Raw genomic sequence first — 571,118 nt, 5'->3', positions numbered from 1 at the left:
TCAGAAGGTCGGCGGTTCAAATCCCCACGACGGGGTGAGCTCCCGTTGCTCTGTCCCAGCTGCTGCCAACCTAGCAGTTCAAAAGCACGTCAAGGGCAAGTAGATAAATAGGTACCGCTCTGGCGGGAAGGTAAACGGCGTTTCCGTGCACTGCTCTGGTTCGCCAGAAGTGGCTTAGTCATGCTGGCCACATGACCCGGAAGCTGTACTCCTCGGCTCCCTCAGACAGTAAAGTGAGATGAGCACCGTAACCCCAGAGTCGTCCACAACTGGACCTGACAGTCAGGGGTCCCTTTACCTTTACCTTTACCTTGCCTTCTGTTTTCCACAGTCACCAGCCAGGTACTTCTGGGAAGCCCATAGGAAACTGCAGTAGCCATTGGGTAGGTTTGGACCATCTTTGTATGGCACCCTAAGATCCTACAGGGTGAAGAGTGGTGTAGCAATATCAGAGATGATGGATGGATGCATGGTTGTTGTTGTTGTTGTTGTTGTTGTTGTTGTTGTTGTTAGAATTAGAATTTATATACCAGTCTATACCCGGGGGTCTCAGGGCAGTTCACAGAATAAAATCAAGATATAAAACCACAAAATACCTAATAAAAATAGCCTCCCCCCTCATTAAAAAACAACACATTTTAAGAAGGCATGGGATGTAAATAGGATCAGCCAAAGGACTGGTTAAAAAGGAATGTTTTTGCCTGGTGCCTAAAGGTGTATAATGAAGGCGCCAGGCAAACTTCCCTGCGGAGAGCATTCCACAGACGGGAAGGCCCATTCTCGTGTTGCGACCCTCTGAACCTCTTGAAGAAGGGGCACACGAGGAAGGACCTCAGAAGATAATCTCAGGATCTAGGTAGGTCCATACGGAAAGAGGCGGTCCTTGATAGACTTGCTCCCTGATTCACTGTTACTCTAGCATGTTACCCCAGTATGCAAGGTATGACGAATGAAGGAAGAAATCACCCTCTCTGTTCTGTGTGCCCATCACTGCTGCTCCCACTTTTACTGCTACTTGCCAGGGAAGAAGCAGTATGCTTTAGGGATGGGGGCTAGCAGGGATGCTGGTGACGACAGAAAGAAAATCCTGGTGATGTGAGGAGGGACATCAGGAATTCTTCTCTGGATCAGATTTTAAACTGAGCCCGATAAAAATTCAGTAACTTGCAATTCTTGTTTCTCTTTTGAGTTTTTATGAGCTCCTAAAGTTCTTCTCCACGTCTGAGCTTGGATATGGTTCTTGGCATCTCTACCCAGGTTCTATTTTAGGTATGGAGAGCAGGGTATTATCACAGTCATGCTGCCTGTAGTATAGACATCTTTACAGACCCTAAATATGAGCAAAACTCATTAGCAGAATTATCCCGAGTGTGTCTGCAATCGGGGAAGGCAGCTCCTGAGTTCAATTCCCTTGGCAACCCTTCTAAATCGCAAGGTTCTCTCCCCAATGCAACTGTAAATCCTGTTAATTCTTAACACCATCTTTGACAGACATTATCTGTAAAGAATTATATTGTCATAGTACCAGTGTCAGTATCAGTAGACAGCTTGAAGTTAACAGTGACTCAGAGGTGATCAGAAGCTATGCAAGGGCTTTTAAAAAATAGCTCTAATTCTTACAGAGTGCCTTCAAAGCGCTACATTGTTCACAGTAATTACAAGAGGATATCCGAATGTTTTTTCCTCCTTCGAGTCATAATTCTAAATGACTCTGTTACATGAGCTAACTGCCAAAAGATTGATTATTTTGTCATAGATGCAACCCCTTGTTCCAGTGGATATTTGCATGCTAAGCTTAGCTAAAGCATTAAATTAAGCAGGACAAAAACAGACTGTTAATTGCCTCACACAGAGTGCTGTATGTTTTTGCCCTTCATAGTCTTAAAGTTCACATTCCCATGAGCATGCAAATGGTGCTTTTGGAACAATAGTCTGGTCTGGAGAGATTTATAACAAGTCTCCTGTAATAAATATATGAAGCCACCCTTAAACATTTTCATGACAGGCTACTTGTAGTCAGTCCTCTCGCCTTTCTCCATCACAGCATGATACTGGTCATTAGTTCTTGCCCATTTGTATAATGCGATATTCCTGATAGGATATTCAAAGCAGATTTTGCAATGCTAGGTTCTGCTGGAGGGGGAATCAGTGGAAACTTTGTGGCATCTTTGTTAAAACAAAAAACACAAAAAACCCCTGCTTACTTATTTAGGCTGACATTCTATGCATACTGGAGGGGAAAACAGGAGTGAGTGGCACTGTGGTCTAAACCACTGAGACTCTTGGGCTTGCCTTATTTTGCTTATTTTAAAGTTTTGCTTTATTATCACATTTTTTATTGCATTAGAATGTTATAAGATGTACATTTTTTGTTTCTTCAGCTTGTAAACTGTCTTGAGTAAGATCGAAAGATGGTATACAAATTAAAAATGATGATGATGCCAATCAGAAGATCGGCGGTTCAAATCCACACGACGGGGTGAGCTCCCGTTGCTCTGTCCCAGCTCCTGCCAACCTAGCAGTTCGAAAGCACACCAGTGCAAGTAGATAAATAGCTATCGCTGCAGCGGGAAGGTAAATGGCATTTCCATGCACTCTGGTTTCCATCACGGTGTTCCATTGCGCCAGAAGCGGTTTCATCATACTGGCCACATTACCTGGAAAGCTGTCTGTGACAAACGCCAGCTCCCTCCGCCTTAAAGCAAGATGAGCACCACAACCCCATAGTCGCTTTTGACTGGACTTAACTGTCCAGGGGTCCTTTACCTTTTCTTTTTTTTTACCCATTGAAACAAATGGGACTCACTTCCAAGTAGGCATGCCTGAGATTGCAGTGTTGCATAAAGGTAAAGGTAAAGGTACCCCCGCCCGTACGGGCCAGTCTTGACAGACTCTAGGGTTGTGCGCTCATCTCACTCTAGAGGCCGGGAGCCGGCGCCGTCTGCAGACACTTCTGGGTCATGTGGCCAGTGTGACATCGCTACTCTGGCGAGCCTGCACCAGTGCAGCACATGGAACGCCGTTTACCTTCCCGCTATAAAGCGGTACCTATTTATCTACTTGCACTTTAAGGGTGCTTTCGAACTGCTAGGTGGGCAGGAGCTGGGACCGGACGACGGGAGCTCACCCCGCCGCGGGGATTTGAACCGCCGACCATATGATCGGCAAGTCCTAGGCACTGTGGTTTTACCCACAGCGCCACCCGCGTCCCGCAGTGTTGCATACATTTATGTTAAAATTTCTACCCCACTTTTTAAGTTAACAAATAGTCGTTTACATGATAGCAGAGGCATCTTTTACTTCCAAGGAACATGGGGACAGCCTCACAATACCCAGCAGAAAATGTAAGCATCAGTTACAAATAGGTGGGAAAAGATCACCTTGGGGTAAGTGCAGGTTGGATGAGAAGCACTTGTCCCAAAGGAATAAATTCCCATGGGTATTTTTCCTTAGCAAGGAGAGAGACTAATACATGATAAAAGTCTACACAGGATATATTAAACTGATAGGAATATTTTCTGAAATTGATGGTACAACTAAGCCACTGCTGTGCATTTTGTTTAGCTTACTGAGGAATGACACGTATCAAAAACTGCTTTGAAATTATATTTTCCTTAACTCTCATACGCATAGGCACACTGTTTGGGGAGAAGCACTCCAAGAGGATGATATTTCTGCCAATTGCTTCTAGAGTTATTTTTAAATCATCTTGTGTTTTTATATGTCATGAGTAAAAGACTCCACACACACACACACACACACACGAGAGAGAGCGAGAGAGAGAGAGAGAGAGAAGCTGAGGATTATGTGGACTTCAGAATTTTTTTATATTAAAAAAAAAAACATTTTCTGGTGCTTATACAATTTAATGAAATGTAAGGGGACGCGGGTGGCACTGTGGGTTAAACCACGGAGCCTAGGACTTGCCGATCAGAAGGTCGGCGGTTCGAATCAGCACAACAGGGTGAGCTCCCGTTGCTCGATCTCTGCTCCTGCCAACCTAGCAGTTCGAAAGCATGTCAAAGTGCAAGTAGATAAATATGCGCTGCTCTGGTTCTTCAGAAGCAGCTTAGTCATGCTGGCCACATGACCCGGAAGCTCCCTTGGCCAATAAAACGAGATGAGCGCCGCAACCCCAGAGTCGGTCACGCCTGGACCTAATGGTCAGGGGTCCCTTTACCTTTAAGCTGTCCATGTCTTTGCCTTTCAGTTTTGTGCGGCTTATTGGTGTGAAATTGAAAAGAAGGAACAGGAAACAGGAAACAGGAAACGTTGATTTAGCTATAGTACTTTGCTATAGTACTTTGCAGCCCAAAATACTTTGCAGGACCATATTGGAGAGATTTGAGAGGGGTTCATTATATGAGGATTCAATCCTAGTTGGATTCAATCCTAGGATTCAATCCTAGGAGATTTTGCAGTGGGGGGGGGAGCTAGGAGGGGAAAACCCATTGTGCTAGCACTAATCCTTGCATTAGCACAAGTATTTCATTGAATACCACCTTCCATCTTAACACTAAAAGTGCAATTATTATTATTATTATTATTATTATTATTATTATTATTATTATTTTTTCTTTCAACATACAGCAATATCATGCAGCTAAATAATGAAATATCCTATCCTAACCAAGAAGCTAATGTTTAGGTAAGAAGTTTTCTAATGTGAGGGTCGTCCTCTATTTCCATTTTCAGCCTTGTACATAATAAAGCTGTGCCATTCCATAACAAAAGATCCTTTCTGATTCAAGTCTATCAATTTTATTTTATTATTTAATTCTCCCACAAGTGCTATTTGCAATACTTTGTTGTATCAGATTGTCAGAGAAGCACCAAGCCCTTCCGGTCTCTCATTATTATGAGCCTGGCTGCTAGTAGAAGAGAACTTATTAAAGGCTATTAAAGATTTAAGCTGCAAGTTAATATTATCTCCCATGAAAAGATTGAGGAGAGCCAGCTCCCCTCCCATAGATACACTTTCCAGAGTGGTTTAATAGCCAATCCCAGAGTGGTTTAGCAGCCAAATTGTAGCTCTGTGAGAGGAATAGGGGCCGCCTAACTATCACAAACTACAGGTCCCAGAATTACTATTTTTGGGGAAAACCATGATTGTTTAAAATAGTCCTTTATACATATGGCGTAGGGGACTTGGGTGGCGCTGTGGTCTGAACCACTGAGCCTCTTGGGCTTGCTGATCGGAAGGTCAGTGGTTCGAATCCCTGCGATGGAGTGAGTTCTTGTTGCTCTGTCCCAGCTCCTGCCAACCTAGCAGTTCGAAAGCACGCCAGTGCAAGTAGATTAATAGCTACTGCTGCGGCAGGAAGGTAAACGGCATTTTCTTGCGCTCTGGTTTCCATCATGGTGCTCCATTGCTCCAAAAGCGGTTTAGTCATGCTGCCAAATGACCCAGAAAGCTGTCTGTGGACAAACACCGACTCCCTCGGCCTGAAATTGTGATGAGCATTGCAATCCCATAGTCGCCGTTGACTGGACTTAACCGTCCAGGGGTCCTTCATGGTGTGGCTGTGGTGAGATTTGGAAGCCACCATTCCTTAAGGCAGTACATTCTTACTGATCGAGAACCACAGGGCAGTCTCAACACTCTAATCAACAACAACAACAACAACAAATCCGTTTATTGTGAGGACCATGCCTGTACACAAACATCAACACAACAATAGTTAAAAATATTAAAATTCATTAAATGCTATGCCGACAGATGCCTTCATCCCACAAAATAGAAAGAGAGGGAAAACAAGCAACGAGTTAAACAGACGATGAAGGGGTCTTTACATTGTCATCCATAAATCTTTCCCTGGCTTTCATGGCCTTCATCACAAAAACCGCTACCACATGGGTGATATGTGGGTTTGCATCAACTAACAAGAATTTTACTCTATCTTCAGGATTGGTTATAGAGTTGGGTATAATTTGCAGCAATGCGTCTCTAAAGCCCGAGTAGATGGGGCAATAGAGGAGGTAATGTGTAAGATCCTCTTTAGTTTTCATAAGGCAAGGACATAAACGATGTTCTACTGGGGTTTTTGTGAATCTACCGGTCAGATATGCAGTTGGCAATGTTTGAAACCGTGCCATAGTGAAAGCTCTCCGAAGGGTGGGATCAGTGATCTCCACCAAGTAGTTGGCACAGATTTTGACTGCTTTTACTTGGGGAAGCCAGTAGGAAAACCCCGAGTTTTTTATCTTTGTGGAGTCCAAAAAGGCATCTTTTTCAAAGATCCATTCCCGAACTTTATCAGGGCTCCACTCTAATCATATTCAGGCACTCAGTGTCTTGGGTATTGCATGTATCAAGGACCTGTGGACCTAGTCACACCCCATTGATACCTTCACCCCGAGCCAATGTGTGAGCAAACCTAGCCTCAAGGGTGCTACTTTTATGCTATCTATATCTATATCTATATCTATATCTATAGCTATAGCTATAGCTGTATCTATGATTTCTTAGTTTACAAAAAATATGTACATTGTCCCTTTGTTCAAATTGTGTTTTCTACAGCTCAGTTTCATTTGTTGTGGGATATTAGTCTTACATACAGTGTTAGGTTAGGAAGAAAAGAGAGGGGAATGGTGAGTGGGGTTGGGTCGGGGGGCACTGCTTCTATTCCTCTACTTAGTGCATGCGTGGGGTTTTGTGTCAGTGTCACTTGTGTGGGTTCTCTTTACTATTCACATCTTGTATTTCTTTGGTGGTGAGAGAGGTTGGTGGTGGCCTAGGGTGTGGTTGGTTGTCTTAGGTTGGCTGTCGTGAGATTTGTTTTTATGTGTGAGTGGGGTGTATGTGTGTTTTTGGATCAGGTTAGCCAGATTGATTCGTACGTTGTTGGCGGATTCTTGTTGTCTTGTTGAGCTGTGTCTGTGATAAAGGGGAACCATACCAGGGCAAAGGCGCCTTCTTCTATTTGTCCCTGTGTCAGTTTAAATTTATTGGTTGATTTTTTGAATAAGGCTGTTTCCCATACTATTTAATACTATTGGTCCATGCTTACTCCTGACAGGTCTCTCCAGTTTCTGGCTGCTAAGAGTAAATGGTTTATGAGCTCTTTATGATATGAGTGGGCATTATTATCTTGCAAGTGTTGGTTTCTATTTCCCTCACTGAGCAGCAACTGCAGTCACAAGACATTGTTTTGCATTCCACAGTCAGAGTTACTGTTGGGTTCCCACGGGAATGGGAGACTGGATGTGACGTACACTGGTTTCCTGTTTTTCTGTGTTCTCTCGGTTTCTTTGTTAGAGAGACAGTCGCTTCTCTGCTCTTACAGAGGCAGGATGCATGTTTGTATGCTCTCAGCATAGCTTGTAAATAAAATTAGCATGTAGCACATTTACCTGCTTATCCTTCTGCTGTGTGGACTACTCTGCTTGGGCTCAAAATAAGACGAGCCTGTATCAGCTTCAGATGGGCCGAAGCTGGTCAAAATCTCACAGCAAGATGTTTAGTACGGCCAGTTCTGGGGTGACATCTAATACTTGCTTAGTTATTTTGTATATTTCTTGTATAATTGGTGTCCAGAAGAGTTGGATTTTGGGACATTCCCACCACATGTGGAGGTGCACCTTCTCTAGCATTTTGATGAGGTTCCAGGGTGTAGTAACGCTAGTTTATGAACTTAAGGCCAGCATAACAAATGCAGTTGTTGGCATCTGTCTGTCTCAAGAGACAATGGAGTATATCTCCAGGGGTTAAGTCAAACTGCTGGAGAATCACAGTGCTTGCTGTGGCTAGTACCAACAACTCATAACTGCTGCCTCCTGCATTGTTTTTCCTGCGTTAGCAGCACTGAAATTATTTCTCCAAGGTGCAAGCCTGGGCAGGAGGCCCTGAGCTGTCCAGACAACAAGCCCCACTGGTGTGGTTCAAAGGAAAGCAGAGCAATACATTTGGAACTAGCTTGGCTGCAGAATTTGCCAGGAGGAGGCATATAAGATGCCATCCAACTGTCTTAGGGACTCCACCAAGGATTTGTTTACTCCAGGCATAGACAAACTTCGGCTCTCCGGATGTTTGGGACTACAATTCCCATCATCCCTAGCTAACAGGACCAGTGGTCAGGGATGATGGGAATTGTAGTCCCAAACATCTGGAGGGCCAGAGTTTGCCTATGCCTGGTTTACTCCTTAGCCTTTTCTTCTCCTGAAGATGTAGAATCCTCTGAATATTGTCGACTACAACTCTCAACAACCCCACCTATCATAGTCAATAGTGATGGATGATAGGAGTTGTAGTTCAAAAAGATCGGGAAGGCGCTACATTGGTCACCCTTGATGTAGGGTTTCCAATATGAGGATGGGAGCCCTGATCAATCAAAAATCCCAGTGCCTATACAAAGAATCCACGTTAGATTAACAGCTGGGGACAGAACTAGTCTCACACATTGCTGCAAGCCCCTTTATGTGTTCAGTACCCTCAGGGATCAAACATTCAAACAGAGCTATTACATCAAAAAAACTGTTCATGCCATGAAATGTGATGTGATGTTATGAGTTTCAAGCCCCTACCCAGAGATCTCTTACAAGCTCTGACCTGCACCAGTAATTATAGCTGTCACGGTTTTTCTAGACAGCGACATGGAATCATAAATATAGGCCAGCTTCTCTTAGACTCTGGAAATTGCTTATTTGAAATTATTGAAAAAAGAAATGAAATGCCTTTTAGAAGAGAAATTATGCCATGCTAATTAAATAAACATTTCCAATTTTAACAAGAATCAGGTTGCAGCATTGATAACAGCTTTGGGCATAAAGTTTCTTGCGTTGATATGGCGTTACTATGGTGAAATAGAACACAGCCAATCAGGAGCCAGGAAAAGCACCTTCATTTCATTATTTCTTCCTGAAATGTGTATCTAGCTTTTGAGTTTTCAACACCCCTATAAGACCTCACCTCAAAGGTGCATTCGTGGCCTATCACTAAAACATAGTTTTATGTGTTTCATTTATTTTTATTCAGAATTACTCCACCTTTTCAGTTTTCTTTTTTAAAAGTTTTTATTTATACTTTTCAAGTTTATAGATTTCATTAGTTTTACAATCAACTTAACATTTCAAAGTTTGACTTCCTTCCCTCTCTTCCTGCGGTTCCTTAAATTTATTTTTTTTTAATATATTCTGCATATCCAAATTCATTTAATTTGCTCATTTAATTATCTACTTTAAATATATACTCTTATGAAATTGAAGGTTATTACAATAATCCTGCTAATGGTTTTATTTGTTTGCAATTTATCTGTATATATTCAATAAACCATTTCCATTCTTTTATATACAAAAGTTTGTCACCTTGAGCGCTTATTCTTCCGGTAAGTTTCGCCATTTCTGCATATTCCATAAGTTTTTGTATCCATTCTTCCTTTGCTGGGACTTCTGCTTCTTTCCACTTTTGGGCAAGTAACATTCTGGCTGCTGTAGTAACATACATAAATAAATGTCTATACAATTTAGGTAGTTCTGTGCCTATGATTCCCAAAAGGAAAGCTATCGGTCAGTTACTCCGCCTTTTCAAAACACAGCAACATCTCACTTTCTCATGGCCTAACAGGCACACTTAATAAAACCAAACAATCAAATATAGAAACCAATTAAGGGCTTTTTCCATAGTAGTTCTAGGTAGTCCACCATCTTCTGCACACCAAAGTATAGTACCATCCTTATATCACCCAGCCAAATCTCATTGGCTTTCCCATATTATGACACCATATTGTGTTCATGGCATTATCTCTGACAGGGAAAAACTAATCCTAGGTGACTTATCTAGGAAGGAGACAGCAGCAGCAGCAGTTGGGGTTAGGAATCGCACAGAAGCTGGGGGGGATGTGCTAAAGGATCAAGATACCCTTTTTTTTGCAATCTAAGTGTATTTTGAAATTATGCCCTACCAAAAGGGGTCATTTCTACTGCAAAATGAAAAGTGGCTATTATTCAGTACAGTCCTAATACTAATGTGCAGCCAGGAAACGAACCAAAGAGAAATACCGTATTTTTTGCTCTATAAGACTCATTTCCCTCCTAAAAAGTAAGGGGAAATGTGTGTGCGTCTTATGGAGCGAATGCAGGCTGCACAGCTATCCCAGAAGCCAGAACAGCAAGAGGGATTGCCGCTTTCACTGTGCAGCGATCCTTCTTGCTGTTCTGGCTTCTGAGATTCAGAATATTTTTTTCCCTGTTTTCCTCTTCCAAAAACTAGGTGCGTCTTGTGGTCTGGTGCGTCTTATAGAGCGAAAAATACGGTATATCTTATCTATCTCATCTGCATCCAACTTTCCCAAAGCAGGATCTTATTCATCCTGCAACTATCAGCAAGGCTTAGGCATACCTTCTAGATGTGTTACCTCATTGGGGAATGGTGAATTTCTGAGCTTTCAATTTCCAAAAAAATGAGGGATGCTAAAAAATTGGAAGATGAGTTGGGAATGCAAAATATATTTTGGCTCAATTAATATGATTTAGTTTTGCTTCGTAAGTAAAATGTGTGTAAAATTGCATAGGAATCATTAAAAATGATTGCCAAGTACTTGCAGTTACATTATGTATCATATATTAATATTATTTATTTTCATTTAGAAGTACCTGACATTTTCATAAGGTAAAACTGAAATTATTTGGTTTTCCGAAAGTTTATGTGCTTCTTCATCAAATGTAGACCTACCAAGCTAAATGTTGTCCAATCACAATAATAATAGCAGATTTGAATTCCTCACACCCAAAAACTTATATTTAAGACCACCCACTGAAGATATTAGCAAAAATTAAGTTTCAGCCTCTAAAATGACAATCCCTGTTGCTTCAGTCAAATCAATTGGACTGTTATAGGTTTATAAAAGCTCAAGAATAGGTTTGGTATCAACTATGGATTCTCCCACACAATTACAGGCTTTCAGTAGCTCTTTCTCTTTCCTATTTTTAAAAAACAAAGGGAGATAATTGTCTCGGTGTCATTTTTGTCTCCTCATTAAGCTAATATTCCCAGACATGAAGAACATGATGCCAGTTCTGAAAAGGATGCAACCTGTCATTTGCATTTGTCCCATATAATTTTTCATTCATAAATCTCAGAACATTATGAACAAGAGGAGTTGGGGTAGGGGGGAAATATAATTGCCTTCTTCACAGAGCTTTGGAGACAGCGACTTGCCGGAGGCTCTTCTCCCGGAAAGGACTCGCTGCATTGAATAGCAAATATTTTAATAATATGTGGAATTATTGGCATTGTTTAAGTTTAATATATGGAAGGGGGGAAACCCAGAGCTTTTATTACGAAGTGGAAGCAGCGCTTTCAACAATCAAAGGAGCCAACTCCTAGGGGATGAGGTGCCTTTGCCCCCCAATGAAATATTGAGGGAGTCACCCCCCCAAGTTGATGGGCATTGCCATTCAAATTGTGTGCAATGTGTGTGCTGGTCCCGAGGGTTAACCATGAGGTGAGGTCCGAGTCCAGTCCGAGGTCAAGGGTGCAGTAGGGAGACAGTCCATCAAAGCTGAAGCTGGGTCCAAGGCACGGAGTTGGGTGAGGTCAGGAGCTCCGGCAGGATAGCAGGACAGGGTTCAGGCAGGAAAAGGCTACCAACAACATTGCTCCCGCAACTTGGGACTGGGGCTGGCTGGCTTTTATCTGCCCCAAGGCATAGGGCGGCCCCAGTCCACAGGTGACTCGTCTCTCCTGGCCTGGAGGTGAGCACTCCTCCTGCAGGAACTTAGTTCCCTACGCCTCTCTGCCCTGAGCCTCTGCAGCTCAGGAGAGGCTGGAGGGTTACCGGACCCAGAGGCAACCTCACCTTCCTCTGACGGGGCTGAGAGTGGAGCACCTGCAGGCAATGGGTCTTCCACCCCCTCAGGAGCCAGAGCAGACTCAGCTGATGCCTGCACCTGAGGATCCAGCACAGGTGAGGACCCTTCAGGCTCAAGCCCCAGCCCCGGCTCAGCTGGTTCTGGAGGCAGGGACTCCTGTGCAGGCTGGGATTCCTCAGGTTCAGCCTCCGAGTCCGAATCCCAGGCCATCACGATGTGATTGATTATGCAGGGCAGAGTTTACCTGCCTCCTGCAATATTTTATTCAAGTTGGCACCTCTGTTGGCAACGGTGTCAAATTCCAAACCAAAGTCGTATGGATTCCACATTCTGCATACGGTGAGGTCTCTGTGCTCACAAAAGCGCCAAGCACATAAAATTGGTGCTCTGCAAATCTGCCAGTGCCACCGGAACATGTTCTCCCTCATCCCAAAGCAGCAGCATGGGATAGACATGATCCTGCACTAAATGAAGTCCTCCAGGTCTTGTTGGTTTGGCTTCAGTGAGAGACATTTCAACATGTGCCCGATCCCCTCATTCAAATCAATGAGAATTACAGGGATACTGGATTGTATTCTCAGGTTATGTCAGGGAGTTAGGTTTCCCTCTTCACAGTAATCGCCACTTCGCCACTTCACACCGTTGACATTTTTATGGTCTTTATTTACAAGTATTTGCAGAAGTCATCAATTAATTTCATTGTACCCAGGTTGTACATTGACAACAAATGTATCAGCTAATCACCATTAGTCTGACTTTGTTGAATCAGATACCAACAATGACCTCTTCCTCCATTTCCAGCATTTAACGTGCAGGAACTTTAAGATTCTCCTTTGGCCCTGTCTTTTGTCCTCCCATCTGGCGTGAGCTGCCATAAATCTACCTCGTCCTTCCGATTCAGAGCTTAGCCCTCGCAGTACATGTGAGGCTGCCTGCTCCCTTTCCACCTCTTTCTGATTCCCTGCATCTATGGGAGCTGATGTTTCCACACTGGGCTCTCCTACCCCCTCCTCTGCAGACACACATTCTTCTGCTTCCTCCATTCCTAACCGAACACTCTCTTCCATGTCAGGGGATTCTGAGCATACTGATTCTGCCCTGACAAGTTAAAGGTAAAGGGACCCCTGACCATTAGGAGGTACCAGTCGCAGACGACTCTGGGGTTGCAGCGCTCATCTCACTTTATTGGCTGAGGGAGCCAGCGTACAGCTTCCAGGTCATGTGGCCAGCATGACTAAGCCATTTCTGGTGAACCAGAGCAGCGCATGGAAACACTGTTTACCTTCCCGCTGGAGCGGTACCTATTTATCTACTTGCACTTTGACGTGCTTTCAAACTGCTAGGTTGGCAGGAGCAGGGACCGAGCAACGGGAGCTCACCCTGTCATGGGGATTCAAACCGCCGACCTTCTGATCAGCAAGCCCTAGGCTCTGTGGTTTAACCCACAGTGCCATTCCTAACCGAACACTCTCTTTCATGTCAGGGGATTCTGAGCATACTGATTCTGCCCTGGCAGATTATGTCTGAGCAGCTAGACTACCCACCAAGTCTAAGTACATTCCACCACCCATATATGTAGGGTTCTTCAGTAGAGTGATGAAAATCCCCCCCCCCCATGCCTACTTGGGACTTCAAAAACAAGAGAAAGAAGGTTCTTTTTATCATACGTGGTTAAAGGTTAAAACCTACTGGGAAATGATATATAATGAATTGAAAAAGAGGTTTAAAATAACATTTGTAAAGAAGCTTTCCTTTTGGGAATTATAGGGACAGAACTGTAGGCATCCTGAGGTTGAAAGGCCAGCTGGCTAGTCCCCAGCTGGATTTTCTCCTTCTCAGCCATGCCGCTGTGAAGATCCATCAACCTCTGGCTCTGACATAAATCAGTGACTCAAGCCTCCCAGACCTGAGCACACTATACGTAGCAGTGTAAACTGCACAACAGAAGAGGCTAAGGCTTGTGAATACATACTAAGAACTACGGATTTATTAAGCATAAATCAGGACAAAGAAACATGTCGTCTCTCCTTGCCATCTTCTTGGAGAGAGAGTCAAAACAAAAGCAATACAGCGGAAGTTCCAGCAAACTGTGCTGGAATGTAAACAGACATGTGACACATAACAATCCCATGTCTGCAGTTAAAGTTGGAATGGAAACTCCCAACAAGAACTAACCAAACTGTATAGAAATTTAATCATGTATGCGACTACACCAGCAAGAATGTTATTTGCCCAAAAAGTCTCAGACAAAGAAGAATGGATACAAAAACTTACGGAATATGCAGAAAAGGCAAAACTTACTGGAAAAATAAGAAATTGATAGACAAAGTTTTTATAAAAGAATGGAAATAGTTTATTGAATATTTACAAATAAACTGTAAACAGATAGGAACATTGGCAGGATTATTGTAATAACCTGCAGTTTTATAAGAGTATATATTTAAAGTAGATGAATAAATGAGTAAATTAAGTTAATTTGGAATATGCAGATTTTTTTTTAACAAAATAAGGAACAGCATGAAAGGGGGAGAGGAAGTCAAGTTTTGAAATGTTACAATGATTGTTAAATTATTGAAATGTATAAAACTGTAAATCATAAATATATTTAAAAAACAGATGGGATGTCAATAACACTATACAATTCATAATTCAGTACACTATAATAACACTATACAATTCATAATTCACTACACAATTCATATATTCATAAATATATTTAAAAAACAGATGGGATGTCAATAACACTATACAATTCAATATGTGGGGCTTGCGGGGCTGAAGCGAGCTTGGTGGGTCACAATTCTGACTCTATCAGTCCATCTCCCCCTGCCCAAAAATATGCTTAATCAGGATTTTAAATAGTAATGCTTTCTGTAAGAGCAGAGAACTGAAACTCAGATTGCCTGAGCTGGATAAAAATAAGAAAATAGAAAAAGTTTCATGGTTACTTGGTTTTCTTACCATTTTTGATCAAGACATTGTAATATGCTACATTTTCATTTGCATAACAGAAGGGGGGGCAAACACATACACATACACACACACACACACACTGAAAGATGATATAAACTTTGCACAGTTCTTGGAAGTCCTTTGGAAAATGAATTCCCAAGAACCTGAATTGCTATTTACATAATTCAATTGACCAGAACTATCTACCTGTCCGCTGTGCAGCAGTTCAGCTTGTCTGAACTCCAAATAGCTAAACCCAGGGAGAATACGCAATTATTTAGGTAAATAGTTACAACGTCAAATGGCAATATGTAAAAATCAAGATTATGCATTAATTGGAGAAGTGCAACAGGTAGGTAACTGTGCCATAAGCACTACGTAATTGTAAAATAATAGACGTTGCAATATTTGCTATGGAAGATGGATTGTATAAGAACTGTGTAGTATCCAACAAGGTTGTTCCCTTAGCACAAGGACTTCCATCTGTGCAATGGGACATGCTCTCCAACTCCTCTCCCCATGTCCCTGGAGAGTCAGAGAAAACCCCACAACAGATTTGAAGGGCACACAGGAAGTAGAAGCGCTACTGCACAGGCAGAAGTCCTTGCTCCAAGGGAACAGTTTGGTTGGATATAATCCATTGAGATTTCTTTTGAAATCAAGCTGCAAACATCCAAAAGACTTATGGATATAGAGGTATAAGACACCTTTATACAGTGGTGCCTCGCAAGACGAAAATAATCCATTCTGCGAGTCTCTTCGTCTAGCGGTTTTTTCGTCTTGCGAAGCAACCCTATTAGCGGATTAGCGCTATTAGCGGTTTAGCGGCTATTAAAGGCTTAGCGGCTTAGCGGCTAAAAGGCTATTAGCAGCTTAGCGGCTTAGAAAAAGGGGGGAGCGGAAAAAAATAGCAAGACTCGCAAGACGTTTTTGTCTTGCGAAGCAAGCCCATAGGGAAATTCATCTTGCGAAGCGCATCGAAAAACGGAAAACCCTTTCGTCTAGCGGGTTTTTCGTCTTGCGAGGCATTCGTCTTGCGGGGCACCACTGTATCACATAGGCTCAAACTGGAACATAATACCTGACATCACTCAGCTGCAACAAATGCTACCCTTCTAAATCTTCCATTGTTACAGCAATGTTTTGAAGCGCATCAAAGCAGCTGAAAGGATGGAAGCAAAAAAGCATTTTGCTTCAAGAATTTAGGTTGCACTCCTATGGCCCCTGGAAGGGTTCCTAAGATATATTAGATCTCTCTCTCCAACATCAGAGAGAGAGAGAGAGCTCTGGCATCAGATAGAGAGATCCAATGTTGAATTTCTCCTCTCAACCACCACAGAAAGCTCCAGCTTTCTGAAGTTGATAGGTTCAAAAGGTAGATGTGGCAGGGCACTTCAAAGAGGGGAGGGGAAGAAAACAGCTTGTATGGATCTTTGGATTCTTGGCTGCCCGACATGCTCCTAAACCAGGCAAAGATATAAACCAGCTGAGGGGCTGGTCAAAATCTCAACCTCTGATTTTTTTCTCGTTGTTCCCAATGGAAAGGAAGCTGTTTTGTAAAACTGATGGAGGAATGCAAAACTTCTTCCATGCCAGTGTGAGCCCAGTGTGATGGCTGAACCACTTTCAGCTTCCTACTGCCACTTTAGGACTGTAGTGATTAAGTGCATCAACTGCGACCCAGAACAAACATGTCCTCACCCGTCAATCACCTGGTGCCATTGTGACAGGTGAGCTGTTTTTGCTCAGGCGGACCGTCAGCTGATTGGTGGGGTGTGCAAAGCACCACCTACAGAGCTACTTGAGTCCACGCAATCGTATGATTGGTGGTGCCTACCAAACCCCTCTGATTCAGCTACATCAGGCTTCCTCAACCTTGGCCATCCAGATGTTTTGAGACTACAATTCCCATTAGCTATAATTTCTGGTGCAGGTCAGAGCTTGTAAGAGATCTCTGGGTAGGGGCTTGAAACTCATAACATCACATCACATTTCATGGCATGAACAGGTTATTTGATGTAATAGCTCCGTTTGAATGTTTGATCCCTGAGGGTACTGAACACATAAAGGGGCTTGTAGGAATGTGTGAGACTAGTTCTGTCCCCAGCTGTTAGTCTAAAGTGGATTGTTTGTATAGGCACTGGGATTTCTGATTGATCAGGGCTCCCATCCTCATATTGGAAACCCTACACCAAGAGTGACCAATGTAGTGCCTTCCCGATCTTTTTGAACTACAACTCCTTTCATCTATAACTATTGACTATGGTAGGTGGGATTGTTGGGAGTTGTAGTCGACAATATTCAGAGGGTTCTACATCTTCAGGAGAAGAAAAGGCTAAGGAGTAAACCAGGCATAGGCAAACTCTGGCCCTCCAGATGTTTGGGACTACAATTCCCATCATCCCTGAACACTGGTCCTGTTAGCTAGGGATCATGGGAGTTGTAGGCCAAAAACATCTGGAGGGCTGAGGTTGAGGAAGCCTGAGCTACATCTTTACCTGCCTATATGATGTCAGGACAAGTGGGCATGGCTTACAGGCTAAATGGGGAGGCCTGTTTAGGTTCCCAACCCCTGCTAAATTGATAGAAATATGGAGAGAGGGAGAGGGAGGAGAGAGAGATCTACACTGAGGTTTCTAGATTGTTTTTGAAACTCCAGCTCATGCGCAAACATTGAACTCTCTGTATGGAGCATGCTAGTTCAATGCTGCCCACCCTGGTTGGCAGCTGGTCTCCTGTGTTCTGTGGCAGAGGATATGCCCAGTCCTATCTGAAGATGATAGAATCTAGTAACTTCCACATACAAAGCAGATGCTGAACCACTCAGCCACAGCTTTCATGCAATAATTCATAGGCTGGTCTAGGTTGGGTTGCTGTGACTTTTTATTTTATTTTATTATACTTTTCAAGTTTATACATTTCACTAATTTTACAATCATTTTGACATTTCAGAACTTGACTTCCTTCCCCCCCTCTTTCTGCGGTTCCTTGAGTTTATTTTTAATATCTTCCGCATATCCAAATTGACTTAATTTGCTCAATTATTCCTCTACTTTAAATATATACTCTTATGAAACTGCAGGTCATTACAATAATCCTGCCAATGTTTTTATCTGTTTACAATTTATCTGTAAAAATCCGAGAAACCATTTCCATTACAGTATTTATTTATTTTTTAAAATGTTATCTCGATTTCTTATTCTTCCGGTAAGTTTCACCATATATGCATATTCCCTAAGTTTTTGTATCCATTCTTCCCTTGCTGGGACTTCTGCTTCTTTCCATTTTGTAACATTCTTGCTGCTGTAGTAGCATACATGAATAAGTTGTGATACAGTTTAGGTAGCTCTGTCCCTAAAATTCCCAAAAGAAAAGCTTCTGCGTTTGTTTGTTTTTGTTGTTGTTGTTGTTGTCTTTTTTACAAAGGGTGGCACTATGGTCTAAACCACTAAGCCTAGGGCTTGCCGATCAGAAGGTTGGTGGTTTAAATCCCTACGATGGAGTGAGCTCCTGTTGCTTGGTCCCTGCTCCTGCCAACCTAGCAGTTCGAAAGTGTGTCAAAGTGCAAGTAGATAAATAGGTACCGCTCCAGCAGGAAGGTAAACGGCGTTTCCGTGCACTGCTCTGGTTCACCAGAAGCAGCTTAGTCATACTGGCCACGTGACCCAGAAGCTGTCTGCGGACAAACGCCGGCTCCTTTGGCCTATAGAGCGAGATGAGCACTGCAACCCCAGAATCATCCATGACTGGACTTAACAGTCAGGGGTCCCTTTACCTATTTTAAACATCCTTTTCATTTCATTATATATCATTTCACTTTGACTTTTTAACCAGTGTAGAATAAGGTAGCAGTTCATTTAAATAATTGCTATTTATCTTTTTTTAAAGGACTGTGGGTTGCCTAGATAAAGGTGATTCTGTTGTATTCAAGCACATTTCCTCAGTTTGTGTGTGAGGGTATATCACACACTCCCTCATACAGAGACTCCTCTCCTTGAAAATGGCTTGGCATTTCCCATTACGCTGATGGGTTCTTACAGGCAGTATAAGTTTCCCATTACATTTCACGGCAACTCTGGACATGGAATTGCCTGATGGAGCCAGAATTGAGTACCTTGAATAAGAGGTGTTGGAAGAGTTGTGAAAATTGCCTTCAGACATATCGCTCTTTGAAGCCGAGTGCCAGCCGACGCAGTTGGTTAAAGCGGGGAAGTGGGGAGAAAGAGTGAAAAATGAGAAAAAAAATTAAAAAGTAAAAGTAAACCCCACATCTCACTCGGGTCACTATTACTACTGCACGGTGCCCTTTCTGCCACAGGAATGCAACAAGTTAAAGCTAGTTTTTATTTTAATGGGCAGTTAGGAATAAAAGAGAAAGGAGAGACGAGAGGTAGAGCAAACGCAGAATGTACTCCAGGCTGACACAAACAGGGTCCAAGAGAAATGAGAAATCATAAGTCAGAATGTCTCATTGATTTAGAGCAGCCCAGGAAGCATGAGCTAAATTCTAATTGTGACTGTCAGGAGGGGTTGTGATGCGGGTGGAGAGAGCAAAAGCTGAAGGAAAGCTGCTCTGGAAATAATGAAATTGTTTCGGGAAGATAGGGAAGCGCATTATTTTCTTGCTTCAGTAGAGCCGAAGTCTCATTTCCACCCAGTGCAATAATGTACGCACATTACCTGGTTATGTATGACAAGTCTTCAGGCAAACCTCAGCGTATGAACATCATGCAGCTCAGTCAGCGCTGGCTCAGACCCAAAAGCTGGATGAGATGTGTGTTTGACGGTATTATTTTGGGCTATTGCTTTCTTTCTCCCTGCTCCCCGTGTTTGGCAGAGCTGCTCTGTTGGTCTGGACTGTTTGTGAGCTTCCTGACTGCTCATGGCAGGAAGCCATCAGCAATGGAACATTGACAGGTAGCACAAAGAGGAGTTTGGTGCTGTGGGTGGTGGGGTAACATGGCAGCTAGGGAGAAGAGGAAGTGTTTATTCTTCTCCCAGGAAGGGCATGATTACACAAGAGAGCAAGGAAGTATAGGACACTGATCCAAGAGGCCTCAACTTTTATCTTATGGCTTATCTTATGTTCATCTTATGTTTCTCCTCAATAAACACCCTGATCTTTTGTGGCAATAACTGGCAATAACTGAGAGACACATGGAGAAAGCTTAGTGATGTTTTACTAGGTCTCAACAAACAGGAAAAGCCTGCCTCTCACCCAAAGGTCCCATCAGCCAGATGAACTTCTGCATCCAAAGCAAGGGAATGAACTGTAACACCCATCAGTTCCCATCCAGTTCTTCAAATTCAGTTTGTAATAGAATGAGTACTTACATGCCCCCAGCCAGGAAGGGATTCCCATCTGTATGGGGAACTGTGCACAGAACAAAGAAGGTGCATCTAAATGTGTGTCATGACACTCATCAGGCCCCAGAAAACTTGCTGACAGCATCTTTTTTTATATGTATGGGGATGTGTGTTCATTTTGAGAGCTGCAGATTAAGAGCTTGGTCAGGATGCCAGTGGAAACACATCAAAAGAATGTTATGGGCATGGGGCAGGTTAAACGTAAGTCCACCAAATTGGGAGTAATGACCCCAACTTTATTTTAGGACTAAACATTAACTCCAAACCGCTGCCAGAAGATGTAAAAGAGGCACAGGATTGGTGCAGAGATATTCCGCCTGCAGATTAACACAACACAAACAGAACAGTTGCCACGTGGAAGCGTTTCTCGCAGTCAAGCGCTATCTGAATCAATGAACAATAGAAACCATATTTATTCTGAATCAATGAACAATAGAAACCATATTTATTCTGTGCTTTAGCTTGCACAAGCATATCACATTTCTCAGTAGTCCCAGCAGTAACACAGCAAGGTAGGTCAGCAATATCTTCCATACATTGGTCCTTTGGCATTGCTGGAAGTACCATTTACAAGGCACTGTTAAAATGTCTTTTTAATTCTGGTGGCTGTGGGGTTTAGCTTATTGCTGTGAGGTAGCTGAGCATGGTGCATGTTTTTTTCTTTCTTTCCATTAATCATCTCTACAGCATCCTGCACCCTCTATGGCTCCCCATGCTTCCTGATCTGCCAAAACGTCAGTCAAAACATCATCATCGTCAGTATTACTGCTTTATATTTCATTTCCTGTGAGGCATCCCAAAGCGATCTACAATGTAATAAAAGCATCTATGTAAAACAGCTATACAGTTCAAACAAATGCAGAACATCTACATAAATATGTGTGTGTGGAATAATTTTAAATTTTAAATCATTTTAAATTATTCCAGCAAAATGTTTGGGCTGCTGCCTTTATCAGTTGCTCTGATAAAAATGATGCTGTTTCCATGGTGGCAGTTATAGAGCTTTGAGGAGGGGATGCTTTCATTCGCTGGAGCTAAGTGATGCTGGTACTATAGGTTGAGGCCATGACGTATTATTGTATCCGGTGGGTACAGCCAGATGTTTTCCCTTTTGCTCACATTGTTGGCATCTCTGTAGCAATTATTGGTAAGACTGGCAGGCTGTGGTTCTCAGGATTAAAGTGTCCAGCTGCACGTTGCTCCACTTTTTCTTTTGGTCAAAACTGCCTACAACATAGGCTGCTTGTAGTTTTCACCTACATGCTGAACATGACATCCCATAGTTGTTGTGGGTTTTTTTTGCATTTGGTGATATAAATTGTATTGCAGGAGCCACAGGTCATAGAATCATAGAATCATAGAATCATAGAGTTGGAAGAGACCACAAGGGCCATCGAGTCCAACCCCCTGCCAAGCAGGAAACACCATCAGAGCACTCCTGACATATGGTTGTCAAGCCTCTGCTTAAAGACCTCCAAAGTAGGAGACTCCACCACACTCCTTGGCAGCAAATTCCACTGTCGAATAGGTGTTCTATTCATCCTGGTGCTTAAACCATACATATCGTTTAAAACAATGTAACATACATAAAATTAATTAAGCCCATAACAGTTACCAATAGGATTAAAGTTCTTCATTTAGGAGGCTCCTTGAAAGAGGAACGTCCTTAGCAGGCATTGGAAATACAATTGAAAAACTGACTGTCTGATATGCAATGGGAGGGAATTTGAAAAAGTATGCACCATCACACTAAAGGCTCATTTCTGACATTGTGTGGATTGGACATCCTGATAGGCTAGTATCTGCAGTGATAGAGCACAGTTATTGGTTGGGTAAAGGTAAAGGAAAAGGACCCCTGGATGGTTAAGTCCAGTCAAAGGCAACTATGGGGTTGTGGCGCTCATCTTGCTTTCAGGCTGAGGAAGCTGACATTTGACCACAGACAGCTTTCCGGGTCATGTGGCCAGCATGACTAAACCACTTCTGGCGCAACGGAACACCATGACGGAAACCAGAGCGCACAGAAATGCTGTTTACCTTCCCGCCACAGTGGCACCTATTTATCTACTTGCACTGGTGTGCTTTCGAACGTCTAGGTTGGCAGGAGCTGGGTCAGAGCAACAGGAGCTCACCCCGTCGCAGGGATCTGAACCACTGACCTTCTAATCAGCAAGAACAAGAGGCTCAGTGGTTTAGACCACAGCACCACCCACGTTCACATTAGTTGGGTATGAAGTGGGTGAGATAATCTTTTAGGTAACTTTAACTGAAGTGTAGGAAGCCAAGGAGGCTGGCCACTGAGGGCCTGAGATTGGCAAGTTTACTGATTTTGTTTTAAATGAAAGTTTATTTACCTTCAATTTTACCTTCACAATGATTTACCTTCACAATGATTTTTTTTTAAAAAAGTAAGAACACTTTTAAAAAATAATGATCAACAGCTGTCAGACACATAGCAGGCCACCTCTCCATCTTTCAGTGCTTAACGGCAAAGCCCAGACAAGGACGTTGTTGAGTTTTCAGAAAGTGTAGGTGGCTGAGAAGACACCCCACCCCCGAGAGCTTATTTGTGAAAGGAAAGAAAAACCTTTCACAAATATCTTTCTCAGCCACCTCAAAAGCAAAATAAGTGCAAGAAAACTGTCACATCCCACCCATGAAATTTTCATTGAAATTTCTGCGCTCTGTTGATAATTTTAAAACTGAGTTTCTTTCTTCTCCCTCCCCCATCATGATATAAATTATTATTATTATTATTATTATTATTATTATTATTATTATTATTATTATTATTACCCCACCCATCTGGCTGGGTTTCCCCAGCCACTCTGGGTGGCTCCCAACAGAATATTAAAAATACAAGAAAACATCAAACATTAAAAACTTTCCTAAACTGGGTTGACTTCAAATGTCTTCTAAAAGTCAATTAGTTGTTTATTTTCTTGACATTTGATGGGTGGGCAATCCACAGGGTGGGTGCCACTACCAAGAAGGCCCTCTGCCTAGGAAATGATTAAAGGAATTTTGGGCACAGCAATAGGTCCTTAGGGACATGATACAGTAAACATGCTAAAGCTAAGCAACCCTGGGTCTAGATCTGCTCAGGATCTGGATGGATCACCTGGAAAACCTAGGTATGCTTTCATGGAAGGCAGTGGGGCTCTAGCTAACTAAGTTATACTTGGAGAAGAACCACTGAAATACAGAGGCCAAGGTTAGTCATATCTATAAATTTCAATGGGAAATATTCAGCCAAGATTTATTTAGAGTCGACTCCCTGAAATAGATAAACATGACTAAATTAGGTTCATTTATTTCAAAGGGACGCTGGTCTAAACCACAGACTCTAGGGCTTGCCAATCAGAAGGTCAGCGGTTCAAATCCCTGCGACAGGGTAAGCTCCCGTTGCTTGGTCCCTGCTCCTGCCAACCTAGCAGTTCGAAAGCACGTCAAAGTGCAAGTAGATATATAGGTACCACTCTGGCGGGAAGGTAAATGGTGTTTCCATGTGCTGCTCTGGTTCGCTAGAAGTGGCTTAGTCATGCTGGCCTCATGACCCAGAAGCTGTCTGCGGACAAACACCCACTCCCTCAGCCAGTAAAGCAACCCCAGAGTCATCCGCAACTATACTTAACAGTCAGGGGTCCCTTTCCCTTTTTAATTTCGAAGCGCCAGATTCAACTAGCCCGGTGCACTAGTGGAAGCCAGCGCAAGGATTCTGCTAGTGCAACAGGGCTTCCCACTCCTCCCTTCCCCCACCATCTCCACAAATCTGCTTGGGAGGGAGGGGAGAATCCCCAGGACAGTGTTCAGGGGGAAGAGAGGGAAGATTGTTCTATCTGGCAAGCAGGAATGTCTGCATTGATGGAACTATGTTACCAGCCCAACACTGGATTCCACCCAATGAGTCTGCTCTGCATAAAACCTCATTTATTACTGACCAACAGCTGTACTCTGTGTAGGGCTAGCACTGGCTACAGCCCATGGAATAGGAATATGTGTCTTGCCAATGAATGGCTGAAGCTAATTCACAGTGGACCACCTAAGGGATCCTTGATGAATCCATGGAAAAAAGACAAGAGTTCAACGTGGGACTTTCTGCTTCATCACTCAGTTTTTTAGCCACTGTATCACAACAGCTTTCACAGATAAGAAGAGTCTTAAGAACACTGCAGGGCAGTAATAAAAATACATTAATTATCCTATTGTCTTGAGCTAACATATTCCAAATTAGTTCAACAGTAATCAAGTACCTTGTCACTCTCTCTTTGACATTTAGGAGAAAATCAATGCTACATACCATTGATTTTTCCTTCTCTCTCTCTTCCTCTCCCTCTCCCTCTCTCACACACATTAATAGTCTCATTTTCTGTCACCGTTGCCCTCAACATGTTCAACAACGTGACAGAAATCAGACAAAGATATCCTCTCTGACCATAATTAAAGGTGACCACATGTTGCTTAAATAAGTGTTTAACGCCATATCCATTTATCAAAGACAATTTTCTCCGAATAATAAAGTGTGATGAACTACCTCAAGAAACGTTGAGCCATCTGGCTGCTTCCTTCATCATTAACATTCACCTTCAATCTATGCCTGTCTTGTTTTGTAACTACTTGAGTGACGGGAGAATTAGTTCATTCCCATGGCTTTCCCCCATAGACAGGATCTTTCCCCCCCATCATGTATTCATGCGCTTGGTTAACAGAAGGTGAGAGAGAGAGGGAGCGAGGGGAAAAAATAGAAGTCAAAACTAATTTGAGACACTTCAACTTAGCTACTCTTTGCAGATGCCATGGTGTTTGAACCATACATATTCATAGGAATAATAATACCACTCTCCCCCTCCCCAGCCCAGGGGGAATAAATACACACTCTAAAGGCTGCATATGAATCATAGTAACAGTTGTACAATTCACAGAATATTAGGGGGGAACTCCAGTCCCTTAACTTTGCTTGCAATAAATGGAGTAAATGCATTAAAACTCTTCATAAGGAGCCCTCCAGCACTGCATCTATTTCCAGCTACCTATTGTTGGGGAGCATTAACATTACTTTGCATCTAAATGCTAACTCAATAATGTAGAGTAGAAGAGAAAGAATTGTGGGTTTTTTTAAAGAGCAAAGCTGAAACAGATTTTTTCTTGATTAAAAAAAAATCACCTACTCGTGACTAGCAAATCAGCACCTGGTGAGATTGGACAGCTCTCTCGTGAGACGAAGGGATTGCTGTAGGGTCCATCAATCCAGATCCCCATAATCTTCAATCTACTCTTCCTGATACTGAGGAGAACAGTGCAGAAGGTGGCTTAAGAATCACAGGTTCTGGGGAAACCCAATGAATGCAGCATTTCGTATGGTTGAGGACTACCTTGTCTCTACTTACACTATTTAAAAAATAATAATAGATGAGATTTGATTCCACAATAAACATTTGAGTATGGGGTTTGCCTTCAAAACTGGGTTTGATTTCAGCTTCAATACTGAAACAAGAAAATCACAGCCCATAAAATATTTGTTGCTGCCATCTCCCACATCCTCATTTTAGAAAGTTTGCAGAGCATACATTACATCCAGATTATGGCTGTAACTCTGTTCCTATCAGAGAGATAAAGAAGAGACCAGCAGAACTCTGGATCTGGTAGTTATTTCAGGGCGGATTCTCTCTTCCCTACTGCTATAGGATTGTGCTATAGGATAGATATAAGTGGGGCTTGCAACAGAATGTTGCGGGGAGCTACACACACACACACACACACACACACACACACACACACACTGACCTGTGAATCGGTCCTATATTTCCATTAAATATTTCTGGAACCTGTAGCACTAGATGGGGCCATCACGAAAAGAAAACCATGTTCAAATACACGTGGAGAGCATGCAAATTTTGTAGTTCTTCCAGCTCTGTACAGTTTATCTTCACTTTAAAAAGAAAATGGAAAAAAGGCAACAGTTTTGGCAGCATTAGCTCAATCACCTAATACAATGCCCTGCTACCCTGCAGGTCTCATTAAAATGTACACATGCATACAACAGAGGGATTAATCTTTACTTAGCTTTACTCCAGTTAATTCACTGAGGCTCTGAAAGGAGCCCAGCTTTGCATAACTTCTCTTCTAGCGCATTTGAACTGTCATCTTTTCTCTTCGGCAATGAGGTGGCTAAAGAGCAACACATAATTAGTTGTAAGAGTTACAGTTCAGCTAATTCAATGACACTGCTGGTTGCAGCTTCTCCTTGAATGTGCACAGCATGTCGGGATCCACCATTTTTTATTAGGAAATGGAGGGTGAAATCTTTAAAAGCTGACATGCACTGTTGCAACCAGCAGAAAATTGATGTTTTGGTGGCCCTAATAAACAGCTGATCCTACAGTTAAAGAATTCTGGTGTGTCTTGTAATTAGAGCTGGGAAAGAAATTTGTTCACTTTTTAATGTAAATCTCGTTAATTTGCATTTTCTGGAACAATAAGTGTAAAAAGCAAACAAACACCCCTCTCTGAATTGAACAATACAGTTCCCTACAGAAATACAGTCCGCATCTATATTGGAATTGTTTTCAGGTGCTTTTAGATAATATTTTGATATTTCAGTTCTCTTATTGCTTGAGTGTTTGCTGCCCAAAAGTTATTTGGGAGGAAAGAGCATGATATAAATTTAAGAAGGAAGGAAGGAAGGAAGGAAGGAAGGAAGGAAGGAAGGAAGGAAGGAAGGAAGGAAGGAAGGAACTGCCAGAAGGCCCTCAGAGCTGGACCTCAGTGTCTGGGCTAAAGGATGAGGGTGGAGACACTCCTTCAGGTATACTGGGCCAAGGCCGTTTAGGGCTTTAAAGGTCAGCACCAACACTTTGAATTTTGTTTGGAAACGTACTGGGAGCCAATGTAGGTCTTTCAGGACTGGTGTTATATGGTCTTGGTGGCCACTTCCAGTCACCAATCTGGCTGCTGCATTCTGGATTAGTTGTAGTTTCTGGGTCACCTTCAAAGGTAGCCCCACATAGAGCACATTGCAGTATTCCAAGTGGGAGATAACCAGAGCATGCACAACTCTGGCAAGACAGTCTGCGGGCAGGTAGGGTCTCATATGTTCTTATTAATCTGCTTTTTCTCTTAGGGCCAGTATGTTAACCATAAATATACTATTTGCACATCTCAGAACTGGTTACTACGTACAACACACTTCCTGCAATTTTGTAATGAACAGGTTTGACATTTACAACATGTTTTATTAATCCTCTAACCGTAATCCTCCCCAGGATACAGCACTTATTCTTAGCCTTAGATATAGTCTGTCTGACTGATACACTCAGCATTGCTATGCATGTGCATGATGCCTTGCATAAATAAGTTTTCAGGAAAACTCAATACCCTTGATGCTGATATACTTGATCTTCAACAAATCCCTATAGGATGTACAGTCTATAGGAAGTATTTAAAAAAATAGTTGATTAAGGTCAGCGCCGGTAGATGTCAGCTTCATTGAACCATTTCATCCTTCCTGCAACAAACATGCAAAAATAACAAAACAATATTTTTAAAAAACAACAACAACCCGAAGGTATGCAGAACATTTTCCCCAAAGAAAACTAGAGATTTTGTGGCATCTTAATAACCATTTCAGAACTGAGCCTGTTCAGGCGTATAATCACGCAGCAGCATTATGTCAGGATGAAGAACATAAAGTAAATGTGGCATTTCCTATAAACATTATTTGGGGGGTATAGTTTTTTAATAAAAAAGGTTCTATTTTTTAATTGTATCATTTTATAATATATTTGCTTCCACTTAGCAGTAGTAAAAAAATTTAAAAATTGCTAATACTAGGGGGATGTGTTGGATTCACATGAATCCAGAGGCAAATTGGGATGTATACAAGTTGCATACATCTACACAGACCTCCTGAGAACCAGTATGGTGTAGTGGTTAAGAGCGGTAGTCTCGTAATTTGGTGAACCGGGTTCGCGTCTCCGCTCCTCCACATGCACTGCTGGGTGACCTTGGGCCAGTCACACTTCTTTGACATCTCTCAGCCTCACTCACCTCTCAGAGTGTTTGTTGTGGGGGAGGAAGGGAAAGGAGAATGTTAGCTGCTTTGAGATGCCTACTTCTTCTTCTGCTGCTGCTGCTGCTTCTTCTTCTTCTTCTTCTTCTTCTTCTTCTTCTTCTTCTTCTTCTTCTCCTTCTTCTTCTTCTTCTTCTTCTTCTTCTTCTTCTTCTTCTTCTTCTTCCATAGTGCTCCAGTGATGCAGTGGGAGCTGAAGACAGAGCAGCTTTGCAAATTCAACACATATCTTAACTTAAGGAAAATACCAGGACCAGGAAGGGGGAGTTTCTTCAGGACTGACATCTCACCTGTAAGCAGAGAGAATGGCAAAAGCCCTTCAATTCTTCCCATCCCGAATCAACTGTCTAACACAGAAGTCCCTGGACCTATATGTCTACACTTTGGTAGGTTTCTTACTTTGGGGAATGGTCCCCAGATCTACAAGTGTCACACCGATTGCTCACAAAACCCTTGGGAAAAGTAAGTCATTTCCAGCACCTTCAAACTGCAATGGCTACTATTGCAGCTAAATTCCTTAAATTTGGCAGGATTCATACCTTCAGAAGAAGCTATGTTGCCTGCAAATTTCATCCAATTCTGCCCCATGAATTTTGGAGGCTTCTAGCACAAATGCCCCTGGACATATTTGTATGTAATTAGAAATGCTTGAGCCATATTGGAGGGCTACTCTGCCCTATATGTCATCCATTTCTATCTATTTCACAATGCCAAATCAGAGTCCAAACTGAATATGTGGTCGATGCTCATCCACAGGTTTCTTTAGCACAAACTGACTTAGAAACCATGCAAACCCAACATTTAAAAAGTTGTTAGCAAAAATACACAGCAATTGAAACCAGTAGCCTAATATCCAAGTTCTTAAATTTTTTGAGATGTTTCAGTGATTTAAGATGTCACAAGATATGAATGCTGGTGCGCTACATTGATATAAAGCCCATAACTCCTATAACATTTCCTTGAAGCTGAATCCTATTCTCATGGAACTGCTGAATAAGATTATAGTCTGGCAGTTCCCCAAAAAAATTCACTTCAGCCATGCACTAGATGTTTTTAAGGAAACCATTCTCTTTCAGCCTGAGAACCACTACCATGCCCAGTCTGAAAATTTTGAGATAATATTACTAACCATTCTTTGTTGTTAAGGATTACTGAGATAATAAGTGGGAAGTGCTTCAGATTTCTGAAAACTGTTCTATAATATTATCTTAGATTTGAAATATGCCCATCATTCAAAGCGAACCATACATTTATGGGGCTGAAATCAGTCCAACAGTGTTGGAATTGTAAGGTCGGAAGAGTTTAGTTGTCTTTAAAAGGCGATAAGGTGGGAGATAAAATAACTGCGACTTTGCCAGGGCAAATGTAAGGCCATATTGGCTAATCCAGGTGGTAGGGTAAGGCAGATAAAATGGGCAAAAGAATTTGGTACAAGGCACAGTCATTGCATCTTCCTTACGCTTAAAGGTAAAGGTAAAGGGACCCCTGACCGTTAGGTCCAGTCGTGACCGACTCTGGGGTTGCGACGCTCATCTCGCTTTATTGGCCGAGGGAACCGGCGTACAGCTTCCAGGTCATGTGGCCAGCATGACTAAGCTGCTTCTGGCGAACCAGAGCAGCACACGGAAACACCGTTTACCTTCCTGCCAGAACGGTACCTATTTATCTACTTGCACTTTGACGTGCTTTCAAACTGCTAGGTTGGCAGGAGCAGGGACTGAGCAATGGGAGCTCACCTCGTCGCGGCGATTCGAACTGCCGACCTTCTGATCAGCAAGTCCTAGGCTCTGTGGTTTAACCCACAGTGCCACCCGTGTCCCTTAAGCTTAGAGGCATACATCTGACGCTTGCACAAATGCTCCACACACTTTTTTGTGACATGCAGTCCTTAACTGAAGCATACTTTCTATGCATGTTTTTTTAATATATATATTAGATTGTGGTTGCAATATATTTCATATTTGCAATGAAACGTGGCTTGTACTTGAATGAGACCCTAATCTCAATGAGGCCTGCTTAACAATACGGCAGTCAATGAAATGGTTCACAGGATTGAACCAACAGCTGATGCTGCAGAACAATCAGGACATAGCTCAGTGGTAGAGCACTGCATGCAAAAGGCCCAAGATTCAACCCCTGGTATCTCCAGATAGGACTGACAAGGGCGCCAGTCTGAAACCCTCAATAGCTTCAGTCAGTCAGTGTAGATAATGCTGCGTGAGATGGACCAAAGTTGGGTGGAACAAATGAATCCACTATGGACTCTCCCAGTGGCGTAGCGTGGGTTGTCAGCACCCGGGGCAAGTAATTTGCGCCCCCTAACCCATGGATTTGCGCCCCCTAACCCCCAGATGTTGCACCAGGTGCGCCCGGCCCCCCTGCACCCCCCACGCTACGCCACTGGACTCTCCATGCCCTTACCTCAGCAAAAAGACTGGTACTGATGAATTGGAAAAATAATAATGCCGCTCCCTTCTACAATTGGATTGAAGACTTACACAAACTCGCAACGTATGAACAACTTGCATATAAACGCAGACTTGCCATTGACAAATGCAATGATATTTGGAATCCATTCTTACAAATAGGCTAAGTTCTGGTGAAGTGCAATAAGAACCTTGTAAAATATATAGTTTTGGGTCCCCCCCCCTTTATTTTCCATTCTACGCAGTTTCTCTCTCTCTCTCTCTCTCTCTCTTTATTTATGTCTCACCATGTTTAGTGCACATATAATTATGTACTTTTTGAACTTTTATTAAAGATGCTTATTTTAAAAAATAAATGGGTCCACTGCAATGCAATTTAATGTGGAGAGTGGGTTATTTCCTTATCTGGTAATGTCACAAGTAGAAGAGTTTGGATTTGATATCCCGCTTTGTCACTGCCCTAAGGAGTCTCAAAGTGGCTAACAATCTCCTTTCCCTTCCTCCCCCACAACAAACACTCTGTGAAGTGAGTGGGGCTGAGAGACTTCAGAGAAGTGTGACTGGCCCAAGGTCACTCAGCAGCTGCATGTGGAGGAGCAGGGAAGCGAACCCGGTTCACCAGATTACGAGTCCACCGCTCTTAACCACTACACCACGCTGGCCACACAAGATGGCAGTAGAGGGTATGATGGTCCCTCCAACTCCATCCAACATGGTCAGAGATGATGGGAGATGATGAAAGGCCACAGGTTTCTCCATACATGCACTAGATTTTCCTGATTCAAACCCAAGAGCCAAGAAGCATAGGCTAGGTCGGGATAGCATGGGGATGAGGGACCAACTCCCTTCTCTTGCGGGGGCCCAATTAGTGCCATTGCCTTCCGTTAAGAGTTTGGGTGTAATCCTTGACGCCTCCCTTTCCATGGAGTCACAGCAACAGCCAAGGCGACATTTTTCCACCTTCACCGCATCAAGCAGTTGGTCCCTTACCTTTCCCGCCCCGACCTGGCCACAGTGATCCATGCGACAGTCATCTCCAGGCTTGACTACTGTAATTCGCTCTACGCGGGGCTGCCCTTGAAGCTGTCCCAGAAACTCCAGCGGGAGCATATTGACCCAGTGCTTTTCCAGCTGCACTGGCTCCCGGTGGAGTACAGGGTCAGATTTAAGGTGCTGGTTTTGACCTTTAACGCCCTTCATGGCCTAGGACCCTCGTACCTACGGGACCGCCTCACCTGGTATGCCCCACGGAGAGCCTCAAGGTCCATAAATAGCAACACCCTAGTGGTCCCAGGCCCTAAGGAAGTTAGATTGGCTTCAACCAGAGCCAGGGCCTTTTCAGCACTGGCTCCGGCCTGGTGGAACGCTCTGTCTCATGAGACCAGGGCCCTGCAGGATCTGATTTCTTTCCGCAGGGCCTGTAAGACAGAGTTGTTCCGCCTGGCCTTTGGATTGGAGCCAATTTGATTCCCTCCCCCCCCTTTTTTTTCTTTTTTCTTTTCCTTCTCCTGCAATGAGGCTTCATTTTAATATTTTAATGTTCCATTATTTTAATGTTGTATTTTATTTTTGTTTTTAAGTTGTAATCACTCATCTTGTTTTTATTATTGCTTGTAAGCCGCTCTGAGCCCGGCCTTGGCTGGGGAGGGCGGGGTATAAATAAAAAATTATTATTATTATTATTCACCCTTGATGGAAGAAGCATTTGGCATTTTTCAATAACACATTTTCTCTCTCATTTTTGTACTGTACCCTCATCATGGGGCCAGCACCAATCAATATCCAAATGCCTTCAAAGGAACGGGGGAGTTGCATTCATAATAGGTTTAGTGGCTTTAAAAACTCATTTCCTGGGTATATTACAATAGTTGTAACACTGTGGAATGAGAACTATTTTCCCCTTTGGGCCCCCCAAAAGAGAACATTATCTCATATACAAAGCAGAGCAAAGTCCACGGAGACTGTTTCACTGTTGCCGCTGGAAATATAAAGCAGTGGTTTTTAACAAGCAAAGTGATGTCTTCGATGATTTGCTCAAGTCGGGACTCAACACTGTAGATGGAGTCGGAAGGAAGGGATCTTACTTCTTAATGACCCTCTGGAGGCAATGATGGAAAACAGAAATAATTAAGCACTGGATTGTCCAGCTGTGGCTGCAGGCCTCTCCTGTAGCTGTTTTAAGCGAGCTTGCTAGGGCATCTTAGTGGCTTTATGGGGGTGGGTGGGGAAGTGAGAGTGGGAGGGATGGAGAAGGGTAGATAGAAGCCGGGGAAGCAGCAAAAGAAACAGCTAGACTAATGCACTGTAATCTAAAAGCTAACCATGTATGTTTAGGCTAATGGAATGAGCAACAGTGATCCAGAAAAAAAGAAAATTGAACCATTATGGAGAACATATTTGCAGCATTTGAAATTCAATTAACTGTTATGCCTCCCAAATGATTTTGAATTTCTTTTTCCTTTATATATTCTCATATATATATATATATATATATATATATATATATATATATATATGAGATTAACTTTTACATCTCTTTCTTATGTGTGTTGAAAGAAACCTTCTGGTAATCAAAACAATACGTTTTGGAACTAATTTCAAGTTACTGAAATCTCTTTGCAATTGCAGTGGCTAAATGTGGGAAGCAGGAGACAATCTAGTCAAAAATTAAATACATTTCATTCCCTTTGGTTTCAGTGGGAAAGCTAAGGGCTTGCTGAATTTTATCCCACTGGAAACTATGGGCCCAAAGGGTGTTTAAATTTGGCTGGATCATGTCTGGGATGTTTGGTTGCCTAGGCCCATTCTGATAGGCACGGTTCCAACAGATTGTAAGATCAAACCTTTGCCATCGCACACCACAAACAATACTCAGTGCTCATCAAGTCTGGTATAAACAGGTTAAAATATATCATATTAAAGGATCTTCAGAAACCAGATTAGTCAAAAGAGTATACTCTGGTCAAGTGACCTAACCAATGAGTAGGGGGGAAATTCTCCTTTCCCTGGGCATGTTTACAACCACATTCATCAGAGCTTTAGGTGTGTGAAACTGGCATGCACATCATGGCCTCTCTGGTTCGAATTCATCCTGGTGAGCATGCCAAGTCTAAAGGCCATCAACAAAAGCACCCCCCTGGCAAGGAAAAGCCAATGAGAGGTGACAAAGGGGTCCCCATAATCCAATAACCTCTCAGGTGTTTAATTAGAAGAAGAAGAAGAAGAGTTTGGATTTGATATCCCGCCTTTCACTCCCCTTCAGGAGTCTCAAAGCGGCTAACATTCTCCTTTCCCTTCCTCCCCCACAACAAACACTCTGTGAGGTGAGTGGGGCTGAGAGACTTCACAGAAGTGTGACTGGCCCAAGGTCACCCAGCAGCTGCATGTGGAGGAGCGGAGACACGAACCCGGTTTCCCAGATTACGTGACTACCGCTCTTAACCACTACACCACGCTGGCTCCAATTAATAGTTTATTAAATTATTTCATCTGCCAAATGCCCCTTGAACCAAAAATCAGCAATTCCCTCCATTTGCCCACACAATCTTGCTACAGTGTCACCTTGTCTTAAATCAAAATAACTGGAGCTACGGTCAGCATTTTAAATGACCAAACATACAAAACACTTGCAGAAACTGCCTTCTTGACCATTGGGCCCACTGTTGGTCTCATCCACTCAATCTGCCAGAACCTGTCATTGTAGGCAGGAGTAGTCCTTGCTGCTTGGATAGGTGCATTAATCTGACCTTTGGAACGTTTTGTAAGTAAAGCATTTTAAACTTACTATACTGCCATGGTCCGTTCAATGCTAAGAGGGGTAGAAAATGGGGAGTGCTGTATGCAACTAAACAGGATATGGAAAGGGTTTAAAATAGCATACATTCCCATACTGTACTGCCGCTTGAATTTTGTGAGTTTAAACTCAGCTACTGAGGAGAGTGAGTTTAGTTTTGTGGTTTTTTACCCCACATACGTGGGTTATAGGGGTTCATCTTTTTCCTCCCACATACTATCAAAGCCCATACGGCAGAGGGAGGGATGATGGGCATTGCAAAGAGAAGAGTGGAGTGTTTGTAGTTAGGATTTCCTTTCACCTCATCTCTCTCAGCCTTCAAGCAAATTCTATGCTATGTCATCTTGAAGTCAATGGCCCTTAATCTCTAACAAGAGGGAAGATTAAAGATGTTTGTCTTACAAATAGGTAAGGACTTGCAGAGGGACAAAAAGAACCATGGCTGGATCAATTCTTTCCAAATGCTGCCAAAAAGATTGGCACAGATATTGTTCCCTTCCATAGCATTAGTATTTAGAGTTAGATGAACCTGTCAGTTTTCATTTTTCTCAGTTTCTAATTTCTCCAGTTTTATATCTTCCGGTCTTAGGTCCTGCCACATTTCTACACCAGTTTACACCAGTGTGCTTCTGCTCGATGGCAAAATTCACACTGATCTTTAAAAGACTTCATCATGTGCAGCCAGTTGCATTTGTAAGCATCTCTCCATAAATAATCACTGGATTTAGGAATATGTTGCAATTTAGGAATATGTAAAAGATTCCTAATTAGTAGGATTCTGGGAAATAGTTAATACGTTTGCCCAATTATTCTAAATCAACAGATAACTGTTAATTAATTCATCTTTCCCATGTTCCTTGATGCAATGCAACACATTAGTAGCAATGCATTAAAATGAGCAAGACTCTTGGGAACCGGAGTCCAACAACATCAGTCCCAACCTGCATGGCCAACAGTCAGGTCTTATGGGAGTTGTAGTTCCGTAACATCTGGAAAGCCCACATATTTCAAATCTGAACTACATGGACACTTAGACTGATCCACAAGGGTGTTTATGATGTAAGATGTTTCTGATAAATATGCATGCTGCCAGAAATATGCATGACTTTTTTCAAATTAAAGAAAAGGAAGGAAGGAAGGAAGGAAGGAAAGTTCTGCATATTGCCATTCATTCAAGCAGAAGATCTGTTGTAAAGAGCTGGCATTCCAATTCCATATGAAACATGATCGAAATACAAGCCTAGTGCAGAGGGAAAAACAGAGCCAGCCATGTAAGTGAATTCTGGAAAAAAAAACTAATTCTGAATAAGATCACAACCTCAGAAATTAAATAATAGATGTAGTCTGCCTGCTGCACCATCCAATTTTAATTAGGTTCTTTGCAGCTGCATGTCTTTGATCTGAGCTAAATAAATCATGGCTGCATTTGGGTGGGGAGTTTCAAGATAGGTTACATGTCATGCTAAGCCCATATAGGAAAAACAGAGAATACGTTGGAGCCAACATTATTATAATCCTGCTGCAACCCAAAGTCCCAGGGCTACCTTACTATTCATATTTATCTCAGCCACACTCTTCAAAACACAAGCGCTACCAGTGTGTCTGCCAAGTCTCGCCCAGCAGTGGCTGTGATGTCATCATAAAATCCATACTGCCCCCATGCCCATGATGAAGGCGCCTGAGGCAACCTGATGGCTAACATGTTATATTTATCAAAATAACAAGTGGAAGATCTGTGAGCCAAATTAACTGAATTCAGAAAAGTACAGGCAGGTGAGGTTGTGTATAAATCTGCTAGAGGTGGATTCCTCCATTCCCCTGGGCGTGTTAATAGTCATGGTTTGTGACTCATCAGCCAAGGATTAGGAGCAAATTACTCAATCCTTGCTAAGTGAGTCTTGGGTCTGGTAACCTTTTTTTTAAAAAAATACTTTTTATTAATTTTCTTAATAGACAAACATACGCAGTAAAGTCACCCAAATAATAAAATGGCAGTGACAAACAAAAGAAGATAAATAAATAAAGAAGAAAACAAAAGGGAGGGGGAGGAATAAGAAAAAATATACCAAAAACATACATACAACCATAAATCCATAAATTCTTGCATACAGATTTATGTCACCTTATTTGTTAATCCTAACTCCTTTTCTTTTCAAATAGACTTCCATTTTCCTTTAAGCGTCTCTATTGTTTCTATTTGTTAAACTACTCCTTTTATCCTTTCTTTATTTCTACTATTTTTCACATAGTATACCAATAATGCATATTGTGGTTTGCAAAAATTAATCAAAGCAAATCCAAGTTTTTACTTGGGGGCACTGGTTTTTTGTGTGTTTTTTTTACCATCTCTATAGAGTCCCCATTCCTTTTGGAATTTTTGGTTAGGTTGTCTCCTAATTGCATCCGTCATTTTTGCCAACTCGAGATATTCAGATAGCTTATCTTGCCATTCCTTTTTTCTTGGTACTATTTTACTTTTCCAATTCCTAGCTATTAATATTCTAGCTTCCATTGTGGCGTATAATAATATTCTCTTTTTTTCTTTCGATATATCCAAGTCTAAAATACCCAACAAGAAAGCTTCTGGGGTTTTTAAATAAAGGTTTGCTTAAACCTTTTCTTCAATTCCTCATATATAATATCCCAAAAATTCTTACTTTTTTTGCAACCCCACCACATGTGAAACAGTGTCCCTTCTGCCTGTTTACACTTCCAGCAAGAGTTAGATCTCAATTTATACATTTTAGACAGTTTGCTGGGATTTATATACTACCTGTAGAAGATTTTTCTTTAGTGTATAACATGCCGTATATTTCCATGTTTTGTTCCATGCTGATAGTTGGATGCTTTTACCAAGATCTTTCGCCCACTTAATCATTACCTCTTTTACCTCCTCATCTTTCACCTCGCATTCTAAAAGGCGTCTATACATACTGGAAATTATTCTTTTCTTGTTTTGTATTAGATCTTTATCTATTTTTTAGTCTTCCACTGCAAAACCGTTTTTGTTGTCTATCCTAAATACCTCTACTAATTGATGATATTGTAGCCAGCCTGTCAGGTCTGGTAACTTAACATGCGCACCGAGGCCCCGCTGTTTGGCATTCACCAAAATGTGCATGCCAGGCCCAAAATGCACCCCTGAGTACTTGCCATGCCAAAAGCAATGGCAGGTGCCTAAAGGATCCTCTTGATTCGGTAATACCTCAGTATACTTAAAGCATATGTTCTTAACTTCCTCACCTGCCCACACTGAATGTTAAGTATAATGGTTTGATTGATACTGAATGAGAATGCCTAAATGTATAGTGGTGAAAAGGTTTAACATGGGGATTTTCCATGGGCCAAGGAGACCACTCTGAGCTCTTGCTGATTAACTAGCTGATTGTTGTTCCCTGGTAGCTAACATGTGAGTGCTGAACCTTAGATCATGTGATGAAGGTATTGGGTTGCAAATCTCCATTTTGAAGGGAGTTGCCTTTGTGTCCTTTGTCTCAAGGCTCTGTGAAATAAGGACATGTAAAAGACCCTCTCTGACTGAGAGAGAGAAAACAGCTCCAAGCTAAAAAGGGAAGACAACCTTCTGTTTCTAGGTCTGTTGGAATTATTTCATATTTTGTAAGATACCAAGTCTGTGCTAGACAACACAAGACGTATGGCTATTTTGGATGAATCATTTGATGTTTCTGTTCATTTCGAAGAGTTCTGCTAGTAAAATTTGAATAATATTTTGTATGGGTCTGGGCAATGCTTCAAATCCAAACGGAGTCAGTTTTCATGCATCCAGTCACTTCAAACTGTGCAATATTAATATCTGCAACACTAAATGTCAAACAAAAAACACCAACAACACAATTCCCAGACAGCCAATTAGAGTCTTCCCCAGCAGTGTAGAATAGGTGGGAAAGAGGGAACCTAAGGACCATTCAAAGAATCCACACCCAAAAAATTACCACTCAGCTCCTGTAATGGGCATCCAGAAAAGCCCACATTTGCGCACCCTTTCTTAAGGGAAGAAGGGTGCAACAGAAATGATGGTTATTGCAATGCTAAGCATACCTAATTCCCTCAACCATTCCTCATACAGCTTGATTTTCAGACTTTTTATCAATTTGGTCACCCTCTGACACGTTTCATCTTGTCAATATGCTTCTTAAACTGTGGGGCCCTGAACTGGACACAATACTCTAGGTGGGGGTCTAACCAAGGCAGAATAGAGCGATACTACGACGGAGTGAGCTCCCGTTGCTCGGTCCCTGTTCCTGCCAACCTAGCAGTTCGAAAGCATGTCAAAGTGCAAGTAGATAAATAGGTACCACTGTGGCGGGAAGGTAAACGTCGTTTCTGTGTGCTGCTCTGGTTCGCCAGAAGCGGCTTAGTCATGCTGGCCACATAACCCTAAAGCTGTACACCGGCTCCCTCAGCCAATAAAACGAGTCGGCCACGACTGGACTGGTCAGGTGTCCCTTTACCTTTACCTTTATTACTTCCCTTGATCTGAACAAGAATTGTACTGTCAAGAAACCTGAATTGACAGGATTTCAGCCTAGGCATAGTTGAACAAAAAGTAATAATATTTCTGATGTTGTAAATAACCCTGTGGTATGGATAATTTTAATTTCTCTTTTCAATCTGATGAGGTCCTCCTCAATTGGCGAGTTTGAGAGCTGCCAAAATGCTTCTTCCCAAGTCTAGCAAAAAGGGGAAGAAAATTGTATCCTGGTTTCTCACGTAGTGAAAAACTGAAGCCCACACACATAAACAGGAGGAGTTACAAGCTGACAGCTCTTTCCATTACTGAGGGAAGTCAATTTCTGAAGCCAGAAAAACTACATCAGTCCTTTATTTGCCACCTCTTCTTGTCCCACTGTGTTATAATTCTCCCTGAAAAGACTGAATTGCTGAGTCACACGCCACAAAAGTAGGACAAGGACGATGTCATGGATTAAATCTAACTAGAGGAAATCTTTGGAGCAGTTTAAAATAGAGACTTGAACATGAAAACATCAAGGAAGGAAGGAAGGAAGGAAGGAAGGAAGGAAGGAAGGAAGGAAGGAAACAGAAAACACACCCCAGGAATCACAACGGAAGAAAGAAAGAAAGAAAGAAAGAAAGAAAGAAAGAAAGAAAGAAAGAAAGAAAATAAAAAAGCATGCTTCGGTGAAATATACAAATCCTTTAGTGTATAATGGTTGAGAAGAAAAACAGTGTGGTGTAGTGGTTAGAATGTGGGTCTAGGATATTCTTAAATAAATTTTTCCAGCTTTCCACATCTGTTTGTAATTATTATTATTATTATTATTATTATTATTATTATTATTATTAAGTTTTCATGAGAGTTCATCGGTGAATTTTTCCTACTAGAGACATGCATACACATTTGTAAAGCAATTTCCCAGAATATATTGCATTTTTAAAAAATACTATTTTTCACTGACATATGCATTTTTGTGCACGCTTTACCCAAGCATATTGGGGGGGGGGGTTTTCACGAATTACTTGGCTGGAGAATCACATTACAACATTCAGAGAAGTATGAATTTTGCAGGGTGGTTTGTGTATTATTCTGGAAATTGTGAATTGGGTAGGTTAACCTTAAAACTTGAACCAAACCAAATTTCCCACCCCCATTCCTATTTGGAAGTCTCTGCACCTCAAAGATTAGTCAAAATTCACCGGCTACTTCCTGATTGTTGAAGTCTACCATTTATTTCCGGGTTGTCTATGAGGAAAACTGTATCGTTTGTAAATGGAAGGGAGTTTATAGCATTTTGTAGCTGCCTAATAACTTCAAAGAAGAAAAAGGTGTTTTCTGGAACATACAATCTGGGGCAATTTGACACAGCTCAGCAGAGTTCTGCTCAGCCATATGGGAAGTCCATAAGAACCACCCCAGTTTACAGCTGGAAATAAAGATGATTCATAAGCCTTTTGTGCTGCAGAAAGGTGAAGCATTCAGAGCAGACGAATCTTGTGTCGTTACCATAAAATATTTATAACTATGCCCACAATAACTTTAACAATTTATTGTTTCATCTTCTTTCAGAAAAGGCCTTGGCAAGGATGGGGAGGGGAGAAAACATTTCCCCTGGAGCCTAGAAATATGGTTTCTATAAATGGGGAGATTGAGTTTAAAAGTTTCCCCAACCTCTTGCAATTGCAGTAGGGTAAATTCATTTCCTAAAATTGCTGCTTTGCTAACTGCTCGTGACCAATGAATGAGGCATGCCTACATTAGATCAAGCACCCCGTGGGGCTGTGAGCACTGAATCTGACATTTGTGCTTTCCATAAGCACAAATTTTGGAAACTGTGGGGAGTTAGGTATCACAGTGAAGTGCTGGAGAGAATGCAAACAAGGAGGTGATTAGTCTGCTAACATTTCTAATGAGTTGCTCAATACACACTCAGGTCAATTTTACATTGTATAACCCTGGTGCTGAATGGGGTAAGTGTGCCCCTGAAGGACCAGGTGTGCAGCCTGGGAGTCTTTTTGGACTCACAGCTGTCCATGGAGGTGCAGGTCAATTCTGTGTCCAGGGCAGCTATCTACCAGCTCCATCTGGTACACAGGATGAGACCTTACCTGCCCATGGACTGTCTCACCAGAGTGGTGCATGCTCTAGTTATCTCCTGCTTGGACTACTGCAATGCGTTCTACATGGGGCTACCTTTGAAGCCGGCCTAGAAACTACAATTAATCCAGAATTCAACAGCTAGACTGGTGACTGGGAATGGCCACCACGACCATATAACACTGGTCCTGAAAGACCTACATTGGATCCCAATACGTTTCCGAACACAATTCAAAGTCATGCTACTGACCTTTAAAGCCCTAAATGGCCTTGATCCAGTATACCTGAAGGACCGTCTCCACCCCCATCATCCAGCCCAGACCCTGAGGTCCAGCTCCGAAGGCCTTCTGGCGGTTCCCTCACTGTGAGAAGCCAAGTTACAGGGAACCAGGCAGAGGGCCTTCTCGGTAGTGGAACACACTCCCACCAGATGTCGAGGAAATAAACAACTATCTGACTTTTAGAAGAAATCAGAAGGCAACCCTGTTTAGGGAAGTTTTTAATTTTTGATATTTTTTTGTGTTTTTAATATTCTGTTGGGAGCCGCCCAGAGAGGCTGGGGAGGCCCAGCCAGATGGGTGGGGTATAAGTAATAAGTTGTTGTTGTAGTAGTAGTTGTAGTTTTGCTGGCAACAGGTGTTGATTCACAGATCTCCTCCCCGTTCTATGACGATTCCCCATTTTTGCCATGCTTTTCTTAATCCCTGTCTAACCCCTTCCTGCAGTAAACTAGTGGCTCTTTCCCAAAATCACAACCTTCTGTAGGTGAATTGAACCCTAATCCTCTGACAGCCTGATGTTTATTTACCCATATGGCTAGTCACTCTCAGTTTAATGGGTTTTACTCTAAAGCAATGGTGAATAGGATTGCTATCTTAGCGCTCAGTTATGCCTGACCCCCATGGAGCGTAATGGCACTTGTTCTGATTCTAATTGAGATTCTCCTTGTCCTAATTTCAAAACAAACTTTGCTTTCTAGCATCAACAAGATGCTTTAAAATTTCACCCAGATACTCAGCTAACATCAAGGTGCTTTGATATTTTAAGAGGAAAGTTTATGCAAAGGGGGGGGGGATACCCAACTATTATTGATGTCTCAGATCCAAAGGCAGCATATGTAATGAATCAAAGAGAAAAGTGATTACATTGTATATGAATTGGTGCTTAAGGTTATCTCTTTTTGGGCTTTCAGAATGCTTATTTCTTTATGTCTCCAGTTAATACTACACTTCCAATTAACTTCCACTTTTGCAGCTCATAAAGCTCAAGATGAACTCATTCCAAAATACAATTTTAATCTGTTTAAGATGTTTCTAAAGGTACTGCACTCTATGTCATGGGACAAATTAGCAAAGCATGAGTGATCTTGGAACAAGGCAAGCTGCATCTATCTTTAAATTCTCTTTGATCTGATATCCTCATACAGAAAATGACAAACTGAAATAGCCACTGATTATTATTTTTCAGTCGCTTTCCCCAAAGGACATTTCCTTCCTATAGAAACTCTTCTCTGATAATATTTTGCAGATTATTTGGAGAAAATATTTGTGTCTCTGTTGCCAGTCATGATTGTGAGGTTACCGTGATTATTAAGAAATGTTAATGACAGCTAATGCTATTTTCTCTTTTGTCAAAGAAGGGAAAAGACTAGAAATGCTATTGCTTGTGGGGAAAGAAAGAGAATAAAAAAGCAGGTTTGTTTTGTTCCCTCCTCTCTTGTGAATATAGTTAATTTCTGAGATGCATGGAAGTAAATCCATCAACTTGACCAGGTGGCCCGGGAGAATGGTAAGGGGATATTGAGATTTTCACCTCTAGATTGCAGTTTCAAATGTGACTTTAGCCAGGAGTTACTGCAATCCATTCACAATTATATTCTTTTCAGCATTTGCAAAAGGAGTTGTATGCTTTTCAGAGTGATTTTGAGAAGCCTGAGGTAGAGCACCATTCTAACCCAGTGGGCTAGATCTTTAACTTCCCCCACCCCCTGGCCCAACTTTGACAGGTGAGTGGAGTGACCCACCAGTCTATCCTCTAATGTCACAATGGCAGTGTGCTGCAGAACCCAGCAGGATTGATCTACTATAATCTCTGTGGATCACCTGTATTATATATTCTATGGGAGTGACCTGAAGATTCTTGTCTTGTCTTCCATAAACACAGTTTGAACAGTGAATCCATAAGTGACTGTGGAGGCCAATTCTGGATCCACACATCCATCCACAGTGGGGACATAGGTTTCTGGTGGGAGTTGATCACAGTGAGGGTTTGCCAAGCATGCCTTCCTCTTAGAACGTTTCTCCTTTCGTTCTGAGTTTGAGCATCTTCGAAGTCCATGACACCTTTGGTAAAGGCTGTTCTCCTTTTAGAGCTCTCACAGGCCAGTGTTTCCCAGTTGTCAGTGTTTATACTACATGACTGACCGAACCCAAAGGGTGCTCATCAATGGTTCCTCTTCATCCTGGAGAAGAGTGACTAGTGGGGTGCCACAGGGTTCTGTCTTGGGCCCGGTCTTATTCAACATCTTTATCAACGACTTGGATGATGGACTCAAGGGCATCCTGATCAAATTTGCAGATGACACCAAACTGGGAGGGGTGGCTAACACCCCAGAGGACAGGATCACACTTCAAAACGACCTTGACAGATTAGAGAACTGGGCAAAAACAAACAAGATGAATTTTAACAGGGAGAAATGTAAAGTATTGCACTTGGGCAAAAAAAATGAGAGGCACAAATACAAGATGGGTGACACCATGTGAAAAGGATCTAGGAGTCTTGGTTGACCACAAACTTGACATGAGCCAACAGTGTGACGCGGCAGCTAAAAAAGCCAATGCAATTCTGGGCTGCATCAATAGGAGTATAGCATCTAGATCAAGGGAGGTAATAGTGCCACTGTATTCTGCTCTGGTCAGACCACACCTGGAGTACTGTGTCCAGTTCTGGGCACCACAATTCAAGAAGAACACTGACAAACTGGAACGTGTCCAGAGGAGGGCAACCAAAATGGTCAAAGGCCTGGAAACGATGCCTTATGAGGAACGGCTAAGGGAGCTGGGCATGTTTAGCCTGGAGAAGAGGAGGTTAAGGGGTGATATGATAGCCATGTTCAAATATATAAAAGGATGTCACATAGAGGAGGGAGAAAGGTTGTTTTCTGCTGCTCCAGAGAAGCGGACACGGAGCAATGGATCCAAACTACAAGAAAGAAGATTCCACCTAAACATTCGGAAGAACTTCCTGACAGTAAGAGCTGTTCGACAGTGGAATTTGCTGCCGAGGAGTGTGGTGGAGTCTCCTTATTTGGAGGTCTTTAAGCAGAGGCTTGACAACCATATGTCAGGAGTGCTCTGATGGTGTTTCTTGCTTGGCAGGGGGTTGGACACGATGGCCCTTGTGGTCTCTTCCAACTCTATGATTCTATGATTCTATGATTTTTAAAGATTTGCCTTGAGAGAGTCTTTAAACCTCTTTTGTTGACCACCAGCATTATGCTTTCCATTTTTAAGTTCAGAATAGAGTCGTTGCTTTGGAAGACGATAATCAGGCATCCACATAACATGACCAGTCCAACAAAGTTGATGTTGAAGAATCATCGTTTTGACACTGGCGATCTTTGCTTCTTCCAATACACTGGCATTATTTTGCCTGTCTTCTCAAGTGATGTGTGAAAATTTCCAGAGACGCCATTGATGGAATCTTTCGAGGAGCTGATGATGGCGTTTATAAGTGGTCCTTGTTTCCAAAGGGTCAGTGCTACCAACCAAAGACCTGGTTCCCACATCGTATGAAATAGACCTACTCGTAAGATAGTATCTGCAGGATGCCCTCTCCTTCAGAACACATTGATTGATTGGGTATATAAGGGCTGAGACGTATCTCCCATGATTCCTAAATGGAGATTATTTGTGTTGGAGTCCTACAACATTGAGAGAGCCACAGGTTTCCCCATCTCCGTGCTCCTCAAGCCACCATTGTGGCTCATGCTTTGCCATGCTTTGGTTCCCCCTTGGCAATCTTTCAGGCCATCATGGAGCTGTTTATCTTAGGAGATCTGGCAAAATCATTGCACAAGGTTGAATGGGTGCCCATATTGATTCATTTTTCAAATCATATGAGTTTTTTCCTACGGGCAAAATTCTATTTCAGCACTGAGAGCAAAGTTTTATCCAGGATTCTGCATGCTGCACTACCGACTCTCGTACAAAGATCTAGCCTTATTAATTCACAACTGACAGTCAAGCAAATGAGTATCTCCAGTCTTTTGACACCAAAAGAGCCAAGTTCCACATAGGCTGATCTAAGGAGAAGCTTAGTCATCTAGGCACTTCTTCAATTATTATTATAAGAACCCTTGGATCAGAGGAAACAGGGATCATGCCTCTGTAAAAATAAAATAAAAAAGCTTCTCAGTTTTCATCGCTTCCTTTCGGTTTGCCATCTTCTTCCTGCTCCCACGGAACAAAGAACTGTTTTTTGCTCGGTTTTCTTGTTGCACTCTGCAACATCTCTGATCTGCCTAATTAACAGTGTGGATGAAACTGCAGGGGCTAAAACAGCTTGACAGAAACTCAGGTATTGATTACACAGTCACCAGCATTTCCCTGCCTGTTACAATTACTCAGCATTTACATAGTCCCAAACGCTTCATTTGCGCTGTCATTCATTTGAGGTTCAGGTTCTGAAGACTAGGCATGTGCACACACACAAACAAATGTAGCACCCTAAGCAGCCTTTGGCTGAAATTCTCCTTGTAACCCACGAGACAGGATGGAGCAGTTGAATTATCTTTGCCATTCAAATAAGTGTTGCTGAAAGTAGGGTACTCTGAAATATGTATAATCACACCACTTGCTGCTTCTCTCATTGGATTGCAATCCCTGATTCCTGGCCACAGTGAGCAAGAAAACTGTTAGGATCATCCTTCTCGTGTGTAGGACCCTGGTAGAGACACATGCCCAACTGGCATGTTCTCTCCCTCCTGGTCAGTCGTTTGGGAGCTTCAAAAGCTTTCTCCAGCCCGAACATCACAGCGACTGATACCAAAAGGCATTAGCATGCTTTAGGATCCTGCAGAGTGTTAGCACTTCGCATAACAGATGCAGTAGCACAGCATTTTGGCTAAACTACATTTATTTATATATAATACACTCGGAGCATCTTGACTCAGTTCCTTCCTCTTTCTCATCAGACAGCAAAGAGAAAGAACAAAGGACAATAGTCCCACATCACGGAAACACAGTAATACCAAAACATCCTGTCTCCGTCACTTCCCACACTGTGGAATAAAAACATACACCGTCATGTGATAGAAAACAATCCCATGACTGCAAGCACGGGGCAAGAATCCTAACAAAAACTGAAGTTCACAGGATGCTGCTTGAACCTGAGTACAATGCACATGCAATGGGGACATTGCAAAGGATATGGTAGCTGGCATGGTGGGCATGTAGCCTCCCTAGCGCTCCCAGGCTCCACAGATTTCTCAGTGAGGCAGCAGTAAAATCCTGATTGGCACCAAGCAGATAGGAAAGCAGAGGTTTCTTTGTCCCTGATCAGTTGCCCAAGGCACATTCAATGGATGTGCAAACAGGGAGCACTTTGCAGCAGCAGGCTCCAACCAGGATCTACGAGAGTTCATAGCATCATAGAACTGTAGAGTTGGAAGGGGCAATGAGAGTCATTTTTTATTATTATTTGAGTTTATATACCGCCCTATACCCAGAGATCTCAGGGAAGTTTACAGAAAGAATCACAACATATAAGCAGAATACAAACAACAAAACCAATAACATACACACTCCTCCAGAAAAGAGCCACATTTTAAAAGGGTATAGGATGTCAATCAGATCAACCAAAGGCCTGGTTAAAAAGGAACGTTTTTGCCTGGTGCCTAAAGGTGTATAATGAAGGCACAATGCGAACTTCCCTGGGGAGAGAATTCCACAGACGGGGAGCCACAGCAGAGAAGGCCCGTTCTCATGTTCCTTCCCTCTGGACCTCTTGAGGAGGAGGGACACAAAGAAGGGCCTCAGAAGATGATCTCAGGGTCCAACCCCTTGCAACGCAGGAATATTTTGCCCAATGTGGGGCTTGAACCCACAACCCTGAGATTATTTCACATCTCCCAAAAAAAACACCACACAGCTATACATGCAGACACTCTCTTCAGGCATTCAGTCAACAAGTAAAGGTTGATGTGGAACTTGTCACCACTATCCCCAAGTGTGTTCACTAAATTCAATTTTAATGGCTGAGTGGGAGTTTATTATCAAGGTATGTTATTAGCAGTTCGAAAGCACCCCCGGGGGCAAGTAGATAAATAGGTACCGCTTACCAGCGGGAAGGTAAACGGCGTTCCGTGTGCGGCTCTGGCTCGCCAGAGCAGCGTTGTCACGCTGGCCACGTGACCCGGAAGTGTCTTCGGACAGCGCTGGCCCCCGGCCAATAGATGTGAGATGGGCGCACAAACCCCAGAGTCTGTCAAGACTGGCCCGTTCGGGCAGGGGTACCTTTACCTTTACCTATGTTATTTGCACCTATGGACTTCTGCAAAGGTCACATAGTCTTAATATGATTGTGAGAGTTAACTGGAGCACAGCAAGCCCTTATCTAGACGAAGGTGAGCATAGGATTGTACAAAATGCCCCCAGATTGTGGCAAGGTTAGGCAGGGATGGACATGTCAATCTGTTTTGCCAAATGAGTTCTCGTTCCTGTCACTGGGAAAAAGAATCACTGGTTTTCAGTTGGTAAGTGCACTTCACAATCCATTGCTCCCAGCAGTTCAGAACACTGATCTTGCCTCAGTTTCCTTATGTATAAAGTCTGTATATAATTTGCCTGTTAAGCCTTTGGCCAGTGCACCTCAGTTAACCATGTAATGCTGTTTTAAATAAATAAAGGCTGCCTTTGAAGGTGACCCAGAAACTACAACTAATCCAGAATGGGGCAGCTAGACTGGTGACTGGGAGCGGCCACCAAGACCATATAACACTGGTCTTGAAACACGTACACTGGTGCCCAATACGTTTCCGAACACAATTCAAAGTGTTGGTGCTGACCTTTAAAACCTAAACGGCCTCGGTCCAGTATACCTGAAGGAGCATCTCCACCTCCATCATTCAGCCCAGATGGGTGGGGTATAAATATATTATTATTATTATTATTATTATTATTATTATTATTATTATTATATGCCAAAATATGATGCAGTATATTTTGGATTTAATGTGCCGATTCTTCCTTCATAAAAGCAAGTGCTATCTCTTTTTCCTCCACCTATGACGCTGGAAACTTCACCTCCAACAACCCAAAGCAAGTCTTTGGGGGTTTGGATTGGGTGGTGGATGTTTTTAGTCAGTATGTGTGACCTTTATAAAATAATGCATTACTGAAGCACAACCTGTGCCAGATTGGGGCAAAGGAAGCATCGGATTAATGGAAGTAGAGAGAGCCTCATGGGGAAAGGACTCTCCAAGTTATGTTTGGTGTGGCGACATTTTTCATGCGCTGCTTCCTGAGATTCCAGTTTCTGCTAAACTGTTTGGAGTCTGTGCTGTGCTGAAACAGCTAGTGCTGCAGAAAAACTTCCCCCTGAAACTTTTCTTGCACATTCATGAGAACTAGCTTGGGCCAAAAAGAAAAAAATTGGCAAGAAACATAATCTTCAGTGGGCTTGTGAAATTCTTTGAATTTGGGGAGGCGGGAAAATAATGTTTTGCGGTTCTCAGCAGAAGCTTTCTTTCTTTCTTTCTTTCTTTCTTTCTTTCTTTCTTTCTTTCTTTCTTTCTTTCTTTCTTGTCTTTTTGTTGCTGCTGCCAGTTCAGGTCATGTTTTCATGCAAATCTACCTAAATCAACTTCTTATAACAATAAATTGGGGGAAAAAATTCCTTCTGTCATTTTGCACTTCCAATACATACTTGACTTAGTTCTATACGTTATTTGGGCACTATTACAGTTCTAGTTTTGCGGGTCTATTTTAGGTGTTCATCCTAAAGGTACTGGTTTGTGATAGGTACTTGTTGTATAACAATTGATGGTGAACACTTTTAGTGTGGGTGGCGCTGTGGGTTAAACCACAGAGCCTAGGGCTTGCTGATCAGGTCAGTGGTTTGAATCCCTGCGACGGGGTGAGCTCCTGTTTCTCGGTCCCTGCTCCTGCCAACCTAGCAGTTCAAAAGGATGTCAAAGTGCAAGTAGATAAATAGGTACCGCTCCAGCAGGAAGGTAAACGGCATTTCCATGTGCTGCTCTGGTTCTCCAGAAGCGGTTTAGTCATGCTGGCCACATGACCCGGAAGCTGTACGCTGGCTCCCTTGGCCACTAAAGTGAGATGAGCAGAGCGCCACAACCCCAGAGTCGGTCACAACTGGACCTAATGGTCAGGGGTCCCTTTACCTTTACCTATTGTTGCAATAGTCATGTTTACTCTGTATTGTATTTTTGTATTTTACTTATAAGTTATTTTGAGACTTCCTTCCATTTTTGCAAACCATTCATAGCTAGGCTTCACCACAATGTGATTTTTAAAGGACACTAACTCTGGGTCAGGAGATACTTCGTTTTAACTTTTGGCAAGGTGGGAGACAGACGTTGACCGGCTATGCTACTATTGTGCCACAAATGTTATGTTGGGAAAGAGTGTAAGCATATTTGCAATTCGCTTTCCATTTGAATGCAGTCTGGGGGAGGGGGGAGAGTTTCTACCAATACTTCATCCAGAATGGTTGCTTTAAAAAATATATACTGCTATATTTACTGACATTTCCAATCCAAGGAAGCTGGGTCCTCTTGTTTATTAGAGCTAGTATAATAAAAGTTTGCCACCTGGTTAATTGTAATAGTTTAGCTGGGAGCCTGGGGATAATGAATATTGGTGGCTGTGCTACCAATAAATTGAGCCTGTTTGGTGGTAAGGATTTTGCCCAAAATAAAATCTGGCCTTCATCATGGTCTGAAGGCACAGGAAACAGTGACTTTGCTTAAACCAGGGGTTGGCAAACTTTTCTGCCGGCGGGCTGGATCACCCATGTGTGGGAGTGTGCGGGAGCACGCACACCTATGCACATGTGCACACACCCTTCGCTCTTTCCCCTCTGGCTTTCAGAGCCATGGCAGGGGAGGAGGAAGTGGCATCTGCAGCTTCCTATTGGCTGCAGGAGCTTCCTGCAGCCAATAGGAAGCCATAGCTGTGTCCTGGAAGTCAATCACCGCGCCACGCCGGTTTAGCTCCATGCGGGGACTGACCAAGCGGGCCGCAAGGGCCGGGGGCCGATTTAATCACCCCCTCAGGCCGTATCCAGCCCATGGACCGTAGTTTGCCAACCCCCTGGCTTAAACCAAACAGGTCTTGGTCTGATCAGTGCCTGGATGCGAAACCACTTGGGAATCCCTGTGTGCATGGCTTTTAATTCCACTGTATTCAGCTACAAATAAAATAAACACATTAGCTCCTATAGACCTGCTGCAGCCACTCACCTTTCATCAAGCCCAGGCCATGGCTGTAAGAACAGCAGAAGTAGGTGGGAAGGGAGAAGAGGAGTTCGGGGATTTAAAAAATAATGATTTTATAAGTTGTGTGTTTTGTTTCCCAGTTTGATCATTGTACATGGGTTTGTGTGTATTGCGGTATTTTCTGCCTTGTGGCTTGCCATTATTTTTATCGATCATGGTTTAGTAATTTTTTATTGTTAAGAGTGAATTTCTACTTATTATTTGCTGATGTTTCGAGAGTTGATTTTATTGTGGACTCTTGTATTCTAATCAATTATGGAATATTACTTATATCAAATAAAGTCATTCCATTTTAAACTTACATTTTATTATGACCTTTTGTACTGGAGCGGATTATTATAAGGTGTGTGTCCTTTGCTGTATATTTTGTTGCTGTAAAACTGCCTTGTGTATAGCAATATAGAAAGTTGGTATATGAATTAAAAGTGAAATGAAATGAAATATTATTCTGGATTTGTCTTTCTGAAAGTGCAAGGTATGCTGGTGCGCCATGGATTTTCTTACATTTTAGATAACTGTGGTTCATACGCTGAAAGAATCCAAATGAGGGATACCACGGCAGTTTGGCAGGTTCTCTTTCTGGCACAAGTATTATAGTTCTGCTGGGGCAGACAATTATTGCAAACCTATCTTCTGTCTGTTTCTAGTTGTTGGGACTGCAGCCAAGAAACCATGACATGACTTCACGTTTTGGTCTTGTTGATAGTCACAGGTGAATCCCAGGCAGGATTCATTTTTTGGCCTAGCAAACACAGAAGCCGGCTCTCTGCCGTGTTGGAAAGGACAGAGAGCGGGGGATTTGTTTCATTAGCTCCTGTCCTCCACGTCTGCCCTTGCCTTCCAAAAGTTGCATTGGAAAACAAATGTTTGCTTCCTTCTGCAGTCGCCAGAGGTTTGAAAGAGTGAAATGTTCTCTGTAAGAGCTGAGATGGCAGTATAATTTCCCCTCAAAGTATCAAAAGAGAAGGTGTGCCATGAATAATCCATAGCCACCACAGACTCAACTCTTAATCAAAACAAATCCAAGTGTCTTACATAATTAAAGGTGGGTTCTTCCAGGGACTTAATGTACCGGCACGCAGGAGCACTCATCAAAATTCCCTGCATAGCAGCAAATTATCCAATTAAGAATCTGACAAAAGTAGAGATGGAAAGGAGATTATATATATATATATATATATATATATATATATATATGCGCGCCCCACTACAAAACTCACAAGATAATTCCATTGTCACATCAAGTGTCTGCCTCTTCTTTTTCTGCATGAATAATCAGTCCAAATTTGGTCCTCTCCCAAAGTTCTGGTATATGTTTGTATCAGAAAAGAAGGCACATGACGTACAAAAATGAAATAAACATTCCTATTTTCATCAGGACATCCCAAATACCCTCAGAACATACTTCTCACGAGCTAGGGTTGCCGTATTTCAAAAAGTGAAAATCCGGACAGATTTTTGCCAAAGCTGTTGAGCTTCTTTTAGTTTTCGCCAAAGTTGTTGAGCTTCTTTTTTAGCAAGATCAAAAAGAATTTAGACATTTTAAAACTAATTCTGACATTTACATGGATTCCTGCCCAGATGACGCTTGCGGGCACAGTAATCCAGGTATCTCCAGGAAATTTCGGATGCGTAGCAACCCTACACGAGCACTGTTGTCAACATGTTCTACAGGAGCTGCACTGCTGCCTCGCATACTTCCATTTGGTGGCAAGTTGGATCATCTTAAAGGATGGTCCTGGTTGTGGGCACCCACAACACAGTTCCTCCCCCCCCCCGGCATGGGGGGGGGAGTGATGCCCTTTACGCCAGGGTGGCACCACGATCACCCCAGGCCTCTTTTGGCCAACTGCAATTGCGTGGGGTGATCTTAGGGGGTATAAAAGTGGCAGTGCAACGTGTGCTGAGCACCTGCTTCGAACACCCACCCTCCCTTTGGTTTTAGGTGCGCTCTGGCCTTGCTTTGGACTTTGGTTGGTCGTCTGTCTTGGGCTGGGGGCTGAGTAGGAATTTTTCCAATTGGCACTGGCCACTTAGTTTTCGCCTACCTCTTAGCAATCATCACAACTTTGTAAGGTTTGGCGGTTAGGCATTGGCTTATTGATGTGGGGTGGGAGGTTGGCCATCGCCTGCCCCTCCATGTTCAAGGGTATTCTGTTAAAAGAATCCAGGGACTGGATCCTGTCTGACGTTCACTTGAGGGGCTAGGGCCATGCCACCCCTCTGGGAATACCAGGGAGAGCTTCAGGCGGGTTCCCCTGCTGTGGCTGCCTCATTGGAGGTTTACCCTTCCTGACTTCCTGCAAGGTGGGCAGGAGTCAGAGTTTATTGCCGGTGCCTAAGCCAATACGGGGACGCGGGTGGCGCTGTGGGTAAAACCTCAGAGCCTAGGACTTGCCGATCGCATGGTCGGCGGTTTGAATCCCCGCGGCGGGGTGCGCTCCTGTCGTTCGGTCCCAGCGCCTGCCAACCTAGCAGTTCGAAAGCACCCTCGGGCGCAAGTAGATAAATAGGGACCGCTTACCAGCGGGAAGGTAAACAGCGTTTCCGTGTGCCTCTCTGGTTCGCCAGATGCAGCTTGTCACGCTGGCCACGTGACCCGGAAGTGTCTGCGGACAGCGCTGGCTCCCGGCTTATAGAGTGAGATGAGCGCACAACCCTAGAGTCTGGCAAGACTGGCCCGTACGGGCAGGGGTACCTTTACCTTTACCTTTTTAAGTCAATACAGCTCACATTTACTGTAATCAATGAAGTTGTGGCCTAAATTTTTCCCATTAACCTTAAACCAAAATCTGTGTCTGTGTGAATTTATTTCTTCTGGGGGGCTGGCTTGGGGGCCTTGACACGCAACCACAGATATATCAGGACATCAGAAGGTGGGCAAGGGTGGGTGTGGCAGGGCCAGTGGCAAAAGTCGGCAGAACCGTGGATGTGACTCTTTCCCTTGGACCATGGGCTACATTCCAGCCACACAGAAGTCAGAGGATTCTACACACACACTCCAGCCAGCCAAACAAGTATTGTCATATTCAGGAACAAACTCTAGGCAAGCAAAGGAGCTTGAGGAGGTCTGGCCTGGGAAAAGGGGATATGAAATATAGAAAGACTACTGAATGGGTGGCATGTTCTAGGTGTAAACTGAAAAGTAATAGATTATATAAATACAGTGGTACCTGGGGTTAAGTACTTAATTCACTCCGGAGGTCCGTACTTAACCTGAAAGTGTTCTTAACCTGAAGCACCACTTTAACTAATGGGGCCTCCTGCTGCTGCTGCACCACCAGAGCACGATTTCTGTTCTCATCCTGAAGCAAAGTTCTTTTTTTTAAAAAAAGATATTTATTAAAAGTTTTTAAGATATAACAAGAAAAAAGAAAAATAAACATACAAAATAAAAAACAGTTAAAAACACACATTAATTTTCAATAACATAACTTCCATACACTTATTTCCTCGGGCCTCCTCATACCTCCCTTCTTTGTATTCCAATTCGATTTGTTAGTTCAGCAAATCCTTACCATTAAACTTTTACCCATTTGTAAAACCTCTTTTTTTTCATATCTCTTAAAGCATTACAGCTGGAAACCGCTTAGTTTCTATCCAACATCCTTCTAACATTCATTAATTTTACAATGTTTCTGTAAGTATTCTTTGAATTTCTTCCAGTCTTCTTTCACTGACTCTTCTCCCTGGTCTCGGATTCTGCCAGTCATTACTGCCAATTCCATGTAGTCGATCACCTTCATCTGCCACTCTTCCAGGGTGGGTAGATCTTGTGTCTTCCAACTGAAGCAAAGTTCTTAACCTGCAGCACTATTTCTGGGTTAGCGGATTCTGTAACCTGAAGCGTCTGTAACCTGAAGCGTATGTAACCCAAGGCACCACTGTAACAGAGAATATTCTTTATTTATATGCAGGACCATCTTAAGCATATCTGGCTCCGTGGTGCAAAGCTCCCTCCGCCCCTGCCCCTGCAGGGCTGGAGGCGGGCAGCGGCTGGAGGGCTGCTCCTCCAGCAGGGAAGAGGCGGAGGCTGGACATGGCGCCTCCCGGCTCAGCTGGACACTTTGTGCCACGGTGGCCACGGCAGACAGAGGCTCCAGGCGCAGCACTGCTTCAGCGCAGCATGGCAGAGGCGGGTGAGGGTGGCAAGCTGATGCTGAGAGGCGCTGTGTCCAGCCTCTGCCTCTTCCCTGGCACCCTCCAGAACTAGGCGCCCTGGCGCCCGCGCCACTAGCCTCTATGGGTAAGACGCCCCTGTTTATATGGTAAAGTAAGATCACATATGAGAATGTGAGCTAAATTGTCAATTTCATAGATGAGGAGAGCAGATGTGGTGAAGAAAGAATTATCGCCTAGATAGATAGATGATACAGTGGACGCTCGGCTTGCAAACGTGATCCGTGTGGGAAGCACGTTCGCAACCCGCAGCGCCGCATCTGCGAGTTGCGATTTGGTGCTTCTGCACATGCGCAAAGCACAATTTAGTGCTTCTGCGCATGCGCAAGCACCGCAACCCAGAAGTAACCCATTCCGGTACTTCCGGGTTCGGCGCAATGCGCAACCCGAAATCGTGATGCCCAAAGTGTCTATAACCCGAGGTATGACTGTAAATAGATGGATAGATGATAGATATAGAGATTTCAAAAACACTTCTCTTTGACATTCCATGAGTAATTTTGAATGCAATGCAATGCAATGCAATGCAATGCAATGCAATGCAATGCAATGCAATGCTAAATAAATAAATAAATAAATAAATAAGTGCGTGTGGATCTAGAAGGCACCAAGAGTGAAATGTATAACAATGCATATTCCTAATTTGAAAGAAAAACATTCCATAGCAAACATTGCAGTTATCAGGCAATAATGTTAAATGCTTCAGCCTGGCTGTGTCTACATAGATGTGTGAGTCATGGGGAATTGACTACAGGATTATAGTTTGCATGTGGTTAAGCAAACAAGAAAGAGAAATCTGAAAACAATGAGAATCAGAATGGAAATATTAAAATAAAATATGGTACAAACACTGAAGAAACATTATCCCTGGGAGCCTCAGCTTTGCCTCCACGAGTTAATAGTAATGCATTCAGAGGAGCAAGAACTCTCCCTGTTGCCAGGAGAAATATGATGACATTTAAAGCAAATGATGATTTTTAAATATTTTTTTATTCATGGAAGGCCATGTCACATGATCAAATAATACAGAAAAATGAAGGTTTGTGTTTTCCTCTTTTCAGTATTTACAGATAAGAAGCTGCAGCAGAAGCTTATAACTTGCTGGGCATACATAAATTGAAACCTGGGGGGGGGGGAGAAAAGGACAACATTTTTCGCCCCCCCCCCCTTGTAATCTTTTTATTTATTTTCATGTACGGGAGATACACTTTGAGAAGGCAGTTGTTACAGCAGGAAACAACAAATAACTTGTCCTGATAAAATTACAGACTTTTATCATGTCACGTGTTAAAACTTTCATTTGATTACTCTAAGAGATCACGCCACATTTTCCCGTGAGTGCTGGGTGGATTCCTGCCACAGTCTGAACAATTTATATATTCAATAAACATTCGCCATATGCCATAAAAGGAATATGGATTGTGCTTGCCCTTTGCCGCTCTCACCTGGCATGTTGGTTTCTCAGCCGATAATATTGGCTGTACTCTGTTATACCAAGAACCAGTCAGCCCAACACCAGTACAGTGGTACCTCGGGTTAAGTACTTAATTCGTTCCGGAGGTCCGTACTTAACCTGAAACTGTTCTTAACCTGAAGCACCACTTTATTTATTTTTTATAAATATTTTATTAAGTTTCCACAATAAAAGACAAAGAAAATACAAAATCACAAAAAATACAATACAAAAATACAAACATTAAACACATCAAAAGAAAAAGAAAAAAGAGATAACAAAAAACAAAAGTTCCCTCTTTCTTAATTTCTCATCTTCAATTAGCTTATTTTCCGGACTTCCTCACATCTCCCGTTCTTATATCCCTTTTTAAAAAAATTAATTCAGCAAATTCATAACGTATTAATTTATCTGTTGTTAATCCAATCTTACATTTTACTTTGTTGCTAGAGCCCCTGCAATTCATTTCAATGTCCTTAACATTCATAAATTTTACAATATTTCTGCAAATAAGTTTTAAATTTCTTCCAGTCTTCCTCCACCGTCTCCTCTCCCTGGTCTCGGATTCTGCCAGTCATTTCCGCCATCTCCATGTAGTCCATTAGTTGCATCTGCCAATCTTCCGAGGTGGGTAGATCTTGTGTTTTCCAATGCTTTGCGATGAGAATTCTTGCTGCTGCTGTAGCATACATAAAAAAAGTTCTATCCTTCTTTAACACCGATTGGTCCACTATGCCCAGGAGGAAGGCCTCTGGTTTCTTCGGGAAAGTATATTTAAATACCTTTTTCAGTTCATTATATATCATTTCCCAGAAGACCTTGATCCTTGGGCACGTCCACCAAAGGTGAAAGAATGTACCTTCAATCTCTTTACATTTCCAACATTTGTTATCGGGCAAATGATATATTTTTGCAAGCTTGACTGGGGTCATGTACCACCTATACATCATTTTCATAATATTCTCTCTTAAGGCATTACATGCCGTAAATTTAATCCCGGTGGTCCACAACTTCTCCCAGTCAGCAAACATAATGTTATGGCCTATGTCTTGTGCCCATTTTATCATTGCCGATTTTACTGTTTCTTCCTCAGTATTCCATTTCAACAGCAGATTGTACATTCTCGAAAGTACCTTTACATTGGGTTCTAACAGTTCTGTTTCCAACTTTGATTTTTCCACCTGGAAACCGACTTTTTTATCCAAGTTATACACTTCTCTTATTTGAAACTAATGTAGCCAGTCCCGCACCTTCTCCTTAAGCTTGTCATAACTCTGCAATTTCAGTTTGTCACCCTCCTGTTCTAGAATTTCCCAGTATTTTGGCCATTTGTCTTCCATGTTGAGTTTTTTCAAGGCTTTAGCCTCCATAGGTGATAGCCACCTTGGAGTTTTATTCTCCAAAAAGTCTTTATACCTTCCTGAAGCACCACTTTAGCTAATGGGGCCTCCTGCTGCCATCGCGCCACCGGAGCATGATTTCTGTTTTCATCCTGAAGCAAAGTTCTTAACCTGAAGCACTATTTCTGGGTTAGCTAGCGGAGTCTGTATCCTGAAGCGTATGTAACCTGAGGTACCATTGTACTTTGGCTTGGACCAACAGAGCTGCTGCCCTTCCATGTAGACAGTTCTGACCTAGGTGGAACAGCATATATGACAGTTCCCAGTGTCCCTGTGTCCTAGCCTATGCATGGGTGTGTCTTTGACACAGGGGTGGTCAGCCTCCTCTCCATGCAGTGCTTTCTAATGATCAGAACCAGCCCAGAATGTACTGGAGAGCTCTGGAAGGACAGTAACCAGCATAGGGACAGCTAGGAGTGGCCGCTGAGACCATATAAAGCTGGTCCTGAAAGACCTACATTGGCTCCCAGTACGTTTCTGAGCACAATTCAAAGTGTTGGTGTTGACCTTTAAAGCCCTAAACAGCCTCGGCCCAGTATACCTGAAGGAGCGTCTCCTCCCGCATCGTTCAGCCTGGACACTGAGGTCCAGTTCCAAGGGCCTTCTGGTGGTTCCCTCACAGTGAGAAGTGAAGTTACAAGGAACCAGGCTGAGGGTCTTCTCAGTAGTGGTGCCTTCCCTGTGGAATGCCCTCCCATCAGATGTCAAGGAAATAAACAATTATCTGACTTTTAGAAGAAATCTGAAGGCAGCCCTGTTTAGGGAAGTTTTTGACGTTTGATATTTTATTGCTTTTCTATTATAATTATTAATATTCTGTTGGGAGCCATCCAGAGAGGCTGGGGAAACCCAGCCAGACGGGCAGGGTATAAATAATTTATTATTATTATTATTATTATTATTATTATTATTATTATTATTATTATTGCATTTGTCTACCCTGAATAATTTTATAGGTAACCAAGGGATAGCTGGAGGTCCCTTTTATCTATTTTCTTTTTTCCAACTTCTTTTCCATTTGTAAGTTTATTATTATCATCTTTTCATTATTCTCTCTTACCCCAAAACAGTAAGAATTGCAAGCAGATGAAGGTGAAGAATAGGTTGAAGGACCCTGTGTGAGAGGCAGGGAAGGAGAGGCCTCACAGGGTAAGAGGCTTTGAGAAGAGAGGAACAATTTCAGCTGAGAGCTCTTTCTGTATGGAATAAAAGTTAAGATATGGCAGTGAGAGAGGACAACATAGTTCTCTTTCTCTCCTCTCCCCTTTTAGCTCCTTTTTTATTATTTCTTGTAGATCAGATTTGTTATGTACTGAAGTTCTCACCCTGGGCCAGCAGGGGGATACTGTAGATAGTTCAGGTCAACATATACAAATAAGGGATCGAAAGTGATTGGATAAGGGACGTTCAGTGATTGGATAGTTACAGAAAGTGGTTACAGTTACGTTGTACTGGAGCTCTATATAAGCAGGCTGGCTGAACCCTTCAGTTCAGTTCTGTTCTGGCCTCTGAATAAACAAGAGCTGTTTGAAGAATCGCTGTGCCGCCTGATATGTTCACCCACAACTTAACAAGATTGTTTTTCTTTCATTGTATCATGAAGATCACCATAAAACTTTATACCGAGAACCAGCCCTGACAATTAGGACGACCCAGTTGTAACTGAGTACAGACATCTCTATAATCCATCCATCGTGAAGAAGAGTGAACTTTTGCAAGTCAGGATGCACCAACAGAAATCCTAATACGAAACAATAATCAAGCGGGGGTTTGTTTTATTGCTGCAATCTGCATTCTCTCCTCACCCAGCTGTGTGTGTGTTTTTTAAGGGAAGCTTTTAGCTCTTTGCCAGCTTCATTAAATCTTCGAATGAGTTATCAGAAATGAAATGCTTAATGCATTCCATGAGATACGGCATAGTGCTACATGCATTGTGACCTTTTCAGCATTCTGAATTTGTGTTTTGATTAGCAGTGCACTCTTAGCAAAAGTCCTTCCTTGCCCTTTCAGCACCAGTTGCAACCAGTAAGGGGGGGGGGGAATGAAGTACCTATATATTCTGCAAGGAAGAAAACTTGCATTTATTAGGCTCGTTTCAATTAAATTTTATTAGAAGCCATCTTGTAAACACAGTACAGTGGTACCCCTGGTTAAGTACTTAATTCGTTCCGGAGGTTTGTTCTTAACCTGAAACTGTTCTTAACCTGAAGCACCACTTTAGCTAATGGGGCCTCCTGCTGCTGCCGCGCCACCAGAGTCCGATTTCTGTTCTCATCCTGAAGCAAAGTTCTTAACCTGAAGCACTATTTCTGGGTTAGCAGAGTGTGTAACCTGAAGCTTATGTAACCTGAAGCGTATGTAACCCGAGGTACCACTGTACTGCCCAGAAGTGAGCGGTAACAAGGGTAACAAGCATTGTGCATCTGGGCTACCAGCTACAACATTAAAAAGGTAAAGGTACCCCAGACCGTTAGGTCCAGTCACGGACGACTCTTGGGTTGCAGCGCTCATCTCGCTCTATAGGCCAACGGAGCCGGCGTTTGTCCGCAGACAGCTTCTGGGTCATGTGGCCAGAATGACTAAACCACTTCTGGCAAACCAGAGCAGTGCAAGGAAATGCCATTTACCTTCTCGCCGGAGCAGTACCTATTTATCTACTTGCACTTTGACATGCTTTCGAACTGCTAGGTGGGCAGGAGCAGGGACCGAACAATGGGAGCTCACCCCGTTGCAGGGATTCAAACTGCTGACCTTCTGATCGGCAAGTCCTAGGCTCTGTGGTTTAGACCACCGTGCCACCCGCGACCCGCTACAACATTACTGCCACTTATAAAGAGGGAGGGAATGAGGCAGTGGAGAGGTCACTGTTGGGGTAAAAAGGACGCAGGTGGCACTGTGGTCCAAAACTGAGCCTCTTGGGCTTGCCGATCAGAAGGTGAGTGGTTCGAATCCCTGCGACAGAGTGAGCTCCCGTTGCTCTGTACCAGCTCCTGCCAACCTAGCAGTTCGAAAGCACACCAGTGCAAGTAGATAAATAGGCACCACTATGGTGGGAAGGTAAACAGCATTTCCATGCTCTCTAGCTATTGTCACAGTGTCTCGTTGCGCCAGAAGCGGTTTAGTCATGCTGGCCATATGACTCGGAAAGCTTTCTGTGGACAAACGCCAGCTCCCTTGGCCAGAAAGAGATGAGCACCACAACCCCATAATTGCCTTTGACTGAACTTAACCATCCAGGGGTCCTTTACCTTTTTTTACTGTTGGGGGGAGATTAGTGGGAGCCCCAGATTGGTCCTACCAATGCACTCACATGATGCTGACCTCCCCCCGTACCCCTCCCCAACAGCCACTCCTAGTACTACGAGCTGAAGACCTTTTGCGATGGTAATAATTTTATTGCTTATTTAACAACATCCACCTACCTTTTAATTGTAAATAAAACTCCTACGCCATTTGCAAAGTGGTTAGCATATTGCCCTTATGCTTCCTCTTAGGGCTGAAGAGAAAATGGGGTTTTTCCCCAAGCCCAAGCAACTGTTACCCTAATCTGACCCTGAATACCTGTATAAGTTGATTCCCCTATGAAAATGACAACTGGGACTCAAAGCAAATTCTTTATTGGCCATTTCTAAAATGCCCTTTTAAATATGTGCCTGTTGTCATTATGTATTGCTCAGTACCAAGGTGGCTACAAGCTTCACTTTGAGAGGTGTAAGTACAGCATGTTTACTCAGTCCCGTTGCATTGAAACAATGGGCTTATTCACTGCAGCGCTGTGTACAAAGTATGCACAGCCGGACTGTTTAATCGGAAGTTCCTCTCTGTGTTCAGTGAGGCTTATGCTTAAATATGTGTGCATAGAATTGCATCTGCAGAGAATAAGCCAGATCAGCAGTGACTAGGCTTGCCTCCTTTCTGGCAAGGCTCTATAAATCTAACAGATGAACAGCAGGCAGGAATTCAACATATGGGACTTTATGAGATGCAGTAATTTTGGAAGCGGTTAAAAAAGAAGAAGAAACAAGAAGGGTAAAGTATTTGTTTTACATAAAGCATGTCCCAGGCTCAATTCTCAGCATGTTCAGATAGGGCTTGGAATGTTGTCTACCTTATACCCTCCAACATTTCTCTGATGGAAATAGGTAAAGGGCAAAGGGACCCCTGTCCGTTATGTCCAGTCACGGATGACTCTGGGGTTGCTGCGCTCATCTCACTTTACTGGTTTGAGGGAGTTGGTGTTTGTCCGCAGACAGATTCTGGGTCATGTGGCCAGCATGACTAAGCCGCTTCTGGCGAACCAGAGCAGCGCACGGAAACGGCGTTTACCTTCCCGCCGGAGTGGTACCTATTTATCTACTTGCACTTTGACATGCTTTCAAACTGCTAGGTTGGCAGGAGCAAGGACCGAGCAACGGGAGCTCAGCCCATCGCTGGGATTCGAACCTTCTGGTCGGCAAGCCCTAGCCTCTGTGGTTTAGACCACAGCGTCCTTCAATGAAAATAGGGATGTCCTATTTAATAATAATAATAATAATAATAATAATAATAATAATAATAATAATAATTTTACCTCACCCATCTGACTGTGTTGCCCCAGCTACTCTGGGCGGCTTTCAACATATATAAAAACACAATAAAACATTAAACATTTTTTTAAAAAACCTTCCCTATACAGGGCTGCCTTCAGACGTCTTCTAAAGGTTATATAGTTACTTATCTCCTTGGCTCGGGATGTCACATAACCAACAATTCTCTGATGAAAATTGGGACATCGTAAGGGAAAGCAGGACATTCCAGGATCAAACAAGAAACTGGAATGGCTTCTGTAAATTTGGGACTGTCGCTGGAAAAATAGGGACACTTGTAGGATCTGCTATCTGAAGCCCTGGATTGTCACTGCCAGGCAGTGTAGACGATAATGAGCTTGATGGACAAATGGATCTGACTTGTGGCAATGAGTTTCAAAGGTTAAGTATTACAATGCAATTTCCTTGCAGTGCCTTATTCCCCCATGTGTTCTGGCTTCTGCACATTCTTCCATCCTCGATTTCAGCAACGTCAACGGCACAGACTTCCACATGTGTAATTATATCGTGTGCGCAAACAACCCCAAAGTAGAGCGTCGACTTAAACACGGGGGTGTAAACAATCTTATATTAATACCAGGAGGAATCATAAGATTGTAATGAAACACTTTTCTCATCCAGCATAAGGCTTTATTATGAAGCTGCAATTTTTATTATTTAGTTTTATTGTTTTAAATTAAATAGAGCAAAGTGGTTATTCGATCTTGCTGATTTAATAGGTTAATAAAGTCTGCTGGCAAACATATTGTTGATACACAACAGAATGCAGTTCTGCCTCTTCGTGTTGAGTAAAGTATTAAAAAAAAGTTTCCTCCAGGGATGTTTTCTGCCTGTCCTTTTTCTCATGGTGGCAATGTTTACAGAAAAAAGGCTCTTTCTATTGTCGCCAAGGGATAAGCCCTGTCTCTATTCTTACTTTTGCTTCAACTTAGACTTTATCTGCGTATTATTCAATTACCTAATTTTGAAGTGTTGAGGCTCAGTGATTGAGTATCTGCTTTGCAAATTTAATCCCCAGAATCTCCCGGTAGGGCTGGGAGAGCTTCCTTATCTGAAAGCCTGCAGAGTTGATGCCAATCAGGGCTTATCCACACTTTCTGTTTTCCCCCTACTTTACCCTGGGGAAAACCACTCTTTAGTGCTCAGTCGGAGCAAACAGCAATTAGGTTATCTCCAGATTGACGTTTGTTCCGATTTAGCACTAAAGAGCAGGCTTTCCCTGGGAAAGAAGCAGGGCAAAGGGCAAAACAACTCAGATCCATGCCTAGCATGGGTCAAGCAGAAAACTGCTTGGACCTGTGCTTTCTAGGGGACAAGTGGAAGTGTGAATCAGCCCTCAGTGTAGGCAATACAGAGCTAAATGGAATAGGCCTGACTTGGTGTAATAGGCCTATCTTTCTATTGGGTTTTATAGAAGCAGTTTGATCTGCTTCTAAATTTAATTATGAAAACCAAGCAGAAAATTGCAGATATTGCTGAGCAAGAGGATTGTACGAAAACAGTTAGCTTAAAATAAATAAATCTGTTGTTATATATCGGCTTCTAGTTCCAGTGTCGAAAGCAAACAGCTTGCTGTTAGACCACTCGATCTATTCTCCCTTTCATTTCCGTGTAATAAACCAATATCTTACTACTTCCTGTTATGACAAGTTATTGGTCATAAGGGCTCATTTTTAATAGACAAAGCACCATGTAGGATCGGATCTGGGGCAGGTGCTACCAGAGTAGCAACAGGGCAAATCGGCCCTAATTTTGACCCTTAGAGGTCTTCCTCAGTGGCCAAGGAATTTGCAACAGACATTTTGTCACCAAACATTAGCCACATTGCTGATCCATATAGATGAGGTGAGCTGACCAATCACATCCATATGGTTACTGTGTAATTATATATATAATGTCGATTTCTATCTATCTATCATCTATAAATATAATATAAATTTTAGAGTATCCTCCATATGTCATATTTTTCTTAGATGTCAGCTATGTTGACATCCGCTTGATGCAGATAAGATCTGTACCATTGTTATTTTAGCAGATTTTTAGGTATATTTCTGGCTCTCACCCAGTTCTGCATCTTGTTCCACCTACTTCTCATTCTGCGTTCCATTTAAACTGGTCCTCTATCAACAGGCTCATCTCAGCTATCTGCCAATCTCCCATTCCCACCACCCTTCTGAGTAATACCCCTCCCCACCTTCTCACTATATAGAAGGATCTGGCAACTTCTGTTTCAGTGTATCTGAAGAAGTGTGCATGCACACGAAAGCTCATACCAAGAACTAACTTAGTTGGTCTTTAAGGTGCTACTGGAAGGAATTTTTTTATTTGGTCCTCTATCGTTACCTTAATCTTTTATGAATACCACCTTCCTATTTGGCAGGAGAAAGGGACGCGGAAGGGCACTCCAGAATACCAGATGAGCAGGGGGGATACCACTGACACGCTAGCTAATCAAAAAGGCAAGCTGGTCAAAGTCCTGCATCTGAAAACCATTTCCCACTCTGTCTAGTCTCGGCTCTTCCATTTACCTGTCGGCCCTTGATTAATGAGATGTGTACTGCAAAGTGGTGGTAAGATGCCAGCCCGTTAATAAGCGATTGTTTGTGAACTGCTGCCACATCATTGGATGAAATATGCCATGTAAACAACAGTGATTAACACAGGGGGAGGGGGAGTGAGCAAAGGCACCCTCCAAGAATACTGAGAGCTTCATGGATGCTCATGTAAGGATGGTGTACTGTACCTTGCCCACAAACAACACAAAGACAGTCCCTCCAAGTGTCCCTGTTTTCCAGGGACAGTCCTGAATTTACAGAAGCCATCCCAGTTTCTGATTTGCTCCCGGAATGTCCCACTTTTTCTTAGGATGTCCCTAACTTCATCAGAGAAATGTTGGAGAATACGGAGCTATGCAAACCTAGAGCCATCTGAAAGCAACCCTGTATAGGGAAGTTTTTAAACATTTTATTATGTTTATATATATATGTTGGAAGCTGCCCAGAGTGGTGGTTCTCTCCCTCCCTCCCTCCCTCCCTCCCTCTCTCACACATACCATATACAGTGGTACCACGGTTTAAGAACAGTCCTGTTTAAGGACGATTCAGTTTACGAACTCCGCAAAACCGAAAATAGTGTCCCAGTTTGAGATCTTTACCTTAGTCTAAGAACAGAATCCAAATGGTGGAAGGGCACCGGTGGCAGGAGGTCTCATTAGGGAAAGTGTGCCTCCGTTAAAGAGCGGTTTCGGTTTAATAACAGACTTCCGGAATGGATTATGTTTGTAAAACAAGGAACCACTTCTACTTCTAGAAGACATCTTAAGGCAGTTCCTGTTTAGGGAAGTTTTTAATGTTTGATGTTTTATCATGTTTTTAATATTCTGTTGGGAGCCTCCCAGAGTGGCTGGGGAAACCCATCCAGATGTGTGGGGTGTAAATAATATTAGATGATGATGGTGATGATGATGATGATGAGTTGGGTGTATTTGCCCCTTGGGATCCAAAGACTCTCCCAAGCCCCTTTCGGTTCTGTGAAAATCTGTGCTCCATCACCAGCATTAAAATGTTTGGAGACACAAGCTTTTCATATCTCTTTCTGAACATTGCATGTGGTGGGAAATCAAACCAAACTGTTTTGCAAAGAGATCACTAGCAGGATGATCTCAGCCTATAACCCAAAGAAGAATAGTCCTGACTCTTTCTGCTCCAAATGTCTAGCTCCAAATGTCCAGGGAACAAGCAGCATGTGGTCTGACAGCTCACACCAGACGTGTGGCACCGTTAGTGAAATTGCAGTTTAAGAACGGACCTCCGGAACAGATTAAGTTCGTAAACCAAGGTACCACTGCACAATATACAAAGAGTAGATATGTCAGTTAGCATAACTCCAGGGCTCATTATTTACAATGGTGAGATTGGATTACTAAAGCAGAGAGGAGGTCAGTTTTGCAGAAGTAATTTTATGCACGCACACAGGGAATTTTTGCTATCAGCAGCACTGGCTTTAGGTACAGGCCAATAAATCAAATGCATCAACTCAGGTATTCTGTCAAGCAATTAACTGAGGGCCCTTCACTTCTGAGCCCGTTGCTCTCCTAATTTTAAGGCTCTCTGGGTTCTGGGAGATGGTGGGTCCAGAGGCGAAGGGAGGCTCTCTGACACCCGGTGTGGGGTGTCGAGGGGCGGGGCAAACTGCCTGGCAGTGCATGCGCGGTGCTGCTACGCAGTGGCGTAGCGTGGGTTGTCAGCACCCGGGGCAAGGCAAGTAATTTGCACCCCCTAACCCATGGATTTGTGCCCCCTAACCCCCAGATGTTGCGCCCGGTGCGGCCGGCCCCCCCTGCACCCCCACGCTACGCCACTGCTGCTACGTATGGCGCCGATACCGACAGCACCACTCGAGTGCCATCCATGAGTGTAGCCCTTGGCCAATTGCCATTTTGTCACACACCCCCAGGGTGGTACCCAGGGCGAGCTGCCCCCTGCCCCCTTCCTACACCCCCTGGGTGGGTCTGGAATGCTTTCTAGTGATAATGTATTAGCCAGCTGCTCTGGCTCTGCCTCCCCCTCCTCTCTCATTATTTCCCAACTTTCTCCCTCATCTTCCTCTGAGCTGTGAACTCCCTCAAATCCCTGTTGTAGTTCTGAACTGTCTTCTTCTTCTTCTCTGGGAGGGTCAGCCTGGGAAGGTGGTCTCCACCATTCCTCCTCAGCCCAGTCCCTGACACGTCCCTATTTTCATCAGAGAAATGTTGGAGGATACCTAGCAATTTGATAGCACGAAATGCAAGTAGATAAATAAGTACCACTCCAGTGGGAAGGTAAACGGCGTTTCCATGTGCTGCTCTGGTTCACCAGAAGCGGCTTAGTCATGCTGGCCACATGACCCAGAAGCTGTATGCCGGCTCCCTTGGCCAATAAAGCGAGATGAGCACCGCAACCCCAGAGTTGTCCGCGACTGGACCTAATGGTCAGGGGTCCCTTTACCTTTACCTTGTATGGCATCCATTAGGTCAAAATAAGAATGATATCCAGAAAAGTCGCTAATAAGTAGTGGTGGCAATATAATGATATGGTTCAGTAGCTGGAGTATTGGTATATAACTTGTGTTGTGTTGATAGTCACGGTATCCTGAACTAGTCCATGCACACAAACTTAATCATTATCAATATGAGGTTATTTATCCAAAGGCTTCCTTCCAGTCTCTTTCCATCACTGTTAATTTACATTGTTATGTGTTTAATTCTCACATGTGCTCATTTCCTCCTGTGGGAAGCCTGCTTGTCATAAGGCTTATTATTGCACACATATCAGTTGGAGACAGGTTTCTGCTGTGAGCATCTGCCTTTATGTCAGATGAGTGGTAATAATGAATCTCTCTCCCTCCTACCCACCCCGACTCAGCCCCAGAAGGTGGGGGGAACGGTCTGAGCATTATCTTTCCTGGGTAGGTGACAGCAGAGGGAAATCTCCCTGCAAAACCAAAAGGCCTTCAGTTTAACTGCAGTACCTCAGGAAGATGAAAGTGAGAAGATCTGAGCTTATTAAGTACATGTCAATAAGGGAGGGATGCACCTGATGCAGCTGACAGAAAGGGGAAAAGATGGCTTTAATATTGCTCGCTTCCTGAAAACAATCCAGTTAGCCGGGGAACAGAAGTATCAGAGTGAACAATCACATTATTCACTGCACTGGATTCTCTTCGACTATCTTTTAATTTTACATCGCAAGGTAGTTATTGGCCCTCACCTGTTTCGCAGGGAATTTCAATGCAATAGCTTGCATGCTTTGTTCCAATCTAAGAATTAAGCAGTTTCAGCAAAAGCTGATGGATGGGAGCGGTTCAGTGAAAAATATGGTTGCATGGGCTCTAGCTAGTTATCTGAGCCAGCTAATTGAACACAGGACCACTGTCTGTGGGTGGCATCCAGAGCTCCCCACTTTCCATCTGCTGCTCTCCACACAACACAGCAAAATGTGGAGACTTCGGTGAAATGTCTGACACAGCACGCCAAGATCTGCAGTGAGAAAACAGAAGGAACAGAAATAGACCTGGTGGACACAGAGGACGCTTTCACATTAGGCATCAAATGTGGAATTGTCATGCTTTGCTCACTCACTTTATATCAGCACCAACACAACGCAGCCATTCAGTCATTTCCATCCTGTGTTTATTTGCTTTCCTCTGTCTTTTCTGAGACCAACAATTAGAGGATTGATTTAAGTGCTTTGGCCTTTTAATTTTTCGTAAGCCAACTATCAGAGGCTCTTTTGTAGTGAGTGACTAATAAGTCAACATCAAGTAAGTATGGGGATTAACAATAAAACAATTGGGGTCGCAAAATAGCACCCCCGGAGGGGTTATAGCAGGCTTCCTCAAACTCAGCCCTCCAGATGTTTTTGGCCTACAACTCCAATGATCCTTAGCTAGCAGGACCAGTGGTCAGGGATGATGGGAATTGTAGTCTCAAAACATCTGGAGGGCCGAGTTTGAGGAAGCCTGGGTTATAGTCACCATGCACTGAGCTTTGAATGGTACCAGCCACAGCAGCTGCATCATTCCTACTGGCATGGCAGAGGGAACATGGTAGGATGGACACACAGTCCATCAGGACTGCTGTTTTATTGTGGGTGTATGCAGCAACATGCCATTGATGCATCAAGAGTGGGTTTAGTCTTCAACTGGATGGTTCAAATGGATTTCATCATGGTATTTCAGATAAGCCACTTCCAGGGTCTCTTGAAGAGGAAGGGCCAAGGCTTCACAGACTCTCCAGGTGGGACTGGGAGTGCATTATTATTATTATTATTATTATTATTATTATTATTATTATTACTATTATTATTATTATTATTATTATTCCGCCCATCTGACTGGGTTGCCTCAACCACTTTGGGTGGGGCCCAGCAAATTAAAACACCGAACACAGTAAAGCATCAAACATAAAAAACATCCCAATCCAGGGCTGCCTTCAGATGTCTTCTAAAAGTTGCATAGTTCTTTATCTCCTTGATATATGACAGGAGGGCATTCCACGGGGGGGGGGGGGAACAACTATCAAGAAGTTCCTCTGCCTGGTTCCCTGTAACCTCACTTCTCTCAAGGAAGAAGCGCCAGAAGGCCCTCAGAGCTGAATTTCAGTGTCCGTGCTGAACGATGGTGGTGGAGACACTCCTTCAGATATACAGGACTGAGCCTGAAACCCCAGAGAGCTGTTGCTGTCCATGTGAGCAGTACTGAGACCAGTTGGTCTGGCTCGGTATAAGGCAGGTTCCTATGTTCCTGTGGGTGGGTGCATCAAAAGCTCTTCATGAGACTTTGAGATATCAGCTCCAAAAACATCGGGGAAAAACTTGGATCATGGCCACTGGTCCCATGACCTCCTGGCAAATAGAAGGGGAAGAATTGGAGGCAGTGAGAGATTTTACTTTCTTGGGCTCCATGATCACTGCAGATGGTGACAGCAGTCACGAAATTAAAAGACGCCTGCTTCTTGGGAGAAAAGCGATGACAAACCTAGACAGCATCTTAAAAAGCAGAGACATCACCTTGCCGACAAAGGTCCGTATAGTAAAAGCTATAGTTTTCCCAGTAGTGATGTATTGAAGTGAGAGCTGGAGCATAAAGAAGGCTGATCGCCGAAGAATTGATGCTTTTGGATTATGGTGCTGAAGGAGACTCTTGAGAGTCCCATGGACTGCAAGAAGATCAAACTTATCCATTCTGAAGGAAATCAGCCCTGAGTGCTGACTGAAAGGACAGATCCTGAAGCTGAGGCTCCAATAATTTGGCCACTTCATGAGAAGAGAAGACTCCCTGGAAAAGACCCTGATGTTGGGAAAGATGGAGGGCACAAGGAGAAGGGGACGACAGTGGACAAGATGGTTGGGCAGTGTTCTTGAAGCTACCAACACGAGTTTGACCAAACTGCAGGAGGCAGTGGAAGACAGGAATGCCTGGCGTGCTCTGGTACATGGGGTCACGAAGAGTCAGACACGACTAAACAACAAAATATGCTGTCAGCATGATGGCTTTGCCCACCCTATCTTTTTCATGCAGGTTTAAATACATCATCTGAAAATACCTTAAATATATTTAGAGGTTAATAAGGCGAGCTTCCTGTGATCTAGGCAGGTGTGTGCTAGGAAGTGCGCCAGATTTCACATTAACTACACACTGCATTTTAGCAGCAATGGTACATCCCTGGGAATTCCTTCTCAGCTTGGATTAACTCCCTTCATTTGCATTCTAGGAGTGACAGACATGTAGCTTGCCCCTCTATTTCATGCATAGCTTCTTTGTAGGCAGCCACACACATATTAATTCCTTCGCTCTGTGTTCCATTTCAATAGTTTTCTCATTCTCTTTTGACTCGGCATATCTCTATGGTGTTCCACCATATGTTTTGCAGAATGTCGTGCTTTTCTTATTTATTTAGGCTTCTTGGGTTTCAGCCATGGGCCACAGGAATCACCGGTATAATTACAGGGGGAAAGCCGCAATAATATGCAAACCCACTTAGAAGCAGAATATCCAGGCAAAGGAAAAATCCCACCCTACAGAAATGCAAAGGCTTCACCCTAATCACATATCCAACTTGTCATGAACTACATTTACAGCAACTGTTTTTCCTGGAATCTTCCAGTCTTCAAAGCAAAGGTTGGGCCATAGACCAGTGGCAAAGAGCATGCAGAGTAGAGGGAGAAGAGAGGAATGTAGGTATTGTGAATCTTTTCAAGCTTCTCTGACAGCAATTTTATTTTAATAATTTTATTAAAGATCTACCATATTTTTCACCCTATAGGACGCACCCGACCATAGGACGCACCTTGTTTTAGAGGGGGAGAACAAGAAAAAAAATTCTTCCCCTTTCTGCGCAGCGCCCCTTCAGCGAAGCGGCAGGAGAAACGGAGCCCCTTCCATTTCTCCTCCCACTTAGCTGAAGGGACGCTGCGACTTAGCTGAAGGGGCATCTACCCTGAAGGGGCACCTACGCCTTAGCTGAAGGAGCAGCTACCCAGCGAAAGCAACGCGAAGCCTCCCGCTGCACTCCGGAGGCTTCAGGCAGCTATTTGGAGAGTCAGAGGGGTTGGTGTGCACCAACCCCTCTCACTCCCCAAGCTTCAGTGAAGGGGAAAATGTGTGTCTTATAGAGCGAAAAATACGGTACTTGGGTTAGAAAAGTGTGTGCATTGTCTCTTTTTTCCAGGACATAGAATCAGTTCTACTGATCGGTTGCATTCAATGTGAGACATTAATGCAGTATAAGGTTGGGGTAAAGGTAAAAAGGGATGCAGGTAGCACTGTGGTCTAAACCACTTAGCCTCTTGGGCTTGCTGATCAGAAGGTCAGGGGTTCAAATCCCCATGACGGAGTGAGCTCCCGTTGCTCTGTCCCAGCTCCTGCCAACCTAGGAGTTCAAAAGCACGCCAGTGCAAGTAGATAAATAGGTACCGCTGTGGCGGGAAGGTAAACGGTGTTTCCGTGCACTCTGGTTTCCGTCACGGTGTTCTGTTGCAGCAGAAGCGTTTTAGTCATGCTGACCACATGACCTGGACTTAACCGGGGTCATTTACCTTTTATATATAAGGTTGGGGGAGAAGAGAAAGGGAGAGGGGGGATGGAGTGGTAAAGCTAACATTATTTTATTTCGTGTATGTGTGGGGGTTTTGTTTCAGCATTACTTGGGTAGGTTCTCTTTCTATTCACTTATTTATTTTCCTTGGCTCTGAGAGAGGCTGCCCCCACCAACCCATTTATTTCTACTAAAAAGCAGATTATTATTTTTTAAATACTTTAACTAAGCCAGTTAAAAATATGTTGCAGAAAGTATCACCATGTCCAGTTAAAATGATGAGGGAGCAGGTGATATGAAAGACTTCTGCATGAGACCCTGCCTGTCAGGGCTAGATGGAGAAATAATATGTTTTTTTAAATAATATTTTATTAATTTTCAAAAAATAACAAAAACAAAACAACAAAAAGACATATTCATAATCAAACATAGAAAAAGGGGAAAAAATGACTTCCCCCTTGTCCCTTCCCTGATTCCATTGTTTATCATCATACCGCATCTCCATTTTAAATTGAAAAATCATTGAAATTACTTATTGTCCATTCATAATATCATTACAAGTATTTCTAGAATCCTGCTAATGTATTAACCAGCGTACGTTGCTCCTGTATATATACAAGAAAATCCTTCCAATCTTCCTTAAATTCCTTAAATTAAATTCGTTGTCATCTCTAGATGGAGAAATAATCCAACATAGCATAAGGCAGATTCCAACATTTCTATATCCACCATTCAGGTGATTTATTTTTTTTAAAAAAATAACTATTTAGATATTTGTCACAATAGAGGGAGAAGCATTTTGCATATGTCTGAAAGAACCTATCCCTGTACAGACTGATATTATGCTAAAGTCACAGAGGTAAGCAAACAGAAACCCCACCTTTTATTGATATGAACAATGGTTGTACTTCTTTAATCAAAAACATAGGAGCTTGTTCTGCTCCTTCGGGACAGACCATAGCTTATGGACCTTCTTCACCACCATTTAAAAGGTACATTATATGATCACATGTCTGATTAGTCCTTTTTGAGGGGTGAGTGTTCCCCCCACCTTAAAAGACAATTGAGGCGCCACTACTCATATCTTTATACAATTGTCATGGGTTCCACACAATGGCTGCTGTGGTCAGCAAAATGAGGCGATGGTACTCCACACTGGTGAATACCATCGCAAAAGTGCACTGTGTCTAATGCTGCAAAAGGCAATTGCTGAAATATCAGCAGCGTGAGAGTTTCAAACCTGGATAAATCAGCTAAATAATGTTCCAGGCTATGATGAAATTTTATCATTGAATGGGAGGGTGCTGTTTTATGATTAGCCATTAAGGCTAAATCATTCTGAACAAAGATCTCTTTCAACCTGGTTTTAAATTCCAATTTAGCAACAGATATTCTCTAACCTCTTTAAAAAAAAAAATGTGGGAGAAACAGTATTATTATTCTTTTCGGTGGGATGGTTTTCTGTGACTAAGTGGGCTCTTTAGAGGGATTTGATTGTTGTTCTTGAAACTATATTCTTGAGAATCTATTTTATGCCTTGTGAGTAAAATATTTCTACTCTTCTAGGCTGGACCCCAGGGAGATATTTTGGCCAGCTGTGGCAAGATGCAGATCAGCACCACAGACAGCTCCCTTCCATGCTGAATGCTCAAAAGTTGAGTAGGAAGGGGCAGGGAGACATTTATATTTATGGTCCTGAACCCGCTACATAATTCATCTCTCATGTTTTCAGCTGAACATGTAAATCATCATCAAACCTTTATTGGCATCACTTACAAACATTCAGAATAAATGCGATCTCGTTGCCATTTCAACAGTACAGTCATTTGCCAAAGGGAAGAGGGGGTGAGCAACTCTGACCAACAGAGTACCTGAAATGTTGCTCCAGCAATGATTTGGAGCCAACTGGTGGTTTATATAGACCTGCCACGAAGCTCTGCCTCCACAGAGGAAATATGAGTGGGGAATTTAATGTCTGTATTATGTAGACTGAAAGACTCCCAATTGAGTGGGGTGGGGGAGATCCCTCATGGGCTCTGAGTGGTTCTGGGGTAAACTCTAGAGAGTCTGAGAAACAAAGGGTGGTATTCTATTCACTTGCCCTGTCAACAGAAGGATAAACACTTGTACCCCTTCTCCTTGTGTCATCCATGCTGTTGTTGTTATTGTTGTTGTTGTTTAGTCATTTAGTCATGTCTGATTCTTCGTGACCCCATGGACCAGAGCACGCCAGGCACTCCTGCCTTCCACTGCCTTGTCGTCGCTTTTCTCCCAAGAAGCAGGTGTCTTTTAATTTCGTGACTGCTGTCACCTGTTTCAGTGGTCATCCATGCCATCCTTAAATCTGCCCTGGAGGGTTATATGAACCCCTAGAACAGATATTGAGGGCATATGGGGTAGGTGAGGCAGGAAGTCCCTTAACCATTATCTCCATGCTATTATCCTAGTCCAAATCACCCCATAACATATCAAAGTTGCTGTTTGCTCCACTTGGTCAACCCCAAGGGTATAAAAACCTACAGAGTGATTTAAGATGGAGTTTAGCAACTAGGAGGACCCAGCAGTTTCAGCTGATTTTCAACACTTCTCTGCGGTCCAGATGATGGAGTCTAGGAGCCTCACTGCAAACTGTAGCATTAATCATTCTACCTCCTGAAAAGCAGCTGGTGGCCATTAGCCAAAACAAGGAAGAGCACAATTCAAATCCCAAGTTCCTAAACCAAAAGTAGAAGGTGCATTGTGGTAAACAGCAGCAAAGTGATGTTCTCAGGCCTTGTTACAACATTTGCAGATGTTTGCAGAAATCTAAAAACACTCCAGTACTCAGGCCACAATATAATTTGATTTAAGGGCTGTCCAAAGAGGAACACAAACATTTTTGATCCCAAGACTTTGCATAACTAACAAAAAGTTTACAACTCATCTTCAGAGTGTCAAGATATTTAATTGTTGGCTCAATACTGTCCATTTTGAGCCTCTTGGCTCTTGGCTTGGCTTGACGTCAACCCTGATCTAACCAGCTGGCCTTGTTATGACTTGCCCTCTTTGATTTTGGTGGCACTACAAGAAAAGGTTTGAGATTATGAGATGTTTAATGAAGGCCAATAAATTCAAAAAGAAGTTGTATAACTGCATGAGGCATCATAAAAAAGAAGGGTATTAATGCCGTTGGCTACACTCCCACCCCACTTGAGATATCTGATGCTTACGGCCACTGGGTGCAGTTCATGTGGAGAAAGCATCTTCCCTTTTCTCTTTTTAATTGGAATTTCAAAGACAATAATGTCTTGCAGAAAGGGAGAAGGCTATTCATTATGGAGCGTAGCAAAGCTCAGTGTATGAGAGAAATGGAAGAACCGAGAGTTTTGTTCAGTCCAAGTTTCTAAGGGAGTCAACCTAACTTGTGTTTAATACAGGGATCAGACTACAGTTAGGATGGTACACATCTCTGAATTTTTCAGTGCACTCTTATCTCAAAACAAGCAAACAAGTAAAAACATGTATTTTAGGGGAAATGCATGTAAAACTGTTTCACCCTCATCTACTCCAGTACTATCACTAGACGCCAGTTCAGAAGTTCAATGGTCTGACTTTCCATGTGTGGGCTTGTTTGTTTTTGGAGGAATTTCATGGAACCCCACTTTCCCCACTTGGTGGCCTCCAGACATACGTAGGTGCCATTTATGCAGGGCCACAGGGGCCTAGGCACCCACAAATTTTCAATGAGGAGGCTGGCTCCCCAGGTTATGCGGTTCCACATATACATTGTGGGACATGCACACCCCCACAACATGCATGAGTGATGTCAGCAAGCCCTGGGCACCGTCTGTTGTGGAGGCCTGTCTCCAGATATTTTAGACTACAATACACATAAGCCACAGCCAACACTGCCAATGCTCAGGGATGATGTGCTTGGCCAACATCTGGCAGCGCCGAATTGGAGAAGACTGCATTAGAGTCTAGGAGGGAAATGCCATTGGAATCTGCTGAACTTATGAACTGGAACTGCATCACTCTTTTTCCTGTCAAATATGAATTGTGAACCGAAAGCTCTTAACTAAGATCTCGCTCAAACTCAGTTAAATTTCTCTGTCTCCATTTCCCCTGTGCTCTTCCTCCTGATGCCCCTAATTAAGATAAATCTGTCAAAAAATCAGTTGCTGAGGGAAAGCCATGGCAAGTGTCGCTGGACCCTGTAATTTTTTTATGCACTACCACCAACTGTCACAAGTGATTTAGGACAAAGTGAAATCAATTATATGAATCTCAATGGAAAAAGTAAATGCTATGTGATGTCGACATCCCTCTGCATTTAGCAGTGAAGGGATGGTCAGAATGATGCTGTCACAAGGGGGGGGAGGTGCCATTGTGTTTCTGTTTTCAGTGTGGAAGAGTTTCATTGATGAGACCAAACCGATTATCCTGATGGGTTAAAACACAGGTGATGAATGACAAGATTACAGCACACATCAGACATTTGTGTGGAATGATACCGCCAACTGAAATATGGCAAAGACATCCACCCACACCCAGCCTTACCTGGTAGGTCCATCATTTTTGTCATTTCTCCTCCTTCCTACTCAAACTTGCCCCACCTTTCTGTCTGATGCCCCACCCCCTGGCAGCCCTGGATGGCTCTGGAGGATAATCTTCCATGCCAGTAGTGGGTGGGGCTGGAGTAAAAGGTGTGTGAGTGCCCTCTCTTTCATCTCTTTCTCTTTCTCCACATCCCTCACCCTCCTTGCCACCTGCATGACCCAAACGCTGCATGAAATCAGGCCATTTAAATCAAATTTCTGCCTGCCCCTGCCCTTTAGCTCATGAATGCTTTCAGGGCAGACTGCAGTTTAAATGGCACCCAGCTTGTGGGCCTACATAAGCTGTCTATTGGGGCTTTGTTGCCAATCCATCTTTCTGCAGCAGGAAGCACCAGTAGTCTTCTTGAGCCCCTGTCATCTCTACAGTGGTACCTCGGGTTACATACGCTTCAGGTTACAGACTCTGCTAACCCAGAAATATTTCCTCGGGTCCTCGGGTTAAGAACTTTGCTTCAGGATGGGAACAGAAATTGTGCTGCGGCAGCGCGGCAGCAGCAGGAGGCCCCATTAGCTAAAGTGGTACCTCAGGTTAAGAACAGTTTCAGGTTAAGTACGGACCTCCGGAATGAATTAAGAACTTAAGCTGAGGTACCACTGTACTTAACACACTGCAAACCTACAACAAAACATTAAACTTGAGAAATAAGGTAGGTGAAATGAGGTAAGTAAGCTGAAATTTTCCTAGATTGTCCAAATCCCAACATAGTGAAGCCGTGAGGATATCATTGGGTGAAAGCACCTTCCATCCCCTGGGATGCTTTTGCACACTCCTGGTGGCGCATCACAGCACACAGCACTCTCCCTGCATGTGAGGGTGAAGAGGAGAGCATCTCTGCACTTCCCTTTGTTCTCTCGTAAGTATCTCCCAACTGTGGCAGGAGCTAATCACCTCCCTTCTTTCCAAGCAGTAGACACGTTTTGCTGGAGTATTTCGCAGGAACACCGCCAGCTGTCAAGCAACTTCATTGGCCTATTAGTTTGCAGCCTGTGCCACTGCCTTGCAAGGAGTGCACAATTCACCCGGCAGAATCGATAATATTGACTGCTGACTTATGAGCCGCATCAACAATCAGTCCCAAGGAGTCCAGGTTCTCCTCAGCGCCAGCTCCAAGAACAGGCTTGTTAGGATTAGAGTAAATATTAGCAGCAGCAGTAGCAGCATTGGCACAGGACAGGGGAGGCATTGGATTAGCTGGGTTAGAATGAAAGTTAAAAAAAGAGAACAGGATAGAATAGAATTGTGCAGGGAAGAGAACTGCAGTGTAAAAACAACGTCGTCAAAGGGAAAAGGCAGCACCATTCAAGGGTTACTGACAGTAGTGTGTGGTCAGTGGACTATGGGGACTAGTCAGGGCACCAAGAGCTCATAATTTTGCCCTACCTGGAAACACGGTGCTTGCACCGCCAAACATTGTAGGGGGTGTTTTGCAGGTGTTTGGCGCCATTTCTTCGAGTGAATCAGACGACGTCAGATTTTTGGCGAAAACTGTGACCCTGTGGGTTAGGGTCACGGTTTTCGCCAAAATTCCGACGTCATCCGATGCAATCAAAAACAGTGCCAAACACCTGCAAATTGCCCCCTGAAGAGTTTGACGGTGCAAACGCTCCATTTTCAGATAGGCAAAAAATGAGCCCTCGACGCCCTGACCCACGGGTCACAGTTTTTGCCAAAAACCTGGCGTCATTACATTCACTCGAAAAGGGCACCAAATACCTGCAAAGCACCCTATGCAGTGTTGGGCGATGCAAACGCCGTGTTTCCATGTAATCCAAAAAATCAGCCCTCGAGGCCCTGACCACAGTTTTCGCCAAAATTCAGACGCCGTCCGATTCACTCAAAAAAGGCACCAAACCGTAGGACTCATTGGGGTGAGAGAGTCACGACTCAGAGTAGCCAACATCTCTCTTTGTGTGGAGACATGGATTCTTGTCTTGCAGCTAAATAACTGGATAAAAAGTACCATACAATAAGAACTGCTTGTTATTCTTGCCTTTGGGAAACTTCTACCTGGCTTAGAGAGGGAGGTGTGATGCTTCAATGGGTCCAAGAACCCTTCTTCCACCTTCCTATAGTGACAAGACTTCAGGAAACCTATTCCTCCCCTGGTTGCAGCAAGAACAGGGGAAACAAGGTAGAGTCCTCTTTAATGAGTTTTATTCAATCCTAACAGTGAGAGAGAGAAGAATGCAACAAGCCTTAACAATGGTGTTGCTCCACACTGGGCTCCTCCTCCCTCCTCCCTAGCAACAGCATCTTCCCTTACAGTGGCCACTCATAGTCAAATGTCTTGGAGTCCTTTGTTCCTCTACTCTTAACAAATGCCACGTTCTGGGAGAAGGGGAATCAGAAATACTCTCCAGTGACAATGTGTCATCTGGCTGCCCTGCCGCAGTCCCCTTCTTCTAACACTTCCCAACTTTTCTGTTCGTCTCTCTCTGAGCTGTGACTTTCCTCAAACCTCTCAAAGCCCTCCATTCCTCCTCCTTCATCTCGCCCTCTTGAGTCCGATCCCTGACACACAGCCTGCCCAGCTTTGGGAAGGAGGCAGGAGGGCTCCCACATCCTGTCATAATCCTGGTGCCTCCCTCCCAAAGCCTGGGATGCTTCTGCTCAGCTTAGGGAGAGAGGTGCGATGCTCATGCACATGATGTCAGGAAGTCACAACATCACACACACAACATCCCCTCCCCAGCCCTCAAAAGCTAAAGTCTCTGGCACTGCTTTCCTATTAAAAAAAATTCAGTGCAAGCCTCTGGTTGCTCAACTGCCATCTCTTAAAATGTTGCTTTAAAAAAAAGCATGTTCTCTTGCATGCCTCAGGGGCCACCCTAGGGTGTGAATACCAACCTTGTACATTTTACGTACTACAGTGGTACCTCGGGTTAAGAACTTAATTCCTTCTGGAGGTCCGTTCTTAACCTGAGGTACCACTTTAGCTAACAGGGCCTCCTGCTGCTGCACAATTTCTGTTCTCATCCTGAAGCAAAGTTCTTAACCTGAGGTACTATTTCTGGGTTAGCAGAGCCTGTAACCTGAAGCGTCTGTAACCTGAGGTACCACTGTATTGTGCGCAATCCAACCTCCAGGGACCAAGAGACTTTAGGAGGTCCAGTGCTCACTTAGGGTCCAGTTTCCTTGGAAAGAAGGCCCGTGGAGACTGTCACCTCTCGTATGGCTTTGTTTACAAATATATGCAACCTGAGCATATGATGGAGCATTAACACCCCACAGATCTTGCCTCCGCATTAGGTTCCAAGGGAGAACCCCAATACATAGCTTTGAGTCCGGTACTGAGCAAGCCAAACCTCTGTGTCTCCAGCTGCCAGCACCAGCCAAAACTCTCTCAAACATACACAGCCCTTGTTGGCCTATTGTTCTCCATCCTAGGATATTGTGGCATCTAGCCAGGTGAGATGGCCAAAATAAGGGTCTTAAATTCAGACGATGCAGAAGCCTTTGTTTAGTTATTTATTCTTTTTATATCCCACTTTTCTTTCAAGGACTTTAAGGTGATGTGTGTGGTTCTACATGCATGCACTGTGAGGTGTGGTGTTCAGCTGAAATTTCCTAAGCGTAAACCCACTGAAATTAATGCACCTAACTTTTGCCTGTGAGGTACATTAGATTTAAAGTGACCAGGTTGCACAAGGTACAGTTCATGTGCCCAAATGAGCAACAACTCTGACAATCTGCTTCCTTGTTCACCCACCCACCTCTCTCTCGACAGCCCAAACAGATGCATAACCAAGCCAACCCTTGATACTAGCCCTGAAAGCATTTTCTCTCAAAAGATGCATTTGTGAACAAGTTTTCTCTCAAATGACACATTATCTGAGCCAAGGACTGCATCTGAACATGCAGGAAATGCAAGAGACAGCGGATAACTAAAATCCCAATCCAAATATTCGTTTGGACAACGCAGAGTTGGGCCAGTTCAGTTGATACCAGAATGCACCAAAATCAAATTTAACTTTTACTTAAATGGCTTCCAACGTGGAAAGAACATTCCAGAGTGTGTCTTGCATTACCCAACATTGTAAGTGAACCTGAGAAAATGGAGCACGGGGGATTTTAAAATGCATGTACCTGATGCTACGCTTGAGCTGGAGTGCAGAAGAAAATGGGCATCCCTGGGTCACAAACTCAAGCTGAACCCTCTGCCTGATGAAGCATGAAGGTCTTCTCCCAAGAGCAAGCAAACTCCGCTCCCTTTTAAACACAAGCAAGCCAAAGAAGCAGGCAGCTTCATCTGAAGATTCAAAGGTGTCATCCCACTGGAACCCACTGGAGTGACATCAGTATGACTATGTCAGCCTTTGTTATTTCAGCAGTGACCACTTCAACAGAAGAACCAAGGGGATGGAGAACAGAAGAGCCATATCTTTGACAAGGGAGGAATGGCAGAACAAAAGCCAAGGAGGAAGTATCCCATCAGTGCCATCCAAGGCCTGAGCCAAAGAAGGAAAGATTAGACTGGGCTTCCTCAACCTCAGCCCTCCAGATGTTTTGAGACTACAGTTCCCATCATCCCTGATCACTGGTCCTGCTAGCTAGGGATCGTGGGAGTTGTAGGCCAAAAACATCTGGAGGGCATTAGGCAGTGCATGTGTGCCAAGCAGTTACTCCTTAAAGCCCATTTTCCTGGCGAATGAATACAGGTGGAGTATTGGGCACATACATTTTAAATTTTATTTAAAATTTGTATCACTCACTTATTCATCACAAATAGTGATCCCAGAGCAGGTGACATAAAAATTAGAATAATACTGTGTGTTCTAATGCCACGAGGTTCTAAAGATATTGAATCACTACACGAGGTGGCTGACCTGTGGCTGTATACAGTGGTACCTCAGGTTACATACATTTCAGGTTACATACGCTTCAGGTTACACACTCCACTAACCCATAAATAGTGCTTCAGGTTAAGAACTTTGCTTCAGGATAAGAACAGAAATTGGGCTCCCACGGCGCGGCGGCAGCAGGAGGCCCCATTAGCTAAAGTGGTGCTTCAGGTTAAGAACAGTTTCAGGTTAAGAACAGACCTCCGGAATGAATTAAGTACTTAACCCGAGGTACCACTGTACACACTAATATGTTTTAAACACATTTAAAGCACATTGAAACTCCCCTCACAAAGAATCATGGGAACTGTAGTTTGTTTGGAATTGTAACTTTGTAAGGGGTAAGCTACAGTTCCCATCATTATTTGGTAGTGGTACGGAATGTGCTTTAAATGTACAGTGTGTATGAAGCCATAGTCTCCCCAAATGTTGTGGGCACTTATTCTGAATGGTCATCAATGTTGGACCTGGAAGACCAAAGGTTTCCCATCCCTTAATTATAGCAGATGAAGGTGTTCACAAATGGTCTTGTTCAGATCCCTCTTTGAATTTTTTAATGACAAAAGTAGTGTGCCGTTTTCTAACATATAACCAACATAGTAAGCAGCTACTCTCCTGGGGCACTTGTGTGAAATAGGAACCAGCTTGGGGCAAGAAGACAGAGAGATTTTAGGAAATCTAGCTAGTTCCCCACCCCTGTTGAGTAGACCACCAACATACTGTATATGTGTGGCCAGGTGAGGAAGTCAGCACTTTTTAAGGACTAATCATTTTTGTGGACTTATTTGGAAAATCAGTTCAAACCCTTAATTTAGTGCTTCCTTTAAAAAATTTCATTAGGGTTGCTTGCAACATTTTAGGAACCACTTAGCAATATTATCTTCTTATTACCATTCAGGCTGGGTGTTTTTTGTTCTCTCCCTCCCCCTCCCCACTTGCTGTAATGGAACCATCAGCCACTTAAGAGAAGTCCTCTAGCTAGCACACACTGAAATTTCAACTCACTTTGCCATCTAGTCTGTTTTTTTCCAGATTTCCATTCATGTACCATCCATTAAAATAAAACATGCAATTTACCACGCCAACGATTACTGTAGACTTGATCCATTTTTCAAGAAGAATTCAAATAATGATCCAATTGATCATCATTAATTATTGTATTAGTAGTTCCAAGTACTGTTTGCTGGGTTCCATCAAATTATTGAATTCCCCTCATTGATAATTAATTGTCTTAGGAATGACACAATGATGCTTTAAATGATTCCTCTCTTGTACCAGCATAAAGGGAAGACACTTTTTTCTCACCAGTGAACAATAAGGAACCACTGTGGTGTGCTAATGTTTCATTAAATATAAAAAATAGGCTGCATCGGTGTTCATTATGAGTGTCAGAGCCCAGAAAATATCTGATTTGATGAACTAACATAAGAGCTGCATGTTTAAGCTGCTGCAGGTGTGGGAAGTCACATCAAGCAGCTTGCACCAATGTGACCATATCCAAATCTAAACTTGGGGTATGTGTTCTTTATGCCAGGGTCCCTTAGATGGATATCAAAGTCAGAAGTGAAGCATGTAAAAGGTATTGCCCTACTGATCAGACAGGCAAGGGCAGAAAGCCAGGCTCCTAGTATTTACACCAATCCGAAGAGGTTCACACTCCCAACCAATTAGAAGCTCTACAGGTATTGTTGAACTCTCATCAGCTGCAGACAGAGGGGACAATGGTCCTGGATGATGGAAATTGTACGCCAACAACATCTGGAAGGTCACAAGTTCCCCATGTCTGCACTAGCCAATGAACCTGCCTCCAAAACATATGTTCTACTGCTGAGAGCCTCTACTCCTATCAGAGAAGACCAAGTATCAAAGGAGTTATCAATTCCAATTTTCACTCATTTTAGTAGAGACTAGGGTACTAGCTAGCTAGCCCCATCTAGATCAAGGGTTGGGGAGGATGAGACTTGTAGTTGAGTAACATCTGGAGGTCACCCATCCCTGATCTAGATGAGATTCCATAAGCAGTTGTCATCTACCAAGCCTATTATTGTCCAAGAATTCCAGATACTGTAATGGAAAATGGTAGCTGCTGAAGTCACTATGAATGGTCACAATCCAATACAGAATTAAGTATGCTTAAACCCACCAGAATCAACAGAGTCCTGCAAGTTTCACACATCAAGGGGACTTGTTTTCAAGCAGCAGATACTGTATGAAGTACCAGGAGTGCCATCATGTACCAGAAAGCAGGAAACTAGGTTACAATAAATAGTATGACAACTGGGCAGCTGGCAGCTTGAGCAATTCAAAAGTTATGGGCTTAACAAAGTTTCCTCTGGTCTCACAGGTAACAAAACATACCTAGAGGCAAAGTTCCAGCAACAAGAAGTATGATTCAGCTACTGACTAGCTCAATAAGAGGAGCACATCTTTGACAGGAGACCAAGCAAGTATATAGAACAGACAATATTGTGCATTGTGTGCTCTCTGATCAAACTCAAAAGCTTCTGGCTACTAAATAAATAAGGAATCTGTGGAGCTGCCACTGTGGAGAAGACAGCCTTCGCGATGTTACTGCCATAGCTCTTGAGATGATTAGTCATCCATCTGCACTCTAGGTTTGACAAGGCCAATATGGTATTTTTCCCCTCCAAAGAAGGGGGGGGGGAGTCAGTAAACTCATAAAGGGCCTGAGTGTTGTCTGCTTTAAAACAAAAAAACTGCTAGCTACATTTACACCCGCAAAACCCTCAGCAAAGTTTTCTTGTCAGGGGTTGTGATGGAAAGCACCAGAACAGCCAATGAGCTTCAGGCAGTTTTTTTTTGGGGGGGGGGGCCTCCACCTCAGGCAAAAAAGTTGACAAATGTTAAGGGCAGGCTTGCTTTCACAATTTCAGAATACATGCTGTTTCTTAACAAATTTCCCATAAAAAACTATAGGGGTGGTTAAGTGAATCCTTTCCAACTGCCATAAATCTGTAAAGATTGCCCTTGTAGGAATATCTCTGTAGATAGTCTTCTGAAAGTTGGCAGTTTAAAATTTGTACGGTTCCTTTAAAAAATAAAATTAAAGGTGTCCAGAAGAAACCCCCGTAGAGTTATCTGCCTGTAATCCGGTGTGCTGTGTCCACCCAGAAGAGGCTACTGTGCCTGCAAATTTCATCCAATTCTGTTAAGTAAGGAGCTATGGCTGTTGTTGTTGTTTTTTCCTGTAATAATGAATTGGGGGAGAGGGGGCAGACAAAGCTTCATTTTTCCAAATCAGGATTTGGATCTAAACTGAATTAGATAGCCTACAGTGTGCTTGAGATTGAATTCATCCATTTTCCCCAACCCCAAATATACTTCTGAACTGAACGTTTTGGGCAGTCTGCACCCCTAATAAATGTACAATGAAAGAGTGGGAATCTGTACCATGAAAATATAAACAATAGCCTTCTTCTGGTATTCAGTTTCAATGCACAAATGGGCAAGTGAGAACATGTGAGGGAAGCATCGCTTCTTCATTAACACTGTGCATGCTAGGCACACTCTTTGACCAATGCATGATTGGTGTTACTCTAAAGTAGACAGACTGTATAGGGTTTCCAATAAAGGGAACAGGAACTCTGGTTGAACCTACTGTGGCACTCAGTAGTTGGGTGAGACTGCACACAATCACATCATTCATTATCATCTGCGCACAGCCCAAAATCCCAGCTGTATAAACAGACAAAGAAAAACCAGCCTATTACATTAGATCAGCCTTCACCAGTCTGGCAGACCCTCCAAGTGTCCCTGTTTTCCAGGGACAGTGCTGGACTTACAGAAGCTGTCCCGGTTTCTGATTTGATCCCAGAATGTTCCGCTTTTCCTTAGGATGTCCCTATTTTCATTGGAGAAATGTTGGAGGATATAGAATTATATGACCCCTAAAGAGATACGTAACTAGGCAACCTTTTTAGAAGACATCTGGAAGCAGCCCTGTATAGAGAAGTTTTACAATGTTTTATTATGTTTTTATAGATGTTGGAAGCTGCCCAGAGTGGCTGGGGCAACCTAGTCAGATGAGTGGGGTATAAATAATGATGATGCTTGACTAGGACATATCTATTTTCACGCGGGTGGCGCTGTGGTCTAAACCACAGAGCCTAGGCCTTGCTGATCAGAAGGTCGGCGGTTCGAATCCCCACGACGGGGTGAGCACCCATTGTTCAGTCCCTACTCCTGCCAATCTAGCAGTTCGAAAGCACATCAAAATGCAAGTACCGGTAGATAAATAGGTACTGCTCCCCTGGGAAGGTAAACGGTGTTTCCATGCACTGCTCTGGTTCACCAGAAGCAGCTTAGTCATGCTGGCCACATGACTCAGAAGCTGTCTGCGGACAAACACCGGCTTCCTCGGCCTATAGAGCGAAATGAGCGCCGCAACCCCAGAGTCGTCCGCGACTGGACCTAACAGTCAGGGGTACCTTTACTTTTTATTTTCATCAGAGAAATGTTGGAGGGTATGATGTGGTACCCTCCAAATGTTTTGGACTCCAACTTCCATGAGTCCCAGTGAGCACAGCTTCTCAACTTCTTCCTGTCTTGTGCCTAATATTAGGTGTAGGTGAAGGATTTCAGGGTGCCATTAAAAGACAGTATGCTGCCTATTCTTTCATTTATTTTTAGATTTTTATCACTTTGGTGGGGCACCATTTGGATGTTCTGCTCTGGGCAACAAATTGCTTTGGGGCATCATTGCTGCTATAAAAGACTTCCTTGTTACCGCCTGGGGTAATTCTCAGCATCTCAGTCCTGCAAAGTTTTGCTGACTCTCACCAGCTTCACAAGATTCCCAGCCAGGAAGCTCATATTAATAAACAACTCTGGCTTTGCAGGATTGTTAAGCACTAACTCAATGCCAAGGGGAGAGATCATCTGATCTGTTATCTATCTTATTTAACCACAGGTGTTGCCTTCATTATGTCACTGTTACCCCAAAAGATCTATAGTCTTCTGCCCTCTAAAACGCTTTGCCATCTGTGCGCCTCGTTGTGATGAGATATAAAGTGTTGTCAGGAAAGGCAGGCTTGTTCCAAGACCTCAGACTTTCTGTGGTTGATTATGTTGTAATTCCAGCAGAATGGGGAGGCAAGTCTCCTCCGCAGATCTCAAAAGGACAAATGTGACAGGACTAATAATACTAATTTAACAAGAGGAGTGAAAAGGAGACATGTACAAATATTATCCAGGATTCTCTCCTGCTCGTGTACAGCCATGTAGAGCTTTAAAAGTAGGCTTGAGTAGAGATCCTACAATCCTTATATAAACCTACCTGAGTTAGTCCCTTTTAACTCAGAGGAACTTACTTCTGAGTAGACATGTGTAGGATTGTGCTGTTACTTTGTACTTGTGCTCCTTAAAGTGTGGTTAATGTACTTACTAGCCCATCCTTTGTAATTAACAGTAACACCCTCTGCATCCTGCTTAGTAAACAGCAAAATTCTATCCAAACTTAATCTGAAGTTAGTATGCATAGGAAAGCAATCTAAATGAGATTTACTGCCAAATACGCTTATTAAAAGGGACGCGGGTGATGCTGTGGGTTAAACCACAGAGCCTGGGACTTGCCAATCAGAAGGTCGGCGGTTCGAATCCCCGTGATGGGGTGAGCTCCCGTTGCTCGGTCCCTGCTCCTGCCAACCTAGCAGTTTGAAAGCACATCAAAGTACAAGTAGATAAATACCACTCCAGCAGGAAGGTAAGCGGCGTTTCCGTGTGCTGCTCTGGTTCGCCAGAAGCAGCTTAGTCATGCTGGCCACATGACCTGGAAGCTGTACGCCGGCTCCCTCAGCCAATAAAGCGAGATGAGCGCCACAACCCCAGAGTCAGCCACGACTGGACCTAATGGTCAGGGGTCCCTTTACCTTTACCTTTACCTTTACCTTTACGCTTATTAAACCTCATAGGCCCCACCTCCTGGGGACCAAAGCACTGTGGGGGCCCTTTTTTTGAGGGTGCCTGCTCCTTCCCAATGTTCAGAGGGCACTCAATTCTCTCCCCTGCCTCCTTGTGACATCGCATGTGAGATGTCAGGATATTGCATTGGGCCCTCTATTATTATTATTATTATTATTATTATTATTATTATTATTATTATTATACTGCCCTTCATCAAGGTACCCCAGGGTGTTTCACAGAATAAAATACAAGATAAAACACAAGTAAATAATTAAACCAAAACAACAAAAGAGTAACCTCCCCCATCCCACAAGTACAAATAGTGGAAGTTGTTGCACAAGTAGAAGTTGTTGCGCTCACACAATGACTTTGTTGGATTCAAAGTTCTACCCCAAAGCAAATTTAATTCCCGTTCCGTTCACCTGGCCATTATGGGAACTGTTTTCTGGGGTGCTTCAGAGATTTCTGAACTAATTCAGTAGTCTTTTTACACCAAACTCGTTCATCCCAATCCCTGACCATGGCTAGATGAGAGTTTGAAATCAGGGTTAGAAACTGGCTTGCAAATCATAGTCCAGGCCCCATGTCATACTATGGGTAGTTCTGAAAGGGAAAGGAAGGGGGAAGTGGAAGCATTGTGCAAGTCTTAAGCATTCTTTTGTCTTCCTGACCCTGGTTTGGTGGAATGCTATGTCTGTAATGAGCCAAAGGAATCCTACAAGAGGAGTTGATGGCGACGTAGCCTAAATAATTAATAGTGACATCAGTGTTCAGAAATTTCAGGCACATACTTTCGAGAAGAGCTCACCGGACTTAGATGCAAATGACTATTTCAATTATTTCCATTTGCCGTCTTTTAAAAAACAAAGGGAATCAATACCAACATTTATTTGCAGCCGGCATCTTAAAAAAATTATCATAAATAATAGAAATAGTATAAAAAGTGCTTGAGCAGGTCAAAAGACTTTTTAAAATTATTATTAAGCTTCCTGGTAGGATATCAGGTGCCGGAATGTCATTAGTAATTCTGGGAGCTTCACATATTAACTGGAAAAGCTGAATTACGGTACTTTTCTTAGGGTTATTAATCTTTATCAAGTAGTAGATGTTCCCACAAGGTTGAGTAAAAGAGAGGATAGAATAATTAATTGGATTTTAGATAAAGTAGCCTGATAGCATTGCTAATAATGGGGATTATATTGAACTGGATCTGCGACTTTTTCCTACATAGCATGCAGGGAATGTGAAGAAAAGGAAGAATTCTCCAGCAATTAGAGAAAAACGTGGCCTTTCGATGTATTGGCAAACATCAACCACGGTCATTTGCAGCTGGATTCTTATACAGTGGTACCTCGGGATGCGAACGGGATCCATTCTGGAGCCCCGTTCGCATCCAGAAGCAAACGTAACTAGTGATGGCACATCTGCACATGCGCACGTCGCTTTCCGCCACTTCTGCGCATGCACGAGCGACAAAACCCGGAAGTAACGCACTCAGTTACTTCCAGGTTGCCGCAGAGCATAACCCGAATGCGTTCAACATGAAGCATATTCAACCCGAGGTATTACTGTACTCATACTGCACATTATTGTTTACATTTTTTGAAATATAAAAGGTCATATGGAATAGGATGCCTTTAGGGATCCTTGTTATCTTCTGGATTCTTGCAAATCTCAATCATTTACTTGAGCCATCAGTATGGATTGGTACATATTGGAAGGGCTGGTTCTTCTGGAAGGGGCAATTAGGGTGGAACTATACTCAATCTCAGTTTCCCCAATGGAGAAGTGAGATAAATCTTGGGGTTAAAGAGATCTCAGCTGTATTATTGATAACAAACAACTGCGTGGTAACTTAATTACTAGCTATGAGCATCTAACTCAAGCAGGAAGGTGGGAAAGCCTCGTGCCTACTCCCTACTTGGATGGCACTACCCAAGCTTTGGGCACTGGACAAAGGATTGGCAAATATTCACAGAGCACAGAGTTAAACTATGGGACTCGCTCGCCCAGGAAGCAGTGATGGCCACCAACTTGGATTGCTTTAAAAGAGGATTAGATAAAATCATGGAGGACAAGCCTACCTATGTCTACTAGACAAATCTCATGGCATGTGATAAATCTCCATTGCATTATCTATTGTACAAAGAACCTACTGTTTCCTCAATCAGAAACTGAGTTTTCAAGTTTTTGAGAAATAAAGGTACTTTCTTGAGATAATGGATAAGTAATAATGTGAAGACAGGGTCTAGGTGAACTGTTTGAAATAATGCTCTTTGGTGTATATTGTATAAAGGAAGAGGGATGATATCTTTATAATATAATACAGTGGTACCTCAGGTTAAGAACTTAATTCATTCTGGAGGTCTGTTCTTAACCTGAAACTGTTCTTAACCTGAAGCACCACTTTAGCTAATGGGGCTTACTGCTGCTGCTGCGCCGCCGCTGCACAATTTCTGTTCTCATCCTGAAGCAAAGTTCTTAACCCAAGGTAATATTTCTGGGCTAGCGGAGTATGTAACCTGAAGTGTATGTAACCTGAAGCATATTTAACCCGAGGCACCACTGTAGCTCCCTTTGTATGAAGAAAGCTCTAAGATATTATGATGGGTATTATAATTTCTTTAAAAAATAGAAAGAAAAAAATATATAATGCATTTTGCAGGATGCTCATTTAAGAAACACATACATGCCAATGCATATTTTCTTCCATTAGCTGATAGATATAGATAGATATAGATATAGTTATAGATATATAGATACACACACACTATAGGCATGCCAATATACTCAGACTTTAAAAAGAGAGATGCAGCTTGATCCTAAAGAGAAATATATTTGGGCTGTGCACATGTTCAGCCCAGTAAATGGAAAAAGAAATCAATTACCCAAAAGGTCCAAGGAAATAGCAACAGTGACAGGAATGATAAAAGTGCTTAGTCCTCAATTTATGAAAGCAATAGAATATGTGAATAGCCTGGACCTCATGATGCCATCAAATGGAGGGTCAGCGTCTCCAAGAGAGAGACATTTCCTATAGCACCTGCAGTAGCTTTGTCACAAATCTCCATGCCTAAAGGAAGAATCTGATTTAGCAGCAGAATTAGACAGCATCTGGGCAATTTGCAGAAGCTGTCCAACTATCCGGAGACGAGATGACAAGCTTTGGCTGTTTTACCAGTCGGCTCAGATGTTGTCCTTAAAGATTTCATGGCTAATGGAAAGTCTGAATCTGTAGGGGTTGCGTGTGTGTGTGTGTGTTCTTATTAAATTCCTGCTAACAGTGGGAGCAACTGGTATGAACACCCTTCCAGGAACTCATGGACTGACACAATGTAAACTGGGTACCTTGAAGGCAATCCCTTCCCCCTCTAAATGAAATATACAAGGATACGGGCTGGATAGCAAAGACAGAAGCATAGCCTGAGTACATTGATCCATCCAGCACACTGTTCTCTAGGGTTCTCTTAGGCTGGGTTCCCACCACCAGCTTCAGCCCTACCAGGAGATGCTGTGGGATTGAGCCTGGGACCTTCTGCATACTGCTGGCACTGGTCTGTCTCATGAGACAATGGAAGAGTGCACCTTTGGAGATGGAGTTCAACCGTTGGAGAGTTGCTGTGCCTGCTGCGGCTGTAGAGACTGATGCAGGAGACATGTTTTGTTGCAGCTGGGGCAGATGACGGTGTCTGGTCGTGCTGCTGCAGGTGCATCATGGTTGTTGATTGGGTTTTTTTCTGCACCCCTCCCGGTGGTCATTCCCATTCTAGTCACTGCTGTGGATACATGAACTGGCTGGTTGTCTTCAAGCACTGCGGCCGTCTGCAAGGGATTCCCACATGGCAGCATTGCTGTTGCCAACCTTCATCTCCCATATGGCCCTTACCAAGATGGGATGAATGATTATCCTTCTGGCAAAGGGTAAAGAAGAAGGAAAAGACTAAAAGGTATGTGAATATTGTTGGGAAACTGTGTACGTGCAGCTACTCACACAGAGTCAATTAAGGTTTGGCAGACAGCCAGAAGGCAATCTGAAGGAGTAAGTCTGCCTGGTGATAACAGAGACATGGAGACACCTCCCTGATTGGTCAAGCTCTCTCAAGGGAGTAATAATTAATGGCCTACTAACTGGAATGTGTTAGTTCAGAGTTCAGAGGTTCAGAGTTCTGTGTCAGAGAGAGCTAGCAAAAGATCTGTGTTCTGTTTCTGTAAATAGTCCACTGTATATAATAAACACCTAACTACATGTTCCTGGTTCCTGCTTCATCTATCCTGTCTGCAGCCAAGTTGCCAATTGCTTCCATGGATTCTGCGTTTACTCTGCAAGGTCTGGCTAAGGTCCTGCAACTAGTCAGAAAGTTGCGAAACACCAAATAGGTTTTACCAATAAATATGTCACACACAATCAATCAGTTTCCTTCGGTACCTCTACAGGTCAGTGTGTGAAATCTTCCCTGCTACAGTGGTACCTCGGGTTAAGAACTTAACTCATTCTGGAGGTCCATTTTTAACCTGAAACTGTTCTTAACCTGAAGCACCACTTTAGCTAATGGGACCCCCTGCTGCTGCTGCGCCGCCGCTGCACGATTTCTGTTCTCATCCTGAAGCAAAGTTCTTAACCTGAGGTACTATTTCTGGGTTGGTGGAGTCTTCTGTAACCTGAAGCGTATGTAACATGAAGCATCTGTAACCCAAGGTACCACTGTACTGCCACTACTTTATAATTCATTGTGTTCCTCATACTATAAGGCGGAGATGAGGAACCCATAACCCTCCAGGTGTTGTTGAACTCCCATCAGCCCAGCAACCATGGTCAGTGATGAGTGATGGTTGGAGTTGGAGTCTAATAACATCTGGGAGTCACAGGTCCCCAATCTCTGCTTTAATGCACCTTGTAACAGAGTGTGGTGCTGTTAGAAGACTTCCACCAACACTTCCACAAGAGTTCGTGGAGCAGCACTACCACATTTCCACCTTTCGATTTGGGAATTTAAAGCTCAGATTGTTTCCCTCCATGCAAAACCAGGGTGGAGAGAGGGGTGTGATCAGAAAACGAATGTGTTGGATGTTTCTCCCTGCCTTTGTACTGCATTTTTATCTTTATACTACTTCGTTGAGTTCTGCATAAGAACCACTTTTAGGGTAATTGAAACAGCAAGTCTGCCTCCTCTTGCCCTTTTTACTTTTTATTTTTTAACAAAGGTAGGAATTCAGAATCAGCTGTTTTAAAATTTATTAAAAAAAGAAGAAGCCGTAATCTATCTTGCAATGGCAGCAATTTTATTCCCATTTCATCTAATGGTTATGTTCGCATTTTAGTTATTAAAATTAATCTGCTTCAATTATATTAAAATCAGTAGAACTGTGCTCTGCCGTATTGATGGATAATAGCAATAAATGGTAAGAAGGATTTCAGAGAGCTGCACCCACTGGAAACGGCAACGGGACTGTGGAAACTGTGCAAACAGGAGAAACGCACATCTCACCCAGGGGAAAGCAGTTAGAAGATCATCCACTGGGTGTCAAATCCCACATTAACTGTAATTGCTTTGACACCCCAGAATGTGGACACCAGAAACAGACATTGTGATGCCTGAGGAGTGATTTTTTTTCTCTTGACCTGCAACCCAAGTGGCAGAACTAGCTGTTCTCCTTCATTAACCCCCTGTTCTAGCAGCGGGTTCAAGGATCAAAGGGCTTGGGGCACTTTCTCTAGGATGGAGGCCTCAAATGTCTGTGCCCTTTACGTAAGGGGGGGGGAGAGATCCCTAGGAGGTACAGCAACAAATGATAGCAAGCTTACAGGCATGCTTGCTTTCAGGATACAGTGGTACCTTGGTTTATGAACTTAATCCATTCCGGAAGTCCGTTCTTAAACCAAAGTCATTCTTAAACTGAGGCGAACTTTCCCCAATGAGGTCTCCCACCGCCGGTGCCCTTCCACCATTCGGCTTCCATTTGTAGACTGAGGTAAAGTTTGCTAACCAGAACACTACTTCCGGTTTTGCGGAGTTCATAAACCGAATAGTTCGTAAAACAAGGTTGCTCTTAAACAGAGGTACCACTGTATTCTGTTCCATTATGCCACCCCAGTGACCTGTCCCCTCAATAGTCAGTGAGCATCCCATGCCCACTAAACGGCCTCAGCCCAGTATACCTGAAGGAACATCTCCACCTCCATTGTTCAGCCAGGACCCTGAGGTCCAGCTCCGAGGGCCTTCTGGCGGTTCCCTCACTGCAAGATGTGAAGTTACAGGAACGAGGTGGAGGGCCTTCTCACAGTGGTGTCCTCCCTGTGGAATGCCCTCCTATCAGATTCAAAAAGATAAAGAACTACAAAACATTTAGAAGAAATCTTAAGGCAGCCCTGTTTAGGGAAGTTTTTAATGTTTGACTTTTTATGGTGTTTTTATATGTGCTGGAAGCAGGGAAGAAGGAGAAGGAGGAGGAGAAGAAGGAGGAGGAGGAGGAGGAGGAGGAGGAGGAGGAGAAGGAGGAGGAGGAAGAGGAGGAGGAGGAGGAGGAGTAGTTCAATCCTCACTGTGTTGTCTGGGGAAGAGGGGTTCCTGCCTCCCATAAAGTTTATTTTCCTGAATATTTCTTCTGTAAAATTATAGCCTCATATCCGATCTCAAACCTAGTTCTTTCCGATAATGCTCATTTCGCACACTGAGCTGACAATCAGCATGTGCCAAAAAATCAAATGAAAAAGGGAAGGAGATAGTGATATGCAGCGTAGCCCAGTGACAGCAGTCGACCAAAGTCCATTTTGCATCAACCAGATGCAGATGCCATCAAGCCTTATGTAAACACAGGTTTCTGGCACATTGTGTTGCAGCCTAGGTGACACAATTAATCTATTAACGCCTGATGCTGTTTGTTGCAAATTAGAGATTGGGAACCTGTAACCCTCCAGATCTTGTCGGACTCAAACTCCCACCTTCCCCATCCAGCATGGTCAATAGTCAGGGGTGATGCAGATTTCTGTCCATTAAGTTGCTGCTAACATGTAAATTGCCTTTCCTTGACACATAATGTGAAAGTTGATTAATGATGATGATGATATGTACCAGAACGAGCCAGGCCATTTTTATGTTTTTGTTCTTACAACCCTACCTGAAACATGTGGTGTAATAATAATGGATAGTGTGTTCTGTTCATGCACAAAGGTATTTTTAGCTATCAGTGCATAAATGTTGCCAATCTCTATCTGTTTATGATGCTGTAACTACCATAGTTTTCCCCATAGTTTTTGCCAATCACAAACAGCCCTTCACACAGCCACCAATCATCTGCCCTGTCGCCGCAGAAGATCTCCTGCTCACAGCTGCAACCAATTGCCCAATCCTCCTCTGTACTACCCATGTATAAGACGAGGGCAAATTTTAAAGCTAATTTTAAAAGAAAAAACCCTAGTCTTATACACTGAAAAATACGGTACTAGGAAAATGGACACGTCTTATTTTAAACTGAATCACTGAGATAGCAATTCTCCCAAAGGTATCCAGAGAGTCACAGCTAGGGCAGCCTTCATACCCAACCAACTCAGAACTGGTAAGCAGATCCCTTACTGGACCAGCAAAAGAGCCAGGCTGCTCTTTGTTTTTCTGTTTTTCTACATGGTAGGGTTGCAGTGAAGAGGGAGCATCTGTCTCCAGCCACTGCTTTTACTATCCAGGTCATGTATGGAATAAGCCATTTCACAAAGCAATAGTTGAAAAATGACTTAATTATCTTTAAACAGCCTTGATTGATCTTATTAAGAAAGATCTGGTTTTATTTTTGGCTAGACGCGAGGCCGAATTAGTGAGAGACCCTCGTGGCTAATGGCTATGTAATGCTTCAGCATTGCAATCAATTACATTCCACCTGGCATTTATCAAGAGTGACTGTTTGTCTTTGGGTTGCTTCAGATCCCTTTATCCTCCAATGGACCCCCCCTCTCTTTCCAGGTATTTTATAATTTGCACTTATTGAATTAACACAACCCCTTCAGGAGAGCTTAGAGGGAAATCGCTTAGCAAGCACCTGTATATCTGGGGTAGCTCCAGATCTCTTCCTCCAAAGCCCATCTGGCCGTCTTTTTACTTTAGTTTAGGGGGGGTTATACTATTAGAATAGATACAGGAAAGGACAAATGGAGGGCATGCATATCTACATGGCAAGAAAACCTGCTGTAAGAGCATTCCTGTGCAGTAGGAACAGCTGATAAGACAAGGACACAACTAGGGTCTGCAGTGAAACTAACACCCAGAAGAAATAATGATTCCACCCAAAGGAACATCTCCCCATTTATCTCCCCAACTATAGTTGAGACTTCAGTCCAAAAAAAGCTTGCCTATCTATAAATTAATCCCCATGATTTCAGTGGGATTTATTTCTCAACCTGTTTAGGCTCAAACTACAAAGCAAGGATGGGAAATCTGTGACTTTTCAGATTTTGCTGGACTTCAACTTCCATCCTTGACAACCACTGGCCAAGCTGACTGGGGCTGATGAGAGTTGGGAGTCGGCAGGTTCCCCATGGCTGATACAAGAAACCAACCAAATAAGGAAGGAGTTCAAAGCTGCCCAGTGTATGGAAAACGGGACATAAGGAATGTCTTGTTGGGTCAGCATTCGGTTTGCAGTAGCAGGAGGCCAGATACTTCAAGGAAACCCACAACACCAGGAGATGCTCTGAGAGTTTGGAGAGAATAATTACAAGTTGTGTTAGAAACATGCCTGACTACCTGATCGGCCAAACAAAAACAGACTGATCAGGGTCTTACAAGAATCAAAGATGCCATTCAGTGTTGGCTAAGCAAGCAGGCCCAAATGCAAGCCACCATTGGTGATTAAAGGGGAGTTGATAAAATGGCTGAGGAACAGTCAGAGATGAAGAGGACACTAGGATGTTTGTGACAATGAAAGAGACACTTCATAGGTTTATAACTGGAAGCCACTTAAGAAAGCAGCTTACCTCCCAAAAAAGTCACCCACCTATCAGCTTCTCCTAGATTGACCTATGAAATTCAGGCCGTGCTGTGCCCCATTCAGAGGTGTTAAGTACTTACATTAATTTAGGGTTGCCATATTTCTAGGAGTAAAATTCCAAACCCAAACAAAAGTTGTTGATCTTTTTTTGGAAATTGCCCCGCAAAAGGCACTTCCTAGTTCTGTTGGCAGAATCACAGACATTTTGCAGATTTTCCGAAATATCCCCCGGACGCTATTTCCACCGCTTAAATCCTGAACATGTCAGGGAAATTCTGGACATATAGCAACCATAATTAATTACTCTAGAATGAAACTTTTGATTTTTCAAGCAAGTGGACAGCAGATACATGGCGCAGAATGAAGTCATATATTAAGCAGAGCTCCTCTACAGATAGTTCTATCACGTCTGTTCATTGTATTTCATTCCATTTGCTGGCTTTAAATATGGTTTTATTATGATTGTGGCATTTTTTATTGTTGTTGTAGGCTACTCTGGGCTCCATTTTGGAGGGTGGGATCTACATCTATCCAATCAATCATTAAAATAATTTACCATTTTATTCATTCTGCCCATAGGTTTCTTACCTGTTACAGGGACCCACTAGACATGTATGGCAGCCCACAAGGGGTTCCATAAAGCTCCTGGTGGTTTTTTTCCTCATTCCCATCTGTAAAAACAAGAGCTTCTCAAAGATTTAGCTGTCTACAACATGTGACTGTTGGGCTGTATACACCAATAATATGCCATCTTTCCATGTAGATAGAGAGATACATTTACTTTCCCCTTATTTCTACCCTCGGTGTGCATTTTAGAGATGTTTAAGTTGTGACAAACCCTTTTTTTGCACCCAAATGTACAAAAGTAAGGGAGGTGCAAACAATCCCAATTTGCTGGCTAGTGTATATAAATAATACATATGTTGGTGAACATGTGTTCGGTATGCACATATGTGTGCATGGAATGAGTGCATGGACAGTGAGACCCAGTTCTGAGGGCCTTCTGGCAGTTCCCTCACTGTGAGAAGTGAAGCTATGGAGAACCAGGCAGAGGGTCTTCTCAGTAGTGGTGCCCACCCTGTGGAACGCCCTCCCAGCAGATGTCAAGGAGATGAGTAACTATATAACCTTTAGAAGACACCTGAAGCCAATCCGATATAGGGAGACTTTTTAATGTGTAATGTTTTATTATGTTTTCATATAGAAGTGGTACCTCAGGTTACAGGCGTTTCAGGTTACAGACGCTTCAGGTTACAGACACTTCAGGTTACAGACTCCGCTAACCTGGAAGTAGTACCTTGGGTTAAGAACTTTGCTTCAGGATGAGAACAGAAATCGTGCAGCGGCGGCGCAGCGGCAATGGGAGGCCCCATTAGCTAAAGTGGTACCTCAGGTTAAGAACAGTTTCAGGTTAAGAACAGACCTCCGGAACGAATTAAGTTCTTAACCCAAGGTACCACTGTATGTTGGAAGGTGCCCAGAGTGACTGGGGCAACCCAGTCAGATGGGCAGGATAAAAATAATAAAATTGTTGTTGTTGTTGCTTCACTCACACAACAAGGTCCCCCTCCTCCACCCTCTATAAACCTATAAACCAGTTTTAGGGGTTCCCCCAACCATTCATAGTGGATTTAGCAGCCCTGGGGGCAGAGGGGGGGAACTGCTGTTGAATGAACAGACCTAGTTCCACGCACACACAAAATCCCACCCTATATTTCCTGTAAATCGGTTTATGGATGCAATTTAAGGACATGCGTGAAAGTGTCCCTTAAATATTATTCATCTTTTGAATGCAGGCAGCAGTAGCAAATGATAGGCCGTGTATTAAATTTAGAGCAGAATCATTTTAGTTTACACACACATACACACGCAACCTGCAATAGGAGGCTTCTGACAGAACTCGCTTGAAAGAAAATACCACAGTGCAGTTATCTTTGAAAGCAATGCAATATTTTAAATCCAAGTGGCTCATAAATATGCAAGTTCTCTTAGCGAGAATCTCCAAGTACGTAAAGATGAAAAAAGATGTGCAGGAATGCAAGAGGCCTCTTTGAAATGATAGTTGTGAGCTATCTGATATGATAAATTATGCTAGCCCTTAAGTCTGCTGTTTCCTTCTATGTTGTCTTCTCGCCTCCCTCTTTCTTCTTCGTGACAGCTTTAGGAGAGTTCTATTTAGGGTTATGGGATTATATTATGAATGAACGCAGGCCTTTGCTACTATTGTCACTCATCCCTCTGAGGAGTTGTGGGCTTTTTCGGCAATGCGGAATGGTCAAAGGACAAAAGGGGTCAAAAAGACTTCCCCTGCAAGCAATGCTGTGTGCTGTGTTAAACTGCACATGAAATTTAATAGCTAATATCTTCCCAAATTCTCTTCTCACATTTCTTCCCCTCCCTTATTCCCTTTCGCCATCAGTCAAAAGCAGATTCCAACCCAGGTGGCTTGTTGATCACACTCTGTACAATACTATGTCCGTAAACAAGTGGTCTGCTAAGGCCGCTCCCCTTCCCAAGGGGGGCAGGGGTGTGTGGCAAAGCCGCCCGCGTCACTGGGAGTCCTGACCGCGTCATGCCCCCAAGCCAGCCAATCCGGTCGACCGTGAGCATGGCTTAACCTATTTAAACCACCATGCGGCCAGGGGGCATGGCCAATGTCACTGAGGGCATTAGCTGTGGGTTACAGGTTTGAGGGTGTTGGCGGCGAGCCATTTGGCTTGAGTGCTTGTTGTTGTTTAGTCATTTAGTCATCTCTGACTCTTCGTGGCCCCATGATGTGGACCAGAGCACACCATGCACTCCTGTCTTCCACTGCCCCCTGCAGTTTGGTAAAACTCATGCTGGTAGCTTCGAGAACACTGTCCAACCATCTCGTCCTCTGTTGTCCCCTTCTCCTTGTGCCTTCAGTCTTTCCCAACATCGCGGTCTTTTCCAGGGAGTCTTCTCATGAGGTGGCCAAAGTATTGGAGCCTCAGCTTCAGGATCTGTCCTTCCAGCGAGCACTTCGGGCTGATTTCAGTTAGGCATTGGTAAAATCTGGTTGATTGGAGGGGAGGTGTGGCCTTCACCTGCTTCTCCTCTTTAAGCGTATTCCATTAAAGGGACCCGGCGGTGATGATCCTGTCCGAAGCCTGGGTATGGACTAGGGCCATGCCACGACCCCACTGGGAACCCTGGGGGAGCTCGCAGTTGATGTACATCAACAGGGCTCCCCCTACTGGTGGTTGACCCTTATGAGACTATCTCCACGGCGGGCAGGAGTCAGATATAGTTGGTTCAGTTACAATGCCTACACCAATACCGCTCACATCTGTAACCAATAAAGTTGTGGACTGGATTTGTTAGTATACCAGTCCTCCATTGCTGGGTGTGTGATTGTTACATCACATGCTTGTGTTTATTTTCTAGGCTTGGGAAAGCCTGAGAACGGAAGTTAGCCTTATCTCTTCCGCTTTCTGTGTTTTTGTACTTTTTACTTTCGGTTCTCTCTCGGAGCGGAAGTGAGAGAACGCCACGATCATTTGTCCTGTAAATATTGCTGAATAAAAGCTTAGAATGAGCCCACAATTCTCCACATCGTTTCTGCTAAATCTCTGCTAAGTGAGTGTGCACATACGTATCTGCTGCGTGTCACTGGAGCATGCCGGGACTGGTGATTTATGGACTTCCCGGAGCTGTGCAACACCAGGAAGACTTCCAGAGAGGTTTGTCTCATCCCAGGGGCTGTGCCGGCCCCCCAGCGTATCCTGACATAATTATCCCATTCACCCAAAATATTGGTGTCTCTGTGTTTTATTATCCAAGAAATGATGGAGGGCTCAGGGCCTTGCCATGCAAAACCAAGCGCTGTGTAGGACATGTTTATTGTTATGGGTGGTATCCAACTAACACATTCCATGTCAGGGACTGGCTGGATGAGGAAGAGTGGTGGCAACCACCTACCCAAGAGCTTCACACCCAGGAAGGGCACAGAAGATGACAACTTAGATCCTGGATCCTGGTGGTGGGATCTAAGTGCAGTCTGCAGAAGGGATGATCTGGGAGGTGCCAGAAGCAGAGGCTGTTGAGCAATCAAGAAGGGACTGAAGGAGGAGGGCCTTCCAAGATGGGGTTAGAGGCTGAGAGGCACAGTATGAGTGCAGACTCAGATATTTAGAGGTTGGCTCTGCTACACAGCAGCAGGACAGTCCCAGTCCTGCTGGCTCGCCTTCCCCTTTGACAACCTGATTGAGGAGAGTCCCAGCACGTTGCTGAGCAATGGGCCAGACAGGCCCAGAGGAGCCCACCCCCTCTATGCAGCCTTCATCCGCTTGGGAGGGATCCAGAGTGAATGGTTAGAGGGGGAACGGTGGAGCCAGTGGTCAGTTTCAGCAACGTCTTAGCTGGATTAAGGTAACCAGAGGACTCTGTTGTGATGTTGTTTTCTGTTAATAAAGAGCTAGCTGCATTCTGTGCCTGCCATGTGTGTGCCTGCCCGGTGGGTGACCTGACCTGTTGACAGCTCCTTTACATTCTATCAGCACAAGGATTTACCGTATTTTTTGCTCTATAAGACTCACCTTTTCCCCTCCTAAAAAGTAAGGGGAAATGTGTGCGTGTCTTATGGAGCGAATGCAGGCTGTGCAGCTGTCCCAGAAGCCAGAACAGCAAGAGGGATCGCTGCTTTCACTGCGCAGCGATCCCTCTTGCTCTTCTGGCTTCTGAGATTCAGAATATTTTTTTTCTTGTTTTCCTCCTCCAAAAACTAGGTGCGTCTTGTGGTCTGGTGTGTCTTATAGAGCAAAAAATACGGTAAGTGTGTGCAATGGAGCTTTCCCCCTTCCCTGTGCACCCCCCCAAAAAAAACAACAACACACCCTCATAAAATCTGCTGCAGAGGGTCAGGAGAAAGCACAGATTTAGGGGGTGCAAAGGAGGAGAAAAAAGGGGGCAATTCTATTGTACAATCTTAAATCCTCGCAAGCTTCAGTCCTTGTGCTAATTGTCCCATGGGCTGAATCAACTGATGTGTTCCGTGCAAAAGAGTTGCTCAATGTGACTATGAATGCAACTCTATGTATCGTTTCATCATTGTTTTGTGTTTTGTGTTGTAAGATGCCTCAAGCTTCTCTGAAAATTAGGGTGTGTGTGTTTTAAGAAATAAATAAGCATAGTGTTTCATTCGTTCTGATTTCCGAGCAGCAGGAGAATCCGGGGATTCCAGGACTTGCCCAGAGTTTGGTTTCCTTCTAATGAAACTGTGGTGTCTCTGGGATATATGGTTTTATTAACACATACAGTATAAACAACCTGGGCACAGAATGGAAGGGCTCATATCATTACCATTCCAATAGATCTTGTTTCACCATTAGGTTTTGTTTGTTGGAGGCAGAGAACTCAAAGCCATCGTTTTTGATTCAGAGTACAGAGCAAGTTAGGCCTCTGTGTCTTCCAGCTTCCAACTGCAGCTCAGGCTCAAAACAGAAACTAGCTCTTCCTATTGTTCTCCTACCTGCAGATTGACATAGCCTCTAGCCAGGAAAGGGAGTGGGGAAGGCCTACCCCCCCCCCTGAAAGAGCATCACTAGTCAGTTGTCTCTATGGCAACACATCTGTTCTCCATCACCTTCTTCTGACATATAAATGAAGGGTGCATAACTAAAGAAACTGGTTTGACCAGTTCATGAGATACTGTCTACCACAGGCTACAATCTTGCAGATGTGAAATTACAGGCTTAGCTGGTACGAATGGGCATCATCCAAGCCAACCCCCTATCCTTTCACAAAATTATTGCTATTTATGTATAGCACAATTTGATCAAGCTGCTATAAAAAGGTAGAATGACAATAGTGTAATATAAAATCCTGCCTGGAAGCAGCTTACCCCCTAAGTTTCAACTGAAGAGGAGGCAACTGTAATGGGTTTGAGTTACTCGTGCGTAAACTGTCCCCGTTAGGGGCTTAATTGCCTTGGTTAAACCAGCCTTACTGCACAGCCCATCTCAGCGTGGCTGCCTCAGTCGCTAGCAGAATCTGTCTGTGGGCGTTTCTTAAACCTTTTCCAGCATAAAAGCTGCCTGACTCCCAGTCTCTGCCTCTCACTGCGCGGGAGTCTTCTGCGCAGGGAGGGCGTGGGTAGTGGAGGACCTGTGCTCTCCTCACTGATGTCCAGAGAAGAATCCCGGAGCTTTCCCTCTGCTTCCCCCATTTGCCCCCCCCTTGATCCCTGGTGTTACGCCGATTTCCTTCCTCCTCTACCAAGCTGCGTCTCCCCCTGGTGCTGGTTCATTCCCCTGCAGAATCGGGGAGCCTCTCCTTCGCCTCTCGCTCTGATGTCAGTTCCCTGACAGCAACCAACAGAAAATAGAAAAGGTGAGGCATTGTTAAAGGAAAAGAATATGCACATATGTGCCCAAATGCTTGATTTTAGTTCAGGGCAAAGACTCGGGACGTGACAATAAATGTATGTGTTGTGGGAACGTGTCCGAGGCATAAGTGCCAACAAGAGCGAAAGGATGGAGCCCATTAAAGGAACTGATGGCCTCCTGAATATGCATAGGCAGCCTCCATGAGCTGCCACCTTGTACGAGCAAGATATCAGCTCATGGGTTCAGCCTACACAATGGGACAAAAGTATGGCACCCATGCGCCAGAGCTGCCTGTGGTCCATTTTGTGTTTTGTCAAGTGCCCATAGCATCCATTTTGTGACTGGTGGCCATGACACTTCCTCAAAATTCTAAATGTGCCCCCTGGACCAAGGAACATGGGCAACCCCTGGCCTACAAGCATTCAGCAGGCTTCTTCTCTTCACACCTTCTCTCAACAAGTGGACAATATTGAGGCAGAGTTGGCAAGGGGTGTCTTAGCAAAGGGGAACTAGCACCTTTCCAAGGTAACGTTGCTCATAAGGAAAGGAAAATTCCTGAATAGGGCTAAAGATCACTCGCATTAATAACATGTTAATGATTAAACACCGCCAAATCTTTATTCTTTCTTTATTTTTGATGAGTTTGTTTCTTGAGATTTCCTTTGAGTCTCTCAGTCAGCCTTTCGGGCAATAGCGAAAAGAGCAGCCAGGGCAAAAGCGGAGGAGAAACGAGTAAACAAAATGAGCAATAATAACAATAATGTAACTTTCAAGGACAAAGGGCTACAAATATAGCTTTGTTCAGCCATTATCAACACCTCATGCACTATTATGCATGGGCAACATCTGTCATGCCTTTGGCTTGTTGTTTCATTTAATTTTTATGATAAAAATTACACTTGATGTCTAGTTTGAGCTGTCCTAGTAATTCAAGCTTTAAATGAAGTTTGCCGGAGGGTCTACCAAATAGCAGCTAATGACAGCTTAATTACAGCTGTAATTAGACATCCGTATTCCTATCACATACAGTGAAGCCCATCTAAAGATTCTCTGCTCAACTGGTGCAAGACACAGAAGTTCCAACAGAAATTCAGCCTTTGGGCTGTTCCCACTCTTCTCGAATGACATTCTGCAGGAATTGGACACAAACACTGAAGAATAAGGGTGGGGAACTTGTGGCCTTCCAGATGTTGTAAACTACAATTCCCATTGTCCCTGACAGCTGCACGTGTTGATTGTGGCTGATGGGAGCTGGAATCCAAGAACATCTAGAGCAGGGGTAGGCAACCTAAGGGCCGTGGACTGGATGCGGCCCAATCGCCTTCTCAGTCCAGCCCACGGACAGTCCGGGAATCAGAGTGTTTTTACATGAGTAGAATGTGTCCTTTTATTTAAAATGCATCTCTGGGTTGTTTGTGGGGCATAGGAATTGGTTCAGTTTTTTTCTTCAAAATATAGTCTGGCCCACCACATGGTCTGAGGGACGGTGGACTGGCCCACGGATGAAAAAGGTTGCTGACCCCTGATCTGGAGAGACAAATGGCTCCCACCTGTGACTTTGGTAGCCTAACTCACCACAGTGAAGGGAGGTCTCAAGGGTAGGGGGGACACATTGTCACACATCTTGCACTTGCTTAACGATCTTCCTTTAAAAAGTGCATGCTTCCACATCAATGAATGAATGAATGAATGATTTATTATGGTCACAGGCCTCCTGAAGTACAGCGATCTGCTTGGGAGGGACTTCAAGCCCATGGACAAAGAGGAGATATTTTTTTTAAAAAAACCTAGAACATTACATGTGTTCTAGGTTCTTCATAGAGTTCAACGTCACGTGCTATTACCAACCAGCTCCATATGCCACATCCATGTTTCTTGGAAAACTTGAAGCAGATGTGAGAGAACGGCTACCACTAGGCTGCCCATGCCCTCCTATTTGACAGTTCTCTATTTGACAAGCTGGCCAGTCCACGTTCAGTTCAAAGATGGTGATCCCAAAGAAGAAGAAGAAGAAGAAGAAGAAGAAGAAGAAGAAGAAGAAGAAGAAGAAGAGTAGTAGTAGTAGTAGTAGTAGTAGTAGTAGTAGTAGTTTGGATTTGATATCCCGCTTTATCACTACCCTAAGGAGTCTTCAAGCGACTAACAATCTCTTTTCCCTTCCTCTCCCACAACAAATACTCTGTGAGGTGAGACTGAGAGAATTCAGAGAAGTGTGACTAGCCCAAGGTCACCCAGCAGCTGCATGTGGAGAAGCAGGGAAGCAAACCCGGTCCACCAGATTATGAGTCCACCACTCTTAACCACTACACCACACTGGCTCCAAGAAGGGGACAAGCTTGAAGTTGCCATCAACACATAGTAGCGCCTGGACTGCAAGTGGAGAAGCCACACGGGCCCCCTCTTCCCCACTATGATGAGCTATATTGTACTTCTGTCGAAATTATAGGAATCATGTTGTCCTGTAGTAGGGTTAAAGCTTACTAGGGAATGATATACAATGAATGGGGAAAGATGTTTGAAATAATTTTTGTAAAAACAAACAAACCAAAAGCTTTCCTTTGGGAATTATAGGGACAGAACTACCCAAACTGTACAGAAATTTATTCATGTATGTGACTATAGCGGCAAGAATGTTACTTGCCCCAAAATGGAAAGAAGCAGAAGTCCCAACAAAAGAAGAATGGATAGGAAAAACTTAGGGGATATGCAGAAATGGCAAAACTTCTCGGAAAAATAAGAAATCAAGATGACAAACTTTTTATAAAAGAATGGAAATGGTTTATTGAATAAACAGATAAGAACATTGGCAGGACTATTGTAATAACTTGCAGCTTCATAAGAGTATATATCTAAAGTAGATGAATAAATGAACAAATTAAGTTAATTTGGATATGCAGAAAATATTAAAAATAAATTTAAGGAACCGCAGAAAGAGGGGGAAGGAAGTCAAGATTTGAAATGTTACAATGACTGTAAAATTATTGAAATGTATAAACCTGAAAATCATATATATGCATATTAGTATGTACGCACATTTTATGCAAATCTGTCTCTTTTCTCCCTCTTTGGGGGTGATGCCAATCAGAAGGTCGGTGGTTTGAATCCCTGCGATGGGGTGAGCTCCCATTGCTCGGTCACTGCTCCTGCCAAACCTAGCAGTTTGAAAGCATGTCAAAGTGCAAGTAGACAAATAGGTACTGCTCTGGCGGGAGGGTAGACAGAGTTCACGTGAGCTGCTCTGGTTTGCCAGAAGCGGCTTAGTCATGCTGGCCACATGACCCGGAAGCTGTACGCTGGCTCCCTTGGCCAATAAAGCGAGATGAGAGCAGCAACCCCAGAGTCATCCACGACTGGACCCTTTACCTTTACACAACCACATCTTTAAAATGTGTTATCCTGAGAGCTGTGGGTCCAGAAATAACCCCCTAGTTCTGAAGGAGCTCTCAGAAAGGAGAAGTTTTTGCTTTTAACAAGAATGGAAAGGAGACTTTCCTAACCATATATGGTTTCCTTACCTGTTTCTATGACAACTGATCCACCACAGAGCCAGGCTGCCTTTCAATGTGATTGACTGCAGTGTGGCAATTTTTAAACCTTGTGAAGTAGACAGAAGGACAGTTTGAAAGTGTGGGGTTTTTTTCATAATATTAAAAAAAAAATATGCACGGAATTTCTAGCATCCCCTTCTGTGAGCTACAAAGGAGCTACGGAAAATGAGAAGTTCCTTGCAGTAATAAATCTAAAACAGATGATGCTCAAAAGGGTGATCCAGCCCAGCATGCTATTTTAGAACAAGCTGAATGAGACAGAAAACTCCCTATGGTAACAGAAGATAACTGGTGGCAGCTCATAACATTGTTACCTATATAGTGCCATTGTCAGACGCCATAGCTGTTGACAAACGACTGAAAGTGACAGGCTCTTTATGAAAGCAAAGAGTAAATGGGGACAAGAGAAGGAGGAATGAGGGGAAAAATACTGTAAGTGATGCCTGCTTCAGAGCTGTTATAGCTTCTCATATCACAGTGCTGGTCAATGGGACTTTACTGATCGTTGTCATCACCAGCAGCAGCAATGTGACTAAAAGTGGGAATTGAAACAAAATACAGTACTACACAACTGCATGCTCCACTTTGGAACAGTCCGTTCTTCCAGGATAATCCATTCCAAGGTTTCCCAAACTTGGGTCACTGGTCCTGCTAGCTACGGAAGATGGGTGTTGTAGTTCAAAAACAGCTAAAGACGCAAGTTTGGGAACCACTGGTCTATTCCATTACCCCTCCCCAATTTGTCATTTCCCACTTTTCAACACTAAAAGCTAAAAAGCTAAAGGACCCCTGGACAGTTAAGTCCAGTCAAAGGCGACTACAGGGTGCGACGCTCATCTCTCATTCAGGCTGAGGGAGCCGGCGTTTGTCCGCAGACAGCTTTCCTGGTCATGTGGCCAGCATGACTAAACTGCTTCTGGCACAACAGGACACCGTGACGGAAACCAGAGCACACGGAAATGCCGTTTACCTTCTCGCTGCAGTGATACCTATTTATCTACTTGCACTGGCGTGCTTTTGAACTGCTAGGTTGGGAGGAGCTGGGACAGAGCAATGGGAGCTCACCCTGTCGCAGAGATTCAAACTGCTGACCTTTTGATCGGCAAGCCCAAGAGGCTCAGTGCTTTAGAGTACAGCACCACCCGCATCCCCATAAGTACAGTGGTGCCCCGCAAGACGAAATTAATTCGTTCCGCAATTTTTGCCGTCTAACGAATTTTTCTTCTTGCGAAGCACGGTTTAAACGGCTTAACAAAGTCGCAAGACGTTTTCGTCTTGCGAAGCAAGCGCATAGGGGAATTCGTCTTGCGAGGCAAATCGCGAATGAAAAAACCTTTCGTCTAGCGAGTTTTTTGTCTTGCGAGGCATTCGTCTTGCGGGGCACCACTGTAAAGCTTGCTGCATCCGGTCAGTGGTCCATCTAGTCCAACATCCCAGTCTCACAGTGACCAACCAGAATCCTGCAAGACCTGAGTGCAACAGCATTTCTCCTGAGTTACAAAACCCAGATTTCTGCGGCAGTAAAACTGGGTCCTTCCTTTTTGGAAGAACTATTTTCTCTAGATTTGTTGTTTAGTCATTTAGTCGTCTCCGACTCTTCATGACCCCATAGACTAGAGCATGCCAGGCACTCCTATCTTCCACTGCCTCCCGCACTCTGGTCAAACTCATGCTGGTAGCTTTGAGAACACTGTCCAACCATCTCATCCTCTGTCATCCCCTTCTCCTTCTCAGTCTTTACCAACCTCAGGGTCTTTTCCAGGGAGTCTTCTCTTCTCATGAGGTGGCCAAAGTATTGGCTTCAGGATCTGTCCTTCCAGTGAGCACTCAGGGCTGATTTCCTTCAGAATGGATAGGTTTGATCTTCTTGCAGTCCATGGGACTCTCAAGAGTCTCCTCTAGCACCATAATTCAAAAGCATCAATTCTTTGGCGATCAGCCTTCTTTATGGTCCAGCTCTTTATGGTCTATTCTCTAGATTAGGGATGGCCAACTAGATGAGAATGTGCTCCCTCTCTCTCTCTCTCTCTCTCTCTCTCTCACACACACACACACACACACAAATAAATTCATATTGCTTCTCTTGGTCCTGCCAAGCATGACTTCACATCATAAGAAGCAGAAGTTCCACACTTTCATGTTTCACCTCCCTTCTGGTTTTTGTATGCAGGATCCATGCTATAGTCAAAATTTAAGGTATACTGGTGGACAAACAAACAAAAAGATTCATTTTCAACTTTGTGGCAAATATATACATTTCTATACCCAAGATAACAGTGTTCCAAAGCCTCCTATGAAATATGCTACCAAGTGGATTCTTAGTAACTTTTCAGCTTTAAGTGAGAATATCATAAGACCTTGAGGCCAATAGACTTTCTCAAGGCAAATCTTTAAAAATGTAGTATAAACAATGACAACTAGGAAACACTGGTCTAGGAGTGGTCCAGTTGGAGGACAGCCTTTACCAAAGGTGCCATGGGCTTTGAAGATGCTCAAACTCAGGACAAAAGGGAGAAATGTGCTCAGAGGAAGGCACGCTTGGCAAACCCTCACCGTGATCAACTCCAACCAAAAAACCAATGTCCCCACTGTGGAAGGACGTGTGGATCCAGAATTGGCCTCCACAGTCACTTACAGACTCACTTTTAAAAACGTGTTTATGGAAGACAGTCTTACCCGGCTATGAGCCATCGCCAAAAAAGAAGGAAGACATATAAGTAAAATAAATATTTTTTAAAAAATATTACTACCCCCAAATGCCAGTTATTACTTTTCCCAGGAAAAGTGAATGAAGTGGCCTAAATTTATACTTCATGTGCATGTGTATGTTTCAATTTTGTTTTTAACCAGTTGTATTGTTTTTCTTTTTTATTGTATGTTATTAAAGTGTGTGTTCTTGCTTAAATAAATGCAAAGGTGTTTTGTTTTTTAAGGATTGTGTATGCAGTATTTGTGTGTGGTGCAATACCTGAGCCTATGTGCTGCAAAGCTGTGAGCTTTTTATTGCTAAGTGATGTAATAAGAGTTCATTATGGAACTGGTATCTCCTGGTCCCCAAGACCTTGCCTGGGGCTTGCAAAAAGTGGCCTTTATTCCCCTGCCTTAGAGTGTCCACTTTCTTTTCCTTTGAGTGGTCAGCTTTTAGAATTACTTCTCTTCGCTCCTGGCATGATTTTTGCATATTAATTTAATAGTGTCAAATGGGCAGACTGTCAGGCTATGGAAGATTAAATGAAATCCTTTTCAAAATGTTTTAGCAATACCTGACACTTCTAAAAATTTATATCAGGCCGTCCACATTCCCTCCCCCTCCCTCTGCCCCCACTTCAAATATTGATTTATTTAGTCAAGACTGGCTGTGACTTATTCCCACAGGTGTCCTTCAGTCATAAAACAGTCTAACACTTCATCCACGCCTAACACGACTGCTTCATAAAGTCTACCTTCCCAATTCGTTCTTGGAGCTCAGGTAGGCTTGCATGGGAAATGTCAGCCCTGATTCTTTATTTGTTTTGAAGAATGTTTTAATTAAACATTACAGTGCGGAAAATGTCAAAACTGCTTTTCAGAAAATCCCCAAAACCCATGTGTGATTAAACTGACACTTTTTTAAAAAAATAAAATTTTTATTGGTTTTACAATTTTTTATAGACAATACAAACAAATAAATAACACAAACAAACATGTATAATTTCATATCCTTTTTTTCATAAACCTCACTTCTCGGACTCCCCCAAACCTCCCCTTTCTGCATCCAAAGTTCCAAAATCATTTCAGCAAATCCTAAATTTAATCTTGTCAATTATATTCCTTCATTATTCTTTTCTTTAACTTAATCTTTTATCGCTGTAATCTCCTTATCATTCTAATGAACCTCAACATTTTAACATTCATCAATTTTATAATATTTCTTAAGATAGATTTTAAATTTCTTCCAATCTTCTTCCGCCGTCTCTTTCCCCTGATCACGGATTCTGCCAGTCATTTCAGCCAATGTCATATAGTCTATCACCTTCATCTGCCATTCTTCCAGTGTGGGTAGGTCTTGTGTCTTCCAATACTTTGCGATGAGTATTCTTGCTGCTGTTGTAGCATACATAAAGAATGTTCTATCTTTCTTTGACACCAATTGGCAGGCAATGCCCAAGAGAAAGGCCTCTGGTTTCTTAGGGAAGGTACATTTAAGTACCTTTTTCAATTCATTATATATCATTTCCCAGAAGGCCTTAATCTTCGGGCACGTCCACCAAAGATGATAAAAGGTACCTTCATAAACTGACACTTACTTGTTTGTTTGTTTGCTTGCTTGCTTGTTTGCTTGCTTGCTTGTCTGTTTCTTTAGGATGTGACTCATGGGAGTCAAGACAGGAAACAGGGTGCAGGAGACATGGGAAATTTGGCTACCTTGATTTTGCATTTCTGATGGAGGACCATCTCCCCTCTGCCACATAAAAGCCAAAGAGGGAACCAAGTGGCTTGGAGAATGAATCCACCAACCCAGGTTGTCCACTGGTTCCTCCTGGGCAGGAAGGCATATAAAAGGACTTCCTGTTCCATTTGCAACTCTATTGACTCCAGACCCCTTCATGGATCACTGCCTTTCCGTGGGGAAGCGGCTTGAATAACTCAGAGAAGCTATGAACTATGCCAAGCAGGGCACCCAAGACGGACAGGTCATAGTGGAGAGTTTTGACCAAACGTGATCCACCTGGAGTAGGAACCGGCAAGCCACTCCAGTATCCCTGCCAAGAAAACTCCATGGACAAAGACAACAGGCATATAAAAGTTATGACGCTGGAAGATGAACACCTCAGGTCGGAAGGCGTCCAACATGCTACTGAGTGGAGGACAAGTGCAAGTAGATTCAGAGCTGATGAAGCGGCTGGGCCAAAGCCGAAAGGTCACTCAGTTGAGAATATGCCTGGAAGCGAAAGGAAAGTCCAATGCTGTAAAGAAAAATATTGCATAGGAACCTGGAATGTAAGAACCATGAACCTGGGTAAGTTGGATGTGGTCAAAAATGAGATGGCAAGACGAGATGGTTGGATAGTGTTCTCGAAGCTACCAGCATGAGTTTGACCAAACTACATGAGGCAGTGGAAGACAGGCGTGCCTGGCGTGCTCTGGTCCATGGGGTCACGAAGAGTCGGACACGACTGAACGACTAAAAAACAACAACAAATTGACTCCAGATGGCTATTGGATTCTCCTGGACAGGAAACAAAGAAAAGGACTTCTTGTTCTAGTTCAAGGTTTTCCTGCATTCTGGCATGTTCCTGCATCATTCACTAGTCTTTGGTCCTGACATATTTGCCTCCTGGTTTAGCCTTCAGTCCTGACTGCTGCCTTGCTTTTGGGATGTCTTTGGTTGTGACTTGCCTTCTGGTCCTGACAACTGTTCCCCAGCTCCTGGCTCTTCCCAGAGTGCTGCCCACAGCCTGACATTCCCCGCCAAAGCCTTGCCATACCCATCTGATATAAACGGTGACTGTTATGGGATAAGACTTTACAATCAGCATAGAAAGTGATATCTCTTTGGTGAGTTTCCTACTCACCATTCAAGTAGTTCAGGACCATGCACTGTCTGAGTTGGAATCACTGCATCACAAGTTTCTCCTTCCCTGCCAATGACTTCCGTGGATGCAAATCACAGGTGGGTAAAGTCAGCACACTGCCAATTTCTACACAGTGCCTGTGAAACTGTTGGTGCGACACTATTGACAATTCGTAGTAATAGAGTCTGAAACAGGAAACGCAAGGGCCATCGCTCCATTAACACACCAAGCTGTTTGCTCTGGTTTTTCTCTTTAAAAGACTAGCTTGATATAAGCTTTATGCATGAAATGCCCCCCCCCATATCAAGCCCCAGATCATTTTTGTAGAAGGATTTCATTGACGACTTGCAAATTGCTAGACAATTTTAGATCATATTAAGTGTATTCCAAATGAGCCCATTCATGATTAATACTGTACCATGAATGCCAGAGGCATTAATAGTGATTAGCGGGAGATTGTTTTGCTATCATCTACATTTTGTTAACAGGCAAAAACAACTCATTTTAATAAAATCACGCATCGGTTTCAGACTCCGGCATCAGTCTATTAGTCAACACATCGTATTGCCATGTGATCAGAGCCCGTAAATAGCAGTGTGACACATTCATTCCAGCTAACAGGACTTAATTATATCACAGTCACACCATCAATTTTTTTTTAAAAAAAATGACAACTAGGAGCACTACGATAACCCTAAATTTAGTCTTAATTGGAATATTGGGTGATAAATGTGAAACTAACCAAGCATTATATTGTTTTGTTGATCCATATGCTCTTCTAAATTACAGTCCTAAAAATATAGGGCCTACTTAAGGTTTGAGGAGGCTCGTGGCATGATAGTTCAGCCCTTCTCCTTCTGCTGCTATTATTTCCTCCATGCATGTGGGGAGGAGAACAGGCTTAGCAGAGGAGGAAGAGAGAGCAGCAGAAGCAGTGGTGCTGCAATGCATGCCCAGAAGCTGTCATTAAAACTTATCATTCTTCCCTAAAGTGATATAGGACCTTGTGGGCAATGACGTTGGTAGCTGCCTGACGTTCTTCAGGGGAACGCCAGAAAATAGGACCCTGGCCAAGCAGCAGTGGTTCCTCATGCCTGAGGATGTGGCTTGCCTGTTCCAGGTCTGTAGAGCAATGTGCTGTCAACCTTGGCTCCCCAGATGTTGTTGGGCTGCAGTTGACATCCTGCCTGGCCTGCTTAGCCAATGGTCAAGGTGTTGTAGTCCAACATCTGGAGACCCAAAGTTGAAGAGCACTTCTCTAGAGTCAGTTCTGTTGAACGTAGAGTGACTTACCTGGCTAATGACTTGGATTGTTCCTATTTCAGATATTAATATTGCGCAGCTTGAGGCAGCTGGATGCATAAAAACCGGTTCCTTCTGGAATAAAACGTTGTCCAGACCCATAATCATGATTCAAAACTTTGCTTGCAGAACTTTCTTCAAAACAGAACAAAAACGATCAAAGAGACATCCAAATAATTCCATACAATATCTTGTGCCTGTCCAGCAGGGGCTGAACTTCTTGGAAATAACTTTAAACAGGATTGAAGTAAAAACTCTGTCTCTCCCCCCATTCCATTCTCCATTCCAGCCTGAAGCTGTGTTCTCCTAGAGAGCTTCATTATCACATCTTAGTTGTGAGGAAAGACACTTATGGTTCTTGCTTAGGCTTGTTCTCTTATTCTCCCACTAGGAGTAATCCAGAATACACAAACAGTTTGGGGGCTGCTTATATGAACTCTGTTTGAGAGGCTTTGTGCCTCCCCATCCAGCCTCCCCACCATCACTTTCTGCCTAATTTACAGACTTAACATGCCCCCATCCAAAAAACAACACATTCACAAGGAAAACTAGATGAGGGGAGGGCTCTAGCTTAGTTTCTTTCCTGACATGCTACCTCTCCATGTGCGTTCCTCCCACCCCACCCCAACCAAATTTGGAGACATTTAACCAGGTCATACACACAGACACCCATCTGCAGTGAAGTGGTACAGCTCAGGGAGAGGTTTAAAGTGGGATATCAAATCCAAACTTCTCCTCTTCTTCTTCTTCTTCTTTACCATTTCAGTGAGAATTAGTCCTAAGACTGGTAGGAGAGAGAATGAAATGGAGAGGGAGAAATCCTGAGGACCAAAGTGGTTACCATTCTGGCCTGATATCTCTGCTACCAGGGTCAGCAGCTATAGTTGTCAGACAGCCACTTTCAGAATGTATTCGGTCACATGTAAAAAAAATCCTCTTCCCCAAATGCCCAGAATTATTGCCGCCAATGCTATAACACCGGTCTTGAAAGACCTACACTGGCTCCCAGTACGTTTCTGAGCACAATTCAAAGTGTTGGTGCTGACCTTTAAAGCCCTAAACGGCCTCGGCCCAGTATACCTGAAGGAGCACCTCCACCCCCATCGTTCAGCCCAGACACTGAGGTCCAGCACCGAGGGCCTTCTAGCGGGTCCCTCACTGCAAGAAATGAGGTTACAGGGAACCAGACAGATTACTTTCTCAGTAGTGGCGCCCACCAGATGTCAAAGAGAAAAATAACTACCAAACTTTTAGAAGACATCTAAAGGCAGCCCTGTTTAGGGAAGCTTTTAATGTTTAATAGGTTGTTGTATTTTAGTGTTTTGTTGGAAGCCGCCCAGAGTGGCTGGGGGGACCCAGCCAGATGGGCGGGGTACAAATAATATATTATTATTATTATTATTATTATTATTATTATTATTATTATTACTCCTCTGCCCAACTCTTACCACCACCAAATGGGCAATTGGAGAGTGTAAAACGCTTCCCATAATAGGGTCAAATTTGGCCCTGGCCCATAGTAGATCCCGGCATCATCTTGACTCTCTTTCTGTCCACTATTTGGAGTTTAATAGCCATACCACTGCTTAAAAATCCTTGCAACAAAGAGAACATAAGCTTTACAGCTATCTGCTCAGCTGAAACACATGCATCACTCACAGGTGAAGGGAGATAAAAAGAAACATGGAAATGGCCGTCCTCTATCTTCAATGCAGTAATGCAATCTAATTAAATAAAAGAATAGCACCAAAAGGAAGAAATTTCTCAATGGACAATCGGCAGACAGATAGCTGGGGTCATTAACAAAGAAGCCATAGGTGGGGGCATCCACTTCCCTGTCTGCCCGGAATAAATGAATGACGTTGCTTCTAAGAAGAACATAGGGCTAGGGCTGCCAAGCCCACAGGGCTGATCGGAAGTTCTTTTATAACTAGGCAACATTTTGTTGGGCTGTATATGTGATAAAGGGGAGCCATACCGGGGTAAATGCATCTTCTTCTGTTTATCCCCGTGTCAGTTTCAGTTTATTGGTTAATTTTTCTAGCAGGGCTGTTTCCCATACTATTTGGTACCATTGGTCCATGTTTACTCCTGACAGGTCTCTCCAGTGTCTGGTTATGGTGTTTCTGGCTGCTGAAAGTAGGTGAGTTATGAGTGCTTTGTGGTGTAGATGGGCATTGTTGTCTTGGAAGATCACCACAGCCAATCACAAACAAACAATCACACCCTAGGCCAACCCCAACCTCTCTCACCACCAAAGAAACACAAATGAACAGCACAAGCAACATTGACACCAAACCCTACATACATTAAGCAAAATAGAAACATTGCCACCACCCATCTTCCCCCCTCCACCACCTCCCCCCCCCAATGTCTCAACAAATGAAGCTGATTTGTAAAAATTCTACACAGAAAAAATACAAGAGACATTACACATACTTCTGTAAAACAAGAAAATCTTTAATAAGAAGAAGAAGAACTAGGCAACATTTTAAATTGCCTTTGCATTTTTCTGACTTCTGTATGGAAAATCACATGAATCTGACCTTTGGAAAACGTTGTAAGTAAACCAATTTTATGACTTACCAAATGTGTTGTCTGTCTCTATGCTATGGAAGTGGGATAGCTTAGAAAGATCTTTTTTTTAAAAAAAAATTATTGGTTTTTCACAATTTATATAAACACAAACAATACACAATACAAACATACAAATACATAAACAAACATGTATAATTTCGAGTCCTTTTTTCTTAAACCTTACTTCGCTGACTTCCCCGTACCTCCCCTTTCTGCATCCCAATTCCCAAATTTATTTCAGCAAATCCTCCCCCTTAATTTTATCTAATTTTCCTTTGTTCTTTTCTTTTGCTTAATCTTCCACAGCTGTAATCCCCTTTTCTATAACTTCAACATTTTAGCACTCATTAATTTTGCAATATTTCTGTAAATAGTCTTTAAATTTCTTCCAATCTTCTTCCACCGACTCTTCTCCCTGGTCTCAGATTCTGCCAGTCATTTCAGCCAGTCCCATATAGTCTATCACCTTCATCTGCCATTCTTCCAGAGTGGGTAGATCTTGTGTCTTCCAATACTTTGCCATGAGCTTAGAAAGATCTTTTAAAGGCGGGCATTTTGGGGACTCACTGGAAGGATACGTTTTAAAGGTTTTACAGCCTTTAGCAAGCTCGGTCTCTGCATCCACCTGCCCCACACAGGATGGGCATAATAATAAAAAAAATCAGCCTCTCCTACAGGGTTGTGCAGGGATTTCCCCTGCTCCTAGAGGGGAGGGGGAGAACAGGCCACTGTTTGTTAGTTTTTAAGAAGCATGTGGGGAAAATGACTAGTTCAAACATGTCACATCAGATGCAGCATTTTATATTTATAAAAGGCCCAGTTCAAACAATATGTCAAAACATAAAAGAGAATAATTATAAGCTTCTGTATTAGTGGACTTTGACTCCAGACAGTCTGTTTATAATACGTAAAAAAAGAACAGGTCAGTGTTAGAGTCGCACTCAAAATATGGCTAATTTGTATCACATCAGAGGGGGAAACCCAAAATGAATATATTTTGGGAAAGAATCTATCAATCATTATATCTCATATTAAGTTATATATATTAAACCACCATTGCCCGCAACATTACTGAGTTATTTGAAAGACTCAATAGAGTAAGAACATTATAAGCAAACATGGAACCTATTGTGAGCTGGAAAATAAGCAATTGACACAAAATGGAGGGTCAGTCCATTGACAATGTGGCTTGTTAAACTCTGGAATACCATGAAAATGTCAAAGGTACCTATGGTATGATGAAAGGAAAGAAAGATTTTATAACAACCAGGGGTTATATTTATAAACTTTATGAGAAATCAATATGAGTTAGACATTAACTGCTCTAAGTCATTCAAACCAATTTAAAATAACATTCTTGAATGATTTTTTTATTATGGTTAATTGCTTGTATTTTATAATCTTATAGGGTGTTGTACTTTATTATACTGCCATTTTTTTCTGTAATCCTAACCCTACTTACCTGGGAGAATTCAACCTCTCCTTACTTCTGAGTAGACAATTAGGCTTGTTCTGCAAATGTACTTCCCATCAGATGTCCTCCCATCAGATGTCCAAGAAATAAACAACTACAGTGGTACTTCTGGTTACAAACACTTCGGGTTACAAACTCCACTAACCTGGAAGTAGTTGCTCCCGGTTGCGAACTTTGCCCCATTAGCGGAGGCCCCATTAGCTAAAGTGGTACCTCAGGTTAAGAACAGTTTCAGGTTAAGAACAGATCTCTGGAACAAATTAAGTTCGTAACCTGAGGTACCACTGTGTTTGACATTTTGAAGACATCTGAAGGCAGCCCTGTTTTGGGAAGTTTTTAATGACAGATGTTTTAATGTATTTTAAATATTTTGTTGGAAGCTACCCAGAGTGGCTGGGGAAAGCCAGCCAGATTGGTGGGTTAGAAATAATAAATTGTTGTTGTTGTTGTTGTTGTTGTTGTTGTTGTTGTTTTCAATATGTACTAATTAAGATTAATCTAAGGAACTATGAAGAAGGAATGGTAACTAATAGGCATGCCAAGTTTTTTGAACACCGAGTTGAATTGGTTATATAATTCATTCTCCTTTGATAAATACCGCATGGATTAACTGAATTATTGTTTCTCCTTGATTGCATATATAGATGAAATGTAAACACAACTACCTTTCTAAAAAGCAAAATATACTACTGCTTGTGCCATAGACTGTTGCTATTTTCAGGTGGGATTTTATCACATACTGGCAAATTCAGGTTGTGCAATTGCTATTGATGAGAAGGCCTTGTGCAAAAACCCACTTCTCCAAAGGACTGGACTTTTTTTAGGAAAATGCACCAGGAAGTGTGGTATAAATGTTGTTTCAATGAAACAACTAGGGTTGACATAGGTCTGGAATTTCCCAGACATGTCCAGGATTTAACTGACCATAATAGAGTCCAGGGGGAATTTCTGGGATTTATAGGTTGATGGCCTAAAAAGCTCAACAGCTTTGAGTTTCGTTTCCCCAAAAAGTTCAACAACCTTTATGTCCTGAATTTTACTTCTAGAAATATGGCAACCCTATCGACGTCATCTGACCTCTCCGCAGACAAATCAGAATGAAAGCTTATTGAATGGCCAGCATTGTTTAACCTCCCTGCAAATGGAACAGCTTGAATACACTCCAGAAAGAAGTCATCTGGAAGCAACGTAAGTCAATAACAAAACTACCACTGGTGTGAAATGATGACCCGTCTTTCTGGAGTGGTTTGGTTTCACCACAGACCATCCACACCTCTCTCAGAATTGTATGCAAGGTTTCCTTCCAGATCCTTCCATTCCACTGGGAGAAAGTTTGACAAAGAGCAAACACTAGAATTTGCACTGTCTTGCCTCACAAGTCTCTCCTAGGAAAATAGAATTTCCCTATACTATTTGAGGACTGGGGAAAATTGTGGAAAACAGATTTAAAATTCACAGATTGTTCCCTTCTGAAAGAAAATTATATGAAAATGATGTATAGATGGTATATAACACCAGTAAAGATAGCAAAAATGTATAAAACTGGCTCTAACATTTGTTGGAAATGTAAAGAAAAAGAAGGGACTTTTTATCATATAGTATGTGGTTGGAATGTAGAGAATTTTTTTAAAAAAAATGGGAAATGATATATAATGAATTGAAGAAAATGTTTAAAATTACATTTGCAAAAAAAAAACCCCAGAAGCATTTTTGTTAGGGATTGTAGGACAAGACCTGCCAAGGAAAATAAGGAACCTATTTATGTATGCTACAACAGCAGCAAGAGTCTTGATAGCACAAGGATGGAAGAATGAGGAAACCCCGACAAAAGAACAGTGGCAAGAGAAATTGATGAATTATGCAGAAATGGCTAAATTGACATAAAAATTGCAAGACAAGGACAACTGTGACTTCAAGGCGGAATGGGAACTTTTCACAAATGATTTAAAAATGCAACAAAATGAACTGGACTCCTTGGCACGTTTTGAATAAACATACAGAAATTTATTGTTGATAACATGATGGACAGATATGTAAGGATACATACAATTTTATAATATGCAGAGAAAATATGTGCAGCGAGATCAGGGAGAGGAGCTGAGGGAAGTCTTGGGGGGAAGGGAGGAATAAGGGGGGGAATTATGTTGGTGATTATATGGTTTGATAATTTGTTATGTGGAAATTGAGCAATTTTAAAAAAAAGGAAAGTAGAATTTCCCTATAAAATCATTCCGTTTTCCAGAGTCAACCAGTAAGGAATCCCATGGCACAATTACACTCTCAAATCCTTTCTAAGCAGCTAGGAGGGGGAATTGCATGAAGAACAGCTGGATTATAGAAAGTACTCACCTAAGCTTTTTGTGTGTGTTTTCCCTCACTCATCTTCATACCCAAGGTAACCTTCCTAAAATGTAAAACTATATCATGGGGCACAGGACTGAAACATATTTTGAATTTAGATTCAAAGTATGTCCCTCACACCTTGTAAGGCTTGCTTATTTAGGACTATAATTCTTAGCACTTTTGGTTTACCGGCAAAAAAGTTGATGGCGCAATCCATAGAGACCAATGTATTGGGACAGAGCCATAGAGCAGCCTTCCAGACAGCAGTGTATGGGTGGAGGAATTCGGTTTCGTTTGCCTTTCAAGAGGAAACTACCTGATTTGCATTCTCAAACCAGCCTGCAAACCGAAACACAGCTCTCCTTTGAAGTCTGCCCTTTTCCGAATTTTGTGATGCAGATCTCCAGCCAAACAAAGACATATATATCAGTGGGATGTGTAAATGAAAATGCACGTCTTAGTGGAAACAAGATACAAGAACACGTAGCGTTAGGGGAAATGGCTTTGCAAAAAAAAAAAAAAAGGTGAATATTAGCCTAAACTGAATACAAAAATCTGTTTATTCAGAGAAATTCACACTACAGTGCTGATGAATTTTCATGAGGATTTTTTTTTCTTAAGAGGGAAAAAAGAGAGAAAATTGCTGATAAAGTGTGGAAAACCTGAATTTAATATTAGGAAAATGAGGAACCAGAATTGAGAGATTCCTCCATCCCTAAGACCAGCATAGTTGCAGCTTGCTTGGATGTTGCGGCAATGGGGCAGGGGGGCAGGGGGGCAGCAAGACTGGGGCTGCGCACCCCAAACTCCATCCCAGCACTATCCAGCTAAACCACAGCAGGGCAAATTTTTCTAGGGTGGCTCTGCCTCACCATGCCATCACTATTGGGTTCAATCTTGCCACCAGCAATTTGTAAACAAAGCCTAAGAACTTAAATAGGATATGCATATAAATGCATGCATGGATGCAAGATCGCAGGTTTTAAAGCCTAGAAGTAATACAAGATCCTGTATTTGAATGCAGAAAGTCATTCTATGCAGGCATCTGCAGATAGAGCCAAGAACTATCTTCATCCAAATTCATGGAAAACAAGGTACTGTAGGGAGAAGGACCAGTGATCTGACTGGTTCCCAAGTTCCCATTTCCAAAAGCCTTTCAGGCTCCCCCCCCCCAAAAAAAAACCCCACCATGTTTCTTGAGGAACCTGGTTTCTCATTTTTCCATTTGCCGCATTTCCACATCATTCTGTGTTTATTTAAATTAAAAAGTAACAGTTTTAATGTGCATTTCTTCCAATAGGTACATCCCCATGCAGTCCCCCCCCCATATACACATTTATTGCAAGCAGTTCCCCGGAACAAAATGCATACTTATTTGAAATTTTCACTAATATATATCTTTTTATGGGACGCGGGTGGCGCTGTGGGTTAAACCACAGAGACTAGGACTTGCCGATCGGAAGGTTGGTGGTTCGAATCCCCACAATGGGGTGACCTCCCGTTGTTCGGTCCCTGCTCCTGCCAACCTAGCAGTTTGAAAGCACATCAAAGTGCAAGTAGATAAATAGGTACCACTCTGGCGGGAAGGTAAACGGTGTTTCCGTGCATTGCTCTGGTTCGCCAGAAGCGGCTTAGTCATGCTGGCCACATGACCCGGAAGCTGTACGCCGGCTCCCTCAGCCAATAAAGCGAGATGAGCGCCACAACCCCAGAGTCAGCCACCACTGGACCTAATGCTCAGGGGTCCCTTTACCTTTTTATACCTTTTTAGGGACACTTTTTCCTAATATACACATTTCCCCACACATTTTGTAGCCCTTTCTTTTGAGGTCTGCAATGCAGAATTTGGAGAACTGTGGATTTTGAAGGGCAGCAACATTTTGTTTCCAGAAGTGTGAATTAGGTAGGTTCACATCAAAATACAAAATGAATTTATCCCCCACCCCTAGTTCCTTCCTTGAATATTATCTGTTTGCTACTCACACTATAGCATTTGAAGGCCAGATAGACAGCCAAATTCCTTTACTTGCAAATGATTCAATTTCTTAGCATAGAAACTAGGCACATTGATTAATGTAACTATAACATTAATGTGACTTGGGTCATTAGAGCAAACAGATTATTTCAGAAATTGACTTCTGATGTTTGGGGAGGGGGATTTCAAAAACACTATTTAATAGAATGGCCACTAAAGAATGAACGACCACAGAAACTACAAGACAACCTCGTTCAATGGGAGCATAAACTTCAGCATCTATCTATATTCAGAAATGCCACCAGTAAATGGTTTCTAACAAATATTTACCCAACTTAACTTCCTTATATCTCATGCACCACCTAGTGGGGCTCTAAGGAGTTGCAACTGTATTAAGAAAACAGAAGTTATGTCATAGATTTGAATTCACATGTTGCATTCAGATGTCATATTCCCCATTGGTTTGGAGGTTCGGCGAATAAGAATTCAGTGGATCATAGCACTCGAGAAAACCAAGAACAAGCCATATGCTCAGTTTCACAGTTAGATGAGTTGGATGTCACAGCAAACTGTGGTTTGACAAACCAGGGAGTCTCCCATGAAGACAAGACCGCAAGGCAAGGAAAAGAGGAAAAGGTGGTGAGCAGACAGTATGCTGATTCCTGATCCCATAAACTATGATTTGGAGCTATAGGGTGAGTGGCAAACAGATAATATTAGAGAATTAGGGGTGTTGGTGAAATGGAGAGTTCGTAGTGTAGAACAACTCGTCTGACCCACAGCCACTGAACTAATTTGGGAATTGGAATGTGGTCCACACCTATGCCAAATTATATAAGGTGTTCCCACAGTTGCCTTTTAAGTTTTGTAATTACAGTGGTACCTCGGGTTAAGTACTTAGTTCATTCCAGAGGTCCGTTCTTAACCTGAAACTGTTCTTAACCTGAAGCACCACTTTAGCCAATGGGGTCTCCTGCTGCCGCCATGCCGCCGGAGCACGATTTCTCTTCTCATCCTGAAGCAAAATTCTTAACCTGAAGCACTATTTCTGGGTTAGCAGAATCTGTAACCTGAAGCGTATGTAACCCGAGGTACCACTGTATTACTCTTGCTTTATTTTGTTATTTTGTTCTTTCTTCAGCAATTTCTGTCAGCTTCGGGCTCCTGGAAACCACAGCTTTTGCCTACACAGGCTGAAATACAACAACAACAACAACAACAACAACAACAACAACAACAACAACAACAACAGCAACAGCAACAACAGCAACAACAGCAACAACAACAGCAACAACAGCAACAACAGCAACAGATCACAACATAAAAATACAATATAAAAACACAAAATACATAATAAAAAACAAGAACAAATGGGATTGGAAATCCCTCTGAGGCGTAATATATGATAATCACAGCAATGCCACTCCCCTATTGCTTCATGGTGCTAAACTGTTTAAATGAAATTAAAAGGCAGACCACCTTGTAAACTTGTTCTAAGGACCTTTATTTTTAAACAAAGGATTTCATGCTATCATTTGATTATTATTTTAGTATCTGTGAATGCTGTCCACAATCAGAATCTTTTCCCCAGAACATTTGTGCATATGCCTCAAAAGAACAGGAAAAGTCCGCCCTTTTTATCCTCTTCTAAGCACCAAGAGACTACAAACTATACTTAATGTGCATTAGGTTCAAGAAGACTGCCTGGCCCCTATCATAAGTTGGTGGTATCCAACTGGGGCAAGTTAGAGTGATGAATTTACAACTGTAAAGCTATAAATCTACTGCTGCATTAGGACATTTACGGTTAAAAATAAAGATGGCTCACTAGTCTGCTTTGTGATATGAGAGCGCTGGGATCCTTTACCTGCAATAATTAACCGCTCAGTATAAATCTTATTTCTTTGTCAGTTTGGTACATTTCTTTAGAAATCATTATCTCATAATGAAAGAGTTTCCAGTGTCAAAAAAAAAGCACATAAAATGTTAGTTGAAAAGTTAGGAGTACGTTCAGTATCCCTAAATGATGTTGGAATTAATGCTACTTTTTCTTTCAAAAATTATGGGAAGAAACAGCTATAAGCTACATTTTCACAGCCTCAGAATGAACATATAATGACATAGACAGCTCTCAAGGCTACGGCAGCCTGAGTTGCCACTATGGTCAACCACATTGTTGTTGTTGTTTAGTTGTTTAGCCGTGTCCGATTCTTCATGACCCCATGGACCGGAGCACGCCAGGCACTCCTGTCTTCCACTGCCTCCCGCAGTTTGGTCAAACTCATGCTGGTAGCTTCGAGAACACTGTCCAACCATCTCGTCCTCTGTCGTCCCCTTTTCCTTGTGCCCTCAATCTTTCCCAACATCAGGGTCATTTTCAGGGAGTCTTCTCTTCTCATGAGGTGGCCAAAGTATTAGAGACTCAGCTTCAGGATCTGTCCTTCCAGTGAGCATTCAGAGCTGATTTCCTTAAGAATGGATAGGCTTGATCTTCTTGCAGTCCATGGGACTCTCAAGAGTCTCCTCCAGCACCATAATTCAAAAGCATCAATTCTTTGGCGATCAGCCTTCTTTATGGTCCAGCTCTCACTTCCATACATCACTACTGAGAAAACCATAGCTTTAACTATACGGACCTTTGTCGGCAAGGTGATGTCTTTGCTTTTTAAGGTGCTGTCTAGGGTTGTCATTGCTTTTCTCCCAAGAAGCAGACGTCTTTTAATTTCGTGACTGCTGTCACCATCTGAAGTGATCATGGAGCCCAAGAAAGTAAAATCTCTCACTGCCTCCATTACTTCCCCTTCTATTTTCCAGGAGGTGATGGGACCAGTGGCCATGATCTTAGTTTTTTAGATGTTGAGCTTCAGACCATATTTTGTGCTCTCCTCTTTCATCCTCATTAAGAGGTTCTTTAATTCCTCCTTACTTTCTGCCATCAAGGTTGTGTCATCTGCATATCTGAGGCTATTGATATTTCTTCCGGCAATCTTAATTCCAGTTTGGGATTCATCCACTCCAGCCTTTCACATGATGAATTCTGCATATGTTAAATAAGCAGGGAGACAATAAACTGCCTTGTCGTACTCCTTTCCCAGTTTTGAACCAATCAGTTGTTCTAACTGTAGCTTCTTATCCCACATAGAGATTTCTCAGGAGACAAATGAGGTGATCAGGCACTCCCCTTTCTTTAAGAACTTGCCATAGTTTGCCGTGGTTGACACAGTCAAAGGCTTATGCTTAGTCAGTGAAGCAGAAGCAGATGTTTTTCTGGAACTCTCTAGATTTCTCTAGAGAGGGGAGGCTCTGCCAGATGGGTGGGGTATAAGTAATAAATTGTTGTTGTTATTATTATTATTATTATTATTATTGCTACTACTAGTAGTAGTACTACTACTACTGACCCAAACCCCTGCTTTCCTCTCCATTGCAACCCACCTTAGATTAGGCTGATAACATTAAAGAATTCCACTTTGTGTTGCTGAATTTAGTATGGTTCCGAAGAGTAATCTGTTTTTCCCCTCCAACCAACTGAAGCCCAGTTGAAATGGCAATGTAACTGTAAGAATAGAGTGATCTGTATAAAAATAATAGTCAATAAGGGGAGGGGGAAAAACAACTTGTGTAAGCTGCAGAAACTCAAATTGAAGTGCAGACCAGGGTACCCAGGTGAACTTTGTTGTCTCCTAAATCAAAAAACTGCCACCTACGAAACAGCTATTAGGCCACCTGAGATGTGTGGAATTGAAACCTTATCTGACACGAAGCAGGAGGGGGAAACCAACAGCACTGTTGGTGAGATGAAACTGCTGAAAAGACCTGGAGAAAAACAATTTCCAGGGAGCAGGTAATGTCCTAAGCATGATTAGAACCACGAGCCTGTAGGAAACACATGGGAAGTGAGCGTGACTTACAAATGTCTCGCAGCCCCTCCCACCCCCACACAAAGCTCTTGACTGGGATGTCAGGAGATAAACCATGCAGTCGCCCAGTTCTTAGTTTTATGAATCTTCAAGTCGTGGCATGTCACCCTACCATCCTCATGACCCCTAACAGTCATTGGGAAGTTGATTTGCACCAACTGTGTCATTTGCTAAAGGAAATTTAATTAACATTCTGTAATTTATATACGTTGCCAAAACGGTTTCTAAGCCATTTACAGGTATAAAGCCCATTTGAAAAATATGGCCATTCAGAAATACCCAAGAAAACGAATTCATCAAAACATAATTAAATAAGCACATTGATTGCTTTCATGCATTTAAATGAACACTGACTTTGACCCTCAACGTGGTAGCAAATGGAATTGTCCCATTAATGCAAAAAGTCCGACTGGAACAACAGAACATCCTCTCCTTCTCCTCCCCCCCCCCCAATATACTGGGGAGGTTTGGGGGGAAACCCAGAAGAGATTTGAGGGGCACATGGTGCAAGCAGAGAAAGAGGACGTTCTGATACACAAGCACTAGTGAGAAGACTTCATTGGATTCAACCCTTAGTCTTGTGAATACTAATGAATTAAAGGAATTAAGAAGAATCCATTAAATTTGCCCCTCCTTTCTGCAATATGGTTTTTGACATGATGAAACAGATCATTGCAATGAACTATGTAACACAGATGTGGGGAACTTTTGGCCCTCCAGTTGTTGCTGAACTACAACTCCCATCATCCCCAGCAATGCTTACCAGGGATGGTGGAAGCTGTACTTGAGCAACATCTGGAGGACAAAAGCCCCCCCACCCAAAAAATTGTAACATTTCACAGTAGCATAGGAAGGGAAGAGTGAGGGGACAGGGTTCACTGGGCATTGTGTGGGACCGCAGAGTGGCAGGGGGTTCTGTAGGGCAGCACAGGGACTGCTGGGCATTAGTGTGGTCTGCAGGGCAGCCTGTGGATTGCTTAGTGTCCTGGATGACTGCAGGGTGGCAGAGGAGCTGCAGGGTGGCACAGGGGTTGGTGGGTGGCGGAGCCACTGTCCATCCCTCTAAAAGCCAGCTAAGCAATTTTGGTGATGTTCCCCACAAGAAACATGGTGCATTGCTCCAGCAGCGGAGCAAACCGATCAGGTGCCTGGGGCGGCCCGCATCCTCTGTGCCCAGGGGTGGTGCCAGCCGCCCGTGGGGTAGGGCCAGCTGGGGCAGGACGCTCCATGGGGCCTCCGAGGAGTCTGCCTGCCTCCTTCCACTCAGCTGCCCTACAGCTGAGGGGGAGGCGGCGGGCGGACCGTTTGGGGCAGCATGGAGCCTGCGGGCAGCCAAGCTACCACGTCACTCCCAGGAGAGACACATGGCTCGGGCACGCTGCAGGCCCCACGGTGAGTACCGCCAGCCATTTTGTCACCCCCCCCAGTGGTGACACCCAGGGCGGACCTCCCCTCCGCCCCTGCATTGCTCACCAGTCCATGCCAGCCTGGAAGCCATCAGGCCCTGACCTATCCCAGTTAATATACCACTCATTCATGCTTTCCTGAAGCAGAGACAGCCTATTTTGATTTCTGCTCTACGCACACAGATTTCGGAATAAGCCCCAAAGCACTAGCACCTAATGGGATTAACTGCCGGATAAACACACACCCCTTCGCTAAACGTTGATAATTTCCTATGTACGTTTCCCTACAATTCTTATAATCGGGCAACAGCAGGCAACATGTCAGAAACAAGCATTTTGCTCATTGCTCAAAAGTCAGGCAGGCCTCTGGCAAAAAAAATATTCCCACTTCTGCTAGGTTTAAGTTGGGAGGAGGGGGGTGTTTCCTATGCAAATGGCAATTGCTCTAGTCTTTAAAGACCAATTGTTGACAAGCTTTAGGCAAGGAAGAAAGCCATTAATGCATTACTTTCCCTCTGAAGAACAATATATAGGTAATGGGCCATTGAGAGCATGAATAACACTGACATTGCCAGCAATACTGTATAATTTTAGCATTCTACCACCTTTTAAAATCAAGCTGATCAATGATCATTGCAGGCACCAAAGTGAAGAAGAATAGCTTACTAAAATCCTAAGGAAAAACGCAAGACCTCATTTTTGCGCTTCTCTGTACCTCCGCTGCGATGCTGTACATGTCACCAGAGTTATATATATTTTCCCTCCTCGCCTCCATTTTAATGTTCATTTTTGATTCCGCTCTGATGGTATCTGCTTCCTTGAAGCAATGATGAATGAGTTATGAACACTGTTTTAACGCCACTCTGCACATCACGGCCAAAGAGATGGAGGACATGCGCCGCGAGGAAAGAATTACCTGCCATAGAGAGGCAGTGTAAAGAGGCTCCTGACAAGTGAAATATTGCACATTTGGGATTGTGCCCAAATCAAAGGATCTGTGCATTATGTATGAATGGGGAGGGGGGAATACAAGGGGGAAAGGATAGTGCTCACATACTGTTTACAGAAAGCATGTAATATATTTTAATGTATAGAAAATGCCCTGAGGGAGAGCTGGAGGGAGTCAAAATTATGTAGTGGAAAGCAGATCTTGTCTTTCAAGCCTCAAGGGGAATCAACAGAAGACTGTAAGGCTGTATTACATCCAGGTTGCCAGTGGCCAAAAAGCTCATAGTCAGGTCAGCTCTCCTGAGACTGGAGCCAAGCCCAAGTTCATTTATTTTAGAAGCATTTTTAAAAATAAAAAGAAAGAAAGCTTCTGGGGGAAAAGGGGATGGCAGAATGTTCTCCAATATCTGCAACGGATGCCATTTTTCTCAGTGTCCTAAACCCCTGTACTACCTGGCGGCAAGTCAGTATGTCAAGTCCCCAGTCCAGGGTCAATGCACAAGTCCAAAGTGAAGCACAGTCCCGTTGAGATCCTGGAACATCTAAGCTGAGGTCCTTCAACATGGGCAGTTGAGCAGACCCAGCACCTCAGCTCTGCTGTCCTTTTATACTGTGCCTGTGGATTGCAGCATCTGGACTTGATGAGGCAGGTGACCCTCAACTGTTCCATTTCTACTCCAGCTGAGGAATCACATCTTCTCCTACAGCTAGCAAGCCCCAACTGGCTAGCTAGTGAGCTGGGCTGTAGCCCCTTGCCTGCATCAGCCTCCTGGAGCGACCCACACGCTGCTTCCTACATCTCATATTCCGCTGTGTTGGTGGAGACAGGGGCCCCTTTGGCTGTGGTGATGGGTCCTGTTGCTCTGGTTCCTGTGCGCTGACCCCCACCCTCTCGCCTCCTCCGTCACTCTGTGAGTACTTCCTAAACCAACCTCTCCTTCCCCATGCCCAGCTCACTCCAGTGTGTCCCAGTCCCAACCACACCCCTTGCCAGGATCCTCTTCCTCCCCCCCCCCCATTGTCCTGCCAGTTAATGACACACAGTTGACAATGTTGAAAATGACCCTCTGAAATTATCCTTTTATCAAATTATTGTGACATTATCACTCCTATCAAAGTTGGGGAGCTTGGAGATTTCCTGGTGGTTTTGTTTTGTTTTGTTTTGACCTTTTCTTTTCTTTTCTTTTCTTTTCGTTTCATTTCGTTTCGTATTAATATTTTTATTGAAAAGGTTTTAATTATAAAGAATTAAAGTGATGCAAAGAAAAAGAGAAAAAGAAAAGAAAAAGAAAAAGGCACAAAATGTGTAGAAAAGAGACAATATGTGAATATAAACAATATTGTATTACATTTTTTTCTGTATATTTTTTAGATTTCCTGATGTTGATGAAGTCAAGCTCTGATCAGCACAACTAGGAATCCCAATCAAATTGAACCCCTGTGCTATCAAGAGTTCGCACTTTCTGAATTTCCCTTACCAGCAGTAGTGCAGAACATGTGGTTGTTCTAGGAAGCAGAGGTTACATACGGAGTGGGACTAAAAGCATGATTTCACTCATATGTCAACACAGCATTGCCTAATACATAAATAGCTCACAAACTGTGAACTCCAAAGCCTGCTCAAACCTTCCCAAAGATCAGCACTTGGAGAATAAGTTCGCTACAGTGTTATACAGGTTAAAAAAATGAACAGTCAAATCCCAATGTTTCTCCCCACTTTGACAAAGAGGCTCAAATTTTAACTCAGGAGTAGAGATAAAAGAGATAACTTATTTCTATGTGAAAAGAACAATAATGAGCAATGCACCCCATTTGGTTTTAAGTTTTATAAAAGGAAACAAGTTAGCTGAGAGTCAGTCTCATTGAATTAAGTGGGAATTTCCTTCTGAGAAGGCATGGTTAGGATTGCCATACATCCGGAATGTCCCAGACATATGGGTCAACATTTTTTTCTGTCTGGGTTTTCACTGTTTGGAATATGGCAATCCTAGGTGAGGAGAACAATCTTAGTGCATTTAGGCTTCCTCTGGAAACAAACAACAGTGGTAGTGACAATTATTGGACAGTGGTAGTGGCAATTACTGGACAGTAAATATGTAAATAACTTTCACTGCAAAGCAATTTATGAATTCATTTCTGAGAGTTGTGTGCATTTTTAAAAGAAAACAAACTTTCATTGTAGAGAATTAAGGCAAAAAGTATTCATAGCAAGAGTCGGTGCTGCAACAGAGAATGAACAGATGGACAGAAGAAAAACCACTTGATCGTCAATTTTCAATGGATTCCTCCAGCAGCCCTAGTCAAATGTCTACATTCTTACCATAAGAAAAAAATACTTTGCATATGGATGGATGAATCAGACATTTCTCAATCCACTTCAGATTCACATGTGTTATTCGATCCTGTTTCTGCATGAATCTGTGTGCGGTTTTAATAAGTGTGACAATGTGGATTTAAATAGACATATTATCTCAATGTGCACATTTATAAATTTCTTTTATTCTAGAATGTGCATTTTTGCACATGTCGGTGTGGTTTTTGAGCCAAGAACTGTATCCCAAAATTCAGGGAAGTACAAAATGCAAAGGATAACTTTAATCCAATCCTTGTATTATTCCAAAGAGTGAGAATTAGGTTGGTTCGCTTAAAAATGCAGGCTGGACAAAATTCTCTTCCATCCCTAGTTTTGGAATGTTACTAAAATAAGTATCTTCACCCCAACTAGTTGATTGCACACAAAATCTGCAATACATAATTTGAAGCATAATAGCATGCAAATTTATTCAACAACATCCTGTTGTTAGAAGGGAAATACAGCCCCCTTCTTTAAAAGAAGATCTGTGTTAAGTATTCAGACCGTGTTCATTTAGCTCAGTAGTCAGGAATCTGTTTAGAACAAGCAAAAGGATTAAGTTTCTAATATTAGTTTTATGAGATTTTGTCCTATTAGTGCCTTCAAGGAATGAGAGGGCATTTACCACCTAATGAACTACAAATAAATTTGCTGAAAATAAGAAGTATGTTTAGACATGTTAAGTGATTTGCTATTATACAGCCTCTTGAAGTTAATTTTGCTTCCAGTGCAGTTTAAGTTAATGTCTCTTTATTAAATGTTAATCTGTTTCTCTGTCTTCCGAGAGGTAAAATTAAGGGAAGATTTTACTGGGACTTTGATGATTTGTGTGGTTTAAAATTAGCATTTAAAAAATAATAATTAAATCCTTGCATATATCCTGACCGCAAAGTAGGCAACTTTGAGCAACTTTGGGATTATGGTGCTTCCCAAAGTCTCATGGGCTGGCAATTGCCATCTCTTTCCTTCCCATGATCCCATTGGCAGGAAATATTTCCCTAATTATGTTTGGTTTTACAATAGCAAATAGTATTGCTGCAACATGATGCTATGTCATCAGATAGCGCTGACATCAAGCCTATCCAAAATAAGAGTAAAGCTCCCCCATCTTTGGGGTCCCATCCAACTCTACAGTTCTATTCTTCTATGATTCACTCTAGAAAAATTCACTACCACAATTTTAGGAAATGCTGTTTGCTGCCAGGATCTGGAAATAAATGGCAGTGGTAGCAAAAAAAGCTATCTATCTCTATATAATCTGGAGGGGCAGTTCTGAGAAACCTTTCACACCTTCCCTGATCTCCTTAGGACATTCACAGGGAAACCAAAATGCTTGTTTACAAAGCGATTGTACTACCAGCCTTACGGCATGCTTGCAAAACGTGGACCACTTATAAACGCCATCTCCAACTTCTCGAAAGATTCCCTCAACAGTGTCTCCGGAAAAAATTACACATCACTTGAGAAGACAGGTGAACTAATGCCAGTGTGCTGGAAGAAGCAAAGTTCACCAGTGTCGAAGCGATGATTCTTCAACATCAGCTTCATTGGACTGGCCATGTTGTGTGGATGCCTGATTATTGTCTTCCAAAGCAACAACTCAGTCCAAACTTAAAAATGGAAAGCATAATGCTGATGGTCAACAAAAAAGATTTAAATATTGTCTCAAGGCAAATCTTTTTTTAAAAAAAAAGTAGTATAAGCACCAAGAACTGGGAAACACTGGCCTGCGAGCACTCCAATTGGAGAACAGCTTTTACCAAAGATGTCATGGGCTTTGAAGACGCTCAAACTCAGGACGAAAGGGAGAATCATACTAAGAGGAAGGCATGCTTGGCAAACCCTCACCGTGATCAGCTCCCACCCAGAAACCTATGTCCCCACTGTGGAAGCATGTGTGGATCCAGAACCGCCCTCCACAATCACTTAAGGACTCACTGTTAAAACAGTGTTTATGGAAGCCAGTCTTACTCAGCTACAAGTGATTGCCAAAGAAGAAGAAGAAAAAAAGTGAATGGCCATTGAATTCTAGGACACACTTGCTTAAGTCAACATTGATGGCTTTTTATGGCTCTTCTCCTCCTAACTGCCCTTACCTTACTTGAGTTTTCGATACTGGTATGGTCCCCACCCCATCCAGCCCAACATGGTGCTACTTAAGAACATAAAAGGAGCTCTGATGGATCAGGCCAGTGGTCTATCTTGGCCAGCATCTTGATTTCACAGTGGCCCATCAGGTGCCTGTTTAATTCCATGTCAACTTGTTTAATTCCCTGTCTTATCATGAGAGACCTGCTCACTCCCTGATTCCAAATATATAAATATGAAAATGGGAGCGGGGAGCACTCACAGCATATTCCCAGTGGTACAAACACTGTACATCATCAGCCTGGACAAATAAGGCTAAACGCTATAAGATGAACATTGTCTTATGTTTGCCCTTTGCAATCTACCAGCAAATCCCCAAAGGTCAGTGCAGATGAACCGGGATTGCATAGACTTTTCTGCTGCAATCCTTGAGATCAAATAAGGCTTTATTTTTCAGGTGCAATGCACACGCTGTAATACATGGTCTCCCCTCTTTGCAGTGGGCACACATGGAAAACACAGTCGCTGGTTCCCATTATTTCTTCCCCAGGGCTTTTGCAATTATTACTGGAGTAACAAAATGCCTGTCTTTATGATGTGTGGAATATAACTGAGTAATAAGCAAGTGAATAAAGAAAAGTGAGCAAGTGAATAAAGAGGCATCTTAGTGACTCACTTTGCTGGCTTATTCAGTAGCTCATGGACTTGTTTATTTGCCTACTCATTCCGCTCACTTTACTTGCAACATGTATTCACTTTACTGCAGGGCTGGGGAACCAGCAGCCATCAACATGTTTATTGGACTGTGTGGCCAATTGTCAAGGATGATGGGAGGTGGAGTCCAACAATACATGAAGCATCACAAAGTCTCTGTTTCCAGTTCACTGCAGCCTCCAGCCATAATGTACTACACCAGCAATAGCCACAGTATATTGACAGTTAGTGGCAACCATTCACTGAAGTGGGAGGAAAATAAAGGCTGCCTTTTGAAATCCCATCCAGATGGGGGCCTCAACCTGCCTCCTTTTCCTGGTGTCTATGTTGAGGGTCAAACCTAGACAGCTTCTTAAAAAGCAGAGACATCACCTTGCCAACAAAGGCCTGTATACTTAAAGCTATGGTTTTCCCAGTAGTGATGTATGGAAGGGAGAGCTGGACCATAAAGAAGGCTGATCGCCGAAGAATTGACGCTTTTGAATTATGGTGCTGGAGGAGACTCTTGAGAGTCCCATGGACTGCAAGAAGGTCAAACCTATCCATTCTGAAGGAAATCAGCCCTGAGTGCTCACTGGAAGGACAGATCCTGAAGCAGAGACTCCAATACTTTGGCCACCTCATGAGAAGAGAAGACTCGCTGGTAAAGACCCTGATGTTGGGAAAGATTGAGGGCACAAGGAGAAGGGGACGACAGAGGACGTGATGGTTGGACAGTGTTCTCAAAGCTACTAACATGAGTTTGACCAAACTGTGGGAGGCAGTAGAAGGCAGGAGTGCCTGGCGTGCTCGGGTCCATGGGGTCACGAAGACTCAGACATGACTAAATAACAACAACAACAATGTTGTGGGTCAGGTTTTTGTCCTCAGCTGTTTCTCAGATTACAGCTTGTTTTCTTTGTCCCATAGAATTTAATGGAAGTTGAGACTGAGGTTGCTATCTGCATAGGCCAACTCCTTCATTGGCTTATACCCACCCTGGGTTCTGTTTTTTTTTTCTTGCTTTTTTTTTTTTTTTGACATTCCACTAATGTGTGATGGAATCCCATGAACTGGCTTGTTATAGAGAGAAATAATGATGGCTTCCACCGCTAAAGAATCCTTCCATCAATAAGAAAAGCACCAGTCAGAAGAGCAAGTTATATGTGCATCAACAAGACCTGCAATGGCGAAATGTGTAGTGGCAGAGCACGCAAGCTGAATAGCCAAGGTCAGCCTAACTGTTCCTGACAGTTGTGACTGATTAAATGCTTAACTCCCGTATTCTTTCTAATCTCATTCACAATGGATACGGAAAGGATGTCACAAGCCTGCCAACAATTAACTGGGGGGGGGGGGAGAGAGAGAGGTGTACCATCTCCAATTGTCTCTGGTGAAACAGGTTTCTAAAACCATCTCTAGCAGGCAAATTTGGTGAATTACCAGCATCCCAGCAGCTCACACAAATGGTATTGCTGACAGCAGCAAGAAAGTGCTGCTTCCCTCCTGGGGAGAGATGGAGTGCTTGGCAGCAAAAATATATGCCTTAAAAAATTCAAATGGGGTTACACAGGTACTAATGCAAAAAAGCAGTCCAATACATGTGAGGGGAAATATATTTTCCATGACTTAAAGTCTTACATATTTGTCAAGGTAGAAGTTGGCTTTGGAAAAAATATCCGGCATATTCTACATTGGTTCCTTTTGCTTATGTAGGTCCCCAAGGCGCACTTGGCTGGTGTGATTAATCAACAGCACAAGAAAGCTGTGGTCTTCAAGATGCTGTTGGTCTCCAATGCCCATCTTCTTTGGTCAGCAAGGTCAATGGTCCAGGGTGATAGCAACTGTTGTCCCAAAATATCCAATAACCACAGATTCCTCAGAACTCTGTTATATCCTGCTCCAAAACATTTTGGTGGAGACCAAAATTTGAATTTCAAATTCAGAAAGGATTCTGAAATCCAGCCCCGATAGACACACAGATGTCCCCTAATTTCCACAAGGACTCACATCATCTGCTCTAAGGATATAGGATATAGGTTAGGATACCCTTAGAATATCCCAGGCCATGTTATTCCATGTTTCATGTATTCCCAAAAATAGCTCTGAACCTACCAGAAAGACATGGGTGTTGATTCCACTCTGGCAATGCCATGCTTCCAGTCTGGATTCTAGTTGGGCAGAAGTCTCTGCTCCACTCCTAGGTTTCCCTGCTCAGTGCAATAGTTTGATCCATGGTATATGTGTGAAGGGAATGCAGTGTCATTCTGGGTCAAACAATACTGCTAAGAATTCATCTTGAAAAATGCAGCTGGTGACTCAGCAGAAGAAGGGCTCACACAGGGATTTAAGAATCACAGGCCGTGTGCAGAAATATGACCCACATCTCTTGATGTATGCATGCATGCCCCCAACCTATCAGGGTCAGTAATCACAGGGGGACAGTAACAGTGAACATTAAAAAAAAAAAGCTGTAGCAAAACCACACACTGTCAAAAATGAGGCTGACCCAGAAATCCTGTAAACCAGGATAGCTCTCTTTCTCCCACCCTACCTCATCACCGTCACCAATATGTAGATGATACCCAGCTCTGTTTCTCCATAGCAGCTGGTCCAGATGAAGCTGAGTTGATGTGCTTGAAGTAGTAATGGGTTGGATGCAGGTCAATAAACTGAAGCTGAATCCGAACAAGATGATGGCACTGTTGGTGGGCATTCTCATGTCCAGAAACTGGCTGGGCATCCTCTTTTCATGGAGTCATACTCCACCTGAAGGAATTCATAACCTGGGAATAATGTTGGATGACTGGAGGCCCACTACAGTCGCCAACTGCAATCATTGCTGGACCAGGACATCTTGACACAATAGTGCATGCTCTAGTATGCTTGTGTCTGGATTACTGTGATGTGCTTTACATTGTGCACCTTGAAGATGGTGCAGAAACTTTAGCTAGTGCAAAATGCTGCCATGGAGAAGGGTCCTGGTTTTGGATGTAGATTTTGTACTTTATGATGCAAGTCACCAGGGTTTCCCAAACTTGGGTCTCTAGCTGTTTTTGGACTGCAACTCCCATAATCCCTAGCTAGCAGGACCAGTGGTCAGGGATGATGATGATGATGATAATAATAATAATAATAATTTATTTATTTATACCCCGCCCATCTTGCTGAGTTTCCACTCTGGGCGGCTTCCAATCAAATGTTAAAAACCGTACAGCATTAAATATTAACAACTTCCCTGAACAGGGCTTCAGATGACTTTTAAAGATAGGATAGCTGCTTATTTCCTTCACATCTGAAGGGAGGGTGTTCCACAGGGTAGGCGCCACTACCGAGAAGGCCCTCTGTCTGGTTCCCTGTAACCTCACTTGTCGCAATGAGGGAACCGCCAGAAGGCCCTCAGCGCTGGATCTCAGTGTCCGGGCTGAACAATAGGGGTGGAGACGCTCCTTCGGGTATACAGGACCGAGGCCGTTTAGGGCTTTAAAGGTCAGCACCAACACTTTGAATTGTGCTCGGAAACTTACTGGGAGGCAATGCAGATCTCTCAGGACCAGTGTTATGTGGTCCCGGCAGCCAGTCCCAGTCACCAGTCTAGCTGCTGCATTCTGGATTAATTGCAGTGTCCGGGTCACCTTCAAAGGGATGGGAATTGCAGTCCAAAAACATCTGGAGACCCAAGTTTGGGAAAACCCTGATACGCTAGGCAACTGGCTCTACCCACTGGTGAACCTCAAGGTTCAAATAAAAGACAAAGAAAATCCTAGAAGCCTGGAGCCTGGCTGCACTATAACAGCTTGAACCACCTTGCTAGCCATATTACCGGCAAAGTACGTCAGACTGTGAAAGGTGCACGTTTGCCATTTATTACAGAAACCCGAGCGCCAGTTCGCAGGTCCGCTCTTCTTGACTTTTTAGTAACACAGAGCCATTACTGCCATTAGCATTATTAAATTAGGGCACCGGTTCCTGGCACAGTAAGATACTCCAATACAATACAGCAAAAACTGTGACTCAGTCCTGTTACATAAGCTGCATATAACTTGGCACCAGCTAAAAATATTGTGTGGCATTCAACACCACACTAGTCTCACTGTTCACCAGCACAAGCCCTTCTGCTTGCCCAATAGAACCATCTCTCCTCTCCTCTCCCTGAGAGCTATTCCGGGGGTTTTCTTGACACACACCCTGAGCCATTTGAGGGGTTCACAGGCATGCCGGGTGTAGGAGAGGAGAATATTCCCTGCCCCACTAATAGAAATCCTTGCACCAGCTCTCACTAGTGCAACTGTTTTGTTGACTCCAGCCCTTTGAGTACATCCACCCCGATTAATATACTGTTAGCAATTAATTTATTTATTTTTAAAAATCCCTGCAGATCACCCATTTTTCATAATAATTAAGGGATGCTTGCTTTAGACTGAGAAACAGGAGGTATGTTTTTCACCTCCTTACTATCTGACCCACTTCAGCTAATACCAAGCATGCTGCTAATTATTTTAAGGAAAAGAATGAAAAATAATCAGAGGAAAACTGCTGCAGGTGTCCATTATTATGCGCGGCACAGAGTAAATAAACTAATGGTGTGCCTTGTGTTATTAATATTACGGAGGTGCTGCTAACCCTGGTGTCCTGGCCAAGCTCCAGCTCGGGTAATTACATTTTGCAACTAGAATTCCCTGCGCATTTAGAGGCTGCACCTCTAGCTCCAGGAAACACGATACGGCAGGAGAATCACACTGCTCACCTGCAAAAGAACTGCTATGCCTTAACAGGCACAGTTGATTTCTGTGCAAGGCAGTGGTATATTTATGTATGTCTCTGTCAAATTAAGCTGGTGGGATATATAAAGAGATGTCTTATGCTGGGTGCAGGAACCTGCTTCTGTTGTTGGACTCTAACTCCCATCGTTGGTCATTGTTATAGAGAAGGAAAGAACATATAAGCTGAAGCGAATTAATTGATTAGTTCTACAGTGGTGCCTCGCAAGACAAAATTAATTCGTTCTGCAAGTTTTTTCTTCTTGCGAGTTTTTCGTCTTGCAAAGCACAGTTTCCCATAGGAATGCATTGAAAATCAATCAATGCGTTCCTATGGAGACCGTCCGGGGACAGAGGGGAAGCGCCGTGCACCTTCCCCTCTGTCCCCGGACCTGTTTTAAAGCAAGGGAAGGGGCAGCAGGGAGAATCGCTTCTCCCCGTTGCCACCCCTTGGTTCAAAAGGGGTCCGGGGAGAGAGGGGAAGGTGCGTGCGCCTTCCCCTCTGTCCCCGGAGATTGCGGGGCTGGCAACGGGGAGAAGCAATCTTCTCCCCACCGCCCCTTGCTTCAAAAGAGGTCCGGGGACAGTGGGGAAGATGCACTGCGCTTCCCCGCTATCCCTGGAGCTTGCGGGGCAAGCTTCGTTTTGCGAAGCAAGCCCATAGGGAAATGCGTCTTGCAAAGCGGCTAAGAAAATGAAAAACTCCTTCGTCTAGCGAGTTTTTCGTCTTCCGAGGCATTCGTCTTGCGTGGCACCACTGTATTCCCCCACCCTAGGCCTAGTTTACACTTTCAACAGAAAGGAGTGCTGAAGCTTCTTCTGAACTGTATCATCTCAGGCACAATTGGGTGGTATATATTGCTTTGTTTTGTTGTTTTGGTTTAATTATTTACTTTCATTTTATCTTGTATTTTATTCTACGAACTGCCCTGAGATCTTTTGATGAAGGGCAGTATAACAATAACAACAACAACAACAACCATAATAATAATTTTGAATACTTCAAATCAAAATAAAGAAAAATAGCATGCCATAGAAAAAGTGAGGCTGAACCCTTATCCCTGAGATGATAGATTTTTACATGCAGTGTTGATTTTCCCTTTGCAAGTGAGCACTGAAACATGACATTCCCTCCCTGCAGCTACTCTGTTTATATCCACTTTTATTCATGGTAGGGTACAAGACAGCATACATGAGGCTTCTATTCTAGTCGACTGCCCATCCATGCACTGACTGCACACAAACCTGCTTTAGGTTTTGCTGCACCACATGCCTTCAGACCGGACATGAGGAACCTGTAGCTCTCCAAGGGCTGCTGGACTCCAACATGGCCAATATTTAGGACACTTACCTGATCTCCTGGTAGGTCAGTCACTACTGCTTACTGGGCGGGAGAGAATGGAGGTGTGGGAAGAGAGAGCAGCATAGTGTGAATGCGCTACCAGGAATGAGTCTGCTGATGCGTTCGCACCATACTTACTTTGCCACTTCCAGTAAAAAGCAGTGGCTCCCCTGCTAGGAGTTCAGGTAAGTATCTCAATCTGCTTGCTACTAAATGATGGGAGTTGAAATCCAATGACATTATGAGGGCCACAGGTTCACCAATCCCTGTTTTAGATCATTTGGCTCCACTGAATATAAACGATAATGAGGGCTTTTTAATCAAAAAACCTGAATACCCAGATGCTTATGGATTCTGTAACTTTTTGCAACCGTAAGGATTATCAATGGCACCGGAGAAGGACAAGGAGGAGAGGATAACTTCTCATTTGTATATGTTATTGTAGATATGTCCAATCAAATTATTTTACTTTTAGCGACGGATCATTATCTGTTCTGGGCATTACAAGAAGCGTAAGGCACCAACTTCTACATCATTACCAGTACCGCCCTTTGGTGTTTTGTTCTTTTAAAAAAGCGGAGAAGGGAATTCTCAGAAGTTAAAAACATACTGCAAGAAGAGCTCATGCCTCAGTTCTTGCCATGGCAGATACAGAAGAAGTATCTCCCTTAACAACTTTGGTGCTTCTATTCACACACACACACACACAACTATTTATCACTTCCGCTTACCTGGAGCATAGTCCAAAAAGAGAGAGCACCATGGCAAAGACAATAATCCAGGAACAAAACACACAGAGAAAGCAAAGAAACACCAACAAGCTTTTCGGTGGCAGCCCATTTCAAACAGAGAAGGGTGCTATCTTGCAAATTAAAAGGAGCAGCAACAGCAAATCCAGAAATAATAATGACAGCCTTTGGTCCATACGTCATCATCTTTCTGTATATTCTGCTTTTGGTATCCGTCTAGACACAATTTGGTTTGTGGTTTTTTCAACTGCCCTTAGGGAAGGAGCAAGCTATGTTTCAGGAGCTGCTGGGGCTCAGTTTGGGAGTCAAGTTGGGTGGTGAACCATCCAAAAGTATCTGCCATTGTATCTGCATGGGCAGCTTAGTATCTCAAGTCCCGGCACTGACCCCACCTACTCAAGCTGGCTATTGGATCCTTCTAGACAGGAAGCACTAAAATCAGTTTCCTGTCCATGCTTTGCTTGAGCAGCAAAGCTTTCCTGAGCTCTACAGTTTTCATAATGCCTTTGGTTGTCCTTCAGTCCTGAAATATCTCATGCTTCTCCATCCAGCCTCAAGGTTTGTCCTTCAGTTTGAGCTACAGGCTCAGTCCATGGTTATCAGCTAACCACCACAGGCTGACCCTATAGGCTTGTTCACACATTACACTGAACCCAGGTATGAGCTGTCTCACTCTCCACATACGTACAAGTGTTTGTGTGAAAGAATGTACACTTGTTGAGCCATACGTCTCAACTGTCTGCACATACAGGTAACTGCACTCACAGATTGTTACATGTGAATAACTCGGTGTACAACTCAAGCGCTTATGGGCTTGAATAAAAAGTTTTTACACTTGTTGACTATACCATGTGAACAGCACATGGAAGCTGCAGGCAGCTGGTCATCCTGGCAGCACAAACAAAGCTTCATATTCTCATATATATGAGAGAATAAGACATTTGGCTCCCAGCACCTGAGATTCCCCATCTCTGTAGAGAAGAAGTGTGCAGGCTCTCATCATCAAGAACTGAGAATCAGTTCCTCTGTTTTTTTCCCATGTAATTGAAAAGCCATAGGCTGCTAACAATAACAGTTCCTGCATTTATCATGTCACTTCAAGTTGCCATAGACACCAGAGCTAAGGATAGTAAATACAATGTTCACATAACTCAGGGTCTTTGAGTCTTGTTCTTTACTGGTACTCTGCCCACAACAGTGTGGCTTCCACCATTTGACACACAAAAACGAAGGCAATGGCTTATGCTAAGTCAAGGCCTCAGATGAAAGTAGTCAGTAAGCAAAGTAAATTCATTGTTTCCATCACCTTCAGTAGTCTAGAAATGTTTTGAAATAGTGGGCTTTGCAATAAGCATTTCATTATTAACCAGAAAGTGTTGTTTTCAGTGGAGACTCCATCCTTCTGTATCCTGTATGCATCACATAAAATTTTAACCCCAAAGTTAGACATTTCCAGAACTTTAAACACTACTGCAAATTAGGAGGGACTGCAACCCAAATTGATGCTTTTGAATTATGGTGCTGGAGGAGACTCTTGAGAGTCCCATGGACTGCAAGAAGATCAAACCTATCCATTCTTAAGGAAATCAGCCCTGAGTGCTCACTGGAAGGACAGATCCTGAAGCTGAGGCTCCAATACTTTGGCCACCACATGAGAAGAGAAAACTCCCTGGAAAAGACCCTGATGCTGGGAAAGATGGAGGGCACAAGGAGAGGGGGACGACAGAGGACGAGATGGTTGGACACTGTTCTCGAAGCTACCAGCATGAGTTTGACCAAACTGCGGGAGGCAGTGGAAGACAGGAGTGCCTGGCGTGCTCTGGTCCATGGGGTCACGAAGAGTCGGACATGACTAAACGACTAAACAAGCAACCAAAATCAGGCAGCCCATACAGATTACATTTTTATCCCACCTTTCCTATGAGGAGCTCAAGATAGTGTTCCTTGTAAACCCCATGTTGACATGTCTTTTCATATCTTTTTAGCTTATCGCTAATTTTAATTATTTTCTCAGATTTTTAAACAGTTGCTTTTCATTCTTTCTTTTTGCTGATTATTTAACTGGTTTCTTCTTCTTTTTTGTAAACCACTTTGAGGTTTGGTGTTGTTGGTTTTTTTAACCACCAAGTGGTATGTATATTTTATGAAACAGATAGATAGATAGATAGATGATAGATAGATAGATGATAGATAGATAGATAGATAGATAGATAGATAGATAGATAGATGATAGATGATAGATAGATGATAGATAGATGATAGATAGATGATAGATAGATGATAGATAGAAGATAGACTGTTTTCAGTGATATCTATTTATTTTTAAATAGTTCTGTGCTGCCTTCCGGTGATACACTTACAAGGGGGCTTACATATTTGTTTTAAAAATCAAAAATGAACAACTAACAATAAAATGCTTTATAATGAAAAAGGAAACCTCAAAATTCATAACCACTGATCATCATATCAAATTGTTAATGCAAAAAAAGTCATTTCACAGAACCAGCAATTTATAGTGAACAGATGAAGAAAAAATGTATTCTTCCCAAAAGAGTGTTGCTATGAACAGGATTTAAAAAAAATATATATATCTTCTAACATAAAAGTGTTAATGTCTAAAGACACAATCATAGACGCATTTCCTAGAGAGCTGGTCCCATGGTCATCGTAACCATAATTAAATCAGTAGGACAATAACCAACTTAGAGAACAAAACAAGCTCTGCACCTTAAAAATTCCCATATAATTTGGCAGGATTAAGACTGCATTCTTACACACATCTTCACTACAATGCATGTCTCCCCCAAGTCCTACTACTGGCATGAGGAACTTGTCAACTTCTGTCAGTCCAAGCCAGCCTGGCCAGTAGTCAAGGATAATAGTCCAGTAATATCTGGAAAGCCTCAGGTTTTCTGTGTTCGGTGCAGTTTGCTCCTAGATATGTTTATACAGGAGTGCAGACTTAATCTATTTGAGACATTCCTTTCAACGACAGGAATTAGCCAGCTGGAAGAGTAAAGGTAAAGGTAAAGGTACCCCTGCCCGTACGGGCCAGTCTTGCCAGACTCTAGGGTTGTGCGCCCATCTCACATCTATTGGCCGGGGGCCAGCGCTGTCCGGAGACACTTCCGGGTCACGTGGCCAGCGTGACATCGCTGCTCTGGCGAGCCAGAGCCGCACACGGAAACGCCGTTTACCTTCCCGCTAGTAAGCGGTCCCTATTTATCTACTTGCACCCGGGGGTGCTTTCGAACTGCTAGGTTGGCTGGAAGAGTACGTGATCTCAATTGCAATAGCCAATGCCAACTTGGCTCCAGTTGTCTAAATCTCATTATCGGTTGCATGCTTTATAATATTTTCCACTGGAGAAAATAGCACTTCAATTTTGTAAACCTATTTCTGAAAAGTATAGGGAGGAACAGATGTATTGCATCTGTACTTAACAGTGTGCAATGCAGGCATGCCTTGTGGGAGAGTCTGCTCAAGGGCTGATAACGTTGGCTGCAATGAATCACTGTCCTTAGGATATGACTAAGTTGTTTTAAAAGAAGTCGGAGGTCAGACTATCACGCTGTTTCTCCAATAGAGATAGAAACCACATCTGATTCTGTCTTCTTCCCTTGTTCCCGGTGCAAGACTTGAACTCTGAAGAGTCTCCTCTTCTCTTTTGTTTCTCTACCGTATCTTATTTATAGGTCACCAGTGAATTAGCTTTTGTTCTCCATGTCTCCCCTATGCACCCCACAACTTTCTGGATAGAACTTGACACAATACCTTCAGGCTGGGGTCACATCAGGCATACAAGAACTACAGGACCCCATGATTTGCAAAAAATTGTGGGAGTCCTATTTCTCTAATAACCTTTTGCATACATCAGCCCTGGCCGTTGTCCATGCTTGCTGTACCCGATGGGAGTTGCAATTCAACAACATCTGGAGGATCAAAGTTTCCCCATGCTTGGTCTATGGTTTCAAAAGCTGGAGGGAGATTGAGAAGAAAGAGCAAGGTCACACTTTGTCCTGTTATTAATAAATAAGTTTCTGAGCACAATTCAAAGTGTTGGTGCTGACCTTTCAAGCCCTAAATGACCTCAGCCCTGTATACCTGAAGGAGTGTCTCCACCCCATCATCCAGCCTGGACACTGAGGTCCAGCGCCAAGGGCCTTCTGGCGGTTCCCTCACTGTGAGAAGTGAGGTTACAGGGAACCAGGCAGAGGGCCTTCTCGGTGGTGGTGCCTGCCCTGTGGAATGCCCTCCCAGCAGATGTCAAGGCAATAAGCAACTATTTTACTTTTAAAAGACAACTGAAGGCCACCCTGTTTAGGGAAGTTTTTAATGTTTGATGCTGTATTCTTTTTAATATTCAGTTGGAAGCCGCCCAGAGTGGCTGGGGAAACCCAGCCAGATGAGCGGGCTATAAATTATTATTATTATTATTATTATTAAGGTCATCCGTCAGGGTGATCAAGACCAATTCAGCCCCATGGCCAGGCCTGAATTCAGATTGGAATACATCTAGATTATTGTTAGCATTCACAAAGGTCTGCCGTTGTCTTGCCACACAACCCTTTCTGCCACCTTCCCTAAAAAGGGGCTATGTGCAACCGCTTGGTGGTTAGTCCAGACCAACATGTCCAATGCCAGCTTCTTTAAGAGTGGTTGTATCACCACCTCTTTCAAGGCAACAGGGACCACTTCTTCACACAATGAAGTGTTAACTATGCTTCAGACTCAATCAGCTAAAACTCCTCCGGAGTCTAATGGGGTTAGAAGCAATAACCAAAGCGAGTCAATAACCAAGCAGCCATAGAGTTGAACTCCTTGTGAGTAAACACCCATGCCTTCCATGCCAAACATCCACTGATGGGCAGATCTCCAGCCTGTCCCATAGCAGAGAACAGAATCAATCCTCTTGAACAGATCCACCCAAAGGAGAGAGCAGCAACTTGCCGTTCCATGCAGCCAGGAAGCAAACCGGGGAGGTTGTAGACTCTCCTTCCCTTGTGGTTTTTAAGCAGAGGTTGGGTGACCATCTATCATGGATGCCTTAGCTGAGATTCCTGCATTGCAGGGGGTTGGACTGAAGTGTTAGAATTCCTGATCCATGATTGCAGTCATGGGATTGTTGTCTTTCACATGACGGTGTATGTTTTGACTCCACAAAGTGGGAAGTGATGGAGACAGGATGTTTGTGTTACTGTGTTCCATGAAGTGGGACTATTGTCCTTTGTTCTTTTTCTCTTTGCTGTCTGATGCTAGAGAGAGAGGGAGCCATGTTGCAGTGCTCCGTGTGTGTTTATATGTAAATAAAGTAGATTAGCCAAAATGCTAAGTTGCTGAGGTCTGTTACATGCAAGTTACGCAAACTCTGCGGATCCCTAAGTGTGCCGGTGTCAGTTGGCATCGGTCGCTGTGATGTTCAGGCAGAAGAAAACTTATGAAGCTTACGAAGCTCCCGAACGATCAACCAGGAGGGAGGGAACATGCCAGTCAGGCATGTGTCTCTGCCAGGGTCCTACTCGAGTGTAAGCTGAACTCCTGACATAGAAGACCCTTGGGGTCTTTTCCAACTCTACAATTCTATGCTTCTATGAAGGGAAGGAGGCTCAGAACTGGGGCAGTCCTGCTGCTCTCTGACTAGCACAGATAGTTTCACATCCACTCCAAACATAGCTTAGTTTCTGGGCCTATTTTCCTCTGGGAAGGGGGAAAAATCACATTCAACTTTCCCTTTTACAGTGTACGTGCAGATAAGCCCTTTTTTTATATACTTGGGAAGCTTCAGAGAGTTTTAGCTTTCAGTTAAAGAAGCTCACTATGATAACATTTGAGAAGTCTTCTTGAACTAGAGCCTGGTAGATTACAGCCAGGGCCTGGAAGCATTAAATCAGAACATTGAGGGTGGGAGGGTGCTGTTAAGACACTTGAGCCATGACAATTGTAAGGTGGTAACTCCCTTCCCCCACCCAAGGGATTGAAGATATATGCATCAAACAGGAAAGCTTGTGGTTCTCATTCACGGTCCCCCCCCCCACTTAAAACAAAACAAAAAGCTCACCCCTGATCCTAGAGCCTCTGCTAAAACAGATACTTTGAAAGCGCTGTTTCCATCCCAACCATGTCCAATTAAAAGCTCTCAGGTAGTAGGATTTGGAAATACCTCTCTGGACAAGACCCAAGAGAACTCCTGCCAATCAAAAGCAGACAGTACCGGGTTGCATGGATCATTGGCCTGACTCAGGCAACCCCTTAAATCCCCAAGAAAGCTTTTGTGTAAACGAGGACATCAGACACACTGATTTCATTCCGGTGACAGCAACTTTGCTCTGGTTTTTATTTCATCTCCCATTCAAAGTTGACGGGTCTCAGATCATCCCTGGTGCAGCTGTGTATTATTTCTGCTGCTTGACGATGCTGCAGCAGATCTTGCCTCCTAATAAGATTGCCTTTTCAATAAAATATGAGCTAAAGGATTGGAGAGATGGGTCTATGCCTTATGCATGTTTCCTGAGGAGGATTCTGTGGAGCAGCAGTCTTTCCAACCTGCTAAACCAAACATGCAATTGGGAACCCACTTCCTTTTCTTTCTTATATTAATATTATTAATAATATTTTTATTATTTATACGCTGCCCTCCTGACTGGGTTGCCCCAACCACTCTGGGTGGTGTGATGGCCTGGGAATCCGATTCAGAGGATGAACCGGAGGAATCCCAGCCTGCACAGGAGTCCCTGCCTCCAGGGCCGGCTGAGCTGGGGCAGGGCCTTGATTCTGAGGCACCTATACCTGTGCCGGATCCTCAGCAGCAGGCACCAGGTGAATCCATTCTGGCTCCAGAGGTGGTTGAGGACTCAGTGCCTACAGGTGAGTCTCCCCCTGGGCCCAGTAACCCTTCAGCCTCTCCTGAACTGCAGAGGCTCAGGGCAGAGAGGCAAAGGGAACTGGTTTCTCCCAGGAGGAGTGCTCGCCTTAAGGCCAGGAGAGGCGGGTCTCCTGGGGACCAGGACCGCCCCTGGCCTCAGAGAAAATAAAGGCCAGTCAGCCCGGTCCCAGGTTGCGGGAGCAACGTCGTCGTTGAGTACCTGCTCCTACCCGGACCCAGACCTGACCTTCCAGTGTTCCTGTTCCCCGCCCGGCTTCCTGCTTCTGATCTTCCAGCGTTCCTGTTCCCGCCTGGCCTCCTGCTTTGGACCTCGCCTCGCTCCTTGTGAACTGTTTCCAGGCTTGTGACTCAGGACTGAACTTGGAATACGATAACAGTAACCTTCCTCCCGGGACCAGCACAGGTGGCTCCGAACAAAATATTAAAAACACAACAAAACATGAACCATTAAAGACTTCCCCGAACAGGGCTGCCTTCAGATGTCTTCTAAAAGTCAGATAGTTGTTTATTTGTTTGACATCTGATGGGAGGGCATTCTGCAGGGCAGGTGCCACTACCAAGAAGGCCCTCTGCCTGGTTCCCTGTAGCTTCCCTTCTTGCAGTGAGAGAAACACCAGAAAGTCCTCGGAGCTGGACCTCAATGTCTGAGCTGGACAATGAAGGTGGAGATGCTCCTTCAGATATACAGGACCAAGGCCATTTAGGGCTTTAAATGTCAGCACCAACACTTTGAATTGTGCTTGGAAATGTACTGGGAGCCAGTGCAGATCCTTTAGGCAGGGGCGGAGGAAGGAGGGTGCAGTGGGTGCGGGTCGCCCTGGGTGTCACCACTGAGGGGGGTGATAAAATGCCAGGCGGCACTCACTGCAGGGCCTGCAGTGCGCCCAAGCCACACTTCTCTTGTGGGAGTGACGCGGTGGCTTGGGCATGCGCAGGCTCTACGCTGCCCAAATGGTCCGCCTGCTGCCTCCCCTCCCCCCACCAGCTGTAGGGCGGCTGAGTGGGAGGAGGCAGGCAGACTCCAGAGGCATCATGGTGCGCAACACCCCTATGGGCAGCTTGCCCCACCCTCACCCCACCCCAATGGGCTGCTTGCTCTGCCCCTGGGCGCGCCGCCCCAGACGCCCGAACAGCGTCCTCTGCAGCTGCCTTTAGGACTGGTGTTATATGGTCCAGGTGGCCAAGTAATCCCCCCCCAAGTATGTTTGAATGCCAATAGTGCTGTTACTGTGACCCATGTGAGATCAAGCCATGACCCAGGAGGGGGTCTTGAGCCACCTATCAGTTGAAGACCAATGTAGATCACAGAGGTGGAAGAGAAGGGAGAAAGGAATTATGCTAACTACCCTCGACTCACCAGAGCTGCCGGCAGTGATCTGCATTTCTCTCCTCTTTCCAGGGGACATCATGCATCCCTTGCGCTGTATAAAGGGTTTGTTGCAGGGATGCAATCCTCTCCACAGCCTCACTGAATACAGTGGCATGTGCTTCCAAGTAAACTTGCAGAGAATTGCACTGTCAATCAGTTTAACTGGTAGATCCATCAACGGAAGCTAGTGATTTAAAGCAATGTCTAGAACGTGGCAGTCAATTGACCACATCGTCAAGGCGCCGCATTGTGTGTTGTGCCAGTGCACTAAGAAGTGACAAATGTTGTTGTTGTTTAGTCATTTAACCATGTCTGACTCTTCGTGACCCCATGGACCACAGAACGCCAGGCACTCCTGTCTTCCACTGCCTCCCGCAGTTTGGTGAAACTCATGCTGGTAGCTTCAAGAACACTATCCAGCCATCTTGTCCTCTGTCGTCCCCTTCTCCTTGTGCCCTCCATCTTTCCCAACATCAGGGTCTTTTCCAGGGAGTCTTCTCTTCTCATGAGGTGGCCAAAGTATTGGAGCCTCAGCTTCACGATCTGTCCTTCCAGTGAGCACTCAGGGCTGATTTCCTTCAGAATGGATAGGTTTGATCTTCTTGCAGTCCATGGGACTCTCAAGAGTCTCCTCCAGAACCATAATTCAAAAGCATCAGTTCTTCAGCGATCAGCCTTCTTTATGGACCCTTCATGGATCACTGCCTTGCCGTGGCAAAGGGGCTTGAAGAACTCAGAGAAGCTATGAACTATGCCGAGCAGGGCACCCAGGATGAACAGGTCATAGTGGAGAGTTTTGACCAAATGTGATCCACCTGGAGCAGAAACCGGCAAGCCACTCCAGTATCCCTGCCCAGAAAACTCCATGGACAAAGACAACAAGAAGTGACAAATACCCAAAAGCTTGAAGAAGACAGCTGCCAGTTTCATTGGAGGCATTCCTTTCTCAGATGTAGCCTTCAGATGACAATGAGCTTCTCTATCAGGTCTGCAGCGAACGTGCAGCACTTGATAGGTGGTCTGAATACATCTGACAACCCCTACTTTTGTTCATACATTGTAATTTTTTAAAAGTTTTTTACTTTACAGTGTTACAGTGGTATTAGTGTGGAAGAAGATGGGTGCAACAGTGTGTCAAAGTGGTTATACATCAGACTAGGACAGGCCTAATTTCAAACCACTGCTCAGTCATAAAACTCGCTGGGTGACCTTGGGCCACTCCCTTTGAGCCCACAGGGTTCTTGGGGGTGGGGGGAGTTGGAGTCAAACAATGTCTGGAAGTCCACAGGTTCCCCACCCCTGTTCTAACCACTGGATTGTACATTTCACATTGACCCCAGAAGCATTCCAACCCGCCGCCGAATCAATTTCTGAGCCTTCTTTCTCCTTCCCGCATACATTTTCTTTATATTATTAGTTTATCTTTTAGGCTCGACTGGCTATTCTCTTCATCATACTGTACTTTCCCTGCCAAGACTTCCTTTGGCTAGTGGAAGGAGATCTTGAAAGCAACGTTTAAAATTATGAGAATCATATTAAGGGTTTTGAAAGCCATTTGAAAGGATCGATAACATCAGCATGGAAGCAACAGGGGCATGGATAGCCTTCCCTCGGGTGATGAATTTGCCTCAAGGTTTGGCCTCCTATCTTCCCATTGATTTCTGCACCCTCCCCGTTTGCGAAGGCAGAAGGAAGGCAGAAGAAGCCCTGGGCATAGTGTTCCCCAAGACAGAGCACTTAGCTAATAAATTGGCAAAGAGGAACCCAGACCCTGTGTGAAGAATTTGCATGGCTCAAATTACTAATAGGATGCTAAAGTGAACAGAAAGAATGCTCTATCCAGAACTTGCTGATCTATCCAGCCTTGCGCTGCTGCTTATATCCAGTGTGCATAAAAAAAGGTAAAGGTAAAGGACCCCTGACAGTTAAGTCCAGTCGCAGATGACTCTGGGGTTGTGGCGCTCATCTCGCTTTACAGGCCGAGGGAGCCGACATTTGTCCACAGACAGTTTTTCCAGGTTTTTCCAGCATGACTAAGCCACTTCTGGCGCAATGGAACACTGAAACCAGAGCAGTGCATGGGAACGCCGTTTACCTTCCCTCCAGAGTGGTACCTATTTATCTACTTGCACTTTTAAAAAACTTGGGGGGGGCATGTTTTTGAACTGCTACGTTGGCAGGAGCTGGGACGAAGCAACGGGAGCTCATCCCATCACGGGGATTTGAACCGCCGACCTTCTGATCGGCAAGCCCAAGAGGCTCAGTGGTTTAGACCACAGCACCACCAGCGTCCCTTTTAGTGTGCATAGACACACCTTTAAGAGTGCATATCTATGCAGGGTGAGACCATTATACAGAGTGGTGGACTGGTTGTTGTTCCTGAAATGTACTCTCAACAGGGACAGCTAACTATCTATTAGCTGTTGTTCTTTCCGCATCAGAACTGAGTGCCTACTCTGAAAGTACATTGTGTTCCAAGGGCCTTGGTGACTCCACAGCATACAATGACTAAACAGAGTGAGAGAAGTAAACACTACACCCCCAGATAGAAAGCAGCTTCTATTAGAAGCCTAGAAGCAAAGAATCATATTGTCTATACTGCAGAAGCATCAACTGATGTCTGGGTCTATGGCCCACAGGCAGTGTCTAATGTAGGTAGGTCAAAGCAAAGTCAGATCAGACAAGAACAGGATCTCAGAGAACTTCAAGTGGGAGTACTGCTGGCTGAGGCATTCCCCTCCGAAGTCAACAACAGAGAGATATTGTATGTGCAGGAAGCTGGAGCCAATTGAAGCCTTAACGTCAGCCGACAAGTTATGGAGTGTGGGGTCCTTTGCCACACACTGCAAAATCCTCAGGTTGTGGGTCAGGACAGCTGCCTGGAGAGACAAATAAGGGGTTTCTGGTGCCACCATAAAAGTAAGTGTTGCTTATGGAGGAGATAAGAAGGGGTGTACAATAAGGACTTCTAATCGAATTCTCACACATGCACACACACTGCTATGGAGATACTATTTTTGTTGTTGTTCAAAACCTTTCATTTTAAAGAGAAGGCAATCACTTAGGCCATTCAGATTCAGTTTAGGTTGATGGAGAAGAACATTACCTAATACTAGGCACTATTACATTTCCTACTGCATCTATAGACTTCTAAAAGCAATGTATATCTTTCAATATAGCCATTTGCTCAGGGATCTATACTCTTAGCCACAGTTTAATCTCCAAGTTGTGCATTTATTTTTCCTGTATTGCTCTCATCGATCTTCCTACCAGCTGCAGCACACATTCACAGGCGAAGGCAAGATAAATGAAGGATCAGAGGAGTTCCTGGAAATATTGGAACATTGAAATTGTTCGGTTTTTTGTTTTGTTTTGTCTTCCATCTAAAATATGGCTGACGTCCATCCTGCTGCAAATATATATGTTAAAGAAATCAACAAGAAATATGGCAAATGTTTTGCACCCCTGTGGCCTTTGACTGTGGTCAAAGCAACAGCAAGACAGAGAAATCCTTTCTTCTCACTTTGCTCTAACTACAGAAATGAGGACTTTGATAGCAATTTCCTTTCTAAGATAATCAGCTCCAAAGCCTTGCTATATGCATTGCAGACCACTCTTCTGGCTGACGTCTGCTTTCCACAAAAAAGCAGCAACTGAACTTACCATTTTTCTATTTACAGAAAGGATGGTGAGAAGTTGTGAGAGTTCATGGCTCCCAATTCAGTGGCTACTGTGAATAGAAAGGTCACATTAGGACTTGGCCCCAGGATATCACCTGCAATTATTCTCCCTGGGCCCCATTGTAAGTAACCCATATCCACGGGATATGGTACCAGGTGCTGCAAAATCTCTCTGATTCACCCAGAATGCAAATGCCTTCAGACAGTCATGGCTTAGATATTTAAAACTTCCTTAAATGCAGTGTGGGAGTCACATGATGTGTGAATTGTGATGATTTCACAGCAGAGCAACAACTCTGATGCTTGATGACAATCGTTCTCTGAATCTTTCAGTCAGCTGTACAGTAGGGACAAGGAATTTGGCAGGCTGGGACATTTGTGAAGAGTACTGGATTTAAAGCCTGTCTTAACACTCAATCTGAATCCTGAAGTTCAAATCCAGTTTTTCTTTTGTACTCGCAATACAAAGCCAGGATCTGGAGAAAGGCATAGATTTTGGAGAACTCTGAAGTTTGGGCTCAGCCCAATTTCATTTCAGTTATTTCAAAGTATCAGGAGCTAGAGACCAGAGTGCAGTTGAAAAAGATGTGTTTGGTTGTGGGGGAATGAAGGAACCTAGTCCCTTAAGAGTAGAAGCAAGGAGAATTCACCAAGGAACAAGTGGAAAATGCTGTTAGAAGTGGAGTGCTAACAAGAAAACTGCAGAATAGCTTACTCTAAGAGGAGGAAAGCTGTCTTTTGGTAGATTGGGCAATGAGAGAGAGAAAGAGAGAGAATGCAGTTCCCATCATCCTATCGCATTTCCCCAACCAGCTGATGGGAGTTACAGTTCAGAATATCTGTTGGCAAAGTCTGCTCTGGCATGACCAAAGAATAGAATCCAGGGCAAGCTTCTGCAGATGGAGGCTATTTTGGTCTTCAACACCTTATTTGAAACAAAATAGACAGGCTGCAATTTAACACACAGTTGAGAAAGGATAAAACTAGCTTCTCTCGGTCCAGGTGCCATTTTAGCCCCCATTCTAACAATATCTTTGATAGAACAAGTCTTTATTGTCTCCTAAACAAATGAGCAGCAGTAATTAGTTCCTATACAGAAAACAATATATTCTTGCGGACACTATTGCAGAGGAAGTGAAACCTGTCTCCTTCCTTTTGATCTTGACAATGGCTGGCTTTGCTGCCCCCCACCCCCCGTCCAGGATTTGACATTGAGTTGGGAGGGTTTGTGTGTGCAAAAAGTGCACACAGACACTCACTCCCAATGGTCCTTGCAACTTTGCAGTGCTCAATCCTTGCATGCATTCTCATCATAATAATGACAAGCATTTTGCTGGCAAACTAGCAATGCGGAGTTTGGTCTGTTCTTTCAGGACCCTACGATGCAATATCAGGACTGGTGTTTCAAAGGATGTAGAGAACAGATAAGGGGGACCCCAAGGAACTCGCTGCTCCCCTTTTAGGCACCAACACATTTTTCATAAGGGCAAGCCATCACTGGTGGCTTCCAAGGGGGAAAGACCGTGTGTGCAGCAGAAACCGAAAGCCAAAAGGCAAAGTCAGAGAAAAGAATGATGGTGCTGAAACCACTGTGTTGAAAGCCATGCAGCTTGTGATGAATAGGCAGTGGGGTGTGGAATGGGGAAGCAGCCTAGGATCAGTAGGGCTAATGCTTCTGTACAGCAGGCATAAAGAAGAAAGGAGGGATGGAAAGTAGGAGAAAGTAAAGTAAACTAGGAGCCGTGCTGGTAAAGGCTGGTACACTTAATGAACTCTCTTCGTGATGGCTGCAAATACACTTCCAGCAGCTTGTCCCAATGACTAGTCAGAAAAATTATTGAAATGTATAAACCTGAAAATCATTTTTTAAAAAAATAATAATAATTAAGGCTGCATCGGTCTGCACAGTGTCACAGTCCGGGTTACAGGCAGTCCGAGTCCCAGCTTGGTATGTCAGGACCGGGGTAGTGGTCAGGGAGCAGGAATCAGCAGTCCAGGGGTCAGGAAGCCAGGAGTCCACAAATCAGGAAACCAGGAGTCAGGAAGCTGAAGCACAGCTAGGTGGGCAGTGTGTTGCTGTGGCAAACAGCCAGAGGGAAATGCTGGTCTTATATACTCCTCCCAGCCCTTGCCACCAGGTGCTACGAGTCTTCTGTCAAGCCACACCTGTGTGGCCGCGCCTTGCCCTTCCAGGCCAAACTCAGGAAGGCCCCAGTCCTGCAAGGCCCTACCAGTCACAGGGCCTGGATCCTGCACGCACTCCTGACACACAGCACCAAGAGCTGTGTGTGACGCTGCATGATGTGCACATGACGTCACATGTGTGCAATGCGTGCTGCCCCGCCCCCCAATCTTGGGGGGCAATGCAGCACCTGTGGGAGGGAATATACAGGCTCAAGGCTTGTTCTTAGCATTAATTTAATAGACTGAGAAACCAGGCCAAGGAATCCTTTGAATCTGAAAGGGATCCTGAACTTGCCCATGGAATAAGTGAAGGAAACAACTACCGGTTGAGAAGGTAGCAAAAGGAGAAGAGGCAGGAGAAGGCTTCGGGTAGAAATGGCTAAGAGCTGTTGGGAGAGTGCAGCTCTTTATGTGTTTGAAAATGCAAGGAAAGCATTGAATTTTCCCCTAGATCACCAAACTAAGAACACTCTATTCACACCTGTGCACTAGCCAACCTGACGCTGGCGTTTTGTTTTGTTTTGTTAGGGTTTATAAATCTATTGGAAGTTCTTCTTAGGAACAGCAAAGGTGTTTCAAATGTGATGGTGCTGGAATCCATCTACACAAAGCAGCAGGAGTGGCCTTGAGTCATGCTCAGCCTTGAAATACATAAGCAAGGTGGGAAACATCTTTTGTTGGAACTGATTATGAAACGCACAAGTGTTTGCTTACACCAGAGATGGAGGACCAAATGCTGTTAGATGCCAGTTGTCGTCACCCCAGTCAGCACGCCCAATGTTCAAGGATGATGGGGAGGTGTAGGCCTGTTCATGGCCATGGGGGCAGGGAGACAGCTACCTCCCCAGTCAAGTAAAAAAAATAAAAAATCAAGTAAATAAAAATACTTAATTAGAAGCAGAAATAATCTGCTTGTTTAGCCTGGAGAAGAGGAGGTTAAGGGGTGATATGATAGCCATGTTCAAATATATAAAAGGATGTCACATAGAGGAGGGAGAAAGGTTGTTTTCTGCTGCTCCAGAGAAGCGGACACGGAGCAATGGATCCAAACTACAAGAAAGAAGATTCCACCTAAACATTAGGAAGAACTTCCTGACAGTAAGAGCTGTTCGACAGTGGAATTTTCTGCCAAGGAGTGTGGTGGAGTCTCCTTATTTGGAGGTCTTTAAGCAGAGGCTTGACAACCATATGTCAGGAGTGCTCTGATGGTGTTTCCTGCTTGGCAGGGGGTTGGACTCGATGGCCCTTGTGGTCTCTTCCAACTCTATGATTCTATTCTGATTCTATGATAATCAGAATATTTGAAACTGAAATGCTCGACCACAACAAAAGCTCGGCTCTTCTGTTTTGCTCAGCTATGCACCGCTTGTATCATAGAGCGGTCATTCAGGACCTTGCAGAGAGTACATACCTGGCTCAAGTTGATGACAGGAGGGCGTCTCGATGGGCTATGCTTATTGAGTGTCGCAGAAAAACTGCGGGAGGGGGGGAGGAAATGGAGAAGGAAGTTTTGAAAAGGTTTCCAGCGAATCCAAGAAAACCTGTTTTAGTTTTTTAAAAAATAAGATGAAAGAAGGCGTGTTGTTTCTAATTTTCCAAAATATACTCATTAACCGTTGAAAGGTACTCCCCGATGTTAATTTTTTATTTGACTGCCTCGTTTTCAAATGACTGGAGATTTTTCTGAGCACTTTAGGTCAAAAGAGGCTAGGCAGAGCCAGACAGAGGATGGTGACAAGTGAGTGCCCTGCCCTCACCCCCAATATAAATCCTGGCTATGCCCATGGTCATGGCACTGAAAATGCATTGGCCGCCCCGTTATCAGGAGAGAGATGTCGGTGAGTACAACCCTCCTCGTTCTCCTCAATCTCTTGGTGGCTTTCGATACAGTTGACCACAGTATCCTTCAGAGGCACCTGTCAGGGACTGGGCAGAAGAGGAATGGTGGAGACCATCTCCCCAGCCTTACCCTTCCAGAGAAGAAGAGGACAGTTCAGAATTACAACAGGGGTTTGAGGGAAATCACAGCTCAGAAGCAGATGAGGGGGAAAGTTGGGAAACAGTGGGAGAGGAGGAGCAGGCAGAGCAGGAGCAGCTGGCTGACACGTTATCACTAGAAAGCATTCCAGACCCACCATCTCCCAGAACCCGGCGAGCCCTAAAAGTAGGAGACCAAAGAGCTTGGAGAAAGATGGTCTTAAGCAGCCACCGTATGGGTGATGCTGCTGTTGACGTATGAGGAAGTGGGAGAGAAGGGGGGTGGAGATTTACTCAGGATGCTATTATTCCAAGAGGTTGCATTCCCAAGCCTCTCTCTGTAAATATTGAATAGAAGCAGATGTGAAGGACTTTTCCTTGTCTTACCCATTCCTGGCAACCTGCCGGGGGTTGTTAGTTCCTCTGCCAGTTGACAGAATCAGAGGAAGGTAGGGGTTGGGGGGACTGTACTTTAGTGTTTCTGCTCCTACTTTCCAGAAAGTCATGGGGGACTAGTGTTCTGCACCACGGGAGTTGTCCTGTGGTATCCTACAGGACATTACCACCAAGGTTCAGGCCTGAAATGTGTTTTTAATATGCATAATATCAGTGCCTCTGAGCATGTGCAGAATGCCTTCACTTCATCCCTGAGCAACTACAGGCTGTGCCCAAACACTGAGAAGCAAGAAGGGAGGGATTCCAAGATGGTGTCAGCTAAATGGGTGAAATGGCGATTCCTATCATAAATTATACAGGCAAAAAAATATTAGAAGCCTTTTCAAGCTTATAGCCTGTGGCAGTACTATTGTAGCATCACTAAACCTTATTCTGGTACTCTGTACCTGGCTGTGCCCATTTACATTCAGCACCACATGCAGCGTATACAGATACCTTAAGGAAGCATGAAATATGTCCCTAGTAGAGGGTGTTCAGAGCAAGGTGAGGAAAATGTATATAGATAATGAGATGCCAGAATTAAAAGGAGGAAAAGAGAGCCACATTAGCAAGATCTCTGTAACTTGGAGCAATGAAACTAACCTTCTGTATGGCACTCAAGGGCTAATATCTGACCATTCTGAAGGAGGATGATATAAGCTTCTTTTTCATTCTGGGAATTTTTAAGAAATCCAAATGGTTCTTCCCTTTTTCAAATCAAGGAGCTGCCTTTAGGTGGGATTTAGCATTATGAAATTTCTTTCTCCGATAACAATGATGTTTGAATATTTAAATTAAAAGAGTGGGAACAGTGAAATGGTTCCTCCATCTCACCAGCATTCAGGATTCCACAAGTCTTCAGGAGAGGATGAACTTTCAAGGGAAAGTTTATGGCTTATATTTCTTTTCACGGCTCCCAACATTATCCAATGCCCACAAAAATCTGCCAAGTGTTGTTGCATAATAGATCTGTTCCTGTTGAAACTCCCAGCTGGAGAAATAATTAGGCACATTTTGCATTCATGTATTAAAACCTTGAAATAAGTAATTTACTTTGGGAATATGTAGTCTTGCTCCTAAAGACAGACAGAAAGCAAATTCCCTTGCCGTAGAGGAGCATACTGAAGTGTGTGTGTGTGTGTGTGTGTGTGTGTGTGTGTGCTTTTCCCTAATGCATACATTTTCAATGGCTAGGAAAGGTCTCAACTCTTCAGATTTTTATTACCTTTTTTTATTATTTCAATCTGTGAAATAACTGTAAGTAAAAAGACAGTGCTCTTCGCAAGGAGATTACCCAGAAACTAATAAGATAGAGAGGTGATGATGATGAACTATTCATGCCATTTCATGCCTAGGAGAAAAACAACACCCAGGCCTCTGGGTATCCAGGATTATAGATCTATCTCCATTTCTCAGGTGTCTATGGTGTCTCTCCTAATCGGTCTTGTGACACGCTGTGCATTTTCAACGATGCCTGCGTGACTCCATTACACCCTCCGAGAAGCATGTTCTGCTTGCAAAGCAGCGAGAGAGAAAATAAATGAGGCGGTGATGTCAAATTCTGGGCAGAATTAACCTTTTCCTGATTGGGTTCCATTTGCCCTAGCCTAAAGGGGTGAATTAGGGGTTGTTTCGCAGAGAGAAAAGGAGGCTTTTATCACTCATCTCGGGGTGAGGGTGCATGTGGCTGAGGATCTCTAAACACTGCTGCACAGATGCAAAGAAGCAAGGGTATGATGAAGGCCAAGAAAGGAGAGGCAAGCAGAAGGTGGACTTCTTCATCCTGCTGCACCCTCGCTTCAGCAGGCATGCTTCCAGCGAGGATTCCTGGACACTCCTTCGCAAAGAGAAAAGGTAGTATTGGGGATTAGGGACGTGGGTGGCGCTGTGGTCTAAACCATTGAGCCTCTTGGGCTTGCTGATCGGAAGGTCGGCGGTTCGAATCCCTACGACGGGGTGAGCTCCCGTTGCTCAGACCCAGCTCCTGCCAACCTAGCAGTTCGAAAGCACGTCAGCTGTTCTTGAGCTACAGTTCCCATCGTCTCTGACCACTGATCTTGCTAGCTAGGGATGATGGGAGTTGTAGTCCAAAAACATCCGGAAACCCAAGTTTGGGAAACACTGCACCAAAGGGAACTCCCTAGTACAGCCAATCCCTTTGGGGCTTGCTGTCAGAACCAATCGGCTTTAAACTTCTGATGGTTCCTTTGTAACTACATTTGTGCCTGTTCCACGTATGGTGTCAGGTGTTGCGCAAGTGGGTGTGGTTTGTGAGCAAAACCCTCGTTTATCAGATTGGGACCCTTGGCGGAGTCAAGCGTGGGCATCCTCAGAGGCAAAAGCAGGGAGAACAACTAACATGGACTTTACTTTTGCACATTAGGGTATTTCTTCACACTCACACATCCCTCTCTATTCCCCACCCAGGCAAGGAAGAAGCATCGTCAGAGTTCAAAGACACATCCTTGCAAGGCAAAACACACTCCTTTGGGTTCAGGTTTCTCCTGGACAAAGCAATCCTTGCTTGCACTGACAGCAGAAGGAAAGGGTAGAGAAACCACCACAACTGGGGCCTGCTGTTTTGTGTGTGTGTGTGTGTGTGTGTGTGTGTGTGTGAGAGAGAGAGAGAGAGAGAGAGAGAGAGAGAGAGAGAGAGAGAGAGATTGCATCCTTCCCCAGACCATAATAAGAGGGGATTAACTATGCCAGTCCCAGGGCTTGATTATTTCCTTAGACATGTCAGAGAAACAAAGGGGCTTAGGATGTGGGAGGGCTTGCACCCCATTTTCCCCACTTAAATTATTTCACTTCACTTTTAATTTGTACACCGCCTTTCTATATTACTATATGCCATTAACTTTACAACTTCAGGAAACAACAAAGATCACACACACACCTTATAACACACCTTATATTTATTTGATTTTACAAATTGATCCACACTAATAATATTATTACAAATATTAAAATTTGTGCAAGATTCTTCTGAATCTCAAGACTTCCCTCCTCACTTCCTTGGGTTCTTTAAATAACTTTTTAAACCGCATATTGTAAGTCCATCTAATTTTCCATCCTCCATTATATCCAAAGTCTCTGTATCATTGCAAGAGTTATTTAAAGCCTGCCAAAGAGCACACCTTGTAACAATCTGATCCAATATGTACAATGATAAAACATAACTTTGAAACAAACAGCTTATTTCAAGTAAAGTAACGCTCAATAATCCATTAGAATATAATGGTGTACCATGAAACTAAATATCAGCGAACAACAGTTAAGCAGAAATTCACAATTACAATAACTAATTATTGAATTATTAGCAATAAAAAAGCACGTCACAATGCATAAAATACCACAACACATACAAAGCCATGTAAAAGAGTCAGACTGGGAAACAAAGGCACACAACTTACTTTTTGAAGAAGTCCCAGAACATTGCTGGTGGAACACCTTTGCAGATATTTCCATGAATGGGTTGGAAGACTGGGAAAGTGTGCAACATAGATACAATTGCCAGCATACCTCCATCTTTGCTGGTAGAGCAGCACTTGGGAAACATCCTAAGGCTACTCCACTGTTTTACAGGTGAGGCTAGGATTGCTCCCTGAATCACTATTATATTATCTCAGACGGAAATGCAGTGGTCCAGCATCATTGGAGGGGGCGGGGTCACAGACCCATTACTATTTCTGCAGCAGGATCATTGTCTCCAGTGTCCTGCAGCCACCCAATCATCATGAAAGGGGAGGCCTTTTTTGCCATTGAGAAGTTTTTCAGCCTTTGTGCCTATTGGAGTCAATCAGAAGGAAAGGAGGTAAGCCAGCCGCTGAGGATTGACTCCTAGAGTCCCTCTGCAGAAGGCTCACAGGAAGAGCACCAAAGATGGGTTTTCTGTACGCTTTGGAGCTAAGCATTTTGGAACGCCGAAGATACATGCAGCTTTAGTTTCAAGAGAGTGGTGTGCACCTTCTGTTCTGAACCATCAAAGAAACTTCAAAGAAAACAGTACTTAAGTCACTGTGAAAGAACACAGTGGAGCACACCAAAGCATTCGCCCATGTAGATAGTAGATCTACCTGTAAGGCAACATATGGATCCCTAAGCATTATTAACATCACTGAATAATCTTAGAAGGTTATATAATCTCAGAAGGGTATGTGGTTGTGAGGGAGTGGGATGTGGATATCATGAATGGCCCCTGCACTTCTGAGTTTGCCGCTACACTCATCCCTGCCAATCAGGAGGTAAAGGTAAAGGGACCCCTGACCATAAGGTCCAATCGTGACCGACTCTGGGGTTGCGGCACTCATCTCGCTTTACTGGCCAAGGGAGCCAGCGTACAGCTTCCAGGTCATGTGGCCAGCATGACTAAGCCGCTTCTGGCGAACCAAAGCAGCACACGGAAATGCCGTTTACCTTCCCGCAGGAGTGGTACCTATTTATCTACTTGCACTTTGATGTGCTTTTGAACTGCTAGGTTGGCAGGAGCAGGGACCGAGCAATGGGAGCTCACCCTGTTGCGGGGGTTCGAACTGCCGACCTTCTGATTGGCAAGTCCTAGGCTCTGTGGCCCACAGCGCCATCCGTATCCCGCCAATCAGGAACTATGGGGTAAATTTCATTTGTAGGTTGATATGTTCTCTGTCTCCAGCACCTCCTACCTCTGTTGACAGTGAGGGCAATGGGAGGGCTTTGCTTGCCCTTGGCAACACAGACAAATCAGATTGGCTATGTGGAGCCGTGATGTCAGCCTTTTATCTCCCCCTACAGGAATATCATTGCTCCTTCTCACCACCTTGGGGTGGAATGACAAAAGAGGGTGCATAGAGGGGAAGCGTACAGAAAATTAACCCCTCCAATTTGGATCCCCTTCTAGTTATTTTTCCTGTAAATCATGAAATCATGAACTGTGCTTCCCAGATATATTATTTCTTTTTAGAAAAAAGAGAGAGAGAGAAGGCAAGAATATCCTTTTAACAGTGTGCATAAATCATAGTGTGTAAGAGTCCTTCTAAGTGAGCCAGTGCTTTAAAAACAATTTATCAGTGGAAATGTGCCTCTGGCTATCTCCTTTCATCAAACCTGAGGATAATCTATAAGGATAACTCATAGGATTTCATGGCAACTGCATCTGCCCAGCACTTCATGCAAAGAGTGAAGAATGAAGACAGGGCTGCTGAATGAGGAAGAAAAGATGAGGGCTCTGGAGCCTTAATGAAAGAAATGTGTTATCTTTAGGAATGTGTGTGTAGATCCCGTAAGAGCAACCCTTTTTTTGGATCTTCTTCTTCATCCTCTTCCTCATCGATGTTAGTTTCTGTTTCCTCACTGCGCAGCTGCTTGCAGTCACAGGACTCTGTTTACATTCCACAGATTACTGTTGGAGTCTCACAGGAAAGGGAAACGGGATGTGACGTTACTGGTTTCCTGTTTCCTTTGTTCTTTGTTTCCCATTGTTCAGAGAACAACTGCTCTCTGTTCTTTCCGCTTTTTGTTGCTATAGGTCACTTGAAATTGAATGCAATAACTAGTAGAATCCCAAAAGTTGGAGAGTGTGATAGAGGAGCTCAGCGGTTAGTAGACAGGGCAGGGGTGGGGAAGCTGTGTTCCTACAGATGTGGACTACATCCCCCATGATATTGACCAATGTTCAGAGATGATGGGAGTTGTAGTCCAGCAATATCTGGAAGGCTAAAAGTTCCCTACCTGCGCACTCCTTCTTGACTTGTGGAATGTCAGAGACATGGCCAGCAGAGAGGAATCTGCAGAGGGAGAGGGAGAGGGAGAGGCAGAGGAAGTGGTGGAGCTTCATGCGGGGGTGGGGCTGACACGCATCCAGGGGGCATGGCGCCCAGCGCGGGTGAGGGAGCAGCCGCAATGGCACCCTACCCCCGCACTCCTCTTCCTCCACCAGTGGGCAGAGGAAAATAGAAACTTGATTCTTTCACACAACAAAAGTGAGAGAAGCCCTTCACTCTGGAATGCTGCCTGTAAGTTTTCGCAGCAGCACAGAGATGAAGGAGCAGGATGCAGGTGGTAGGAGGGAGTTGGATTCAACTCTCGAGGAGGAGGAAGAACTGGCTTCACCTGAGTCTCCAAGGAGTAGAAGGCGGAGCAAGCGATTAGAACAAAGGAGGGGCATCAGGAAGCCGGGGCAGGCCTGGGGTATATCTAGCCTTGGGAATGGCAGGAAGCCAGTTGAGTCAACTGACTCTGATAGTGAGCAATGAGTTGTGGGAAGCTTGGATTGCTGGAAGCCTGTTGTTGCTAATAAACCTCAACTAGTTAAACTGGCAGCGTTTTGTGTCTTGTGTGTGAGAAGTGCTAAGCCTGACATGGAAACGCAGTGATGCAAAATAAGCAAATATATTCATATTTACATGATATGGCAACACATTGCGGGAACGGACTTTCCTGGATGTGAATTTGTTTCACCTTAGGTCAGAACGTTACCTTCTCTTTCTTAACACACACAAACACACAAATGTTTGTTCTTCAGGCCCTCTAGGCCATGAAGACCGGAGGGAGAATGCTGTATATTTATCATGCCCCCAAGCTTATTTTGTTGATCAAAGGACTCGCTTCCAAGAAGAAGGCACTGATAACAGATAATTATTGAGAGATTTACAAGCAGAGCAGCTTGCAGTATTTTATAAAATGAAGTTAGCATATAAATAGAAGCCATGCACACTGTCGGCTTACTGAGCACATTGGTACAGTATTAGTGCTGAGATGAAATGGCGACTCTTCTGGAAAAGGAGTGTCTGCCATTTCTGTGATTTTCTGCAGGGGATCAAGGGTTTTGCAACTGTGTTGCAAAATTCGAAGAAATGTGAATTTTGAAAGAGTGTTTCAGTTCTCATCTTGTTTTGGGAAGTGTGAATTGGGTAGTTTCATCTGTAAATGCAAACTGAATCCATTTTCTATGTGCTTTCCCCTGTAGTCCCCTTCCTTGCCATTTGATCGTACCTCACAAAACCAAGGAGGCAGCTGAACTTTGTGTGGTGGGAGAGGGCATTTTGAAGCAATTGTGCTAATAGTCTGGGTAGTTTCTCTCTTCCAAAGATCAACCGGGGCTATAATAGAACTGCCAGTAGGAAGATCCCCAAGAGTAATTTATTTCTTCAGGGGTGCTCACCTGTAACTGGTTTCCTACCCCTGTGGAAGGTATCAGATGTCAACAGCAGCCCAAACCTGAGCAGGTAATGATATGCCCAGGACATCACAGATCACCATCATTCTGAACAGAACACCAAATCAAGTATAAGCTCAGCTATATACCGGACAGATATATAATGTAAAACATTCTTGTGGTTGCCATAGGAGTTGAGTCCTTCCAACAAGGAGGCCTTAGCTTTGATATTAAAACTCCCCAATATTACATGTGGGCTTTTCAACAGCATCTCCAACACCCACTTCCATCTTCTGAAGAATGAAGGCCGTCAGGCAGCACCCTGTCTCAATAACTCAACAATATTGCAGGGACTCATTTCTGAAGAACTACTTGAAAGGGCTCTTGCTCAGTGAGCTGGAATATCTATGAATCGAAGCAATATCCTCTTGCCATCCACCAAGCTGATGCTGATGCTTGACCAGGAAACATGGTAAACAAATTTGAGAAAGGCTTATCCCTCTCTCTTCCAGGTCAACATCCTCATCCATGATTAAATCCGGGATGACACTGATTTTGCTATTCACTTGTCCTGACATTCAACTGGGCAAAGGCTCAGATGAGACAGCACAAAGATGTCTTCTCCTCACTTGGCCCACTCAACCTCCACCACCGTATCTCCCCCTGCCAGGGCTCTACCAATGGCTACCCAAATGTGTGCAAAACTCTGAACTTTTTCTGAACCAGAACAAAACCAGAACCATGCCTGTCAAACTGGAACAAAATTCCTTTTGTAATGGCTTCATGGTCACTGTAAGAGAGGCAACATTCACGAAGGAGTTAAAAGTTCTATCCAGAGCCATCCTTGGAAAATGCAGACAGTTGTGATCCATCACTTAGCTGTAGGTTTATGTGACATTTACAACAAACGTGTATATTTGGAGAAAGTTGACGGTGACATCTTTATGTTTCGGTTATCAAAGCTTCCATCTTACAAGCCCCTTTGGTCGCAAGCTCTGTTAACAATGTTCCAGGGTTACGGCCATTCGTACCTTCCACTTTCTAAGTGGTACAATGATGAGAGAAGAGTAAGGTTTTATGTTCCCTTCTAGGCATTTCAAAACTATACCCACTAAATGACGTATAGAAAAGATTTCAAAAAGTAATAATAGAGCCTTGCTTTCAGTCTGAGGGCTTTCTCCTTACTTTTCAAGTCACACTAACTCTCTCATTTTCTTTTTTTTTCAGCACAGGTGGTGGTTCGAACATAGCACATCTATGTTTCCGCAGGTGCTACTGACACTTTGATACATGGGGAAAATTTTAAATAGCAGCAATTTTCAGCAACAAAACAGCTCTTTGTACTTTCAGAACAGTTTGCAAACACCAAGGGACTTACCCTTGCATCCGTTTGAGAAATTTCTCCCATCTATTTTATTTCTTCACTTTAGTGAAAAAGAATGTAAGAAAAAAAGCACGAGACTTAACCTGTTTCCTCTGAAGAAGCAGTATGTCCACCAATCATCAAGAACAAGAAGGCCAGTTTTTGTTTTTATGTAATGAGTATAAAATAATGTTTTTGAATAATGAATGAAATAAGAAACAAATAGCATCACAAATGTCCTTGTTTATTTATTTATTTTCCGATGGCATTGGCCTATTCCAGTATTGAAGAAATGGTCAGTGCTGTTCAAAAAATTTCACAGTTGTGGTTTCCTTACCACTGACATTTGGAAGAGGTTAGTCTGTTTATTAATTCACTGTGCCTTACTCTTTGTGACCCAACTTGCTACTTCTTTTAAAACATTTAAGGATATATTGATAATGGGGCACGCCAATATTGCAATGAACTCAAAACTAAACATACAAAGTCTGCAAGTCTTATGCTATAGCTCTTACTGTAGACTTGTTTATTTAAATTCCTTGTGCACTGCCTTTCATTTCAGAGAAATACTGTGAGGTTTGCAGGACAATAAAAACACAACATACAACAAAACACAACAATAAAAACAGTAACAATCAGAAGGAAAACAACAGTTACAATTATAGTAGCCAAAGATGTCAGGGGAGAAGTATTAATACAAATACAAAAGACATGTGAATATGAAATACACTGGAAAACCATGGTAAATTTAGGAAGCTGTCCTGACTCCCATTCAGACCACAACAACTCAGGCTCTTAGTCATAAGTAAGGTAGATATATTTACTGACCTCTACTCTAGTAGAGGTACAGGCTTAGCAACAGGTGGAGTCACAGCAGCCTTTATACTCAGGGTAAGTGACAGGAAAGGTGAGGCTACTCAGGCTGGAAGCAAGTTCACGGAGTCGAAGATCAGGGCAAGGAATTCAGAACTACATGGAAGCAATGAAGACATCCCAATGGGTTAGCATGCCCACCCACCAATCCTGTTGTGGATTTTGCTACTCTGACAACATCAGGATTGGCAACTGGAGAAGTTTATTCTGAGTAGAAAAGATTAAATGCCCAGTGCATCACATGCAAGTTTTTTTTAATACACAATTTGTGTATGCAAGCAAACGTGAATATCCAGAAACTCAAAGAGTTCCATCCAGTGAACAATGGCAGGAATTGAAGTAAAATTGTTGACATTTAATGCATACGTCTGACATGAAAGGCTTATACCAGTGAATGCTGATATTTGTTGCTGTCAACTTTGACACTGGAATGTCCATATTTGTCAAATTCTAGGCATTTGCCATAAGATACACAAACCTTTTGCAAGTTTTCTACAGTCTGTAAATTGTTTGGTTGTTGTTGTTGCTGCTGCTGCTGCCATTGTGTTTATTTCTCACATCTATACACCATCTGTAGGGACCCAAATTTCCTGCTTACCAGGGTCAGAGGAGCACGGGTGGCACTGGAATACGAATGACGTGGCCACTCCTACTTGGGGATGCTGCAACACTACCCCAGTAAAAAACAGAGACGTCACATCCACACCAAACATTCATGCAGTTCATTAAGAGCGCTGAGATTTGTAAGCATACATGTTTCTCTCAAATAAATTTATTATAATTATCATTATTAGTACCCCTCCCATCTGGGTTTCCCCAGCATATATAAAAAACATAATAAAACATCAAACAATAAAAACTTCCCTAAACCGGGCTGCCTTCAGATGTCTTCTAAAAGTCAGATAGTGGTTTATTTCCTTGACATCTGGTGGGAGGGCGTTCCACAGGGTGGGCACCACTACCGAGAAGGCCCTCTGCCTGATTCCCTGTAACTTGGCTTCTCGCAGTGAGGGAACCGCCAGAAGGCCCTCGGTGCTGGACCTCAGTGTCCGGGCTGAACGATGGGGGGTGGAGACACTCCTTCAGGTATACTGGGCCAAGGCCATTTAGGGCTTTAAAGGTCAACGCCAACACTTTGAAGTGCACTCCAAAACGTGCTGGGAGCCAATGTAGGTCTTTCAAGATGTTATGTGGTCTCGGCGGCCACTCCCAGTCACCAGTCTGGCTGCCGCATTCTGGATTAGTTGTAGTTTCTGGGTCACCTTCAAAGGTAGCCCCACGTAGAGTGCATTGCAGTAGTCCAAGCAGGAGATAACTAGAGCATGCACCACTCTGGCGAGACAGTCCGTGGGCAGGTAGGGTCTCAGCCTACGTACCAGATGGAGCTGTTGACAGCTGCCCTGGACACAGAATTAACCTGTGACTCCATGGACAGCTGTGAGTCCAAAATGACTCCCAGGCTGCGCACCTGGTCCTTCAGGGGCACAGTTGCCCCATTCAGAACCAGGGAGTCCTCCACACCGGCCCGCCCCCTGTCCCCCAAGAACAGTACTTCTGTTTTTTGTAGTTTTGTTTAACCTTTTCCTGTTATCTTGTCATTGAATACAGCACAGGGGTGTCGCTCGTTAGGAGGGAACTGCATGAAAAATGCCCCAGGCTCAATCCTTGGTATATTGAGATTGGGCTGGGAATGTCTCTGACCTGAAACCCAGGAGAGCCCCTGTCAGTCAGCATAGATAATACTGTGCTAGATGGACCAAGAAGCCATTGAAAGAAGCAATTGAAGGGAGGGGATAAAAGTAAAGGAATGAGCACAACTGCTCTTCCAAAGATCTCACCGTAGCATGAGGAGTGTTACCCCATTTTATCCTCACAGTGGCCCTATGATGTAGAATAGGCTTGTAAGTGGCAGCCCCAAGGTCATCTCACTGAGTTTTATGGATGAGTGATGACTTGAATTCTGACCTCAGTTGAACCCAAGTGCCATTGTTGCTTATGAAGTAGGATTAAGTAATAATATTTGAATATTTTACTATTTAATTTCTCACCTAGAGAGAATCTAAGGCTCTGTCCTAATTTCTTTCAAATTCTGTTAAGAAATTAGGACAGAGCCTTAGACTCCCTCTGGGTGAGAAATGAAATGGTAAAATATTCAAATATTATTACTTAATCCTACTTCATAAGCAACACACACTTGATATATTCACACTATTTTTTAGTCTTTGGACATACAGGAACAAACTAGAGTGACAATAAGGCTTTCTGATAATAACTTGCACGAACAAACACTGAGAGGCAACCAACTAGTAAGAAAATTAATCATCATCTTTGTTCTCTTATTTCTGGGCGTTGTTGTTGCTTAAGAAAAAAACAACAACAACACTATCCAAAAGGTATCAGTATGTGTTTCTAATATATTTAACAGGAAGAAAAAAAATGCAAATACTAGCAAGATTTTGATGTCGCAATCAATAAAGAAAAATAATTACCTTAACATCCATTGTATTGACGGATCCTTAGAAGCTCTCTACGGTGATTATGTTAAATTTTTATCAATTCCCTTTGTGGAAGGATAGAACTATTTATACAAACATTGACTTTATTCTCAGAAAACTTAACAATTTATGCCTGTAATGGTATATAAAATTACAGTGCCAGAGATGAAACAGCAATGGTTGTAATTACTAGTACTTACAGAGTGCTTCTTATCTTCAGACAGCAGTACTTAGCACATACGATACCATATCTGATACTACATCCATTCTACTGGTCAAGTACCTTGCTTGGAATCTAACAACATGCATGCCATTGGACCCAGGTGTTAGCTATCGGTTAACTGTCCCCTATTTGGTATGCTCCAGAAAACTCCCAGCAGTATGGCTAATGGGCAGGGTCAATGGGAGTTGTATTCCAATATATCTGAAGGGCTCCATGTTAGAGAAGGCTGCCATAGTTGAAGGATCCCATTTGTTGCAATTATAAAATAGTCACAGATAACTTTGCTAAGATAAATGAATGCCCAAATTGTCAGCCTTGTACAGGTGAGGGAAGACTCACGGGCAGTGGCGTAGCGTGGGTTCTCAGCACCCGGGGCAAGGCAAGTAATTTGTGCCCCCTAACCCGTGGATTTTAGCACTCGAGTCTCTTCCGCGCCCCCCCAGATGTTGTGCCAGGTGCAGCAGGCCCCCCTGCACCCCCCACGCTACGCCACTGCTCCCACCACAAGTCTTCAGGACAGCCATCCGAAGGCTGGCGGCGGGAGGAGGTCTCTCCGCCCCACCGCCAGCCTTCGGAGGAGGTCCGAGGACAGTGGGGTTCCTGCTTCCTCGAGGAGGGTCGGCCAAATGCGCCCCCCCCAAATGTTGCACCCGGTGCGGCCGGCACCCCTGGCACCCCCCACGCTACGCCACTGCTCACGGGATTTCTCGTTTCCACTAGAATCCTGAGGTGCACCAAGTAAGGTCAGATTCAAAATGGTGCCAATGATCTCCTGCTCTCTAGGAGCCATACACTGGGACGAGCTGCATAAACAAATACTAATCCACATCTTGACTATAGATCAGAGATTCCAACTGTTTGCCAGGGGTTCCCAAACTTGGGTCTCCAGCTGCTTTTGGACTACAACTCCCATCATCCCTAGCTAGCAGGACCAATGGTCAGGGATGATGGGAATGGTAGTCTAAAAACAGCTGGAGACCCAAGTTTGGGAAACACTGGTCTAGACCAAAAATTGCTACTGGTAAACAATTGCGAGTTGGAAAAACTTGCTGATGAACTACTGGTTGTGATGGTGGGACCTTTTTCAGACCAAGGGATGTTTTCCCTTTTGGTGGAAACTTCTGGGGCAGGGGAGTCACAAATAGGTGGGCAAGGCAAGGCAAAAATGGAAGAGGGAGCAATCATACAACTTTTATCTTTGTATAGTAGACTAGATTTTGCACACTCACAGACCACTCTTGACCCTCCACCCAGGCAAAGAAGAGGCATTACCAGAGTTCAAAGGCACACTCTTTCCAGGCAAAAACACTCAAGGAAAGAGAGAAGCAGGATCTGTGAAGGCTGTAGCCTGTGAAAAGGGGGTGTGACACGGGGACAGAGTTGAGGCCTAGGCAGAAAGGCTTGCAAAACTGTATTTAGCTTCACTCTCACCCAGAGATCCAACAGAAGTTACATCTGCCTTCTTTTCTACCTGTGCCCGGCCTTGAACATCATCACACCAGCTCTTTAAGACAATGAGTTGCACTCAACATAGCGCTAAAAATCACTTTGCAGGAGCAGAACAACTTCTGTTAGCACATCAGGACTTTCAACCCCTCTGCTCCCATTGCATGCCCCCTAAATCTGTTCTGGGTTTCCTCCCCCCCCCACACACACAAACTTCCAGAGTAGATTTGGGACTGGTGAGGTGTGTTCAGAGGGGAGAGGAAAGTGGAATTTAGCTGCAAAAGTCATTCGATTGTACATTTATTTAGTTGAACACCATGCAATGTGAAGAGGCTGGCAAGGAAAGAGCAATACAGGGGTACCTCGGGTTACATACGCTTCAGGTTACACATGCTTCAGGTTAAAGACTCCGCTAACCCAGAAATAGTGCTTAAGGTCAAGAACTTTGCTTCAGGATGAGAACAGAAATTAGGCTCCAGCGGTGCAGCAGCAGCAGGAGGCCCCATTAGCTAAAGTGGTGCTTCAGGTTAAGAACAGTTTCAGGTTAAGTACGGACCTCTGGAACGAATTAAGTACTTAACCTGAGGTACCACTGTACACTGTGGTACAGTGGTACCACAGTACAGTGGTACCTCGGGTTACATACGCTTCAGGTTACATACGCTTCAGGTTATAGACTCTGCTAACCCAGAAATAGTACCTCGGGTTAAGAACTTTGCTTCAGGGTGAGAACAGAAATTGTGCTCCGGCGGTGCAGCAGCAGCAGGAGGCCCCATTAGCTAAAGTGGTGCTTCAGGTTAAGAACAGTTTCAGATTAAGAGTGGACCTCCAGAACGAATTAAGTACTGTACTGGACATGGGGAGGAACTGCATCTTCTCTCAGAATTTCCTATGCTTAGGAGAAACTGGAACCACGGATACTTAATATGTAACAGGCCTTAAGTCTGATAGCCAGCATTTCCAGTTTAGAAAGAATACCTGGTTAGTAAGGATGGGCAAGACTCATCTACAATCTTTTTCTTTAAAAAAAAAATTATACTTTTCAAATTTATATATTTCACTGATTTTACAATCAATTTGACATTTCAAAACTTGACTTCCTTCCCCCGCTTTCTGCAATTCCTTAAATTTATTTTTAATATCTTCTGCATATCCAAATTAACTTAATTTGTTCATTTATTCCTCTTCTTTAAATATATATTCTTATGAAACTCCATGGACAAAGACAACAGGCATATAAAAGTTATGACGCTGGAAGATGAGACCCGCAGGTCAGAAGGCGTCCAACATGCTACTGAGGAAGAGCGGAGGACAAGTACAAGTTGATTCAGAGCTGATGAAGCGGCTGGGCCAAAGCCAAAAAGTCGCTCAGTTGTGGATATGCCTGGAAGTGAAAGGAAAGTCCAATGCTGTAAAGAAAAATATTGCATAGGAACCTGGAATATAAGAACCATGAACCTTGGATGTGGTCAAAAAGGAGATGGCAAGAATACAGTGTTCTCGAGGCTACCAGCATGAGTTTGACCGGACTGCGGGGGGCAGTGGAGGACAGGAGTACCTGGCGTGCTCTGCTCCATGGGGTTACGAAGAGTCAGACACGACTAAACGACTAAACAACAACAGCAACAAATGAAACTGCAGGTTATTACAATAATCCTGCCAATGTTTTTATCTGTTTAGACTTGTCTACAATCCTGGTGAGCTGGAATATCCATCGCCCCTACAAATCAGGATGGATTAGTTAGCAAATGTATACTTCTAGATTTTTTTCCACTTTCAGTCAGTCTCCTTCCCAATTTGTTCTCTATTTCCCTTTTATTCTCTTGTTGTTATATTGTGTTACACATCACCTTGTAAGCTTTTTTTTTTCTTTTTTTTGGCAGGACCATGATTTAAAAGCAATTTTGGATGGCAAACATTTGATGCAGCTGTAAGAGCAAAATAATAAAGAATTCTACCTCCCACATAGTAAATCACTTCCAAGTTGTTTTATCTTGGGACAAACAGAGGAAGATTATGCATGCCCCAAGCATCTCAACTTTGAATGATTGGGAATCTCTCTGTTTATAAAGGGAAGCAAAGGGAGCTACGCAGTTGCTCATTACCTGATCTTGAGACGGCAAGTTTTAATGATCAATTTGGAAATGTGTGAAGAAAAGTGACTTCATTCTGAGTTTAAGTTTGATTAACGTTAATTGTATCAGATGCCTTCCACTGCTAGCATTATGTGAAAGGCTATGCCAATGCAAAGGTAAAATTAACCTCAAGCCAGTGGAACAGAATTGCTTATACCAACACTGAATTTGTCTCAGATTAGCTCAAGGGCAATCTTGGATACTTGTTGAAGTCAGTGGGATTCTGCTGGTCTAAGCCAGAGTGGAATTTAATCCTTACGTTTTGATTAAGTGGAATGATGACGAATGCTTTCTGCGGACAATTTTGTGTACTTTTCTAAGAAGTGAAACCCTCTTTCCCTAGGCCCATCGTAATACGTCTCGTTGAAAGGACTAAATTGTAGGGAATTACGTGCGCGAGTCACAGGTTCTTTTGTTCTCTGGGCCGCTGAGATCCAGTGTGGAGCCAGGGGAAGAAAGTGTTTCCGTTCCTTAAAGTAACTGGAGGTCACGCCAGGTGGGGAAGAAGTAGGGGAAGGGACATCACTTCTCCCCCTATCAGAACCATTAGTGCCTTCTCCCCAGCTGACATTTGGAGTGAGGAAGCAGTTACCACAATATGTGAAATCAGGTCTCCAAGAAGCACACTGCTAGTAGCAGATGGACGAAGCATGAACAGCCTAGAGCAGAGGTTTTCACCCTTTTGGGGCCCACGGCTCCCTTGACCAACTTCATACTTTCTGTGGCACTGTGTGGGGCTCACCCCTCGCCTGCACAGCTGGCAGCCCCTCACCCCTTTTCAAACACCCTCCCTTGTGGAGTGTTCCTTCAGTTTCCTCTCTTCTCCCCTCTCCTTGGGAGTCCTCCGGGTGGCTGCTGCTGCTGTCCCTGGTCTCTGAGCTCTCCCAAAGAGAGGTGCCTCCTCCCACTGCCCCACAGGGCCCTGGGAAGCACCCCCTGGCCAGCCCCAGAGGCACCATTCACCTGGGGAGCTTGCAGCCAGAACTGTTGCAACAAACAGCTGTGCAAGCCTTTGGGAGGCAGAGATGCGAGAGGGCATTGGAGGAGGGAGAGAAGGAAAGAGGAACAGAGGCCGGTGTTGCCCATGGCACCCTTGACCATCATTCAAAGCACCCCAGGGTGCCATGGCACACTGGTTGAAAAACCACCGGCCTAGAGAATGAGAATATTTTGCCTCCAGTGGAGGCCATCTACACAATACTTCAGCCAAGCAAATACTCAATACATAGGAAAATCAATGCCAAGTCTGTAGACTCTTCTTTTCTTGTCCAGGGAGTTCCAGGAACTAAATAATACGACCCATAACACAGACTAGTCATGCATGCTCTAGAACAGCTTTCTGCAACCTAGTTCCCTCCAAATGTTGTTGGATTACAACTCCCATAACCCATTGCTACTGGCCATGCTGGCTGGGGCGGATGAGATTTGGAGCCAAATATCTGGAGGAATGAGAAAGGCTAAATATGCAGTAGGCTATTGTACTGGAATGTTCCAGGCAGTCTTGGTTGTGAGTCCTGGAAAACCTGATCCCAGCTTTGCAGGCCTTTTTCTGCCCAGCCTGGGAGGATGGGGCCTGATTGACTCCAGCTACAAAAAGTTGAGACTGCTGAAGAGGCCAGAGGCCATCTTGGCTTTCTCTTGGCTGTGGCCCAAACTGCCACAGTTCAGTGGCGTAGCGTGGGGGGTGCAGGGGGGGCGGCCGCACCGGGCGCAACATCTGGGGGTTAGGGTTAGAGGGCGTAAATCCACAGTTAGGAGGCGCAAATCCACGGGTTAGGGGGCACAAATTACTTGCCTTGCCCCGGGTGCTGACAACCCACGCTACGCCACTGCCACAGTTGCTGCCCGTCATGAACTGCCATGGGCAGGATTGGCAGCAACAGCAGCAGATATGTTCTATGCTTATGATAATATTTTATTCTCTTGTTAATTATGTTGTTTTAAATGTGTGTTTTATGTTTCACTTCCTTCAGTAATGTTTTCTTTTCAATGTCTATGGTGGGGGTTGGTAACTTTGCTGTGTTCACTGTGTATTCTGTAGTTGACCTCCTTTGTGAAGTTTTATTTTGAATTGTTTAAGATAATATTTTAGTTTCCTGTTAAGCATTTTTCTTTGAATGTATACTTTATATTTGACTTTCTTCAACAATGTTTTATTCTGGATTGTTTTACAGTCATACCTCGAGTTGAATATGCTTCATGTTGAGCGTGTTCCAGTTGCGCTCCGCAGCAACCCAGAAGTAACGGAGAACGTTACTTCCGGGTTTCGCCGCTTGCGCATTCACAGACGCTCAAAATGATGTCACACGCATGTGCAGAAGTGGCAAAAAGGGACGTGCACATCCGCAGACATGCCGTTGCCGTGACTACGTTTGCTTCTGGATGCAAACAGGGCTCTGGAACGGATCCCGTTTGCATCCCGAGGTACCACTGTATTTGATGTTTGAATGTGTTGTAAACTTTTTTGAGATATTTTTCTTAAAAATATAAAGTGGTATAGGAACAACAACAACAACCATATTCACATAAATCCAGAATGGTAAATAAAATAAATAACTGAATGAAATGTCACCATGGATGGAAATTATAGCCAAAAATATGGTTGCATGTTGCCGTTGTTGATTTTGGATAACTTTAGCCTCATGCACTCATTCCAGAGGTTGGTTTCCAATGCTTCGGGATACTACAAAGTCTGTTCCAGAGGGTCTCCAACGCTCCATAACTTGGGTTTCTTTTTCTGGAGGGTATGCAGGGAGCTGGATCGGCCAAGGAAGTTCCATTGTTATCAGGCGGCTGCAAGATACTCCCACAGCCAATTGCCAGGAATGTACAAAGACAAGGAAAAGTTTCTTACTATTCGGTTTTTATTCAGTATTTACAGAGAGAAGCTTTGGAACACAGCCTCTTGGATAATGGTGTTGTCCTGAGTGAATCTCCATCCCCCCATCTCTCCTACTTCCTCATTCATCATTTTTATATATATATATATATATATATATATATATATATATATATATATATATATATTTGCTTTCGTAGATTTTCACGGGTACAGGAATGCAGGTTTTGGTGTCTTCGGGTGTCTTCCCGTGTAAGAGTCGGGGTGTCTGTGCGACGTTTCGACGAGGTCTCACTCGTCATCTTCAGGCTGGTGCTTTCGGCTTCTTGTTACTGGAACAGTAACAAGTACTGCTCTGTAACAAGTAACAAGTATTCTGTAACAAGTAACAAGTAACAAGTAACAAGTAACAAGTAACAAGTAACAAGTAACAAGTAACAAGTAACAAGTAACAAGTAACAGTAACAAGTATTCTGCTCTGTTCCAGTAACAAGAAGCCGAAAGCACCAGCCTGAAGATGACGAGTGAGACCTCGTCGAAACGTCGCACAGACACCCCGACTCTTACACGGGAAGACACCCGAAGACACCAAAACCTGCGCATATATATATATATATATATATATATATATATATATATGCAGGTTTTGGTGTCTTCGGGTGTCTTCCCGTGTAAGAGTCGGGGTGTCTGTGCGACGTTTCGACGAGGTCTCACTCGTCATCTTCAGGCTGGTGCTTTCGGCTTCTTGTTACTGGAACAGAGCAGAATCTGGTGTTTGAGTTCCTATAAATACTGTTGAGGGGTGTGGTGTATAGCCTCCAACGTTCTGGGCAGAGAGGAAGTTCCTAGATTAGTGTGCCTTTTCTTCTTTTGTTCCTTAATTACTTGAGGGATATCTTGAGTGATTTCATGAGTGATATTCTGAATACCACTGGGTGGGTCATTAAGTGTAGATTAGTTGCTAAAGCTTTTGTGTCTTGACCTCTTGGGCTTGTGAAGAGTTTTTCTGAGAAGATGGCTGTGCTGCATTTAGTTGTGCTCTGGCTTGGCTTCGTGTATAGGGGCGAGCTGTGGTTTTGTGCCTTGTGCCAGCCAGATCTGTGTAGGGATTGCAGGGGAGTGCAGCATCCGGAGGTGCCACTATAGTTTGGCTACTGGATGGAGTCTGTAATATGTCTGTGGAGAGGGTCTGGGTTTGGGTCTGGTGTGGTTGATTGGTGACGGCGTTCTGTGTGCCTCTGGTTCTGGTGTCGGTTTTTGTGGGGAGGGCTAATTTCCAGATGTCTGGCAGGCGGGACGTGTCGTCACGCTTGTTCATGTTGTGAGGGTGTTTCTCTATCTCGATGGCTTCCATGATTATTCTCTTGTGGTGATGTTCCATGTTAAAGAGCAATTTGGAATCTGCAAAATTAATTTCGTGTCCTGTTTCTTTCATGTGTTGGAAAAGAGAGGAAGTTTTTTCTTCTTTTTTGACGGCATTCTTGTGTTCTGCGATACGTGCATTTATTCGTCTGTTTGTTTGTCCAATGTACGTGGCTGGGCAGACTTTGCAGGGTATTTCATAGACCCCTTGGTTTTCCAGCTGGATTTTGTCTTTTGGGTTTCTGAGGATATTGGCTATTTTTTGGTTGGTGCAGAAGGCTGTTTTGATATTGTGTTTATGGAGGATTTTGCTGATTTTGTCTGTAGTGCCCTTGATATAAGGAAGGAGGGCCATGCCATTGTTTTCTTCTGTGTCTTGGTTTTTGGGGGGTGTTTCTTTTTGGATTAGCTTCGTAACCCTGTTTTTCTGGTATCCATTGGCGATTAACACATTTGAGAGATTCTGTAACTCAGTTGTCAAGTGGTCTTTGTCAGCCAGGCGTTTGGTTCTGGAGATGAGAGTCTTGGCTACGGAGTTTATTTGTGCAGGGTGGTGGTGTGATTGTGCATGTAAGTAGCGGTTGGTGTGTGTTTTTTTCCGGTAGATAGTGTGTCCTAGGGAGCCATCAGGTTTTTTGTAGATTAGGACGTCAAGAAAGGGGAGTTGGTTGTTGTCTTCTATTTCCATAGTGAATTGTATTTTGGGGTGTAGGCTGTTGAGATGTGTGAGGAAGCTATCTAGTTTTTCTTTCCCGTGTGGCCAAATTACAAAGGTGTCGTCAACATATCTGAGCCAAAGTTTGGGTTTGTGTTCTGACTTGTCTAAAGCATTGGTTTCAAAGTGTTCCATGTATAAATTTGCGATGACCGGTGAGAGGGGTGATCCCATAGGTGCTCCTTCTATCTGTTTGTATCTTTGTCCATTGTGGATGAAGTACGTGTTGGTTAGGCAGTGGTTGGTCAGGTCCAGGATGTATTTGGGGGGGTTGTATTTGTTTTGAATGGCTGTCAAGGCTTCATTAATGGGCACTTGAGTGAAGAGAGATACAACATCGAAGCTCACAAGTAGGTCATCGGGATGTAGGTATTGCTTCTTTATTGTTTCTATGAACTGGAAGGAGTTAGTAACGTGTGAAGCGATGGATTCTGCATAGGGCTGAAGTTGCTTAGCGAGAAATTTAGCGAGATTTTGTAGAGGTGAGCCTATGGAGCTGACTATTGGTCTGAGTGGTGTTCCTTCTTTGTGTATCTTGGGGAGACCGTAGAGTTTGGGGCATCTGGAAGATTTTTCTCTGGGGATGATTCTTAGCTGGATTTCTTCACTGATAGGAGAGGCTTTTATTTTGGATTTGGTGGTTTTTTCCAGATAGGTGGTGGGATCTGTTTTTATACCTACCAACCTATAAAAACAGATCCCACCACCTATCTGGAAAAAACCACCAAATCCAAAATAAAAGCCTCTCCTATCAGTGAAGAAATCCAGCTAAGAATCATCCCCAGAGAAAAATCTTCCAGATGCCCCAAACTCTACGGTCTCCCCAAGATACACAAAGAAGGAACACCACTCAGACCAATAGTCAGCTCCATAGGCTCACCTCTACAAAATCTCGCTAAATTTCTCGCTAAGCAACTTCAGCCCTATGCAGAATCCATCGCTTCACACGTTACTAACTCCTTCCAGTTCATAGAAACAATAAAGAAGCAATACCTACATCCCGATGACCTACTTGTGAGCTTCGATGTTGTATCTCTCTTCACTCAAGTGCCCATTAATGAAGCCTTGACAGCCATTCAAAACAAATACAACCCCCCCAAATACATCCTGGACCTGACCAACCACTGCCTAACCAACACGTACTTCATCCACAATGGACAAAGATACAAACAGATAGAAGGAGCACCTATGGGATCACCCCTCTCACCGGTCATCGCAAATTTATACATGGAACACTTTGAAACCAATGCTTTAGACAAGTCAGAACACAAACCCAAACTTTGGCTCAGATATGTTGACGACACCTTTGTAATTTGGCCACACGGGAAAGAAAAACTAGATAGCTTCCTCACACATCTCAACAGCCTACACCCCAAAATACAATTCACTATGGAAATAGAAGACAACAACCAACTCCCCTTTCTTGACGTCCTAATCTACAAAAAACCTGATGGCTCCCTAGGACACACTATCTACCGGAAAAAAACACACACCAACCGCTACTTACATGCACAATCACACCACCACCCTGCACAAATAAACTCCGTAGCCAAGACTCTCATCTCCAGAACCAAACGCCTGGCTGACAAAGACCACTTGACAACTGAGTTACAGAATCTCTCAAATGTGTTAATCGCCAATGGATACCAGAAAAACAGGGTTACGAAGCTAATTCAAAAAGAAACACCCCCCAAAAACCAAGACACAGAAGAAAACAATGGCATGGCCCTCCTTCCTTATATCAAGGGCACTACAGACAAAATCAGCAAAATCCTCCATAAACACAATATCAAAACAGCCTTCTGCACCAACCAAAAAATAGCCAATATCCTCAGAAACCCAAAAGACAAAATCCAGCTGGAAAACCAAGGGGTCTATGAAATACCCTGCAAAGTCTGCCCAGCCACGTACATTGGACAAACAAACAGACGAATAAATGCACGTATCGCAGAACACAAGAATGCCGTCAAAAAAGAAGAAAAAACTTCCTCTCTTTTCCAACACATGAAAGAAACAGGACACGAAATTAATTTTGCAGATTCCAAATTGCTCTTTAACATGGAACATCACCACAAGAGAATAATCATGGAAGCCATCGAGATAGAGAAACACCCTCACAACATGAACAAGCGTGACGACACGTCCCGCCTGCCAGACATCTGGAAATTAGCCCTCCCCACAAAAACCGACACCAGAACCAGAGGCACACAGAACGCCGTCACCAATCAACCACACCAGACCCAAACCCAGACCCTCTCCACAGACATATTACAGACTCCATCCAGTAGCCAAACTATAGTGGCACCTCCGGATGCTGCACCCCCCTGCAATCCCTACACAGATCTGGCTGGCACAAGGCACAAAACCACAGCTCGCCCCTATACACGAAGCCAAGCCAGAGCACAACTAAATGCAGCACAGCCATCTTCTCAGAAAAACTCTTCACAAGCCCAAGAGGTCAAGACACAAAAGCTTTAGCAACTAATCTACACTTAATGACCCACCCAGTGGTATTCAGAATATCACTCATGAAATCACTCAAGATATCCCTCAAGTAATTAAGGAACAAAAGAAGAAAAGGCACACTAATCTAGGAACTTCCTCTCTGCCCAGAACGTTGGAGGCTATACACCACACCCCTCAACAGTATTTATAGGAACTCAAACACCAGATTCTGCTCTGTTCCAGTAACAAGAAGCCGAAAGCACCAGCCTGAAGATGACGAGTGAGACCTCGTCGAAACGTCGCACAGACACCCCGACTCTTACACGGGAAGACACCCGAAGACACCAAAACCTGCATTCCTGTACCCGTGAAAATCTACGAAAGCATATATATATATATATATATATAAATTTTATTAACAACATAACGTCAAAATACAGAAATACAATAAGCATAACATACAACAATACAAACAACCAAATAAAAGACTTCCTTCACCCTATATCTGGCCTCCTTTAAGTTGTTTCCTTTATGAAGAATTATTAAGATTTTTCTAATTATAACTTAAATATCCACAAAGTCTTCTGCAGACATTAACCGAAACAAGTCCAGGTATGTATTTTAGGGCACTGTTTTGTGAAGTATTCTCTGCATTTTCCTCATTCCTCATTCTCATTGTCTTCTCTATGGGTGTTGCTATGTGCCCTCTGTCTTAGAGCTCTTTGCTCTCCTACTTTTAGGGCTCACTATGTTCTGGGAGATGGTGGGTCTGGAATGCTTTCTAGTGACGACGTGTCAGCCAGCTGCTCTGGCTCTGCCTGCTCCTCGTCTCCCATTATTTCCCAACTTTTCCCCTCATCTTCCTCTGAGCTGTGACCTCTCTCAAACCCCTGATGTAATTCTGAACTGTCTTCTTCTTCTCTGGAAGGGTCAGGCTGGGGAGTCAGTCTCCACCATTCCTCCTCTGCTCAGTGCCTGACAAATTGTGTGCATGGAACCATTGCATCAGCAGAATGGCAGTGTTGGATGTGGCCTTTAAGGTTTGGTCATTTTGATTCTGAAACAAACTCATCTTGGTAGCTATGAAACGACTGTTTCATTTTTGAACTGTTGATTTCTAGCTATTAGGCGTTATTTCCATCTTTTCCTCTTAGAGATGCTGTTGAACTTATGGCAACAAAGGATGGGAGCTGTAGCCAAACAACCAAACAGAGGGTACCACAGACTCTCAAGTGCATCTCCAAACTGGTTTAACTTCCATCCATTTTCTCCCAAGATCCTTAAGAACTGTAGTTTTGTGCAGGGACTTGGGTTCTCCAATGGAGAATCCTTAGCAGCTTACCTGTTCTATGATTCTCAGAATGCTTTGTGGGAAGCCACAGGTTAATTAGGTATAAAACTGATACATATTCATAAGAATCTAAAGCTGCTCCCAGTTTTCTTACTCTTGACCACTGGCCATGCTTGCTAGGGCATTGCTTTAGCTACCCCTTGATCCAAGTAGAGAACCAGATCCAACAGCCAAGACTCTACACAGTATACTTTTGAATCAATAGCCACAGAATTGTAAGTCTGAATACGGAATACTAAATAAATGTACATGAATTGTACATAGGATCGCATATTTAAACCATGAAGATGGGGCGTATTTAAATCTTTCCCTTCCATCATGGTTGCTCTAAGTTGCTGTCCTGCTAATGGGAGTGGGGAAGAGGTGGAAGCTTTAATAGTAGTAGTAGTAGTAGTAGTAGTAGTAGTAGTAATAATAATAATTTATTATTTATACCCTGCCCATCTGGCTGGGTTTCCCCAGCCACTCTGGGCAGCTTCCAACAGACTATTAAAAAATACAATAAAACATCAAACATTTAAAACTTCTAAAGTTTTTAATGCCTTCTAAAAGTCAGATAGTTGTTTATTTCCTTGACATCTGATGGGAGGGCATTCCACAGGGTGGGTGCCACTACCAAGAAGGCCCTCTGCCTGCTTCCTATATATGGCTGTTTCCTTGCTCTTCTTCATTTCAGGGTGCTCTCAGGTCTTTGCTTCCTTCTGTTGAAAACTGGGCAATATTAGATGTTTGGATCTCTGCACAAAGTGTTAGTATATCACCTCTCCAAGCTAAAAACATAATGATCTCTATGCAGCTTGAGGAATATTTAAACAACTATGCATTAGACAAAAGTATGTGTGTAGAAGCCCTTGGCTAAAATGGACAGAAGGTGTCAGCATTTCCTTATGTTGCAAAACCGAAGGGGCAAAAAATCAGGCTGGCTTGGAAAGAGGTTAGAAACAGGCTATCCCTGTTAAGGAACCATTGCAGCTGGCACACAGGTGGGAGCTGTAAACAAGACACTCCATGCCAGTGAAGCCACCTGACCAGGTTAAATCCAGGAGTACCCCCAGACCACATGACTGATCTTCAAGGGAATGGAATCTCATCTACAACAAGCAGCTTATTAATTCCTGCACTTGGCAACTGATCGTTCACAGCACCTCTGTCTTAGATACTGAACATGGCACGACACAACCATATTTCGGACTCCTCGCCTGCAGACAAACCAACAACCAGCGTTTTCTTCTCAGAGCCTCTAGTGCATCTTCGTGGACCACATTTTTTTCCTTGCAGACCTTATTTGACCATTTATAGGCCTGAAGCAGTTGACTGTAGACTGGTGATTTGTCTTGAACAGGATCTAAACTCAACAGTCCACCATTGTGGAGAGGATGGTTCTTTGGCAGCTTGCCCACAAAATTACTCAGACAGTCCAAATCACCCAAGTCTCGGCTGATGGGAATGGATGGTCTCCTGAAAGATGGAGATGAAGCTCCTCTCGTGGCCTTCCAAGGCCTCCTTGTTGTGTCTGCCAACCTTGAGGCAGTCAAAGATGCAGCCGGGATGCCCTTGATACTCTGGACGAAGGCCTCCAGTTTGATGCTAGCACTCAACCCCCTCTGAATATTATGGTTCAGAGATTGGGGAGGGTAAGTATTTCAGACCAGTGGAGGAATCATGTTAATACCTACTTTAAATTAAAGAAAATTTTGTAAAGATGTTAATGCCAGTTAAGTTGGCAAAGATATACAAATTGAAATCCAACCTCTGTTGGAGATGTGGTGGAGAAATAGGAACAACAATACATATGTGGTGGAGGTGTGAAGAAATTAAGAAATTTTGGATAGTAGTACACAAAGAACTAAAGAAGATGTTGAAAATATCATTAACAAAGAAACCAGAGACATATCTCCTTGGATTGATAGATGATGAGATACCACGGGGGAGGGGGAGAGAATTCTTCTATATGCAAGCACAGCTGCAAAAACAGTGATTGCTGCTAGGTGGAAGTCACAAACTATACCCACAAAGGAGGAATGGATTTGTAAACTAAATGAATATTTAATTTTGGCAAAATTAACTGCTATAATAAGAAATCAGTCAAATAAAAAATTAAAAAAGGAGTGGAAATGTTTTGATGAATATATGGCAAAATATTGCTCAAAAAAAGATATGCTAATATGCCTACATTAAAATGTGAAGTACTGGATGGAAGAAAGATTAGTAAGGAAAAATAATAAGAATATATAGATGATTTGAGAAGGTTGTAGAATGCAAAGATTATTGTAAATTGTATAATGTGGAGGAAATCAAGTAGGGGTGGAGGGAAGTGGGAGGAAGGAGAAAAGAATAATATGATGGATTGAGTAAATAGAAATGTAAATGTTTGGGGGGGATGGGGAGGAAATGGTTTGACGTTGGTACATCTGTATTGTAAAGTAATATGTGAAAACCAATAAATAAATAAACACAAAAATTACCTACTTTAAATACAAATTCTTAACAGAAAATATTGTGACTATGCAAGCGTAATCGGGTAAAATATTGCCTGGGGCTTAAGAGTATAATAAACACATGTTTATCAGCATGGTATAGGTAAAAAGAATTAGCAACAGATGTTTCTCCAATTGCCCCAGTTGTTGTTAGGGGTGGGAAGGAGCCCAGAGGGATATGTGGGCAGAGGGGGCAAGTGGAGAGGGGGAAGGATGCAGTGATTTGTGGGCTTCCATGTCACCTGTGAAGCAGCTCCCGGTGTTGGTGGAAGAGGGAATCAGGAAGAGGAAACCAGGCAGCCAAAGACAAGGGAGAAGGAGGCAGGATAAGAGGGGCAGAAGGCCATGGAATTTGGAGAGCCTGCAGCACTCCCAAAGAGAGTCAAGGGTGTGATCTGATGCTGATGTTTTATAATCTTCATATAAAATGTGAAGGTAGGAAGATGTTGCTACAATTTTTACTGAGATCCTCCTGCACAGGCAGCTGATCTATGGTAAATGATGCAGAAGCCATAGAGGCTTTCTGGAGCCAGTGCAGTTAACAGCCATGAGACCCTTGCACAGCGGTTAGAATTTTTCAGCATGCTTTTTTTGGACACCGCAGTTTGCAATTGTGCACATGGCACAAATCATCTTAGGAGGCATCTGCTCTCTGTGCTGTTTGTACAGACAGGTGCACGTGTTTTCAAGTTAGTGTGCAATGGCGTTCTCTATTCCCCTCCTCACAATTAGTTTTCCATGTCCTTAAAAAAACAACCGCAGTCATCCAAAAGAGAGGGGCTGGAAACTGGTGTGTTGCTAAACAGAGCATATATATGTCTGTTATCGGTACAGAGAGACAGCTAAGTTACTGTGCTGCTTCCTATTTTGCCTATTTCATTCACTGGCAAGTTAAACATGGTGAGGGGGTGTGGCCAAGACCTGCAACATCAGTAGGTCTGCATGAATAGGTGACCTGAGAAAGTGCTTTCTGGGTACATAAGTACTGGTGCTGTGCTGTTTTATTGTAATTACTTGTATGGTTTTAATAGATTTCTTATATGTGTGTTATATATAGTTTTAATTTTATCATTGATTAATTGAGGGGGTTATGCCCCCCTACATTTTGAATGATTCTTATTTTTATTTGTAAGGTAAAAGGTAAAGGACCCCTGGACGGTTAAGTCCAGACAAAGGTGATTATGGGGTTGCGGTGCTCATCTCGCTTTCTGGCCGAGGGAGCCGGCATTTGTCCACAGACAGCTTTCCCGGTTATGTGGCCAGCATGACAAAACCACTTCTGGTGCAACGGGACACCGTGACAGAAGCCTGAGTGCACAGAAATGCTGTTTACCTTTCAGCTGCAGCAGTATCTATTTGTACTAGCATGCTTTCAAACTGCTAGGTTGGCAGGGGCTGGGACAAAGCAATGGGAGCGGAGATTCGAACCGCCAACCTTCTGATCGGCAAGCCCAAGAGGCTCAGTGGCTTAGACCACAGCACCACTCGTACAGACGTTCCTTTACCTTTTATTTGTAAGCCACCTTGAGTACCTGTCAGGGAAAAAGGTGCATCATAATAATAATAATAATAATAATAATAATAATAATAATAATAATAATTGAACCCAGCAACCACTTGAGAAGTGCACTCTTGGCACAAATCAGATTAAAACCATTCCTGGATGACATCCTGTGCACAGCACCCCTAAATGGCACCATCCTGCACCCAGCACTGAATGCACATCATGACATACTGTGTACAAGGCCCCTATCTTTAACTAGAAGACCTCTGTCACAGAAGTTCCCCGATGGCAGAAAATGAATGAAAGTCATTTCGGAAACCTCACAAGGGAAGTTATTTCTGAAAGGGCAGGAGACAACCTAGTGGAACACACCGATTTCACACACAGAAACCCCAGACTCAATTACTGGTGCATCTGATTTAAGGATAAGGACATTCCAGGCACTTTCCAAAACTCAACCCTTATCCCTGGTGTAACAAAGAAATCCAAAACCCAATTGTTAAGACAGAATACGTCTTGCAATTTCCCCTCTTTAAATAGCATACTGGCCCCGCAGCTGGCAAAAGTGAGTTTAAAGACACAAGTCTGGACTCAGGGTATTAGTCATAGAATCATAGAGTTTTAGGGTTGAAAGATACCCAAAGGGTCATGTAGTTCAACCTGTGGGCATAGGCAAGATTTATCGGGGGGGGGGTGACACCCTCCTGACACCATCCTCTCTGTCTGGCTCTGTCTAGCAGATCGGGAATGAAATGCCTCAACAGCAGTTGTTTTAAATTTCTTTCAAACCCAAGAGCTCAGAAAAATCTGTCAAAATCTTCAGTCGTTTGAAAACTCGGAAGTTAAATAAAAAATTAACATCGGGGAATACCTTCCATGCGATAAATGAGTCATCATCCAAGTTACCTCAGTGAGCATTTCAATTTCAAATATTCTGATTATTTCTACTTTAAGTACTGTATTTTTTGCACCATAACACTCACTTTTTTCCTCCTAGAAAGTAAGGGGAAATGTCTGTGCGTGTTATGGAGCGAATGCCTACGGATGACAGGGGGATCTGCTGCAGTCGTGAGCAGAGGATCCATGGTTACAGCCTGCACCAAAAAAATCACGCACCCACTGTTGCCTGGGGCCACAGTGGTGAAAAAACATGGTTACAAAGCATGGATCCACATGGATCCTCAGGATTTTTGCATTGGGCCACCCCAAACTCACCGTCAGATCACATGTCTGTGGCTGCATCATGAACCACAAAAATCATACATCCACTGTTTCGTTTAGAATATTTTTTTTCTTGTTTTCCTCCTCTCAAAACTATGTGCGTGTTATGGGCAGGTGCGTGTTATGGAGCGAAAAATACGGTATTCTTATTTATTTACTTAAGGGGGGGCAGCTGTACCCCACTGTCCCCCAGGCCACGCCCATGGTCCAACCCCCTTCCATTCAGTAATCTCAACCTGAACTCCCCCATCTAATTGGACCCCGCTTAGCTTAGCTTTGCAAATGGGCTAGCAGTTTTAATTGCCTTTGGCATCTGCACATCCATTGGGGCATGCCTAAGGCAGGGGCGAAACTAGGCTTTATTTCACCTGGGTCAAAGACCCAGTTTGGCACACACAAACATGTATTTGCTGGGAGTCTCAATGGCACCTTTCTGGAGGCTTCACCCAGGGCAAAAAATACGTGGCTAGCCTCACCCCCTCCCTGTACCTATGGGTGCCACCAGCACCCATACTTACAGGGTGCCACCTGTAAATATACCCAGGGGCAAGTGGCACTGTGGGTTAAACCACAGAGCCTAGGGCTTGCTGATCAGAAGGTTAGCGGTTCGAATCCCCACGACGGGGTGAGCTCCCGTTCCTCGGTCCCTGCTCCTGCCAACCTAGCAGTTTGAAAGCATGTCAAAGTGCAAGTAGATAAATAGGTACCGCTCCGGCGGGAAGGTAAACGGTGTTTCCGTGCACTGCTCTGGTTCGCCAGAAGCGGCTTAGTCATGCTGGCCACATGACCCGGAAGCTGTACACCGGCTCCCTCAGCCAATAAAACGAGATGAGCGCCGCAATCTCAGAGTCGGTCACGACTGGACCTAACGGTCAGGGGGTCCCTTTACCTTTACGTCCCATTGAGGGGCTCGTTCCCAAGTAAACATGCTCACGATTGCGCTGTAAGTCTTATGCAGACTTGCCTAGTGTTTTACCTGATGATGCAACTCAGTGAAGCTCGCTCCTGAGCGGCTACGTGCCAAGCATCCGTGCGCATAACTGTTACCTGGAACTGGGCGTTCCGTTCCTCCCCCCCCCCTTAAGCATTTGAATTAAACGCAGGCAGCCTTTGAGCGCTGGTGGTCTTCCACACACCCAACCCTACTTTTCGAGGTAGCCAGCAGCACTTCCGCTACTTCCGGTTACCTACCCAAGAGAGGGAGAGCATCGCCTGGATGCGCCCTTAAACCGCCTGGGGCCGTCTGTGCGCTTTGAAAGTTGCCCTGCTTTTCTGGTCCCCTCCAGCTTCTTCCTGGGGCTCTGACGCCCCTCCGCCATTAACCTGCCTCCGCTTAAATGTAGTGTGTAAAAACAAAACAAAAAAACAAACCTGCAATGGCCCAAAGAACTGAGAAAGAAAGCTTGCCCCGAGAACAACGCCTGGATGCTTTGCGCACGGAACGAGCCGCCTCCTTCCTTTGCAGCTAGGGATTGCTTGCTCCTCCGCTGCGCTTTCCCCGGCTCGCCCTCAATCCCAGGTCCCCAGAAAGAGCCGGGATTGCAGCTTGGGCTGCAGTCAAGAGTCAAGGCTACCTGGGATGGCCGCTGCAGCCGCCGTTGCTGCTGCTGCTGCTGCCGCTTGGTTTTTGAGCCACACGCGCCGCCTCCCGTAGCGGAGCGCTCGCGTCCCCGCGCGCCTCTGCCTTGCGCCTCGGTCCCTGCCTCGGCTGCGCATTGAGCTGGCGGAGTGTCGGAGGCTGGCTCGGGCGCTTTGGAGCCCGGAGCGCGCGGTTCCCTGGACTCGGAGGGGAAAGGCAGCGATAATCCCCATGAGAAAATCGCCGTGAAAGTGTGGTTTCATTTTATTTTTGTACCCAAAGCGAAGGGGCTGTCTGGCAGCCGCTGGGTCCTCGCTATTTTTCGTATGTGTGGTGAGGGCACTGCAGGAAAACTGAAAGAGGAATGATGCCCGCGTCCCATATGAGGTGAAGGGGAAACGGGAGCTTTGGGGAGGGGTAAGTATGCAACCCCGCGCCGCGGAGATATTAAATGAATGGCGGCGTAACGCGACACAGGTCTAGTCAGGAGCAAGCCCCGTTGAGTTCGGTGGGACTTACTCCGAGGTAAGTGCGTTTAAGCCTTAAAGGGCTGCAAGCTTGTACTCCCTTACCTTGGAGTGTTGAGTCCCACACTGAACTCGATGGGGCTTACTCCCGAGTAAGACACGCATTGGGATTGCACTGTGTTACCGCGGGGGTCCGCTCAGGCAACCGCTACTTTTGCGAACTCTCTTAGCAGTTTCTCTTCGGTTTTCGCGCAATGGGTAATCGTTTTATTTATTTATTTATCTGCATGCAGATTTCGGAAGGGGAGAGAGAGAGGAAAAGGGCGTTGCATATTTTCTGGACTATCGAGGTTCGCTCTTGTAAACAGGGGGCTTGGGTCCGGGAGGAGGGAAACCAGTGTGCACTTAAGCCAGTTAAAGAAGCGGGGAGCCTCTCTTGTGCGTACAGTTGATGTTTAAATTAAACATAAGAAAAACAGCCATTCCTCCGCGCGCGCGCCCCTCTCCCCCGCCTTAATTTTTGGACGCTTTGCTGATTTCATTAACCCCAATAAACTAATCAAGTGGTTAAAAGTGTCAAGTAAAGACTGGGAATGAATGTGTGTGTGTGTGTGTGTGTGTGTGTGTGTGTGTGTGTTGGGGGGGGGGAGAGAGAGGAAGAGAAGAGAGGCTTGGCTCCGCAGTTATTTATTTATTTATTTATTTGCTTGCTTCCACTATGAATTCTCCCCAATAGCTTTGCAAGAAAGGAAGGGGGAGAAATGGAGAGAAGGGAGGGAGAAATATCTGTAGGCGAGGGAAGAACGACCCCTGCAGTTGCATTGCGGAAAATCTCCGTTGCTTTGCTGGAGAATTAACGGGAGCTTGAGCTGTGGGGGTTTTTTGGGTTTGTTTTTTTTCTTTTGGCAAGGAAACCTGCGCTTGGTATTTTGTCCTCCCTCCCTCCCTCTCTCCCTCGCCCTCTCTCCTTGGTTTAGATGTAGGTGAAATAACCATGCGAAAAGCTTAAAATCCGTTGCAATGTGTATATTAATCTCCATGTCATCATTTTGTAGTGAGAGAGCTGGAGAGGAAGGCGCCGGGATGGTGTGATTGCCGTGGTGATGCCCCAGTGAGGCGTGCAGAGTTCGGGGACAACTTGGCAGTTCGGGTCCCCTGGAATTGAGAGAGACTTTCCGGAGCGGGGAGCAGCGGTCGGGCTTTTTCCCCCGTCTATGTCTTGTTGGGAGATCTGGTGGATTTTTCTCGCTCTCCTGGAGGAAGGAGGAGAAGAAGAAGAAGCTGGTGCCGGCGGTTGGCTCCTTGGTCTTTGCTGGAGGGCGAAGGAAGAGAAGGGATCTCGCTTGAGCTGTGTGGAGGGAGAACTCGGACATGTGTCAGCACATCTGGGGAATACAGGCTGCGAGTCCGAAAGGGGGTTTTCTGGGTCCGTCCAAACTGCGATATTGATCCTTGTTTTTCTTCGCCGAGGGATGCACTTGGCATGAGAATCGGAGGATGGAAATTGTTTGGGAGGTGCTCTTTCTTCTGCAAGCCAATTTCATCATCTGCATTTCAGGTACGCAGCAAAACAGAACGAGCGGGTTCCCTTTCCCCTCCCCTCCCAATTACGTGCAAAGCAGTATACGTTTTGAAATTAACAGCGTTGCCTTGATTTTAAAAGTGTGCGGAATCGCGCACCCCCCCTCCCAAGAGCGTCTGTCCCTGTTGTTTTATTTGGGGCTCTGTGCATGGGTTGTAATAAAGAAAGGCAGTGGTGTTTGAGCTCCCACCCTCCAATCCCTCTTATCTACTAGGCTTGTGTGTTGGCTGAAATAAATGCACTGCTCTGCTTCATTAATCTTGAATGCGTTGTGGCTTTTGAAAGTTGCTCAACTTCTTGCTGTGGGAGGGCAGCTCTGTTTTCTGGGACATTTCAGGGTTTCCATAGCATTGGTTTCTGATTGGAGATGCTGTACACCTCCCTCTCTCCCCCCCACCCACCCCCCTCCGCAGCCCAAATTATTCCTCCAGAGGTGGGGGTATCTGTTCCTGACATCTCGCCTCTTTTTGGCTGGGCACCTAACGCTGTGCTTCTTGGCCTTCCGTCATTCTCCCCCCCCCCCCCCTGTTTTTTGTTTTGTTCTGTTTTTGCAGGTAATTCCAGTTGTCAAAAAGATCCTGCCCAATTAATGACCAGCCACGGCCTGGCGCCTGGCGTTTTAGGATTACAGTACAGCAATTTATTCTTGGTAGAAGACATGCTCTTTCTACTTCAGAAGCCTTGGCCGCCTCGTTTAATTTGTCACGTCACTCGCGCTGGAATAATTAACGCCCCAGCCAGAGAGAGCAATAGGGGAGGAGGACTGGACCCTCGGATCTGGTGTTTGGGGCACTTCAAACACCCCCCCTGCTCCCCCGAGGGGGACCTTGGCTGCTGATTCCCTTCCCTGAAGGCAGATGCCTTTGCCCTCCGGCTTGAAAGCAAAGGTGAAGCAGCCACTGGAGCAAGCATGAAAGCCCCTGGGGGAGGCCCTCTTCTGCCAAGCGAGTGAAAACATAGCCCTCCCCGCTGTCTCAGGCTTGTTGGCTTGAACCAGATCTCTGCTTCTTCTTGCTGTTTGGCAGGGCTAGGATTTGGCAGCCCCCATTTTTTTGAAGTTAGCCACCCACTGTGCTCTGGAAACTGCGAGCCTTTCAACTTCCATCTTATTTGGTTTTCCTCCACTCCTCCAAGGTACGCTTGGCTCTTGCCTTGCCCTGGCAGCCCTCCTCCAGAGTGGTGTCATCTGAGGCTGATCTCACACACTGATCCATTGCCTCGCTGGCCAACCTTGCAGAGTTCCCATGTTCTCGGTTTGGAATGCTTGTGTTCAGAGCCTCTCGGAATTCTCAGTTCTAATAACTTTTGCATGGTGGAGGAGGTAGGGAGATAAATTCCCAGCCCTCGCTTGCTCTTGCTTTTCCCCTCCTCTTCATTTGGCAGAAGCGTCCAAAGCCCCCTCAGGAAATCGCCTCGCAACAGCAGCTGCTCTGTGCTCCTTGGCAATTTCTCACCTCATGCACCACTGCCGTCCCCTTTTCCCCCCAGCCTCGTTTGGAGAGGGCTTTCCCTTCTCAGTTGCTTTTCTGTCGAAGACCCCCAGACCTTTCCATTTTGTGCGACACCAGGTCGGAAACCCTCTCCCCCATCTTCTGCTGTTGTTGCTCTAAGCCAAGGTGCTGTTGCAAGGGGAGGTGGGGGGGGCACACTGCAATACCACCCCCTACTGGCTGGGCCAAGAACTGCTATAGGGAGGAAAAGCTCTGCAACCATCCACACTTTCACTATTTTTTCAAAAGCTACCTGATGTAATAGTTGGTGCAAAAACGAATGTGGCAGTGAGCAAGCTTGTTTTTTCTCCTGCTTTCCCACACGTGAGAGGGCAAGGAGTTGCATACCTACTGGGAGCCCTGTCTATTCAAGAGCATTCTTGTAGCTCTGCCAGTGCTGCTGTCTCCCGCTTGTGGCTCACGCCACCTGTGCCCAAGTCTTCCACCTGGAGGGCTTTATTAAGTGGCATCAAAGCCAACATAAATCTTATCCTGAAGGTTTCGACCCCAGGGATTTGGTGGTGGTGACTAGGGTGAAGAACTGGTTCATCCCATGCTTCTTTTTCAAATAGGGGCTTGCATTAAAAAATAAATTAAGAAGAAGAAGTCTGGATAGGCCTGGTGGAAATGAAAAAAACCCCAAATGTCAGTGTGGAAAAGAAGGAAAGAAAAAGTAAAAACAACACCACACTAAGTCCAAATAGCAAGCTGATATTTTGTGCATGGGATGCACTTACCTGTTTTGTCATATGGTCCAGGGTATGAGAGCATCCTTTGATAGCCGTCTTTTCTACTTGACTCAAATTGTGTGTGTGTTGGTAGCTTTATTGACACGGCTGGGTAAAGGAAGAAGTGTTAGAGCATAGAATGAATCCTGCTATGAATTTTTTCACCATTGACAACTTAATGAATGAAACCATCTCTCTTTCCCCCCCCCCTCTCTCTCTATATATATATCAGGTGTGCAGTATAGGTAACTGGAAGGAAAGGAAAATATTTCTAAAGGTTTACATATCTGTAGCAATGTCTAAAATGAGGGGAAATGTACATTTGCCAGCAGAAATATTGAAATCAATTCCCCCCCTCCTTTGGTAGGTTAGAACGGTAGAGTGTGCTGCTTGCTTTGGCTGCTTGCTTGTTCTGTTGGTGGATAGGATTCAGCATTAGTGACAGGATTTGTGCGTTTACCTTCATAGGCATGTAGGCATGTTTCCATGCATGGGGAAGGTCCCATTGGAATGATATTGTGGCAAATCAGCTAAACATAGCAGTCTGGGCTTTTTGACCATGTTTGTCGTAAAAATATGTTTTAAGAGCCTAGGAATAGGCTTGGAGAACCTTTGGCTACAATGTAATAGCCATTTAATCATGGCCATTACACTGCAAGTAATCTGGGTAAACATTCTTTTTTCCTTTACATAATTGAAATTAGCATTGTAGCAGTTTTCTGCTAACAGCCTTCCTAGCAAAGGGTGGGTGGGTGGGCTCTGCAATGGAAATTAGTGGTACCTGAAGCGTTGTGGCATACCACTTAAATTCAGAAGGTGTGTTAAGGGTGCTCCATATGGGGGAACAAAATGTGTTCATTATCATTTTGCCAATCCCTGGCTGCTTAACATTCCTCATTGAGTCACACAGGTAATTCAGTTAACGCCAGGGTTTTAGTTACTGAAGTGTTGGCAGGGTTTACATTAGACAGAAGTGGTTTTGATAGAGAGAAGTGGATAAATTGTGGTGTTCTTCATCTCTGCATTATATTGGAAGCTTGGCAGTGTTTATTTGTTTTTTGCTCATGAAATAACGCATACTTTTCATCTATGTGGAAACTGGATGTTTTCTATTTCTGGTAAAAAGCAGGAGGGGTGGTGGTTGGTTTTTTGCATCTTGTAGGTGTCATTTTCTAAGACCTGAGTGATTATCAGAATAGACAATTTTTTTAAAAAAAAACATAATCTGAAATGTGGCGTCTGAGTGCTGTGGAAAACCCGATCCTCCCAGGAAGTCAGATGCTGTCACGGTCTCCAGCCCCCCTAATGATGCTACAGTAAAGCATTATTAATTGAGTGTTGTGCCAAGGAAACGATGTCAAAACAAGGATGCTAAAATGAGATCCCACCCGGCTGTAGCTCTCAGGGACCTTCAGATAATCGTGACACTGAGTAAAAGGCATATGGATTACGTGTTCTGTGCTCCTTTGGCCCAAATCCCTTTTTCCGTGTAATGCCACGACAGATTAATTAGCAGCAACATTTGCAGCTGTAGGTGGGATGCTCCCGATCACATAATGGCTGACACATTTCTCTGCGCTGTCATTTATTTTGCACAAGCCTTGGGTAATGTTTGCATAACGTTAGGAAGGAGTCAGCCAGGTGCGATGGAAAACAACAGAGTCTCTGCTTTAAACATTGGCGATAGGCACTACGAACATACCAGAGCGGCAGGCATTCTGGTGAGATGTTTTGTTTTGGACAATGGTGTCTCAGTAAAAAGCAGTTCCTGACTAGAGTACCTAATATCTGCCACACAACTTGCTGTTACAATTAGGTACACTGTTATGTGCTCAATCTGGACGGACACCATTAAGTGTGAAAATCAGTTGGTCTTAAGGATCATTAGCAGTGCGCTAAATTGTTGATGAGGTGTTGATAAATTCATGAGATGGAAGCATACAAGAATGAAATACATCTCAGTAATGCTCCAGAACATTAAGGTGTTACTTTGGTGCGGTCATGTTTGTGTCTCTGCACATCTAATAAACTTCTGTCTGACGTGTAAGCCATTCTTTGGGGCCCTAAGTCGCAAAGCCATGCCTTGCTAGAGTGCTTCCTTCAGGCCTGTTGTGAATAAAGGAGAGAGTGGCTCTGGCCATGTGCAGAGTATTTTATCACCACTGAATAACCACAGTGATGTTACTCGTATCTGAGATTCAGAAATGGAAGCTTCCAGGTCAGAAGTACCTCAATTTCAGAAATGAACTGATGCTTCATGATTGACTTACCACATCCATTAATCACGTTCATTAATTCTACCAATTAAGTCTACCAAAGTGGAATTCAAAGTGATGTGCAGTTGAACACAGGATTGGAAACCATGAACTTATCACCATGGCTTGCTTCCATAATTATTAATTTAAGTTTATCCTTGTTGGTTAGTTTAAATCCAGAAGCAGATGCTTCTAGTCTCCTCCTCCTAATTATATTAGGGAAGGGAATGGAATGCATGCCTGAAGCCCATCCTGGCTCATTCATGCTGCACTAAACGGTGATTTAGTGTTGGGTCTCTAGCTGTTGTTGGACTACAACTCCCATCATCCCCAGCTAATAGGATGAGTGGTCAGGGATGATGGGAGTTGTAGTCCAACAACAGCTGGAAGCCCAAATTTGAGAAACAATGTGGCAATATCTGAAGCCTGGTCACCTTCCTAGTGGTAAATTTATTTTTGACCATTAAAGTAAAATCAGAAATTGTTGACACATGGGTAGTGCCCTGCTATTAAGCCTGCATGTGTCCTTAATCATGCTTTATATAAATATTCATGTTACACCTGTATCCACAGGTGTGTGGTATTTGAGCTGGAGATCATTGCACTCCATAGGTGAACTAATGCTGGATCTCTACTGATCCCTTGTTCAGGGTAGTTATTAAGAATTGCTGGATTCTTTGATTAGAAGCAAAATGATACATTTTTATGTACTGAGTCAAAATGGTGGTCATAGAGTAAAATGGCTTTGTGGATTTGTAGTACCAAAATGAAGAGTTTGTTTACACAATGGCAAAATAATTCTTGGAGCAAAATTATGCACAACCTACTCAAACTCATGTTATCCTTGGTTTCGTACTACAATAGAGAAAGATGGAGGTAGGGATTTTTTCCTTTCTAATTAGAACTCATATGTTCTGTTTGTTTGTTTGTTTTGATTAATACCTTTTATTGTTAAAATGTAGAAAGAACAGCAGTACTAGTATACAACAACACTAGACATACCAAAGAAAAACAAACAAAACAAAACTAGTCACTGGAAGGTCTTTGTGGACGACAAAGCAGATTTTTAATTGTTGTCATATCCAGTGCTTTTTTCCTCCTAAAAAAATGTTTAGGGGTACTCTCATTTTGACCACCATTTTATAGTTCAAATTGGGAAAAATAAATACAGTAAATAGAAAAAGGTACAAAGAACATGCATTACTCATATTGAAATACCGCCTCTCAACGAGGAGAAGAAGAAGAAGAAGAGTTTGGATTTGATATCCCGCCTTTCACTCCCTTTAAGGAGTCTCAAAGTGGCTAACATTCTCCTTTCCCTTCCTCCCCCACAACAAACACTCTGTGAGGTGAGTGGGGCTGAGAGACTTCAAAGAAGTGTGACTAGCCCAAGGTCACCCAGCAGCTGCATGTGGAGGAGCGGAGATGCGAACCCGGTTCCCCAGATTACGAGACTACCGCTCTTAACCACTACACCACACTGGCTCACACGAGGCCAAACTTTCATCATTAAAACAACACACATCCACATTCCACACTACTTCACACATTAAACGCTTGCTTCCGTCTGAGACTCAGGAAACAGTGTGACAGGAAATGAGGCCGCCATCGGGAGTAGCAATGGAACTGACGATTCACCGTGCTAGAGAAGAAACTAATTTTTTAAAAAATAAAATAAAATAGTTTTTTCTCCTGTAGATTCACAAAATGTTTATGGGTATGCGTACCCCTGCGTACCCCCAGGGGAAAAAGCACTGGTCATATCATAAGTGAGGAAAGGTGTTGGAAATATGGTGTGGTTGCTGTAGAGGTCTAGGGTGTATTCAGACATGGGGTCTATTGTATTGGCTTTCCTGTTGAAGACTTAAATGTTCCTTTTGCTCTATTACCTCTTGTGTCATAGAATTGTGACTTTTTGATCGATATACTTCCATGTCGCACTAAATTTCCTTCACACCAGTGGGTGTCGTGTGACACAACAGGGGACACCTTTTATACACATTCAGGTTTCTGTTCCTCCATGAGGCTAGAACACCGCCCCCGATTTTGTCCCCTGAGCAATGGTGGCATGATCCATGAAAACAGCTAGGAAAATACAGCACAAAACTCCTGTGTTACCAAAAACGGGGCATTCCGGGATCCATTCAGATTCCGGGATGGCTCCTGTAATTCCTGGGTGTCCTGGTCAAATCGGGACAGTTGACAGGTATAGTATATACCACATTCTGCTTTTCAATATGTGCAGTGTGTAGCCAATCCATGTTTATTTCTTCCCATGCGCACAGTACAAGCCACACATACAGAACTTTCCTCTTCACACACTTGGCAAAGTTTTCGTGTTACACATTCCAGCAATCCTTGGATTCCCCTTGGATGGGGAATAAGGCATTTATAGTGGCAATCAAGAAAGCATCTATGATTGCAGAATCTCTTCTTCCAGGCTTTTTAATGGTGTAGGAGTTCAATATATCTAGGTCACTGGGATTTACAGAGATGGGATGGATGAAATATTTATGGATCTTACATTTTTAATGTTTTATTGATGGGCCATATTGTTTTGTTTCTCTGTGTTACATAACCTACCCTGGGATCACCGGTTAGAGGAAGGGCAGGATAAAAATGAGATTGATAATTGCGATGACGATAGCAAAAAGACAACAACAAAATGAATAGGTTTCATTTGACTACCTCTATTTATTCACTTCATTTTAAAATTATAATAATTTTCACTTCATCTTTATGCAATAATAATAAAAAGCTGCAAATCAAGTGTTCTTCATAACGATAACATCTCAGAAAGTGCATAGTACTCCACTGCAGATGGAAAGCACATCAGTGCAAGTAGATAAATAGGTACCACTGCAGTGGGAAGGTAAACAGCATTTCCGTGCTCTCTGGTTTCCGTCACGGTGTCCTGTTGTGCCAGAAGCGGTTTAGTCATGCTGGCCACATGACCCGGAAAGCTGTCTGTGGGCAAACACTGGCTCCCACTGCCTGAAAGCGAGATGAGCATCACAACCCCATAGTCGCCTTTGACTGGACCTAACTGTCCAGGGGTCCTTTACCCAGTGCTTTTTTCTGGGGGGATGCAGGGGTACACATACCCCTAAACATATTGTGAAAATGTAAGTTTGGGCTCATTGCGGTATTTCAATATGAGCAGGGAAATAAGAGGTACCCCTAAGCATTTTTTATTTTTTATTTAGAAAAAAAACACTGCTTTTACCTTCTTTTTTCTTGCAGTTCTTCTGGGAACCTGTGTGGTTCAGATTCTGAGTTGCGGGGAAGCTTGAAGGTACATTCAGGCCAAAATACTCACATGCCCCCTTCAGACCTTGCTGCTCAACACAGCAAAGCTAGGGGGAAGTGGGGCTGAAGAAGACTGCTGCACTTTAGGGTTCTAAGTATCTAAAGTGGGTTGTAACCGGACAAAATCCTGCTTCCTATAAGTATGCTTGGGAGTTTCTCAGAGCTGCACCGCCCACATCACCTGGGCATCCATGTATCACATTGTCTGGACAGCATCTGCGGAACGAGCCCTTTAATTGCCGAAATCTCCATATTTTTAGCTGTTGGGGATATGTCACAGAAGGATAGTTTAATTATGGTGTGCATTCTCTATTGGAATTATTTTTATCAGATGGCTAAACCAGAGGCTAAAGGCTATCTCAGCTGGTGTCTTGCAAGACGACAAGATCTTTCTCTTGTTAACTATTTTTGAGTTTTGTCTTATAATCATACTCTTAATTAAATTACCACTTCAGACCTTAAAGACAAATTTATTTTAAGAACACTATCTTACAAGAGTCTCAGTCGGGTTTGACGACTACTTGGTGGCAGAGTTCTCTTAGTCAGCTAATGAGAAGAATACATGTATTTTCAGTAAAATAAAATGAGAATGATTTATTCTTAGTTTTGCCCCAGATTAGGGATGGTTAACCCATGGTCCTCTGGATATTGTTGGACTGCAACTCCCATCATCCCTGGGTAGTGTTTATGTTTGCTGGGACTTATGGGAGTTGGAGTCCAGCAACCTTGGGAGGGCAGCAGGTTCTCAGTATTCTACAGTACAGCTCAGAGCCATTAGGGCCTTCAGGAATTACTAGCTAGTTCTGTCTGTCTGTCTGAGCTTGCCTGTCTGCCTGTGTCAACCATGAACCCAAAGAAGTAAACAGCTGACATTTTGAACACTTCTTTGCCTAGCTGTCTGAATGCAATGCTTACCACACATGGTCAGATGTGGCTTTCTGCAAGCTGCTGATAATAAATAACTCTTAGGGTGGAATTCAATGTCACACTATTGCAAATGTTTTGCCTGCACAAGCATATCAGCTTGCGGGATGCAATTATCCCCACTCCCCTCCCCTCCCCTCCCTCTGTGCACTGTTCTGGGGATTCTCTCGCCCCCACAAGCGAATTTGGGGGTGCACGTGGGGTGGAGGGAGGAGAGGGGATCGAGCCCCATTGGGCAAGTGGACGTTTTTTTCTTGCACAGGATTTCGGTTTGCAGGATTTGTTAAGTGATTTCCATCCTTCAACATTTTTTTTTTAAAAAAAAAATTGCTAAAAGCTTTTCTGCCCTCCCACAGAGCATGTCCACAGTGAATTCGGCAGTTATTATTTGGAAGGGTAGTGGTTTTCCTGAAACTGGCAAGTTCATGTGTTCCTGTCAGGGACTGGGCAGAGGAAGAATGGTGGAGACCACCTCCCCAGCCTGACCCTTCCAGAGAAGAAGAAGACGGTTCAGAATTACAACAGGGGTTTGAGGGAGGTCACAGCTCAGAGGCAGATGAGGGGGAAAGCTGGGAAATAATGGGAGAGGAGGAAGAAGAGGAGGAATCACCAGGAGGGCAACAGCTGATGGACACAGTGTATTTAGAAAGCACCCCCCCCCTCCCAGAACACGGCAGGCCTTGAAAGTAGGAGAGCAAAGGGCTGAGAAGCAAAGGGTCCTCAGCACCACTCGTAGAGGAGATGATGAATGAGGAAGTGGGAGAAAAAGGGGGTGGAGAGTGACTCAGGACAACACCATTATTCTGAGAGGCTGCATTCCTGAGCCTCTCTCTGTGAATATTGAATAAAAGCTGATGGGACTTTTCCTTGTCTCGTCCGTTCCTGGCAACCTGCCATGGGAGTTGGTTCCTCCGCTGCCTGACAGTTCCTTAGACATTCCCCATATCAGTAGTGGGGATTCTGATATCCATGCAGGCTGCTGGGCACCTAGCCATTTCCACAAGCACTGTGAACATCTGAGAGACCAGTGCAAGCAGAAATCTTTTGCATGTGTGAACTGTGTGAATGTGATGCCCGGTACAAATGTAACAGATGCATAAAAGAAACACCATGAGAGTGTGTGCAAAAAAGTTGCTTTTTGCATCAGTGTCTTGCTCCTGATTCTTACATGTAAGGCTTTTTATTGCTGTCCTAATGTATTTCCTCTGTGCTTACTGCTAGTCCCTTTGTTGTTGTGGTTTAGTTGTTTAGTCGTGTCCAACTCTTCATGACCCCATGGACCAGAGCATGCCAGGCACTCCTGTCTTCCACTGCCTCCCGCAGTTTGGTCAAACTCATGTTTGTAGCTTCGAGAACACTGTCCAACCATCTCGTCCTCTGTCGTCCCCTTCTCCTTGTGCCCTCCATCTTTCCCAACATCAGGGTCTTTCCCAGGGAGTCTCCTCTTCTCATGAGGTGGCCAAAGTATTGGAGCCTCAGCTTCACGATCTGTCCTTCCAGTGAGCACTCAGGGCTGATTTCCTTCAGAATGGAGAGGTTTGATCTTCTTGCAGTCCATGGGACTCTCAAGAGTCTCCTCCAGCACCATAATTCAAAAGCACCCATTATTCGGCGATCAGCCTTCTTTATGGTCCAGCTCTCACTTCCATACATCACTACTGGGAAAAGTCCATCTTTATTCTTCCTTGTCCATGTTTGGAAGGTTAGCAGCAGATGAGCTTGTGCTCGTCCTGTAGAATATGCTGAGTGCCTGGTTGCTACCAAAGCTAGATGGTATGACTTATTTCTAAGGCAGAACTTCAAAACCCATACCCTCCAACATTTCTCCAATGGAAATAGGGATTATTATTATTATTATTATTATTATTATTATTATTACCCCACCCACCTGACTGGGTTTCTCCAGCCATATTGGAGGCTTCCAACATACAGTATATCAAAATATAATAAAACGTTAAACATTGTAAAAATTTCCTTATACCTTATACTTATACTTATACCTTATTCCTTATACTTATATAGACATGCCTTCAGATGTCTTCCAAAGGTTGGAAAGTTACTTATCTCCTTGGCTCAGGGGTCACACAACTCCATACCCTCCAACATTTCTCTGATGAAAATAGGGACACCCTAAGAAAAAGCGGGACGTTCTGGGATCAAATCAGAAACCGGGACAGCTTCTGTGAATCCAGGACTGTCTATGAAAAACAGGGACACTTGGTGGGTCTGAAAACGTGTCATACTGATGGTTACCTTTTCATACCTTTGGGTGGGGAGCAGTTCTTGGCAGCCTCTGACTTGGGCCTTGATCTGCCTTTTGCATGGCTCAGAAGGAGATAGTGGGCCCGAGAGTTTTAAGTGCTTCTCAGAGAGGAAAAAATAAATCTGCTGTGTATCCTTCTGTTGATAGGGATCAGCAGGATCATTAGAGGCTAAATTCTCTGCTCTGGCTATTGCACACTAAGTCGCCTTGGTACTTTTGCTCAGTAATCAGAGCTGTACTCTGCTAGGCCCAGGGGATCACATGCTAATAGTTTTATTAGAAATGACCTTAACAGCTACTGTGATGTTCGAGCCAGTAATTTTATATTTTGGACAATGGTAATTGATGCTGCTATTGGGTAAAGGCCGGTCAGATTTGATGGGGGTGGAGAATGCCAGTCCTTTTCCCAACAGCATTCTGCACCATCTTCAATAGCCTCCCCTTTGATTTGTCCCACACTTCATCCCATGGAGCCCTATGAAAACCACTCTAGAGCCAAGCCAGCCGCATTTGCTTAGTAACAAAAAACAAAACAAAAACAGAACAAAAAAGTAGCATTTTGGGCAAGGAAACTTTATTCTGATATGCAAACCCTCCAACATTTCTCTGAGGAAAATAGGGACGTCCTAAGGAAAAGTGGGACATCTCGCGATCAAATCAGAAACCAGACTGGCTTCTTTAAATCTGGGACCATCCCTGGAAAATAGGGACACTTGGATGGTCTGTTATATGTGGCCATATTTATGATATATGCATAAAGGTAAAGGGACCCCTGACCGTTAGGTCCAGTCATGGATGACTCTGGGGTTGCGGCGCTCATCTCGTTTTAATGGCCGAGGGAGCCGGCGTACAGCTTCTGGGTCATGTGGCCAGCATGACTAAGCTGCTTCTGGCGAACCAGAGCAGCGCACGGAAACACCGTTTACCTTCCTGACGGAGTGTTACCTATTTATCTACTTGCACTTTGACGTGCTTTCAAACTGCTGGGTTGGCAGGAGCAGGGACCAAGCAACGGGAGCTCACCCTGTCATGGGGAATTGAACCGCCGACCTTCTGATCAGCAAGCCCTAGGCTCTGTGGTTTAACCCACAGCGCCACTTGCATCCCATGATATATGCATAGAACGCACAATTCTCACGCACACATTCATTGAAACCTTTGCAGCTGATGGCCATTTGCCAACTCCCTAATGTTAGGTTTGATATTTGCAGACAGCTTGGGCCATGAAACCCAAGCTGCTTGAGCCAAGCTCATCGCAACATACTTAGTCTCATTGTAAATAGGTAGAGTGTTAGTTTGCGATGCTTCCCCCCCCCACCCCCAAGTGAGGAGGAGAAGGAGGCATCCCTGTTTGTTCTAGTATATTTTTTTAAGAATATTGAGATTATACAAAAAATTACACATAAAGAAAAAACAAACAAAAACTAACAAACACAAGCTAACAAGAAAGTTGACAAAAAGGCAACCTAGAAAGAAGGAAAAAAGGAAAAAGGAAAAAGAAGAAGAAAAAATATTTTAAAAAAGGATAAATCCATTTTTCAGCATCTTTGATCTCATTTGCTTATTTCCTTGACCTCCTCACACCTCCCCTTTTGTATTCCCATTTTCCAAGTCTTTTCAGCAAATCCTTACCCTCTTTCATTTGACTTTGCTCTATACTTAACCTATTATAACTATACATTTTCATCCGTATAACTATCTATATTTACCTATTCTTATTAACCTTATTACCAAAACCACTTCTTTTCAGTCCAACATCATTTTAACATTCATTAATTTTACAGTATTTCTGCAGATAGTCTTTAAATTTCTTCCAATCTTCCTCCACCATTTCTTCTCCCTGGTCTCGGATTTTGCCAGTCATTTCTGCCAATTCCATATAGTCCTGTTCTAGTAATTTAATTGCTGGGGTAGAGATGAATGACAACTCTTCCCTTCAAGCTATCACAAGCCATCACAAAAGAGGAGAAGGGGTTTTCTGAAATTCAGATCACCCCCCAAAAAAAGTTCTGAATCCCCTCCTGATTTTTATATATTCCCTGGGGGGTGTAGGCAGCCCATGGCTTTAGTTAAGAATAATTGAGCTAGACTGTGATGGAAGGTTGGGAGATTGAGATGGAACATAAAACTATGACTGAAAAGTATTGAGAGGTCTGGTTCATGGATTAGAACAGAGTCCATTGTGTCTGCTAAAATGCTTCATTCTGTATCTTATTCACAGGCTGCATTTTCAGGTGTATTCAGCTGGACATTCATCTGAATGGAACTCCTTCTTTTGTTTCTACGCCACTGTGCCTCCTTGCAGAACCTTCTCAATGTCAAAAGCACAGTAGTCATAAATTGTCAGTTGCAGCTTTTGTTAAAAACACACACAAACCCCGTAAAAAAACAACACCCACATTAAGGTGTGACAATGAAAGTGAGACAACATGAGTAAGAACTAGTAGAAAACTCTAGGATAGAAATGTATTTATTATTGTTAGTGGTACAGTGGTACCTCGGGTTACGAACTTAAGAGGTCCATTCTTAACCCGTAACCGTTCTTAACCTGAGGCGTGCTTTTGCTAATGGGGCCTCCCGCTGCCGCCGCCACGCTGCCAGTGTGCAGTTTCCATTCTCATCCTGGGGCAAAGTTCTCAACCCGAGCTACTACTGCCGGGTTAGCAGAGTTTGTAACCCAAAGCGTTTATAACCCGAGGTACCACTGTTTTGTGAGAGAGAACATTCAAAATATGGCCACAATTTCTTGCAGCCCATGAAGCGATGGAGCCAAATGTAAGGCACTGTGATACGAGGTTCGTAAGAGAAATGAAAAGCATTGTTTCTGCTAGCTAATCCTTACATTCAGCTGAACAAAACTGGATCCTATAAAGATTGAAGATGGGGGTATTTTAATTTTTTAAGTTGTGTCTGTGTGTTTTTACTTACCAGTATGTGGGCAATGTGCTTGGATCAGCTAGGGCAACCTCTTGTGGTGTAGTGGTTAAGAGCGGTGGACTCGTAATCTGGTGAACCGGGTTCGCTTCCCTGCTCCTCCACATGCAGCTGCTGGGTGACCTTGGGCCAGTCACACTTCTCTGAAGTCTCTCAGCCCCACTCACCTCACAGAGTGTTTGTTGTGGGGGAGGAAGGGAAAGGAGAATGTTAGCCACTTTGAGACTCCTTCGGGCAGTGATAAAGCGGGATATCAAATCCAAACTCTTCTTCTTCTTCTTCTTGCTCTCCAGCCCCTTGTGTTCTTGGCTAATAAAAACTAGCAGGGAGGGGACAGCTGGTTGGTCCAGGGAGGTGATGAATGCTTCCCTGTGAGAAGGAGTGATCCCTGCCAACTTGTAGGAGGCGGTGGTAAAACCACTCCTCAAGTAACCTTCCCTGGGTTCAGAAAATCTAAGTAATTACCAGCCAGTTGCCAATGTCCCCTTCTTGGGCAAGGTTCTTGAGCAGGTGGTCGCAGACCAGATCCAGGCGCTGTTGGAAGAAATGGATCTTCTAGATCCTTTTCCATCGGGATTTAGACCCAGTTGTGGAACAGAAACTGCTTTGGTCACCCGGAAAGATGACCAGGGGGAATGTGTCCTTGTTAATTCTCCACAGCCTCTCAGCCACTTTCAATACCATCAAACATTGTATCCTTCTGGAGTGACTGTCTGAGTTAAGGGTGGGTGGCATTGCTTTGTCATGGCTTCAATCAGGGCAATTTTTCAGCCCGAACTCACTGGAACTCAGTTTTTGGCACCTCTCAAGTTTGTTACTCTTTTACACATTTTTGTCTTTTTATATTGTAAGCCACCCTGTGATCTTTGCATGAAGGGCAGTATAGACATTTTAAAATAATAAAATAAAATATACCAGCTGCACTGGCTCCCGGTGGGGTACAGGATCAGGTTTAAGGTGCTGGTTTTAACCTTTAAAGCCCTATATGGCCTAGGACACTCGTACCTACGGGACCGCCTCTCCTGGTATGTCCCACAGAGGAACTTACAGTCTTCAAACAAAAACATCCTGAAGGTCCCAGGCCACAGAGAGGTTAGGCTGGCCTCAACTAGAGCCAGGGCTTTTTCGGCTGTGGCTCCAATCTGGTGGAATGCTCTGTCAAAAGAGACTAGGGCCCTGCGGGACTTAACATCTTTCCACAGGGCCTGCAAGACAGAGCTGTTCCACCAGGCCTTTGGTCAGGGCACAGCCTGACCCCCTCCTCTGGCAATCTTCACAGAACTTTAGCCTAATGGTAGTCATCAATTTGAGTTGAATTAATTTTAATGAAATGATTTTGAATGTTGTATTATTTTATTGTTGTTAGCCGTCCTGAGCCCGGCTTCAGCTGGGGAGGGTGGGATATAAATAAAATTTTATTATTATTATTATTATTATTATTATTATTATTATTATTATTATTAATAATGCCTGTATGACAAAAGTTGGTAATCATTTGCTAACATCCCCTTTTAAAAACCAGTCTCAAGTACTCCCAGAAAAGATATTCACAATAAGTTCTACAACTTATATTCTTTTTAACATATTCATTTGGGAGAAAGAAAATTCTCACCCACCCAACAATCAATACTTAACAGCAATCTTGTGATAAACAGAAGGTGTGTGAATCACAACTTAGTCACTGCCTTGTACAGAAAACAATTACCCACCTTTGTTATTTGTCTAGTGTAAAAAACTATTTATATGTTGCTGTACTCACAACATGGTACCTAAAAAGAAGAATAAATTGAATTCACTTTCCCCAAATGAAACTTCTGTGATGTGTCAATTACAATGGAAATATCAAATGAAACTAGCATAAAGTGCTTTGGCTGTAATGGAAGATTTGCTGCAGCACTGAAATGGGGCTCCCTTCTAAAATAACAGGCAGGAAAAGTTGGGGGAATTACTGGATTCCTATGAAATAGTATTACTGAATAAAGAAACTGTGACCTCAGCTGGTTTCGAGGTATCTTTGAACCCCGGCGCAGGAGCTTTTGTGGTCATGTGCTCACAATGAATTTCTTTTTTTCAATCGCATTGGTCATGGCAGGATTAAAATAGGGGATGCAGAGATTAATGGCCTGTTGTGACTAATCCACTAAGTCTTCTTTCCCAGTCCTCCTTTAGATTGACAGAGCCTTGAGATGGCTAAGAAACACCAGGCAAGTTGATGTCACAATTCCATAATTCAACAGATTTGCTGATTCCGCTCGCTTAAGCGCTTTGTAGCTTCTTACAGCATGGCATATAATAGTCCGGTGTTAGAAATGGCAGCCGCAATGTAAAAAGTAAACATGGATTGTGGGAAGGCTAAAACACGGACACAGGGCTTTTCTGTAGTTCCAGCCTAGATTGATGGGAGGGAGACTTGGTTCTGCAACAGAGCAGTTCTCATAACAGCAGCATTTCTTATTCATTGCTGGCATCCATCTGTCTCAGGAGACAATGGAAGAGTATGCCTTTGGAGGTGAAGTCCAGTTGTTGGAAGGTCGCAGCGCCCGTTGTGGCTGTAGAGACTGATGCGGGAAAGACATGTTTTGTTGCAACTGGAGCAGAGGAATGACACAGAATTGGAAAGGATTGCAACATCTGTGTGTCTCTTGTTGGAAACAGAATGTATGGTCTGTTGCTGTATAAGAAAAAATAGCAAAGAGGTTACATGCATTGAATAATACAAATGATGTAGACCAGGGATGTCTAACTTCCAAGAAACTACTCCCACTATATAAAAAAACTGGAAGTGATCTACTCATGGATTGACTGAAGTTGTTCAGCATTTTTTGGGGGGGAGGGGCAATTGATCAGGATCATGTGATCGATCAGGATTGACCAGGGGCACCCCACGATCGACTGGTAGATCACCATCAACCTGTTGGACAGCCCTGATGTACACAATTTTGTTGAACTATGAGATACTTTTATACAGTGCTTTTTCCTAAAAAAATTTTTTTAGGGGTACTCTCATTTTGACTCAAGAAAAACCACCATTTTATAGTTCAAATCGGGGGAAATAAATACAGTAAATGGACAAAAGTACAAAGATTCACAAATTTTTTAGGGGTATGCATACCCCTGAGTCCTTCCAGGAAAAAAGCACTGCTTTTATAAAAAAATTCACTGATAGAGCTGAAGAATGGTAACCACCAAAATCACAGATTGGTTTTTGGCAAACTTGACTAGATTGATCCATACTGGAGGGGAGAGTGGGAGAGTTGAGAGTTTTATTAATTTCCAGTAGCGCGTCACAGCAATGCAAAAGCAACTTACAATAAAAAAAAATAGGATATAGGGTGATGAGAATCTGTGGGGAGAGGAGGGAAGAGAGTGGCAAAGAAGGAAGCAGAGTAATCTGTTTTAGAACTGAGATTCTCTGGCTGTGGCCAAACTATTGGTTGTTGGTTAAGGAACAAACTTAACATCCAGGAAATGAGTGGGCTTGTTCTGTCACTTCATTGTATATGTTGGAGAGGGCGTGGAGGTACATTTGGAGAGGCAATATGTGCCTCCACATTTTTCTCCAGGAGCATCAAGCCCCCTTGCATTTGCAAAGCTGGCACACCCGAGAGCAGGCACATCTCTTCCTGGCATGCAGAGTTAATTTGATTTGTCCTTCCTAGAGGAAAAGTTTGCAACAAAGTGGACAGCAGGGCACTTTTATGGCAAGGCGGTAGCAGCACGTGAGGAAAAGCTGCAGAACAACTTGTTGATATTATTAGTAGCAGGTCTTAATGGAATGAAGCTCCATCTTGCATGCTTTGGTGACCACCAACATTTTTTTGCTCTTGGTAAAGGATGATGGACGACTTACTGAGTGTGGCAAGTTGCAGACCAGAGTAAAAACTATTTTCTTCTCTCTATGCCAATGGCTCTCTGGAATGCCTGAATGGAAATAAGGTTATCAAGAGAGATGTACATCAAGGAGTTATCTTTACCAAAGAGCAGGAGTACCAAATGTGGTGGTACCTGGAAAATCAGAAGGACTTAGAACCAGACAGAGAGAAAATGGAGCACAGCAAAAAATCCAATTCGTGTAAATAAAGAAGCCCCCCAAAATTACAAAAGAACAGCATAGACACCCCCAAAACCAGGTCCCTGAGCCAGGTAACTTTGTCTTTCCAAATCACCCACTGATACATTGATCAACAGGCCCTCTATGTAAACAAAGCTGGTGGACTTGAGTCTTAGAAGTCCTTGTTTTTGCTTTCAACTGTTTGGCAATCTGGAAGTCATTGCCTGTGTGAAATATATATTTTTTTCTAAATAGCGAATAATAATAATAATAATAATAAATTTTATTTATATCCCGCCCTCCCCAGCCGAAGCCGGGCTCAGGGCGGCTAACAACAATAAAATAATACAACATTCTAAAATCATTTCATTATAAAATTAATTCAAATCAAATTGATGGTAACCATTGGGCTAGAGTTCTGTGAAGATTGCCAAAGGAGGGAGTCAGGCTGTGCCCTGACCAAAGGCCTGGTGGAACAGCTCTGTCTTGCAGGCCCTGTGGAAAGATGTCAAGTCCCTCAGGGCCCTAGTCTCTTGTGACAGAGCGTTCCCCCAGATTGGAGCCACAGCCAAAAAAGCCCTGGCTCTAGTTGAGGCCAGCCTAACCTCTCTGTGGCCTAGGACCTTCAAGATGTTTTTCTTTGAAGACTGTAACTTCCTCTGTGGGACATACCAGGAGAGGCGGTCACGTAGGTACGAGTGTCCTAGGCTGTATAGGGCTTTAAAGGTTAAAACCAGCACCTTAAACCTGATCCTGTACCCCACCGGGAGCCAGTGCAGCTGGTATAGCACCGGGTGAATGTGATCCCCCGAGAGGACCCCGTAAGGAGTCTCGCCGTGGCATTCCGCACCCGCTGGAGTTTCTGGGTCAGTCTCAAGGGCAGCCCCATGTAGAGCGAGTTACAGTAATCCAGTCTGGAGGTGACCGTCGCATGGATCACAGTGGCTAGGTCAGGGCGAGAGAGGTAAGGAGCCAACTGCTTAGCTTGGCGGAGATGAATGGAAGATTTGAAAGCATGCCCAAATCTGGCTTGGAATTTAAGTGTGATTTCTGCAAACCGGTTTTCATGAACGATTGCACTTCTGCCTAGACTAGAACATGGTGACATATGGTAATGTTTCAATCTGTTCCAGTGACATACACTACCAGAGCTCGCATGCCTTTCATGTAGCTTTCTGCGTCTTGGAAGAGTAAACTGGGCGGCTACATTTTCCACTCATTCTTTCAACAAGCGTGCCTTTGAGAAACAATCCAAATAGCCCAAGGAGAACTCTCCTTGTGAGACATCTGGGATTGACTGTTGCCTAATAAATTTAAACTTGGATCTCCTGCACATGCTGTGGCGTCCAATTACAGGCTCATCAAGGGATTTAATGGTGCATTCTAGCAATACGTGGGTTTCCAGCAATATCCCTTTGAGGTAAAGTCAGAATTGAGAGCAAAGCTTTGGCAGCTTTTCCAAGCGAGGGCAAGGAAAAGGAGAGTTATTAAGAGCACTCAGTCCATTGACCACTGTGGCATAAATATGCAAGAGGTTTTCCTGTCAGTTTCTCCTGCCAGTTTTTCAGAAATACTACATTTGGGCTGGGGTGAAATTAATGTTGCTGTATGGTCCTGGAGTCATTTTTGAAGACGGATAAAGGAAACTTCAGCTGGTCGAGGAAACCAGAAATGTGATTATAACTGTAATTGACCAAGTGGGGAGCACTGTACCATGGAACAGCCAGAAGGCATTTTATTCTAATACCATTCCTCTTCGACAATTCACCAGTAGGTGTTCTTGTTATTCAGCGTCCATGCATTGCTACTTACTATGGCTGTGAACTTTCATTGGTTTAATGAACTGACAAAGCAACCTTTGTTGAATAATGAGAGGAGGTGTGTGAAGAGTCCCTCCTGAGGAGTTTTCAGCGGAAGTCGCCTGGATCAAGAGATCTGGAAAGAAACCCAGTAAGAGTTAAAATGAGAAAGGGCCATAGGTTGATGGTAGAGCATGCAAAATCCTGAACAAGCTGGAATGATGGCCTACGTTTTATCAGCTTTCTGGGTTCCTCGGATGCTGAGTCAGTATCACTAGCAGCTGCCACCTGCACTCTGCATTTAGAAACTCTGCCAGTCCAGTGTTAGAAACTCAGATATATAAACTAGGCACCCAATGGCTCCTTAAAACAAGGTTACCCTCATTGCAGTTCCCTCACTGCAAGAAGTGAGGTTACAGGGAACCAGGCAGAGGGCCTTCTCGGTAGTGGCACCTGCCCTGTGGAACGCCCTCCCATCAGATGTCAAGGAAATAAGCAACTATCTTACTTTTAAAAGACATCTGAAGGCAGCCCTGTTTAGGGAAGTTTTTAATGTTTAATGCTGTATTGTGTTTTTAATATTCAATTGGGAGCCGCCCAGAGTGGCTGGGGAAACCCAGCCAGATGGGTGGGTATTATTATTATTATTATTATTATTATTATTATTATTATTATTACAGTCACCCAAACAGAATGTCAAGGCAGCTCTAAAGTCTTATTTTTCAAAAGATGACACAGACCATTCACCATTCTTCAAAACTGTGAGCAGGGCAGTGGGGTGGGGTAAATGAAGACAAGCTACAACAATTAACTAGAACATTGTTCACTGCTCAGGCTGCACAGAAAAAGCATTTTGCTTGTGCAGATAAAATATAACGGATAGAATTCTACAGGATGTGATATTAGTGTGTGAAAACAGTCACGGTCCAAGGATCCCCAGGCATGCAGCTTCAGATGGTGGACACATCAATCACCATGCTAGTGCCCAGGCATCTTCACTTGGTCACAAGTGGCCTATAGGTAAAGGTAAAGGGACCCCTGACCATTAGGTCCAGTCGTGACCGACTCTGGGGTTGCGGCGCTCATCTCGCTTTACTGGCCAAGGGAGCTGGCGTACAGCTTCCGGGTCATGTGGCCAGCATGACTAAGCCACTTCTGGTGAATCAGAGCAGTGCATGGAAACGCCGTTTACCTTCCCGCTGGAGCGGTACCTATTTATCTACTTGCACTTTGACGTGCTTTCGAACTGCTAGGTTGGCAGGAGCAGGAACCGAGCAACGGGAGCTCACCCCGTCACTGGGATTCAAACCACCAACGTTCTGATCGGCAAGTCCTAGGCTCTGTAGTATAACCCACAGCGCCACCCGCGTTCCACTCAAGTGGCCTATAGTCAGGTGCAAAATGCGCCTGGTGCCTGGCTAATTTCAAACACTGTCTGCAACTCTTGAGTCCAGCAGGTGTGTGTGTGTTTCAGTGTCAGTTCTGCTGGAACATTGCATTGTGAGACACCACAGCACCCAGTTAAAGTTGCTCCTTCTGTGAACAACTTTAGCCCTTATTTGTCAGATGTGATTCCCATTGCATTATGGGAACGGAAACCTTTTGAGTCAGGCATTTGGAACTCCTAGGTACCATGATGGAAGTGCCCGAGTTTTTATTCTGTGTTAGTGATTGCGGGATTGCCTCCAATGAGCTGTTGGTGATGGGAGCCTGACTTTATTTAGCACCATTAGCTCATAATTAAATTTATGAATACACACACACAACCCCCTCCCCGATATTTGTATACTGTCTTTCAACATAAACTTTCTCAGGTAGTTTAGCAAAAACATTTTGTTAACCATAATAAATCTTCGTCCTTCCAAAAGGTTCCTTTGGGGTCAGGATACCTCCTGACGGGGTCTAATTCATACATGTGTGTTATCTTCTGCTGTGATGCTTATTGAGTGATTCATACATGTGAATTGACTCAGAGACTGTCCATTTCAAGGTGTTGCCCATTAAAGAAAAATAATGCTAATTAGATTCACTGATTTTTCTGGAGAGTTCAGTTAATTTGCTTTCTGTAGAAATGTGAGGTGCTACCTTGCAAGGCTAGGGAACAGATTAGTAAACGCTTTCAGCTGTACCTCTGCTTGTCTACAAATCACTGTTAAATAGGTGCAGCGGTTTGGCTTCTGGCCTTAGAGTTGAGAAAGCTTTGATATCTCTGAAAATTTTAAGACTGTGCAATCCCTTAGGTTCCTTTTCACCTCAATCTGCATTGCACATTCTGATGTCTGCAAACACTTCCTCCAGATGGGTTGTTTTTAAAATGCCCATGCAGATCAGGTGTGTTGTGTTCAGCTGTTCTTAAGTGCATTAATAACAGGTGGTGTGCTTTGCTCATTATACCTGTGCTCTTGGAAGACTGCAGAAATGTTAGGGAAACAAGACTTGGTAAACTACCACCCGTAACAAGTGTCTTCAGCTCCTAGCGTTACACTCATGGACTTCTATTTTTCTCCCAGGTAGGTTTCAAATATAAAACTTAGCTATTTCTGGAGCAGCCAGCCCACTGCTAAGTTGCTCCTAGATGGCTTGCTAACAATCCGCTAATGTTTTTGCTATAACTGTTTTTGAAACGTGTGGTTCTGAAGGCGGGCTGCTGGAAAAGTTGCAAAAATTGAATAGATGGAATAGCTCAGTGGGTTAGAGTGTGGTGCTGATATATGCAGAAGACAGGAAAAATAAATTTAAGGAACCCCAGAAAGAGGAACAAGGAAGTCAAGTTTTGAAATGTCAGAATGATTGTAAAATTGTTCCAGTTACAGGTAGGTAGCCGTGTTGGTCTGCCATAGTCAAAATAAAAAAAATCCTTCCAGTAGCACCTTAAAGACCAACTAAGTTAGTTCTTGGTATGAGCTTTCGTGTGCATGCACACTTCTTCAGATAGGTGCTACTGGAAGGAATTTTTTTATTTTGTAAAATTGTTGTTGCTTAGTCGTGTCTGACTCTTCGTGACCCCATGGACCAGAGCATGCCAGGCACTTCTGTCTTCCACTGCCTCCCGCAGTGCAAAATTAACTGTAAAAGTGTAAAATTAGTGAAATGAATAACCGTGAAAAGCCACTCCCGACATAAGGAGGGGGGGTTGCGGGCTCACGCCCACCAACATCCGCGCGGGGCTGGTCCTGGCCCTGCGCGATCTGGGGAATCCTCGGGCCGCGTCAGCCCCAGGGCCAGCCAATTGGCTGGCTGCAGGGGCGGGGCCTGGGTCACTTAAGGTCGGCGCAGCCCGGGATCTCCCCTTTTCGTCCTCGCCCACAGCTGCAGTTTCCCACCCACCCTCCCTCTAAGTTCCCCCCCAAACTTTGCTATGGACTTCGGTTGGTTGCCGCAAGGGGCCTGGTAGGAATTTTTCCGCCTGGCTAATTGGCATTGATTTAAAGCCATTTGGTCTTTTCGCAAATTGTCACAACTCCTTATGCAGATGAGTTGGGGGGAGGGGCGCCATCACCTCCCCCAAATATTTAAGGGTAGTCCGATAAAGGATTCCAGGGGGTGTTGCCTCGTCCGAAACCTATGGAGGCTAGGGCCTAAAGCGTACCCCCGAGCGGTGACCCCTCGGGGAGTGCCTAGGGATGTACATCTCAGGGGCTCCCCCTGCTGGTGTTAACCCTTTCCGCTTCTCATGCCGGATAGTCTGATAGGACCAATGCCTAAAGCCAATACCGCTCTTACCTGTAACCAATAAAGTTGTGGCCATTTTTTGCCCATTAACCTAAAATTTGGTGTCCTGTCTTTATTATTCCAACTGGTGGGGGGCGGGAATCGCCACGCAAAGTAAAAAAAAAAAAAGTGTGGTGCTGACAAAATTGCAGGTTTGAGCAGGTTTGTTGTACATCTGGGTTTTCGTAAACATGTCCTCTTTTCCAAAGGAGAAATCCCCATCCAGGCAGATTTCCAATGCTTTGCAAAAGGTCCGGGGTTTTGTTTTTATATTGTTTTCGGCAGCCGCCAGGCCTGTTGCAGCCTTCGTCTGGAAACATAGCATCTCCACCATCTTCATATCATTAGTTCTGGACTGTTTTCACACACTAATATCCCACCCTGCAGAATTCTATCAGTTATACTTTATCTTCACAATTGGAATGAATTTCCGAGACCAAAATGCTTTTTTCTGTGCAGCCTCTGCAGGAGCAGTCACCATTAAGAAAAAGAGGTCAGACTAGGCCAATTATGTATGTCGACTTTCCCTGGACCAAGAGACTTTTCTCCTTTAAGCTCTCAAAGCTCTTAACCTAGCTCAGGATTTTCATCTGAACTAGCCAGATGTTTAACTGAGAATCAATTGCAGTCCTTCATTTGAAAAATAAGACTTTGAGTGCCGTCTTGCCCCCCAAATGGTAACTCGGCATTCCATTTTGGTGACTGCAACTTTTATTTAAGTAGCCATTTGGCGCCTTGATCAGCTTCTACCACTGATTGGGATGGGGAGGGGTGACGCAACGGCAAAGTCAGTGTGGCGCAAAAGCACCAGCGGAACCAATTCCGTGCTCTTGCCAGTGCATTTGCACCACAACAACCATGCTGTTGCCTTGCCCCCTCCTCATCCTATTATGCAGCAGGGAGGTCAGGTGAATGCCGTCCCCAGTTCCCCTGCTGTATCTTGTTCTGTGAGAGAGTTATTCTGCTTGCACAACGTGGCTTTTCCTTTATCTCTTCTCCCTGTGCATCCTCAAAATCTGATCCAGAGTGCCTAGGAGTTGAAGGGGAGAGGAGAAAGAAGTTCTCTTCCGCAAGGGCAAGTCTGCAGCACATAGCTGTTAACCATCCCTTATTTGGTGGGAAAGTCCCTATCCCAGCGCCGTGTCCCTCTGCTGTCCCTTATTGATGATGTCCTTTAAATTCCCCAGGTTTCAAAAGAAGCAGCTCCTCTCCCTCCCTCCCTGCCAGCCAGGGAGGAGGGAGGCGCCAACTGTGTTGCTTGGCTGCATTGCTCACCCAATAAGGAGTCTAAGAACGACTGGGGGGGGTGGAGCTTGCATGCCTTGTGCCCATCAAATTGGCCGCATTGCCTGGGGACTCGCCTTTGCTCAGCACTTCCCAGCAGAGAGGTAACGGTGGTTTTCCTTGCTGCATCCCCTTTGCCGGGTTGCTGCGCTGTGGGAACCACCGCTTGAGGCTTCATTTGGCTGCTGGCTGGGCTTCCTGCCTTTGGCTCAGAAGGGCTCAGAAGTTGAACATACCTGTGCTCTGAAAATCCCTTATTTTGGCTGCTGATCCCTTATTTTCGAGGCTGCTGGTCCCTTATTTTCAAATCTGTAAGTTGACAGCTATGCTGCAGCATGACTGGAACAGCACTGCTTAGGGGTGGATGAAGGGGGGCAGGGGGGCGGTCTGCCCTGGGTGTCATCACTGAGGGGGGTGACATTTGGCGTGCCACCCACCCATGACTCCCAAGCCTACCCCGAGCTGTTGGGGGATGGGGCAGAGCTGCACCACTTTGTCAGCGGCCTTCCCCCTTCATTTTGACAGCTCAGGGGAGGCTTGGAAGTTGTGGGCCGGCAGAGTGCAGTTGCCCCCCACTGCTGGGCTGCTTCCTGGGGGGGGAGCCTCCCCTGAGCTGTCAAAAGGAAGAGGGAAGGGAGGAAGGTTGCTGGCAAAGCGGCGCGGCTCCCTCCCCCCCCCCCAGTCTGCCATGGGCGGCTCGCTCCATCTCCCCCCCCCATAGGGGGTGCCTCACTCCACCCCCATGTGTGTCTCAGCCCCGCCCCCATGGACGCGTCCCTGGGTGCAAAGCATGTGTGCCACTCCAAGTGCCAGAGCAGCTAACTCTACCTCTGGCACCGCTGGCTACAGCCTGCAGATTGCGTTTCCAAATCAAGGGCCGCTTCATTTAAAACTTCTCTCACAATGTCCCCCTGCCTCCCCCGGTTGTAATAAACCTCCACTCAAAACAGGAGAGACTAAAGAAAATAGCATCACTCTAAAGTTTCCTTCAGGCAGAGAATGCAAGGGAACAAGGTGCCCTCACGTTTAAAGCCCTTGCATTTTCAGAGAGATAGTAATTTAGTACGACCAGATGACTCAAATCAAACAAGTTATATCTCAAATCTTCTCTTACCTGACTCTTGTATCCTGTTTCTCCATCTTCGGGGTTTGTTTGTTTTTTGAACAGTAAAATCTTTCTTCTTTGGCTGCCACTTATCTTCTCTGCCTATATATTGATTTCAAGATTATTCAGTGATGTGCTGGTGTTTTGTTTTTTTCTTTCTCTCTCTTTCTCTAAAAAAATCAGTGACATTTTCTGTTTCCTCCCCAAGGTAGTGTTTTGGTTTTTTTGTCCATGCATTATGGAGAGTTTTGATGAAGGGGTGATTTAAAAGAACACAAATGGGAAAGAGTGCATTAGCTAGGCTAGGATTAAAAGTGTGTTTGTAGAATCAAAGACTTCAGAGTCAGGTGTATGTAGAAGAGACCAGGCGATTGGAGAGCCAGTGTGGTGTAGTGGTTAAGAGCGGTGGACTCATAATCTGGTGCACCGGGTTCGCGTCCCCGCTCCTCCACATGCAGCTGCTGGGTGACCTTGGGCTAGTCAAACTTCTCTGAAGTCTCTCAGCCTCACTCACCTCACAGAGTGTTTGTTGTGGGGGAGGAAGGGAAAGGAGAATGTTAGCCGCTTTGAGACTCCTTAGGGTAGTGATAAAGCGGGATATCAAATCCAAACTCTTCTTCTAACTTCCGCATCAAGTCCTTACAGCCAGTGCTAAGGGCCTTCTCAGTAGTGGCACCCACCCCGTGGAACGCCCTCCCATCAGATGTCAAGGAGATAAGTAACTATACAACCTTTAGAAGACACCTGAAGGTAGCCCTGTATAGGGAAGTTTTTTAATGTTTAATGCTTCAGTATATTTTTTATATATTTTAGAAGCTGCCCAGAGTGGTTCGGGCAACCCAGTCAGATGGGCGGGGTACTACTACTACTAATAATAATAATATAAGGAGCACATGGAATAGTTTTACAATGAATTCCTAAGTGTCTGTGGAGAAGAAAGTCTGAATATTTTCACAGGGATTTATGCTTGGGTAAGTGTGAAGAGGGCCGCAATTTTATGATTTTTTTCCTTCTTTTTTCCTTCTGTCACCTGGGTTCAGTTTAAGGGGATTGCGCTAGACATAAATATGTCAGCTGAATTTATGCTGACATCAGGTGCCGGGAGTATTAATTTATTTAGCAGCATGACTAATCTGAACATGATGTTAAAAGGGATATACTGTACAATGTCCTTGTTGCTACTCTGTGAAATGGCAAATTGCCCACTACAGACCTTAAGGAACTTTAATGTTCTATAATCCAAAGTGGGGCTGATCAGTTTGTACGCAGGTTCTACGTAGCTTTGCTGACTTGCGGTTAATAACATGTCTACTGTCAGGGGTTCAGGAGCAGAGGCGAGGGCAAGGGAGGAAACAGAGAGTGAAGGGGAGGAGTTCGAAGGAAAGATGAGCGATGACGACGACCCGAGATCTCCGAGTCTTTCCAGTGAATCGGAAGATTCACAGGAAGGAGCGCCAGTGACCAGAGCAAGGGGGGAGCTTAGGGGGACACCCCAGGAAGAAGGGACCAGAGGGGGTTCAGAGAGCAGCAGTTGGAAATCGGGGCCAACATCCCCAACAGAGCGCAGTGGGGAGGAAGGGCGCCAGGCATCGGGATCCGGCGGCTCGCCGCAGGGGGGAGGGCATGAGTCAGGAGTGGCCACACCTCCATCGGAGAGAGAAGAAACGGTCAAACGGAAAGTGGGAGGTTGGGCGCGCGCGCCAAGTTCAAATGCACAGGAAGGCGGCACAGTAAGCAGCCCGGAAAGGGAGCCAGGTCCTAAAGCCCGCCGCAAGGAGACAGAAGGGTCCGGGGGGTCAGCGTCAGAAGAGTCCCGGAAGGAAGAGACCACGGGGGGCAGAGGGACCCAGAGAAGAACGGTCAGGAGGAAAAGGTGGAGTAAGGTATTAAGTTGGTGTACAGGAGGCGGAGACTCAGACGGAGCTTCGCCGGTCTAGCTTATAAGACGTAGAGTTGCGTGCTACAGCTTGAAAATGGAAACTGTAAATCAATAAAGACTTTTATACAGTGAATGCTGGCTAGCGTGATCCTCTATGAGCTCGGATCTGGAAGCAGCTCTGACATCTACGTTTGTTCATCCTGGAACTTCAGTGTTTGAGAATAATGTTGCCTTGCAGATCACTCCGTTGACATTTCTACCCGTGGCAAAAGTGTTTGCTCACCTGGCAATTTCCACTTTTCGCTGGAAAAAATATGTCATCTTAAATTTCTGCAAGGTCACAGAAGCAGAGGAATTGGGGGGGGGAGAGAATCCTGTTACCCTTCTTGGGGGTGGGGTCCATGTGCCTGACAGTAAACTTGAAGGTATGGTGGTTGCAGATGTGGGAGCTGAGCTGGAATATATTTCCAATATGGTTCTCTTGCACCATCACATCACCTGCTTGGGAGTTAAAAGAGTGAAACGTGTAGAGATGAAAGTAAGTTAGTAAATTGGTCGATATGATGATGTTCTTAGTACAGTGGTACCTCAGGTTAAGAACTTAATTTGTTCTGGAGGTCCGTTCTTAACCTGAAACTGTTCTTAACCTGAGGTACCACTTTATTTTTTAAAAAATAATATTTATTAATAGTTTCAGAATAATAGAAAAAAGAGAAAAGAAAAAACAACAACACTACAATACATAAAGAAGAAAACAACACAAAACATAAAAACCAATACAGCAATGCAACAAAAAAAGAAAAAAAAACACAAATCCCAAATTACATATCTTTAACTTCCATTTGCTTGTTTCATTGACCTCCTCACACCTCCCCTTTTGTATTCTAGTTTAATTAGTTATTTCAGCAAATTCTTTCCAATCTTTCTCAATTTTTGTTAAATAATTTATCTTAACATTTTAACCTAATAGTTAACTCAACAAATCCTTCCCATCTTTCCCCATATTCTGTTATTTAAATTACCTTGATTTATTTAACCTTATCTTACCCTAAAATACCTTAAAGCTTGAATCTTAATGCTCAAATATACATAGCTCCTGATATCATTTCTGCTAGAGTCATATAGTTTCATTCCAACATTTCCCCTAATATTCATTTATTTTATGCTGATTCCCCAAATAAAATTTTTCTTTATAGATTTTCTTCCAATCTTCATCCAACATCTCTTCTTCCTGGCCTCGGGTCGTGTCAGTCCTTACTGTCCATTCCATCTAGTCCATCAACCTGGAAGTCTTATGTCCGAGGCCCTTAAGTCTCTTCCATGTCCCTTCTGCAGATCTTCTTCTTCTTGTTTATACTTGCCCTTTTCCTTGTCATTTGTTGGTCTCTTTCTTAATTTCTTTCCTTTCTCATTGAGGAGTAGGTCTCTGGGGGGTTCCAACCCAAAATTGTCTCCATCTCCCTTCATCAAACCCACCCATTCCCCACAGTCCCACTCCCCACAGTCATCAGTGTAATCCAAAAGGTATTTAAAAACATATTTCAAGGTCTCTCCAAAATTAGGAACCTCCTCAGCTCCAGACTCCCCCTGGCCCAATTCAACTTCTATCTTCAATGGCAGCGGCTTATGCTCCTGTAGGGCCTCGGGTTTCTCCATTTGTATTATTTGAGGTGCAACCGCATCCTCCTCCATTATTTTCTGCACTTGCCCAATCAGTACAGGTTCATGAGTTGGTCCCTGAATGGTTTCTGTATCAATGTTCCCTGTTTGTCCAGAGTTGTTAACCACAACAGTCATCAAGTCCATTTTCTCATTCATCAAATCCATCTTCTCATGCATCTGTTCCAGCAAGGCACTTTTCTTGCATAAAGCAAGCACCCAGTCTTCCTCCCAGCTCATCTTTAGTCAAGGTCAGAAAAGACTAGTCCCACGATCTTAATCTCACAGCTGTTGAGTCCTCACGTAGACTGCAACAACAATTTAACAAGCTTCCTCTAGGGGAGACAATTTCTATTTGTATCCATTTTTTTTTTAAGGCAAGTCCAACAAAGGAAAATTACTTTCATTTTTCAGATATTTTTCAGTTATTTTATTTCTTTAGAATGCAAAAGGCAACACTGGAATCAGTTTATTTCTCTTCTTTAGCTATCTGTCAAAGTATTCCATTCACAGTCAATGAACCTCTCCAATTATTTCTGTCTCTGACACCCCGTTTCCAGGTTAGAGACGGTGGAAACCTATCCTTCTTCACTCCCTCTCCTGCAGGGGTTAAACAAAGTTCTCCCCCCTTTTCTCCTACTTCCAAGGGGGTTTCAATAATTATAGATGAAGGAAATTTAGACTTTTTTAACGGCTTTCCAGGCTTTAGCTTACAAAGTTTTTGCTTTAGTCTATATACAGAAAGCGGAAGGCGGACTTCCTGTTTTGAACCTTCCCGCTTTGGTGCCAAATTAAGATATTTCTTGATCCAATTTTCTGTTTCTACTCACGGGTACTTGTTTTAAATCCAATTGTCCACAGGAAAAAGTCAGCGCTCTCCGGCAATGGCTGTGCGGCTTCACTCCGTAAAAATAGCAATCAGTTCGCAGCACCGCGCCGCTCACCCCACTTCACTCCGGAGCCCCAAAATGGGGTTCCCGGTGCATAGGGGGGGTGCTCCTGGTGCCCTGCCGAACCCCACGTTCCCAGGCTTCCTCCGCCTGGGATTTCTAGCGGGTCCCCACCTTCGCCGCGGTGGGAAGACCCAATTTCCACGGAGCCCATTCCTCCGATCAGAGGAACTCCGCCATTCACCGATGGCGCTGACCCGCAAGTCGAGCCTGAGGTACCACTTTAGCTAATGGGGCCTCCTGCTGCCGCCGTGCGATTTCTGTTCTCATCCTGAAGCAAAGTTCTTAACCCGAGGTACTATCTCTGGGTTAGTGGAGTCTGTAACCTGAAGCGTCTGTAACCCGAGGTACCACTGTACAACAAGATTGTAGGCTGCATTTGCTATGCGATCAGCACAGTGAATTACAAACATAATTCAGACATTGAAAAAGGCACAAAAGAAAAGCTCAGGATTTAAAGATGAGAGTTTTCAATGAAGTAAGCAAACAAGAAAAAAATGTGCAAGTGCATCCCATTGACTGCTAGGGCTGGGCGAAACTTGGTTTTTGACATTGTGATATATCACCAGCTAAGCTTCATGATATACTGATAAATCACAATGTCTGAAATAAGGATGGGGATAGGTTCTAGAGGCTTTGGCTGGCTTCATGGTTTTTCCCACATTGTGATTTTGTCGTAGCACATGCACACATATCATATTCACAATATATTGCCATTCATTGTAAGCACAAAAGATAAGAAAGGAAAACATGCTTCATTTTCAAAGCAAGCACCACAAACTTGGGATGCCGGTGCCTGAACCTGTGACTTTCTGCATTGAATTAGCTGCAGCCCCTCAGAGCAGAGGGGTAGCTTGCCTTGTTCCAGATAACAAGGGGATCATAGGAGACTGAACGTTTGAGTTAAGGCTGGCAAAAGAGGATTCCTGGCAACCCGGTCAAGTTGCATGAGTTTGTCAACTGTGTGGACTCTGTCACTGTTCCTGTTTCTGCATGTGCTTAGGTTTAAGTGGCAGGCAAGTGAAATAATGTATTTTCCTGTGAATTGTGGGGTATTTTGAGGAATTTATCCCATTGCCCAGAGTTCAAGAATATTTAAGAGCTGAATCAAACACAGATTAGTGATATTATGTACTAGCACTTGCTAAGGAAATTACATCTCCCATGTTGAATATACAGGAAGTAACTTCTTTCTTTAGACTAGAACAGCCAGAGTAGCAATCACATCTAGCATTTGCTAAAATGCTCTTTTGAAACAAATGGAGCCATAAGCAGGTCCCATTATGTTTCATATCTAAGTATTTCAGATTAGGGTTTGAAGAGCAGTTTAAGTCACCAGCGTGTTTCAGAGAGTTCACATACAGAAAGGCAGCAATAACTATTCTGGAAAATACATCCTCTCCAACGACTCTGAGAGTAGCTATTGTCTGTTTGCACTTAAGAGTGAGTAACAAGGAGTTTTGGCCAAAGTCAAGATCTCACATTTAAAGATGAATCATGGAGTTGTTTTTAACATTTCCTGCATTGTAAAGTTTCATAAGATTAAGTTATTCCGGGGAGTGTTAACAGCACACCTATACATGAAAAGCATAATCTTACACATGTGTTCATGAATGTACAGTGGTACCTTGGTTCTCAAACGCCTTGGTACTCAAACAACTTGGAACCCAAACACTGCAAACCCAGAAGTAAGTTTTCCGGTTTGCGAACTTTTTTCGGAAGCCAAACATGCTCCGTTTTGAGTGTTACGCTTCCATTTTGAGTGTTACACTGAGGTCTGTCTGTTTTTTATTTATTTTTGTGGCTTTTTTGTTTCGTTTTTGTGACTGTGTGGAACCCAGTTCACCTACTGATTGATCAATTGCATGACTGCAGTACATTGTTTATTGCTTTCATTTTATGGATCAATGCTCTTGTTAGATAGTAAAATTCATGTTAAATTGCTGTTTTAGGGGTTGTTTTTTAAAGTCTGGAAGGGATTAATCCATTTTGCATTACTTTCTATGGGAAAGCGCACCTTGGTTATTGAACCGACTTCCGGAATGGATTACGGTAAGTTTGAGAACCCAGGTACCACTATGTCACTTTGGGGGTCTTTAATCTTGAGACAATAAAGTGGTTACTGTGCTAAATTACTACCAATTTAGAAATGCTGATATTGGCTTCCATATTTAAAAGCAATGGCTTAACAAAGCTCTAAATGGCCTGTAACCTAATTACTTGTGTGGAGCGTCTCTTCATATATTTCCTGACCTGAGTATTAAGATCTGCTAGGGAGAGGACGCGGGTGGCGCTGTGGGCTAAAGCCTCAACGCCTAGGGCTTGCCGATCGAAAGGTCGGCGGTTCGAATCCCCGCGGCGGGGTGCGCTCCCGCTGTTCGGTCCCAGCGCCTGCCCACCTAGCAGTTCGAAAGCACCTCCGGGTGCAAGTAGATAAATAGGTACCGCTTACCAGCGGGAAGGTAAACGGCGTTCCGTGTGCGGCTCTGGCTCGCCAGAGCAGCGATGTCACGCTGGCCACGTGACCCGGAAGTGTCCCCGGACAGCGCTGGCCCCCGGCCAATAAATGTGAGATGGGCGCACAAACCCCACAGTCTGTCAAGACTGGCCCGTTCGGGCAGGGGTACCTTTACCTTTACCTTTAGGGAGAGTCTCCTTGGCATTCCCTTTTCTGGGAGCTAGTGATTATATTGGGATATGGCAGATGTTTTCCCCTGCTGTAGTGTGTCATATATGGAATGCCATCCTCTCAGAGACTGAGGTGGCACTAATGGTGACTTCATTCTCGTGCCAAGCTGAGACTTTCCTCAGACCCCAGGTCAACTGGAATTTGTTGATTGCTGAGTAATTATGGTTTTATAAATTGCACTTTTCTTTTTATGAAATGTTGCCTGCCCTAAGATCAGGATGATGAGGATACTTTAGCAGATTTTCTCATTCGTTTCAGTTCACATGGCTTGAAAATTGCATGTGACTCTTGGGTTCTGATTTGACCACCCTTGTGATGAACTAATAGCATGGGTAGGCAAACTAAGGCCTGGTGGCCGGATCCGGTCCTATCGCCTTCTAAATCCGGCCCACGGATGTCCTGGAATCAGCATGTTTTTTACATGAGTAGAATGTGTGCTCTTATTTAAAATGCCTCTCTGGGTTATTTGTGGGGCATAGGTATTCATTCATTATTATTTTTCAAAATATAGTGTGGCCCCCCACAAGGTCTAAGGGACAGTGGACTGGCCCCCTGCTGAAAAAGTTTGCTGACCCCTGACTAATATAAATAATGAATGGAAAGAGTTAGTGGCTGCTTAGAGAAGTTTTGTATGCAGAAAATTGACACAAGTGAATGGTTCCTCATCATCCTGGAAAAAGTGACAAGTGGGGTGCTGCAGGATTCTGTCCTGAGGCCGTTGTTGTTAAATGTCTTTCTAAATGACTTGGATGAAGGAATTGAGGGGATGCTCTTCAAATTTGCAGATGGCACCAAACTGGGAGGGGTAGCTAACGCCTTAGAGGACAGAATCAAGATTCTAGATGACTTCAACAGATTGGAGAACCAGTTCAGAACTAACAAAATGAATTTCAGTTGGGATAAATATAAGGTTCTTGGGGACACCTGGTTTGCTAATAGTACATGTGAAAGGGATCTAGGGGTCTTAGTAGACAACAGGCTTAAGAGGAGTTAACAGTGTGATGCAGCAGCAAAATATTGGTTTCACAGTTTTTGACCTAGCAATATATCACGAATGATGTGTGTTACGACTGGGCGATATATTGTCCAAAACCAGTTTCAAGTCCATATCATGGTATCAGTTTCATAGTTTTCGACCTGGCAATATATTGTGAATCATGGTGTGTGTGTGTGTGTGTGTATGTGTGTGTGTGTGTGTATTATGCAAAAATCACAATGTGGGGAAAACCATGAAGCCAGCCAGTGCCTCTACATATTACAATGTTTAGCTGGTGATACATTACGAAGTTGAAAACCAGGTGTCGCCCAGCCCTGTTTGCCTTTACATAGTTCAATCCTTGTTTCAGACATCGTGATATAGCAGTATATCAAGATGTTTATCTGGTGATATATCGCCGTGTTGAAAGCCAGATATCACCCAGCCCTAATCAACAGAAGTATAGTGTCCAGATCAAGGGAAGTAATAGATCCACTCTATTCTGCCTTGGTCAAACCACACCAGAAGTCCTGTGTCCAGTTCTGGGTGCCACAGTTTAAGAAGGATATTGACAAGCTGGAGTGTGTGCAGAGCTGGGTGACCAAGAATATCAAGAGCTTGGAAACCAAGCCTTATGAGGAACATTTGAAGGTGTTGGGTATGTTTAGCCTTGTGACAGAAGAGAGATATGATAGCCATCATCACATATTGAAAAAGCTGTCATTGCCTCAGCCTAGTATACCTGAAGGAGCATCTCCAGCCCCATCGTTCCGCCCGGACGCTGAGGTCCAGCGCTGAGGGCCTTCTGGCGGTTCCCTCATTGCGAGAAGCAAAGCTACAGAGAACCAGGCAGAGGGCCTTCTCGGTAGTGGCGCCCCCCTGTGGAATGCCCTCCCATCAGATGTCAAAGAGATAAACAACTACCTGACATTTAGAAGACATCTGAAGGCAGCCCTGTTCAGGGAAGTTTTTAATTGTGACATTTTAATGTATTTTTAATCTTTGTTGGAAGCCGCCCAGGGTGGCTGGGGAAAGCCAGCCGGATGGGTGGGGTACAAATAATAAATCATGATGTTATTGATGATGATGATGAAAGATGGAGCAAGATTGTTGTCTCCTGCTCCAGAGGGCAGTGGCTTCAATTTAAAAGAAGAAGAAGAAGAAGAAGAGTTTGGATTTGATATCCTGCTTTATCATTACCCGAAGGAGTCTCAAAGCGGCTAACATTCTCCTTTCCCTTCCTCCCCCACAACAAACACTCTGTGAGCAGAGTGGGGCTGAGAGACTTCAGAGAAGTGTGACTGGCCCAAGGTCACCCAGCAGCTGCATGTGGAGCGGAGACGCGAACCCGGTTCACCAGATTATGAGTCTATCGCTCTTAGCCACTACACCACACTGGCTCTCAAAAGAAAGGATATTCCGACTAACCATCAGGAAGAACTTTCTGACAGTAAGAGCTGTTTGACAGTGGAACGGTCTTCCTTGGAAGGTGGTGGACTCTCCTTCCTTGGAGGTTTTTAAGCAGAAGTTAGGCAGTCATCTGTCATGTATGCTTTAGTTGAGATTCCTGCATTGAGGAACCTTGAGGGACCTGCATTGAGGGACCAACTCTACAATTCTATGATTCTAAGCTTTTAAATGCTACACGAGACCTAAATTGGAGATTGGGCTTTGGTAGTTCAGTTGTGTACCAGAAACCAGTTCCATCATATATATGGGCTTCAGTTTTTAAATCAAATAACAGAAGTATACTTGCCATCATAATTCTTCTCCCATTGTTAGCTCTTCCCTCTCCTGCCTGTAATGAGGCTCTGCTGAGACAGCCATAATATAGCTTAAAGTGTAGAGAACAACTTCCCCTTTCTACAAGTGCCTTTGCAGGAGCTCAGAGCAACCCCTTACTCACAAGTAGGCAGATCCGGGCATTCATATTTTTGGATTAAGCATATAGGGATGGCAATCTCTTGAGCGATAACCAATTGCCTTTGAATCAGTTTTGCCGCCGTGAATTTCCCTTAATGACGGTATGGCTACCAGTGCCAAGTCTCTCATCCTTTGCAAGAAGATTCTGATTGAAATAGCTTTCTTGCGAAGCTTATGAGACAAATATTTTAAGGTCTAAATTGCTCAGAAGTATCTAACCACGCAGTGGTTGGCCTCTGGGGAAATTCTTGCTGTTTTCCAAGATTATTCCATTAGTGTTTACACTGTGCTTGCCTGCCAAAAAGTCAATCTGGCTTTCCCTTTCACGGTTCTGTCCGTTCTGAAGGTCTTATGGCTGAGAAGTAAAATCCATTATATATCAAGGACATGATAAATTTGGAAATGGTGCAAGACAAACTTTTCCAGAGTCCAAGCTGGATTGCGCATACACCCCCCTCCCCCGTCTTTCATCATTCATTTTCATAATTTGTTCCTAAATTTGAATGGATACTATTTGGCCTTTATGTGGGGCTGGGGGGAAGACTTTCTCCACATTCTAAAAGAATAATGTTCTCAAGTGTGATTTTGCTATGTTCTTTGCAGGGCTTCGTTTTTTTATTCTAACTGTTTATTGCAATAAATATACAAGCAAGGATGACTGTAAAATTTCACTTTCGCTGAAAGTGAAAATTTCAGAAGACAATGGAAATTGCTGTTTTCTTCTCTGATGACAAAAAGAATTCAATCAAAACATTAAAACAAGCCATTGAAATGTGAAATAAACAGCGCCACAATGAACACAGTCAAAACAACAATTAAAACTAAACAAGCGTGTCTTCAAAGGCCGAGGGAGTGTCTGTATTGAGGGGGACCTCTATTATTTCAGCAGGAAGGGCATCCCATCATCATCATCATCATCATCATCATCATAATTAATAAATAAATAAATAATTTATACCCCAGCCTCTCTGGGCAGCTCCCCATAGAATATTATCATTAATAACAAAGCAATAAAACACCAAACATTAAAAACTTCCATAAATAGATATCAGATGTCCACAACACAAGGGCCACCCATGAGAAAAGCACACTTCCATGTTATCAAAAGCTGATAATCATCAGGCAGTGGCAAAACTGGTCATGGCTCCACATGTTAATCTCAATCAGAGTTTCCCAAACTTGGGTCTCTGAGCTGTTGTTGGACTACAACTCCCATCATCCATAGCTAGCAGACCCTTTCAGATAACAGAGTGGTGAAATCATTAACTGCCTTAAATTTCCCCTCTAACAGTGTCTTTTTCTGCATCAAGATGGCGTTCAACATGTCTCCATGTTCTCATTTGAAATCAGAATCTGAAGGATACCCTTCCCCTGGTCACTTTCACAGGCTTTCTCTCTGTTTTGTTTTGACCATGAACACTGTAATAGGATCAGTGATCAAAATTAAGCTTATGGAGCGAGTGGCCATTGCTGATGGTATAATTGCAGTGACACCCAGGCAGAGAAAATGAACTTAGATTCTTATTTGTTATTCAGGAACATTTTCCGTGCTTCACTCATATCGCGGCGTAGAAGTTCTCGAGAGAGAAACAGATGGATCTTCATGAAAGCAGGCTGGGAGAGACACAAAAAAAGAGAGCAGTATTTAATCAGTTTCTAGTGTTTGCCATCTTGACTTCAAAAAGAGATGTTTCTTAGTTTGTTTTCTCCCCTTCGGTTTTTAATGTGTTGTGGTTCCAAGACTTATCATCTTGATTACTTGAAGAAGCCTGTGTATTTCTTCTAAAGTGTTTTTTTTCTTTTATATTCAAGAAGTTAGCTCTAATTTGTTGGGGGAATTCTCTCGCTGAAACAGCAAGCCAGCACTTGTTTTACATGGGAATAAGTCCCATTGAACGCAGGGATATTTTTCTTCATGGGATCATAGAATCATAGAGTTGGAATAGACCACAAGGGCCATCAAGTCCAACCCTCTCCCAAGCAGGAAACACCATCAGAGCACTCCTGACATATGGTTGTCAAGCCTCTGCTTAAAGACCTCCAAAGAAGGAGACTCCACCACACTCCTTGGCAGCAAATTCCACTGTCGAACAGCTCTTACTGTCAGGAAGTTCTTCCTAATGTTTAGGTGGAATCTTTTTTCTTGTAGTTTGGATCCATTGCTCCGTGTCCGCTTCTCTGGAGCAGCAGAAAACAACCTTTCTCCCTCCTCTATATGACATCCTTTTATATATTTGAACATGGCTATCACCCCTTAACCTCCTCTTCTCCAGGCTAAACATGCCAGCTCCCTTAGCCGTTCCTCATAAGGCATCATTTTCAGACCTTTGACCATTTTGGTTGCCCTCCTCTGGACACGTTCCAGTTTGTCAGTGTCCTTCTTGAACACTGACAAACAGGCTCTGCTGAATTCTGTGAGTTTTCAGATAATGAATTGTTTTACCAGGGTAATCTAGAATGGCAAGGTAAGCACTTCAAGTGTCCATCAACTGCAATAAGAGCGTTTAAGCAAATACTTAGCTCTCCCGTTGAAATCGCTAGGACTTTTAAATCAGTCTAAATCCAAATTACTTGGAATTAATATTGATATCGTGGATAAGGATGTAATTTTCAAAGGTTTGCAAGGCTAAATGGAAAGATAAGGGCATTAGTATCCTGGTGTGAAATTAGTTAATTATGTAAAGAACTTATTAGTTAGCTCTAGAAGCATTGCTATTCAAATTAGGGCAGGAGCTGAACTGGAAGTCAAAAAGGAAAGTATCTTTTGAAACCCTGTTACAAAAATTTGGTCCTCCTTTAAAGAGTATTGCGGTGAGGCCTGGAAAACTGACACCCTGTGTTGTGGGTGGGTACGATTGGTCAGCCACAACACCCGATTGGTAGGTCCCTCGAAGCTGGGTGCAATCTGACCAATGGGACGCAGTCCAAACAGTTTGAGGGACCAATTTATGCCCATGCACGTGGCCCAGAGCTTCCTCTTTCGGGGCGTGCATTCGGAACACTCGCCCACCTCTCCCTACTTTTAGGGCTTGCACTTGACCTTGCTATGCCGTCATGTGTTGTCTGTCATTGGGACAGTGGCACAGCAGGAATTTCCCCCACTTGGCTGATTGGCTGTTGCCATTTGGGTTTCGCCTGCCGCGTAGCAAATTGTCATAACTTGTAAGGTTGCAGATAGGCTCTGGTTCAGGCGATATGGATAGGAGAACGCTCTCGCCATCCCTATGTGAAGGGTATTCCGTTAAAGGAATCCAGGGACTCAATGGTTTGGTCAACCCCTGAGAGGGGGTTGTGCCCGTGTCTGAGTCCAGAGGGACATTTGGGTGGCAGAGATAGCCCGTTCCCAGCTTTCCGCTTATTCAGGTGTTCACCCTTGGCTGACCGATGCTGGAACCCTGGGTCAGCGCTACCTGCATTGCAGGGAGCTAGTTGAACCAGAGCCTATGCAACCAGTCACTTTCTGTAATCAATAAAGTTGTGGTCTAAATTCTGCCAAAAAACAAACCAAAATTTGAGTTGTGTGAATTTATTTAGGGGGGAGATTTCTGGGTCTGAACACGCAAATGAATGCTCTTCCAAGACATCTATTTTTTTTTCCTGAGGGTCAGTCCTGCATAGTTAGTGTTCAATAAAGGAGCAGAGTCAGGTTTAGGTAAATGTTGGAGCTAAGTGGCAAAGGAGACCAGTTTCTTACACATACAGTGGTACCTCAGGTTAAGTACTTAATTCGTTCCGGAGGTCCGTACTTAACCTGAAACTGTTCTTAACCTGAAACACCACTTTAGCTAATGGGGCCTCCTGCTGCCGCCGGAGCACGATTTCCGTTCTCATCCTAAAGCAAAGTTCTTAACCTAAAGCACTATTTCTGGGTTAGCGGAGTCTGTAACCTGAAGCATATGTAACTTGAAGCGTATGTAACCCGAGGTACCAATGTATATCTTATACATGTGACAGGATTTCAGAGTCTTGTTAGATAGAATCACAGAATCCTAGTGTTGGAGGGGGGACCTCGAGGGTTATTTATTCCAACCTCTTGCAATACAGGCAATCTGTATCTTTGACAGGTAGACATCTTCTTGTTGTTGTTTAGTCGTTTAGTCGTGTCCGACTCTTCGTGACCCCATGGACCAGAGCACACCAGGCACTCCTGTCTTCCACTGCTTCACGCAGTTTGGTCAAACTCATGCTGGTAGCTTTGAGAACACTGTCCAACCATCTCGTCCTCTGTCGTCCCCTAGCTCATAGCTTCTCTGAGCTATTCAAGCCCCTTCGCCATGGCAAGGCAGTGATCCATGAAGGGGAGGTAGACATCTAGCCACTGCTTAAAAACTTCTACCACATTCCAAGGATGTCTGTTCAACTGCAATAGCTCGTACTGTCAAGAAGTTCTTCCTCTTAGTCGAAATCCCCTTTCTGGTAATTTTAACTAAGCGACAAATTTAATTTAACACCCAAAGTGGTCCTCTTTAATGACACTAAATTCTGTGTGGAAGGAAATAATGGAGATGTAGTTGGCAATTTGTTAACAGCTGCAGAAATGATTATAGCTGGAAAAGAATGAATGAGTCATCAATAGAGGATTGGCTCTAGAAAGTCTTGATATTGTAGTGCTTTGTCAAAAATTACTGCTATTATACAATGTGCATTGGGGGAGGGGGAAAAGGCCATTGAAATGTTTCTGAGGGAAATTGCAATGATCTGTGGAATTGTAGAATTGGAAGTATAGAACTAATTGTGTCCGTCCTCAAAAATTTGTTTTGATTTGAATATTTTATATTCATTTGAATATTTTGTATTGATGTAATTTTATGCAGAAATGATTGATGGAGGGTTTTTCCAAAGGACTTAACAGCCCATTCCTAACCATGTCTACTCAGAAATATGTTCTATTGAAGTCAATTGGGCTTCTAAATTCTTTTTCTTGAACATGAAACTCAAGTTTTCACGACACAGTTACAGTGGTACCTCGGGTTAAGAACTTCATTCATTCTGGAGGTCCATTCTTAACCTGAAACTGTTCTTAACCTGAGGTACCACCTTAGCTAATGGGGCCTCCTGCTGCCGCCACGCCGCCAGAGCATGATTTCTGTTCTCATCCTGAAGCAAAGTTCTTAACCCGAGGTACTATTTCTGTGTTAGCGGAGTCTGTAACCTGAAGCATCTGTAACCCGAGGTACCACTGTGTGTGTGTGTGTGTGTGTGTAAAATTTAGTGGCAGCCTGAATGCAACCCTGATAATCAGATCTGTTCTAGTTTTGTGTCCCTCCAAAGACTATGGTTTGACTCATCTGAATGTATTGCTTTGCATGCAGTCTCTCCCCCCCCCCCCCATTTTCTTTTCTTTTGCTGTGCTCAACTGTATTCTTTGTGCAGCAAAAGTTTGGGCAGCAATAGCTTGGTTTTTCTGAATTTAATTTTAAATTTGGAAAATATATTGCACTCCTAGTGATGTGGTGATGATCAGAGCTGGACGATATATTGGTCAATTTCTGAAACCAGTATGGCGTGTAGATCACAATACCGGTTTCAGACATTTTGAACTGGCAATACATTGTGGTGGCTAGGAAGCCTGCAGATGGCAAAGGCGCTGGCAGGTAGGCAAATGGAGTTTGAGAAGGTTCCAGAAGAGCTCCATCTGCCTGCCTGAGTGAGCCTTTGAGGAAGCCCCCACCCCTTGCCCCTCTGGCTTGTGTGAACCAGAGCGGTATGGGGGCTTGCTCAGCTGGGAGACATGAGGCTTCATGCCCCCCAGCTGAGCAGTTTAAGGAAGCCCCTGCCCCTCTAGTGCCAAATGGCTCCTTAAGCCAAGGTTACAGTCATCAAAATGGAATGTCCAGTTGCCTTTAGGGGAGCAAGATGGCTCTACAAAGTCTTATTTTTCAAAGAATGGATTGACTCTGATTGATTCTCCGTTGAACATCTCATTAGTTCAGATGACAACCTTGAGCTATAGGTTAAGAGCTCAGAGAACCTAAACAAGAAAAGTCACTTGATCGACATATATTGACCTATTCTGACCTCTTTTTCTTAACGGTGACTGCTCTTTGCTCAGAAAAAAAGCATTTTTGTCTCAGAAATTCATTCCAATTTTGCAGATAAGATAGAATTGATAGAATTCTACAGGATGGGGTATTAGCGTGTGAAAACACTCCAGATCCGGTGATCCCCAAGCACACACCTCCAGATGGTGGAGATATCAGGGGCCATCCTGGCGCCTGGGCATCTTCACTTGGTCGCAAGGGGTTGAAATCCAGGTGCAAAATGCACCAGGTGCCTGGCTAATTTCGAACACTGATCCCAATATGCAGCAGTGATGCCCCACGTCACCATCTACTTACTTCCAGGTTCAACCCCCTGTATCTCTAGGTGGAGTTGATAGAAAATCTGGGGAGCTGCTACTAGACATTGCACAAAGTACTGAGCCAGCTGAAACTTCAGTTTTATGTTAATCCATTCAAAGACTTGGAAGAAATTTATCCTGTACCAAAGAAGATGCCTTCTAATTAAAGTGGTACCTCGGGTTAAGTACTTAATTTGTTCCAAAGATCTGTTCTTAACCTGAAACTGTTCTTAACCTGAAGCACCACTTTAGTTAATGGGGCCTCCTGTTGCCGCCACGCTGCCAGAGCACGATTTCTGTTCTTATCCTGAAGCAAAGTTCTTAACCCGAGGTACTATTTCTGGGTTAGCAGAGTCTATAACCTGAAGTGTATGTAACCCGAGGTACCAGTGTATCTTCTTTGGTACAGGATAAGTTTCTTCCATATCTTTTAATCGATTATCAAGAAACAGGTGTACAATGTGATAAGTGCTTCCTGTAAAGGTAAAGGACCCTTGACAGTTAAGTCCAGTCGCAAACGACTCTGGGTTTGCGGCGCTCATCTCGCTTTACTGGCCAAGGGAGCCGACGTTTGTCCGCAGACAGTTTTTCTGAGTCATGTGGCCAGCATGACTAAGCTGCTTCTGGTGAAACCAGAGCAGCGCACGAAAACGCCGTTTACCTTCTCGCCGGAGCAGTACCTATTTATCTACTTGCACTTGGACATGCTTTCGAACTGCTAGGTTGGCAGGAGCTGGGACAGAGCAATGGGAGCTCACCCCGTCGGGGGGATTTGAACCGCTGACCTTCCAATCGGCAAGCCCTAGGCTCTGTGGTTTAGACCACAGCATCACTCACGTCCCAAGTGCTTCCTAGTACAGTCCAGTTTGAGTTGTGGAGGTGGGGCTCATCACCAGTGTTGGATTTATGTATAAGCTAAACAAGCTATAGCTTAGGGCCCCACTCTCTTGGGGGGGGGGGCAAAAATTTAAAGGGAAAAAATCTGGATGTACATTTCCATAATATAAGATAAAAAAACAAATAAAATAAAACCTACATACAGCAACAGTGTTTTGTGTTGTGTAGGCTCCTATGATGTAAATACTGGATCCTGTTTGCTAGCCAACTCTGTAAAATACCACTAGTTTGCTCATTTCTATATATAGAGTGCAGGGACGCGGGTGGCGCTGTGGGTAAAACCTCAGTGCCTAGGACTTGCCGATTGTATGGTCGGCGGTTCGAATCCCCGCGGCGGGGTGAGCTCCCGTCGTTCGGTCCCAGCTCCTGCCCACCTAGCAGTTCGAAAGCACTCGTAAGTGCAAGTAGATAAATAGGGACTGCTTTATAGTGGGAAGGTAAACGGCGTTTCCGTGTGCTGCGCTGGTGCTGGCTCGCCAGCTGCAGCTTCGTCACGCTAGCCACGTGACCCGGAAGTGTCTTCGGATGGCGCCGGCTCACGGCCTCTAGAGTGAGATGAACACGCAACCCTAGAGTTGGACACGACTGGCCTGTACGGGCAGGGGTACTGTCAGGGTTACTTCCAGATCCTAGCTCACAGAGGATCACGCTAGGCAGCGATCATTAAATAAAAGTCTTTATTGAGTTACAGTCTCCATTCTCGAGCTGCTGCGTGCAACGCTACGTCTTATGCTTAGATCGGCGAAGCTCCGTCTGAGTCTCCGCCCCTTGCGCACCAACTTAATATCCTAGCCCTGCTCCACCTTTTCCGCCTGACAGTTCTCCTCTGGGTCCCTCTGCCCCCCTGGGTCTCTTCCTTCCGGGATTCTTCTGACGCTGACCCCCCTGACTCTCCTGTCTCCTTGCGCCGGGCTTTAGGACCTGGCTCCCTTTCCGGGCTGCCTACTGCGCCACCTTCCAGTGCATTTGAACTTGGCACGCGCGCCCAACCTTCCACTTTCCGTCTAACCGTCACTTCGCTCCCCGATGAGGGTGTGGCCACTCCTGACTCGTGCCCTCCCTCCTGTTGCGAGCTGCCAGCGCTTGCTCCCTGGCGCTCTTCCTCTTTCCTACTCTCTGGCGGTGACGTTGGTCCCGATCTCCAACTGCTCCCCTCTGAGTCCCCTCTGGCTCTTTCTTCCTGGGGTGTCCCCCTAGTCTCCCCCCTTGCCCTGGCCACTGGTGCTCCTTTTTGTGAATCTTCTGATTCACTGGAAAGACTCGGAGATCTCGGGTCGTCGTCATCACTCATCCTTTCTTCTGCCTCCTCCCCCTCGCTCTCTGTTTCCTCCCTTGCCCTCGCCTCTGCTCCTGAACCCCTGACAGGTACCTTTACCTTTACCTATGTATACAGTGCCTATATTCTGCATGGACTGGTTGTATGGCAACATTTGCAAACGGCTTTAGATACCTATTAGGTCCATAAATTACCATATAGAATATATTCAACACAAATAACAGTGACAATTTGTTGTTGACAAAGGACAGCTGGACATATAAAGGACCCCATTACCTTCAGTAGCTTAGGGCCTCATCAAACTTAAATCCGGCCCTGCTCATCACACTTATTTTTGTAATGGTCTCAGAAATGCAGAGCACTTCTTCACATGTATGGGAAACTGCTTGGAAAACGAGCCAACTTTGAATGAATTTCCTTCCTCTGCGCTCTCTTTTCAAAGCAGACAAAGCGAGTCTCTTAGCCAGGGACATTGTCAGTCAGAAATGGGATTGTTTTGTCATGGAAAATGCATTCTCCTCAAATAACAGTATAGCATCACAGTGACAGAGGAACATTACTGTTTCAGGCAGCAAATACAGATGGGGCGGTGGGGGGTGGGTGAGGAGGAATGAGTATTTTCCAAGCTCAGTGGATAAACACCACTATGGACAGATGGGTGCGAGAAATAATCTCTAAGGAAGAGTTAACAAAATTGCCAGGCAGAAACTGAGGGAGAATACGAGGCAACAGAATGATCTCTTGGCTTTTCTCTCTGTGACCTCTATCCAGGGTGGAGAAAGATGGACGATTTTTATTTTTTGAAAAACTGCATTTTGAACATCATGGTGTTCGTTTGTTTGTTTGTTTTGAGTGAATCTGAATGCAAGCATGTTAAACCTACACTTGAAGATCATTTAAAACTGGATCAGTGGCCCTCTTTCAAACACATTAAATTAAAGGCCTCTGTGATATGTAAATAAAATCCATGAGGATACAGAGAGAGAGAGAGAGAGAGAGAGAGAGAGAGAGAGATCACAAGGTCATATATTACATTTGTTGTCATGGGATTGATATAGAGAGACATGAACTGGCAGGTCAGATGAGCAGACTTCAGGCTGAGTAGAATCTGCTTTATATCTTGAACCCTAACATCTGTCAGTCAGCATCAGCCACAAAAAGACATGCACTTAAGCCCTGTTAGGGTGTACAGTGGTACCTCGGGTTAAGTACTTAATTCATTCCAGAGGTATGTTCTTAACCTGAAACTGTACTTAACCTGAAGCACCACTTTAGCTAATGGGGCCTCCTGCTGCCGCCGCGCCGCCGCAGCCCAATTTCTGTTCTCATCCTGAAGCAAAGTTCTTAACCTGAAGCACTATTTCTGGGTTAGCGGAGTCTGTAACCTGAAGCGTATGTAACCTGAAGCATCTGTAACCTGAGGTACCACTGTACTTCTTTACTCCATGGTTAAGTAAACACCCTTCTTTGGAGGAAGGGCTCAGTGCTAGACTACTTTGCATGCAGAAAGTCCCAGGTTTGATTCCTGGCATCTCTAGGTAGGGTTTGGTCCGAAACCCTGGAAAGTCGCTGCCCTTCAGCTTCTTGTGTCCCATGATGGTGAGCAGGGACACTCTGCCAAGCCCTGCGTCCTCCAGCTTTCCAGCTCTACTTTGTTCCAACCCTCCAAGTGTCCCTATTTTCCAGGGACAGTCCCGGATTTACAGAAGCCGTGCCAGTTTCTGATTTGATCCTAGAATGTCCCACTTTCCTTAGGATGTCCCTATTTTCATCAAGAAATGTTGGAGAGTATGGAGTTATGCGATTTCCAAGTAAAGGAGATAAGTAACTATACAACCTTTAGAAGACATCTGAAGGCAGCCCTGTATTGGGAAGTTTCTTAATGTTTAATTTTTTATTATGCTGGAACAACTCTTGGGTTGGGGCAACTGGCTAAAATGTTTTAAACGATGCTAATTTGGTTCCTCTGTTTTGTTTTTGTCAGGTTGGTGTTGGTTAAATGTTTAGTTGGGGTTGGCGGTTATTTTAATTTGGGTATAACGGTAAACTGTTCATTGTTATTATTGGTTTCTATTGATTTATTGGTTTGTTTGTTGCTTGCATAAGTTATATTCTGTTTCTCTATGTTTGATGTTTGTTGTGTTTTTATATATGCTGTAAGCTGCTCAGAGTGGCTGGGGAATCCCTGTCAGATGGTCAGGGTATAATTAATGAAATTATTATTATTATTATTATTATTATTATTATTATTATTAAATAGGGCTTCTCCGTTTTCATTGGAGAAATGTTGGAGGGTTTCAGTTTAGAGTCCTCCATTAATTTGAAGCCACGGAGAGAGCCTTCATGAATGAATGAAAGAATATTTGCATCGGCCATTGGCCATAGCAATAAAACAACAGAGAATAGAAATAAAAAGTAGATCTTATTCTGATTGCCCCAGCTAAAAACCTTGCAACCTTTGCTGTCACCTGCCCATCTTGATCTGCCAAGAGAAAGGACACTGTGGCAGTGGTTGGGTGACCTAGAATGGGAAATAAAAGAGGAGTGATAATCTCATTCCTCAAGTCTTTATAAGAAGTGCAAGACAGAAGGGTGGAGTGGAGTGGAGTGGAGTGGAGTGGAGTGGAGTCCTTGTTTTAGGTGTTTTGCCCCCAAACTTGTGGAATGGATGGCAAACTAGGATAAAGCTGACCATGCTGGAGTTGGCAGGCTTGGACAGCTCACTCTCACATTAACTTTATTTATGCACAAGTAAAAAATAATGCCTGAGTAGAGCTTTGCAACAAAAGAATTCTGGGCCCGGGAATTTGTTTTTGGTCCCAAAACTGAATGGAGCCCAGGGTCTTTCCACACAAAATCCACTTCTTGTTCCTCCAAGCATTTTTCATTTCAGTCGTAGAATTTAGGTTTGGGAAGTAGGAAGAGGAAGAAAACCTCCTTTCTGCTGCTGTTGCTAGAGACAACTGTGGGTCATAAATCCTTGCTGATTTATTGCATATCACCCAGAACTCTATCAGTAGATTGAGATCTACCTTCCGTCCATCCCAGTGCATAGCAACTGGAGGAGATTCAACTGTTCACATGGGTGACTGTTGATGGGTGCTGTTATTTGCAATTTGCTCACGATATTATTACCCTTTTGGACCTTTTAAGAACAGACTAGAGGACTTGGGGGTCAGTGAAAAGATCATTTAACTGTTTGGTTTGTTCAGTTTAATAAACACATTTGCCATTTTGTGTGCAATTTCCTTTTAGCCAGCATTCCTAACGCTTTGCAGCTTTGCACGCATAATGAGCAAAGTTAAGTAACTCAGGAAAAACATAATGAGCAAAGTTATCTACTAAGCAAGCTGTGTGCCATGTAACATTTTATGGAGTTAGTAAACATATCAAGTTACATAATGCGTAAAATTATCCAAAGTATCTCCTTGTAGGTAGGGTAAAAATATGTATTTGTTTGTAAATGTGCATGTTTTACTGTAGCAAATTTTTATGCTTCACTGTCTAGGAATTACAAATTACCAGGGAGAAGTTCCCTTTAAATGAGTGATTTAAATTGGCCCTCCAACCCTTGGTGTGTTAAATTGTGATTTAAGTGGGGAGTTACTCCACTCCAAGTCATCGTACCTCCCTGCTTTGGGACATCACCAAGAGCTGTGTGCAAATGGCCTTTCAAAATTCTCCACTGTTTTTTTGTTCACTGAGAAATTAGGAGGACCATTTCACTCAATTTGTCCAGGGGGAGAAGAAATTATTTGACACTTCCTCGTTAGCACAGCCCCCCTCCCCTGCCATTTGCTGCAAGTGGCTGCAGCAACATATGTACAGACAGCCTGGCCCCCATTTTGTGTTCTGCCTGATCCCTAATCCAGAATGCGGCAGCTAGACTGGTGACTGGGAGTGACCACCGAGACCATATAACACTGCTCCTGAAAGACCTACATTGGTTCCCAGTACGTTTCCGAGCACAATTCAAAGCCTTAAACGGCCTCAGCCCTGTATACTGAAGGAGAGGCTCCACTTCCATTATTCAACCTGGACACTGAGGTCCAGCTCTGAGGGCCTTCTGGCAGTTCCCTCACTGCAAGAAGTGAGGTTACAGGGAACCAGGCAGAGGGCCTTTTCGGTAGTGGCGCCCGTCCTGTGGAATGCCCTCCCATCAGATGTTAAGGAAATAAACTATCTGACTTTTAGAAGATATCTGAAGGAAGCCCTGTTTAGGGAAGCTTTTAATATTTTATGAATTATTGTACAGTGGTACCTCGGGTTACATACGCTTCAGGTTAATACGCTTCAGGTTACGGACTCCACTAACCCAGAAATATTACCTCGGGTTAAGAACTTTGCTTCAGGATGAGAACAGAAATCATGCTCTGGCGGCGCGGCGGCAGCAGGAGGCCCCATTAGCTAAAGCGGTGCTTCAGGTTAAGAACGGACCTCTGGAACGAATTAAGTACTTAACCTGAGGTACCACTGTATTTTAATATTTTGTTGGAAGCCGCCCAGAATGGCTGGGAAACCCAGCCAGATGGGTGGGCTATATTATTATTATTATTATTATTATTATTATTATTATTATTATTATTATTATTTATTACTCATGGACCATTCCCCAGGGCCGTGTGTGTGTGTGTGTGTGTGTGTGTGTGTGCTAAATGGCAGCTGGACACCTCTAAAGGTGATTCCCTCACCCCCATTTTTGGCCAGAACTGCCATAGATTTACAGGCAAGTTCATCATTTCAGAGGGAATTTATCCTGCCAAATTTCAGCGGTTCCTGGTCCCCGGTCACCCCCCCCCCCCGGTCAGTTAACAACAGTTAGAAAGAAATGACTTTATCTTCCCTAGGGTTTCATGGGTAAGTGATCTGAAAATATGAGATGTGAGCACAAAAGCCCCTTGCCTGTAATTTGTCAGGCTTTATCAGTTTCAGTGGGTCTAAAGTGCCTAGAAATTTCATTCACTTCTGTCAAAAGGAGAGAAAGGTTATAACTATTTTATGATTTCCCAATAGTGACAGGGTGATGCTTGGAAACTAAGGGGACACATATGGGCCCCAAACTTCGTTGGACAGACGAAACAGACTCTTTTGGACCCCAAGCTAAATTCACCCCCGATCTACAAAGTTATGCAATGCTTTGGACCGAAATGGACTGTTTTCCAAACACTAAACTGGTATCTGAATCAAATCTTGTGGTTGGTATATACCACCAGAATACATCCTCCTTCTACCAATATGTTTTTAAAGACCTGAGTCAAATATTTTTTCTGGAAACAGGGTCAACAGAGCTAGTAATTCATTTCCCCCCTTTAAAAAACAAACAAACAAACTACGTTAGTTGAGGGAAGTGCTAGATGGGGGGAGTTATAATTACCTGGTGTGGACCACCTCCTTACTCTGCAAAGAATTTCTGTGATTTCAGGAAAACTGCTCATGGTATAATCTGCTACTCAGTACAATTGTGGATACTGCAGTCTGGTCTTAAGAAAAGAGATCTTAGCAGCAAGCTATCTTTTCTGCTCCATTAAAGGTATGTCTGTGAGGCTTTGCCATAAGAAACTGACTGGCATTAAGAAACTGTACAGCTGGAAGGAAAAATAGCTCCATCAGCTTTGCCACTTTTTATGGCCTACTTTTCTGCTTTTATATTTGTGTCTGAACTCCACCCCTAGCTTAGACTATACTCTGAAAATAGGATGTTCTGAAATAGGATCTTTAACAAAGCTTCCACTAAGATGCTATATCATTTTATGAGGAACTTAAAATGTTTTTGGTTAGTATCAATGAAATCAGGAGTCTCTATTTCTGCAGTATTTGATAATGTGTAGCTGTGCACTAGATGGTGGTTGTGATTTTAATCCTAGGTAAAGGCCTGTCGAGTCTGAATGGAATAAGGAGGTGCAGGGAGGTGGGGAGGGTATTCATTGCTCTCTTTCCCTCTCCAGCCTTGCAAAAAGTCCACAATAGTTAACTAGCCCTCCATGGTTTATTGCAATCAGAACAAGTAGCTGTGAGCCTTCTGGTTCTTCTTTGGATTAATCTCAGTAATGTCCAAACTCTTAACAGTAGTTGATCTCCGGCAGGCTAGGGACAAAGGTGAGAGCTGTTTCCTAGTTCTGCTGGATCTCTCAGCGGCGTTTGATACCATCGACCATAACATCCTTCTGGACCGTCTTGAGGGGCTGGGAGCTGGGGGTACTGTCATACAGTGGTTCCGCTCCTTCCTCCTGGGCCGTGTTCAGAAAGTGATGGTGGGGGATGAGTGTTCAGACCCCTGGGCTCTCACTGGGCTCTCACTTGTGGGGTGCCTCAGGGTTCTGTCCTCTCCCCCATGCTTTTCAACTGGGAGAGATCTTCAGGAGGTTTGGGCTGGGTGTTCATCAGTATGCGGATGATACCCAGCTCTACCTCTCTTTTAAATCAGAACCAGTGAAGGCGGTGAAGGTCCTGTGTGAGTGTCTGGAGGTGGTTGGAGGATGGATGGCGGCTAACAGATTGAGGTTGAATCCTGACAAGACAGAAGTACTGTTTTTGGGGGACAGGAGGCGGGCAGGTGTGGAGGATTCCCTGGTCCTGAATGGGGTAACTGTGCCCCTGAAGGACCAGGTGCGCAGCCTGGGAGTCATTTTGGACTCACAGCTGTCCATGGAGGCACAGGTCAAATCTGTATCCAGGGCAGCTGTTTACCAGCTCCATCTGGTACGTAGGCTGAGACCCTATCTGCCTGCGGACTGTCTCGCCAGAGTGGTGCATGCTCTGGTTAGCTCCCGCTTGGACTACTGCAATGCGCTCTACGTGGGGCTACCTTTGAAGGTGACCCGGAAACTACAACTAATCCAGAATGCGGCAGCTAGACTGGTGACTGGGAGTGGCTGCCGAGACCATATAACACCGGTCTTGAAAGACCTACATTGGCTCATGTTTCCGAGCACAATTCAAAGTGTTGGTGCTGACCTTTAAAGCCCTAAAAGGCCTCGGTCCAGTATATCTGAAGGAGCGTCTCCACCCCCATCGTTCTGCCCGTACACTGAGGTCCAGCTCCGAGGGCCTTCTGGCGGTTCTCTCACTGCGAGAGGCCAAGTTACAGGGAACCAGGCAGAGGGCCTTCTCGGTAGTGGCGCCCGCCCTGTGGAACGCTCTCCCACCAGATGTCAAAGCAATAAACAACTACCTGACATTCAGAAGACATCTGAAGGCAACCCTGTTCAGGGAAGTTTTTAATATGTGACATTTTAGTGTATTTTTCATCTTTGTTGGAAGCCGCCCAGAGTGGCTGGGGAAACCCAGCCAGATGGGCGGGGTACAAATAATAAATTATTATTATTATTATTATCAACTATGGTTTGCTTGAAGCAAACCAGCTTCATCGCCCATGGTCTGAACTCTACCACATTTTCTGGGGGTTTTCAAAGTGATTTGTTGTGTTTAATCAAAATTGGAAGCAGGAAGCTTCTCTTCTCCTTGTGGCTTTGCTGGAAGAAGAAAACGCCCAAGTCTTGTGGATTATTCCTGGGACAATATCATTGTGGTTTTTATCATGACGCCTGATGTGTGGTTCTTTGCTTTTCTCTACAATATCTATTTTGGTGAATCAGTTTTGCTTCAGGGAGCCATAACTATTGATACTACAGTGGTGCCTTGGGTTAAGAACTTAATTCATTCTGGAAGTCCATTCTTAACCTGAAACTGTTCTTAACCTGAAGCACCACTTCAGCTAATGGGGCCTCCTCCTGCTGCTGCTGCGCCACCAGCACGCAATTTCTGTTCTCATCCTGAAGTAAAGTTCTTAACCCGAGGTACTATTTCTGGGTTAGCGGAGTCTGTAACCTGAAGCATCTGTAACCTGAAGTGTCTGTAACCCGAGGTACCACTGTATATTATAGAAATGTTTAAGTGTGCAGGATACTCCCCCCTTTTCCATCTGGTTTCCCTGGTTGCCATTTTAGGAGCTGGGCTTTTTTGCAGCATGTACACAGTGAGTTACATCTTCCAACCATGCAGACATATCGTGATAGAGAGGCTTGTATTTGGTTTGTGAAAATGTATGGTCTACATACTGATTTTCTACGTAGATAATGGTGGACAAATTCATAACAAAGATAACCCTGTACGCTATTTCAAATGGGAAAGAAACACAAAATGCAACATAGAATAGAAAACACAATGAACATGATTTAGTAATATACTAGTAGCTACCACGAAAGCTCCTGCCAACCTAGCAGTTCGAAAGCACGTCAAAGTGCAAGTAGATAAATAGGTACCGCTCCAGCGGGAAGGTAAACAGCATTTCTGTGTGTTGCTCTGGTTTTGCCAGAAGCGGCTTAGTCATGCTGGCCACATGACCCGGAAGCTATACTCCGGCTCCCTCAGCCAATAAAGCGAGATGAGCACCGCAACCCCAGAGTCGGCCATGACTGGACCTAATGGTCAGGGGTCCCTTTACCTTTACCACAAAAGCAGGTTCATTCGATCATTCATTATATCTTGTTACTTTCAGCAAACCAGTCAATCACAGCTTCTGCTGAGACTTGATTTGATTTTAGTAGCTAACACACAGGTAGGTCTAAACCACTGAGCCTCTTGGGCTTGCTGATCAGAAGCTCAGCGGTTCCTGTAATGGAGTGAGCTCCCGTTGCTCTGTTCCAGCTCCTGCCAACCTAGCAGTTCGAAAGCACACCAGTGCAAGTAGATAAATAGGTACCGCTGCAGCGGGAAGGTAAACAGTGTTTCCGTGCACTCTGGTGTTCTGTTGTGCCAGAAGAAGTTTAGTCCTGCTGGCCACATGACCCTTTACCTTTTTTACCCTGTTGTTATCTGTTGACGAATAACAAAAAAAGAATTACTGATAATATGAAGGCTAGCTTTTCCAGAGTACACTTTTAACAGCTTGGGCCTGATTTCAGAATATTTAGGGTTGTATCTAACATTAGTCATATTAGGAGAAGTCTCATTTAAATTAATAGACATATCTAACTTAGGCCCATTAATTTCAGTGGGTCTACTCTGAATGGGAAATAGTGGGTTGCAAACCTTAGAATGCAGTGGGACAAACATCAGTGGGTAGGTTTTTCAAGTTTTTCCTCATCTACATTAATGCAACCCACAGTCAGTTTGAATAGCATCTTTCTAGCATCTTAGATACAATTGTTTTGGGGACTTCAAAGAAAGGCATAGAATAGACCACAAAAGTAACTTTATAATGTAACTGTTCCTTTTTAAAATGTCCATGCCTAACAAAGATTCAGAACTGCATGCTTGCTGTGCAACAATATCATTGAGTTTAGGTTAATTAGTGTTCTTGCCTGAAATAGGTCTTTTGGTTTTCATTTCAACTTGTGAAAAGCCACACAGCGAGATTAGAGTATCAGCCTTTGAGACCCTGGATTTTCTTGGGAAGTCAGGGTTACTTATATTGATCACCGCAACAGAAGGATAGCAGTCTGTCTTGGCACCTGTACTCCTTTTTAAAACCATTATACAGTGGCCTGTTTCTGTACCTTCAAAGGCACAGAGGAGCTTTCCTAACTTCTGTTTGCAGGAGTAGATGAAAGGCAAGAGATACAGAGTTCTTGAGTTTCTTTTGTATAGCCTCAAGCTTCTGTGCCATATTCCATACCCAGCATTTGGCTTCGTAGACTATGGGAAAGAACTTTTAATTCTCAAAGTCAGGCAGAGCTGGAAAACTTTGTAGAGAAATTGCAGTGTAACTTGTGTTGCCCGCTGCCTTTTACTTCTTGTGCTGCCTACGCTTGGCTAAAGGAGAACTAGAGGAGAGAACTCCCAGTTTCCAAATATTGGAAAGATTTCTCCTGGTCCAGTTTTTGTTCCTCCAGTGCCCATTTAAGTAACTTGCATTGCAGCCCTAACAATGACTTCTTGAAAGTAAGTTCCCCTCAGTTTAGTGGGGCTCACTCCCAAATTAGTGGAGTTAGGATTGCAGACACTCTCACTTTTTAGAAGTACAGTGGTATCTTGGTTCTCAAACTTAATCCGTTCTGGAAGTCTGTACCAAAACCAAAGCGTTTTAAAACCAAGGCACACTTTCCTATAGAAAGTAATGCAAAACGGATTAATCCATTCCAGACTTTTAAAAACAACCACTAAAACATGAATTTTACTATCTAACGAGACCATTGATCCATAAAATGAAAGCAATAATCAATGTACTATACTATAAAATAAATAAGACAGTATTGTAGATGATAATTTTTTATTTTTTTTTTAATTCTTACCTGCACTGATGATAGTCATTGTTTGGATGAGGGGGGGCTTTTATCCATTTCCGCAGTCACACAGTCAATAAATCAGTAGCTAAGCTGAATTCCACACAGTCACAAAAACAAATTACGGTAACTAAACAAAAGCGCAAAATAATAGCAAAAACAAAAACACCAAACTTAATCCATTCCAGAAGTCCTTTTGACCTCCGAAATGTTTGAAAACCAAGGCGCAGCTTCTGATTGGTGCAAGCGCCCTGGAAACAACAGCCGACAACCGCATCAGATGTTTGGCTTTCAGAAAACGTTCGAAAAATGAAACACTTCTGGGTTTTCAGCATTTGAGCACCAAGGCGTTTAAGAACCAAGGTACCACTTTATAACCTTGAATACCCTTCCCCAATTTTCTCCATGCACAGATCCTTGCACAAGTTCGTTCCTTCACATGGAGGAGGGCAGCAGTCGCAGTCACTGGGCCCCATTGATGTCATCATGCCTCTCTGGCTTTATACCCAACCTCTGCATATCAGCATAATGTGGTACTGATGTGCATAGACATCCTTTCCAGAACTGCTAAATGTGGAAAGCTTGGGTCAGGACCATTGGACGTGGTCCTTCTTCCATTCATTATCACAGGAAGGGAATTTGTGAAAGGGGATTTCTGTCTTTTTGCCTATTAACAACCCGGTGTTTTGAGATTTGTCTTGACTTAGTCTTCTCTAACTTAGTCTTCTCTTGGCCCACTGCAATCTGGCTTCTGCCTCCAGGAGTCCCCTCACAAAATCACCAATTATTTATTTTCTACCTGATCTAAAGGTCTTTATTCAGCCCTTGTTCTTCTTGATCCATCTGCGTGGATACAGTTTATCCCTTTCTCTTGCTTGACTCCCTTTATGCCCTTGGCTTCATTATCAGTGATTCCGTCTTGCCATATTTATCATTATTTCAAAAATTCATTATGGGGAATCTTGTAGGAATGAAAATTCACGGGAGACGAGAGAGGCAGGTGTAACATGAGGCGTCTGTCAGGGCGGGCCCTGGGAGCCTCTTTTATTGAATATTGCAAGCATTGCCACAGGTGGGCCTGTGGCTGATTGGTTGATACATACACAAAGAAACTTGTGATTGGTTAACATAAGTACAAGGCGGGGATTACATGTGAGAGGTGGGATTTACATATGATCATTTATCCCTGATACATTAAAGGCTGAGAATCGGAGCTAGAACTAGACAGGCATGAAGCCTCCTAATTAAATTGTAACTAGAGATTAATATGGCACAAACAATTACTAATGATTGATCATAACATGAAACAATATAACAATCAAGTTCTGTAGATGTGGTCAGCTAGGCATGAAGAGCAGGTCATGTTGTTTTCCATGAGCTTAGGATGACTGAACAAGGAAAGGAATGTCTTGGTGTTTGGAACAGTTTTGTACAGTTTGTGCGGAAGCAGATTATAAGCAAGACTTCCCAGAATGCAAGAGAAAAGGAGCAAGGCTTCCCCATAATGCAGCAGTTATGGGCAGAAGGAGAACTAACAGTTATGTGCAGAAAGAGGACTTCCCTTTAGAATCTCTTCCTTTGCTTTGCTCTAAAGAGAGTGCGCATGGGAGAACTTTGAGAAGGAGGAAAGAAAAGACTCCTTAGCCTTTTTCCAAACTCAAATATATATATATATTTGTGTGTGTGTGTGTGTGTGTGTGTGTGTGTGTGTGTGTGTGTGTGTAAGCACAACACCCTGACCCCACAATGGAAAATCTCCATATAATTTTCTGCCACTTTGCCAGACAGACAAAAGAATGGTGCCTCTTTCATGGGGAGCAAAGACTTTTGCAAAATAGGGGGTGGGGTTCAACACAGCACTTTAAAAATTAGTAAGCCTACAGGAATTTAGTAATTTGCATTCTGAGATGGAGAAAGTATGGGATTTATGAAATTGGGCATGATGATGAAATGGTGGTTGAATGTATTTTGAGCAAAACAAGAAGAAGAAACCTGGTCTGTCTATGGAAGCATTTTATTTAGTGAACCCTTGATAATGCCTTGCTGTTTTTTATTCTTCTCTTCTCGTCTCTTCCCTCCCCTAATGCAAAATTTAATAAGGTTTCATGGCAGCATAACCTTGGATGCAATATACATTTATATTGTGCCATAGCAATGGAAAACAGTTCCACAGTAACTCAAGATACCTTATGGACAAGTCCAGTGTTGATTGTGGTAGCTTTTGAAACATATGAGGGACAGATCCACAAATGAAACTGTCAGTTGGTAGAGCATGAGACTCTTAATCTCGGGGTTGTGGGTTCAAGCCTCATGTTAGGCAAAATATTCCTGCACTGCAGGGGGTCGGACTAGATGACCCTCGTGGTTCCTTCCATCTCTACGATTCTATTATTCTGTGGTAGATGTGTCTGCACCAACATGCAGTAGGCCTTCTGAGTATGGCTCTGCCTTCACTTAACAACACTGTTCTGTTTATAGAATCATAGAGTTGGAAGAGACCACAAGCAGGAAACATCATCAGAGCACTCCTGACATATGGATGTCAAGCCTCTGCTTAAAGACCTCCAAAGAAGGAGACTCCACCACACTCCTTGGCAGCACATTCCACTGTCGAACAGCTCTTACTGTCAGGAAGTTCTGCCTAATGTTTAGGTGGAATCTTCTTTCTTGTAGTTTGGATCCATTGCTCCGTGTCCGCTTCTCCGGAGCAGCAGAAAACAACCTTTCTCCCTCCTCTATATGACATCCTTTTATATGTTTGAACATGGCTATCATATCACCCCTTAACCTCCTCTTCTCCAAGCTAAACATGCCCAGCTCCCTTAGCCGTTCCTCATAAGGCATCGTTTCCAGGCCTTTGACCATTTTGGTTGCCCTCCTCTGGACACGTTCCAGTTTGTCAGTGTCCTTCTTGAACTGTGGTGCCCAGAACTGGACACAGTACTCCAGGTGAGGTCTGACCAGAGCAGATCTTGCTTTCTGATTTTTCAGATGCTTGCTTGGTTTAAGTTTATGAGTGTTACTCTGCTTACTAACCAGAGCTCTTTAGGCAGCTTTAAAATACTATTAAATTGATAACGGTTACTAGGGCAGCACTAATATGTGTAAGTCTTCCCTCCCGTGGCCCAGTTGACTCTGCTGACCTGTAACTGGCTTTTAAAGCAACCAGATAGTAGTTGCTCAAAGCCTCAGGCTTCCTCACTAGGCGGCTGCTGCTGCTGCTGACAGCTTCTGTTTCTGGTGAGAGATTCGTGAAACCCTGTGGGACCAAAGGGATTAGCAGATGCCTCTCTGCACCCCAAGTCATAAGATGTTCCAACTCTCACCCGAAGCCTGAATTGCTGCCTCTTATTTATTAAATGTAGCTCTTCACTGAGAACCAGGCCTTTATTTGCTGGGCTCTAGGTGGGCTCTTTTGTTTTTACTATCAGGAAAGCCTGAAATATATTGCTTAACAAAATAATACATTTTTGTTTGAAGACATTTTAAAGGAGCAAAACTAATTATATAGTTTTGATGTATGGCACCACTTTAGAATCTCAAAGGAAATAACCAGATGAATCACACTTACTGAAGGCAGATGATTCTTATCTTTTCCTATCCCCTGCTTCTTTCCGTGTATCAGATTCGGCTTTATTCTAAATAATACATTGGGTTTTTATTAAAGAGATAAAGACTTGGTGTTTTGTTTACAAAGACAAGATATAAATTCTGTGTCAGGAAAAAGCATTATCTGACTTTGCCTAGGGAATCTCATTCTGGCAGAGGCTTGGGGTTGTATCCAGCTAAGTTCTACTCAGAGTAGATGCATTTAGATTATTGGATCCAAGACAGTATTTTCCATTGATTTCAATGGTCTGCTCTTCAGGAGATATTATTGGATGCAAACCTTGGCATTATGAGCACACAGCATTTGACAGTCTTATTTAGGATGCTGCACAACTGGTTTTCTATTTTCAAAACAGTAACTTGGCTTCCTGAAGTGCAAATGGCTGAAAGCCTAATGGTTGGTGGTGGAAGGTTTGGAGGCACAACAGAGGAATCTGAAGAAACTAGCTTTTTCACAGCATCATAGTTATGGTTGTGTGCATGTGGTCCATGCAGTGAGACTTCGAAGTGCAGTTCTGGTAGGGAGTAGGCAGTACACGATGGGGCTGATTTGTAGCACATTCTCACTGTGTGACCTGTGGGGCCAAACAAAGACATGAAAGAAACACAGTTATCACTTCTGGTTCCCGTCTGAAAGGTCCATAGCTGAGGGGAGATCCTGTGCCCCTGCTTTTTTTGTGGGACAAATGACTATTTAGATGGCCTTGTGTTCAATTGGAGTCAGTGCTAGCTTGCATTGTGTTGCACTAGCATCTGTGAAGACTCTGGCACTGTTTGGCTGAGCTGGTGTGCAAACGTTCTAGCTCCGTGTAGATCAAAGTGGTCAGACTATTTTCCTTCTCTTGTGAGAGCTGGACTGCAAAAAGGTCAACTTGGGTGGAATTGAAACCTCACAGTGATCCTATGGAAAGAGAGGAATGGCTTTGTGAAGTGGACTGACTAGAAAGAGTTCTCGGGAGGAGACGAAGGAAACTGATGGAGAAAGAATCCCAGAGATGAGGAAGGAAAAAAGATCCTTTTGCTACCCACCTCACTTTAGATGAGGAAGATGTTTAGATGAGGGAACCAGGCACAGGGCCTTCTCGGTAGTGGCACCCACCCTGTGGAATGTACTCCCATCAGGTGTCAAGAAGATGAGTAACTATATAACCTTTAGAAGACATCTGAAGGCAGCCCTGTTTAATGTCTTATTCTGTTTTTATATATGCTGGAAGCCACACAGAGTGGCTGGGGCAACCCAGTCAGATGGGTGGGCTTCTTCTTCCTCCTCCTCTTCCTCCTCCTCCTCTTCTTCTTCTTCTTCTTCTTCTTCTTCTTCTTCTTCTTCCTTTATATTTCTTTATTATTTATTTCTGTGCAGGCAGGCTGATTCAAGAGAAGACATTTGCTCAAATATACAGGTCAAGTTATGATGAGGGGCAAGTTACATAAGTATAACCAAGAGCATCGTGTTTTGTGTTGAAAGTTCTGAAGTGTATAAGACCAAGATGGTCTGGCAAATCTGAATTTGACTTCATGCTCTCTAAGCTGTGCTATTAATGGTAGTCACACCCATTAATAATAATGCACAAAGTAAAGGACAAAGATAATGTTTGCCAGTTTCAGAATAATAGTGCCTTGGATCTCAGAATCCTCTTTTAGGAACCTCTGACCCCAGGGATGCCCAAACTTTTTTCAAAGAGGGCCAAGATTTGATGAAGTGAACATGCATGAGGGCTGACCGAAGTTGTTGCCATGGGGACCGGTTTAGGCCTCCAAAACAGACTTTGGACATGTCTGCTATATGGCATCTTATTCGTCCACATTTCATATACAGTGGTGCCCCGCAAGACGAATGCCTCGCAAGACGGAAAACCCGCTAGACGAAAGGGTTTTCCGTTTTGGAGGTGCTTCGCAAAACGAATTTCCTGTGGGCTTGCTTCGCAAGACGACAATGTCTTGCGAGTTCCTGCTGGTTTTCCCCCCCCCCCTTTTACTAAGCCGCTAAACCGCTTATCAGCTGATCCGATCAGCAGATAAGCCGCTAAAAGCCGCTAAAAGCTACTAAAAGCCGCTAATAGCGCTAATCCGCTAATCCGTCAATGGGCTTGCTTCGCAAGACGAAAAAACCGCTAGACGAAGAGAATCACAGAACGGATTCTTTTCGTCTTGCGAGGCACCACTGTATATATATTCTTTATTTTTTTACCAACAACCAAAACTCAACAGTGAAAACCCCCAGGTAGCTGATACATTGAGTATACATAATCAATAATAGCATATTCAAATCGACCATATGTACAATTCTATATACATTAACACTCCTCGCTCCACAAGGTTTATTTAACTTTTAACATTTTAATTGCCCCAAATTGTTCGAATCTACCTAAATAATTCAATATCTTCTCAAACCAATCCTCATTGTTCCTTTATAAAGGTTCTCAAATGAAGGAACGGTTGTCAAGAGCGGCATATAAATCAATCAAGGTTGAATTTTTAAAAAGTTACTTTCCTGACTTCTGCAAGCCTAACTACCAACAGACTCGCTTACAGTTTCTGCCTGGCAGAGTGGCATTATGTTTTTAATTTCTGGAGTAGAACATCTTATTTCTTTCACCATGCCAAATAGGGTGTACATGATTACATTTGTTGTAAAACTATTGATCTGTCATTCACATTTGAATGTTCAAGGGGAAGGCAAGTGAACAAGAGATCATGTTCATCAAGTTGTTTTCTGATTTAAGATGCTAAATAATGTAAAGTGTTCCAATTGTTGCATTTGAGCCCAGAAGCCTGGATTGGCAGCAGGCACGTGGGTTAAACCACAGAGCCTAGGGCTTGCCAATCAGAAGGTCGGCAGTTCGAATCCCCACGACGGGGTGAGCTCCCATTGCTCGGTCCCTGCTCCTGCCAACCTAGCAGTTTGAAAGCACATCAAAGTGCAAGTAGATAAATAGGTACCACTTAGTCATGCTGGCCACATGACCCGGAATGGGTCCCTTGGCCAATAAAGCAAGATGAGCACCGCAACCCCAGAGTCGGCCACGACTGGACCTAATTAATTTTACAATATTTCTGTAAATAGTCTTTAAATTTCTTCCAGTCTTCTTTCACCAACTCTTCTCCCTGGTCCCGGATTCTGCCAGTCATTTCTGTCAATTCCATGTAGTCGATCACCTGGGTTTTAGTATATTGTTTAGTTGTTTTTATTTTTATTATTCTTTTATTCTGCAAACCACTCTGTGATTTTAAATGAAGAGTGGCAGGTTAAATAAGTTTAAACTCTGTATATCTGAGTACAGTAGAACCTCGGGTAATGTAAACTTCGGGTTGCGAAAGCGGCAAACCCGGAAGTATTTTTCTGGCTTTCGCCACTTGTGCATGCGCAGAAGCGCTCTATCATGCTGCGCGCATGCGCAGAACAGGCACCTCCGGTTGCGGAAACCTCAGAATCTGAGCGGAGCTCCGGAACGGATCCTGTCCGCAACTGGAGGTACCGCTGTTTAAGTAGTGTTCTGCTGCAGAAGTAGTAAATAACTTTTCTTAGACCGGATATCCAAGTTCAACACAAGCATGGGCCTTTTCTGTGGTGGCTTCCCATCTATGGAATACTTTCCCCAAAGCCTGGCGTTACCATTACGTATCTTTAGGCACCAGGTGAAAATATTCCTCTTTACCCAGGCCTTTGGCCATTATATAATCTATGGCCTATTAAATGGGAGAGGGGACTGTTATTATGATTGTTTTATTTTTCAGCTTTGTATTATGTTTCTATGATGATGTGTAAATTATGTTCTTCATGTTGCACACTGCCCCAGGATCTTTGGATAATTACAGTAATCAGATTCTATAATTTGGGCATCTGTGTCCAGGGCAGCTGTTTACCAGCTCCATCTGGTACACAGACTGAGACCCTACCTGCTTGCGGACTGCCTTGCCAACATGGTGCATGCTCTGGTTATCTCCCGCTTGGACTACTGCAATGCGTTCTACGTGGGGCTACCTTTGAAGGTGACCCAGAAACTACAACTAATCCAGAATGCGGCAGCTAGACTGGTGACTGGGAGCGGCCGCCGAGACCACATAACACTGGTCTTGAAAGACCTACATTGGCTCCCAGTATGTTTCCGAGCACAATTCAAAGTGTTGGTGCTGACCTTTAAAGCCCTAAATGGCCTCAGTTCAGTATACCTGAAGGAGCGTCTCCACCCCCATCGTTCTACCCGGACACTGAGATCCAGCACCAAGGGCCTTCTGGCGGTTCCCTCACTGCGAGAAGCCAAGTTACAGGGAACCAGGCAGAGGGCCTTCTGGTAGTGGCACCCGCCCTGTGGAACGCTCTCCCACTAGATATCAAAGAGAACAACAACTACCAGACTTTTAGAAGACATCTGAAGGCAGCCCTGTTAAGGAAGCTTTTAATGTTTGATGTATTACAGTATTTTAATATTTTTTTGGAAGCCGCCCAGAGTGGCTGGGGAAGCCCAGCCAGATGGGCAGGATATAAATATTAAATTATTATTATTATTATTATTATTATTATTATTATTATTATTAATTGGGCAGATATCACATATCACATATGAGAATAAACTTATCATATAGTGGCGCCCGTCAAATGCTACATTTCTATGAACAGGAGCCTGTCTTCACTTTAAGAAAGTAATATAGGACTATTGCAAAATCCATCACTGGAGGAGCTGTTTCACTTTTATTTGCTGATTTGCATATATAAAAGAGCTGCTTGACTGATGGTCCCTCAGATCAATAACATACTCCATCTTCCACTGACAGCCAAAGAGCAGGAGGAGAGAGGAAAGCCTGACATAGCAAATAAATAACCTTGCAGGTGTAGAAAATGCCATAGAGTTGGAACAGCTTCTTAAGCAGAAGTAATTATTTTATCGAACTTCATGAAATAGGTCTGATTCAAAATTTGCAAAAGTCAGAGAAAGGGCTTCTTGTTTTGCAGGACTATTTTTATGTCGTATGTTTTGCCTCACTCCAATCTGATTACTTATTGAAACACATTTGAATGGTCATAAAAACTGTGAATGCACCACCATGATCTTGGAAGATTCAGAGTTTGAAAAGAGAAGCTTACTTTTTTGTCTTATGACAAGCAAGCATATTTTCTTTCTTGTCTCTGTTACCTCCCCCTTTCTCCCTACTCCTGTGGCACCTGCCCCCAGTCTCCCAGATTGCTCCCCTGTTCCTCCTACCCTCTCTCACTCACAATTTCTGCTCCCCTGCTTGGGCATAGATCTAAGCCTTAAAAGAGCATAGAGCTAAAGGAGGAAGTGGGAAAGAGTGTCAGTGTGTCATTCTTCCCATTTCCTCTTAATCTCTATCAGTGGCGTAGCGTGGGGGGTGCAGGGGGGGCCGGCCGCACCGGGCGCAACATCTGGGGGTTAGGGTTAGGGGGCGCAAATCCACAGGTTAGGGGGCGCAAATCCATGGGTTAGGGGGCACGAATTACTTGCCTTGCCCCGGGTGCTGATAACCCACGCTACGCCACTGATCTCTATGCACTTTCAGGAGTGGGGAGGGACTCAGAGCCTTTGAGAGTGCCAGGGGGACAATTGCTCTCACAGGTGCCACATTGGAGATCCTAGCCATACAACAAATGGATTGATGAAAATGACATTTCATCTGGGGCACCTAAGTAGTCTGAGCTGACTATAGTTAACTGTACGACTTCATCTTCAGTGGGTAGTGAAATGCCACAGGATTTCTGACTACAGTAGTACCTCGGGTTACATACGCTTCAGGTTACATACACTTCAGGTTACAGACTCCACTAACCCAGAAATAGTGCTTCCGGTTAAGAACTTTGCTTCAGGATAAGAACAGAAATCGTGCTCCGGCGGCACGGTGGCAGCAGGAGGCCCCATTAGCTAAAGTGGTGCTTCAGGTTAAGAACAGTTTCAGATTAAGAACGGACCTCCGGAACGAATTAAGTACTTAACCCGAGGTACCACTGTATTTATAAACACAAGTTCATGACTATTTATGTGGAAGATTTTATGTCGTAAATCACCAGTTTTACAATTATTTTTAAGAATTTGATATGCTGTTTGTTCCCTTCTTAAGACCAGGGGGTTTTTTTTAGTGGGAACTTGGAAACACTGAGTTCCCTTACCTTTAAAAAAAATAAATAATTGGGGGTTTTTTGTCAGGTGGGCGGGGGTTGGAACAGATATACACCCAAAGTTGTAGCCATTTCTAATCCAGATCATTGTCTTATTGAGTTGCTTAATCAAATCTCACATTTAGTCACTGCCCGGGGGGAGGGAGTGGCAGCACTGCAACCAGACCTTGCAACAAACAAACAAATGAACTTTGTGGTGAGTTCCCCCACTTTTTTCAAGAAAAAAGCACTGCTTAAGACCATCAACATGACCTTGATTTAAATGTAATGACAGGAAGATAGTTGGACGCAGTTACTGGAGCTGGGGCCAGACATTGTTTCGTTCCAATTTCCACAGTGATAACATTTAAACGAGAATACTAGGAATGACTCAAGTCTGCTGAGATGATGTGCCAGTACACAACTGTGTATGATCAGGCACAGGAGCTATAAGACTACTGTGTTGTCAGTTATCACAACCTGTAGCATTACCATTACAATTGCAATGCAAGAAAACTCAAGACGTTGGGTGGGTTAGCAGGCATCAATAATAAATAATAATAATAAATTTTATTTATATTCCGCCCTCCCCAGCCGAAGCCGGGCTCAGGGCAGCTAATAACAATAAAATAATACAACATTCTAAAATTGTTTCATTATAAAATTAATTCAAATCAAATTGATGGCAACCATTGGGCTAGAGTTCTGTGAAGATTGCCAAAGGAGGGAGTCAAGCTGTGCCCTGGCCAAAGCTCTGTCTTGCAGGCCTGCGGAAAGATGTCAAGTCCTGCAGGGCCCTAGTCTCTTGTGACAGAGCGTTCCACCAGATCGGAGCCACAGCCAAAAAAAGCCCTGGCTCTAGTTGAGGCCAGCCTAACCTCTCTGTGGCATGGGACCTTCAAGATGTTTTTGTTTGAAGACCGTAAATTCCTCAGTGGGACATACCAGGAGAGGCAGTCCAGTAGGTACAAGGGTCCTAGGCCATATAGGGCTTTAAAGGTTAAAACCAGCACCTTAAACCTGATCCTGTACTCCACCCGGAGCCAGTGCAGCTGGTATAGCACCGGGTGAATGTGATCTCGCAGCGAGGACCCCGTAAGGAGTCTCGCCGCGGCATTCTGCACCCGCTGGAGTTTCTGGGTCAGTCTGAAGGGCAGCCCCACGCAGAGTGAGTTACAATAATCCAGTCTGGAGGTGACCGTCACATGGATCACAGTGGCTAGGTCAGGGCGAGAGAGGTAAGGAGCCAACTGCTTAACTTGGTGGAGATGAAAAAAATGCCGCCTTTATTATAGCTGCAATCTGCACCTCCATGGAAAGGGAGGTGTCGAAGATTACACCCAAACTCTTAACGGACGGTGCTGGCACTAATTGTGCCTCCGCAAGAGATGGGAGTTGCCCCCCCAATCCCATATCGTCCCGTCCCAGCCAAAGGACCTCTGTCTTCGAAGGATTTAACTTCAACCGGCTCCCACGTAACCATCCAGCCACAGCTTCCAAGCATCTGGTCAGTGTGTCTGGGGCCGAGTCAGGATGGCCATCCATCAACAGATAGAGTTGGGTGTCATCAGCATACTGATGGCAGCCCAATGCTACTGCTTTGGCAATAGCCAAATTCATAGCCACACTTCTAGGCAAAGCTATACTGTAACAGGTAGCACAACTGACATTAATTTGTCTAGAGTCATGGAGTCATCAGCTTGGTGTAACCCCACTTGATGGATACATTTCTCCAAGGAGTTATAATGGGATTGTAGCTATTATAGCACAACATAGGATGGGCTTGCTCTCTCTGTTGAAACAGATGATACTTTGTGGCTTTGTCAGAGCCAAATAAATCTGTAAGACAGGCACGTAAGGGAATTAAGATATGGGCAGTGTTGTTTCGGTTTTCTATTTTTAAAGCTCTACTTTGTAGTTGGCACCAGTAGCCCAATTGCAAGGTCAGCCTTGCTTTGGAGAGAGGCAGGCATCCTGCCATCCTGTCAGATGGGTATGAGATTAAATAGCAGAGGCCCACTGTGAAATGTGTACACCAGGCAGGATGCTCAGCAAGGGGTATTCATGTGGCTATCTCATTTTGATTTCTCAGCCCTGTGTTTTGGCGACTTTTGTTACTAATCCAGCTTTGGTGTGGATTAAGGTTTGAAGCAAATACCCGCCTTCCTTACTCATCTTTCAAGGCCTCATGGCCTTTTGCATCAGACTGATTGGAGGAGTGAGGGAAACCGCATGCCTCTCCTACCCCCTCCTTCCTTTCAATGTGTGCCTGCAAAATCGAGCCTTCTTTCATTGCACGGAGAATGTCGAGTCCTGCTTTGGTGGCATCAGAATCTGCTTCAGTGCATGGAATGGCAGAGTGCAAATTCATGTCAGCCATTTGCTTCATGCACAATTTTCTCCAGTGTGTTTTCCCAGGACTGGTGTCAAATGTAGAGATGTCGCGGTTCAAAGAAGAACATCCCTTTGGGAATGAACTCCCCAATTTGCCTGCTTGATAACATAGATGTTGCCTTAGTTTTCCTGTCAGTCCCTGTAATTCAGGATTGGTTCTGACAGTGCTTTCTATCATCCCTCCATTATTTTAAGTGACCTTCAGATGGTATCACTGGCTCCCTAATCCTGGGGATTTTCTCTAACACATCTCGCCTCCTTGCAGCCCAACAGAATATTAGCAGTCATTGTGAGCCTTTCTGTAACACGTAGTTGCTGGCACAGCATGATTTAGGGTTGGGATGTTAGTATTTTTCTCTAGGACTTTCTGTTTAGTATGTTTAACTTGATGCTCCTTGACCTGATAAGGATTTTATAAATATAGAGTACTGGCACAGTGTTTGCTAGGTCGTTCGCTCCCTTCTGATACAGTTGCACTGTCAACCAGACATTTGGCACAAAACCATGATAATCTGGCTTTCTTGTTAATCTGGAAAGCGTGAGCAAGGGGGGGGGGGAAAGTATTTTCAACTTTCCCCTCAACTTTCCCTGCACAATAAGCATGGCTTATGCAGTGCCCAGCCTTCTCTGTACATGGAGGCTCTCTATGCAGTCCAGAAACCTCTTCATTTCCTGCTGCAGGAATTAACGTAAAGGAAAAGGACCGCTGGATGGTTAAGTCCAGTCAAAGACGACTATGGGGTGCAGCACTCGTCTCACTTTTCAGGCTGAAGGAGCTGATGTTTGTCCACAGACAGCTTTCTGGGTCATGTGGCCAGCATGACTAAGCTGCAACTGGTGCAACGGAACACCGTGATGGAAACCAGAATGCACGGAAATGCCGTTTACCTACCCGCCGCAGCGGTACCCAGTGCTTTAGAAAAAAAGCACTGCCGGTACCTATTTATTTACTTGCACTGGTGTGCTTTTGAACTGCTAGGTTGGCAGGAGCTGGGACACAGCAACGGGAGCTCACCCCGTTGTGGGGATTCGAACAGCCGAACTTCTGATCAGCAATCTCAAGAGGCTCAGTGGTTTAGACCAGTGTTCCCCAACTTTGGGCCTCCAGCTGTTTTTGGACTACAACTCCCATCATCCCTCGCTAGCAAGCCCAGTGGTCAAGGATGATGGGAACTGTAGTCCAAAAACAGCTGGAGGCCCAAGGTTGGGGAACACTGGTTTAGACCACAGTGCTACCAGCGTCCCATTATACTTTATTATGCTTACTGTGACAATGGTGATGGCAAAGGCAGGGGCAGCAATGCACCTTTGGTGGTGGCAGCTCAGAACTCATCACCCTACAGACCCTTTCGCCATGCTTGACATCTACACATAACACATGTAATCTCAATATTTGATTGGCTTCCTCAATACTTGTTCCTAGATAAGCTACACATTTTTCTATGTTTGGCAACTCAGTGTTTGTTTGGGGGGTTCAAGGTTTGCTGTGCTTTCACAAATGCATTGCAACATACTTGGAGGGCCTTTCACATGCAAACAAAGTGTGCAAGACCTCCTTTTAGACCAATTCTCAGCTTATGCTTGCATTGACACAAATAGGACCTGCTATCCAATTTGAGAATTGAAGCACGGTCCCCACTACCAACTCTTGATGGTTCTGCACAAGACTGTCATAATAGTATTTGTATTTTCAGGATGTTGTGAAAGCAATATGGAAGACTGTAGTTATCAAAATTTTGAAAACATTTTGCCCTATTTTTATTGTTTTCATTTTCCCCCCTACAGCTCAGCAAAATTCACCAAAAATCCATGAAGGCTGGTGGGCTTATAAAGAGGTGGTCCAGGGAAGTTTTGTTCCAGGTAGGTGCTAAGTTTCCAATCCAGTGGTTGTGTGGGTTGCTGCTCTTTTCTGGCATATTTACCAGCATGTACTATTTGATGTCATATTTAACAGATTGGGAAGTACTGATACCTGTACACCTGTGCATTGTAACAAAAATCTGAAGAACAAATCAGATCAGCACTATATTTTTCACTTCAGCCAAAGATGCATTGTTACATATTTGGAAGGCCTTGTGGCTTTCTAACTTCCTTGATTCCCTCCCTCCCAAACCGTACATCTTAAGCTTCTTTTATGTGAAGTCAGGGGAGGAACAACAAAGCTTGCCGCTGCCGTCGGCTGCAGTTGTGTGCATTCAGTCCTCACTGAAATCTGTGGGGCCCTTCTTTTCAAGAGATCTTAGAAAGGCAGACTCTTTAAAAAAAATTCTGAGCATTTTCCAGAGAACGACAGCCGCAAGAGTAGAAAGAAATGATCCTAAGTAATGAAACAATAGGGGAGACTGCATTGTAATTGTAGGGAGAGAGTGATTCCGCAAAAGATAGAATGCTGGTCTATCTTCAACTTGGCTATGTTGATGATTCAAAGTCTAGGAGTGTTTTCTTTGGCTCAAACAACAGGCAACTTCCAAGACAAGGAGATTTTCTTTGGGCATATGCTTTTGTGAACTAGAACTCCTTGTTGGATGCTTAGAATGTGATCCTCAGTTGCCAGGTTGCGTGTGTGTGTACACATATATACATGAGTGCAAAGGGGGAAAGATGTAAAGGCTGGCATTAAGTGAAAACGGAACACAAAAGTACAGTCTGACAATTCTATTAGTATTTGAATGCGTGCAAAATGAACTTTCACTGAAACAGTGCACAGTGATAACACAATCATCTTGGCAGTGTTGAATGGGATAGGAAACCATTGTCTCTATTCAGACCCAAATGAATAAAATTTCCCAGAAAGGTGAATATATTCAGTAAGGATTCTGCAGGCAAGAGGAATTTCTCAGGATATTTAGATATTTTGGAATGAGATAATTGGAAATATGGATACTGGTATATGCTAAGTACTATAAAACCTAGAGGGAAGATGCAGTTTTCCCTTCTGTCTGGGATATGTGGACACATGTCAGAGAGTTGTGATAAGCCCAGTATTTCTTTATGCATGTCCATTATGAGTCCCCAACTGATTTGGACATACTCAGTCTTTAGCGCTGCCACACCAGTTTACATATGACACATTTACATAAATTGCATGCTGACCGTTAGATCAGAGAGCTTATTACACAGCACATACCTTTGCCACATATTATTAAAAATGCCAAACAAAAATGTCTTCTTCCCACAGTGACTAAGGGCTTGTGTACCCAACTATTCTAGGATAACAACTCACAACTTGACATAATCCTCTGATTTTGCTTCAGCCCCTGAACATCTAAACAAGATAGAAGTGGGTTGCAAGAGAGCCCACTATGACTAGCAAAATTAAAGGCTCTTTCATCCTGGAATTGGTGATCATGTAAATAGTAGCAGACTGTATATCTCTGGTATATGAATTTTGTAGAAAAACAAAGTGATTTGTGAATGCCCTTCGATACTCATTAGTAGTAGAAGTAGCCTACTATTCTCACTGATGGCATATGTTTGAACATCCTGGAAAAATGTATATTCCTCCCTTCTATCTCATTCTTCTTTCAACTACAGAGTTACAGGGATTAAATGTGGGACCTCTTGCAAACAAAGCATATGTTCTATCACTGAGCTATGGCCTCTTTCCTTTGTTATACAGAATGTGTGCATGGTGTTAACTAGTTCACATTTTCAAATGTCAGTGCATAATATTGGCTTTCTGAATGCATCTTAGAAACACTTGAATTAACAAACAATAAAAAAGAACCGCAACTGTTTCTCAGGAGTGCAAAGCAACTGCAAATCCATTTTGTCAGCCTCTGCCTGGAATGCCCAGCAAACTCAAAGCTACTCCCTAAATGTCCAAGTGTATAACTAGAATATTAAGTAGAACATGCTAAGCAATTCCAGATTCATGCTCCAGGTCCTGTAGAGATTTGTCTTTGGTGAGCACTTCATAAAATGCAATCATATGTTCCATTCTGTTTTCGTTATTTGCTCCAGAGGCTGACAAGCCATGTTAGCGATGTGTTCGGTGACTGCCTTTTAGTTTTTGTTTATCCTTTTCCTAAATCCCAAGAAGATGTAGAGATTTGCAGTAATGTATCCAAAGGAGATGTTTCTCTTGGTCTAATGTCACTTGATTTGGGCAGCTTTGAAACAATTGAGAGTGAGCATGCTTCCATTAAGGAATTAATAATCAGTTGATATATATTCAGGTATTTGTATTTGGAAGTGAGAGCTGGATCATAAAGAAGGCTGATCGCCGAAGAATTGATGCTTTTGAATTATGGTGCTGGAGGAGACTCTTGAGAGTCCCATGGACTGCAAGAAGATCAAACTTATTCATTCTTAAGGAAACCAGCCTGATTGCTCACTGGAAGGACAGACCCTGAAGCTGAGACTCCAATACTTTGGCCACCTCGTGAGAAGGGAAGACTCCCTGGAAAAGACCTTGATGTTGGGAAAGATTGAGGGCACAAGGAGAAGGGGACGACAGAGGACGAGATGGTTGGACAGTGTTCTTGAAGCTACGAGTTTGACCAAACTGCGGGAGGCAGTAGAAGAAAGGAGTGCCTGGTGTGCTCTGGTCCATGGGGTCATGAAGAGTCAGACACGACTAAACGACTAAACAACAACAACATTTGTCTTTGATTCAATTAAAAAGGCATCTAAAAAGCATCAGTGCTAGGGGTGGGGAACCTAGGGCCTTCCAGATGTTGTTTGACCCCTAACTCACATCAGCGCCAATCAGCATGGCCAATGTCTGGGATGATGAGAATGGCCGCTTACCCAGTCCTGGGGTGTGTGGCAGTTGTGGTGTAGTGGTTAAGAGCGGTAGTCACGTAATCTGGGAAACCGGGCTCGTGTCTCCGCTCCTCCACATGCAGCTGCTGGGTGACCTTGGGCCAGTCACACTTCTGTGAAGTCTCTCAGCCCCACTCACCTCACAGAGTGTTTGTTGTGGGGGAGGAAGGGAAAGGAGAATGTTAGCCGCTTTGAGACTCCTGAAGGGGAGTGAAAGGCGGGATATCAAATCCAAACTCTTCTTCTTCTTCTTCTTCTTCTTGTAGCCCATCACAACTGGTCCTGACCCCTGGGAGCAATACTGGGCTGGGTGACCGACAGTTGGGAAATCCCTGTGTTGGCCACTAAGGAGGTCAGGAGTTTCTGCCAGTCCCAGTTTTCAATTCAGGCCAGTCCATGGGGTTGGGACTTTGGAGCCTCAGCCCCAGCCAAGATGGCCAATGTCTAGGGGATGAAAACTGTAATCAAACAGCATTTGGAAGTTATAATAATAACGCAGTGCAGTTATTATTAAAAATGAAGGGCCACAACCATTTTGTACATTGGATGGATTTCAGTCCCTGTTCGTTGTTTTGTTATACCTTCCATATCCTTGGTTCAGATGTATACCTCCACAGTTGTGTTTTTATATCCTGCACGATAATACGTGTTGGCATAGCATGGTTGTTTTTAGGAATAGCATTCACCTGAGAGACTCCAATATGGAAGCAAGAATTGCTTTTTTCTTCCAAGTGTGTGGGGAAAATGCAGATACTGAACTCTGTGCAAGTACAGTGTTTTATTGCTTTCTTTTCCCTGTACTGCATGTCCTCACACAGGTTGTTTATATAACCCCGGGCCAAAAGAAGTCGTAGGAGGCCCATTATTTGTAACTTGCCTGATAGTCAGTTTTCAGATTGTTCAAGACACTGCCTCACAAAGTCTGGCCTTCTGGCCTTTTCTTTGTGAAAAGCTTGTAGCTGACCTGAAAAGCGCTTTTGTGAAGTGTATCAAAATGCCTTCTAGAAGTAAATGCCACTCATTGACAATTTGGGAGAAAAGATTCTGCATTTGCAATGGAACCCAGGTAGCAGAGTGAATTTTTGGCAGTCTTGAGCAGAAAGCAAACATAATGGAATATGACCCCATGCATGATAATTTTTTGGAGATCATGAACCAGTCTCACCGTATTTTTTGAAATCCTTGTAATCAGTTCTGTCTTCTCTGATAACTGCTGGAATAGAGAGAAAGATAATTTGCAAATCATTGAGTTTTCTTATTTATCGCATTTGCTTCCTCTCTTTTTCCATAGGATCTCAGGGTAGCTTATATGGGATATCCCAACAGCCACCCTGTGAGTGATAGCCATTGGCCCTAAAACCACCTAGTGAGCTTCATGCCCAAGCAGGGTTTCAAATCCAGGTTTACTTCATCTGAGTTCACCACTGTCTCTGGGACATTGATATACGGCCAATTTGTACATTTCACAAGTGGCATGGTTTTTACGTGATCACCAGTCTGGTAGCATTCAACATGTGCAAGCCACATGGCTGAAGTCTATGACAATTCTTCATGCCAGTTCCATTAGCTCTAGCCAATGTTGCTGTTGAGGGGAGTGCAAGAAACCAAAGGGGACATCCTAAGGATGCTTTGAAACATTTTCCTCCCTCATGGTACCCAAGGTGCCATATTTGAGGTTCCCAAGCAGTCGCTCATCCAGGCACGGCCCAGACCCAGGGAGCAACTGCTTAGCTTCAGCAATGTGGTCCCTTCCAGGGGTCAGTGAACTTTTTCAGCAGGGGGCTGGTCCATTGTCCCTCAGACCTTGTGGGGGGCTGGACTATATTGGGGGGGGGGATGAATGAATTCCTATGCCCCACAAATAACCCAGAGATGCATTTTAAATAAAAGCACACATTCTACTCATGCAAGAACACCAGGCTGGCCACATAAATAACCCAGAGGTGCATTTTAAATAGAAAGACACATTCTACTCATGTAAAAACACGCTGATTCCTGAAATGTCAACAGGCCGGATTTAGAAGGCAATTTGGCCAGATCCGGCCCCGGGCCTTAGTTTGCCTACCATGCCTTAGACCAGCCTTTCTCAACCTGTGGGTCCCCAGATGTTGTTGAAGTACAACTCCCATCACCCCTAGCTATCAAGGCCAGAGCTCAAGGATGGGAGTTGTAGTCCAACAACATCTGGGGACCCACAGGTTGAGAACCGCTGCCTTAGACCATGCCCAGGGAAAATATACGTAAGCATGTTAATGACCAAAGTCTTTGGAGCCTTGCTGGCTGTACTCTTCTTTGAGGCATAATTGTTATATTTATGTTTATTGTTAATTAGCAAGGTGAATAATAGTTTGAGAGCATTTTTGAAATGCACATATTTTTAAGGAACCTAAATATTAATAGCTGAGGCAGGGATGGTAAAACTCTGGCAAGCAGGTTGGATGTGGTCCTCTCAGCATCTCTACCTGGCTTTCGGGATCCTCCATATATCGTACCCCTCTCCCCAGTTACACATCGCACAACCCTTGACCCACACATTCTTCAGTTGCATGGATGGAATGTGTCATTGAACATGGTTGCCTGGCTAGAGAATGGAGATGTTTTGTGTGTGTGTGTGTGTGTGTGTGTGTGTGTGTGTGTAGCTCATGGGCAGCTCATGCTAATCACTGTTAGTCATGTGGACATTCAGGTATCAGGTGGTTTTGCAGAATTCTACAAGGCTGTGCTGGGCGAATGGGTTATATCCAAGTTATTAGGGTAGCAGTTTTGCATATGGAGAAAAGTTAGTCTGAGGGGATACCTATGACTTGTGCTTCTCCTTCAGTTCTGTTTCCTCATATTTTTATATTTTACATTGTATTTAAATTCTATATTTAATACTGTACTTAATGTATCATACTGTGCTTTATGTATTTTGCTTTATTCGCTTCTTAACTGGTTATTGACCTAAACAAATAAATATTATATTACAATAATTGACCCTTCCCAAACCAAATGTTGTTGGATTGCATTTCCCATCAGCTACATCTACAGCTGACATAGGCAGTGTTAAGAGATTAAGGGAGTTGCCACCCCTAAGATCCGGGCAACATCCGGTGGGGGAAGGCTGCAATAATCTATGTTAAACCCATTCTTTGCTGCTTTAGAGCTGTCCAGGGTGCTGAAAGCATATGGTTCTGCAAGGATTGCAGTAGAAAAGACTGCGGACACCTTTGTGTTTCAAATGAGCATCCAACATATACAAAGGGAGGAATATTCAAGAGGAATTGAGTACTTTAAAGATATATTTGCTTGAAAACAAAGGCTGCTGCCCAGAAGTCATTACTAGTAGCAGTTCACCCCAATTAGATAGATTTGCTATAAAGTGGTTTTAGAAACGCAGCCAAAACATTACACAACATTAAGGCCACTTCTTGCACCCTGATCTCAATTACAAAGGGTGCATGAATCAAGTGCAAGCCACAGATATCTTAGTATCATTATAACAGTCCCATACTACGAACTGATCAGCATAATTTATAGCACCACTGTGCATAAAGTGTTTTCTTCCAAAAACGCAAATGGAGAGTGCGGTTTTAAAACTTGTCTGAAGTCATTCTTCACTGGAATTTGGAGGCTGTTGAGTGAGACATGCAGCTTTTGCCTTCTGTTGCTTGCATTCTTGCGTAGACAGGCTGCTCACAGGGGGTTGCTATATGGATCAGCACTCCTTGCTTTGATTCAGCTGTCTTGTCTCAGAGGCCCCAGCAAGCTTTTCTATGCTAATATCCCAAAAATGAACTTCAATCAGGGCATCTGCCATCATTCAGCATGTGGGATGGGAATTTTATTGGAATTAATTATCTCAGATCAGTGCTTGGCTGCTGTGACATCTCGCCTTACAATTTGGAGGCTCGCACAAGATGGACAGTGGTAGCAGTAATTGCTCCTTCAGTGCTGTGATCTACCGTTTTGCATAGTGAATTTTGCATTACTTGCAAAAGTCAGAGCCACAGGGCATGAGCACCACCCAAGGAAAGGGACTCTGAGAAAATGCAAACCAGTATTTTTAGTCAGAATGTTAATTGACGTTCCAACAGCCTCCTGCAAGGCTCATACATATGATGTCAGTGCCTAGGATAGGTCAGTAACTGATTCATTTTGCTTTCCTTCCCTCCATCCCCACTTCTAAGAAAGACAAGACCCTGTTCAGGAGCCTAGCAGATTCCACAGTGGACTTGGGCAACAGCTTATTTCCTCATATACAAGGCAGATTAAGGTGTATATATTTAGGATCCACCTTGTTTCTGTGCTTGTAAATTGTTTTGAACTGTTTTTAGTATTGAGTTCTAATATTGTAACTCTCCCTGGGACATTAGGGTGAAGGACAGGTAATAAATTAGAATAACTGAATGTTGATTGAATGGTGTAGCCTTCCACTTGCTAACTTGACCCTTGTCCACCAGGCCAAGGGGATCAGCCAGCTCTGTTGAAGTTGCATTGTAATGTATTTTTGTGTGAGGGCATCCTTAAAGGAGATAGTCACAAGGCTGCTCTTAAAGACCCCTGGGTGTAACTACCAAGTAACTACGCTGTCACCAAGTTACAGGGAACCAGGCAGAGAGCCTTCTCAGTAGGTAGTGGCGCCCTCCCTGTGGAACGCCCTCCCACCAGATGTCAAAGAGAACAACAACTACCAGACTTTTAGAAGACATCTGAAGGCGGCCCTGTTTAGGGAGGCTTTTAATGTTTGATGTAGTACAGTATTTTAATATTTTTTGGGGAAGCCGCCCAGAGTGGCTGGGGAAGCCCAGCCAGATGGGCAGGGTATAAATAAATTATTATTATTATTATTATTATTATTATTATTATTATTATTATTACTATTATTACTACCATGCATTGAAATTCTTCCGGTTTCCAATTCTTTCACCCAGGTATAGTGGGGAGGGGGAGTTAATTCATAGATACATTTTCTTCTTATTTTTCAGCACAGCCACACAATTTTTAGGGATGTTTGCACAAATGCCAACTTAGCCCAGTCTAAAGCAAAGGGAACTAATTATAAACACTACACTTAACTGGTTGTTGCATAGTACCTCTCTTGGGTGGAGGAATGAATAGTGTGTTGACAGTGGCATGAAGAGACCCACACATCACTGTGCACTCCAAATAAATGTTAGTCACTGTATGCTAAGGCACTGTAGAGAAGCTGTTACGGTTTCATTACTTTAAATACAGAATAATAGGATTTTTATGGCATATAGTGTTTATTGCTTGCCCAAAGCTCTGTGTTTCCTTAATTATGTTTTATCAGATGTAAGATTTAGTGAATTGTTATTGCATGCTGTTGCTCATTTTATGGGATGAGGACAAGGCAGAATTCAACTGCAATCCCCATTTTTTTAAAAAAAAAATCTCTTCCTGATACAATGCTTCCCTATAGGAGTTCATTATAGATTCACAGAGCCATGCCTTTAGTGAACCCAAGTGCTGATCAGCACAAATTACTGGAAATTTCCAAAGTGATCCATCATGTACCTCACACTCTAGGTCAGGGGTGGGGAACCCGTGAATCAACTTTGACAGGTAGGCAGGGCAAACCCACCTGTCAATCACATGATAGGACTATGCCATCACATGGATGACAGGTAAGTTCCGACCTGTCAAAATCCCTTGAGCAGGTTTCCCAAGTGCTTGACAGCCATCTGGCTGTTGGGTGCTTAAGGAACACAGCACAGGGAGTGTTGCCAGCCCTATCTCCATTGGTTCCCCAAATTCCCAACATAGGATGAGTGAAGCCTCCCTTCTCCTCCTCCCCATCAGCTGTTGAGGAGGGGGAGAAAGAAGTCTGATTTGCAAATATCAGCTATGAGAAATAGGAGACTCAGATATCACTCTGAGCCCTTTTTTATTTTAGCATTGCGCTTGTCATTTTGCTCTTTAATTTTTAATTCAGTTGGGCTGAACCCCGTAACACTGCAGCGTGTCTGCTCTCAGGCAGGCTACTGGACAATAGAAGCATCTAGGGTTAATAATTCAGGGGAAAGTCAAGCTTCCAGGTGTTTTAATTTGCTCTTCAAGATGGTTAACTGGGACATACATTAAAATAAAGTAATAGAGGAAATGGATGCCCTGGAGAGAGTTTTTGAAGAGAATTTTTACCTCTTCTAACTTTCCTGTTTTATGATGGCTTTGGTGGGCAGAGGAAGCTGAAACCAGTAAATCTGGAAAGTTTGGTTGGGATAAAGGGCTTAATCAAAGGATGGCTGCAATCAAATGGACTTTTGTCCACAGATACCGAGTGGATTTGGCAAATATCTTAAATCAGGATGAATTGGTTTAAATCAATATGATTTAAATCTTTGATTAAAACCATTTTAATTACTAACCAAAGGGCTCATTTGATATAAATCTGTGATTTAAGTCTCCTGTTTAGCAAATCATAGATGCATTTTTTTTGGAACAGGCGTGCTGGCCAATTGATTGGTATAAGAAATAAAAAACTATTGGTTGACAACAAAATAGGCTGCCTTTATGCAGCCTAAGAACGTAATCTAAAACCCTTGGCCAGGCAGCACACATGCATTTTGCATTGTACAACTATACAGGTAACTCACAATTTACATGCATTTAATTTGTGCGTATTTAGCTTTACCTGCTTGAATTTTTCTAAAAAGGGTGTGGAAAGAGGGCAGGTGTCCAGGAAGGGAAGACTTTGGCAACCCTACCTGCCATTAAACCCATTGTGCATTGACTATATCCAGTTTTGGCTTTATGTGCTATCCCAGAACACACTCCAGTGTAAGAGTCACCTATATCTACGTAGAGCAGGGGGGACTAACATTTTTTAATCCATCAACCCTCCATGGGCCACATGCTAGCCGTGTGTGCACGTGCGTGTGCTTGCACACACACACACACACACACACACACACACACACTTGCCCCCTACCACTCTGTTTCTTTCCCAAATTAAGGAATTCCTCCCCAACACACATACAGACCACATCATCCATAGACCAGACATGCTCTTTAGAAAACAACTTGACGAGCATATGGAAAGATGGTGCACATATTGAGAGATGCGGGGCAATATCACTTAACTTAGTTGCAAAGTAATCATGTACTTAGTTGTAAAGACCAGCGCATTTTAGGACACAAGTCATCAGAGGACATAAAGTGATTGTGAAAGTTCAGGTATGTAGGCTCAGTGGATGATCCTGGTCTGATTCAGAATGGCCTATCCTAATTTCTCATGACCGATCACTTGCCAGTTCCTGGATTAATTGTAATACTTGACTTATTGCAGGGGTGCCTACTTAAATAAAATATTGGGTTTGTGGGGCAGATACATCCTGCCCCGCATAATCAATCACGTGATGCATTGCACATACACCATTTGAATGGCAATGCCCATGAACTTTTTGGGGGAGGGGAATGGCCCCCTCAAATATTTTAGGGGGGCGAAGGGACCTTGGCCCCTAGGAGTTGGCTCCTATGACCTATTGTATCATTTACAAGGCTTAACCCTGGGCTAGACATTTCCCCACCTGGTTTTCTCTTACGGCACTGAGATGTTGCACAATATGGAAAATATGGAGGCTATTTAAAAGTGAAGATGGTGGAGGCAGTAAATTTGTTGGATGGTGGTGTTTTCCATGGTTTCAGTCCCTGACATACGGAAAGAGTTTTGCAACAGAGTTTAGAAAACCGTTAACATAAAAGAGTGGTTAGCGTTCTTTCCAGTCCCATGAAACATTCTGGCTCACTTTTAGAAGGATGGAACTCCAGCTACAGAGGTCTCCATGCCAAGCTGTCAAATGCAGTGGTGATTGGGCTTTCATTTAAGTGAGAAATAAAAAAATAAAATGTGTTGCTGCCTGCTGAAAAGCAATCCCTCGCAACTAAAATTGCTCTAAATTATACTCTGCCCCCCACCCTGCTACAGAAATTCTCCCTTCACATTTATGGGGGTGGAGACAAAGACCCTGCACATGTAGGGGGGGGTTGGTGTTTGGTTTAGTTTTAGTGTGAATATGTGTGTCAGTGTAAGAGTGTACATGAATGGGATGTGTGAAGAGCATGGATGGCTGTGTGAGACTGATAAGGAATTGGTGTAGAGAAGGGGTTGCAAATAAAAATAACCACATTTGTGAATTTTCACAGACCTTAATGCATATTGCACATTGAGAGAGAGAGAGAGAGAGAGAGACTGCTGAGATTTTGGTTTCCAGGGAGATAGAAACCCTCTCTATATGTGTGTGTGTTATTGGCACATTGCTGGGCAATTTGCTGAGCATCACTGTGTGTGTGTACACATGTAATTATACATGGGTGGCACTGTGGTCTAAACCACTGATCCTCTTGGGCTTGCCGATTGGAAGATTGGTGGTTCGAATACCTGCGATAGGGTGAGCTCCCATTGCTCTGTCCCAGCTCCTGCCAACTTAGCAGTTTGAAAGCACACCAGTGCAAGTAGATAAATAGGTACTGCTGTGGTGGGAAGGTAAGCGGTGTTTCTGTGCACTCTGGCTTCCGTCACGGTGCTCCATTGTGCCAGAAGCGGTTTAGTCATGGTGGCCATATGATCCAGAAAGCTGTCTGTGGACAAATGACAGCTCCCTCGGCCTGAAAGCAAGATGAGCACCGCCACCCCATGGTCGCCTTTGACTGGACTTAACCATCCAGGGGTCCTTTACCTTTTTATACTTGTATAGATACACGCACACATACATACGTCTCAAAACCCCTAGCTTCTTGCATTTCTTTCTTTTTTTAAAAAAAACCTCTGTGCTTGTGGGAAACAGCGATACCTAGCTCTACTTAGTTGCATCTACTAAGAGCACTGTATCTAGATTATTATTTCTAAGACCAGGCCAATAGTTGTATACAATACAAGCGTGCTTTGTGTATGAAAGTTCAGATACAGCTATTAAGTCTTATACACTGGAGCAAATAGTCCACTTTCTTTCGTCGATTTTTTTTTAAATGAAAAGGCTGAGAGATTCTGAATATTAAGACAAAATGCCTATAAGCCTTTGTTGTTGTTGTTTTATTGCTTATTTTTTTGTATTTGATTGTCAATTGTTCACTGCCCTGACGACTTTTGTTGAAAGTTGACCACAGGGATTATGATAACAAGTTATATTTCCATCCTGTATTTTCTTCAAAGAACTTAGAGCAGTCATGACCAAACTTGGCCCTCCAGTTGTTTTGGGACTACAATTCCCATCATCCCTGACCACTGGTCCTGTTAGCTAGGGATGATGGGAGTTGTAGTCCCAGAACAGCTGGAGGGCCAAGTTTGGCCATGCCTGACTTAGAGTAACATAATGAGTCCTGCCCTTTTTATCCTTCACCCCAACCCTTAGGTTTGAGAGGGTTACTCAGTGAGTGGGACTTGACTGAGTAAGGATTTTAACTCAGATGTCCCTGGTGCTAGTCCACAACTTTCATCCAGTACACTACACTTTTTCCTTAAAGGATATTGCCAGTGCTATTCTGCAGCTTAGTCGCTCAGGCTTCCTAAATACGTAAAAAATGGTATTCATCAGTAATGTTAATTATCTGAGCCGTGTGGTGCAATGAAAATGCAAGGGACATCAGGTACCCATGGTACCGTAGTTGTTCTGTTGTTGTTTTTGGAGGAGGAAGTAAGACAGATAAATTACACTTTATGTGAAAGCATAACTCAGTTACTTTTTATGATGCAAGAAGATCGGGAGCCTGCATTGTGAATGATAAAGGTGGTTTCTCCGTGAAGATGTGGAAATAAATCAACACGAGGAGTTATGATTTATTTATGTGACAGAAGAAGAACCCTCAAGATATGCATCTTGTTGTTCTGGCAGGAGGCAGCTTCCTTATTTATGTTCGGATTTTTTTTAATGTTTTTTTTTCCATGAGCAACTATTGTGAATGTTGTTTTTTCCTTTTTTTTCTTTTTGTACCCTTGAAAGGATGTAGATTTATAGCAGTGTGGTTACTATAGAAGAAAGACACAGGAAAACGACACACTCTTGGGTAGAACTAACGCACATGGAGAGCTCTTTGTAGGCAGGGTGGCCAGGTCCTCTTTCATGTAGGAAAAAGTGTCGCAAAACTTAGAACGCGTGTGAGGAATATTCCCTAGCCCTGAAGAGAATGGAGCAAGACGGGTTGACACTGAGCTCCATGTGTGAATTGGAGTCTTGTGGATCGAAGTCAAAGAACTTAAGCAGCATGGCATGTACCGTAAAACAAAAGGTTAGCTGCAAAATGGCCAGAATCCTGTGCTATTTTGAGGGTGGAGTTCAGCGTGTGTACTTTCATTCCTTTTCCAGAATTCTACAACCTCTTTTGAAGTGTCCTGGCTGATGAAGTGTATTTTAAAATAATGGGATTAACCTAGGAGAAGAGAGAAAGGAAACTTGTGACTCTCCAAATGAAAAGACCTACATTGGCTCCCAGTATGTTTCCGGGCACAATTCAAAATGTCGGTGTTAACCTTTAAAGACCTAAACTGTGGGATGTGAAACACATAGCAGTCAAGTTTAACATTCCTAGGGTGGACATGCAAGGGGATGCTTGACCCAGCCAGTAGAAAACTTCCTGTTTCCTCCTGGGCTGGGACAAACTTCCTCTGCATGTGATTAGAGATGGGTGTGACCTTACCTGTGCAGGTGACAAAAGGACCAGGAACAACACCCCCCCCGGACTCCATTCCTTGAAGAAGCAATATTGTTTTAGTAAGAGATGCCCTGTGTGCTTTCACCCAACAGAGGACAAAAGAACTATCTCCTTATGGAACATATTCCACGTGTATATAATTTTGTAACCTAAGTCTGCCTTTAGGGATCCATCTGTGAACTGACTGAATGTGAGTAAACTTCTTTTATATTTTTTGCACAAGGCTGTGTAGTGTCTATTCTTTTTAAGGGGGAGTAAAGGGGATTACCAGGAATCTTATATTGAAAGGCTAAAACTAGCCTGCAACAAGCTAATCACTGTGAATTTAAAAGGGGAATGTTAAAACTCTGCTAAGTTATAGAACTTGCTAGCTCAAGTTAGGAAGGATATTATTAAACAATATATCCTCTCCTGCCTCCCTGAACATTCCCACATAAACAACCACGGAGCCAATGCAGTGGGAGCCAATGTAGGTCTTTCATGAGCTGTGTTATATGGTCCCAGCGGCCTTTCCCAGTCACCAGTCTACCTATGAGATGTATACCAGGGGACTGCTGTGGGAAGGGGAATCCTGGGAAGTCACATGTTCAGAAGAGCTTTTCTCTTCCCACAGAACACTCTTCATACTATCCTTATAGAGGCATCTCCCAAGCTTTGTGATAAATGCTACATGGTTCCCAAGAACATCCTTTCTCTTCGCCACCACCCCTTTGGGGATTATTGGAGGAACTCTTCATACTGGCAGAGGAAGGGGTGGGGGTGCGGTCCGCCCCAGGTGTCATCCTGGGGGGTGACATCACCGCCCCACCACCTGGAATGCTCACTGCTCACTGCAGGTGGTGCCCCCCCTGGGATGCTTGTCCCGCCCCCTGGGACACTCGCCCTACCTTAGCGGGTGGCTAGCCCCACACCCATGGGTGGCTAGCCCCGCCCCCGGGTGCACAGAATGTGCCTCTGACTCTTCAGTCTTATAATAACTTGCAGAGGTAATTTTCCTTGAAGATTGCTGGGCAGGGCAGTGGATGTTCTGTTCCATTTTTCTCAGTCATTCTGAGACGGAACCATACTTCCTGAAGGTGCAGCCTACCTTTCTCCCTTGGGACGAGGTGACTGCACATATTTTAGCAATTGGGAGGGGTGTATGCCAGTTCTTCCCACTCAAATGGGCATAAAGAAGTGGGCACATGGGGACTTAATTTTTCAAAACACACTTCAGGTCATCTCATAGCTTGCAGTTGGGCAGATGCCAGGTCCTTGGCAGAATGGGTCATTTTATTGCATGTGCTACCTAATACGACCCTGTCCTGAGACTTAGGCATTTAGTACACAGCAGGAGCCACACAAAACTGGTTGTCTAAATGGGGCTTTTGAAAAGTCACAGGGACTCTCTTGCAGAGACACACTCGGTTCCTCTACTTTAGAGGTGGCTAACTTTTTGGACCAAAGGATTGGACTTTTGCAAACCCTTGGGGGGGGGTGCCAATGTGACCATGACTGAAGCCAGACTTTCATAGAGAATCTTATGAATGCATGTGAATTACTCAAATTAATTTTTAAAACATTAATAGATTAATGATTTTTACAAGACAAACAATGAATTTAAATGATTTACTAGTGCTTAGTTATAATGATCTTTAGTTATTATTACCCCACATTTGAACATTAATTTAAATGAATTAGTTGCCTTACCTGTAATTGATATGTACTGAATTTAAAATCAATCTTTTTAAGGTTCTCTCTCTTCTTCTTCTTCTTCTCCTCCTCCTCTCTCTCTCTCTCTCTCTCTCTCTCTCACACACACACACACACACACACACACACAGACACAGGAGAACTCCATACCCTCCAACATTTCTCCCACGAAAACAGGGATGTCCTGCCATACCCTCTAACATTTCTCCCTAAGGAAAAGTGGGACATTCCAGAATTAAATCAGAAACCAGGATGACTTCTGTAAATCTGGGACTGTCCCCGGGAAATGGGGACACTTGGAGGGTCTATATAGGGTTCAAACTACATTCTTTACGCAGGAACATGTAATGATAGTAGCCCAATGGCCATTTTAAAATAGGAGAGCTGTGCTCACATGGTCTTAACGGGAGCTGTAGGGTGACAGCATAGGTGAAGTTTAACCTGTTCTCTAACTGCCATTCTCTCATTCTAATTCATATACAGTGGTACCTCTGGTTGCGAACTTAATTCGTTCTGGAGGTCCGTTTTTAACCTGAAACCGTTCTTAACCTGAAACACCACTTTAGCTAATGGGGCCTCCCGCTGCCGCCGCACCACCGGCACACGATTTCTTTTCTCATCCTGAGGTAAAGTTCTTAACCCGAGGTACTACTTCCGGGTTAGCAGAGTCTGTAACCCGAAGTGTTTGTAACCCAAGGTACCACTGTGCAAGTGATCACCCTTACCCGGGTTTTCAAGTGCATTTCATGGGTAGGGTGAACTGGAGTGAGGGAAGTAACAGGATGAACACACGCAACTGCGTCATGTCAGGGGTGTCTTTTCTGAATTTGGAAGAGCTGTCAGGGAAACAGAAGAGTTTGGGCTTCAGAGTACAACTCTGAATACAGGTTTGCAACTGTGGTAACTAGAGCATTTAACGGTATTTGGAGATAATGGTTTTATGACTTAATATCACAGTAGGGATCTGTTTATATGTCAATTTGAGATTGTTGTTAAACTCCAGTAAGCTGAAGAAATGCATGTTCTTCACTTCTTGGCATATCCACCCATAACAGTTTGACAAGCCAGGCAGGCAGTTTTCAAAACTGCTCCTTTATGTTGTTTTTAGATGCAGAAACAATTTGCAGGTATAATCTAATAAACCAAAACCACAGTTCAGGGAGGCAACCTTAGTGCAAAATAGAGCTGTGCACCGAAATGTTCTTGCTCGGAGCATAATCTGAAACTGTATAAGTAAGACCTTTGGAGTAAAGCAAAATAAAAAATAAAAAATGGAAGTTTGGGGCACATTTGAAATAGAAATCCAAAGCAAAGCGTGAATCCCTTTGGATCAGAACCAAAGGAAATGTTCATGCAAGCTCCCTTAGGAATCCGACGCTTGCAAGTCTTGATGTCTGTAGTCTGAAGAAATATTTTATAAGTTTCTGCCAAGAGGGGAGAGATCAAAGAGCACGATTCACTGTTGCTATCTATTGCTAGACTGGCTCACAAGTCATGAATAATAAAACTTAATAATTCCTTTCACTAATTGAAGAAAGTTGCTCAAAATATCATTCTGAAATGAAAGTGCCATGTTTCTGATCATGGGAGGGGGATGCTTTAAATAAGAAACAGCTGGGAATTATTTTTGTAAGTAAATATAGAGGACAGAAATCAGTAAATGTTAGCTGCAGTGAAGGCCCTTTGAGAATATTGAAGAGGATTTTAGTGGGACTAACCTTTGCTGGATTGTGTCAAAACCAAAGGGCACAATTTCATAGGATTTGTTGTGAAAAGGTTGGGAGAGATGCTATCGAAGGAATTATTATTATTATTATTATTATTATTATTATTATTATTATTATTAAATTTTATGTGTACCCCGCCCATCTGACTGGGTTGCCAAGGAGAGAGGAAAATGGAAGAGAAAAGAAGTCTTGCCTTGCCCTTTAAAATTTCTAGAAATAAATGTGGAGGAGGAAGATTGGGTGGTAGGAAGGGAAGAACTGGGGGGAATTCTTTAAATTTCAAAAGTTAGTTTATTTGGGGCTTTGTGGTGGGAGGAATTCTCAGAGGAGTTGTTCAAATAATCAACGTGGTGTTCACTTTACAGAGGATAATTCAGGGGTGGCGGTGGGGGTGGGGAGGAAGAATCTTAGGATCAAAAGCTGTTCACATCTTTCACTTTCAACTGAGCAGGCACTCCACAGCATCAAAGTGGAGGCAGAGCACACAGCAGAGAAGAAAAGACTTGGAAAGAACAGAGGCAATATGTAACATCTGGCCTGCGTTTCAGAATGCAGAAGCCAACCTTTTCATACGTGAATAGTCATGTTTATAACATGAGAAGTTGACTCGTGTCCCTGTTGATGGCATGCTCTCTGATCACTGTGGTCCTACTAGCTTTTTGGCAGCCAGATTTTATACGGATTGTAATTTACAAACCTAGACAGCATCTTAAAAAGCAGAGACATCACCTTGCCAGCAAAGGTCCGTATAGTTAAAGCTATGGTTTTCCCAGTAGTGATGTATGGAAGTGAGAGCTGGACCATAAAGAAGGCTGATCGGCAAAGAATTGATGCTTTTGGATTATGGTGCTGGAGGAGACTCTTCAGAGTCCCATGGACTGCAAGAAGATCAAACCTATCCATTCTGATGGAAATCAGCCCTGAGTGCTCACTGGAAGGACAGATCCTGAAGCTGAGGCTCCAATACTTTGGCCACCTCATGAGAAGAGAAGACTCCCTGGTAAAGACCCTGATGTTGGGAAAGATGGAGGGCACAAGGATAAGGGGACGACAGAGGACGAGATGGTTGGATAGTGTTCTCGAAGTTACCAGCATGAGTTTGGCTAAACTGTGGGAGGCAGTGGAAGACAGAAGTGCCTGGCATGCTCTGGTCCATGGGGTCACGAAGAGTCGGACACGACTAAACGACTAAACAACAACAACAATTTACAAACTGTCTTTAATGGCATCTTTCACATAGAGAACATTTCTCCAGACAAGAAAGACCATAAGTGGCAAACCTGCAAAAGATGCTTCCAGCTATTGGGGTCATTTGAACGTCCAGGGACAATTACAGGTTCAGGAGCACCCTGAAGCTATGTGCAAACTTAATCCTTCATCTAGGATAGAGGGCATGTTTCACCCAAAAGCTTGGGTCATTCTATAGAATGGTGCACCTCTTCCATCAGTGATAACCCTTCAACTGCTTACATATTAAAGAAAGGTGAATCAGGAGGCACAGATCTTGCTAGGATGTTGTAATTATGTGTGAGCCAAACCTTTGACCCATATTTCAGGGAAGAAGGTGAGGCAAAATGTCCCCTTCATTTGTATTTTGCAGACCCTCCAAGTGTTCTTATTTTCCAATGACAGTCCCAGATTTACAGAAGCCATCCCGGTTTCTGATTTGATCCCAGAATGCCCCGCTTTTCCTTAGGATGTCCCTATTTCCATTAGATAAATCTTGGAGGCTATGGTAGGATATCAGAGAAATATCAGAGAAATATTGGAGAGCACGGAGTTATGCGATCCCTGAACCAATGAGTTTAGTAACTTTTCAACCTTTAGAAGACATCTGAAGGCAGCCCTGTATAGGGAAGATTTTAAACGTTTAATGTTTTATTATGTTTTTATATTTGTTGAAAGCCGCCCAGAGGGGCAATCCAGTCAGATGGGTGGGTCGTCGTCGTCATCATCATCATATAGGAGCTCCCTGTTTTCATCAGAAAAATGTTGGAGGTTATAGTCTTCATGCTTTAGCTCCCCATATGTAAAATGGGTATTTTGTATTCAGAGTTTGTCCCCATCCTCTTCCCTACGCCTCCATGGACAGCTGTGAGTCCAAAATGACTCCCAGGCTGTGCACCTGGTCCTCCTCCAAAAGTTACTCCATTCAGGACCAGGGAGTCCCCCACACCTGCCCACGCCCTGCCCCAAGAATTTCTCTACAAAAAGTGCTTTCTCTTCTGAAGCTTCACTGCAGGGTCCTCTGCAAAACTAAGGAAACGAATCCAATCTTCCTAGCAAAACAAGTTCATATAGGCCAAATTTTACTGGCAGACTCCTTATAGGACCCTGGAACCATATGGCTTCCTGTTTCAGGGTGCTCTCTCAAACTGTTTGGACCTCTCCAGAAGGCTGCATCCACCTTCTGCAAACATACACAAAGCAGAGATATTATTAGAAGTGTGTGGAAATGTCGTGCCCACGCATATCTGGCATATGGCTTGCAGATTCCTCTGCCAGGATTCCTGGCCGTTCAAAATATCTTCTGCTTCTTGATGTGTGTTTTTTTTAAAAAAAGAATAATGATGATGATGAAATGAATGAATTATCCACTTATTTCACCCAAAGCCAAGCCTATTCTTGCCATAAATACATTTGTTTTTGGCCATGGATCCCCAATTATCCCCAACAGGACATCATCTTAGCCATAGCTAATTTGAAAAATAAAGTCTACCCAGCACTCCAGGTCTCTGTTTACAGAACTACTACTCAATTCTTCTTCCCAATGGCTTCCATGTCTTCTAAAGGTTGGAATGTTACTTATCTCATTGGTTCGGGGGTCGCATAACTCCATGCCCTCCAATATTTATCTGATGCAAATTTTGTTTAGTCGTGTCCGACTCTTCGTGACCCCATGGACCAGAGCACGCCAGGCCTTCCTGTCTTCCACTGCCTCCCGCAGTTTAGTCAAACTCATGTTGGTAGCTTTGAGAACACTGTCCAACCATCTCATCCTCTGTCGTCCCCTTCTCCTTGTGCCCTCCATCTTTCCCAACATCAGGGTCTTTTCCAGGGAGTCTTCTTTTCTCATGAGGTGGTCAAAGTATTGGAGCTTCAGGATCTGTCGTTCCAGTGAGCACTCAGCGCTGATTTCCCTCAGAATGGAAATCAAATAGGCACGTCCTAAGGAAAAGCTTGACATTCCAGGATCAAATCAGAAACCGGGATGGCTTCTCTAAGTCAGGGAATATCCATGGAAAACAGGGACTCTTGGATGGCCTGGAAGCGTAGTGTTCAGATCAGCAAAAGCTAGCCGAGCTATGCAGCCAGGAATTTGGACCCCATCACCCCAGTCTATTGCTTTACTGTAGGACCTCTGCATGTTCTGCCAGACTGAAACCACAGCCAATCTATCAGAACATTCAGAGGGTGCCTGCATTTCATTTGCAATCTGTTCTAGATGCCATAAGAGACATTTTGTAGTCCTTGGGGCAGAAACCAGAGAATGCACACCTCCTGTTCTTTCTGTGTTGTTAACATAATTTGGCATTTGCATCGATATCCTTTGTCAGAGCTTCTGAAAATGCACTTCATTAAGTCAAAGGAGGTTCGAAAAAACGCATGCCATGAGTGCATCTTCTTCCTGAATGCATACAGCATTGCGGAGGGGAATAGCTAGTATTAGTTTAGCTAGAGTTGCAACGTTTCTAAAGTAGCATGCCAACAATAATAGACATTTGCTTTGTTGCATTGTTGTGAATGTATGTGGTTGTGGAAATTGATTTCTGTTTTCTATATAAAGTCATGGCCAAACTGTGAAGTTATTACACGACATGGATCACTTTTTACAGTAAACTGTTTGCTGCAGATAAAAGCTATGCCGGTATTTTAAGCCAAGATGTCCAATTGATTCTGTATTGACAGTGCAAATGCTTCCACATTGTTGAAAAAATGGCTCTTGGTGGTCAGGTCGTTTGTCCACAAAACCAGGTCTTCCAATTGTTTGCATGTTTGCACAGATTTTGGCATTACTTCCCCTCCACCCACCCACCTTTTTACAGGTATATATGTGGCACTGTGGTGTAAACCACAGAGCCTAGGGCTTGCTGATTGGAAGGTTGGTGGTTCGAATCCCTGCAATGGAGTGAGCTCCCATTGCTCGGTCTCAGTTCCTTCCTACCTATCAGTTTGAAAGCATGTCTAAGCACAAGTAGATAAATAGATACCACTCTGGTGGGAAGGTAAACAGCGTTTCCGTGTGCTGGTCTGGTTTTGCCAGAAGCAGCTTAATCATGCTGGCCACATGACCCAGAAAAGCAGTTTGCAGACAAATGTCGGCTTTCGCCAGTAAAGCAAGATGAGCGCTGCAACCCCAGAGCTGTTCATGACTGGACTTAACTGTCAGGGGTCCTTTACCATTACGTGTCTATTGCTTCTTTTCTCTCTTCCTTCCTGCCTCCCTCCCTCCACCCATCCCACCCCCACACACTGTATGGGCATAATTGGGTATATTTTCATTGCAGAAATGTTGGAGGGTATGGTTTTGCACTAGATGAAGCACCCCATATTCACTGCCCCCCCTTTTAATTCCAGGGCGATTCCTTTTCCTGAACAAAATGTGGGGATGGCGAGACATTTTCTGCTTGTTTTCATTTTGCTGTACATTTGCTATCCATATTCTGACTTTTCTCATTAGTGAGGAACATTGGAATCATTTGCCCAAATGTTATGATTTTTTTTTTTTATGAGCTGCTTTGGAGGAGGGGAACCTGTGCCCTTTTCTTCATTAAGCATGCCAATAAAAGAGTTTAAAACTAATTATAAGGATGCTACATGGATTCTAGATAAATCTGTGGGAAATAGGATCATGAGGTCAACTAGACAACCTGCCAGTGGAAACAAAGTATGATATATGTATGTGTTAATTGCAGCCCAGTTCCACGTAATGCTGACCATCTTGCTGTTTAGTCGAATTCGGTAATTCTTGAGGGCATTCAGTATGTCACAGAATTAAATTCCCTCTTATACCTTGCACCTATTGATCAGTTGGAATGAATGATCTTGTTATGGACATGATACGTTTGATGGAAACCACTGACAAGTCACTACATGACCTACAGTGCAATCCTATTCAGGTATACTCAGAACTAAGCTCTTCTTTATTCAGTTGGACTTTCTTCCAGATGGGATCACAGCCCTATGGAGGTTGCAGGCTGAATCCCAAATGTGTTCTTCCACCCTAGGTGTTTACTTTAAGTCTTTTTGTTGTTGTTTAGTCATTTAGTCATGTCTGACTCTTTGTGACCCCATGGACCAGAGCACGCCAGGCACTCCTGTCTTCCACTGCCTCCTGCAGTTTGGTCAAACTCACGTTAGTAGCTTTGAGAGCACTGTCCAACCATCTCGTCCTCTGTCGTCCCTTTCTCCTTGTGCCCTCAATCCTTCCCAACAGCAGGATCTTTTCCAGGGAGTCTTCTCTTCTCATGAGGTGGCCAAATTATTGGAGCCTCAGCTTCAGGATCTGTTCTTCCAGTGAGCACTCAGGGCTGATTTCCTTCAGAATGGAGAGGTTTGATCTTCTTGCAGTCCATGGGACTCTCAAGAGTCTCCTCCAGCACCATAATTCAAAAGCATCAGTTCTTCGGTGATCAGCCTTCTTTATGGTCCAGCTCTCACTTCCATACATCACTACTGGGAAAACCATAGCTTTAACTCTACGGACCTTTGTTGGCTTTTCTCCCAAGTAGCAGGCGTCTTTTAATTTCGTGACTGCTGTCACCATCTGCAGTGATCATGGAAAAAATCATACACATCCAAGTCTAGTTTACCTCCTTTCAACCTATTACCTTCTACTTCAGAATAGTGCTACAAAAATAATTACTGCAAAATATTCAAGAATGAAATTGAAATACAAAAACTAACAATCATTGGGACAATTTTGAGATCATGGCCTATATGAGTAGTATGAATCGCTGGTCTTGAATCTGAGTGAACTTCCATCTGGGTTAAAAAAATCTGCTTCGAGCAGATTATGTCTCTATATACCACCATTTTGCCACTGTCTGTGCCCCTGAAATTGCATTTTGTCAACAACTTTCAGACATCTCAAGTGGGCCCTGGAGGTTGAAAGTTTGAGAACGTGTGTCGCAGTGTATTTTGTGGAGAGTGTTTTTAATTGCCTAACATGAGACAGCTAATGAGGACTGAGAGGACCAGTATGCTATAAAAGCACTGCCAATGGTTTGAGTGCAACCAGCAAGGTAGAACAGATGGTTAAAAAATTAAAGGACATGGTTGAAGAAAAAGGTCCCTCTGACATTCAGAGTTAGAGACAACAGTAGCCATTAATATACCAGAGCTAATTCTACAGCAGGGAGTGAAATATTATTTAATCAGCAGTACTTCATACATAATTCAATTAACTGCTTTCACTCATCAGTATTAACGAGATCTGGAGCTTGGATTAATGTGCAAGAGCTTCATAAAAGGGCTCCCAGCCTCCCTAAATTCTGCCAAAACTTAATAAAGTAGTGCCAATCAAATTCCAGTCTGCATCCGATGCTTTTACACCCCGATACCACAAATCATCCTATGCTCTCATCATTGTTTGCTAATTCTCTAATTATGCCACTCTCTGCAGTAAAAACTAATTAGTGCATAGTGGTCAACTTTCTCCAGAGCAGAAGACTCCAGATGCTTCACGCAAGAGAACCAGGGATAGGGCAACAGACAAACACCTCCTTTGGTTTTTGTTTTGTTTTGTTTTTGCTTGTCCAAAGGAGTACTGGCTTGACTTTCAAAGAGGAGACGAGCAAAAATCATCCACTGCTAGGCTTCTGCCAGAGAGAATGCTATTGGTTCTCTGGCGCACGTTGATTGCACATGGCACCCACTTTTCAAATCAGTACACACAGCTGGTTGTAGACCTTACTCATCAGGGACTAGAACAGGGGTCAGCAACCTTTTTCAGCCATGGACCGGTCCACTGTCCCTCAGACCATGTGGTGGGCCAGACTATTTTTTTTTGGGGGGGGGATGAACGAATTCCTATGCCCCACAAATAACCCAGGGGTGATTTTAAATAAAAGCACACATTCTACTCATGTAAAAACACCAGGCAGGCCCCACAAATAACCCAGAGATGCATTTTAAATAAAAGCACACATTCTGCTCATGTAAAATCACGCTGGTTCCCAGACCGTCCGCAGGCTGGATTGAGAAGGCGATTGGGCTGCATCTGGCCCCTGGGCCTTAGGTTGCCTACCCCAGACTAGTATCATCATGTCAAGTTAAATGGTACCCACTGGCTGGCTTATCCACTTATCTATTCAGCTCAAGGGGCAAAACTCATTTTCTCTCGTTGCACTTAGTGTGTCTCTGGGACTGGGAACTCGTGAGTGGGCATCTCCCATTTACTTGGTAAGGATGATCTCTTAAAGCAGCCTTTCTCAACCTGTGGGTCCCCAGATGTTGTTGAACTACAACTCCCATCACCCCTAGCTAGCAAGGCCAGAGCTCAGGGATGATGGGAGTTGTAGTCCAATGACATCTGGGGACCCACAGGTTGAGAACCTTATCTTAAAGTGATAAGAGGGTGGGAATGTAATAACTGTGAGCAAGCATGAAGTGAAACGAGAGCCAAGGGCATTGATGAATAGGAAACGGGGATAAATCTGGTTGTGTTTGCACTTTCTGAAACAATATGAGAAGTGACAAGCAACCATCCCTTGAAATTCACACTTATCTGAAATTTCCCATGCAGTTCCCCCAACCAAGGAATGGTTACCAAAAAATGCATATATTAGGTGAAAGTGTGCCCCCAAATGAACACCTTATTGAAAGTGACGTGCAAAATGTAGGAAATGCTTGTGGAAAAGTGTATGTTCATCAAAGCTGCATACAAAAATGTGTTTGTTACCAGAAAAAAAAGCATACTAAAATTCTGAAGAATTCTCAGGAGGATTTTCTAAATGAAAATTCGCAAATTGCAGCAGAAACATGGAGAACTGAACTTAAGGCTAGAAAAGAGAAAGACAGAGAGAATCAAAATTGATAGATCCTTCTGCCCCTATTAGAGAATATTCATCGAGGAGAACATGGCATACGGTTCTCTATAGGATTTCCCCAGAAGTTTGCCATCCAGCACAGATTACTTCCTGCCCTAAGTCTTGCTTCCTGAGGCTCAGGTCCACGCTCCCTCTCTGTGTGTGCCTGTTCCTAGGCTTCTAGTCCCCCCAAAAAATCATCCTGCTTATTGCTTTCATGTTCCTTTTTAGGAGCTGGTATCCTTTTCACTACTGATTGATTTTGGGTTGGTTGTAATCAGTGGTGTAGCGTGGGTTGTCAGCACCCCGGGCAAGGCAAGTAATTTGCGCCCCCTAACCTGTGGATTTGCACCCCCTAACCTGTGGATTTGCGCCCCCTAACCCATGGATTTGCGCCCCCTAACCCGTGGATTTGCGCCCCCTAACCCTAACTCCCAGATGTTGCGCCCGGTGCGGCCGGACCCCCCTGCACCCCCCACGCTATGCCACTGGTTGTAATCTGTTATTATTTGTACTATGCATTCCATTTGATTTTGCATTTCAGGGGATGTTCATTGTAGGGCAGCCTAAAAATATCACACAAATAATCAAATAAATGGAGCCTGATCTTTGGGCAATCCCTTTGGATATGTAGAGCAGCTGCTCCCTTGGTTAAAGGGGTTGTTCTGAAGCACTGGAAGACCTTGCCATCACTCAGCAGAACAGTGGATATGCTGAACTTCAGAACAAATGGGAAACCAAAGGGTGTAAAAACGACCCAGAACTGTGCCTGTTAACAGACATGGCACTCCAGAGACCTTTGCATCCACTTGGCAAGGCATTTGGCATTTACTCGAAGAAAAGGCACACACTAATCTATAATTCTGCATGATGGATCTTCTCTGCCGCCAATTCTGTCCCTTGCTGCTCACTCTTTCTTCTGCCTCCCTCTCTGTTTTTTTTAACTATTTCTGGAGACTTTCCGCTTTGTCATTTGTTTATTAATCTGTTGCTGCAGAGTGCTGTAGCACAGAGGCAGGGGGACTTGGCTGGGATTATTGTTTAATTTGTTTCTGCGAAAGAAGAGCTTGTTCCTTTCCCTCCCACTTTCTGTTGGTTATTGTTGTAATAATGAAAACCAATAAAAACATGAGTGTTACTCCCCGCCCCCCATTAAAAGAGGACAGAGAAGCTTGATGAAACTTAATGCTGAAACTGTTTTAATGTTGAATAGGAGTTCTGTGGCAAAATAAGAGCTTTTTATTTTATTGCTTTATATCTTAACTATCTTCCAGCACTTCACTCAGGGCAGTATTTAGAGTGCAATTCTAAGCAGTGCATGGGGGAGATGCAAAGTTGTGGATTCACAAGAACTCCTAAAGCCCTTGCAGGGTGATGCCTGCTAGGGTGAGAGGTGTGTGTGTGTGCCTGTGTGGTCAAATTTATCTCCTTATTTTTTAATGCATGGATATTTTATTTATTCATTCATTCATGGAGGTCTCAGGTATTGAAAAAAATCACAGTATATAAAATCAAAATAAGAACAATAACCCTCCAAAAGGAGTCACATTTTAAAAGGGTATAGGATGTCCGTCAGGTCAACCAAAGGCCTGGTTAAAAAGGAACATTTTTGCCTGCGCCTAAAGGTGTATAATGAAGGCACCAGGCGAACTTCCCTGGGGAGAGCATTCCACAGACGGGGAGCCACTGCAGAGAAGACCCTGCTCTCGTGTTACCACCCTCTGGACCTCTTGAGGAGGAGGAGGCACATGAAGGAGGGCCTCAGAAGGTGATCTCAGGGTCTGGGTAGGTTCATATGGAAAGAGGCGGTCCTTGAGGTATTGCGGTCCTGAGCCATTTAAGGCTTTATAGGTCAAAACCAGTACTTTGAATTGGGCCTGGAAACTCACTGGTAGCCAGTGCAGTCAGACCAGGATTGGTGTAATATGCTCAAACCGCCTTGCTCCAGTGAGCAACCTGGCCGCTGAATTCTACACTAGCTGGGGTCGGTTATTGCAGTGTCAGGCTGCAACCATTCTGGAGCCTCTGAAGGAGCCATGTTTCCAACAAGTCCAAAGCTGCCCCATGCTCCTTCCCTAGAACAGCAGCCAGGGGTCACTCACCAAACATCACCCTCTGGAAATGACTATCCGGGTAGGATCAGAACCACTGCAAAGCAGTACCACCCACAACTTCGACAGACGCTCCAGAAGGATATCATGGTTGATGGTATCGAAAGCCGCTGAATAGTCAAGGAGAATTAACACAGACACATTTCCCCCTGTTTCTCTCCCAACAGACGTCTTCATCCAGGGCAGCCAAAGCAGTTTCTGTGCCAAAACCAGGCCTAAGCCCTGATTGAATTGGGTCTAGAAAATCAGTTTCCTCCAAGAGCACTTGGAACTGGTTTAAACGTTTCACAGTAGCAGCGACAAAATGACTCCTCACCACTACCAGCCACCCTAAATGATACTATTTAAATCTGGCATAACCTTTGACCTTGCCGATGTTGTTGGACTCTGTCTTCTAGCAGCCCCAGCCAATGGTCAGGAATGATGGGAATTGTAGTCCCACCAAATTGAGAGGCAGTTTCCTGTCCCTTGCGTAAATGAATAAAGCTCGTGTCTCCCCATCCCTACTGTAGTGAATAGACTTTTCAGGAGCTATTTATGTGTGTTAGTTCATTCATGAAGCTTTGGATCATGATGAATATGTTGGGGAATAAGTCACTTATATTCTTTCTGTTGCACTTGGGTGATAACTGCCTTTGAATTAGTCAACATACATAGGCAAAGTTTTGCTGTTCAGCACTCTTGCTCAGAAACCCAGACCCTCATTTCTCTGTTGTGATTTATAACTGGATGATTAATCCTATCTTTGAATATTTTGCCTTGAGGTTTAAAATAGATTGAATGTAAATAGATGGAAGAAAATGTATGGTATACTAATCTGCAGGGCTGCCGTTCTGTGCAAAAGCACCTTTCAAATTCATTTTTGAGTTATTTAAAGTGTGCATGCATTTACAAATTCAATACGCAGCAATGCTTCCCAGTCATTCTAAGTTGGTTGAGCTTCGGAAATGATGTAACGATGCAATGCTGTAAAAGATCAATCACCATTATCTAAAAGTATAGTCCGGAAATATGAGCATGGCATGTTTAATTCAAAATTTCTGTAAAAGGCAAAAGTGAAGCTGTCACTGCAATGTGGTGTAAGATGAGAGTGAGGAAGGAGTAGAACAAGAAGATGTTTTTTTGACTACACTGCTCACTGGCATATTTTTAAAATGTGCTGGCAACACAGGAAGCTCAAGAGCAATTTAGCTCAAGTTACAAACAATCGAGATATATTTAGTTATGGGCAGTTGATAAAAAGGATCTTCCAACTGAGTAACAGAATGGAAAGTGGTGCTTGCAAAGAAATTGAGCACCAAAAATATTGGAGAACATATGTAGTAGGATTCTGTCAGTCTAGGAATGGATGAGAGCAGGAGCAAACATAGGAATACTGGAAGCTGCCTTCTACTGAGTCACCCCATTAATCCATCCAGCTCAGGCATAGGCAAACTCCAGCCCTCCAGATGTTTGGGACTACAATTCCCATCATCCCTAGCTAACAGGAACAGTGGTCAGGGATGATGGGAATTGTAGTCCCAAACATCTGGAGGGCCGGAGTTTGCCTATGCCTGATCTAGATCAATGATATTTACACAGACTGGCAGCAGCTCCCCCAGGATTTGTGGTAGGATTTTCTCCCAGCTCTACCAGGAAATGCCAGGGAGTGAAGCTGGGGACCTTCTGCATGCAAGGTCTACCACTCAGCTATGCCCTCCTCTCCCCCCAAAAAGATAGTGGTTTTGAGAAATAGCAAAAGGGAGGAAATGTATACAATGGTGGAATCGATGTCAACTGTTTTTGCTTGGAAGCGCCTCTGAAGTTTGGAGAACCGCATGGGCTTCCCATCCATGCTACTCAGGGAGAGCTTTAATTGTAGTTATAATAATAATAATTTATTATTTATACCCCGCCCATCTGGCTGAGTTTCCCCCAGACACTCTGGGTGGCTCCTAATCGAGTGTTAAAAACAATACAGCATCAAATATTAAAAACTTCCCTAAACAGGGCTGCCTTCAGATGTCTTTTAAAGATAAGACAGCTGCTTATTTACTTCACATCTGATGGGAGGGCGTTCCACAGGGCGGGCGCCACTACCGAGAAGGCCCTCTGTGTGGTTCCTTGTAACCTTACTTCTCGCAATGAGGGAACCGCCAGAAGGCCCTCAGAGCTGGATCTCAGTGTCTGGGCTGAACGATGGGGGTGGAGATGCTCTTTCAGGTATACAGGACCGAGGCCATTTAGGGCTTTAAAGGTCTGGTTGGTAGGAAATGCATACCCTCCAACATTTTCTCAAATGAAAATAGGGGCCTCCTATTCCATAATAATAAGAATTTGTTTATTTATAGCCTGCCCATCTGACTGGGTTGCCCCACCCACTCTGGGTGGCTTCCGACATATATAAAAACATATCGTATTTTTCCGTCTATAAGACGCCCCCTATTTTTGGGGACTCAGATTTAAGAAAATGGGGGGAGATGTATCTGTATATAAAACGCCCCCTAATTTTTGACATTATTTTTTAGGGGAAAAACCTAGTCTTATACATGGACAAAAACGGTAACTAAACATTCAAAGAACTTCCCTACACAGGGTTGCCTTCAGATGTCTTCTAAAGGTTGTGTGGTTACTCATCTCCTTGGCTCAGGGGATGCATAACTCCATATCCTCCAACATTTCTCTGGTGAAAATAGAGGCATCGTAAGGAAAAGCGGGACATTCTGGGATCAAATCGGGAACTCAAACGGCTTCTGTAAATTCGAGACTGTCCCTGGAAAACAGGGACACTTGGGAATCTGGGAAATGGAGCAAGCATGCCAAAGAGTCAGTTGCTTTTTTAATTTTGTGCAATGCGTTCTGATAAGGCACATAATATTTATACTTCAGATTGGATGCTTTCTAACCAATAAGGTAAAGGTTGAAGAAGCAAATGATGTGTAATAATAATAATAATAATAATAATAATAATAATAATAATAATTTATTATTTATACCCCGCCCATCTGGCTGGGCCTCCCCAGCCACTCTGGGCGGCTTCCATAAAAACCAAAAATACAGTAAAATATCACACGTTAAAAACTTCCCTGAACAGGGCTGCCTTAAGATGTCTTCTGAATGTCAGGTAGTTGTTAATAATAATAATAATAATAATAATAATAATAATAATAATAATAATTTATTATTTGTTCCCCGCCCATCTGGCTGGGTTCCCCAGCCACTCTGGGCGGCTTCCACAGAAACCAAAAAACACTAAAATATCATACATTAAAAGCTTCCCTGAATAGGGCCGCCTTAAGATGTCTTCTGAATGTCAGGTAGTTGTCCATCACCTTGACATCCAATGGGAGGGCATTCCACAGGGCGGGCGCCACCACCGAAAAGGCCCTCTGCCTGGTTCCCTGTAGCTTCGCTTCTCGTAATGAGGGAACCGCCAGAAGGCCCTCGGCGCTGGACCTCAGTGTCCGGGCAGAACGATGGGGGTGGAGACGCTCCTTCAGGTATATCGCTTTGAAATCTGCTGGAAGGGCGTTTCACAGGGCAGGCGCCACTACCGAGAAGACCCTCTGCCTGGTTCCCTGCCTGGTTCAGCTGGAAGGTGGTGGTGTTCTTGTTTAGTCATTTAGCCGACTCTTCGTGACCCCATGGACCAGAGTGGTCAAACTCATGCTGGTAGCTTCGAGGACACTGTCCAACCATCTCGTCCTCTGTTGTCCCCTTCTCCTTGGGCCCTCAATCTTTCCCAACATCAGGGTCTTTTCCAAGGAGTCTTTTCTTCTCATGAGGTGGCCAAAGTATTGGAGCCTCAGCTTCAGGATCTGTTCTTCCAGTGAGCACTCAGGGCTGATTTCCATCAGAATGGATAGGTTTGATCTTCTTGCAGTTCATGGGACTCTCAAGAGTCTCCTCCAGCACCATAATTCAAATGCATCAAATATTCGGCAATCAGCCTTCTTTACGGTCCAGCTCTCACTTCCATACATCACTACTGGGAAAACCATAGCTTTAACTATACGGACCTTTGTTGGCAAGGTGATGTCTCTGCTTTTTAAGGTGCTGTCTAGGTTTATCATTGCTTTTCTCCCAAGAAGCAGGCGTCTTTTAATTTTGTGACTGCTGTCACCATCTGAAGCAATCAGATTGGAAGGTAGGAAGCCCATATTGGGATTTGCTTGGGAATTATGGTCAATCCATTGCTCCTTGGAGAGGCCAAAACTCGCTGTTCTTTGATTTTGTAAATCAGATTGTTAGTACACTCACAGCTTGTTGGATTGATTTAAACCAAGTGGATTTGAATCAAATTCCCAATATGTAAGGAAGCATGCATGTTTAGTTGCAGTTGCAATTAGGCCTGCAACTAAATTTGACTCACAGCTATCTGGGAACATAATCCAAAATGTCTGGACATGAAATTCATGGGCTTTTCTACTGCAAAAGTCATATCTGCTTAGCAACAAAGGGCATTTGTGAAATTAATTATTTCTGTTGACTGTCTCTGAACACATGCAAGTTTAATTGGCCAGAATTTTCAACTTGCAAGGACTGTAGTTACTAGAAAAATGCAATACAATCGTCTAAATATTCATAATTTGCATGATTATTAACAAAGTGCATCTGATGTGTCATATTTACAACTCCAGACCTCAAACGCCAGATATATTTTGCATCTGGTATGTTTGTATTTTACATAGGAAAGCAATCAGTGGCTCGGTGACCTGGTAAACATTAAACCATAATCTTGTCTGGTGCATTTGGAAGTGAGCTGATCTAACTCACACCACCTGGATTCATACATGTATTGGAATTTGTATTTCCTTTGGATTTCACAGTTTTCCTACTTTGGTATGGGGTTTTTTTAATTCCCATCTGAAAAAAAGATCCAAAATAGATACAGCTGTATATCGTAAGGTAAAATACATTTAGAAATATGTGCATTGAGGTAGAATAAATATACAAAAACATATTTTGTGATAAGACCTCAGAGAACTTTCCTTCTGAACTAGGGTTGTCAAAATATGTTAATATCTGAAACGAAAACGAAGTCTAGGTAGCTACATTTAGCTTACAAAATATTTTGCTACAATTGAAATAATGCAGTTTAGCAGTCAAACAGAAGGTATCTTGCATTCTGTTGAGTAAAATCTCCTGTCTAAAACAGAAGTGTTAATATTCTCATATAACACACACATTAAATGGAGACTGCAAAATTCTGGTCCCAGTTATTATACCCATTGCCACCTGCTCCCATCAGTTGTGTGCCTGGCTGTGCATCTGTCTGATTCCTATCCCTCATGGCATTTGTGTTACTGGTGAAAAGGGACTGTTCAGTGAAATAGAACAAAGACTGAGAAAAAGGCATTAACGAATGATGACTTCCCTCTCGGGGTTTTTTTATATGTTTCATGAATTAAACCTTACCAGAAGAAAAGCTGCACGTTTTCCGCTGATGCTCTATCTTTCAGTGGAAACATAACAGTTTGGTTTATTTATTCTGAGACGCCTTATACAAAACTGCTCTGGGAAAGGTCAGAGATGGGCATCGAACCACCAAGAATAGTCATGAAGTTTATAAGCTGTTTATTGGCGTCAGTTCCCTGGAACCTAACACCACAAAATGGCTGAACTGATGCGCTGTCACAATTATGTTTTAATATGGCGGCAAATGAGCTGAATTCCCCCCCCCTTTTATTTTTTTAGAAAGCAGAATGCAATGTTGTTGGTGAATCTTGAACACACACTGGTGTTACATTCTGCGTTGCCATTTTCATTTTCACTCACTGAAGAGCTTCCAGGAGTCCTTCTCTTATAAGGGGAAAATTATACAGTCATACCTTGGGTTACAACCACTTCAGGTTGCATTTTTTTGGGTTGCGGACTGCTGAAACCCAGAAGTTCCGGAATGGGTTACCACTTCCGGGTTTTGGCAGTCACGCATGTGCAGAAGCGCCAAATTGCAACCCGCGCGTGCGCAGACACAGGTTGTGAACGCTGCGGGTTACGAACATGCATCCTGCATGGATCACGTTCGCAACCCGAGCGCCCACTGTACTTTAGAAAACTTTAGGGCTCTTCATGCACTTTGTCTCCAGAGAATATTCTGGGGTGCTTTGGTTGTTGATGCATGTTATGTACTGAAGTTCTCACCCTGGGCCAGCAGGGGGATACTGTAGATAGTTTTCACTTAGGTCCACATATGCAAATAAGGGATTGAAAGTGGTGTTCAGTGATTGGATAGTTACAGAAAGTGTTACAGTTGCGTTGTAGTGGAGCTCTATATAAACAGGCTGGCTGAACCCCTCAATTCAGTTCTGTTCTGGCCTGTGAATAAGCAAGAGCTGTTTGAAGAATCGCTGTGTCGTCTGATATGTTCACCCACAACTTAACAATGCATAAAAGGCAATAATAGTGTTTTCACTGAACACAGCTCAGCTGCACAAGAGAGCCTTAACCTTCATATCAGGGATAAGTGTGACCTCCTGGATTGGAAGGCAGGATCAATCCTTTGAGCTTTCCTCCCTCTCGTTTGGGCAGAAAATAGGTTTCTTCTGAACTCTTAGTTTCAGTAGATTTTTTTTGTTTTACTTGCTATATTTTCATTCACTGTAGCCTGGGAAAGGCCTTCGAGCTGGGAGCATGAACCAAAAGAAGATTTTGAGGGAGAAGCTCCTTTGACCTTGAATGACCATCACTCCTTACAAGGTCTTCTTCCTCCCTTCCTCTTTTCCCCACAAACTAGCAGCTTATAGGGGCCAGTGACATGAAAAAAAATCTCCCCCTCAAGGCCGCCTGCCTCTCATCCCAGCTCGGAAAACCTAAGGCACTTTTTGGGTTGTTTTGTACAATCTCCTGGACATTGACTCACCGACTTTACCACCAGTCTCATGAAGACTTGGAAAAGTGAGGCTGATGTGCAACGATTGCACAAGCATCCTCCCTTGTTTGGGGTGTCCATTTTCACATGATTTGCTAATTTATATGTATAGATGCAAAATTAGAAATACTTGCTGCAGTTTAAATGTAAATGCAATACATTTCGCCACAGTGGGCATGAGTGTGACCAGGTGACCTGCTGATTGTGGCTGGGTAATAATAATAATAATAATAATAATAATAATAATTATACCCCACCCATCTGGCCAGGCCTCCCCAGCCACTCTGGGCGGCTCCCAACAGACTATTAAAAACATGATAAAACATCCAACATTAAAAGCTTCCCTAAACAGGGCTGCCTTCAGAGATCTTCTAAAAGTCAGATAGTGGTTTATTTCCTTGACATCTGATGAGAGGGCATTCCACAGGATGAGCGCCACTACCGAGAAGGCCCTCTGCCTGCTTCCCTGTAACCTCACTTCTCACAGGGAGGGAACCGCCAGAAGGCCCTCAGCGCTGGACCTCAGTGTCCGGGCTGAATGATGGGGGTGGAGATGTTCCTTCAGGTATACTGGGCCGAGGCAATTTAGGGCTTTAAAGGTCAGCACCCAAACTTTGAATTGTGCTCAGAAACATATGTGGTCTGGGTGGCGACTCGCAGTCACCAGTCTAGCTGCAGCATTCTGGATCAGTTGTAGTTTCTGGGTCACCTTCAAAGGTAGCCCCACTTCAAGGCCCCTTCCTACTTTCTTATGGTTCTGGATCTTGCAGGGGTCAGCCATAGATCACATGACTCTTGGAATAGAAAGCTCCTTCATATAGGAAACTGTCCTCTTCAAATAGAGGAATCTCCTCAGGAGACATTGTCGGCCTACCTCCATAGCTGAGAGCAGGGAAATAACTTCTGGGAAGTATTGTTGCTCAATTCATAATATAGCTAAGCATTGTGAGCTGGAGAGGTTGGTATATTGAACCACATAATTACAAATTTCAATGCCATTACTTCTCAAAATGCCTTGGGAATGCAGAGACAGGGCTTTCTCTTTTGGAACACAATCCAACTGTCTAATCAAGAGCTGTTGGACTTAGAGTATTGGGTCTTATGACCCTAGAGGGTATAATTTAAAATGAGGGTGATACCCATAGCTTGTGGAAGTAGCCAAAGGATGCCCATGCTACCCTGTGCCAATGATTTTTTTTTACATTTAAGTGGTTTAAAAATGAGATATTGCTTTCCTTTTTAATACTGTATTCTTTTTCTTTCCTTTTTAAAGCCATACATACTTAAGGTGAATGTAGCCTTTTGCCCACGGCTTATATTACTAAGCTATTCCTGGCACTTTCTCTGAAGTTAAATGAAAAAGTGATTTTAAGAAACAAGTGGGGTTTTCCATTCACAGCACACAGCTTAAGTACAAACAATTTTCCATGGTGCTTTCACAGGCCAGGCTAAAAGACTGAATTGTTTTGATTGCTGACTTGCCTTTCTTAAACCCAGATACAAAGTCATTGGGTGTATTGTGATAACTCAAGAGAAAACTTTTTATTCTCTCTACCCCACCCCACCTAAAAAGCTTTGTATTTTCCCTGCTGAGTCATAAAAGTTCATTCCGTTTGGTGTGTATTGGAGTGCGGGGGGCGGTCAATCCTCTTTCTGTAGAGAAAAGTAGGGAGGAATAAAAGTGATTGTAAAACTGGCATTGCCTTTTCCATATTTAGTCCTCTCGAATACTGTCAAATCCAATTGGGGTGGGGGGTGGGGAAACACTCTAGATATGTTGAAGAGGAATTTGTGGCCTTAATATGATTGCTGACTTGGCTTTTGGTAGCTTTGCATTAGAGGCTGTTTAAACAGAGAAAAGAGCACTAAAGATAGTTAATCTTTACTGAATAAATCTTCTTCAAACTACCGTTACAAAACACTCCATAATTGAGGCAAATCACTATGTATTTGGAATATGTTCTTTCGACCACTGCTGCACACAGCTTATAACACGCAATCCTGATCTAAACAACGGTGGGAAGAGAAATAAAATCTAGACCGCTGATCTTGGCATTGACATGACCATTATTTTTAAGTGTGTTTTCACCGCTGAATGAAAATGGGTAATGGGTATATGTGTCTGTAAGTGGAAGAATCAAATGTGCATTGATGGGCTAATTCTGGGTGTCACAGATAGGTCTGTAGAACAGAGTCCACAAACTCAAAGGACAATAAAATCGCACCATTAAAGCCAATGATAATTACACCATTCTTTTTAATCAAGCTTAAAGGCATACTGAATATAGAATGAGAATTTGATAGTAAGAGTATAAGCTATTGGGTACCAGATAAAAGGCATTTCACACTCATATTGAATAAAGATATTCATATATGCAGGTGACGTACTGTCCGGGAACTGACATCGGAGGGAGAGGCGAAGGGGAGGCTCCCAGATGATGCTGGCGAAGGACCCAGCAGCAGGGGGAGAAACAGCTCAGTAGAGGGGGAAGCCAATCAGCGCAACACCAGGGATAAAGGGGGGCAGACGGGGGAAGTGGAGAGAGGGCTCCAGGACTCTTCACTGGACATCAGTGAGGAGAGCCCAGGTCCTCCGCTACCCACGCCTTCCCTGCGCAGAAGACTCCCGCGCAGTGAGAGGAGGAGGAGACTGGGTGTCAAACAACTTTTATGTTGGAAGAGGTTCAAGAAACGCCCACTGACGGATTCTGCCAGTGACTGAGGCAGCCACGTCGAGAAGGGGCTGTGCAGTCAGAAAGGTTTAACAAGGCAAAATTAACCGAGAAAGGCACCAGCTTACGCACGAGTAACTCATACCTATTACACGTACACATCTGGTGTTTTGTTTTGTTTGTTTGGCTGCGTCTCAAGATACTAAGCATACCTGCTCAGACACCTTTGGGTTTTTTTTAAAAAAAATTCTTTTGCACATTTAATCAGAAGGATTCGAGGCAGCTTACAGACCCTTCAAGTGTCCCTGTTTTCCAGCAACAGTTCCAGATTTACAGGAGCCGTCCTGGTTTCTGATTTCATCCCTGAATGTACCACTTTTCCTTAGGACATCCTTATTTTCATCAGAGAAATGTTGGAGGGTATGGAGTTCTGTGACACCCCCCCCCCCAAGCTGAGAAGCTAAGTAACTATGCAACCTATAGAAGACATCTGAAATCAGCCCTGTTTAGGAAAGTTGTTTAATGTTTTATTAAGTTTTTATATATGTTGGAAGCTGCCCAAAGTGGCTGGGACAATCCAGTCAGATGGGTGAGCTATAATAATAATAAAATGATGGTGATGGAATAGCAGGGGTCAGCAGACTTTTTCAGCAGGGGACCGGTCCACTGTTCCTCAGACCTTGGGGAGGGGGCAGACTATATTGGGGGGGTGAACAAATTCCTATGCCCCACAAATAACCCAGAGATGCATTTTAATTAAAAGGACACATTCTACTCATGTAAAAACACACTGATTCCCAGACCGTACGTGGACCGGATTGAGAAGGCGATTGGGCAGCATCCGACCCCCGGGCCTTAGTTTGCCTACCCGTGGAATAAGGTGTCCCTATTTTCATTGGAGAAATGTTGAAGGATATGAGCTTATAACACTAGTTTGGAGGTATGTGAGTGGCTACTGCAGAAAATGAAGCAAATGTGATGTTAGAAGCCCTGAGGGATCTGAGAGGACCCCCACATCAGCTCTGCCCCGTGGAGGCAATGCTTGTCTGGGGCGGACCTGTGGCATGGAATCCTCACTCACTCAGGGCTTCTGACAGAACAGGAATGGTGCTTCTGGCTGTTTGAGGGAGCACATTTAACCATTCAATTACTGGGGTGGTCAGCATTGGCCTGTGACCATTCAAGCTCTCGGCCCCCACCTATCTTAGAGTTGTTCAACGTTGTGACATTACCACTCCACAAACATGGGGACCACACTGCCTTCCAGCTTTTCGTATATACATGACAAAACCCAGGTTCAATATACACAACTTGAGTTACACTATCATATCCCTTACCATTTAATTCATATGTACAGTGGTACCTCAGGTTAAGAACTTAATTCGTTCTGAAGGTTTGTTCTTAACCTGAGGTACCACTTTAGCTAATGGGGCCTCCTGCCGCCGCCACACGATTTCTGACCTCATCCTGAAGCAAAGTTCTTAACCCGAAGTACTATTTCTGGGTTAGCGGAGTCTGTAACCTGAAGCGTTTGTAACCTGAAGTGTCTGTAACCCGAGGTACCACTGTATGTGTGTATAAGTGTGTGTGGGGGGGTGTCAATAGATTTTTAAATTTCATGCATGCAATTTTGGGAATGCAATGCCATTTTAAAGTCTAAATATTGGAGGGAAATGGAGCTTGTAGTGCAGCAAATAATTGGCCTCATTTTGCCTCTACTTTGGGGATAACCTGGGTCTAGTTGCCTTTCGCACAGTCAGGAAAGATAAAGGAGAGCTTTGTAATAAAAATTTTTTTAAAAAATAAGTCTAATGAAGAAACTGCAAGATGAAACTTCAGTAGACTTAATTAGATGACTCTTGGGGTCTCTTCTAGGAACGCTACCATTCTATGAAATATATGCCTCTGTTTCCATAGGAAATGGCTCTGTGGGTCTGGCCCTGCCCACTCTTGGACTGTGCCCACCAACATTTTCATACCCCCCAACATTTCTCTGATGAAAATAGAGATGTCCTATTCCATAATCATTTTATTCTTTATACCCCACCCATCTGACTGGGTGGCCCCATTAAAAAACATTTTTAAAAATTAAAATAAAAAAACACTTCCATATACAGGGCTGCCTTCAGATGTCTTCTAAAGGTTGTATAGTTACTTATCTCCTTGGCTTGGGAATCACATAACTCCGTACCCTCCAACAATTCTCCAATGAAAATAGGGATGTCCTAAGGAAAAGTGGGACATTAGGAGATCAAATCAGAAACAGGGATGGTTTCTGTAAATCCAGGACTGTTCCTGGAAAATAGGGACACTTGGAGGAGGGGCACTTTTATATGGGGGAAATGTGGCCCTGAGCCTGGAGAAAAAACAGCTCCAGATCCACGATAATTCAACTCTCATTCAAATCCTTTGTTTACTCCAATTTTGTTCACTTAATTAAAGGAAGGTTGATAGTCTCTGCAGGTCTGTGGCTTGTAGGGGATGCTGGGACAATGAGAAACAGCAGCACTCAAGCCACAGTTTTGTAACACTATACTTGATAACATCCCATGTTTACTAGCCACCTCTGCAGAATCCTTATCAAACGGGAACAAAACTTGTTCAGCTCTGAATAGGCCAGGATTAAGTTCAATTAAACTAATTACTCTAATGTTTGCAAAGAGCTTTGCACATGAAATAATGCTGTAAAAGCACCAGAGCGTTATTATTTATTAGACTCCAGCTTGATTCTGGCACCACGCAGCTATCAGCATTTCTATAAAATGCTCTGTTGATAGTGTCTGTTTCTTTTATATAATAGAGATCAATTTTGTAATTGAGATCAATTGGAGGCTTTTCTGGGAGACCTGTAGGTTGTAGTAAACCTAATAGTCTGTAATTGTTCAAGGTACAAGTCTGTACAGCGGGTTGCTTGGAATCACATTTTGCAGTTTTTCTTGGACCACCGCCTGCTTTTTCACTTTAACATCCCATTTTGGATTAACTGGCAGAATCTGATACACTGGGCTTAGGTAGTCAGGATGAAAGTCCTATCCCTATGTTCTTCATCTTGCCAGTTTCTATCTTCTTCTCCTCAGTCATTGGCTTCTTCTCAATTTGCAGAGACTTGCAGGACCAGGCGTTGGGCTCCCCATACCCCAACCCATATAAATAAGAGACCAACAAGACTGGTTTTGGGTCAAAACAGGCCACAATTTTATTGAATACAAATGAAAGAGGTTTGGCTTGGGCATGGGGCAATCAAAATACTTCTGGCCTGGCCGCCGGAAATGATGTGTGATCAATGCAGGCGAGGGTTTCTAAGACTTACATAAAATAAGGTGGACCCCCCCCCCCACAGGGACTGCCACACCGTACCAAGAGGGGTGAGTGGACTTTTTGAGGAAAGCTTCTCAGGGGTCTTTCATGAGCCGCTGAGGAGTCTGTGATCCAGTCATCACAGTCAGGTGACAGAGGTGTCATCTTGGGGTTCAGGAACGAGATGTGGGTTCTGATGCCAGTGAATTCACATGTGAAGGACCAGTAGCCTTTTTTTCTCAGCACTACCACAGTGGAAGGACTCTGAATCTGAGAATTCCTGGTCCAGGGCTGTGACATCATTGCTCTCGTTTATAGGAGGAACAACAGTGGAATAGGGAGGAACTACATATTGGGCTAATCCTTTTTAGCTTTGACTTTTCATGTTACCCAAGTCATGACAAAAGGAGCTGTGTTACAGGAGTTCCCATTGACTTCACAGGACAGAGAAATCTGTAGCTGATCAATCCAAAATCCATCATCAGAAAATACCATTCTTAGGCAAACTAAGATATAACCCATGGACTGCAAGAAGATCAAACCTATCAGCCTTGAGTGCTCACTGGAAGGACAGATCCTGAAGCTGAGGCTCCAATACTTTGGCCACCTCATGAGAAGAGAAGAAGACCCTGATGTTGGGAAAGATTGAAGGCACAAGGAGAAGAGGACAACAGAGGATGAGATGGTTGGACAGTGTTCTCGAAGCTACCAGCATGAGTCTGACCAAACTGCGGGAGGCAGTGGAAGACGGGAGTGCCTGGCATGCTCTGGTCCATGGGGTCACGAAGAGTCGGACACAACTAAACAACTAAACAACAACAACAAGATATAACCAAATTGTGAGCAAGCTTTCCTTCCCTGCCTAATTCCTTCATCATACCCTAATTTGGATCTTGGTTCCCCCCACCCCTTATGGGCCAGTAAAACTTTGCTTTTTAAAACTGTTTGTTTTGTTGGATATTTGTGAGACTGAGTTTGCAAGACTGAAAACTGTGGTCACTCCAAACTGCATCTTGTGAAGTAGTGACAGCAGATTTTATAAATCTGTCTATTTATATAAGAGCCCGTTACCAACCTTCTTTCTCATGTGTCCCAAAAGTGCTGTCTGAGACCAGTTGAGAGGGGGCTTAATCTAACGACGAGACCCACTAGTGCAGGGAGCAAGTTAAACCTCCACCTCAGTCTCAAAAGGGCCCAAGAGAACAGCCTATTTGTGAAGAAAGAAGAGTTGAGAAGAGGGAAGAGCTGGGGCATTATGTTCTTCAATATGGTTGCACTGCAGGTGAATGCTAACAGTGGCATTCTGATGTGAAATTTCAGTAAAGAACAGGTGTAGTGGCCAGTCTTCAGGTACAGTGGCCAGATACCAGGCTGTTCATATATTTTTAAATATACTTCAGTTTTCGAACGTAATCCATTCTGGAAGACAGTTCAACTGAGGTGTAAAGGGTTGTCTGAAAATTCAATTGAGAAAATTGAAAAACATGCAGTGGAAGCAATTTGCCTTCTGAGGCGCATTCAAAAACAGAAGCATTTACTTCCGGGTTTTCGGAGTTTGGGTTCCGAAATGTTCGTCAGTGGACAACCAAGGTACCACTGTATCAATTTGTTTTTTATTTGTTTTTTATTGAAACTTTTTCCTGATGGGAAACAAAACTAAGCAAAGCAGAACACAGGATACAAAACAGTAAAAACTTACAAAACAATTGTACATGTAAGATATGAAATAGAGAATAAATTGAAACATAGAGCTGGGTCACAGGTGAGTAGGAGAATTAAAGGAAACCTCTGAGAATCCAACTAAGGACCAAAAATACTTAAGAATTACATTATACCACAGTGATACTTGAAAGTTTGGAGGATGAAACTTGCCCTTATGTTAAGTTGTACATACAGTGGTACCTTGGTTTAAGAACAGCTTAGTTTATGAACAACTTGGATTAAGAACGCTGCAAACCCAGAAGTAGGTGTTTTGGTTTGTGAACTTTTCCTTGGAATAAGAACATGTTTCACTTCCTGATGAGTGTGTTCCATTTGTAAATTGAGTCCCCCACTGCTGTGGGAAAGCACGCCTTGGTTTAAGAACTCTTTGGTTTAAGAACAGACTTCCGGAATGGATTACGTTCGTAAACCAAGGTACTACTGTACAATGAAAGGGTAAGAGTAAAAGGTCCTCTATCCAATATATCAGGCCATTCATGTGTGAAGTTGAGCAAGTGAGGAGAGATGCAGGGCTGAGCATATGAAAAGGGACACTGTTGATATGGAGAGTGAACGAATCAGACAAAAAATGAGCAGAGAAGGAAGTGGGATTTTGAGAAATTCAGGAAGCCTAGCAACATTAACAAGGGTAGTGTGGATTCTGCGTGGCACTGAAAAAGCAGGGGATTTGGTCTTGGGAACAAAGGATGGCTCACTGAGAATCTTAGGGCTTCAGAGATTGACTAACATTCTTAGCCTTGGAAACGGTTTGCAGGCAATCTCTAGGGCTTCCTTTTCAGCAGTCCTTGTGCAATACTTTAGCCCTTCTCTGTGACCAGCAACTTCAGAACACATTATGCAAAACAAGGAGAATATGCACATTCCCGGGATTTATAAAGTCACGGAACTCAGACTTTCCTGGCACAGAATTTAGGTTGTCTTGGTGTAGAATATCGTTGACTGATTGATTTTATGCAGAATGCACACATGTGAAGCATAGTCCACCTCGTTGGTGGCAGAGGCCAAGGGACCAGTGTGACCTGCTTGCTATGTGATTATAAGTATGTGTAATAGAAATATCTTTCAGTTGCTGCATAAAAGTGCAGAATCCATTGTTGGATGGAGCAAGGAGGCTCTTGTTGTTTGTTTCCTTCTCTGTAGAGTAGGCTGCACTGGGGAATGTGCCAAAGGCCACACAGAGGATTCCACGGCTAACCTGTTGTTGTTTCCTCCCATACAAATCATATATATATATATATATATATATATATATTAAAGTTTTCACAGTATTACATAATGAAAAATGAAAAATACAAAATAAAAAACAGTTAAAAATAATTCCATCTTTTTGTCACTTATCTTTCATTTACTTGTTTCCCGGACCTCCTCATACCTCCCTTTTTTGTATTCCAATTCAATTTATTAGTTCAGCAATTCCTTTCCCTCCTTATTATCCTGATCTTTAATCTTAATATATTGTAGCATTAAATTTTTACCTATTAAAAATCCAATTTTTCTATATTCTTTTATACCATTACAGCTAGAAACCACTTAACTTCAATCAAACATCATTCTAACATTCATTAATTTTGCAATATTTCTGTAAATAGTCTGTAAATTTCTTCCAATCTTCTTCCACCGACTCTTCTCCCTGGTCTCGGATTCTGCCAGTCATTTCCGCCAATTCCATGTAGTCCATCATTTTCATCTGCCATTCTTCCAGAGTGGGTAAGTCTTGTGTCTTCCAATACTTTGCAATAAGTATTCTTGCTGCTGTTGTAGCATACATAAAGAAAGTTCTGTCCTTCTTTAACACCGATTGGCCGACTATGCCCAGGAGAAAGGCCTCTGGTTTCTTCAAGAAGGTATATTTAAATACCTTTTTCAATTCATTATATATCATCTCCCAGAAAGCCTTAATCCTTGGGCATGTCCACCAAAGGTGAAAGAATGTACCTTCAGTTTCTGTACATTTCCAACATTTGTTATCGGGCAAATGGTAGATTTTTGCAAGCTTGACTGGGGTTATGTACCACCTGTATATCATTTTCATAATATTCTCTCTTAAGGCATTGCATGCCGTAAACTTCATACCTGTGGCCTCCCATACAAATCTAACGGAGCAGCCACTTCACCACTCTGGCCCTCATGACTGTAGGAAACAATATTTAGAATAATCTCTATGCTCTTCCTTTCCCAAGTCTCTCCTCCAGTCTCCTTTCTTTCTGCAGACCCCTGAAAACCTCAGTGGTAGAATTATGTGGATTTACAAAGATCTATGCAAAAATGCATGTTGTTTAATATATTCTGCTTACAGAACCTGGTTCCTGGTTGCAGAATGTGCAAGCAGAATACACATAGGCCTCTTCTGAAGGGAACATATCCTAAACACATTCAGTTTATGGCAACTACAATTAATAAGAATAAGAATAAGAATAAGAATAAGTTTATTATTTATACCCCGCCCATCTGGCTGGGTTTCCCCAGACACTCTGGGCAGCTCCCAACAGAATATTAGAAACACAATAAAACATCAAACATTAAAAACTTCCCTAAACAGGGCTGCCTTCAGATGTCTTCTAAAAGTCAGATGTTTTATTTCCCTGACATCTGACGGGAGGGTGTTCCACAGGGCGGGCACCACTACCAAGAAGGCCCTCAGCCTGGTTCCCTGTAGCCTCACTTCTCACAGTGTGGGAACTGCCAGAAGGCCTTTGGAGCTGGACTTCAGTGTCCAGGCTGAATAATGGGGGTGGACATGCTCCTTCAGGTTTACTATGGGCCATTCAGTATGGATGCTCTTAAAGCAGGTTTCATGAGAAAAAACTCATGAATATTACATTCACTGATAGGTCTTTGCATTGGCTAAGCCCAGTAGCAATTCTTGTCATTTTGATGACATGTATGCAGATTGTTGACAGAGAAGCTTTATTGACTCTTCTCACAAAGACTCTCCTCCTGGAAGAGAGGGGAGTGGTTGTGGGCAGGAACCCGAGCCTCGCCTCTAGCAAGGGGCGTTAGCCCCCTGCCTCCCACTCACCTGGCTGGCGCCCACGCCCATCGGCAGGCACCCAACCAGGTGCCTCCAAGGGGGCGTGTTCAGCAGTCTAAATGCTACGGCGCCAGCCCCTTCTCTGCCTCACTCTTCGTCGTCCCGTCGCGATTCACCCACCCTCCACTCCCTTTGAGCTCAGGGTCTTAGTTTTCCTTGGCCTTGCTATGGACCTTAGGTTGGTCGCCCTGGTTGTCCGGGGGGCCTGGTAGGAATTTTTCCATTTGGCATTAGGACTTTTGGTTTTTTTCGCCTACCTCGTAGCAATCGTCACAACCTTCGTGGTATTGGTGGGTAGGTTAGGCATTGGAATAATGTGTTGTGGTGTCGAAGGGCTAGGTGTGGCCATCGCCTATGCCTTCAATATTTGGGTATTCCATTAAAGGAATCTGGCGGTCGTGTATTCCGTCCGAAGCCTGCTTGGCGGGAGGCCATGGCACGACCCTCGGTGACATCAGGGGAGAGCCTATAGTTGGATTAGCATCAACAGGCTCCACCTACTGGTGAATAAACCCCCCTCGTTTCAGACTCACCCCTCTCTGAGGGGGTGGAGTCAGCTGACGTAATCCAATGCCTAAGCCAATACCTTTTCACTTGCTGTAATCAATAAAGTTGTGGCATTTTCTTGCCCATTAACCTTATATCATGTGTCCTTGTGTATTTATTCCTCTTTGGGGGGATCAGGTCCTCGAACCACAACAGGTACATTGTGGAACTTTATTTCCCTATGTTATGTGCTGCAATACATTCCCTGCTCAATTTGAACCAGATCATTCCATTCCCCCCCCTCTCTCTCTTCCTAATCCTTTTTAACCCAAGAGGGAACAAATTTATTTTGGGTGACGAGAGGGAGGCCATCAAACGGTGTAGCAATGGGGTAGAATAATTCAAAAAATAAGACGTATTCTGTTTTGTTTGAAGGTCACACCTAATAAAGCCTCCGAGGTACTATCTCCTGGCGAATCTTGGCTGCCAAAAAGAAAATATGCATTATATTTTACAAGTCCCCCCTGCAAAGTGTTGGTGCTTATTCTGTTTGAGCTACAGCAGTCTTGGAGAAAAGAAAAAGAGACAGCTTAAGAGTTTGGGAGCTGCAAAGCAGCAGTGCAACAGCAGAGCAAGCCAGCAGATTAGGGCACATGTTGTGCTTCTGGTTTAATTTAGTGTTCTGCCTGAGGGTCGTGTACAGAAAAGTGCATATGGTGGAGTTTCTCCTGCCTTCAACAGCACCATTCTCAACATGGGCCCATATTTTTCGCATAAGAGAACACCAGGATGTGTGTTTGCTCCAGGCATCAGTGGGCCAGCACTGTAAACCAAGTCTTACTCTATCTGAGATGTTACGGTTGAACAAAATTATTTTCTTGGGAATCTTCCTTATTCTGCAGTACTTTACTGAGCCCTCACCCCAGTATTGACAATTCTCTTTTTTTAAAAAAAAAACAACCTTATTCATAGCTATACAAAAACACAAACCCATTACAAAGTGTATATATTTTTTATAATATACTAAGATAACATAACTATTTAATCTAAAAAAAAGTTAGAAAGAATAAAAGGCAAGAAGAAGAGATGCCAAATGAAAAGAGAGAAAGGGAGAGAAAAGAAAGGAAAAGCTAAAGAAAATTTGAAGTGTAAAAGGACTTCCAGCTCTCTGTTCTGCAGCTACATAAAATATTCATTCCTTAAAATCCAACCATTCTATCTTCTATAAACCAGTATTATATCAATCTTCATATCCCGATATTACTGGTTCTTTTTCCCTTTCATGCTGACTGCCCATAAGAAATTTCCAACCCTTAACAAATGTCAGTAATGATTTTTCTCTAATTAAACATGTTAACTTTGCCATCTCATCTCTCTGGTCTTTGACTGCAATAAAGATTGATTGGTTGGTTGACTATGGCCATCTCAGCCAGATCCGATAATATTATCAGCCATTCTTCTATAGTGGGTAGGACTGTATCTTTCCATCTTGTTGCGTATAGCAGCCAATTCTCAGCAACAACCACATCTGTAATGTTATTGAAAGCATACGACAGAATCTAATTGCGGCCCTTACTCTTATGGAAATGGCTTTTGATTCCATGAATGCCCTTGCTAATGGAAGAAGAGGGAGGCAATTAACCGTGTTGTTTTAACCATGGCCCAGTTTTTAGGGGGTTTACAGTTAAAATCCTCCTCCTGCTTTTCATTTTGTCTATTGAGATTGTGCTTTTTGTTATTCTACAAGAGGTAGCCCACCCCATGACCTTATAGCAAAGGATGGGTAAGACATCTAATGAATATAGCTTTGTATAAAGGGTTGCTGATCTCCTCCTGTAACTGGATTTATGGATTTTGAATTGTATTACTCATTTTGTCATCTAGAGGCTTGAGAGTAGGGGAGGCACTTGTGTAATAAATAACAGTGTTGCTTGTAACATCGCAAGCGGGATCAAGACATTAGGGTGCTCTGTTTTCCCTTCCAATGTTGAAAGTTTGATATGTGGACAAACGAGAGCAGGCAACGCCATAGCCGTTTTTGTTTTGCTTGTTTTTATCCAAGTCTAAAACTGAGCAGAAAAGAGCCAAGGAAATCTGAATCTTCATGCGGAACCTTTTATCCTATTTGCCTGAACTTTTCTCTTCCGACAGTTGAAAAGTTAACTTCATACAGGATGAAGTGATGAACTAACATTTCTATATTATTGCCGTCAATTCCCCCTGAGAGGCAAATGGCAGGTCTGCAGAGTCAGCCAATTGATGCATGGCTTGCTGTCAGGTTTTTTAGAGCTCTGATGGGGAAATTGAAACAGCATGCACTCTCAGGAGAACTCCACTAACTTTGCCTACAAATTATCATTGAGAACAAAACTCGAGGGTGTGTACATCTCCTCCGCATTTTTGGAAAGGCACCATATGCAGTGTTCCTATATCCAGCCTAAAAATAATAATAAATGCTCATCTTCTCTTTGTTATGAAGTTTTCTATAGCTTTTGTAAGTTAGGGAGAATTATTAGAAAGGTGTCATCCAGGATGAGAACTGTGAGACCCAAACTGGATCCAGGTGACAGGGCAGATCCTAACCTGACTGACCTGCTGGGAGCCTGAAGGGCCTTGCCCTACCTGTCTCCACCTGGCTTGGGGCAAGGCCTGACAGGTTCCATAAAGGACTGCTGCTGCTGCTTGACAGAGAGGGCTCTTTTTTGATACTGTTTTTATTTTTTACCTATGTCATTTTAAATTGTTACTGATATTAATGTTGTAATTTTTTAGTTTTAGATTTTATGATTTATGTGGAAATTGTTTTCCATTTGGTTATGCACCTTTGGATGTGTTTTGTTTATTGTTTATGACTTTTGTTATGTTGATAATTATGTAAATCTTGCCATGTTGTAACCCGCCTTGAGCATTGTTTTAACTATGGAAAGGCGTCATACCAATAAAATGATGATGGTGATGGTGATGATTATAATGATAACCTCCCCCAATCCCCATGGACCATTTTGACAGTTCAGCAGGGCCACCTACTTGCCAGTCACCTGATGATATCAGGTGAAGCATTTTCCTTTCCCCCATGTATCTGTTGGCATGTGCCCAAGGAAATGGGGGCAATTTGCAGGCCACCAGCCATTGTGCGGGGCAAACTCCGGTCCTTGGTGCAGCATAAATCTGCGACACTGGCTTTAGAAGACTGTGCTCGCTATTCAGCAGAGAAAACGCTGCACAAACAGAAGTGGTACGAGAGGTTGTGTGAGCATATTTCCAAGCAGGTTTTATTCAGTGTAGATCAGGACAAAAGGAAACATGTCTGATCTCCTTTATGTCCAAAGCAAAACAGCAAAAGCAAAAGCTATACACAAAAGGGAAGTTCCCAGCAAGTTGTGCTGGAATGTAAACAGACACGTGACATGAAACAATTCCACATGCCTGTTCCTTAAGGTGGAACAGAATTCTCAACAGTATTCTGATGTGGGCCAAGGCACAGGGTATTGCAAGCACCACTGGCCTGTTGATTGGTGGCCCCTGCAAGCCCTGCTTTCAGCAGGGAGGCACATCTTTTTTCCTGCATCACACCTGATATCAGACATGCAGTGTACTTGGGCATCACTTGGGGAAACGGGCCTTGTGGACCAAATTAGGACCCCTGATGGGCCTATTTACACCTGTGGGCTGGAGGTTCTCAGATGCTGTGGTAGATGTGAGGGTGCTGAATCATTTCAGTGTTAATTGCTCACCCATGAATGTCTTTTGTTGCTGACTGGTGGTATTGTAGAGATCACTTCATCCTGTATGGGAAGGTCCATAGCTTGGTGGGAAAATATATGACTTGCCTGCAGAAGGTTTAATCCCCAGTATCCCCAAATATAGGGCTAGGAGAGAATTATGCTTGAAACCCTGGAGTGGACATAGTACTAAGTTAGATGGACAGACATAATCAGAAGATTGGTGGTTCGAGCCCACCCAGGAATGGTTGTGGGCAAGATTCCTGCATTGCAGGGTATTGGACCATATGACCCTGGAGATCCCTTCCAGCAAGTTAAGCATGTTAAGAATGCATGCAGCATCCAATACTTATGATGGCATCAAGTGCTATTAGGTTCTACTCTATCCTGTCAACCACCTTTCCGTGATGAGCTATGTGCTTTACCATGATTACTTCACTATAATCGCACTGCAGTCTTCTTTCTTTGGCGATCACTTGTAGCTGAGTGAGATTGTCTTCCATGAACATGGTCTTAACAGTGAGTCCGTAAGTGACTGTGGGAGCCAATCTGGATCCACATGTCCTTCCACAGTGGGGACATAGGTTTTACAGTGAGGGTTTGCCAAGTGTACCTTCCTCTTAGCATGTTTCTCCCTTTTGTCCTGAGTTTGAACGTCTTCAAGGTTCATGAAACCTTTGGTAAAGGCTGTTCTCCAGTTGGAGCACTCGCAGGCCACTGATTTGCCTTGAGAGAGTCTTCAAACCTCTTTTGTTGACCACCAGCATTATGCTTTCCATTTTTAAGTTTGGAATAGAGTAGTTGCTTTGGAAGACAACAATCTGGCATCCAGACATGACCAGTTCAACGATGTTGATGTTGAAGAATCATTGGTTTGACAGTGATGATCTTTGATTCTTCCAGTACACTGGCATTAGTTCATCTGTCTTCCCAAGTGATATGTAGAATTTTTCGGAGACACAGTTGATGGAATCTTTCAAGGAGTTGGAGATGGCATTTATAAGCTGTCCATATTTCAAAAGCATGCAGTAAGAGTGGTAGTACAATAGCTTTGTAAACAAGAATTTTGGTTTCCTTATGAATGTCCCAGTCCTTAAACACTTTGCACTTCAATCGAGAGAAAGCTGCACTTGCAGAGATCAGGCAATACTGGATTTTGGCATCAATGTTGGCCCTTGTGAAAATAACTGCCCAGGTAGGAGAAGTAATCAACACTTTCCAACATTACACCATTGAGTTGGATTAGTAGCGCTGCAGAGCTGTTGTTTTGTGCTTGTTGTGCAGCAATTTAGTTTTTGGATGTTGAGCGATAGGCCAACATCCTCTGAGTGTGCACACACTAGGTTGTTTACCTTTTGCACTACAGTATAACATCACTGTCATGACAGTTGTCACTTAAGTGTGAGATGCTGTTTTCATAATCATTGATGCCTTTTACATTTTAATCAAAATGTAATTGAGTTCATCAAGATTTAGTCTTTGAACCTATCACATCATATTGTCATTCTATCCATGGTGTGTAAGAGTGTTACGTTCATTAGAGAGTGCACATTAATTTTTGTTATTGTACAAAGTCAAACCTACATAAATAGTTTGATGGATGGATGTGTAATGCAAAAATCTCTTGACATATGGTGGAATAGACAAATTCATTTTTCTTTTGCCTGCTTCTAAATTTTGCTGGGAGGAGAGTTTTATTCAGGTTGTGTTAACTCTTATAGTGTCATTCTGACCGCATGCTATGCAGACAGACCAATTGAGGTCTTTGTGAGTGACATTTTTTATCTCCCAGGCCAATCTCTTTCAAATACAATGTCTTACAACTCCTTACATCTGTTCATTTAATTAATCTTACCCGTCTCCTTTTTAAAACAGTAAAGCCATGGAGTTCCAGCAACAATTTCTTTGTTGCATCTAGTGGAGTTGTTCAGTTCAGTTTAATTGGCTTAGGCATGATAACATGCCAATAGAATAGTTAGGTATTTATTTAATTATAGTACTTGTATTCCACTTGGCATACAATGTTCTCTTGGCCCATTACAACAAAACTTTTTAAAGAAGTCTGGAGAAATAAAAAGGCCTTCATGTGGAACTGAAATGAGCACCAAGAAAGGACCAGTTGAGCCTCTGTGGGGAGGGCATTCCATAACTAGGGTACCACCACTGAAAATGTTCCTTTGCTCATCCACCTCACTTGGGAAGGTCACCTGGAGAAGCGACTCAGAAGATAACAATATTACTGAATGATCAGTGGAGTTCCACTGGGCCATCTTTCTCTGATACTGCATGTGAAAAGTCAGGTTTTTAATCAGCTTCCTCCCGGCTTGAGCACAGAGGTTCAAACCAAGTTGTTCCCTCTGCCGTAATCCAGTAACAGCCAGCATACCGTGACTCCTCCCAACAGCTTCCTCCTCTTTGTGATTCCTAAGCCTTCATCAGCACTGTTAATGTTAACACATCACAGAAAATGATATAGTCCCCTTATAATGGAAAAAGAACGTGGCTTAGTGGTAGACCATGAACTATGCATGCAAAAGGCTCCCAGTTGAATCCCTGGCATCTCCAGGTGGGGCTTGGGAAAGGCTCATGTCCGAAAGCTTCAGAGCCATTGCCAGTTGCAGTAGACTATACAGTCTGATTCAGTGTAGGGCAGTTTCCTGTATGTAGTAGTATGTTAAGTGTAGTAATTTAATTCACTGAAATTGTAAATGTTTGTATTCATTACTATGTATTTAAATTTAATTGGTTGGTAACTGAATTCTAGAGAGTTCTCTAGTAGTTCTCATGTGCTTGGCTAACATTGGTCACATGGGAGGTATCTAGTGAAGGAGAGACTCCATTTTATGCGAAGCAAGAGGACTGTGTTTTGGAATCCACTGTGAACACTGCTAGTTGAATCGAGTGTTGGGGTGCTTCTTCTGTGCTTGAAAGAAATAGCAAAGCTGCAGAAGAAGGTGAAAGTGGAAATCATTCATAGGAGCTGCAAGGCATGGCCTCAGTGAGATACTAAAGGCTGAAAGTGCTGAGCTCTGGAAAGAGAGTAAAATACAGTTGTTTGGAAGTTAGAAAAGACTGTAAACCCATGCTTGGATAAGCATGTGACTGTAAATATTATGTTTTCATTCATCTACAACTATAAGTTTCTGCAAGTAAAGCTTTTGAATGTTCAAGTCTAGACATTGGTTTAATTTCCAAAGAAGGGTGTGAGGTATATCTATGATTTGAGCTACTTAGCTGCAATTTCACTATTCTTGCTTCAACATAGTATGTATTGATGTTTCATGGCAAATAGACAATTTACATACTCTGTTGTCTCACAGGACTGTGACCTCACACACCCCACAGATATGGCACAGCTGAATAATTCCAACAAAAGACCACTTTGGGTGGCCAGTTAGCATCTTCACTAACATTTGGCACCCAAATACCTGTTGCATAAATTGGTCACACTAATTAACATCTTAAATTAACCTGGTCCAGGTTTGCACTCATCCCAATAATCTCACCAACTGCATATGTATGCAGCAAATAGCACTAGGCTGAGGAGAGTGAGCTATGAATCGGGAGACTCCGGTGTTTTAATCTTGCCTCTTCTAGAAACTTGCTAGGTGGCCTTGCTTTATGGAGCCTAATTCAACATACTTTTAAAAGCCCAATATGTTCCAAAAACCAATGGAGTGGAATCATATCTGCCTGTCAAGCACCCTACTGCTGAGAAATTCCCAGAAAGCCTATTTCATTTATCAACATTTATCACAGTGGATTACAGCATTGTTTTTGGTTTTATATGCTCATTCTTTCATTGATTATATGTTCACGCTTTCATTAACATCTGTCAGCTAAAGGCCAGCAGTATGTTAAATGCATAAAAATTATGATGAAACTACACATCAGGCCAAGAAACTCTAAACAGTGCATCAGCAAAATGTTATTTGACCAAAAATAACAGCAAAGCGATGGGAGCTGCCAATATGATACTCTTTTCTATCTCTTAAATATATACACTTCTTTATTCATAGCTGTGCTGGGCCCAGGGGTAACCCGAGAACCACGGTCCAGGTCTGGTTCAGAATCCGAAGGTTCCGCTAGGAGTCAGTCCAACAGGGTCAAGGCAGGAAACCAGGCAAGGACAGGTACAGGATCTCAGGCAGGATCTGGCATATAGCAATGTTGCTCCCGCAACCTGGGGCAGGGTCCAACAGCCTTTTATCTTTGTTGGGGTAATGGCCGGTCCTGATCTCCCAGTGACTCACCTCCCTGTTTCGCCCGAAGGCAAGCACTCCTCCTGCGAGTACTCAGTTCTCTCCTTCTCTCAGGCCTTAGTCTCTGCAGCTTGGGAGAAGTCGGTGGGTTACTAGACCCAGGGGCCTCCTCAGCCTCCCTGACCCAACCAGTAGTGGAGCAGCTGTAAGTGATGGCCTAGCTGAAGGCAATGAGGTAATCCCTGCATCTGGAGCCAGGGCAGGCTCAGGCCCCTGACTCAGCCCAGCTGGTGTTTGTTGCAAGGGAATCTGTGCAGACTGGGACTCTTCAGGATCAGGCCCCAGACTTGGTTCAGATGATGCCTGAGGCAAAGGATCCAGTGCAGACTGAGACTCCTCTGGTTCTGAGTCTTAGCCCGAGTCCCAGGCCATCACACTTCATATGGCACCCAAAGAAGAACCTCAGTTGAAGATTTCAGTGGACACATGTGGCACAGGTTATTACTACCTCGATTGTATGGAAGTTACAGCAGTGTTACTCCTGCCCACACTGACAAGGTGACATGAGAAGCCTGGGATTGACATGGGGAACCCATACAGTCTGAACTTCTCACATTATCTCACCAATGTTGTGGTGGCTACCACACTACCATGGCTACATAAAACCCCAGCTGCACAGTGGAATCCTATCTGTTTAACTTGGAAATCTTACTTCAGAACAAACCAGAGTCTTAAAGTCACACTTTGGACCATGCTTCAGTTGCAGTTGGGAGAGCCAGTGTGGTGCAGTGGTTAAGAGCAGTAGTCTCATAATCTGGTGAACCGGGTTCGCTTCCCCGCTCCTCCACACGCAGCTGCTGGGTGACCTGGGCTGGTCACACTTCTTGAAGTCTCTCAGCCCCACTCACCTCACAGAGTGTTTGTTGTGGGGGAGGAAGGGAAAGGAGAATGTTAGCCACTTTGAGACTTCTTCGGGTAGTGATAAAGCAGGATATCAAATCCAGACTCTTCTTCAATGTGATTAATCAGAGACTTCCTGGTTTAATCTTGACTCGTGTGAAGATACCAGTTGGTGTAAACCACAGGATGGGTGAGTGTACTTGACCTCAGGTCCTACTTGCTGATATCCCATGGGAATCTGGTAGGCCTCAGTGAAAAGAGGATGTTGGACTCAATGAGCCGCTGGCCTGATCCAGCCAGCTCTCCATGTGTTCTTATGTTCTTCAGAGAGACATGGAAGGAAGTGCATGCACAAGCAGAAGGCTGGTGCATCTGTCAGCTTGTCAAGCCAATATATGATTGTCCCTTTCTGCTAGAGACCAGGTTAAGGAAGGGTGGTCAGAAAGAAGTACTGTTTTGTGGGGACCGGGGGCTGGCAGGTGTGGAGGACTCCCTGGTCCTGAATGGGGTAACTGTGTCCCTGAAGGACCGGGTGCGCAGCCTGTGAGTCTTTTTGGACTCACAGGTGTCCATGGAGGTGCAGGTCAATGTATCCAGGGCAGCTGTCTACCAGCTCCATCTGGAACGCAGGCTAAGACCCTCCCTGCCCGCAGACTGTCTCACCAGAGTGCTGCATGCTCTGGTTATCTCCTGCTTGAACTACTGCAATGCACGCTACATGGGGCTACCTTTGAAGGTGACTCGGAAACTAGAATTAATCCAGAATGCAGCAGCTAGACTGGTGACTGGGAGTGGCAGCCGAGACCATATAACACCAGTCCTGACAGACCTTTATTGGCTCCCAGCACGTTTCTGAACATAATTCAAAGTATTGGTGCTGACCTTCAAAGCCCATGACCTCGGCCCAGTAAACCTGAAGGAGTGTCTCCACCCCCAAAGTTCAGCCCGGGCACTGAGGTCCAGCTCTGAGAGTCTTCTGGTGGTTCCCTCACTGTGAGATGTGAGGTTGCAGGGAACCAGGCAGAGGGCCTTCTCGGTAGTGGCGCCCTACCTGTGGAACGTCCTCCCTTCAGATGTCAAGGAAATAAACAACTATCTGACTTTTTGAAGACAACTGAAGGCAACCCTGTTTAGGGTAGTTTTTAAAGTTTGATGTTTTATTGGGTTTTTCATATTCTGTTGGGAGCCACCCACAGTGGCTGGGGAAACACAGCCAGATGGGCGCAGTATAAAAATAATAATAATAATAATAATTATTATTATTATTATTATTATTATTATTATTATTATTATTATTACCATCAAGACAGAAATGTTTTACTCCTAGTATGAACCATCTCACACATTGCACCTCACATTTTGGGCTAGATAACCTTTGGAATCATAAGGACTCTTAGCCACTAAACCACATATTGGAAGTATTTCAAATTGAGCAGTTTCTCTTTCTACCACAAACAATAGCTCCAAATGTTGAACTTCGGTCTGCTGTAAAAATGAACTTAAGTGAACTTTACATACAAACCACAAGAGAATGTTGTGCATATAAACTTAGCTCTCTCTACCAAATTTGTAATGTGAGAAGCAAAACTTACTGAAGATTTTTTATTGCCAGTATTGTAATTATTGTCAGTGCTGTGTGTATCCCCACATCCTTATAGCTTTTTGAAAATGAACGTAAGCTTATAGAACTTTATTTGTTTCATAAATTTTATATACTCATTGATTAAAAAAACACCTCAAAGTGGTTTACTGGAAGATAAAACAATAATCTTGAAAGTGATTTACAAGAAGATAAAACAATAACATTTGCAACCATACTTTAAAACATAAAGTTAAAATACCAAAACAGATTAAAACCACACACACACACACACACACACACACACACACATATGTGTGTGTGTGTATATATACACACACACATACACACATATACAGTACACATAAAATTACATATACACATACATATAACCAAGAAGGTAAAGTTTTATAAACAAAACCCAAAATCACAATACCTCAGATTTCTTGATTGTATCACAATGCTTTCTGACAGTTAATAAAAGAATGAACAATAAGAGCAGAAAGAACTAAGAAAAAACAAACAATTCAGTATTACTATTTTTTTTATTAAAAAAACATTTTTAAAACACAAAGCCACTCTGTATCTTAGGCAGGTCTAAGTTCTTTTGACAGAATCCCCCAAAAGGACTGCAGTTTGCAATAAAATTGTTTTGACTTTGTCCGGTTGGATCTACGGAAAAAATAAAATGCATAAACACTTGTGTTGTGTTCTGTTCCTTGTCCCTCTGCTGCATGTAACTGTACAAGAAATCTCTTCTAACTGTAAACACCATAATCAGCTGAAGAAATTCTACAATGCATAGAAGACAGATGTGATATATGTGTGGTCCAGGTTACCATCATGAAAGTTAAACAGAAATAGTTTGTAGTCAGTCTCACAAAGTTGTTGTAAATCATTCTTAGTGCTTCGTTTAGTTTCACACTAATTCTAATTGCACCGAGACAAGGACAATCTAATTACATAAAACTATACACATGCTTCTTCCTCAAAATCCTTACCCCCTCCCTATGGGTAGCACAATTTACAAAGTGGAATTAAGAGGGCTCCAATCAGCGTAATGGAAGAATATGCTTCCTTTTGTTACCTACTGCCATATCTGTAGTCTAGATGAAAATAACCAAATGATCAGCAAAGGGCCAAAGGTTGCTAATTGTGATTGCTCCTCACATTTTCCCCAGGTAATAATCTTAATTGGGGAAAAAATGCTTTAAAATTATAGCTACCAGTTTTTGCATAATTAAATGTTAATGTCGAAATGGCATTCTGAAGGGATTCTTGTTTGCCAAACACAGCAGAATTGGTGAGGTAGGGGGTGGAGAGACTTTGTACATGCTGAATAGTCTTGTTTTGCAGCGTTTTGTTTTCCATGCACAATATCATAATTGGAAGGTACTGAAAAGCCACACAGTATAACCATCTCATGAAATATGGGACCATCTGCTACTCCTCTTCCACCAGGTTAACATATGCTGAGAGATGGTAGAATTTGCAATTTCAGTTTCTTTCAGTTCTCATTTTTCCAGTCTTTAGTTCAGTTTTCCACCTTTCCGCATCAGACTGCAATCTTTTCTCAAGTACTCAAGAAAGTTTATTAGCCTTTTAGTGCAAATTTATCTTATTATGCACATTTTTGTATGCAATTTTGGTTAATATTTTTGCAAAGCAGTTTTCCCCAACATGCATTCTTGCATGTTATTTTCAGTATTGTATACATTCTTATACACACTTCACTGTAATACATTAATTTTCGCAAACATCACCAGGCTTGCAGCTGCTTTGCAAAATCTGGAGATGTATTTCAGTTTGTGTATTATCTTGGAAAGTGCAAATTAAGTAATACCATATTAAGTAACACCTGAAGGAGCGTCTCCACCCCCATCGTTCTGCCTGGACACTGAGGTCCAGTGCCGAGGGCCTTCTGGCAGTTCCCCTGCTGCGAGAAGCCACGTTACAGGGAACCAGGCAGAGGGCCTTCTCGGTAGTGGCACCCACCCTGTAGAACGCCCTCCCACCAGATGTCAGAGAGAAAAATAACTACCAAACTTTTAGAAGACATCTGAAGGCAGCCCTGTTTAGGGAAGCTTTTAATGTTTAATAGGTTATTGTATTTTAGTGTTCTGTTGGAAGCTGCCCAGAGTGGCTGGGGAAACCCAGCCAGATGGGTGGGGTATAAATTATTATTATTATTATTATTATTATTATTATTATTAATGTGAACTGAATTGGATTTCTCCTCCATTGCTCCATAACTTAATCCAGACCACATTATGCTACCAGTGTAAAGGCACTTGTGGAACAAGTAGCTCTGGGTGTTTGGATAAAAAGAGCCAGGACACCACATGTGCCAGAACTGTTAGAAATTGGCATGAAAAATACTGTTAGAAAAGTTGGGTCCCACCCCTACTCTCTGCAAGATTCTAGGGTGTTTCAGACACTCACCAGGGTCCATGTTCCTTTGGAGAATTGAGACATGGCAGAGACTGCTGTAGCTTTAAGAAATATGGTTTATTCACCTATTTACACCTTCAGTCTGCATGGAGGGAGTCCAGATCTTGTAACATAGTCATTTCAAGTATCCTGGCAAACAGGATTTCTGCTGTAGACTGCCTCCTCTGCTGTAGAACACCTCCTTCTGTGATGCTTGATGTATGATTCTCCTTCTGTATGATTTTTTGGGGGGATGGTCTTGGGCTACAGGGTGAGCAATTTCAAAAGTCTATATAAGGGCTTGTGCACCATTGTTCAGGGTTCTCCTCCCTTCTGCATGTGGTGAGTGGGGACCCTGTTGCAACAGTTAATAAAGATCAGGCTTACTAGCCGCTTCGCTTCTCAATATACTCTGGTTGGCCTCTGTTATTTTCTCCTACCGATAGGGAACCCACTTAAGGACTGTGTACGGGCTCTTGGATACCCCATAAAGGAAAAGGAGCAGGTTTTTATTACAACAAACAAACAGCTCCTGGGAACTCTAGGAACTGTGGCAGTTTGAGGGGAATAGGAGTCTCCTAACAACTCTCAGTAAGGACGCGGGTGGTGCTGTGGTCTAAACCACAGAGCCTAGGGCTTGCAGATCGGAAGGTCGGCAGTTCAATTCCCTGCGACGGGGTGAGCTCCCGTTGCTCAGTCCCTGCTCCTGCCAACCTAGCAGTTCGAAAGCACGTCAAAGTGCAAGTAGATAAATAGGTACCACTCTGGCGGGAAAGTAAATGGTGTTTCTGTGCGCTGCTCTGGTTCACCAGAATCGGCTTAGTCATGCTGGCCACATGACCCAGAAGCTGTACACCAGCTCCTTCGGCCAATAAAGCGAGATGAGCACCGCAACCCCAGTCGTCCTCAACTGGACCTAACAGTCAGGGGTCCCTTAACCTAACAACTCTCAGCACCCTTAGCTAACTACAGTTCCCAGGATTCTTTGGAGAAAGCTGCAACAGTTTAAAATTATATAATGCTGCTTTGAATGTACAGGACAGACAGAGCCCGTTTGCTTGGGGCAAGAGAAAGACCCAATAAACCTGGCAGTGGGCAACATTAGGTCCAGAATCCTTGTTCATTGGCAAACAAGTCGGTGTGCAAAGGGTTCCCTGAGGCTGGCAAACTGAGAAACCACAAAGTCAGGAGTGTGCTTTTTCTTGTAAGATGCTAGCAGCGTAATCCTTGCTTTAGGCTCTTAATGTATGGAGCCATAAACCATATTTATTCCAAATAAAAAGCCCATCTATCTTTGTGTACCCTTTTCAGCTGCTGATCTACAGCTCCATTATTTAGAGAAGGCTGCTTAATTTCATCACTGAAATCTTAATAGCTTTAAGGTTGAAAAACACTTGTGCATTCCTCCTTTTAATAACCATGTTCCAGCATTGAATATTGCCTCTAGAGGGGGACATTTCACACAGTACAAATGTATAAGAACTCCATCAGCCCTAGGAGACATGATGCTAATTTTTACATTGTACCGTATTTTCCACCCTATAGGACGCACTTTTTCCCCTCCAAAAATGAAGGGAAAATCTGTGTGCGTCCTATGGGGCGAATACAGGCTTTCGCTGAAGCTTGGAGAGCGAGAGGGGTCAATGCGCACCTGGGGAGCCCGCGGGAGTTCCTGCAGGGCTCCCTAGGCTGCGGATAGCAGCCTGCCGCCCGGTGCGCGGGCGCCCTGAAGCAGAGCACCCCGCGCTTCGGGCAGACATCGGCCAGCCCCACAAGCTCAGGGGACAGTGGGGAGGCGCAGCGCCGCCATCCCGCTGTTCCTCGACCTGGTTTGGAGGCTGGCGCTGGGGAGAAGCGCACTTCTCCCCAGTGCCAGCCCCACAAGCTCGGGGGACAGTGGGGAGGCGCACCGCCACCATCCCGCTGTTCCCCGACCTGGTTTGGTTTCCCCGACCTGGTTTTGGGGGGGAAATAAAGGAAAAGGTTTTTTCCTTTATTTCCTCCCCAAAAAACTAGGTGCGTCCTATGGGACAAAAAATATGGTAATTGTTGATGTAAGCTACTCTTAGAAATGAAAATGTGTTGCAGGGAGGGAATAGATTTGATGTGATTTTTTTTTATCAGAACCTCTGTTTTCTTACCTGTAAAACTGGAACACGGATCTAAGTTACAGGATTTTTGAGTGAATAAAACAAGGTTCATTCTGATTTTTTTCCTCTTTATTGTGTTGAGTTACTTGTACGCCACTTTGAAACAACGGTAATTAAGTGCAGTTACAATTTATGAGGCTGTCCATTTTATCAGCACATCTCAAATGTAATGAAACATCTAGACATTGCAGATACTAATCCGACAGCCATCTTTACCACTTTGGTCGGCAAAAAAGTGATGCAGCAATGCATAGTAATGAAGGTTATAATTACTGCGGCTATTATTACCAAACACAACACAATTATGCAGCTGCAGCTAAAATTGCTTCTAGAAAATTGGCAATTGTATTTTCTACAAAAATCGTGTTTGCCACACAGGGCTGCTTCCTCATTTTCTGGAAGGGGGGGGGGAAAGAAAGAAAGAATGTGTGAGGTAAATAGCCATAGAGGGGAAGAATAATAGTAGCTAAAGAAGCAGCAGCAGCAGGTAGCCTTGCAGTAAAGATATTGATGTCAAGCACAATATATAGTGCAGACCTACAAAGGATGCACAATGCAGAACTATTTTGTGCAACTATGTTGGGTAAGGTTGATTTGTTTCCCCCCACACACCTTCTTCCCAGAGTACTTCTTTATTTCCCAGGTTATTTCCTTGACGTAGATCTTCCCTCATGCCTTCTCTGTTGGTGGGGGAGAGCATCATTTTGTGGTTTGCTTCAGGTGCCAAAATGACTTGCACCGGCTCTGGGTATAGAGTAAAAAAAAGGTAAAGGTATGGTTAAGTCCAGTCAAAGGTGACTATAGGGTTGTGGTGCTCATTTTTCTTCAGGCCAAGGGAGCCAGTGTTTGTCCACAGACAGCTTTCTGGGTCATGTGGCCAGCATGACTAAACTGGCACAACGGGACACCGTGATGGAAACCAAAGCGCACAGAAACGCCGTTTACCTTCCTGCCGCAACGATGTCTATTTATCTATTTATGCTGGTGTGCTTTCGAACTGCTAGGTTGGCAGGAGCTGGGACAGAGCAATGGGAGTTCACCCCGTCACAGGGATTTGAACCACCAACCTTCTGATCGGCAAGCCCAAGAGGCTCAGTGGTTTAAACCACAGCACCACCTGCTCCACTCTGGGTATAGGATGTAAAATCAGTAAAACCAACCGATTGGAATAATTTCAAACCCTCTTATAAGAGGCGAGTTACCTGTATTCTAAGGGATGGTAAAAGGGAGCTTAAAAGATACAGAAGTGTGTGGCATGATGAGAGATTGGCTGTTGTTGTGTGTGTGTTTTAATAAATCTAATATTGGACAAAGTTGGGAACAGAAATCTAAAACATGCTAGGCTGCTATATCAATGTAGCACTCTCTACACAAAGACCGAGATTCAGCCTGTTTTAAAAAAACACCAAAACCAAGCAAATATACAAGCCAAAAATCAATATTGGCTGTTGTAACCTCTTTCCTGTTGATCTTTTGTGATGGGAGATAACACTAGGCCATACTGCAGTAAGAGCGTCACCACAAATATTGAGGGGCAATTCTATTAAGATAAAGTATGCTTTTGCTCTCTGCTGTTTTCCTAATAACCTATGAGCTCCTGATGAAATATTCCCATCTGTTGCCATGTTCATAAAATCTAGGGTATTAAAGGCAGCTTACTTGAGAGTAAACACCGCTGAGCTCACTCTCTTGGCTTCTGAGAAAACATCCATGCTGTTGGGTTACAGCATCTTAGAAGGTAGAAAAGGGCCTTTTTTCATCCGTTCACAAACAAAGCATTCACTGTGGAAGCCTTCTAGTGAGAAAAATGAAGGGAATGAAGTTGCTGAAACCATAAGGTTGTAGGAAAATCCATATGCTTGACACAGTGGCCAACAACGTCCCAGGAAGCTTATTCTCCACTCAGTCGAGAATGTACAAAAATGGCCGGTTTTCACTTTGAAAAATTTAAAGTACAACTGAGGAGAAAATTAATTGCAGAGCCATCTGCTTCTTCACTCGTTCTCTGCCTTGCTTGATGCCAGCGTGAGGGGCTGACTCAGAAATCTCCCCTTTGCCTGGAGTTATCCACACATCTGCATAAACTCCACTTTCACACAACTTGAGAATTTGTAGCAGCCAACTTAAGAAATGGCAAGGTTAAAAAGATACCTGTTCACATTCTCCATCAGTCTCTAGGTTGACTGAGGTGCCACTTAAAATTGAATATGCTCCTTCTGCGTCACAAACTCATTCTTGTCATCTCATAAACATCATCTGCCTCAGCAGCAGTGGCAGAGTATTAATATTATTGAATTCATATCCTACCAAAGATGAGATAAATGGTTTTCCCTATCCCCTTTTTCTTCACAACAACTCAGTGAGGTAGTAAAGGCTGAAAGAGTATAAATCACCCAAGGTCACTCAGTAAGCTTCAGGGCTAAGCATGGGTGTGAACTGGGATCTGGGATGTTACCAGTGCTAGATGGAATCTTGTTGTTGTTGTTTAGTCGTTTAGTCGTGTGAGCCAGTGTGGTGTAGTGGTTAAGAGCGGTAGTCACGTAATCTGGGAAACCGGGTTCGTGTCTCCGCTCCTCCACATGCAGCTGCTGGGTGACCTTGGGCCAGTCACACTTCTTTGAAGTCTCTCAGCCCCACTCAACTCACAGAGTGTTTTTTGTGGGGGAGGAAGGGAAAGGAGATTGTTAGCCGCTTTGAGACTCCTGAAGGGGAGTGAAAGGCGGGATATCAAATCCAAATTCTTCTTCTTCTTCTTCGTGTCCAACTCTTCGTGACCCCCTGGACCAGAGCACGCCAGGCACTCCTGTCTTCCACTGCCTCCCAAAGTTTGGTCAAACTCATGCTGGCAGCTTCGAGAACACTATCCAACCATCTCGTCCTCTGTCGTCCCCTTCTCCTTGTGCCCTCCATCTTTCCCAACATCAGGGTCTTTTCCAGGGAGTCTTCTCTTCTCATGAGGTGGCCAAAGTATTGGAGCCTCAGCTTCAGGATCTGTCCTTCCAGTGAGCACCCAGGGCTGATTTCCTTAAGAATGGATGGAATCTAGACACACATTAAAACCGCTCTGAAAATGCTTTCTTTTTTAAAAAAAATACATTGAATTTTCCATAGTGCTCACCATTGCCATCTAGCGTCACATTGTATGTTGCATTTAAAACACATTTAAAATGTTATATTTGCAGTTGTATAGCTGAGTGCTAGTCCAGTACTCTAACCACTAAACAACCACAGCTGTTTGTGTGCAGGGAACCATCCTGCTATCATGAACTGACTTGTCAGAGATCAGGCTGAGGAGGACATGACGTGCAGGAAGTGGCAACCAAGGAGATCAATGAGCAGAAAATTTCTTTCCTCTTGCATATCACCACCCCAGTATTTGGATACTTGTAATTAAATGGATAGCCGTAATTACTCAGCTTATAACTGAAGAATGTCTTGTCCTGAGGCTACCATCATCTGACTGATTTGGTTTGCTAATATTACTTTCTTACCTGCTTTCTTCCTAACACTTGCAAGTAAATAGAAAAGTAATAAATAAGCCCCAAAAAATCACTATGGAGGAGGTGCAAATAGTCTCCATTTGGCTGCAATTAATTACAGTTCAAGCTCAGCGGCATGCAAAATAATTTTAGTGCAGGAACATGATGGAGGCTGATCTGCAGCTGTTGATGTGACAGTTATTACATTAACTGTTACCTAGTTCAGAACTACAAAAGACAGAGATCAGAAAGGTTACCAGAAACAGATGGCATAGAAAAATAATAGGGTAGGGCCCAAATCCAATGCATGTGTGACCTGTTTGAATGTTTTGGCAGCAGTTTGCTGAGAAGAGAAAAACAGGGAGAAGCCACAAACCCCCACCCCCTGTCCTCCTCATCCTGAGATGCTTTTGGGTCATATTCAAAGTAGCTAACTAGGACAAATAGAAGGAGAAGAAATGGAGGCAGTGAAATATTTTACTTTCTTGGGCTCCGTGATCACTGCAGATGGTGACAGCAGTCACAAAATTAAAAGATGCCTGCTTCTTGGGAGAAAAGCGATGACAAACCTAGACAGCATCTTAAAAAGCAGAGACTTCACCTTGCCGACAAAGGTCCGTATAGTTAAAGCTATGGTTTTCCCAGTAGTGATGTATGGAAGTGAGAGCTGGACCATAAAGAAGACTGATTGCCGAAGAATTCATGCTTTTGAATTATGGTGCTGGAGGAGACTCTTGAGAGTCCCATGGACTGCAAGAAGATCAAACCTCTCCATTCTGAAGGAAATCAGCCCTGAGTGCTCACTGGAAGGACAGATCCTGAAGCTGAGGCTCCAATACTTTGGCCACCTCATGAGAAGAGAAGACTCCCTGGAAAAGACCCTGATGTTGGGAAAGATGGAGGGCACAAGGAGAAGGGGACGACAGAGGACGAGATGGTTGGATAGTGTTCTCGAAGCTACGAACATGAGTTTGACCAAACTGCGGGAGGCAGTGGAAGACAGGAGAGCCTGGCGTGCTCTGGTCCATGGGGTCACGAAGAGTCAGACACAACTAAACGACTAAACAACAACAGGACTACAAACACACAGCACAGGCTGGGGGTTCACATATCCAAATCCCCATCCAGCTAGGGATGTCTATGTGGGAATCTCCTGTGCACACGTTTCCTTGCTGAATCAGTATGTAAGAGTTGTATATGGACTTCAGGCAAGTGGGTTGTCATAGCATATTATATACATGACTGAAACATCCTAACCTCAGTATGGTATGTGAGAGGTAAGTGATTGGTGTGTCGATGTGTGTGGGGCTATAAAATAATTTTTTTAAGCTGTCTAAATGGAATCCCCTCAGGTGCAAAGATTCCATACCTCTGATATCAGATGCCGGCGACGAAGAAGAGAGTATGACGATAGACTACTGGAAAATGGCTAGGGGAATCTCACCAGGGATGCTAGACTAGATAGACCTTTGTCTATCTTTTTTGTCTGCAGCTGTTTAAAAACCAAAGAGCGTGTAACAAAAAACAAGATCCTTACCCACTCGGGATTTTAGCAGAGATTATGAGTAGATTTCTCCTTCAAACATTATTTTTCCTTCATTTGTATTTATTGCATTTTTTCCCTGTTGTTGCAGCAGTTGGTTAGTATTTGTGGTTGGTTTTTTTAAAAAATGTTTCTTGTCAAATGTCTCAACTGGGTTTAGTGTTCCAGACCAGCTATGAGGCTACCTTGTACTTTTCCATTGTATTCCTTCATTAATAACATACCCTTTTGTGTATTCTAGTCTACATATCACTACATCTTTTCAAGTTGCCTACAAGCAACCTGAATTTCCAAATATAATAAATAGTATTTCAGGAATTGAAACACTGTATATAGTACAGGTGAAAGGTGTAAATGCCTCTCTTTGGAGGTATTTTAGAAGCCCCTGAAAGTTCACTGCCCTTGGCATCTCTCAACCTGGTCTGTGTCTAGTGGTTGGGTAGAAGTGGATGGAGTCATCAGGTTGAATGATTGGGTCAACTTTTGAGGGCTCTAGCATATGGTTACCAAATTGTTTTCAATGAATCTGGGAACACTTTTTAAAAAAAAAAATACATGCTTTATTATCCCTAATTACATCTATACATCAGCTGTTTTGCTGTCTCGAGGAGGAGAAGAAAAACCTGGGGGGTGGAGTTGGAAGCAGAGTTTGAGAATACAACTGTGGGATGATCACAGAATCACAGATTTGGAAAGGAACTCTGAAGGTCATCTAGGCCAACCCCCCGCAATGGAGGTACCTCAACTCAAGCAGCCTCAACCTCATAGAACACAAGGCTTCCCTGCTCCAGTTTGACTTCTGCAGTTCCCAGCCATCGGGGACACACTCTTGTTCACGCTCTCTCTCATGCTCAGCTGCCCAGCTCTGCGCCAGCCCACCACCAGTCCAGTTGGCCAAGGGGACCCCTGACCATTAGGTCCGGTCGTGGCCGACTCTGGGGTTATGGCGCTCATCTCGCTTTATTGGCTGAGGGAGCCGGCGTACAGCTTCCAGGTCATGTGGCCAGCATGACTAAGCCGCTTCTGGCGAACCAGAGCAGCGCACGGAAACACCGTTTACCTTCCTGCCGGAGCGGTACCTATTTATCTACTTGCACTTTGATGTGCTTCCGAACTGCTAGGTTGGCAGGAGCAGGGACCGAACAACGGGAGCTCACCCCATTGCGGGGATTTGAACCGCCGACCTTCTGATCAGCAAGTCCTAGGCTCTGTGGTTTAACCCACAGCGCCACCCGCGTCCCTCCTACCCCTCTAGCTGCATATTACTCCAGGAGAGCAGGGTGTCACATTTCCCAGGGAAATTTAATGAAATCTGAGGACATTCCGGGGACAGATTTGCAAATCCGGGGACTGTCCCCGGGAAATGGGGGCGTCTGGTAACCCTACTCTAGCATCCATCTCACCAAGCTACTGATTGCTCAGCATGTGGGAGCACTAGTGTCTGATGGCAAGGTTTGTTTTGGGTAGGATGTCTATGCAACTCCTGGTGACAGGAGATGTAGAGTTTTTGTTTTCTTTGTGTCTCATAATGCTGGTACCTGGGGCCATCCATTGAAGCTGAATAATAGAAGATTCTGGGCAGGCAAAAGAAGTTATGACTTCACACAGTGCATAGTTGAATTATGGAATCTACACACACAAGATGTAGCGATGGCCACTAACTTGGCTCTAAAGAATTAGAGAAATTCATAACTTATGGAAGAAGATAAGGCTATCACTGAGTGCTACTTAAGATGGTTATGTTCTCTTTCCACTCCCGGAGGAATTATGCCTATAGATATCCATTGCTGGGTATCACAAATGAGGAGAGTGCTGTTGTATTCCGGTCCTGTTGGCAGATTTCCCATTGGCAACTGATTGGCCGTTATAAGAACAGAATGCTTCAATAGATGGGCATCTGTTCTTATCCAACAAGGCACTTATTGTGGATACACAATCTTTTACTACTCCCCTTCTTTCATTCCCCTCCTTCCCTCATATGCATGTGCCCACATGCACACACACACACACACACACACACACACACACGTGGTATGACCCCATGCTAATGCATAGTGTGGGTGTGGCCAATGGAGTGAGCCATATCTATCTATTTGCTACCCTTCTTCCTGGTAGGGTGATGAGTTGGGTGGGGAAATCCTTGCACAATTGGCCCTGCCTCTAAGATTTATGGATTCACAAACTCCACAGCAGCATGTGATTCACCGAGTTGAAGGGCAGGTGCTATGTGGGGGAGAGACATACTCTAGCATAGAAAGGTAGCCTCTGAACAGCATAGGCAGCACCTGAGCAAAACTGCTTTTGAGGAACTAGATCAGTTTATTGGGACAGGGTCTGCTTGTGTCATATGGTCACAAATGGATTGGGTGCAGTATATCCTTTAGCCACCTGCAATAATCCCAGTGCTTTTTTTCTGGGGGGACACAGGGGCACGCATACCCCTAAACATTTTGTGAGTCTAATTTTGTGGGGCAGTACAGTGGTACCTCGTGTTATGGACAGGATCCGTTCTGGAGGCCCGCTCATAACGTGAAAAGCCCTCAACTCGAAGCGCTGCATCTGTGCAGGCGTGCGGCACGATTTGGCACGCATGCGCAAGCAGCGAAACCTGGAAGTAACCCATTCCAGTACTTCCGGTTTGCCGCGGGACACAAGACAAAAACACACAACCTGAAGCAGACGTAACATGAGGTATGACTGTATTTCAATATGAGTAGAAAAATGAGAGTACCCCTAAACATTTTTTTAAAGAAAAAAAGCACTGAATAATCCAGTCCTAGGATCCCATGGCTTTCAAACTGTCATGGTGGCACGGGGACCAAGTAGCCTGTGCTCTGCCACAAAATGCATGGTAGTTCAAAATGCCCCACATTTTTTCCAGGCTAAAAGGATTATGTAAATTAGTTCTAAAAATCAGTCCAAGTTCTAAAGTTGGAGGTAAGAGTTGATAAGATCTCTACTTCAGTTTATTCATTGAGTTCATTATTTTCATAATTTAAGCTTGAAATGAAGCCCAGTCGTAAAATAAAAGCCAATCAGGTTGTATTTACCCAGCAATTATTCTTGGCTTATATAATTACCGGTGCCAAAGATAAAATCTCAAGCTAGTTTATTGAAATTGGGAATTGAAACCACAGAGAGAGAAAAGAGCTCAGTGTACATCATTAAAAGCAGTCCATTCATTACTTCCACGTACTCTGCTTGAAGGAAACCATGATGCTAATGCCTCCAGATAACCACCTGACCTTCTCGACTTTTACATAAAAGCTAAACGTAATGCCATAAATGCTTGAGAGGCATAAATCTTGGACACCAAAAGACATGACAGAATGGTGTTCAGCTGTGCAACTGGCCACAGGGCAGGGAGCACGCCTGATCTGGGGCGGATATGAGCGAGCATCACAGGAATTGAAAAATGAGAAGTTTGATACACTGCTAGTAGACTGGCAAAATGGCCATTGTATCCTATATCTTCTCAGCTCAGAAGAAAGCAGAGTGATCAGGAAAACTCAAACTGAAGGAGAAATGGCATGCATGTGTCCAGCATCCATGGACGCACCACCAAAACCCACCAGTCAGGACTGTGCAACCAACTATGGTTATGCGGCAGACCCGTGTTTGGGAAACACTGATAGCCCCTCAACTGGCAGAGCTTGTGTATTAGGGTAGCATGCTAAAGTTTCTTTCCAGCAACTTGAATATTGTGTTGCCTTTACAGCTGAGACCCATGGGCTTATCACAGCAAAAAGTTACTAGTTTCCTTTGCATCATTGTGCCTTCCCATGAATCATAAAATCAAATCAAGCCCAGCAGACCGCACAGACTTAAATCCCTATCATAAGGCGGGGTTATCGCGATCTTAACCTTTTCTTCAAAATCTCCAAGAAAATATCCAGCAGCTTCCCCTGGCAATTCCATTGTTGAACAGCTCTCATATTTAAGAAGTCCCCCTCCCCTCTAAGTACTTAAATCTACATCTGCCAGCCTGCAATATTGCTGCTTCTGCTATTATCAGTAGACACGGTGAAAAACTGTCTTCTTCTTTAAAAAAAAGAAAGAGAATAAATACCATAATAACATAATGTGGAATGAAGGAAAATGTATTGCAGATCTCATCTGACCACCAGAGAGATTTTGAAGTGAGATAGAGAGGTTTGTTTACTCATGGTGAAACTCTTCATAAAGGATTCTCTTAAAAGGAGGAGGAGGAGGAGGAGGATTTCTATTAGCCCAGTTCCTTTTAGTTCTATATTCCTTATCAATATTATTTATATCCCCCTCCCCCCATAGGTGGGATGCGGGTGGCGCTGTGGGTTAAACCACAGAGCCTAGGACTTGCCGATCAGAAGGTTGGCGGTTTGAATCCCCACAACAGTGTGAGCTCCCGTTGCTCGGTCCCTGCTCCTGCCAACCTAGCAGTTCAAAAGCATGTCAAAGTGCAAGTAGATAAATAGGTACCGCTCCGGCGGGAAGGTAAACAGTGTTTCCGTGCGCTGCTTTGGTTCACCAGAAGCAGCTTAGTCATGCTGGCCACATGACCCGGAAGCTGTACGCCAGCTCTCTCAGCCAATAAAGCGAGATGAGCGCTGCAACCCCAGAGTCGGTCACGACTGGACCTAATGGTCAGGGGTCCCTTTACCTTTACCTTTAGGAGCCAATTCCAGGAGGCCGTAGGTGCTTGGGCACCATCTATAATAAAATTGTAGGAGCCAGGCACCCACAAAGTCAATGAAAAAAGCTTCATCCTCCATAGCCAGCCAGCGAGCCATTCTTTTCCGGGATTGTGGTTTGGATGTGGAGGCAGTCTCTCTGCCTCCTGGTGCGAGACCATCCCCACAGAAAAGGGTGCCTCACTGGCTCTGGATAGAAGGAGGAAGAGGAGTCGCCACTGCCAGCCACCACAACACAGATGTGTGACATCACAAGCACACTGTGTTGGGCCCGGAGATAACCTGTGAAACACGGTCAAGGACCAGTCCAGAATCTGAAGGTTCTGCTAGGAGTCAGTCCAACAGGGTCAAGGCAGTACACGAGGCAGGAAACTAGGCAAGGACAGGTAGAGGATCTCAGGCAGGATCTAGCATACAGCAATGTTGCTCCCGCAACCTGGAGCGGGGTCCGACAGCCTTTTATCTTTGTCAGGGTAGCAGACGGTCCTGATCCCCCAGCAATTCACCTCCCTGTTTCGCCTGAAGGCGAGCACTCCTCCTGCGAGTACTCAGGTCTCTCCTTCTCTCAGACCTTAGTCTCTGCAGCTCGGGAGACGTCAGTGGGTTACTAGACCCAGAGGCCGCCTCAGCCTCTCCTGACCCAACTGGTAGTGGAGCAGCTGTAGGTGATAGCCCAGCTGAAGGCAACGAGGTCATCCCCGCATCTGGAGCCAGGGCAGGCTCAGGCCCCTGACTCGGCCCAGCTGGTGTTTGTTGCAGGGGAACCTGTGCAGACTGGGACTCTTCAGGATCAGGCCCCAGACTTGGTTCAGATGATGCCTGAGGCAAAGGATCCAGTGCGGACTGAGACTCCTCTGATTCCGAGCCGGAACCCGAGTCCCAGGCCATCACACACACACACCTGCACCTAGTGCATCTGACGTCACACACACTATGTGCAGGTGGGTCGGTGGGTGTGACGTTGTACATCTGCATTGCGGCGGTGGGCACCCACAATCCTGAGAACGAGATGGCACCCCGACCCCCCCCCAATATCATACCAGCAGTCTATTGTGGTAGCTAATAATAAGCAAGCAAATATATTAAACCATCTCTTTAAACAAGACATTGGATGCATTTGCCCATGTATCTTTCGGTGGGCTATTCTGAAGCAATACCGGGCCAATATTTCACTGGATGCTCAATTTTACCGATTGTTTCTTTTCGTTAAAAGAAAACATGCTGAAGATGAGCCAGTAGAAATTTCTCGAGGGTTTCAAGGTGGTGAGGTTGGGCTTACCTTACTTGCAGGTGAGGTGGTTGGGGTCAGGTTGCCTGCCCCCCTCATTTTGTTTCTGAACGTTTTAAAAGAAGGCTCGCCAGCCGTGATCAGCAGCCAGCAGGTTTTGTGGTCTCCCTGTAGCATTCAGATTTCCTTCCGGCTGCACGGCTGTTCCTGTGCCAGTCCTGTTCTAGCCAGCAACTGTGGGCAACCGATCAGGGCCCAGATATGCCAGGCAGCAAGCCAGAGGGGAAGATGAATGACAGGGCTGGGAAGCAGTGCCAACTCTACATTTTGAGGGGGCTCTGAGTCATAACTGTCTCAGGAAGCTCTTCCTTGCATAAATGGACTCATCTCTGCCCCTGTACTCCCTCTCTTCCTCTGAGATCAGTCTACTCAACTTTCTCTTGCCATAGTCATGTTTGCACACTTGGAGAGGGGCCATGAATAAGCAGCAACTAGGGACGCAGGTGGCGCTGTGGTCTAAACCACTGAGCCTAGGGCTTGCCGATCAGAAGGTCAGCGGTTCGAATCCTGCGACGGGGTGAGCTCCCGTTGCTCAGTCCCTGCTCCTGCCAACCTAGCAGTTCGAAAGCCCATCAAATTGCAAGTAGATAAATAGGTACCGCTCTGGTGGGAAGGTCAACGGCGTTTCCGTGTGCTGCTCTGGTTCACCAGAAGCGGCTTAGTCATGCTGGCCACATGACCCGGAAGCTGTACGCCGGCTCCCTCGGCCAATAAAGCGAGATGAGCGCCGCAACCCAGAGTCATCCGCGACTGGACCTAACGGTCAGGGGTCCCTTTACCTTTACAAGAAGATAGCAGGACCAAGAGGCTCTTTGAATCACCAGTGTGCCTCCCCCTCTGCAGAGCTGTGGACCCCAGAAGGTGCCCAATGATGGCACTGCCTGGCATCAGGCCTGCCAGGGAGGGAACGTGCAGGAGAAGTCAATAGGCCAAGCCTTTCCTACTATTGAAATACAAATATGGGAAAGCTTCACCAGTTGACATTCTGTCTGCCAGGCAGTTTTATTACTTGTGTGTGGTACCCGATTTATTGCTGAGCCCTCCACCCCATCCACAAAAAGGATACAATTTGCATATGGTTCCAGGAAATACTGCTGACATCCCTGCCTATTTTTTATTATTATTTCTTTTAAGATTCAAATACATATCTGAAAGTTATATGCATACTATTCTCTAAAGGTAAAGGTACCCCTGCCCATACGGGCCAGTCTTGACAGACTCTGGGGTTGTGCGCCCATCTCACTCAAGAGGCCGGGGGCCAGCGCTGTCCGGAGACACTTCCGGGTCACGTGGCCAGCGTGACATCGCTGCTCTGGTGAGCCAGAGCCGCACACGGAAACGCCGTTTACCTTCCTGCTAGTAAGCGGTCCCTATTTATCTACTTGCACCCGGGGGTGCTTTCGAACTGCTAGGTTGGCAGGCGCTGGGACCGAACGACAGGAGCGCACCCCGCCGCGGGGATTCGAACCGCCGACCTTTCGATCGGCAAGCCCTAGGCGCTGAGGCTTTTACCCACAGCGCCACCCGCGTCCTACATACTATTCTCTACAGAGTAGTTAAATGCTTCTTGTACTATGCACTCATAAGTAAAATGATGAATAGGCTTAAAATTTTCTTAAAATACTATTATAGCACAATCCTATGCCTTCCTACTCAGAGGTAAGCCCCACTGCATTCAGTCACAGCCAAGCTCGTATGTGTATAAGATTTCAGCTTTTAATTTCTTAGAGGAAAAAGGGATAAACCTTCTTGGTTTAACTAAAGTTTTCTTCTTTTCTTTCGCGTTGTTATGCACTGTGAACAATTTTTTTTTAATTAATGGCACTCATTGTTTAATTGGCTTGTAATGCCCCCACTCCTGTCTGTTATTGGTAAGTGTGTGTGTGCGTGCGCGCTAAATCCAAATTGGATATATGCTGTTCCGATCTCTCTAAGAAATCATTAATTCCTCAGAATGCAATAATGAGGAAGGACAACAAAATGGGTTCTGGTAAAAGTTAGTTTTGTAAATGTGGAACTCTGCTTTCAGATTGTCTGCTTGCCATTTGGAACAGGAGGGGAATATAGAAAGGAAATAAATATGTTTTAAAAACATAGGATTAACGGCAGAAGATGGCACTTCAAACAAAACACCCCCTCATTGTATTTAAGAGCAGAGAGAGGGAGGGAAGGGAAAAAATATAAAGTCTTAAAGCAATAATTTGCCTTTATAAATCGACAGAGAGCAAATGGATTACCAGAGGTGGCTAAACTCACAATTTTTCAGTAGTTGCCATTTAATAAAATGGTTGTTATCAGTAAGAGAGAGAGAGAGAGAAAGAGAGAGAGAGGGCACATTCTCATACACACACACACACACACACACACACACATATATACAGTGCTTTTTCTGGGGGTACATAGGGGTACGCATACCCCTAAACATTTTGTGAATCTTTGTACTTTTGTCCATTGTATTTATTTTTCCCAATTTGAACTATAAAATGGCGGTTTACTTGAATCAAAATGAAAGTAGCCCTAAACATTTTTTTTAGAAAAAAAACACTGCGTGCGGCGCGCGCGCACACACACACACATACATATATACCTACATACATATATATATATGAGAATGTGCACACATATACACAGAGATTCTAGCAGCTTGTTCAAGAACATAGAGAATATAGCTGCTATAATGTCCATGTCCCTTGGATGCACCATACATTTTGCCATAGCAACTGTAGAGCCTGAGACCTTAGACATGGAAAAAGGATGCTCCCAGCCATTCCCACTACCTCCAACTGATCGGGGCAGGAGTAGGAGAGTGGTGAGGGTCTGTTGTTTGGAGGCCATATACTCTGCTCAAAGTTCATGATGCACCCAAGATACTAAGGCATAATGGGACTTGCACAAGAGTTTCTATGAGACCTGGCTCTTTAGGGTATGAGTGAACTTTCTACACTGTACTATTCTCCTCTGCTAAGTGCAGGGTTGGGGGTGACCTGATCTTTGCCATACTCCCTCTGATGTTATCAAGACCCATTCTGAATTTTATCCAGGTCTGGAGGATTACAGTTTGAATGCCCAGTGAAGAAGCAACCACCACATGATTGGTGCAAGTTTGTAATGAGCTGAGGTGTGTGGTTTGGTTATTCTGTGCCAATCCGAGCATTCTTGAAAGGTTTTCTTTTCCTCCTTCACCTCTGTCTTGTATTAATGGTGATCAGAACTGAATATCTTCCGTTGGCAAGGGGACTGTACAAAATGTCAAATTTCCCGTTCTTTAATCTTACTACCATACGCATTTCTCCGGTGTTTGTAGAGAGATGGAAACAGTGAAGGCCTTTCAAATGTGAATGCTTCACTCACCTCTTTGATGTTACACATCCCATTTGCCAGCTATTCACGCTAATGTGTTTTGCATTAGTGCTATATAGTGGGAAAGGTCCTGTCTCTGTCACCTGCGTGTTGAAAGCGTTGGGTGGAATTTGCTGACTGAAATGCAGCTGAAGGCTAGTTGTGGCCTCAGCTGCAAGCCTCTGAACAGCTACTTGGGAGGAAAACCCAACGAAATCAGTAAGAGTTATTTATGAGTAAACAAGAACTTCACAGCCCATTGGAGCTGATGAAACAAGTTCATTGCATCTAACGTAAGTCACATTGCTTTTAATCGGACTGCCTAGATCATTCTAAGCATCCATAATGCATCCCAACCACTCATTTTCTACAGAGGGCCTCTGTCTAGACTGAATATTCTTGTTAGTGCATTGAGTGGGCCTGGGATTGCAGCCATGTAGAATAAGTAATATCTAGCCTGATGGCATGCAGCTGGTATTTTGTGTGGAAGATTCACATTCATGAGGAAGAAAACTTGTCTGTATCTGTGGCGCTGTGGTCTAAACCACTGAACCTCTTGGGCTTGCTGACTGACGGTCGAATAAAATGATTGATTGATTGATTGATTGAAGGTTGGCGGTTCGAATCCCAGCGCTGGGGTGAGCTCCCGTTGTTCTGTCCCAGCTCCTGCCAACCTAGCAGTTCGAAAGCACGCCAGTACAAGTAGATAAATAGGTACCAATGCGACAGGAAGATAAATGGTGTTTCCATGTGCTCTGTCTTACATCACGGTGTTCTGTTGTGCCAAAAGCGGTTCAGTCATGCTGGCCACGTGACCCAAAAACTGTCTGTGGACAAACGCTAGCTCCCTTGGCCTGAAAGCGAGATGAGCATCGCACCCCATAATTACCTTTGACTGGACTTAACCGTCCAGGGGTCCTTTACCTTTTGCCTTTACCATGGTGCCTTGTTTCTCAAACTTAATCCGTTCCAGAAGTCCGTTCCAAAACCAAGGCATTCCAAAACTAAGGAATGCTTTCCCATAGAAAGTAATACAAAATGGATTAACCCGTTTCAGACTTTTAAAAACAACCTCCAGAACTGCAATCTAACATGAATTTTACTATCTGACAAGACCACTGAGCCATAAAATGAAAGCAATAAACAATGTACTGCAGTCACACAATCAAGCAAGCAGTAGCTGAACTGGGTTCCACACAATCACAAAAACAAAACAAAAAGAGCCGCAAAAACAAAAACACAACATCAATAGCAAAAACAGACCTCAGCATAACACTCAAAACAGAAGTGTGGCACTCAGATTGGAAGCATACCACTCAAAATGGAGCACATTCGACTTCTGGAAAAGGTTCGCAAACCGGAACACTTACTTCTGGGTTTGCAGTGTTTGGGTTCCAAGTTCTTTGAGTACCAAGGTGTTTGAGAACCAAGGTACCATTTTAGTAATGTATGAACTGCTATCCAGTCACATTATTTGCTCGGCTACCATTTCCTGTGTTGAACATTAGCATGATAAACTAAATAAGAAATTTTCTTGTTTCTTGCCCACTCTACTTCCTGCTCAGGGAGGAGGGGGGGGAATCCAACCAGTAATGGGTAGTGTGGGAGGGGCAAAGCTCAGATTGGCGCTGCCACCACACCTGCCAAACTCCCCAAATATTGCAGGGCCATTTTCCAACCAAGCAATGTGTGCCGAAAAATGCATATGCTGGCCTAAAGTGTGAGGGGGGAAATGTGCATGTTACTGAGAATGCATTATATTAAGGAAAATCGCTATGCAAAAATGCCTATATTAGGAGAACTTCACACTAAAATGCATTTTTTTTAATGCAGACTTCTTTTTAAAAAATAAAAAATAAGTTGCAAATTGATGTGGAAATGTGGAGAACTTGAGCTTGGGAAAAAATAGAAACTCTGACAGATTTCTCTATCCCCAGCCACCATTCAACCTCCTGTTTTGCTTACCTGCTTAGGACTGCAAAAGTTTAAGTGTGTGAATATAAATAAAGCACCTGGTGGAGCAACCCACCTCTTTGTCTAAAAATGCATATTCTGCCTCCATTTGTAAAATTAGGGCAGCTTCCAACACATAATTAGAAAACTATGGTAACCCATAAATCTAAGAAGCTAGCTTGAAATCATTTTAACTGAAGATGATGGAGACTGAACCTGAGCTATGATAATCAGACATGTTTTCAGATTAGTTTATGAGCACTTTTAAGCGTGTCTGAGGACATGGGAATGGCAAATCTGCGCGGTCATTTTTAACACCTCCAGCTTTTTCCATGAGATCAATGATATCCTTTAAGCCACAGACTGATGTTCAGCGCTAGTGACACAGCCACCTTTGTTGGATCTCTGCTGCTTCAGCAAACACCGCGACAATCCCTCTGCTCACCTGCTGCTTCTGTCATCGGGAGGGAAGAGAGAGAGAGACAGAAGGCTCAGCGCAGCAACACAAGGGAAAGGAAGTGAAGCTGGAAATTAAATTTTCAGGCATTATGAGTGCAAGTGGAAGAACGGAGCAGATGAATTTATCTGTGGGGGGAGATGCACACAGCAAACTGAAGGCTCAGCAGAATACCCTTCCTCCCACCCCTTGTCCTTTGAAAACCCCCCGTTGGATTTATCGTTTGACTATGTCAAAGGTTAGCTTGACATAACGTGTCCTAAGTTGTTTGTGCCTAGTATGCCAAAGCTCTTGCTTGAAAGTAGCCTTCTGTAGCTGAAATGTTAGCTTCTATAACCACAGGCACTGATCACATAGATGACAGTTAAGGAGGAGATACAAATAATCAACATGGCAGCCTCAAGAGGTTATTGCAGAGACTGGGCATAATAGGTCCTGTAACCAGGAACCACCTTATACAGAGCTCCAGGGTGACTGTCAGGGCAGCTGTCAAATCTAATAAATCAATATTTCAGCCAGACAGTCTCCTCTTCCACCAGGACCTTTGTAAGACCAATTGTCCAGTGGAAATAAGAATCAACTGCAAGTTCTTACACAAGTCGAACCTGATCTCCCTGCCCCCCTTTTTGTGTTTTTAAAGGTGTATTATTGAATTCTTATCAATATGAGCCCCTATGAGAGGCTTCCTCAGCCTCGGCCCTCCAGATGTTTTTTGGCATACAACTCCCATGATCCCTAGCTAGCAGGACCAGTGGTGAGGGATGCTGGGAGTTGTAGTCTCAAAAAACATCTGGAGGGGCGAGGCTGAGGAAGCCTGCCCTAAGAGGACCTCAGATGGAAAAGAGAGAGAAATCTATGAAATAAATAATAGTGACCAGCACCCTTCCAGCCCCCTCAGTGTCATCATGGCAGCATTGAGAATGCTGAATGCATGTGCATGTTACGTGTCAGGGCTGATTGCTACAGCTACAGTGATTAGCAGACCTCTTTCTGAACACAGAGTCATAGAATTGTAGGGTTGGAAGGGACCCTTAGGATCATCTAGTCCAACCCCCTGCAATGGAGCTTGTCCCAAAAGGGGATCGAACCTGCAACCTTGGTGTTATCAGCGCCACGCTCTAACCAGCTAAGCTATACAGGCTTCATGTAATGGCAGTTTCACTGGCTGGCGTGCAAAGTGGACAAGGCAACCTGTGACTTAGTAGCTAACAAAACAGCATTAAGTATTTTTATTTATTTATTTCAGGGTGTGCCTTACTTCTGTACTGTCTGCACCATCATCATCATCATCATCATCATCATCATCATCATCATATATTTATACCTTGCCCATCAGGCCGGGTCTCCCCAGCCACTCTGGGCGGCTTCCAACAGGATATTAAAAACACGATAAAAGATCAAACATTAAAAACTTCCCTAAACAGAGCTGCCTTCAAAAAGGACTGGTTTCTTTTTCTTTAGGGGCGGGGGGAATACCGTATTTTTTGCTCCGTAACACTCACTTTTTTCCTCCTAGAAAGTAAGGGGAAATGTCTGTGCGTGTTATGGAGCGAATGCCTACCGATGGCGGGGGGATCTGCCGCAGTCCTGAGCAGAGGATCCATGGTTCCCCTTCCTTCCCTCCTCCGTGGCTCGCATTGCTTGCTTTGAAACAGCAAAGCGGGAGAAGAGCCATTGAGTGGGGAGAAGAGAGGGACAGAGAGCCTGGTTACAAAGCACGGATCCACATGGATCCTCAGGATTTTTGCACTGGGTCACCCCAAATTCACCATCAGATCACATAGCATGTCCATGGCTACAGCTTGCACCAAAAAAATCACGCACCCACTGTTGCCTGGGGCCGCAGTGGTGCAAAAACGTGGTTACAAAGCATGGACCCACATGGATCCTCAGGATTTTTGCATTGGGCTACCCCAAACTCACCGTCAGATCACATGTCTGTGGCCACAGCATGAACCACAAAAATCATACATCCACTGTTTCATTTAGAATATTTTTTTTCTTGTTTTCCTCCTCTAAAAACTATGTGCATGTTATGGTCGGGTGCGTGTTATAGAGCGAAAAATGCGGGTACATTCTGCAAAATTGCATGGGATTATCTAAGAGTTCTCTGCAGTTCCCTGCTTTCTAAAGTGCAAATAACCACAGTGTCTGTAGTGGTTACAGGCATCCCGGGAAAGGAAAATGAGAGAAACAACCACCACTCGAGAAAACAATGAAGGAACTTGAGTATTGGGAGCCAGCCAAACCCTTGGCTGGCAGCAGAGGGATTTGATGGAGCAGTATAGCCATTGCCACTCTAGCAGATTCTGTGCTGAACAACCCCTATCCCTTCCCCTGAAACATCTAGTTCAAGCTACCCTGTGATAACTTCTGCCTGCCCACCATTTGCTTGGGTACATTGGTGGGCTCCTCACAGGCCGGACATTTCCACTGACAGTGGAGCTTCCTCAGTGGCAGAGGCCCACCCCATTCAAGCACCCTCTAGTGTGGAGGATTGGAGGTTCGGATTGCACCTCGTGGCTTCTTTAAAAGATTCTACAGTGGTACTTCGGGTTAAGAATTTAATTCATTCTGGAGGTCCATTCTTAACACTTTAGCTAATGGGGGTCTCTGGCTGCCGCTGCGCCGCCGCCACACAATTTCAGTTCTCTTCCTGAAGCAAAGTTCTTAACCCGAGGTAGTATTTCTGGGTTAGCAGAGTCTGAAACCTGAAGCGTCTGTAACCTGAAGGTCTGTAACCCGAGGTACCACTGTGTTAATTTTTGATCCTTCCTTATTTTAACTTTTCACAGTGATTGTTCGTATGGGATGTACAATACCAGTAGTGCTTGCGTTGACTTCCTCTGCCCTGTTCCCAGAACCTCTTCTTTAAACTTCCTTCCCTTTTCTTTCGTTACAGTTCCTTCATTTTGGGGCTTGGTGAATTCCGCCTGGAATCTTTGTTCTGTTGGGAAAAGGCAATCACCGGTCAACATAGAAACCAGCCATATGATCTTCGACCCCTTCCTCACCCCTCTTCGCATAAACACAGGGGGCAGAAAGGTAAGATTCCAGCCATGGCTTCCGCTCTTGAAAAAAATGGCAACAGCTGTTTCACATTGGCATTTTTCCATAGGTATGACAATGCCTTCCCCATCAGGTGGGATCTCGAACTCGGGGCTCAGCCAGACCTGCGCTTGTCCCATACCTGGAAAGCGTGGGGCTGAGCAGTTTTGCCTTTGCCCCGCTGCTTTCCCCCAGAAATCCTGCTCTTTAGTGATAAATTGGAGCAAACGTCATTCCAGAGAAAACCCGGTTGACATTTGCACTGATTCAGCGGCTAATATTGGGTTTTCCCAGAGGAAAGCAGCAGAGCAATGGCAAGCCTGGAAGAACCCTCACACTCTTGTAGCTGCTGTACATTTTATCCTTCCCATTTTCAAAACCACATACACTTATGTCGTGCTGCATATATCTTTCTGATGACGTGCTTTAATGTGCCTTGTGTACTATTCTTAATACAGGGAAATTTTTCTTAATATTTGGAGACTTCTGCATAAGATGAGTTCTAACTTTAGTCTTATTAATGTTGTTTTAAGTGTTGTACTCAGAGGTGCCTGGTCTTGTTGGTATGCTTCATAAAGTTTTAACAGTGTGGGCTACTAGCAGAGAATTCTGTCCCTTGCATTTTTCTCCACGCTCTAAAATCTTTAATGAATTGGGGATAGCTCTGAAGTGAAGTCCCCTCGTGGAGTTTGTTGCCTCTTTGTGGCCAAAGGAGCTCCACTACCAGTGATGGTTGCACACAGGGACAGCAAAGAAGAGCAAAGTGCAATAGACATTGTATTTGTGTGTGTGTGTGTGTGTGTGTGTGTGAGAGAGAGAGAGAGAGAGAGAGAGAGAGAGAGAGAGAGGAAGCACTTCCCGTATTGCCTAGGCCACCAGGTGATGCTCTCTCTTTTCATTTGCTGAGCTAAAAGGGTGGGCTTTGCAGCAATTGCAGAAAGATAGTTGGTATGTGTTCAGTTACCTTGGGGGTGCATCCGCTCCCTCTCTGAATCATACTATGTTGGTTTCATTGCTTACTCTCAGAGGGGTAGGAACCCCTGCATTCACTTGGCAACAGGCAACATTCCCTCTCCCCCACAAGTGTGCAGCCAGTCTGACTGCCTTTATAGTGGTGTGGCCTGCTTTTGTTCGTTATATGATCCCTGATTAGCTAGTATCTCATTGTGCCTATGGATAGCCATAAAAAAGCAAAAACACACCAATATGTTTGGGAGGACTGAGGGAAGTTCCCCATTTCTGCTTCGAAAATTCAGTTGATCCCATTTAAGAACAACTTAAGGCAGTGATGGCCAAACTTGGCCCTCCAGCTGTTTTGGGACTACAACTCCCATCATCCCTAGCTAACAGGACCAGTGGTCAGGGATGGTGGGAACTGTAGTCCCAAAACAGCTGGAGGGCCAAGTTTGGCCATCACTGACTTAAGGGAAGCTTTTACATTTTTACATCATTGCTGTATCATCGAGTAATAACTTCTACTTGTGCAACGATCACCACAGATCCAACGAACCGCACCACGCACTCTCACATCGCCTGACAACACCTTTTGCCCCATGCTTTTCAATTAAAGCACTTCATGTATTCCATTTGGTGGCAAGTCATTGAGTGGTTAGACGCAGAGCAATGAATGTCTCTGCATGGATCAGTTTTTAAGCATTGGCTTTGTTGTGTCCTATAATGGGGCACCCCAAGGAGACTTGAATTCCTCATGTTGTGGAAGGGGTTTTCACTTTGCTGCTGCTGCGTGTTTAAGATGAGGTAGCTAAGGTCACTTGGAAGGTCACTTCTTGCACTCTTAGAAGCAAGTCGAGCACGTCTTTTGCATATTGTAGGAAAGTCAATGGACAAGCTGATGTGCCTCTTTAAGCGTTGTCCGAACTCTATGGGTAGGACACACCTCTGCTTTATTCTGCATCATCAACTACCCCATTTCATACCTCCAGGTGAATGGATCATGTGCCCATTTACAACTTGCTGATTAGAAGAAATGGCTTTTCTGTTTAACATCAAGAGAGGCTTAATGCAGTGTCTTAGCAAAAGCTATAGCCTGGAGGTTTTCAACATTTTTGAGTCCATGGCTCTCTTGACCAACTTCATTGTTTCTGCAGCTCCCCTATGGGAAATGTGCTTTGTGTTGAAGGAACAGGTTACCCAAAGCCTTCTCCTTTATCAGTCCATGAAGGCTTAATGGATGGCCTTGTCAGTTCCAAGTGGAGACGGGATGGCGGATCTGGGTCTTATCTTATCAACTGTAACTATCCTGACCACGCTGACGCACAGACCTTGCAAGACACCCCACGCCCCGGGATGGCGCCAGGAGTACTCCTATAGTTGGGTGACCTTTTTACCCCAAGATAAGAGTACAGAAACAGGAATTTCTGTTCATGCTCAAGGATGTAAACTTACGTGTACAAACTCATGAGGCTGGATTCCTGGGGAGGGGGAAAGGGGACCTGAAGGGGATATAAGCTGTATGTAACTGCTCTTTAAGTGTGCTTGCTGTGACTGATCACACAGTGCCTTTCTGCTATCCGGAAAGCAGAAATAAACTCTTTCTCTGAACCAACCCTCGGTGTCTATTGACTCCTTCCTCCCTCCCGGGAGCAACACGCACCCAACCAATGGGAAAGGTCTGAAAGGCTACAGTGTCTCAGGAGCCCAGTTATGTCACTCCTTGCCTGCCCAAGCCAGCATCTCCTCACCCCTTTTTGGATAACCTCCCTTGTGGAGGGTTCCCCCAGCCTCTTCTCCCCTCTCATCGAGGTGGATGCTGCAGCATCTGCTAGTCTCTGAGCCACCACCCTCTGCCCCAAAGAGAGTTGCCTCCTCATGCTGTCCCACGGGGGCCTAGGAAGATGATGCCTCCGGTCTTAGTGGCCCAACAGAAACTGGACAAAGTGGGCTGAACGTGAGGCCATCAGCTTACTCGCCTCAGGAGGCAGCAGCAGAGGGCGCTGCTGGGCCTGCATGGCAGAGAGACTCCCCTTTGGTGTCAGGCGCTCAGCTCCCAGGCAGGCCTTGTATGCAGTGAGCACAAGACAGCTCACTGCCCGGCCTCCCACTTGTCTGCCTGTTCCCAACAGCAAGGGCTGGGCTCCCTCAGCTGCTTGCTTGCTTGCTTGCTTGCTTTCTCTGAGGCCACCTTAGCTCCTGGCAATCAGAGCCCCCTGGCCAGGGGTGCCAACCTGAATAAAATAGGGGGCGCAGGTAAGCCCCACCCACATAATTGATCGCATGATGAGGTGCATGCACACCATTGGAATGACAATGCCCATCAACTTGGGGGCGTGCCCTCAAATACATTATTGGGGGGCAAAAACCCCTTGGCACCTAGGAGTTGGCTCTTATGCCCCTGGCCAACCGCAAAGGCACCGTTCACCTGGGGAGCTTGTAGCCAGGGCCGCTGCAACAAATAGGCTTGTGAGCCTCCAATAGGCAGAGATGCAAGAGGGCAAGAGAGGAGGGAGGGAGGGAAGGAAGGAAGGAAGGAAGGAAGGAAGGAAGGAAGGAAGGCAGGCAGGCAGCTGGTGCTGCCTGAAGCTTACCTGATTGTCATTCAAGGTGCTACAGGCTGCCGTGGTGCACTAGTTGAAAACCACTGATCTAACTTATAGTAGGAGTTACCACCCAGTGCCCACAGGCACCACGATGTCCCTGGGCAAGGTCCCCAGTCTCTGAGCTGGTGGAATGCTTTAATACACAATAATAGGGAGTGGGGAATGAGAAAACAGGTGCAGCGTTTGGGATTTCCCCCCCTGTGCCATCAATCTGCAAGCATTTCAGATGATGTCATGGAATCATCCCTCCATTATTTACTCTATGGCTTCCTTTTTATTACAAAGAGCCTCTCCAGCTCCTCGAGACAGTGTGTCACTAGAACACCTAATTGGATTCCAAGACCTGAAATATCAGCTTGAGATACTTAATGAGTTTACATGCAGATGAATTGCCCCAGAAGGAATGCAAGTATCGGAAGAAACCCCACATGCTGCAATTTTCTCATAATAAGGCTGCCTTTGTCTTTTGATTATATGTATTTAAAAAGAAATCAACAAGAAGCCCATTTGCAGATAAACTCTCCCTTCTAATCGAAAATTCAGGCTCTCATTAATTTACGCAGTGCATCCTCTTGTTCTTCACAAACAAGCAAAAGAAAAATAATCCTGCTTTTTGCATTTTTCCCTTGATGCTCACAACACACAAGCACCACTGGAGCAAAACAAAAGAATTTATTAAGAGGCGAGTACAGGCCCATGTCAATCAGACAACGAACACCACAGCTCCTTATGCCCAAGATGACTTAAGTGCCTGAGATAGCACTTTCTTTTAAAAACACTAAAATTGCTGCCAATTTGCTCATAGGGAGTGAAAACTGCATTAAGGAAAAGTTGTCAGCCTGGTGTCCTATAGAAGACACAAAGCCTACACCTGGATTACTAGATATGCCCTTTGCAATTTGAATCCTATTGCTCATATTGCTGGGCCCTTGCTCAGGGACAGTACCTATAGCATTGTTGTTTGTTGTTGTTTAGTTGTTTAGTTGTGTCCGACTCTTCGTGACCCCATGGACCAGAGCACGGCAGGCACTTCTGTCTTCCACTGCCTCCCGCAGTTTGGTCAAACTCATGCTGGTAGCTTCCAGAACACTATCCAACCATCTCGTCCATGTCGTCCCCTTCTCCTTGTGCCCTCCATCTTTCCCAACATCAGGGTCTTTTTCAGGGAGTCTTCTCTTCTCATGAGGTGGCCAAAGTATTGGAGTCTCAGCTTCAGAATCTGTCCTTCCAGTGAGCACTCAGGGCTGATTTCCTTAAGAATGGACAGGTTGGATCTTCTTGCAGTCCATGGGATTCTCAAGAGTCTCCTCCAGCACCATAATTCAAAAGCAACAATTCTTCGGCGATCAGCCTTCTTTATGGTCCAGCTCTCACTTCCATACATCACTACTGGGAAAACCATAGCTTTAACTATACGGACCTTTGTTGGCAAGGTGGTGTCTCTACTTTACTATAGCATTAGGTGTGTTTATTATATGCTTTAATTGTGCATTAGGCTTAGAAACATACTGTATAGCAAGTCAGATCATTGGTCTGAGCACATTGCATGCAAAATATCTCCAATTCAGACCCTGACAACTCCAGGTATAACTGGGAAATACTTCCTGAAACCCTGGAGAGCCTTGGCTAGTCAGCACAGATAATATCGAACTAGATGGATCAATGTTCCTAACTGATTCCCGAAGTCATATTTCTGGGTAATTTAGCATTATCCACATTTTCAAAATGCCTTATATCACATAATATTTAACCTATAAGTTTTCCTGGAGTTGCAACTGCACCGGTACACTTCCAGTGGAAGTGATAGAAGAAGAAGAAGAAGAAGAGTTTGGATTTGATATCCCGCCTTTCACTCCCTTTTAAGGAGTCTCAAAGCGGCTAACATTCTCCTTTCCCTTCCTCCCCCACAACAAACACTCTGTGAGGTGAGTGGGGCTGAGAGAATTCAAAGAAGTGCGACTGGCCCAAGGTCACCCAGCAGCTGCAAGTGGAGGAGCGGAGACACGAACCCGGTTCCCCAGATTACGAGACTACCGCTCTTAACCACTACACCACACTGGCTCTCACAATGTGGCAAGGGGAGTAAAAGTCAATTAATGCATTTAGTGTTTTGGATTTTCCAGTCACTTTTGCTGTTTCAGCGTAGTTTAACAGCTTAGTTTGCCATTCCTCTCTGGTCGGGACTCTTTCTTCTTTCCATCTCTGGGCTAGTAGCATCCTTGCTGCTGTTGTCAATTCCATAAAAAGTCTTTTCTGTTCCTTTGGAATGTCAGTATCTATAATTCCTAATAAAAAAGGCTTCTGGTTCTTTTACAAAAGTTATTTTAAACATTTTTTTTTCATTTCATGAGAAGAAGTACAGTTGTACCTCAGGTTAAGTACTTCATTCGTTCCGGAAGTCCGTACTTAACCTGAAACTGTTCTTAACCTGAAGCACTACTTTAGCTAATGGGGCTTCCTGCTGCTGCCGTAGCACGATTTTTGTTCTCATCCTGAAGTAAAGTTCTTAAGCTGAAGCACTATTTCTGGGTTAGCAGAGTCTGTAACCTGAAGCGTCTGTAACCTGAAGTGTATGTAACCCGAAGTACCACTGTACTTTCTCTTAATAGCCCCAGTTATCGCAGCCAATAAGAAATGATGGTGCAGTCCAGTCACATTTCCTCACCCAAGCTCAGGGAATTATTTCTACATCAGCCTGTATGTCATGGAACTTGGGCACGTCGTGGACCTGAGTTTACAGCAGAGGAGTCTGAGCGTATTCTAGGATGCCCATGCCAACAAACTGGAACGTGTCCAGAGGAGGGCAACCAAAATGGTCAAAGGCCTGGAAACGATGCCTTATGAGGAACGGCTAAGGGAGCTGGGCATGTTTAGCCTGGAGAAGAGGAGGTTAAGGGGTGATATGATAGCCATGTTCAAATATATAAAAGGATGTCACATAGAGGAGGGAGAAAGGTTGTTTTCTGCTGCTCCAGAGAAGCGGACACGGAGCAATGGATCCAAACTACAAGAAAGAAGATTCCACCTAAACATTAGGAAGACCTTCCTGACAGTAAGAGCTGTCCGACAGTGGAATTTGCTGCCAAGGAGTGTGGTGGAGTCTCCTTCTTTGGAGGTCTTTAAGCAGAGGCTTGACAACCATATGTCAGGAGTGCTCTGATGGTGTTTCCTGCTTGGCAGGGGGTTGGACTCGATGGCCCTTGTGGTCTCTTCCAACTCTATGATTCTATGATTCTATGATTCTATGATTCTATGATTCTATGATTCTACGTCACCCACTAGGGCTTTAGGTCTTCACCTTTGGATCCCGTGTTTCTATCCCTCAAGGACTGCTGTCTCATCCGCTAGTATCCTTATATGAGAGTGGCCTTGCCTGCACCTGCATGTTGCTTTTATTCTCACTCTTCTTCCCACAGTTTGCCCCGTTCCCGAAACCTTCTGCTCTACAGAACAGTCTTTACTAGTTCTGCTGCCCATTCTACTAACCATACCATTATTTTCCCCTCCAGCTGGGAAAATGACCACTGCTTCCCACTCGTGGGACAAGAGAACAGTCTTGAGTAGAGACTATTTTAATGAGACCCAAGGAGCCAAATGGGCCTAAGCTCCCAGCCATTGCTGTGAGCCTTTCTTAGCATAATGAATAACCCAGCCTTTGGCTTCACGTATGTTTGGAAGGCACCTGCAGTTTGATTGAAATGGTGTCTTCTTTTTCTGCCATCACAAAGAGCCATTCCACCTGATGTGGATGTTTTGAGGCTGAATAAATCAGTTTGCACTGGCCACAGGCTATTATTTAAACTCCGTAATGCTGTGTGGGTAAATGAAAATTATTCAATTGTATCCTTTATAGCTTTCTTTTGAAAGAGCACATTCAAAAAATTGCAATTGCAGAGTCATTTAAAATAATGCTTTTATAAATAATTGGTTCATCCAGCATATGTTGGCACAAAATAATTGCAATACTAGAAGTCTTCTGACTTAAAAGAAGGGATAAGGATAGAGGGAGAGATCGGTCAAATGGATTCTCTGACAGCTAGTTTTGATTCCATGCTGTTCAATCAATTCAGAGTATTACTGGCATTTTTTTCTTCTTCGAGAGTGTAATTTATGACAACTGCCAAGCTATGCTTTGGTGATTACTAAAAGGACAGATACTGGCACGAGCCATATTTCAACACTGCGGGAATATAAAATGAACTGCTAGAAATGGTCCAGGAGGAATGAATAGCAATAAGACATCAGTGTCATCTGAAAACTGATATGTGATTGATTTTCAGAGGGCTTAATAATCTGAAGCTTTGATGTATAGTGTTTGGAAAGTTATTAAGTTTGATACAAACGTCTGAAACTTTAACAAATAAAGATGCAAATAATGAATTCATGCTGTAACTTAACTATTATTCATAGGGGCTCCAGGCAATCAACCTTTTGCTAATAGCATGTCTATTGGAAAATGAAGTTTTGTTTAAATTATTATTTTTAAGTCTGTCTTCTCCAACCTGATGCCTTCCAGATGTTTTGGACTACCGTTCCCATCAACCCCAGCTAGGAATGATGGGAGTTGTAATCCAGAACATCTGGAAGGTACCAGCTCAGTTGGTTAGAGGCTGGGGAAGGAAAGCTGGTTGAGAGCCAGTGTGGTGTAGTCGTTAAGAGCGGTAGTCTCGTAATCTGGGGAACCAGGTTCAATTCCCTGCTCCTCCACATGCAGCTGCTGGGTGACCTTGGGCCAGTCACACTTCTCTGAAGTCTCTCAGCCCCACTCACCTCACAGAGTGTTTGTTGTGGGGGAGGAAGGGAAAAGGAGATTGTTAGCCGCTTTGAGACTCCTTTGGGTAGTGATAAAGCGGGATATCAAATCCAAACTACTACTACTACTACTACTACTATTACTCTTCTTCTTCTTCTTCTTCTTCTTCTTCTTCTTCTTCTTCTTCTTCTTCTATACCTTCAGCTAAAACAGCATTTCCCAAACCAAACTTTGATCTATAGCTGGTTTTGGACTACAATTCTTATCATCCTTGCCCATTGCTCCTGCCTGCTAGGGATGATGGGAGTTGTAGTGCAAAAATTGCTGGAGATCCAAGTTTAGGAAACCCTGAGCTAGAACATCGCTAATAACCATAACTCGGCACCCAACAGGTCAGTACAATTCTATACAGTTCTGTGACTCCTCTTTCTCCAAATATTCCATCTACAGACACAGGAAGTGACCATGTTTTAATAATTACCACATTTTTCCGTGTATAAGACACCCCCATGTATAAGATGGCCCCTCTTTTTTGAGCCCCAAATTAAGAAATAAATAATGGCAACATTCCATGTATAAGACAACCCCCAATTTTAAACTTTAAAAAAATAATGGGGGGGGAATATGGTCTTATACACAGAAAAATACAGTACTTTTTAAAACTTAAGTCTTATACTCCTAATCCAGTCTTAGGGGAACACCAAAGTGGTATGTGCAATAATGATTGCTTATCACTCAAGTGACTTTCAATAGACACTTAAATAATCTTGGGCTGCAATCCTATTTGGACATAATCATCACTTGGTGCACTGGGTCTAACTTCGAAGTAAATATTCTGAGCAGGTCCAGCATAGCATTGTGATGTTAGAGGATTTTCCTGTCAAACCATGGTAGCTTCTTGGTGGGCCTAACAACATGTGAATAACTGCAGGAAGAGAACAGATGTTCCCTAATAAGGCTTCCTCCCATCTTTGACATAATCCAAAGAAAGTCACGCCTGCTTAAATTCTGTTGAGATCAATGGGAGGAGCGTACAGAAAAGCACTCAAGCCCCTTTGCTTCCAGTGGGATGGGTGCATAATCTAGACGGCATCCTTTGCAATCTGAAATTTGCCCATGGTGTGTCAAGTGCATGAGTGCCTCTCATTTATTCATCCCTGTATGTGTATCACTGTCTGTTTTGCTGCTTTGTTTTCTTTGTCACTTTGTTTAACAAACAGCGATACTGTAGATTTTGTAAAACCCCTCTTGTTTGTAATGGTTTACAATGAGGACAGATATAAACAATAGACACATCTTTTTCATCGTATAGTCTAAATCTTCTTTTTAAATGATTTTTATTAATTTTACATATACAGTGGTACCTCGGGTTACATACGCTTCAGGTTACAGACTCCGCTAACCCAGAAATAGTGCTTCAGGTTAAGAACTTTGCTTCAGGATGAGAACAGAAATCGTGCTCCAGTGGTGCAGCAGCAGCAGGAGGCCCCATTAGCTAAAATGGTGCTTCAGGTTAAGAACAGTTTCAGGTTAAGAACAGACCTCCGGAATGAATTAAGTACTTAACCCAAGGTACCACTGTAATCACAATACATAACATTGTATCCTCTTATTAAATCTCTTGGCTCAACCAAGCCCAAACGACTTCCCTCCTTCCCGCCTAATGGTTTACAAAATTAAATTTTCCATTTTTGAATTTCACTTCCTTTCCTATTCTTGTTATATCATTACTTAAAATATTAAATTACTCAAACAGATAGGTAACTAATTCATCTTACAAATCTTCAGATAACCCTGCTAATGGTATTAATTGCTTACAGTTGTCTTTCAAATATAATATAAATTTGTTCCAGTCTTTTGGGAAGACAGTACTTGATCTTGCTGGTTCCGGATTCTCCCCATCAGTTTCGCCAGTTCTGCAAAGTCCATCAATTTCATCTGCCACTCTTCTTTTGTTGGTACTTCATGCTGTTTCCATTTCTGAGCTAATAACATTCTTGCTGCAGACGTTGCATATAAGAACAATTTTTCATCTTGTCTCAGTATCTCTTTCCCCGCTACAGTATATCCAGTAAGAAAAGCTTCTGGTTTTTTTAACAAAAGTGTTTCTAAACATTTTCTTTAACTCGTTATATATCATCTCCCAGAAAGCTTTTACCTCTTTACATGTCCACCACATGTGGCAAAAAGTACCATCCTTTTCCTTACATTTCCAACAGTCATTTTTTTTGTTCTATACATTTTGGCCAGTTTAAATGGTGTTAAATACTTCCTATACATCATTTCATGACATTTTCTTTAAGCAGACTGCATGCAGTAAAATTGATACCTTCCTTCCATAACCTCTCCCATTCTTCTAACCGTATGTTATAACCAACGTCTTTAGCCCAGTGTCTCATTACCGATTTTACCTCTTCATCTTCAGCATGCCATTCCAATAGTCTAAATCTTTCTTAAATCAAGTTCTCTTTTTAAATCTGTTTAATTCATCTTGGTTACTTCACCGGGTTATATCAAAGCATATCTTCAGGAGAGCACATCAGCACAGACTCTAGGACAGTCATAGAGTCATAGAATGATGGAGTCATCTAGGTCAACCCCTGCAATGCAACTAAAGCACCCATGATAGACAGCCATCCAACCTCTGCTTAAAACCTCTGATGGAGAGTCCGCAATCTCCCGAGGGAAACCATTGCACTGTTGAACAGCTCTTACCGTCAGAAAGTCCTCCCTGATGTTTAATCAGAATCTCCTTTCTTGAAATTTGAAGCCATTGGTTCAGGTCCTCCAGAGCAGGAGAAAACAAGCTTGCTCCCATGTGACAGCCCTTGAGATTTTTGAAGACGGTTGTCATACTTCCTTTCAATCTCCCCTTTTCCAAGCTCAACATACCTAGCTCCTTCAACCTCTCCTCATAATAATGACAATAATATGATTACTGAAGCTCACAGGAAACCAGGGCAAATGAGCTAGAGTTGAGCTGTGGGGTTCTGCATAGCCATTTCCGACCTGGGAGGAGAGGGGGTTGCGGGCAGAAATCCCTCCCACATCCCATACGCGGGGGCTGGCCATTGCCCCCGCGTGATTAGGGAATCCCCGGGCGTGTCGGCAACCCGGCCCGCCAATCAGCGGACTGGGGAGGCGTGGCCTGGCCTATATAAGGCTAGGCACGCCCGGGGACCACCCTCTTTGTCCCCTTTCGAGCGGAGCGGTTAGGCATTGGCAAGGGTCAAGTGTTTTGCAAATGAAGGGGGGAAGGAAATGCCATCACCTTCCCCAAAAGGAAAGGGTAGTCCGGTAGAGGACTCCGGGGGGTGTTGCCTTGTCCGAAACAGGACTCCCACGGCTTGTGGACAACCCTTCCCGGTCCCCATGCCGGGTAGTCGATAGGAGCCAATGCCTAAGGCCAATACCTTCCGATTCTGTAATCAATAAAGTTGTGGCCTTTTACACCTTAAATACTGTGTCCAGTGTCTTCATTTCACATGGGGGAGGGGACTTGCCACGCAATAGCTGAAGCTTGCAGACATAGCCCCATGTCAAGTGAGCTAGCAATCCAAGATTTGACATAGCTTGCGCATAGCTACATCTTATGTGTACCCACAAGATAACCTAGCTGAATGTTAACACCGCGACTGCTTACCCATAGTGCATATTGATGTCTGTATTGTGTGGTGTTGGATATGTAAAAGCATCATGTTCTGCCAGCAACGCTACATGAAACGAAGCCAAAGCTGTCACAGAACATAAACTTTGGAAGGGACGCCAAGATGTGTGTGTGCTTTTGGGAAGCTGTGGAATAGTATCCAATTTAAAATGTTCTATTCCGCTGGAAAGCTGTGGTTCTGTGAAATTAACATTTGATTCCTTCCAGTGTCTAATTAATACTTAATACTATACACAGTCCTGAATTTTTGTGTGGAAGACTTCCCAGCTCCTCTGTTCCTTTTGGGAAAAAGAAGCTTCTGATAAAGATTGGGTTAAAAAGAAACTTGTCAGTCCTCCTGCCTATCACGTGGCTTCAGTATAACAATCTTCCCTACATATCTTTGTCCATAAAGAATTCAGTTGGCCAGAAAGTCTCTATGGTTTTATATTGGCTTATTAACCAGGGTCTTGAACAACAATCTGTAGTTGCAGTTTTAACTTGATGGTCTCTGATTTGAAGCAAGACCCTCAAAGTTTGCTTCCAGTCAGTCAGGAGGCCTTCATCCATATATCAAGTTACCATGGCGATATTTCTTTCTGCAGCAAAATTGGCACTTAACAACTGGCTGGGCAGAAGGTTAAGTAGACCACCAGTATGTGAAACCCTAGCCAGTGTCAGGCAGGGCCAACTCATTTCTATTCCACCCACCCATCTTACTGCTTCTTGCTGAGCTCTACAAGGGGCAACACTGGGATTTAAGGAAGAGGAACAGGCTGATTGTAAGAAGGCAGGAAGGTGGGGGCTGGATGAGGTTGGTGGGAAAGTGCCCCATTTGCCCTAACAGAGAAGCCTTCACAGATAACAACAACAACAACAAACAGAATGTACAGAGGTGGTCAGAAAGTCCTCTTCTTGTGGGACTGTGGCATGCAACCACAGATGTTCTGCTTTTTTTTCCTTCCGGCTTCTATTTTTTTTTAAATTAAAGATTTTTTTGTTTTACAGAAGTAAGTGTAATGTCTCTCATATTTTTTCCATGTAACATTTTTACAAATCCTTTTCATTTGTTGAGACATTAGGGGGAGAAGAAGAAAAAAGGGGGGTGGAGGGAGGGAAGATGGGTGGTGGTGGGGTTGGGTGGTGATGTTTCTGTTATGCTTAATGTATGTAGGGTTTGGTGTTGTAGGGTTTGGTGTCAGCATTGCTTGTGCTGTTCACTTGTGTTCCTTTGGTGGTGAGAGAGGTTGGGGTTGGCCTAGGGTGTGGTTGTTTGTTTGTGATTGGCTGTGGTGATCTTTGTTTTTGTGTGTGAGTGAGGTGGGTGGGTGTTTTGGATCAGGTTAGCCATATTGATTTGTATGCTGTTGGTGGATTATTGTCATTGTCTTGTTGGGTTGTGTATGTGATAAAGGGGAGCCATACCGGGGTAAAGGTGTCTTCTTCTGTTTGTCCCCGTATCAGTTTCAGTTTATTGGTTAATTTTTCTAGCAGGGCTGTTTCCCATACTATTTGGTACCATTGGTCCATGCTTACTCCTGACAGGTCTCTCCAGTGTCTGGTTATGGTGTTTCCGGCTGCTGAAAGCAGGTGGGTTATGAGTTCTTTGTGGTGTAAATGGGCATTGTTGTCTTGGAAGATGTTTAGTAGGGCCAATTCTGGGGTGATGTCTAATATTTGCTGTTCTGCTTATTTTCGAACCTTTCCCAGTTCTAATTCTTTCTCCTCATGAGTTCCTGTGGCATGCCACGTTCTTTGCCTTCCCTGTGCATATTTGAGCTGTAAATACGGAATAGGAATAGAGCAGTTGGGTGAGTAGGAGCCAGTTCCATGTGGTGGAGAATATTGAAAAATGCCTGAAATACAAATCAAGGATAAAGACCTCTGAAGTTTAACAGCCTCGGAGGAGACCAGAAATTTCATAACGAAATCTCTTCTAGCAGCCAGGAGCTGTCAGAATGACAAATAGACTAGTCTTTAATATCAGTTTACATACCAGGGCAGAGGGGGGTAGGGAGAGAAACAAACAATATTTCACACTGCAAAATCTGTAGGCATAATGGTTTCCGACTCCTAAGATGACAAAAGTAAAGCAGTCTGTCCAGAAGCTAAGACGAAACTTTATCCAGGATCACAGATAACATTGTCAGAAAATCAATACCTGTTGTAAAGCCCCTGGGTCAATTCTGTCGTTTGTCTTAAGAGTTACTAGTCAGATGTCTGGTTAACCAACAGTTTACTACTTGATGCTCTTATCTCTCAGTGTACCATTTTGTGGTGTTGAGATAGTTTTCTCACTGAATTTCACATTACCTTGTTTGGTATTTTTTTACATGGCGTCTTTGACTAGCTGAGGGACAGAGTTCAACATAGCATCCTAGAGCATTGTCAAAGGTAGATTTGTCTGGGAGATAATGACTGGCCCAAGGTGACCAAATGACCTTCACTGCTTTGAAACCACTTCTCTCTGTTCTAAACACAGCCATATATCCATTGCAGTGCACTGGCTCTTATGGGACTGACAATGATATTTTAAATTTTGATACATTTTATTATTCGTTTAGGTGGGCTCTTATATTTGATTTTACTTGTTAGCTGCATTGACGTTAGCGGCATTGATCTAAGGCATGCTAAAGATGCAATAGAAAAACACAATAAAAAAGGTTGCATGGAGGTATACTATCACGTTATTTAAATGAGAGAAATGAAACAGCCCACTCTTCTGCAAATCTTGCCCATTGCAATTCTGTCCTGCCCCAGGGGGATGTGGCAGGCGGGGGGGGGGGTCTCATTAGAAGTCCATGCCTTTGTCTTTTTGGCATCAGCAAAAATCAGTTGCTTGTTCTGTCTGATTCTTTTTCAATTACGCTCAAGGGCTTGATAATGGGGAAAATGTTTACAGTACATGGGTCCTTCATTAGACAAAAAGAGCCATTTAGCTTCATGAGGTATAATTGATGTCCTTCCTGCCACTTGTCAGAGAATATTTGGCATCACATGTAGGTGCTATAGAAAGAAGGAATCTGTTTATATGTTTGTGTATTGTGGCTGAGTTTGCATGTGGTGCTAAACTAGGGAAATGCCAGCCTGGGACCTCTCCTTCTGTCCCCTTAATCTTCTTCCTGATCCCACCCTCTTTCTTTTTCTGCTGGAGCTGAAGCTCACTGCCAGATCACTGGGGTTCCATGCTTCTCTTTCTACCCTCCCAGCGCAGAAGCAGTGTGAACTGCCAGTGGTGGGGCAGGTTGAAGGCAGCATTCCATCTGAAAAACAAGCTGCTGGGTACCACAGGAAGGGAGACCGTTCTTGGGCTATGGTCCTACCTGAGAGTTTCCCACTTTGAGAACAGGATGCTGGACTAAATGGGCCCCTGGCCTGATCCAGCAGGATTTTATGTTCTTTAAAGAGAAGGTGGGGAGGGAGGTGATGATCTTAAGAGAGAAATACCTGTGCATGCAAATAATATGTTAATAGCATTCAGCATTGTGGCCAACCATCATTGAAAGATACAAAGATCTGAACCTTCTTCTTTTTCTTTTTCTTCTTCTTCTTCTTCTTCTTCTTCTTCTTCTTCTCCTCCTCCTCCTCCTCCCCCTCCTCCTCCTCTGGCGATCACTCATAGCCTAGTAAGATAGTCTTCCATGAACACGGTCTTAACCATGAGTTCGTAAGTGATAGTAGAGGCCAATTCTGGATCCACACGTCCTTCCACAGTGGGAACATAGGTTTCCAGACAAGAGTTGATCACGGTGAGGGTTTGCCAAGTATGCCTTCCTTTTAGCACGTTTCTCCCTTTCATCCTGAGTTCAAGCGTCTTCAAAGTCCATGACACCTTTGGTAAAGGCTGTTCTGCAATTGGAGCACTCGCAGGCCAGTGTTTCCCAGTTCTTGGTGTTTATACTACATTTTTTAAGATTTGCCTTGAGAGAGTCTTTAGACCTCTTTGTTGACCACCAGCATTACGTTTTCCATTTTAAAATTCAGAATAGAGTAGTTGCTTCCATGCTCCTCTCTGCTAGTGCAAGTGCAGAGAGGCAAGCCAGCAGTGGTGTAGTGTGGGTTGCCAGTGTCCAGGGCTGTGCAGAGATACCACCCTGTGCAGAGATGGATGGGAGGAAGGGAAATGGACAGAGTACACATGCACATTTAACTGCCTAACAGTGTCCATGTCACCCAGGAGACCACAGCCACAGAGATAAGAAGAGTCGTTCTGTTGTCTTCCTGGTTTGCATGGAGTAGCCCTGGGTGGTGAAAGTTTGCTCCGTCTAACAATTTTGCGCCTGGGGCAACTGCCCCTGTGGCAACCACATGCTACACCACTTCAAGCCAATTAAGCCATTGTGTCCCACTCCAATCATGCAATTTTGCAAGATTCTCTGAAGGACATCGTTTCTCCTTGAACAAACATACTTCTCCATGCAAGAGACTCATGGGGTTTTAATGACCTTTCCATCATGTTTTGTCATTCTAACAAGGGTATGAAGGGAGTGGCATAAGTTATTGTTTTTGTAGTTGAGCATTCCGAGATGCATATCCATTTCATTAACTTCTGAGAGTATTAATTTTACCCTTAATCAATAAGTTTTATGACCCCCAGTTCTCTGCTGGTCGGCTGCCGATGACTTAGCCATCAACTCTCTTGTCTTTGCACGCTACGCTTGGGCAATTATGCCGTATTTAGTGACTGAAAACATAAAATCGTTTGAAAGCCCGTCCTTCCTATGTGTGGCGTAATTGCTTCCAGCTTATTCAGCGCTTATTGAATTAGTATTGAAAAGATCATTTCATGCTTGGTTAAGTGGTAAATCCAATTCATTTGCTAGTGAGACAAAGTAACAAATCTGACATTAACAGTGTTAATTGTAAGGCAACCAAATAAAAAAGCAAGAACAGCTAACAATCAAAGGTAAATTAGTCTGTTTTTATTTTGCTACAAATCTGACCTTTCACTTGTCGTGTTTGAGATAATGCTGCAATTGTTATTTGTTTAATTATACACTTTGGTAATGATCTAGCTAAACCTGAGTATGTTGCATAACCCTTGATTCTCATGGGAGACAGTTAAGGATATTCTTATTTCTCCCACTAAAACAACAGATCTTAGAAGTGATTTCCATTTGCTGAATCATGACCTTTATTGTTGAAACGGTGAAACATACAGTACCAGTAAAGTGACATTGTGTACAACTAATGTTCATTTCATATAAATCACATAGTATTCAAGGCAGCCGGGGGCATGTAGAAACTGTATAAAGTTGTTCTATCTGTATTGAAACATATTGTAAATCTTCCCAGCTTCATCCTGGGTTTGTAGTTTAATTAACTGATTCCCAACGCTTAAAGTCCAGTCCTCTAAAGACACCATATTCTGGGTTTTCTGTATCTTAGTTATTTTAGTCTTTGCAGCGATAATTAGATTAGAAACCATTTCCGCCTTTCATTTTCTAACATCTTATTTATAATATCCAAGAAGTATTAACAATGGACCCACAGGCAATTGAAAGCACGCAGTTCTTTGGTCTCATTTGTATAACTTAATTCCAGAACGTGTGCACATCACACTCAATGGCAAAAAAATGAAAACTTCTGCTGCTGACCACACTTCATGCAACAGTGTGAAACATAATAAATTTTTGTAGGTGTCAGATACCACTTACACATAATATTTTAATGATTACTCTTAAAGTTGGAAGATATACACTCCTCCTGCAGTGGAGAGTCCTCAAATCTTATTCCCTAGCTCTTTTAAATACCGTAAATTTCGCTCCAAAACACGCACTTTTTTGCTCCGAGAAAGTAAGGGGAAATGCCTGTGCGTGTTAAGGAGCGAATGCATGGATCAGAGCCATGGCTGCCGTCAGTCAGGCAAAGCGGGAGCCACTTACACGCTCTACGAGGCTCTCACTTTGCTTTCTTTAAAGCGACCTGGAGCCAGGAAGGAGGGAGGGAAGGAGAGCCATAGCAGCAAAGCCGGCAGCAGCCGCTTACACGGGAGGAGGGACAGACGCTAGCAAAGGTCTGCGCGCTCTCTAAACAGAGCAATGAGGCTGCAGAGAGACGGCAGGAAAGATAAAATTTAAGCAACCAGCAGCAAAATAAAACCAACCTCGAGCTCTGAGCCAGCGCAGTGAAAACCAGGAAGTAAAAAAAAAGGCTGGGGAGGGAATGAGGGAGAGGGGAAAACTTCGCAAATCCCCGCGTCTCAGCTGATCGGCTGGGATGGAGCAGCTTGTTTTCAGGCAGGATAGATTTGAGCGTTGTCTGGGTCCTAGTGCCCCTACCGCTTTTTTGTGCTCCATTCTATTGCTGCTGGTGGCTGCTTATCATTCAGGCTGCAAGGAGGAGCACTTTTACACAGCTAATGGCGAATCCCCTGCAATCCAAGTCCTCCTCACTTGCTCAAATCTATTCCGCCTCAATACAAGGAGCGGAAGGAAAAGGCTGCAAACTGTTAAATGAAAAAAAAAAAACCAGGCACAGGGCAAATACCTTAAGTATACCTTTAAAGCAACAGTGCTCTTTCCCTCCCTCCTCCCCGCGGAAAAGCTCCTTGTCCCTTGAGTTCTTTTCCTTCCCTCCCCACTTAAAACGTGGTTACAAAGCACGGATCCACATGGATCCTCAGGATTTTTGCATTGGGCTACCCCAAACTCACTGTCAGATCACATGTCTGTGGCCACAGCATGAACCATAAAAATCATACATCCACTGTTTCATTTAGAATATTTTTTCCTCGTTTTCCTCCTCTAAAAACTACATGCGTGTTATGGTCAGATGCGTGTTATAGAGCGAAAAATACGGTAATCCCCCCACAAGGTATCAGAGAAGGGTTATAGATAATTTTATAAGCTTTTTTTAAAAAAGGCCAGGATCCTTTCTCAGTCTCTAGCTTAATGTTTTTAAAAAGTCACAATTTATCCCTGCCTGTAGTAATAATAATAATAAATGCCCTGACTTTAAAAAATTAAAGAAAAAATAGAAACATACTTTGCACCTGAATCACAGCCTCATAAAATATTATTTTGGCTGATAAAGTGGCATGTTTTTGAGGAACTAAAAAGGTAAAGGGACTCCTGACCATTAGGTCCAGTCGTGACCGACTCTGGGGTTGCGGCGCTCATCTCCCTTTATTGGCCAAGGGAGCCGGCATACAGCTTCTGGGTCATGTGGCCAGCATGACTAAGCCGCTTCTGGTGAACCAGAGCAGCACATGGAAACTCTGTTTACCTTCCTGCCGGAGCAGTACCTATTTATCTACTTGCACTTTGACGTGCTTTCGTCAAAGGGAGCTCACCCCGTCGCAGGGATCTGAACGGCTGACCTTCTGATCGGCAAGTCCTAGGCTCTGTGGTTTAACTCACGTCCCACTTTTAAGGAATTACCTTAGTCCTATTGACAAGTCCTATTTGAAAATTGCCTAGTTCCCCTTCCCCATTGCAGTTACAATGTCTGTTACAGGGTTTGGTGGGGCAGCCAGCTCAGACAGCAGGGTGGGGGGCAATTGGGGACAAAGGGAGGAGACTTCAGTGGTAGAGGAGTAGCTGGAGCCAGGGGTGCCATTTTGTGTTTTGCCCCAAACAGTAAAACAGCCTAACCCAGCCCTGGTCTGTTGTCTAAACTCAGGTAAAGCGTGTTCTCCTTGGAGAGCACGTGTTGCGGTGGGGGCTAACAAGACACCCCACTTTTGCTGGGTTGGAAAGAATGTTGGCCAACATTATAATTGGGTTCTACCTGTTGCTGGGGAGATTTATATGTTGCCATTTTGTGATTGACAGCCATAGCCTATATATGTCCTGCGCGCAGCGTTGAGCTTCCTCTTTTTGCTGCGCTGATCGGATCACCCGCCCTCCCTCCCTATATTCAGGGTTGTTCGCTTGACCTTGCTATGCCTGTCATGGGGTCGCTTTGGGGGCAGGGGCCTGGTAGGAATTTTGTCCATTTAGCTGATTGTCTGGTGCCATTTGGTTTTTGCCTACTGCGTAGCAAATCATCACAACTTGTAAGGTTGCAGTTAGGCATTGGTTTTATGATTTGGTTGGTGGAGGGGTATGGATTGGCTGTGCCTGCACCTCCAAATGCTGCTGCTGCAAGGGTATTCCGTTAAAGGAATCCAGGGGCTCACCATGCTTTTGTAAAAACCCCTGCCAAGAGGCTAGGGCCACGCAAGAGCCCCTGGGAGCATTTGGGGAGAGGTAAGGGCATGGTACCCAGCTCCCTCTCTCCCTAAAATGTTTTCCCTTTCTGACTTCGCGGCCGTGCGAATGTCAGTCTGTCCCCATGCGGGGTCAGATAGTAGCAACCAATGCCTAAGCAACCACTCACATTACTTGTATTTTAATAAAGTTGTGGCCAAAATTATGCCAAAAACCTTAAGCAAAAATTATGTCTCAATTGTGTTTTATTTGGGGGTGGCTTGGGGACCTCAACATGCAAATAGTGAAATGCTTGGGGTCAATTTAAATCTGCACTTGTCCCAGATCTTTGCAGCTGTTAATGAAAAATATTTGGAATCCTCACCCCCTTATTTTTGGAAGGCTATAGGCTTCTATTTCCGATTTGCAGCACGATGCCTATATCCTCTGGCTCGAGATTATGCCATTAAGAGCTCAAATCGAAGATGCTAACTATGATGCACAATACATTACATCGGGGATTCCATTCTGCTTCCCTGCTTACCTTTTGAATAATCCAATAAATAAGTCTAGACATTTATTTTTTTCAAAAAGCTGCTGAATTGAATTTTAAGTGCACACTGTTCTAGCTAATATCTGATCCTTTCTTTGCTAGACATGTTGCTGCTTAAGAGCCCAGAGTGGTAGGCCGATAGCGGGAAACCTTGAGTTTTTGAATAAGATACCCATCAGCGCTTGATGAGGAAACTGGGTAAATGTAGTCCGTATGGGTGTGCAGGAACAGCAAATTGACAGAGAGAGAATGCTGAGAGTTGGCTAAAGTTTATGGGCCTCTATGGAATTTCTCTTGGGATCTGATGTGGGCTAGCAAACCAGCTGTCCTCTTAGGGTCTTAGGGTATGTTCTCTTCGCCTCTTACTACTATATCTGCAAATGAAGCAAAAACATAGGAACTTAGAAACATACCTGTCAACCGTCCCTTATTTGGCGGGAAAGTCCCTTATCCCAGTGCCGTGTCCCGGTGCTGTCCCATATTGATGATGTCCCTTAAATTTCCCAGGTTTCAAAGGAAGCAGCCAGGGAGAAGGGAGGCTCCAACTGTGCTGCTTGGCTGTGTTGCTCACCCAGTAAGGAGTCTAAGAACGACTGGGGGTGGAGCTTGCATGCTTTGCGCCGATCAAATCAGCCACGTTGCCTGGGGACTCACTTTTGCTCAGCAGAGAAGTGACAGTGGTTTTCCTTGCTGCATCCCCTTTGCCGGGTTGCTGCGCTGTGGAGAGCCAGTGTGGTGTAGTGGTTAAGAGCGGTAGTCTTGCAATCTGGGGAACCGGGTTCACGTCTCTGCTCCTCCACATGCAGCTGCTGGGTGACCTTGGGCCAGTCACACTTCCTTGAAGTCTCTCAGCCCCACTCACCTCACAGAGTGTTTGTTGTGGGGGAGGAAGGGAAAGGAGGAATGTTAGCCGCTTTGAGACTCCTTAAAGGGAGTGAAAGGCGGGATATCAAATCCAAACTCTTCTTCTTCTATCAAATCCAAAACCACTGCTTGAGGCTTCATTTGGCTGCTGGTTGATTAAAATCCCTTATTTTGGCTGCTGATCCCTTATTTTCGAGGCTGCTGGTCCCTTATTTTCAAATCTGTAAGTTGACAGCTATGCCTAGAAAACTGCCTTATACCAAATCAGAACTCTGGTCCATCCAGCACAGTATTGTCTATACTGATTCACAGCAGGTCCCCAGAGTTTCAGACACAGAGTCTCTCCTAGCTGGAGATGCTTGGAATTGAACTTGAGGCCTTATGCCATTGAGCTGTGGAGCTTCCTGAAATGCTACAGATACTTTAAGCTTCCAATGCTTTCTCACCCAAAGTAAATCAAACCTAGGTAATGCTGCTGCTGGAACATCTCAGAGCTCGAATAAGGGGTGGGGGTGGGGATGAAGAACTAGTGCACAATAATATACTATGGAAATCTCAGTTTTCTAAGCCCCATTACACAGAAATAGATGTCCTAAAAACTCAAAGGTAAAAGACCCCAGGATGGTTAAGTCCAGTGAAAGGCAACTATGGGGTTGTGGCGCTCATATCGCTTTTAGGCCAAGGAAGCCGGCATTTGTCCACAGACAGCTTTCCGAGTCATGTGGCCAGCACAGCTAAACTGCTTCTGGCACAATGGGACACCATGACGGAAGCCAGAGTGCACAGAAACGCCTTTTACCTCCCCACCACAGTGGTACCTATATATCTACTTGCACTGGTGTGCTTTCGAACTGCTAGGTTGGCAGGAGCTGGGAACAGAGCAGCGGGAGCTCACCCCATCGCGGGGATTCGAACCGCTGACCTTCTGATCAGCAAGCCCAAGAGGCTCAGTAGCTTAGACCACAGCGCCACCCACATCCCCCTAAAAACTCAACAAGCATTTGGAAAGTTGCAGAGGGAAGCTACTTGGGGATGAATGATCTGGAGCGGTTAAATGGCATGTGGCTGGGGAAACACAGCCAGATGGGTGGGGTATAAATAATAAATGATGATGATGATGATTGATGATGTAAGGAAAGGTTTGGCACACCCCTTTCCATGCCACTCCTCCAAATTATTTCCTCCCAAAGTTTTTTTTCCTTTTTCTGAAAAAACAGCTCTCAGATATCTGGTCCATTCATTTGCAATTGGGCCCTTATCAGGACTGCCATATGTCAGTTTTGGGTCTAATATTTAGTGACAGCCCTCCCCATCTAGGAGCCAATGTATTATTATTATTATTATTATTATTATTATTATTATTATTATTACCCCTCATATTGAAAACACTTTGCTCCAGTGCATTTTGCTACAATGCTTTAGACTTAGAGGAGCAGGCAATTTTAAACAATGTCATAGGCTCACTTCGTACAGACATGGCTTTGCGGGAGCTGCTTTTCTGCATCAGTGTGGATTATGTGTGAACCCACTCCACGGGTTGCCATTACATTTGCAGTTTTTAATGTATTTTTAATCTTTTGTTGGAAGCCACCCAGAGTGGCTGGGGAAACCCAGCCAGATGGGCGGGGTATAAATAAATTATTATTATTATTATTATTATTATTATTATTATTATTATTATTATTATTTCCCACCTGATCAGCACACCTACACTCACCAAGTTAAGCTTTATGTTTGCCACGTGAAAAGCACTCCAGCTCTGCCAGTTCAGAACTTTTAAGTGGTGTCAGTGGGGAAAGAAGAGCCCTGCGTTCTTCCCTTTCACAATTTATCTCCTGCCCTCTTTCCACCATTTGTCTAATCTTCCCTTACAGTTAGGAGGGAGGGAGGAGAGAAGATTAGATGCCACGAATAGTGATAACAGGAGATAAACAACTGAAGGATAGAGCTTTAGCTGGCAGTTCCCCTTTACCTATCGGTGTGTCAACCTCCTTTAGTTTTCTGTGTCTCGAGAGGGAACCTTCAAAGGTAGAGCCAGACTGTTTCTCATGCTGTAAGAGTAATGGATAGTCTGATTCCCACAGTTGAAGAGTTGCCACCAAGAAGGTTTCTCTGTATGTTACATGGATAGTATCGACAAAAGGGATTATTCCTGTCGGGCTTAGAGATAGCAAAGGAGCAAAAAATATGTAAGGTATCTAGAAACATTTACAGCCTGGTCCCATATATTTTTTGCCTATTAGCACCATCGTTATTATTACCATTCAAATAATAATCAGTCTCAAGGCAACTTAAAGGCATTTAAAACATACAAGCTCCAAACCTCCTCCTTCAGACTGAACCCATTAAGAGCAGGTTGGACACCGCTCATCCAGGAAGTGATCTCACCACAACAAAGGAAGCAGTGCAAAGTGTTTCAGGTTGTCGTCTGTTTGCTGAGAAAATCACATCCAGAATATGCCCTGCTGTGCTCTGGTTTGAAGGCATTTGGGGACAAGCTCGTGGTTTTCATGGTACCCATGAAGTCATGGGGGCTACCCCAGGCAAGGTAACCTTGATGTGAATGTTGACACCCCCAAAGAAAAACAGCTAGTAGCTGGGAGCTCTTCAACACTATGTTTGAGAACCCCTCCATCAGCTCACATAGGGAGAAACCTGAGCAGTGTAGGGTGGGGTTGGTACACCAGCAGAATCCCCCATCTTTCCTGTTGGCCCTGAACTAGATGTAGACATTCTGGATTATCAACAGACAGGGAGCCTGGAAAGGGAGAGAGATGGTATTCCAATAGATCTCAGCAAAACCCTCAAAAAGCCTGGCTCTCAAGTCTATTGGTTCTGAACAAAATATCCAGGTGGATTTAGCAGGAAGAGGCTAGCTCAGCCTTACTCACCCACCTAGGTCTCAGTCAGCCCACATCCACTATTTAATTCTGGTTAAAGTGGATCTCATTGTATACCAATGAAGCATTCATAAACAACAACCGAGAGACTTGAGGACTGACTAATAGGACAGCCACCAGACTTCTTGGTGAGATGAAGATCAGACCACTGTTTGTTCCTTGATCCCCTTACCTGGACTACCATCCTCTCACTACCAGTGACTACATGGTTTGGGGCCCCCACAAAGCCACTTCCGAACCTGGTGAGGAGGTGGGGTTGCGGGCTTCACACCCACCCTAAGTGCGCGGGGGCTGGTTCCAGCCCCCGCGAGACCAAGGGAAACCCGGCTGCGTCACCCTCCCAGCCAGCCAATCAGGTGGCTGGGGGGCCTGGCCTGCCCTATTTAGGGCCGGTGTGGCCAAAACTTGCCCTCATTTCGCTGTGCCAGCCATCACGTTTTGTCCCACCCTCCCTCCGTTTAGGTAGGCTCCTGACTTTGCTATAGACTTCGGTCGGTCATCGCAAGGGGCCTGGTAGGAATTTTTCCCTATTGGCAATTTCAGCCAATCGGTTTTTCGCCTACCTCGTAGCAACTCGTCACAACTCCTCGGTATTGGCAGTTAGGCATTGGTAAGGAAGGGTTAAGAGGATGTGGGGGGGAGGAAATGCCATCACCTCCCCCCAAAAGCTAAGGGTAGTCCGATAAAAGATTCCGGGGTTGCGTGGCCCTGTCCGAAGCCTATGGAGGTGTGGGCTTAAGGCACGCCCCTGAGCGGTGACCCGGGGGAGCTCCTAGTTGATGTGCCTCAGCTGGACTCCCCCTTATGGTGTTAACCAATGCTGGTTTTCATGCAATCGGGCTGGAGCCGGCTAGTCGATAGGACCAATGCCTAAGCCAATACCTCTCATTCCTGAAATCAAGAAAGTTGTGGCCTAATTCGCCCATTAACCTTAATACTTGGTGTCCTGTGTCTTTATTTCTCCCTGGTGGGGGGCGGGAGCTCGCCACGCAACTCCCACCCACAGTTGAGTCCCATATCCTCCTTCCAGGCATAAGACAAAGCCCCTTCAAAACCAGCGGATGAAAAGACCCACTGAAGTTCACCTCCATTAATTGTCTCCAGAACACTACACCATAAATATTCAACCCCAGGAACAATGTTAGAAGGGGGACCCATGGCCTTACATCACCCCCCTTTCTTTGGTGTCACTGCTGCTGAGGGCACTGCCACTTGTGTTGAGACTGGCAGATAAAAGCCTACTCCCAGAATTAGGGCTCGGTTGGCTCATGTTGTCAGCCAGCCTGGAGGCAGCCTCTGGCTAGTGATGTCAACAGCAAAGTCCTGGGCACAGCAAAGGGAACAGCATGGCAGCAAGTGCAGAATGGGGCCAAAGTGGAACAAATGGTCCACTTGCTCCGTAGGCCATCCCAGCTGTTGCAATTGCTACTTCTGGGACATAAATCCCACCAAGTTCAGTGGCACTTGTTCCCATGGGAGTTTACATGGGATTCCGGTCTTAGGCACTGGAGGTTAAAACGCAACATCTGGAGTGATTGCCCGAAACCAAAAAGGAATCATTTGCAAATCCAGGAAGGCTCTTGCTGACGTGTTCCTGGCAACCCACCAGCATCAGAAGACAGGCTGTCACAATTTCTCTCTGGCTGTTTTCAACTACATGCATAGCTAACATTTGCAAAAAGATTCTGTTTGTCTGATAATGTCCCCTGCTTCTTTCAGATTCCCTTATTATTCAAAGATGCCGTTCCTCTCTTGATTCGATAGAGCTTGGCAGTGCATGTTTGTGAGTCGATGTTGTTTGTTTTAATGGCCTGGAGAATGCAAAAGCTCTGTCTCTGGAATGACACCCCGTTGCATTAGGATTGCTTGTGCACGGGTGCTGGCAATATAACTGTGTCTTGTGCGCTGTTTGGAGTGTTCTGCTTTCCTGTACGTGGCATAAGGCTGGTGTGCTTAAGGGAGATTGTTCATAGTGGGGGAGTATACATGGCAATAAAGAGCTTTTGCCAGTGATTAAAGCCAGCGAAGCAAAGCTGAGAAACACAAAAGCTGTTTACTGTTAAATACATCTCAGCATTACCCAAGAAGCCTTGCTTGCCAAATCACAAGATTAAGCTTAAATAAAGGAGGCAGAGTGGCTGGTGTCTCCAAAAACGTGAAGGTGCTTCAAGTCTAGCGATGGGCAAATCTGTCCATTTCCGTTCCTCCTCTTTTCCGTCTGAAGGTCAATTCTCTGCATTTCCACATCAGTTTGCAAATATCTTTTTTTTTAAAGCTGCCATGATCCATCAGCGCGTCAGTGTGAATTTATCCGAGCACACACATTTGTGTGTGGAGTTTTGCCGAATATGTGCTGTGAAAAAAATGGGTTGTATTTAGGTCTAGTTTGGATACTATGGGCTTAACTTATTAAAACTTGCTGGGTCTGGAGATCAACTTGAAATCTGGTTAAATCGTTGAGAAAGATGCAGATTGCACTTAGGCTGTGTTTGCTGTTGAGAGAAGGGGGCAGGGGAGACTATTTAGCTTCCCTGTGTTTGGGAGTCATGCAGCCAGAGGGTAAATTGGGGAACCAGGTAAATGGATGAACGGATCAAGGCGTGTCTCAGGATACAGATAAAGGAACACATGCCAGCTGAAGGGTGCAAGATATGGCAAATCAGGCATATGTCTTAGCTCTCAGGACTGTGTCTAGCTAGGGAAAACTGGATTGCATTTAACCTACATTTATTTGGCTGTGTTTTTGCTCCAGTTGGGAAGAATGCTTTATGTGCATGTAACCATTCCGACGCTGCTGTTGTTTTCCCCTAAGAGCTTTTTCTTCATCCTTTTAGTAAACTTTTAATCTTGTTTTATAAAACTTTTGTGGTCTCCTTTAACGTACCACCCCAGGTCTAAAGTGCCAAGTTCTATACTACCTTGAGGGCTCTCAAGGACACACAGAAGAAGTTTTTGGCTGATAGAAAACAGCCAGGAGTAAATAATACTTTTACCAGGTGGAAGAGAGAGAGGCTGCTTTGGCTCACTTCTTCATCATGGTATGTGCCCTGGGGTGCCTTGGCCATAGCTGTCAACTTTCAGATTTGAAAATAAGGGATCAGCAGCCTCAAAAATAAGAGATCAGCAGCCTCACCTGTCCCAGGGACAGTCTACGGGATATCTAACAATCCGGGATAGCAGTGGGAAACGGCGCTGGAATAAGGGAATTTCCCGCAAAAAAGGGGAAGGTTGACAGCTATGGCCTTGACAGGCACACTGTTTCAAAGCAGATTTTCCACAATGTACTGCATTTTCCGTTTGTCATTTTCCCCAAATATATGCATTTGTATGCGCACTTTACCTTAGAATATACATTTTTGCACACATTGCATGGCCGCTGCGAAATTCAGAGAAGTGTAAATTGTGAAGATGTCTGTATTTTGGTTTGCATATTGTTCTGGAAAGTGCAAAATAAATGTGAACTGAATTGCAATTTCTCCCCCCATTCCTATTCAGGTCCCACTCATCCTGCTATCCCTACCTTCTCCACCTATATAATCCATTCCTATCAGATTCAATGGGATGATCCAGTTGACATTGTGCAGTTGGACTTTCAAAAAGCTTTAAGATATTCTCAACAGAAGTGGGAAGAACCTCAGGCCTGGGGGCCAAATGCAGGCCTCTATCAGGCCCTCAGAATTCTCCTCAGGTCATGTTCTTCATACCCTTCTTGAGACTTCTGGCCTAGCTGGAATGTGTCCTTGAACTCTGATAGTGCCTCTTGCTTGCCTGCATAGGGAATATTATTATTATTATTATTATTATTATTATTATTAGAATTTACATACCACCCTATACCCAAAGGTCTCAGAGCTGTTCATAGAACAAAAATAGGGGTGTGCAAGCGTACGTAGAAATTAACCTAGCATTTAAGATAACATTAATTGCCTCACAAACTTTTTCCTCTGATGCTGCTCACCACTGGCGCATGACTCACAGAAGGTTGCCCAGAAAGGGATGCAGTTGTTTGGCCAAAACCACAGGTAATATCAAATTTGCAGTGAGCACCTGCTGAACTTTTTCTTTTCTTTTAAACAAACCTTTATTGCTTTTTAAATAAATACAGATACAATAGCCATGCTCCATCCCACACATTCAATGAGAGGCCGCCCTTTCCTACCTTTGTCCTTGAAGGAGGTAAGGAAAATAGATAATCCGTTTACTTAGATCAGTACTGTTGGTGTGGAGAACATGGAGCAAAACACTGGCCCCTGATCTTTTAATGTCAGTGCTGAGCACCCGGGAAGAGAGGTTTTCACCAGGACCACAATACACAGGGTTGGGAGGTTTAACCTTTCCGTCTCCAGCCGTGACCCTCCCCAAAACCATTCCCCAGTGTGACAATTCCTGTCAGGGACCATGTTGAGGAGGGCTGCACTGAGGAGAATTGGTGGGAGACTGCCCCTCCCCCTGCTCCGGATCCTGAATCTTCCCAGGAGCAAGAGGACAGTATAGATTTGGAACAGTGGCTTGCAGAAGAAGAAGAAGAAGAAGAAGAAGAAGAAGAAGAAGAAGAAGAAGAAGAAGAAGAAGAAGAAGAGTAGTAGTAGTAGTAGTAGTAGTAGTAGTAGTAGTTTGGATTTGATGTCCCACTTTATCACTACCTGAAGGAGTCTCAAAGCGGCTAACATTCTCCTTTCCCTTCCTCCCCCACAACAAACACTCTGTGAGGTGAGTGGGGCTGAGAGACTTCAGAGAAGTGTGACTGGCCCAAGGTCACCCAGCAGCTGCATGTGGAGGAGCAGAGACGCGAACCCGGCTTCCCAGATTACGAATCTACCGCTCTTAACCACTGCACCACACTGGCTCTCTTGCAGAGAAACATAGTTCAGAAGGCAGAAGCTGGGAAGTACTGGATGGGGAACAGCTAGGAGGAGGAGAACTAGGAGAGAGAGTGTTAACAGTCTCACTGTCGCTTGAAAGTGTTCATCTGCTCAGCCTAAGGTCAAGAAGAGCAGATAAGGTGACAGCAGAGAAAGCACAGTGGTTGCAAGATCAGGTTACCTAGTGACGTGGGTGACTAAGAATGAAGTGGGTGAAACCCTTAATTGGGAGCACCTTCCTTTCTAGAAATGGATTCTTTGTTCTCTCACTGTGATCATTAAAGTTTCTAACTGGTAAGAAGACTTCTTTTCCTTTGTTCTGCTTATCTACTGCCAAAGTGGGGAGGAAGCTGATTCCCTGAAGCCTGACAATTACCCTTAGAGAAAAAAGAAATTTTGCCATCCTTCCTCACTTGTTGCAGTCCTAATGATAACCCCTACTCACTCCCAGTTTTGAAGGCCAGTGCTTCATACTACACATTTGATATAATGTGTAGTCCGGCCCACAGACATCATGGAATCAAGTGTTGTTGTTTTTTGTTGTTTTTAATGGAGCGGGTGTCTCATATATCAAAGAAACTTTCCAGTGTAATTGCTCTGGATGAAAGGGCTAGGAATCCCTTGTTCAAATTGATGCAGGGGCTCCTTGCAGCTGTCATTTCAGCCGTTATTTCCTTTGTCTCACGCTTGCCGTTCTTCTCCTATGAAGAGTTATTTCCATGCCTCGTGCTATTCCTTATAGCATCTCCTTTTCTATTCCACTTCAAAGGGTCTGTCTAAAGGAGGATACTGGGGCTTGAAGGAGAATCAGAGTGTAAGACAAATAATCTGGAGGTGTTGGAGCTGCATAGCCTCCAACATTTCTGATGAAAATAATAATAATAATAATAATAATAATAATAATAATATACCCTGCCCATCTGGCTAGGCTTCCCCAGCCACTCTGGGCGGCCTCCAACAAGGTATTAAAATACAGTAATGCATCAAACATTAAAAGCTTCCCTAAATAGGGAAGGTCCAAAGAAAAGCAGGACATTCCAGGATCGGTTCAGAAACCAGGACGGCTTCTGTAAATCCAGGACTGTCCATGGAAAAGAGGGACACTTGGAGGGTCTGAAGTTGTTGTGAGTGCCAAAGAGAAGCTTTGACTTGCCATGGTGTTTCTTATTTGATTCCTCCCCACAGATAGATAGCTATCAGTATGGGTAGCTGTTACCGTAAGAGAAGAACTATCCATCTTGTATGACCATCTGCTTTTGGAGAGGATAAGAGCTGCTTCAGATGTTACTTTTCTGATGCTTCCATTTTTAATTGGCCGTCTACGAAAATTGAAATAGAGATGAATTTGCTAATCTGGATGTTCATATGTATGCTCCATAAATGCAACAGCATACACAATAACACAGAACTTACACTTCGGCATATGCATCCAAACCTCTTATGCAGGGGCTGTCATCATTTATACAACCGTCCTAAATTCACGACACACGCAAACACCTGGAATCAACAGAACTTAAAAGTGCTTTTATTTTGGCCATTTTCTACTGTTAGGTTCTTCTGCACCTCTAACCCCCCCCCCCAAAAAAAAATGTGCAGTTGTGAATCCTGTTATCTGACTCACCCCATGAAAATAGTTGGCAGGATACATGCTGGATGTTGCCAGGATATAGGTGTCAGGCATTTCCCCCCCAATCATAGCGTATGGCATTTCTAAACTACAAGCAGTGACACTCAGTGTTACCTCTGGTTGCAAATGGGATCCGTTCCAGAGCCCCGTTCGCAACCTGAAAGGAACGCAACTGGCGTCTGCGCACGCGCGGGTCACAATTCGCCACTTCTGCGCATGTGCATGACGTCATTTTCATTCTGCGCGAGCAGAGAAACCCAGAAGTTACCCTTTCTGGTACTTCCGGGTCGCCGTAGGACGCAACCTGAAAACGCGCAAATGTAACATGAGGAATGACAGTATATTCTCCCAAAAAATGGGTAAAAAATATAATTCCTTCTAAACATAAAGCTTCTCCTAATAGTTACATGCAGGAGAATCCGAGATAAGGGAGAAGAGGTGGTGGAAGAAGACTGGAAGAAATTTAAAGACTACTTGCAGAAATACTGTAAAATTAATGAATGTTAAAGGGATGTTGGATTGAAAATAAGTGGTATTGGTAAAAAGATTAACAAGAATATGTAAATACGGATTGACAATGGTTGAAAATATATAGTTATAATAAGTTAAGATATTGAGTAAAGATAAATGATAGAGGGTAAGGATTTGCTGAATTAACCACGTGAACTGGAATACAAAAAAGGGGGTGTGAGGAGGTCAGGAAACAAGTAAATGAAATATAAGATATGAAAATATTGGGGGTTTTTAAAACTTTTTTTTACTTTTTATGTATTTTGTCTTTGTATTTTTGTATCTCTTTTTCTTTTATTATTGCTATTCTTTTTTATTTCTTATTTTTAATTTTGTAACCTTTTATTGTCTGTAAAATTTCAATAAATATCATTTTTTTAAAAAACTAATAGTTACATGCAGGGAAGGGATAGAGTATACAGAGGTTCTATTATCACTGGAGAGCATAGTTCATCTCCCTGTTTCCTGTATAGAAATTTCGCCAGGTATGCACAGCTTGTGATGTTCTGCATGCACAACAGAATAAAATTGGTCACAGCCAGGGCTTTTTTCCAGCTGGAACGTGCCAGAACTCAGTTCTGGCACCTCTCAGGTGGGCGCCATTGCCGTTATTAAGAGAACAAGGGAGGCATTCATGGGGAGTTCTGGCCCCTCTTTTTCTAGAAAAATAGCACTGGTCACAGCACTAAAGCACCAGTGTTTCATAGTTGTAGGAGTGTCGTTGTCTCCTCCTGTAGAATCATAGAATCATAGAGTTGGAAGAGACCACAAGGGCCATCGAGTCGAACCCCCTGCCAAGCAGGAAACACCATCAGAGCACTCCTGACATATGATTGTCAAGCCTCTGCTTAAAGACCTCCAAAGTAGGAGACTCCACCATTCTCCTTGGCAGCAAATTTCACTGTCAAACAGCTCTTACTGTCAGGAAGTTCTTCCTAATGTTTAGGTGGAATCTTCTTTCTTGTAGTTTGGATCCATTGCTCCATGTCCGCTTCTCTGGAGCAGCAGAAAACAACCTTTCTCCCTCCTCTATGTGACATCCTTTTATATATTTGAACATGGCTATCATATCACCCCTTAACCTCCTCTTCTCCAGGCTAAACATGCCCAGCTCCCTTAGCCGTTCCTCATAAGGCATCGTTTCCAGGCCTTTGACCATTTTGGTTGCCCTCCTCTGAACACGTTCCAGTTTGTCAGTGTCCTTCTTGAACTGTGGTGCCCAGAACTGGACACTGTACTCCAGGTGAGGTCTGACCAGAGCAGAATACAGTGGCACTATTACTTCCCTTGATCTAGATGCTATACTCCTATTGATAGCCGAGCTATCCCAGAGTAATGGCACCTACATTGACCTCCCCCAGTGTCAGTGAGGTCCCTGTGCTGATCTCACCTTTTGTTACCCCTCCCGTTGGAAATTTGAAGGGAGCAGTTGCAGCCTTGAAAAGTGTGTAGACCATAAATTGCCAACACTTTAGTACGCAATGCTGGCATTATGTGCCTTTGTGTGCATTTCCCTCCCTTCTTTCCCCCGGCTTTGATTGACACTTGTAGAGAACCCAACAAGACGGTGAAGTGATTTTGGCTTGGCTTTGTTGTTGTTTTTTTAGTTGATGTTAAATAGCTGTGACACTGCTGAGGTGCTTGTCTTTGTTGTTATTCTTGGCACCACTAATGGCTGCTCTGGGAGTACGGCATGCACCGAGAAGGTGTCTTTAATTGTTGATGCCGTTCAAAGGATATTACCACTCCTGACAGATTTGCTGATGCACCGTTTATTCCAGTAGCCTTTCAGGCGGTTTGTTCTCCCGCTTTAGCTCCTTGTGGTTCTGTTTTTTGAACTTACTCTCTGCACAGAACCTGCACAGAGTTGTGCCAAGACACTTTTGGTCAAACAGACAGAGGGGTTCCTCACCTGAGTGGACAACAATGAATTTTGGTATAGGAAGATAGATTTCATTCCTGAGTAACTAGATCAGGGGAGGGGTACCTGTCAGAAACCTTTTGCACTTTTATCAAACTTGTGGCAGGAAGCAGAACTGTGTCAGTTTGCAATACAGTGGTACCTCGGGTTACATACACTTCAGGTTACATACGCTTCAGGTTACAGACTCCGCTAACCCAGAAATAGTGCTTCAGGTTAAGAACTTTGCTTCGAGATCAGGGAGAAGAGGTGGTGGAAGAAGACTCGAAGAAATTTAAAGACTACTTGCAGAAATACTGTAAAATTAATGAATGTTAAAGGGATGTTGGATTGAAAATAAGCGGTATTGGTAAAAAGATTAACAAGAATATGTAAATATGGATTGATAATGGTGGAAAATATATATTTATAATAGGCTAAGATGTTGAGCAAGGATAAATGATAGAGGGTAAGGACTTGCTGGATTAAATATCTGAACTGGAATACAAAAAGGGAGGTGTGAGAAGGTCAGGAAACTAGTAAATGAAGTATAAGATATGAAAATATTGATTTTTTTCTTTTTTTCTTTTTGTTAACTGCTTTCTATTTTGCATTTTTCATGTGTTTTGTTTTTGTATCTTTGTAGTTCTTTTTTCTTCTATTAGGGTTATTCTTTGTTCTTATTTTTTATGTTTAAACTTTGAAACTTTTTATTGTTTGTAAAATTTCAATAAATATTACTATAAAAAAAGAACTTTGCTTCAGGATGAGAACAGAAATCGTGCTCCGGCGGCGCGGCAGCAGCAGGAGGCCCCATTAGCTAAAGTGGTGCTTCAGGTTAAGAACAGTTTCAGGTTAAGAACAGACCCCTGGAACAAATTAAGTACTTAACCCGAGGTACCACTGTACCTTTCGTATTGGGGTGTGGCCAGTCAGTATCCATTAAATATGTGGAGGGTTTCTTGCAATGGTGTGTGTGTGTGTGTGTGTGTGTGTGTGTGTGTGTGTGTGTGTGTGCAAGATTAATGTGATCTATAATTCCTTTTGGGAAAGGTTATAGAGTCTAGCGAATCATCTAGGTCTGCCTGATGCTGCCGTATTATTAAAACTAAGTGGTTGTGGCAGGATAAATGTTATACCACTGGGTGCTTCCCATAATCCACTACAGAGAGGAACACTTGAATAAAATGCACCTCTCATAAGTTTAATTTTAACTAATAGGAGGGGCAAAGTACTATAAATCTGTTGCAATGATGATTACTGGTCAGGGAGTGTATTGTAATCCTGGGTGTATATTGTAAAATGTGCACATTTATTTGGGAATAAACCCCACTGAATTTGGGAGGCAAAGAATTGTGCTGCACTATAGTTCAAATGTCACCTTGGCCACTAGCTGGTCTTTGGAAAACTGTCTTTCATCCGTAGCAATAGGGGGGATGACGGTAGCCTCCAAGATTGTTTACTGAACATACAAAGTAGTTTGCAGAGACATAGCAAAGCACCTTTTAAACACAAACTATATTTTTACATTTGTTTTGCGGTAGAATTTATCCGATCAAAGTTGCCTCTTGCTCCTTATGGAATGTGAAAAGATTTTAAAAGTTATTGTGTGTGTGTTCTCTCTTCTTCAGATGTTGGGTTTTTAATGGCTAGAGTACTTGAGTCAGTGGCTCACTTGCCACAGAAAATCACCCCTGTGGGTCTTTGCTGATTCTGTACCTAACAGGAAATGGCAAAGTTCCCGTTGATTATAATGAGCGGGAGTGATATTAAAACTGTAATTACTGCTTTATTTTACTCTTGTAGGCTATCCCCGTTGGCTTACCTTCGATTCGTTTTCCCCGAACTTAAATGAAAATGAGGTACTTGTATTATTCTGTCTCTCCCCGATGCCGCCACCACTTTGTACTGGTGAGCAATTTGGTAGGGAAACAGTGCCTGCTGTTACAAGGCAACACAGTGGAAACATAATTTTTCAGAACTCTCTTTAATCATTAGGTAAATGTTCCAGCAATCAGCTATGCTAATAAACAGCTCCCCATTAATACTTATTCAGGAGAGCCAATGTAGGTATAAATGAATTCATAAATAAATTTGAAAGTTAACAGCTTTAATCAGCTACACCTACATCCTAATATTATCATCACGGGGACAATCACCCAGTGGGTCAAGTAAAGAGCATAGCAAAGGATAGAAGGGGGGAAAGCAAGGGAAGAAGTCAAACACCACCAACCACAAGTTCCTTAGTGCCAAATAAAATGTGTAGAAAATGTACATGGAACAGCCGGACTGGACTGCTTTAAGACTGCTGCTGGTGGTCTATTTCTTTTTTTCCTGCGCATGGAATCATAGCATCATAGAACTCTAGAATTGGAAGGTACCCCAAAGGTCATCCAGTCCAATCCCCAGCAATGTAGGAAATCTCAACCTGTGGTTCCCCCATCCAATTTGAAACTAGACCCTGCTTAGTTTTGTGAATGTGCTAACAGTTTATTGCTGCACCACTGGGAGTCCAGAAAGCTTGTGGGTCAGGAAAAGGCTTTTATCTTTGTCTTCTTCTTCCTTCAAGGAACCAGTCATATATGATGCCCCACCTGCTGTTTGAAGGGGTGCAATCCGACAAGAAGTGTTGTACACATACCGTCATGCTGTTCCAGTGGATTTGGGTTGGCCCTTAGATGTCTACAAGAACTTCATTGGCCTATCAACAGCTGGAGCTTTTATATATCCGAAAAGCAGGGTGATGTGATTGCGAAGTGCCACAGCATTGGTGCCAAGCAGTCCTATCCCCGTCCATGCAAAATTGTTGCTGAGCTTCTTGCGTCTCAGTCTTAATGGATGGTTGTGAATAGCTGTGCCATTATGCACCCAGCCACTAGCCGATTAGGTGCCGAAATCAGTTGTTAGTGGTGGAGCAGTGCAAAAGGATACTGATGATCAGCCAGAAGGGAAATAATGGCAACACGGCTAAAATGCATTATGCCTAATGGGGCAGTGTGAAATGTAAAGGAAGTCCCCTTTCTCTGAGCACCTTCTGGAGTTCAGCCATCATTTCTTCAGTCATGGAAACAGTCGCCAGCCTTTGCATAATGGCTCACTATCATTACAGAACGTGGAACATATGTTATGCCATAAACACAGGAGAACAAATTCCCAGACCAGCCAAGGAATCCAGCTCAAAATATTTCATAGCAAGTATATACAACATGTAAAACTGTGCCAGCCCTTCTCTTCTGTTCTAGGCAAATCCATCCATTGGCAATCCCAACTGGAGTGATCCAGTTACAGTAAAAGGGAAGAAAGTGTGTTAACTTTACAACTGCAATATTGGTAGTAGAGTACTTGTGGTGTAACCATCCCAATGTCTGAGGATCTCCTACCTCACTTTTCTCTTGTTGGAGGACAAGCGCATCCATTTGGAGCTGTTTTTCTGCGTTATCCCGCATGGTGGCTGTAATAGTTTTGAAAAAAACACTTTGCTGAAAGAGGCTGAGGCATCAGCTTCTTAGCGCAGTTGGCAAACAGGTTGCTTTTTCATAGGCTCCTAGAAAGCAGGGTTCCTTGGTAGCAGAAGTGGTGAATTTCTAAACAAGGAGTGTTGTCACACTGACCTGAAAGCCTGATGTTCTAACCCAGATGTCTGTGGTTACTCAAGGATGGTTCATGAATAAGACAACCCCCCCCCTTAGGAGCTCTTCAAAAACTATAGGGCCACCAGCAGGCTTCTGTTTGAGAAAGGTTTACATGGAGGTGCCAGTAATGTGAAACTGTCTCATAGGGTGGGTGGGTACGTAGGTGGATGATAGAGATAGATAGATGATGATAGATAGATAGATAGATAGATAGATAGATAGATAGATAGATGATAGATAGATAGATGATAGATAGATGATAGATAGATGATAGATAGATAGATAGATAGATAGATAGATAGATAGATAGATAGATAGATAGATATAGATAGATAGATGACAGATAGATAGATTATATAGATTTATATGCATCTAAACCACTGAGCCTAGGGCTTGCCGATCGGGAGGTCGGCGGTTCGAATCCCCGCGACAGGGTGAGCTCCTGTTGCTCAGTCCCAGCTCCTGCCAACATAGCAGTTCAAAGGCACGCCAAAGTGCAAGTAGATAAATAGGTACCGCTCCGGCGGGAAGGTAAACAGTGTTTCTGTGCGCTGCTCTGGTTTCACCAGAAGCAGCTCAGTCATGCTGGCCACATGACCTGGAAAAGCTGTCTTCAGACAAACATTGGCTCCCTCAGCCAGTAAAGCGAGATGAGCACCGCAACCCCAGAGTTGTTCGTGACTGGACTTAACTGTCAGGGGTCCTTTACCTTTACCTTTTACCTCCTTCCCCATGATAGTGGTGATTTATTTTATTTTATTTTTGCCATCAGGATTATGGGAATTAGGGTGACTCCATATTGATGTCCTACATGGAGGGCCCAATTCACACAAACAATGTATCTATATGAATCTAGCCTGGTGGTGGCTGCATTCTCTGTTGGGGTAAGAGTGTTGGGTCCAGCTGATGCGTTAACCAATTTTCATTAGTGAGGGGAAAACGTTCCCCATATTTTCCAAATAAGAATGGGTGAATCTGCCAGGTTCAGTATTCTAGTTTCCCCATCTTAAATTCATTTATCTGTATTTCCAGTTCAATTTGTGATTAAAAAGAAATTGTGATTTATGTATACCATATTTTTCGCTCTTTTTCGCCTCCAAAAATGAAGGGAAAATGTGTGTGCATCCTATGGGGCGAATGCAGGCTCCTTGGCTTCAGTGATAGCAACGCTAAGCCTCCGAAGCCTGCACTCCGGAGGCTTCGCGTTGGTTTCGCTGAAGCCAGGAGTGTCTGCTCTTTGAGGCTGGTGGTGAGGGGAAGCAGCGCTTCCCCCCACCGCCAGCCCCACAAGCGGGGGGGGGGGCAGCGGGAAGGCACGTGATGCCTTAGCACTGCTCCCCGACCCGACTTGGAGGGTGGCGGTGGGGGAATTCCTCTACCTCGTAGAAAAGCCCGCAGGAGCCGCGCACCCTTTAAAGAGCGTGCCACTCTTGGGGGCTTTTCCCCAAGGAGGGACAAGGGGCTGACTGGCCATTTCAGTCCCTTCTCCCTCCTGGTCGAAAAGCCCGCCACCTCCTGCAAAAGCAGGGAGAAGGTCTTAGAGTAGCGCACAGGCTGCGTGCAGCCTGTCCGCTGCTCCCAGAGCTGTGGGGCGGGGGGGAATCATTTTTTTTTTCTTGATTCCCCCCCCCCTGAAAACTAGGTGCGCCCTATGGGCCGGTGCGCCCTATGGGGCGAAAATGCAGTATTTTTAAAAAAGAACGGTTCTCGTGGAAATTGATTCACATTTTAATGCAAATTTATCCCAGTACACACATTTTTCTATGCAGTTTTGTCTAAAGCACACATTTTTACGAAGGTCTTTTTCCTAATGCAGTGCATTTCTGTATGTTACCTTCACAGGTATGTTCATTTTTACCCTATTATATGCATTTTTGGACTGAAGAACTACATTGCAAAATTGGGAGAAGCGTGGTGTGAATGTCAGAGGATAGGTGTGTTTCTGTTTGCATATTGTTCTGGAAAAGGTCAGTTAAATGCAAACTGAATCAAATTTCTCCATGTCCCTAGTTCTAATGAACCCTTGCTTATCATTGCTGATTCGGGATCCAGAACCTTTGGTTAGAGACAGTGCTATTTTCCCAGAAAAGAGGTGCCAGAACTCACCATGCACCTTCCTTGTTCTCTTATACAGTGGTACCTCGGGTTACATACGCTTCAGGTTACATACGCTTCAGGTTACAGACTCTGCTAACCCAGAAATAGTGCTTCAGGTTAAGAACTTTGCTTCAGGATGAGAACAGAAATCGTGCTCCGGCGGCACGGCGACAGCAAGAGACCCCATTAGCTAAAGTGGTGCTTCAGGTTAAGAACAGTTTCAGGTTAAATATGGACCTCCGGAACGAATTATGTACTTAACCTGAGGTACCACTGTAATAGGGACTGAGGTGGCACTGTGGAGGGATGTGGGTGGCGCTGTGGGTTAAACCACAGAGCCTAGGACTTGCCGATCAGAAGGTCGGCGGTTCGAATCCCTGCGACGGGGTGAGCTCCCGTTGCTCGGTCCCTGCTCCTGCCCACCTAGCAGTTTGAAAGCACATCAAAGTGCAAGTAGATAAATAGGTACCGCTCCGGAGGGAAGGTAAACAGCATTTCCGTGCGCTGCTCTGGTTCGCCAGAAGCAGCTTGGTCATGCTGGCCACATGACCCGGAAGCTGTACGCCAGCTCCCTCGGCCAATAAAGTAAGATGAGCACCGCAACCCCAGAATTGATCACAACTGGACCTAATGGTCAGGGGTCCCTTTACCTTTACCTTACCACTGTAATGGCAATGGTGCTCACCTGAGACATGCCGGAACTGAGTTCCAGTGCGTTCCTGCTGAAAGAAAGAAAAAAGCCCTGGATGGAGACCAGAGGAAACCTGGTTTCACTTCAGGCTCATGTTGAAGAAGTATTTATTTATTTTTACATTCTGCTCAGTGGTCATTGCTCTAACGTGCCACAAAGCCTAACCACAGGATCAGACTACTTGGACGTAAGGGATTATTTATGGGTGGCTGAAATTGTTCACAATCACGGTGGGATGTATTTTTATCGGGCAGCTTGGACCTTTGAATTCTCCTTGTTACCAAGGCCAAAGTTTAATGGCAGCAAAGCCATATGGTAACTGACGCTGGGTTTTGTGGACGCTACTAATTGTCCACACACCACGGTACCTGCCAAATAACGTAATTTGGGCATCAGGAGGAGGGGGGAATTAATAGAGATTCTAGTGCTTTCTATATAAACCTTCAAATTCCCATTTCATTAAAAAAATTCCCCCTCTGCAGCTGGTAGCAGAGATTAGGATGTTTTGCCATCTGTGCAGATTAATGTTGACTAAAAGAGAGTGAGAGCAACAGATGAGAGCTAGCTTTTGAGATTTTTTTTTTGGGGGGGTGGCAGGATAGAAACACATCCAAAACACAAAATATCTCCCCCTGCCTTCTGCATCTTACACCTGTTCCGTTTAATCACATCAGTGTGCGTGCTGTTGTTGTTTAAGGCACAGGCTTCATCCAGATACATATTATTACATTTAAAAGATCTTTCCAGCCCATCAGTCTTTGTGGCTTGCGACAGAATTAACAACGGGGGTTCTGTTTGCGAGGTGGCTAAACTTACTTTCGGTTTCCGATCGTCTGTGCGTGCCTCTCCTGTCAAAGTTTCTTCGCTCCATCATGCTGTCGATCTGCGATACTGGGAGGAGAGAGTGGCAGGTGTAACCACAAACCAGGAAATGCCAGTCTTCTGGTTCGCTTCTCCTTGATTAGCCTTTCATAACCATTCCAAGGGAGGCAGCATCCTTGTGTATTGAAATTAATTTTTTAATCAAACCCATGTCTCCGCAATGTCCTACCGTGTCGCAATTATAAAATTACATTAGGCTCGTGTGCGGCGGGGAACAAAGGGAATACAGCGTGGCATTCTGGGCACGAAACACACACGCACCCAAAAAAAAAGAAGCAAATTGTTGGCAGTGACTGCAGTGGCTGGGATTCAGCACTAGAATTAATGGGTTTTTCCAAGCCTGCCAGGAAATGTGATCATAATTTTGATTGTTTATTGGGGGGCCGCTAAAAAAGAAGAAGGTCGTGTCTAGAGTGACCTTGAGCCTTGGGATTATGCTGCTGTTTAGTCTCAGAGTTACACTGCACACAGTCATCAACACATGTGAAGTATCAGTTTGGATTTGGATTTGATATCCCGCTTTATCACTACCCAAAGGAGTCTCAAAGCAGCTAGCATTCTCCTTTCCCTTCCTCCCCCACAACAAACACTCTGTGAGGTGAGTGGGGCTGAGAGACTTCAAAGAAGTGTGACTAGCCCGAGGTCACCCAGCAGCTGCATGTGGAGGAGCGGGGAATCAAACCCGGTTCACCAGATTACGAGTCTATCGCTCTTAACCACTACACCACACTGGTGTGACTCTGTGCCACTTTTCAGTGCAGATGAAGGCTGGGCCGGGCAATCCTTTACTCCAATTGTGGGGTATGGGGAGATACAGTGGTACCTTCGTTTGCATACATCTTGGTTTGCATACGTTTTGGATTACAAACACGTCAAACTTGGAAGTGTGTGTTCCAGTTTGCAGCCTTTTTTGGATTACAACCCTTTTTTCTTTTGGGGGGATTACGAACAAAAATTTTTTGGAGGCCCCATTGGTGAAAGCGCGCCTTGCATTACAACCTGTTTTGGTTTACAAACGAACCTCTGGAATGGATTATGGTTGTAAACCAGGGTACCACTGTACACTGTCACTATGCAAGCAAGACTGCCCCTAAATCCTATGCATGCTCAGCCCAGGATTAACGGTGCGTCAGAAAATGCAAAAAGAAAAAACAATGGCATGAAAACAGCAGATATTCCCGTAGCATCCCTGGAAACATTGCCAGTGCTACCCAATTAGAACAGGATGACTCAGGGGAAAGAGCCTTTGTCTTTTAAGGATAAAGGTAAAGGGTAAAGGGACCCTGACCATTAGGTCCGGTCGTGGCCGACTCTGGGGTTACGGCACTCATCTCGCTTTATTGGCCGAGGGAACCGGCATCCAGCTTCCAGGTCATGTGGCCAGCATGACTAAGCCGCTTCTGGCGAACCAGAGCAGCGCACGGAAATGCCATTTACCTTCCCGCTGGAGCAGTACCTATTTATCTACTTGCACTTTGACTTGCTTTCAAACTGCTAGGTTGGCAGGAGTTGGGACCGAGCAACAGGAGCTCACTCCGTCGCGGGGATTCGAACTGCCAACTTTCTGATCAACAAGTCCTAGGCCACCCGCGTCCCATCTTTGAAGGATACTTACAAGTAAAGCATAATTAGCACAGGGCTGCCAACACCGTTTCTGAAACTGTGTATGTGTCTTTAAGAACATCTAGACAGGCAGAAATTCAAGTGGTTCCTCTTTCACCAAAGTGGCGGTGTTGTAGAGAGCTGGTGAAGTGGAGTGACGTATAAATCAGCAAATCCATGGTTTGAATATTGCCTTAGATATCTCGTAATTTGTGGGGGTAATAATTCTGACCTACAACATGATTGTTGTAACGATTAAAGCAAGATAGTGCTTTTTAAGCTATAAGTAAAAAGCTGTGTTATTTTCAAAATGTATCAATCTACGACTGTAAATTATTAGCTAGTTCTTCCATAGAAGGTGTTGATTTTCCTAGGGTTTTGCTTTGTTAGAACCACATAGAGGAGTTTGCTGCACTAAGGTCACCGTAGACATCAGGTATTGATTGAACGAAACGGGACTCTCATTTTTGTGTAGCAGCATGTGCAACTTACAGATTTGCAGTTTGTCAGTTTAAAATGAAGTTTTTGAAAGCGTGGGCTATATAACATACAGTCGTACCTTGGATCTCAAACGCCTTGGCTCCCGAACAAATCGGCACCCGAACGATCGAAACCCGGAAATGAGTGTTCTGGTTTCCGAACAATTTTCAGAAGCCGAATGTCCAGCGCAGCTTCTGCAGCTTCTGCAGCTTCTGATTGACTGCAGGATGCTCCTGCAGCCAATCAGAAGCCGTGCCTTGGTTTTCTGTTTGAGAACCAAGGTATGACTGTATAATATCACGGGGCCGGATTTAGCTAACTGGCCGCACCAAGTGACTGATGGGGGTCAGTAAATTAAATTAAATTCATGGCTTCTTACATCTGAAGCCTGTAAATTCCATTTATGACCGTTGTGTTATATTTAGCTCGGGTGGTAGTCAACTTTAAGTTTTTCCCAGTGCAGACATACTGAAATTCATGGGCCTAACATAAAAAAGCAAGTAGCATAATTTTGGCCACAACTTTATTAAAATACAAATTTATGAGTGGTTGCTTAGGCATTGGTTGCGACTATCTGTCCCCACCATGGGGGACAGACTGATATTCCGCACAATGCGAAAGTCAGAATGGGGGAATACACTTGGGGGTTACGCGGAGCAGGGAATCTGCCCTCACCCCAAATGCAACCAGGAGCTCATTGCTATGGCCCGAGCCCCCTTGACAGAGTGGACAAGCAATAGTTAGACCCCAATTCCTTTAACGGAATCCCTTGCAGCAGCAGCATTAGAGGGGCAGGCACAGCCAATCCATGCCCCTCAACCAACCAAACCATAAACCAATGCCTAACCACAACCTTACAAGTTGTGACGATTTGCTACGCAGTAGGCAAAAACCAAATGGCCCCAGCCAATCAGCCAGAGGGACAAAATTCCTACCAGGCCCCCGCTCCAAAGCAGACGACCCCATGACAGGCATAGCAAGGTCAAAGCGAACAACCCTATTCTAGGGAGGGAGGGACGGGCGAAAAGAGGAAGCCCTAGCCTCGTGCAAGGAGTTTTAGCATTTCTGGCTTTCAATCAATAAATGGCAACATTAATTTCTTCCCAACAACAAGGGAAGCCCCAATCGCATCAGTGGCCAACGATCAGTTAGCCCGCCCCCAACTTTGGAGTGTCCTGGCGGCCCCTACCGCAACACGTGCTCTCCATGAAGGAGAACACGCTTTGCAAAAAGATTCACAACAGTTTCCCTCCACCTCAATTCAGTATATGAGATGGTATCTTCCAGTCTTTCTTGCTTGCTTTGATTCTATTTCCACTCATGAGCCCTCATGTTGTTTAATATTATTATTTGTCTGCTACACTGTGATATAGTAGTGAGTCAAAAAGAAGCAGCAAACTACAAGAAAAATAATTTACGCTGCAGTCTGAGTAGCATTTAACACACCCCGAGGCTGAGCAACCCAGTCTTACACTATTTCAGAGGACTATCAGAAAATACACACACAAAACTGGTGAGAGATACTCTAGGACAGGCATAGGCAGACTCAGCCCTCCAGGTGTTTGGGGACTACAATTCCCATCATCCCTGACCACTGGACCTGTTAGCTAGGGATGATGGGAGTTGTAGTCCCAAAACATCTGGAGGGCCAAGTTTGCCTATGCCTGCTCTAGGGAAAGGAGGTGGAAGTTCCATCCCTCAAGCAAAAGCCTGCAGTACTAGCAGAATGGCAATATTGACCGTGACCCAGTAATCCCAAGTTAAATTTAATTAAAGAGAGGCCCCTTATTATAGATTGTGCAATGCAACTTCATTGCAGATAGCTTTTTCTTCTAAAGCACATGAAAGGCATATATATGCTGAAATCAGACATTCGTGCTGTTATGATCTTCTCTCCGCTGAGCTTTTCTTTTGTTCCTTCGCCCTCCCCGACTCTCACCTTAATAATTAGAAATTGTTCTTCTTGAAAGAATTCAAAACAAAACTATAAATGTGGAGGTGGAAAAAAATCAATCTTAATTTGAGGGTCAGTTCTTTTTCCGCTATGTGGCTTGATATTCTTGCTGCTTTTTTCACATCTCGGTTGCTTACAACAAGAAATAAGAACCACAGTGGTCTCCAAGCCGCCAAATGGGACAACCTTAGCTAATAATACCAACTATTATTGAAGGAAGAGTAATACATGGTGAATGTTGAAACCTTACGGCTTCACCACTTTACGGCTTCCTACAAAAGCCAGCTACAAATACATCAAGATACTAGGTTTATTAAAGATGGCTTTCATAAATTAATAGTAAACCGTCCATCATCAAAGATATCAGAGTGGCATAAGAGCGTAGATAAGAAACAGCCAAATCAAAATGTAATACAATTAATAATAAAACAGCGTCGTCATAAACGAGAGCAATAAAGGCAGTTAGACAGCAACAGATTAAACTAGGTGCTAAAACTTTAAAGTGCCTGAGCAATGGAAGCTTTTCTGGAGTTCCTATGAGCCTTCAGTACAAGATACCAAGCCCAGCTATCTGTTAGTCTTGAGTGGACAATGGAACTGCAGTACAGTTGTAAAACTAATGACTTCAGAAGTTTCCATAGTAACAGAAAAGAACTTTTGAAGTATAGTTTGTACGTGAATTTGATACATTATTTGCATAGAGTTAATTATTTTTATGAAGATTGGGCTTTATTTTTTTTTAAAAAAAATCCACATAGCCTTCTGCCAAGGAGGTTGTTTATGAAGCTCATTAAAACACTTTCAGAAGAATTAAAGTTCCATTGAAGAGCAGTAGAAAATTATTTCTTTTCATTCAAATTCTGGACTAATTCATTGTTCAAACTGAGGGTGACTTTGAAGTAGTTAGTAGCATGCTGCATAAGGGAGGTTTCGTCTTTGTATTTGCTATCTATTTATTTTACAATTATGTATAATTTTATTCATCTCAAACTAGCTTGACAGCAGTACTTGTTATGCATCATGCCTCTGGATTTCTACAGGATTCTCATTTTTCTTTTCACACACAGACACACACACATATGTATATATATATTCTGCTTTTAAATTTAGAATTCAGGCAACCTTAAAATATCAATGACTTCCCTTTTTCTCTTTCCATGATTCATTTTCCATAGCATAAATCCCTGCATATTTTATATAAACTAAGCCATTCATGTTCCATCAGTTTAAATTGCCATTCTTCTTTGGTTGGGACCTCGCTTGTTTTCCATTTTGGGGCTAACAAAACACGGGCCGCAGTTGTGGCATACATAAACAACCTTTATTGGTACCTGGAAATTTCCATCTGAATTTTTTATTTTTTATTTTTTGAAAGGTACTTTTAAACATTTTTTTTTCAATTTATTATAAATTATTTCCCAATACCTTTTTACACTTTTTCAGGTCAACCACACATGAAAGAACCTTCTTTCACAGGATTCTCACTTTTCAATGCCTTGGGATTTCTGACAGAATTCCTCGTTCAGGGTGAAGAAGCCCTGGCGGTGAGGCAATCTCAGATTCAGCCATACTTACCATTGGCAATTACATCTTCTTAGGCAGGATTGGGGGTTCATGGTGCATGCGCAGGAAATATGTCAGAAGCACACTCATGTCACTTTGGAACCTACATGGCCTCTGTACCTTAACCTGGGTTACGCTCTGTGCCGAGTGATTTTGTGGCAAAGATGTGACAAGAATGTTGCTTGCTCAAAAATGGAAATAAAGTCCCCAAAAAAGGAAGAATAGATACAAAAACTTATGGAATATGCAGAAATGGCGAAACTTACCAGAAGAATAAGAAATCAAGATGACGAGAATTTTGTAGAAGAATGGAAATAGTTTATTGAATTTGTTTAGTCGTTTAGTCATGTCCAACTCTTCGTGACCCCATGGACCAGGCACTCCTGTCTTCCACTGCCTCCTGCAGTTTGTTCAAACTCATGTTGGTAGCTTCAAGAACACTGTCCAACCATCTCATCCTCTGTTGTCCCCTTCTCCTTGTGCCCTCAATCTTTCCCAACATCAGGGTCTTTTATAAGGAGTCTTCTCTTCTCATGAGGTGGACAAAGTATTGGAGCCTCAGCTTCAGGATCTGTCCTTCCAGTGAGCACTCAGGGCTGATTTCCTTAAGATTGGATAGATATGATCTTCTTGCAGTTCATGAGTTCATGGATCACTGCCTTGTCATGGCGAAGGGGCTTGAACTCAGAGAAGCGATGAGCTATGCTGTGCAGGGCCACCCAAGACAGACAGGTCATAGTGGAGAGTTTTGACTAAACGTGATCCACCTGGAGCAGGAACCGGCAAGCCTGCCAAGAAAACTCCATGGACAAAGACAACAGGTTTATTGAATACTTACAGATAAATTGCAAACAGATAAGAACATTGACAGGATTATTGTAATAACCTGCAGTTTCATAAGAGTGTATATTTAAAGAAGATGAATAAATGAGCAAATTAACTTAATTTGGATATGCAGAAGATACCAAAAATAAATTTAAGGAAATGCAGAAAGAGGGGGGAAGGAAGTCAAGTTTTGAAATGTCAAAATGATTGTAAAATCAGTGAAATGTATAAATCTGAAAAGTATAAATAATTTTTTTTGTTAAAGAAGTTGTGGCAAAGATACTGGTGTCACCTGAGAGTGCTGTGCTAATTGCTTGCAATCAACATAGGATCCAAAGTTAATCTGAAGTGAACAGAATGCTCTCCATAGCGGTTTGCATAATTTCTGGTGTCAGTAGGTAGAAAAAGCAGGATGTGAGCCTGAAGAGTATGTAAAGAATGTGTAGAAAATGCAGCTATGTATTCAGCAAGGCCCTGACACACTGTTGTACACTCACTGAACTGCCTCTTTTTGCTCCAGTATGCACAAGGGTAAGTTGACATAAATTAAATACCTTTCCAGGATCTTTAATATAAGCTGCAGCACAGGCTTTCAGCAGCCCTTAGCTTTGTTTTCACTTGAGAACAAAATCAATAATTGTGCTGTCAGTGGAGGGTAAATATAAATGAATTACTTCCAAATAAATTATGCAATATTTCTCCCTGATGCTTTATAAATTGAGAAGCTAAGTCACACAAGAATTTAACAACAGCAGCAGCAACAACAAAAGTTTACAATTCTTTTATATGCTATAGTTGATCCTTGGGCTGAAAGGAGATCTCACAAGAGACACGTGATTCTTGCCAGAAAGAGAGAGAGAGAGCACCTCACATCACCTCCTCCTTTAGTAGTGCAGTGGTACCTTGGTTCTCAAACGCCTTGGTACTCAAACAACTTGGAACCCAAACACTGCAAACCTGGAAGTTAAGTGTTTTGGTTTGTGAACCTTTTCCAGAAGCTGAACATGCTCCGTTTTGAGTGTTACGCTTCCAGTTTGAGTGCCACACTTCCGATTTGAGTGTTACACTGAGGTCTGTCTGTTTTTGCTACTTATTTTGTGTTTTTATTTTTGAGGCTCTTTTTTTGTGACCGTGTAGAACCCAGTTCAGACACGAATTGATTGATTGTGTGACTGCAGTACATTGTTTATTGCTTTCATTTTATGGATTAATGGTCTCGTTAGATAGTAAAATTAATGTTAAACTGCTGTTTTAGGGGTTGTTTTTAAAAGTCTGCAACGGATTAATCCATTATGCATTGCTTTCTATGGGAAAGCGCGGCTTGGTTTTGGAACGCTTTGGTTTTGGAACGGACTTCCGGAACGAATTAAGTTTGAGAACCAAGGTGCCACTGTACAAGTCGTGATGTGATGTGATATCATCAAACTTTGAAGTTTCTCCACTCGTACAAGCAGTGGCCAATAAATTAGAGGGGGTGGAGCAATTCACTTATATCACACAACATGGTGCTAGGGAGAAAAGAGGAGGAGACACAGGGCTGCTGTTTTGGATGACTCCGTCACACTTGGAAAATCTAAATGGTCATCTTCAAATTTACAACCAACTGAGATTTTTTTGGTCGTTGTAAACTTCAGAAAGATTATTTGAGTTTAATTGAGAAGCTTGCACTACCTAAATATTAAGAAATAAAGGCAAATTGGTACACTAGGTTGTAAGAAAGTATTAGAAAGTATATTAAATGTAAGGTAATAATTATAAGTACATTCAAAATCACAAATGTCAACTATATCGGGAAATGATGGGAAGTCTATATTTATTTTACTTTAGTTTGTTGTTTTGTTTTGTTTTGTTTTGTTTTGTTTTGTTTTATGTACCATTATATGATTTTAGCTTAGCTGATATCTAAGTGGAATTAGAAGGTCAAATTAACATTCTAAGTTAAACTAATTTAAGAATAGATAGATAGATGATAGATAGATAGATAGATAGATAGATAGATAGATAGATAGATAGATAGATGATAGATAGATAGATAGATAGATAGATAGATGATAGATGATAGATTAGATAGATAGATGATAGATAGATAGATAGATAGATAGATAGATGATAGATAGATGATAGATGATAGATGATAGATAGATAGATAGATAGATAGATAGATAGATAGATGATAGATAGTATGTGTATGTGTGAAGTTAAATCTGTAATGACATTAATGAATTTAAATAAAGATTTTTTTCATTTAAAAAAAAGGAGAAGCTTGCACTAACTTAACGAGTTTAGAGGAAGTGGCATGCTACCCAAGGCAGAACTACAGAGGCGCAATGGCAGAGGGTTGCAACCTCTGTCATTTATTGTCACACAATAAGTGAGAGAAAGAAGATTAGGCCATCGCAGTAAATGAGATTGTGTCATGGGAAGGCAATAAGCTCTTGAAAAGAAGCTACAGATTGCATGGCAGTGGAGTAAGATTATGGTAGGGAGAGGACAGTTCCTGAAATAATTGCATTCTGTTTGCTGTAATCAAACCTGGAATTTGAAGAAGAAAAAAAGGGTTATCTGGGGGAAATCCGAAACATCAAAATCTGTAAGTCCATGAAAGAGTTCCCGAAGGAAAAAAGCAGAAGCTCAAACACTTGAGACGAAGCATTGACACGTTAAGAAAACAGAAAGGATGGGCAACATATCACATTATCCAGAAGAAAATGGTATCTAAAATGGGGGATATGGCCTTATCAAAGACAATGATTTCCTGTCATTTTTCTTGTTTATCTATTTGTTGTTGTTTAGTCGTTTAGTCGTGTCCGACTCTTTGTGACCCCATGGACCAGAGCACGCCAGGCCCTCCTGTCTTCCACTGCCTCCTGCAGTTTGGTCAAACTCATGTTCGTAGCTTCGAGAACATTGTCCAACCATCTCGTCCTCTGTCGTCCCCTTCTCCTTGTGCCCTCCATCTTTCCCCAAATCAGGGTCTTTTCCAGGGAGTCTTCTCTTCTCATGAGGTGGCCAAAGTACTGGAGCCTCAGCTTCAGGATCTGTCCTTCCAGTGAGCACTCAGGGCTGATTTCCTTAAGAATGGAGAGGTTTGATCTTCTTGCAGTCCATGGGACTCTCAAGAGTCTCCTCCAGCACCATAATTCAAAAGCATCAATTCTTCGGCAATCAGCCTTCTTTATGGTCCCCCTCTCACTTCCATACATCACTACTGGGGAAGCCATAGCTTTAACTATACGGACCTTTGTTGGCAAGGTGATATATCTGCTTTTTAAGATGCTGTCTAGGTTTGTCATTGCTTTTCTCCCAAGAAGCAGGCGTCTTTTAATTTCATGGCTGCTGTCACCATCTGCAGTGATCATGGAGCCCAAGAAAGTAAAATCTCTCACTGCCTCCATTTCTTCCCCGTTTATCTATAGGTATAGATATAACCAAATGCAGTGAACAAGGAGCACTTGTGCGGGTTCATCTTAAACTTTAGTTTTTCCCAAGCGAGCATCCGTTCTTGCCGTTCGATCATATCATGTATTTAACATCTGTGTTACATTATTCTGTCATTTGAATATATAATCCCAATCTGCCAGGCATGGGGGTAATGCAGTTCATTGCAGCGGAGGGCAGACTCTCCTGCAACATATGGTCAATTTAGCTGAAATGTTGCACAGGGCATGGTGCTTTTCAGAGCTGCGTCTATATGCTAGATAGCTGCTTCCATTACTATGCATCTATTTTTAAATCCTGAAAAGAACAACTACAGTGGCATTATGTAACGGGGAGTGGGGGGGGGCTTCTGTGTCTTGTTATCAGTTATTAATTATTTGTTCAGCAAACAACTGGCATTTCTTCTTTAACATTCATTTCATGTCAATCAAACACAATCAAACACAAAGACTCCCAATCATTTGTTTGTTTTTCCCCCAAGGGTATCCCCCAAGCAAAAGCAGGGATTGTGGCAGGTTCCATCTGATTATATTATACTTGTGTGGTTTAAGAGATTTTCCAATTTTATCTATTTATAAAATTACTTGGAGCTGAGGATTAAAGAGGAAGGTTTAATGCAGGAAAGCTGATTTAAGACTGAGAATCTTCCTTAGCAGCATCCATTTAAAAGTTAATCTTTGATCATCTGTGAAGCTGATTACCTAACATATAAAACCTATGAAAATGGGCTTCTCTCTTATTATGCAACAGGGAATAATTTTTTTTTTTGTTAGCTACATCTGATTGATCGCACCAGGACGTGTGTTGAATCTGCGGACAGAGCAAGGTGATTTCTCTTATCTCCAAAAGGAGTCCACCCCTGAAACTAAAGGAAGAGAGGGGGAGGGAGGGACAATGAGTTGGCTGCAGTGTTTCATCATCACTTTCCTGAGCGATGAAATAGGATAATGGTGCCTTGAAGTCAAAGATGGAAGGCAACCGAGAGAATGGCTGGGCCCCTCCCTTTGCAAGTATGGGACGCATTCCACACAGCAGAGGATGTATCAAATGAAATATTTGATCTTGGCCCAAAGGCTTGCTATTTAAAGATGTCTGACACAGCATGTGCTGGCGATTTTTCACTCTGCACTTTAAAAGCTCTGAATTGCTTCACAGTCCACTGCATGCCTTTCGCTATCTCTCCTTTCGCACGAGTATCATTATTCTAGGATATCGCTGCTCCCGAGCACATAAAATATGCACCTTATTCCGCAACTCAGAACAACTTTATATCCCCCACGGAACAAAACACGTCGGCTGCGTTTTCCTCTTCCGTTTGAAAAATAACCAATTTAGCAGTATTACTGTTAAAGGCAGGCTTTATTAATTCTTTGACATGGAAGAAATATACCTGCCACAGACGTGCGTCAAGGAAATGACTGAACTTTATGTCAGCCAGATTAACGGAACAATCTACTAAATATTTTGGAAGGTGGTTTGCCCGTCTGTCAATTTGTTTGCTGTCTATTGGGTTCAGATGCCTCTCAGCATGAAGTTTCCTGAAAGAGGGGGGGGGGTCTATGCCAAGCTTTGTGTGCCAAGCTTCATTGTGATTCAAGATGGTTGGCCAAAACATCTTTGATGTCCCTTTGCCCATTTTTTTGGCACAGGCTTTTGAGATATTGCTGCCAAATGTGACACGGAGGTTTCCTGAGGTGGGGTGGCCCATCTTTGTTTATGTTCAGGTGCCATCTTGTTTTGAAACAAGATGGCAGATCAAAATGTAACTTCAGCATGACTTCACCTGATTTTTGGTGTAATGGATCCAAACTCACTAATTACACTATACACACACACACACACACACACATATATATATATTCTTCGAATTCCAAGGCAGTGCCAGGCACTCCCCACTGACTATATCTACTCAAGAGGTGAGGCCCATTTATTTCAGTGGGCCTTACTCCCCTAAGCAAGTGTGTATAGGATTTCAGTCTTACTGTTTCAACATGGGTCTCACCTAAAATTGAGCAAATGCACCAGTTTCATTTTCTCATTTTCCCTGTCTTCAGTCCTCTGCGTTTCCACATCAGAATATGATTTATTTTCATTTTCTTCATTTTTTAGAAAAGTCATGAAAATTCACCAGCATTTTTGTGCACATTTCATCTGTCTACGCATTTTCTCCTAACACATATAATGCATTTTCCTATGTTATTTTCATTAATACACAATTTCTTTAATGTGCACTTTACCCCGTTTCATGCATTTTGGTACACATCACTTGGGTGAAGAACAGATTCATTAAGCCGATAATTGAAAAGAATTGTCAGCTGTTTTTAATTCTATAAACACGTTTTAAAAGCCCTCCCAGTGACAAACACCATTGCAGAAGAGGTATTTCTGCTTTCATTCATAGTAGGGAACTCTTCTGCAACAGTGCTTGCTGTGATTCATGCATGTATCATCTAAAAACTTTTTTTCAGAACTGTTGTTTTCCATATGTAAATCTATGCAGATTTAACCTGTTGAAATTTGTTCAGCTACAAATTGCACAAGCAGAATAAGTGCTGCTTGGACAACAGGACTTCCTCTCTCTCCTCCCTGTATGCCGTCCTCAAATCTGCTTGGAGGGTTGGGGAAATGGCAGAAAATATTTAGTGGGGAAGAAAGGAGAATAATAGAATTGTAGAGTTGGAAGGGACCCCAAGGGTCATCTAGTCCAACCCCCTGCTATGCAGGAATCTCAGCTAAAGCATCCATGACAGATGGTCATCCGATCTCTGCTTAAAAACCTCCAAGGAAGGAGAGTCCACAACCTCTCAAGGGATCAGTCACCAGCCCTATTCAGCATGTGTTGGTAAGTGGTCAGCAGCAGATCATATCTCAGGATTTGCCTCCTCCAGTACTGAAAGTTCTAAATATATTGCATCCTGGTCCCGTACAGAAGGGGGTCTAAAAGCACTCAATTTCCTGTATTCTCCAGGGTTGCCCGCTAGCCACAGTATAAAACAACTTGCTGCAGGAAATCTCACCTGTAGAAATCCTAAGCAAAAGGTGCCCTTGAGTTTCCAGGCAGACCATTTGTGAACAGTGGAGCGAGAGCTTTCAAGTTATTCCCTGAACGCTTGCATTAAGGAGCTGGGAAGAACCATTAAATTTGTATGATGTTGTTTCTTCTGGAGTGCCTGATGGTCTGAGCCATTGCACCGGCACTGACCTCACCGCCACCCCGTTGTACACCATTCTGGTAAGCAGCAATGAAGCAGGGACCAGGAGGCCAGGCCAACAGCACAGGCTCACCCTCTGCTCCTGAATGCAGGAGAAATAGCAGAACTTAAAACTTAAGGGCATGCTGCTCTCCATACAGTGGCAAAGCATATGCGTGTGCTGTCCAGGACGGGCGTGTTCCCAAGGGGGGGGCGGAGGGTGCCCTCCCAGGTGTGGCGCGTGCCCTGCAGCCAGGGGCAGAGCAAGCCGCCCATGGGGCAGGAGCGAGCCACTTGTGATGGCCTGGGATTCCGAGTCTGAGAGTGAACTGGAGGAATCCCAGCCGGCACAGGAGTCCCCGCGTCCAGGGCCAGCTGAACTGGGGCAAGGCCTAGATGCTGAGGAGCCTGCACCTGTACCAGATCCTCAGGGGCAGGCACCAGGTGAGACCATTCTGACCCCAGAGGTGCTGGAGGACTCAGTGGCTACAGGTGAGCCTCCCCCTGGGCCCAGTAACCCTTCGGCCTCTCCTGAACTGCAGAGGCTTAGGGCAGAGAGGCGAAGGGAACTGGTCTCTCCCAGGAGGAGTGCTCGCCTTAAGGCCAGGAGAGGGGGGCTCCTGGGGGCCGGGACCGCCCCCGGCCTTAGAAGAAGATAAAGGTCAGGCAGCCCGGTCCCAGGTTGCGGGAGCAACGTCGTTGTGGAGTACCTGCTTTTACCCAGACCTAGATCTGCACTCCCGGTGTGCCTGTTCCATGCCCGGCTTCCTGCTTCTACTCTCCGGTGTTCCTGTTCCTCGCCCGGCTGCCCGCTGCTGACCTACCCATGTTCCTGTTCCCCGCCTGGCTTCCTGCTGTTGCCCTACCAGCGTTCCTGTTCCCCTGCCTGGCTCCCTGTTTCGGACCTCGCGTCTCATCTAGTGATCGTCTACCCTGCTAGTGACTCTGGACTGAACTTCGGCTACGGTATCAGTACCTTCCCCCCCCCCGGGACCAGCACACCACTGATGGCTGACATTCGGCACACCGCCCACCCGCAACTCCAAGCGTACCCCGAGCCATCGTCCTCTCCCCTCATCCTCTCCCCTGCCTGCCTGCCTGCCTACCTCCTCCAGCCAGGAGTGTGGGGCAATGGCGCATCGCCTGCCCATGACTCCCAAAGGAGGGAGCCTTGAGGGAGCCTGAGGAATATCACACTCCCCCCCCCCCAGGGATGACACCCGGGGTGAGCCACCCCCACCACACACCCCTCCCTCTGCCACTGTCTCCATATGCACCTGGCTGGGTGTGATCTGCATCGTGTCGGTGTCAAAATTCCCGTTGATTTTAATTGAGCTGGATTTCATCTCAAGCCTCTAGTTTTGCTTTTGGTATTGTTTACTTACACATTATACATTCTTCCTCCCGAGTATAAAAAAAAACACAAATCAGCCAAAGGGATTGTGAAGATGGGAGAGAAGCCGTCATTCTTCGAATAAACCGCTGTTATTGAATTGAGTCTTAAGATTGTCATTTCACATGTCCTCTTAATATCCTGGCAGGGATTCATGTCGAGAATTCGTTTTGACAAGAGATTTATAATCAAAGACGGAGTTTGCTTATGAAAAATTGATGGGTTGTGTTTGGTGCTTTTCCCCCGCCTTCTTCCTCTGGCTCACAAGCAGGGAAGTCCGTGACAAAGGGTGTGGAGCTTAGTTACGTCTCAGTACTTGCTTGTAGAGATCAGCCTCTCTAGGGAAGGGGGAGCAGATGCAATCTGGTAAGGCATAAAAGATGCAAGGCAGAAATTTCCAAACTGCGTAGAACTTCAAACGGCTATTGAAAAATTCAATTAAAAGTATCTGCGGTTGTTTGACAACAATGTACTGCGTTGAATGTATTAATCATAGCTTCAGGACATTTAAGGCAGGGCTGTGTACGAAGAGGGACATCCTTAATTTACCTCATTGAGGCTCGTGACTCATTGTTCTCGTTTAAATATGACATTGAGGCAAACTATGGCTTAGCATGAACAAGCAAGCATGCTGGTGAACAGTGGAAAAGTCATGGCTGCTTCATTCTTCCCCCACTCCTGATGCTGCAATGCTACCAAAACCTGAGCAATGATTTGTTTTAGGATTATTATTAATCCTGGGTTTATGGCTTGTCTCACTCCAAGCAAACCACAAGCTGTAACCTAGGTTTGTTATTGTTATTGGAGACAAACCATGATCCCAAGTTTGGATATAACACTAAGCCAAACCACGGCTTAGATTCTCATTGCAGTCAGGTAAGGTGAGGTGCCTACAATCTACATGCTACAGATTGTTTGTTTGTTTGTTTGTTTGTTTGTTTGTTATACCCCGCCCATCTGGCTGGGTTTCCCCAGCCACTCTGGGCGACTCCCAGCAGAATTAAAACCACAATAAAATGTCGAACATTAAAAACTTCCCTTCAGATGTCTTCTAAAAGTCAGATAATTGTTTATTTCCTTGACATCTGAAAGGAGGGCGTTCCACAGGGCGGGCACCACCACCGAGAAGGCCCTCTGCCTGGTTCCCTTTAACCTCGCAGCGAGGGAACCGCCAGAAGGCCCTTGGAGCTGGACCTCAGTGTCCCAGCTGAATGATGGGGGGTGCTACCCGTTTTATTATTCTAAATAGTCACATAAATTACTCTCACACACAAACACACCTGCTCATTATTTGGTCTTTGTAATCACAGCTGCGATGTTTCAATGCCATCTCGCAAGGCAACATTCAACTCCTCTGTTTTATCTGAATTTCTGAGGCGCAAACTATGACGAGAGGAGGAAAACAAAGGACTCTCAGACCAGTGTCTTGCTACTGGCATGAAAAGCAGCAGGGCTGTTTGGAAAGAGGAAGCAAGTGGAAGGTGCTGCAAAGCCATATTTTCCTTCTCCTGAGACTTGGCCTCTGTGTCCATGTAAGCAGCATCAAAACCAGTGGTGGGGTGATGGCTTCATATCATTGCAAGTGCCTGGAGGCGGTTGGAGGATGGATGGCGGCTAACAGATTGAGGTTGAATCCTGTCAAGACAGAAGTACTGTTCTTGGAGGACGGGGGGGCGGGCTGGTGTGGAGGACTCCCTGGTCCTGAATGGGGTAACTGTGCCCCTGAAGGACCAGGTGCACAGCCTGGGAGTCATTTTGGACTCACAGCTGTCCATGGAGGCGCAGGTCAATTCTGTATCCAGGGCAGCTGTCTACCAGCTCCATCTGGTATGCAGGCTGAGACCCTACCTGTCTGTGGACTGTCTCACCAGAGTGGTGCATGCTCTAGTTATCTCCCGCTTGGACTACTGCAATGCGCTCTGCGTGGGGCTACATTGAAGGTGACCTGGAAACTACAACTAATCCAGAATTCGGCAGCTAGACTGGTGACTGGGAGCAGCTGCCGAGACCACATAACACCAGTCTTGAAAGACCTACATTGGCTCCCAGTACATTTCTGAGCACAATTCAATGTGTTGGTATTGAGCTTTAAAGCCCTAAATGGTCCTAAACAGCCACGGCCCAGTATACCTGAAGGAGCATCTCCACCCCCATCATTCTGCCCGGACGCTGAGGTCCAGCGCCGAGGGCCTTCTGGCAGTTCCCTCACCACAAGAAGTGAGGTTACAGGGAACCAGGCAGAGGGCCTTCTCGGTAGTGGCACCCGCCCTGTGGAACGCCCTCCCATCAGATATCAAAGAGATAAACAACTACCTGACATTTAGAAGACATCTGAAGGCAGCCCTGTTCAGGGAAGTTTTTAATGTGTGACATTTTAATATATTCTTAATCTTTGTTGGAAGCCGCCCAGAGTGGCTGGGGAAACCCAACCAGATGGGCGGGGTACAAATAAATTATTATTATTATTATTATTATTATTATTATTATTATTATTACCCCACTGCACTGGCTGCTCATGCCAGGGTACCTGTTCTCAGTGTGAGGCTACAGGGAGAGTAGCCAGGATGAGAGGTTGCCATGGAAAAACGATGGATGAGAAAGAGTTATGCACTCTTGACACTGCTTGTTTTAAATATCCCCATTGCTTTTAATTTCAGAAGCAACACATGGGGTTGGGAATATGGCATTTTCCACCCAACAGCTCGTTCTGCTCCCTGTGAGTCAGATAAAATTAGAACCGGAATCAACATGTGGTTTGGACAATTATGAGTGCTGAATAACAGATGTTTGGATAATACGAAACGTACTGTATTCTGCTTACCTCAAAGAAACATGTGGTTGATTGTAAATCCTACACTTTCTAACCCTTTTCCAATATCCCCTTTTTTAAAAAACACAGTAAAAAATGCTAGCTAGTGTAGAAGACTGCTGACACATTCTCTTCCAATATAGTTTCAGGGCCCTTTATCTGTGGTTTTTATTTGCAATACAAAATAAGGCATAAAACATAAACCCAGGCCTACATTTGCTTTAGCTGGAGCAGTCTAGCTCCTGACAAATAAAGATTTGGTATTATCTAGATATGAAACCTTTTCAGCTGATTATGAGCATATTGGCATTAAAGTGTAGCAAAAATGGTTCGAGCTGGCTTTCGTTGCATGAATTCTCTGTCCTTGGTATTTAACATTTGGATTTGTACTGTTTTCTTCCATTGAGTAGAGCAAACGCTCCCTCTCCCTCATATTTCCGCTGTCGGAGGAGGTGAAATATTTCATATGAACCTGGCCTGGACACTTAACAACAACTATGCGTTGGCTTGTTGTATACCTGAATAACCCCCAATGCCACCATCCCATTAATGCTGTGTTTCTCAAACTTGGGTCTCCAACTACAACTCCCATCATCCCTGACCACTGGTCCTGCTCACTAGGGATGATGGGACTTGTAGTCCAATAACAGCTGGAGACCCAAGTTTGAGAAGCGTTGCATTAATGTATCATTGGGTGCAAGGGACCACCCAAGCCTACACAGAAGGTCATCTTCCCAAGCTGTCATGTAATGCAGGACTGGTACCCCTGGACATCACTGTGCCTGCCAATATTTCTTATGATCTACAAAAGATATTGGAAGACATCCCCTCAAAAATCCACAGTGCCTGAAATTGGCCCCTCCTATTATTATTATTATTATTATTATTATTATTTATTATTATTATTGTTATTGTTGTTGTTGTTGTTATTACCCCACCCATTTGGCTGGGTTTCCCCAGCCACTTTGGGCAGCTCCCAACAGAAATAATAATAATAATAATAATAATAATAATAATAATGCATTAAAACATCAGACATAAAAAACTTCCCTGAACAGGGCTGCCTTCAGATGTCTTCTAAAAGTCAGGTAGTTGTTTATTTCCTTGACATCTGATGGGAAGGCGTTCCACAGGGCGGACGCCAATACTGAGACAGCCCTCTGCCTGGTTCCCTGTAACCTCACTTCTTGTGGTGAGGGAACTGCCAGAAGGCCCTCAATGCTGGACCTCAGTGTCCGTGCTGAACGATGGGGGTGGAGATGCTCCTTCAGGTATACTGGGCCAAGGCCGTTTACATGCACCCATGGAAACCCAGCACTTTCTCAAAATTCCCAATGTGTCCACTGGCTCCAAAAGAAACCAAGTCAGGAGTAGAGGAAAGTCCTTTTCAGATGAACCTGCACCAAATGATTGCCACGTTTAATTTCTGAGTCAAAAATAACTGTTTTGGTGAAACGGAAACACTTCCTTAAAGCTTTTTTGATTGTGTGAATATGTTAGCCTGTTAGGTGCAATTATTTCCTCCATCTGCTTTGGCACTATTTCTCATCCCACCCCACCCCAATGGCTGCTGTTTCCCCTCACTCCTTCCTGGGTTAATCACATGACCACCACCACCCCCAGCCAGCGAGAAATCATGTGGACATGATGTTTTAATAAAACTCTGTAGGTGATCAATTTTGGCTGTGTGATGACAAATCAGGTGAGGCTGAAAGCAAGCCGGGGCAATGGAAATGAGCAAGTCACCATTTTCTCAAGCTTGTGTTGTCATTAGCAAAGCCTTTTTGTCAGTACCTGCTGTTTGTTGACTTTATAAGCAATTTACATAGCAAATATATTTCATGTGTTTGTCTGAGATATACCTATGTAGTATGGAAGACCTTGATTTTCTTTTCCATCGACCCATTCTTTGTGCAAATGAAGGAAAAGTTCTGTGCACTGCTGTCTTGACATGTGTTATTATCTGCACGTGAAGTTGTTGTTGTTTAGTCGTTTAGTCGTGTCCGACTCTTCGTGACCCCATGGACCAGAGCACGCCAGGCACTCCTGTCTTCCACTGCCTCCTGCAGTTTGGTCAAACTCATGCTGGTAGCTTCGAGAACAGTATCCAACCATCTCGTCCTCTGTCGTCCCCTTCTCCTTGTGCCCTCCATCTTTCCCAAAATCAGGGTCTTTTCCAGGGAGTCTTCTCTTCTCATGAGGTGGCCAAAGTATTGGAGCCTCAGCTTCAGGATCTGTCCTTCCAGTGAGCACTCAGGGCTGATTTCCTTAAGAATGGAGAGGTTTGATCTTCTTGCAGTCCATGGGACTCTCAAGAGTCTCCTCCAGCACCATAATTCAAAAGCATCAATTCTTCGGCGATCAGCCTTCTTTATGGTCCCGCTCTCACTTCCATACATCACTACTGGGAAAACCATAGCTTTAACTATTCGGACCTTTGTTGGCAAGGTGATGTCTCTGCTTTTTAAGATGCTGTCTAGGTCTGTCATTGCTTTTCTCCCAAGGAGCAGGCGTCTTTTAATTTCATGACTGCTGTCACCATCTGCAGTGATCATGGAGCCCAAGAAAGAAAAATCTCTCACTGCCTCCATTTCTTCCCCTTCTATTTGCCAAGAGGTGATGGGACCAGTGGCCATGATCTTCATTTTTTTGATGTTGAGCTTCAGACCATATTTTGCGCTCTCCTCTTTCACCCTCATTAAAAGGTTCTCAATGAAGTTTTAGTGAAGTTAATGTAAAATTTTACCTGGGTTATCGACGTGTGGCACTATTGTCACCCCAAACCTTCAGTTTTCTGTTTTAAACCATCCTACCCTGAAGCAGAGTCAAAATTAGCCCCAACAACTTTCAACATAAGCTTGACGATGAGAAAAACGTTCAGATAGTTTTTTTAACCAATCACAAGTATACTGTTATTGCATTTGTCAATGAACGCATCTTTGTGCCCTCTCTTGCCCTGCTCACAACTTTCTTTAAGTGATTGACCAATTAATTAAATGAAATTAATTAGCAAAGTACCAAAACCTCAGAGTCAGTGCCTTAACGTGCAATTTATGAGCCACTGCTCAGAAAGGCTGCCTGTAACATTGTCTTTCATTCCCGCATAATAGCTTTAAATATGAATGAGCATCTCCTTAATTCCTTGTCTAGGCGATTAAAATTTGCCGTTACTGATTGAAGATGGCCTAATCAATGAGCACTTTAGTTGATTCATCTGCCGTTGAAAGCGATTAAACTTCGCAGCCCCCGGGGGTGGGGGGAAGACATTTGTGGTAGCTGCCCCATGAGAAGCACCTTTTCTCTGGATTCTCACAAAGGGCCAATAATTAAAAAGCCCTATGAGACCTTCCTGACTGAGCAACCTAGATTGCTGGGATTAAGGGCCATGTAGCAATCTCACTAAATTCCGCAAGGGATGCTTAAATTAGTACATAATTGAAGCAGAAATTATTCTGTGTTGGCCAGAATAGTGTTCTGATCCTAACAACCTTGGGATTCCCCAGAAGGTTACCAGGAGATCATCAATTAGAAAACCTGCAATGGGAAACACACTTTCCTGAAAGACAGACCATTTTCCATTTCCATTTCCCTCTCAGTGCCCTGTGCGCACTGAGTACAGTGGTACGTTGGTTCTCAAACTTAATCCGTTCCGGAAGTCCGTTCCAAAACCAAGGCACGCGTTCCCATAGATAGTAATGCAAAATGGACTAATCCGTTCCAGACTTTTAAAAACAACCCCTGACATGAATTTTACTATCGAACGAGAACATTGATCCATAAAATGAAATTAATAAACAATGTACTGCAGTCACGCAATCAAGCAAGCAGTAGCTGAACTGGGTTCCACACAGTCACAAAAGCAAAACAAAACAGCCACAAAAACGCAAAATAAACAGCAAAAACAGACAGACCTCAGCGTACACTCAAAATGGAAGCATAACACTCAAAACGGAGCATGTTCAACTTCTGAAAAAAACTTGCTTCTGGGTTTGCACTATTTGGGTTCCAAGTTGTTTGAGTACCAAGGTGTTTGAGAACCAAGGTACCACTGTAAAAATGCTGAATGGAATGTCTCAGACCTCTCCACAAAGTGGATGGGCTCAACTGACCAATCGGCATGGGAAGAGTTCCCTTATCGGATAACCATTGAACTAAAACATACATTCATGATGGCTCCCTTCCTCCCTCTGTACAACACCCAGAGCATCAACGCATGCCTACAAATAGTGCCAGAGAGGCTCAAAGAATCTTTTAGTGGCATGTGTGATAAACCTATTTCCACAGCCCAGATTGAATTCTTTGGATTGGAGTGCCTGTCTTTAAAAAACCAGAACCGCACAAAGCCAATGAATTATGATTCCCCAGGCTGGAATATTTTTCTTCCATTTATGTGGTGTACAAAGTGAAGCCGTGTGTACTGCTTGTACCTTATGAAACTGAAGCATATTAAAAATAAATCACTCATGGATCATATGCTACTTTTAAAAGGCAGAAATATGCATTTAAAAGATTTGTTCAATCTTAAGCCTGCCTTCCAGCATCAGAGATCAATGTGTCGTCTGATTAAATTGTGCTCTATAGATTTCTCCAGTCAAGTTCATCAAAGAACACATTTCTCTTCTTCTAATGATACTGAACCTAAAGTTCTCCTCTGAAGTACTTTAATTTTCACTTGGTCATTACAAGAAGACAGTGACTTAATGAACTGCAAATAGAAGACGAAAGTAGCATAAATCATTTTTTTGCATCCTTTTTTCTGTTGTATTAGCATAGCTCCTCTTTCATCATTAGAATGCCTACAGTGATTTCTACATGCACGGCGGCGAAAATTAAATTATACTCCACTTTCTGCAATCCAGCGCATCAATAAGCATTTAAAATCATTACCAAAATAATCATGATAAATTAATGTCAAGAAAGTGTAATATTTTATAAACTGTTAAAATAGATGTAGCATTGACAATGCTGTAATGATAATAGTCAGGAGATATTTATCATAAAGAATCAGTCAGAAATTTGCAGGAGCTGTGGTTGTACACTTCGCTTTCGTTGTGTGTGGGACTTTTTGCCTCCCCTAGCCAACTGACATAAAATTTACTGATTTTTAAATGAATGAATATATTTATAGAAGGTTAATCTTCACTGTATGTAAAACACAGTACATACCACATTTTTTATAAAAAAAAAGGTAAAGGACCCCTGACAGTTAAGTCCAGTCGCGAACGACTCTGAGGTTGCGGTGCTCATCTCGCTTTACTGCCTGCGGGAGCCGACGTTTGTCCACAGTTTTTCCAGGTCATGACGCCAGTATGACTAAGCTGCTTCTGGCGCAATGGAACACCGAAACCAGAGGAGCGCACAGAAACGCTGTTTACCTTCCCTCCGCAGTGGTACCTATTTATCTGCTTGCACTAGCATGATTTCAAACTGCTAGGTTGGCAGGAGCTAGGACCGAGCAACGGGAGCTCACCCCATTGCGCGGTTTTGAACCGCCGACCTTCTGATTGGCAAGCTCAAGAGGCTCAGTGGTTTAGACCACAGTGCCCCCTTTTAAAAGAGTAAATTCAGTAGCTTAGCGGTGGTCTGGGTGAACAAGCTCCTGAATCTGTCAACGTTCCATTTCATTGGATGCCCCCAAGTTATATTATTGTGAGGGAGGGAGAATACCCTCCCTTTATCGACTTCCTTCACACCACACATAATTCTATGCATTTATTTCATGTCCTCTCTTACTCAAAACTGAAAAAGCCCCAAATCTTGTAACTATGATAGTTGTGCAAAGAAATAATGGCTGCAGTATTTAATGAATTAAATTGCTAAATTCATTAAAAGGCTTGTGGTTGACTAAAAAAACCCCTGCAAATTAACCGAGCAACACTTTTTAAAGAGTTTCTTTCTTTAGTAAAAGTACATCTAAAACAGCAGGCTCCATTTTAGAAGAGGGTTTTTCCCCCTTTCTATTTTCTAAGATTATGTTTGTTGCAAGTATACCCATGCATTATATAAAAGTAATTAACATATGTTCCCTTTCAGACCCTTTGTTTTATTCATATGCAGATTTATGCAGATTTGATGAAGTGATTAAAACTTATGATTAATCAACAAAACTTTCTTAAATCAGGCAAATAGTTGAAATATATATATTTTTAATGATTGGGAATACCACAAGGCACTACAGATTTGTGCTCTAAAGCAGTACAATTTGCCGTGGAGTGGCATTTTTCAATAGTATTCAGATTTTGTCAAAATGCAGGTGAAAGAAGAAGCTGTTAATAAAATCTGCATAGGTCTTCCTGCAAACTAAGGGCTTCCTTAACACTAAAATGGTTCCATTAACATTACTGAATGCATTCGGGTGACACTGGTCTGTTATAGGTAGGTAGCCTTGTTGGTCTGCCGTAGTTGAAACAAAATAAAAGACTTCCTTCCAGTAGCACCTTAGAGACTAACTAAGTTTGTTATTGGTATGAGCATTCGTGTGCATGCATTTCGTGTCTCTAAGGTGCTACTGGAAGGAATTCTTTTATTTTGTTTTGACTGTTCTGTTAGTTCCTCAAGGATTTAAGTTCCACAGCGGTTACAAAAATTGACAGGGCATGGGGTGCGAGAGAAACATCTGTTTTCCTACTCCAAATTTTGGAAAGAGAGAGGTTCTCTTTGTAGTGTAGAATTTAAAACACATCCCAAAAATTTTACCCTTTCCCCCCAGTATAATTTTATTTTTATTTTTTTTAAAAAAAATATTTATTAAAGTTTTTAACAATAAAGCATCAAAAACACATAACATACAGTACAAGCAAAAAGCAAAGGAAAAAGAAAAGAAGAAAAAGAAAAAGAAAAACAGAAAAGTTATCTCAAAATGAAAAAAGATACAGCAAAATCAAACATCCAAAAATCATATTTCTATAACCTTTAGGACTTCCTCACATCTCCCTTTCGTGCATTCCCAATTATAGGATTGTATTCAGCAATTTATCACCATATTTCAACTCTTATTTTATAGTTTTCACATATTATATCTCCAACTTTAAATGTTTTAGTCAAGTACTTAAATAGGTAATTTAGACATAATATAAATCCGGTTTTTATCTTTGTTTTTAAACATCACTTATTCTCAAGTTTCTTTCAATTTGGTTACTGGTGCCATGTTATTTTCTATCCTGCATCCTCTTAAGATTCATACAACTTACAATATTTTTGTAAATAGTCCTTAAACTTTTTCCAGTCCTCTTCCACTGTCTCTTCTCCCAGGTCTCGGATTCTACCAGTCATTTCTGCCAATTCCATGTAGTCTATCAGTTGCATCTGCCATTCCTCCAGAGTGGGCAAATCTTGAGTCTTCCAATGCTTTGCGATGAGTATTCTTGCTGCTGTTGTCACATACATAAAGAAAGTTCGATCCTTCATTAACACCCTTTGGCCGACAATACCCAAAAGGAAGGCCTCTGGTTTCTTAAGGAAGGTATACCTAAATACCTTTTTTAACTCATTATAGATCATTTCCCAGAAAGCCTTAACCCTTGGGCAGGTCCACCAGAGGTGAAAGAATGTTCCTTCAGTTTCCTTACATTTCCAACATTTATTGTCTGGCAAATGGTAAACTTTTGCAAGCTTGACTGGGGTCATGTACCACCTATATATCATTTTCATAATATTTTCTTTCAAGGCATTACATGCCGTGAACCTCACCCCGGTGGTCCATAACCTTTCCCAGTCAGCAAACATAATGTTATAACCAATGTCCTGTGCCCATTTTATAATAGCTGATTTAACCGTTTCATCCTGAGTGTTCCATTTTAACAGCAAGTTATACATTTTAGAAAGTACCTTAGTTTTAGGTTCTAACAATTCTGTTTCTAATTTTGATTTTTCCACCTGGAAGCCTATTTTTTTGTCCATATTAAAAACCTCCCTGATCTGAGCATAATGTAACCAATCTCGCACTTTATCCTTCAATTTCTCAAAACTCTGCAATCTCCAGGTATCTCCATCTTTTTCTAATATTTCCCAATACTTCGGCCATTTGGCCTCCATATTGAGTCTTTTCTGAGCCTTAGCTTCCATTGGTGACAACCACCTTGGAGTCCTGTTTTCCAATAAGTCTTTGTATTTTGTCCAGACATTAAACACTGCTTTCCTGACAATATGGTTCTTGAAGGCCTTATGAACTTTTACCTTGTCGTACCACAAGTATGCATGCCATCCAAATACATTATTAAACCCCTCCAGATCCAAAATGTCAGTATTCTCAAGAAGTAGCCAGTCTTTCAACCAGCAGAAAGCTGCTGATTCATAATACAACCTTAAGTCCGGCAGGGCAAACCCCCCTCTTTCTTTAGCATCAGTTAATTTTTTAAATTTTATTCTGGGCTTTTTGCCCTGTCAGACAAATTTAGAGATGTCTCTCTGCCACTTCCTGAAACACTCCACCCTATCCACAATCTGTAGGGTCTGAAACAGAAACAACATTTTTGTTAGTTCCTCTAGGATTTAAGTTCCACAGCGGTTACAAAAATTGACAGGGCATGGGGTGCGAGAGAAACATCTGTTTTCCTACTCCAAATTTTGGAAAGAGAGAGGTTCTCTTTGTAGTGTAGAATTTAAAACACATCCCAAAAATTTTACCCTTTCCCCCCAGTATAATTTTAGGCCTGATTCCCCCCCCCATCCCTTTTTGTCTATTTCATCCATGGTAGAATGACACAGTTTCCAGGGAACAATCATGTTAACACCATGAGTTCTTCCATCTTGCATTATTTCTGTCAACATATGAAAGCCAACAACTACAGAGCATTCGGGAAGACAGTACCCACCAAATGGACTCTCTAGGGAGAAACTTGGAATGCTCTCAGGATGTCTTCATTTCATGGACGCTACTGCTGCTACTGCTCAAATACTGATACTTTCTGTCCATATATGACAACCTGCATCACGACTTGCAATGGAGGCATGATTACTCAGGGGAGCATTCAAGTTCATTTCTAGAGAGTCCACACTATAGAAACAACTTTTATGAGTGCCCGTGAATCTGAAATAAGTGTGTAGACCAGTGTGATTGAATCTGAGCAAGTCACTGCTGCAGGAAAGGTACTGAAGGCATTCCACAAAACTGCTCAGAGGAGATCAGGGTTTTGTCTTGTGTTTTATTTTGTGAATAATTTGACTACAGTGGTACCTTGGTTCTCGAACTTAATCCATTCCGGGAGTCTATTTGACTCCCGAAACAGTTCCAAAACCAAGGCATGGCTTCCGATTGGCTGCAGGAGCTTCCTGCACTCAAGCGGAAGTCGCATGGACTTTCGACTGCCGAAAAACATTTGCAAACCAGAACACTCACTTCTGGGTTTGCGGTGTCCGGGAGCCGATTTGTTCGGCTAGCTAAGTCGTTCAAGAACCAAGGTATGATTGTACTGTATGCTCAAACCAGCTTGTGGATGTGTGTTGAATCTCTATTGGAATTAGTGCCGGTATAGAAAGAACATCATATCCCTGGAAAACATGCACACATATTCTCTGTAACATCATGGCCATAGAAAACTATAGGTTAGATGGGAGGGAAAGAAATTCAGCTGGGAAATGTGCTGCTCTCCACTCTGAATAGCACTGCTTTCCTCTCATGGAAAGGTTGTCAGCATTATTTATTTATTTTGCAAGCCTACCTCTCGGAACGAAATATTGCAGACATAAAATCTAAAGATAAAAGCTGCGCTTTGGACGGAAGCTGCTGTGTACTTCAGGTGAATTCCCAAACAGCTAAAAGTGTAATCTGGCCTGCTGCCATAAAATAGATGCCACACATGGGAGATATAAAGACATCCACACCACAATCTCTTGTTTTCCAATGCTGTGAGGGAGTTGCCATGTATTGAATCGGGAAGCCAGCTCTGCAAACCCATTCATCCAGAGCACTTAGATGTCATGCAGCTCAATTCCGTTGATGACAGCCAGGCTTGATTGGCAGATTTGCCCAGATGCTTCAACTGGTCCTGTTTCAGATGCATAAAGTAGCTATGTTGCACCTAGGGACTGGTGGACCTCTTCCAATGGTTGCATTAACAGGGAAGAGTGTTCACTGTGCATGCGTGAAACTCTCTCTGCCCATCACTTGTAATGAGTATGTTCCCAGGAAGGTGGATTGCCCTGTTAAGTTTGACAATATCTGACTGAAATGTCCATCTTATGCGCCTATCCCCAATGCGCTCTCCCTGCATTGATTGTGTGGTAATGGGGTCTTTGTTGTTCTTTGGGTGGCCTACCTGGGCCACCAGTGAAAGATCATCACTATCTGCTCTGCCTTCCATTTTTATTTTTATTTTAATAAATAGCATGTGACACAAAGATGTAATCCACTACACTGACCCCATGCTGGGATATATGAGTGTAGTGACTTATTGTCTTATTGAGGGGCCTACCGTTTAGACATTGCAAGCAGTGCTTATATACAAGGGAATATAGTTTTAACCCATATTTATTAATAGTCTTATCTTGTGAGGCTCTATCTGCAGTGTTGATGTTGTCCTCATCCAGGGCAGTAGCTTTGCTTATTTCGTCACACACACCCCCCGAGTTTTCGCATTGAAATCCCCCACATAGCAGAATCTCTGTCATTAGGAATGTTTCTTCAGTACATTGCAGCCCTTGTTCTAGATACTACCGAGCTTGTTTTGCATCGTGGTTTGTATGTTTAGGAGGGATGTGGGTGGCACTGTGGTCTAAACCACTGAGCCTATGGCTTGCCGATTAGAAGGTCAGCGGTTCGAATCCCCGCGACGGGGTGAGCTCCCGTTGCTCGGTCCCAACTCCTGCCCACCTAGCAGTTCGAAAGCACGTAAAAGTACAAGTAGATAAATAGGCAGGAATGGCATTTCCGTGTGCTGCTCTGGTTCGCCAGAAGTGGCTTAGTCATGCTGGCCACATGACCCGGAAGCTGTCTGTGGACAAACACCAGCTCCCTCGGCCTATAGAGCGAGATGAGCGCTCTACCCCAGAGTCATCCGCAACTGGACCTAACGGTCAGGGTATCTTTACCTTTATACATTTAGACAAATAAATTAATTCATTCTGCGGTGGTTTACTAATACTGCTTGGATATAGCCATTATTGGTTAATGTCAGATCCTCTATATCCATTTGTATGTCACAAGAGGACAGCCAAACCATCACTTCCACGTCTATATTTGGCTTTTTAAACAGTTGGGTGGGACACTATTTTGTAGCCCTATAAATGATAATTCAGAACAGCCTACAGTAGGGAAATATCACTTCTCTGCTTCTTACAGGGGAGGAGGGGTGTGGCAAATTCATCCCTCCCCCATAAATGGTATGAATGGCATTGCCAATGGGCAGAAGCTAACTGGAAACAGGAGTGCCAGCTTGGCCCTGCAACCATGGGTGTGGGTGCCATGCAGTGTGCATGGCCCTGGCACTGAAATTTGTGGGTGCCCGGCCCCTTCACGGGGAATTTTGTGGGTGCTTGAGCACCCATGGCCCCAGGGAGTTGGCACCTATGATAGGAAGCAGGTAATTTGATGGCCAAATCTATATGAAGAGGTTCCATCTGGGAATACAGTATTTGTACAGTGGTACCTCAGGTTACATACGCTTCAGGTTACAGACTCCGCTAACCCAGAAATAGTGCTTCAGGTTAAGAACTTTGCTTCAGGATGAGAACAGAAATTGTGCTCCAGCAGTGCGGCAGCAGCAGCAGGAAGCCCCATTAGCTAAAGCAGTGCTTCAGGTTAAGATCAGTTTCAGGTTAAGAACCGACCTCTGGAACGAATTAAGTACGTAACCAGAGGTACCACTGTATTTTTATATTAGGTACGATGGTTAAGAGTCAAACTGCATTTGACCAAGTCAGACCATTGGTCAGTCTAATTCAGTTCCTACACAAACTATCATCAGCTCTCCGGGGTTTCAGATAGGAATCTCTCCCAACAATACCTGGAGATACCAAGAATTAAACATGAAACTTTCTGCATGCAAAGCATGTGAATTACTGCCGAACTACAGGCGTTCCCAACGTATTAATCCCAAATCATCCCCGTGTGCCAGGAACGGGGTCAGCAACACCACAGTTCACCACCCCTCTATAGCAATGCTCAGGTCAGTAATTTTGCTCCCAGGTGTGTCATCGCATTAAGGGTAAGACCGTTGTTCTCATCAGTGACAATCTGATGGATACACGGTTCTCGGAAATCGTTTTGGATGATTACGTTGTGGCCAAGCTCCAGCCTAGTGGGGCGAAACCTGGAACTGCTGTTCTCTCTGCAGCTGACAAACATTTAATTTAGCAACGAGGTTCTCTCGTAGAGTTTTAAATGGTTTGTGATTAGATATTTCTGCATAGAGGGAGGCCAGTGTTGTACTGAACAGAAAGTATTAAAACCACATTTAATAATGATAATCCAAGAGATTTAAACTCTCTGTGATTTACTGCCATGCCATTTTTTAATCGTAGGAACTGGGCAGATAGCCATCAGTACACTATCCAGAGAGCTTTAGGGTATAATGCATGCTTGTGTTTCATGACTCTTCACATACAACATATAAGGGTATGTTAAAATTTGTTGAATAGCCCCTATAAATAGAGCTGTCTCATCCCCACCATATAAAACCTTATAACGTTTTATCTCTCGTCCACCCCCGCCGCCTTACACAAATGTTGTGTTTTGAGGCTGTTTTAACTACAGCTTCACAATGAAAGCCGATTCAGATTGGCAGAGTCGAGGGGTCTGAAGAGAGAGCCACTTCTCATTTAACTTTTTTTCTCAGAAGCAATGCCATTTAGATAGGGCTAGGAACTGGGTGGGTGGGAACTGTGTCGCTGTGATCACATTGAGTGAGTTCTATGCAATACCCATGGCTCAGATCCAAGCAGCTTTTTTCCCGAAGGTGAAGGCATGTCTACTCACATGGGAGCAGTTACTGATGCCCCCCACCCACCCACACCCAACTGCAGCCATCCCATTCCATGCCATTCCAGTGAGTCTCCAACCACCAGATTTTCAGGAGTTGCAAGGAACAACAATGGGGAGAAGAAAATGGGAAAGCTCTGTTACACAAGAGGAACTCTGTCCATGCTCCTTAGGACCCAAATCATTATATCTGTGGGGTGGCTAGTTAGAATCATAGAACTGTAGAGTTGGAAGGGGTCACTAGGGTCATCTAGTCCAACTCCCTGCAATGCAGGGATCTTTTGCCCAACCTGGGCTCAAACCCACTACCCTGAGATTAAGAGTCGCGTCCTCTACCAGCTGAGCTATCCCAGATCAGTTCTACATGCTGCCAAATAATACATTAGATCCAGTGCGCCCAGCAGAACCAACTTATTCTGTGCCAGCATGAAGAATGCTCTCCCTCCCCCTGATGGCACCAAGAAGCAGGGAGGAAACAAGAAAGTTCTTATGATCTATTTCAGTCATCACAGTGAAAGAATCCAGTCATTCCTCAATGATGGCGTTGCTCGCACTGAGCTCCTCCCCTCTCCCTCTATGGCGTCTCTCTGTGGTCTACTGCCTCTGTGCCCTTTCTTCTTGCACACGTAACAAACGCCACGTTTTGGAAGAAGGGGGTTCAGTTGTGCTGTCCAGTGACGTGTCAGCTAGCTGCTCTGCCTCCACCTCATAACTCTGCTGTTCACCTGTCTCTGAGCTGTTTATCTTCCTCAAAGCCCTGCTGTAATTCGAGACAGACGGCCTTCTTCTTCTTCTCTGAGAGCTACAGGAGAAAGGGGGGGAGCACGACCTCCACCATTCCTCCTCCTCTTCAGTCCCGTCCCTGACATTTTGGTTTTCTCCCCACCCTCCTCCTAGCTAACACTGAGCATTATGGAAGAGCAAGCTGACAGACAGTAATGGCTGTTGAAGAGCAGACTTGAGGGTGCAGGGGCTGTGCCCCATTTGCCTTAAGCAAGCAGCCTCCTCTGCTTCCCACTGCCGAACTTACAGCTGAACTCACGAGCAGCCAACACCTCAGCAAGAGGACAGGGGAAAACCTGAAAGCACAGCTTCATAGCCCCTTCCCCTCTTCACACGAGTAGCAACTTTAAGGCAGCTTGGACTTAGAGAGTGTCATGATGTTGGAAGCTGGCCTATAAGTTGCACGCACATTTATTTCTATTCATTTTTAGTTTTAAAAAGGTTAAAGCACTCGACACATGCAAAAGGGCTATGGGAATTATCTGTGAAAGGGAAGTTTGGTAGGGAAGAAGCAAAGCTTGGATGTGCAGCGTTTCTCCCCAGAGAGAGGGCTAATGATACCCATCGGAGAGAGAGAAAATAAGTGATCTGGCCTCACCGCAGAGGGTGCTTGCTTCAGATCAGGCTTCCCGCTGTCATTGCTGTACTTTGGTTGACTAGCAAAGAGCCGTGCCGTCCCTCCTGGTTATAAAGGCCACTTTAGATTGACAGATAGCGTTCACTGTCAATGAAATGCTCTCTGCTTGCTAATTTGCAGTAGTTTGGCATATTGATTTGCATAGGGTTCTCTGGGACTTTCGTCGTTACTCATCTGAAGTGAAAACATATTGGTATTCCTTTGTTAAAAAAAAGAAAGAAAGAAATTAGGAACTAGGAAGCATATGGCCATTCGAATCCCCACGACGGGGTAAGCTTCTGTTGCTTGGTCCCAGCTCCTGCCAACCTAGCAGTTCGAAGGCACGTCCAAGTGAGAGTAGATAAATAGGTACCGCTCCGGCAGGAAGGTAAACAGTGTTTCCGTGCGCTGCTCTGGTTCACCAGAAGCAGCTAAGTCATTCTGGCCACATGACCCGGAAGCTGTATGCCAGCTCCCTCAGCCAATAAAGCAAGATGAGCACCACAACCCCAGAGTCGACCATGACTGGACCTAACGGTCAGGGGTCCCTTTACCTTTACCTTAAGCATCTGAGAGTCAACTCATTCCTAGATCAGCTTTGTTGAAATCTTAACATTAGGTTACCAGACAATCTCATTCTTAATATTGCTACCAATTTTGCACACATTTTAAAGGAGGATTGCTGCTCACCCACCCCAATTCCCCCTGACCCTTCTCCTATGCCTGTAATGGCATCCAGATATAGTGCAGGATTCACATTCTGAGTCCCATCAATAGAAGCCCTGCACAAGGACTTCGCTTGCACAACAAGGCTTTCCCCCTTCTGCTCAACAAACATGCCTGATTTTCTTTCTTTTTTGTGAATTCTAATTAATTCCACTATAATTTTCCATTGAAACTATTTCCTGCAAGCCATTTTTTTATTTGTTTCATCACCTGCTTATGATGTGGTAAGGGATGTGGGTGGTGCTGTGGTCTAAACCACTGAGCCTCTTGGGCTTGCCCAAGAAGGTCGGCAGTTCGAATCCCCACGACGTGGTGAGCTCCTGTTGCTCTGTCCCAGCTCCTGTCAACCTAGCAGTTCAAAAGCACACCAGTGCAAGTAGATAAATAGGTACAACTGCAGCAAGAAGGTAAACAGTGTTTCCACGCGCTCTGGCTTCCGTCATGGTGTCCCGTTGCGCCAAAAGCGGTTTAGTCATGCTGGTCACATGACATGGAAAGCTGTTTGTGGACAAACACCGGCTCCCTAGGCCTGAAGGCAAGATGAGCACTGCCACCAAGTCTGATTGGACTTAACCATCCAAGGGTCCTTTACCTTTACCTTGTACTTTTATTATGTGGTTCTTCAGGGAGGTTTTGGAGGACACTATAGAGTAATCAGTCCAGTTGTGCCAGCCACCCATATTTTTCCATAGGGTCTCTCCACCCTCCAAAGCACAAGCAACCCCAGAATTCCTCCAACAGAAATGTCCTCTGAACAGGCTTCTGCTCACAGGAACTCTGGTCCAAACCCACATGCCCTCCTTTTTCCTGCTGCTGTGTTTGAGGGTGCAGCCCTTTTTTGTCAATTTTTTAAAAAAGCATTTGTTGCTGCTAAACTGTTTCTGAGTTTTGTTTGTTTGTTGAAAGCAGCCATGGATTCTTTGAAGAGAAACAGGATATTCATTTTAAGAAATAACGATTCACCACCTATTGAATTTCCTGGCGTTGGTCGGTTGTTAAAGGAACACAAACTGCTAGAGGAGGCTGGCAATCCTAAGAGGGAACTGGGAGGCTGACAAGATGGGATAGAAAACAGTGACATAGGAAGATCTCTGAAATGAGCACCTTACTGGGAGACATGACTCTTTATCATTCTCAAAGCTTCCCCCTCCATCCACTCTTCGGGAATAATAATAATAATAATAATAATAATAATAATAATATCAACAATAATTTATTATTTATACCCCACCCATCTGGCTGAGTTTCCCCAGCCACTCTGGGCGGCTCCCAATCGAGTGTTAAAAACAATGCAGCATTCAATATTAAAAACTTCCCTAAACAGGGCTGCCTTCAGATGTCTTTTAAAGATAAGATAGCTCCTCCTTATTTCCTTCACATCTGATGGGAGGGCGTTCCACAGGGCGGGCGCCACTACCAAGAAGGCCCTCTGTCTGGTCTGTCTCTTGGCAAAACTATAACAACTGAAATATCTCATGGCAGCCTGCATCGTGTCATGAACTTTCATAGACAAGAGCCTCCTTCAGCTAGTGAGCTTGATATGATGCCGTTAAAAAAAAAATCAATGTGCATATGAGATTTGGGAGCTGTCATATCCACAAAGCAAATGCCACTTAAATCAGTGTTATGAATTCACACATAGCTGCCAAGTCATACGCCGCTCTGAGTTTCGTACAAAGTGCTTTTGAATGCTGTAAGAAAAACCCAATATGAGAAAAAGGGCTTCTTTGCAATAAATCCAGATGTGATGAGTGCCCTGCCTTAGCCTCCAAGGTGTGCTGAGAAACCGTGTTGCTCCACGTGCTCTGTTGACAGGCTCATGCAAAATTCAGTTCTGCCCGTTCCCTCCTCAGCAGCTCTCTTTTCTGCAAGAAAGGCTGCATCAACCCTCACCAGCAGCCAATGGAAGCCTTGTTTTGGTGCTCCTGGAATCTCCTCTTGCGCTGGCTGCTGTGTGAGCTCTCTTAACATCCCCGCTCAGACAGCGCAGGCAGCTGCTGCGGGTGGAAAGGCCTCCCCCACTGGTGCTAAAGCTAGCAGATGTTTTCTCCGCTCTTCACGGAGTAGTGACAGTTTGCTGAAACAAAGCTGCGAGACAAACAGAGAAGTGAGCTCCCAAACACGTCCTACATGGATGACCTTGTGCACCATGTGTTGCCTGCCATCAGCAGCATAGTTAGGTACAAAATCAATGGCCCTCTCCATGGGAGGAACAAAGCCAGAGCGATCTGACAGATTTTACAGCTGCCAGAACCGCCCCCTGCATCCATATACATAGAGAAAGAGAGAGAAGAGCACATTGAAACTGGAGTTTTGAAGATTGCTTGTAGGAGTTAACTCCTGTGGCTCAGAACATGATTAACTGGGCAATTGTGTTTGCAGAGAAAAATATCTGGCTACTTATACCCATGCAAAACCCTCAAGTCCACGGATTTCATATACGGTAGTCTCATTGGGTAGTAAATGATGGGTTTTATTAGGTAGGTGAGGAATAGATTAACTAGATCCTGTCCCTCTATAGGCCAATGTGTGTGGGTTGATGCAAAGAAAATAAATGTGGTTGCAAGCCTTTTTCAAAGTGCAGGGCTTTTGCAGACTCTCCCACAAAAAAAGCCCTCTCAGCAGAGTTTAAATCCCATCTTAAGCAATTTAAATGAAAGCGTAGGAATTAGCCATTAGACTGATCTCTCTCTTTTGTTTCCCTGTTTATCAAAGAAACAGGCTACAGACTGAAAAGTAATTTTAAAACATAGTTTACTCACAGTCATTATTCATGCTTAGCAACGACAGCAGCAAAAACTAATGTAGGTAAGATACTTTCATTTACAGCGAAAACAGTTTCAGGTATGTGTCTGATGCTGGAGCAAGCAGGCAGGCATCTGCTCCCTTGACTGGTTGAAGAGGAAGAGGGAAAGAGAAGGCTCAGGAAATACTTCCTTCCCAGGAGAGGAGGGGAAATCACATCACACAAAACCTTCTCTACCAATTACAAATGTATGGTTTGAACTACGCTCTACGTGGGACTACCTGTGAAGGTGACCCAAAACTACAATTAATCCAGAATGCAGCAGCTAGACTGGTGACTGGAAGTGGCCGCCAAGACCATATAACACTGGTCTTGAAAGACCTACATTGACTCCCAGTACATTTCCAAGCACAATTCAAAGTGTTGGTGCTGACCTTTAAAGCCCTAAACGGCCTCGACCCAGTATACTTGAAGGAGCGTCTCCACCCCCATCGTTCTACCCGGACACTGAGGTCCAGCTCCGAGGGCCTTCTGGCGGTTCCCTCATTGCGAGAAGTGAGGTTACAGGGAACCAGGCAGAGGGCCTTCTTGTTCGTGGCGCCCACCCTGTGGAACGCCATCCTATCAGATGTCAAGGAAATAAACCACTACCTGACTTTTAGAAGACATCTGAAGGCAGCCCTGTTTAGGGAAGTTGTTAATGTTTGATGTTTTATCATGTTTTTATTATTCTGTTGGGAGCCACCCAGAGTAGCTGGGGAAACCCAGCCAGATGGGCGGAGTATAAATAATATATTACAGTGGTACCTCAGGTTAAGTACTTAATTCATTCCGGAGGTCCGTTCTTAACCTGAAACTGTTCTTAACCTGAAGCAGCACTTTAGCTAATGGGGCCTCCCGCTGCTGCCACACCGCTGGAGCCCAATTTCTGTTCTCATCCTGAAGCAAAGTTCTTAACCTGAAGCACTATTTCTGGGTTAGCGGAGTGTGTAACCTGAAGCGTATGTAACCTGAAGCGTATGTAACCCGAGGTACCACTGTATTATTATTATTATTATTATTATTATTATTATTATTATTAGTGGGTGCCACTGCCAACCTGCCAAATACAAGACATCAAGTGGTGACCTCAAAGGGTCTCACAGCACCGATTAACTGATCAAAGGAGAACAAGTCCCTTTGAAAGTGCACTGTCAGTGCCAATCACCTACTTCAAAGGTGTTTGCTCTCACTGGCAATCAGCTGGTGAGCACTGAGTGGGAGCCCCTTAAGTCTGTTTGCAGGCATGGTACGGATCCAAGCTACGCTTGCAACTGGACATTTTTTCTCTCCCAATTTGCAGAGGGTAAACGGTGGCCTGCGGGTGCACGGCTTGAACTTAAGCTGCACTTGGAAGCAGCCGTTCAGAGGGAAAATACCCATTTGCATGTGTGGCTTGAATCCATACCATGTCTGCAAACGGGCTTTCTTTCAGCACCCATCACCTCATTAGTGCTAAGAACGGTTGACCGCTCCTTATAAAGATGGTTGAAATAATAAAGTTCTGCTTTATTACCATAAAAATTACTAACGCTAACAGAAGATTATGTATGAAGAATCCCTGTATTTGTTGCCAGATGGGCGGGGTACAAATAAATTGTTGTTGTTGTTGTTGTTGTTGTTGTTGTTGTTGTTGCTTTTCTTTTGTCAGTTTTCCCCCAATTACAGCATAATGACCATTACCAGCACCCCAAAGATACAGTAGCAGGGTATTGTGTCATACCTTATACAAAGCAAGCAAACAAACAACAAACAGTAAGATGGAAAAATGACAACACACCAATGTAAATTTTAAGACATCCATAGTTCCCGAGCTGGCCTAGATGGTGAATGTTGCTTTTCTAATGTGCTGAATATGGCCAGTAATAAAGAATGCTACCTACTAATGCTGAACTCATTTGTTGAGCTTAAACCCATGCGTAGCCAAAATTGTGCCACCCATGCAGAAGAGAAGAAGAAGAAGAAGAAGAAGAAGAGGAGGAGGAGGAGGAGGAGGAGGAGGAGGAGGAGGAGGAGGAGGAAGGGGAGGTATCAGTAGGCTTGGGGAAACCTCAAGGTTTGTAGATGGGAATAAAAGGAGAACCACCTCCATCAAGTCAATGTGATCTGAGAATGCTCAGTAGCCACAGACATCTGTGAGTCTGAAGGAGTGGAACAGAACCAGAAATTTCGGGCTATTTAGAACACTGGACAGGAGCACTCCACACCACAATATTTTGTTGCGGTCCCCTGTTGTCATAATAGTGCCCATGCTGGCGAACGTTGCACCCACCTTGTCGATATAAAGCAACATTCCATGTTTCATCCACTTTCGTAATGGCTGAAAAGTCTATCAGCGCAGAATATTTGTGTATTTTTCAAGCAGATGGTTGCACAGCAGGAAGATAAATGCTTTGTATCACCTCTTGACAAGGGAAGGTGAGGGATGAGACTGTCAGGAAACTGAAAATATCTCAAGATTTTATTATGATGATGGGTGGTGCCTTGGAGAGGGGGAGAAGTTGTCTTTCACGAATAGCATGTGTTTCTAAACAATAATATAGCAACATCATATATCCATAGCTGTCAACTTACAGATTTGAAAATAAGGGACCAGCAGCCTTGAAAATAAGGGACCAGCAGCCAAAATAAGGGACCTGCAGCCTCACCTGTTCCAGGCACTCCAGTCTTCCTGTCCTCCTGCAGTGTGGTCAAACTTATGCTGGTAGCTTCGAGAACACTGTCCAACCAACTTTGTAACCAGAGGTTCAACTGAATAGAATCTGAATCACATGCACCACAAGGCCTATGCAGCCTCAACTTAAGATGGCTCCCTGGTCTGGCTTTGTGCTGCAAAGTTTGCAGCAGCACGTGCAACAAAACGGCGTCCAGCATTAAAAAAAACCCCTCAGCTTGCATTAACTAGCCACATACAAGGCATGAAAGCTCCACCCCCGTCGTTCTTTTTTTGCTCCAGAGTTAATTCATTTAAACTATATTTATAACTATATTTCCAGTCCTTAATTCACTTTAGCTTAAATTCCTTTGAAATTTAAGGAACATCATTTAAGGGACATCCATCAATAAGGGACAGCAGCGGGACATGGCGCTGGAATAAGGGACTGTCCCTTCAAATAAGGGACACTTGACAGCTATGCATATATCTGACTTTTTTTCTTTTCAGTATTATTCTATTTATCATGGAAGTATTTTAATCCAAAAGTCTTAAGCTTTGACATTCAATGAAAGGAGCAGCTCACCCTTTCAACTGAGCTGTGTGTGCACATATTAAGGATGGGCGGGACCTCTGGTTTTGCTCCAGAGTTAATTTATTTAAACTATATTTATAACTATATTTCCAGTCCTTAATTCACTTTAGCTCTGATTGACATCCAGATTAGTTAAGAATAGCTACTGCCGTGCTGATGGTGTCACTGGTTGGCCAGACCCTATAAACCTCAAAGGATGGCTAGAGTGCCATCTAAATGGTGGCCACTCTCAGCACAGAGCCTACCAGACAGATTAACACCCACCCAGGCTGACCATTCAATTCTTCTAGGGAGCAAAGAGTATAAAAGTTTTTCTTTCCCAGCTGAGCTTTCCTTGAGCAACAAGGTATTTTTGAGCTCTGGTGTGTTCTTGTATCTTCCGTTTCATCCATCTCGCAGTGAGAGTATGTCCCACGGAGGACCTTACGGTCTTCAAATAAAAACATATTGGAGATCTTGGGCCACGGGGAGGTTAGGCTGGCATCAATCAGAGCCAGGGCTTTTTTGGCCGTGGCCCCAATCTGGTGGAATGTTCTGTCACAAGAGACTAGGGCCCTGCGGGACTTGACATCTTTCCGCAGGGCCTTCAAGTCAGAGCTGTTCCACCAGGCCTTTGGTCAAGGGACAGTCTGACCCCCTCTCTCCTTCTGTAATCCTCATAGAACTCTAGCCCAATGGTTGCCATTAATTTGATTCTGAATTGATTTTAGAATGTATTTCAATTAATTGACTGTGATTTTATGTAACTGTGCTATTTCTACTGTTGTTAGCCGCTCTGAGCCCAGCTTTGGCTGGGGAGGGCGGGATATAAATAACATGTTGTTATTATTATTATTATTATTATTATTATTATTATTATTATTATTCAATGCTTCAAATGCAGATTCAGAAGCACAACTAATTTTTCACTTCTGTTATTCCTGCATTTAAAGCAATGTCTGAATTGGCCTGAAAGCTAAAGCTAGGTCAGCTGTCAGTCCTGAATTTAGCGTGCAGCATAGTTGGTGCCACAAATATAAGTCACATTTCCAAGCTGCAAGCCACTTGGGGGTGTGACTACACGGTGCTGAACATTTGAGGCATGTCTCAGACTCTGAGCAAGTAAATTGAAAGCCGCAAAATTTACATGCCATTTAAGTCAGTGTCTGGTTTTACCAGAGTTTTAGCATTTTTTTAATGTGATCCTTGGCTTCATTCATCTTTCCAAATTTGGGGGAGACTTGTGAATGTGATTAGGCAAGCATTTGACAATTGTTTGGTCCAATGTGTTATGTTCTGAATCCTCTGTCAGTTTGTTGGAACTATATTTTATTATAGACTTTGGGGTGCCTTCATGTTGTAAACCGCCCTGTGATCTTCTGATGAAGGGTGATATGGACATTTAATGATGATGATGATGATGATGATGATGATGATGATGATGCATGGAATATTGTGTTTGTTGTTGTTGTTGTTTAGTCATTTAGTTGTGTCCAACTCTTCATGACCCCATGGACCAGAACACTCCAGGCACTCCTGTCTTCCACTGCCTCCCGCAGTTTGGTCAAACTCATGCTGGTAGCTTCGAGAACACTGTCCAACCATCTCGTCCTCTGTCGTCCCCTTCTCCTTGTGCCCTCAATCTTTCCCAGCACCAGGGTCTTTTCCAGGGAGTCTTCTCTTCTCATGAGGTGGCCAAAGTATTGGAGCCTCAGCTTCAGGATCTGTCCTTCCAGTGAGCACTCAGGGCTGATTTCCTTAAGAATGGATAGGTTAGTTTTCCTGCTTATAGAGCTAACATTTCTGTCCCATTTTTTGATGTTCCTTTCACACTGTAGTACCTGCTGTGTTATGTACCGTAGCTTTTTGACTGACATACCGGCATTTCACACTAAAATTTATTCGCACCAACTGGTCATGGTGTGACACAACAACCAACGTCTTTGGGCAACCTCACTGCCCCCCCCTCCACACAGGTGTGCTTCTGTTGCAACATCACTCTGCCATGAAAACATCAGGGGGAAGCTGTATGCCAGCATACTGCCCCAAATTTTGTCCCTTTACTCCGGTGATTTCCTGAGTTAAGGGATCAAATAACACAGAAACATGTGCTATATTCCATTAGTTTTCTGGAATTAGCTTTGGTGTCATGTGAAAGCTCAAATATAACATGGAAATTAACAATTCGGGAAATGCTGAAGAAATGGAATAAACTGCCGAGTGAATGCAACCTTTGGCTGTCAGCATTTTAACATTAAAGGCAGGACCTTGTTAAAACTGGTGTGTGCGCTCACACTTTCTTAAAAAAGAGTACAAGCTGTCCTATTCTTTCTGCTGTAAACACAGTAATGCTACATTACAGATCCGGGTCGCCTGATGTCTGACTGATTGTGCTGACGATGCTGTAATTGCTCATTGCACTTGCATCTTAATGAGCTTGCATGTGCATTGCCATCCATTTAACGAAAGTGCTGAATGGAAATGTCCGTGTCTGCACATCTCACAACATATATTTCAGCCTCGTTAGTAAAATCAATCTGTTAATCAGTTCACCCAATACAGTGAAAGCCTAATAGAGAACAGGGAATGTATGTGTGCGGAGACACACACACATCATCAAGAAAGGAATTATAATGTATTCTTTCTGAGCACAATTGGGGCAGGCCAGGACCTTGCCTTTCACATGACCTTCTGAGCTACTGCCTTATGCTGCTGTTTTCTCCCAACTCTGGCTGTGTGCTTGATAACATAGAAGCTGGCACACAACAAGGCATTCCCAGTAATCAGCACCATGCACGGGAAAAGGATACACATCATCAGAGACTTGGAATGCTGAAAGGCACCCGCATCTCCTTGCTTCACACATCATGCTAAGCCAAACCATGGCTAAGTGCAAGACTGCAGGCTTCCAGGGACGAGGTGGCAGCCCCTTTGCTCTTCCTGGTGGTTCTGTCTCTGTGCTGTGCTCAAGCTAAGTCACGGTTTGGCTTAGCATCTCGTCCAAAATCTGGGCTCGTGGTTTAGCTCTCTCCAGACCAACCACAAGCTGTAACTTAGCTGTGTCCTACTTGAAACTGAAAGTTGGCTTTCCTTTGCCCCCCTCTCCCCCCAAAAAGCCATGTTAGAATTCAAAGTAGAATTGAAATTGAAAACATGTTAGCATTAAAATAGTTCCCAGACAAAATCAGAACGCTTTGCTGAGAATCTTAGTCAGGGCTTTTTTTTCAGCTGGAAATCACTGGAACTCAGTTCTGGCACCTCTCAGCTGGGCACCATTGCCATTACAAGAGAACAAGAGAGCAGTGAGTTCCAGCACCTCCTTTTCTAGAAAAAATAGCACTGGTCTTGGTTCTATATACAACACAATTTCAGAGTGCGTACACACCTCATTCCTACATGTTCCCCCCATTGCATCTCACTCTGATGTATCCAGCAGAAATGCACAAGCACTTGCATATTTGTAGGCAGTAATAATTCTGTTTCCTTTCTTTTATTCCTATACACTCAGGCATAATTAACAGCTATCAGTCGATTTGTTCTGAATCAGATCGTAATTAGCAGTTTGCTTTATAATAACAATCTTGCGCATCACTAATAACTGCAGCCAAAATTGTCAGACTATTGCTTCCATTAATTCCGTGTTTCCTCTTTATTTAAGAAAATTATATTCCTCTAATTTAGTTAGTTCTGCAGACATATGCTGCTGCTGCTGCTTTTTCCCCCCTCCCCTTCTGGCACCTGAACATTTCTGCTTAGTGGGATTTGTTGCATGCTACAGTAATTTGTTGCCTAGGGAGTGTGTAACCGATGCACAATTCCCACTTTAATTATCATTTGTATAACATCGTTTCACCAACAGACCCCCACACTTTGGAGTTTGTTGGGGGGGGGCAAACAATAATAGCAATGTTTAAATAGTTTTATTGCACAAAACTTTGTCCTTCTGAAATATTGTAGTGACAATAAAGCGAAATGTAGGGTGGCATCCAGCTAACTCATAAACCCAGAATGGGGGGCGGGGGGGAGGGGTTGCACAAGAAGAGAGTGAGGAAGTTTCACTGCAAAAGCAGAAATCCCAACACTGATGGAACAAGTTGGCTGGATAACACCCACTATAATCACTCACATGAATGATTGTTCTACTGCACCCATTCCAACTGGTTGAGTAGGAATGTCTCTGTGCAAAAGCAGGGTGCCTTTCTGTGGGCATAGAGTAACTTTTGCCTGCTACCCCTCCCCTACAAACACATTCCTGCAACTTGGGGTTTTTTGAAGGGTGCATGAACCTCCACATCGGCTGTCAGGCTTTGGGGAATCCGATCCTTCTCACAGTGGCAGTCAAGAATCAGAAAACCATCAAAGTTCCTACCAAGCAATTTATTCAATAATTCACAGAGAGCAACTACAGTGGTACCTTGGGTTACAGACGCTTCAGGTTACAGATTCTGCTAACCCAGTAATAGTACCTCAGGTTAAGAACTTTGCTTCAGGATGAGAACAGAAATCACGTGGCAGCAGCGGGAGGCCCCATTAGCTAAAGTGGTACCTCAGGTTAAGAACAGTTTCAGTTTAAGAACGGACCTCCTGAATGAATTAAGCTCTTAACCCGAGGTGCCACTGTAATGGCGTTTCTCCAAGTCAAGTCCCACCCCACTAGGTCTCTCCTATTAGACGTCGCTCCTGTGTCAGCTAATCTGAGCTTTCTGCTTCTGAGCTCTCGGTTCTAATATCCTCAATGCCCACCTGGTTCTGGGAGGGGGGGGGTCAGGAATGCTTTCCAAGGACACTGAGTCTGTCATCTGTCTCTCCCCTGGTGCTTCTTATTCTTCCTTCTGTTCCTCTCCCAATATTTCCCAGCTTCTCCCTTCTGCAGCCTCTGAACTATGCCCTTCTGCAAACCACTGTTCTAAATCTATACTGTACTGTCCTCCTGTTCTTGGGAAGGTTCAGGAGAAGGGAGGCGGCCCCCGTCCTTCCTTCTCAATCCATCCCCTGACATCAGCTGAGATCATTTCTGGAGGCTGTGTCGGGTGGCTCATATCCAGTGCTGTGTGAGCGACGTTGTATTCATGCAGTGGGACTTCAGCTTCCTCTCCTCTCCTTATGCACCTCACCAAATATGCTTCCAGAGGGTCCCCCAACCCTCTTGAGCAGATTTTGAGGGTGTGAAAGGAGCTGTAGGAAAGTAGAGGGGGAAGCGCCATTGCACAAGCAGATTACTGTTTTGTGATGGGAACAGCAGTGTTGGATACGATCCTGAGCTCTTCCATGGCAGCAACAATGAGTAGGGATGTAGAATAAGATCTTTGCAGTCGCAGAACCCCACATGGTGGCACTACTTCCCAAGGGAGATTAGACAGGTCCCTTCTCTATTGTCCTTTAGGCAAGTAGTTAAGACATTTTTCTTTTATGTCAGGCTTTTCATGTGCTTTGATTTGATCTCATTATACTTTCCTTTTATCTGTTTTATTGCGGCTTGAATGCTTTTTTGTGTGTGAAGTTTTATTGTTGCAAACCGCTTCGGGGGAATCTTTTTTCTATTTATTTATTTATTCAATTCATTTATGAATCACTTCCCACGAAACACCCCAGAGCGAATATCAATAATTCTCTGGAGCCAAAAGGCAGCAGAGACGTGTTTTTGGAGATATATAATAAATAAATCAGGAAGGCTGACGCAGCCCTGTGAGAACCGCAGCCAAACCTGCGACTGAAAAGTCTGCTCGGGGCACATGGAAACTGTCCCAAAACAGTTGCGAGAGGAAGGCAGCATGTGGCACTGCAGAAACTGAGCAGTGGGAATATGTTGTCCCAGCTCTGACCTGTAGACTCAGTACATGAACTCTTGGCTCGATTCATATTAAAGGCTTTATTCCAGAATTCACTACAGTGCTCCCACCATTGATCAGGTTTCAGGCTACGCTGTTCAGAAGTCACAATGCAGCTCCTAGTACAGTGGTGCCTCGGGTTAAGAACTTAATTCGTTCCAGAGGTCGATTCTTAACCTGAAACTGTTCTTAACCTGAAGCACCACTTTAGCTAATGGGGCCTCCCGCTGCCGCCGGAGCATGATTTCTGTTCTCATCCTGAAGCAAAGCTCTTAACCCGAGCTACTATTTCTGGGTTAGTGGAGTCTGTAACCTGAAGCGTCTGTACCCTGAAGCGTATGTAACCCGAGGTACACTGTATACATGACTAGGCATAAGCTAAGACATTGTCCAACACTTGACACACACCCTGAGCTCCCCTTTCGAAGAGTGGAGCATTCCTAGGCACATGAGCCAACACAGACCCTGTGCTCATCAACTGAGGTTCTCTGTGTGCTGTCCTACACCAAGGGAGGTCCAGAAAGTGCCAGCACAAGAACGGGTCATTTTAGTGGTGGCTCCCCATTTATGGAATGCTGTCCCCGGGGAGGGATGTGTGACATCATCACTGGTGACTTTTAGGCACCAGGCAAAAACATTTCTTTTTGGCATTTATCTCGGAGAGTTCTAGACATTGTGGCCTCTCTTAGCAGGTAGGATTTGTTAGACTGCTTTAAATGTGCATGAGTGCTTTTAGCTTTTATTTTGTTTTAGCTTTAGATTGATTTTAATTTTTGTGTTATATTATGCTGTAAGTCACTATGAGTTTACACTTTGTGATGATGATGACGATGATGATGATGATGATGATGATATACCCAGAAAATAATAATAATAGTTGAGTGTTTGTTGTGGGAGAGGAAGGGAAAGGAGATTGTTAGCCGCTTTGAGACTCCTTAGGGTAGTGATAAAGCAGGATATCAAATCCAAATTCCTCCTCCTCTTCTTCTTCTTCTTCTTCTTCTTCTTCTTCTTCTTTTCAAGCAATGGGATTAGGCAAATAATCAGGCACTACTCTGAGCAGGCTGAGTCGGCTAGGTCTGGCTACACTGATACAACCATTAGTACATCTTTTGCAGCAAAGTGTCAGGCTTGGGGGATTCTCTCTACCCCCGGTAGCATCAAGGAAGAAGCAAGAAAGTTCATATTTATAGTTTTATTCAGTTCTTGTGGTGTAATAATAATAATAATAATAATAATAATAAAAAATTTATATCCCGCCCATCTGGCTGAGTTTCCCCAGCCACCCTGTTCCCTAAACAGAGCTGCCTTCAGATGTCTTTTAAAGATAAGATAGCTGCTTATTTCCTTGACATCTGATGGGAGGTCGTTTCACAGGACAGGCGCCACTGTGAAGGCCCTCTGTCTGGTTTCCTGTAACCTCACTTCTCGCAATGAGAGAACCGGCAGAAGGCCCTCGGTGCTGGATCTGTGTCCGAGCTGAGCGATGGGGGTGGAGACGCTCCTTCAGGTATACAGGACCAAGGCCGTTTAGGGCTTTAAAGGTCAGCACCAATACAAGACAAAGAACCCAGTCCTTAACTCCATAGTGACATTGCTCACTCTGAGCTCCTCACCTTCTTTCCCCAGCAACAGTCTGTGGCCCTACAATTCACTCAGGATTCAAACGTCTTTGAGCCCTTTTTTCTTGAATTCTAAGTGAGTGGTGAGTACGTGGGGATGGTGGTGCTTCTATGCTTTCCAAGGATGTCTCTGCTGGCAATTCTCCCCCTCCTTCTCCTATCGCCTCATAACTTGCAATTCAATCCTGTCTCCCTCTTCCCTTGAAACTACTGGAGAAGGGGAGGCAATCCCCCAGCTCCCCCTCCTCCTCCAAGAGAAGCAGAGGAGAAAGAGGGGTGATTCCCAGCCCTCCTCTTCAGTCCAGTCCCTAACACAGAGGCAGAGTTGACATGACCAGCTCACTGTCCTGTCTAATCTCAGGCACCTCCCAGTGGCAAGGAGTGCTTGATTCACAGCAGGCAGTCCTGGAGTCTTCAGGCCACTCTTCTGTTGTGGTCAGGGCATCCAATGCCAATGAGGAGGGCCTCTTCCCTGACTGACAACCCACTCAAAGTCCTCACCAACATCTGGAGCAACACTGCCAGTCTACTGGGCCCCTCCCCAGGACCCAATTCTCCACTCTTGTCTCAGTCTTCCTTCCCCCTCCAACCAGCCCAATACATCTCCATGGGACACGCAACTAGTAATCACCAGACTGATTACTCTCCAGATGTTTTGGTCTACAACTCCCATTGCTTCTTGCTGCGAGAAGCCAAGTTACAGGGAACCAGGCAGAGGGCCTTCTCGGTAGTGGTGCCCGCCCTGTGGAACGCCCTCCCACCAGATGTCAAAGAGAAAAATAACTACCAGACTTTTAGAAGACATCTAAAGGCAGCCCTGATTAGGGAAGCTTTTAATGTTTAATAGGTTATTGTATTTTAGTGTTTTGTTGGAAGCCGCTCAGAGTGGCTGGGGGAACCCAGCCAGATGGGCGGGGTATAAATAATAAATAATTATTATTATTATTATTATTATTATTATTATTATTATTATTATTATTATTATTATTGCTATAACAGCCAGCACTGTCAGGAGTAGAGCACCAAGTTGGTGAAGACTGTAGCAGAATATTAAATATGAAAGTCCTAAAGGACAATCAGATAGCAGCTGCCCCCACTCCTAATTGCTATAACTGGAACTGGAATTGGTGCCCTCTACAGAAGAGACAGACCCTGATGTTGGGAAAGATTGAGGGCACAAGGAGAAGGGGACGACAGAGGGAGAGGTGGTTGGACAGTGTTCTCGAAGCTACCAGCATGAGTTTGACCAAACTGCGGGAGGCAGTGGAAGACAGGAGTGCCTGGCGTGCTCTGGTCCATGGGGTCATGAAGAGTCGGACACGACTAAACAACTAAACACAACAACAACAACAGAAGAGACATGGGTGGAGCTGTGGGTTGAACCACTGAGCCTAGAGCTTGCCGATCAGAAGTGCAGCAGTTCGAATCCCTGTGATGGGGTTAACTCCTGTTGCTCGGTCCCTGCCCCTGCCAACCTAGCAGTTCAAAAGTACATCAAAGTGCAAGTAGATAAATAGGTACCGCTGTGGCGGGAAGGTAAACGGCGTTTCCGTGCACTGCTCTGGTTCGCCAGAAGTGGCTTAGTCATGCTGGCCACATAATAATATAATAAATAATAATAAAATTTTATTTATATCCCGCCCTCTCCAGCTGAAGCCGGGCTCAGAGCGGCTAACAACAGTAAAAGAATACAACATTCTAAAATCAATTCATTATAAAATCAGTTCAACTCAAATTAATGGCAACCATTGGGCTAGAGTTCTGTGAAGATTACCAAAGGAGGGGGTCAGACTGTGCCCAAATAATAAAATTTTATTTTGACCTGGAAGCTGTACACTAGCTCCCTCAGCCAATAAAGTGAGATGAGCGCCGCAACCCCAGAGTTGTCCGCGACTGGACCTAATGGTCAGGGGTCCCTTTACCTTTACAGAAGAGATACAGAACTAACCTGGGGTTTGCTCAACAGTCCCCCAGGATCTCATGACTTTATCAGTGCCACCCTGGCTGACTTCCCCTAATCCTCAAGCTTGCAGTTTGTATTCACGAGGATAAGTGTGGGGAATGGTGCAAAGCCTTTTTTTGATACTTTCCCAAGATCAGCGAACAGTAGAATCAGTACACTGGTTCACCTCCCAGCCTTAAAGATTTTCACGCAAAAAAACCCTACCCATTTGAGAAAAGGAAAAGCAGGATATCTTGAGCAGGGATTGCCACGATGTTAATCTGACCTGAAATGAATGATCTCTGTAAAGAGAAAGGAAGGTTGCCTTAAGAGAAAGAGACTGCTCTGACGTTTCAAGGTTATTTCAGCGATGACCAAGTCATGTCATGTATTCCCTGAGCTGCTGTCTGAAATATCCCTGGGCTGTAAAGGCAGGCAAAAGGATAGATACCTTTGCACTTGTCACAGGGATCCCTTTGATTTGTTCAGCACCACAAGTGACTCTTGAATTTCTAACAGAAAGGGACACAGAACAAAGGGGCAAAGAGACAAAGCAAGCATATGCTATAGGAGGAAACCAGGTGCAAGAAGGTTGCTAAAGGAGAAGGGCTGGGAAGAGAAGACGAAAATAAGGCCCAGAAATAGCAGGTAGAAGGAATCAGTATATTGATATAGGTAAAGTGGCAGCAAGCGGTGGTGTTTCAGTGGCCATGGACTATTTTGTGGAGGATAAGAAACAAAATACAGTGGTACCTTGGATTAAGTACTTAATTCATTCCGGAGGTCCGTTCTTAACCTGAAGCACCACTTTAGCTAATGGGGCCTCCTGCTGCTGCCACGCCGCTGGAGCACTATTTCTGTTCTCATCCTGAAGCAAAGTTCTTAACCTGAGGTACTATTTCTGGGTTAGCATGGTCTGTAACCTGAAGTGTATGTAACCTGAGGTACCACTGTAACTAGAATATAGCTAGAATTGTGTTACCTTACAATAATAATGCTACTCTGTCATGGAGAGCGTGTGCAGAAGCGCCCATTAAACATGTCAGGGGAAATCCACTCTGTCGAAAACAAAGCCACACCATTTCATTTAGTGTTGTTGGGGGGTGGTGTATATTTATTTATTACATTTGTAGCCCAACATCCTTTCATGAAATTGAAAGCTGCATGTATACAGGTTCTCCGGTGATCTGCCCTCCAAGCACTGAGCAGGGCCACTATGCTTTGCCGCCTGAGGCAAATGACAAGATGATGCCTCTACTTTTCCACATGCAGAAGCTGAATCTTACTTCAACTCTGGCAGATAATTAATAGGGCTAGTTCTGGAGTTGCTTCTATTACCTGTTTTGTTATTTTGGAGATTTCCTGCAGCACTGATATCCAAAAGGATAGAACACTGGAGCATTCCCACCCCACCACATATGGAGTTATGTGCCTATGGAGGTGCAGCCTCTGCAGCATGCTGAGAATGAAAGGTCATTATTCCCTCTGCACATCTCTCTCCCCTCTCTTTCCCCCCAACCTCATGATGGGTCTATGACAGAGGTTTTCAACCTTTTAGAGTCCACGGCTCCCTTGACCAACTACATTCTTTCTGCGGCACCCCTGTGGGGCTTGGGAGTCCAGTTATGTCATCCCTTGCTTTCAGAGCAGACAGTCTCTCACTCTTTTTCAAACACCCTCCCTTGTGGAGTGTTCCCTCAGCCTCCTCTCATCTCATCTCTCCTTGGGAGTTCGCTGGGTCTCTGAGTTGCCCCCCCCCCCCCCCCGTTATAATATACATTATTTTTAAAAGTTTGTGTGTGTGTGAGAGAGAGAGAGAGAGAGACAGAGAGAGAGAGAGAGAGAGAGAGAAATATGATGGTGATGATGATGATGATGATGATGATGATGATGATGATATACCCCACCCATTTGGCTGGGTTTCCCCAGCCACTCTGGGTGGCTTACAGCTTTCCGAATTAACAAGGTGTCCTGTGACCTTGTTCCTTTGAGCTTTATTGTTGGCCTTTGCAGTGTAATTTCATTGGGAATGCATTTCACAAAGAATAGATGGGGTTTGGGACAGGAGGTGGCCGTCAGCAATTGGCAGTTGGGAGTTGGAAGTGGGCTGGTTATCCCGTTAGTTCTATCTTGACGTCATCTGGAGGAGTTCCTAAATAATACTTGGTGTTGCCAGCCTGAGAAGTAAAAAGATTTATTTCCAACTATTTGTGTAAGGCAGATTTTTTAATCACAAATAGCTGATGTTTATGGCGTGTGGTTGTGTTTATGCTTGAATATATGCATTCTGTGTAGTGCAGCTGTGGTCAGTGCCTTATGGCCAATGCCTACAAGAAGAAAAAGTTGTTTCTCAACAGGCAGAGAAGCAAGGAACTGTCCGTGGTTGCTGGCAGTGATGCGAATGACAGCCACATTATTAATATGTTGCAGCAGAAACAGCAAGGCCTCTTGCAGCCCCCCTGAAGACAAGCAGACAGTCCTCCTGGTATCACTAGATACTTTGTTGTTTAATATGTGTGGCGATGTTCATTACATCAGAAGGACTACCACAATAATCTAAACCACAGCGGCCATGCGAATTGGTCTCATGTGGAGGTGCCGGTTAATGCAGTTGGCAGGTCGTGAGTCTGCTGGAAGCCCTGCACAGCCAGAATACATGTAGCTTGCTGAACCATCTGACCCAGGCCTTTGTTAAAGCCATTTCTAGACAACGACCAGTTCCAAGGGTTGTGTTTTGCCTCCCCCCCTCCCCCTCTACATTTTTAGAGCCTGTTTTCGCAGCAGTGATTGAAATGGCTGGATGCCAGCTAATCTCGCTCAGTTTCAGAGCCCAGCAATGGTTGCCAAAGGATGAACTACACATTAATTAGCTTGCTGCTAATATGCAAACACCATACAGAACTACAGAGCTCACTCTTTTGGGAGTAATCCTTTAATCGCACACCGTGTGTGCACATTTTGCTAGGATTTCTGACTTGTGATGGGATCAGTCACTTCACTTCCAAGGAACTCTGGGGCACAGAGTGTGGCGCCCCCCCCCCACAACTTTAGCTATTAAAACTTTTCAGTAAGTGTTGAATTATTGTTTTGCTACTTCAACGGTCATCTTCCTGCTGAAGATTTCAGTAAAGATTGCTTATTAAAAATTTAAAAAGACTACTCATTTGTAGCAGGGTGGATTTGATTTAAATCAAATCAATTTAAAACATGATTTAAATCAAATCAATTCAAAACATGATTTAAATCACTAGTCAGTAAGACTTAAATCATTTTTTACAGAAAGACTCATTCTTCCTGGTATAATCTTAATATTTACAACCAGATGAAGGTTTCATTTTTGGAATAGTAAAAATTCAGAGTAGTTTTTACAGTTATATCAAAAATTACTGATTTGGTTATACTATTAGAAATACACTGACAGATAATTATGAAATTATTGTGAGGTTTAATAAGTTAACTCTTTATATTTGGACAACTTTTCTGCTGTACTTTATTGGAAGGAGAAAAATAATCATTTCCTTAATAACAATTTAAACAATTTATTTAACTAAAACAGTAACATTATGACATATGTATCCATATTTGTTAACTGATGTGGTTAAACAGTTTTTTTTAAAAAAAAAAACTTAGTCTGAGTTTTAGCACACATGGAAAACTTAAAACAAATCCTTATTTCCTGATGAATAGCCTTAGGACTATAATGTAACTTAAACAGAAAACCAACCTTACAAATATTTTCCCTACAAAAGCATTTTCTTTTAAAAATCCGATTTAAATTTTAAAAATCTGATTTAAATAAAAAAAATCCATTTTTTAATTATTATTTTTTAAAATCGTTGATTTTTTTATCCACCCTGATTTGTAGGAGAGGAAAGATTTGCCCAAATTTAGGCAATGATTTGCAGGTTTCTAAAGCAACCCAGTAATGAGTAAAACCATGGGGAATGCAAGGTGAATGAGATTTAGACTTGTCCAACACCAAAACTACATGCCCTTGAGAGGTGGGGAGCTACTGTGCTCTGGCGGGGGACGGGGACAGGATAACAGTTGTGGAGTATGTGAAACTGTGGGATTGATAACCTATCCCTTTAAGAAAAGCTTTGAAACTGCTGAGAAAGATTTTGTTATGCAAGCGTCCTTTCCCATGGGAAGAGGAGAAGCTAACATGTTTTATTGCAGAACATACGCAGCTATACACATAGGTTCAACAAAGCGCAATAGATTTTGCTATAAAAATGTAACACAACGTTTCTATATGGAGACCATATAATGGTAAAGGTAAAGAGACCCCTGACCATTAGGTCCAGTCATGGCCGACTCTGGGGTTACGGCGCTCATCTCGCTTTATTGGCCAAGGGAGCCGGCGTACAGCTTCCGGGTCATGTGGCCAACATGACTAAGCCGCTTCTGGCGAACCAGAGCAGCGCACAGAAATGCTGTTTACCTTCCCGTCGGAGTGGTACCTATTTATCTACTTGCACTTTGACGTGCTTTCAAACTGCTAGGTTGGCAGGAGCAGGGACCAAGCAACGGGAGCTCACCCCGTCACAGGGATTCGAACCGCCAACCTTCCGATTGGCAAGTCCTAGGCTCTGTGGTTTAACCCACAGCGCTACCCGCATCCCATGGAGACCATATAAACGGCAGCAAAACAGCTGATGCTAAGCTTGCGCAACTGACATGAAATGTACCCAATAACCAGGATGAGGTAATGGGGGAATATTTCTATGCATATGATTGGAGAAAATTGAAATGTTTTGTGTAAAAACTTATAAATATCACCACCACCCCCAGGCTGCGAAGTCGCAGTTGCAGGCTTTTGCGGAGCTACCTCACTGTTACCTATTGCTTGGAAAGTAATAAATCAAGGGACTCTTATCCTCCCTGCTCCAGAGTTTTATGGGCCAGTCCTAGGAGTTTTTATAGCCTTTGGGGGCTTGCAACCAAAGGGGTTCCCACCTGCTGGACATCTGATTCTAAGGATCTGGGTGCACATGGGAGAAAACTCTCTTGGCAACTTAAGAAGTCTACTGATGGATCACTCCATGTAGATGCTTGGGAGAAGCCCACATACAGGATCTGATGTCAGCAGCTGACAGCAAGATTCATGAAGTATACTCCCTCAGCATGAGCTGTTGCCCAGAGTGTCTTGCTCCTCCCATCGAGTCAATTTTCTGTCTCAGATCCCTCCTGCCTGCCTGCGGTGAGTCCCAAGGGACGCTCTCTGTTTCTGCCTGGCTTTCTGTTCTGTTACATAGAGCAATCGCCTTGTTTTAGGGGTGGGAAGTGGAGCTGGCAGACTTTCAACAGACACTCCATCAGCTGGTGCTGGTGTTGCCTCTATTAAGTCTGACTCCTGCCCTTGCCCAGGGCTAAGGCTTCTTCTTCTTTGCCCTTGTTCCTCACCCTCCAGACTCCCAGCTTCCAGTAATTCCCAGCTCTCCTCCTCCTCCTCTGGGGTGTATCCTGTCTCCCACCACCACGAACCCAGGTCCAAATTGTTCTCTCCTGCATTTTCCCAGGAGGCCTCTTGGTCAGGCAGTCTCCACCACTCTTCCTCATCTAATCCTTGGCAGACCATGGAGGCAGAACATAGACATTGTGGCTCGTGACCATTGATAGCCTTGCTCTCCGTGAGTTTGTCTCATCGCTTCTTAAAGCCATCCAAGTTGGTGACTATCCCTTTGAGGGAAAGTGAATTCCATAGATAGCTATTTAGGATAATGCTTCCATTTTGAAATGTGTCAGGAAACCCAATTAGTAGCCTACTGCAGCTTCCTGTAGGCCAGTGTCCTTAAGGCACTTGTGCACTTCAGCTTAAACCACACCAAACTTTGTTTTTACTTGGTCATTTCCTTACATGTCTAAATATCTTACAGTCTTGTCTTACATTATTCTTGTGCAGCCAGTATTGTTGTAACAGACAAGCACCAGAGGTGCTCTGTTGGCATGCGTTCTGCCACTCCCAGCTGGTGAATTAAGACTCCCATTTCCCTCGCTTCCAGCCTGTGTACAAATAAATGGCACAAATCTTTTCAGTGTTTGCTCCATTTGGCAGAAGTTACTTGACAAATGACTATATAATGAGCCCTTTTCCAGATGTGTAATTTTTCACCTTATGTTTATGAGGCAATTACTGGAAACTGGTTTAGTTCAAGAAACATGAACTGCAGACGTCAATAAAACAGAAGGTGAGTTGCACAGGGAGTGGGGAGCACAGTTGGAGATTTTCACAGGTGAGCTTAAATATACCATGAGTTTAGTTGTGTGTACCTCAGTGGCGTGCTACTCAACACCCACCAACCCCTGTTGTTGGAAGCAATTTCACAAACCTAACTAGTTCTCGAGCTAGAGCAAGGAACTATTTGCTCCAACAGACTGAATAGCGAACACATAGCTGTCAACCGTCCCTTATTTGGCGGGAAACTCCCTTATGCCAGCACCGTTTCCCGCTGCTGTCCCTTATTGATGATGTCCCTTAAATTTCCCGGGTTTCAAAGGAAGCAGCTCCTCTCCCTCCCTCCCTGCCAGCCAGGGAGGAGGGAGGCTCCAACTGTGTTGCTTGGCTGCCTTGCTCACCCAATAAGGAGTCTAAGAACGACTGGGGGGGTGGAGCTTGCATGCCTTGTGCCGATCGAATCAGCCACGTTACCTAGGGACTCGCCTTTGCTCACTGCTTCCCAGCAGAGAGGTGACGGTGGTTTTCCTTGCTGCATCCCCTTTGCCGGGTTGCTGCGCTGTGGAGTCTCTCCCTGCTGTAACTGGAGATACCAGGGATTGAACTTGGGACTTTCTGCATCCAAAGCAGATGGTCCATGGGACTTCTGCATTATTATTATTGTTGTTGTTGTTGTTGTTGTTTAATTCACACAAAAGATTGCTTTAAATTTAAACTCTGAGTGTAATTTCTATCAAAACACACTAAATGTGTTAAATCCCAATGTGTTAAATTTAAATGTGTTAAATCCCAAAATATGCATCCTTCCATGCATTCTGCTATGAAAACTGTGTTGCACTTTTCAGGGAAGTGTAAAATCCAATGGATATTCTCAACCATGTTTTCTAGAAGCAGCCATCCTTCTCTGGTGAATGATCCCATGTTGGGTCATCTATGCCAAGCATTTACCTTTAAGCAAATAACACCGTGAAACCACTAATCTACACTCTTCTTATGCCACTCTTAATCCATATTATTTTCTGAGATACTTTGTTATTATATAAGACGTCCCTTTATGTCGCTAAGCATTTTTTCTCCAGCATGAAAATGGGAGTGGATCATGTCTCAAACCATAAGGCAACCGGTCCCCCTGAGGGTAGCCTAATCCATGCTTTATCAGAACAAAACAAAAAGAGAGCAATTCCAGTGCTTCCTGGGAAAGTCTTTATTGTAGCTTTTTTATTAAAAAAAATTGTTTTATTAAGTACAAATCAGAAAAACGTACATATTTACAACAAAAGAAAATACAAAAGAAAAAGAAAATACATATAACCAAGGAAAAAAATTAGAGAATATTTTGTCTCTTTCATATTTACAGTTATTTATACCTCTATAAAATACTATTCACAATAAAGAAGTGAAATAAAAGGTAAGGTATCAGAAAAAAAGAACAAAGAGAAAATAAAGAAATAGAAAATAAAAGAAGCTTTATTGAGCTACAATAGTTTTCCATCACTGAGCACAGGAGCCTGCTCTCCTTTTGTTGTTGTTCATTCGAGGGAGTTTTTTCCCCTTTTCCTTGTGCCATACTTTCCTTCGCCACTGTATGAACCCTTCATTTTGCTCTTCAACTCACTAAATGGTTGTTGTTGATGTTGTTGTTGTTGTTGTTATTCCGCTTTTCACTCTCTTGAGTCACAAAGCGGCTTTCATACCGTAAATAGCAGAACATCACAACCACAACATAAATCATAGAAAATAATTAACAAATCACCAGGAAAGCAAGTAAAGGTAAAGGGTAAAGGGACCCCTGACCATTAGGTCCAGTCATGGCCGACTCTGGGGTTGCAGCGCTCATCTCACTTTATTGGCCGAGGGAGCCGGCATACAGCTTCCGGGTCATGTGGCCAGCATGACTAAGCCGCTTCTGGCGAACCAGAGCAGCACATGGAAACGCAATTTACCTTCCCACCGGAGCAGTACCTGTTTATCTCCTTGCACTTTGACATGCTTTTGAACTGCTAGGGACTGTCTTGCCAGAGTGGTGCATGCTCTAGTTATCTCCCGCTTGGACTACTACAATGCGCTCTACGTGGGGCTACCTTTGAAGGTGACCCGGAAACTGCAATTAATCCAGAATGCGGCAGCTAGACTGGTGACTGGGAGTGGCCGCCAGGACCACATAACACTGGTTCTGAGAGATCTGCATTGGCTCCCAGTACGTTTCCGAGCACAATTCAAAGTGTTGGTGCTGACCTTTAAAGCCCTAAACGGCCTCGGTCCAGTATACCTGAAGGAGCGTCTCCACCCCCATCATTCAGCCCGGACACTGAGATCCAGCGCCGAGGGCCTTCTGGCGGTTCCCTCATTGCGAGAAGTAAGGTTACAGGGAACCAGGCAGAGGGCCTTCTCGGTAGTGGCGCCTGCCCTGTGGAACGCCCTCCCAGCAGATGTCAAAGCAATAAACAACTATTTTACTTTTAAAAGTTATCTGGAGGCAGCCCTGTTCAGGGACGTTTTTAATGTTTGATGCTGTACTGTTTTTAATATTCAGTTGGAAGCCGCCCAGAGTGGCTGGGGAAACCCAGCCAGATGGACGGGGTATAAATAATAAATTATTATTATTATTATTATTATTATTATTATTATTATTATTATTATTAGGTTGGCAGGAGCTGGAACCGAGCAACGGGAGCTCACCCCGTTGCGAGGATTCGAACCGCCGACCTTCTGATTGGCAAGTCCTAGGCTCTGTGGTTTAACTCACAGCACCACCAGGAAAGCAAACACCTTCTATAAAACACTGTTAACAAAACAACTTTTTAAAAAGGCTATAAACAGCACAGCCGCAAGAAAAGTCATATTATAAAATTCACAAAGTGTTGCAGCACTCCTAAGTTCCTATAGTTCTTCCCTGTAAAGCAGGTTTGGGGAATCTTTGGCCCTGTTGCTGAACTACCACTCTCCCATCATTCCAGACCATTGACTATATTTGCTGAGGCTGATGGGAGCTGTACAGTGGAACCACGAGTTGCGGACGTAATTCTGTCCTGGAGGCAAGTCTACAACTCAAAGCGTTCGCATCCAGAAGCACTGCGTCTCTGTGCGGCGCAATTTAGCGCTTCTACACATATGCAAGTGGTGAAACCCGGAAATAACCATTCTGGTACTTCCAGGTTGCCGCAGGACGCAACTTGAAAAGACGTAACCTGAAGCAGACGCAATGTGAGGTATGACTGTAGTTCCCTACACCTGCAGTAGAGCTATTGTGCTTCCAGAAATTCTTACATGTCCACCTGGAACGCAAACCATCCTTTTTCACCTTGGAAGCCAGTAGAGATGGGTCTTATGTTTATGTATTTCTTTGCTTTGACTTCCTCTCAAAGCATCTGTATTGCTGATTTCGTGCTGTTTACCACCACTGCGTTGCTGTACCCTCGGCATTCTCAAAGTCTTCTCACAGCTGTAAGCCTGTGAAGAGGCTAAACCGCATTTATTTTTCCCTGCAAAGAACCTGAGGGCCTTGTTTGTAAATATCCTTTCACAGTGAGGCAGCATGAATTCTATTTGTTCGCAGGTTATCCTGCAAATGCCAGACACACCTTGTACAAAGCAGGATTATGTTAATTATGGTTGGACCAATTATCTCCCTCCACCCTTTCAGGAGACTGTTCTGCCCCTGAGAAAATGGGGCAGGGGAATACCTGCATTATTCACATGAAGCATCACTAGTTTAAGCAACACCACCAGCCTGTTGGGGGCAGTCAAGCTACTGTCTGAAGTGGTGACACCACTTTTTTTGTTTAGAAAGAAGAGGCCCTCCGCCATCTGATCTAGTCAGCTCATGCACACATGACAATTCTTCTGTGCTCCCCACTCCAGGGAGGGAAGTTATTTTCATCCCATTCCTTGAAAGATCTGGGTCAAATACTCTAGCCCTGCTAGCACATATAATAAAGTAGAATGATAGCTGTGAAATCAGCTTCAGAAAATAGTCTATTGATTCAAGAAACATTGATTGGCCACCTTTGTTTTATTTCTTATTAAGATTTTTATCGGCTTTTTTTCAAACCAGGCACAATCAAATAGCAATAGAGGAGGACACGTAAGCCAGCTACCCTTCTCACCACCCCCACCCTAGGTCGCCCATTAGAAGAAGGTTTACGAATAGAGCCTACTGGCGTTTTACAAAAGAAGAGTTTGGGGAAAGCAATTAAAAATAAAAATAAAATACCAGAATGGCAGCAGCAGTACACTCAGGATTCCACTCATTTAGTTTCAGAGGACTAGTGTGAGCAAAGCAAGGTTTCGTGGAAGGCTTAAAGTTGGGTAGTGAAGTGAGTTGGCCCTTTCCTACCAAGACATGAAGAGTTATATGGGATGCTGTCATTCCTCAAGTACAACAGGACTTCCTCTAGTTGTGCCCCCTTCCCCCTCCCAAAAACAAAAACCTTCTCCAGAGGGCAGACCCTCAAAGTGTCTCTATTTTCCAGGGACAGTCCTTAATTTACAGAAGCCATCCCAGTTTTGATTGACCCTGGAATGGCCTGCTTTTCCTTAGGACATCCCTGTTCCCATCGGAGAAATGTTGGAGGGTCCCCAGGGCTTTTTTTCAGCCGGAACTCACTGTACTTCAATTCTGGCCCCTGTCAGGTGGGTTCTAAGAGAACGAGGGAGGTGTTTGTGGAGAGTTCTAGCAACTCTTTTTCTAGAAAAACAGCACTAGGTGTCCCTATTGTCATCAGAGAAATGTTGGAGGGTACAACAGTTCCATTTCAACAGTGTAAATCTGTTGGGAGAGCGGAATTGGCAGCATTGGGTACGGTCCTTCATGTATCTGTAAAGAACAACCACAGTGAGTCAATGAATGGCAGTATTATCTCCAATAGCAGTATCATCAGTGTGCGAAGGCACATCTGAGTCATTACAAAATTGCCAGCGTAGCTCTCGGCACACAGAAGTGCCTCTCGTGCCGTTGTAATAGCTGGCATGGGCGTTTCCAGGAAAATGCTTCCCACAATAAGTTTATCTGGCCAATAAATTTGTGAACAATTGCCGTAGATGCCCATTTAATTGCAAAGGACTCTGGGGCGGGTTCTGGGGTGCATACTCAGTTTCTGGGGTACCCTCACCATGCATGTTGGGTCTACCCATTGCCCAGTGGTACACAGTGATTTATTTATTTTTTTATAGGGGAACAGTTAGGGCCAGAGGCACCAGTTTGCAAGGGCGATTGGGGCCGATGTTGCATGCGAGACATCACCTTCTTCAGCTTCACGCCTCCCTCTCCAAGTTGGGCAGCAACTTCCTGGGCTTTGGGAAGAGGGTGCCAGGGCTCTTACAGGATGCTGAAATCCTCCTTCCCAAAAGGTGGTGGGAGGGTTCTTGGACCCATTAGAGCAGGCATGTCCAACAGGTTGATCGCAATCTACCAGTTGATCGTAGGACGTTTCTGGTCGATCCTTGTCGATTGCATAACCCTGATCGATCTCCCCCCACCCCACCCCAAAAAAAGCTCAACCACTTTGGTCAATCTTTTTAAAAGATATTTATTAAAATTTTCAAAATATTACAAAAATGAAAAAAGAAAAAGAAAAATACAAAATAAAAATAATTAAAAACAACTCAGTTTTCCCATTACTTATTTTTCATTAGCTTGTTTCCCGGACCTCCTCATGCCTCCCTTTTTTGTATTCCAATTCAGGTTGTTGGTTCAGCAAATCCTTCCCCTCTTTATTTATCCTAATCTTTAATCTTAAAATATTGTAACATTAAATCTTTACCTATTTAGTAATCCTTTTTTCATATTCCCTTATAATATTGCAGCTAAAAACCACTTAGTTTCTATCCAACATCATTCTAACATTCATTAATTTTACAATATTTCTGTAAATAATCTTTAAATTTCTTCCAATCTTCTTCCACCAACTCTTCTCCCTGGTCTCGGATTCTGCCAGTCATTTCCGCCAGTTCCATATAGTCAATCACCTTCATCTGCCATTCTTCCAGAGTGGGTAGATCTTGTGTCTTCCAATACTTTGTGATGAGTATTCTTGCTGCTGTTGTGGCATACATAAAGAAAGTTCTATCCTTCTTTGGCACCAACTGGCTGACTATGCCCAGGAAAAAGGCCTCTTCAAGAAGTTATATTTAAATACTTTTTTCAATTCATTATAGATCATCTCCCAGAAAGCCTTAATCCTTGGCACGTCCACCAAAGGTGAAAGAATGTACCTTCAGTTTCTTTACATTTCCAACATTTGTTATCGGGCAAATGATAGATTTTTGCAAGCTTGACTGGGGTCATGTACCACCTGTATACCATTTTCATAATATTCTCTCTTAAGGCATTACATGCCGTAAACTTCATGCCTGTGGTCCATAACTGTTCCCAGTCAGCCATCATTATATTATGTCCAACATCTTGTGCCCATTTAATCATAACAGATTTCACCGTTTCATCCTGAGTATTCCATTTCAACAGCAGGTTGTACATCCTTGACAAAATCTTAGTTTTGGGTTTTGGGTTCTGTTTCTAATTTTGATTTTTCCACCTGGAAACCAATTTTCTTGTCCGCATTATATACCTCCATTATCTGATAATAATGAAGCCAATCTCGCACTTTGTTTTTTAGTTTCTCAAAACTCTGCAATTTCAGTCTATCTCCCTCTTGTTCCAGAATTTCCCAATATTTTGGCCATTTGGCCTCCATATTGAGCTTTTTCTGTGCTTTGGCTTCCATCGGTGACAACCACCTTGGGGTTTTATTTTCCAATAAATCCTTATATCTTATCCAAACATTAAACAATGCTTTCCTGACAATATGGTTCTTAAATGCTTTATGTGCTTTGACCTTATCATACCACAGATATGCATGCCACCCAAATACATTGTTAAAACCTTCTAAATCCAAAATGTCTGTGTTTTCAAGAAGCAGCCATTCTTTCAACCAGCAGAAAGTTGCTGATTCATAGTAAAGTTTAAAGTCCGACAGGGCAAATCCACCTCTTTCCTTTGCATCTGTTAGAATTTTAAATTTTATTCTAGACTTCTTGCCCTGCCAGACAAATCTAGAAATATCTCTCTGCCACTTTGGTCAATCCAATGGGTAGATCACTGCCAGTTTTTTTATAGTGGGAGTAGATCACAGTCTCTTGGAAGTTGGAGATGTCTGAATTAGAGCATTATGCCTTTGCCTTTGCCTTTGCCTTTGCCCTTGCCCTTGCCCTTGCCCTTGCCCTTGCATGAACTGAGAATGAAAACCCAAGCACACTCAACACTCCAGTTGTGAGTTGCTGGGAGAGATTGGCAATTGTGTGCAGGCTCTCTTTTAAGGCAGCTTGTGTGCCACAACTGATCTTCTCCTTGAGGAATGCCTGATAAGCATCTGCGGGAAGCCATGGGGAATACAGCTTGAAAACTACTGATCTAAGAGAGACCTGGACAGTAGGTCAGTCGGTGCTTCCAGTCACCCACTTCATTCCTCCTACCCAGGAGCTGCCTGTCGTTGTTGTTTTTTATCCTGGCTAAAAGTTTGGGACGAGCAATGGGGAGAAGCGCAAAGACCAATAAGCCTGCCTAGACTTGCAGCTCAAAAGGTCCCTGACACAGCAGCAGCAAAGCCCCTAGGGAGAGCCTTGTAACAGATCAAAGAGGATATTGAGAAACATGGCGGAGCTTCTTAATTAATTTCTAATCCTTCCCCAGCCTTAATCTCTGTTCTCACAGGAAGATCTGGCCTTATATATTCCTTGCGCACATGTTTTTGTAGGCGGCGTGTGCTGCGTTCTTAGATTTGTGATTTGTTTGAAGCAATGTGTCAGTGGGTCAGCTGTTTATCCCGGGCTCATGCTGAAGTATTTTAGGCAGAGTGCAAGATGAAATGTCAAACCTACATGTTAATCACAAACATGCCCCCCAAAAAAAGAAATTTGAGAGGGGAGGGATGTAAATATGGATGTGGGCCATTCAATTCTGTGTGTGGATGTTTTTATTTCATCTGTGATTTATTTTATTAAAAAAATAAAATAAATACATATGGCTTATTTATTTATTTACTTACTTAATCAACTGTGTCGGTAAAGCGCACGTAGAAATATTTTTATTTGCCTGCAGCCTTTGCGATGGACAGAATTCATTATGCAGCATTTGATAACATTGTTTGGCTTTATGTTTATTTTTAAACGAAAAATCTGGCAGAAAGTAGCAGCAGCAGTATTTTAGTGAGTTTGAAATATATATATTTCAATCCATACATATCCAGAAAGCCGATCAGCAGGGTTTTATTTTTTACCATTTTTACTGTTCATTGCAACAGAGTCTGCTGTTTTATGGCATACTTACCGTGAACATTTTAAAAACAATTTTTTAGAAGACTCAGAACTCTGCCAGCCAACATAATTCATTTGTTCATGACATTTCTGGAACACCCATTGACCGAAGTATTAATTCTGTGGGTTGAAACCAATAAACCTATTTAAAAAGTAGTAGACTTCGGCTAGTTGTACCCAATAATTTAAATGGGTCTGTTCTGAGTGTGATAGCAAAGAATTTGGGATCAGAAAAAAATGAAATGTAATACAGTACAGTGGTACCTCTGGTTACATATGCTTCAGCTTACATATGCTTCAGGTTACAGACTCCACTAACCCAGAAATAGTACCTTGGGTTAAGAACTTTGCTTCAGGATGAGAACAGAAATCATGCTGTGGCGGTGCAGCGGCAGCAGGAGGCCCCATTAGTTAAAGTGGTGCTTCAGGTTAAGAACAGTTTCAGGTTAGGAACAGACCTTCAGAACGAATTAAGCTCTTAACCCGAGGTACCACTGTACTGTAACACTGATGTAAAAAAAAAGATTCATAACACAAATATAAATATAATAGGGGCTGCCTCTGCTTCTTGATTTGCTAGCCAACTGCACTTACCCAACTCCTGACTATTTCCCCAAACCCCTTCTTTGCCCCCTCCGCCTAGCCAGCCCCCTTCCCCTCTTTTATACCACCCCCCAACCAACACATTCCCTGAACCTTCCCAACCCCTCTTCCCTTACAACTCACCCAAATTTCCCATCCCTCATTCCTCACCCAAACTACTCTTTCCTTTACACCTGTGACAGCAGTAGGGGGTGAAGCTTTTTCTCCCCACCCTCCGTTCTAGGGCAGTGACCACAGAGGGAGCTCAGGAAAGCCTGCCCCACCGTGATCCTTTTAGCCTCGGACACTGGAAGCTGCGAACAGGAGGTGTCCTGATGAGGAGGGAGATGGGGACAGAGGCAGGCAGGATGAGGCTGGTGAGGAGGTAGGAGAGGGAGCCGATGGACAAGGAGGCAGGAATATCGCAGGTGGATGGAGGCAAGTGAGCGTGCAAGCTGCCTGGAAAGGGGAAGGTCTAAGCTGCCCTGTGCTGATCCTTTCAACTGCAGTATGATGACATTCTTACATTTTTGCTAGGGGCTGCCACCCCGTTCGATCCACCACCCTCCTTGCCTTGCCTTCTTCAGCTCCATGTCTTGCATAGATGAGTGAAGTCCAAGTTGTTCATCTCTGTTTGTCCTTCAGTCGTTTAGATAAACTTGTACAGTTTCTGATCAAATGCCCCGGTTACGTTTAAAACTCCTTTACCATTTCTTAACGGTGCACATGAAATTCTCACAAAAGTCTGTGTTTGACATTTTGAGGCAGTATAGGAGCTTTAAATTTAACTACTGCACTGGTACACGTTTGCATTTTCCATTAGCTTAGAGGGATACTGATATGACCATATGCACAGTCATATGCCGGGGAGGAATGGGACGGCGACTGCTTTTTTATTTAAAAGAAACGTGCATGGTTGTTGAGGTGCATGGCTTACATGAATCACGTAGTCAAGTCAAAGATGTAGAGAGTCCATGCACAGCTGTCTTTATGAAGTCCAGAAATCCTAGCTGAAAGCATGGAGGATAACTCATATACTGGTGCTGTTCTGTGTCCATGGTTAGGGGACTGGGTGCTTCAGAATCGGATGAGAAACTTGGATGGAGTTAAGTTCCAGAAGCATTCCTCTCTTAGACCTTCTGCATGCAAAGCACATTCTCTCCTACTGAGCTATGACTCTCCAGTCTCATTTTAGGGTTCAACCCCTTTCCCTAGAATAATAATAATAATAATAATAATAATAATAATAATAATAATAATAAATTATTTATATCTTTCCCTCCCCAGCCGAAGCCAGGCTCAGGGCGGCTAACAACAGTAAAATAATACAACATTCTAAAATCATTTCATTATAAAATTAAATCAAATCAAATTGATGGCAACCATTGGGCTAGAGTTCTGTGAAGATTGCCAAAGAAGGGAGTCAGGCTTTGCCCTGGCCAAAAGCCTGGTGGAACAGCTCTGTCTTGCAGGCCCTGCAGAAAGATGTCAAGTCCCGCAGGGCCCTAGTCTCTTGTGACAGAGCGTTCCACCAGATCGGAGCCACAGCCGAAAAAGCCCTGGCTCTGGTTGAGGCCAGCCTGACCTCTCTGTGGCCTGGGACCTCCAAGATGTTTTTGTTTGAAGACCGTAAGTTCCTCTGTGGGACATACCAGGAGAGGCGGTCCTGTAGGTACGAGGGTCCTAGACCGTATAGGGCTTTATAGGTTAAAACCAGCACCTTAAACCTGATCCTGCACTCCACCGGGAGCCAGTGCAGCTGGTACAGCACCGGAATGCATTCTGCACATCTTCTTCCACTTTTCATGGCCATGATGAGAGACAGGCAAATCACCAGTCTTCTACATGAATGCTGTTATTTGTATATGATCATGTATGTTATTGTCCACAGCTTCATTGACTGTTTGGAAAGCACACACATGTTTATCATTGCAAAAAAATTGAAATGAATTCCTCCCTATTTAATTAGACACACAGTGATCTGAAGTGTGACTTTCAAGCTCTCTGTTTCCTTTTGAGTCACATCTACAGCAGATGGTGTATGAAGATGCTTTAGCATTTATAACAAAAACACATAAATCTCTTCTATATTTGGAGAGAGAGAGAGAGAGAGAGAGAGAGAGAGAGAAATCATCATCATGAATATAGCTCTTTCAGTGTGCAACGTACTTTAAAAGCCCTTTAATTTGTTTGTTCCTAAACAACCGCGTGAACTTATTTACATTTTTATTCTGGGAACGGAAGACGAAGGATACATCACAAAAATAATTTTGCACATGTTTTTTGTAGTTTAACATGCCATAGCAGGTCCCGAATGATGTGGAAAATGCTTTTGTGTGCCCTCTGTGTTTAGGGCTACAACATCCATTAGTCCCAGCCAACATAGCTGGTGGTCAGGAATGATGGAAGTTGTAGGCCAATGCTTCTAGAAGGCACCAGGTCAGCAAGGCTGTGTTAAGGGCTAGTGAAGAGTCACTCTCATTCCTACATCCCCATAATAAAACATACAGAATCTTTGCTTTATCCTGCTTTTTCCTTGCATCTCATCTTTGCTCATCTTGGCCCGAGTTCATCCTCCTCATTCCTTCCTATGTTCAGACTGATTTCTCCAGTGGTTCAAACCTAAACTTGCCCCGGACTGCCATTTGCAGAATGGTGCCTCAATATCAAGTCTTTCATAAAATAGTTCAATAATAAAGATCTGCTATATGTTTTCAATTTTTGCAATTTCAGAAGGTGGAAAATCAATTTGATAATTTTACTTAAAAGTCTTAGGAGTTTATTATAGTCTATGTTCTTTCTTTTCCATGCCAAATATTCCTGCAGTCCCTCTGATTTCCAATAAACAAAGGATTTAATAGTCTTTAAAATGCCAAACCAGTTTAATAAATTCAATTTTCTTCTACAAAATATTGCTGTATTGATCTTGCCACTCTGTTTTTAATAAGCAGAGACGATACAGAATTGCTTGCTATGAAAGTCTTGGAAAGTAGGGCACAAACTGCTGCAGCAAGCAACTGACTTCATGCAGTTAATTTATACCACTGTGTAATCCATTGTTTTTTTTAGCTGTTGATATTTGTTTCTGGGGGAATCAGGGGAATACAGTGCCATGTTCTGAAATATTATTTTTTTCTGCTACACAGAGTTCTGTACTTGCTAATGACACCATTTCAGCAGAAGTAAAGAGTCCTAGAGATTGTGGCCAGGATCCAGGGGAAAGAGTTGTTCATGTGGCAGACATGAACACTCTGCACACACTAGGAAGTGTACTAGATGTTACTGTTCAGAGTACCCACTGCCAAAGAAACAAGCCTTTTAATAAACTCAACAGAGGCATATCTCTTTGGCAGCTGACCTGGTATTGTTTGTGGCTACAAGTGATTGACAGGGTGGCTCTGTCTGTCAGCTCCCTCCTCCTTAGTCCCAGTCTTGTGCTTGTACAACTCAGCAGGGAGGAGGAGGAAGAGGACAAAACTATAATTAGCTGTAGCGCCATCTACTGTTGGTCATCCTGGCTACCACCTCACCAGTCCCAATGAGCACAGCTGCTACTGGTAGTCAGCTGCTTCTGCAAACCATCCCCTTACACCCAGGTTATATAGATAGATAGATAAATGTTTTTATTAATTTTTGAGAAATCAATAAACAAATTTAACAAAATAAAACTTGTCGATCGTTCCACCAGTATTGAAAATAGTCCCAGTGAGTTTCAAAGAGGCCTTAATAGCTCTTTGAGCATAACAAATCAACTATTTCACTTAGTAAATCTGTCAGAAAACCTCTTGCCCCAGGTTGAGGCAAACTTACTGCATTTTGGCAGAGCAGTGCATGAGATCAGTTTTAACCAGCCTTTGACAAGGCTCAGAAGACCTTGTAAGGTAAAGGTAAAGGGACCCCTGAGCATCATGTCCAGTCACGGACGACTCTGGGGTTGCGGCGCTCATCTCGCTTTATTGGCCGAGGGAGCCGGCATACAGCTTCCAGGTCATGTGGCCAGCATGACTAAGCCGCTTCTGGTGAACCAGAGCAGTGCACGGAAACACCATTTACCTTCCCGCCAGAGCGGTACCTATTTATCTACTTGCACTTTGATGTGCTTTCGAACTGCTAGGTTGGCAGGAGCAGGGACCGAGCAACGGGAGCTCACCCCGTCGCGGGGATTCGAACTGCCAACCTTCTGATCGGTAAGTCCTAGGCTCTGTGGTTTAACCCACAGTGCCACCCACGTCCCAGAAGACCTTGTACTTGCCTATAAAATGCCTTCTACTCTCTTCTGGGTAAAATGTCCAGGTGAGACATTTGTGTCCAAGGCAATGCAGCACTTTTTAATTATTTTTTTGGCAACAGCAGCATAAAGGGACTGAATTCATGGTGCAGATGTAAAGGAGAAGAGGGAGCAAGAAGTGAAAAAGGAAGAACACAGACATATTTTCCGTATCGGTCAAATGTGTACTCTTGTCAGGCATCCCTCTCTCAGAGGGATTGTGCATAAGATCAGACCACATTATATTATTTGCAATTGATTTTTTTTATTATTTAAGAAGGGAAGAAAACCTTTTAGAAAATTGATTTGCATCTTTTCAAAGTAGTGTTTTACAACAGTTTAAAGCTTGACTTGCAGCAAGCAAAGCATGAGGGAGCTCTCCAAGGTTCTGTTTCTGCTGGCTCTGGTATTTTCAGAATGGGGAGAAAAAATACTTTCATTCTTTAAAGTTAGAAATGTCGACATTCCTCTCATAGTCTCATTGTGAAACTGGGAGTGTAGTTGAGCTCGATTTTCATTGATTAGACAGATATGGGAAGAGATGCTGTTCTGTAAGGGCTGGAATTATTAAGCTCAGTCTGCACACGCACACCCACAAGCACACCATTAAAAGTATTATTATTATTATTATTATTATTATTATTATTATTATTATTAGTTATATTTATATGCCAGCTTTATCTTCTGAGGACCTCAAGGTGGTGAGTACATGGTTCTCCCCTCCCCGCCCCCCATTCATCCTCACAAGGTGAGGTAAGTTAGGCTAAGAGACTGGCCCAAGTTTACCCAGTGAGCTTCATGGCTGAGTGGGGATTCAAACCCTGTTCTCCCAGGTCCTAGTCCAACACTCTAACCATTACGCCACACTGGCTGTTAATAGGGGTAGGGCCTGAAATGAGCACATTTTTACTGCAGCCTCTCAACCTTTGCGATCATTGCATTCCACAAAGGGTCTGCCTCAAGGCAAAATGAATTTTATTGAGGTCAACTTCTGAATCCAGCTGCGGAAATCTACACAGCTTCCCTTCCTCCTCCAATAGTAGAGAGGGAGAAATGAGATATGAAAAGAGGTTGGATACAAAGCCCTCCCATTATGTCAATCTGGCAGGGGAGAGAAATATGCTAGTGGAGTTGGCACTTAATTTGCCTGCATCCTTACCACCTGCCAACTTCTGCCTCATCTGGGACAAGACCAGACCAGCTCTTCTCTTCGATTCTCATGTTCTTTTGAGGCAGCCCCCATGCTTGCATCCCACCATATTCCCCCATGCCTTGTCCCTTGACCATCAGAGACAGCTGGGAGGTGGGGGCAGGAAGTTACATCAAGAAAAACCCCATTGCAGAAATGGAGTTTTGGTCACACTTCTCTTGACCCACTGTGACTAAGTACTTCCAATTCCCCAGCCACAGAAAGTCCTTGTGTTCTTGTTTTGCTCTGCTGAAGTAGTGAAGGACCAGGTTGTTACATAGCATGCCAAATTCAAAGCTGGCAAGCAGGTTCCAGGCTGATATATATTTTTGTCTGAAAGTCCGTGCTCCTCAAAATGAACTCACACCTGATTCATCTTGAGAAGTCTGTCCGTATTTTATAGGCAAAATCCATCCAGGACTCGAATGCTGCCCTTGTGGTTATTGAAAAGAAAATGCTTTTAGATATTGCTGTATTGTATCCAAAATGCTTTTGTTATTTGTTCATTTTTTAAAGGCACAGTTCTCCCCATTTACATGAGACCTGAGAATCAATAGCATTGGCTTGAGGTTGTGGATTCTAAGAGCTGGTGTAGACCAGAATGCTACTTGTGTGTATTTTGCTGGCAAACCCCGCAATCTCTAAATACGATGCTATTCATCTGTATTTAGTATTCAGGAAAGGTTTGCAAGAACAGGATGTAACATGGGAATAAGAGCTGGAAATACAAGAGGACCCAGATTCTAACATTTGCATCAGCACATCTGCCAAGAATCCCAGAGGGATATTCTTGCAGCAGTTGCAAAGCATCATGTACTAGCTTTGTGATCCCTCAACAATGGTCAGAATGCCCCATCTTCTTTGTTACTCCATGTTTGTTGCAGTTGTGAAATCTCAGGACTGTATCCAGGGAGAAAAACTATTATAAATCACCTGTTCATGGAACCATAGCCCCTTGTAGTGTAAAATCTTAATGTTATCTGGCTGGAGAAAATAAGGGGCTATTCCATCGTCCAGCCGTTAGCACTAAACACTGTAAGCTCCACTAGATCTGCAGTAGTCTTCATAGTAACTAACATGCCCAGGCTGCCGAATTAATATGGTAATGTGACCATAATAAGGAACTTTATTGTCCCTGAAAGACAGCATGTGGCATATAAACCCCATGGGGTGTTACAGTGCATCAGGACACATTCCATGCCTTTAATTGCTCATGGTACATAATTATCTTATGACTGGCATGACCCTGTGGTGCTTGTATTAGAATTCTGTTTCTCTCTTTCTCTCTTCCATACAGAATGGCACATCCATTATTGAAGCCCATTGTCTTGATCACAGGGAATTGACATATTGTGCTCATTAGCCACTAAAATTGGACTTCATCATTTCTGTGGTTTTCTCCAGGTATCTCGGAGATGAGCAATTTAGCAAAGTAAACACCCAAACTCTTATTGCAGAGGTAATGATGAACAGCAACAAATAGGTCTTTAACTGAAACCTCCCCCGCCCCTTTCAATCTGAATTTTCCCCTCCCCTCCTTTTAAAATCCATGATGCTTATGAAACTAGGGCACCTTAGGTGGAGCTTTCTTTCGACTAATTAGCATGGTTCCCCTTTCAAATCCTTCATTCTCCATGAGATGAAAACATTATTTAAATCATTCCATTCATCTTTCATATTTGATCGTTTTCACGCGAACTCCCCCCCCCCCAATCAAACATTGGATCCATTCTCTGTTGTTCTTCAAAGCTAAGCACTTACATGGCAGCTCTCACTCAGTAAGTGACACATTATCGATAACTCCGTTGCTTAGCTTTACATCCCCTTTTTTTTCTGTGAAACTCGGGGCAAATCATTGGCTTTTTGCCAGGAAAGCATATCTACTAGAAATATAATTTATCTCATGACCTTCAAGCAATCTGCTGAGACTGCACCCTGAAAACTCAAAGCTGTAGCCTGGAAGTATACTGGAGTCTTGGGACCATATTCACAATTGTTTCAGATGGCTGATACCAATGCCTTTGCAACTGTAAGTCACAGATTATAATGGTATCACTTACCCAAAAGATTATGTTTCTTTCTTTCCTTCTCAGCACAGGGAAGTAAACATAGTATGCATTTAATAACTAGTATGCAATGGGCTCACAGTGCTCTCTGCTGGGTGTGACGAAACACTGCAGGCAACATACCTGAAAAACAGTTTTGCAGGCTGTTGTGTTGGCATTTAGGTACCGTTGGCAAGATCCTATTTGTAATTTTTAAAGAAATCTTGATGCGCCGTAGTGTATGAGCTCTGTGCCTATATGTATCCATGAAGCAGATTCTGGGCGACCAGACTGTAATTTGGCGATATTCTAAATGTATTTGTTGGGAAATTGTCAGTACCTGAACTAACTATCTCAGGAAAGGAGTCTGAGGAACTGGGGCAAGCAGTGATGACAAGAGATGGAGTTCACATATCTAAAATAAACAGATCCACCTGAGAGTTCTTAAAGAAGTCAAATGGGACCATTCCGATATTCTAACAAGAATGCATAACTTATCCCTAAGATCAATCTCTGTCCCTGTGGACTGGAAGAAGCAATTTTAAGGAAGTGATTTCAAAGGGAATCGCGGGACTTATGGGTAGGTTAGCTCAATGTCTGTTCCAGGAAAATCATCCAACATCCTAATGGTGGATTGCAATGTCCATCTGTCACACTTGGCCTACAGGGGTGGGGACAGAGAAAGATCTACTCCCAGGTCAAAAGTGACCCTCATTTTTGCCTTTGCAATGTAGGGGAAGAAAGATGGCTTCCACTGTGAAGCAATTGTCATCATGTCCCATCATCCCCAAGAGCTTTTGTGGTCCCATTTGGAACATTTGTGCTTGCGGTTGGAGTTTCTTATTGCTCAGATGCCGTGTTTTCTGCCCTCAGTCTGTCTCATAGGACAGCAAGGCAGTTTGTATATGAGCAGGCCTTTTTTCTAATTTGGGGGGGGGGAATCACATGTGAAAATAGAAACAAGACAGAATGGCCTCTGGAAAAATTGCAAAAGCGGCATGAAAAATAAACTGAACCATTATACACTAAAAACAGTAGGAGGAAAGAACAAGAGGCGAGTAAAATGCTTGATTTACAAGTCTTGAGTAAGAGTCTCGAACAAGTTGACAGGGGAAACAATAGATTTGCTTGATCTTAGGAGATCATTTGTTCCAACCCTTAGTACTGGACTTTCCTCATTGCTTAATCAGTGGACATTATTATTATTATTATTATTATTATTATTATTATTATTATTACTATTATCATTATTTATTACATTTCTATACTGCCCTTCATCCAAGTATCACAGGGCGGTTTCCTATGACTTTGTCATTTGTGCTTCATACTACTGAAGCAATATTGTTAACAAAAAAAGTGCCCCAGCTTTTACTGTAAACCCCTTCCATATTTAGAGGGCAAGTCTAAGAGGATAACAAGAATTCCGAACATCTTCCTTCTGTCTATGAGGTTCATTACCGGCAAACCTAAAGAGAGCTCCCAGACTCTGGTGCTGGCACCAGAAGAACATCCCTATATCCATTTACACAATGCGGCGCCGAACTAAATCAGGTGTGAAATCCAAATAGTGAAAAACGATACCTCATTTTTGCTAATGGTTGCTGTTGCGTAATTCCTCCTTTAATCTACAGTCTGACTTTTAATAGGAACCAAAGAGCAGCAGTTAATGGCATTCAGGAGCTTGCTCTCCACCCCCCTTTTCTTTTCTTTTCTTTTTTTTTTTACAAACAAGAACATTTCTCAGATAGCATTTCACTGGACAGGACTGTTGTATGAACGACATGCACTCACTCTGTGGTAAATAGAGAGCAATTACGTAAATATAGGTAGCATGAGAAATTCCATTTGGTTGCAGTGTTTTAAGAAGTGGGAAACTCCTCAAAGATGGCTTAACATAGTTCTTTGTCCCAAGAAGCAAAACATACTGATCCTGAAGCAGCTCTAGTTACATTTTGTTGTGCTGTTGTAATCCTTCTTTGGGGCTCCCATAGGCTTGGCCACTGTGGGCACAAGATGCTGGTCTAGATTGCCTGATCCAACAGACTCCTCTTATGTTTTTATGTTACGTTGTGTTGTGTTGTGTTGTGTTGTGTTGTTGTGTTGTGTTGTGTTGTGTTCTTAAATGAGCAGTTTCCTAAGGAATTATAACTGTCAGAGAACTGAAAATGCTGTACATGAGATGTTGTAGGTCCACATCTGTCAGGGAACTGACATCAGAGCGAGAGGCGAAGGGAGGGCTCCCAGATTCTGCGGGCGAAGGACCCAGCACCAGGGGGAGAAGCAGCTTGGTAGAGGGGGAAGGAAATCAGCGCAACACCCGGGATATGGGGGAGGCGGAGGGAGAGTTCCGGGATTCTTCTCTGGACATCAGTGAGGAGAGCACAGGTCCTCCACTACCCACGCCCTCCCTGCGCAGAAGACTCCCGCGCAGTGAGAGAAAGAGGCGTTTGGAGTCAGACAGCTTCTATGCTGGAAGAGGTTTAAGAAACGCCCACAGACAGATTCTGCTAGTGACTGAGACAGCCGCGCGGAGATGGGCTGTGCAGTCAGAACGGTTTAACCAAGGCAATTAAGCCTAGAGAGGCGGCAGTTTACGCACGAGTAACTCATACCCATTACAACATCTGTTCACCACAACACATTCCACATACATTAGATGTATGGCTGATGAACTCACTGCATCATTCTGAATGAACAGGCATGCCCCCACGTGCTCCAGTGTGGACAGCAGTGCTTTTTTCTGGGGGGACGCAGGGGGACGCATACGCCTAAACATTTTGTAAATCTAACAGGAGAAGAAACTAACAATTTTAAAAATTTTAGTTTCTTCTCTAGCACAGTGAATCGCCAGTTCCATTTCATAGCATGGTGAATCATCAGTTCCGTTGCTACCCCCAATGGCGGCCTCATTTCCTGTCATGGTGTTTCCTGAGTCTCAGGCGGAAGTGAGTGTTTAATGTGTGAAGTAGGAGTTGGAATCCAGCATGGTGATTGGTCAGTTTCGTTGCGCCACCTCCAATAGCGTTTTCATTTCCTTCCCCAGTGTAATGCATGTACTTTTGTCCATTTACTGCATTTATTTTTCCTGTTTTGAACTATAAAATGGTGATTTTCTTGAGTCAAACTGAGAGTAGAAAGAAAGCACTGGTGGACACTATTCCTCTGTCCCCAACCAGATGCTTTCAGGATGCAGTTTTTATTAGCAGGAAGATTGCTTGCCTGGAATCCTTTTTTAAAAAAATAATAATAATGCTGTGCACTTTTCTCCAGTCATTTCAGGCCTTGCCTTCCTCTTCTCAGGATTTTCTCTCCAAAATTATAATCGCTTATGACATTATCCAATGAAGAGTAATACATATATTTATCACTTTTGCCTAGTCCTCAGATTATTTCACCAAGGCTGACAGAGCCATTTGAGGAGCTAGGTTCTCCAAATCCTCTCTAAACTTACATTTGAAATCCAACATTTCATAGCTTGGGTCATGATTAACTTGGCTACTTCGTGCCATGTCAATAAAAACAAGCTCAGCACTGCTTACGTGGTCACGACAGATGCCAACTTGAATAAACAGTTCTGCACATCAAGTGATTTCAGATGTTGAGCGTTTTTCCACCTTTCCAATTTGGCCATGCCACTCTTTTTTTTTCTTTTAATAAGAAACAGAGCATAAGAGAGTCACAATAGGAGCATTGTGTGGCTCAGCAGCAGCATAAGTGTACTGGATTACCTATACTTCTGCTGATACCGTACTACTCCAGATGGAGCATGGGTGGCACTGTGGTCTAAACCACTGAGCCTACTGGGCTTGCTGATCAGAAGGTTGGCAGTTCGAATCCGCGCAATGGGGTGAGCTCCTGTTGCTCTGTTCCAGCTCCTGCCAACCTAGCCGTTCGAAAGCACACCAATGCAAATAGATAAATAGGTACCACTGTGCTGAGAAGGTAAACAGCATTTCTGTGTGGTCTGGTTTCCGTCACAGTTTCCCGTTGCTCAGAAGTAGTTTAGTCATGCTGATCACATGACCCAAAAAGCTGTCTGCAGACAAAGGCCGTCTCCCTTGGCCTTTGACTGGACTTAACCGTCCAGGAATCCTTTACCTTTTTTACTCCAGTCAGATGAAAACGCCACAACTTTAGTCAGTGCTACACAACATGCCCATGCCACAGGATGATCTTAACAGTCACTCAACCAACTGCATTAGCCATTGCATAAGAGACAGTGGCAGTACATCAATGATGGTATGTGTGTCATCTTCTGAAAGAACACAGGTGTACATTGGAGGGGAAGAGAAAGGTTCTGCATAATGAAAATTGGGGTGCATCCATTTGGCAGCTCCCTGTGCTCTCTGGTTGGCTGAAACTGGAAATGCACCAATTTGGGCACACACAAAAAAGCAAGTACCTTTTTATCCTGAGCCAAAAGCACAATCCATGCCATGCAGATTGCACAACCTACATTTGTCCTGTATTTGTTCCCTTTTGTCATGCCACTGCCTTGAGAGCCATGTTCTGTGTCTTGAAATGCAGAAAGAGCTTAGCCTTCTAAAGGACGCAGATTTATTTTGTACCCTAGTTTGTTCCCTGCGCAATTTTTATCCGTAGACAAAGGATGTTATTGTGAATGAAGAACTCTATTGTATGCACAGCAATGGTAGACCTTGACATTTGTGTTAGAGACGCATTTGAGCAACACGGAATGCTGAATAAAACTCAACAAGAATCCAAACAGGCGGTTGTATCAGGTGGCTTTCCATGTATGGCTGGTGATTGGAGGCTCAAGACCTAAAAAATATAGCTTGGGAGTCAATGTTTTAAGAATATTTAGAATATTTAGAATATTTAGAATTCAGGTGTTCATTTCAGGGTGACACTGGTAGGCCAAGCCCAGCACATCACTTCTCCTGTCTTTACAGTCCTCCATGAGTATAAGAGCAAACTTCTCTACTTGTGGACACTCCCTATATGATTTAAAACCCCACATGATTTACTGCTGGCCAGCTTTTTGCAACCTTGAGTTCCCAGATATTGTTGCTGTTGTTGTTTAGTTGTGTCCGACTCTTCATGATCCCATGGACCAGAGCACGCCAGGCACTTCTGTCTTCCACTGCCTCCCGCAGTTTGGTCAAACTAAAGCTGGTAGCTTCAAGAACACTATCCAACCATCTCGTTCTCTGTTGTCCCCTTCTCCTTGTGCCCTCCATCTTTCCCAACATCAGGGTCTTTTCCAGGGAGTCTTCTCTTCTCATGAGGTGGCCAAAGTATTGTAGCCTCAGCTTCAGGATCTGTCCTTCCAGTGAGCACTCAGGGCTGATTTCCTTAAGAATGGATAGGTTTGATCTTCTTGCAGTCCATGGGACTCTCAAGAGTCTCCTCCAGCACCATAATTCAAAAGCATCAATGTGTCGGCAAGGTGATGTCTAGGTTTGTCATTGCTTTTCTCCCAAGAAGCAGGCGTCTTTTAATTTCATGGCTGCTGTCACCATCTACAGTGATCATGGAGCCCAAGAAAGTAAAATCTCTCACTGCCTCCATTTCTTCCCCTTCTATTTGCCAGGAGGTGATGGTCCCAGATATTACTGAACTCCAACTCCCATCATCCCTAGCCAGCTAGGCCAATGGTCAGGGACAACGGGAGTTGTAGTCCAACAACATCTGGGGATCCAAGGCTGGGAAAGGCTACTCTAGACCCTTGCCAGAAATCATCCTACACTAAAATAGACCTCAATGTAATATCGGTGTCTGCTTCATTGTGTTACATAATATATTTTGCAGCCTAAGTCAACCTTATGAAGGCTTACCATGGCCAATGAAAATGCTATGTTAATGGTATTTATATATTTACTTTCCGTCTTACTCAATGGGTACTTATAATTTTGAGGCTGTTACCAGGCTCACCCTCCAGTTCAACTGCATATGTACTGTTTGAAGCCTGTAAGTTAGTTGCAGCAGCCTTAGCAATCAAAAGAAGGGGAGCAAATTGGCCAAGGCTGGACCACAATGGAAGCTTGTACACTAGCTTTTTCCAATTTGGTAGAAGTTGTCGGACTAAAGTTTCCATCATCCCTGGCCATTGCCCATGTTGGCTGAAGCTGATGGGAGTTATAATCAAAAACATCTGGGGGGTCAACAAGTTGGAGAACGCTTCTCTATCCTTGCAGTTGCAGTCCATTTTTAAACATGCTTGGAGGAAACTGAGCTTTTGGACTGATCTCTGCCTTCATGGTACAAAAACTGCCTTGGTTGCCATGATTGATGACATTTGTTGTTAAAGAGATAGCAGGAGGGCAACTCTGCTCGTTCTCTTTGACTTCTGTTGCTGTTGATGCCATTGACACAGTAGTCTCTTGGGCTGACTCCAAGACGTGGGGTGGCACCACCAATTTCATGGTGGTTCCATTCCTACTTTCAGATAATAGCAGATAGGGACAGCTATTTCCTGGCACCATGAGAATTAGCCTGTTGCATTTTGCACAAGTCCATTCTGTCCTGCCTCCCACCAATGCTGCTTAACATCTGTATGAAGCCACTGGGAGATGTGATCAGGAGTTTTGGGGTGAGGTGTCTTCAGCATGTGGATGACACACCCAGGTCTATCTTTCCATACCTCCTGCATCAGGAAGGGCAGTTCAGGGAGTGGAAACCACTGAGGTCATCTTGCTCAAGGGCCCTCCAGAACCTACAGCTGGTGCTGAGAACTTTGTCCCAGGAACAAAGTCCAGAGAAAACCCATGTAAACTGAAACTTATGAAACACACCTGTCAGTCCTTGCAGTATGATGTTCCAGGGACTCTAGCGAAGCAAGCTGAGATCAGCAGTCAGTCGAACAGAGTTGTAGCTCTTTAGCTAGGACAGGCTAGCAAGCCAAGCAGACTGATCAGGCAAAAGCAAGTTTCCATGGGGCAAGTGGAAAAGAGTACTGATGCAGATTGCTGCCTGGATGTCTTAGGAATACTTCCTAAATTGCCCCAAGAGAGCTGGTCAAGAGAGCTACACTTAGAGTACTCTTTTGTGTATTTTGCTAGCTCTCCCTTATAATCCATAGAGAGATATTAGGTTTGTGTTAGTACTCCGATTGAACCATTTTTTTAAAAAGAATGCAAGGGTAGCCTAATTTAAGTTTTGCACCCAGCTGAGTAAGTAATGGGTTTTTGAATATATTTCAAGAGCATTCAGAAGTGAATTAAACATTTAGCAATGTGCCGTTTCAGAATAGCAAACTGCCTTTTCAACCAATGAGGGGTGCTCGGTTGCTCAGCGTTTTAGAGCTCGGATTCAGTGAAGCAAGCCCTCATTGAAATATTAAAGCAAATCTGATATTTGTTTACTACACATGCAAATATCAAGGTAATAAACTAGAGGGCAAGCACAAAGCTCCTCGACTTGTGGGTTCCCCCCCCTCTCCAGGCATTAATAAATGACTTTATGTGACAAATAGAAACTTTTTACACTCTTCCTTTGAAATTAGAAACAGGGTGTAAAGTACCTGTGTTGATATGATGATGCAAAACTCTGGATGGCCAACCTTAATTTCTATCACAGCATCTCTATAATGCAACCTTTTTTTTTTCTTACAAGGGAATGAGCAACAACAGAACAAGACCTTTGAGCACAGTAATTGCTATTACGGGTAAAATGACACAGCAGCACGGTTAATGATTATGGTGCGTGATGTACTAACTATAGGGTATCATATGTAATTGTCAAGACACTCCTTTCAAATTAAAGCTCAACAAAGCATGCCATAAAGCATGCTATAGTTCCCGCTATTTAATACAAATTAGCATAATTTAAATGTACTGTTTGTATCCAGCCTGGTGATTTATTATTTTTATTTTCCTAACAACTGCTGAGAAGAAAAATGATTATTACCTTGAACTCGAGCAAGAAGGAATTGTACAATCCACTAGGAAAAAAAGTCTCCAGCATGCGTCTTAGTGGCATGAATGGGTGCTATACTGGAGCACTGTTTTAATTATACTCTTTAGATGCAATTTCATTTTTTCCTTTCACTCTCAGAGTCCTTGGTCTGATTGTCAGCAAACAAACATACAGGCAACAGCCTGGTTTTATTGACTGGGAAATCAGCAGGGATGGGGTGGGTCATAAAAGATCTTCTGCAAAATTTTATTTTTCCATAAAGAAAGGGACTAATGACAGCAAGTTCTTCCAAAGATGAGGTAGATGTAGAGTGGATTGGGGAGTTTTTAGTTTTTGTGCTCTTCCTGCTCTCAGCTTTTTCAGGTAGCCAGCAAGAAATCACAATATGCTGGATTTGAGGCCCAAGGGAGGGTGACTTGCTGGAGCAGTCATTTCAATTTTAGGAGTACTGTTGTCTTCTTGGGCAGGACCCATTCATCCCAATGAAGATTGAGCAAGGTGATGGGAAGGGCAGATTGTCCTTCTTTGCCTTTACAGTGGCATCAGTAAAAACATGCATCTTTTTATTTTATTTTTTAAAATGCATTGATTTCCTTCATAGTTGAACAATAAATCTATTTATGCACTGGTGGTCTCGATCACGACCCTCCACACTGTTTGTTACTTTAGCCTCCCACTGCTACCAGTGTGTTTTGGAACTGAAGCTTGTGAAAGGCAGGAAATTGTGTTTCTTCCCTGCTCTGCTACTATCATCCGGGTGTGAACATAATTCTCAGTGTGTCGGAGCAGTTGGAGTGTCAGATTGGGACCTGGCAGACTAGGGTTCAAATCCCTCACCGCTATGTAGCTCACTGAGCAATACACTCAGCCTCACCTGTCTCATGTGGTTGTTGCGAAGATGGAACTGGGAGGTGGAAGAGAACCTGGGGTTCTTTGGAGGGACGGCACAATATAAATGTAATAGTGAAGGGATGGAAATAATATACAGTCATACCTCGGGTTGCAGACGCTTCAGGTTGCGTTTTTTCAGGTTATGGACCGCCGAAACCCGGAAGTAACAGAACGGGTTACTTCTGGGTTTCGGCGGTCCGCATGCGCAGAAGCGCCGAATTGTAACCTGCGCATGCACAGATGCAGGTTGCGAACGCTGCAGGTTGCGAACATGCATCCTGCATGGATCATATTCGCAACCCGAGCTTCGTGTAGTGCAAAATGCCCAGGTATGTCAGTGATCTAACAGTGAAACCCAGTGGCTATCAACCACAAACAGAAACATGAAGAAAGGAACCGGGCTATTTCCTTTAAATGCAGAACATCCAACCAAGATGGAGATTGTAATAGTTAGTAGTGATTTTTCTCTGAATTAGATGAGTCGGAGGAAGAGATGTGAACCATCCATGTTGTAGTAACTGTCGTGGAGCAGATAGGTGTGGCTTGCTGGGTGGAGTCCAGCCACTACACAAGCTTCCGGTCAGATGGGTCACTCTTGCTTACTGGGAGGGTAAAGAGGGACAAGGCAGAAAATGCACTGGCCAGAACAATGCATTTTCACCATAGTGATCTCCCTCCCACTCCTGAAAAGCTAGTGTACTTCCAGGAAGTTAGCATAGTGACTTTGCCTGCCCACTAGCAACTGACTTCTGGGGACAGAAGTGTTGCCCTCAGTGATGGCAAGGAGGATGTAAGGTTGTATGCTTATCTTACATGTTTTTTAAATCTGTATATTTGCAAAGCTAGTCTACTCTGCTTTTAGCCAATTGTTTTTTTATAATTTTTTCAGTGAGAATAAATGAGTTGAATCTTTGATATGTTTAAATGCAATGTAAATAATTAATCCTTCCAATGAAATATTCCCCTTTCTCGGGCCCAAAATCCGGTAATGAAGTCATTATTCAAGTCTCGTATAAAGGATACTTTCAAACTCCTACTTATTTAGAAGCACACTAATCGCATTTATTGTGTTCCTCACACACTTCCAGCTAAAGTGTGTGTATATATCTTACATATTTTGCATGAAATATGTATACTTATTAAAATAATTCAATATATAATGTAATGCTCAAAGCAGGGAAATGAAGCCCTTATGGGTTTGTGAATTTCCTCACAGCCTTTTTTAAAAAAAAATCTAGATCAACAGGAGACAGTTAAAAGTAAAAACAAACAGAAACCAAAACTAAATAAATTTCAACCTTGAAGCAAGCCAAGACTTGCAAAGTTCATGCTTTTTCTTCCCCACTTCCATTTTGTTTAGGTCAGTGGGACAATGTATAACACAGGGAGGCATGTTTCTCTACGACTGGACAAAGAACATTTGGTCAACATCTCTGGAGGACCCATGACATACAGCCACCGATTGGAAGAGATCCGGTTACACTTTGGAAGCGAAGACAGTCAGGGATCAGAACACCTTCTGAATGGACAAGCTTTCTCTGGAGAGGTATGTCAATATGCTTTAAGCTCTGCAGAGAATTTTATTTTATTTATTTTTTAAGATCCCTGGGGAGCTGACTTGCTCATGTTTCTATCCTCAGCACAGGATTTCTGCACTTTGCGAAATATAAAAACCATCAGTTATGTAATGGGAACATAGAAATTCTGCAGCTAGAATACACTATGCACATTTAGCTACACTTGCTTATTGTTCTATTTTTCAAGCAGTTTGCTTGGTTTTCTTTCTGGAATCAGTCGCTTGCCCCTGGTGAAAAGGATGTGCTTGTTGCAACTCCAAACCACAGAAAGAAATAGTTAAAGGGTGTACAGAGGCGCGCCTGTTGCTTTCAAACTGTGTTCCCTGGAAGCTTATCAGGGGTTACTCAAAGAGAAGATCAGCAATGGGGGTGTGGTGAGCCAACTCCCCAGCAAGACAGCTTGCCAACCACAACCAATATCTCTCAGCAGAGGCAGAGTTACCTGCTCCGACACCCGGAGAGGCACATATGCTGTGCACCCGGGGGCAGGGGCCATGGGGCAGAGCGAGCGTCTCAGGGGCAAGCTGCCCATGGGAGCAGAGCAAGCCACCCATTGGGGGTGGAGCGAGCCACCCATGGCGGGCTGCTACCTGGGCGGGAAGAAAGGAGCCATGCTGCTTTGCCAGCAGCCTTCCTCCCTTCCCTCTTCCTTTTGACAGCTCGAGGGAGGCTTCCAGTGTGGTGTAGGGGTTAAGAGTGGTGGACTCGTAATCTGGTGAACCAGGTTCGCTTCCCCGCTCTTCCACATGCAGCTGCTGGGTGACTTTGGGCTAGTCACACTTCTCTGAAGTCTCTCAGCCTCACTCACATCGCAGAGTGTTTGTTGTGGGGGAGGAAGGGAAAGGAGAATGTTAGCCGCTTGGAGACTCCTTCGGGTAGTGATAAAGCGGGATATCAAATCCAAACTACTACTACTACTACTACTACTATTCTTCTTCTTCTTCTTCTTCTTCTTCTTCTTCTTCTTCTTCCCCCCTCCCCAGGAAGCAGCCTGGGAACGGGGGACAATGGCACGCCACCTGCCCATGACTCCCAAGCCTCCCCTGAGCTGTCAAAACAAAGGGGCAAGGCCCCCCAGCAAAGCAGTGCAGCTCCGCCCCTTCCCCCGATGGCTCAGGGTAGTCAGTGAGTTGAATGTCACCCCCCTCAGTGATGTCACCCAGCGTGGACCGCCCCCACCAAATCCCCTTCCTCCGCCCCTGTCTCTCTCCAATCCACAGCTACTGGTTCTCGCCATCACCCAGTGTTAGTTGAGAATGCACCCAATAGGCTTCAGCTGTGCCCTTGAATATACCCCAGATTCCTCTGCAGGACACAGCAGAGCATTCCTGAGCAGACATGTTGATGTGGAAGACTTACCTAAAGACAGGACACTGGGGTGGAAGGCAAAGAGTCATTGCTGTAGAGTCAAATGCCTTTCTAATTTCAGAGGTCTTACAGCGGGAAACACAATAGTTTCTAGGCATTTTAATAGGTCTATCTATAGGCTCTCAGGGTGGTTTTTGTTTGTTTGTTCTTCACAAGCAAAGAAGGACCCGTAATGAAATCAATCAAGATAATCTCTTGCCTCAGAGAAATGAACGGGATTTGTATGCTTATCTTACTTGTTTCAGTGAAGCTTTCAGTCTGCATCAGAGCTCTGGGCAGTCTTGTCAGGAATCCGGTCCAACCCAAAGAGCAACAGGAGAGGAGGCTGGCATCTGCCCATATTTAGTATGGGACCCAGCAAACCATCAGATGGAAGGTCATGCTAGAACAGAAGTCCAGCCAGCCATTAAGTCAAACAGGCCTATCATAATGCTGGAAGATTTGTACTCAGAGGGATTGGAGGAGGGCGTATCAGGCATAGTCAACAGAGGGATGTGGTGTTGTGGTGGTGCGCTCCCAACAACAGCAGCATTGCTGCTTAGTGGGGTGTGACGTTAACATATGAGAGTGCTGGAGGTTACCCAGGGGTGGAGTCAGAGGGACTATAAAACCAGCTCTGGGAGGGGCAAAGGGAGGAGTTCGTTGGGTGGTTGGTTGGAGTGGGAGTGAATTGGGGTAGAGTCTGTGGGGAGGTTGAGTTAGTGTAGCGAAATAAGCTGCGTCAGGAACAGTTAGGGGCTAGGAAGACAAGTAACTATCTGAGAGGTGGTTTAGTGAGTGAGAGCAGGTAGCGGAAGTTATAGGTCTGGATAGGCACCCCATTATTGTAACTGACCGATGCCATTTATGAAACGACATGCTTGTTAATCTGCAATAAATAAACAGAAGTTTATGTTCCCATTTAACCCTGACTGGACTCAGTATTGTACCAGGTAGGGCCTGAGTGGTGGCAGCGAGAAATAAAGTGGTGGCACAGGGATCAATAGACTGTGAAACGTCCAGGGACTCTGTGTGATCACCACATGGGGCAGTTCAGGGCAGTGGTCAAGTTCCAGACTCAATATGGACTCCAGTGGATTGAGTCCAGAGAAGAAGCAGTGAGTCAGATGACCTTGGAGGGGGAAGTCTGCTGAGACAATCAAGATGGTTCCAATAAGCAGGAAGGTGGAGATCTTTATGAGATTTTACAGCCAGCCATGGGTCATCAGGGGCTAGGAGAAATCAGTGGGTGAGGTCAAATGTATTGTTCAGATGAGAGGCCCCAGCCTGTTTCTAATGCTTTTAGGATGTTGGTTTCATGCATCAGGAGAAACCGGGAATGTAGTTGTTCATTCACTCATTCATTCATATACCATGATCTAGAAGAATTTCAAAGAAGGGTTCAGGGTAATGCAATGGATCATAAACATCATAAAACAATATTTAAAAATGCAGTATTCCAGTTTCCTGAATCCCCACAGTGACCAGCAAAATACCTCAGCCGATATCAGTGGTCAGGGAATGCTTTGTTGAGCAGGATGTTCCTCAGCAAAAAAATATAAAGCGGTCGGCTCCTGGTTTAAGGTCTGCTGGACCCCAGTATATGATCATGAGCTGTTCCCAATAGGATGTGCCTGAGAGCACAAACAAATATGGTAATAAGAGACGTACATCCTCTTACAAATATGTACAAAAGGCTCTTTCAATATCCTGTTGTTATTCTTTCTGACGCACCAAAAGGTTCCTAGCGATGCAGGAGTTTATTCTGCTGAAGATGAATAGCCGCTCTGCAGCCTATGCCATCTATCACCAAGTAGTGATAAGTCAATTAACGCCTGCCGTTTTCATTGGCATCGCAGAACAACAGATATGTAAAGAGCAGTAGATTAATTGCAGCCTTGTCAAATTGTGTTATTAAAATGGATGGCAATCATTGTCTTTGTTTTCCAAAAGTAGGCGACTGCCTGACAAAGTCAAGAAACAGTATTTTCATGAAATTACGTACAACTCGAACTTCTGACACCCGTGTGCTGATTTCACACACTATGGTTGAACCCCCCCCCCAAAGCCCTACCATTAGTGCAAGGACTTGTGGTTGCACAACGGGGTTGCTCTCCCCATGCACCCAACACACACACACCCATGCCCTGATCTGCTCAGTGGAGGGAGGGCTAGAACAAATGGAGGGGGAGAGGGAGGATGTGTTTGACAGGATGTGTTTGATGGATACAACTCAGTGAACATATTTGCTGAATTTAGCATTCATCTTTTTAAAGGAGAGATGGGGACTCATGTGCTTTAAGTCTGTGTTGCATATTCAAATACCACCTGTTCCTGGGTTAAAAGCCTGGTGTACTTTGCCAGGAATATATTGCTGAGTATGAATAAAAGAAGTCATCCTCTCAGGGAGGTGGGGGGGGGTCACAATTAATTCAACCACAACATTGGTCTGGGGGAAAAAATCCTTATTAATGCCCTCTTAATTGTGGGTAAATTCCTGCTTGATTTTAAATGCTTAATAGATAGGCTTCTAGCTACCCAGAATTCAACACTGTAGTTAACACTAAGTACCGTAACCAAGTGGGAAACTATATCATAAACTCTTGGAGTTTGTTTTTCCCAATCCTACAATTGATTCCTTGCATTTGGAAGGGGGGCGTTGAATGGATTTCAGCATTCTTCCTGCTGAATTTCAGAACTGCAATTTGCCACAAGCTATCTGCATTACATTCTGGAGCTTTTCAATGGGAAATGACACAGGTCAGTCTTAAGTATTTGAGCTCAAAGATAAGCTTATTAACATAGAAAATTGAGCCTTGGAGGAAAGAACCAGAAGAGGGAACATATGCCTAATGTAAGGGCAGTATAGCAAAACCTCTGTGGACTACAAATGAATGTTCAAATTCAGCAATGTAAGTCAACATGGCAATGTATTAAATAGCTAGAGAGATAAAATGCAAATCAAGAGGTAGCTGTGATATTTTAGGAAGCAAATGAAGGATGGCAAAAAAAAATAAAAAATTAGATGACTTTATGGGACAGTAAAGCTGTCCAAAATGTGTTAACCTTTAAATCTGTCTCTTATATCTACTGCTTTGGTGGTTGCAGTGGTGCTTCCAAGTTGGTGCTGTATGTATTAAATGTATGGCTCAAATGCATCAAATAACAGATACAAGCAATGGCCAACCAAACCATTTTGCCGGCATCCCTATCCTACCTTCTCATTCATCCTGGCATCTGGTCTTCAAACTCTGCAGTAGCAGGGCATGATGTTCACCATGTGTTTAAGATGCACACACAACCGTTGGAGAGGATATCAGGGCCTGGTTGGATAAGGAGGAGAACTGGGAGCCACCAGCCCAAGAGTCCCCCAGGGAGAGCTCTGAAGATGACGTCTTAGGGCCCAGAGCCTGGTGATGGGACACTGAGGAGCAATCAGCAGAAGGGAAGAGCTGGGAGCCAATAGAAGCAGAAGACTTGAATTATCAAGGGGGGGTCAGGAGAAGGAGGGTCATCCAGGACAGGATTAGAAGCTGTAAGTCACAGCATGCATGCAGACAGTCTCAGTCCTGCTGACTCTCCTTCCCCTCTTACCCCTTGCTCCAGAAGGGCCCTGCACGTTGCTGAGCAGTGCACCAGACAGGTCCAGAGGGCATGCCTAGAGCTTAGTTTCAGCAATGCCTCCATTGAGTTAAGACTAACCAGGGGACATTGCTGTGTTTTTTATTTCTGCTAAAAAACAAAACAAAACTAATTGTATTCCATGCCTTCTGTGTGTGTGCCTGTGGATGACCTGGCTCCTTGACAGCTCCATGACACAGGATCAGGACTGACCCAAAGTCTAAGAGTCCTAGTCAACATGCTAACCAAGGTGGACCATCAAATGAAGTTCTTGTGCTCCATCAGCGTAGATTGATTGTGAAGTGCAGGAAATCCATTTCTTGGCTAGCTGATTCCCATCCATGACTTTCATGTTGACTGTAACTTCAGCATCAGGCAATAGGCGAGCTTAAATTAGCATCCATTTACATACATCTGTGATCATGGCCACTGGGCCCATCATCTCCTGGCAAATAGAAGGGGGGAAAATGGAGGCAGTGAGAGATTTTACTTTCTTGGGCTCCATGATCACTGCAGATGGTGACAGCAGCCATGAAATTAAAAGACGCCTGTTTCTTGGGAGAAAAGCGATGACAAACCTAGACAGCATCTTAAAAAGCAGAGACATCACCTTGCCAACAAAGGTCCATATAGTTAAAGCTATGGTTTTCCCAGCAGTGATGCATGGAAGTGAGAGCTGGACCATAAAGAAGGCTGATCGCCGAAGAATGGATGCTTTTGATTTATGGTGCTGGAGGAGACTCTTGAGAGTCCCACGGACTGCAAGAAGATCAAACCTATCCATTCTTAAGGAAATCAGCCCTGAGTGCTCACTGGAAGGACAGATCCTGAAGCTGAGGCTCCAATACTTTTTCCACCTCATGAGAAGAGACCCTGATGTTGCGAAAGATGGAGGGCAGAAGGAGAAGGGGACGACAGAGGACGAGATGGTTGGACAGTGTTCTCGAAGCTACCAGCATGAGTTTAACCAAACTGTGGGAGGCTGTGGAAGACAGAAGTGCCTGGCGTGCTCTGGTCCATGGGGTTACGAAGTGTCGGACACGACTAAACAACAACAAACAACAACAACATACATCTGTTCATGTACAATGCATTTAAGACTGCAATGCTGTACACACTCACATGGAATAAGCCCCATGGTGCTCTGTCGGACTTACTTCTAAATGGACACTCGTGGGGTTGCACAATAAATGTAGTAGATAGCTACATTTGAAGACATTTATATAAATTAGCAAGTGAATTAATTAATAAGCACAGTGAACTGAGTTAACCTTAATTGAACATTTGAAATCATGCTAGTTTACCTGTTGATCAGCCTCTTCTTTTGCCCCTAAAAGTATCCTTGCTTAAGCAGAGTAGTTGGGTGACCAAATGGAATATGTATCTGTGCGATAATAGCATTCATCTCTGTTGCAGCGCTAACAAACTGCTTCCTGTGCACCCATCTTTTGAATCTACAAGATGAAAAAATTCAAAGAGAGAAAAGGTGAATGAATATGATCTTGGGAAAAGATATCTGAAGTATTTGATTGCTTGAGAAAATTACTTGTGTAGAGGATATCTCAGTTCATAAAGCAGTCCTCAATTACGGGAATCTTTTATATAAATGAAAAACCCGAATCCATTTTGTATACATTCATCTTAGAAGGACTTGACTTTAGAGAACATTCAGCTCTGAATCTGCCCAAATTAACAAGCTGGAGTCAGCAATGGACAAATGCAGAATGTGTATAAGCTTAGGAAAAGCTGGGTGCCTGTGGGAATAGGTAAAGAATGGAAGCTTGTTCCTGCAAATACTCCACTCATGGGTTCAGAGGTAGGATTTGAAAGAGAGGAGGGGGGGAAATGGGATGGGGCAGCTGTTTCCAGTGTAGGGAGCAACATAGGTGAAGAAGAAGAAGAAGAAGAAGAAGAAGAAGAAGAAGAAGAAGAAGAAGAAGAAGAAGACGTGTGCAAGCAACAGCAGACTAGTTTCTGCAGAATCTTTGCCTTGACATCTCTATAAACTCCTTTGTCTAAAACAAAGCCAATCTCCATATTATACAACTTTAATTGTTAATCTGTTGACAGGTAATTAAAAAAAGGCTGCAGATGCAAATATGAACTAATTACTGTGTTGAACTCAATTTACTTGATTTTTATCTTCCATTAAGAGTTATTGTCAGTTATGGCAAGTGCGAATATATATGTAAAGTGTGCAGGGACAGAACAACGACCCGTCAGTTTTAGAAGGTTAAAAATGGGTGGAACAAACCGCAGTTAATGAACCAGCCCAAAGTCTAGGAGAATGGAAAGTGATAGCAGTTTCAAAATGCCAACCAAAATATCACTGGTTGGAGCAGACTGTTGGACACTGTAACTGTTGCTCTTCGTACTTCCTTGACCGCGCTGTAGGACTGAGTTTCGTAATATCAGCTTAAAAGACAAATGCACCTCTATTTACAAATCTCCGTGACCTACTGATATAATCCTTGTTTAAACACTTGCACCCAAGCCCCTCCCCTGCAACATGGGGGAGGGTATTGAATCAGAGCCCCTGAAACAACTGCCTCCCAATTTACCACCAGCAAAGGGATTGGCAAATGGGGGGGGGGCTGTTTTGCTCTGAAGGACGCTCAGAACTCTCATTTCGAATTGTGTAATCCGCAGTGTGGTTAGGGTTCCTTGTCATCACCCCATTTGCCCACTGGACTCCTTCCCACTGCTTTCCCTTCTTTCACAATACAGTGGTACCTCGGGTTACATACGCTTCAGGTTACAGATGCTTCAGGTTACAGACTCCGCTGACCCAGAAATATTACCTCGGGTTAAGAACTTTGCTTCAGGGTGAGAACAGAAATCGTGCTCCAGCGGTGCGGCGGCAGCAGGAGGCCCCATTAGCCAAAGTGGTGCTTCAGGTTAAGACCAGTTTCAGGTTAAGAACAGACCTCCAGAATGAATTAAGTTCTTAACCTGAGGTACCACTGTAGTAAGCTTTTTCTTTTTTTCCCCCTCGCCCTTTAAAGTTGGGTGTTGGGGGCAGGATAACCAACAGTGGAGAGAAGAAAAAGTTTTTTTAAAAAAAGGTAAAGTACCCCTGGACAGAGCATTTACCTTCCTGCCGCAGTGGTACCTATTTATTTACTTCTGCTGGCATGCTTGCGAACTGCTAGGTTGGCAGGAGCTGGGACAGAGCAATGGGAGCTCACTCTGTCATGGGGATTCGAACCTCCGACCTTCTGATCAGCAAGCCCAAGAGGCTCAGTGGTTTAGACCACAGTGCCACACGCATCCCATGGAGAGAGGTATGCTTGCATTTGCAAGGTATTTTGAGGATTGGTCCTCACATAGGTTTTGATCATTTGAGGCAGCAGGGCTCACATTTTGGCGTGCCCTTTTCAGAAATTAAAAGGGACGTGGGTGGCGCTGTGGGTTAAACCACAGAGCCTATGACTTGCCAATCAGAAGGTCGGCAGTTCGAATCCCCGCAACGGGGTGAGGTCCCATTGCTTAGTCCCTGCTCCTGCCAACCTAGCAGTTTGAAAGCACGTCAAAGTGCAAGTGGATAAATAGGTACCGCTCTGGCAGGAAGGTAAATGGCGTTTCCGTGCATTGCTCTGGTTCGCCAGAAGCGGCTTAATCATGCTGGCCACATGACCCGGAAGCTGTACGCCGGCTCCCTTGGCCAATAAAGCGAGATGAGCACCGCAAACCCAGAGTCAGTCACGACTGGACCTAATGGTCAGGGGTCCCTTTACTGTTACCTTTTCAGAAATTGGCCCCATTCAAGTCATTGGGTCCATCATGTGGCATCGAGGATTTCCTGAACCCCTTCAGGCACAAAAGTAGTTCTCCTCCACCTCACTGACTGAGTTCTTGGCTGCCTTCCCCTTTTCCTTTAGACTGCAGTTGTACATCTTCTTTATTAGCACTGGTTTTACAGTTATGTGATGAGTGTCATCGTAGAGCCCAGGGTCTTCCCTGTAATATTGCTCTTGTCACAGTGCTGGTTGAGAAGAAAAAACATTGGATTCCCTACGTAGATTTCATTATGCAAATAGAGTTATAGGGTATCCGAGCTCCTGTGGACACGAATCAGTTCTGTGCCACGTACATTCAGGATTCATGACACAGACATCCTTATTTCTACTCACTTGAAATAGCAAGTAAAACATTTGAAGCGAGTGCCTTTCGGGGAAAGATTTATGTTTCGTATTGCGGGGCTAAGCATGCATTTTATGGGAAAGCGGATGAAACTGGGAAAGGCTCAGACTTTCAGTTGTAGTAAAATGAAAAGGCAAGTTTCACTTGATTCTTCCTACAAATGTCTTCCGTGATTAGGTTTTCCAAGCTTCAGGAAATATTCCCAAGCATGAGCATCCTGTTGTTAACATCTAGTAGAGCACTAGCCTGCCAGATATTTATCCTGAAGCCTGCTAGGGATGAAGGAAGATGTTTAAACATGCATCATTTAAACACGTTCTGAAACAATAAGTAAACCGAAACGTGGCCCTTCTTCAGAATTCACACTTTCCTCTAATTTTTTTATGCAGTTCTCCAGCCAAGTGATGTGTACACAAATACATGTGCTGGGTTAAAGTGTGCATATATTAAGAAATAATATACAAAAATGTATTATACTAGGGGAAATTGTTTTGTGAAGAGAATGTATATTGGGCAAAATAATAATAATAATAATAATAATAATAATAATAATAATAATACAGTGGTACCTCTGGTTACCAACTTAATTCGTTCTGGAGGTCCATTCTTAACCTGAAACCATTCTTAACCTGAGGTACCACTTTAGCTAATGGGGCCTCCCGCTGTTGCCACCACACCACCACCAGACGATTTCTGTTCTCATCCTGGGGCAAAGTTCTTAACCCGAGGTACTACTTCCAGGTTAGTGGAGTCTGTAACCCGAAGTGTTTGTAACCCGAGGTACCACTGTAATTGGCAGGGTACAGGTCAGTTTGAGGTGTTTCAGATTGGTTCCGCCATTGCACCTGCACCACGCCAAACTCTCCACTGTCTTTCCCCTCTGTCATTCAGTAACAGGCAGTGACACAGTGTTGGAAAGCCAGATCAGGGAGTGTGCGGCATTGCATTGTATAGTTCAGCAGAGTGGTTCAGACTGGAGAAGATCTAGAATTGTATATAGGTGACCTGTGGGGTCAGTTGCCTTTCATTCTCAGCACATTTATCTGTCATTTCTCACTGTGATGTACTAGCAGTAAACTCCTCTGAGCCCCTGTCTTGACAGTGCAAGGATCATGAGGAGGCCAGTAAGTGCCACATGACACCATGAAATTTAGATTACAAAAAGGCAGAAAATAATACTTAGCATTTAGATGGAATGTCCCTGTTGTTGTTTAGTTGTTTAGTTGTGTCCAACTCTTCGTGACCCCATGGACCAGAGCACGGCAGGCACTCCTGTCTTCCACTGCCTCCCGCAGTTTGGTCAAACTCATGTTGGTAGCTTCGAGAACACTGTCCAACCATCTCGTCCTCTGTCATCCCCTTCTCCTTCTGCCCTCCATCTTTCCCAACATCAGGGTCTTTTCCAGGGAGTTTTCTCTTCACATGAGGTGGCCAAAGTATTGGAGCCTCAGCTTCACGATCTGTCCTTCCAGTGAGCACTCAGGGCTGATTTCCTTCAGAATGGATAAGTTTGATCTTCTTGCAGTCCATGGGACTCTCAAGAGTCTCCTCCAGCACCATAATTCAAAAGCATCAATTCTTTGGAGATCAGCCTTCTTTATGGTACAGCTTTCACTTCCATACATCACTAATGTAGATACATTAGGGAATGTCCCTAAGTTAGCCAAAAGTTTCAGACACATTATCTTAGTAATCCTTTCCTGGTTTAAGTTGCAATGAAGGGAACAAGGGGCAATTCATGTCCCTTATGCAAATTTACAGTAACGGATACCTGCCGTGAGATTAGTTTGCCTTATGTGGGCCAGGATTCCAAGTGGGAGTCATGTCACTTGGATGAGGCTTCTGTGTGAAAGAATTCTACGAAGCACTGAGGGCTTCCACCAAAGCATTTGCTATTACCATGCTTCTTTATCTCCTGGTTGTAGAATACACACGGTAAATAAGAGATTAGTAAACTCCATCAGGCCCAATTAGGACTGGGGCCAGCAGTTAGTTTTAAAAGTGGATAGAGGGACCCCTTTCCTCAGAGTGTTACAAATTCACTTTAAATGAGCCCCCATGGGAGCAATTTCCTGGTGGCTGCAGCTTCATATTGTCTTCTCACTCCTTCCTCCTAATGCCTCGCTTGTGGGTATTCCAGTGGTGAAGGAGACCTTGATCTCTTGCGCTTGCTGTCACTGCTTGTCCCCTTTTCCCTAGTGTGTGGAGCAGCATGTGCAGAAAGCCTTAGGAAAACCACATTTCTCAGGGTTTCATGCAGGCATTCTAGCAATGCTTCATATGCCAGGAAGGTTGGGAGGAAGGGACTAAGACAGGGGTCGGCAAACTAAGGCCCGAGGGCCAGATGTGGCCCGCCGAGCTCGCCAATCCGGCCCGTGAACCTTGCGGACCCTGCTGCACGTTCAGTCAGTCCCCGCGCTAAACCAGCGCAGTGTGGAGACCTCACCATGCAGGGACTGACTTCCGCAACACAACACGGCTTCTAATTGGCTGCAGGAAGCTCCTGCAGCCAATCAGAAGCCGTGGACGCCTCTGGGCGGACGGTGACGCTGGTGCGGCCTCCACACCACCACCACCGCTTCCTTCTGCTGAGCTCTTCCTGCTCAGCCGCTTCATCCTGCTCGGCCGCCTCAGTTGGAAGGAAGGGGTGGCACCCAGAGGTGGAGGAGCCAGAGGAAGCGGCCGAGCGGAAAGAACTGAGCAGGAGGAAGCGGTGTCAACGTGGAGGCTGCCTCTGTCGCCCAGGCCAGAGGACGACACCAACGTTTGCTGAAGACAAGGCAGCGGCAGCATGAGTGGCGGCAGCGGGGGGTCCTTTCAGGAGAGGGGGGGTCCTTTCAGGACAGGGGTGCTTTTGGGAGAGGGTGGGTCCGGCCCCCCACAAGGTCTGAGGGGAAGTGGACCAGCCCCCTCCTGAAAAAGTTTGCTGACCCCTGGACTGAGCCCTCCCACTTCACCTCAGCTGCTGGAGCCATCACCACAGTGAGGTAAGTGAGGGCAGGTTTGGAAGGGAGGAGTTCTTCTCCAGCTCAGATTAAACTCTGAACCACAAAAGAACTCAAGGGCATTAGGCTCACCCTTGCCAGCACTATGATCTGTTGGGAGTTCCTATTCCAAGCCTAGACTTCGGCAGCATCTCCAGTAGAAAAATAAATGACAAATCGGGGGGGGGGGCTATTACGATTAAGAAAATAAAGTGAGAGGCAGTAGTCAGATATCCAGCATTTCACCAAATAACTACACCTCTGCCCAGTAACATTTTATAAGTTGCTATTAGAATGGCATTTAAAAGCGCCAAATGCAGGTTACATGCAATATGCATTTTTGTTTTGTTTTAATGAATTGCCTCTTTTTGAACAGAGAAAAGGGAAGGGATGGGGTCCTTAATGATTTCCTCACCAAGTGAAACCCCCAAGAGGTGGCAGGGGGATGGATAGCTGAACGAGCAAAGAGATTTAGAGCAGAAATGCAACTGGTGTGGAAAGGGTTAAGGGTTGACTTAAAAAACAAAAGTGACACTCAGTTTTCTTGCATGCATTTGCGTGTATCATCCAGAGTTTGCCCCTAAGAAAAGAACTATAACTACTCAATGTATTGTTGCTTTAAGTGTTGATTAAATTAGTCCAATTGGGTAATTTCCTGTTTTGTTCCCCTTATTTATTTGTTCAGCTACCAACTGTTCTGTTTATTCGAGGGATGCAAGAACAGTCTGTCACATAACAGATTCTAGTTCCCTTTAGGGATCAGAATTTTAAACTTTGCCAGCACAAAACAGAAAGGGATATTTCTCTCCTCTTCTTCCCACACACACACACCCGTTCAGAAAGAAGTTCACCGATTTTCTCCCTTTGGGCCATTAAGATACTGAAAACTCTAAACTTCCAGTGTCGCTTATAAAATATGCATTTTCCCTGAATTGTTTTCAGTTGCTAAAGGATTGCTATTACTTGCTTAAGGGATGACGTGTCTTTAATTAAAGAGGATGTTACTCCCAGAGGCAGAAGCTTTCAGTTTTACAATAATTCAGGGGTAACTTAATGAATTCACCATTACAACTTTTCAATTTTTATTTTAACATTGGTCCTCCAAGGCCTGTTCTAATATTTGCTGTGCCGGCAACGTACCACAGGGTGATTGAGCCAGGCTTTGATAACAAGAAACGGTTGCAGGATCAGGGACAAGATGGTGAACTTTGATTGAATCTGATTGGCCTCACTATCAGACTGTCTGTGTCCAAAATATGTGCCGATCAGATCCAAATTCGGTGCCATAACTAGGGAATCCGTATGAGGACTTTGTTGTTCTTTAGTCGTTTGGTTGTGTCTGACTCTTTGTGACCCCATGGACCAGAGCACGCCAGGCACTTCTGTCTTCCACTGCCTCCCGCAGTTTGATCAAACTCATGTTGGTAGCTTCGAGAACACTGTCCAACCATCTCATCCTCTGTTGTCCCCGTCTCCTTGTGCCCTCCATCTTTCCCAACATCAGGGTCTTTTCCAGGGAGTCCTCTCTTCTCATGAGGTAGCCAAAGTATTGGAGCTTCAGCTTCAGGATCTGTCCTTCCAGTGAGCACTCAGGGCTGATTTCCTTCAGAATGGAGAGGTTGGATCTTCTTGCAGTCCATGGGACTCTCAAGAGTCTCCTCCAGCACCATAATTCAAAAGCATCAATTCTTCGGCGATCGGCCTTCTTTATGGTCCAGCTCTCACTTGCATACATCACTACTGGGAAAACCATAGCTTTAACTATACGGACCTTTGTTGGCAAGGTGATGTCTCTGCTTTTTAAGATGCTGTCTAGGTTTGTCATCGCTTTTGAGGACTAGGAAGTCAAAAAGATAGGATCCCAAGATACCAGGTAAGCTGGAGAAGTTAGTGCAGGGGCCAAATGTGGGCCTCCAACCCTTTCCATTTGACCTTTGAACTCTCCTCAGGCCGCACCCACTCCCAAGCCAAACCCTTAACCTGCCTCAGCTTTGCACCACCTGGCTGAAATATGTCATTGAACTCTGATAATGTCCCTTGCTTGCCTGGATAGAAAATGGTGTGAGAATATGTGCAGAAACCAGCCTGCTATACAAAGCCGAAATTTGCATGTGTTGCTCCGCCCACTTTTGCCTCTAGCTCTGCCTTCCATTGGCATGTGGCCCCCAGAAAGAAATGTGGCCCTCAGGCCAGAAAGGGCTCTGCACTCCTGGGATGGAGTGTAGTAGAATGGTTAGAATCCCAGACTAGGACCAGGAGAATCCAGGTTCGTTTCCTGATTCAGGCATGAAACTCAGCCACCATCTCTCTTTGCCTGAACAGGGTTGTTGTGAAGATAAAACCATTAGGTAAGAGGAGAGAGAACTACATATGCTCCCTTCAGCGCCTTGGAAGAAAGTAAGGATACAAGTGTAACAAACAAATACTACAGGGCAGAAGCCCAGAGAGTTGCAGACTGCATGAACAGCAAACTCATCTGCTGTATTTGTTGCTGAGAAACGTGCTAAGAGGAAGGCATGCTTGGCAAACCCTCACCATGATCAACTCCCGCACACAAACCTATGTCCCCACTGTGGAAGGACATGTGGATCCAGAATTGGCCTCCACAGTCACTTACGGACTCGCTGTTAAAACCGTGTTCATGGAAGGCAATGTTACTCGTCTACGAGTGATTGCCAGAGAAGAAGAAAAGAAGAATTTGTTGCTCGACTGTTAATGCTTCAGATTGCAGGTAGAAAATCAAGAATCAGAATGCCCCCTCGTGTTAAGAAACCAACACAAAACACCTCGAACACTCAAACCTAGCAGGTAAAGAGAAAGGGTAGGGATGACTCTTGGGGGCAAGTTATTTCAGAATAAACGTGGGTGCAGATATTTAGGGCCGAGGTGTCGTCGTATTATGACTCATTTTTGAGAGTCAGGCAATGTCGCTGATGCATCAAGGCATCATTGTGTATGTCTGATTAAATCTGGGGTGGCTAATCTGTGGCCCATATCTACCCCACCTATCCTGCCTCTGCCTCTGCCTCTGATTCAGCCCTTCTCTCCGTCATAGACTTCCCCCGCTCACTAAGCCCTCTTACCTCTTCAGCTTCTGACACCTCCTCCCAGTCTTCTCCCTATGACCACTCGTCACCATCCCACCACCAATCCCCTGGCTTTGAGCCTTCTTCCCTTAGGGGTTCCCCAGATGGTTCCTCCCACCATTTCTCTGCGTCCAAACAGTCTAAGGAACACAGTGTTCTTTACTATTCGGAGCATGTATGGATGTCATGGCTGGGGGACCCTCTTCAGCCTGGGGGCAGCATTCCATTTTGGACAACTTCCTTTTTTTCTTGCGCATATAATTTTTATAAAATTTTCTGTTTTACAATTTAAAATACCGCATTTTTCGCCCTATAGGACGCACTTTTTCCCCTCCAAGAATGAAGGGGAAATCTGGGTGCGTCCTATGGGGCGAATGCAGGCTTTCGCTGAAGCTTGGAGAGCGAGAGGGGTCGGTGCGCACCGACCCCTCTTCTTCTCCAGGCTTCAGGAAGACATCCGCAGCCTAGGCAGCCCTACGGGAGTTCCCACAGGGATGTCTAGGCTGCAGATAGCAGCCTGATTCCCGGAGCACCGGGCGCCCTGAAAGCAGAGCGCCCGGCGCTTCGGGAACACATCCGCAGCATGGGGAGCCATGCGGGAGGCCCCCGCAGGGCTTCCCACACTGCGGATAGCAGCCTGCTGCCCGGCGGGCGGGCCGCCCTGAAGCAGAGTGCCCTGAGCGCTGGACAGATATCCGCAGCGTGGGCAGCCCTGCAGGAGTTCCCCGCAGGGCTCCCCACGCTGCGTATAGCAGCCTGCCGCCCGGCGGGCGAGGCGCCCTGAAGCAGAGCTCCCCTCACGCTGGGCAGACATGGGCCAGCCCCACAAGCTCGGGGGACAGCAGGGAGGCGCAGCACCGCCATCCCGCTGTTCCTCAACCTGGTTCGGGTCCCCCGACCTGCTTTTGGGGGGGAAATAAAGGGGGGAAATTTTTTCTTTATTTCCCCCCCAAAAAAAAACACTAGGTGCGTCCTATGGGGCGGAGCGTCCTATGGGACGAAAAATACGGTACTAATTTTTACATCCTTAAGCTATCAGAGATTTCCAGTCTTCTCTTTCCATGCTTCACCTTACATATCATAAATCCCTGCATATTTTACAAAAACTATACCATTCAGTAGTCCATTATTGCATCCATCAAAGCTTATTTACCCTGTTGAATTTATCTTAATGCTGCCAGCGTTTTCAGCTGTACACAATTATTTTCCCATATATTCAATAAATGTTTTCCAGTCTTCTCTAAATGTATGTTCTTCTTGTTCTCTTATTCTATGTTAAGTCTTCAAGCTTAATATTCTGTCAACTTAAGTTGCCATTCTTCTTTGGTTGGGACCTTGCTCGTTTTCCATTTGGGGGCAAAAAAACACAGGCCGCAGTAGTAGCATACATAAATAGCCTTTTTTGACACTTGAGAATTTCAGTCTGAATTATCCCCAACAGAAAGGACTCTGGGTTGGGTGGGGGGGTTTTTTGGGGGGGGAGTACTTTTAAACATTTTTTTCAATTCATTATGGATCATTTCCCAATACACTTTTACAAGTCCACCACATATGAAAGAACGTTCCCTCCACCTCTTTGTGCCTCCAGCACTTATCTGATTCAGTCTTATACATCTTAGCAAGCCTACTCAGAGTTAAATACCCTCTGTAAATCATTGTCAAGTAGTTCTCCTTCAAAGAATAACATGGACAGCTTTCTAGGGGTTGCGTGCCAATGGCAGGCCAAGCCAGCTGCACATGTGAATGGAGCAATAAACGTGAATTTCCGCATTCACACAACCCGCTCTACCCTCTATTCGGACAGGGAATATGCCTTATCAGGGCTCAACAGCCCATTGCAGCCAGGCAAATACATTCAGAGGCAGTGCTAATGTCCTAAGGGGCCAGGCAGAAAGCATTGGGGTAACATTTGTTCACTATCCCAAATATGTCCAGATCTCTATTTTCTCTTTAATTAAGCTCACTGATGAATAGTACACACACACACACACACACACACAAATCAATAAAGCTTTGGTTTCAAAACATTTTTATTTCTATAGCAAATTTTTAATAACTTTTTTGCAATACAAAAAGAGTTAATGTTTTAAAAAGCAATTCATTTCTGTCCAGGCAAGCTCTGTGAGAATTAAATTGGGTTATGAATTAAGAACATTTAGCATAGGCAAACACTTAATAAGGAGATTTGTTTTTCTTTCAAAATTATTGCAGTCAGAGCAGCTGTCCCTTGTGAAAAATTGCATTAGTATCACCTTAAGCACCAAGGAAATGGGTTTCAGTTCTGTAAGAAATCCAAAATTTGTTCCAAACTCATCTTTTCCCCTATTTATCGCCTGATGTTCCATCACTTTTTATCATCCCGTACTCTTACCTTTCAGCAAAGCAGTGAGCATTAATGCACACCAATTCCTATGAAATACTACATTAAAAACCAAAAAAGGGATTGAGCTAATTCATTCAAAATCAACCCCTCCCCAAAAGTAAAAAAGGGTGCAGAAAATCTATCTCAACTAATATATACTGTACTAACATATAATAATATACTAATATATATACTTGAGCTAATACATACTTCTATTTTTTCTGAATGTCAGCAAACAGCAAAGTTCAACAATTTGGGTTATCAATATGAAAACAGTTGATGTCAAATCTCCAGTCTAGTTTTAGATAAAATCCCAATCACTGAAAAACAGCCTTAGCACAGTCTGACATGCATCTATTTAGATGGAAAATGACAGGACAAACGACTAAGAAAACCATGAAGAGAGGCCTAGTTCTTGTTTTCCTTTTTTGGGGAAAATAGTTTTTATTTGGACAAAATACAATTATTATCTTCCATAAATAGTATCATTGCACTGTTACATTTTACTCATTTGTAGCACATTGTTACCCCCCCCAAAATGAACACCTTTGCCTAGTTCTCACTAAGGTGATCAACCTGTGTCTGAGTTACACCACTTGAGATAATAATAATAATAATAATAATAATAATAATAATAATAATAATAATATAGTTATACCCTTCCCATCTGGCTGGGTTTTTCCAGCCACTCTGGGAGGTTCCCAACAGAATGTTAAAAACATGATAAAACATCAAACATTAAAAACTTCCCTATACTTCTCTTTTATGTTGGCAGAGAGAGACAAAATCTAGCATAGCTTTCTCCCGTGACATGCTGGATTTCTATACGTAGGGTTTCTTTTTTAATGTCTGAAGACTCCATCATACTCATGGTCATTCCATCACAACAGCCTGATGTGGTACTGCTGAAACACACATTTATCAAGACCATGAGAACTAGGCCAGAGACGATACTGAAATGATAAACCACGCAAAATTGTGCTAGGATTGCGACAAGTTTTGAAGAACCCATCAACAATCTCTTTCCTTAATGAGCTCAGCAAAGACGCTCTCTGGGGCTCCTTCCCATTCTTTTGCTTGCCAGAAGAGCAAAAGAGAGAGAAGATGGGGCAAATAACCATTAGGAGCCTCATCCTGTTCACTTGGAGGCTTTTGCACATTTTGCTTTCCATCTGGGAGAAGTGGCAATTTAGAGTATGTAAGCATTCTGTTCAGCTGAACTGAGCAAAGCCACTACAACAGAGCCCTGAGATGCTCTCATAATAAACTGATCCTTAAGGAAGCATAGATAAAGGTCAAGTGTAAAAAACAAGCGATACCAGAAGGATTGTACCAAAGGCAATTGGAGTTTACTCTGGCTAAGTTACAATACCGCAGCTGCTTTTAATGACTTAATTCATCCAAGCACAATGTCAGAAAGATTATTAAGTCACTCAGCGGCTAGATAAACGAGGGCTATCTTCTTAAATTATAATGAGTTTGCAATGCACAAATAAAACTTTTCACTGCAGGTGGCTAAGGCCTCTTACTGCCTTGGCCCATATAAAGAGCTGTTGCTTCAACATGGCTCCTCGCGGAATCTCTGAAGAAAATAGGGAGGTTGGTGCAAGGGCCGTAAAATCCACCAGGCTTAGCTGTGTCATCATCCCTCAGAGCCGACTTTGATTGTTTATAAACTGCCTGTGGGCATTCGTTCCTTGTCAGCACGGAATTACCTGAATTAATAAAAGAGGCTCAACTTTGTGGAGATTAGAGCGTGTCTCTTAATGAATTAAACACCTAGCATTCCCTCTTCCAAATTATCCACAGATTGTCCCTGCGTGCATTTTCAAAGGGTTATCATCCAAACCCCTGCAATGCAGGAATCTCAGCTAAAACCTCCATGGCAGTTGGCCATCCAGCCTCAAAACCACCAAGGCGAGTCCACCATTTTCTGAGGGAGTCGGAAAGTTCTTAGTCCGATTTTCCTTTCTTGTAACTGGAGGCCATTGGCTCGAGTCCTACCCTCCAGAGCAGGAGGAAACAAACTTGCTCCATCTTCCATGTGGCAGCCCTTGTGATATTTGAAGATGGCTATCATAGCTCCTCTCAGTCCTCTCAGCCAGCAATGGTGTAGTGATTAAGAGCGGTGGACTTGTAATCTGGTGAACCAGGTTCGCGTCTCCGCTCCTCCACATGCAGCTGCTGGGTGACCTTGGGCTAGTCACACTTCTCTGAAGTCTCTCAGCCCCACTCACCTCACGGAGTGTTTGTTGTGAGGGAGGAAGGGAAAGGAGAATGTTAGCTGCTTTGAGACTCCTTCGGGTAGTGATAAAGCGGGATATTAAATCTAAACTCTTCTTCTTCTTGTCCAGGCTAAACATACCCAGCTCCTTCAAGTGTTCCTCATAAAGCTTGGTTTCCAGACTCTTGATCATCTTGGTCACCCTCCTCTTGTCAATATCCTTCTTAAATTGCGGCACCCAGAACTGGACACAGGACTCCAGGTGTGGCCTGACCAAGGCAGAATAAAGTGATACTATCACTTCCCTTGATCTGGACACTGTACTTCTCTTGATGCAGCTTAGAATAGCATTAGCTATTTTTCTGCTGCTATATCACACTGTTGACTCTACTGAGACCCCTCGATCCTTTTCACATGTACTACTGGCAATCAGAGTGTCCCCCATCTTATATATGTACAGCTACTGCTTCTTGCCTAGCTGCAGAATCACAGAACTGTAGAATTGGAAGGGAATCCAAAGGTCATCTGTTCCAACCCCCTGCGATGCAGGAATCTAAACTGAAGTAGAACCGTACATTTGCCCCTGCTGAAATTCATTTTGTTAGCTTTGGCCCAGTTCCTCAATCCATTAAGGTCATGAATCCCAATTCTGTCTTCTGTGGCATTTTCTCTGGATCGCCATTGAGATGCCTTAACAGCAAATCAGGCAAATTTTCCAGATTATGCAGTCAATCCCAAAATAGGCATTTACAGGGGGGTAAATGGGCAGCTCACAAATTTGAGTCATGTGAAAGTTCAGGGGTGCCAACTATGGGGGGCTCTGGGTTCCTGAGCACCCACAAAAGTTTTGTTGTGGGTGCTCAGCATCCACACCATAGGGCCCCCAACACGACTTCCTCTGTCTCAGGAAGCACTGGAAATCACATCTGAGGCCTTGTGAGAACTTGGAGATGCTGTCTGAGGCCATGTGAGAACTCAGAACCCAACTTCTGGTGACACCAAGGAAAAGTGGACATTCCAGGATCAAATCAGAAACCGGGATAATAATAATAATAATAATAATAATAATAATAATAATAATAATAATAATAAAAAATTTTATTTATATCCCGCCCTCCCCAGCCAAAGCCGGGCTCAGAGCGGCTAACATCAAATGTATAACACATCAACATAAAATCAGACAATCAATTAAAATACATCCTCAAATCAGATCAGGATCAGAATAAAATCCAATCAGATGGCAACCCGCAGATTAGGGTTGGGGACCTTAAATGCTCCCCAGGCCCAACTGTTTGTACTGAACTTATATGGGCCTGTGAGAAAAATTGGGAGGCCACTTTCATGCAAGTTCTTATGAAAGGGGCGAGGGAGTCAGACTGAACCCCAACCAAAGGCCAGACGGAACAGCTCCGTATTGCAGGCCCTGCGGAAAGATGTCAAGTCCCGCACGGCCCTAGTCTCTTGTGACAGAGCGTTCTGTAAATCTGAGAGTGTCCTGGGTAAATAGGAACAATTATTGGGTCTGCTGCTTTACATTCAAATTATAAACACCTACACTGAGTGGTCCTAAATTTTGCTTTAGAAAAGCCCTGCAGCTGGGACAACAGTGGACGTTGGCTTGGTAGAAAGGAAAAAAGGAGAACAATGTAAAAAGTAGGGTGGCAGCGTCATAATGTTTGCCTTGCATTTGAGACAAGCGTTGTTATGAGCCCCTGTGAATTTTATTTCCAAGTCCAGAAAAGAAGTAAGTAAGTAAAACTGCAAATCTCAACATCAATAAATCTCTGAATATTTGCCTCAGTATATTTGCTGAGTCAAATATGACTTATTTATAAATAAATAAATAAATAAAATGTTTAATGTATCTGCTCTAAGTGTTAATATTAACTTCACTGAAGCATTTAGAATAATTTACAATACATCTCTAAGGTTCGTGGAATGCTGCTACAGTAATTACCTTTTAAACGGCTCTAAGCATCCCTTAAATATTTGGTAATTTTTGTTTCAGCTACAGTTGCAAATGTATCGAACCATTTAATTAACTTGACAGTGTTTTGACTTTCCGGAGATGTCGATTGATTCCAGGCAGTGGATCCTGCAGCAGTAATTGAAGGATTCCCCGCCCCCTCTGAGTATTACCAATGGAACAAAGAATAAAGCATATTCCTTAATTTTGGAACTAAAGGATGTTCTTTTTATAACACTATCACAAAGTGCCCTTTAATTTGTGCCCGTTACAAGCTTATAAATCCCATTGGCTTCCATCCGTTGGGTCAAACTATGCATTTGCATTGTGTGGCTGCATGTAGTTGTTATAATCCATCTGTCTCAAGAGACAATGGAAGAGTGTGCCTTCGGGGATAAAGTCAAACAGATGGTGAGTTACAGCGCCTGCTGTGGCTGTAGAGACCAATACAGGACAGACACGTTTTATTGCGGGTGCGGCAAATGAAGATGCCTTTGTGCATCTGTAACGGCAAAAATGGACATTTCTTTTCTCTGTGTTCCTCCTCCTCATTCCTCCCCTGATCCCTGCTATGGATACACAACCTGACTGTCTCCAAGTACTGCGGTCGTCTGCTAGGGTTTCCCACACATTGGGGTTAATGTTGTTGGCCTTCACATCCCATTTGCAGTATTACAGCCTTGGTATACTAAGCCCCAGTGAACTCATTACTTACTTCAAAGTACAGTGGTACCTCAGGTTACATACGCTTCAGGTTACATATGCTTCAGGTTACAAACTCTGCTAACCCAGAAATAGTACCTCGGGTTAAGAACTTGGCTTCAGGATGAGAACAGAAATCGTGCTCCGGCGGCGCGGCAGCAGCGGGAGGCCCCATTAGCTAAAGTGGTGCTTCAGGTTAAGAACAGTTTCAGGTTAAGAACGGACCTCCGGAATGAATTAAGTTCTTAACCCGAGGTACCACTGTAATATGTACATAGGCTTACAAGTTTAGGAGCAGGGGAGGAACTGGGTGTTTGTAAGTAAACATGCATTTTGTTTTGCTATTTTTAATTATCATAGAATCACTATCAGGATCTTGGCATACCCAAGTTCTCTGCTGGATGTAGTCCCTTCTAGCTGCAAAACCACCCACTCTATGGTGCTTGAAATAGGATACTATTGAGGAATACAGTCGTACCTTGGAAGTCAAGCGGAATCCATTCCAGAAGTCCATTCGACTTCCATAATGTTTGGAAACCAAAGTATGGCTTCTGTTTGGCTGCTGGAAGTTCCTGCAGCCAACTGGAAGCCGCAGAAGCCCCATCAGACCTTCAGCTTCCAAAAATAGTTCACAAACCGGGACAGTCACTTCCGGGTTTGTGGCGTCCGGGAGCCAAAACGTTCAAGAACTAAGCTGTTCGAAAACCAAGGTACAACTGTACAATGAACACCTTGTGGGTCTGATGCCATCTAAGTGAACTTTGAAGATCAATGAATGATGAAGACTGGGGTCCTTGCCAGCAAAGATAAGGATTGGTGTGAATGACCTTAACAGAGACTGGGCTTTTTGCTACCCGGAGGGGAGGAGGACTTGAAATGGGGTGGCTGTTAACATTTGCTTGCTGTGTTGGCTAAGTGCCCAACTCGCTAAGTGAATTCCTTGGGAGTTTGGCTGTCTTGGGGCATCCTGCATTGAGCCCCATTAAGAGAAAATCTACGGCTCCCAAGGCTTTATGATAACCCCCATTGTGAAAGATGCGACATTTCCTTTGAGTGAACAGCTTCGTAATCAATTGGTGACTGCATTTTCCAAGGGAAAGCGACTCTCTGTTGCTGGCTCCAGTGCTTCTTTAATTGGATTGCTAAACCTTTTACCCATCCACTAATGTCTCGGAGGCTTACGGCTTCACTCTGGGTCACTTTAATCCTGCTGTGGTCTCCCTTTCACCCATTGCCCTTTCACAAATGGAGACATACAAAAAAAACCTCTCACCTCTCCTTCTCTGTAGCCTAGCATTTACAGAGCAGCAGTTTGCAACACTAATGTGCAATTGTCATCCGAATTCCTGCTGTGTGGAGCCACCTGAATTTCTTCTGCATTCAGAGCTTGTGGGGTGCAAGGTTTGACCCTTAGTTAATTAAGTGCTGGGTACGTGTTTATTGGGACGCGGGTGGCGCTGTGGGTAAAACCTCAGTGCCTAGGACTTGCCGAACGTAAGGTCGGCGGTTTGAATCCCCGCGGCGGGGTGAGCTCCCTTCGTTCGGTCCCGGCTCCTGCCAACCTAGCAGTTCGAAAGCACTCTTAGGTGCAAGTAGACAAATAGGGACCGCTTTATAGCGGGAAGGTAACGGCGTTCCGTGTGCGGCGCTGGTGCTGGCTCGCCAGACGCAGCTTTGTCATGCTGGCCACGTGACCCGGAAGTGTCTTCGGACAGCGCTGGCTCCCGGCCTCTTGAGCGAGATGAGCACGCAACCCCAGAGTCGGTCACGACTGGCCTTCGGGCAGGGGTACCTTTACCTTTACGTGTTTATTCAAGGGACGCGGGTGGCGCTGTGGGTTAAACCGCAGAGCCTAGGACTTGCTGATCAGAAGGTCGGCGGTTCGAATCCCCGCGACGGGGTGAGCTCCCATTGCTCGGTCCCTGCTCCTGCCAACCTAGCAGTTCGAAAGCACGTCAAAGTGCAAGTAGATAAATAGGAACCGCCCCGGCGGGAAGGTAAACAGCGTTTCCATGCGCTGCTCTGGTTCGCCAGAAGCGGCTTAGTCATGCTGGCCACATGACCCGGAAGCTGTACGCCAGCTCCCTTGGCCAGTAAAGCGAGATGAGCGCCGCAACCCCAGAGTCGGTCATGACTGGACCTAATGGTCAGGGGTCCCTTTACCTTTACGTGTTTATGGGGGGGGGCAGCTAGAGTCCAGCCTTCCTTGTTACCTTGTCGCCACAAAATCTGGTTGCCTGACTTTGCAGGGGCTATGTTTTGAACAGAGCAAGAGGTGATAAGCCAGGGACTTTGGCTTCATCCACTGGTTAGGCAGCAGCATGGTGGAGCTTCACCGCTCACCTAAGCTCCACCTGACCGAGTCGTTGCAGAGGGAGGGTGTCTTGACAAATGGAAGGTGGTTCTTTTAAAATGAGATTCAGAAGTAATACAGAACAAAAGTGAGTGAGAAGATTAAAGATTTTATTCTAAACAGCAAGCAATATATACAGACCAAGCAAGCACCTCAATCTGCCACTTGGAAGCCCTCAAGAAGTGGTGAAGTGACTCTCCCAGGTAGCCTCAGTTTGCGGCCGTCAGTCCGTACACAAGCTTCTCCCTAACTATGCCCAAACTTTTTCAGCAGGGGGCCGGTCCACTGTCCCTCAGACCTTGTGAGGGGCCAGACTATATTTTGGAGGGGGGGGGAATGAACAAATTCCTATGCCCCACAAATAACCCAGAGATGCATTTTAAATAAAAGCACACATTCTACCGATGTTCTTAACTGTTCTTAACCTGAAGCACCACTTTAGCTAATCGGGCCTTCTGCTGCTGCCGCTGCACCGCCACTGTGCCATTTCTGTTCTCATCCTGAAGCCAAGTTCTTAACCCGAGGTACTATTTCTGGGTTAGCGGAGTCTGTAACCTGAAGCATCTGTAACCCGAGGTACCACTGTAAATGCAATTTTCATATATTCAGTAAACATTTTCCAGGCTTCTTTAAATGTGCATTCCTCTTGTTCTCTTATTCTATGTGTTAAGTCCGCAAGCTGCGCGTATTCCATCAATTTAAGTTGCCATTCTTCTTTGGCTGGGACCTCGCTCGTTTTCCACCAACTTGGATGGCTTTAAAGGAGGATTGAACAGATTCATGGAGGCTTCCAATGGTTCCCAGCTCCCATGGCTATGTTCTACCTCCACTGTTGGAAGACAGTAGGCATTCGAATACCAGTTGCTGTGAAATGCAGGAGAGGAGAGTGCTGTTGTGATCAGGTCCTGCTTGTGGGCTGCCCACAGACATAGCATGTTCTCCCAAAAATGAGAGCATGTGTTGTGGTGGGGGCTGCCAGTCAACCCTCTGTTGCCAGGCAGGTTAAATGGTTATTGCCTGAAGCAACGACTGGATGACCGGGTTGATGGGGCAAATTGCATGTTGCGAATTGGGTGGGTGGGAACAAAGGCTTTAAATATTGGGGGCACTCTGCTTTCTCTTTCTCTTTCGCAAGAGTGCATCGGATCACCCACCCGCCCTGTGTTCCGGTTGACCTTGCTATGACGGTCATGGGGTCGTCTGCTTTTGGGGCAGGGGCCTAGTAGGAATTTTGTCCATTTGGCTGATTGGCTGGTGCCATTTGGTTTTTGCCTACTATTTAGCAATTCGTCACAACTTGTAAGGTTGCGGTTAGGCATTGGTTATAAAAATTGGTGGAGGAGGGGTCAGGATAGGCTGTGCCTGCCCCTCCAACGGTGGTGTGGAAGGGAATTCCATTAAAGGAATCCTAGGGCTTGCCACGATTTCATCCAATCCCTGAAATGGGACCAGGGCCGGCAAGCCTTGGGGAACTGGTTGGGTGAGCGGTGAGGGACTGTCGCTCAGCTCAACTGATCCCCAACATTGTTTTCCCTTCACTGGCTTCCGAGGGAGTTCAGAAAGTCAGTTCTGTCCCAGGTGGGGGGACAGATAGTCATAATCAATGCCTAAGCAACCACTCACAGATTATGTATTTTAATAAAGTTGTGGCCAAAATTATGCCAAAAACCTTAAACAAAAATTATGTGAGATTTGTGAATTATTTTGAGGGGTGGCTTGGGGACCTCCACACGCAACTGGTAGGCCATGGTGAAAACAAAATGCAGAGATAGATAGGCCTTTGGCTCCAAGAAGCAATGCTCTTCTTATGTTCTGATTTCCCATTTGTTTCACTGCTCAAATATCCATTCCAGCCTTTGCCAACATTTATATAATGTATGCAATTCCATTTCCCTGGGCTTTAAACAATTCAGAAGTCAAAATGAATGTTGACGACAACATTCATTATTTATTGAACTCGCCAAGATTACTGTCATCTTGCCAATCTGAAAATCATTCTTTTATATTTGGGGCATGCACATAAAACAACAAGAGGCAGCTGCACCTGGAAATTCCGCTGCTTTTTTATCAATATTATTATAATTACTGCTCACATTTGGATTTACTGCTCACAACTTCCTGTTGCTTTTGGCCCCTTTGGCACAAACAGCTCACCGTTATTATTGGTCATCTTAATCTGTAAGTCTCCTACTTAAAGGGAGGGGTGAAAGCATGAGGTGAAATGTGCTTCCTTTGTGTTGTCAGAAATTGAATAATAATATCCTCGAGGAATTTCAACACTTTAATAAAACATTTATTCCAGATTGCTGTTGGCTATTTTTAACCATGCTGTGCTTCTTCAAACATGCCTTTGCTCGAGCCCACAGCCATAGACTCTATGCTAATATCACCCCATGTCTTTCATTTCCAATTGTTTTAATACCTCATTATCGTTATTCATCTTGGTGAAAGTCAGACGCCTCACAGAACTTCGTGGCCTCGCTTTCATCCCCTTCAGTGGCCTGCAGAAACCCTCTCACTCCTGTGGCTGCATGAGGCGTATGCCATCAAAACTACATGACAAAAGTCAAACAAACTTTGTAAGAAGGTACTTCGAGTGGGAAAATAAATCAGTTCGGACTCTTAAGCACTTGCTACTTGGCTTTACGTGGCTCCCCTTTCTACATTGCTGAAAACCTTTTCTTATCTCTTCTTTCTCCATCCAAGGCGGAGTTTTGCAATCTGACGCCCTGTGGAATTAAGGGGCTTAAAGACACTTAACTCTTGCATTGGCTTCTGTCGGAAATAAATTATGCCAACAGAATTTGGATAGAGATAGATAGATAGATAGATGATAGATAGATAGATAGATAGATAGATAGATAGATAGATAGATAGATGATAGATAGATAGATAGATAGATAGATAGATAGATAGATAGATGATAGATAGATAGATGATAGATAGATAGATGATAGAGATAGATGATAGATAGATAGATAGATAGATGATAGATAGATAGATGATAGATAGATAGATAGATAGATAGATAGATAGATAGATAGATAGATATAGATAGATAGACAGATAGATATAGATAGATAGATGATAGATGATAGATGATAGATGATAGATAGATAGATAGATAGATAGATAGATGATAGATAGATAGATGATAGATAGATAGATAGATAGATAGATAGATAGATAGAGATAGATAGATGATAGATAGATAGAGGTGATAGATAGATGATAGATAGATAGATGATAGATGATAGATAGATAGATAGATAGATAGATAGATGATAGATAGATAGATAGATAGATAGATAGATAGATAGATAGATAGATAGATTTGGCATTGCTGAGTTGGGGAGAGTGGGAGGAAACACAAGTGAGATCTTAGAGAGGCACACAGTTAAGATATTGACTCACTCAGAGGCCATGAAAGAAGGAAGGTTAACAACAGGAAGATTTAAAGGAACTATTGGAAACTCAAGGCAGTAGAGATATAAGATGATATGAGATGATCAGAGCCCCCCCCCCGAACTTGAAGCATGGGTAGTCCCAATAAAAATTTATAATTTGGCAGAATATTCAGACTATATGATATATATTTGTATAATTTGGAATATTTAATGTGATTTGATTGGATTGTTAAAATGGAAAATTTAATAAAAATTATGTATATGTATATGTATATGTATAAAAGATATTGACATACACATGCATGCACACGCACACCAGATTTTGGAGTATAGATCTTCCTCGCTCTCTTGGTCATGTCCTGAGGGGGCATTCTCAAATGCCCTCCTCCATCCCTACAGAGGCCTACAGAGGCCTACTAGGATTTCTAAGTCAACCCATCTCCCTCTCCTCAGGCCATGCCTCTCACTGGTCCTGCTTCGCACCTTCCTTGGACATTTCCCCCCTAGCTATAATATGTCCTTGAACTTTGAGAATGTTGTTTGCTTGCCTGGATGAAGAATGGAGAAGGGTGTGCAAGTGTGTATGCAAACTTGGCTACAGTACAAAAGTAACATTTACATGTTTTGGTCCACCCACTTTTGGCCTGTCCACCACTTCCATGTGGCCCTTGGAAGGTTTCTGAAAAGGAAATGCGGCCCTTGGGCTTTGGAAGGTTGCACGCCCCTCTCCTACAAGGTCCCTGTTAAGTTGTGGGTGAACATATCAGACGACACAGCGATTCTTCAACAGCTCTTGTTTATTCACAAGCCAGAACAGAACTGAACTGAAGGGCTCAGCCAGTCTGCTTATATAGAGCTCCACTACAACGCAACTGTAACACTTTCTGTAACTATCCAATCACTGAACGTCACTTTCAATCCCTTATTTGCATATGTGGATCTGAGTGAAAACTATCTACAGAATCGCCCTGCTGGCCCAGGGTGACAACTTCAGTACATAACAGTCCCCTTTTTTCCATGGGTGTTCAACAGTCTAACGGCATAACCAGAAGTCAATTCCTATAGAAACATTTGAAGCTTTAGAGACCCAGATTTACTTTCATCCTGCCTCCAAGCAAGTGCATCGCTCCCAAATCCTTCCATCTCTAGTATACTCCACTGGGCATTCAGGAAAGCCTTTTTATTTCCTTCTCATTAATGAGTTGTAGTGAGACAAAGAGTTATATAACTGGGGAGCATGCATTTGAAGTCTTTCAGTTGGGGAGGGAAGTTGTAGCAAGCTTTAACTCCTCTCTTATTCAGAAAAAAAATATTAGTTTCTCTGTGAGCCCATGAACTGATTCACTTAATCCCACCCTGACCAAGGCCAGGATCCCCGTCAAAATGGTGACCATCACATCTCCAAAAAACTACAGAACAGACAATGTGCTTTAGCATCCAATGTGTGCAACAGGGGTTACGGTGATCCAACTGGTTTCTTCTCCTCCATTTTATCTGCTGTTCGGCAGAGGTACTTGATGAACAGATGGAGAAAACAGAAGCTGCCTAGTGGTCTTTAATATGATAATAAGCTTTATACCTGCTTGGGCGTCCTATCTGTGCTCCAATTATGTGCAGTGTACTTGTTGCCAATAAAGTACAAGTAGAACCCAGCACTTTCAGACATCTCTCACAGTGCTTGCCAAGCCCCCTTGCCCATCGCAATTTTTATTTATTTTTTAAACCCTACTTTGTAATGTGAGTGTGTGGAGAAGATCTGTGTCGCTTTTTGCTACTCAATCTGTGTTGTTCTTGTTGTTAGTATTATTTTCACTTATGAATAGCTTACAGCTTGGTGTCCCAAAGCAACCTACAACATAATAAAAAGGTATATAAAGCAAGTAGGAGGAAGTTCCAAAAGGCAGGTGCTGCCACACCGAAGATTCAATTCCAATATCATGTGGAGCAGACTGTCATGGAATTCTACTCAATATTGATCCAGAGCAGATTCCAATGTATAGTTAGCAGAGTAAAAACTTAAACATGTTGCAGGATTTCCAAAAAATAGACCACAGGCAATTGATACTTCATCCAGAAGAGTTTTACTGCTACTGAAGGCAAATGAGCATAATGGTCACAAATCCAATACATTCAGGATTGGCACTGTCCCATAGCTGTCAACTTTTCCCTTTTCTTGTGAGGAATCCTATCCGGAATAAGGGAATTTCCCTTTAAAAAGGGGAAAAGTTGGCAGCTATTGTTACGGTAAAATCTAGGTGCGAGGCTGCTCTGTCACCCAGCTTGTCGGACTAAGTCCGCGGGTCCCTGCGGAGGAAAATGAGCTCAGCCGGAGACAGGAGCAAGATGCAGAAGATCCAAGTTTATTGCGCAACAGGTTCAAGGCGAGATTGAACCCTGAGGAAGGGGTGACATGAACTTTTAAAACTTCCCTCCATGTCCCAGGATACAGTGCAAAATACATCATGGTTACATCATGAATACATTAAGAAGAGTTACAGATAGGTAGCCGTGTTGGTCTGCCATAGTCAAAATAAAAAAATTCCTTCCAGTAGCACCTTAAAGGCCAACTAAGTTAGTTCTTGGTATGAGCTTTCGTGTGCATCTGAAGAAGATACCTGTGTATCTGAAGAAGTGTGCATGCACACGAAAGCTCATACCAAGAACTAACTTAGTTGGTCTTTAAGGTGCTACTGGAAGGAATTTTTTTATTTTGACGTTAAGAAGAGGTTGGGTTACACAGATTACATCATGAATACGTTAAGGAGAGGTTGGGTTACACAGGATTAACATATGGAGGAGGGAGGGGGAATATGCAGAGCTGGAGATATGCACAGATAAGTACATCCTGAGTACCAGTGATGAAAGGACAATAGTCAGGTATGCATAGTCTGCCACCTGGCACTGCCCGGAGGAAAGGCTTGGCAGAGTGATTTGACGGGATTAGGGTCTTCCTGTGTGTACGTGAACACCTCGCTTGAGGGATTATGGTGGACAGTGAAGGTGTCATGGAGTCCTAGGGAAAATAAGCAGATTGGCACCAAAAGCAAGAAAATCGGTGCTTGTGTAACAGTGTGGGGGCTGCGGGGTCCATGTAGGGCCGGGTGCCCTTGAGGTCATCGTCTCGGACCCTCTGGTGACCGGCGGAAGGGGTGAAGAAGACATGCCCCCCCCTGCCGTATCAGCTATGCACTGTCCACAGGAAATCCAGTTGCAGCAGACTTAAATTAAACTTACAATAACTTATTATAAGACTAAACCTTAACACGATATACAGAACACCACACCAGAAGGAAAAGAGATAGAAAGAGAAAGAGTGAAACCCTGGCTCCTTCTGCCCTATTATTATAATCAGCATGACCTTGACAAAAAAAGATAACAGAACCAGTTTAAGCCGGCTGTACTCAGCTTCCCTGAAGGAATAACCCAAACATCATGAACCTTCTGCTTGTTTCTTTCACACACAGAAGCCTCCAGAACCCTCTTGAAATAATTAGAATAGGAAGGATTTCTACACATCAGATCAATGCTTTCTGCACTAAGAAATGCAAGCTGACACAGACAACGTGATAGGGTGATGTCTTCAGGTTGCCCCCTTCTGCAGAATGCCGTGATAGGTGTGTGCTGTCCTTCACCAGACTTGGCAGAGTGGTTTACAAAATTAAAACACTGAGAAACAATAACCAGCTGGCAGTTTCTTTAGTACCCGAACACCTCTAAAGTCCTATAGCTTACTTTTGTGCATCACACAAATTCAAATCTCAGCTCTGAACTTTCAAGATGATTTTTTAAAAATAATAATAGCATCGTATTCTTGCTCTTCCAATTTCATTTTTTTAAAAAATTATATTTATTGAAACAAAAGAATTTTTTAAAATTACACCAAAAAAGACAAAACTACAAAAAAGAAAGAAAAAGAAAAACATACGAAGAAAAATAAAAAATAAAACCATCCTTTTCAAATTCTCCAATTTCCATTACCTTCTTTCCATGACCTCCTCCTCCTCCCATCTCTTGTATCTTGATTAGTAATTGTCACAGCAAATCCTTTCTATAATTCATAATATTTTATCTTTGCTCTTCCAATTTCAACCAGTTGGGCTGAATCCAGGGTTTTAGCAGCAGAAAGGTTCTTTCCATCCATGAAACGCTTTGGGTCCTGATGAGGGATCCCACTGACAGTGGGGGCAGTGTAAAATAGGGGCACAGTCAGGATGCATCATGTAAAGAAATTATTAATATCTGAACCAGAATTAACTAACCACTGTATTTAGAAGGGAGGGAGGGATTTCCAACTAAATCAAGTTCTCTCTGTGTGTGCTTTCCCCACTGGCTTGGCTCATCTGTTTACATCTCCTGGGAATTGCATTATAATTCTTGCTGCAGCAAGAATGTCATTGCTTCAAAACAAAACATGGTTCATGTGTGCTCCAGCACTCAAGGGGGAAAGCAAACAGCCTTGAAGAACTTAAAAAAGAAGAAGTCCGGATGCAACCTATTACACATTTCTTTTTAAAATAATAATAATAATATTTTTACTGTTTGTGAAACAGTTGTGTGGTGAGCCTTCTCATTAAATGACAGTATTTCTTTCAGTTTTTGAAAGGATCGGTAAACCTTTTTAAAGGAACTTTTCCAAATAGCATGGGAAGGAGAGATTTCAAACAATGGTTTTGTTTCTTTCTGTCTGAGAGAAATGATCGGCTTCCAGCGAATATTTTTTGTTTAACTGTTCATTTCCAATGGGAAATACAGCAGTGATAGGTGCCTTTTGCCTTATCAAACTATTTGGCCACCTGTTTGGTCGCATCGCTGTCAGGGAAGAATGTCCAGAGTGAGGAATTTACCTTTCATTGTCAAAAGTACACTTACAAGTTAGGAGATGGCATGTCCATCAGTCCCACGTCTCTCAGCTACCCCTAGGTGTGCAATGAGAGAGTCCCCAGTGAGGCAGTTGCCACAACAGAGAGCCTTATGTATCTCCCCAATCCGAGCTGCAAGCAAGCAGACAGAGTCTCCGCCTACATGCAATCTTCTGGACAGCAGCTTTCTGGAGTCTAAAGCCTATCCCTGCCACCTGGTCCTTCTGGCTGGAGAACTAGGTATTGAACCAGGAACCCCTGTGTGCTTTGCAACAGCTATGCTCTCTATCTGACAGCAATGGAACTTTATTCTGTTTATTTATTATGAGGCACCTTAGGAGGCAAGCATGAGTTCCCAGCCCTGTGGTTTGCTAATAACAAAAGAGAATTTGCAAGTGGGAGTTTTGTCATGGGCCAGGAGTCAGCTTCACCTGCTGAACAGCAGCCTGAAGGGGGAGAAGGTGAAGTGACTCCACCTGCAGCCGATCAGCCTTCAAGGATACAGAGGAGGAGGCACTGATGAGAACCAGCTGGCTTCAGCCTTCTTAAGCAGAGCTTCCAGCAGCAGTCAGATGCTGGTAAGAATGCTTGTAGTTTGTGGTCCTACCTCGCTGCTTCCTGCTCGTCGTGACACTTGACCCCATGATCACCAGATTCCCTGGCCCCTGCACAGACTGACCATGTGGATTGCTGTTTGCCCAACCCTGGACCTGATTCTACTTCGAGGCAAGTACACCTCCGAGACTCTTCTGGTTGCCTGGCCTTCCACTCCTCTGAGCTTTGCACATTGTTGCTCAGTAGACAAGACTACAACAGAAAGGGCCTAATAATAATAATAATAATATATTTTATTATTTATACCCCACCCATCTGGCTGAGTTTCCCCAGCCACTCTGGGCGGCTCCCAATCGAGTGTTAAAAACAATAGAGCATCAAATATTAAAAACTTCCCTAAACAGGGCTGCCTTCAGGTGTCTTTTAAAGATAGCTGCTTATTTCCTTCACATCTGAAGGGAGGGCGTTCCACAGGACGGGTGCCACTACCGAGAAGGCCCTCTGCCTGGTTCCCTGTAACCTCACTTCTCACAATGAGGGAACCACCAGAAGGCCCTCGGTGCTGGATCTCAGTGTCCGGGCTGAATGATGGGGGTGGAGACACTCCTTCAGGTATACATTTATATTCCACCTTTTCTTCAAGAAGCACAAGATAATAATAATAATTTATAATTTATACCCCGCCCATCTGGCTGGGCTTCCCCAGCCACTCTGGGCGGCTTCCAAATTTTTTTAAAAATACTATAATACATCCCTAAACAGCTTTTGGCCTACATGCTTTCTCGCTCTGTAGTTTGTTTCCACAACCACCCTGTAAAGTAGGTTAGGCTGAGGGATAATGGCCAGTCTGAGGTCACCAATCAGCTTCATTGCCAAGTGAGATTTTGAACCATGGTCTTCTAGGTCCCAGTCCATTATGCGAATCACTACACTGACTCTCAGTTCAGCTGGTTTGTTGGTAGAGTGAGAGACGGACAATGTAGTTATTTCAGATGGAAGCAAAATTGCCCTTGGTGTTTAGATTCATTCAGTACCATTTTTCTAGAAAAAGAGGGGCCGGAACTCGCCATGAACACCTCCCTTGTTGTCTTATAATGGCAATGGCATCAACCTGAAAGGTGCCAGAACTGAGTTCCAGTGAGTTCCAGCTGTGGGGGGGGGGGAGCCCTGGACTCTTCATAATATCATCTCTGATCATGGCTTTTTGTAGCTGTTCAAACATCTACAAAGCTGTTTGGCCAGAGACAAAGGAAATGAATAGGGACATCAGAGACATCATGTATTCACCTTCATTCTCCTCCCCCCCCCACACACACACCTTTTTTTTAAAGCCTCTGTTTCTACCTTCCATTAGGCACCATTTTCCACTGTCATTTTCCAAATTTTGTTTCTGTTGCCAGCCAGAACTATGCTGCTTTGCTACAGAATGAGAGTTTCCCCTTACTGACCTGCTGAATTCTTGCTTTAAGTAATAGGAAAACCATAATATAGATTACTCTTAGTAAGACCCCTCTATATTTGGATTGCTCAAAACTGCTGTGTCTCAAACATGCAGTCTTTGGAGATGGAACCAGGATGCTTTCTGATTTGGGGGAGGGGGGAATTGTCAGCTAAAATAAGAGTAATTAATCTTAATTCTAACCCTCTCCCTGAAAGAAAGAACAAAAAAGAGGCTTTTTTCCTCAAGGGAAGCAAAGAAGGCTCAGTTGTTCTGTGGCAAATTAATCTTACAAAGGGAATCTTCCGAAGAAAATCAATAGCTTATAACAAGGGCTTGGAAGCTCAAAACCAGAACTGAAAGGGGATTTTTCTCTGCAGTCTTCACTGTAAACAATGCTCTTGGTGCTAAATTATGGGGGGGGGGGCGTGAAGCTCCCTATAGCTATGATCTGCTCCTTCTAATTCTCCATTGAAAATGTGCAGTAGTTGTTATACAAATGAAGTTCAAACTAATATTCGCAAGGACTTTCTAAAATGATTGGTGCCCTAACAGTGGTTGTAGTTATAATAGTAAAGGGACCCCTGACCATTAGGTCCAGTCGTGGCCGACTCTGGGGTTGCGGCGCTCATCTTGCTTTATTGGCCGAGGGAGCCGGCGTACAGCTTCCGGGTCATGTGGCCAGCATGACTAAGCCGCTTATGGCGAACCAGAGCAGCGCATGGAAACGCCGTTTACCTTCCCGCCGGAGCGGTATCTATTTATCTACTTGCACTTTGATGTGCTTTCAAACTGCTAGGTTGGCAGGAGCAGGGATTGAGCAACGGGAGCTCACCCCGTCGCGAGGATTTGAACCGCCAACCTTCTGATCAGCAAGTCCTAGGCTCTGTGGTTTAACCCACAGGGCCACCCGCGTCCCTTTTAGTTATAATAGTAATATACCATTAATGCATATGGTGTTTCAGAGTTTACTAAGCAAAAAAGACTAGTTCCCGCTCCCGAAGATATTCCATACTGGAAGGAACTTATTTACCCAGCAGGTATCCATATTTTCAGGTTCTCAGTTCTGTACGCCTCAGAAACTTCCAAGCTAGGTAAGGGATAAGGCGCAAGTTCTGAGACGAGGTTCACATCTCAGACTAGCGTTGTGATTTTTCCCACCTCCACTCCATATTCCTAAATGCATTGGCACAAATGTATAAAATGTTCATTCACCAATTTAAACAGCTGGTCAGAATTGTGCCTCAGTCGTCGTCATGGTTCAGAGACTTCCTTATGGTCTGGATACCCCCAATAAACTTTTAAGACCTGTCGAGGCTTCCAGAGATGGAAGTAGACAAGGACTCCTCCTGAGAAATCATGGACCACAGCATGAGCAAGACATGGGGAATAAAGGAACGGCTAAGGGAGCTGGGCATGTTTAGCCTGGAGAAGAGGAGGTTAAGGGGTGATATGATAGCCATGTTCAAATATATAAAAGGATGTCACATAGAGGAGGGAGAAAGGTTGTTTTCTGCTGCTCCAGAGAAGTGGATACGGAGCAATGGATCCAAACTACAAGAAAGAAGATTCCACCTAAACATTAGGAAGAACTTCCTGACAGTAAGAGCTGTTCGACAGTGGAATTTGCTGCCAAGGAGTGTGGTGGAGTCTCCTTCTTTGGAGGTCTTTAAGCAGAGGCTTGACAACCATATGTCAGGAGTGCTCTGATGGTGTTTCCTGCTTGGCAGGGGGTTGGACTCGATGGCCCTTGTGGTCTCTTCCAACTCTATGATTCTATGATTCTATGATTCTATAAAGGGGCAACCAGATGGAATGCCTGGGCTCAGCTATACAGCTGCAAATAGAACGTTTTAAGTGCATTATATAAATGTGACACAAGATGGTGCTAGTGAGCTAATGGCAAATTCCATATATATTTCAAAACTTTTTTTTAAAAAAAGCATTTTCACAGCATTTTTTAAATATGTATGTGTAGATTCAGCCCCTGAGACCTCACCCAAGACGGGATCTGCAGAATCGGGGTACGTAATGCCACCTCCAGCTCTGGAGACCTCATAACCAGCATTAGGTCTTGAAGAACAGTGTGATCAGACAAAGCAACCTAGATAGTCTCTTGCACTTATGTTGGCAACCAGTTTATAGAAGCACAGTGGTACCTCGGGTTACATACGCTTCAGGTTACATCCGCTTCAGGTTACAGACTCCGCTAACCCAGAAATAGTACCTCGGGTTAAGAACTTTGCTTCAGGATGAGAACAGAAATCATGCGCGGCGGCAGCAGGAGGCCCCATTAGCTAAAGTGGTGCTTCAGGTTAAGAACAGTTTCAGGTTGAGAACGGACCTCCGGAACGAATTAAGTACTTAACACGAGGTACCACTGTATATCCATTTGTAGCCAGAGAGAGACAAGGAGAAGTTAATACGCAGAGGTGAACAAGAGGGGCGTTGTTTTGTTTTTGTTTTTATTATGTATTTTGTGATTTTCTATTGTAACTGCCCTGAGACCTGCGAGTATAGGGCGGTATACAAATTTAATAAATAATAATAAAAAGAGGGAGGGAGTGGGGCACAGAGGCCTCAAACTCCTGTGCAAGATTTTTGAATGCCCAGACTTCACCCCGCAGTTAACATGCAGATACCCAGGTTTAAATGCATGATTCAGACTCTACCGTACGTAGTTTAAAATGCATCAATTTAATAACCAGAGGCATTCTCCCAATAATAGACATACCTGTCAAGGCACTTACTGTTAATACAAACTATATTGAGACAAACAAGCGACCTCGAGGCAGAGCACACTTTGCCATCAGCGCCTTCTCTTTTAAATCAAGCTTTTGTCAGGCTGAGTGTCTCCACTGATCATAGCTGTGTTAGGAACAGCAGGGAAGATTGATGATAAACCAAGCGTTGGGTCTCAAGCCATTTAGGCAGAGCTCTTGAGGTGACTCCACAAAGCAAAGCAGCCTCGCAGGATCTTTTAAAGATATTTATTTCAAATGCTAATACCTGTTTTACGAAAAGAAGGAAAACACAGAAATAGCTTTCTGATTGCCCAACAAAGGCTGGTTTGTTTGTTTGTTTGTGCTAAACTGAGGAACCAATCATGGAGCTGTATTCCCCACACACACACACACACACTATAAAAATGCTTTGAAACAGAACAGCCATCACGGGCACATACAAATGGATTTTCTCCCAATTGGGGTGGAAAGAGTTCAAGCTAGTCGTCTTTGGTGATCACTCTTAGCCGAGTAAGATTGTCTTCCATGAACACGGTCTTAACAGTGAGTCTGTATGTGACTGTAGAGGCCAATTCTGGATCCACATGTCCTTCCACAGTGGGAACATAGGATTCTGGGTTGATCATGGTGTGGATTTGCCAAATGTACCTTCCTCTTAGCACATTTCCCCTTTTGTCCTGAGTTCAAGTGTCTTCAAAGCCCATGACACCTTTGGTAAAGGCTGTTCTCCAGTTGGAGCACTCGCAGGCCAGTGTTTCCTAGTTTTCGGTGTTTATACTACCTTTTTTTAGATTTGCCTTGAGAGAGTCTTTAAACCTCTTTTGTTGACCACCAGCATTACGCTTTCCATTTTAAAGTTTGGAATAGAGTAGTTGCTTTGGAAGACGATGATCAGGAGCTGGGCATGTTTAGCCTGGAGAAGAGGAGGTTAAGGGGTGATATGATAGCCATGTTCAAATATATAAAAGGATGTCATATGAGGAGGGAGAAAGGTTGTTTTCTGCTGCTCCAGAGAAGCGGACACGGAGCAATGGATCCAAACTACAAGAAAGAAGATTCCACCTAAACATTAAGAAGAACTTCCTGACAGTAAGAGCTGTTCAACAGTGGAATTTGCTGCCAAGGAGTGTGGTGGAGTCTCCTTCTTTGGAGGTCTTTAAGCAGAGGCTTGACAACCATATGTCAGGAGTGCTCTGATGGTGTTTCCTGCTTGGCAGGGGGTTGGACTCGATGGCCCTTGTGGTCTATTCCAACTCTATGATTCTATGATTCTACAACATGACCAGTCCAATGAAGTTGATGTTGAAGAATCATTGCTTTGACACTGGTGATCTTTGCTTCTTCAAGTACACTGGCATTAGTTTGCCTGTACCCACAACTCAAAGGCCGAAACACCTGAGGTACTAACAAGGGTCATTTCTTACTGTCTCTTGTCTGACAGGTTCCTAGGACCACATGTCAGATTCCTCATGGCCCACAGAGGACTCTGGCTGCAGTATCCCTGGCCTGAATTTACATGTCAATTAGATAAAAGGAGGAGATACAGAAAGGGTGCCCCATGAGTAGGAGAAATTACTCACCATCACATGCTCTGCCTTTGTGCTTAAAATCAAGAACCTGACGGTAAAACACAGTGGCAAGGGAGCGATGCTAAAATGTATGGCAGACTGAATAAAAAAATTAAAGACTTAAAAGCCAATCTGTAATTAACACAAGTTTCACTAGTCCATTAATATCTCTACTGTTTCTCCAGAAGGTGGCAGAGCAGCTTTTATTTTTTATTATTATTTAATTTTCAGATTTTAAAATTTACAAACAATTGTCAAACAAAACAAAAAGAGAATTCCATAAATTCCCATGTACTTCCCTCCTTCCCTTTGTGGGTCCTATTTTTAATCATTTCCTCCTGCATCTTTTATGATAATCCGAATCTTTTACCTCTCCATTGTGTCCAAAATTCACCATTAAAATACAAGTGTAAATTCCAATTCTACTAACGATTTTAACTGTTTGCAATGTTTTTTAAGATAAATTATAAATTATAAACTTATTGAATAAGTTTTATCCTTCCTTCACTCACACTAGTAAGTGATGCAGCAGAGGAGATTCCCCTTAATATAGCTGGAAGCTAGTTTGCAGATTCGTTTGAATCTCTTAGTTAAGATTGTTTCTGTTAAGTTGTGGGCGAACATGTCAGACAACACAGCGATTCTTCCAAAGTAGCTCTTATTTGTAAGCTGGAACAGAACTGAGCTGAGGAGCTCAGTCAGCCTGCTTATATAGAGCTCCAGAACAATGTAACTGTTGCAACTTTCTAAAACTATCCAATCACTGAACATCACTTTCGATCCTTCATTTGCATACAAACTATCCAATCACTGAACGCCACTTTCAATCCTTCATTTGCATAACTATCTACAGTATCCCCCTGCTGGCCCAGAGTGAGACTTCAGTACATAACAGTTTCCCTGTGTCCCCTTTGATCCCTCTTAAAAGAATAGAGTCTTTCTGAGTAAAGCCTGAGTAAAGTAACGAAAAGTTTACTCACATTTCAGTTCACGATATGATCCCCGAAAGGCAGGCTTTACTTAGTGATTACATAAATCAGGATCTGATTTCTTTCCGCAGGGCCTGTAAGACAGAGTTGTTCCACCTGGCCTTTGGCTTGGAATCAACTTGATCCCCTTCCCCTCTTTCCTTTTTCCTTTCTCCTTCTGTGATGGAACTCGTATTTGGGGACTTTCCTGGCTTTTTTCTGGCCCACATAGGACCAGTCTGAATAGTTGGCCTTGGTGAGGATTTGACGTTTTCATCCCCCAAAAAGTTTTTGATTTGAGTTTCTACTGAAATGAGGCTGCATTTTAAGTTGTATTTTATTTATTTTTAAAAAAATATATTTAGTAACTTTTCAAAGGTTATACAAAAAAATACAAAAATAAAAACACATATAATTCCATTCACTTATTTTCTTTTAACTTACTTCTCAGACCTCCTCATACCTCCCCTTTTTGTATCCCAATTCGAATTATTCATTCAGCAAATCCTCGCCCTTAATTTTCACTTAATTTTACACCTTTCTTTCTCCCCCCCCAATTATTTTAATCATTACAGCTGATAACCACTTAAATTCTAACCAACATCATTCTAACATTCACTAATTTTGTAATATTTCCCAAGATAGTCCTTGAATTTCTTCCAATCTTCTTCCGCCGTCTCTCTTCCCTGGTCTCGGATTCTGCCAGTCATTTCTGCCAGTCCCATATAGTCTATCACCTTCATCTGCCATTCTTCCAGTGTGGGTAAATCTTGTGTCTTCCAGTACTTTGCAATAAGTATTCTTGCTGCTGTTGTTGCGTACATAAATGATGTTCTGTCTTTCTTTGGCACCAATTGGCCGACCATGCCCAGGAGAAAGGCCTCTGGTTTCTTCAGGACGGTATATTTAAATACCTTTTTCAGTTCATTATATATCATTTCCCAGAAAGCCTTAATCTTTGGGCACGTCCACCAAAGGTGAAAAAATGTACCTTCAGTTTCTTTGCATTTCCCACATTTATTATTGGGCAAATGATAGATTTTTGCAAGCTTGACTGGGGTCATGTACCACCTATAAATCATTTTCATAATATTCCATTTTAAGTTGTATTTTAGTCAATTGTTTGTCAAATGTCTCAGACAGCAAAATGACATTAAGATAACACAAAATGGCTGCAGGGGAGCAGCATGGCAGCAAAAGAACAGCAAGCAAGACAAGAGAAAAACAACAAGACTGCAACTGAGAAAATGGCTGCATGACTCGGCTCTTTTATGGAGTCAACCAGAACTACGCCCATCCTCCAGGTCACATGCAGGAGGAGAAGCTCCAGACATAGCTGTCAACTTACAGATCTGAAAATAAGGGACCAGCAGCCTCAAAAATAATGGATCAGCGGCCAAAATAAGGGATTTTGCTGTTGTAAAGAATTTCATACATTCGTAGAATAGACAGATGCTGTCAATCCGGCATGAGGCGGTTGCAGCGGGGCGGCAGCCGCTGAAGTGCCGCCCTTCTGTGTCCCTCCCCATCCCCTCCTCTTCCTCCTCCCTCAGGCCGCCTCCTCAGCTGCCACCACTGCTGCTGCCTCCGGGCTCGTGGGCAATGTGGGCGAGTCTCTCTCCCTCCTCCCTCTCTCTCGGCCGGGGAAGGGCCAATGGAACTCCTTGCGCCAGGACGACGGCGCCAGCGCGCGCGGTGGAGGACCCCGAGCCGCTGCTTCCCTTCCGAGCCGGGTGAGCACGAAACCCGGGAAATTTAAGGGACATCATCAATAAGGGACACAGCGCTGGGATAAGGGAGTTTCCCGCTAAATAAGGGACGGTTGACAGCTATGGCTCCAGACCAGTGAAATAGGAAGTTACACTGACTGGATGTCCCCTTCCCTGTGCCCACTCTAGGGAAATAAGGAATGTTGCATTTGACTGTACCAATGGATTAAATCACACAGATTGATCATCTGTGCACCAAAACTCCCATGGACAATTTCCTCTTCTGCTGGACAATTTCCTCCTCTGCTGTAGGCAACCTACCACGTAGTCCAGCCCCTCCCTATTCCTTCATTCTCACATACTCAAACGCACACCCTTTCGTTTTGAGTGATTCTTCTTCTCACAACCTTCATTTCTTCTTGCTCCTGGTCTTTCTTCTTTCAACATCCTTTCCCTTCCTCTCTGACCCAAGGTAGTAGGAAGGAATAAGATCAAAGACAGACGGTTCTCTTTGTTCCTATACTTCCCCATTACCACAGCATCCTGGTTTTTCCTTTCCTCTCTCTCTCTCTCCCTCTCGCCCCCATCTCTTGTGGCCCATTTATTTTACAAACAGCCATTTTAATGCCATGAATTACTCCAGCTGTAATGAAATAGGAGTTGTTACAATCCCCATCTGCTAAGTTGATTTAAAGTAGTTGGCCTTTCATTATAAATGGTGTTTAAATCTACTTGCCATGAGATTTTAAGTCAATTTTATTATTAAAATGGTTGATGTATTTAATTAATTCAGCCAAAAATCAACAAGAAGTTAAGTACACAGGAGGGTAGGAGAGTCGGGAGCCTACAATCTGGGGAGCCAAAGTGGATCACAATTTAGTTAAACCTTGATCGCATAAATTATTTGGAACATCCCTGGAGTGGGGATAATTACTTACTGCCTACTCATAAATACCTCCATTAATATGATTGCATAATACTACATTCACTATATTAACTTTTCCAAGCTAGGAAGGGCTAGAGGACATGTAGGTCATACTAAATTTCTCGGACATTCACGTGCAGCTATATTGTGCCCCAAACATGCATTCTTATGTTGTACTCTTTTCAGAGGAGAGAATGGGGGGGACCATGGAAAAACCCAGGGGTGTTGAAAGGGCTGAAAGATTGGTAGAACATTTTGTATAAATTGCATTGTATATAAATGTCCCAGTTCCTGGGAACTATTCACATATCCAAATATGCTGGGCCTAGAATACTAGATTCCCAATGGATTCAGAGCAACCACAGAAAATGCTGGTATAATTTACCTGCACAATATCGTCACTGAATCAAACAGTAAAAGGTGATACAGACTTTAGACCGGGGTGGGCAACCTCAGGCACAGGGGACAAATGTAGTCCTACAGGTCTCTCTGACAAGTTCTCATGACTCTCACGAGGCCACTACTTCATACTCTTCTTGGGAGCTGTGAAGTAAACCACAGGGCTGGGAACTCGTGTTTCCCTCATAATGTGTGCCCCAATCCCATTAGCTGTTCAGTGGTACCTCAGGTTACAGACTCTGCTAACCCAGAAATAGTACCTCGTGTTAAGAACATTGCTTCAGGATGATAACAGAAATTGTGCGGCAGCAGCGGGAGGCCCCATTAGCTAAAGTGGTACCTCAGGTTAAGAACAGCTTCAGGTTAAGAACAGACCTCCAGAACGAATTAAGTTCTTAACCCGAGGTACCACTGTAATAGCATCTCAGTGAAAACCTCTCTCATGAGCGTTGTTAGACTTCAGTGTAGCCATCGGGAAGCCCAGTCAGATGGGCAGGGTATAATAATAATAATAATTATTATTATTATTTATTATTATATTTTATTCTGTTGATCACACAAACTCTTCTTTCAGGAGTGCACATCCAGCATTTGTTTGTTACACAGACGGCCTCGCAATTACAGAATCAGGAGCTGAACTCTGTCCACAACCCTTTTGGGCTCATTATGCCTTATAATCGCAGCTCCTTTCCTTGAAGCAACATGGATAACTCCATCTCTGAGAGTTAGCAGAGAGGAAAATCCAGCAAGCCAAAGGTCATCACCTCTTTCTTCCTGAACTCCTTGCCTGCCCTTGGCTTCTGGAGTGAGTGCTAGGAAATAAAGATGAAACCCTTTGCTACCGAGTCCAAAAAAATGCCAACAGGGGCACAGTCCCGAAGTCTTAAGATGTTATAATAATAAAAAAGTACAATAAAATCATAAACTCGTGGCTAATGAGACTGTGCCCTCTTGTCACCATTTAGTGGGAAATCTCATTAATTCTTTACAAGGCCCTTTAGAAGACAGACCACAATAGGATTGTACTAATGTTTCCTCCAGCTCTGCTGGCTGTCAAAACTCTGCAGATGACTTCATTGCCTTTGACATTTTTACTTCTGTCCGGTTTAGTTTGTTTGCTTGCTTGAAAAAATAACCTACTGTGTCAAACGTTAAAAAAAAGGTCAAGCATTATTTTTCTCCTCTGATGGGTTATAAACTAAGATAAATTAATACAGTGCACCAACCATGTTGACCTTCCTATTAAAATCTGCCTGCTTTAGACGTTCTTTCTCTCTCTCTAGCAATTAAATTGAAGTTCTACATAGCTCTCTTCACTACTCAAGCCACAGTCAGACTTCTCTAGCTAAAAACATCAGATACAAAGTATTTTGCCACCCAGGGGGTGATTTTGCTACGCAGACACATGGTCCAAGAGGAGTTCAGTGTGGCAGAGATGCTGGGATCAACTCTCAGAACTGCAAGAGACAGTGACGGATGCCGAACAGGACTGCATGCTGTTGTCACTGTTTTATTGCACGCTGCAAACGATGCCTCCTCAAGCTTGGGGTGCTTGCTTGTGAACTTGGACCAGTTGGAACCAAAAGTGTTATCTCAGCTGTCCCAATAACGCATAAATGAAAGCCCTTGAATGACAAGGTGGGCTGCAGATGTCCCAAGACAACCAAAGATAAAGGGCACCTACACAATTCCAGAGTGGAAGTGCTAAGATGGTTGGATGGCGTCTTGCACTCCTCCTGCCATCAACTCCTGCAGCCAAGCTGGTGCCAAACGTATTTCTCTGTTTTCCTTTGGACCACATCAATGATGCTGAGAGAGGGTCTTGTCGTTCGGGCAACCCAGGACCTCCATACACACAGCCTTGGCCCAGTATACCTGAAGGAACGTCTCCACCCCCATCGTTCTGCCTGGACGCTGAGGTCCAGCTCTGAGGGCCTTCTGGCGGTTCCCTCACTGCGAGAAGCTAAGCTGCAGGGAACCAGGCAGAAGGCCTTCTCACTAGTGGTGCCCACTCTGTGGAACGCCCTCCCGTCAGATGTCAAGAAGATAAACAACTACCTGACATTTAGAAGACATCTGAAGGCAGCCCTGTTGAGGGAAGTTTTTAATGTGTGACATTTTAATGTATTTTTAATCTTTGTTGGAAGCTGCCCAGAGTAGCTGGGGAAACCCAGCCAGATGGGTGGGGTACAAATAAAATATTATTATTATTATTATTATTATTATTATTATTATTATTATTATTATTATTTATTTATTTATTTATTATACATGCTGCCCAGGCTTGTATCCCGGGGAGGTCACTTGGTTGCTGCTAATGCAGCAGTTTGACTTCACCCCTGGAGGTGCACTCCATTGTCCCTCAAGCCAGATGGATGCCAATGACAACAGTTGGCATTGCTCCCCTGCCTTGTGGACACCACTCACCACTGCTGTTTCCGGAGAGAGGGAGTGGAAGGGGTGGTGCAGACCTGGCAGCAGAGCCCATCTGATGCTTGTGCCGCCATGCCCGGACTGCCCCCCACTCCATTCACCTTGCCTTTCTCAGGAATTGGCAGCAATGCTCCGTGTCCAGAAGGCTGGTGAGCAACGCCAACCTGCCTCCCCACTTCACTTACCACAACTGCATTGATAAGTCACGCTATTTTTGTCCTGATTTATAAGATTAAGTATATAATCTTAAATGTCGGGGGTTCTGCTCCAGTCTATTTCTCCATATATGAAGATATAACAACGCCAGTCAACAAGGCCTCCTCTCACGACGTCTGGTCAGTTTTCTCGCCCCATTTGCTCAAAACCTAACAAATATGTTTGCCTCTTTGTTCCGTCCAGAGCTTCCATTTTTCTCAGTGTTTTTTTGATGAATCCATTGCTGTAGTGCCCACAAGTTGCAGGCAATTACCATTTAACAATCTACATATTTAATCCCACTCAAATGGTTGACAGTGTTTGCTTCGTATGTTCCGGCTTTGCTTCTTGGTGGTGCTGATGGCAGTTACTCATCATGATGGATTTTATTGTGTTGGAAGCAAGGCAACCCCCTTTCCCCCAAAAGGCTTTGCAATGAAGAATTTGGTTTACAAAGTAAAGAGTGGTTTTAAACAAAAGATCTTGGTGGGAAAGCAGAAGGCAAGGAGATAGGCACAGGAAGAATACCAATTTGAAAGGTAAATGGCTAGGAACCTCTAGTTAAAGGGTTCCAGTGATTCAGATTCCTCTGCCAAAATCCTGCACACTTTTATCAACCTACAGGTTTTTTAAAGCTGGGTTGCCATATGTCCGAAATTTCCCGGACATATCCAGAATACTGCAGCCTAAAGCAGGGTCTGGAAATTGGTGGAAAATGAACAGAAAAAAGCTCAATAACTTTTCTGCCTGGATCTTCACTTTTTGAAATACGGCAACCTACTTCAAAGTGTACTGTTTATCATGTGCAGTATATCTTCACATAGCCTAGTTTTATGGGCAGTCACTGCCCCAAGGTGATGATGGTGGAGAATCTCTGTATTCAAAAATAATTACATGGTTTACATCACAGCTGCATAATTTGTGTCCCAGAGAACCAAAGTAGCCCTTTTGCATGTTTCAGTATACAGTGGTACCTCGGGTTAAGTACTTAATTCGTTCCGGAGGTCCGTACTTAACCTGAAACTATTCTTAACCTGAAGCACCACTTTAGCTAATGGGGGCCTCCTGCTGCTGCCGCACCGCCGGAGCACGATTTCTGTTCTCATCCTGAAGCAAAGTTCTTAACCCGAGGTGGTATTTCTGGGTTAGTGGAGTCTGTAGCCTGAAGCGTATGTAACCCGAGGTACCACTGTATATTGGGGCCTGTAGGGTAGCTGTCCCCTGAGTATTTGTTTTTGGGTGGGTTTGGGGGGGTGTGTGGATTGTGTGTGGACTCAGGCAGCAACCATGTAAAGGGCATAGTACCTGCGAGACGATTGGTAGGTTGTATTCCACATGGCATGTGACAAGTGGCACAGCTCTGGTTGTTATGCACAGTTTTGAAGTCTGGGTCAAGTTCTGAGCATTGTTTTCAGTTGTTCATCCTGCGTTGCTATTGCAAAGACTCTCCTCCCTGGAAGAGAGGGGAGTGGTTGTGGGCGGGAGACCGAGCTCTGCCCCTGGTAGGGGGCATTAGCCCCCTCCCCTCCTTACCTGGCTGGCGCCCACGCCCACCGGAGGTAGCCAACCAGGTGCCTCCAGGGAGCGTGTGTAGCAGCTTAATGTTGTGGTGCCAGCTCCGCCTCCTCCTCATTCGTCGTCGTCCCTCAGCGAGTCACCCACCCTCCACTCCCATTTAGCTCAGGGTATAGGTTTTTGGCCTTGCTATGGACCTTAGGTTGGTCGCCCTGGTTGTCTGGGGGGCCTGGTAGGAATTTTTCCATTAGGCCTTCTGGTTTTTTCGCCTACCTCGTAGCAATCGTCACAACTTTTGTGGTATTGGTGGGTAGGTTAGGCATTGGAATAACGTGTTGCGGTGTGTGGAAGTGCTAGGTGTGGCCATCGCCTATGCCTTCAATTTTTGGGTATTCCGTTAAAGGAATCTGGCGGTCGTGTATTCCGTCCGATGCCTGCTTGGCGGGAGGCCATGGCACGACCCTCGGTGGCATCAGGGGGTGAGCCTATAGTTGGATGAGCATCAACAGGCTCCACCTACTGTTGAATAAACCCACCACCTATAGTCATCCAATGCCTAAGCCAATACCTTTTCACTGCTGCAATCAATAAAGTTGTGGCCTTTTCTTGCCCATTAACCTTATATCACGTGTCCTTGTGTATTTATTTCACATAGCGGGGTCGGGCCCTCGATCCACAAACCTTAACCACCAGCTTCTACCTCTCATGCTTGGGCAAAGGGCCCATCTCCAGCCCTCCATCCTTTGCAGACTGGGATGCAGAAAAACAGACACACTCCTGGGCTACGGCGGCAAATTGCTACGGCAAGCAGCAGAACGGTGCCGACCTCTGTGGTGCATTTTGCATCTTAATGTGTTAAATTCACTTATTGACAATAGAGAGGAGGAACAACTGGTGCAGCGCCAGTACAAGCCAGATGGTCACTGCAATTATTAAAATTATGCGGGCTGCAAAATCTCCAGGATAAAAGGAGAAAGGGGGGGGGGAGTGCTGTTATGAATTTACAAGCTTGGTAGGAGATCGCATTGCAAACAAATCTGAATTTCTAAAAAGCGTATTTGTGGTTTTGAAAGACAGCAGCAGGTTTGATTCTCCAGTATTTATTATTTGCTTTCCCCTCTATCCTTAGGTTCAACTAATCCACTATAACCATGAGTTGTATACAAATGTTACAGAAGCTGCAAAAAGTCCCAATGGCTTGGTGGTAGTTTCTATATTTATGAAAGTAAGTATCGCACAATTTCATCTGTTTTGAGTTACATTCCTTTCAGATGGTTGTAAGAAAATAGGAGCACTGGTGGTGGCTCGTATTTAAACCTTCTTCCAGTGCATTCCCAATACATAGCAACACAAAAGTAAGGTCCAGGTGTGTACAGGGTTGCAGCCTAAGTAGATTGCTGGTAGATTGCTTTAATAGCTGGTAGATTGTTTCTGTAGCTTTGTGCACCATACTTTAGGATAAAAAATGATCACTGTGGCTCAGTACTCGGTGTGAAATTCAATTGCAACAGACCATTTCCATTTTTTCAAAAGTGTATGGAGATGTTTTAATTCCAAAGATGCTTCTAGAACATCCACTATGGCCCTCTTTTAGGCTGCAGTCCTGTACCCCGTTGAACTCAAAAGAACTTACTTCTAAACAGACATTGATAGGGTTCCACTGTTACTGCCTCTATGCTTCTCTGACCCTCTTTCCCTCTCATCTTTTAACATATGGTATTAGAGTGGATGTTTCTGTGGCCATATTAGTTTGATGCACACTGAATGTCAGTATATGCTAAAAGGGATTTCATATTAAATTCAGAATTACTACTTCGAGTCCTTAAAGCCCCAGTAAATAATCAAAGCTTCACTTGGCAAGGTACATAAACTTGGGGTGAAGGCAGATATAATATTCGAAGAGCAATTTATTTGTATGTCTACATGTTTGTGTTCTGGGGTCAGCTCTGCAAAACTCGTCCTGTTCATTTTCATTCTGTGTTGTTTTTTTAAAAAAAAAAGAAGAAGCCAGAGGTACCTATTGGTTAGCACGCATGACATCACCAACCCACTGACCAGTCCCCAGTTTTGCAACTTTAAAAAAATATTCTGTAGTAAAGTGGATGAATATATATTTGAATATGTTATGTATATATTCGTCTGAACATATACATTCTGATTTTAAATCCTTTGCATATAACAGGTGGAGGAGAATGATGTCAAACAGATGAGTAACAGGCAAGAAAATTGTGGAAATTATCATAAGGGGCAATTGCAGGCTGCCCTTTAAAAATAAAATCTGAGGATCTTTATATCTCTGCCCATACAATGATTCAACAGTATTTTCTACTTTAAATGCAATATTCTTTGCTGCTCTGCCACCTTCGCTGCAATTCCCTACTGGACAGTGTCCTGGAAGCAAATTCAGCCACTGTATCTGAAGTAACTTACCAAAATGTATGGCAATGTATGACCACTAACCATTGAGGGCCAACGTACCTACTCCCAATGAACCTGGCAAGGTGCCTCATGTTACATTATTTGAGTGTGGATATTTGGCAAGAAGTAGGGACGCGGGTGGCGCTGTGGGTAAAACCTCAGTGCCTAGGGCTTGATGATCGCATGGTCGGCGGTTCGAATCCCCGTGGCGGGGTGAGCTCCCGTCTTTCGGTCCCAGCTCCTGCCCACCTAGCAGTTCAAAAGCACCCCTAAGTGCAAGTAGATAAATAGGTACCGCTTTATAGCGGGAAGGTAAACGGCGTTTCCGTGTGCTGCGCGGGTGCCGGCTCGCCAGAGCAGCTTCGTCACGCTGGCCACGTGACCCGGAAGTGTCTCCGGACAGCGCTGGCCCCTGGCCTCTTAAGTGAGATGGGCGCACAACCCTAGAGTTGGGCACAACTGGCCCATACGGGCAGGGGTACATTTACCTTTACCTATTTGGCAAGAAGAACCAAGTGTAAGACTCTGAATCACGTCCAAACAGCTGGAGGAGGGTTGGGGAGGCTGTGAGTTGGGGAGGTGTTTAACCCTTCCTCGCCTACTGCTTCCCCTTGAATTGCCCTCCCTCCAGCCATCTCCTCTCCCGAATATGGGTTCTCAGATTTGTGTTTGCTATGGCAAGGGAAACGGTGGCTTGGGGAGGGGTTTAGCAGGAAAAGCAGTGGGTGGAAGAGGGTTAAGCAAATCCTCCTCCCTACTGCTTTTTCAGCTGGTTCGCAGCCACTCCGGTTTGCAGATCCGGTTGTGCTGCCAAACAGATTGTTCAGCCCTCACGTTGCAGGCTGCCAATGATTAGGCATGTAGGTTTTTTCCACAAATATTTTTTCTTCTGTAGAATCCCTTTTTCTCTCATCACATTAAATCATCCCACAGGACCAAGTGATGCTTTGATCTGTTTGCCCTTGGCAAATTGTTTCTTAACTTTTGGAGAGGTTGTTTTTAAATATATATAATATATATTTATGTAGAAAAGCTCTGTATGGCACAACTGGAGCTTCTTCCATAACAACAGAAGACTGACCCATAAAATAGGTCTCTCGGTTGCTCAGTTCCAGCCCTACCCTTCTGCCAGTACCAACAATATGTTTCTAGAAAAGAGAGAGAATCGCACTGCTGGAGGGAGGTGGCGGTTGGCAGTGTGAATAGCTGCTTCATGAATTTTGAAGACTTCCTTAGTGGAGAATGTGATTTTTGTACTGAACAATTACTAGAAGATACCGCTTATTGCTTTCCCGTGTCATCCAAACCCAAGTCAAAATGTCAAGTGCTGATTAACTCCTATATAAAATTTGCAGTCAGGCTGCGCTCAACAACTGTGTGGCCTTGAATCATGACCACAACATGAAAATTTAACCAAGCATCAAAATAAATAGAGGCAGAGGCCTGAGGAGAATAAAAGGAGTGGAAGAAACAAAAGAGAAGCAGATTCATAGATCTGGCAAAGAAGAAAGCATGTTTCCTGTCACAGTGTCTCACACAACCTCAAAGACCAGAAATGAGGAAGGCACATATATTAAAGGGTTTGAATATGTTTGCTTTTAGTCGAAACCCGTCCTGCCAATTTCTTGAACGTCTCCTTTCTCCGCAGAAGAAAGGCTTCTGTTCTTCTGCCTCATTCACAGGGTGATACAGAATTTCTTTAGAATTATGTTGGGTGCAAAGTTGAGCGCTTCTCCTCAGAAGTTAACTTTCTGCCAACTCCTAAGTTGCAGCTTTATTCCACCAATACCCACCATCCAAACAGATGCACTTTTCCATAATGAGGTGTTTTTGGTGACTGGTTTTTGACGACCGATTATCTCTCTCACAGGTGTCTGAATCATCAAATCCATTTCTAAACCGTATGCTTAACAGAGACACCATCACCAGAATAACGTATAAAAGTAAGTTTCTTTTTGAAATAAATGTATAAAGGGTTCTGGGGGAATCATTCACATTGTGAGGAATGCCTAATCCAAGATTTGACACTTCCCAAATTGGCTGTGAGCTTATTCCAGTTTTCCTCAGAGGCATTTGGTCAGAGACCATTTTCAATTATAAGTACAGGTATTTCCAGGTGTGGGAGGGAATGGAGATCAACGAAACATTTATTTAATTTATATTTCATAGAATTGTCAAATTGTAGAGTTGGAAGGGATCTCGAGGGTCATCTAGTCCAACCCCCTGCAAGGAAGGAATTTTTATTTCAACATTCATAAACATTCATTTTCAGCCTAAGCCCTTTAAAGTGGGTAACAAAAATTCAAACCAGAATCAAAACGTAACGGAAGATACACAATAAAAAAATATGTCAAAGGTAACCATGGGGTGTTAAATCTGCTTAGCTGGTGTTAACTTGAGATATAACTTCTAGTTATTCATGGTTGCATCAAGCTTTCTCAAAAACATGTCTTTATCATATTAAAGTGCTTGTGAACTTAAATATCAACTGGGTTAATTAAATCTGGACCTAATTATATTTCAACAGCACCTAAAAACTGTTAGCAAAGTCAATTAAATAATGGAAATTGAGTCCAGAGAGAAAAGTCTTGATAACACTCTACTGAGCAAATTGAACAAAAACAGTATATAATTTGTGGAGAAACAAGTAGAGTGGTCTTTCTTAGGTCAGGCCTTGTACATAACAAGTAGACATTCATCCAAACATACAGAGGAAAACTCCCTCAGCACTGCACAACCAATCAGGGCACATGCCACGTTGGGTGAAGATCATGCTACAACGCCTGATTGCTAAGCACCCTGGGATCATTAAAACTGATGAAGGGTGAGATATAAATAAAATAAAATAAATTTGGACATTGTGATAAGCTATGCTTAGATGAAACTAGGTAGTAAGGAGGAGAGCCTGCGTGGAAAGTAAGGCAAGAAGAGAGCCCATAAACCCATTTGCAAAAACTATGAGTCAAGAGCTGTGATGGGTAGCATGTGGCCCAGTTAATAGCATTAGAACATCAGCATTAGAATGCTGTTAGAATAGAGTTGTCAAAGACAGTACATAAGAATTACTTCCTGCAGTAACAAGTATTGATTAGAAGCATTTTCAGGACAAAAAAGAAATGCAAAAAAAACCCCAAGTTATTGAATGTAATTTCACAGATGTCTTGGATGATGGATTATAGTGTCATTGCACAGGGCGGGGAGATCTAATTTTGTTTCATATATTAGAAGGAATTCCGTGCTGCTTTTAAACAGCTGGCTTTTTAAAAACCCATGCTTAGGAGCTTCATTTGTGCAGTCAGTGTTCAGTTTCAGTTTGAAGAAAATAAGAAGTGTCATTCACTTAATTTTGGTTAGGCTAAAGAGTGCGGAATTAGGTTCAAGATGAGGAAAAGTTAATGCAATAATTGAAGCGCTGGTTTTCAAAGCATCACAAAAGATACTCTACAGAAGATGGGTCAGGAACATCCTAAGAGCCAAGTGCCCCTTGGATTTTCAGAGTGGGTTTTTAGATGAGTGCTTCATTTATTTCCTAATGATTACTAGAAACCACCCCTCTTTCATGCAGTGTTATGGGAATTCATGGAAATGACTGTAAGTGTGATAAGAACGATATTTATAGTTCTAAAGAATCATTGCTCTAATATTTCAGCTTTTTAAAAGCCAGTAACTGGGGGACTCAAGATTCTGGGTTTAAACTCTCTTTGCTGCACTTCCAGAAGAAACGCATTTGTTCTTACAGGAACTAACATCTAAAACTAGTGTTTGAGGGTCTCTTCATCACACATTTCATGTCTTAGGTTCTTTCCTACATATATCATAGAATCTTACATTTTTACACAATGGAACGTCCCCTACCTTTCCTCCTCCCTGATGCGCTATCCAAATAATAATAATAATAATTCTGCTTTGGAGAATTGGAGGAAACAGAATTGGTGGGTGTGCTGGGGGGAGTGGACAGAGGAGAAGTTCCATTGAGCAAGCAGAAATCCTTGTGAATGGGATGGCTTCATTGGATACAACTCTAAGTGAGAAGTTCACAAATTGTCCTAAAGCAGAATAGAGTTGGGCAAAGAACGCATACTTCCAGTATGTATCCAGCTCAGAGACCAACAGGAGATATACAAGGCTTCTAGAAGACAGGGTACCAAATTACTTTTTGAAGATTATGAGCAGATGATGTATGCTTGCAGTAAAGAGTGCTGGCCAAAGCACATTCGGAAGCTGTGCATCCAGCATATGTTGCTAGCATTATCAATCTACTAGGCCCACTTCTCTAGGATTCCTCTACCCAGCTGCTCTGTGTAGAGGAATGACCCTCCTTTCACTCAGATTCCTGCTCATAGGAGACCCCCCCCCCAAGTTGTTTCATTAGCTGGTCAGCTCTAACTGCCTGGATTTTTGCTGGAGTGATGTTTTGTTTTGTTGCTGCAGGTATAAAATTCTCAGACTTTTGTGTAGCTGGAATGTACCACTGAGTTACCACTGATGCGGGTGGCATTGTGGTCTAAACCACTGATCCTCTTGCTCTTGCCAGTCAGAAGGTTGACGGTTCAAATCCCCACGACGGGATGAGCTCCATCCCAGCTCCTGCCAACCTAGCGGTTCGAAAGCATGCCAGTGCAAGTAGATAAATAGGTACTGCTGTGGCGGGAAGGTAAACGCCGTTTCCGTGCGCTCTGGTTTCCGTCACAGCGTTCCATTGCACCAGAAGTGGTTTAGTCATGCTGGCTGTGTGGCCTGGAAAGCTGTCTGTGGACAAACACTGGCTCCCTCAGCCTGAAAGCGATATGAGCACCGCAACCCCATAGTCATCTTTGACTTGACTTAACCTTCCAGAGGTCCTTTACCTTTAGGGTTTTTTTTACTGCGTTACTCACTCTTTCCCTCGGGGGCCCCACCCAAGACTGACACATGGTTCTCAGAAGGTGACTAACAATGAAATGTGGCCCATTGGTGTAAAAAGGTTCCCAGCCCCTGCCCTGATCCCACCCAGACCATTTGGGGGCTTTCAAAAGCCAGTGCCGGTGAATTTAAACTCAACATGACACGTACTGCACAACTGCAGCTCAATCTATGAAACTGACCCACACAGTGATGAACAGTTTCCTCCTTCTTTTGCATATGAATCTCCCAAGAAGATGAGTACATTTTGTCTCCAACTCGGCTTCCCACCGTTGGCAGATGTAGTCCTTGTGATAGGGCAAGCTTATGTTTCGGTCGGGTTAAGGTCGGGTGCCCTTGTGAGGAGTCCTCTTCGCCGTGAGCTTCATCACATTTTGTCTCCTCTGCCTGTTTCAAGTGCAGGCCGGAAATGTCCTACCAAACTCAAAAAAAGACTTGGGGCCTCATAAAGCTAATCTTAAAATGAGAGTTGAACAGCCCCAGAAAGAACTATAGCTCTCCTAACCCCCTACACCCTGCCACACTATTATCCATCATGAATGAAGCAACAGAAATGAGGGTATCTTCGCTGCTGCTACTGCTGCTAAGGGAAAGGGGAGGAGGATCTGTTTGGGTGGCAGGTGACAGGATGGTGGGATGTGGCAATCATGGATTGGCTTGGATTTTTACCCAGATTCTCTGTCTCCTGGAGAATACTCTCAGGCAATCCAAGGGCAGCCTGAGATAGCTTGGTCCTCTCCTCTCTCAGATCAGAAGAACTTCTTACTCCCTTGTGCTCATCATCTGTGTCAAAACTCTACATTTCTGCACCTTTTACAGGCATTCTAATTTTGGGGCTCCTGTTTTTGAAAGACAGAACCCAGAATTTCATCAGTTTTAAAACTTGGTTTAACACCTGCATTGCAACAACCCTTGGAAGCCACACCATTGATTTCTGGATTAAAAGATACAAAGCACGGTTATTTTGCACTTAAATACCTGTGGAGTTATTGGCAGACCAAAAAGTACTGACTACCTATTACGCTACAGGAAGTAAATTGATCTGACGGTGGTTCGAGAGAGTGCCAGGAAATAAATAGTGGATGATTTAGGCTTGGATTATGCTTGTTGTCTTTCTGGGTGCATGCAACATCAAGAATGGCATAAGAGCTCGCAGAACTCCTGCAATTCCTTGACCAATTAAGATTTTTGTGCCAAGTCCATTCATTATCGACATGGCAAAGCCAACAGTACAATTATATTGTGATGGAAGATTATACTGATGGTTTTTGACCAGTTATCATGTGGCCATCTGTTAGTTGGCCACTCTTTTCTGTGTGGCAAGTGGCATAGCACTAATCTATGTTGGGCATTCTGTCAAATGTTCAAACCTTGGATAACTGGTTTCAGCCAGCAAACTAAGGCAAAAGTAACATGGTAATTGGACTTCCTGTGCAGTTTGCTGCAGTCTGGGCTTTGAATACAGTTGTAACTTGGTTGTTGAACATAATCCATTCCGGGAGTCCGTTCGACACCCGGAACCGTTCAAAAACCAAGGCGCGCCTTCCAATTGGCTGCAGGAGGTTCCTGCACTCAATCGAAAGCCGTATTGGATGTTTGGCTTCCGAAAAACGTTTGCAAACTGGAACACTCACTTCCAGGGTTGTGGTGTTTCAGAGCTGGTTTGTTCAGGAGCCAAGCCGTTCGGGAACCAAGGTACCACGGTAATGTTTCTTTCAAGACCCGAGTGTAAATGTCTTTAGTAGACAACCGAACAAGACCACCATCATGCAACAAATCTGTTTGCTTTAAATATTTATATGCCCTCCTGTAACTGTAAAATTTCTAAATGCAGCTTTTAACAAAAAAATGTAAATTATATACAAAAAATATAGCATTAAAACCATAGGCCGGGTAAAATTATTTTAAAGCAAGAACAGATTAATAGATTAAATATAAAGGCACCAAAATGACATGAGAGTTAGCATTGGACAAACCTCTCTGGGGAGAACATTCCAAAGCTAGGATATTTCAACTATAAAGACTCTTTTCTCACTAGTACCTTGTATTAGCAGCAATAGTATTAACTTTATATACCTCTCAGTTGGTAAAGCATGAGGGCATTAATCTCAGGTTCTTGGGTTTGAGCCCCACGTTGGACAAACTACAGTGGTACCTCGGGTTAAGTACTTAATTCATTCCGGAGGTCCGTTCTTAACCTGAAACTGTTAGCTAATGGGGGCTTCCTGCTGCCGCCGCGCCGCCGGAGCACGATTTCTGTTCTCATCCTGAAGCAAAGTTCTTAACCCGAGGTACTATTTCTGGGTAAGCGGAGTCTGTAACCTGAAGCGTATTGTCAGGGGATGATTAGCTGCTTGTGCTTAAAATTGTGCCCCCTCAGAGTTTGTGCGGCTCCACAAACCTCTGTGTGTGACAGAGCTCCTCAGACATGTCTGCTCTAGTCACTAGTAGAGTCTGACAGTGGCTGCCTGCGGAAGCGTTTCCAGCAAAGAAGCTCCTTAACGGAAACGCGTCTCCTGGACTCACGACGTGGCAGCTTCCGGCGAAGTATGGGTCTCCCTACAGTTGCTTCTGACACCTCCCCGCTATTTTCGCTGGACGTGTCTCTCACCCCTTTCTCTCCCCTGCTGTTTCCTGCCTGGGCTGCTGCGTCTCTCTCAGCATTACTGAGATCCTCCTCCAGAGACCCCTCGCTCCCCCTGCTGGTCCCTGCTTTGGCTGCTGACTCTCTCCCAGTCTCTGGGAGCCCTACCAACTCCCTTTCCTCTGATGTCAGTTCCCTGACATCCACCTCCCCTCCAGGGCCCCCTTCCCCCCCGCCCCTACTCTCTCCTCTGGGCGGTGAGGAGCTGAAACCCCGAAAAGAATCCTCTTCATCTTCAGACGTCTCGAACATTTCCCTCCATCGGTCTTCGTTCCGGCTCGCTGAATCCTCCTCCGCCTCGGAATCAGAGAACCCCTCCAACTCTTCTTCTTCGTCGGTGGTGGCGAAGTATTCCCTCCGGAACCTCGCCACTGGCTGAGGTTTACGAGGGAATCTCTGATGAAAAGTTTCTATCAAAACCTCGTCATCTACATCCTCTGCCATGACCCAGGTGTTTTCCGACTCCGGCTCCCCTTCCCACATTACCAAATACTCTACTTGATCTCCCTTCCACCTGGAATCGAGAATCTCCGCTACATGGTAGCTGTGTTCTTTTTCCTCCATAGCTGGTCCCCTATTGACCCTCCCTTCTCTGTCCCCTTTATACGGTGACAGCAACGACCTGTGGAACACTGGGTGCAGCTTCATGTGGTTCGGTAACCGGAGTCTGAAAGCCACTGGGTTGACCTGCTGCGTGACTTCAAATGGGCCCAGCCTTTTGGGTCTTAACTTCTTACAACCCCCTTTGAATGGTAACCCTTGGGTGGACAGCCACACCTGGTCCCCCACCCTAATGCTTTCCCCTTCCCTTCTGGTTTTGTCTGCCTGCCTCTTATATTCCTCCTTCGCCCTGTTTAAGTTAAGTTGGAGCTGGCGATGGATCGCTTCCATTTCTTCAACGAACTGTTCTGCAGCTGGAACGCTCCAGTTCTCCCCTTCCCCCCCTGGGAAGGCTCGGGGATGACACCCGTGATTAGCCAAAAAGGGGCTCATCCCCGTGGACACGTTCTCTGCATTGTTGTAGGCAAATTCTGCCAACGCCAGCTTCTCCACCCAATCATTCTCTCTGTCATTCACATAACACCTCAAATATTGCTGGAGGACACCATTAGCTCTTTCCGCCTGCCCGTTGGTTTCTGGATGACGGGCAGTTGAGAAATTCACCTCTACATGCAATAAGCTCATGAGCTTCCTCCAGAACCTGGAAGTAAATTGTTTCCCTCGGTCAGAAACCACCCTCAAGGGGGCGCCATGCAGCCTAAACACATTTTCCACAAACAATTTAGCGGTTTCTTCCGCTGTGACCGCATGTGAGCAGGCTATAAAGTGGGCCATCTTGGTTAACAGGTCTACCACAACCATGATGGCTGTTTTCCCTCTGGACCTTGGCAGATCAGTCATGAAATCTATTGCCACTGCCTCCCATGGCCTTTCCGGCATGGGTAGTGGTTCTAATAAACCTGCCGGTGCCCGCCTCTCCCCCTTGGCTCGTTGGCATTGGTCACACCCTCTCACATACTCCCGCACATCTTCCCTGACCTTGGGCCACCAGAATTCCCTGGTAACCAGCCACATGGTTTTGTGTTGCCCAAAATGCCCTGCTGTGGGGCTATCGTGCAGTTGCTTGAGTACCTTTTCCCTCAATTCCCCTTCAGGTATATATAACGCTCCCTTGTAGTACAACGCCCCGTTTCTCTCCTCAAAACCCCCGGGTTTGTCTCCCTCCCTCCTGAGACCCCTGAGTTTGTCCTGGGCGTATTCATCCTGCACCGTTCCCTCTACCAGTTCCCTTTGCCCCACCAATGCCGCCCCACACACCCAGCGGTCCTCTGGAATGACATGGGTCTCTTCGGGTGCACCCTCCCCCTCCAAATATTCAGGTTTGCGTGAGAGAGCGCCCGCCCTAACGTTCTCTGGGCCTGGCACGTAACAAATCTCAAAGTTAAATTTGGAGAACTCCTGGGCCCATCTCAACTGCCGTTGGTTGAGCACTCGCGCAGTTCTCCAATACTCTAGATTCTTATGGTCCGTGCACACTTGCACCTTATGTTGTGCACCAATTAGCAGGTGCCTCCATCTCCGGAAAGCCTCATGAATCGCAAGAAGTTCCCGGTCGTACACCGTGTAGTTCCTCTCGGATTTGTTCAGCTTTCGCGAAAAGAAGGCACACGGTCGCCACTCTGACTCCTCCTTCCCCGGCTGCAGAAGAAGCACCGCCCCTATGGCTCTGTCAGAAGCGTCTGTTTCGACCCTCAGCTTTTTTTGTAAATCCACATGCAGAAGTTGTTCAACAGAGGCGAAGGCCCTTTTCAGTTCCTCAAACGCTCGCTCCGCCTCCGCCGTCCAAACAAACTTCTTTTTACTGCTGAGACAGTCCGTGATGGGCGCCGTCAGGTGGGCGAAGTTTCGGATGAACTTACGATAAAAGTTTCCAAACCCTAGGAACCTCTGCACATCCTTCTTGGTTTTGGGTGTTTTCCATTCCAGCACTGCTTGAACCTTGCCGGGGTCCATGGCCAACCCCTTGTCTGACAAGCGGTACCCCAGGAATTCCACCTCCTTGGTATGAAACTGACACTTCTCCAGTTTCACCCACAGCCTGTTGGCTTGCAGCCTGCTCAACACTTCTCTGACGTCTCTCACATGTTGCTCCTCATTCTCCGAATACACCAACACATCATCTAGGAAGGCCACGCAATTCTTGTAGAGCAAAGGCCCCAGTACGTGGTTCATGAAGGCTTGAAAACACGCGGAGCCTGTTTGTAATCCAAAAGGCATAACGAGGTATTCAAATGCCCCCAAAGGGGTGAACATGGTGGTTTTCCATTCATCCCCTTTCCTTATACGTATCAGGTTGTACGCCCCCCTTAGGTCCAGCTTTGTAAAAATCTTTCCTTTCCGCACCCTGGTCAAAATATCATCAATCCTGGGCATAGGAAAAGCCGCCGGCTCTGTCACTGCATTTAACCGCCTGAAATCACATACAAGTCTCGGCTTGTCCGTGTGCTTTTTATCCACAAAAAACACTTTGCTACCCCCCGCTGCCTTGGACTCTCTGATGAAGCCTCTCTTCAGGTTCTTGTCAATGAACTCTCGCAACTCCTGCATTTCCCTGTCTGACATGGCATACAACTTGCCTACAGGAAGCTGTGCTCCAGGGAGTAAATTGATCTGGCAATCAAAGGGCCTATGCGGGGGTAGTTGGTCAGCTTCCTTCTCGCTGAACACGTCGCTGAGATCAGCATACTGTGGTGGCACCTTCCCCTTCTCCATTACTTCAGTCCCTGCCAGGGTGGCTTGGGCCCCTGCTGACCCCTTTTCCCCCCTGCAGTGTTCTAAGCAATGTGCTGAACCGAAGGAAACCACTCTTTGATGCCAGCCCACCAGCGGATCATGTAGGGCTAGCCAGCTCATTCCCAAAATAATGGGAGCGCCTCCCAAGGTGGCCACATTAAACGCTATCAGTTCTGTGGGCCTTGCCACCCTCATTATCATTGGGACGGTCTGCAAGCTGACTCCTCCTCCCAACAGTTCCCTGCCATCGATCGTGGTCACCTGCAGGGGGTTGCTTAAAGGGATCGTCTGTATCTGGTGTTCAGCAGCAAACTCCTTGCTCATAAAATTGCAGGAGCTGCCTGAGTCCAACAGCGCCTTTATTTTTAGGGGGTGTCCATTTTGCAGCTCTAGCGACACTTCAATCACTAGAGCAGGTCGAGGAGCTTCTGGCACGGGCACTTTCACTGCTCTTTGGCCTGGCTGCAGTGCCCTGACGGTGGCAACCAGGCGTTGGCTTTTACCTGCTCCGTTTCTCCCTGCTCTCCCCCCTCAACAGCTCCCACCATCCCTTGCCATTCCTTCCTCTGGGGGCAGACTCTGGCAAAGTGGCCTGGCTGTTGGCAGAGATAGCATTTCCGGGCTCCTTTTCCCTCCTTCTTAGCCCCCTTCACTGGGCTTTGAAACTGCGCGCGCGCGGGCTGTTCCGATTTCCATCGGCTCTGCCGGCGGGAAAGCTGGCTCAGGAATGTCTGGAATGCGGAACTCCTTCCAACGTTCCCCTCTCCCTTCCCGCCTCTCCAAGGCTCTTGCCTCCTGGCGCGCTCCAATGGTCAGCGCAGATTTGGTCAGCTGATCCATAGACACCGCCCTGGGGCTCCGGGACAGCTCGTCTTTCACAGCCGAAGAAAGACCTTCTTCAAATAGCATCTGAATGGGTGCCGCCGATAAATCCCACCCCAATCTGTGAATCAGCATGGTAAATTCAGTCCAGTACTCACGGACAGATCTGCTTCCCTGCTTGCAAGCCATTAGCTGTCTGCGCACCACCCCTTCCTCAATATCGCTGGAAAACATGATATCCATTGCACGAAAGAACTTCATAGTGTCCTTTAGGATATCATTGTGCGTTGCCATCAGGGGTCGAACCCAGTCTCGCGCCCCCTTCTCAAGATGCCCAATTACGAAAGCAACTCGCGATTCCTCATCAGGGAACTCATCAAACTGCACATTAAGGGCATATTGCATCTCTGTCCTAAAGGCATGGTAATCCTTGGGGTCCCCCCCCCAAACTTCTGCACCAATCCTGGTACCTTTCTGGGGAACTGAGTGGTTCTCCCCTTTTTGTCTGCATCCTGAGCCCTTCTCTCCTCGAGCCTCGCCGTCTGCAGCGCAAGTTGGACCTCCAGAGCTTGATACCTTTCTTCCAAGCTTGGACCAGCTCCAACCCCTGCCTCTCCGGTTCCGGCTGGGTTGCTCATGATGCTTTCTCCTGCACAGGCAGCGTACAGAGACTGTCAGACTGCTGTCAGGGGATGATTAGCTGCTTGTGCTTAAAATTGTGCCCCCTCAGAGTTTGTGCGGCTCCACAAACCTCTGTGTGTGACAGAGCTCCTCAGACATGTCTGCTCTAGTCACTAGTAGAGTCTGACAGTGGCTGCCTGCGGAAGCGTTTCCAGCAAAGAAGCTCCTTAACGGAAACGCGTCTCCTGGACTCACGACGTGGCAGCTTCCGGCGAAGTATGGGTCTCCCTACAGTTGCTTCTGACACCTCCCCGCTATTTTCGCTGGACGTGTCTCTCACCCCTTTCTCTCCCCTGCTGTTTCCTGCCTGGGCTGCTGCGTCTCTCTCAGCATTACTGAGATCCTCCTCCAGAGACCCCTCGCTCCCCCTGCTGGTCCCTGCTTTGGCTGCTGACTCTCTCCCAGTCTCTGGGAGCCCTACCAACTCCCTTTCCTCTGATGTCAGTTCCCTGACATCCACCTCCCCTCCAGGGCCCCCTTCCCCCCCGCCCCTACTCTCTCCTCTGGGCGGTGAGGAGCTGAAACCCCGAAAAGAATCCTCTTCATCTTCAGACGTCTCGAACATTTCCCTCCATCGGTCTTCGTTCCGGCTCGCTGAATCCTCCTCCGCCTCGGAATCAGAGAACCCCTCCAACTCTTCTTCTTCGTCGGTGGTGGCGAAGTATTCCCTCCGGAACCTCGCCACTGGCTGAGGTTTACGAGGGAATCTCTGATGAAAAGTTTCTATCAAAACCTCGTCATCTACATCCTCTGCCATGACCCAGGTGTTTTCCGACTCCGGCTCCCCTTCCCACATTACCAAATACTCTACTTGATCTCCCTTCCACCTGGAATCGAGAATCTCCGCTACATGGTAGCTGTGTTCTTTTTCCTCCATAGCTGGTCCCCTATTGACCCTCCCTTCTCTGTCCCCTTTATACGGTGACAGCAACGACCTGTGGAACACTGGGTGCAGCTTCATGTGGTTCGGTAACCGGAGTCTGAAAGCCACTGGGTTGACCTGCTGCGTGACTTCAAATGGGCCCAGCCTTTTGGGTCTTAACTTCTTACAACCCCCTTTGAATGGTAACCCTTGGGTGGACAGCCACACCTGGTCCCCCACCCTAATGCTTTCCCCTTCCCTTCTGGTTTTGTCTGCCTGCCTCTTATATTCCTCCTTCGCCCTGTTTAAGTTAAGTTGGAGCTGGCGATGGATCGCTTCCATTTCTTCAACGAACTGTTCTGCAGCTGGAACGCTCCAGTTCTCCCCTTCCCCCCCTGGGAAGGCTCGGGGATGACACCCGTGATTAGCCAAAAAGGGGCTCATCCCCGTGGACACGTTCTCTGCATTGTTGTAGGCAAATTCTGCCAACGCCAGCTTCTCCACCCAATCATTCTCTCTGTCATTCACATAACACCTCAAATATTGCTGGAGGACACCATTAGCTCTTTCCGCCTGCCCGTTGGTTTCTGGATGACGGGCAGTTGAGAAATTCACCTCTACATGCAATAAGCTCATGAGCTTCCTCCAGAACCTGGAAGTAAATTGTTTCCCTCGGTCAGAAACCACCCTCAAGGGGGCGCCATGCAGCCTAAACACATTTTCCACAAACAATTTAGCGGTTTCTTCCGCTGTGACCGCATGTGAGCAGGCTATAAAGTGGGCCATCTTGGTTAACAGGTCTACCACAACCATGATGGCTGTTTTCCCTCTGGACCTTGGCAGATCAGTCATGAAATCTATTGCCACTGCCTCCCATGGCCTTTCCGGCATGGGTAGTGGTTCTAATAAACCTGCCGGTGCCCGCCTCTCCCCCTTGGCTCGTTGGCATTGGTCACACCCTCTCACATACTCCTGCACATCTTCCCTGACCTTGGGCCACCAGAATTCCCTGGTAACCAGCCACATGGTTTTGTGTTGCCCAAAATGCCCTGCTGTGGGGCTATCGTGCAGTTGCTTGAGTACCTTTTCCCTCAATTCCCCTTCAGGTATATATAACGCTCCCTTGTAGTACAACGCCCCGTTTCTCTCCTCAAAACCCCCGGGTTTGTCTCCCTCCCTCCTGAGACCCCTGAGTTTGTCCTGGGCGTATTCATCCTGCACCGTTCCCTCTACCAGTTCCCTTTGCCCCACCAATGCCGCCCCACACACCCAGCGGTCCTCTGGAATGACATGGGTCTCTTCGGGTGCACCCTCCCCCTCCAAATATTCAGGTTTGCGTGAGAGAGCGCCCGCCCTAACGTTCTCTGGGCCTGGCACGTAACAAATCTCAAAGTTAAATTTGGAGAACTCCTGGGCCCATCTCAACTGCCGTTGGTTGAGCACTCGCGCAGTTCTCCAATACTCTAGATTCTTATGGTCCGTGCACACTTGCACCTTATGTTGTGCACCAATTAGCAGGTGCCTCCATCTCCGGAAAGCCTCATGAATCGCAAGAAGTTCCCGGTCGTACACCGTGTAGTTCCTCTCGGATTTGTTCAGCTTTCGCGAAAAGAAGGCACACGGTCGCCACTCTGACTCCTCCTTCCCCGGCTGCAGAAGAAGCACCGCCCCTATGGCTCTGTCAGAAGCGTCTGTTTCGACCCTCAGCTTTTTTTGTAAATCCACATGCAGAAGTTGTTCAACAGAGGCGAAGGCCCTTTTCAGTTCCTCAAACGCTCGCTCCGCCTCCGCCGTCCAAACAAACTTCTTTTTACTGCTGAGACAGTCCGTGATGGGCGCCGTCAGGTGGGCGAAGTTTCGGATGAACTTACGATAAAAGTTTCCAAACCCTAGGAACCTCTGCACATCCTTCTTGGTTTTGGGTGTTTTCCATTCCAGCACTGCTTGAACCTTGCCGGGGTCCATGGCCAACCCCTTGTCTGACAAGCGGTACCCCAGGAATTCCACCTCCTTGGTATGAAACTGACACTTCTCCAGTTTCACCCACAGCCTGTTGGCTTGCAGCCTGCTCAACACTTCTCTGACGTCTCTCACATGTTGCTCCTCATTCTCCGAATACACCAACACATCATCTAGGAAGGCCACGCAATTCTTGTAGAGCAAAGGCCCCAGTACGTGGTTCATGAAGGCTTGAAAACACGCGGAGCCTGTTTGTAATCCAAAAGGCATAACGAGGTATTCAAATGCCCCCAAAGGGGTGAACATGGTGGTTTTCCATTCATCCCCTTTCCTTATACGTATCAGGTTGTACGCCCCCCTTAGGTCCAGCTTTGTAAAAATCTTTCCTTTCCGCACCCTGGTCAAAATATCATCAATCCTGGGCATAGGAAAAGCCGCCGGCTCTGTCACTGCATTTAACCGCCTGAAATCACATACAAGTCTCGGCTTGTCCGTGTGCTTTTTATCCACAAAAAACACTTTGCTACCCCCCGCTGCCTTGGACTCTCTGATGAAGCCTCTCTTCAGGTTCTTGTCAATGAACTCTCGCAACTCCTGCATTTCCCTGTCTGACATGGCATACAACTTGCCTACAGGAAGCTGTGCTCCAGGGAGTAAATTGATCTGGCAATCAAAGGGCCTATGCGGGGGTAGTTGGTCAGCTTCCTTCTCGCTGAACACGTCGCTGAGATCAGCATACTGTGGTGGCACCTTCCCCTTCTCCATTACTTCAGTCCCTGCCAGGGTGGCTTGGGCCCCTGCTGACCCCTTTTCCCCCCTGCAGTGTTCTAAGCAATGTGCTGAACCGAAGGAAACCACTCTTTGATGCCAGCCCACCAGCGGATCATGTAGGGCTAGCCAGCTCATTCCCAAAATAATGGGAGCGCCTCCCAAGGTGGCCACATTAAACGCTATCAGTTCTGTGGGCCTTGCCACCCTCATTATCATTGGGACGGTCTGCAAGCTGACTCCTCCTCCCAACAGTTCCCTGCCATCGATCGTGGTCACCTGCAGGGGGTTGCTTAAAGGGATCGTCTGTATCTGGTGTTCAGCAGCAAACTCCTTGCTCATAAAATTGCAGGAGCTGCCTGAGTCCAACAGCGCCTTTATTTTTAGGGGGTGTCCATTTTGCAGCTCTAGCGACACTTCAATCACTAGAGCAGGTCGAGGAGCTTCTGGCACGGGCACTTTCACTGCTCTTTGGCCTGGCTGCAGTGCCCTGACGGTGGCAACCAGGCGTTGGCTTTTACCTGCTCCGTTTCTCCCTGCTCTCCCCCCTCAACAGCTCCCACCATCCCTTGCCATTCCTTCCTCTGGGGGCAGACTCTGGCAAAGTGGCCTGGCTGTTGGCAGAGATAGCATTTCCGGGCTCCTTTTCCCTCCTTCTTAGCCCCCTTCACTGGGCTTTGAAACTGCGCGCGCGCGGGCTGTTCCGATTTCCATCGGCTCTGCCGGCGGGAAAGCTGGCTCAGGAATGTCTGGAATGCGGAACTCCTTCCAACGTTCCCCTCTCCCTTCCCGCCTCTCCAAGGCTCTTGCCTCCTGGCGCGCTCCAATGGTCAGCGCAGATTTGGTCAGCTGATCCATAGACACCGCCCTGGGGCTCCGGGACAGCTCGTCTTTCACAGCCGAAGAAAGACCTTCTTCAAATAGCATCTGAATGGGTGCCGCCGATAAATCCCACCCCAATCTGTGAATCAGCATGGTAAATTCAGTCCAGTACTCACGGACAGATCTGCTTCCCTGCTTGCAAGCCATTAGCTGTCTGCGCACCACCCCTTCCTCAATATCGCTGGAAAACATGATATCCATTGCACGAAAGAACTTCATAGTGTCCTTTAGGATATCATTGTGCGTTGCCATCAGGGGTCGAACCCAGTCTCGCGCCCCCTTCTCAAGATGCCCAATTACGAAAGCAACTCGCGATTCCTCATCAGGGAACTCATCAAACTGCACATTAAGGGCATATTGCATCTCTGTCCTAAAGGCATGGTAATCCTTGGGGTCCCCCCCCCCAAACTTCTGCACCAATCCTGGTACCTTTCTGGGGAACTGAGTGGTTCTCCCCTTTTTGTCTGCATCCTGAGCCCTTCTCTCCTCGAGCCTCGCCGTCTGCAGCGCAAGTTGGACCTCCAGAGCTTGATACCTTTCTTCCAAGCTTGGACCAGCTCCAACCCCTGCCTCTCCGGTTCCGGCTGGGTTGCTCATGATGCTTTCTCCTGCACAGGCAGCGTACAGAGACTGTCAGACTGCTGTCAGGGGATGATTAGCTGCTTGTGCTTAAAATTGTGCCCCCTCAGAGTTTGTGCGGCTCCACAAACCTCTGTGTGTGACAGAGCTCCTCAGACATGTCTGCTCTAGTCACTAGTAGAGTCTGACAGTGGCTGCCTGCGGAAGCGTTTCCAGCAAAGAAGCTCCTTAACGGAAACGCGTCTCCTGGACTCACGACGTGGCAGCTTCCGGCGAAGTATGGGTCTCCCTACAGTTGCTTCTGACACCTCCCCGCTATTTTCGCTGGACGTGTCTCTCACCCCTTTCTCTCCCCTGCTGTTTCCTGCCTGGGCTGCTGCGTCTCTCTCAGCATTACTGAGATCCTCCTCCAGAGACCCCTCGCTCCCCCTGCTGGTCCCTGCTTTGGCTGCTGACTCTCTCCCAGTCTCTGGGAGCCCTACCAACTCCCTTTCCTCTGATGTCAGTTCCCTGACACGTATGTAACCTGAAGCGTATGTAACCTGAGGTACCACTGCATTCCTGCATTGCAGGGGGCTGGAATAGATGACCATAGAGGTCCCTTCCAGCTCTCCAATTCAATGATTCTGTGTTTCATGGCTTCTAAGACCAAAAAGCAGAGACCCAAGAACAAAATCGAGAATAAGTTTTCATTGCAGTGGAAAAGAGGTCATCAGATGTCTTACGCGCAGGTTTAATTCACTTTAAATGGGTCTCAGGCTAAGACCCCCTTGTGAAAGATGTTGCTCAGCTGCTGCCATTGGGCACAAACAACGTTAGGCTAGATGGGCAAACTCTGCACAAGGCAGATTGATGCGTTTTAGGGGCAACATCTCCAATATTAAAATTTAACAGAGGTTTCATTCCCTCTCATTTTGAGGCTGCGCCTTTCATTTAATGACTCTACCGCGTTGTTTACAGGTGTTTATTTATAATAAAGCGTGGGCATATGGCAGAGCAGATGGACCAAAGTTGTCACAATAAAACGTGTGTGTGTGTGTGTGTGTGTGTGTGTGTTTGTTTCAGTGTCCCTGGTTTTTCATTCCGCCAGCAGAAACCACCTCCTTTTTTCACCCAAGCAGTCTCGCTGAAAAAATAATAGGGTGATAACTAGGAGAACTTGGCCTTTAGAATTTGAAATGCCTCATTTCGACTGAACTCTTTGATGCTGTGCATCACACTCTGTGCTTTATAAATAATGAATAGGTGAGAAAAGGAGAGAGAGAGAGAGAGAGAGAGAGAGAGAGAGAGAGAGAGAGACAGACCAGGGTGAGTCAGAAACCAGTCACTGGCTTGAAAAACAAACAAACCAAAATCACCGTAAGCCGCACGTAATTCTCGCAAAATGATGGTTTACTTTCCAATCTTCATTGCAAATAGGGCTGAGGTCATCTCTGGCTGTTACCGTATTTTTCGCTCTATAAGACGCACCAGACCACAAGACGCACCTAGTTTTTGGAGGAGGAAAACAAGAACAAAAATATTCTGACTCTCAGAAGCCAGAACAGCAAGAGGGATCGCTGCACAGTGAAAGCAGCATTCCCTCTTGCTGTTCTGGCTTCTGGGATAGCTGTGCAGCCTGCATTCGCTCCATAAGATGCACACACATTTCCCCTTACTTTTTGGGAGGGAAAAAGTGAGTCTTATAGAGCAAAAAATACAGTATATTGTGACTGTCTTCCAGCCCAGTAACACTACTGGAGTGACTTTGTGCTTTTCAGCTGGCATGGGGGGGGGACCGCCTTGCTGGGGGTTCTCTGCAATGAAGACAGAGCATGTGAATAAAATGAAATGAAGCCCATGAAGTGGGAGAAGAGATGGGGGGGAGCAAAGGAGGCACCCACACTAACTGCGGGTCCCCCAAAGCCTTGCCAAATATCTCGCATCTGGAAGGGATGCCTTGCCTTGTCTTCCCCACTCATTCCACCACCACAGTTCAGGTGCATCATGCATGCGTGGGCACGAATGCCTCCTCACGAGTTCCATCTTTGGGAAGCTAAACTTGCAAGACGAAAGCAGCCTCACGTCCCGAGCCCTTCGCTTGAGTCAGGGTAATAATGTAGGTCAAGGAAGCAGAGTGATGAGGTTCATGGAAATAGCAGCTGCAGTAAGTAGGAAACAAGAGTTGGAGTCAGGGCTTCCTCTTCCCTTGGGATCACAAAACCAGGGTGGATTTGATTTAAATCAAATCAATTTAAATCACGATTTAAATCACTAGTCAGTAAGACTTGATTTAAATCATATATATTTTTACAGAAAGACTCATTCTTGCTGGTGTAATCTTAATATTTACAACCAGATCAAGGTTTCATTTTTGGAATAATAAATTTTCAGAGCAGTTTTTACAGTTATATCAAAAATTACTGATTTGGTTATACTATTAGAAATGCATTGACAGATAACTATGAAATTATTGTGAGGTTTAATAAGTTAACTCTTTATATTTGGACAACTTTTCTGCTGTACTTTAGTGGAAGGAGAAAAATAATCATTTCCTTAATAACAATTTAAACAATTTATTTAACTAAAACAATAACGTTATAGCATATGTATCCATGTTTGTTAACTGATGTGGTTAAATGGTGTTTTTTTTTTAAAAAAAACCACTCTAGACTGAGTTTTAGCACACATGAAAAACTTAAAACAAATCCTTATTTCCAGATCAAATAGCCTTTGGACTATAATGTAACTTGAACAGGAAACTATCTTTCGAAAGATTTTTCCTCCAAAAGCATTTTATTTTAAAAATGTGATTTAAATCAAAAAAATCCAATTTAAATTTAAAAAATCCTACTTATTTATTTATTTGTTTGTTTGTTTAATCATTGATTTTTATCCACCCTGCACAAAACGCAATGGGGACATCTGCAGAATGGAACCGCCTTAGACATTATTGCATCTGAGAGGTAGGCTACAGTCGCAGTGGCAATAATCGGTGCCGGCTCCTGGGGGCCAAGACTCTTGCCCCCCACCCCCCGGTGTTCAGAGGGTCATGTGTGTGACGTCAGCTTGTGGCCAAAAGACCTGTCTGAACCCAACAACAAGTATTTGCCTGCTGGTGAAAGTAAAGGAAAGAGGGGATCATGGAAGGGAGTTCCAGAAACTGGGAGCAGCCGCTTAGAAGTTCCTATCTCTCCCGTGTCCTCATCGAACATGTCTGCAAATGTGGCAGGACTGAGAAAAGGCCTTCCCAGAAGATCTCAAAACATAGCTGTCAACTTAGATTTGAAAATAAGGGACCAGCAGCCTCGAAAATAAGGGATCAGCAGCCAAAATAAGGGATTTTAGTCAACCAACTGAAATATGAAGTTAAAAGGGACCAGATAATTTTGAAGAGCCGTGCTGGTTTTTAGCCCTTCGTTTCCAGAGATTGCTGCTCAAGATACCAGCTGATGAAACACTGCAATTAAATAACTACAAACAGCAACCACTTTTTGCGCAAAACGAAGTCCAAGCTACAAAGATGCTGCTGCAGTTCTGTATCTTTTCTCTCGTGCTCCATCTGCAGCTCTCAGTTCCATCAGGCACAGTGGGAGGAAGGGGGGGGAATAGCGCCCAAAGTAAACCCGCAGATCAGACCATCTATGCTAGTCTACCATTACAAATCTATGGGAGAAGCGCTTGCAGTCCTTCCTCCGCTTTCCCCCTCTATGGTTAGCCCTTGGAGAGAAGGCCAGAGAGGGGCGGGGCGGGCAGCCAAGCAAAATACAGTTGGAGCCTCCCTCCTCCCTGGCCGGCAGGGAGGGAGGGAGAGGAGCTGCTTCCTTTGAAACCTGGGAAATTTAAGGGATATCATCAATAAGGGACAGCAGCGGGACAGGGCGCTGGGATAAGGGAGTTTCCCACCAAATAAGGGACGGTTGACAGCTATGTCTCAAAGCCTGGGCGAGCTCATCTAGTTTTTCCTAGAGTGAGCCGTTTCCTCTGAGACAAGAACAATTCACACTTTGCATCTACTTGGGGACTCATGAAGTCACCATGAGCAACAGCCAACACACGGTGCCTGGTGCGTCCAATCCAAAGGGTATCTTCTGGCTCCTCCCTCTCAGAAGCCCATGAAATTGGCCACAATTGTGGCGCATATAAAAGTGAAGCATGAGCACAAACTGTGCAGAATATTACAGACTGGCGAAGAGGGGGGAGAAGGTGCAAGCATTGCTCCAATGAAGGAACCACCTGACATCAGTTTGACAGCCAAGGTTGAGCTGGTAAAAAGCTCAGACCTCACTACGGTTAAGAGTGGGGACAACTGTATCGCTCATTACAAATTTCACCACTTTCTCTCTTGTCTTCACCTTGCTCTGCTTTACATTTTTGAGAGTTTGTTGTTGTTGTTTAGTTGTTTAGTCGTGTACGACTCTTTGTGACCCCATGGACCAGAGCATGCCAGGCACTTCTGTCTTCCACTGCCTCCCTCAGCTTGATCAAACTCGTGCTTGTATCTTTGAGAACACTGTCCAACCATCTTGTCCTCTGTTGTCCCCTTCTCCTTGTGCCCCCCCATCTTTCCCAACATCAGGGTCTATCCCAGGGAGTCTTCTCTTCTCATGAGGTGGCCAAAGTATTGTAGCCTCAGCTTCAGGATCTGTCCTTCCAGTGAGCACTCAGGGCTGATTTCCTTAAGAATGGATAGGTTTGATCTTCTTGCAGTCCATGGGACTCTCAAGAGTCTCCTCCAGCACCATAATTCATAATTTGAATTTTGAGAGTTACAGGAATCTATATGTGTTTTTTCCTACTGCCACGTTGTTGTACTACTGGAATCATAAATGCCGTACATTTTTAGGAGGATACAGCCATGAGTGTTGTTAAAGGGGGACCCAGGGGAGCCCGAATCCCGGGTCTCTTTCTTGAGCTGCACCCCAGATCTTATCCCCCTTTTCTTTTTCGTTTCATGCTTTATGTTTTCACCTGGATGCTCTGCCGGCGAGATTCTAGCCCTCCATCATCTTAATTGCATATTAGCATATGCAAATCTGTACAAAGGGCCTGTGCCCTTGCCCTTTCACTGTGTCGCAATGCCCTTGGATATAGGAATGTTAGATAAATTCAGGAAGTGCTGATTAAGTGTTGCTTGCCCAACGTGGCTATTTCTGCTGTGCATGGGGAGGTCTTGGCCAGTGGTTGTAACCTGCATTTGCTCAAACCAGGGCCAGCCCACACATGAGGCAAGGTGAGGCAACTGGCTCAGGTGGCAGGATTTGCAGGGGCAGCAGGGAATGCATTGCCCGCTGCTACTGCCACTGCTCCTTGGAGGCTGGATCTGCCATCTCCTCAGCAGCCACCCCCCCCCCGTGCCCTCTCTGCAGTAGCCTCTTGTCAAATAGGAGGTCTCCTCTCACCCTTTTCCGCAATGTAGATCTATACCTCCCCCTCCCCTTGTTCCTGATAAGGGCTCCATTTTGTGGTTCGGCTCACGGTCCAAAATGTCTTGGTCTGGCCCTGGCTCGAACATTAATATCCAAAAAAGTTTCTACTGTTAGTTTCCAAAAGCAGAGGGCAGGGAAGGACCCACACGTACTCCTGTTCAAAACACACCTTTCTGTTTGTTTGTTTGTTAGACTAGTCTTAAGCGTCATTGCGGAAGTGGAATGCTATTAATGCTCAACAAAAGGACTAGCAGCAGATTTTGAGACCTTGGGCTTTTTACGTGATCCGTTGATTGCACGTTCGTTGCATATTGTGGCTTTCATACCCCATCTCAAGGTCGCACTTATGCTTTAGGGACAACACATTTGTCTGAAGTGCCCTATTTTGTACTGCGAAAAGGTGGTACTCCAGTATCATACACTGTTGGGATTTTTTGTTTGGGTTCAAATTGGGGATAAACTCTCTGAGTCATTGTGTGAACTTCCTTTGCATAATTCTCTTTCGAATTCTATAGCCGCTGTGTACTTTCTTTCTACTTCGCTGAATGCCATGTGCTTTTTCCCCCTAAATGGGAAATGGACTTTTTTATTTCAAAAAAAAAAATGTAAGACACACAAACACAGAGAGAGAGAGAGAGAGAGAGAGAGAGAGCGCACGCACAAGGCTTCCTCTACCATCACCAATGGTTGGGATCCAAAGAACCATCTGTACTTCACATCCAAAGTGCCTTTGGCCACATGGGCAAATGCTTTTGAAATGGAAGGAGTGCTGTTCAGAGAGAAACATATGCCTAATGCAGCTCTTTCCATGACCTCTGGCTTCTGTCAATGAAACAAAAAGCCAGGGGCATATCCTGCAAAACCTGAAATATGATTTTTGGCAGGCTATGGCTGGTGGAGCACAAATGCCAATGTATTCCAGGGGAGCTTCATTTGTATCCAGGGCCGTCTTTAGCAGATGTGGTGCCGGGGTGCAAATATCTGCCCAGTGCCCCAAAATTACCATGGATGGGGGGGTGAAGCTGTGCACTGCCAGCCATGGGGGGCACAACTCTCCCCCCATACCACTGCAATCCCTGCAGAGACTTGGGAAGGAAGCTGCATGCCCACCAGCCATATAGTTCCATCCAAACCTCTGCAGGGATCGCTCTCCTCCCGCGGAGGCTTGGGAGGCAAGTTGCACACACGCCAGCCATATGGTTGACAGGGCGCAGCTGACGGGTGTGCAGGGAAAGAGGAGGCTGCTGGCAGAGCCGTGCAGCTCCCCTACTCGCTGGGGCGCCCCTAAGAGGCTGGCGCCCTGGCACAATGAACCACTAAGCCCTATGGGAAAGACGGCTCTGTTTCTATCCAGTAGACCAACTCAGGTCTGATCTCTGCCACTCATTCCGTGGACCTGGGCAAAACTCTCTTAACCTCAGACCCCCATCTGCAAAATTAGAAGACAAACCTGGCAGGGTCGCTGTGAGGGAGACCAAAAAAAATGCCGCAGTTGTTTATTAACCACTTTGCTGTACAAGCACAGACAGCATGACAGGTGCCGATCTGCTCAGGCGGCTTTTAAAGGCTCGGACTCTTTCTAATTATAAGCTGAGCACATAGCACGCGCGCCCTGAAATCTTCTACAAAGGGACGGCTCATTAATTAGCAAAGAAGGAAGGATGCGATGAAGAAGCAGCAAAGTGGGAAGCCCAGCCGTTTGCTTAAAAGCATATTTCCTCGTTGGCTTGAGCATTTGGAGTGAGCTCTCAGTGCCTTCCACACTCCCACTGCGCACACTAAAGGGCATTAGGCTTCGCTGAGCAGCTTTATTATCATACGTTAACCTTAACAAGGTAGAACAATCTTTTTCTGCAGTGCAAGGGTAATTAAATCTAAACACTCTTGGCCTTTCCGGGATATGTTGAACAGAAAAAATAATAATTGTTAATCAAACCCCTTCTCTCCCTCTCTCTCCTCTCCCGAACCAAAAGGGGGGGAAGGGGTCAGCATTTTCATTGTGCATGCTGCTCGATAAAATGCAGTTTTACTAAATTTAAAGTCACGTTCTGGCTCAAGTGCCGGGTGCCCCCCTGTGTGCACTCAAAGCTATGGAAGCCACAGTAATGGGGAAGAGTTGCTCGTGCTTGAAGTTGCATGGCTGTTCTGCAGTACTCAGAGATGGAGCTTTCAGCTAAGAAGTTCCCAGTTCAAATCTCACCTCTGACAGCACCTCAGTAGGTGAGCTTAGACAAGCGACTGCCTTGCAGCCTCGCCATCCCTCATCTGCAGGGGGGCGGGGAGAGCAATAGCTCCAGCTGACCGTCTAATGCTGCTGTGCTGAGATGATGTAGAGATGAAGGCAGCGGACCTCAAAATCTGCCACTGGAATCAGTAGCAGCTGCTGTAATGGGGCAGAAACCCAGAGCCCCCACCCAGTTACTGCTGGACTGCTTGCCATCACCAGGCTGGTACTTACTGATGTGGAGCATCCACAAAACAAAACATAAAACACAAAATAAATCTGCAAACAAACTGCAGCTGCAGCGAGCCACAATTCCTATAGACGCAAGGATGCTTTTTTTGTTTATCACGGTTGGCAAACGATTTTGGGTGTGCGGGTGTTTTGCTGAGAGTTGTGGAACTGCCCCGTGTTTGCCGCTCGTTGTTGGATATTTGCATCTTGATTTTCCTCCCAGGGTGTGTTTATTGTCTTCCCCTTCCACCCATTAGTTTCTCAACAGCTTTGTGAAGCAGGTTAAGAATGAGAACTTGCACTTCTGAACCAAACTTGTGAAACGGCACATGTTTAGAATATCTTTGCTCATTATTTGACAGGGGGGACTTTTTTTTGGGGGGGGGAGGTATTTTGCTGTAAATATCAGGACAATGAAATATTGTGGTTGAAGCAAGGGGGTCTGCTATGAAGGACATTATTTATTGCCATCTTGCTTTTCCACTCAGAAAAGCCAGGTTGTGTAGCTTATCCCCAAACCCACGTTGTATTTGCAATAGGTCACATCCTATTTCTGTAACTGTAGCTTGTTTTTCAACTATTGCTAATATGTGCTGTTGTAACCCGACCTTGCAGTGTAGGGCAGTCCAAATCAAAATAAGCTTTAATGACTGGCAGAATCCGAGACCAGGGAGAAGAGTTGGTGGAAGAAGATTGGAGGAAGTTTAAAACTTATCTGCAGAAATATTGTAAAATTTCTGAATGCTGATGACATTGAAATGAATTGAAGGGGTTCTAGCCACAAGGTAAAATGTAAGATGGGATTAATAATAGATAAACTAATAGGACATGAATTTGCTGAACCAATTTCTAAAAGGGATACAAAAATGGGAGACGCGAGGAAGTCAGGGAAATAAGTTAACTAAAGATGAGAAACTAAGAAAGAGGGAATTTTTGTTTTTCTTTTATATGTGTTTTTTCTTTTTCTATTTTTGTGTTTAATGTCTGTATTTTTGTATTTTGCAATTTTGTATCTTTTTTGTTTTTTGTATTTTTCTAAACTTTTCTATTGATAAAACCTAATAAAATATTATTTAAAAAATCAAAATAAACTTTATTGTACTAGCCAAAACCCATGACAAAACCATACACTGTCAGGAAAATAAATGCCAGAGCCGCTACCTGAACCATCCAGGTAATAAAACGCAGGTGCATGTGTAGATTGGGGACTCCACATAGCAGACAATGTTTTCCTGTTTAGGCTTCTGAATCTCTCTTACCATTTACTGCAGTTTTGTCCAGGTTGTTCTTCCTGATCATGTAGGGCAGTTAAGAAATCAATATTAAGTGCAGGGCAGTTGGACCAGAAGTACCTTGAGTTCCTTGCGTTACAGCGGTAGGGACCCTTTCGCCCCCCCAGATGTTGCTGTAATACGCAACTTCCATCACCACATCTGGAGGGCCACAGGTTCCCCATGCCAGTTGCGTTAGGTTCCTTTGCCATAACACTCGTAGCAAATAATGATAATGATAATAATAATAATAATAATAATAATAATAATAATAATAATAATAATAATTTATTTGTACCCCGCCCATCTGGCTGGGTTTCCCCAGCCACTCTGGGCGGCTTCCACAGAGACCAAAAATACACTAAAATGTCACATATTAAAAACTTCCCTGAACAGGGCTGCCTTAAGATGTCTTCTGAATGTCAGGTAGTTGTTTATCACTTTGACATCTGCTGGGAGGGCGTTCCACAGGGCAGGTGCCACTACCGAGAAGGCCCTCTGCCTGGTTCCCTGTAGCTTTGCTTCTCGCAATGAGGGAACCGCCAGAAGGCCCTCGGCGCTGGACCTCAGCGTCCAGGCAGAATGATGGGGGTGGAGACGCTCCTTCAGGTATACTGGGCCAAGGCCGTTTAAGGCTTTAAAGGTCAACACCAACACTTTGAATTGTGCTTGGAAATGTACTGGGAGCCAATGTAGATCTTTCAAAATGTCATGTGAATGTGAAAGCTGTGTCCTGTTAATAACGATGCCCCAATTTATCCCACAGATGATGCATACTTACTGCAGGGACTTAATATCGAACAACTTTACCCCGAAACCTCTAGTTTCATTACATATGATGGGTCGATGACAATTCCACCCTGCTACGAAACAGCAAGTTGGATACTAATGAACAAGCCTGTCTACATTACAAGGATGCAGGTATGCACTGCTATCTCTATTGACAAGGCCAGGTTAGAATAACGAATTTCAGGTATATCTTTGTAAAGGAATATGAGAATAAACCAAAGCGTGCGGGGAACTATGTGGTGGGTTAATTCAAAAAAGTGAAGTCCAAACTTCCTTGCCTCTCTAGCAAATGAAACGTAATGCAATAAAACATCAGCCATTAAAAATGTCCCTGAACAGATGTCTTCTAAAAGTCAAATAGTTGTCTATCTGTTTGACATCTGGTGGGAGGGTGTTCCACACGGAGGGCTTCACTGCCTAGAAGACCCTCCGCCTGGTTCCCTGTAGCTGCACATCTCGCAGTGAGGGAACCATCAGAAGGCTCTCAGAGATGGACCTTGCTGTCTGGGCTGGACGATGGAGATGGAGGCGCTCCTTCAGGTATACACGGCCAAGGCCATTTAGGGCTTTAAAGTTTAACACCAAAACTTTGAATTGTGCTTGGAAATGTACTGGGAACCAGTATAGATCCGGTGTTAGATGGTCCTGGCAGCTGCTCCCAGTCACCAGTCTAGCTGCCGCATTGTGATTTAGTTGAAGTTTCCAAGCCACCTTCTATGGTAGCCCCACATAGAGCGCATTGCAGTAGTCCAAGTGGGAGAGAACCAGAGCATATACCACTCTTGCAAGACAGTGCGCAGGCAGGCAGGGTCTCAGCCGGCGTACCAGATGGAGCTAGTAGACAGCTTCCCTTGATGCTCAATCAACCTGCCCTATATACATCTCGCCTCTCTGCCCATTCACTCACTTAGTTTTCCTCTCCCTCTCAGATTTCTGCCCCCTTTCCTTCTTCCCTGCATTCACCCAAAGCACCCCTCTCCTCCAGACTTGCGTTGATAGAGCCCTGCTTCCTTCTCCCATACGTCACTAAGCTTTTCTCCTTGCCCTGCCTTATCATCAGAGCAGCTCAGCCAATCACTGCTCAGCTTCTCTGTGGCAGGCAGGCAGGTGAGCCAAGCACTGCCAGAGGGCCTTGAAAACAACCAGATTCTCAGTGTCAGGAAAAGGGAGCTGAGCAGTCACTGCCAGAGACTTAATCACCATGATGGCCGGGGCAGCTGTCTCCAGGATCTCTTTGCACTGTATAAATGACCTGAGCTTGGGGGGGGGGGAAATGTCTTATCTGGTTTGGGGACTCCCAGAAATACTCAGGCTTCATATCTATTTTCCAAGATGAGCATGAGTAATCTGAACTGGCTTCTGCAGTTTTGCTTAAATGCATACTTTTTTTTACTGGGAAACAGAACTGCACAGTCGCCAGTCTCTGATATTCATGGCACCAATCTTACAAGACAGTCCCATGTCTTAAAAACTATAATCTAGTAAGATGTGGCTGTCACTTCCTACTGCAACCTTTTATCGGTGGCTCCTGCCTAAAGGTCTCATCAGGCAAGCAGGACTTGAATCAGCTTCACATGTGTCACTTAGATGTGCTTTTGGAGCCTCTTTTGTCCTCGGGGGGGGGGGGTGCATGTGAAAGATAGAATAAATGCTCTTTTATCAAGTTGTGACGGTTGCCATGAGTAAGACAAAACCTCCAGACAGGGTCAGTTTGTCTGCAGAACAATTCCTCTCTGGCCCCAAATACGGTGACCAAGTATTTTCATAGTCACGTATAACCTGGACACTCACCTACAGACAGGACCTAAGTGGGAGAAAGTGGCCCATTTTGATGATGATGAATATATTTATACCCCACCCATCTGGCTGGGTATTAAAAACACAATAAAACATCAACCATTAAAAACTTCCCTAAGCAGGGCTGCCTTCAGATGTCTTCTAAAAGTCAGATAGTTGTTTATTTCCTTGACATCTGATGGGAGGGCGTTCCACAGGGCCGGCGCCACTACCAAGAAGGCCCTCTGCCTGGTTCCTTGTAACCTCACTTCTCACAGTGAGGGAACCGCCAGAAGGCCCTTGGAGCTGGACCTCAGTGTCCGGGCAGAACAGTGGGGGTGGAGACGCTCCTTCAGGTACGAAATGGGTGAACTTGAGTGAAGACTAATGGCTGAAGTCCCCAGTCAGTCCACCACCATGGCCCCGCCCCTTAGCTTGCAGGTGATTAGGCTCATTCAAACAGGCAGGTTTCCAGCAACCTTATTATGTGAAATTCCTTGCAAAGGAAGGAGTTATAAATGCGCACCTGGAAAAACAGATTGCCAAATGGCAATTCCCCCTCCGTTGCAATGGTTAACAAAAGATGCTGAGCTGTTCCAGCTGAGCAAGAGGGAAAGTGCAGCTCTCCACTGAACCACTGATGAGTGGAAGGGGGGGCAGATTACATCTGACTGCAGGCTGGATCCAACCTTTGGCCAGGGGTTCCCCTCTCCTGAATTGAAATTTCCTCACTGTAGGCTCAGACCATTTTATTTCTCCCTGCATAATGATTAATGATGCTTTTGCCCTTAAGTCAGCTGCCCCACCCCCACCTGCTAGGGGTGAGGGATTAAACTATTGCTTTCTTGCCATTGTTTCTTTGCAATAACAATTTTTCACAGTGAAAGGCAGAAAAGAAATATGGGAGGGGGCAGTAATTTAACACACTCCTCAGGGGGAAAGGAGCTTACACAAAGGGTCCCTTAAGAGGCATTACAGCATTATTTCCTAGCCATAATGGGAAGCTTTCCATTAAAGGCAAAATAAACTGAATTTGCCTATACAGTTTTACCTTGGTTCTCGAACAGAATGCATTCCGGGAGTCCATTCAACTCCTGGAACTGTTTGAAAACCAATGTGGAGCGTCCTGCAGCCAATCGGAAGCTGCGCCAGATGTTTGGCTTCCGAAAATCATTCAGAAACTGGAACACTTGCTTCCAGGTTTCGATCATTTGGCAGCCATTTGTTCAGGAGCCAAGGCGTTTGAGGTCCAAGGTACAACTGTATACAGGCTTTCGTTGCAATTGCATTACACTACCAGATAATCAACAGAAATCAAAAAACAGAAGACAGGGGAACAGAGCACAGACAGTAAATTTTCTGGGTACTTATCACTAATTGTCTGTCCTGGGTTATAAAGTTTGCTCGTATTTTTTCCTCCTGAATATTAACGGATGTAAATTTTGTTGTGTTAAGTGGGTCCATTTATGTTTGTGCAGATGCATTCATTACGACTGCTAAGCCAGAATCAGCCTTCACAGATTTTTCTGAGTATGAGCGACAACTTCAGACCAGTCCAGCCTCTTAACAATCGATGTATCCGAACGAACATCAACTTTAGTTTACAGGGAAAAGATTGCCCAAACAATAGAGCACAGAAACTACAGTACAGAGGTATGCTCCCAACATTATTTTCATTTCTTAAATGCTTGTTGTCATAATTCTGTAGCATCCCTTGACAGCAACCAGGCTTAGGAGCGCAGGACCTTGCCTTAACCAGGTGAGTTGATTTGTCAATGTAACACAGGGATTTTTAATACTCTTAAGCAGCAGCAGCTCTCAGACGGAGAAAAAAAGGTATTTTCCACTTTTATTTGGAGATGATGGGGTTGAATCTGGGGCGTTTCACATGCAAAGAAACTGGCCAGACTAGTAGTGGCTGGCAAGAAAGGCAATAGCTGTGCACTCCTCTCCCATCAGCAGAATAGCCGCTGTTTACCGGAAGGGAGAAAGGTGGAGAGGTCAGCACTGTGCGTGTGCACCAGCAAAGTCAATCTGGTGCTCCTATCTCTGCATCTGCACACAGACAGCCTTCCGCCCCACCTCACCCCTCTCCCTCCCAGTAAGCAGCATCATCTCCGCTGGTGGGAGGTCAGTTGCATGCCCCCTTGTCAAGGAGCTGTCAAGGAGCCAGGTCGCCCACAGGGCAAGCACACACACAGAAGGCACGGAATGCAATCAGCTTTTTATTAGCAGAAAAACAACAGTACAGCAGTGTCCTTGGTTCATCTTAATGAAAGTGTTGCTGAAACGAAGCTCTACGCATGCCCCTTTCTCTAGCATCTCACTCGGGATCTCACCTTTTCCTGACTCTCTCCCCCTTGATCACTCAAGTCTCCTGCTTCTATCAGCTCCCAGTTCAACCCTTCTGTTCCTCACTGTCCCACAATCAGGCTCCGGGCCCTAAGGTGTCATCTTCAGAGCCTTCTTGGAGAGGCAGGCTCCCATTACTCTTCTTCAGCCAGCCAGTCCTCAACGCCCCTTCACATGGGCTCTTCTGCCACTGATCAACAATCGCTCTCCAAAACACTCTCAACGTTTCAAGCAAACTCCTGGAACATTAAGCAAAATCGAGCATATGTTAGGAAGGTAAAATGACTCCAGACAGTACTGGCTAGAGTCTGATGCTTGTGGTGGGCTGAAGGCGTTTCAGCTGGAAACGAAAGGGGCTTGAACGACTGAATGTCTGCACAGGGGAAATTACTTATTCTGGAGGAATCTCCACAATACGCACTGTGGGAAATTCTCTCTCCAAATTGGAGTGAAAGAGTGTAAACAGCAAATATCAGAGGCCTAAAGGTTGGAGAAACAGCGAGGTAGCAGAGAAAAGTATGCCGTTGCCTCCAGATGGCCAGAATTAGCCACTTCCACAGGCAACCCTCTCTTTATGTCCCTAATTTCAAATGATTTGATATGGATAGGAGAAATAACAGCTGTTTCCATGGAAGAGCTTCTGTGTGTCAGCCCAGTCAGCAACTAGGAAATACCTCACTATAGTGATACTTCAGAAATCACAGTATATGTTTTGACACACCAATAGTGAATATGGATCCTGCCCATTCATTTAGACCAGGCTAGGGGGTACTGTGGCCTTCTAGATGTCATTGGAGTACAGTGGATGGTCAAGGATGATGGGACCTGTAGTCCAACAACTTATGGTTCTCATGTCTGATCTAAACAGTAGCAGTTATACCCATATACACATCATGCAGTCACCAGCATCATGTAGTGGTTGTTTTTTACAGAGCAGCAGTGACTTCACAATTAGAACCTGAGATTCACTCCCTGGCATCTTCAAGTAGGACATAGAAATGGGTTTGAGATCCTGGAAGGTCACTGTCAAAGAATATAGCTAGATGGAGCAGTGCAGTGGGAGACAGCTTCATATTTCCAGACTGCGAACAACACGTTATCCCTTTTTCTGAAGCCCTGTCTCCCTTCAATGTGTTACTCTAAGGCTAAAGTTTTACCTTCGTTTTTTTACTTGTCATGAGTTGGCTCCTGTGTACCAATCTCACGTGAGCACACAACGGGCCAAACTTGATGTGATTTTCATCACACAGTTTGGTGACTCATTTTTTCTTTCACCAGTTGCCATCAGTGGGGCTGGAAGGGCAAAGGCGCATTGAGCCTGCAGGGAGGGGGAGCTTTAACTCTTTGGCAAAGTGGCAAATGGTTGCCATACATCCTCTATTGGTGGGGGTTAAAATCTTGGGGTTTTTAAACTTGGGGAAAGGTCCAGTTTTTTTTGTTTGGTAGCAGGCAAGCAGTCGGGTGGCCCTTTGCACAGCTCAGCTGGGGAGTGGGAGGGCTCCTGATTCCCAGCTGAGCCAGCCCCTGGGCTACCCCTCTGTTGTCTTTTTTTTTTTTTTTTTTTTTTGCCCTTCGAAATATGGCAGCCCTACAAATAGTGGGGAGGGGAGGCAGTAGGAGCACCTGATCTTTGCAATGGACGAAGGTGCTCTTAATCAGCAGAGTGTTTCTCCATGCCATGAGGGGGTGCCCAGCAGAGGACAAAGAGGGCTCACTGCAACTGCTGGAGCGATACCATCACCAAATACAGTGGTACCTCGGGTTACAGACGCTTCAGGTTACAGACTCCGCTAACCCAGAAATAGTACCTTGGGTTAAGATCTTTGCTTCAGGATGAGAACAGAAACCACGTGGCCCCATTAGCTACAGTGGTACCTCAGGTTAAGAACAGTTTCAGGTTAAGAACGGCCCTCCAGAATGAATTAAGTTCTTAACCCGAGGTACCACTGTACCACAGTTGTTGCATGCTGTTAATGCCTCCTTCCCTGGATCTGAGGCCGCTCGGGAAGGGCAGTGTGAAGACCCAGTAGCCATGCACCACTTGATTCCAGCCTCACACGTGGCTGGGATCTAAGAGTGCGTGGCTGCTGCCGCCACCCCACCCCAAAGCAGCCTTGCAAGGCTGGGGGCTGTGAAGGGGGAGCCCGAGCAGCTGATGGCCCCTGGTGGGTATGAAGCGGGGACCCCCAGCCCGGTGTTCCTCTCACTGTGGGATGCTTTGTGCCCCTCAAAAGTCTATACACAAGGCCATGGCCCCTCCAACACCCATTACAAAGAGACTGCTGTCCAATACGTGCTTCCTTGGGATTCCAACACTTCTCACCTGGGCCCTCAGAAGCAGGGGGGGTGAGACCCCTCCTCTAGAGCCGAAGGCACAATGGGCTTTGCTGAGGCTCCTCAGTTGATGCATGCGAAAGCCGTGCCTCAGCTGAGCAGCCTCAACAATAGGCCTGGCCGATGTATCAATACATCACCCAGGGCCAAAGTGTGATGGCAGCTTCACCCAGTGGTATATCATGAGTGAAACCACTGCCACCACTCCAGACCCCCTCTGCCACTTGTCCGCAGGTGGCAGTTTCACTTGCACCTGATCACTGGGTGAAGCCGCCATTGCTCTCTGGCCCTTATACCACATAGGTACGGCGCAGGTAGACGGTTTCGTTAAACTGCTTTTACCGAGATGCAGGAACCACAGGCCCCTCCAGCAAAGCAGTTTAAAGAAGTTGACTGCTTTAGCTGCCTTCCCATGGGCAAGCAGGCTACCTGTTTCTCCCAGGAGCAAGGTGAGTTGTGTTCTTTTCTCAATGACTCACCTAAGATCTGTATTCCCAGGGCACTTCTGTGATCTTCTTTAGTCAAGTGGGAGCTTCCCCTGCCCTTATAAAAGTGGGTACCACTGTGGAAAACCTACATGATGTTGTTCTTGTTGTGTTCCTTTTCCAGTAAATGAATGGCTCCTCAAGTGATTCCGACAGAAGCAGGAAGAACTCCTAACCTCAGTTGAATGCTACTACTGTGAATTGACGTAATACAGAATGCCCCAGCCTCATTCAGTCTTTGTACTTCATAGATGGCGTGCACACACACACGTGCTGCAACGAAAAGAGAAAAAATAAACGGATGCCAAGTTGGGAATTCAGCTAGATGAAATTTGTTCATAGATGATCGGTCCTAACAAAAGCAAAAAGACAATGATCTTACCGATAACATGATTACAATTTTGATACTGTTTTCCTGAAACTACTGTAGCTCACCAAGCAAAGACTTTTCAGACTTTGTACATATGAAATTTCTCCTCTGTTCCCCTCCTCCCTTCTTCCCCCTCCCATCATCCCCCCACCCATTAAAAAGAAAAAAAATACCATACATGGTGGTTCACTACGGCATCCAAGTGGGTTTGTGTTCTGTGTGCCAAGTAATCCTTGGGAAGCGCTCATAATATCACTCTCATTACTGGTTACTGGCAAAGCAGAACTAGAAGATTGTTAAGGGAAACTTGTTTCTGGGTCATGATCCTTCTGTTTATTTAATAATGGACAGATACCGGGATAAGTATTGTAAATAGATCACTGAAGAAATATAAAGGAAATTGAAATATTTGCCCCTCATCACATATCTGTAGTAGGAACTGCCAAGACTGGGATTAATCCATTTTTTTCTGTTCCTTGTTTTACAAAGGTCATACGTTGTGTTTGGTTACTGTTAACAATTCAATAAATGTGTTTAACAAATTAATTTACTACACTTGCTTTGGTTTACTCTGTCCTCCTATATATTTCTTGTGGTAAGAACTGCCATTATCAAAGTTGCACATGGAAGGCATCAAATCACTCTCCCAAGGTATTTTTTTGTTAAGGCTCAACAATGTTTCAGTGAGTTGATCCCCACCCACACCCAGCAATAGGATCATTGATCTAAACCCTACAAGCCACACATGCGTTGGTCAGTCCATGCAGTACAATGAGATGACAAAATATTTATGGGGTTGTGGAATGCGCTGCACCTCTTCAGAATGCAAATGTGGGGTCACATTACTGGATATTCCTTGCAAAGAGGAAACCATAACAAGTAAAGGTCTGGACCCTTTCTCCACAGTGTGCTCTTATTCCATATTAAATACCATATGGAGACCCTGGGATAAATCTCTAATCGGGTGGCTGGGTACCTTACCCCTTTGCTTGCAAGCTGATATAATAGATTGCAGCAAATGGAAACCAAGGCAAAGAACTTTAAAAGGGGCCAAGGTGTGTCATGGCAAATAGCCATGCAGGAAAAGCAGGTTACTAAAGCAACATTGTTGGTTTGTGCAGCAAAGAGTGCTTTTTCAGATGCACTTCATAGCCTTGGGTTCTTCCCTTTCAACCTCTCAGTAAACCAATGGGGATGAGAGAGCACCACAAAGAAAACCGCACATAAGATCCTCATAAAATCCCATCTTTCCCATCTTTCCCAGCTCAAGGCAAGATGTTGTGAGAGTTATCGGGGAGAAAGCATCAACAGGTGGAGTCTTCTTCTGAGCCCCAATCATACGACTTCACATAGTTTAGAAACCTTTACAGATTGGTAGATGATTGCAAGACCCATTCTACCCAGCAAGATGACAAAGGATGAAACTCTGACACGTCTAATATTCCCACCAATAGCTCTATCAGTACCCGGCATCATCTATTCCTGGTTTGCAAATGCAAGATTCCTTGTCCCTTGTTAGAGAACTGATTTCCAGACACAGCAATAAAAGCAGGAGTAGAAAGACTTCTAATTCTTAACACAGACAACACCTGATTTGCACAGCAGTTGCGTTCCAGGTCATCATACACGGCATCGGAGCACGCATACACCCCATTACGACCCTGCCCCCATTATGCCCCTCCATTCTCCCCCCTTTTTCAGCCACTTCCTGGTTGCTACAAGGCACACTTGCACAGTCGTGCATCAATTGGATGCACATAAATCGGTTGCTGCCTTAGATCATGTCTGGTCAATGCTATGTTTGATTGTGTACTGCATCTTGCCTGGAGAAGTCATATCCGGATGAATTCATTCACTTGGGATGTTAGTGTTGGTGATCTGTAAAATTTGCCTTCATTATAAAGTGAACTTTATAACGTCAGAATTATTTTCCGGCACAGATTTTAATCTGAGCCTGAGAAGAATTATGTCCCTCCCCAATTCATCTCTTCACTTTCCTATCTGCAGCTACAGTAGCTTCTGTAGTACTAACAGAGAGGGAGAGAGGTATCTCTCCACACTCCTCTTCTTATTCCTCCCAACTTCTCCAGTTCCTCACTCCTGGAACTGCCACAGAAGCATCCCAGACACAGGGCACCCTTGGACATGTTCATATAGATCCCGGGTGCTAGGGAAAATTACATTTCCCATGGATTCTGGCACCCTGAGAACTGTTCTTGCCCTTTTTCAGGTAGAGGGGTGGGAACAGAAGTAGAATGAGAAAGAGGAAAGAGAATGAGAGAGAAGACACACAGAGCTCAACTATGGCCACAGCAACTAAGCAGAGAAAGAGAGAGAGAAAGTGTGCTCCCATCATCACTTAGCAAGGAAAACTCACGATGGAGGGAATTGCAGGGGTTATGGAGCGAAAGTGACAAGTGAATTTAGAACTCCAGGATTTGGGGGTTTTTCTTCCCGAACATAAATAAGTTTTTCCTGAACATTCTTCACTTTTTCTTATAATTGCTGGCCCCAGCACTAATGGAAGCTAGGCAGGTTAGCCCATCATTACTCTTGTCTTCTGGCTTCTCCAAATCTTGGATTTCATTCCCCTACGACTTCAGTTCTCGTCTTGCAGCTGCACAAGGCAGCTCATTTGTCTACAATCCAGGCACCAAGGCAGCTGAATTATAACTGAAAGTCTGCTAGCTCCCAGACTGGTTGGCAAGCAAGGCTTTCTAATATTACCTTGTCATCATTAGCTCAAAATATTCAATCATTAGCAGAGGAACGGTGTGTTAGGAAATAGTCCATCCGAAAGCATAATCCAAAAAAAGAGACACACAAGGCATGAGTAAAGACAAATGTTTGCAAAATATTTGCAAGACTGAAGGGAGGATGCTGAGTGTTAGCCTCAGACTCTTTCCTTCCTCTCTGTACCACTCGAAAAAATATCCTGAGTATTTTGTATTTAATGATGGCAATAATACAGCAACAAGCAAGGTTGATTTCCGCTTTCTGCCTCCTTTCAGGCATAATTTGAAATGTGACAGTAATGACTAATCAGAGACATTTTCAGATATTGGATGCCAAAGTTTTCCCAGGCTGAGGGCCCCAATCATTAAACATTTATGCTGTGTGCCTGTGCTCCATGATAAAGCTACAGAAATGGAATTTGGTAGACAACATTTCATCCAAATGCCATTTTCCTGTCTGCACTGGAGGAAATGTTCAAATGAGACAGCCTGTTTTCTTCTATTTTCATTCTCCCATCATGTGATGTGCAGAGGAGAGCTACAAAGTAGTGGCTATTCTTGTGCAAAGTAAGATATTCAAATTATTTCTGAAATGCATCTCTTTTATTTTGTCCCACAAATGGCTGCACGATTATGAAATCATGTAGATTGGCTTCAGAAGGCCACTTTAAAAAAAAAAAGAGGGTTTGAGGTCCTTTGTGAGAGATCCTGCCTATAAGTACATAACATGCCCTGCAACATTTTTCTGATTAGATTAGGAATGTATTATTATTATTATTATTATTATTATTATTATTATTATTATTATTATTATACCACCAATCTGACTGGGTTGCCCCAGCCACTCTGGGTGGCTTCCAACATATATAAAAACATACTAAAACATTAAACATTATAGAGCCCTATACAGTGATACCTCGGTTTAAGAACAGTCCAGTTTAAGAAAGATTCGGTTTACAAACTCTGCAAAACCAGAAATAGTGCCCCAGTTTGTGAACTTTGGGACGTGGGTGGCGCTGTGGGTAAAACCTCAGCACCTAGGACTTGCCGATCGTATGGTCGGCGGTTCGAATCCCCACGGCGGGGTGAGCTCCCGTCGTTCGGTCCCAGCTTCTGCCCACCTAGCAGTTCGAAAGCACCCCTAAGTGCAAGTAGATAAATAGGGACTGCTTTCTAGCGGGAAGGTAAACGGCGTTTCCGTGTGCTGCGCTGGTGCTGGCTCGCCAGCTGCAGCTTCGTCACACTGGCCACGTGACCCGGAAGTGTCTTCGGACGGCGCCGGCTCACGGCCTCTAGAGCTAGATGAGCACGCAACCCTAGAGTCGGACACAACTGGCCCGTACGGGCAGGGGTACCTTTACCTTTACCTAAGAAAAGAATCTGAACGGTGGAAGGGCACCGGCGGCGGGAGGCCTCATTAGGGAAAGCGTGCCTTCGGTTTAAGAATGGTTTTGGTTTAACAACGGACTTCCGGAACAGATTAAGTTCATAAACCAAGGTACCACTGTACAGGGCTCCCTTCCAATGTCTTCTAACGGTTGCATATTTTCTTATATCTTTGGCTCGGAGGTCACATAACTCCAAACCCTCCAACATTTCTCCAATGATAATAGGCGCATCTTAAGGAAAAGCAGGATGTTCTGGGATCTAATTAGAAAGCGGGACGGCTTTTGTAGATCGGGGACTGTCCCTGGAGAATCAGGACACTTGGAGGGTCTTGCAAAGAGGACTTCCATCTCCCAGGAAACGAAACTGTATGGGCCAGCCAATTAAACCATATTGAATGAAGATTAAATGAAGGCAACGAAGCAGAAAACGGGTGCAGAGAAGCAACAGTTAGAAAATGAAAGGGTTCAGGAAGAAGGCAAATGTTTGTAACTGTCTGGCTGTGTTGGGTATCCTAATTTCAAAGAAAATAGGGAAAGCAGAGAGCCCTTGCCACAGCTCTATGTTTAACCTGTCCTGAAAGCTTGTGTTAAGGTAACGAGGTATAAAGAAAATCAGGCAATGCTCACTGGGGTCCAGGAGGCTGTTTTTCTGTGTGCTTTGAGGCTAACAATGTCTAGGCCAAATTCCACACGGTTTTTGAAGTTGTTGTTGTTGTTGTTGTTATCAATAAGTGGCACTCTACCAGTAGGAGCTAGAAACAAGAGTATTATCGCCGTGTGTGCACTTCATTTCGCAGAAGCCTCCTATCTCTTGCCTTAGGCTGCCGCTCTAAACGAAAGCCAAGTCTCTCGCAGACAAGAGTCTCCGCAGCGTTTGCAGAAACACGACATCAAATCAAGCTAAGATAGATGGGTGCGCTGCTGTTCCTATTCCCTGCGTGTCACAAGAATGAAACCTGGCAAAAGCTGAGTTTCAGTACACTGGGCAAATCTGGAACAGACCGGCACATCTGACCCAATACGTGAAGCACAGTTAGGCATGGTGACTTGACACCCCCTTGTTTTTGCAGTTCAAAGCCAGTAGCAAAGGCAGGAGGTTGATGCATCCACGGCTAGCCAACTGTGTCTGACTTGGCCTAACCTAGAATGATTTTACTGCTCGGGAATCGTGGAGCTGCTACACTAAATGCAATGTTTTGTGCAAGCAGAATCCAGAAGCCCTTCAAATGCATGCTGTTTATCTTATTTTATCCTCTGGGTAAGTCAGAAGTAAGCTTGGCCAGCATAAAGGAGCTTTGTGGGGTTTCAGATCCTTATCATGTTTTAAATTGGTTTCATTCCTTTTCTATAACAACACAGAGCAGATAAAGAAACAAGAAGAGACTGATATGCATATTATGATGAGATCTAAAATTACCCTATCAGAGGCTGCCATCCTATTGAACTTGTTGGACTTACACCACAATCATACACATGTCTACTCAGATGTAACAGTGCAATCCTATGGCATCTGCAAGTACAGTGGTACCTCAGGTTACATACGCTTCAGGTTACACACGCTTCAGGTTACAGACTCTGCTAACCCAGAAATAGTACCTTGGGTTAAGAACTTTGTTTCAGGATGAGAACAGAAATCGTGCTCTGGTGGTGCGGCAGCAGCAGGAGGCCCCATTAGCTAAAGTGGTGTTTCAGGTTAAGAACAGTTTCAGGTTAAGAACGGACCTCCGGAACGAATTAAGTACTTAACCCGAGGTACCATTGTAATGGACTTCTACCCTGGAGACCTTGTTGTGGCCACAGACAAGTCCATGCCCATCCATCATGTCCCTATTTTCCAGGGACAGTCCCAGATTTATTTTCGTCAGAGCAATGTTGGCGGGTATGCAATCACCCAGGGGTGCCAACTCAAATAAAATATTGGGGGTCCCAGGTAAGCCCCGCCCAGCATAATCGATCACATGACGTGGTACCTATGCACCATTTGAATAGCAATGTGAATTAACTTTGGGGGTGCAGCCCCCTCAAATGTTTTATCGGGGGTGCTGAAGACCCCTTGGCCCTGGCTCCTCTGCAATCACCATGCTACAATTTTTGAAGTCCTTTACCTGCCTCTGTTTTGCTACATTTCATTCCATGGCCGTTTGCACCCAGAATGGCCGGCACGTATCTGAGCGGTTTCATTTACTTCATGTCACATATCTGATGCTCCTGCTGATTGTTGAAGAGCAAACAATCAACTCTATGGTCCCAGCTGAATAAGGAAGGCAGAGTCCATTCTGGGATATTAGCCAAGAATGCCAGATGGACAAGATTGCTGAAACAATTACTATGAATTTACAAATTGTGCCTCTGGAATACATAATGTGTTCTACTGATTTCCTGCCTATGGGGAATTTTAAGTGTTAAAAGCACTCTTTAGCCCGGGGTAGAACTTCTTTGCCCTCCTTTTCAGTTGGAGCAGAGAAAACTTACAGAGTTTTTCATTAGCCAGAAACTGTGCACTTCATGAGATCTAAGGGCCAGAGTCATTGCAAACGCTATGTGCACTGCAGCCGGGTGATTGCACAAATAATTGCCATGGGCTGCTTTATGGATCCCACAATGGATTTTGCACATTGTTCTAAAGTTGATGTACAACCAACCTGGGTTTGGCTCAAACCAACTTTGAAACATTGTGGATATGCTTTAAATGGAAGACGTATACAGCACTAAAACAGAACTGCTGAGCAGAAATGTGGGTAATTGAACAGAAAAAGAAGGGGATAGTTTAAAGGCTGAAAGGCCAAAATTATCAGAATGAAAGAAATTTCAGAACAGTAGCCCACCGTTCTAGTCTGTAACAGAGGCATAGCATGGGGGGTGGCCCTGGGCAAAATCAGGTGCCTCCACAATTGGTAGGTGGATGGAGGAAGCGGGTGAGGAGCCTGTTGGAAGTGGGCTCCGTTCACCGCCACTCCAGCTGCCTAGTCCAACAGGGGGCACCACACTTGCCCCACTCTGGGAGCCAGCAACCCATGCTACGCTGGGAAAACAACAGAGGGTTCTTGTACCTTAAGGACCCCTGACCATTAAGTCCAGTCGTGACCGACTCTGGGGATGCGGTGCTCATCTTGCTTTATTGGCCGAGGGAGCTGGCGTACAGCTTCCAGGTCATGTGGCCAGCATGACTAAGCCGCTTCTGGTGAACGAGAGCAGCGCACGGAAACACTGTTTACCTTCCCGCCAGAGCGGTACCTATTTATCTGCTTGCACTTTCATGTGCTTTCGAACTGCTAGGTTGGCAGGAGCAAGGACCAAGCAACGGGAGCTCACCCGGTCGCGGGGATTCGAACCGCCAACCTTCTGATCAGCAAGTCCTAGGCTCTGTGGAAGTACAGTACAGTGGACAATTGGTTGCGAATGTGATCCATGCGGGAAGCACGTTCGCAACCCACAATGTTCGCAACCCACAGTGCTGCTGTCAGAGCTGCCACCCAGTCCCAGCTCACATAGGACCAAGTCCGCCAGCGTTCACTTTATAAGAGTCTTTATTAAGTTACAGGTTTCATTTCCGAACTGCAGCGTGCAGCTCTACACCTTCTGCCCTAGGTCGGCGAAGACCCGTCTGAGTCCCCGCCTCTTGCACACCAGCTTAATACCCTAGCCTTGCTCCACCTCCTTCGCCTCTCCCTACGTCTCTGGGTCCTTCTGCCCCCCTGGGCCTCCTCCCTTCTACTCTCCTCTGACGCTGACCCCCCTGATCCTTCTGCCTCCTTGCGGCGGGCTTTGGGACCTGGCTCACTCTCCGGGCTGCTTACTGCTCCAGCTTCCGCTGCATTTGAACTTGGCGCGCGCGCCCAACTCTCTACTTTCCTCTTAACCGTTGCCTCGCTCTCTGAGGAGGGCGTGACCACCCCTGACTCGTGCCCTCCCTCCTGCTGACAGCCTCCGGAACCCGATGCCTGGCTACCTTCCTCCCTGCTGCTCTCAGTCTTGAGCGTGGGTCCCGACTTCCAGCTGCTGCCGCCCTCAGTTATGAGCGTGGGTCCCGACTTCCAGCTGCTACTCTCTGAATCTCCTCTGTTCCCTTCCTCCTGGGGTGTCCCCCCGGATCCCCCCCCTTGCTCTGCTCACTGGGGCTCCCTTTTGGGAGTCCTCTGACTCACTGCTTAGGCTTGGAGATCTCGGGTCGTCATCATCACTCATTTTCCCTTCGGATTCCTCCCCCTCGCTCTCTGCTTCCTCCCTTCTCTGCGTCTCTGCTCCTGAACCCCTGACAGCTGCGTATGCAAACTCACGATTCGGCACTTCTAAGCATGTGCAAAGTGTGATTTAGCGCTTCTGCGCATACGCAACCACCAAAATCCAAAAGTAACCCCTTCTGGTACTTCCAGGTTTTGGCACGTCCGTAACCCAAAAAAATGCAACCTGAAGCGTCTGTAACCCAAGGTTATTAAGATTAAATTTAGTGTACAACATTGGAGAGCACCATGTTTGGCAGCCTTCATATATTCTGTATCCAAGTAAGGCCCAGAAGGTGTCTGGCCAATATGGAATCATACTATCAAGAGAACAAGTCAAGCACTGAACTACAAAAGAACCAAACTGATGGTCTTCAGAGAAGGCCAATAAACAAAACAAAACAAAAACAGCAACCAGCATACAAGTCACAATGAGGTAAGCGTAGGTGCCCACATATTGTTGTTTGGGTATACAATTTGCCAGCTCCTGTGAATAGCAACCCCAGACCACCCAAGTGCCCCTGTTTTCCAGTCATGGATTTACAGAAGATGTCCTGGTTTTACTGGGCGAGAATCAGCTAACCACCCCCATCAGCAGAAGCCCTGCTCAAGGATTTCCACTTGTGACTTCCCACCCCCTCCTCCCTTTGCACACACCCCAAAATGGGCTCCATAGGGGGTCAGGAGAACCCCCCAGAACAGCACACGGAGGTGGGAGATCTGCAAGCTGGAGTACTTGTACAGGTGGGACAACTGGAAGCCTACAGTGTTGAATTCCACCCTTCATGCGCACAATTTCACAAATAACGGAGATGGGGTATTGTGGTTTTGCTTCCATTCTTAATTCATCTGCATTAGTTTCACTATAGCTAGAAATGTATTTACAACGCTGCTAGTTGCCTGTGCATTAGCTGTTTGCAAAAACAAAAGGGAACGTGAGAGATTAAATTAAGTGTTGAATGAATCTGTCTCGTGGAGATCCTCTTAATAAAACTCATGTAGTGCAAAAACACAAGCATTCCACCAAGAAAAATGCATTAAATGAGTTTGGGTCATGTTCAATAAAACAAACAAACCCAGAGCGAAGGAACCTCCTCTGAAGCTTAAAAAAATTGACATTTTAAGGCGTTACAGTTTCACAATTTACCTTTTAATTGAATTTGGTCTGCAAGCTTACCACAAAAATAATGTGCTACAGTGTCAGCACTTTTATAATGCTCTAATAGGAAGCAGACTATCTATGACATCTTTGAATAAAAGGGAACACTTTTTTTTAGTGTTTTATTAAACGTGAAAAGATTGCATTTTTTATTTTTTAAAAAAACTCTGCTTCAAATGCTGAAAGTTATTTGAGTTTAAAAATCTCAATGCTATTTGAACCAGGAACAGGAACAGGCTATTTATTCTGGGAATTCAACAGCACACTTCCTAGTTGCCATTACACATACAAGGTGTTTTCCTCCACTGCCTCTGAAACTGATTGTAAAATACAGCCATCAGGACTAGTAGCCTCCATAAACTTGTATAATTTCCCTCCGAAGCCAACCAAGTTAACAGACATCACTACAATTTGTGGTGACAAATTATACCTGAAGGAGCATCTCCAGGGCCATCTTACCCATAGGTGCTAGGGGTGCGGGGCACCCAGGTGCCAGGCTCTCAGGGGCGCCAGGCCAAGAGTCCAGGGCCCGAGAGTTGAGTCCGGGGAAGAGCCCACCCATTGGTCGGAGTGCCATGGTGGGTTCTTCTGCTGCGGGCGGCTCTGCGCCACGAGTTCGGGGGGGACCCAGTCAGCGAGACGCGGATGCGGCTGGCTGGCTCTGCCCTCCTGCACTCCTGGGACTGGCAACCTGGGGGGGGATCTTTGCACCCCAGCACTGCATATGCTTAAGACAGCACTGAGCGTCTCCACCCCCATCTTTCAGCCCAGACACTGAGGTCCAGCTCCGAGGGCCTTCTGGCAGTTCCGTCCCTGTGAGTAGTGAGGTTATAGGGAGCCAGGCAGAGGGCCTTCTCAGTAGGCGCCCACCCTATGGAATGCCCTCCCATCAGATGTCAAGGAAATAAACAACTATCTGACTTTCAGAAGACATCTGAAGGCAGCCCTGTTTAGGAAAGTTTTCAATGTTTGATGTTTTATCGTGTTTTAATATTCTGTTGGGAGCTGCCCAGAGTATGTATGTATGTATGTATGCATGCCTGCATGCATGAACAAACAAACAAACAATATTATTATTATTATTATTATTATTATTATTATTATTATTATTATTACTGCTACTACTCCATAGTTGAACTATGCTTTGGAGAGATGTTCTTCCATTAGTCTCACCTCCATCTCCCGCCATCCAACTTCACTGAAATGACCTCCAGCTTCTTGAGAGGCTCTTTCACTTACCTCACCTAATTCATAATTTTGTGCACCGATGTCATGCCGCTGCCCTTATGCACCCCATTTTTTCAAAGCTTAAAAGGACCCAAACACCGTAGCATTTGCTCTCAGGGGTGTTTCTCCCCTGAGATCGTTCTGGTTGCCCTCCTGAAGCTTTTACAGCTCCACAACATCCTGTCTGAGGAGAGGAGGCCACAACAGCTCATCGTATTACAAGTGCACCCAGAACCAGTCCACCCGTGAGATGCGATGAAGCACAAGAGGCAGCGCACTGCCTACTACACTGCTTCTGGCGCCACCAGAACACCCCTCTCTTGCTGCAAGAGGGAAGCATTCCAGTGTGTGGTGTTGTCACTTGCCTCCACCACCACAGGGACACCAAGGCCGCACATGTACACCCTCCAACGTTTTTACGATGAAAACAGAGACAGCCTATTCAATCATGATGATGATGATGATTGTGGCGTTCATACGGAGTCCCCGGTCGTCTCACGTACTATTGACCCGTACACCACTAATCCGCTGCCACCAACTAGGTCCTCCCCGGAAAATCACTTAGTCTCAGTCAGGTTCTTAAGTTAGCAATGAAGATTGTAGTTTATTGCAAACAAAAATAAACTTTAAATGCATTTGAAACGCTATTCCCCTTTACCCTCCTAGTCTTATTTTATTCTGTCTCTAACTCTTCTACCTCTCCTCACCAGCGGCGTAGCGTGGGTTGTCAGCACCTGGGGCAAGGCAAGTAATTTGCGCCCCCTAACCCGTGGATTTGCGCCCCCTAACCCTACAAATCTATGCCTATGAATGATGGTGCCTCTCTCTTTCTCTTTCTCATTTTCCAATTGATTCCCATTTCCGCCGATCGATCCCCGAAGCTCTCACCCAGCAAAATTCGTGCGTAATTACGCTTCGCCATCCCTAATCCTGCCGCTTCCACCGGGAAATCATGACGGTGCGTTTCTCCTCTCCAAACATTCCCCGGCCCTTTGCCGGCCGGTGCAGCCCTTTTGGCTACGAGCTCCCCTCCTTCTCTGCCCGCTTCCGACCCCACCTCCCCGTCCAGCCTCCCTACCTCCTGAAAAAAGGCGCCGGCGCCGAGCAGGACACCCCCGCGGCCATCGGAGAGAGGCGGGGCCGAGGGAGGCAAGCCAATGGGCGAGGCGGGGGTAGGTGGCCACGGGGGTGGGCGCTGCTGCAGTCCTCGGGCGGGCAAGGTAGGAGCAGGCAGAGGCTGGCCGGCCGCTCTGACAATAGGGGCGGGCCGAGGGCACGACGGGGCTGGGCCCTCTGGACTCGCGCCCCCCCCTAGATGTTGCGCCCGGTGCGGCCGGCACCCCTGGCACCCCCCGCGCTACGCCACTGCTCCTCACACAAGAACCAACTGCACTAACTGTCTCTCTAATTCCAACTGTCTGCCAACTGCTTTCCCAACTGCCTTTTCCCAACCAACTAAACCTCTGGCTAAGCCCTTTTATAAGCAGGTAGGCTCCACATCTGGCTTTTCTATTGGTCTACCTATTAACTCTTTCTCTCCCCCTGTACAGACATTTTCAAACGAATGGGCAAACGCCACAATGATGATGATATTATTTATATCTCGCCCATGCCCCAGCCCCTCTGGGCAGCTGCCAACACATACAAAAGCATAATAAATGCTGGAAATGTGGAGAAAAAGAAGGAACCTTTTACCACATGTGGTAGACGTGCCCCAAGGTAAAAGACTTCTGGGAAAGGATTTATAATGAATTGAAAAAAGTGTTGAAAAACACATTTACTAAAAAACCAGAAGCATTTTTACTTGGTATAGTGGGGGGTGAAATCCCCAAAAAGGATGTTACTTTTTTTCTGTATACCACAACAGCTGCGAGAATATTGCTAGCGAAGAATTGGGAGAAACAAGATTTACCAACTATCGGAGAATGGCAGATGAAGATTATGGGCTATATGGAACTTGCTGAACTGACCGGGAGACTCCGAGACCAGAGAGAAGAGACGGTGGAAGAAGACTGGAAGAAGTTTAAGGAATCTTTCAAAAAATACGTTCATATTTAAACCTTAGAATAGCTTTGGAAGTGGATATAGGCTGTAGGGTCAGAAGTAGAAGATAGGGTATTTTAAAATAGTATTATTTGTACAGTGGTGCCTCGCAAGACGAAAATAATCCATTCCGCGAGTCTCTTCGTCTAGCGGTTTTTTCGTCTTGCGAGGCAACCCTATTAGCGGCTTAGCGGATTAGCGCTATTAGCGGTTTAGCGGTTTAGCGGCTATTAAAGGCTTAGCGGCTTAGCGGCTAAAAGTCTATTAGCGGCTTAGCGGCTTAGAAAAGTTCTAAAGGTTGCATAGTTACTTATCTCTTTGGCTTGGGGGTCCCATAACTCCACCCCCTCCAACATTTCTCTGATGAAAATGAGGACATCCTAAGGAAAAGCGGGGTATTCCAGGATCAAATCAGAAACCGGGACAGCTTCTGTGAATACAGGATTAACCCTGGAGAATAGGGACACTTGGTGGTTTTTGTGCATGTCTCTTGGTGAGTTTGACAAGAGGGGGCTTCTGGCACAGGGCGCTGTGGAATGCCCCCCCCCCAAGTTTCAGCGAGAGCGGGGGGAGGGCCATCTGGGAGGCAGGAGAAAGCGTATTCCATTTTCGCCTCATGTGGTCAAACGGGACGGGGCGGCCCCTCCTCCAGCCACCAACTGATTGTAGAAGAGCAATCTATCCCAATGAACTCAAATGTAAAATCTGCCTTTTTCATTCTGTATAATTGGCAAAAGTGTAATTTTAATGTTTTAATGTTGTATTTTAATCTTATTTTTAAGTTGTATTCATTCAACTTGTTTTTATTATTGCTTGTTAGCCACCCTGAGCCCGGCCTTGGCTGGGGAGGGTGGGGTATAAATAAAATTTATTATTAATATTATTAATATTGGGTGAATATTAGAAAATTAATAAAAATATAGGTTTTGTTTTTTTAAATGCCTTTTTCAAAGCAGTCACATATAACTACTCCACTTTACTCACTTTCTCTAAGCCAAATACACCCTCTGTTCCACACACACACACACACACACACACACACACACACACACACCACACCATGATTTGGGTTCCCTTTTTATCTACCTTTCCCAGCTCTTCCGTAAGTGCCACCACGGCCAAAACATAAAACCTTTCCTTACAGAAAACGCCTCAAACCTATCTAATATAATCCCGATCCAGTACACTCAAAATATGTGTTTTTATCACTGGTTGCAGGAAGGTGCAGAATGCTCCACCACACAACTGTTGACCTGCCAGGAAGGGGAAAGGAATTCTTCTGCCGTGTCAAATGGAATTCAGCCTGTGCCAAAGAGCAAAATGAGAGGTTGAAAATGAAGCAGATATAGCACCGCCACTGCAGAAACCGTGCATTTGCAGAGATGGATTTCTCTGGAAACACATAAGTTAGTAGTAAGTGAGGTCAGGATAGCTCAGCGAGACTTTATGAACGGCGTCGAAGTACATAAAACTCAACAGCAATATCAATTAGCTTTATTTACAAGTATACTTTAGCTGTCTGTGTTGTCCACTGATATATAACCGCAAGGAATGACTCCACAGGCTTATTCCGTTGCCCTCAGCCTCACCCTTTCAATCTTCTGAAGACAAAAATTCTCCCTTTCTCTTTCATAGGCGCCAACTCCATGGGGCCTGAGGGGGCCCGAGCCCCCTCAAAAATTCGTTTGGGGGGGCTCTGCCCCCCCAATAATCTCGGGCGCCCCTCCAGCAGAGCGCTGCCGCCAAGCATCAGCCTTTGTGGCCTTACCTGCCGCGGCGCCGCTGCACCTTCGTACCTGTAGAAGCACCCGAGCACCAGAAACAGCGCGAGGAGCCCCATGGTGTCTGCTGCCTCTCCACGCACGAGAGGATCCACAGCGCGAGACAGGGGATCGCATGCACACGAACCAAGACACAGCACGAGCCGGGGGGGATGGGGGCGCGGTGCAAGCGGGCTCTACCCGGGGCAGCAAGCGCGGAGTGGCATCCCTGCTCCCCGGCGCGCCTCCCTCGTCCTGGAAGGCGCTGCGATGCCGAAACCCTCCAGCTGCGCAACAGGCGCTCACTTCCGGGGAGGGAGCCCTGCTCTCCTCGCCTCCCTGTTCCACGGGGCAGGCAGCCCCCGCCGAGGCGCCTCTTGGCACAGAGACAACGACAAGCACCCCCGTCCCGCGGAGTTTGCTTGGCCAAGGGGCCAGGGCAGCCGTGCAGATTGCAGCAACCCTCCTTCCCCAAAAGGGCAGCCCTCTTGCTTTGTTTGCATCTCTCGCCGCGCCTGGGAATGCCGCCGCCTCACCCAAAATGTCAAATGCTTGGAAATTCAGCTCACCTTAAAAAAATTAAAAAGGATTGCCTGCTTCAAGAGTGTGGAGGGGAATAACTAACCCGCAAGCAACTGGGGTGGGAAGGGGGAAATGCAGCCTTGCATTATGGAAAAAAAATCTTTAAAGAAAAACTTTAAAACTCACTAATTTTCATCTAAAATTTAGAAAACTTCCCGGGGCAGGACCCCGGTATGGGCCCCCCAAATATTTTTTATAAGTCGGCGCCCCTGTTCTCTTTCCACCCCTCCATGCACACACCTAACACGCGCACGCATATGGTTTGCGCTTGGGGGCTTAGAAATCGATATACATCACTGCATATTTAAAAGAAGTCTTAAGCAGGGCTTTTTTTCAGCTGGAACTTACTAGAACTCAGTTCCAGCACCTCTCATGTGGGTGCCACTGCCATTATAAGAGGACAAGGAGGTGAGTTCCTGGTGAATTCTGGCATGGTGAGTCTCTAGAAAAATAGCACTGGTCTTAAGAAAGAATTGAAAGCAAGAAATAAAAATAACTTCCTATAGAAGAGTAGAAGTTTCTCACATTGGCTCTTCTAGAAACACCACGTGAGGAAAAAGTGCTATATAATCATCTTTCTTATTTATTTGTTTGTTTGTTTATAATATCTGTTATACAGCATGCTTTGTGGTATGGTTCAACCAGGTAACTCACAATATTATAAAGGTAAGGGACCCCTGGACGGTTAAGTCCAGTCAAAAGCAACTATGGGGTTGTGGCGCTCATCTCGCTTTCAGGACGAGGGAGTCAGCGTTTGTCCACAGACAACTTTCTGGGCCAGCATGACTAAAACACTTCTGGCACAACGGGACACTGTGACAGAAACCAGAGCACATGAAAATGCCGTTTACCTTACCTTACCTATTTATCTAGTTGCACTGGTGTGCTTTCGAACTGCTAGGTTGGCACGGGCTGGCACAGAACAACGGAAGCACACCACCGTTGAGTGGATTCAAACCGCCGACCTTCCGATCAGCAAGCCCAAGAGGCTCAGTGGTTTAGACCACCGCGCCGCCCGCTCCAGAGTCACAATATTATAAAACACAGTAAACACTACATGCTATAGTAAGATTGAGGTGTGGACGTGAGAGCTGGACCAAAAAGAAAGCTGATCACCAAAGAATTGATGCTTTTGAATTATGGTGCTGGAGGAGACTCTTGAGAGTCCCATGGACTGCAAGAAGATCAAACATATCCATTCTGAAGGAAATCAGCCCTGAGTGCTCACTGGAAGGACAAATCCTGAAGCTGAGGCTCCAATACTTTGGCCACCTCATGGGAAGAGAAGACTCCCTGGAAAAGACCCTGATGTTGAGAAAGATTGAGGACACAAGGAGAAGGGGACGACAGAGGACAAGATGGTTGGACAGTGTCCTCGAAGCTACTAACATGAATTTGACCAAACTGCGGGAGGCAGTGGAAGACAGGAGTGCCTGGCGTGCTCTGGTCCATTGGGTTACGAAAAGTCGGACACGACTAAACAACAACAACAACATAGTAAGATCTGTGTGGAAAAGCTCTCCCTCTCTCCCTTTGTCATAAGGACTTGCTCCATAACCTTTTCCTTGCAGCTAATTTTTTGTGACACAGGGATCCCATCCTGCAGAGATATGGAAATATGGAAGCTCCTGGACATGCCCAAATCACCTATCATCAGATCAATAAGGTAGCTTTGATTGTGTCCTCAATGTCCAACTGTTGGCCAAACTGGCTGGAGCTGATGGAACAACAATAATCTGGAGGACCGCATAGTCTTCTCCTCTGGTTTGGAAAGAGATTGTGTCAGCTGTCAGCTGTCCAGAACCTGTTTTCAGTCTAGGAGACTATCATGGCTCATGGAAAGGAGCAAAAGGGAAAGGAGCAAAAGGGATAGGAGCAAAAGGGAAAATAACATGCACATGGAATTAAGGGAGATCTTAGCAGGTGCACCTACTAATCTAGACAGTGCTCAACAGCATCCTTTTCATTTGAAATGAGCCTGTGCACAAGGTTCAAGGTTCTTGTATTAATTTTACTTAGCTTTTATGGACCACCTGAACCCTTATAACCTAGCTCAATCACTGAGATTATCTATAGGAGCCTTGTTGGTTGTGCCCCGAATTGGTACCGACTTCAACACAAAAACTTCAGTGTCATCACTGGCTTGCTCAATGGAGATTCAGGGGGCATTTTTTAATGTTAATCTTTCAATCTTTGCCACCAGGATGCTTTAGGCAATTAAGAAAAAAGTGGGGGGGGTTGTAATAGTTGGCTGGTGATCTGTTTTAACGAGATATAAAAGCTGTCAATAAAAGCTACAGAATGTAGAAAACAGGCAACAGTATAGGAAAATGCTCAAAAAGGTGAAGGCCAAAAGATAATATTAAAAGACAATAGCAACTGCACAACTAAATAACTGAGAGAATACATCCATTAACGCTGAGGAGAAATGCAGGCTTTTAATGAAAATCAGCAATGAAAACTCTGTTTCGTGAAGAATGATTTGCAACACAAAGTCATAGAGAAAGAAAAAAACAAAACTTAAGAGGAAACCTAATGGATGGCAAGGTTGTACTTTATTTACTAATTACTTAATGTTTAATGTTTAATTATGTTTTTATATGCTGGAAGCCGACCAGGGTGTTTGGGGTACCCTGTCAGATGGGAAGGGTACAAATAAAAAAAAAAAATATTATTAGTTATCATTATTACTTTGCTACGAGATTATAAAATACACTGACATATACAGCTCTGGTACAACTGATATGCAAAGTCAGATAGGTAGGAGCCTTGAGTGTGTTCTGTTCTTTGTGTTCATCTTTACTAATCATTTAGTCCCATGGCTAAAATTGGGGGGGGGGCATATAAAATACAGTAGAATCAAGAGTGATGTTGGGTTATCATCTCCTGGTTTCTACCTTTCTAGTGCATGTACTGCATTCCTATGCAACCATGTTTAGCATTATGAGAATGAGCTTTTATAAGACTCAGGGTGGTGCAATGCAGGTAGGATGTAGTTACTCACCTGCCTTCCGAACACTGAGTATTGCTGCTGGTTCCTAAGGAAGAGAGGGGCAAGACATGGGAGTAAGCCATGGTGTGGGTGTGACAGTGGAGTCAATCTGCCTGGCTCTCTATTCCTCAGCCCTACCTCTCACCCTCTCAGGATATGGTGCACATGAGCAATTCAACTCTATCTGCACCACCCCACCCGACTGCTACTGATTTCTCCCCTTCCGTCTCCTACTCTAGTATGGTCACATGGAGGAGATGGGAATTTTCAACTTCTGTTGCCCATTAACCATGGTTTAGCATATCATCTCAACCCTAAACTATGGTTGATCTGAACTATGAAGTCTGAAGGCGACTTTTTCCAACAAAACACATTGGTCTGCAATTGGACAACACAACAAGCTCCTCAATCTAAAATGAAAGATGGCGCTTCTGAACTCCTCCTCATGGTTGCGCAAGAGGATGAGGTGCAGGGACACACAAACTCAAGGCTCCCTGAAGTTCATTATTGTAACCCTTAACCACGGTTTAGTGTTACTTCCAATGAGGACCAAAAGGAAGATGAAAAAATGAGGTTCAGGTAAACGAGAAGAGTTTTAAAATATACTCAACACAGTAATCTGGAGGGGGGAAGTGGGTTAGGCTTGTGAGTGATCAAGAACTTAATAGTGCAGGTGTTAGGAACCTTTGGTCCTCCGGATGTTGTTGAACTACAACTCCTATCATTCCTGACCATTGGCCATGCTTGCTAGGGCTGATGGGAGTTGTAAGTTCAGCAGCAACTGCAGGGCCTAAGGTTCCCTACTCCTGTCATAGAGCAACCAATCCCAGTGGGCCTTGGCTACAGCAACCCTTGTTTTCTAAGGAACAATTGGGAGCACAGTTTAAGGCAGACACAGTTTTGCCTTCCCCCACACAGGTCATCATATATAGGGCAGGCACATATGGTTTTGGAAAGCAGGTCTCACAAGCCAAATTGGGGGCTCTGCTGGGCCTTATTGTCCCCACAGGCCAGAGCCTCCCCAGTGCTGCACTACATTACAGTGGTATCTCGGGTTAAGAACTTAATTCGTTCTGGAGGTCCATTCTTAACCTAAAACTGTTCTTAACCTGAAGCACCACTTTAGCTAATGGGGCCTCCCGCTGCCGCCACCACGCAATTTCTGTTCTCATCCTGAAGCAAACTTAACCCAAGGAAAGCTAACCCAAGGAACTATTTCTGGGTTAGCGGAGTCTGTAACCTGAAACGTCTGTAACCTGAAGCGTCTGTGACCCAAGGTACTACTATAAATTATTTGCCCATGTGCAGGTTGTAACAGATCCTCCAAGTGTCCCTATTTTCCAGGGACGGTCCTGGAAGTAGGTATACATTTCAGTAAAACCTAGGTATAGATGTATTTTGTTTTTCTAGCTTGATCAAAATTATTATTTCATAAAAAGTAGATAGTTAAAAGCTTAGGTGGCTTCAGCAGCAGGCACCTGGCGCTCCCCAGAATTTAGCGCCTGGGTGCCCCACACCCCTTGCACCCCTGGGTAAAGATGGCCCTGCTTAGGATGTCCCTATTTTCATCAGAGGAATATTGGTGGGTATGGAATAGGACATCCCCAGGGCTTTTTTTCAGCTGGAACTCTGTTCTGGCACCTCTCAGGTGTGTGCTATTGCCATTCTAAGAGAACAAGATAGGCGTCCATGGTGAGTTCCGGCACCTCTTTTTCTAGAAAAATAGCCCTGGACGTCCCTATTTTCACATTGGAGGGTATGTTGTAAATGTGAAAGCTCCCTTAGATCTTATCCCGCACCCTGGTGGACAAAGGCTGCTACTGAAGGTGATTTGGTGTCAGTATCAAACTTGCATCACTGAATTAAGTCAAAGCAATTTAGTGCTAAGATCAGGAGATAAAGGCCTTTGCCTGCTCTTTAGAGATACCTGGACTGGAAAATAGTCTCGTAGCTGTGAGCAAAGTAAGTGTTAAGTCAGCAGGTAATGTACAACAACTTTATATACTATTGAAAACTAAGGAGTCTCATCTTAATAACATCTTTTTATAGGTACCGCCCCATGTGACACAAGTGCCACTATAGGTAAAGAGGAAAGTGAAATCATCTTAATGTTTCCAATTCTAAATATTTACACGCCGTTATGCCTGAACCATGGCCAAGGCAGCTAACAACAACAAAATTAATCCGAAGATCAATATACAATTAACAATGAAAAGGTAACAGAGAATCATTCCCTTGTACCTTGGGACGTGGCCACAGAGAGCAATCAGCAAAGCATAAAATTAATAAAAACACCAGAATATCTTTATGATCAGGGATTTATATAAGATGCTATCCCAAGCAACCATGTTTAATTAAAGTTCGTTTTGTAAGCTGGGCATAGCATTTGTGCATATCTCGAAGAAGAGGCTTATTCCTTATTCAAATTCACTTCCCAATTAACAGGCAGGCTCGTAAAATTCTCCTCCATAACGTTGCATATAGTGGTTGAAACAAAACACACACACACACAGCGCTGGTAATAGCCTTATTAAATTATTATATTGCACTTTACAGCGTTATGCAGATTTCCCTCTCAAATTGACTACAGATTTCTCTCCAACCCATCTCATCACTTACACTCCTGTAACCAATGATTTGCTTGCAGAGAAACTGGTGTTCGGGAGGCGGACAGCTAACACTTCCCTCTCTCCACCCCCTCCCAAATTTATTCTAATACTTTTCATTATGCACTAATTACTCTGACTGGTGATGGTTGAAGGGGAAAATGTGTGTGGCAGCCACAGCTCTTCCCACAACGGCCAGAGGAATTCATATATCACAGCCATTGTATGCAGATGCTACCAGTCTTTTCGTTTGTGTTTTCTCTGAGCCCCGAGGATTTTCATTTTTAAAGTCGCGGCTGCAATTTTTCATGCTGTCACTTCCAAACATGCATATTGACAAGAATGTCAGGAAGTGGCCTTGCATGCATTTATTTTCTCTCCCACAGCTTTGCAAATAATGAGAAAGATGATTTATCCATTAAGGTGCACACTGATTCATTGCTGAGAATGCGTTTACATTCATGTAATGGCATAATTAGCAGCGGTTGTCTGCAAAGGAGATGCTTTTACGGCCCATTGTTACTCGGCTAATACTCGACCTTTGGGTCCGGATGTGGGCGGCTCCCATATATCACTCTTTTTTGAATGCTGGTGAGGCATTTTCAAACCAAGTTGGTCGTAAAAGGCTTAATTAAAAGTTGTAAAAGAGCCAGAAGTCTCATTGTTTAGCTTTGGGATTGCCAGTGCAAACAGTTTTGTTGTGTAGTTGTGAGGGTTTGGCAGCAACTTGCCAAAAAACCCAAAACAAAACAAAACCTTCCATTTTCTATCACTTATTCTTCAAATGTAGGGGCTAGACAGAAGAGATATCAAGTTATAAAGCCGTTCATTACCTGCTGTAGAGAGACAGGGCTAGTAAAGCTCTTTCTCTATATGTGATCATCTTTTGCACAGTCCTTATCAGTAAATAAAATTCTTCTTGCTGTTGTTGTTGTTCTTCTTCTTACTATTTACTTATTCCTCAGCCATCTGTCTGGGTTTACAGCCACTCTGGGTAGCTTCCAACAGAATATTAGTACGTTTCCGAGCACAATTCAAAGTGCTGATGCTGACCTTTAAAGCCCTAAATGGCCTTGGTCCTGTATACATGAAGGAGCGTCTCCACCCCCATCATCCAGCCCGGACACTGAGGTCCAGCGCCGAGGGCCTTCTGGCGGTTCCCTCGCTGCGAGAAGTGAGGTGACATGGAACCAGGCAGAGGGCCTTCTCGGTAGTGGCGCCTGCCCTGTGGAACGCCCTCCCAGCAGATGTCAAGGCAGTAAACAACTATTTTACTTTTAAAAGACAACTGAAGGTGGCCCTGTTTAGGGAAGTTTTTATCGTCTGACGCTGTATTATTTTTAATATTCCGTTGGAAGTTGCCCAGAGTGGCTGGGGAAACCCAGCCAGATGGGCGGGGTATAAATAATAAATTATTATATTACTATTATTAGAAATACGATAAGACTTCAAACATTAAAAACTTCCTTAAGCAGAGATGCCTTCATTCAGATGTCTTCTAAAAGTCAGATAGCTGTTTATTTCCTTGGCATCTGATGGGAGGGCGTTCCACAGGGCAGGCGCCACTACTGAAAAGGCCCTCTGCCTGGTTCACTGTTGCTACTCTTGCCAAAAGAATCCACTCTTTTAATAACAAACAAAAGAAAAAAATTCTGAAATGCCCTAGATGGCCTCCACAACTGATAGGCCACATATGCACCCCAGCCGTTCAACACATGAAGCAAAGGTGAGAAACATTCTTCCCGTTTTTTTTCAATGGAAAGAAAATGGAAGCAGAAGGTAACTTGGCCTCCTTCAGATGTTTTGGACTACAATTCCCATCAATCCCACCTATGTGCTGTAAATAAAGGCAAGATACTGTATAAAAAAAATGCAATGAATCAATCAATGCATCTTTCAGTGGGACTCCGAATATTTGCCTCCAATAAATATCAGGAAGGAGTAGGTCACTGCGGAATTGTAGAATGGCCAGACTTCAAGTCTCAGAGAACTCTCAGCGCAAATTGACTTAGAACTTGTGTATGGACCCTGTTCGGCAAGGACTTTGCAGGACTCAGTCTGGTACCACAGTACCTCTGCGTGTGGCACCAGACTGAGAAAAGCCTTCATATAACCCATGGGCAGGCAAACTAAGGCCTGCCGGCCGGATCTGCCCAATCGCCTTCTCAATCCGGCCCGCGGACGGTTCGGGAATCAGCGTGTTTTCACATGAGTAGAATGTGTGCTTTTATTTAAAATGCATCTCTGGGTTATTTGTGGGGCATAGGAATTCATTCATATATTTTTTTTCAAACTATAGTCCGGCCTCCCACAAGGTCTGAGGGACAGTGGACCGGCCCCCACTGAAAAAGTTTGCTGGCCCCTGACCTGTATACAATGTGTAAATATTGTGTGTGCTACTAAAGCAATTCCACTTAAATCAGCAACTGTTTCTTGTGGGTGAGTGTAACAGCTTGCTGAAGCTCGTGTGGCACACACAGAACGGACAAAATTTATAGATGGCCAAAGACAATCAAAAACCCCAACATACATTCATTCAGACAGTTCTGCTTCTTCAGAAATTTGCTTACTGCTTTATAAACGTTGGTCAGTAGTCTTAAATAGAGGTAACACTTTGTCAAGCTTGTGAATTTGTCATAGTGGACCTACTTGCCTACCTGGTTTTGCTGATAAACTGAAGGGTTTTTTTTATTATATATATAAAAAAGATACAGGTGCCCTTTGTTTGAGCTGCTTGCATATTCATAACTTGCTGCAAATTGGTAATGTTTTAGCTACAAACATTTCCAAGACCTAGAACAGTTTGCAGTGGGCTTCCGGAAATATTTGATGAACACTACCCTAACAAACTACAGCTTCACAATCTAATCACTGTGGAAAAAAATTTCCTATGAAGCTGCAGAAAGCTTTCAACTTCACTGGCAGAGTTGAATCTGCAAACAATCCGTTTGTATTGTGAAGCGGTTAGCTCTCAAAGAAAACTGTTAATCACTTCGCAAAGCCCAGTAGACTTCGTGCCCATCCTTTCAAGAATCATTTGATCAGCCAAAGCCATTTTCTTCCAACATTCAACGTGGTGCAGCTGCTCATTATCAAGTAAAATACCTTGAGAGAAAGAGGAAAAGCGTCACAGAGGTTTAGATGGAACTTAAAATGATTCCTGTTAGTTTCAGTCCTTTACTCCTTTTGAGGCACACAAAAGGTGTATTCTGGGGTGGAACAAATATACATGTAATTAGAAATGTAGGAACTGTTAGAGACTCAAATTCGTTTTGTACTCCTGACTGTCTTTATATAAATATGCATGTATATAAAAGTACAGACTCAGTCCATTAAATCTTCACCGTCTTTGCCATATTGTACTTTCAGGTACAAGACAGGCATAAATATTTAAAGATATTCTAGCATTAATTTTAAGGTTTGCGAAGTACTTGAGAGATTTCTGGGGCTATCAATCTATGCCTAATATAAAGTATCATGAAAAACTCTTGTACCTGCAGCTATGAATATGCACTCATAATAAGTATATGGTCAAGAGAGCAAGATAGGCAGGCATATTTCTTGAACAGAGGCAGAGGAGGGAAAAATACTGAAGTGGACTCTTCTCTCCCTCGAGAACCTCACATTTCATGTGTATGTATTTCTTCCTCCTATTAGCATTCCTGAGCCATGAAAGCCTTTTTTTCTCTTCCTTTATTATAACTAAAATTCTCCCCTGGAGAATATAGTGGGAGGACTGCAGTTGGTTAACTCCAATTATTTCTAGGACGGAGGCGATGCAGGTGAAATAGCAAGGACCTATTTGGAAGATGAAGTGACCGGCCTGAAATCACAAAGCAAAGTCAATGGTCTTTGGAGTTCGCCAAGAATACCATAACTGCTCATTCTCTGGCAGCCCGGTCCTAAGGGTCCATTTTCACCCCGGCAATGCAAACACAGTAGCTTCCCTTGCAGCAGTTTAAGTGATGCCCTGTGCTTTGTAAATGGAGTTGAAGTATCAAGCTACAGAGTATGCAAATCTCTTGGTTCTGAAGAGTCCAAGCGACTCTCATAATGACACATATCTTCATCTCTGCTTCATATTCCTAAGGGTGTAGTTTAGGCAATTTTAGACTCTGGCCTTAATGGTCTTCAGAGTGGGGATGGAGCATATTTTTAAGATGGTATTGTGTACTATTTCCATTTGGTGTTGGCTGGTGCCCATTGGGAATGGTAAGGCGGAAGGGAGGAAAGTCAGTGGAGCCAGAGCCAATTCGTTCTCATTTTGCCCCCGTTCTCTTTCGCTGCTGAGTTCGACAAAGGAAAAACAGGCTAAGGAAGAGGAAGCAGAGAGCCCAAGCCACCACTGTCCTGGAATGGATGGAAATAATGGAGGAAAGTGGGCTTGAGGGAACCAAGACCGTGTTTCATGGGGCAGTGCCTAATGGACCAGCTTCCTGCTTCACAGGAAGTAAGCAGTAAGCCAGTCTGTTGCATTTGGGGGGCTGTTAAAGGGGCTTCACAGCCACATATATGACACCCCAGAAGCAAGGGAATATGTCATCATTTATGTAAATATACAAAGAGGAATTGATAAATCAACAGCTGATGGATAATGGGAAGGTGAAAAAAAAAGTATTGTAAATTGAATATAAGGAATGAAATGTGAATTAGAAATAAATATGATTATCAAGCAGCAACAGGGGAAAGTAGGGACACATCTGGAACCAAGAGTGGGAAGTCAACTTTTCTGAAAAACATGTATTAAATTGATATGATTTGGCACTGATTTATTAATTTTTTTGAAAACTAATAAATATGATTTGGCAAAAAAGATGAGAAGTTAGCAATTCAGTGTACAACATAAAAACTTCAGGCAATGCACTAAAACACGTGCACATCTAAGGAACAATAAAAACTGGCGTACCATACGAAAGGCTCACAAAAGTTTTAGCAAGCAAAATATCAGTATAGCTAGTGATTGAAACATCAGTACTGCGCCTGTCAAGTATCCAGGAAGAGATCATTTCACATGGTGGATACCATCACTGAGAAAGCGCCCCTCCCCCTCCCCCCCCTCCCCCCCCCGGTCTTAAGTGGATTTTCATTTTATTTTTCGTTTTATTATATATCTACATTTGCCTCTGCACATACAAATTAGCATATGGACATTTTGTGGAAATCTACATTCTCCTTTGCCTATTTGTTTTAGAATGTTTTCAGTGTGGCAACCTCCCTGCTGCCTCAACCCTCTTCCTACTAGGTCTTTTTCTGATCAGAAAGTGTGGGCAGCCAGGGAGGCTGCCAAGTCCTGGGGAAAGGCTTAACAGAAAGAGAAAGAAAAACACAACCACCACCCTTGGCCACCTCACAATTATAAGGTAAGCTCAACTCCACACCCAAATTGATAATAATAAATCCTAGAGTGCCCTGAAAATGAGAGACAAAAACAGAAGCCTCTTTTCTGAGGAAGAAAAGAGACTGAAGGATTGGTTCGGACTCCGAGGCTGGAATCCTATGCTGCTTACCTGGGAGTAAGCTACACTGAAATCAATGGGGGTTTCTTCTGAATAGACGTCTAGAGGATTGAACTATTAATCAATCACCCGAAAGGCAGTAAGTCAACTTTCTCACATGAAGCCCACAGGCCTCTTGCATAGATTGCCCACTCAATGACGGCTGTAGTTCTGCTTTTAAAAAAATAATAATGCAGAAAGGCTAATTTAGGTATTGAGCAGGGCATCATTCCTCCTCACTTCAATGCTTGTCTTTGGCATTTTACAGATCATACCTTTCTTCTAAACCCCTGGGCAGGTTCCCCACCCAACCCCGGCACCAAAGAAACCCACCCACCCACTAAAACTATTTTACAGCATTTATATATTTCGTGATTTATGCACCACTGCATACTCAACAGCTCCAAGCATTTTTTTAAAAAAGCATTTGATGTCTAAAGCTTTGGTGAAATATTTAACTCTTTGCCCTCTTTATTTCTAACAAATTAAATCTCTCTTGGAGTTGAAGGATTTTTTCCCCCTTTGGATAAGATGTGCTTGGCAAGGTATCTCTTCCCTCCATCCCACTCAAAGTAACAAAGTAGTGCAGTGCTTTCCCATGTATGCCCCTTCATCAGCAGCGGATGAAGGCCCTCAGGCACCTGGGGCAGCATGCCCATGGGCAGGATGCATGGCGCCCACAAGGATGGAATGGGGCGTGGGGCATCCCGGGGCATCCCTATGGGCGCTATGGCATGCCCCATCCCTATGGACACTGCACGCCCTGTGCCATCCCATGCCGTCCCTGTAGGTGCTGCACGCCCAATCCCTATGGATACCACAGGATGTGCAGCACCCATAGGGAAGGGTGCACAGCGGGGCCTCAGCCGCCCTACAGTTGGGGGGGAGGCAGCGGGCAGACTGCACGGAGCCTGCGGGCCCCAAGACGCATGGCTCATGGCTCGTGTGCACTGCAGGCTCCTTGGGGACGAGTGCCGCCCACCATTTTGACACCCCCCATCAGGGTGACACCCGGGGCGGCCCACACACTCCGCACTCCCCTCCGTACGCCCCTGCTCTTCAGAAAGTCCACTAGGGATTTAACTCAGTAAACAGGTACAGTGGTACCTCTGGATGCCAACTCTGATCCGTTCCGGAGCCCCATCCGCATTCAGAAGCAAACGCAACCTGCGTCTGCGCATGCGCTGGTCGCAATTTGCCGGTTCTGCACATGCGTGTGATGTCATTTTGACCGTCTGCGCATGCGCGAGCGGCAAAACCCGGAAGTAACGCACTCCATTACTTCCAGGTCGCCGCAGTGCGCAACTCAAAAATACTTATCCTGAAGCTACTTCAATCCAAAGTATGACTGTATAGGATTACAACCTTGATTGCTTTAAGAGTCCAACCCACACAACTAGTGTGGGAGAT

The 571,118-nt window shown here is 44.1% G+C and overlaps 1 protein-coding gene and 2 long non-coding RNA genes across 5 annotated transcripts; 1 reads left to right on the top strand and 2 right to left on the bottom strand.

Annotated features, from left to right (window-relative positions):
- Positions 1-186,949: 186,949 nt before the first annotated feature.
- Positions 186,950-544,051, top strand: CA10 (carbonic anhydrase 10). 3 transcript variants are annotated; one of them, XM_082212776.1, is made up of 10 exons: positions 186,950-187,493; positions 188,629-189,131; positions 257,718-257,792; positions 337,579-337,721; positions 458,731-458,916; positions 507,580-507,675; positions 510,739-510,811; positions 536,162-536,316; positions 539,439-539,613; positions 543,256-544,051. In XM_082212776.1, the coding sequence occupies exons 2-10, from the start codon at positions 189,071-189,073 to the stop codon at positions 543,276-543,278; spliced, it is 987 nt and encodes a 328-aa protein (XP_082068902.1). In that variant the 5' UTR covers positions 186,950-187,493; positions 188,629-189,070; the 3' UTR covers positions 543,279-544,051. The 3 variants fall into 3 exon arrangements, with proteins under 3 accessions (XP_082068902.1, XP_082068903.1, XP_082068904.1); XM_082212777.1 differs by lacking the exon at positions 186,950-187,493 and adding an exon at positions 187,553-187,631; XM_082212778.1 differs by lacking the exon at positions 186,950-187,493 and adding an exon at positions 187,814-187,831.
- Positions 540,173-543,247, bottom strand: LOC309526732. Its single transcript, XR_014216890.1, has 2 exons — positions 543,126-543,247; positions 540,173-540,551 (listed from the first exon to the last, which is right to left on the bottom strand). It is a non-coding gene; the product is annotated as an uncharacterized lncRNA (long non-coding RNA).
- Positions 544,052-554,806: 10,755 nt separating the features above from the next.
- Positions 554,807-556,339, bottom strand: LOC309526117. The gene is made up of 2 exons (XR_014216679.1): positions 555,597-556,339; positions 554,807-554,927 (listed from the first exon to the last, which is right to left on the bottom strand). It is a non-coding gene; the product is annotated as an uncharacterized lncRNA (long non-coding RNA).
- Positions 556,340-571,118: the final 14,779 nt, after the last annotated feature.

Source organism: Podarcis vaucheri (genome assembly GCF_965113315.1).
Source record: "Podarcis vaucheri genome assembly, chromosome: 2".
Lineage (NCBI taxonomy): Eukaryota > Metazoa > Chordata > Lepidosauria > Squamata > Lacertidae > Podarcis > Podarcis vaucheri.
This window is presented reverse-complemented; position numbering and strand designations above follow the sequence as displayed.

What these genes read in the sequence shown, in the direction of transcription:
- CA10 (XM_082212776.1), top strand. Translation starts at nt 189,071, where the DNA reads ATGGAAATTGTTTGGGAGGTGCTCTTTCTTCTGCAAGCCAATTTCATC. An exon ending in TAGTTTCTATATTTATGAAA is followed by an intron (nt 507,676 to 510,738) that starts GTAAGTATCGCA and finishes TCTCTCTCACAG; the next exon opens with GTGTCTGAATCATCAAATCC. An exon ending in CACCAGAATAACGTATAAAA is followed by an intron (nt 510,812 to 536,161) that starts GTAAGTTTCTTT and finishes TTTATCCCACAG; the next exon opens with ATGATGCATACTTACTGCAG.